The sequence below is a fragment of the Schistocerca piceifrons genome, chromosome 2 (genome assembly GCF_021461385.2).
Source record: "Schistocerca piceifrons isolate TAMUIC-IGC-003096 chromosome 2, iqSchPice1.1, whole genome shotgun sequence".
NCBI classification, from domain to species: Eukaryota; Metazoa; Arthropoda; class Insecta; order Orthoptera; family Acrididae; genus Schistocerca; species Schistocerca piceifrons.
Window position 1 is genome coordinate 230,073,030 of NC_060139.1, and position 576,716 is coordinate 230,649,745.

Below are 576,716 nucleotides of genomic sequence, written 5' to 3' on the forward strand. Positions count from 1 at the left end.
ATAAAAACCACAAGTATCCCTACAACCTAACTAACAGAACAGTTCAGAGTCTAATACGCTGATGCAACTATAAATGTCTGACTCAAATGTTAAAAAGAATGCTCGCCATAATTTGATGAAAATATTTCATCAAACGCCACGCTAAATATTTGGTAGAATGTCTGTCCCGCGACGGCACGTGAAAATACGATAGTATGCAAACTGAAGCTAGATAATGAAAATCATTCCAGAATTAACACTTAACATGAAATGTTTTCATGGTTCCGCGTATCTCTAGTAACTTAATACGGCACCCGAGGCTGTTTGTAGCAGATACACTGATGCGACGCGACTACCGACACAGATGGCGTGTCATTCAGCGTCTGGAGAGAACTGGGGCCTTACTTCCTCGCGCAGTGTTCTTATATATAAAGCCACGGTGCGGACGGCTGAGGGAACGCCTGATTAAATCCGCTCTCCCGACTAGCCGCTGGGCTAGTAACGCACCACTTCAAGATACATAATAATTTATAGCTTCTTTGGCTGATGGCCGAAGAAGCTCTTAATTTAAACGTGCATTCAGCACGCAGGTAAGTATTGATAATAAAATTTTGACGTGGCTAAGTTAAATACTTTGGGCGAGAGAATTAATCTAATTACCCTGCACGCAGCAGATGAGCTCTGAACTGTCCCTTTTGAGATCCGCTATCGCTATAATTTTATAGGTATTAAAAAGAAACTTTACACATCTTCATAATCCTAGCGGACCTCCAACCTATTTAAATCTAAACATCCTAGCCTTATTTATTAACCTACTTAATCTATCTTGCTTCCTTCAGTTTTGAGACGAAAACCAGAAAATCATGAATTTCCACTAAAGTCTTAATTTGTGAAATTCAAAGTACTGTTTTTATTAAATCATTATGAAAGATGAATCTAAATATAAATTTTGAAGTCTCTAGCTCTGTTCTGTTGCGCCAATGTTTTTTCTAGAAAAACGTCCAAATCTCGGAAATGGCTGAAGTTATCGAACTGATATTTAACACACATTAATTTAGTATTATTTCTGACATGCTAGAAAAGTTTTAGTTCATTTTCTTGATTTTTAAGGTATTGTGCAACATTTACGACGTCAGAGCTAGTTACAGCAGACTGACTTGCACGTAATGGAAACTGATGTGAATTTACTACAGCGTGAGTAGGCTGCTTCCCTACAGGACGATAAATAGTTTAGACAAGAAGAGAATAGAAACTTCCGAAATGTGGTGCCACAGAAGAATACTGAAGATTAGATGGGTAGATCACATAACTAATGAAAAGGTATTGAACAGAACTGGAGAGAAAAGAAATTTGTGGCACAAGTTGACTAGTAGAAGGGATCGGTTGGTAGGACATGTTCTGAGGCTTCAAGGGATCACCAATTTAGTATTGGAGGGCAGCGTGGAGCGTAAAAATCGTAGAGGGAGACCAAGAGATGAATACACTGAGCAGATTCAGAAGGATGTAGGTTGCAGTAGGTACTGGGAGATGAAGAAACTTGCACAGGATAGAGTAGCATGGAGAGCTGCATCGAACTAGCCTCTGGACTGAAGACCACAACAACAACAACTTCAGATGGTTTCAGTAAGTTACATCATTATTGCCAGCATAATGCTGGGTGCTGGCTCTATGACAAAAAGATGGAACACGCTTTAATGTATCGCCATAACTATTGCCTGTCTGTCGATATGGATGTAAATTTAGTTCTTTTACTTACTGTGACAGTATAGGAAGCCCTTTTCGATTAGTGTTCATCTGTCTGCCTCAGTTCTGATGTACAGTTGTTACATCACTACACACGCTTCCATACAAACTTCCCGAAACCATCTGAAGATGAACCTGAAAAGGTTCGAAAACCAGATAATGGAATGAAACATAATTATTCATAAAAGTTACTGGTTGCAGTTTTGTATAACTTATTGGCATATTTAAGTAGTTCCTCAGACTAGATCTGACATACAAAAATAATCGAGCACAGGACTTCAGGCTATATATGCAGACATAGAAGATTTAATAATATATTTTATTGACTTACATTTCATGTTTTCGTACAGTAAGGTCCATCTGTTATGCTTTTGACGGATGTTGGATGCAATGTATTTTCAAATGTGAAAAATATATTTCATAAATGATATAATTACTATCTAACAAGTTTCAGATATTTCATTTTACTGACAGTGTGAAACTTACTTCATGCCGAATTTCATAATTTCAAGCCGTCGGGAAGTATCCGACAGGTTTTGATGAGTGAGTTTGGCGGTATCAAAATATGTAACATAAATGACCGGATCTTCGGATTGGAGTGCCTCAAAAGCTCAATACGTTTGCTGCGGCAGGGGAGCATAGACCTCAATATGTGGCATAAATTTGAAGTTGATACCTCTACATACCTGAGGAAAAGGCGCACAGACAAGCAGACGGTCAAAAAAAACTGTTATATCAATACAAGTCAACGATTTCCGGATTTTTTCCTTTACTTGTACCGTGAAAACTCGCTTATTACCAGATTTCATGATTTTATCCGATACCCCTGGCGCACGAAGAGATGCAGTGGTGAATACTGTCGAAAAACGATATACCACTGGGGGCGCTGAAACTCTTCGTGCGCCAGGAGGCAGCAACAACGTTTGAGCGCTTGAGCAACATCTTAGAGCATGCGCTTTTGTATTTCCGCTGTATATAAAGGTTCTGTCGTTCACGATTTGAATCAGTTATCGGCGAGATCTGCTTAGTCTTTCTCACCTGATGATGGCGGCCAGGTGGACCGCGAAAATATTGTGTGCAAATGACAGTTTGATCCGGCTGAAGACCAGACAAGAGTATGAAGAAGTAGCTGAGTTTGACAAGGAAGATATTTTAAAAATCCATGTCGACTATTTGTCAATAATTCGTTAGCTTCGGGGTAATTTATAATGTTAGAAAACGGTATATACTCCAAAATCAATCTGTAATCTTTCCTTATTTCTGTATACAGGGCACTCAGAAACAGTGTGAAAAGCTTGTAATGGTGTTTCAGGGTAGACTGTGCTATGAAATAATCGTTTAGAAAAAAATTCAATACGTTTCGTCGCTTCCGAGTTAATTAGCATTGAAGTTAGCCAATCAGGCCGTTGCGCGCGTGAATTCAATTGGCTCCTCCGATACAATTACTATTAGTTGCTCTTGTAGCATCGATAATAGCACACGAGACTGTTGAGCCTTTGGCTGAGATTCGAACCTTACTGCATCGCTCTCTTGTTCGGTTTAAGGAAACGAAGAACACGGTTGGCGACACCTTCTCTGGCGGGCCGCGTGAATTTGCGCGAGCAACGTCCTGATTGGCCTACTTCAATGTTAATTAACACGTAAACGGCGCAACGTCTCGAATTTTTTTCTTACGGATTATTTAACAGCACGACTTAACCTGAAACATCCTGACAAGGTTTCCAGACTGTTTCTGACCACCCTGTAATGACGTTACTCCGAGCTACTCTGGATGGTTGTGCTGAAATGCTAATCGCCTTCATAGTGTTACGTTTGTACTAATGTTCAGAAGCATAAGTCTTTTAGTGGGATACACATGTCCCACTCGCTATGAGAGTAGTAATGGCTTTGATGAGTTCGTGACAAGTTTTTTAGCGAGAAACTGCAAGTCTCCATAGCCTAGGAATGATGCTTAAATGTCGTAAGCATTTTAAAAGTCCAGTACGGTATAGGCCTTTGATGATAGTATACCTCCAATCTCTTTGAAATTACCATGCGCTGGGAATAGCGGACTCATCGTGGAGCGCCGGCGACTATATGAGGCCGCCTGCTGGAACGAGTGTGATGTGATGTGTTCTGATATGATGAGAGGGCCCTTCGTAAAATGGCGCGATGCTAGGCTATTTCGCGGCGCGCTAACGCCCCTCGCGAGTTCCGGGGAGCGAATCTGAAAGAGGCAGCCCTGCCACCCTACTTATAACTACGTAAGGCCCAGGGCCTCGGTCTGCTTGTCTCGACATTAACCTAATACGCTCCCCATTAGGTTTAGTGCGGCGGTTTACGACGGGCGGCATCTGCTCGGGTTATAATGTCTCCGGGCGGGCGCGCGTCAGAAACTCAATACTGTTTTAGCAACAACAAGCGCGCCCTCGCACAAGCGCCACTCGGCTTGTCGCTTTTAGACCCGCCGCACCGCACGAGTGCGAAATGAGCCACTTGGCCGGAACCGAGACTGCGTTGCTAAGTGCCCAAAGTGGGCTCGCCGGTGATATTCGCGCTTCTTATTCATTTTCCGAGAGGCTGTGGGAACCAACTGAAGCTCCGGTGTGCAGATATTCGTTTCCCAAGACCGTTCAAACAGTGTCGGAAGGAAGGAAAATTTTATGCCTACGGAGAAATAATGGAGTCCCACAGGGTTCATCTTTGGGTCCACTCCTATAGCTTGTAGAGTGTCCGGCAAAAATACCTCCCGTTTTTCACAAGGTGGTTTTTGTGAACAACAAATGCTGCGCCGTTTTACAGTAGTCCTACATTGTTAGCACATTGACGAAGCCTTAACCAGAAGTTGTCCATAGTTCTTTGTGTCACTTCCGGTGGAATGGCAGCTCCTTTCTGAAATGAAATGAAAATGATCGTGATGCATATATAACCGGCTCCCCCCCCCCCCCCCTCCTCCAGGGAAGTTCGGCCGCCACGTATCATGTCTTACCAGTTGACGCCGCTGTTTGTGACTTGCGTGTTGATGATGTTGAAATGATAACAAGGGCAACACAACACCCAATCTCCGAGCGGGGAAAATCTCCGGGAATCAAACACAGGTCTGATGCATGGCAGTCAGACATCCTGACTACTCATTTTGTTGTTTGAGCCATGAAGCTTGTTCAAGTTTCTAGTTGATCCTTTCACCTTTTTTTTTTTTTTTTTACAGAGGGCAGATAGCCCTCTGATCGAACACTCTGAGCTACTGTGCCGGCTAAGCTAAGGAGGCGGACGCTTCCATAGCGATTACTTCGTTACGTGTTTGCAGGGTTGTGGGGCGATGTTTGTACACTTGAGCCTTTAAGTGTCCCAAAAGCAAAGAATCACAAGATAATAAATCGAGTGATCTTGGGAGCCAGATCATGTTTCCTCACGAAGAGAGAAGACGTCTCTCAAAATTTCTAGAGTACGCGGAGAGGTGTGAGCTGTGGCTCCATGTTGTTGCAACCATACTTCTCCCTCTTCATGGTCCCCAGCAGGCTCGTTTAACTTGGGACTCTATTTTGCAACAGTGGAAATTTGGATTGACCGATACTATTACGATATCTTCTCCAAAACAGCACAGAGTCCAAACACCTAATTCATCAACAGTGCATCAAACTGTCGCACGATAGGAGTGATGTGGTCATTGGTGAAATCCGTGAGGGTTATCCACTACCCAATAGCGAAAACTTTCTTTTGGTTACCCTGCCTGACTAATTGGGCCTCAGCAGATGAAATCAAAACAGCTTCTAAGGGAATGTTCTAAAGAATTTCCTCACACACAGCTTTCCGAGTTTCAAAATCTCTCTTACTTAATTCTTGAGTAACCCTCATTTTATGGGGGTGCATGTGAATATCTCTGGACAGATGGACCTATCAAACAGTCCCAGAGCAGCTGCATGTTTAAATGCTAAACACTTTGGAGATTGCTGGACGGGCGCTCTCCCACACGCCGCATTTTCCGACGCTGTCACAGTCCGACGTAGGCCAGTGAAATTTCTTTTCGTTCGAGAACCTGATCCTCTGAAGTTCGATACCCAGACTTCGAGCTGAATGCGAAATGCTCGCAGGGTATTAATCACAGAACCAACATTACACACAATGCTCACCAGCCAATTCATTGCGCCTGCTGGAAATGGCACGTAGTCCGCTATCGATTGTTAGCTCCTCCTTATCAGTAACCCGATAAGAACTCATACAGTGGCCTCTCCAAATGTGAGAGGTTTTTTGCCGGCCCCTGCATATGCGATTAAGCTTCCACATGATGCATCATGCAGAACTGCTGCATTTTGCAGATGATACTAGCGTTACAACAAATCCAATTAGCAATAAAGCAGCAGAAGAAACTGTTAACAATATTCATCAAAGAATTAGTAAGTGATTCTCTGAAAATGGACTCTCCTTTAATTCTGAAAAAAAACTGTACGACAAATTGTCATACCAACAATTTATGTAGGATGTGAACTGAAGTTAGTAAACGAGTCTACAATAGATAAAAACTTGAACTGGAAGAAACATATTGAAAGTCATGTGTGTGTGTGTGTGTGTGTGTGTGTGTGTGTGTGTGTGTGTGTGTGTTAACAAGCAAGCAGTGAACTACTACCATGTAGTGAGACTTAAGTCCTGAACCTCTAGGCTATGCAATTAATGTAAATCCTATGCCACATAAAATAATTTCGAAAACGCAATCTGACCGTTCAATTGAAAAAACACTCACACACACACACACATACACGCGCGCGCACACACACACACTTGGAAAATCCAATGCAACTGAAAATGACTCTAGTATAGCTGTCATTTAGGGAAACTGAACAGTAAGCAGAGCTGTAAAACTACTCAGACTACCATAGCACAGACTTTGGTAGTTTTTCTTGTAGCCTTGGTCAATTAAGGTAGCACCCGCATTACCTGTACGTTAAGCGTGTTGCATACCCATAGGACACTGCCACAAATCGATCGCTTTGTTTACATATGCTGTCAATGTCTGACTAGATTCCCCTATAAACTGGAAGCAATTAACCATCTATAAACAGAGTGAGGAAATATAAAGGGTAGCACAGCCTATGGAACATACTTGGTCTGCATATTTCCTCTGGTATGTTGCTTTAAAATAAACGTTATTTATAGCAAAGTTGAACTTCTCAGTGTAAAAATCAGGCTTTATTCAAAATTGTTGATTTGTATCGTGAAACAGAGGGATTTATGTAATAAAAATAAAAACGCATTCAAATTTATTATACAGTGCTAGAAAACACAAATTCCCCAAAATAAAGAGAAATAAAAAAAATAAGTTCAAAACAAAAATATGTCAAACATTGCTTCAATACTTCGTCGAACTGATACAAAACATTGTTCTGTTATTCATTAACAACTTTCACATTTATCAATAATAATAATGGTAAAAATCTTGTCATTGAAGGAACGTTTTATTGAGCACAAAATAACAATAATAATGATATAGTTATTTTGTATTTCTGCGTCTAAACTGTACTTGTATCAGAAGTAATTGCTTTTGTTGCATAAAAGAACAGAAGTTACGCAATAAACTAATTTTCATTGCTTATGAAATACAATTTGCACACTCAACGATATAAAATGCACAATGAACTGATATTGAGTGATGTGCAGTTCTAATTATGTGCAAAACAAACAGCCAAACAAATACATGTCGCCGACTATCAAGTTCTATCTTACACATTCATCAGTGTTTCTTTCCCTACCAGAGCTACCAATATTACCGATAGTGCTACCATTTACTATGTCTTTTGTGTACTGCGTTAAAACTACCGAATCTTAGTTCTCGTAGAGCGCAAATACAGCAAATAGTAATGATTCATCAAGATAGTGATCCAAAAGTGAATAACTGTTAGCATTCTGCTCGTAGCATCCAGCTGTGGGAACAACGATGTTTCCTCAGTTTTCTAGTCACTGACTTTAAATAAAAGAATAATTAAGCCATCAGAATTTATTTATTTATTTATTTATTGTTCAGTGGGACCAAATTAAGGAGAAGTCTCCACAGTCATGGAACGAGTCAATACATGAAATTATAACACGATATTAGAAACAGATACAATGAAATATAAAAAAACATATTCAGGTGACAAGTCATAAGTTTAAATGAAGAAAATCAACGATGTAACACTGGAATTTGCTTCATTTTTTAGCTCTTCCAGGAGCTCCTCGGCAGAATAGAAGGAGTGAGCCATGAGGAAACTCTTCAGTTTAGACTTAAAAGAGTTTGGGCTACTGCTAAGATTTTTGAGTTCTTGTGGTAGCTTATTGAAAATGGATGCAGCAGAATACTGCACTCCTTTCTGCACAACAGTCAAGGAAGTGCATTCTACATGCAGATTTGATTTCTGCCTAGTATTAACTGAGTGAAAGCTACTACCTCTTGGGAATAGGCTAATATTGCTAACAACAAACGACATTAAAGAAAATATATACTGTGAGGGCAATGTCAGAATTCCCAGACTTTTGAATAAGGGTCGACAAGAGGTTCTCGAACTTGCACCACATATAGCTCGAACAGCCCGTTTTTGAGCCAAAAATACCCTTTTGAATCAGAAGAATTACCACAAAAAATAATACCATATGACATAAGCGTATGAAAATATGTGAAGTAGATTACTTTTCGTGTTGAAGTGTCACTTACTTGAGATACTGTTCTAATGGTAAATAAAGCAGTATTTAGCTTCTGATCAAGATCCTGGACATGGGCTTTCCACAACAGCTTACTATCTATCCGAACGCCTAGGAACTTGAACTGTTCTGTCTCGCTTATAATATGCCTATTCTGTCTGATCAAAATATCGATTCTTGTTGAATTGTGAGTTAGAAACTGTAAAAACTGAGTCTTACTGTGATTTAGCATCAAATTATTTTCCACAAGCCACAAACATATTTCATGAACTACATTATTTGTTACTGTTTCAATATTACACACAAGATCCTTCACTATCAAGCTGGTGTCATCAGCAAACAGAAATATTTTTGAATCACCTGTAATACTAGAAGGCATATCATCTATATAAATAAGAAACAGCAGTGGCCCCAGCACCGACCCTTGAGGAACGCCCCACTTAACAGTGCCTCATTGGGACTGAACATCACTACCACTCTCAATATTGCGGAGAATTACCCTCTGCTTTCTGTTCTTAAAGTGTGAGGCGAAGCAATTGTAAGCTACTCCCCTTACTCCATAATGGTCCAACTTCTGCAGTAATATTTTGTGGTCAATACAGTCAAAAGCCTTCGTTAAATCAAAGAAAACATCTAGCGTTCGCAACCTTTTATTTAATCCGTCCAAAACCTCACAGAGAAAAGAGAATATAGCATTTTCAGTTGTTAAACCATTTCTAAAACCAAACTGAACATGTGACAGCAAATTATGTGAATTTAAATGCTCCAGTAACCTTGTATATACAACCTTCTGGATAACTTTAGCAAACACCAATGGCATAGAAATAGGTCTAAAATTGTCAACATTATCAATGTCTCCCTTTCTATAAAGTGGCTTCACTACCGAGTACTTTAATCGGTCAGGAAACCGACCACTCCTAAAGGAAAAGTTACAGATATGGCTGAGAACTGGGCTAACATACATAGAAAAATACTTCAGTATTCTGCTAGATACCCCGTCATATCCATGAGAGTTCTTGGTCTTTAGTGATTTAATTATTAACCCAATCTCCCTCTTGTCAGTATCATGGAGGAGCATTTCAGGTAACAGTCTCGGAACACTTTTCTCTAAGAGCGCTATATGATTCCCTGTTGGGACTAGGTTTCTATTTAGTTCACCTGCTATATTCAGAAAGTGATTATTAAATATTGTACATATATGCGACTTATCAGTAACACGGACATTCCCATTACACACAGATTCTATATCCTCGACCTGACCACCAAATTCCTTTACAACTGACCATATGGTTTTAATTTTATCCTGAGACTTAGCTATTCTATCTGCATACCACATGCTTTTTGCCTTGCTAATAACATTTTTAAGCACCTTACAATACTGTTTGTAATGGGCTGCTTCATTTAGATTTTGACTGTTTCTAACGTTTTGATATAATTGCCACTTTGTTCTACAAGATATTCTTATCCTTCTAGTCAGCCACCCAGGCTGCCTGTTTGTGCTATTACCTTGTTTTAAACGTTCTAACGGAAAGCAACTTTCAAAGAGCATGAGAAAAGTCTTGAGAAAAGCATTATATTTATCGTCTACTGTATCAGCGCTATAATCATCTTGCCACTCTTGTTCCTTTACAAAGGTCTCTACAACAACTGGATCAGCTTTCCTGAACAGCTGATGACTGTTTTCAACGCGTGTTGCAGCACAAAAATCTTTTAAAGTTAAAATTTGTGCATCATGATCTGAAAGGCCATTCATCTTTTTGCTAACAGAATGCCCTTCTAGTAATGAGGAATGAACAAAAATGTTGTCTATGATTCTTCTACTGTTCCCTTGCACTCTCGATGGAAAGAATACGGTTTGCATAAGATTATATGAATTAAAGAGGTCTACCAGCATCCTCTTCCTTGCACAATCACTTATACAATTAATATTGAAGTCACCACATATAACTAACTTTTTGTATTTCCTATAAAGTTAACCAAGAACCTCCTCTAGCTTTAGCAAAAATGTTGTGAAATCGGAGTCTGGGGATCTATAAGTAACAACAGTTAGAAGTTTAGCTCCGTTAAATTTAACCACACCTGCACAACATTCAAACACCTTTTCAGTGCAGTACTTTGAAACATCAATTGACTCAAATGGGATGCCGTTTATCACATACATGGCTACTCCCCCACACCGCAAAGAGCTCCTCGAAAAGCTGCCAGCCAACCTGTATCCTGGTAAAGGAAGCCTCTGAATTATCTCCTTATTTAAGAAGTGTTCAGATATACCAATAATTTCAGAGTCAACATCTATAAGCAGTTCACTAACTTTATCTCTAATACCTTGATTATTTTGATGAAATGTACTAATTCCCTCATTACTCGGATAACTAAGCTTTGTCAAAAGTGATTCCCTTGTTAGAGAGACTTCCCTTAAGCAGGAATACCTATCAGCTGACTTCAATCTAAAAAAGGTGCAGCTCTAACACCCACTACTGCAGGAATTTTCCTATGAGTGATCCCACCAACCCCACCTATGCTGTCACCTATAAGCTTTGCCAACCTCCCCTTCCCATACCTGGTGAGGTGCAGGCCATGTCTAGTGAAACCCGTCCTGCTGCTAGACTCCACCGACACCACTGAAATGTGACCCATGCTTTCTGTCATCAGCGCACCCCCGAGTCTCATGTTATTACGCCTGACGGCCGTATTAAGATGAGGCCGATCGTGACGCTGAAACAGTTCTACGAAATGCACATTCGTGTTGCCAGTCTGAGTGGCTATCTTTTCCAGGTCACCATCTATGTTACACTCCCCATCCCTATCAATACTATTACCACCCCCACCCACAATCACTACCTGATCCTCTTTAGTAAAATCCCTACATAACCCCCCCTATGTTAACAGTCACCTGAGGCAACCCTGCATTAGGCTTCACAATGCTGGTGACCTGGTACTCACTCCCCAGCACTTCCTGCCACTGCTGGCCTACACCTCTGCCATGAGAACTACCTAACAGCAGAACCTTCTTCTTCCTCTTCGACTTTGCAACTGTTCTAGGCACAGTAACTACTGAGGTCTGCTGCATACTACCTATATCTACAACTACTAGAGATTCCTCTCCACTAGACTCTGACAGTTGGTCATATCTATTGTAAACACCAATAGTAAAACTATCTGAAAATCTTCTTCTCCTAGCAGATCTCTTGCCAACAGCCAGCTCCCATTCCCCAACCCCCTTCTCCCTCCTCATCCTATCTAGCTCCTCCTGTGCGTTTTTCAACTGCACCTGAAGGGCACAGATCTTACGCTCCTGCTCCTCTATCAACTTACTCTTGCTACATAACCTGCAGTTCCAGGAGAGGATCTCACCAGAATGCCCACTGGCTTCCCCACTGCATTCCCCCCAGTGAAAATACTTCGAACAAGTCTCACACTGCAATCCACTACTCACGAACCTACGGCAAAGCCCACACTTCTCGCTCATGGTAAAATTTTGCTTTTTCTAAGTTCCGCTACTACAATAAGAAGATGTTAAAAACCTGACTACAATAATCACAAACTTACTCTACAAGGGAAGTAACTACTATTATTAACAATATTAATAAACAACAAATGTGTATATAACAAAAGACTAATACAGAAAGAGAATCAAACGTCTAATGACACAGTAACGAAGCTGAAAACAGTTCCCAAAAGGTTCTTCTGAAATTATTTCACCAGAAAACACCAAGAACACCGGTTGAAGACTACTAAAGTTCCTACTTAAACCACTACACACAGCCGGCCGAAGTGGCCGTGCGGTTAAAGGCGCTGCAGTCTGGAACCGCAGGACCGCTACGGTCGCAGGTTCGAATCCTGCCTCGGGCATGGATGTTTGTAATGTCCTTAGGTTGGTTAGGTTTAACTAGTTCTAAGTTCTAGGGGACTAATGACCTCAGCAGTTGAGTCCCATAGTGCTCAGAGTCATTTGAACCATTTTTGAACCACTATACACAAACAATTAATTAGTACTTAGCTTTCGATGCGCCGCTACAGCTGCAACTGGTCAGCGCGGAATGTAAACACAGGCAAGAGGTTCAGCTACTCGATACGAAACACTCACAAATATCAGGTCACAACACAAGAAAGGCAGAGGTGAATGAAGAAACCACTAATACGTCACTTATATAGTAAATATTATCACAAAACCCGTTAAAATATGTATCTGAAACCTAAAAATATATGAAAACTCAGAGAGGGTTCTCACACGCAGTCACTCGCAATCAACACATAACTCGTGAATATCGTTTCCATTTAACGTCACAGTAGTGTGCAAGATCATTCCGAATGATATTTAGCAGGCTGCAATAGTCAAAACAGCTCCCGTCCTCTTTCCTCTTCTGCATTTGTGACCTGATAGCGTGCAAAGAAAAAATGGTTCAAATGGCTCTGAGCACTATGGGACTTAACAGCTGTGGTCATCAGTCCCCCAGAACTCAGAACTACTTAAACCTAACTAACCTAAGGACATCACACACATCCATGCCCGAGGCAGGATTCGAACCTGCGACCGTAGCAGTCGCGCGTGTGCAAAGAAAAGCTACTTATATCTAATGTTTTGTGGTTTCCGATATGCCAGAACATTCGTTGACTGTAAGGGTAATCCACAAAATACAAGGAGATGGCAGCCATTCAATATAATTTACACTCCTGGAAATGGAAAAAAAGAACACATTGACACCGGTGTGTCAGACCCACCATACTTGCTCCGGACACTGCGAGAGGGCTGTACAAGCAATGATCACACGCACGGCACAGCGGACACACCAGGAACCGCGGTGTTGGCCGTCGAATGGCGCTAGCTGCGCAGCATTTGTGCACCGCCGCCGTCAGTGTCAGCCAGTTTGCCGTGGCATACGGAGCTCCATCGCAGTCTCTAACACTGGTAGCATGCCGCGACAGCGTGGACGTGAACCGTATGTGCAGTTGACGGACTTTGAGCGAGGGCGTATAGTGGGCATGCGGGAGGCCGGGTGGACGTACCGCCGAATTGCTCAACACGTGGGGCGTGAGGTCTCCACAGTACATCGATGTTGTCGCCAGTGGTCGGCGGAAGGTGCACGTGCCCGTCGACCTGGGACCGGACCGCAGCGACGCACGGATGCACGCCAAGACCGTAGGATCCTACGCAGTGCCGTAGGGGACCGCACCGCCACTTCCCAGCAAATTAGGGACACTGTTGCTCCTGGGGTATCGGCGAGGACCATTCGCAACCGTCTCCATGAAGCTGGGCTACGGTCCCGCACACCGTTAGGCCGTCTTCCGCTCACGCCCCAACATCGTGCAGCCCGCCTCCAGTGGTGTCGCGACAGGCGTGAATGGAGGGACGAATGGAGACGTGTCGTCTTCAGCGATGAGAGTCGCTTCTGCCTTGGTGCCAATGATGGTCGTATGCGTGTTTGGCGCCGTGCAGGTGAGCGCCACAATCAGGACTGCATACGACCGAGGCACACAGGGCCAACACCCGGCATCATGGTGTGGGGAGCGATCTCCTACACTGGCCGTACACCACTGGTGATCGTCGAGGGGACACTGAATAGTGCACGGTACATCCAAACCGTCATCGAACCCATCGTTCTACCATTCCTAGACCGGCAAGGGAACTTGCTGTTCCAACAGGACAATGCACGTCCGCATGTATCCCGTGCCACCCAACGTGCTTTAGAAGGTGTAAGTCAACTACCCTGGCCAGCAAGATCTCCGGATCTGTCCCCCATTGAGCATGTTTGGGACTGGATGAAGCGTCGTCTCACGCGGTCTGCACGTCCAGTACGAACGCCGGTCCAACTGAGGCGCCAGGTGGAAATGGCATGGCAAGCCGTTCCACAGGACTACATCCAGCATCTCTACGATCGTCTCCATGGGAGAATAGCAGCCTGCATTGCTGCGAAAGGTGGATATACACTGTACTAGTGCCGACGTTGTGCATGCTCTGTTGCCTGTGTCTATGTGCCTGTGGTTCTGTCAGTGTGATCATGTGATGTATCTGACCCCAGGAATGTGTCAATAAAGTTTCCCCTTCCTGGGACAATGAATTCACGGTGTTCTTATTTCGATTTCCAGGAGTGTATTATGCATTAGTAAGTCTTTGAATCGAAGCAACATGGGAAGAAGTTGATAAATAAGAATATATACCCCTACTAAACAGAAGTACTTGGTTTATAAGCGCACGTGGCCCCTGAAAGAAGCAGATATAAAATTCAGTTTTACAGCGAGTGACTGGAATACTACATTCCCAGTACTCGACTTTAAACAAAGCAATAACTCTTTCGTAATTTAGGATAGGATGGTAACTTTGAATCTCAGCCCGATGAGTTGAAAATATAATATACGCCGCTGCAATCATCTTCCCTTCAATCAATTTTTAAGCAATCCGCGAGTTTCTGTTTTACCATGCGGAAGGATATTGTCACATTCCTTATCACGAATTAATTGTGAGCAAGCAATGCGGAAATAACGTAACCAGTTTACCTAATCTTCACACTAGCAAGCAGCCGAAATGGTCTCATCCTATTGTATCATTATTATAGAATCTTCATCATTGTCGAATCTTCACACCAGCACGGATAGCTGCCAAAGAAAGACAATTTCCCTCCGCAGTCGGAAAACAGGTCAGGACTCGTCGACACCAGAACAATGAACACTGAATACATAAGGGGCTTGTGGCTTCTAATCCGCGATGACCTTCTTCTTGAAAATAAAACTGGCTCCTCAAAGATGCGAAATCACTGCTGTGACTACGCGAAGAGACTGCTCACGGAGCTTAAAGCGATTACTCGAATCTGGGTATAGCAGATACGCGTAAAGTATTATGAAGATAACTATCCCACTATACTAAAAGCAAAATATAAGTGGAAGAAATGACAGTGGCGCTTGAACAGGCAGCTTTCTATATTACTGAGCTTCTCAGTAAGTTCCAGTCTCCTAATTTATTTTGCATACTTCCACTCTTATGTCTCAAGCAATATTTTCTTGGCAATTATTCATTTAGAAAAGAAGTACTACTTGCACAAAAGCGAGCAGTGACAATAATGTATGGTGTCTACACTCAGTCATCTTGTAGGTATCTAGTAATGCGTGACATTCTCAGGCATGGAGAAAGAGGTCTTTATGTCAGAGGGTATGGCCCCAATCTGATAGAGAAGTCGAAGCGCCCTATCGGAGTAAACTAACCTTATCATTTCTCGTTTTTATCTTTGGAAAGATGATCGCGTAATGTGTTATATATTTCATATAGGAAAAAACAAGTTTACCCACGTATTTTGGTCCTTTAATTGTTTGCTACTGTAGTTTCAGTTTAACAAAGGAAATGGATAATATAGAGGTTTACGGACTGTAAGGATGTAGGTTCGCTTCCTACTACATGCTAATATTTAAAAAAAAGAAAAGAAAAAAAATTAAACACATTTTTCCATATAAAGACAGTAAATTTTTATGCCGAAGCTAAGGAACGGCTGTGAAGCTAAGGAGATGGGAACGATCTTCTGTATGAAAGTAGTTATTTGTGCATAAATGCTAGGAAGCGAATGATAAGGGTCATTATGTACCGTAAAAAAGATCTAGGACTCGATGAATGATGTAGATTACGAGACGATAGAATGTTAATACCTAAATCACAGCAAGTGTTTTCCCCACGATCAGCGTTTCAAATGGCTCTGAGCACCATGCGACTTAACTTCTGAGGTCATCAGTCGCCTAGAACTCAGAACTAATTAAACCTAACTAACCTAAGGACATCACACACATCCATGCCCGAGGCAGGATTCGAACCTGCGACCGCAGCGGTCGCTCGGTTCCAGACTGTAGCGCCTAGAACTGCACGACCACTCCGGCCGGCGATCAGCGTTTCCCAATAGACACTATAAGACGAAAACAAAATTGAATTATATATTCAGGAGAAAGAGCTTCACGAATTGAATAAGTCAATTACACGTTGGTCCACCTCTGGCCCTTATGCGAGCAGTTATTCTTCCTAGCATTGATTGATAGAATTTTTGGGTATCCCCCTGAGGGTTACAGTGCCAAATTCTGTTCAGTTTGCGCATTAGATAGTCAAAATCGCGGGCTTGTTGAAGGTCCCCGCCCATAACGCTTCGAACGTTTTCAATTGGGAGAGATCCGGCGACTTTTCTGGTCAAGGTAGGGTTTGGCAAGCACAAAGACAAGCAGTAGAAACTCTCGTCGTGTGCAGTCGGGCATTACCTTTTTGGAATGTAAGCCCAGAATTGCTTGCCATGAAGGGCAACGTAACGGGGCATACAATACCGTCGACTTATTGCTGTGCTGCAAGGGTGCCGCGAGTGACAACCATAGAGGTCTTGCTGTGAAATCAAATGGCACCCCAGAGCGTCAGTCCAGTTTGTCTATCCGTAGGCTTTTTGGTGCACAGAGGTCTAAGGTAGACGACGCAAGAGGCGCCGTGAGCTCAACCCACTTTCTGGGAGCCCCCAATTACTGGTCCTTGAGGTCACTGAAGCTCCAGTTGCACATCGGATTGACGATAATGATGAGTCCGAAGCTCAGAGTGCCTTTCTGACGATTGCTCGGTGCTGACGTTCTGTCTTGTCTCTAGACCGTCCGCTTTCTTCTTGAAGCAGTGTTCGGCCGTGGTTCACTCACTGGTGCCAACATCGTGGAATAGTGGCCCCAATTCTATTCAGATGTCGACCGATTCTCCGATTACTCCAACCGGCTTCTTTGAGCCCAACTACACGTCCTCTCTCAACTACTGACATCTGCGTATATTGTTCAAGTGCCTGCCTGCGAGGCATAGTTAGGGCCTACTGCCCAATTGAGTACACAGAATAGAATTCGCAAAGAGTTTATGCCCTGGTATCGACCTGTCCCCTGTTTACTATCCTAGCCAGCTGCGTGGTGAAATTGCGCTGCAGCTTCACACATTCATCCATTGGCTGCCAATGTTTACAATTTTGTATTTTCCATCGATACTTGGATGAATATCAGTTTGCGAAAAATTTTCATAATCCATCCGTGTGCATCATTTTTGTTTTGTTTTGAGTGTTGATATTATAGTGGTATCTGTAGGTCTACAACATTAAGTAAATGTTATAAAACACAAACACTTATTTTGTTTAAAAACCGGTCCATATGGATTTCATTTCCTATAAAGCCGTAAACAAACATTTCACATGCATTGTTGAAGAATCGTCTAAATGCTTCCTGTCACACTGACATTTGGTCTTCTGTGATACTATGAAACTGAATCAATCACAGTGCAACAAAAACATGAATTCACTGAATATCTGTAATTCTGTCGTTTATAAGACGGTGAACACAATGTTTTACACTGTTCTTTACGCTTTCACCTGGTCAAATGTAAAAAATGTAACTCGGCATTAGTACTGGAAATTTCGAAGGAATGATGTTAACTGTACAGCTCCACGTGTAATATTAATAATAATAATAATACAACATTCGTTAAAATAAAAAAACATTATTTCAACTGTTAACAACAAAAATGAGAAGATCAGTAACTCTAGGCTCCACTGCGCACACTACGTAATGACGGAGACGCAGCTTTTTGCCCCCGTCACGAGACTTAATTGTTGATTTCAAACCTTAACACGGCAGGGATAGTGGCACGCGCAGTCAATGTGTATCTGTGCATTAAATGCATTCACAGTTTCGAATATGGACAACCATCAGCTGTAGAAGGGAATGACAACAGTGAAAATGTGTGCTGGACCGGGATACGAACCCGGATTTCCCGCTTATCACGAGCGGTCGCGTTACTATTTAGCTAACCCTCCACGACTCACGGCCAGACGCAAACTTCCATGTGTCGTCCAGCATGCGCCCGGGCCGCCACAAAATTTTACTGTGGTCACTCCATTCTACAGCTTATGGTTGTCCATATTCGCAGTTGCGAATATATTTAATGTACACTCATGCTCATAAATTAAGGATAATTGTAGAATGAGGTGCCACACAACGTGGCAGTACACAAAACTGGCGCTAATAGCATAGGCACATAAGGAACACACACGACACAAATCTGTAAGTCCAAGGTATTGGTGATAAGTTGAGAAAACCGCCCTGAAACACATGTGCTAGAAAACGCCACTGTTTCCTGCGCATGTACCCCGACATCAATATGGGATATGATCACATTGCACACTCACACAGGCTGCACAGCGGGTTGGCATACTTTGGATCAGGTGGTCGTGCAGCTGCTGGGGTACAGCCTCCCATTCTTGCACCAATGCCTGTCGGAGCTCCTGAAGTGTCGTAGGGATTTGAAGACGCGCAGTGATACGTCGACCGAGAGCATCCCAGAAGTGCTCGATGGAGCTTATGTCTGGAGAACAGGCAAGCCACTCTGTTCGCCTGATATCTTCTGTTTCAAGGTACTCCTCCACGATGGCAGCTCGGTGGGCCCGTGCGTTGTCATCCGTCAGGAGGATGGTGGGACCCAGGAGGAAGGTGGGACCCACTGCACCCCTGAGAAGGCGGACATACTGGTGAAAAATGACATCCCGATACACTTGACCTGTTACAGTTCCTCTGTCAAAGACTTGCAGTGGAGTACGTTCACCAGTCATAATCCCACCCCACACCATTAAACCACGATCTCCATACAGGTCCCTTTCAAGGACATTAAGGGGTTGGCATCTAGTTCCTGGTTCATGCCAGATGAAAACCCGACGAGAATCACTGTTCAGTCTATACGTAAACTCGTCCGTGAACATAACCTGGGACCACTGTTCCAATGACCATGTACTGTGTTCTTGACACTAGGCTTTACGGGCTCTCCTATGACCAGGGTTCAGTGGAATGCACCTTGCAGGTCTCTGGACGAATAAATGACGTCTGTTCAGTCGTCTGTAGACTGTGTGTCTGGAGCCAACTGTTCCAGTGGCTGCGGTAAGGTCCCGAGCAAGGCTACCTGAAGTACTCCGTGGCCGTCTGCGGGCACTGATGGTGAGATACCGGTCTTCTTGTGGCGTTGTACACTGTGGACGTCCCGTAGTGTAGCGCCTGGATACTTTTCCTGTCTGCTGGAATCGCTGCCATAATCTTGAGATCACACTCTGTGGCACACGGGGGGCCCATGCTATGACCTGCTGTGTTTGACCAGCGTCCAGTCGCCCTAGTATTCTATCCCTCATAACGTCATCAGTATGTGTTTTTTGGGCTATTTTGAACACACAGTCACCATTAGCACGTCTGAAAACGTCTGTACACTTTGAAACGTCCCCTTTGAACAATTATACACGACTGTCCTTAAACTGATACACAATATTTTTTTTTTAGCGCAACGCAATCTCACTTTCAAAAATCCCTACAAAAGAATGGCCCTGACTAACATTAAACTATACCTTTCACAAATCACTTACCTCACAAAAATCTTCGCTGCTCAAGCTACTGCAATACAGGGGCGCCACTACTGCCAGCTAAGTGAAAGATTCAAACTACTGAAGACACTAACTACTGATGGGGATAGTTAGCAAATGAAAGATATTAATAGAGAACAAACAATGTATTTACCTTGATATCATCATGTATAAATATAGCAGTTCATGACAAATTACAAATCTCCGCCATCTCTCTCCCCACATCCACCACTGCTGGCGGCTCACCTCCAACTGCGCAACGCTATGCGCTGTTCACAGCCAGCTGCCTAACACTACAATGGCGAGTATTACAACAATGCAAAGCAGCCACAGACTGCACACAGCACAGCCAGTGATTTTCATACAGAAGTGGTGTTACCAATAAAAAAACCTAAACAGCCTACTTAAATAGCCCCCATGCTCCCCACAAAAAATTTTACAAATTGTTTTGGGCAGTGGCCAATAATGATTTGATAAAATTTTTCATAATTACAATAACAAAGATATCAAATGCACACACTTATTGATACAATGCTGGTCAAAAGCTAAAAATTTTCTCACAGTCCATAAAGACAGTCCTCATCATTCGTCACAGTAAAATTGCAGTGTTTTTCTCAAAGTCTGAGCAGTAAAAGAAAATGCACACGGAAGTAGTGGATTTCCATGCAGTCTTGAAGAAGTACTGTTGTCCTTCCAACTGAAAGACAGTGCTGACTCCTGACATGCTGACAGGTAATGGGCCACAACAGAGCAAACCCACAGCAGAGTCATTCGACGGTTTGAAGAAGATTGGTAGGTAGGTCATCACAGAGTAGACCCACTGCAGTCCTGGTAGAGATTACGGTACTGGTGGGCCACCAGAGGTGCAGACCCACTGCAGTCCTTGTAGCAATTGGTGGGCCATCAAAGATGCAGACCCACTGTAGTCCTGGTAGAGACGGCCAGCAGCCATCTGTTGCAAATGTGCAGGTGCACAATCACCATCGAAGAATCTTGCGGACAATATAGCAAGTCCATAAACCACCACTTGTGCACTCACAAAGTTTCTGGAAATGTCCTTAGATCCAGTAATGCTGTTATCCAGTCCCTTGCTGAATCATTAACACACGTGCAAACACTATCAGTCCCTACTTCTCACATATTGTCCATGTACTATGAGCAACAGAAACGTGTGCAGTGAAACGTTACTTAATTTGAAGAACTGGTAACAATTACAATTTGGTAACATAAAAATACAATAACAAAGGTACAATATACATCATTAAAGAACATAATAATACAGATAACATTTGTAGTACAGGCTTTACAAAAGAATCGAACTAACATATACATCAGTGGAATTATGACATGAGTACATACATAAAAGATCACAATAACTTTTGAAACATCAACTTCACACATGAGCATTAAACAGAACGGAATTAATAATGTCTAACATCTTTACAAAGTAAATAACATATTATTAATGCCAATTATATTCGAGGATAACAGTATTCCTCATCATAGTGAATGTAGCTTAATATTAAAAGAAGAAAAAATTCTATGAAACTACACAGAGACAGGAAGAAAACAAATACACAAGGGTACACAAACATATAGTGGGATAACACAAAAGGGAAAGGACAGGGTTTGTTTTACTGCAGTATTTTGCATGGAGATCTCCCTTTGTTCATCATTATTCCCAAAAAGTCCTATCTAAGCCTGCCTTCTGTATTTTGTTCACATCCTCTGTCAATAATAGTTTTTCTCCACTGTACAGTATCCTATTTCTTATAAATTTATAATAGTTAGTTTCTTATATAGTCTACCCCCTCTTAAGCTAACTTAAATCTACTGAGCTCAAATGCTAAACTAAGGGACGAGGCAATGCAGCAGCACATAAAACAATTAATATAAACAGCAATTAAAAAAATGGAAAATCACAAAGCAAGCTACAGTAAATCTAAATTACCAAGCAATTCAACATTACAACTGATATGAGGCAATGCGCAGCAAACAAAAAATAAATCTGGCTTAGCAGAGTAACACAAATTAAAGTTCAGTAGCACTATGCCTGGCAAACAGCAGCTTATATCTAAACATGACATAGCTCAAGCAGAAAAAATAGTACACTAAAGATAACAATGCAGATAAGGGAAATGTATAATCACATCTTAATGTCTAAGTAATTAAAGTGGTGCACCACAACAACTTATTGTAAAAAAAATATTACCATGTACTTGAAAAGAAAATTATGTGTCCAGTTACTGTTACTAGTCCCTTCTTATTGTTCTTTCCTTTCCAAGTGCTCCTTTTTTTTAAAGAATGTGGATTTCAAAAGTATCATTTAATAGATCTGTTGACAGAAAGTGTTCACATTAGCAAATGCATCTAAGTTTATTTTATAAAACTAATGCTGTAACACAGCTGGAAAACAGGTATCAAATGAAATAAGCAATTACGCAAACCAAAGCATAAAAATATCATTCAATAGTCATGTGACATTTCATAAGTTAGAAGAAATTCTCTCAACTCTCGTAGAAAGACGCTTGTCGTAATCAGGTGTGCAGATGTAAAAATATTTCCCATCAGTTTATAAGCATTTCAGTAAGTAGCAGAAAGTAGGCGCTCCACAATATAATCATATGTTTCCAAGTAATGAGCGTGTCTTATTTGTGATGCTTTCCACAAAGGAATGTCAATAGCGAGGTTAATGGTCTCTCCTTTTTTTTTTCTCCACCTGCGCCTCTGAAAGGCTAATGGCTTTTTTTTTCGGGCGGCCGTCGCCCAGGTGGGTGCCCGCGATGCATTACGTGCAGGTGGTCACTTAACTTTCTTACGGAAATATTTACGACAGCAGTTTCCGCTACAGTGACAGTCTCACATAAAAATATTTCACAGGTCAAGAATTAGCGTTGCAAATCTGTAGAAAGAAAATCCTATAAATATAAGTGTCCAAATAAAATATTCGTCAGCATTGTGATACAGTCACGAATTTACGCACATTTCATAACTCTTAAAGTACGATTCTTGGTTTCCAACATACTTCTTATTCCTCATATACGGTAGCATCATCTTATTGATCATAAACATATCTCAACAGCATAGTACACATCGTCGTCATAATAATATCATAACACCTCAGTCAAATCTCAAAAACGTCGTAGCTTTCTGCAATAATTTCAAAACCTAAAAAAAATTCTCTGCTCATTTCAATAGTGTCATCTTCCTCAAACGTACTTTAAAATCATGCTCCCTTACCAAATACATCATTCAAAGCTCTCATAGTATCACAATGATTCCGAAAAAATATGAACAGTTTACAAAGTACAGACAAAATACAGTTTCATAAGTGTGAAGTTACCCAACTGTGTATTGCGTAAACATGTGTCACTGATGTAGTAAAAACGTTTGTCTGTCTCAGTTAAATGATCAGATAGCTGTGTAATTTATGTTTTAGAGAAATATGGTACCGATGTGTAAAGTTGTATAAGCAAATACCATATTAGCTAGGGTTCCTTGTGGTTGCCACACACATGGTACACAAAGTAAGCGTGTACCCCCCTGAGGATTAATGTAATTATACCCTCAGGTGTTACAGATTACAGCAATGAAATGAAATGTATCACTGAAAACCTTTGTATCATTGTACTTAAAATATCTTTAAAAATAAATGTTTTAAGTACAAAATTAATCACTCAAATGCGTGTCCTGTAGCGCTAAATGTGCGTCTTGCTGTAAGATAATTCTGTGGAAGTGTCGTACTTATCGTCCTCCGAAAGCTAAGTTCTGCAGAAGTCAATGTACTTACCTCATGATAAACAAAAGTGAAATGCTTTATGTATAGATATCTTAGTTATTGCGCTTATTGCCATGATGAAGAAAGTACTGTGCTGTAACGTATTGTTGTGCTACGGAAAAGGCAATCTCATTGTAGCTATACCACAAAAGTTACTACTAAAACATGTTTTACTTTGCAGAATAAAACAGAAAAACTGTGCAGAAATAAAACAAAAACACTACAAAAGCAACATTGTAAATTGTCACTATTAGTAGCGTCGTGATAAAATCGTGTAACTGTCACATAAACTAACACTGTGTCATCTGGTATCTCACAGAAAGTGTTTTAAATCCAGAATATATTTTCAAGTCAACCAAAATGTTGCATTAAAATGTCATTAGCAGCACTGATAAATGTTCTAAATATGTAAGCCTGATAGTCGTTACGTAATCGTGCAACTAACAAGCAAGAATGTACAAATACAACACTGTGTCGTCTGTTCACTATAACAATGCATTCGTAATTTCTGTTTAAAAATGTTCCCTAGGTCCTAGACTGGATATTTAACTTCAAACATTGTTGCATGTTAACAGTTTCTTAAGTCTGACACAGCATACTAGTAATGTAAAGTGAAAAGTTTTATGGCAAAGACAAAGTTAAAAAGCAGATTATCTTTCAATAAACGGTTTTACATGTGAAATGTGGTGTAAACCTTTACTCTTCCTAGTACGCAGAGTTTCCACTTCAACGCAATTATCATGTGGTATACGTCGGATTCTGTAAGGTCCATTGTAAACTAGAAAGAATTTGTGACTCAAGTGTTTCTTCTTATGTGACAATGAATAAGCTTTAATGAGAACTTTGTGACCAATATACAATTTCTTTGCATTTGCTTTACCGTGTAGTTTTCTCCTTTTGTCTGCTGCAGATTTTATATTTTTAAGAGCCAAATCAATTATGTCTTTGTGTCGAAGTTTACGTGTATTCGGGAAAGGTACAAGCTCTCTGATTCTGTTCGGTGGTTCTTCATTCTTCAGTACAAGAGTAGGTGGTAAAGCAGTGGAACCATGAGGCATTTCATTCAGCACGTTTTGAAATAAGTGTAAATATCTGTCCCAATGCTGATGCTTCCTGTGACAATAAAGTCTGCAAAGCTTATTGATTTCTTTCATAATCCGTTCAGACGGGTTACAATGTGGTGAGTACAATGAAATAAAAACAGGTTTGATTTTATGATTCCGAAGCATGCGTGACCAAACAGCGGATCTGAATTGAGGTCCGTTATCTGAAATGACTTTGCTAACGTGTCCAACTTCACGTAAGAAATTTTTAACAAAGGCGTTGGATACAGATCGTCCAGTGGCTTTACGTAACGGAGTGAAAGAAACAAAAATTTGAAGTAAGTTCAACAGCGACTAGAACGTACGAAAATCCATTAGATGTTCTGACAAGCGGTCCCAAGAGATCAACAGCAGCAAATTCTTTTAATTTAGAAGGAATGATAGGAAACAACGGAGCACGATGTGAGACAGTAGATGGTTTCGCCTTTTGACAAAGTTTGCAAATAGACAAGACTCTTCGAATTCTCTTTTCCATATTGTTAAAATAACAAGTCGTTCGAAGAATATGATAACATTTTCGTGGACCAAAATGTGGGTAGCTGAAATGAATGTACCAAATGAGCTTATTAACAAAATCGTCAGGAATGCAAAGTACCCATAGCTTGTCATCAACAGTGCAGCGTTTGAACAGTATATTGTTTCTAACCAGATCATAATGCCAAATCTGTGTGTGTGTCTTTTCATGCCATTTGCTCTTGATGTCTTTCCAAATCGGATCTTTATCTTGTTCGTGAGCAATGTCCTTTAAAGATGTGGTGATGAAGTTTTCAAAGGCGACTTTCTGAATGTAAAGAATACTGAAATTTTTCTCGAGGTTGCCTTCTGTGGTACTTTTCTCAAGCCCAGCCGGTGCGCGTGACAGTGCGTCTGCAACAATGTTCTCCTTGCCGGGAATGTAGACTATTGTGAAGCGGAATTCTTGCAGAAACAATGCCCAACGTTTTAACCTGTCATGATTTAATTTTGAAGACATAAGAAATTGTAATGCACGATGATCACTGTATACTTTTACGTGCTTACCAGAAAGAAAGAAACGGAATTTGTTAAATGCCCAAACGATAGCTAAAGCTTCTAATTCAGTAACGGAATAATTTTTTTCAGATTTTGTTAGCACTCGGCTAGCAAAAGCAATGGTTTTCTGAATGGTAGTGCCATTTTCTATGGCTTCTTGAAATAAATGGGCACCAAGACCGACTTTAGAAGAATCCGTGCTAAGGCAGAAATCTTGTGACAGATCTGGATGAGCTAAGATTGGCGCGTGAAGTAACACTTCTTTCAAAGAATTGAATTCCAACAATGCTTGTTCGTCCCAGTTCCAAATAGTATTTTTTCCAGTGAGAGAACAAAGTTTTGGTGTGACAAGAATTTGCATATTCAGAAAACGACGGTAAAATTTTACGAGACCTAGAAAACTGCGGACTTGTCTTTTTGTGGATGGAACTGGAATGGCTCTGATTGCTTCTAACTTTTCAGGATCCGGCTGAATCCCTTCAGAAGAAATAATATGTCCCAAAAACTTCACCTTTGTCCTACCGAATTCAGACTTTTCCAAGTTAACTGTAATTCCAGATTCTGCAAAAATACGTAACAAACTGTTGAGGATGCGATTATGTTGTTCCCATGAAGCTTCTGCTATCAGAATATCGTCCACATATAAGGTGATGTGACGTTTTTAGAACTCAGGTAATATGGAATTTAACCCACGAATGAATGCTGCCGAAGAAATGTTCAAACCAAAAGGAAGTTTCCGAAACTGATAACAAACGCCGAAACAAAGGAAAGCTGTGTATTTTCTACATTCTGGATGAAGTTCGATCTGATAAAAGCTGGATCTGAGATCAATGGAAGACAACACTTTTACACCATTAAAATTTTGAAGAAGTTCTTCTAACGTTTGCGGCCTGTCTGTTTCAGGAATAATGATCGTATTGATTTGTCTCGAATCTAAGACAAGCCTGATCGATCCATTTTTCTTCTCAACAACATGTAATGGATTCAGAATGAGATTTTCACTCTGCAGCGGAGTGTGCGCTGATATGAAACTTCCTGGCAGATTAAAACTGTGTGCCCGACCGAGACTCGAACTCGGGACCTTTGCCTTTCGCGGGCAAGCGCTCTACTGGCAGAAGTAAAGCTGTGAGTACCGGGCGTGAGTCGTGCTTCGGTAGCTCATTTGGTAGAGCGCTTGCCCGCGAAAGGCAAAGGTCCCGAGTTCGAGTCTCGGTCGGGCACACAGTTTTAATCTGCCAGGAAGTTTCATGTAATGGATTGTTGTATGAGCTTACTGCAGGCTCAATAATGCCCTCATTAAGCATAGATTGTATTTCTGTTCTAACACGGTCCCTATAATGCGCCGGAATTACGTATGGTCTAACACAAAATTTAGTATGCTCACGAACACGAAATTGGTATTGAAATCCCTTGATTGTTCCTGTTTTATGAGTAAAAACTGTGGAATGTGCTTGTAAAATCTCAAAAAGGTCCTGCCTATCAGTGTCATTACAATTCTCAATTGTTTGAATTTTATTCTGAATTAACTTATTAGTGTCAAATGCGCCGTCGATATCATCCCTGTCAGTACTTGCAGAGTGATTGTTAGTGTCTAGTTCCGTAGAAAAGTCCGAACTGTTGTCTAACAGAAGGTAAAGCCGATTAATTTCCTCGTCATGGTTTGAGAGCCAATCTTCAAATTTCAAAGCTATTGACTTACCTTCTTTCTCTAAACTTATTTCAGCATCGTGAAAGTTTAAGATTGCTTTGTATTCATTCAAAAAGTCTACTCCCAATATAATTTCCGTCGACAATTATGGAACAATGAGAAAGTTCATAGAGAAGCTGTGGCTTTGACAAAAGAATTCTAAATTGGTTTGTTGGCGTACATCTACACTTTTTCCAAAGATTGCACCTTGTAATTTAATCTTACGTAACGGAAGTGTGGGGAAATCATTCGATTTATTGCATTTGCTAAAGGCTGTTTCACTGATTACTGAAATGGGACTGCCAGAGTCAAGTACTGCCGTAAATATTACGTCATTTACAGTAATGTGAATCACAGGATATGCAATGTTGTTATGTTTTACGTCGTGTTCCTGGAGTAAGATGTCCCTAATGTCTTCCATTTTTACGTAATTACTAGCTACGGCAGCTGCGTCGTTAGTGTCATAAGAACGTTTTGTGGTTGCCAGCGGTGTGAGTCATTGCCTATTGTCTCTTTGTTGGCGCGCGTCGTTATTGGGATTTGGAGACCTAACTTCTACAAATTCACCTCCTCAAGAGGGCCCTGCTCTGTTTGAATCCCGCCAGTTCTGATGCAATTCAGGTCTGTCGTTACGATCACATCGTCTGTCGTCATGTCGGTAGTTCCTGTAGTTTCTTTCTTGTCGGTTAAGTGGTGGAGAATTTCTCCCTGAATCGTAACTGCGCGCTGAACTGTTGCGTCTGAAGTTATTCTGTCTCCCTTGATAATAATTATTTTGGTTCCCATATTGTCTGTTTCTCTGATTGTCTCTGTGATAGTCACTACCGCGGAGAGGTGATCTTTCCCTGTAATTATTACTACTCTGCCAACGGTTGTCGTACGGGTGGTGTCTATTTTGGTCACGATTTGCGTTGTAAGAATAGACCAGTCGTGTCCGGTTATTGTTTCTGTCGTCACGGAATTGTGACGGATGTGACCTGTAATTGTTGTGTCCTTGTTTTCGCGTTCCGCGATTATCAGTGTCAATTTCTAGTTCTTGTAACAGTCCCTGAAAAGCTTCAATGTCGTCTTTGCAACGTCCTGCTAAAATAATATGCCGTAAATGTTCAGGTAATTTGATTAAGCAAATGCGGATGAGTTCTGAGGGGCTGTATGGGTTTGACAGGTACTGATTATTGTGCAACATGTCTTCAAAATATTTCACAAGACTGGAGAATTCAGATTGTTCGAAATGTTTCATCATTATGATACCATGTTTTACTCGGTCTTGTGAGGCTTGAGACCAATATGCTGAGAGGAAGGCATGGTAAAATTCTCCTTCACTGTGGCAATCGTGAATGACCGATCGCATTCTTACAGCTGGTTCATTCTCTAAGTAGCCACACATAAATTCTAATCTGTGTTCCAACGACCAGTTGGGAGGAAAACAATGAGAGAATTGATGGAGCCATGCTTGTGGATGAATGTCGTTGCCAGAATTCTTAAATGTTTTGAATTTACGTGTAGTAATGAACAGCTTATAGTCAAAATCGTCATGTCGGCGAGTCGCATATCGGTCATTGTTAGGTCGTGTCGGCCGTTCCATCTCAAAATTCGGTGCACATTGCCAATTTCTTTCATAACTTCCGAAATGCCCTGTGTTATTATTTTGCGGCTTTTCCGTGTTTCTAAGTCCCTCTTCCCGTGTTGGAGCGCCAGTGTCCTCTGAAATACGTAATTCTTGTATTACCTGTGTCAGCTGATCTTGTACTTCCCGGATTTCTCTTTGGTGTTGTGTATTAATTTGATTCTGATTTTGTTTGAATTTTCTTGTTTGTTCATACTCTTCTGTGTCAGTGAAGGCTACGGGTCTTGTGTCATTCAGATCATCATCTACCTTTGTAGATAAGTTAGTGACCTGATCCGAAAGTTCGGCTACTTTCTCCGATAGTGTACTTATTTCTTCAGTGTGTTTTTCTGAACCAAGTTTCAGAGTATCTACAGTGTCCTTAAAGTTTTCCTGAGTTTTTGCAAGTTGCGTAACCGAATCGGTAGATGCAACTGAGTCAAATTTAGCTTGCAAGGTCTCAGGATTTTCATGAACAATAATTTGCAGTTCTTTTATGGCTGCTTCGTGATTCTGTAATGCATTTTCATGCCGCGAAAAAATGGGTTGAAAATGCTCACAAATTTGTGTTTTTACGTCATTACAGACTTTTTGACATTTCGATTCAATGTTATGTAACTCAGTAGTTAAATCTTCACGTGTTTGTTCAAGTGTTTGTTCCAATGAGTCTAACTTTTTAAGATTTTGTTCCACTGTGTCTAACTTTTGAAGCTTTTGCTGTGTTTGTCTCTGATTTTGTTCCATTGTGTCTAACTGTTGCTGTGTTTGTCTCTGATGTTGTTCCATTGTGTCTAACTTTTCAAGCTTTTGTCCCATTTGTTGCATTAATTGTAATAACAATGCACTGGTGTCTGAAACATGTTCCTCAGTGCTTTTCGGCAGTGAAGTTGCACCGGCAACATTCACATTTTGACAAGTGGAAAATGTGTCTTGACTCATTTGAGAAAACGGTGGGAACCCAAAACCTGAGTGTGCAGTATTTGCAATATTGTGTTCTGTCATTCCCGATTCCTGAGGCGAGCTGTTGCCGACCAATCGATCGATAACGCTTCCCTGTTCACTACCTGTTTCACTGTCTACACCATTGTTTGCCGCCCGCTCCATTTCCCTATGCGCAATTACCAAATTACTACTTTGAACATTAGTTAATTCATTACTCTGCGGCGCTAACACACTGCTTTCGTCTTCACTGTCATTTCTCAGTTTACTTTGGAGCCTAGTATTACGTTTTTCACACGCCATTATTGTCACAGTATTTCACACGATAACACAGAAAAGCGCAATTTGAAGAGCAAAATAAAATAACATAGCAATGGAAATAATGTCTACTTAATTGCCAGCGCAGCTGCGAAATACTTGGTGCAAATCTACATGCATGCCACAACTGTTTTACTGTACAACAATGAAAAACTACAACTACAAAGGAAATTCTCTCTATAACTAGGCGCTAGCAATAAACAATAGCTACACTAATTACACAAACTACAAGAAAAAAAATCAGAAGATTCCAGTGAGGTATCCTAGGCTAAGGGTCGACATATGAAACGTCCCCTTTGAACAATTATACACGACTGTCCTTAAACTGATACACAATATTTTTTTTTTAGCGCAACGCAATCTCACTTTCAAAAATTCCTACAAAAGAATGGCCCTGACTAACATTAAACTATACCTTTCACAAATCACTTACCTCACAAAAATCTTCGCTGCTCAAGCTACTGCAATACAGGGGCGCCACTACTGCCAGCTAAGTGAAAGATTCAAACTACTGAAGACACTAACTACTGATGGGGATAGTTAGCAAATGAAAGATATTAATAGAGAACAAACAATGTATTTACCTTGATATCATCATGTATAAATATAGCAGTTCATGACAAATTACAAATCTCCGCCATCTCTCTCCCCACATCCACCACTGCTGGCGGCTCACCTCCAACTGCGCAACGCTACGCGCTGTTCACAGCCAGCTGCCTAACACTACAATGGCGAGTATTACAACAATGCAAAGCAGCCACAGACTGCACACAGCACAGCCAGTGATTTTCATACAGAGGTGGCGTTACCAATAAAAAAACCTAAACAGCCTACTTACAACTTACTCGCTGCACCGTACTCTGACATGCACCAACACACATCTGCGTATGTGAATTGCTGCCATCGCCACCGAGCGACGACCGCAGGTAAAATGCACCTCATGGTCACACCCCGAGGAGATTTAAACCCGCAAACCGCCCACCAGAGCCTTGTTTCACCATATATCAGCATTATCCTTAATTCATGAGCATGAGCATATTTCATAATGGCTGCAGTCGCCCCAGTGAAAGGAACCTTGCATCGTAATTCAGAACAACATAAGAACTACAATATACTAGTATATATCATCACTATTGGGCCCTGCCCACTCGTCTCGTATAGGGTGCCTAAAGGATGCTCCGTTCTCGAAATGCTATACAACAGTTTCAGCAAATCACATTAATAGTTTTTATTAGAATTACGAATATTTGCAATACTTCACTTTGTGATTTACAAGGGGTAGTCGCAAGCGATGGGCGATCAATGTCCTTTGCTGTATACAATGTCTATGTAAGCAATTGTAATGGATCACACGTCACTGCTATCGTAGTCCTCTCCTAGTACTATGCGAATGCTGTTCAGTCTATTACTGTTGGTATGCAAGTACTGGTACTGTGCGTCCGAGGCCATTAGGGTCGGTGCTTGTATTCTCTTCGGCTAGAGGGAGCTCCTTTCGTGGTGCGGTCCTTGTCAGCGGGCTATTGGCGCCCGTCTTCTCACAGCCTTCTTTGCTCTTGCGTTCTTCTTGCGTTCTTCCTCTTCATGCCCACGCTTATCGTTACTCCGGAACAGTCACATACAGGTTTTCCTCCTCTCAATGTCTTTTATTCACCTTGTTTGTAAGATCACTTTGTTGTCCGCCTGTCTGTCTGTCTGCCCGACGGTTAAAAACTCTTTTCCTCAAGAATTCAAGAATGGATAGACGCCTCAAGTGGCAATTCATGCCACCTACTGAGGTCTACAGTCCCTTGGCGGTATAAAAAATTAGGCTTGTAAATAATTGCTGTCAAAAGAAACGGCCACTTACGAGGTGCGATAGTAAAATAATGAGACTGATGTGAAAAGAAAGTTACTGACCGTTTTAGTCAAGTTTAGTGTTGTCTCCTTCAAAGTAGTTCCCTTCTGATTGCATACACTTTTTCGAGCGCTTCTGCCATTGATGGTAACATTTCTGGAACTCATATTCTGTAATATCCTCCAAGACCCTGGTCACAGCTTTCTGGACATCTTGTGTTGTTTGAAAGTGGTGTCCTTTGTCCGCCGTTTTGACTCTTGGAAATAGAAAAAAGTCGCATGGAGCTATACCTGGTGAATAAGGTGGCTGTAGTAGTACTGAAATTTGTTTTGGGGTTAAAAATTGCTGTACTGACAGAGCAGTATGGGACGGCGCATTGTCATGCACAAATCTTTCTCATTTGCACAAATCTTTCTCATACCAAGACGAACCGTTTCTCGATTGATGTTCAGTTCTTCTTCAATCATTTTCACGGATAATCTTCAATCAGATCGTACGAGTTCACGCACCCTGCCCAAGATAACATCCGTCCGTGAGGTTGATGGGCGTCCACTGCGGTCTTCATCTTCAACATTCGTTCTGCCTTCACTAAACATTTTACGCCAACGAAAAACTTGAGCTCTTGACATAACCTCAAAAACCTTTCTGAAGCTTACTGTAAGTTGTCGTCGCGTTTTCATCCCATTTAACGCAAAAAGAAATGGCGTACCTTTGCGCAATATTATGCGGTTCCATTTCCGTGACGAGAGATAAAAACACGTGTTAACTTATTACAGCACAACTCATGACTGAGCAGCTTATAGAACAAGGTGAAAGATATTGTGCCTACGCAAGCCTGCAGGATTGCCATATCTTGCAAGGAAAATCAGTCTCATTACTTTATTACCGCACCTCGTATGTCATATATTTTGACACTCGCAAACTCACTCTTCGAAACCTACAGGGTGCTTCCCATTGACCTGGAATTATGAAATTTGGCAAATAGGGTCTCACAGTACAACTAAAGGAAACAATCCGAAAATTGTTAATTTGTAATTATTTCACAGAAAAAAATTCTTGACATTTGTTATACGACAGTCTGTCTGTCCTTTCGTGTGTTAAGACACTTTTTCTCAGAAACGGCTAACGTGTCACGTTGAAATTTCTCCCATTCTAAGGTCTGTGGTCCCTTGGCGGCATTGAAAACGTAAGCTTCTAAATCAGTGCAGTTAAAATATATGGCCACTTATGTCACAGATTCGATATCGATAGCTGGCAAAAATTGTCAAAATTCTCGATTCCGAGGATGGATGATCTGTACACATAATTAACTTCTTGCGTGACCAACCGTGCGTGAGACTTAGTCGCACTTATAGAATTTTTTAAAGGGTGGTTCCACACTCACGGACCACACTACATTATGCAGTTGGTGGTCTATCTATCTACTGCCTCAGGAGTCGAGTTATCTCAGATTACTGCGGAAATGACGTGTGCGGTGTGTCTATGGGAGGTGCCCGTCTCAGCCCTTCATTGTGCGGCTCCAGCCGGCGGCAGAGGGAGTGCCAAAGGCGACAGCGGTAGCGGCTGGTCTGATTAATGCCCTGCGGGCAAAGGAAGGCTGCCGGCTTCTCTCTCTCTCTCTCTCTCTCTCTCTCTCTCTCTCTCTCCACGGCTGCTGGTCCAGGTCGCCAGTGGCCGCAAGCAACACGTGTCTTACTCTGCCTTGTTTTGCTTGACTCAGCTCTGCAGGCTTAGACCACTTGCATCGGTGCAGAAACAGCCCAAAAATGTGTGTGTGTGTGTGTGTGTGTGTGTGTGTGTGTGTGTGTGTGTGTGCGCGCGCGCGTGTGCACTCACGGGCAGGCACTCTACGGTCGATGCAGAACCTTTCACACACTCCGCTTAGCCCTCGGTGCTGTCCTTTGCACGCACTTTTTCCTTTTTCGTCGATAGCGCTGAGGACAAAGTATCTGGCACTTGTGGGCCAACGGCAGTTGTAGAGCGTACTGTGCGACACAGGTCGAGTGCAGTTACGTTTTAAATGTAACGCGCCTGCTGTCTTGCGCTTGAAATGGACTTCTTTAACAAACTGCACTGCCTGACAACAACAAAAAACAATGAAACACGCAGACGACGTAGTCAGAAGTTAATGTAACTCCGCCCACGAACGTTCCATTGGCGGGTACGTAACTGATGGGAGTCTATAAAGCGGATGTCGGGGATTTTGTAACTTAACAATACCGGTGTATGCAGAAATGTGACCGTGGGCGTCAGACTCCCCACCGCCGTGCTATAACTAAATTTCACGTTCACGGAAAAATATAGTTTCTTAGCCATGTACTGAGAATTTTGAAACCAGTGATAAATAAAACTTCGACGGCATCGGAATGTTGGCAAAAGACTCCAGACTATATTGCTTACGTCGCTTTGGACCACACAGTAATTTACATTCATAGTACACACAATAATCACTCACACTGTCACATATACAGCTATACTACTAATTATGAAATAGGCAAGATAATTATTAGTATAAGGAATACTGTGCAGTTTTTGGTTCTTTCAGTTTACTGCAATGGCAGAACAGTGCGTTCTCTTTCAGTGCCAAATGTTTCATGAAAGAGGGTTAGAAAAATAGTCGAATGACACACATATCCACTATACTCACTTTAATGAACGGTATTGTCTACATTAATAACAAAGAAAGTGTTATTCCTTGTGAAACTGCACTGTACAAAGAAAAGGGTCACTTAGGCCGTCGTCGTTGTCGTGTTTTAGTGGCAGGTAACGTTCATGTCCTTCATTGTTTATTTTATGGCAATGATACATCAGTGATTCCATGATGTCCTTCCTCTTCTTCTAATATCGTATATAGTCATGTTCCAGGTAAGTTTTCCTTGTGCATTCCTTTATCATCGGAAACACGTGCTGCTGTATTCTGACCAAGTCATACACAACAATCAACTGCCATAGACTGTAACTGTACTCAAAACTGTTACGAAACGAAAGTCTTTGCCTACCGACTGCAGCTCCCGTATAGCTATGCTAATTTATTACATATGCTGCATTCGCTTTCTCTACATATTTAATGGCTTCTACATTATTAGTCTTTTGGAAGAATTAATTACGAAAATAATAACATCAGCATTTACGAGTTTCTTCATACAGGAAAATGACTTGTGCAAATAGGTCTTTACGCTTTTGACAGATGGCGTTACTTGTTACACTCAGAGATTACTTTCAGATACGTCGAACTCCGCTATGAACTGTAATTTACAAATATACGAATAAAATTTATGCAGGTGTTCAGGTTCTAAAAACGGGTGTATTTAAATGTGTGTTCCTGTTTTTATGTAGTTGTGTCATTACAAGTTGCAATCCGCTATGACATATACAGTGGCACCAGAGTGCTTAGCATTGTTAGTACCATTAGCGTTCAAAAAATGGCTCTGAGCACTATGGGACTTAACATCTATGGTCATCAGTCCCCTAGAACTTAGAACTACTTAAACCCAACTAACCTAAGGACATCACACAACACCCAGCCATCACGAGGCAGAGAAAATCCCTGACCCCGTCGGGAATCGAACCCGGGAACCCGGGCGTGGGAAGCGAGAACGCTACCGCACGACCACGAGCTGCGGGCACCATTTGCGTTGTTAGTAGTTAGTTTCGTTAGTGCAAGTAAGGTCTAGAAAGAACGTTAATAGCGTCTTATGCTGTGAAGGACACGGAGGTGCTATGTACTAGGATGAATCATTATTATCATCACCTGACGGAGTTTGAAAGGGTTTTATTGTGCGTCGCCGTGACAGCGGCTGGTCGAATTGTGCAATATCCAGATTCGCGAAGCATTCGGATGTGATAGTGGTCCGTTGTTGGACTTCATGGAAATTTTATGACAGGCATACTTGTCAAGATACCAGTCCAACACGTGTGATCACCACCAGAGAGGATTACCCTGATGTTCACCATGCACATCGTACCTCCTTCATAGCGTTGCCTCCTAACAACATTCTGTATTATCGAACCCCCTTGGTTGGAGACTAGCAGCAGACATACTTCGGAATTACTGTCCCTGCGCAGGATGCCATTAACATCAAGACACACACGGCTGCATGTGTAGTGGCGCTATGACCGGGAAACATACACTGCTGATGAACGGCGTCGCACTGCATTGAACGATGAACCGTGGTTCTACACTATCCAGGATGACTACCATCGGCGACTAGTCTGGCTATCTTTGAGAGTTCCCGTTCTGTCGTTGTTTTGACGAGGCTCAGCAGTCATGGTATGACAACCTATCGGGTATGACTTCAAGTCACGACACGAACTGATTGAGGGAGCTGATGAAGCAACAGCTAGTCACAGACATCCTTGGCTCTCATCAGCCTCTCAAGTGACAGTATCATAGTGGCATTTTCCAGCAGGACATTCTTCCACCAGGACGTGTTTTCCAATCCAGTGACGAACAGCTTTTATGGCCGCTTTGTGTACCAGTTTTGGGACTCTTTTGTAGTTCTTAGGTTTCGGTGGTATCCAATTTATTGTGTTCTCGATGTAGCGGTAATATTTAATCCAATCAACTTTCCTCAGGTTTCACAGTGGGATTGGAGCAGTTTTTTATGACTGGGATTGATAGTCCGATCTCTACGATTACCAGCAAGTACTGGCTCCGTGGTAACACCTCGAAGACATGAGAAACGGAACTTGGTGGACAATCTGGTAACACCTCGAAGACATGAGAAACGAAACTTGGTGGACAATCCCAACAAGAAGATCGATAGGTTCAGCCTCGCGAGGAAAATGTTGAAAACTTTGAAACGTGTCAGGACGAGTTATGGTAGGTGTAAGCAGTTAATGTCCAAATGGAGCCTATCGGTCAGTCCTGAATGTGAGTGCGGAGAAATCGAGCCAATGGATTGTTTACTTGTGTGTGAAATGCATGGCTATAAGGGTGATCTGAAGGACATGCACAGACTCTGACTCAGGCACAGAGTGGCTTAAAAATATCTGTAATTTTTTATAGTATAATAAGGACATGTATAAAGAATTTTGTAATTCATTACAGAGCTATCAGAATATTTCAGTTAGTACATTATGTGATTTACGCCTTTGTTAACGGCGAAAGAGTAAATAACATCAACAGGACAATGCTCGTCCATATACGGCATCTGTCTCTATGAACTGTTTCTATCAGGGGTTCCCAACAACATTTTCTCGGGGACCCCCTCATCGAGCATGATTGGTACCTTGTGATATCAAACTATAAAGTACCTAAAAAAGCGAAATTAAGAGTCTTTTTATACGTTTTCTATTTATGGTAATTACAAAAACATTGACATATTCATTATTGGAAAAATATTGAGCTGAAAATTTTTTACATTTAGCCATCATTGTTATCGTTAAATTTTTGATTATTGCTCAAAATCAGCTAGACGCAGAAGTTAGCGTTCGCTAAAGCTCTGCTCATGCAGGGAGCGGTCAAAAAAAAAAATCTGTTATCATACGAAATATATTTAATATATATATTTTTTTATTTTATCTTGCGGACCCCTCTGGCATACCTCGCGGACCCCTGGAGGTCCACGGACCACCTGTTGGGAACCACTGGTTTACATTATGCTGAAGTACTCCTGTGGTCAGTAACATCTCCCTGATGGAACATGCCCGGGTTCCCGGGTTCGATTCCCGGCGGGGTCAGGGATTTTCTCTGCCTCGTGATGGCTGGGTGTTGTGTGCTGTCCTTAGGTTAGTTAGGTTTAAGTAGTTCTAAGTTCTAGGGGACTGATGACCATAGATGTTAAGTCCCATAGTGCTCAGAGCCATTTGATGGAACATGTCTGGATCCACTTCGACTCCGTTCCAGTGTTAGTACCCAAGGTGACAAGGACCAGCTACAACCGTTTACCAAGGGAAATCGCCCAACAGCTGTTTGTTTTGAGTAGTTATTTTATTTAGACAATCAGTTCGGCATCTCAGTAATGCCATCTTCAGGCCCCTATGCACTCCATGTACGGAAGTCAGATATATCGATCCTTGCGTACTGGAGCCATCAATATCTATTGTCTGGTCTTCGAAGTAAACACCCAAAAGACCAGTTCACAGAATCCATATAATGATGTCTCCGGTATGCAAGGATCGATGTATCTGACTGTACATGGAGTTCTTAGGGGCCTGAAGATGGCAATATTGAAATGCCGAAATTGGTTGTCTAATAACTACTCAAAACATACGGCTGTTTGGTGACTTTCCTTGGTAAAAATTTGATCGGCCGCTGCGCCATTTCACATGGGTCAACAGAGAGATACAGCAGCTGCGCGCCACATTGCCTCTGAAGAGAATGCAACGGGCTTATGACATAATTCCCTATCGAATTAGTACATGCATCCAGACCGGAGGCGGTACAACGTCGTACTGATAAGAGGGCTCATACTGCCCAGTTCTTTGTAAGTTAGACTCGAATTTGTAATCGCTGGAATAACGTCACACGTCCTCTCAGCCGGTGATGTTTCACTTCATTTCTTCCTCCCTTTCCACGTGCTTCGGTTTTTTGTCAGGCGGTGCATTAAAAATAGGGACATGCAGGTTAATTTCAGGTTTATGTTATGCTTTCCAAATATATTTATCAATTCAGTCATCTTTGGAAATCACAATGAGAACGCGTGTATACTGTGGATGTTTTCGTATCTGAAGGTGATCTGATGGAAACAAAATGGTTACAAAAGAAAAGCAATCCCAAGCTGCTGTGAAGCATTGCTTAGCGAAAAAAATGGTTCAAATGGCTCTGAGCACCATGGGACTTAACATCTGAGGTCATCAGTCCCCTAGAACTTAGAACTACTTAAACCTAACTAACCTAAGGACATCATACACATCAATGCCCGAGGCAGGATTCGAACCTGCGACCGTAGCGGTCGGTGGTTCCAGACTAAAGCGCCTAGAACCGCATGGCCACAGCGGCCGGCGAAAAATTCCATAGCGCATGTGTTTTGGTACGCTAAGTGTTATTATATCGTTATAGACCGATTGGGCTTTTTATCCAGCACCAGCACCGGATAACACCATGAAAAAATCGAGGTATAAACATTTTATGGACACTACAAAATGTTAGTAAAAAATTTAAGAAAGAAAGATGTTTTTAAAATACAACGTGATCATCATGTCATCTGGGCGATTTACTAAGAACGCCATGACGGCACCAACGAGTCTAGGCTTACATGGACTAGGCTTAACTGCTTAAAAGAAGCGCAGTAGTAGTCTTGTAAACAAAATTCCACTGCTGTATTTTTCCAGCCACGAATCACACAAATTGTATCGTAATCGGTTTCGACTTTTTAGAAAGTAGCATAAAAGGTCATACAACACGGTAAGAATGACTACTGATCATAACGTGATCCGTATCGGAATTGCTTCCGTTTTCAGATATCCAGGGGCATAGATAGCTCGAGGATAAGAGCCTTACCAGATGTGTTCGTAGCGTAAGATACTCCTCGACCTTGCTACGGCAACTAACACTAATACTGCTATTTCTACTCCCGTTAAGATATAATTTTACGTTCGCTGACTCTCACTGTTTCTCTTCCCCGTAGTCTGAGGTGTTACGAATACATTTGGTAACGCCCCCATCCTTGTTCTATCTTTGCACCTGGATCTGTGAAGATGGAAATAACTCCGAAACGCGTCATGTTCTGATCAACAAAGTCATTCTCCATATTTTATATGACTCTTTTGCGCGACCTAGCCAGCTTAACCACCGGTCTAAGCATATTACCTAAAATGGTCGCTAGCCTCCTACGTGACTTTTTGTCACACCTCTGTTTCTTAGAAAACATGCATCAGATTCCATAGATGAATTATTTTCTGTATTTTATTTCATTATATCTTTTCTTCCTATCTTTTCCTTTTTTCTATTGTCTAATAGTAGTACGATATATTTACTTATTAATTCATCCATTGTAGTTCACTTTCTTAAAGACAACAAAGGACCGTTACATGTAAAGTTACATTTGTTTGAATCATTATGGTAGTTTTTTTCTATTTTGAATATTAAATGAAGTTACAGCGTATCCCATACTACTTTCCTTATCTCTGTTTGTCATGTCATGTCACGTGGCGAGGGCCTCCCTGCGGGGGACCTGATCGCCTGTTACAAGTCTTTGGAGGTGACGCCACTTCGGCGACTTGCGCGTCGCTGAGGATGATGATTATGACGAAACAAACATCCAGTCCCTGAGAGGAGCAAACCTACAACCCAACCGGGAATCTAACCAGGGTCCTCCGGCATGACAAGGTGGCGCGCTGTCCACTAAGCTACAGTGGCAGACATTGTATCTCTTACTTGTTTTAGATGGATATCCATGCGTTTGTCTTCATGTCTTCATACCGTACGGCGTCTTCCTCCACTCTCAATCTGGTGCTACATTGTTGTGACAAGAAAGAGCTACAGTTCTTCGTTATTTCAATCTATTTCAAGTAATTTTAGAGTAATAATTATACTTACTAACATTGCTAGTATTATATAATAGCATATACTACTAAAACAATAGCAAACAAGGTAATTATTACAAGTTTTAAAAGGTCTTATTACCACTAACACGACCTCGATTTTGCTACCGCAACTAACACTAATACTAATATTTCTACTACCATTCACATAATTTTAGGTTTGCTGACCCTCAGAGAATAGTTAAGTGGTATACTGTACAGCTTCACTATTTCTCTTCCGCATAGTATGAGGTATGTACCAATATGCTTCACTGTTATCGGACTGTATCTGCTTTTCTGTACGTTCCGAACGAGGTCGGTCAACGTGTCGGGTTCAGCAATATCATACTTCCTCCAGACCGCAATGTGACGGGTAAGTCAGTTATTTTCATCAGTTATCTTCCACTGACTCCTCTAGTTCTTCCTGGCTAGGCTCGTGGGAAACTCTAATCACTCTTCCGTTACTGGACAAAGCCATAGTATACCTATCAGCCTTAGTTCTCGTTCCATAGGCTCGTCTGTAGACCTTTCTCGTCTCTACTGTGTTGTCTGTTGACTATAGCTACGCTTCGCTTTTTCTGAGATACTGTCAGCTACAAGATTTCATAAAAGTGACCTTTCACTCCAGTTACATTGTAACAAATTTACCTCTTAAAGGGCGCGAAGCAGCCCTTGGTGTATTTTCAATCAGGGGACATTCCCGTTGAACATAAACTGGTGTGCCGTCTCCGCCATAGGCACAGCTGTCCTTTTGCCCTCCTACCGATTTTCTGTTCAGATAATAGGACGCGGCCCATGTCCGAAAAGGTAGTGAACCAGTGACCTTTAACAGTAAAATGCTAACACAATGCTATTGTGACTGGCCTGTGCACGTTTGACAGCATTGAGTGCTGTTAAGGCCATTGCTCGAAGTTCGGCTTGTGATCCGTCAGCGTACAAACTCATGTTTGTTGACAAAAGAGCGTCAGCGTTGAATGTCGTTTCCGGCCGTGACTGCAATGCTACGTCGCAGTTATTCAAAAAGCACTTGGTGTCAAGTCGCTCTGTATCAAATCCAGCCACCTCACTGCATTCCAGAAATGTAAAACCAACGTAAGTTGTAACCTCCCAACAGATAAAAAATGTATAATAACCTCCCAACAGTAAAAAATATAATTATATCAATCACATTCAGTGTGACTACCAACAGAAAAATTCCGTAACCTACCAATAATATAATGTGACGAACCTCCTAATTAAAAAGTCTGACTCACACACAACCTGTCAATAATTGACTGACTGTGAATCTAAACGGGTAAATCTTGGACGTCAGCAGTGCTGCGTCATGGCCCTGAAAGATCACACCGAATAAATTGAAAATTGTTACCTCAATAATGTCGCCAGATAACGCGTATATATCTGCTCCTATAAGAATTTTTTTTCTGGCACAGTCCAGTGCAATGCTGGCCGATAGATTTGTCATGTATAAAAGAAACAACTGATTTTTCTTTACAATAATCGGGATGACCATGGATTGGCGAAATTAGTAAATTCTTTAAATTGAGATGAATGATTGTCAAAAGTTACTTTTTATAAGAAAGATTATTATTCAGAGATTTTTTAAAAACATTTACATGGGACTTGATATAACAATAGTACATATGCGCGAGGCTGCTTTTACCTTATACTACATCGCTCAGGCACCGCCATCACTCCCCACGACCGGCCCAGCCAACTTCATACACACGACCGCTAGCTACTACTTACTCCTACTGCTACACAGTTCCTACTGCTGGCAACACTGCTCTCTGGTCTGAGATTCTCTTATAGCTTACATATCGCAGGTAGCGCGTGAGCAGTCCATCGAAATTACATCTGCTTGAGAGCGCTAGCAACAAATATCTTTGTCATGGACCTCTTACAAAGTTTATGTGAGAACTCAATTTTTCTAGACGAATTTCATTGATGAAATCATCTCTGGTTATGAACCGAGTCATGGGATAGTGTAGTCGCAAAGTCTTTGCCTGAAGATGACGATCAAGAAACTAGTCTACCCGTTGCGACAACAAGACGCCACGACTTGGCTAATAATTCGAGAAGATGTCATCATAGTAAGTCTTCATTTTAACACATGACGGGTTACAGTATGCTCTTAAAAATGGCTGCACAGCCAAAATTTCACATTAGTGAAAAAGATGAAAGAAAAGAATGTGTCAATCCAAGTAACGATATTGCGGCAGATCATTGTCATCCAAAAAATCCACGAGGCACCTACATCTATCGAATCGCAAGCGACCTTACGGTATGCGGCGGAGGGAATTTTGGATGTTATGGTCGGAAATAGTTGCTGGTAAGCCTCGGCTTGTGGTCCAGTCTCTCTGATATTATCTTCATGGTCTTTTCGCGAAATATGCGTAGGGGGCAGCAATATATTTGTTGACTCTTCTTGAAACGTGCGCTCTCGGGTTTCTAATGGCGAACCTCCTCTTATACAGAACGCCTCTCTTGCAGTGCCTTTCACTGGAGCTGAATGAACATATCTGTGAAGCTTCCTCGCTTACTAAACGAACATGTGACGAAATGCACTTTTCTTCTTTGGATCTTCTCTACTTCCTCCACCAATCGTATCTGTTGCGGATCCCAGACAACAGGCAACATACGAGTACTGATCGAACGAGAGTTTTGTATGTTATGTTCTTAATACGTGGACTACACTTACTGGGGACTCTTCAGCGAATTGCGGTATAGGATACGTCTTACCTGCGGTTATTTTTATTTAGTCGTTCCACACTGTATCGCGTCCTTACGCATGCTCCCATTTATTTAAAGCATGTAACTGCTTCAACTTATTCTACGATCGCGCAATCATACATAAATGGGTCTATCTGGCTACTTTTTCGTGACACACGGCTCAGTCACATAACGTGAACACTGCCTATGTTCGACGAAAATGTGGCATAGCCGCTCACAGGCTGCAGGCGAGAGCCAAGCAATGGAGGGCATATAAAATGCGTCGGGTGGACGCGACAAAAGTGCATTCGTTGTCTTAAAGCAGAAAAGAAGCGATTTAGCTGACGTCCAGAGGGGCATGACTATGGATTTTGAGCCAAGGGGGAGAAACCACTTCCGATCTGGCCAAGTTAGGTCAAATTATACTGAGGATGGCAAAATGGCGCTATCCAAATCCGGTGCCAAAGCAACTGTGGTGAACCACGAACCACAGATAACAGGTGTGAATGATATCTGCGAAAATGTGTACGACCGAATGGACCTGAAACTGTTGAACAACTCACCGACCGGATGAACCTAGAGCTACTAACAGTGTCTCCTCGACGTCCGTTCAGTGAACTTCGCTGCTTTGCTGCAGCAGGCGCCTAGTCCATGAACCCATGCTGACTGCTGTTCTTCGGCCACGAAGGGTGAAAGTTGCACGCCAGTACCGCAACCAGATGTCCACTGAGTGGCGACAGATGGCCTCTCCAGATGCATCACGTTTTATGATCCATCCGACAGGTGGCCATAGGCACTTATGATGCGAAACGTCCCAAAACTCACTGCGGAAATCGTCGGAAGGATTATGGCCGGAGGAGCGAGCGTTATGTTGTGGGGAATGTTCTTGTAGCATTCCCTTGGAGATGTCGTCATTTTGGAAGGCATAATAGATCAACGCAAGTATGTCTCTATCCTTGGGGACCATGTCCACCCCTACGTGCAGTCTGTTTTTCCTCAGCATGATGACATCGACCAGCAGGACAAAGCAATGTGTTACATGGCTCTCAGTGCACGTACGTGGTTCGAAGAGAACCAGGATGCGTTAAGCATACTCCCCTGGCCACCAAACTCCCCAGATTTATTGCAAATCGAAACTTTGTGGGACCATCTCGATCGGGCTGCTGGCGCCACTGATCCTCAACCAAGGAACCTCGCGCAGCTGGCCACCACATCCCGGTCGGTACCTCCCAAAACCTCACTGACCATCCTCCTGCACATTTCGCACCGTTGATTATTCAGGCTTTTGACAGGTTGTCACATTAATGTGGCTGGTCAATGTACATCACATTTGTTTGTAATTAAAGTCAATTGAAGGTCTTCTTGCACTCAGTTAAAGTTTTCTAACTTTGCAACTTCTCTGTATACAACAGCGGCATGGAAGTGTCGACGTAATCCAGTAGGTCATTTACATCATTGTGAAAAGAAATGACCGAATAACGCTTCCCTGGACTGAGCCCAAAGTCGCTTTTTCGAGTACGTCTGAAGACGTCTCTTCGTTGAGAACCATACACTGTGTTCTGTTTGCTAGGAACTCTTCAGCCCAGTCATACAGCTGGCCTGATATTTCGTATGCTCGTCTTTTGTTCATCACGTGGTAGCGCGGAACTGAATAGAATGTCTTCAGGAAGTCAAGGCCCATAGCATCAACCTGGGCGCCCGTATCTATTGCTTTTTGGGTTCCGTGGACGAAGAGAGCAAGCTGGGTTTCATAAGATCGGTTTTGTTTTCTATACCCCCAGGAAGTTTCAACACGGCGCACACTCCACGCAGAATGACAGACGCATTCTGAATAACTCATTTTAATTACTGTGCACTTTCATCCATTGGTTGGTTCATAATGTATTACCCTAAGCGACTGTGATTAACTCTACGTCAACTCAGTTGAAAATCTAAATGAATTCTTAGTGTGAAATCTCAGAAATCTGAATAGTAATCCCCAGTATAGAAAATCAAAGAAAACAATCTCAGGAATGGACTTTGCATAAAACCTGAAGCTATTAATGGGCGAAGAGATACTTTCCCTTGAATTAATAGTATTACAATTAAAAGTATTGCTATGAGTATTAATATAAAGTTAAGAGCGTTATTCCATTTAGCAACGATATTAGATTTTTGTTGTCATGGGTCGTACAGCTTTCTGAACAGACTGGTAGCCCGGTCGGCGATGATGTTGCAAGTAATCCCAGAAGCTGGAATCTATAAGAAGTCATTAAGCGATCTCCATAAATCGCCCGGAAACTGCTAGCGTGCAAGTACTGAAGGGCTTTATCGATGAAAAGTGGATGACAGTTGTCGAGTACATAGACACAAAAATGTCCGTAAAAGAAAATGTGACTACAGGTTCTTACTATACATCCATTCTGCATCACCGAAAGAGGTGGCGCAGTGGTTAGCACTCTGGATTCGTATTCGGGAGAATAACGGTTCAAACCCGCGTCCGGCCATCCTGAATTAAGTTTTCTGTGATTTCCCTAAATCGCTTCACGCAAATACTGGGATGGTTCCTTTGAAAGGGCCCTGCCGGCTTACTTACCCGTCCTTTCCTAATCCGATTGGACCAATGATCTCGCTGTTCGGTCCCCTCCCCACAATCAATCAACCAACCATTTTGCATCAGTTCACACTGTCTATGAGACACCACAGGACATTGTAACGACGAGATTGCATTTCTTGAAATAAAATCACTACGTACTTTTAAACAATAATCGGAATATGTTCTGGAATGAACAGTACCTTTCCTACTCAAATCGACTTAATTCTGATGCTCGCTGAGTCGGAATATTTCATCTAACTTTTCTTGCATCAAATATTCAGTAATGGTGACTGCGGTCAATGCACCTATTACACAAAAGAGCCTACATCGAATTACTCGTAAGAGTTCTCAGACATAAGTGAAGTTACATTCCATTAGTAATGCTAAAAAAGATCCAAAGAGATGTGAGCTCTCTTTTTCGCATAGGAAGAGAAACCACAGCTTTAAATGTATGGCAATAGAAAAATTAATCACGTTAGATGATATACTACACTGGTTCGTGTTTCCATGTAAGCAGAGTAAATATTGTAGGTCCGTTTTGATGCAAAGCGTGTTGGTATTCAAATAATTCGACATTATTTTTAAACTTTTGCTCTCTTACAATGTTTAACCATTCAACTCGAAATAAATTGTAACACTTCTGCTACTAAATGTAACTGGATTTTCTCTTTTGATGATAGTCAATTGTCAGGATGAGCATTTCTGCAAAGGGCATTTGATTCTAAAGCATTAGTGAAAATACTAAATAAATTACTTTTTCTCTCTTAACAACATGTGGGCGGGGTGGGTTCTTCCTTGTCTCGGGGATGAGGTAGAATGAAACAGCATTTTTACATAAGATAACTTTTATTGAAAGTTTTGTACAACTGTATCTTACTGGATGTTCTGGCTCGGAGAGCGGCAGCTGTGTCGTTTGCGAAGCCTTCTGCTGCGGCAGCGGCGGCGTCTGATTACGCCTGGCGGTGTGTGTCTCGTGTCGCCGTCTCGCCCAGTTGACTGGAGACGCGCCTCGTGCGGTGGCCCGTTTAATTATTGAGAGCGAAGTCGTACATCGGATGGTGATACCTTGGATGTGGCGTCCCAGTGTTTCTCTTCTCTAAGCGGCCGCGTGTGTTGTGCGTCGGCCAGCGGAGCGGTGCGGCGGGGGGAAGGCCAGTGTCCCGGACTCGAACAACGGACTCCCGCTTGCCAGTCTTCGGCTGTCAGATCTTCATTTCAGCTCACAGGTGACTGCTGATGTGAGGCCACCTCCTTCCCGTCCTCACGAGTCACCCGGGTGCGTAAAAATCAGACTTCAAATACCTTCTAACTTATGTCTTCTGGCGCTGAGGCTGCTGCTTGGTATTCCATTATAGCGGCGGACTTGGTGCTTCTGTGTACGATGTAGTCTCTTCCTGCATGACAGTCTTCAGAATCGAAACTTACTGAAAACTACTGCTACTCTCCTCTCTTCTTTTTGTCTGTCGGGCCCACTGCGTATCGCGTATTTATTCGCTTCAGTTTACTGGAGGTGAACGACTTCACGGCCATTGCCTCTTCTGTCACTTTGAAAAGCTTCTCGAAGAATCTTCTTAACGTCGGTCATTGGCTCTTGGAATGTAGGCGAGGGTCTTTGATAACATGTGACGACTGAGAAACACGTGAGCCGGTCATTGCCTCTTCTGTCACGTTGAAAAGTTTCTCGAAGAATCTTCTTGACGTGAGCCGGTCGGGCGATGCACTGACGGCTGAATCGACAGCTTCTCCTGAACGTGCTATGCTGACTTGCAAGCGCCGGCCGTTCCCACTGCTGCTTTGTCCGTTGTTTGCCTGTGCGTAACTCTTCTAAACTAAACTAAGTTTTTCATTTATTTTCTAATTTCTCTAATTTATTTACATATCTTAAGTACCACTCAACAAAATGGTAATCAATTCAATTAATGAAATTGTCAGTGGGAAATGCATTTGTATCTCAGGTACTGCTATCGCGTAGCGTATTTAAGCGTTCTTTACAACGAGTACTGTATTGTTTCGTCACCACATGAATCTTTTAGTTACAAGTTTTCTTCTCGCACGCAGTTCGTACCTGACTAAAAGGAGTCGGTAGTTTTCGTATTTCTCCATTTATTTATCGTCATTTTATTCAGAGTAACGGAAACGTTTTATTATTCATTTGTCTTCTTCCCCGCATCTATCATGCCGACTATGTAGTTTTGTATTTCTCCAATTTCTTATTTTAAACGTATCAAGTCGATAGTGCCACGGAATACTAAGTACGTTTCTTCAGTCACCATGTTTTCTTTTCGGCTTCGCTTTCTTGCTGAACAGTCCATTCAAATTCTTACTCCGTGAAACGCTCACACGTTCGATAGTTGGCGTGACTTGTTCGTAAACTATGGGCCAAGTCTCCAAAATCATTTAGTTCTGTCTACTTACGTTTTTTTACGAAGCATCCAGTTCGATTATAAATTTAAATAATGAATAAATCGGAACATATCACAGTACGAAACCCAACTACATCAAATTTCCTACCAGAAAGGTCCTTTTCATTTTTTCTCTAAATGTAAAAGTTTGATCAATGGGAGCGAGGGAATATTTAAAATCTCGTGCAATGCGCATTTGCTGTAGCTTAGGTAGTTTTGTAGGCCAATCTGAGGGAGTTTCTGTACTTGATAGACCACAAGTGTCTTGTAATGATCGTTCCAACTTTCTCTGCACTACTGTGGTACGTTGTAAACAATGACAATCTTTGAATAATACAGAAAATAAATAACAATACAAATTAAAAGTTTTCTATTTAGGGAACCATACACAATAGGGCATATGTCTATGTCAAGTTTTTTGTTCAGAACACTAACACTCTCTCCCCTCAAAGCATGTACCTCTCCTTACAGCTCACCCTGTATAGCGGCAATGTTGCAGCTGTATCAGATGAATGCAGATGACTAGAGAAGTCATCTACATTGGCCTACAATGTTCCGCTGCTGCCGAAAACGAATTAACTCACGATTCTCCACTTTATCAACGGGTTCGGCCATTTTGTTTTGGTCTGATAATGCTCTGGTAGTGTGGAGCTGGGACTTTCGTATACAAGAGGACGGCAAACGCGTACTTCCAGTGAAACAAGCAAATACACTCTTAGACAAAAGAAAGCCGCACCACGAAGAAATTACCCGAATGGGAAGAAATCGACAGATGTGCTATACATGTACCAACAAACAAATGTGTGTAATTTCAGAAAATTTCAAAAGGAATAGCTTCACTAATTCAGCAACTCAATAACAAGTTGGTCTACCTCTGGCTCTTACGCAAGCTTGGCATTGTTTGACAGAGTTGTAGAATGTCCTCCTGAGGGATATCGAACCTAATTCTATCAAACTGGCTCATTAGATCAACAAAATCCCCAGCTGGTTGTAGGGAAATGCCCATAATCCTCCAAATCTTCTCAACTGGTGAGAGATCCGGCGACTCTGCTGGCCAAGGAAGCGTTTGGTAAGCATGAAGAGGCACAGTAGATACTCTTTCCGTGCGCGGGCGGGCATTATTTTACAGTCATGTAAGCCCAGGAGGGCTTGACACCAAGGGCAACAAAACAGGGCAGATAATATGGTGGACGTACCGTTGTGCTGTAAGGGTGCCACACGTAACAACCTGCTATAAAATAAAATGGCACCCCAGACCATGGTGCCTGGTTGTCATGCCGTATAGCGAGTGACAGTCAAGCTGTTATCCCACTGATGTCTAAGGCTTCTCTAGGCCCTTCTTTCGTCAGTCGTCGGGGCCGCGAATCTCGTCGACTGGAATAAAACTGTCTTCTAAACGATCCCCGATGAACAGCTAAGACGTGTCTGGAGAAGCCCTCGACAGAGCTGGGATCACAATCTGAATATCACCCACTATACGACCCAACAACCAGGAATGACGATCTGGAGTATCATTTCATTTCACAGTAGAACCACTTTGGTTGTTATCGGAGAACACTCGCAACATAGCGGTACGTCGACTATTTTTTACGGGTTGTTTTGCTGCCCTTCCTGTCAAGCCATCCTGGACTTACATTTCAGCAACATAATACCTGCCCGCACAAGGCGAGAGTCTGTACTGCTTGTCTTCCTGCTTGCCGAACCTTGATCAGCAACGTCGCCGGATCTCTCTCTAGACTGTTTGGAACATTACGGGCAGGACCCTCCAACTAGCTCGGGATTTTGCCGATCTAATCTACCAATTCGACAATGTATTGCATTTTATCTCTCAGGAGGACATCCAACAAATCTATCAATCAATGCCAAGTCAAATAATTGCTTGCATAAGGGCCAGAGATGGACAAATGTGTTATTGACGTGCACAGTTTGTGAAGATTTTTCTCTTGAACAAATCATCTAATTTTCCGAAATTTTGTGTACATGTTCGTCACATCTACCGATTTCCGTGTCATTCGGATAATATCTTTGTGGTTTGATTTTTTTCTTCTTTTTTCTTAGACTAATTCAGGTAAAGGTGAATGTGGCGCAAGCCCGTGACCTAACTACCGCCCTAGCTGTAGATACTGCGCAGCCTTTCTATTCGCCGCAGCACTAGAAGGGGAGAGGAGGGGAGGTGGGTGCCGCGCCCAGGCTGCCTTCTACCCCAAGGAAGATCCTCCGTACTCGTTTTGACAGCAGGCTGAGTGCCCCTAGGGGGATTGGAAAAATCTCCACACCTACCCGCGACTGAACTCAGGACCTCTAGTACTGGCGTCTAGCGCTCCAGCCGATGGACTACTACGGTCAGAAACAAATAAATACATAAGTTTATTTTTTCGAAGTGATAATTACAACGTGGTTATGCCCTCTATATCTACATGGGCGCTCTGGTTAATGAAATTGAAGGCAATCGTTGACCCTAGGCTTATATAGAGTTGCTAATAATCGGCAAAGGAAACGGTAGACCCAGTAGCGTAATTAGCTTGGTCATGTGATTTTGTACGAGTATTCAAGTCCAAAGTAGCATGCGTTGTTACCACTCAATTAAAACACAGGAAAGTGACTGCAGAAAATGCCTTCGTATACAGCCGTGTAGCTTGCTGTGTTAACACTGTTCAATTCAGTGGTGATGATAAGCAGAAAGAAATGACAGTGCTGGTGAAATGGTGACGGAACGCGCAAGCGAATGTTACAGCTGGGTATGTAGGGAGGAGGTACAAGATGCTGAGTGGCTTCACAGAAGTAGTGCTAACGTAAGTTGTCCTCTCACGATGAATATTGTATAGGGTGGGGCAAATAAAAGTGGCCCGGAGAACAGAGTTTCCAGGGTACAAAGAAACACAGCAGAGGAAAAGAAATACAGTACTAACTTGACTACAACAGATGTTCAAAGTGACTGCCATTCATTTCTTGGCACTTTTGGGTCAGCAAGTTGCTGGAGGCAGATCGAAGCTGGACTGCTGGAATTGCTGCTGTCACATCCGAAATGTTCTGCTGCAATTTTTGAAGACTCTGATGGTTGTTGCGATACACCTTAGACTTGAGGGCTCCCCACACAAAGTAATCGCACACTGACATATCAGGTGACTTGTGTGGCCAGCTAGAGCTGCGACCAGACTGATGTCTGCTAACAACCTGTCTGGAGGGCAGACTGCGTAAATGTCCTCCAAGGTTCGGCCAGTTGTATGGGCAGTTGCTCCATCCTATTGGAAGTAACTGCAGGTCTTTTCTTCCTCCCCACCCTTCTGATCATCCAATGGTGTTTCATGGAAGTTATGCAGATTCTCCGCAATACAGAATCTGTGATTCTGTGAGCTGACATAACCACTCAAGTGAAACCGGGCTCCACCAGACATATAGAACAGATCCATGTCCAAGCCGTTCACTGTTATGACAGTGAACAGCCACTCACAAAACTGGAGGCACTGAGGATAATTTGCAGGTTTTATGCATGAACATCAGACCCTCGCTGGGGATGGATGTGCTGGTCCAGGTGTATTCATCTGCATGATCTACGTGATATGCCGGTCTCTTGCGACAGGCGTCGTTTGATTTGGTATAACTCTGAAGCATTTTCCTCTGAACTACAGTCACATTTTCTAGTGTGCGAACACAATTCAGATTGATTTTAAACTTGTTCAAAACAGATCCTGTCGGACGCCATTTTCGGACTAAGCATTGCAGAGCACTCTTTGCTGGCGCTTTGACACCGTTAAGCTTCTCAGCAAACAGCTGCCCATACCGTTTCCACAACTAAGTTGTCACGTAACTTTCAACAGCGAACAGCTGTTATTCCACTGTTAGTACTGCTTCTCTCACAGCCCGCACTACGCTCCGAAACGGTGTGGATTACGTGATGGTAGTACACATGGAGGGCGAGCGTCACGGGTTGCAGTTATATGCATACATTCACTTCCAATAGTATCCACTCGTCCGGGCCCCTTTTATTTGCCCCAATTTGTATGAAGGACACCCTGGCACATCGTTAGCAACGACGCATTTCGAGGCCGACAAAAATGAATCCAGCTCACGACTCGTATCGAATCCTAGATCCCAACTACGTCAGTGTAGCAACACACACACACACACACACACACACACACACACACTCGACACTTTCACCATAACCAAAACCACCCTCATTTTTATGAGATGGTAAGTAAATTTATCACGACTGCTTTTCGAAGATTCTCTCTGGTTATTTCTATGAAAATTATTTTTAAAAATATGCCAGAATAAACGAGCTATCGCGTACAATAGCACTCAAAAGTGTTTTGTAGAAGACATTAGCCACAATTACATATAGATAAGTTTGTGATAGAAAAAGCTGGGAATTGATAATTGAAAAGTGTGTAATTATAATCCATTTATTACAAAACTATATTTAGTTCATATACCAGTACTCTAATACTCTGTAGCACGTCCTCTTGCATTGATGCATGTCTGTATTCGTCGTGGCCTGCTATCCACAAGTTCAACAAGGCACTGATGGTCCAGATTGACCCACTCCTCAGCGGCGATTCTGCGTGGATCCCTCAGAGTGGTTGGTGGGTCACGTCGACCAGAAACAACCCATTTCAATCTATCCCAGGTATATCAGATAGGGTTCATGTCTGAAGAACATGCTGGCCACTCTAGTCGAGCGATAACGTTATCCTGAAGGAAACCATTCTAAGATGTGCACGATAGGGGCGCGAATTATCGTCCATGAAGATGAATGCCTCGTCAATATGCTGCCGATATGGTTTCACTGTCAGTCGGAGGATGGAATTCACGTATCGTACAACAATTACGGTGCTTTCCATGACCACCAGCGGCGTATGTCGAATCCAAATAATGCCACCCCAAAACGTCAGGGAACGTCCACCTTGCTGAACTCACTGGACAGTGTGTCTAAGATGTTCATCCTGACCGGGCTGCCTCCAAACACGTCTTCGACGATTGTCTGGTTGAAGGCATATGCGAAATTCATCGGTGAAGAGAACATGATGCCAATCCTGAGCTGTCCATTCGGCATGTTGTTGTGCCCATCTGTACCGCGCTGCATGGTGTTGCGGCTGCAAAGATGGACCTGGCCTTGGACGTCGGGAGTGAAGTTGCGCATCATAAAGCCAACTGCGCACAGTTTGAGGCGCAACACGACGTCCTGTGGCTGCATTATTCAACAAGGTGGCGTCGCTGTCAGCGTTCCTTCGAGCCATATCCATAGGTTGCGGTTGTCCACTGCAGTAGTAGTCCTTGGGCGGCCTGAGTGAGGCATGTCATCGACAGTTCCTGTCTCTCTGTTATCTCCCCCATGTCAGAACAACGTCGCTTTCGTTCACTCCGAGACAACTGGACACATCCCTTGTTGAGAGCCCTTCCTGGCACAAAGTAGCAATGCGGACGTGATCGAACCCCGGTACTGACAATCTAGGCATGGTTCAACTACAGGCAACATGAGCTGTGTACCTCCTTCCTGGTGGAATAACTGGAACTGATCGGCTGTCGGACCCCCTCCTTCTAATAGGCGCTGCTCATGCATGGTTGTTTACATCTTTGGGTGGGTTTAGTGACATGTCTGAACAGTCTGAGGGACTGTGCCTGTGATACAATACCCACAGTCAACGTCTATCTTCGGGAGACCTGGTAACTGGGGTCATGCAGAACTTTTTTTGATGTGTGTAGGTCATGTGGGAGTTTTGACTATTCGTGCAGTAAGGCAGCAGCAAATTGTTCCTTAGTTACTAGCTTCTACGTAGAACACGCCTGTGAAATGTGTCCCTGAGGTGTTCTGTTGGATTTAGCTCCGGGCGTTGCCATGGCCTCTATCTAAAACGCATATTTTAAGTGGGTTGAGCTGTGTTTTGAAACGTTCTCCTGCTGAAATATCCAGTTACTTTCTCCTATGTGGAACCATATTATTTTCTAAGGAAACTACCTATTTTCCTTCTATTTGGACTAGACGACCAACCCCACACCATGACGCTGCCACCAGCATGCTTAATAGTCATTACCAGATTCTTTTTGTTGTCCCTTCGGTTTTTTGGTCGACGTATGTACTGCACAGCCTCAGAAGGAAATACTTTAATTTTACTTGTATAACTCCATAAATCCTTAGACCAACCTGTAGCACTCCAAGTTTTATGTTTCTTTGAAAGCTCCGTTAAAGCACCTGCTACCAGGTGAGGTTTTACAGAAAAGACTTGAAGGTTCAGTCCATGACGCTGCTAAAGATCATTCCTAAATTGTCGATCCGATTTTCTTGGATGAGCGCCGATTGCTTACAGATAGTACGATCCTCCCTCAGCGTTTTTTTTTTTTTTTTCGAGGAATACATGACCTTTGCCTATTCGTTCCTTCGCTTTTGTGCCGTCGACTCCACACACTTTTTTGTTTCTATGATATGCCATAGTCTCTTCCCTTCTTCAAAGCATTCACAACAGCTTGTCTCACATCAGCCGATTATTCTTTTTGTGTTTTGACATGATGCTAGTTACCTCTACAAATAAACAATGTCTGAATGCCTAAGTAACAGTAGCTAATGACTACTGTACCACAAAAGCAAGTTACAAAATACTTTTGAGCTGAAGGGATAGTGACTCACATTGTTATTGCATAACCTTGCTTGTTTGCTAGGTAATGTGCAACCACACAGACGTGAAGCTCTTGATGGAGTGACGGCTATAGGCGAAAAGCTGTTTCTGCCGTGTAACCGTACATAATGTGTTTATTTTACAATCCAGATTTAATCTTGCGACATTTTTAAATGTTACTCTGAAATAAATATACAAAAAAAGTTCAAATAACAAATAGTAATATTTTGTCCTGCTTTTAGCTATTTGTCATTTTATTGTTTTTATTTTGTAGCACTTGAAAATGGACTAAGGCCGAAATCTAGATACTGAAATAAACATATTATATTCAGTCAAATGACGGAAATAGTTTTTCGAAAAATTTTTTGCTCTGGGTTTTGTCATTTGTATTTCTTATTGTTTCTATATTCTGGTGCAAGACCTAAAAATGGCCTGAGGCCGAAATCTAGAAAGTGAAATAAGCACATGATATTCAGTCAAACACAGGAAATATTTATTCGAAAAGCTTAGATGACTGTGGCTCCGGAAAAAGAAAAAATATCAAGTGTTACATAAGTTGCTCTGTTGGGACCGCAGGTAAAGAGCATTGACAACAAAACACCGCCACTACGAATTTCTTTTAAATAGTACTGTACGAAAGAGACGACATAGCTTCAAAAAAGAGAAACTACATTAGATTTTTTAATGGGAAAATGTATAATAATTAAAATGGCCAGTGGTTAATTTAGACGATACATGAGTTAAAGCACATTACATTGTGAATAAACGCTGCCAAAGCAACGTTGTGTAATGAGTATCGTCAAACAAAGCTGTCTGTGTCGCTCAATTGCGGTGCTATGCGTTACATTTTAGTACAGGTGTTGCAGCGAGTGGCATTGCTCCATTACTAAGGTGTATGCTGTCACTGCTCCTCTCCCAATCTCTCAAGCGTAAGCCGCACGGTGTTGCCGTCCGCAGTCGAGTTTTCAGTTCCGTTCATTGAATAATAACGCGCGGTTCATTTCTGTGAATAGACCCCTAATGACGGAAGTCAGCTTTCTGAAACATGTAGTGTAGTGAATAAAATAACAGTAGTAGAATTCATGCATTCTTTTATCGCCATTTATTCTGATCCTGGCACGGTCGCCATCACAACACGTTTTCTCTGTTTGACACGGCAGAGACGGGCGACCGGTGCGCGGCGCTCGAGTGCGGGCCGTGGTCGCGCTGCGAGCTCTCCGCCTCCGGGCTGCCGACATGCCGCTGCCTGCCGTGTCCACCCACACCCGCCCACGCCGCCCCCGTCTGCGGCTCCGACGGCGTCGACTACGCCTCCGAGTGCGAGCTCCGCGCCGCCGCCTGCCGCGACGGCGACCGAGACCTGACGCTGCGGTACAGGGGGCCCTGCGGTAAGTCACACGCCGAAACCTATCATACCCTCCCAGCCACACTACTGGCTCTTCAGAATGTTCACTGTGAAAGGCGGCAGTCGTCCCTCCTTCCATACAATTCTGTAGTCTTATAAAGTGATGCAGACTATCCTTTGTTTGTTTTCTCATATTTTTAGAATGACAGGAAGGAAGAACATGCAGGGAACGGAATTCAGTACATTCAATGTGTTTCTATTTCTTTACTTTATTTTACTTTTATTCTATTTTATTTTTTCCCGTTTGATATCCAGCCCACCATGTACACTGCTTGATAAATGCTAAGAAACATCTGACACTTGCTAAGGAACAATTGCCTGTTGCTACTGAACAACTGACAATTACTACAGACCAAATGACCAGTGATAGTAAAACGAAATGTAGAGGGCAGGACGTGTTACCTGCAGGAAGCCTGTGCACGAACGCTCTGTATCCATTCGACAGTTCATGGAGTATGATGTTTGACGAAGGTTTTTGTGGAACCAATTAGCGCGACATTCTGTGCGGTAGGGCAACCTGTCTGGAAGACATCATTTGGACCTTACGATAGAGCACGAGCAGTTGGACAGCTCGAAGCAGATCGAAGTATCACCACTATGGCCACAGTAATAGGTGTGCCCCAAGGTATCGCGATTAAAACAGGCTGCTGGAGGTAGGAATACTTTGAGAAAGTAGTAGGATCGATATGTACCCATTGTGACGAAAAGCAAGAGACACCTCACTTCTAGGCAGATACTTGGAGACCTTGCAGCCGCTACCGGTGCAAGTTTCTGTGCCACAGCCGTTTCGTGGCGATGAAATCAGCCTGGTTTGTATGCTCGGAAACCTGCCAAACGCCATCGTCGAGAAAGAGTTCAAAGGTGCCAGCAACAGTGCTCCAGAGTGATATCTACGACGAATATCGCTTCACGCTGGAAGCGATTCTGGCCACCAGTTAGTGTGGAGAATGAGGGTAACACGTTACACACCACAGAATGTTCACGAACGTCCCGCTATTGCCTAGGCATTATGGTGTGGGCAGGCTTTATGCACAATGACCGAGCACCGCTGCATATCTTTGCACGAGGTACCGTTGCATCACAGTGGCGCTGCAGGGAGATTATTCTGGAACATGTTCGTTTGTTTATGGGTGCGATAGGTTCTGCCTTCTTATTTATGGACGACAAAGCTAGCTCACACAATACTGCTGGTGCGTAGGACACACTGGAAAGTGAAGATATTGGAAGCATGGAGTGGCCTGTGTTACTCTCGGATCCAGATTCTATAAAGCACCCCCAGGATGCTCTTGGCAGGTGAGTTTGTAACTAACACCCCCTCTCCGAAACGTGCAAGGACGGAAAACAGTCTTGAGAGGGGAGTGGGGCTACATCTCCTAAGGATTTCTCAACAGTTTGTTAACCAGCATGAACAACAAGTGCAAAATGTGCATTAGTGCTCGATGAAGGCATGTTCCATACTGAAAGTCCGATATCGACCGTTATGATGGGAATCTCACCTGTGTGAAACATGAAAATTATTTGTAGCTGTTATCCTGCTATCCCATGTGGTAAAATCAGCACCATTCTCTGTCATATACACTCCTGGAAATGGAAAAAAGAACACATTGACACCGGTGTGTCAGATCCACCATACTTGCTCCGGACACTGCGAGAGGGCTGTACAAGCAATGATCACACGCACGGCACAGCGGACACACCAGGAACCGCGGTGTTGGCCGTCTAATGGCGCTAGCTGCGCAGCATTTGTGCACCGCCGCCGTCAGTGTCAGCCAGTTTGCCGTGGCATACGGAGCTCCATCGCAGTCTTTAACACTGGTAGCATGCCGCGACAGCGTGGACGTGAACCGTATGTGCAGTTGACGGACTTTGAGCGAGGGCATATAGTGGGCATGCGGGAGGCCGGGTGGACGTACCGCCGAATTGCTCAACACGTGGGGCGTGAGGTCTCCACAGTACATCGATGTTGTCGCCAGTGGTCGGCGGAAGGTGCACGTGCCCGTCGACCTGGGACCGGACCGCAGCGACGCACGGATGCACGCCAAGACCGTAGGATCCTACGCAGTGCCGTAGGGGACCGCACCGCCACTTCCCAGCAAATTAGGGACACTGTTGCTCCTGGGGTATCGGCGAGGACCATTCGCAACCGTCTCCATGAAGCTGGGCTACGGTCCCGCACACCGTTAGGCAGTCTTCCGCTCACGCCCCAACATCGTGCAGCCCGCCTCCAGTGGTGTCGCGACAGGCGTGAATGGAGGGACGAATGGAGACGTGTCGTCTTCAGCGATGAGAGTCGCTTCTGCCTTGGTGCCAATGATGGTCGTATGCGTGTTTGGCGCCGTGCAGGTGAGCGCCACAATCAGGACTGCATACGACCGAGGCACACAGGGCCAACACCCGGCATCATGGTGTGGGGAGCGATCTCCTACACTGGCCGTACACCACTGGTGATCGTCGAGGGGACACTGAATAGTGCACGGTACATCCAAACCGTCATCGAACCCATCGTTCTACCATTCCTAGACCGGCAAGGGAACTTGCTGTTCCAACAGGACAATGCACGTCCGCATGTATCCCGTGCCACCCAACGTGCTCTAGAAGGTGTAAGTCAACTACCCTGGCCAGCAAGATCTCCGGATCTGTCCCCCATTGAGCATGTTTGGGACTGGATGAAGCGTCGTCTCACGCGGTCTGCACGTCCAGCACGAACGCTGGTCCAACTGAGGCGCCAGGTGGAAATGGCATGGCAAGCCGTTCCACAGGACTACATCCAGAATCTCTACGATCGTCTCCATGGGAGAATAGCAGCCTGCATTGCTGCGAAAGGGTGATATACACTGTACTAGTGCCGACATTGTGCATGCTCTGTTGCCTGTGTCTATGTGCCTGTGGTTCTGTCAGTGTGATCATGTGATGTATCTGACCCCAGGAATGTGTCAATAAAGTTTCCTCTTCCTGGGACAATGAATTCACGGTGTTCTTATTTCAATTTCCAGGAGTGTAGATGGCAGTAGTATCGCGTACACACGGTATAAAAGGTCAGTGCATTAGCGGAGCTATCATTTGTACTCAGACGATTTACGTGAAAATGTTTGCGACGTGGTGTTTTAGTTAACAGACTCTCAACGCGGAATGCTAGTTGGAGCTATAAGCGTGGGACATTCCATTTTGGGAATCGTTAGGAATTCAATATGCTGAGATCCACAGAGTGCAGAGAGTTCCGAAAATACCAAATTCCAGGCATACCTGTCACCACAGACAACGCAGTGGCCGACGGCCTTCACTTAACGACACAGAGAAGCGGCGTTTGCGTAGAGTTTTCACTGCTGACATACAAGCAACACTGCGTGAAATAACCACAGAAATCAATGTGGGACGTACGACAAACGTTTCCGTTAGCACAGTGCGGCGAAATTTGGCGTTATTGGGCTATGGCAGCAGACGACCGACGCGAGTACTTTTGCTAACAGTCTCTCTTAGGCACGTGACCATATCAGTTTGACCCGAGACGACTGGAAAATCGTTTCCTGGTCAGATGGATCGCGATTTCAGCTGGCACGAGCTGATGGTAGGGTTCGAGTATGGCGCAGACCCCACGAAACCATAGACCCAGGTTGTCAACATGACACTATGCAAACTGGTGGTGGCTCCATAACGATGTGGGCTGAGTTTACATTAATGGACTCGATCCTCTGTTACAAGTCATTGACTGGAGATGGCTATATTAGGATATTTTGAGACCATTTGCAGCTATTCATGGACTTCGTCTTCCCAAACAACGATGGAATTTTTATGGACGACAGTAGGCTGTGTCAGCGGGTCACAATTGTTCGAGATAGGACAATTCGAGCGAATGATTTGCGCATCCAGATCTTCTTATATGAATCTCCCATCGAACATTTTTGGGATATAATAGAGGTCAGTTCGAGTACAGCATCCTGCACAGGCAACACTTCAGGAATTATCGACGGCTATAGAGGCAGTGTGGTTCAGTATTTATGCAGACGACTTCCAGTGACTTGTTGGGTCCACACCACGTCGAACTGCTGCACTATGTGGGGCAAAAGGAGGTCCGAGAAAATACAAAGAAGTATCCCATTACTTCTGTGACCACACAGTGTGTATGGGTAGCAGGTTGAGTGTTCCCTCTGATTGATTTATTACAAGAACCACTATTCGAGGTAGGCTACGCAATAGTTCTGGTGTCACATGTACCAGGTGCGTGAGAAAAGTAATGAGACTGACAAAGCTGCAAGCGATCTGGCAATTTTCCGTTCTTGTACTTGTGTACTGCTCTGTGTTCAACCTTTACAGGTGCTCGGTCCAAGTTTCAACTCCTCACAGCCACCACGTGATTTTTTAGAGCGCCACCAGTGAAGCTATGTTTCTGTTGTGTTTTACGAAATGGGAAGAGCGGAGTTTAGAGCAAAGTTATGCCATCAAGTTAAACTTGAGGAATCCACGAGTGTGAACTTTGAAAAGTTGAAACAGACCTAGGGGGAACAATCCTCATCAAGAACACAAGTTTTTCGCTGGCGCAAATTATATTTGGAAAGCCGAGAACACGTTGAAGATAAACGTCGCTCAGGTAGATCTTCAACTTTAAAACCGAAGAAAACATGGAACGGGGACGTGCTCTTATGAGATCAGACTGACGTTCAACAATAAGGATGATGGGTGGCCTGTTAAATACTCCCAGCGTTCATCAAATTTTGACCGGCGTTTTGCAGATGCGAATGTTTTGTGCCAAGTAGGTGGCGAAAAACCTCACAACTGTACACAAGAACAATCGAATAAACGTGTGCGTTGATCTTCTTGAGAGGATTGCCAATGACCAGGAATGGTTCAGTCTTGTGATCACAGGTGATGAATTCTGTGTTTTTGAGTGCGATCCTGAGACAAAGCGGCAAAGTGATGAGTAGCACCCTGGGACATCTCCTCGACCGATAGAAACTCGACTGAGCAAATAAAAAATCAGAACAAGGCTAATGTTCTTTTTTGACATTTGGGGTATAGTGCATAAAGAATTTTTTCCTCCAGGACGAACTCTGAACTAAGTGTTGTTCAAAGATATTCTTGAAAGGCTCAGGAAAAAGGCGAATAGAGTGAGACCGGACGTTGAAGACGAAGCTGCTTCATGACAACGCCCCTTGTCACAAGTCCACTCCCATTACGGAATCTGTGACCTCCAAAGACACAAAGACATTCCTGTCGTTCCACAGTCCCCTATTTTCCTGATCTGAGTCATTGTGACTTTTTTCTTCTTCCCATATTGAAAAATGCTTTAAACGAATATCCTTTTGTGGTCCTGAGGATCATTCAGAATCATGTGACCCACATTTTAAAGGCCCTACCAGTTGAAGCCTTTCAGCGCTGCTACCAAGACTGGGAACAACGGCCGGCCGGAGTGGCCGTGCGGTTCTAGGCGCTGCAGTCTGGAACCGAGCGACCGCTACGGTCGCAGGTTCGAATCTTGCCTCGGGCATGGATGTGTGTGATGTCCTTAGGTTAGTTAGGTTTAATTAGTTCTAAGTTCTAGGGGACTGACGACCTCAGAAGTTAAGTCGCATAGTGCTCAGAGCCATTTGAACTATTTGGGAACAACGTCTCCCCCGAAAGAAACTACTTTGAAACAATATTGTTTTCTGAAACAAATAATAACTTCGGTAGATAAAAATAAGTCTCATCACTTTTCTCACACACTTCGCATCCTACCTAGTGGCTTTGAGTATACCGAAAGGAATAGGTAAGTATAAGGTGTAGTCAAATGAATACGGGAGAGATGGTCAAGTATTAAGTAAACTGTCGGTTATTTCAAAAGACGTCGCCATAACTGCTAGTAAATCTATACCGAAATAGCATGGGGAGAGATCGGGATTGTATGGAGGATATGTAACGGTATCATAGCGAAGCTTCTTCAGTATAGTCGAAACATCTTTGGCAACATGCGGGACGGCATTATCCTGCAACAGAATGATGCCGTACGTCAACATTCCTGGGCACTGGACTTGTTGTGCACACTTTTGATAGTAAGCGTACGTGAGTCAAATGCTTTTCGGAAATCAATAACTACTGCAGCCGGCCTTCAGTTTGTCAAGAGAGAGAAATGCGTGTTGGATTTGGAGTGATCGATGTTTTCGGGGTTCGCGCTGGTTGGTATGGAGGAGATCATCCTGTTCGAGATATCTCATTATATTTGAACTCAGAATACGTTGTAAGATTCTGCAACAAATCGCTGTCAAGCCTGTTAGACGGTATTTTTGTGGATCACTTCAACCACCCTTCTTGTAGATGGGTGTGACTTGTGTCCTTTTCCAACTACTGGGCACGTTATTTTTTCGAGGATCTACAACAGATTATACTTAAAAGAGAGGCTAACTCAACCAAAAATTCAGTCTAAAGTCTTATAGGGATTCCATCATGCCCTTGAGATCTGTTCAGTTTTAACGATTTCGGCTGTTTCCCAACACCAGTCAACACCAGTGGCTGGTGGGCCCGTATGTTGTCAAGTTTGTTTCGACTCGGATGCAGAAGTTTCGCTGGGAATCCCATACACATTCCGCATGCAGTCCCGATCTCTCTCGATGAGATGTATGTATTTTTGGAGCCATGAATAAACACAGTCAAGGCCACCGATTTGCTTCGGACTAAGAGGTGCATACCTACATCTACATCTACATCTACATTGATACTCCGCAAGCCACCCAACGGTGTGTGGCGGAGGGCACTTTACGTGCCACTGTCATTACCTCCCTTTCCTGTTCCAGTCGCGTATGGTTCGCGGGAAGAACGACTGTCTGAAAGCCTCCGTGCGCGCTCTAATCTCTCTAATTTTACATTCGTGATCTCCTCGGGAAGTATAAGTAGGGGGAAGCAATATATTCGATACCTCATCCAGAAACGCACCCTCTCGAAACCTGGCGAGCAAGCTACACCGCGATGCAGAGCGCCTCTCTTGCAGAGTCTGCCACTTGAGTTTATTAAACATCTCCGTAACGCTATCACGGTTCCCAAATAACCCAGTGACGAAACGCGCCGCTCTTCTTTGGATCTTCTCTATCTCCTCCGTCAACCCGACCTGGTACGGATCCCACACTGATGAGCAATACTCAAGTATAGGTCGAACGAGTGTTTTGTAAGCCACCTCCTTTGTTGATGGACTACATTTTCTAAGCACTCTCCCAATGAATCTCAACCTGGTACCCGCCTTACCAACAATTAGTTTTATATGATCATTCCACTTCAAATCGTTCCGTACGCAGACTCCCAGATATTTTACAGAAGTAACTGCTACCAGTGTTTGTTCCGCTATCATATAATCATACAATAAAGGATCCTTCTTTCTATGTATTCGCAATACATTACATTTGTCTATGTTAAGGGTCAGTTGCCACTCCCTGCACCAAGTGCCTATCCGCTGCAGATCTTCCTGTATTTCACTACAATTTTCTAATGCAGCATGGTGCCGTAGGCAACCACAAACATTTTTCCATGAATGTATTGGCATACTTTTCTCACATTGGGATAAATTAAATAACAAACAGTTTGGTTATTTTTTTCTGTCTGTCTCCTAAGTGGAAACAAGTCTCCGAGAGCAGACGACATTCCGTCAGAACTACTGACAGCCTTGGGCGAACCAGCCGTGACAAATCGCATCCATCTGGTGTGCAAAATACGTGGCACTGGCGAAATACCCACAGACTTCAAACAGAACATAACAATTCCAATTCCACAGAAAGCAGGTGCTGACACGTGTGAATATTACCCAACTATCACTATCATGGTTGCAAAATAGTAACATAAATTCTTTACAGAAGAATGGGAAAACTGATAGAAATCGACGTCGGGGAGGATCAGTATGAATTCCAGAGAAATGTAGGAACAGACGAGGCAATACTGACCCTACGACTTATCTTAGAAGATAGGTTAAGAAAGGACTTACCTGTGTTTATCGCATCTGTAGACTTAGAGAAAGCTTTTGGTAAAGTCGACTGGAATCTCTCTCTGAAATTCGGAATGTAGCAGGGGTAAAATAAAGGGAACGAAAGGCTGTTTACAACTTGTACAGAAACCAGACAGCTGTTAAAAGAATCGACAGGCGTGAAAGGGAAGCAGTGGTTGAGAAGGGAGTGAGACACGGTTGGAGCCTATCCCCGATATTACACAATTTGTACACTGAGCGAGTAGTAAAGGAAACAAAAGGAAAATTTGGTTTATAAATTGAAGATCAAGGAGAGGAAACAAAAACTTGAAGGTTTCCTGACGACGTTGTACTACTGCCACAGACAGAAAAAGGACCTGCAAGAGCAGCTGAACGGAATGGACAGTGTTTCCAAAGCAGGATATAATATGAACATCAACAAAAGCAAAACAAGGATAATGGAATCTAGTCGAATTATATCAGGTGACGCATAGGGAATTAGCTTAGGAAACGATACACTTAATGCAGTAGATGTTTTTTTATTTTGGCAGCAATTTAATTGCTTGTGGGTGAAGTAGACGGATATAAGATATAGACTGGCAGTTGCAAGAAAAGCGTTTCTGAAGGAGAGAAACTTGTTAACATAGAGTATAGATTTGTTATGAAGTCTCTTCTGGAAGTGTTCTAAGGACTGTACCCATGTATGGAAATGAACGAGGGCGATAAACAGTTTAGACAAGAAGATAATAGAAGTTTTTAAGAATTTGGTGCTACAGAAGAGTGCTCAAGATTAGATGGGTAGGCACGTAACTAATGAGGAGGTATTGAACAGAACTGGGGAGAAGAAAAATTTGTGGCACAGCTTGACTAGAAGAATAGAGATGGCTGGTTTGACTCATTCTAAGGCATCAAGGGATCACCAATTTAGTCCTGGAGGGAAGATTGAAGGGGGGGGGGGGGGGGAGGAAGGGTCAAAATCGTAGAGGGAGACCAAGAGGCGAACACAGCAAGCAGACTCACAACGCAAGGATGTAGGTTGCAGCAGTTATTCCGAGACAAAGAGGTTTGCACAAGATAGAATAGAGTGGAGAGCTGCATCAAACCAGTCTTCGGACTGAAGACCACCACAACAAACACTTACTTAGCTTGCATGGCTTGCATGTATCGCGAATCTCCCGTCCAGTGCCAAGCCCAATTGACGGGAAAAAAATCGCAAGTAACTCCTGTACACAAGGGTAAAACAACGGACCTGCAAAATTACATACCAATATCTTTAACATTGGTTTTCAACAAAATTCTTGAAATATTCTCAGTGCGAATACATTTCCTTGGAAGGAAAGTGATTCCGTCCACAGATTAGCGTAGCTTTAGAAAGCATCGCTCTTGCGAACTCAGCTTGCCCTTTTCTCACATGACATCCTGCGAACCAGGAATCAAGGGCAACCAACGGACCGACGGATTCCATATTCCTATATTTCCGTAAATCATCTGGCAATGTGCAATACTGGCGACTGTTAATGAAGATACGAGCATACGGGCAGGTTCCAAATATGTGAGTGACTCCTCATGTTATAGATCCCAATATGTTGTCCACGACGGCGAATGTTCATCAGAGATAAGGGTATAGTCAGGAGAAACTCAGGGAAGTTTGATAGGACCACTGTTGTTCTCTATACACATAAATGATTTGGGGGATAGGGTAAGCAGCAGTCTGCGTTTCTTTGCTGATGATTCTGTGGTGTATGGGATGGTGTCATCGTTGAGTGACTGTAGGAGAATACAATATGACATACAAGATATCTAGTTGGCGTGATGAATGGCAACTAGCTCTAATTGTAGCAAAATGTAACTTAATACGGATTAGTAGATAAAAAATTCATAATATAGTACTAGTACTAGCTGATTGACACAGTCAAGGAGATTAAACAGCTACGCGTAACGCTGGAAAGCAATATGAAATAAAATGAGCATACAAGGACTGTAGTAGGGAAGCCATATGGTTGACTTCGGTTTATTGGGAGAATTTTAGGAAAGCGTGGTTCATCTGCAAAGGAGTCCGCCCCCGGTAGCTGAGTGGTGCCGGCACGGTAGCTCAGCGTGTTCGATCAGAGGGTTAGCTGCCCTCTGTAATAAAAAAACTGAGTTAATAGATCAACAACGATCTTAAAAGGGTGTCTTACGACGTCCGCCCCGATCAGATTCAACGAACAAAAGCGAAGAAAATTAGATTTAAAAAAAAGTGGTCAGCGTGACAGAATGTCAATTCTAAGGGCCCGGGTTCGATTCCCGGATGGGTCGGAGATTTTTTCCGCTCAGCGACTGGGTGTTGTGTTGTCCTAATCATCCTCATTTCATCCTCATCGACGCGCAAGTCACCGAAGTGGCGTCAAATCGAAAGACTTGCACCCGGCGAACGGTCTACCCGACGGGAGGCTCTAGTCACACGACATATACAGGGTGTTACAAAAAGGTACGGCCAAACTTTCAGGAAACATTCCTCACACACAAAGAAAGAAAATATGTTATGTGGACGTGTGTCCGGAAACGCTTACTTTCCATGATAGAGCTCATTTTATTACTTCTCTTCAAATCACATTGATCATGGAATGGAAACACACAGCAGCAGAACGTACCAGCGTGACTTCAAACGCTTTGTTACAGGAAATGTTCAAAATGTCCTCCGTTAGCGAGGATACATGCATCCACCCTCCGTCGTAAAGAGTCCCTGATGCGCTGATGCAGCCCTGGAGAATGCCGTATTGTATCACAGCCTTCCACAATACGAGCACGAAGAGTCTCTACATTTGGTACCGGGGTTGCGTAGACAAGGGCTTTCAAATGCCCCCATAAATGAAAGTCAAGAGGGTTGAGGTCAGGAGACCGTGGAGGCCATGGAATTGGTCCGCCTCTGCCAATCTGTCGGTCACCGAATCTGTTGTTGAGAAGCGTACGAACACTTCGACTTAAATGTGCACGAGCTCCATCGTGCATGAACCACATGTTGTGTCGTACTCGTAAAGGCACATGTTCTAGCAGCACAGGTAGAGTATCCCGTATGAAATCATGATAACGTGCTCCATTGAGCGTAGGAGGAAGAACATGGGGCCAATCAAGACATCACCAACAATGCCTACCCAAACGTTCACAGAAAATCTGTGTTGATGAGGTGATTGCACAATTGCGTGCGGATTCTCGTCAGCCCACACATGTTGATTGTGAAAATTTACAATTTGATCACGTTGGAATGAAGCCTCATCCGTAAAGAGAACATTTGTTGGATGAACCATTCGCAGAAGTGTACCCGTGGAGGCCAATCAGCTGCTGATAGTGCCTGCACACGCTGTACATGGTACGGAAACAACTTGTTCTCCCGTAGCATTCTCCATACAGTGACGTGGTCTACGTTACAGCAGCAACTTCTCTGATGCTGACATTAGGGTTATCGTCAACTGCACGAAGAATTACCTCGTCCATTGCAGGTGTCCTCGTCGTTCTAGGTCTTCCCCAGTCGCGAGTCATAGGCTGGAATGTTCCGTGCTCCCTAAGACGCCGATCAATTGCTTCGAACGTCTTCCTGTCGGGACACCTTCGTTCTGGAAATCTGTCTCGATACAAACGTACCGCGCCACGGCTATTGCCTCGTGCTAATGCATACATCAAATGGGCATCTGCCAACTCCGCATTTGTAAACATTGCACTGACTGCAAAACCACGTTCGTGATGAACACTAACCTGTTGATGCTACGTACTGATGTGCTTGATGCTAGTACTGTAGAGCAATGAGTCGATTGTCAACACAAGCACCGAAGTCAACATTACCTTTCATCAATTGGGCCAACTGGCGATGAATCTAGGTAGTACAGTACATACTGACGAAACTAAAATGAGCTCTAACATGGAAATTAAGCGTTTCCGGACACATGTCCACATAACATATTTTCTTTATTTGTGTGTGAGTTTGGCCGTACCTTTTTGTAACACCCTGTATATATATATATATATATATATATATATATATATATATATATATGAGATCGTACATAGAACGCAACTGCAAACTTTTTTGAGTATTTTATACTGTTCTAGTGTTTCGGATTCGCACCAGGTAGGACTGAAGGAAGACACTGAAGCAATTTAGAGACAGGCTGCTGGATTTGTTACCTGTAATTTCGAGCAACACGCAAGTATTACGGAGATGCTTCGTGAACTCAAATGGGAATCGCGGGAGGGACGGCGGCGTTTTTTCGAGTAGCACTGTTGAGTAACTTTGACTTTCAGACTGACTGCAGAGCGATTCTACTGATACCAACGTACATTTCGGGTAAGGACTACGAAGGTAAGATACGAGAAATTAGGGCTCATACGGGACATATAGACAATCGTTGCTCGCTTTATTTGCGAGGGGAACAGGAAAGGAAATGATTAGTTGTGGTACAGAGTACCCTCCGCCACGCACCGTACGAAGATTTGTGGAGTATGTATGTAGATGCCGTGTACCCGACCACCGTGCTTTGAACTTCGGAAGATGGTTGTACCGCCTCACGCCTTTCACAGCTCACGGCCAGGACCTGATCCGCCGTGGCTGCCGGACACCCTCGCAGCCTTTCGGCTGGCCCTCCGCATTAGCGGGCCCGCTGCTGGCGATAGTTGTGGCTATTGATCTCGGCAGCGTGACCTGTCTCAGTTTCCCGCCGCCGATAAATTACGGACAGCCTAGCAGCGCCTCGGCAACGGCAGCGGCAACGGCCAAACTTGGGCGGCCGCGCCCCACTCTCGCCGAAAAACGCGAGGCAACTTCTAATGAAGCCGCCGCCGTCAGCCGTCCATTAGGCAGCGTTTGTTGCTCGTCTCTGCCGCCCACAAGGTCCAAGGCACCCCGGCAGCGACTGTTTGCGGAAACACAAACGGGCGTTCCCGAAAATCTCCTCTGCAGTAACCAACATCGGTTCCGGAAACAACAATCGCACGAGACACAGTGGATACAGTAAGACACCGTAGCCTATTAACAAAATACGAGTGTTCAGAATATCTGATCGGATTTAACAGTTTCTAGTAAACAGAATACACCATGACATTGTCATCAGAGGGAAGTCTTCAGACTTAAAAATAACGGATGTATGCCAAGGCAGTTTCATAGACCTATTACTTTTCGCAGTATACAGGGTGCTCCAGAAATGGTATGACAGACGTCCAGTGATTGTAGAGGGTCTCTTGAGGAATAAATCGAGAACAGGAACCTGTGTTTAGGCAAGTCATCCAACGACGTTACAGAGCGTTGAAGTTACAGGCGCCGGCGCCTGCTGCTAGGCCACCCCTTCAGCAGCAAACGTGACTTTGTACGCTGACGGAACGCAGGCGGAACGTCTCGCATTGTTGTTTGTTATTGAGTGATCGCGACTGATTGTCACGATCGCCTGTGGAGAAGATGTAGATAGCTGCTGCGTATACAGGACTTGTCTCCTATAAACCTGTTGTCTCGGTGGATGACGGTTTTGCACATTTGTTTCCATTCTCATTTGGTTTAAAGGAGAAAAATAGACTTCGGATGGAAACCCGGATCCAAAACCGTCATCCACCGAGGAAAAAGAGCCTCGCATTTATAGGAGACAAGGCCTGTCTAAGCAGCAGCTATCTACTACATCTTCTACACAGGCGATCGAGGCGATCAGTCGCTATCACTGAACAACAAACAAAAATGCGAGACGTTTCGCCTACGTTTCATCAGTGCACAAACTCAAATCTGCTGCACAGGGGGTGGGCTAGTAGCAGGAGCCAGCACTTGTAACTTTGACGCTTTATGGCGTCGTTGGTTCAAATGGATCTGAGCACTATGGGACTCAACTGCTGTGGTCATAAGTCCCCTAGAACTTAGAACTACTTAAACCTAACTAACCTAAGGACATCACACACATCCATGCCCGAGGCAGGATTCGAACATGCGACCGTGGCGGTCGCGCGGTGCGGTTGTTGGATGACGTTTCCTATCCTCTATTTCTTCTTCAGGACACCGTCTATAAACCCTCGACCATTGTCGTAACATTTCTGGGACTCTGTGTACATAAATGACTTAGTAGACAACGTGGTCGCAACATTTCTAGGACTCCTTGTATATAAATGACGTAGTGGACAATGTGGGATATTCCATGAGGTTTCTCGTCGATGATACCGACGTATAAAGAAAAGCGGAAAAGTTAGAAAATTGTAGAGAATTGCAGGAAGACGTGGAGAAGAATGCTGGTTCTGCCTCACTACCTTTTATGGCCTTATGTCGCTTGGCAGGAGGCAGCTGAGAGCCTGCAACCTACATATCTGTGTGCTATACACACTGGACCTACAACTGGAGTTATGGTCTTGGGTGCGATTTCGTATGACAGCAAGAGCATTATCGTGGTTATGCTACGCACCGTGACTGTAAGTTTGTATATCAATCTGGTGATTCGCCCTGTTGTGCTGCCATCCATGAAAAGCATTCCAACCGGACAACTCGCGCCACATGCCGCTGTTGTAACCTAACATGCTCTACAGAGTGTCGGCGTGTTGCCTTGGCCTGCTCGATCACCAGATCTCTCTCCAGTTGAGGACATGTGGGACATCATCGGCGGACAAGTCGTGTGTTATCCATAACCAGCATTAACCATCCCTGTTTTGACCGACCAAGTGCAACGGCATAGAATTCCATTCCACAAATTGACATCCGGAACCTGTAGAACAGCCCGCATCTCGTGGTCGTGCGGTAGCGTTCTCGCTTCCCACGCCCGGGTTCCCGGGTTCGATTCCCGGCGGGGTCAGGGATTTTCTCTGCCTAGTGATGGCTGGGTGTTGTGTGCTATCCTTAGGTTAGTTAGGTTTAAGTAGTTCTAAGTTCTAGGGGACTTATGACCACAGCAGTTGAGTCCCATAGTGCTCAGAGCCAAGCCTGTAGAACATAATGCATGCAATTTTGCATGCTGTCATTCAACGTTCTGGTGGTTACACCGGTTATTAATGTACCTTCATTTCACCTTTACAATGGGTTATCTCGCGCTTTCATCAACCTGTGATCTTGGAATGTTAATCACTTACATACATTACCTATACAAATGTATTCTCGAAATGTCATTGCTCTATATTAATTATTTTTGGTGCTCCTATTTTTTCCATTAGTATATATTGGTTCCGCCTACGAGATAATGTTAAGCACACCGAGGTAGTACTATGAAATTTACTCTGTGCTCCGTGAACAAATACACTGAAATTACTATGTTTGAGAATGGTGTAAGTATTGTTATAAATAGTGGAAGACAGCTGAGCTATTGAGCTCTTGGGAAATTGTATCAGAGTCTGCAGTTGGTTGAAACGAAGACGGTACTTTGTAACACGTGCTTGCGAAATGATATGTCATTACGTACTTAAATACCAAGGGCGTTCAGTAAGTAATACAACACCTTTTTCTGAAAGCAGATTGGTTTTATTGAGGATTACGTACTATTCTCCACTCTTTTGGCTACAAAACCTTATTTCTCCGCTCAGTGCGACGCCCTTACGCCATTCTACTTGGACTGCCTGTATAGCCGCATGGCAACACTGTAGTGGTCGACGTCGTAAACAACGTCTTGCTGCATCAGTAAGCTCCCCATCCTCCACGTGTTGCTTCCCGCTGAGTAGTGCATCCAGCACTGGGCAAAACAGATGGAAATCGGAAGGTTCGAGATCAAAGATGTAGGATGCATGGGAAAGAACAGTCCAATAAAGTTTTGTGAGCTCCTCTCGTGTGCGCAGATTTGTATGAGGCCTCCCGTTGTCACGGAGAAGAGGTTCCTTTGCAGTTTTCCGGTATCGAACACGTTGGAGTCCTCTCTTCGATTTCCTAAGGTTAGCACAGTACATTCCCGAGTTGATCGTTCCACCCTGAGGTATGACATTAAACAGAATAACCACTTCAGATTCCCAGAAGACACTCGACATGACTGGAATGGCTGAGGGTGCACCTTTGAACTTTTTCTTCGGAGGATCGGAGGAGAGGTGGTGTGGCGCCATTCCATGTACTGCCGTTTTAATTCCAGTTCGAAGTGATGAAACTATATTTAATCGCTTCGGACGACTTCTCATAAAAAAATTATCACCATCGGCTTCATAACACACCAGCGGTTTGATACAGTTGGTCCTTCGTTGCTCTTCATTTATGGCCTGCTACTAGGCGGCGAGAAACCCAGCGTGTGCGTACCTTTGAGTACCCCAACTGGTGGACGAGTGTGTCAGAACTACCAACACAGAGATGTTTGATTGTGATCCGTCGATCACCCCGAATAAGAGTGTCCGCACGTTCCAACACTGCGGAAATCACAGCTGTGACGGCCGGAACTTGTGAGCTCGGACAGGATACGTGGCCTTGTTGCGATGATGACAAACGACTCACCTTGCTTTTGTTGACTGCCAGGCCTCCGTAGACATTCTACATGCATCTGTGAAAATCTGCGATGCTCTGGTTATCCGCCAAAAGAAACTCAATGACAGCTATCTGCTTGGAACGTACCTCTGCTACAGACGCCATTTTGTAGGGGACGTATAGGTTCACTACCTATTGAAACCTCAAACTAGAGAAGCTGAAGGTAGAATATTCCACGATGTCACACAACAAATTCCCCGTTTTTCAACCAAAATAGGGCGAGAAAAAAAGTGTTGCTTTACTTATTGATAGCACTTCGTATTTATCATATGAGTCAAACAAATGGAAATGAGAAACAGCATCTGCAGTTAGATTATGTAATTGGTTCCATATCAAGTGCGCAGAGCACATGGTCAATTTTTTTTCAAGGTACGATCGGCAGTGAAATTGAAACCACAGTGAATGAGACTTTGGGCAAATGTATTGCTCATTGTTTGTAATACGCCCAATGCACTTCTGATTTCTGAGAGCAAAGTGAGCGCCCAAAGGTGCCTAGGACGATTCATGGTTATTTAGAAGACCTAGACACTTTCAAGCGACAACAATAAATGATTATATTGAGGTTATGTATTATACGATTATATAAAAAAAAGCACTCCGTCTTCAGGCCACGAGTGGCCTACCGGGACCATCCGACCGCCGTGTCATCCTTAGAGGAGGATGCGGATAGGAGGGGCGTGGGGTCAGCACACCGCTCTCCCTGTCGTTATGATGGTATCCTTGACCGAAGCCGCTACTATTCGGTCGAGTAGCTCCTCAATTGGCAACAGCGCATGGCGGCTGGATGGTCACCCATCCAAGTGCCGGCCACGCCCAACAGTGCTTAACTTCGGTGATCTCACGGGAACCGGTGTATCCACTGCGGCAAGGCCGTTGCCATATGATTATATAACGCACAGGAAAGAACAGTATGTATGGAAACAGCAACTTAACAAGTCTTTTAGGCCACATTCACAAATTTCCAATTTTTGATCTGTTATTCACAAGTCACACGTCCAGTCTATAGCACAGCTCGGTTCACACATCCCTTAAAGAGTCCGCATCGATGTCAGCCACAGCCGGCCTGATAAGTCATCGTAAGTCGGCGTTGTTCTGTGGAAATGGAGATGTGAAAACAGTATCTCTTATGTAATCCCACAGGTACAAATTGCATGAAGTCAGGCCTGGAGAAAGTGGGGGCCATGCCAGTAACTAGAGATTGTTGATTGATGCACAACCAATTCATTGTCAAAGTAGATCAATATCCAAGAACTCACGAACGCCTTTGGAAGGGCAGTGGAGCATCACCGTGTTGACAAAGAAATATGTGTCTCTTATTTGGCTCTACAACGTATTCAGAGCCAATCAAAATTGAAGAGTATCTCTTGGGTAGGTTTCCTTGTAAGTAGCATTTCGGGTAACAGGTTTCCTCCAACGAACTCGATCAGCTGTCCGATTCTCAGCTTCCTCCGTGTTCATAGCCATGGACTGAAGTAATTAAGTTAGTAGCATGTTCCATGGATGATTTTGCATGATAGATCGTAATGATGTGGCACGAGTCATTGTACATTCATGCCGCAAATTAATTTTTACTTACAGTTACATTCTGAACATTTCTAACTCTTCACTTTCTTACAAAAAGAAAACTGATATACCGATGTGTGTAACAAATTCCTACCCACCACCTTCTACGGATTACAAGAATCCCTTCATAAGGGAGTAACTATAATGTGAAGCAGTAGCCAAAATGCCAAACTCCTTAAACAGATGTCTACAGGATGATCATGAGTGATCATCATATTCTCTCAGCACATTTTTGCGCAATGAAGGCTTTCTTTCCTAAAGATAGGTTACCCAAGGACATTATTCCATACAGCATTAGTGAATAAAAAAATGTCGACTTACTGATTTGTCTTTCCCCAAGATTTGTATCCATTCTAAACGCAAATGTGGCTGAACTAAGTTGTTTAGGCGTTTCAATTTTTTTCGGTTTAAATTCTCATTAATCTGAACCCCTACGAATTTTGAAGTTTCCACTCCATTTATTATTTCCTCAACCTGTGTTACACTTATCATTGGTGTGGTACATCTAGATGTACAGAACTGAATATGTTTAGTCATTTTATAATTGTCATTGGTAATTTTAAGAACTTTGTTTACCATTTCTTTTGGTTCTATATGTGTGCTTGGAGTGATTACCCAACAGTAGTGGACCTAATATTAAATCTTGAGGAAGCCAATACGTGATTTCTCGTGGTCAGAATTATGTCCCTGGACTATATTTCTTGAATTACTAAAAATGACTTTGTGTTCTTTTGGTTAGACATAACATTATCCATTCGTTGGCTATACATCAGTCCCATAAAACGTTGATTTGTCTCGGAGAATACTGTGATTCATACAGTTAAATGACTTGGACAAGTCGCAGAAAATACTAGCCAGTGCTATTTTATTATTTAGTGCTCGTAAAATCTGGTGAGAAAGAGCGTAAATGGCATTGTCAGAAGAACAACCCTTCGGAAACCCAAATTGTGATTTGCTGGGATACTATTGTTGTATTACCAAAAATTTTGGAAAATTATGTCAGCAGTGGAACAGGTCGGCAATTATTGACATCCTTTGCACAAATTCGTTTCCATCTATAACGAGGTATTCCTCTACTTCTGTATCCATTCGTTGGTTTCTACCCGAGTGCCTGTTTACGGACTCTTCCTTCTTTCATACGCAGATTATACTCTGCAAGCCTCAGTCTTCTTTCAGCAACGATTTTGTGCAGGCTGCGTAGACCACTTCTTATGAGCACTTCATCATATTAAACGTGGTTGCGATAGCTGATCTTCCACATTCGGTTTAAGCATCGCTGGTGGCAAACAATGAGCTTGTTTGCCGGTTTTACTGACAGTTTCCAGGTCTCAGACGCTTATATGACCATCGGTAGGACGATAGAGGACTACAGCCGGATCTCTGTGGATATATAAGTACTTACTCAGTCCGAATGCCATATGGATCGCATTCGTTGGAAGGCCGCAGAAGCTTCCAGAATTCTGTTGCTTATGTCTGCATCCACATCCTCGTTATTACAGATGAGGCTTCCCAGAGATGGAAACGATCAGCATCATGTAGACACATTGTTACTATTTATTTACGTTGTGTTTGTCTTACTATCATTTATTTTTATCCGTACAGAACTGTTCATTCCATACAACTTGATAGCCATCAGCTGTAAATTTTGTAGTGTTTCTGCCAGAAGAACAAGCTTAGATTGCTCATTCCAGGGTATGCCCATGATGAAGTTGTCCATAGTTTTTCTCATTATGAAATCTATGACTGATATAAAAGAATTGGGGACAAAACGCATCCTTGTCCGATGTCTGTCAGAGTACTAAAGAATGGGGTGTTCCCATCTTCCGGTCTTATACAGCAAACTGAATCTAGGTACAGGTTTCTGAAAACTTCATTCAGATATTCCATATATACTTACAATATTTTACCAAATTTCACAATGATTCTCGATTTATAGTCAACCAAAAAAAACAAAAAATAGGAAAAAGGAGCTTGGTTGCAGCGGGCAGCTGAATTCTATGCATTGTTTATCACGGTTCCCAGCATAAACTTTTGTTAGGAGCAGGATCTCCCACTTCGAAAGTCAGGCTGTTTTTCTCGTAGTCGACGTCTGCTCCTTTTTGTATCATTTTTAGAACAAAAAGCAAAGGACTTTGCCTGGTACATTGATAATTGTATATTCACCAAAGAAAAATCACCGTATGTTTTCAGAATTTATTTTATTTAGACGACCAGTTTCGGAATCTCATTAATGCATTCCATGTACAGGCAATCACATTTACCGATACTTGCACAAAATTAGAATCATGAGTACCTGTATTTCGTTAATTCCATGCTCTCCATGCATAGACAATCAGATATATCGATATTTGCATAGCAACACTAGCCTTCGAAGAACATATTCCAAAAACGAATTCTCAGAATCCGTATACTGAAGGCTGCAGTTATACAGGTAACGATGTATATGTCCATACGTGGAGTGTATAGGGGCCTGGGATGGTATTAACGAGGTGCCGAAACTGCTACTGTAAATAAAATAAATTCTCAAAACATACGCTTGTTTGGCGAATTTTCTTTGGTAAATATTTGACCGGCCACTGTCCCTTATTCACTAAGGATCAACAGAAATTGTATATTCTCTCAGATTTCCTTTCTTCGGTAGTTTAATAATCATGCTAAGCCTCTAGTCATCTGGAACGTGCCTTGTTTGCCAACAGGTATTGCACAGTCTTAATAAGGTGGTGGACTAAGCCCGGACCTCCATATTTCAGATTTTCGGCTGACATTTCGTCCAATTTTGCAACGCAAAAAACAAAATGTTACGTTATTGTGTCCTACTTCAGACATGGCAACGCTGTAAAGATCCCTGCAGCTGGATTGCGAGCCTAGATGAGAACAGCTATACGCCTTCGCTGTTCGCTCGTAATTTCCTTCTGCTCTCGCAGAACAAAGAGAGAGCGCATGTGTGACGGATGGGCGTACACGCACGCCATCTGGCGGGATCACATGCAAATCGCGGAGGGGACGGCGGGACTGCCACATTTGTGCTAATGGATAGGTTTTAATTAGAATGCAGATTGGCTGAAAGCGTAATCACGCGCATTGTTATCGCAAAGGCCAAAAGCTAATTTGCACGTCCAATTAACGTTCCTTTCGACCGTTTCGTCCTGAGATGCTAATGCTGACGCGTGCGGTAATCACCCTGATTAATTAATATTTTTCCTTACAGTTTCTAACGTTGGCAGCGCCATTCAGTAGCGACGGGATCGGTTCGCTCGTAACACTTAATACCCCGAGCATCAAGCGCTCTCTAGAGGGATTTTGTAGCAAGCAGCCCTTATCTCAGGCTTTGACGACAGTGGACATTCCGCTATACGGCAGAGTTAACGTTCGACAATTGATTCGTAATTGACCGCTATGTCTGGTTATTCCTGGCTGTGATTTCCAAACGTAACAACGGATAATGTTCCGTATGAATGCATTTCAGAGAAAGTGATGTGGACCCAGGTGTAATTTACATTTAGCAAATTTTTATTTGCAACGCTTCTTTCACATTTCTTTTATTTTTTAAAATCGACAATGAATTCCTAACAATAATTACTACTATTTCTCGCTAATATCACCTACAGTTATGTCATCTACTTAATTCTCGTGCTCTGCTTACTTCGCAACGTATTACTACTGGTATCGTCTTTTAATGGGATTTATGAAAGAGTTTATTTTATTCCATCGATATTTAAAAATAAGCTAAAGTTACCGCTGAAATAAATGCGATAATTTTTTCTTTGGCAAATAGTATAGTTTGTTAATACGTTATACAATCAGTTCCATTCACTGTATGAATTACTTTCACTTCCTGAATTACGTTATTAAACGGTGGCCCAATTCCGTTACTTGCCAGTGTCAGTTTGAGATAGCTTCATGTTTTTGGGAATCTAGTGGTGGTTTCAGGTATCAGTGTCTTAAATAAACTTTTTAACAAAATTTACGATACAGCTCATTACTCTTCCATGTGGCTATTATCAAATTTCATTCCCTTACTAAAAATTAGAACGCACGAAAATATGAACATCGTAGACTGTCTTATGAGTCATTCCTGGAAGTCGTCCATCGAAGGTTATATGGAGAGTGAGAGAAATTCGCTGGTGACATATAGTTTGGTTTTAGGAAAAGCTTAGGCACAAGAGAGACAATAGTTGCACTACAAGACCGTATGCAAAGTGCTATGACCAGGATAAAAATGTGGGCCTTTGTTTTATTGAATGAGAAAAAGACATTCACAGAGTACATTATAAACTCATGGAAATTCTCTGAATAGATTAGAAAGACATCCGCTGTTTAGAGAATTTATGTTGGAATACAATGTATGTTGGAAAATCATTCGTTAAGTCTGATAATTTGGTCATCGAATTGCTTAATACATATATATAAAGAGTCCAACAGTGATGCATTCTGTCACTACTGTTACTGAAGATGTACTCAGAGTGTCTTTCATGAAGGACTTGGTGATCTAGAAAAAACATAACGGCTAATGGAGTCTTCAACAACATTCACTATGCTGGTGATTTAGATGAACAACTTCTCAGCATAATAGGAGATTACAGCAGTAATGTAGGTCTGAATATCAATACCAAACACCTGACTCCTTTAAAAATGTAAATCTACGATTCGACTATTCCTGCAGTATGGTGTTTGACGTTTGACGAAACTTATTGTGGAACTCTTTAGTGAGACATTCCTTGTGATACGGCAACATGTCCACAAGATGAGTACTTATGATCCTGGACGAGCAGTTAGATGGTTCGAAGTCGGTCAAAGTGTCACTACTGTGGCCACGACAATGGGTGAACCCAGAAGCGTTATCTCGCTGTGAAAAAGGGATCTGAAGGTAGAAATGCTCTGCAAAAGCATGCCGATTGTCGTAGACGGAGCACCGCGCCGTAAGATGAACGATACGCAGCCCCAGTGGCAAAAAAGAACAGACATCTTACTCCTAGATACATGGCTGCAGACCTTGCAGCCGCTATACCTGTCTTTGTCAGAGCTATTTCACCATTATTAAATCAGTCTGGCTTGTATCCTTGGAAGACCGTTATATGCATCCTCTTTCAACCGCGCCATACTGAGAAAGTGTTCGTTGGTACAGAAAGCATGTCGGTCGGGATCAGCAACAAGGGTCCAGAGTGATGATCCCCGACGAAACGCTCTTCACAATGGTAAGTGCTTCTGGCCACCAGTTAGTGTGGAAAGAGAGAGGAACAGTTTAAGCACAACACAATGTTCATGATCGTCTTCGGTTGGCCTAGGCATTATGGTCTGAGCTGGCATTGTGCACAATGACCAAACACCGCTGCGTAACTTTACCACAGCGGTATTGCAGGTATATTGTTCTGGATCATGTCCGTCTGTTTGGGTGTCCGTTAGGTCCAGATTATGAATGACAACGTCCGTTCGATAGGATCGCTGAGGTGTTGAACGCACTGGAAAGTGAAGAAATCGAACATCGAGAATGGGCTACGTACTCCCCGGACATAAACCCCATAAATCACGCCTGGTATGCTATTGACAGGCGTATTCCTGAAGAAACATCCACTCCCTGAACTGTGCAAGAACTGAAAACCGCCTTGAGAGAGGAGTCGGACTACATCTCCCAAGGGTTTCTTAACAGTTTTCTAAACAGCACGAATAACAAGTGCGAAATGTGCATTAATGCCCGAGGAAGGAATATTCCGTACTGAGGGTTCAATATCGACCTTTGTGTCGGGAGTCTGACCTGTGTCAAACATGAACGCTATGTATGTCTGTTATCCTGCTTTCCATTTGGTGAAAACTGTACCATTTTTCATTATAAATATACCATTCCACATCTGTCACGCATGTAGTGTGTTTCATGTCGTCCGTCATTGTCTGTCATTATTCCTGTCCAAAAATGTCTCTACTCCTTAGCACTTGTCAAGTAGTCTAGATTAGACATGGAGATAAAATGCCGCATAGAGAACACCCGTAGTGATTTCTCAAAATTCGAAATAAGTGCCTCTAGCACGGCCCTAGACCTAAAGTTTAGCGTTCGACTTCTAAGGTGCTACATCTGGTCTGTACTTCTCAGCGGTTCTGAAGGGTTGCCACTAAATACGCCAACAACAAAGAAGATCGAAGTCCTTAAAAGGTGTATTTACCACAGAATGCTTAAAACACTTTGGACAGAAAGAATAACTAACACCGAAGTACTGTGATAAATACACAAAGAGTGCGAAATGTTAACATCATGTAAAAGAAGAAAAATTTCGTGCCTAGGATACACTTTACGGAACACCAAGTAGATGCTTACACAGTTAATAACATAAGGGAGGGTCAAGGATAAAAGAACAAAAGTGCAAAGAAGAATATCGTGGTTAAATAATGAATAAATATGCATCGCTTTTCTCCAATATCCATTAAAGGATAGGCAGAAAAAGAAGTACTTATACAACATTATAATATTGCCTTGCGGTCCCTTTCAGTGTCTTACCTCGTTGCTTTGACCAGTTCTGATTGCTTCGCAGGACACTATGGTAAGCAAACCAAATACCAAGAAAAAGAAGCCAAACAGACTGGTATTAACGCCTAATTTACCGCTCTTACACAACGTCGCTGTTCGTCAGCCGCGCAGATAACATGTATGTACTATACTAATCGTGCTCCTGTCATTCTTTCTTTACCACCATACAACGCGTAACAGCTTTCTAATACGCGTATTGCAGGGAGTGTTTCTGGAAAAGTTCACTCATTAAACTTGAACCTATGATTTGCATACATTAAACTCATATGCTCGAACTATCAGTTTTAGGGACTATGTCAGTCATGTGGCAATTGCTTCCAGCTTCACTTACAGTTCTCGTTGGAGTCCTGTCACTCTAGTAGCGAAAGAGGTGAAGCTTGTAACTGTATTGCAAGGTACTTCATGGTAAATCTTAAAACTATCTCGCATTAAAAAGGTGTGATTTTGGGGCAAACACAGAGCACTTACAACGCCGTCATATTCAAGATAGATCAAAACCAAAGAACAACATTCGTGGAACGCATTCTTCCCCTTAAAAAATAAGAAAAGTATAGAGTATTTCAAGTCAGTCTAGGACAAATTATTATCCGAGTTCGCGACTGTCGTCCATAGTACGTTAATTTTTCAGAGAACATGTTATCTGCGCTGTTTTATAGTTGATTGTAAACAATTCACACAATACGTCTGGAGTTCCCACCGTGCACCTTCATATAAGCTTCAGTTCGCAGCTGCAGTAAGCTCAGAACATGTTCGGATACGTGAAAGACACACAGCGTTTTGTCTCACAAGCTTTCAAAACTGACACGAACAGGTCGCTCATCACTGGCTGCATCCAGAGCACCAGAGCCAGAAGAAGGGGGAACTCAGACGAAGAAGTCTGAAAATGTAGGAGAGTGAAGAGAGCCAAACACCTCTGAGAAATACCTTGAACAGTCGATTTGTTCCCACTTCCCCAATGATTTCAGTAATTCCGAGGGCTGTTATCTATCCCTTCTGCCTTATTTTATCGCATGTCTTACAAATATCTATTAAATTTTGACTCTAATACTGGTTCCACTAAGACTACAATATCTACTACCAATTTTTCTTCTATGAAGTCGACGATTCCGCCCATTGTAGAGGTCTTCAGTGCATTCTTTCCACCTACCTGCTCTCTCCTTTGTGGTTACTAGCGGAGTTCCCATTATATTCCTAATGTTGACGCCGTTGCCTTCAGTTTCACCTAAGATTGTGCTGAGTTTTCAGTTCGCTGAATCAGTCTTTCCGATGACCGTTTTTTTTCGTTTTCCTTGCATTTCCTGCAGCCATTTTGCCTTGGCTTTCCAGCCGTTCCTTTTATTTCGTTTATAAGTGACCTATATGGCTATATTATTGTTTCTCCCAGCACATTTTTGCACTCCCTTCTGTCATCGACCAGTTGAAGTATTTCTTTTATTACCCAAGTTTCTCCGCGATTAACTTTCTTGTACCTATGTTTGTCTGTTCAAATTCTGTTATTGCGGTTTTTAGAGATGTCCATTCCTCTTCAGGTGAAATGGTTTCTCTGGTAGTCACTATCGCATTGTCTACAGCCTTACGGAACTTTAGACGCATCTCATCAGTCCTCCCTACAGCAGTACCCCATTTCTTTTAGGCGATTTCCTTCCACGTTGATTTTACCTAACGATTCTCTTAAACTCTTCACAATTACTAAATTGTGATCTGCGTCTTTAGATGCTCCTGGGTACGCCTTAAAACTCAATATCTGATTTCGCAATCTGTGTCTGACCATGATGTAATCCAGATGGGACTCTCCCACGCCTCTGGTCCTTTTCCAATAACACCTCCTCTTGTTATTTTTTTAACAGCGTATTCGATATTACTAGCGAAATGTTTTGCAGAACTCATATAATATTTATCCTCTCGCATTCCTATTACCAATCCCATATTCTGCCGTAACCTGTCTTCAGTTCTTTTCGCTACTATCACCACCACAGTCCTCCATGATTATTAGATTATTATCTCACCTTACAAATTGAATTAAATGTTCAGTTTCATAGCATGTTCACCACGTTAAAATCCCACCATACCACTCTCCAGCTCGTAGAATGTTACCCTTTCGAAGGTCACTCAATTTTTTTCTGATAGTCGCCTCCACCTTGAGAGTCGCCTTCCATATGGGGACCGATCCGGAATCTTCTGCTAATGGTGAGATCGTTAACAATTCATTATACAGGCCACACGTCCTATGGATACACATTATTTGTCTTTAATGCAGTGCTTTCTACTGCTTTCTACTTCCCTATGTCGTTGATCATTATTGATTCTTCCATCTTTTAGGGGTAGCTTCGCACCCCAAGGACAAGAGGCTGCCCTGAACTGTCTGATCCTCTGCCCTCTTTGATAAGGCAGTTCGCACAACCCGGATGACTCTCTGTGCTGGAAGTCTTCGTCCTCTGTTGGTACTGATTTTTATTCAGATTTTAATCACTAGCTGGAATCGAACCCGGGAGCGACCTCGTTTCTATTACTAATCAGAGATGCTATCCCTATGTGGTTCCAAATATAAAGTCCTCTTAAGTCAAACTTTGATTAAATGGCACTTTGTGACAAATTCTACCAGGTGGCTTCCTCTTTCATTCCTTTCCCCCGTGGCATGTTCATTACTAGACTCTCTCCTGCCTTCTTAGTATCGCATTTGTGTCTCCCATGACAGTTTAATTTTCGCCTCTTTTGAGGTATTGAAAATTTTATCTCATCATAAATATTTTTGTCAACCTCTTCATTATCTGCAGAGCTCGTAACCATATATACCACAGGTGTGGTTCGTCGTACCTTTGTGTCTGTCTTTGATACGAAGATTCGTTCGCTATGCCGTTCACAGCATTCACTCATACCTATTTTCTTATTTATTGTTAGACCTGCTGCTGCAAGCCCCTATTAGATATTGTACTGGTAAGCTTATATCGTGTTAGCAGAGGTCCTTTTGTTCCTGTCACCATATATCACTAATCCCCAGTACATCTAACGTCACCCTACGCATTCTTCTCTTCAATCTCTCCAACTATTAAGGAAGTCACCCGCTAACCCTGAGTACATCTAACGTCAGCCTACGCGTTCCTCTCTTGAAGTCCTCTAACTATTAAGGAAACTAACATTCCACACTCGGATATGTAGAATGCCTGATTTTTTTTCCAGATTACAAATACCTCCTGAGTAATCGTCACTCACAGATCTGTCCAGATCATCAGTCATCCAAACTGTGGGCCCTCCAACCGCTGAAAAGTTGGTTCAAATGGCTCTGAGTACTATGGGACTTAACATCTATGGTCATCAGTCCCCTAGAACTTAGAACTACTTAAACCTAACTAACCTAAGGACATCACACAACACTCAGTCATCACGAGGCAGAGAAAATCCCTGACCCCGCCGGGAGTCGAACCCGGGAACCCGCAACCGCTGAAAAGGCTGCCGCCGTTCTTATGTACCGTATGTTAGACTAGACTCTCCACAGATTCCGTCGTAAGATCGTTGTACCCACGTTACGGTGAAATAAACTGACGGTGTATTAAGCTGATTTATCATGTACGGAATTCGTGACACCCTTAGTTGGCAGTACCAACTAACAAGTACGTTTAGCTCAAGAGGATGGTAACAGGAAATGGCATCCACTTACGTTTACTTACATACGGATTCGAAAGTTTTGCAGTAATGTCCTGGTAATGTAGTATGAATCTGAAATAAATGGAACTTCCACTACACGGTTGTGCTGTTATCGATCGTTAACGAACGCATCCAGATGTGAGACAACGGCAGAACGGAAAAAAGCTTGCATTCACTGCATCAGATTTGCACCTGGTGGCCAAAATTGTTACTAAGTTATTTTCCAATATAGATCGTTTCCGCTTTGATGCAGTAGAGTATGAATCTTGTTTCGCTGCCATAAAATTACTGCTGCCCACGCTGGCCATCTGTGAACAGAACCACACGGTATTTCAGATTTACTTGACCGTAAATGCGAACATTTTAGGTTAGGCTTTACCATGTCTGTTACTGACGTAAAATGAAACAACAACTTACTGCTACCAGTCGCTGTTTATTTGTCTCCACGACGCGTTTCAAAGGTTTAAACCCGTGTCATCAGGTGGATTTATATTTGTTAGCATGACGTGTGTGTGTGTGTGTGTGTGTGTGTGTGTGAGTGTGGGTGGGTGGGTGTGTGTTTGTTTGTATTTTGTGTTATGATTTTTTGGAGAAACTTATGGTACTGTCTAATGGAGAAACAACCATAAATATTTAGTTATGTTAGCACGACACCCCGAAATGTACAAGGGATTGATCTCATTTACAAATATACTATCATGCCAACAGTTTGTACCCCCTGTCAGTTGAAACTATATGTACATCAAATAACGGCACAAATTGTACATCTATCAAATGACTCTGAGCACTATGGGACTTAACATCTGAGGTCATCAGTCCCCTAGAACTTAGAGCTACTTAAACCTAACTAACCTAAGGACATCACACACATCCATGACCGAGGCAGGATTCGAACCTGCGACCGTAGCGGTAGCGCGGTTCCAGACTGAAGCGCCTAGAACCTCTCGGCCCCACCGGCCGGCGCTGTACATCTGTCCGCATATTTTAAATCATTAACCAATGTATTGCCCCAACCTTTAGTCAGTTATTACACGTAACAGATATATTGTTAAGATAACCATGCTTGCTCTCATCCAATCGCTTCTTCCACCCGCTCTCTCCCCGTCTCTTTCTCTTTTCCCTCCTCTCCGTCTGCCCACAGCCTTTCATTCCTATCTGTGAATCCCAAGCAAAATTGTTATTTATGTATAAGAGTATGAAGTTTAAGCTATGTAAAGTTGACAGAATTGGATTTATATACCACCTGAAATATTTACTCCAACGCATGTACTCAATACCTCAAAACAAAGATCTCCAAAATCCTTTAAAACTTATTCTGCGGGCCGGCCGCGGAGGCCGTGCGGTTCTAGGCACTTCAGTCCGGAACCGCGTGACTGCTACGGTCGCAGGTTCGAATCCTGCCTCGGGCATGGATGTGTGTGATGTTCTTAGGTTAGTTAGGTTTAAGTAGTTCTAAGTTCTAGGGGACTCATGACCTCAGATGTTGAGTACCATAGTGCTCGGAGCCGTTTGAACCATTTGAACTTATTCTGCAATAATGTTGTTATGATGTATATTCTTTGTACTTTGTGATAATGTTTCTCTTCTGCTATATGATCCTTGCATCTAATAGTTTCCAGATGCCAAATTTGTTTACAAAAATATGACAGTATACATGTGATGCGTTACGAGAGCGAAAGGAACCTGTGACCACTGGAGGTACTCTGTTTTATTTATTTTAATTTTTCCGTCAGATACACGTTCAGTTTTTGGTTTTAAAAAAAAATTATGTTCTGAAATAGTGTTTGGTTTCTCTACTACACAGTACCATAAGTTCTTCCAAAAATCGTAACACAACACACACACACACACACACACACACACACACACATACACACACACACGGGGTAGCCGAGCGGTGTAGGGCGCCTTGTCACAGTTGCAAGCCCTCCCCCCCCCCCCGCCCCCCTGCCCCCCCCCCTCCCCACCGTCGGAGTTTCGAGATCACCCTCGGTCATGGGTGTGTGCGTCGTCCATAGCGTAAGTTAGTTTAAGTTAGATTAAGTAGTGTGTAAGCCTAGGGACCGATGACCTCAGCAGTTTGGTCCCGTAGTCCTTACCACAAATTTCCAAATTACACACACACACACACACACACACACACACACACACGCACATACCAACAAATGTATATCCACACGATTATAGAGGTTTAAATCTTTGAAACGCTTCGTGGAGATAAATAAGCAGTGACTGGAAACAGTAAACTTGTTGTTTCATTTACGTGACGTTTTGGTCTGTGCAATCAGAATGTTCGGCATAATAGCGTGAGGTGCTGCGTTGTTTTGTGTTGCAGACCCGTGCGCTGAAGTGGAGTGCGAGGCGGGCGGCGTATGCCAGCTGGACGAGGATCGGCGGCCCACGTGTCGCTGCGAGGACACGTGTTCCAGCGGCGGCGGCCAGCAGGCACCCGTTTGCGCCTCTGACGGCCGCTCCTACCGCAGCGAGTGCGAGATGCACCGGCACGCCTGCCTGCGGCGACAGGCACTGCGCATCATCTACCGCGGGGAGTGCAACTCAGGTGGGTCCCCAGTGACGTCACAGCCGCAACTAGAGCGCCTGTATAACAGGCTGAAACGTCCGCCACGTTTCCCCCAACTCTGAGGAATTGACTGTGTTCACTTTGTGGGTGGTCAACGTATTCCCGCAACTTTTTTCCGGTATTTCTTATAAAATATTTGATGTTTCATGTATGAAGTTTACTGAGCAGCAATTAACGTGTATTTTAGAATGTCTTTTCCATATAACAGGAAAATTAAAGTGTAATGTTACGCAGCTATAGAAAAGATGACTCCGAAATTGAGTGGTAGTTTGCAAATATTAAATGTAATGAGTTTAAAATTCAATACTAATGCGTTCAAATATAGATATTATGTACTAACAACCTGTGCCTGTATTATTTTTTGCCGGTATATAGGCACTTACAAAAGCAGAGTTCATTTTTTAATCATTGAATGAACTCAGTCGTATAAGCATTTTCACATAGGCTTATTACCAAAAATTAACATTTTGTTATTTTCTGTTCATTAAGTTAAATTAGTTCCTGCCCAGCCGGGGAAGCCTGAGTAAACCCTCCACTCACCCTCTGCCCAAACACCAACTGCAAAATTTGTGTATGTGGAATTCACGCTGTTATTAAATTTCTTTATCATTAACAGAAAAGTGAAGCACAAAATTGGTTGCTTGTTGAGCTGTGGTCAAAATTTTATTCATCAAACTTTTATTCTTGAAAACTTTATCTTACTTGCGCAGGTTCCCTCAAAATGACCAGTTCGCTATAAAAATATCTTAATTATAACTCGTTCTACCGTACCTCTATAAGATATATGGTTAAGTATCATTCAGTTTGAGTACGTATGTTCACGATAACGGCGTATAAATACGTAACAATAAAATATTCCTCTCCACTTTGCCAACTGCAGAAATACCGCAGGAATCGAAAAATTTTGAGACGAACTGCATTAGTATAGTTGTCGACTGGGGAAACTACATACAACTGTTTTCATGTTTGTAACTGCTTTATACTAATATATATTTACAGTACACAATTGAGCCTCAGATCCTCTTTCCCATATGTCTCTGCGGCACCTTACACAGGATCTTTTTCTTTGTTTTTAGGTCACTAGGAAATATAAACATATGAAAACCATTTTTCGCATGGTTAGTGCAATTCGCAGCATAGCAGCCACCCATATTTACGACGAATTCTTTAATACATTTAATTAAAATCTCCACCCGCATCCTGGTTCAAATGGTTCAAATGGCTCTGAGCACTATGGGACTTAACTTCTGAGGTCATCAGTCCCCTATAACTTAGAACTACTTAAACCTAACTAACCTAAGGACATCACACAGACCCATGCCCGAGGCAGGATTCGAACCTGCGACCGTATCGGTCGCGCGGTTCATGACTGTAGCGCCTAGAACCGCTCGGCCACACGCAACCAGAATCATATGTGTACGGTATAGGCCATGAGGTTACGGCTGAAGAGTCGACATACCTCTACGGATATCAGAATGACATGCACCGGGTGACCTCACCAATAAACAGATCACCCCTCAATCAGGTGAATTTAATTACAAGTGTTGCACTATGGAGAACTTGTTGTTGTTGTTGTGGCCTTCAGTTCTGAGACTGGTTTGATGCAGCTCTCCATGCTACCCGATCCTGTGCAAGCTTCTTCATCTCCTAGTACTTACTGCAACCCACACCCTTCTGAATCTGCTTAGTGTGTTCATCTCTTGGTCTCCCTCTACGATTTTTACCCTCCACGCTGCCCTCTGCCCTCCAATGCTAAATTTGTGATCCCTTGATGCCTCAGAGCATGTCCTACTAATCGGTCCCTTCTTTTTGTCAAGTTGTGCCACATACTCCTCTTCTCCCCAATTCTATTCAATACTTCGTCATTAGTTATGTTATCTAATGATTTAATCTTCAGCATTCTTCTGTAGCACCACATTTCGAAAGCTTCTATTCTCTTCTTGTCCAAACTATTTATCGTCCATGTTTCACTTCCATACACTCCATACAAATACTTTCAGAAACGACTTCCTGACACTTAAATCAATACTTGATGTTAACAAATTTCTCTTCTTCAGAAACGTTTTCCTTGCCATTGCCAGTCTACATTTTATATCCTCTCTACTTCGACCATCATCAGTTTTTTGCTCCCCAAATACGAAAACTCCTTTACTACTTTGCGTCATTTCCTAACCTAATTCCCTCAGCATCACCCGACTTAATTCGACTACATTCCATTATCCTCGTTTTGCTTTTGTTGATGTTCATCTTATATCCTCCCTTCAAGTCACTGTCCATCCCGTTCAACTGCTCTTCCAAGTCCTTTGCTGTCTCTGACAGAAGTACAATGCCATCGGCGAACCTCAAAGTTTTTATTTCTTCTCCATGGATTTTAATACCTGTTCCGAATTTTTCTTTTGTTTCCTTTACTGCTTGCTCAATATACAGATTGAATAACATCGGGGAGAGGCTACAACCCTGTCACACTCCCTTCCCAACCACTGCTTCCCTTTCATGCCCCTCGACTCTTACAACTGCCATCTGGTTTCTGTACAAATTGTAAATAGCCTTTCGCTCTCTGTATTTTACCCCTGCCATCTTTAGAATTTGAAAGAGATTATTCCAGACAACATTGTCAAAAGCTTTCTCTAAGTCTACAATTGCTAGAAACGTAGGTTTTCCTTTCTTTAATCTTTCTTCTAAGATAAGTCGTAGGGTTAGTATTGCCTCACCTGTTCCAACATTTCTACGGAATCCAAACTGATCTTCCCCGAGGTCGGCTTCTACTACTTTTTCCATTCGTCTGTAAAGAAATCGCGTTAGTGTTTTGCAGCTGTGAATTATTAAACTGATAGTTCGGTAATTTTCACATCTGTCAACACCTGCTTTCTTTGGGATTGGAATTATTATATTCTTCTTGAAGTCTGAGGGTATTTCGCCTGTCTCATACATCTTGCTCACCAGATGGTAGAGCTTTGTCAGGACAGGCTCTCCCAAGGCCATCAGTAGTTCTAATGGAATGTTTTCTACACCCGGGGCCTTGTTTCGACTCAGATCTTTCAGTGCTCTGTCAAACTCTTCACGCAGTATCGTATCTCCCATTTCATCTTCATCTACATCCTCTTCCATTTCCATAATATTGTCCTCAAGTACATCGCCCTTGTATAGACCCTCTGTATACTCCTTCCGCCCTTCTGCTTTCTGTTCTTTGCTTAGAACCGGGTTTCCATCTGAGCTATTGATATTCATACAAGTGGTTCTCTTTTCTCCAAAGGTCTCTTTAATTTTCCTGTAGGCAGCATCTATCTTACCCCTTGTGAGATAAGCCTCTACATCCTTACATATGTCCTCTAGCCATCCCTGCTTAGCCATTTTGCACTTCCTGTCGATCTCGTTTTTGAGACGTCTGTATTCCTTTTTGCCTGCTTCATTTACTGCATTTTTATATTTTCTCCTTTCGTCAATTCAGTTCAATATTTCTTCTGTTACCCAAGGAGTTCTACTAGCCCTCGTCTTTTTACCTACTTGATCCTCTGCTGCCTTCACTACTTCATCCCTCAGAGCTATACATTCTTCTTCTACTGTACTTCTTTCCCCCATTCCTGTCAATTGTTCCGTTATGCTCTCCCTGAAACTCTGTACAATCTCTGGTTCTTTCACTTTATCCAGGTCCCATCTCCTTAAATTCCCACCTTTTTGCAATTTCTTCAGTTTTAATCTACAGTTCATAACCAATAGATTGTGGTCAGAGTCCACAACTGCTCCTGGAAATGTCTTACAATTTGAAACCTGGTTCCTAAATCTCTGTCTTACCATTATATAATCTATCTGATACCTTCTAGTATCTCCAGGAGTCTTCCATGTATACAACCTTCTTTCATGATTCTTGAACCAAGTGTCAGCTATGATTAAGTTATGCTCTGTGCAAAACTATACCAGGCGGCTTCCTCTTTCTTTTCTTAGCCCCAATCCATATTCACCTACTATGTTTCCTTCTCTCCCTTTTCCTACTCTCGAATTCCAGTCACCCATGCCTATTAAATTTTCGTCTCCCTTCACCACCTGAATAATTTCTTTTATCTCATCATACGTTTCTTGTCATATAAACTTGTACTACTGTAGTAGGCGTGGGCTTTGTGTCTATCTTGGCCACAATAATGCGTTCACTATGCTGTTTGTAGTAGCTTACCCGCACTCCTATTTTTTATTCATTATTAAACCTACTCCTGCATTACCCCTATTTGATTTTGTATTTACAACCTTGTATTCACCTGACCAAAAGTCTTGTTCCTCCTGCCACCGAACTTCACTAATTTCCACTGTATCTAACTTTAACCTATCCATTTCCCTTTTTAAATTTTCTAATCTACCTGCCCGGTTAAGGGATCTGACATTCCACGCTCCGATCCGTAGAACGCCAGTTTTCTTTTTCCTGATAACGACGTCCTCTTGAGGAGTCCCCGCCCGGAGATCCGAATGGGGGACTATTTTATCTCCGGAATATTTTACCCAAGAGGACGCCATCATCATTTATCCATACAGTAAAGCTGCATGCCCTCGGGTAAAATTACGGCCGTAGTTTCGCCTTGCTTTCAGCCGTTCGCAGTACCAGCACAGCAAGGCCGTTTTGGTTAATGTTGCATGGCCAGGTCAGTCAATCATCCAGACTGTTGCCCCTGCAACTACTGAAAAGGCTGCTGCCCCTATTCAGGAACCACACGATTGTCTGGCCTCTCAACAGATACCCCTCCGTTGTGGTTGCACCTACGGTATGGCCATCTGTATCCCTGAGGCACGCAAGCCTCCCCACCAACGGCAAGGTCCATGGTTCATGGGGAAGGAGAACTTAACAAACTGAATAAATTATACAGGGTACAACGTAGCAACTACATTAAGTAGTGATGTATAAATGTGCCCGCCTCTATTTTTATTTTTACGTGCATATGATAATAATAGCAATAATTAAAGGCTTCACCAAAATGTAAAGAGAAGAATTTACGACACCTGTAAAGCGACGTGTAATAAACTGTTTACGCTATTCTTTGATACTGTTAGTGGAAAGATAAGTGATCTGTTGATTTAAAACGTGTATGGGTAAAAATCCTACGTCAAGACCGCAAATTTTCTTAATTGATTACCAGTTTCGGCTCATTGACGAGCCATCTTCAGATCTAAAGATACAGAAAAGTGAATATAAAAAGTGAACAACACAAAATAGTTTAATATTTGAATTCCCATTATGTAATACATACCAGTCTGAAATGTTGTCCAGTGTGTAACAATTATCATACATCGTCATATTCTTAGAGCTAAGTTGCCCTAGTTAGATAAAAAATCATACAGGGATAATGGGAAAAATGTTAGAACGTGCCACACAAAAACATGAAGAAGTATGTGGTGAGTGATATGAAATACCTTACCTGAAACGTAAACTCGTAGTCGGTTGTATAAACTGATAACGTTAATCACTAATCAAAATTATTACACTGCCCATTTTGCCACATACATGTACAAGCGATCGACAACAATGACAGCTGCATCGCACATGAGTGGCTGCAAAAAATATATCACTCCCAATACTCACAACAGGAACACGGACTTGTCTGTGTGACAGCTGTCAGCCAACTGGCTGGGGTGTAGCGTCATGAATACACGAAAACATTGCCAGACGCCGCTATCATCCAACTAATTTAATACTCTAGTAAGAGAAGGATGTTTATAAATTGAATTTTTTATAAATTTAAATTATATAAATGCGAGAAATTGTTTTCAGAACAGTATATTTGCAGTAAACAAACACTGATTATCGGCTGTTTGTTAAACAATAAATTAAAAAAATTAAACCGAACGAGGTGGCGCAATGGTTATCACAGTGGACTCCCATTCAGGAGGACGACGGCTCAAACCCGCCTCCGGCCTTCCCGATTTAGGATTTTTCCTTTTCCATCCTTCCCTAATTCGATGGCAAAGATGCCCTGGCTGCTTGGTCCCTTCCCCCAAATCAAGCAACCGAAAAAATTAAAAAATTAAAAACAGTAAATATTGAATATAGACCTATTTTGTATTGTTCACTTTTATATGCAATTTTCTGCATTTTTCGATCTAAATAGTCGGCCGCGGTGGCCGAGCGGTTCTAGGCGCTTCAGTCCGGAACCGCGCGACTGTTACGGTCGCAGGTTCGAATCCTGCCGCGGGCATTGATGTGTGTGATGTCCTTAGATTAGATACGTTTAAGTAGTTCTAAGTTCTAGGGGACTGATGACCTCAGATGTTAAGTCCCATAGTGCTCAGAGCCATCTGAACCATTTGAGGATCTCAATATGGCTCGTCAGTGTGCCGAAACCGATAATCAACAAGTAAAAAGAACTTTTTATCGCACGTGTTCTAAACAGTTTCCTTTGTACTCCAATTAAAGTAAGAAGGAGTACTTGAAATGATACTGAGTAGGTGGACGACTGAACGTTACGTATGGAAGGCAATGAGTTGCCTAGAACAGGAATGTGATTGTGAAGTAGCAGGAAGTTACATGGACGTAGTGTTTACGCGAGAACGCAAAAAGCATCCCTTCGGGTTCAGAACTATTTATTTTAATTATGACTTAAAGAAGGTAATTGAGGGCAATACCTAATGTGTCATATTCCACTGTTTCAGTTCACAGGTTTTCATTCATTTTCAAGAGCGGATACATTTAGCGTGAATCGAGAGTGCAGAAGCAGATGTTCAATGGATCGGCCCCAGGTGTATTGGCGTTTGGTTGTAAGTCGCTACAGGACTGCCTGAGGGGCACATCACATAGATCAGTAGTTTCCACGCGTCAGAGGTTCGAGTCCTCCCTCGGGCATGGGGGTGTGTCTTGTTCTTAGCGTAAGTTAGTTTACGTTAGATTGTGTGTAAGCCTAGGGACCGATGACCTCAGCAGTTTGGCCCCATAGGAACTTAGCACAATAAAAAAAAAAATATGCGGTGAAGGATACAGGTTGGTCTAAAAGTGAGACACACAGTAACAAATACGACACCTACAGTGTAAAGCCAGGTTTCCACATGCAACTAAAGTGACGCCACAGGAAATGGCAGAAAGGCTGATACGGGAGGAACGCCATGTGCTGTTCTTTCGACACACGCTTATGTCAGACTTATAGTTGCACGGTTTTCACTACAGAGCCAGATGAGATTATTCAGACACTGGGATTGACATCCAGGCTATGGCGTTAGAATTGAACCAAGAATCTAGTAAGAAGAAGAGGAATCATTGTATTTTGAAGTGAGTTTTTCGCAGAAATAACACAGGGGCATCAAAAACACTTATGAACCAAACATTACTTGTAAACAAAAATCAATTCTTTCCAATATTTATACAATGTCCTCAAAACTACAGCCTTAATGGTCTTGTGTAATCTGTTGGAAGCTATTTAAAGTGCCCTGAAGACTCATTTGAAAGCTAATATTTTCACTCTCGCCCACTGCATCAATTAGGTTCGACGAAATATTAAAGTTACCCCCGTCGTTTTTAACAATACCGAATTTTGAGTGGTACGTTTGGTACAAGTGCACTAAAAGATGTTGTAATATAACTGATTTCCTTTATTAAAGATACACTCAATCTGAACCTATACATCCACCAGAAACCTTGTTACTTCATTTCTCAAATGTACACGCCAAGTGTTCAAGGGCACTCAAGTTGCCAGTACTAGAAGTTGAATATTCTACCAGTATACATTAATTTTCATCGATTTTAGAATTAAGCGTACTGCTGTGAAACTACAAATTTCATTTAAGCACTCAGTAAAACTTGCTTACTCAAACGCAAATCTTATCCACGTATCATGTAAGAAGCAACATATACTTTAACCACGTAAATTAAGAATTATGTGCTGATAAAGGTTTTATATACCAACGTCTCACTTCTTGCCATTGAAACAAAATAAACTGTATTAAAATCAACGTACTTTGGAGAAATCTTTATTGAGGTGCACCACTGAAACTACATATTTTCATAACACACAAACATAAATACGAAAACCACCTAACATGTCGTTTTAGAAGCCGTGAATCACGATGGTGGCTGCTCGATTTCTTTCTGACGCCAGTCGGTGTGGGAAGGAAGGTCGCACCATAAGGTTAAAGCGTCTTTAACTTTTGTGGCATGGTCAAATGTGACGTCATTCGAGTAGCGTCACTAGAAACTGACTGTTTCCACATGGAACTTTGATGAAGCCACTCGAGTGGCGGCCAAGTGACGTCTCTTTTGCTGCATGTGGAAACCCTGCGTAAGGCTGGGGTGACTTGAACAGAATTTTTTGGAAAGTCAGACATACTGCGGCGATTCGCACCGTATTTTAGCCAAGCAACCAGCTGCGGAGAGCCAAATATCGTGTCATCCTGTAAAAACCAGCTGTGACATGCACATGATACAAAGACACATCTGTCTCTGTACCTAGTTTCCCACTAAAACTAATACTTTTCAAGTAAAAATCTGGATTCACATATTCTCCGCTATGCTGCTTTTCTCAATCGATTTTGAAGAAATTTTTCCATAAAAAATTAATTCTTTCGCATCTTATAGTGTGACATCGCCGTCCGATAGTGAACTGGCTCCATTTTTGTTATTATTTATGATCGTTGTGAATTTTGTAATTCAGTTGCTCACTGAACACATTTCGATAAGTTTGTATTGAAAATATAGTCACTAGCCAGTTTAAGTTTTGTGGCGTTTCACATTCATTGCTGGCTGGGGTACATAACGTTGGTCGACAATATATGAGCAAACCTGCTACTGAATGTTTCGTAAATGAATCTATGCAGACAAGAAAAGATTACACATATAGTATATTACTAACTCTGCTGCTGCACCTGCGATTCTCTATCCCTAGTTTTAAAACGAAAATAACTCTTAATGCAATGTTAACTTACAATGTCACTGTAACTGATTTGATGAAGCCCATTAGAAGCATAAATACATGCCACAACTGCACGTGGGGCATAGCCGTTGCATTGAGTGGAGCACATCGTAGCCCATCAAGCCCAACCGCCTAAATATATTGCCTGTTTACATTAGGATGGAAAGAGATATGACTCCTCTACCAGCTTCAATATCAATTTTGACAGTTTATGTGCAACAATTCATGAGTTAATATGCATAAACTGACCAGTGATTCAATTTAAACTTTTCGAAATATATGTTATTGGTTACTTTATTTGTGCAGCTACAAAAAATGAGTGAGTCTTTCACCTGTCGCGTTTCGCTTTACTAAGGTGAAGCATCATCAGTGGTCTGTAATTGAGTTATTTCCATTTTGATTTAATAAATGAAAAGCACCAGTTTGCTTAAAGATCGAAAAACAGTTTGTTAACAATACGTTGGTTTCTACTGCGGTGATTAGCGCTTGGTTCTATCCTACATCGGGAAATGCCATTGATGTTTTTCTTCATTATACACTGATAGTTGTAGTCTAATTTTTAGTTGCTCTGCAGAACTATACATTTTTTACGTTTTACACAGCACATTTTTCGCAAACCATGGTTTTTTGTCTGTTTTTATAGTTCAAAGTATGTATTGTGGTTTGTGTTATGTAGTGTTGGCAACATGACATAGCCACTATATTCAGATTCTACAATGAGATCTTCAAATGGTTAAAATGGGTCTGAGCACTATGAGACTTAACATCTGAGGTCATCAGTCTCCTAGACTTAGAACTAATTACACCTGACTAACCTAAGGACATCACACACGCCGGATGCTGTGGTAGAGCAGTTGAAGGCGCTTCAGTCCGGAACCACGCGCCTGCTACGGCTGCAGGTTCGAGTCCTGCCTCTGGCATGGATGTGTGTGATGTCCTTAGGTTAGTCAGGTTTAAGTAGTTGTAAGTCTAGGGGACTGATGACCTCAGAAGTTAAGTCCCATAGTGTTTAGAGCCTTTTTTTTTTTTTTTGACATCACACATATCCATGCCCGAGGCGGGATTCGAACCTGCGACCGTAGCAGCAGCGCGGTTCCGGACTGAAGCGCCTAGACCGCTCGCCCACAGCGGTCGCAATGAGATCTTCTATTTGTTGTTCATTTGCTGGTGAGTCAGTATTGAGCTGTTGTTCGTTTGCATCTAGCGTTATATCTGTACGATTGACCACCCTAGGACAGAAATGGTATGTGTGAATGTGTTTGTTGTTAGGGGGTATTGTGAGCAAATCAAAATATAAATAATTGAATTAGAGACCACTGACGATGTTTTACCCGAATAAATCGAAAGCTTCTGGTGAAAGAAACACGCATTATTTGTAGTTGCAGCGTCAGAAAGAAAATACACACTAGAATTGTAAAGCAGCTGCGGAAAATAAGGCCACACAGATGAAGAAAAATAAGGACTTTGAGGAGGAATAAGTTTAGGGAACTATGTATTCCTCCTCGTGTCCAGTGGGACATAGATGCCCACTTAAAATACTGTAAAAACAGAACACTCAGTACCCATTCCAAATGCAAGAACTAAATTTTCACAATAATATGCTAAATTTTAATTAATTAGCTCACGAAAAGTTGAAATGGCCGATGGCGGGCATTCGGGTGTGGAATCTCCGAGCATATAGAGACGTTAAGTTCGAAATTGAGGTATTAGCACCCTTTGGCGAGTTTAAAGCAAGTGTACAGAACTCGTTTCTACACTAGTGGCCATTGCAATTGCTACACCACGAAGATAACGTGCTACAGACGCGAAATTTAACCGACAGGAAGAAGATGCTGTGATATGCAAATGACTAGCTTTTCAGAGCATTCACACAAGGTTGGCGCCGGTGGCAACACCTATAACGTGCTAACATGAGGAAAGTTTCCAACCGATTTCTCATACACAAACAGCAGTTGACCGGCGTTGCCTGGTGAAACGTTTATGTGTGCCTCGTGTAAGGAGGAGAAATGCGTACCATCACGTTTCCGTCTTTGATATAGGTCGGATTGTAGCCTATCCCGATTGCGGTTTATCGTATCGCGACATTGCTGCTCGTGCTGGTCGAGATCCAATGACTATTAGAGAATATGGAATCGGTGGTTCAGGAGAGTAATACGGAACGCCGTGCTGGATCCCAACAGCCTCGTATCACTAGCAGTCGAGATGACAGGCATCTTATCCGCATGGCTGTAACGGATCGTGGAGCCACGTCTCGATCCCTGAGTCAACGTATGGGGACGTTTGCAAGACAACAACCATCTGCACGAACAGTTCGACTACGTTTGCAGCAGCATGGATTATCAGCTCGGAGACCATGGCTGTGGTTACCACTGACGCTGGGTCACAGACAGGAGCGCCTGCGATGGTTTACTCAAAGACGAACCTGGATGCAAGAATGGCAAAACGTCATTTTTTCGGATTAATCAAGGTTTTGTTTACGTCATCATGATGGTCGCATCTGTGTGGCGACATCGCGGTAAACGCACATTGGAAGACTGTATTCGTCATCGCCATACTGGCGTATCACCCGGCGTGATGGTATGGGGTGCCATTGGTTAGACGTCTCGGACGGCACTTTGAACAGTGGACGTTACATTTCAGATGTGTTTCGACCCGTGGCTCTACCCTTCATTCGATCCCTGCGAAACCCTACATTTCAGCACGATAATGCACGACCGCATGTTGCAGGTCCTGTACGGGCCATTATGGATACAGAAAATGTTCGACTGCTGCCCTGGCCAGCACATTCTCCAGATCTCTCACCAATTGAAAACGTCTGGTCAATGGTAGCCGAGCAACTGGCTCGTCACAGTACGCCAGTCACTACTCTTGATGAACGGTGGTATCGTGTTGAAGCTGCATAAGCAGCTGTACCTGTACACGCTATCCAAGCTCTGTTTGACTCAATGGCCAGGCGTATCAAGGCCGTTATTACGGCCAGAGGTGGTTGTTCTGGATACTGATTTCTCAGGATCTATGCAGCCAAATTGCGTGAAAATGTTATCACATGTCAGTTCTAGTATAATATATTTGTGGAATGAATACCCGTTTATCATCTGCATTTCTTCTTGGTGCAGCAATTTTAATGGCCAGTAGTGTATAAGGAGCTAGCGGCTGGTATGCTCATCATTTATGTATAGTCTGGGAGTCTCATTAGGTGCGGCAGTACGCCGATGTGCGGAGAGAGCCTGGGAGTGCGCTGAGAAGCGTTGTGTGCTCAGGCAGCAACCCGTGCGCGGGCGTGGAGTGCGGGCCCGGCGCGCAGTGCAGCGTGGACTCCGGGGGCGCGGCGCGCTGCGACTGCGGGCCGCCGTGCGCGCCGGTGCTGCGGCCGGTGTGCGCGGCCGACGGCGGCGGCCACGACAGCGCCTGCCACCTGCGGCGCGCCGCCTGCCTGCGCGGGGTGCCCCCGCCGCGAGTGCTGCACGCGGGCCGCTGCCGCGACGCCGCCTGCCCCGCCTGCCCGCAGGCGCAGCTGTCGGCGCACCGCCTGCGCCCCGTCTGCGGCTCCGACCTCGTCTCCTACGGCAGCGAGTGCGAGCTGCGCCGCGCCGCCTGCGCCCTGCGCGCCGACATACAGCTGCTGCACGACGGGCCCTGCGGTCAGTACGCAGACACAACAGCAATAACACCTCCACGTACAGCACTGATGATGCCCAGTAGAGCTGTTGATAAAATATCGATATAGCCATATATCAATATGTCGACATATTTTCCAAAAACTACACAAATATCCGCGATATTTTTCATCGAAGTATCGATATCCAATTGCAGTATCAAGTGCCTGTATATTGCGAATAAGCCACGTGACGACCACTTCCCAAAATCTACATCTACATCTACATTTATACCCCGCAAGCCACCCAACGGTGTGTGGCGGAGGGCACCTTACGTGCCACTGTCATTACCTCCCTTTCCAGTTCCAGTCGCGTATGGTTCGCGGGAAATAAGACTCGCGGAAAGCCTCCGTGCCCGCTCGAATCTCTCTAATTTTACATTCTTGATCTCCTCGGGAGGCATAAGTAGGGGGAAGCAATACATTCGATACCTCATCCAGAAACGCACCCTCTCGAAACCTGGAGAGCAAACTACACCGCGATGCAGAGCGCCTCTCTTGCAGAGTCTGCCACTTGAGTTTGCTAAACATCTCCGTAACGCTATCACGCTTACCAAATCACCCTGTTACGAAACGCGCCGCTCTTCGTTGGATCTTCTCTATCTCCTCCGTCAACCCGACCTGGTACGGATCCCACACTGATGAGCAATACTCAAGTATAGGTCGAACGAGTGTTTTGTAATCCACCTCCTTTGTTGATGGACTACATTACATCACATTTGTCTATGTTCAGGGCCAGTTGCCACTCCCTGCACCAAGTGCCTATCCGCTGCAGATCTTCCTGCATTTCGCTACAATTTTCTAATGCTCCAACTTCTCTGTATACTACAGCATCATCCGCGAAAAGCCGCATGGAACTTCCGACACTATCTACTAGGTCATTTATATATATTGTGAAAAGCAATGGTCCCATAATACTTCACTGCGGCACGCCACAGGTTACTTTAACGTCTGTAGACGTCTCTCCATTGAGAACAACATGCTGTGTCCTGTTTGCTAAAAGCTCTTCAATCCAGCCACACAGCTGGTCTGATATTCCGTAGGCTCTTACTTTGTTTATCAGGCGACAGTGCAGAACAGTATCGAACGCCATCCGGAAGTCAAGTAAAATGGCATCTACCTGGGAGCCTGCATCTTATATTATCTGGGTCAAATGAACAAATAAAGCGAGTTGGGTCTCACACGATCGCTGTTTCCGGAATCCATGTTGATTCCTACAGAGTAGATTCTATTTTTCCAGAAATGACATGATACGCGAGCAAAAAACATGTTCTAAAATTCTACAACAGATCGATGTCAGAGATATAGGCCTATAGTTTTGCACATCTGCTCGAAGACCCTTCCTGAAAACAGGAACTACCTGTGCTCTTTTCCAATCATTTGGAACCTTCCGTTCCTCTAGAGATTTGCGGTACACGGCTGTCAGAAGGGGGGCAAGTTCTTTCGCGTACTCTGTCTAGAATCGAATTGGCATCCCGTCATGTTCAGTGGACTTTCCACTGTTGAGTGATTTCAGTTGCTTTTCTATTCCTTGGACACTTATTTCGACGTCAGCCATTTTTTCGTTCGTGCGAGGATTTAGGGAAGGAACTGCAGTGCGGTCTTCCTCTGTGAAACAGCTTTGGAAAAAGGTGTTTAGTATTTCAGGTTTCGCGTGTCATCCTTTGTTTCAATGCCATTATCATCCCAGAGTGTCTGGATATGCTGTTTCGATCCACGTACTGATTTAACGTAAGACCAGAAATTCCTAGGATTGTCTGTCAGGTCGGCACATAGAATTTTATTTTCGAATTCACTGAAAGCTTCACGCATAGCCCTCCTTACGCTTACTTCGACATCGTTTAGCTTCTGTTTGTCTGAGAGGTTATGGCTGCGTTTAAATTTTCAGTGAAGCTCTCTTTGCTTTCGCGGTAGTATCCTGACTTTTTTGTTGAACCACGGTGTGATTTTCCCGTCTCTCACAGTTTTACTCGGCACGTACCTGTCTAAAACGCATTTTATGATTGCCTTGAACTTTTTCGGTAAACACTCAACATTGTCAGTGTCGGAACAGAAATTTTAGTTTTGATCTGTTAGGTAGTCCTAAATCTGCCTCCTATTACTCTTGCTAAACACATAAACATTCCTCCCTTTTTTTTATATTCCTATTTACTTCCATATTCAGGGATGCTGCAACGGCCTTATGATCACTGATTCCCTGTTCTGCGCTTACAGAGTCGAAAAGTTCGAGTCTGTTTGTTATCGGTAGGTCCAAGATGTTATCTCCACGAGTCGGTTCTCTGTTTAATTGCTCGAGGTAATTTTCAGATAGTGCACTCAATATAGTGTCACTCAATGCTCTGTCCCTATCACCAGTCCTAAACATCTGAGTGTTCCAGTCTACATCTGGTAAATTGAAATCTCCATCTAAGACTATAACATGCTGAGGAAATTTATGTGAAATGTATTGCAGATTTTCTCTCAGTTGTTCTGCCACCAATGTTGTTGAGTCGGGAGGTCGATAAAAGGAGGCAATTATTAACCTAGCTCGGTTGTTGAGTATAACCTCCACCCATAATAATTCACAGGCACTATCCACTTCTATTTCACTACAGGATAAACTACTACTAACAGCGACAAACACGCCACCACAGGTTGCATGCAATCTATCCTTTCTAAACACCGTCTGTGCCTTTGTAAAAATTTCGGCAGAATTTATCTCTGGCTTCAGCCAGCTTTCCATACCTATAACGATTTCAACTTCGGTGCTTTCTATCAGCGCTTGAAGTTCCGGTACTTTACCAACGCAGCTTCGACAGTTTACAATTACAATACCGATTGCTGCTTGGTCCCCGCATGTCCTGACTTTGCCCCGCACCGTTTGAGGCTGTTGCCCTTTCTGTACTTGCCCGAGGCCATCTAACCTAAAAAATTTCAGTTATTTGTTGTTAGTTCTTTCCTTTCCCCAGTATGCTTTCATCTGTGAATTATGTTTCTTCTTTTTGTCTTCAGACCATTTTGAACCAGTCTTTTTAGCTACCCTGCCTTAGAATCCTTCCGTTTTCAATACCTTTTTCCTAAAGGGTTCTCTGTTGGTTATGTCTTCTGGTTTTACATTGTTTCCTTCTAAATCCTTTTTTCACGCCGTTGACCCAACTTCTTGTGGACTACTTATCCCACAAACGTTTGGAAATCTTTTTAGTTAATGTACTATCTTGCATTCGAAGTAGATGTCCAAAAAACATGAGCCTTCTTTTTCTCATTACGTTTGAATTATTTTCTATAGTTTGGTATATTTCAGCATTACTTCGTGATTTCAAACCTCCCGCTGTGTTTCACGGTCCTACTTTTTACTTACTATTCGCCCTTCTAGAACTTATAATTTATCTAAATTGTAGTTTAATGCCAGGCATTCGCTTGGATATAGGCATTCTGGCTACAATACTGTGTTGAAATGCCACATTTTTGCGTTTTTTGGACAGGCGCCTTTTATTCTACATTACATTTTTTGCAATTTTCGGTAAACATGTGAGATTGTTCTTTTGAAATTGTAGTAGAACATAATTTTACTTTCACTGTGTGAAGGAGTCTTACTACTTTTTGAGCTTTCATTACTTCCAGTCTTTCTCTTTGACTGTGTGATCTTTGCAGTGGGCAGAGTCGTGTGAGGGGAAATGCTGACGCAATAGGTGCTACCAACAGAAACTGCAACGTTTAACTTCCTCACGCAATTTTGACACTGCAGTTGTTACCTCGCTAGCGTTTGCAGAAATGAAAAAACTTGAAAGTCAACATGAAGTGTGCTGGACAAATCCGATATTTGACGAAACCAAATGACGGACCCATCAGATACCTTTTATTGCGCCCCTTACATGCAGTTACCATTGTTAGGAAAGTGGTTATCGCCAAGCGTGAACGTGCTTCTTTTCCTTTCAATTACAGTTCTAATTCTAAGAGGGATAAGTAGACTGCTAGCTTGTTGATGTACAGAATATCTAATAATAAATCAGTACCTGAATATACAGGGTGGTCCATTGATAGCGACCGGGCCAAATATCTCACAAAATATGCATCAAACGAAAAAACTACAAAGAATGAAACTCGTCTAGCTGGAAGAGGGAAACCAGACAGCGCTATGGTTGGCACGCTAGATGGCGCTGCCATAGGTCAAACGGATATCAACTGCGTTTTTTTTTAAATAGGAACCCCATTTTTATTACATATTCGTGTAGTACGTAAAGAAATATGAATGTTTTAGTTGGACCACTTTTTTCGCTTTGTGATAGATGCGCTGTAATAGTCACAAACGTATAAGTACGTGGTATCACGTAACATTCCGCCAGTGCGGACGATATTTGCTTCGTGATACACTATCCATGTTTAAATGGACCGTTTACCAATTGTGGAAAAGGTCGATATCGTATTGATGTATGGTTATTGTGGTCAACATGTGCTGTGTGTGCTGCTCGGTATCCTGGACGACATCATCCAAGTGTCCGGACCGTTCGCCGGATAGGTACATTATTTAAGGAAACAGGAAGTGTTCAGCCACATGCGAAACGTCAACCACAACCTGCAACAAATGATGATGCCCAAGTAGGTGTTTTATCTGCTGTCGCGGCTAATCCGCACATCAGTAGCAGACAAATTGCGCGAGAATCGGGAATCTCAAAATCGTCGGTGTTGAGAATGCTACATCAACATCGATTGCACCCGTCCCATACTCCTATGCACCAGGATTTGCGAGGCGACGACTTCGAACGTGGTGTACAGTTCTGCCACTGGGCACATGAGAAATTACGGGACGATGACAGATTTTTTGCACGCCTTCTATTTAGCGACGAAGCGTCATTCACCAACAACGCTAACGTGAACCGGCATAATATGCACTATTGGGCAACGGAAAATCAACAATGGCTGCGACAAGTGGAACATCAGCGACCTTGGCGGGTTAATGTATGATGCGGCATTATGGGAGGAAGGATAATTGGCCCCCATTTTATCGATGGCAATGTAAATGGTGCAATGTATGCTGATTTCCTACGTAATGTTCTACCGATGTTGCTACAAGATGTTTCACCGCATGACAGAATGGCGATGTACTTCCAACATGCTGGATGTCCGGCACATAGCTCGCGTACGGTTGAATCGGTATTGAATAGTATATTTCATGACAGGTGGATTGGTCGCCGAAACCGCATGGCCCGCACGTTCACCGGATCTGACGTCCCCGGATTTCTTTCTGTGGGGAAAGTTGATGGATATTTGCTATCGTGATCCACCGACAACGCCTGACAACATGCGTCGGAGCATTGTCAATGCATGTGAGAACATTACGGAAGGCGAACTACTCGCTGTTGAGAGGAATGTCGTTACACGTATTGCCAAACGTATTGAGGTTGACGGACATCATTGTCAGCATTTATTGCATTAATTTGGTATTTACAAGTAATCACGCTGTAACAGCATGCGTTCTCAGAAATATAAAACCTCAAAATCTTTTGTTTCTATATCTTCACAACGTCGTCTAAATATAATTGAAAAGGTATCGGTGAAATACCACGCTCTTGTCTAAGCGCTTTGTTAACATTTCTTCGAGAGATATTTCCAGGTTTTACCTTTACATTTATCTATAGTAGTGTATATATATACCAGGACTCGCTGAACAGTAATGCCTCCGAATTTCTTATGTGAAAACTCAAAGCCTTTTAAATAACACCTATGTGATTGAACTTCTACATCTTTATTCTTCATGTTTACATATTTCTTTCTAAACTCAATCACCTTGGCGATGTCTCCGAACGAGTGACCAGTTTGTTGATACTGTCAATGTAGAACCGTTGACTATGTTGACGGTACCACAACTCACTTCTGCTTGCACCGCCTCATCACTGTCAAAATGAAGTCCTCGAAGGTGTACTTCAAGTTTTGGAAACATATGAAAGTCTAATGAGGCCAAATTGGGACTGTGTGGAGGATGATCGATGACAGTGGACCCAAGGCTTTGAATTGTTGCAGATATCGCAGTACTCCGGTGTGGTGTGGCATTGTCATGATGAAGGAGAGGCTGCTGCGTGTGTGGACCAACTCTTCGAATTCGAAACTCGTTGTCATCATGCTGCCTCGCACGCACCGACATGTTATACTCTACAATTTAGGGCCCTCTAGCAGCAGAGGGCTGTAGATATGAAGACACGAAGGATAAACATTTAGAATGTTAATAACTTAAGGTTTATTTAAAAAGCCTTAAGAGTTTTCACCTAACAGATATGGAGGCTTTGCTTAACAGCGCTCCCTCATACTTCGGATAACTTCCATCAGATGCCTTTCCATAATACTCCATAGTTTTACAGTATACATCTTTCCCAGCGTTCCTTATTTGCAGCTCTTCGTAATTTTTTTGTTTCTTTCTGGGAAGTTTCCGTCAGGGCCCGCTGTAGAAGTAGTTCCTTTTTCCGTTGAGCAGCATGTTTTAATCATTCATTTCAAACACTACTCCTTTTTCGCTTTGTATCTACTTCTTGTCCCAAAGGTTTAAAAAGCTACCCTTCCAGTCAGCTGAGTTAGTTTCTGCAATTTTAATTCAATGTTTTTACGCATAGGTTCCTTTACCATACATTATATTAAAAGTTATTGATATTGATTTCTGATGATAATTTTCCAAATTGTTCCCTTTGTATAAGGGGCAGTCAAATGAAAAGGAAAAAAAGTAAGTAAGGAAATTACATACGTAACGTTCCTAGTAGATTGTCGACAGTTGGGAATGTGAGTCTCACGGGAAGCGTGCAAGAGATAAGTCGCTGCAGTCGCGCTATTTATCTGTGTCCTCTGTGGCTCAGATGGATAGAGCGTTTGCCAAGTAAGCGGGAGATACCGGGTTAGAGTCCCGGTCGGGGCACACATTTTCAGCCGTCCCGTTCGAACGCCGGCACGGTAGCCTAGCGTGTTCGGTCAGAGCGTTTAGCTACCCTCTGTAATAAAAGAACTGAGTAAACGGATCAACGAACAACCTGAACGAGTGTCATCGGACGTCCGCGACGAACAAATTCAACGAAATATATAGAACAAAATGAGATTTAAAAAAAAAAAAAAGTATGTCAACAACACCTGTCGGCAGCTTAGGATTTCAATTAATTATCATTTATTCTAGAGAAGCTGCACGGTCATCAGTGGTATCAGTTCTTTCGAGAACAGTTACTATCTTCATGTAGTGACCGTCTTGTCTCACGGGGGGAAAATTTTTTAATTTTTTCCATCTGCGTCGTTATCATTTAAGTGCCCCTTATAGATTTGTAATTGTGTGTTGTTCTTACCCTTTTAGTTTTAAGTGTTATTTTCTCTGTTACTAAAAAATAATCAGAGTTTATATCCATTCGTCTCGTCACTCTCACGTACCTGGAATAATTTTCTCAACTTTTTATTTGCTATTAAATAACATGTTATCGATCTATGGCGGTGGGAAATTTTGTGAATCTCTCATTACTTTGAAAAGAAAATTTTCCGTACCAAATAAATTCAAGTACACAAGTTCTTCAACATCATTCCATTCTGATTAATTGCTTCTCCATTTTTTCCAGCTATGTCCTTAAGTGGCTGTCATCCTATTCGAGCATTCATACTAATTCATAGTTATGGAGTCAGGGATACTTTGTAAGCTCTTGTAAAATTTATCAGGTTCACTCTTGCCTCCTACTTCCGGGACATTCACTGACATACAGAGAGGTGACAGAAGTCATAGCATACCTCCTAATATCGTATCGGACCGCTTTTTGCCTGGCGTAGTGCAGCATCTTGGCGTAGCTTGTACTCAAAAAGCCACTGGATGTCCCCTGCACAAATATTGAGCCATGCTGCCTCTACAGCCGCCCACAACGGCGATGACGTTGCCGGTGCAGGATTTTGTGCGCCAACAGACATTTCGATTATGTCCCATGTTGGGTGATGTGGGTGGCCAAGTCATTCGCTCGAATTGCCCACAATATTCTTCAACCTAGTCACGAACAATTGTCATCCGACGACATCCATAAAAATTCCATTGTTGTTTGGAAACAAATGGTCTCCAAGTAGCCGAATATAATAATTTTCAGTCAACGATCCAGTCCATTCCCTGTAAAAACAGCACACGCCATTGTGGAGCCACCACCGGCTTGCACAGTGTTTTGTTGACAACTTGCGTCCGTAGCTTCTTGGTGTCTGTGCCACACTCGAAACGTACTATCAGCTCTTCCAACAAATCGTGACTCATCTGACCACGCCACGAGTTTCCATTCATATAGGTTTCAACTGATGTGATTACAAGCCAAGAAGAGGTGCAGCAGGCGAAGTCGTGCTGTTAGAAAAGGTACTCGCGGCGGTCCTCTGCTATGACAGCCCATTAATGCCAGATTTCACCGCACTGTCTTAACGGATGCGTTCGTCCTACGTTCTGTACTGATTTCTGCAGTGTTGCTTCTCTGCTAGCACTGTCAGCTCTACGCAAATGCTGCTACTCTGGTCGTTAAGCGAAGGCCATCGGCCACTGCGTTGTTCCATGGTGAGAGGTAAACCTCAAATGTGGTATTCTCAGCACATTCTTGACACTGTGGGTCACGGAATATAGAATTCCCTAACGGTTTCCGAAATGGAATATCCCATGCATCTAGCTCCAACTGCCATCCAGAGTTCAAGTCCTGTTAATTGCCGTTGTGCAGCCATAATCACGTCGGAAACTTTTTCGCTTGAATCACCTGAGTACACATGACAGCTCCGGAAATGAAATGCCGTTTTATACTTGTGTACGCGATACTACCGACATCTGTATATGTGCATATCGCTACCCCATGAGTTTCGTCAGCTCAATATAATGCTCATAAATCATATAACTATATTCTATCTGCATTTTATAGTTGTTTTATTTATTCATCTGTATGACATTATCCTATTCGTATTGTTTATGGGAAAGGTCACGCACGTTCGATGTTTCTAGATTTACGAGGTCTGATATTCGTTTGGCTTTTAATTTTCTGGATATTGCAACAGTATTATCCGCCTAGTTTCCAAGGCCAACCTGAAGTTTACCGGTAATATTAATTTTCCACTGGTCGCGTTACGAGAGCTACGCAGCGAGTATCCCAGTATTGGGATTGCCACTCTCCTTCTTCTGTGACAGCTGGATGTCTTGTCAGAGTTTACTCCCTAACAGAACCTGGCCTCACAACTCCTATAGATCCCTCCCTACTGTATTCTGTAGGACACATTTCTGATTCAATTGAGGTCATTTTATTCGAGATAACTCATTATATTTGAGGTCACAGAGTGTTCTAAGATATTACAACAGACGGATAACTTCTGCCAAACTTCTTGTATGACGGGTGTTCGACCTATCTACGGTATATTGTGGTTAAAAGAGGGATACTTCAGCTGGAAATTCTGTATAGAATCTGACTTGGATTCCATCTGTTGCTGGTACCTTTTTTCAATTTTAGCGATTTCAGTTGTTTTTAAATATCACTGACTCTAATATCTGGATCACTCATATTTGCAGCGGTGCGTGGATTAAACTGCACCAGCACTCCTGTGTCCACTTCCGTAAACGAATATTTGAAATGGAGTGTGGCCATTCTGCTTTTTCTTTGCCCCTCCCCCGCCTCATGTCAGTTCCCTTTCCATTCATGAGCGTCTGTGCATTAACCTTGGTGCCGCTGACAACCTTTAACATAATCAGAATTTGTTTGCATTTTCTGAGAGGTGTTTGGATAAAATTTTGCTGCGAAGCCGTTGAATCCTTCACGCACTGCACTTTTGATAGCCAAACGTGTTCCATATAGCACCTCTGTACCTATAGTCCTATCATTAATTTGTAGTTGCCATATTTTCAGAATTTTCTTTATCTCATAGTCAAATAGTAAGAATGAACGACGGCTTTCCCAGGCATCAAAGGAAAGCTATATCTACGTGCATCGAGGCGAGCGAGTGGAGCATATTTCTATAGAGCCATTCATAACGCCACCAAGTTTGAATTTAGCGATACGTCAGGTGTGCCCAGCGAATATATCGTGAATTTATTCAGGGGAGGCCGAAGACTGTAGATATATGTGGCGTATTCAACACATTTAGGATAAAGAACTGCTGTGCAATCGGAAACGTACTATTTTAGGGATGGTAGGGCCATATTTTAGACCCAGGTCAACTCCTTTCACCGAAGGATACTTGGTTAAGATATCTGAGAAAAAGTCTCAAGATACTTTACACTCCATTAGTGGGCACAGACATGACATATACAATACTAATCGAATTGCCTCACATTAGTTACAGAACGAAACACAATTAACTGTCGTAACATCATCCAAAGTGTTTACGATGTTACTTCAAACACGACAGTATAAATGAACGACGATACGATATTGCAGTGCCCATGTTATTCGGAATTACGATGCAATATTTCTCCAGACATTTCAGATAGCCTAATGGGACGGCGACAGCTCGCTATAAGAGGGACATCCAGGTTCGACTCTGGTCCGGAACAAATTTTCATTGTCATCAGTCTGTTATACAGCTGATGGTTGTCCATATTCGCAGTTGCGAATACATTTCTTGTATAGTATAAATGCAGTACAGCGAAAAAAAGAGGCTGTATCTTCCAAACTTACAAAAATCACTTTATCAGTGTATTTATGTTCAGGAATTCCATATTGAATCTACCTCAGCCTGAATATACATACAAGGTGAAAAACGTAATTTAACTTAAAGCTAAACAAAGATTTTCAGACATGAAGATGAAGGGAATCTAGATGTAAATCGACTCTACACTCTACAAATCGCTGTAAAATGTATGAAATTTGACCCTTTTTACTGTAACATATATTACAGTTACACGTAATTTCACTCTTGAGTGATGATACAAGAAAGGTTGCTTATATGCTGCTAGCCATGCTGCGATAATATGTCCAGACCTCATTCTATTCATGGGTGAGGACACAAGAAAGGTTGCTTATATGCTTTCAGTCATGCTGCAATTATCCTACGTTCACAGTCTCTACAGCACACAAACGAAGAAGGCCGAAAAATATTTCAGATTCAGTCCGGAAAACACGCTATAATGTATAAAATGTCAATAGTTTTACAATAAGTAAACATTTTCTAAGCGAAAAAAAGCTGTTATATGCTGGCCAGTTACAAAATTGAATTTATACTTTATCTTAACTTATAATAAAATTTAACAAATGTAGCCCACCTTCACGATACATTATCTGTTCAGGAACGTATCTATAGAATAGAACGGTGATATCTTTTTACGGATGCATAATTTACTCTTTTCTGCGCAAGTGTAAGACAGCTGTGGGTAATGGAGGATATTTTTGTTCCTTGTGCTATTTTTGTGAATGCGTCTGTTACTCCAAATTGGGGCTGTTGTTCGACAATAAACATCATATGAGAGTAACTGTAATGTTAGGCCGTTGATAGAATGTCAACTTTTTAAACAGTTACCTAAGTGAGGCTCGAGGAAGGACAACAGATATAATAATTGCAGTTGTTTCTGTATAGTAAATACTTTGTATCCACGTATGGGATTGTCCCAGAACATTTTCTTCACTATATAAATGAATGACATTACGCAAATTAAGCCAGTTTGCTGGTAGTGTCATCCCCAAAATCAATAATTAAACCCAGAGCAAAAGTTGCTGAAATTAGACGTTTGAGAAGATCTCTATTACGTGATTTCCAATTCAAATGCTTATGAATATGGACACTGATAAATTCTGAACATTAGTTTTACCTGTTTGCTTATCCTGTCTAGTATAGAGTAGAATGAAGAGTGTGCTGTTACTGAGAACAGCTAATAACATTTCTGAATATTTCACTTATCATTCCTTGTGTTGTATCTTAACTGGCCTGGGTACTCGTTTCATCAATAAAGTGTTTTGTAAGTCTGCTATTTAGTTGAAAAACTGTCATCTCCACAGTGTCCTACCTATGAAACCACTCACTTGCTTTACCTCTACCTGAACTAGTAGAAGAATGTTCTATTTTTTATTCACATTCATCCTTTTTTCCCCAAAGAATTTATCTCATGTAACTGACTCTTTTTGTGAGTCAATATTTTAGTCCAAGACTACTGAGTTTTTAACGTTACACTACTTAGAATATTTCTAAATAAAAAGTATTTGTGTGTGGTTGACTTTTGGTCCACATGCCGCTAGATATTACTAAAATTTTTAAATTATTTTTCACAAGCAAAGAAAAATTATTAAGTAATACTGTGTAATATACTCCTCATAATCTAGGTCTCTTCCTCAACACAGTGGTAATTTCTCAGTTGTACATGTAAAACAATATGCTGGTTTGGAATTTAAGATGTCGTGAAGTAAACATTGTGAGTAGTACTAATCATAAAAGAAGATCCCTCTAAGCCAAGTAGCACAGGGAAAAGGTGGAAGTCTGAGGTATCAACGACGCGATGACATAGGAGATGCTGATTCACTTTCTTTGTGGACAATACCTTCTGCCATATACTGGGTGGCTATAATTAAACTGACAGTGTTCAGAGTGCTGCAATTTGGGCTGTATAAATCGCAGAACTCTGAAACATTGTAGGTATGTTCATAAATCGGTGCGCTCGAAAAGTACGCTGAAAAAATAGTAGTTCCACTTTCTGCCACCAGGGGAATATAAGGCACTGTAAGCAGTCAGAATGTGAAATGTTTCCTGTCTTGACGTCAGTGTGCTGTTTGTCTCTTGTCAATGCATTTTGATTTCTTTTGTAATGTGACTGTGAAAGGGTTAAGAAGGCTGAAGTTTTACATACACGTGCAATGGCTATTGACAAGAAAGACAATGCATAGCTGGTAAAGTTGTTTTATGAGAACGGCAGGAATATCACCGATAGAAACAGCGGCGAAGAGGCCCCACTTCAATAAATGGGCTAAAGAATATGATCAAGGAACTAGAAGTAACAAGAATTACATGGAGGAGCAGGGAGAGAGTGGCGGTCCACTCCCGTGGCAGTTGTTGATGAAACTGCTGTAGCCACTTCCGACCGTACAGTATACGCCTCAGATTCTGCAGCCAGTGCTCGACTTATGCCACCTAATTCTCTCCCCTGGTCGACAGTTCAAAAGAGTCTGCAGCACAAAAAAACCGTTCTAAGCACCATTGGACTTACCTAAGGGCATCACACACATCCATGCCCAAGGCAGGATACGAACCTGCGTTCGTAGCAGCAGCGCGGTTCCGGACTGAAGCGCCTAGAAGCGCTCGGCCACAGCGGCCGCCTCTGCAGCACAGTTTACGCTGGCATCTCTACAAGATTCAGAATTTGCACCAGATGAAGCCCCAAGATAGACCAGGTTTTTTGGCATGGATGGAAGTGAATGACATGTGTCCGAGTAACATATTTTCGATGGACGAGGACCATTTCATTCTGAACACACAAAACTGTCGCACATGGCGTTCTACTCCACCACATGTTGTTCAGAAACATCCACTGCACTCAGCTTCACAAGCTCCTTCAGTCTATGTCAATTTTTCTTCGAGTAGATCACACCACGCGGGCATGTCAGGTGTACAGTGACATCTGCACGTTGTAAGGACCTCCTTATGCATCAAGTGATCCCAGCTTTGCAAGAATGTAACTGTGTCCACGCTACTATTTTCATGCATAGTGGAGTGACACCACATTCGCTTGTCAGGTGACAGATCTGCCTCAAGAAACCTTCAGTAAAGACAGCAACATTTCTAAACAGTTTCAAGATGTGTGACCTCCAGATCCCCCAACCTAAATCCATGCGAGATTTGTGGACATCGTGTCTGTCAGGGATATACTCAGATTTTTCCTGATCTGAAGGATACCATACGACGACATATGACCTGATTACACCGGATATGCTGCGAGCAACGCTGTGTTATGGACGCAAAGTGCTGAAAATAGGATGCAGTGCTGAACATATTTTTTAATTTGTGTACATATCCTAGTAACGACTAGTAGCGAGCCAGAACCACAGTTACCGTGTGTTCGACCGTTCCCTTTTCTTGCATGCATATCACATTCTGACTGCTTACAGCGCCAGGTTTTCACCTGGTGACGGATAGTGTAACTATTATTTTTTTCGGCATACTCCGCGTACGCAACAATTAATGACCACTTAAATTAAAAAGTTCCCATTCAATAAAAACTTATAATCAATTATTAAATAGTAAACAACTAAAATAAATATTATAGTTCTAGACAGAAATAAAAAAAATTTAATGAACAAATAGAAAATGTGGTCACAAGCTGCGACATGGTGGCGAATAGAAAGTGACCTGAAACTGTAGAATAAATTTCTTTTACTTCACATCTATTGTCACAAACTTTTAGGTCCTCAGACTACCGGTTTCGGTCAGCAATGACCATATTCAGATCTGAAGCAAAATACGGGAAAAACACAAATACAACGAGTGGGTTGTCTACAGCTTAAAACAAAATAGGCCACGACGAGAAGTATTACTGACGTATATATGAACAGTATGCACTGTGAGACCTGAGTTTCTCCTGGCGTATACAACTTTCAAATAACTTCCGGGAATTCAGCCAGGTAACACTTTCAGCGACCGCCGATATTTCGGCGGGAGAACACCCCGCCATTTTCAAGGCAAACTGCAACGGACAGGCGGCATACATGCAAATTTAATACCTCGGTTCTCGGAGAGAAGCAGGAAAGATAACACACACACACACACACACACACACACACACACACACACACACACACACACACACACACACTGAACACTAGTGCCACCAAAGATGACCAAAGTCAGAGCTATCGATAGTGAGACTATGAATTCGCAGGTGAGGCAGCATTGACTCTGTTCCTCTGTTTTTTGACAAGGGAGAGAGCTGGATTCCAAACAGAGTTTAAACAGAAACCCCCATTCCTGTTAACGAGGTTGCTCGCTAATTTAATCTCAACTGCCTCCCTAATAACGCTGTCCCACTAGCTGGACGTGCATGCCAATATCTCGGTGTTATTATATAACATGGGGTGACCAGTATCCAAGCAATGTTCGGCAATAGCAGATCTATTTGGCTGCTGTAATCGTGTGTGCCGTTTATGCTCAGTACATCGGTCCTCCACGGTCCTGATAGTTTGACCAATATATGCCATGCCGCAGCTACAAGGAATACGATATACACCCGCCTTACGCCCTCCAAGATCATCCTTAACGAAACTCAAAAGTGCTCTAATTTTAGATGGAGGTCGGAAAACACATTTCACATCGTATTTCCGTAAAATGCGACCGATCTTATTGGACGTGTTTCCTACGTAAGGCAAGAAGGCAGTAAACTTAGTTGTTGACTCAGAATTATCATCAGTCACCCGATGTACAGTTGGTCGATAGCGCAACGCACGTTCAATCTGTCTATCACTATCAGGAACTCAGCTGATTTTTTACGTCGTTTGGAGGGACTGAGGCTGAATGACTTTGATATTTTAGTGAGTTTCGATGTGGTCTCTCTCTTCACTCGTGTTCCACTGTCTGATTCGTTGCGGTTAATTGAAGCCAGGTTTGGTGCTGATTTAACTAATCTCTTTAGGCATGTGTTGACATCCACTTACTTTTCATTTAATGACCAGTATTACGAGCAGACAGATGGAGTTGCGATGGGTAGGCCGTTGTCTCCTGTGATCGCAAATTTGTTTATGGAAGACTTCGAGGAACGTGCATTGGAGTCGGCGCCTTTAAAACCCGCCCGTTCCTTTAGATACGTTGACGATACCTTCGTTGTTTGGCCTCACGGTAGGGAGAATTTGAATGTCTTTCTAGAACATTTGAACTCGATCCACCCGAACATCCTTTTTACGATGGAGGTGGAAGAGGATGGTTGCCTTCCCTTTCTCGACGTGTTGGTTAGGAGGAAGGATGATGGATCATTGGGACATGCAGTCTACAGGAAACGTACTCACACCGACTTGTACTTACAAGCTAGTAGTTGTCAAAATTCGGCTCAGCGTGAAGGGGTACTTCGTACCTTGGTACACAGGGCACATGTCGTTTCTGACGCTGAGACTTTGCCAGCTGAGCTGTCCCGTCTTGAAGTTACATTTCGTCAAAATTGTTATAGTGATAGACAGATTGAACGTGCGTTGCGCTATCGACCAACTGTACATCGGGTGACTGATGATAATTCTGAGTCAACACCTAAGTCTACTACCTTTTTGCCTTACGTAGGAAACACGTCAAATAAGATCGGTCGTATTTTACGGAAATACGATGTGAAATGTGTTTTCCGACCTCCATCTAAAATTAGAGCACTTTTGAGTTCCGTTAAGGATGATCTTGGACTGCGTAAGGCGGGTGTATATCGTATTCCTTGTAGCTGCGGCATGGCATATATTGGTCAAACTATCAGGACCGTGGAGGACAGATGTACTGAGCATAAACGGCACACACGATTACAGCAGCCAAATAGATCTGCTATTGCCGAACATTGCTTGGATACTGGTCACCCCATGTTATATAATAACACCGAGATATTGACATGCACGTCAAGCTATTGGGACAGCGTTATTAGGAAGGCAGTTGAGATTAAATTAGCGAGCAACCTCGTTAACAGGGATGGAGGTTTCTGTTTAAACTCTGTTTGGAATCCAGCTCTCTCCCTTGTCAAAAAACAGAGGAACAGAGTCAATGCTGCCTCACCTGCGAATTCATAGTCTCACTATCGATAGCTCTGACTTTGGCTATCTTTGGTGGCATTAGAGTTCAGTGTGTGTGTGTGTGTGTGTGTGTGTGTGTGTGTGTGTGTGTGTGTGTTATCTTTCCTGCTTCTCTCCGAGAACCGAGGTATTAAATTTGCATGTACGCCGCCTGCCCGTTGCAGTTTGCCTTGAAAATGGCGGGGTGTTCTCCCGCCGAAATATCGGCGGTCGCTGAAAGTGTTACCTGGCTGAATTCCCGGAAGTTATTTGAAAGTATGCACTGTAATTATGACGAGGCATACCTGTTTTATAAAAACCATCGTCAAATGCTAAACAAAAATTCAGCGCTAGCATCGTCACACCTATATAAATAATAGTATATACAAGAATCATCTTGTCAGCAGCACTACTGTTCAAAACAAACTGCCGTGTGGTAGCCATTAAATGTTTGTGTCGCAAGCTCGCCAGATGTCGCTACGGTAGCCTTCTTACACATATTCTTAAATGATTATTGGTTCAAATGGCTCAAAGCACTATGGGACTTAACATCTGAGGTCATCAGTCCCCCAGATTTAGAACTACTTAAACCTAAGTAACCCAAAGACATCACACACATCCATTCCCCGAGGCAGGATTCGAACCTGCGACCGTAGCAGCAGCTTGGTTCCGGACCGCAGCGCCTAAAACCCCTGGGCCACTGCAGCCGGCTAAATGATAACTGTTGTAAAATAAAAAGTATGATGCAATCAGTAAAGCTTGTAGTGGGCTTGTAAAGTGTAAAAGTCACTACAGTAACAATATGCCATAAATTAAAACACGACGAATGTTAGATTGTTAAAATGGAAAAAGTTATGAACAGTAATTGACATATGTTCAATTGGCGAAATTTTAGATAATGACATAAATAACAAACAGCTTTCGGAGTTGTTGTTGTGGTCTTCAGTCCTGAGTCTGGTTTGATGCAGCTCTCCATGCTACTCTATCCTGTGCAAGCTTCTTTATCTCCCAGTACCTACTGCAACCTACATCCTTCTGAATCTGCTTAGTGTATTCATCCCTTGGTCTCCCTCTACGATTTTTGCCCTCCACGCTGCCCTCCAATACTAAATTGGGAGTACACAGAAGAATATAAAAATTACAAAACAAATAGCTAAAGAACCCAATGAATGAAAACAGACTGCAGCAAATGATCAGCGCCCTCTGTTGGCGCTACCACCAGAACGTCGTGTAGATGAGAAGTGGTTAGAGGAACGTAAGCCGCGAGAGGACCCCTCGTACTCTTCTCCATTTATATAATACACTTGATGAACTGGTAGCTGAAGAAGCTTGCACAGGATAGAGTAGCACGGAGAGCTGCCTCAAACCAGTCTCTGGACTGAAGACCACAACAACAACAATTTCATGAACTAGATAATCTTGTTCATGCACTGGTACGGTGTTTTATTTTTCTGTTCTTGGAACAGCGTGCCACAGAGTAAGAGGGGCCCTCTGGCGGTCAAGTTCCTCTGACCAGTTCACGCCTATGCGGAGTTCTGGAGGTAGCGCCATCAGAGGGCGCTGATTATTTGCTGCAGTCTATTTTTATTTACTGGGCTGCTTTAGCTATTTGTTTTCTAATTTTTGTATTAGTCTGTATACTCTGAAAGCTGTTTATTATTCATGTCATTATCTAAAATATTGCCATTGAGCGTCTCAGAATTACTGCAACTTTTTTTCCATTTTAACAATCTAAGTTTGGTCGTGTATTAATTTTGTCGCATTTTATTACTGTAGTGACTTTTACACTTTATAAGACCACTACAGACTTTACTGATTGCATCCGTCTTTTTATTTTAAATCGTACAATTATCATTTAAGATTATGTGTACGGCTATACGCCTACAGTAGCGACATCTAGCGAGCTTGCAGCACCAACATTTTGTGGCTCTTGTGCGGCAGTTCGTTTTGAACAGTAACTCTGCTGACTAGATGATTCTCGTGTATACCATAATTTATATATGTGTGACGATGCTGGCACTGATTTTGTGTTTAATATTTGACGATGCCACTATGGCTCCAGTATACCGAAACGGGTAGTCTGAAGACCTACAAATTTGTGACCATAGATATGAAATAAAAGAAATTTATTCTAGAAAATGTGGTTTCTGGCTGCACCAATGCCTCTTCGAAAATTATTTGTTTCAAAGGCCCCCCCTAATAATATACCCCTGAATCTGCACTTACTGTCATCATGACCCGTTCACAATCATATCGTTGTTGTTCATCCCTCTTGGTTTGTCTTTTACAGATGGCTGTGAAAACCAGATATGTAACAACCATGCGATCTGCAAGGTTGACACCTCGGGAAATCCACGCTGCGTATGTCCAGAGCCCTGCGAACACGTAAGTAGGAAGCAATCTCCATGTAGAACTCACATTACGGAGAAAACAGAACCTTAACACTATAGTAAAGCTGGCAGGGCTACAATGAAGCACAAATGGACTGTGGAACTACACGTATTAGTGCATGACCAAGGAGAAAAGCAAAAGGATACTGTCCTCTGGTCTCATCTGCAAAGGAGTAGAAATGGGGTTGGGGTGATGAATGAGAGGTGTGGAGCAGGAAACCATGCTAAATGTTAACATTGTTTGATTTTATTTCATAATATGATCAGAAGATATGAAATTCTTGATAGGGTTCTCGCTTCGTATACTGGACACTATCTGATCGGTAGTTATATCGCCACAAAAAAAGAGTTTTAGTCTCTTGAACCATCTATATAACACGTGTCAGTAATGCTGTGGAGCTCGACCGAGACTGTACTTTTTTATCAAAGACTGCTTTATTAATGGGCTGTGACGTTTTGTACCTTTATACGGACTATGGATACGAGCATTTCAATGCGTACCGGGAACGCAGACAGTTACCTGCAGGCAAACAAAAAACTATTACCTAACTTGCGGCTGACAGTGACAAAACCCTTGGAATGAGAGTAGCCTCATCTTCTGTAATAGCTGTAATAGTCGTCGAAGGTTTATAATACATGTTTTTCTCTTATCACTGCAGTAAGTAGAGTATTTGATAGAAATCTGGTAACTTTGATGGCTACACAAAAAGTCATTTTCTTCCACGAGAACTAAGTGCTTTTCGGCGATGCGTGTGTAAATTTATTTTAAGCTGTAACACCAAAGAGCTGTAGCCTCGAGAGAAATAACTAAATGTCTCCTACCTGCATTTTCTTGTCTCAGCAAGGTTGTTTTTATCTCCGTCATCACGTACGTTTGCCTCTCCCTATATATTTTAACCGCACCTACCGATCGTGACTACTCTCAATATCTTTCGCACAATGACGTCCGTTTCCGTACATCGCTGTTTTATTTCGCTGCGAGTGGGAAGTAGCAACAACAGTTTATCAGTGAAACTCCAATAGCCTCTAACTCTCCCGATTTAAGCAGTGCCTTCTAAATCAAATGTTCGCAGTTGCAGTTTCATCGTGTAACAAATACTTAACAGGAAGGTATACTCTATTAACATGAGAAGAATAATGAATTTCGAATCTATGTTATGTCTGTATTCCGGAATACCCATAGAAACAAGGTGTGAGAATTTCACAATTAAAAAGTTGTCGTGCTTCCGTGTGTAAAACAAAAGTTGAGGAAATATATTTTTCGACCATCAAATATAAGCTTTCCGCAGCTACAAAATAGCGCATTTCGCATCGAAATAAATTTGACGATGTGTGTCCCGTTTTATTTACCCAAATTGAATAAGTTCAGCCGGCCGTTGTGACCGAGTGGTTCTAGTGGATTCAGTCTGGAACCGCTCGAACGCTACGTTCGCAGGTTCGAATCCTGCCTCGGGCACGGATGTGTGTGATGTCCTTAGGTTAGTTAGGTTTAAGTAGTTCTAAGTTCTAAGGGACTGATGACCTCAGATGTTAAGTCCCATAGCGCTCAGAACTTTATGTTTTTTTCTTTTTTAATAAGTTCAGAGTGAATCTCTGACTTCTTACAAATGTACTATACTGTAATTTTTCGTTGTGCGTAATTAAGTTGTTGCACTAGCATTTCGTTGACATGTACTTACTGTGTTTACTAGTTGACAATATAGTAATTTGCGTAATACATTGAAATATAACATTGATTCTTGCATTTGAAACTTATTTGATTTATCAATTTTTTAAGTCTGTATATTGCCTGTGTAAGTTAAAACCAGTTATTTTTAGACAAATGCTCTTTATTGTGTCAGTAAAATAAACATTTACCAAATCATCTATCAACTACGGTTTTTGCCTGCTCTAGGACTACGGGACAACCAGCACTTCTTGCGATGCAAAACTATCAGAAATTTCACAGTATGGTGATACTTATTTGTGTTGATGTTCTTTTTAATACATGTTGTTTCAAAAGGATCCACTTGAAATATAAAGCTGACTGTGCTACGAGAATGAATATAGAATCTGGGGTTGAATTTTACACTACGCAGGGGACTACAAAGTTTATACGGAGTGTCCAGAGACGCTGCTGTGTGAGATTAATTTTTACTTTTTCTCTTAGTTTCTTATGTCTATATAAATTTCACGTTGCTACCATGAACTTTCTCAAGGAACTTATTCGTTTTCTTTTGCGAGTATTTCATTAAATTTTTTAAAAATATTATTGATGTTAAAGATACGTCTGTTCATTTAATATGTCTTGTGGTTGGTTTCTTACCTATATTTAAATTTCACTTTTCTACCATGAAGTTCTCGAGGAACCTCAAATTTATATATACATAAGAAATCAACCACAAGACATAATGAACGAACCGAGCGATCTTAAACATCAATACTGCTTAAAAAATTTAGTGAAACACTCGAAAAAGAAACCGGATAAGTTCATCCAGAATGTTCATAATAGGAACGTGAAATTTATATAGACATCAGAAATCAACCATACAACATATTGACGGATCTAAAACGTCAATACTATTTTTAAAAAATTATTGAAGTACCCTAAAAAGAAAACGCGTATAGTCAAAGCGCTGTGTGCTGCCAAAGATGACGCACACCAATACAAAACCTTAACACGGTTGTTCATATACACGCTGTGGAAACGTCTGTCAGAGAATTAATACAATATGTACCATAATGTCGTAATTTATGAAAAAATTCTCGAAAATAGAAATTCACAAAAGCAAACACGTCAAATAAAAAACGTCTACCCAGTAAACATCTATAAATTAATAGCACTTTCGATCGCTGTAAACAGACCACTACGAGCATATAGCAACCATAGATACACGCACAATCAAATAACGTGTATATCATCTGTATAACAGTGCTTATACTTCGTAAACATATGACATTGTAGCTCCAAAACTGTCACATTACTCTCAGAACAAATTAATCACCACCTTAAATCAGAAAATGCAGAACGACACTCCAAATACAGTTACCATTAATGTTATATGTATGTCAGTCCATCTAGACAATATATACATATAAGTGGCAGTCCTTGCTTAGTGGTCTTCTGTATCATAAAAATGTATAATGGAGATAATTTCATCCACACTGTAATCGCAGGTCACTCGATAATGGCAATTTAGACGAAAAGTATCTGTAGTGAAAGAGAAGAAATGAAACTTAATCTCACAAACTTAATCTCACACAGCAGCTAGTCAGGAGCCTCATTATAAGTATGTCACTTACACTACCCTGTATGTCGTATGGAACACATACTGTGCACCAAAAAAACTCTATTTTGAAGAGACTTGTCCTATTTTACTAGGGTCTTCTTTCCGTATGTATGAGACGATATTTTAAGTTACGTTTAAAATGAAAGCTCTCATTACTTAAATTCTCCCCATACTACTGCGAGCATGTCTGGACTTGTTGTATTCATTGCTTCCCTACTGGGCCTCGCAAATTAGGCAAAGTTATTGGAAGGAAAGGCATAAAAAAAGATGACCTTGGTGGCCAGCAGTGCAAACTTAGAAAGCGCAGTGCCGTACTATCGACAAAAACCACGACGCCCAGATGTAACTGGATTGCGCCTCTTAAAACGGACAACGCAAACGCCTTTTTCTGTTGTATTATCGTCATCTCAGCTCTGCATACACTGGCTGGTGAACGAGAGAACGATCTAGATACACCAGGGACAACACTACCTGCAACCACATGAACCTGCAACTTCTAACAGTGCCAAGGTAAAATTGGAAATTTGTGGTAAGGACTATGGTACCAAACTGCTGATGTCATCGGTCCATAGGCTTACGCACTACTTAATCTAACTTAAGGTAACTTACGCTAAGGACAACACACACACACCCATGCCCGAGGGAGGACTCGAACGTCCGACGAGGGGGCCAAGGTAAACATTTGGTTTCAATATCTAAGTTAAAATTCACCCTAAATTTCTATCTTTATTGATTTAGAAGTTCAGTGAAGTTGGGTGAATCTGTATGAAACACCCAGTATTTCCCACATCACCCTAAATTTCTATCTTTATTGATTTAGAAGTTCAGTGAAGTTGGGTGAATCTGTATGAAACACCCAGTATTTCCCACATCTAACCGGGAACGCTCTGTAACATATGAAATGATTGTGTAGTGTAAACAACTTTTAAAAGTTTAAGATTAGGTTTACACAGACATGAGAATAATAGGAATAATAATTATGCCAATGGAGGACATACACTGACTGACAAAAAAGCGAAGCACCCAGAAGGGGAGCTGGAAAGAAAATGCAATTTTACGAATAGAGAGGATATATGATGTCATTACAGTCATCACAACATCGAGTCTAATTTATAAGGAACTTGGCATATGAGTCCACTTAGCAATGTGACATTGAACCCCCTCTGATCGGGATGCATGCACTTATTCTGTTGGGGAGGATGTCATAAAACTAGCTCACAACTGTTGTAACTGGTCCTATGTATCCTCGCACTGGAGTGGACTTGACGTCTGAGCTGGTTTCACGAGTTCTATCGGAAACAGATCTACCTTGCTGGCTACAGGAGTACCTCAACATTACGCAGACTGTTCGTAGAGACACGTGCCATGTGTGGGCGATCACTGTCATGTTGAAAAACGGCACCACGATACTGTCGCAAGGAAGGTAACACACGATGACGCAGGGAGTCGTGACATACCGTTGTGTCATCAGATTTCCTTCGAACTAGCAGTCGGGACCTGACGTCTTACTCGCTGTATCTCCATAACATGACACCAGAAGTAATACCGCTGCGTGTTTACAAAACATTGGAACAATGAATTCTCTTACCAGGTCACTGCCATGCTCGCCGACGATGGTCACTCAGGGCAGTGCAGAACCGCATTTCATCGCCGAAAACAATGCGATGCCATTCGTCGACAGTCCACTTTCCCTCTCCAAATGCAGCCGTTTTTGTTTTGTTGTTAACAGCAGCCTGCGGTGACCCCCACGTGTGGTTGACGCTATTCCCAGACTAATGGTATCGGATGGCATAGAACGTTGAAGACAGTCCATTATTTGTTCTCGGATGGTAGGCGCAGCTGTGAAAGTTACGGTGTGCTTGCTCCTCAGTATAGCGCCCTCCTCTGGGTGGTCGCATGTGCTCAACCAGAACCACGACGACTGGTACGCCCGCCCTGCCATGCACTCCAGCATGGGCCACTGTCACGTTAGAATACCCCAAAACTCTGGATACTGAACGGTACGACCATCTGGCCAAAAGGAGACCCACAATGAGGCCCCTTTCACTCTCAGTTGCTCATAAAGCTGTCTCACAAGCGTATTTCGGCATCTCTTGTCGTTCATAGAGATCACTCAAAATCTGAAGCTGGCTACGACCCTTGTACAGCCTTCCAGGCCTGATAACAACACTAAACACAAACAATACTAGTACACTCTGGTATCCATTCTACCTGTCACAGAGAATTTCAATTCTGATGATGTGTACATGTATGAAACTATAGTGATATCCAACCGTGTCGTCAGACAAAGACTTAGGAGGGATCTATGACCCATTGTGAGACCATCCTGCGAAGTCTCTGGCATCACCTGGCACTAAAAGGCCAAAATCGTGGTAGCTGGGGGTGGAATTTGTTGAGAGCTTTTCTTAACGTATGACCTCAAGTGGGACCACATCAGTTTGTTTCTGATTAAAATGTCTGCTGATGGTGACAATTTTGATCAAGATGACGCATACACACAGTGCAAGCTACGAGTTGTGATAGCTGTGAACAGCAGCGAAGTCGGAAAATTTGAGAAAAAGAAAGTGACAGGATGAACCAGACAGAAAGTGAGAACTGGCCTGGTATGACAGTACTGCGAAGACTCACACACCTTGCTTCGAACTGTACCGGTGATTTTATCATAAAGAACAGTCATCGTTAGGTACAGGTGCTGGAAGCTCGTCAGAATTGTTTAAGTCGGTGGAGGTATACAATCCGAGCAAGCAGTGAGATCTAGCAGCAAAATTACTATGTAACGACTGATTTCTCCTTAATATTCGTTTACCCTCCGAGGACCTATTTTCATTTCCTGCTAATATACAGTGCAATCTCGTTATCCAAATCCCATTAAAACCGACCTCCGATTCATCCTCATCGTTAGGTATTTTTTTTAATGCAGTAACTCTAAGGCTGATACTCTTGATGTAATGGCAGCAACAATGTCGCGACAGACATTAAATCTGAATTCAGCGAACCGCCATATTCGGATCCTGGCATGTCGTCAGTTAACAAGATAACATTGGGTTGTAAAGATTCATTGGTTTTCGGAAATCGACGTGTTAACCAACCAATGTGTAAGTTTACGAAATTACATTGATACCCAATCATATCGTCTGGTTCATAATATATCAGGCAGCGCTTTGTAATGATTGGGGGCACAAACAGAACTTTACCGACAATGTAAAAGTCTACGAAAAAGGATAAGCAACATCACGGAGAGAAAGCTGCATTGAAATGTGGGTGGGCTGGGCACGTTTCTAGAAACAAAGATGAGAACCGGGTATCATGGAAAGGACAGCGTCACTGAAATGGTGGTTGAATGGTCACATCACGGACGGGGAAGCTTCACCGAAATCGCGGTGGGCTGTTCACATTTCTAGAAGCAAAGTTTAGAGCCGGGCAAAACTGGTGCTGCTAGAAACACCACAGAAGCCTTTGTAATCTTCGTTTGTTGTCGGTAATGCAAGTGGTTCTGTCTGGCGGTGACTGATCGAACGAGAGCACTGCAACTCCTATTTACGCGTACATTTATTTTCATACTTTTCGATCACACTGTTTTACGACATATACAACTAGTTTAACTAATTTACGGTAATGGGTGTATTGGCTAGAATGAGGTGAAGAAAGTTCCACAAGAAAGGCTACTTCAAACCATTCAGATGGCCCTTATTTAATATATATATATATATATATATATATATATATATATATATATATATCAAAACCACTGAGCATGTCAAATAGTGTATCAGTATTTATGTACTGATGAAAGTTGTTTCCTGTGCGCGGAGAACTACTGAAAAGTGCAGCAACTAACGAATATAAGAATAATAAACAGCGAAAATCACGTCGTTTATCTTTCGGTATAGTATATCAGCTATAGCTCCATTCGGCAGTTTGTGTAATCCCAATGTAATTAACTAAATTATCAACATCTGTCGCAGAGTGGAGGTGCAATTCTCAGGTACCTGGCGCGCTCCTGCAGCTTCGGCAACCCGCCGAGCACACATTCGGGTCACGCGCCGCTGTTAAGATGTTCTAGACAGCCCCCGCCGGTAATTGAAAGTTTCAACAGTGCAAGAACACCATTACGCCGTTGTATTTATTTTGCGCAGCCTCCTTTTCGCTGATTGTGTTATATTAAGAGGCGGCTCCTGAATGCTAAAAACGCGCCGCGGGAGCGCGTCTTTGTATCGGAGCTCTCCGGAAAATTGGGTTTCGCCGGCTCCGGTAACGGCGCCTCGTTTCTCAGAGCTGACGCGCGTATTTCAGCCGCCACGGCGGCGAGTTTGTCGCGCCGACGGATCTGCCTGTCTGCCTCTTTAGGCCGTCCCTGTCGTGAATACTTATTACGCTAATCTGGAGCCGCCTGCACGGATTGTCGATCGCCTGCGCAGTATCCTCTTAAGGTTCTGAATCCGCACACAAGAGTTCACTTGTTAGACATCTATTGCTAATCAATGGACATTCCCTAAATCACCCTAAATCTGCAGTGCAGGAATTTTAAATACGAACAATATTGCAGCAATAAAACATATACCTCTAGTGAGTAAATCATATTAATTAAACAAACCATGTACAGCTCGTCGGGGGGGGGGGGGGGGGGAAATGCAATACTTTTTGCGTCTGCATGAAACTGTGCTTGAATTTTGAAATTTTTAAAACGAGAATACTCACGCGTGTTTGATAAGGTTTTTTTCATACTGAAAACCAATGTGTGTGATAAAATTATGACTTTCATCTACCTTAGTATTTTCTTTTTCTACAGTTTGAACTGATAGCCATCTTACCCCGAAGATCGGAGTCAGTTAGCAAAATAATTTTGATACCATCAGAAATTTTGTTCTACATCTACATCTTCATGGATACTCTGCAAATCACATTTAAGCGTCTGGCGGAGGGTTCATCGAACCACCTTCACAATTATCTATTATTCCAATCTCGTATAGCGCGCGGAAAAAATGAACACCTACATCTTTCCGTACGAGCTCCGATTTCCCTTATTTTATCGTGGTGATCGTTCCGGCCTATGTAGGTCCATGTGAACAAAATATTTTCGCATTCGGAGGAGAAAGTTGGTGATTGGAATTTCGTGAGAAGATTCTGTCGCGACGAAAAACTTCTTTCTTTTAATGATTTCCAGCCCAAATCCTGTATCATTTTTGTGACACTCTCTCCCATATTTCGCGATAATACAAAACGTGCTGCCTCTCTCTGAACTTTTTAAATTGTACTTCTTCAGTCCTACCTGGTAAGGACCCCACACCGCGCAGCGGTATTCTAAAAGAGGACGGACAAGCGTAGTGTAGGCAGTCTCCTTAGTAAGTCTGTTACATTTTCTAAGTGTCCTGCCAATAAAACGCAGCCTTTAGTTAGCCTTCGCCACAACATTTTAAATGTGTTCTTTCCCATTTAAGTTGTTCGTAATTGTAATACTTAGGTATTTAATTCAATTAACGGCTTTTAGATTAGATTGATTTATCGTGTAACCGAAGTTTAACGAGTTCCTTTTCGCAATCATGTGGATGACATCACACTTTTCGCTATTTAGGATCAACTGCCACTTTTGGCACCATTCAGATATTTCTTATAAATCGTTTTGCAGTTTGTTTTGATCTTCCGATGACTTTATTAGTCGATAAACGACAGCGTTATTTGCAAACAACCGTAGACGGCTGCTCAGATTGTCTCCCAAATCGTTTATATAGATAAGGAGCAGCAAACAGCCTATAACACTACCTTGGGTAACGCCTGAAATCACTTCCGTTTTACTCGATGACTTTCCGTCACTTACTACGAACTGTGACCTCTCTGACAGGAAATCGCAAATCCAGTCACAAGCAAACGGTTGTAACTATTAAAAATATATAGAAATCCCTGTTAATGTTTTTAAATATATCTGCGATTATTTTTGACAGTAAGTTTTAATAAATAACACAGTTTTTTGGCTCCCAAAGGCAAAAAACATTCGTTACAAATGCATATACCCCTTGTCCCTTCAGATTTGGACTCATTGTAGCTGTGAACCTCTGGGTGCTGCGCTCTCGTGCCACAGTCAAGAAACACAAGCGTATAGCCATCATACCGCGACTACCATGTTCCCCCCCGGTTCACTCTACATTTTGTGAAGCAACGAATCACAACGTTGTCCAAATTTATTTTGTCATGATATATTTCTTTGTAGTATCCTCATAAATCTTTAAGAAAGCACTGCTAATTCATCAAAGCATTGTGGTCTTACAAACACTCGCTGAGGAACATACCTTGTCAGGACGAAAAACGACATCTACATCTACAGCAGACCTGACACGGCCACTAATGAAGCGTTAGTTTTGACTTGACCACTCGATGGGTGTCGACCATCGTAAACCACCGATGTTGGTACCTAATGCAGTTTTTAGTTATGCTGCCAACGGCCATGCCGCAGTGGTAACACCGGTTCCAATCAGATCACCGAAGGCAAGCGCTGTAGGTCTGGGCTAGCACTTGGATGGGTGACCATCCGGTCTGCCGAGCGCTGTTGGCAAGCTGGGTGCACTCAGCCCTTGTGAGGCAAACTGAGCAGATACTTGACTGAGAAGTAGCGCCTCCGGTCTTGTAAACTGACATACAGCCGGGAGAGCGGTGTGCTGACCACATGCCCATCCATATCCGCATCCAGTGACGCCTGTGGGCTGAGGATGACACGGTGGCCAGTCGGTAGCGTTGTGCCTTCCAAGGCCTGTTCGGACGGAGTAGTAGTAGTAGTAGTAGTAATGTTACCTCTTGCTTGCAACTTGGACCTCCACCGTCGGAGGATGGTATGGGATTCAAGTCCCAACGCCACACCTTCAACGTGTACTCCAGCGCTATCTTTGGAATGACATCACTGTAGAAAGGAACAGTTTTAACAGCCACTAAGGCCATGAGCACTGATGAAGCACTATTTCAACCTCCCACAAAAAAGTTACATCTAGAGCTAAACTGTGCAAGGAACATTATGGTGTGTGGTGGAGAGTACTTTGTGCACCATTGTCACTTTTCCCCTTTCCTCCACTAGTCATAAGTGGTCTGTTGGTCTGTGAGAAGAAAAACTATTAGTGATCCTCCGTGTGAGATCAGTTATCTCTCATTTTACCTTCATGGTCGTTTGGCGAGAGATACACAGGAGAAACTATGTATCGGTTGACTCTTCTAGGAACATAACAAAAAGTGAACCACACGCTGATGAATCATGCCTCTCATGTTGCGTGTGCCACTGGAACTGGATGAGCATCTCTAATACTTTTGCGCTATGACGAAACGCGCTGCCCTTCTTTGGCTCTTCCCTGTCCCTCTGTCAATCCTATGTGGTGCGGATCCTAGTCTGACGACCAGTATTCGAGTTTTTGTTTGCTACCTCCTTCGTCGACGGCCTTTATTTCCTGGGGATCATTCCAAAGAATCTCCGCCTGGCATATGTCTTACCAGCACTTATCTTTATGTGGTCGTTCCACTTTAAATCGATCGTTACACGTACTCCCAGATATTTAATAGGTGCAACTCCTCGCAGTCATTGTTCTGTAGTTGTGTAACCATATAACAATGTGTAACTCTGCTTATTTATCGATAATACGATGCATCTACGTTGATAGTCAACTGATGGTCTACCTGTATTTCGCTGAAATTTTCTAACTTCGTGACATCTCTGCATCGAACACCATCAACCACATAAAGTCTCATGAAGCTTCCGAAGTCGCTCAGTACCTCATTTATATATATTATATCCCCTTGCGATACGCATGAAGCTATATTTACGTCTGGAAATTTCTCTCAAATGGTTCAAATGGTTTTAATGGTTCAAATGGCTCTAAGCACTATGGGACTTAACAGCTGAGGTCATCAGTCCCCTAGAACTTAGAACTACTTAAACCTAACCAACCTAAGGACATCACACACATCCATGCCCGAGGCAGGATTCGAACCTGCGACCGTAGCGGTCGCACGGTTCCAGACTGTAGCGCCTAGAACCGCTCGGCCACCTCGGCCGGAGCAATTTCTCTCCGTCAAGAATGATTTGCTGTTTTGTGTTTGCTAGGAAACGCTTCAATCGAAACTCGAAGCTGGTCTGATATGTACAGAAGAGTATCGCAAAGCATCTTTAAGTCAAGCAATGCAGCGTCATTCTATTGGACTTAATACATCAAGGGTTGTAGAAAAAATACATTCATACTCTAGATTGTTGAAGACATGCCCATTAAGAAAAATTTGTGAAAATATCAATTACGTAGTGTGTCCACTAAATAAAAAATATTTTTACCATACTTTTGTATACGACGTGTGACTTACTAGCACATATAATACTTATTATCAAGCACATAAAAAACATACTTAAATTGCTAACACTATAACATCCTCAACAAGACTAAGACCACAATTCAATACAGACCACATTTCAATGCATATACCATAATTTTAGTGATACTAAACGCATTTTGCATCTGTTACGTAAAATAATGTAGAGCCTCTGTTTTATTTATGTATTCACACTGAGGCGACAGAAATCATGGTATACCATCTTCTATCGTGTCGGGCCTCCTTTCTCTCCGCGTAGTGCAGCAACTCTAAGTGGCATGGATCAGCAAGTCATTGGAAATCCCCTGCAGAATCATTGATCCATGCTCTATAGCCATGCTCTATAGCTGCTCAAAATTGCGAAAGTCCAGCCGATGCAGGATTTAGTGCATGAATTGACCTCTCGATTGTGTCCCATAAATGTTCAGTGGGATTCATATCGAGTCGTCTGGGTGACTCTAAGTGTCCAGAATGTTCTTCAAATCAGTCACGAACAACTGAGGTCCAGTAAAATGTCACATTCTCATCCACAAAAATTTCATCGTTGTTTGTTAACTTGAAGGTCATTTATGGCTCCAAATGATCTCCAAGTAGCCGAACATAAACATTTCCAGTCAATGATCGGTTCAGTTGGACCAGAGGACCCAGTAGAATCCATGTAGACACAGCCTACACCATTACGGAAAAACCACAAGCTTTCACAGTGCCATGTTGACAACACGTCCATGGCTTCGTGGGATTTGCGTCACACTCGAATACCACCATCAGCTATTAGTAACTGAGATCTTGACTCATTTGAGCACGCAACGGTTTCCAGAAGACTAGGATCCAATCGATATAGTCACGAGTCCAGGAGAGGCGCTGCAGGCTATGTCGCGCTGTTACCAAAGGCACTCTCGTCGGTCGTCTGCTGCCGCAGCCCATTCAAATTTTGCCGCTTTGGCCTAACGAATACGTTCGTCGTGGGTCACACATTGATTTCTGCCGTTCTTTCACACAGTGTTGCTGGTCTGTTAGCGCTGACGACCCTACGCAATGCTACCGCACTTTGTCGTTAAGTGCACTTTGTCGTTAAGCGAAGGCCATCGACAACTTCCTTGTCTGCGATGAGAGGTAATGTCTAAAATTTGTACTGTCGACACAGTGGATCTCGGAATATTGAACTCCTTAATGATTTCCGAAACGGAATGTCCCATGCGTCTGGATCCAGCAACCATTCCGCGTTGAAGGTCTGTTAATTCCTGACATGCGATCATAATCATGTGGGATACCTTTTCACAAGAATCACCTGAGTACAAATGACGTCACCGCTAGCCAGTGCACTGCCCTTTTATACCTTGTGTATACGATACTCCCGCCACCTGTAAACGTGCATGTCGCTATTCTATGAGTTCAGATGGTTCAAATGGCTCTGAGCACTATGGGACTTAACTTCTGAGGTCATCAGTCCCCTAGAACGTAGAACTACTTAAACCTAACTAACCTAAGGACATCACACACATCCATGCCCGAGGCAGGATTCGAACCTGCGACCGTAGTGGTCGTGCGATTCCAGACTGTAGCGCCTAGAACCGCTCGGTCACCCTGGCCGGCTTTATTCTATGAGAATTGTCAACCTAGTGTACAGTTCCATAACGGTACAAATATTAAGCAAGTCATTCATGTGTTATTTACGTAGATCGAGCTGACATATATGCAGTTAGGATGCCTGTAAAATAAAATAAGCAAAACATATACAGCTGTCAAACAAACAGCCTTTTGTGTAGTTGCCAAGATGGATTGCAGCTGAACAGCTGCATTCAGTCTTTCAATTCGACGCCACCTCGGCGAACCGCGTGTCCGTAGTCTGGGGAATGGGGATCTAGAGCATAACGTGGAATCCGGAACCACGTGTCGTCCTGACCACTCCTAACATAGTAGAGAGGTGTAGGCTAGTTCAAAGATAGAATGAAAATTTCCGTGGTCCAACCTGGATTAGAACCCACGACCACTTGTTTTCCAGGCACACACTTTATTACTAGGCCCTCAGGTGTCCGACACTTTATATATTAACAACATAAATAATAAACTTATTTAATTTTCGTCTTGTCCGAATGGGCTTCCGTGGGATGAAATCGGTTTTCGTGTCTTAACTTTCCTCCAAAAGCACGGTGTGGTATTCACACATACGTTGCCGTCACTGCAGCAAGAAGGTCGTACTTGGATTCAACGTATAAATAAAAAATAATTCGTGGAGGCTGCTCATACTGTTAGTATCTACATGTAGGTCAACATTTTAAGTCTGGAAAACAGTTCAGCATTCTTCACAATTCATTTTCAGTCGGTCTTTAGTACAGGTGAAGGCCTTTTCCTCTGAAAATCTCCAGAAATCCCTGCGAGATAGATTAGGAACATTTGCATAACGAGAATGTAGTTCACTGAAATTAATGAAATAATAGACAATATTATTTAAATATTTCTTTATTTGTTTATTTAACCCGATCTGATTAGAACAATCAGGCACACTCTTACATCAGAGAAAGGTTTCACACAACAGTACTTTCTTACGTCATACTTAGGTAAGACACAGTTTTAATGTAACAAATAGTATTGAAAAGATTTGAGTGTTTTAAGCTGCAGTATGAGTAAATAATATTGACAATGAACTAATAAAGCTAATACTGGTAATAGTTACTGCTGCGGCTGCTACTACTAATAGTAACAATAATAATAATAATAATAATAACACTGACAATAATAACAATAATAGTAGTGTCATACATAAAAAGAACTTATAGGTGTACAAAACAGATGTTTCTGATACAGCGAGTACTGGGGAAAGGAAATTTAAGGAGACTGCATCAGCTAAGAATACTGGCAAACGAGGAGGATCAGGCTGCAGTGTGGGGTCAAGAGTGCATACACAGATAATGTTAATCCCTATTGTTGCTTTACTATATATCTCCTTAACTGTTATTTGAAGCTAGAGATGTTATTCAGTTCTCTAATATTGGTGCAGTTGATTGTATCATGCCGGCCGCGGTGGTCTAGCGGTTCTAGGCGCTCAGTCCGGAACCGCGAGACCGCTACGGTCGCAGGTTCGAATCCTGCCTCGGGCATGGATGTGTGTGATGTCCTTAGGTTAGTTAGGTTTAAGTAGTTCTAAGTTCTAGGGGACTGATGACCTCAGATGTTAAGTCCCATAGTGCTCAGAGCCATTTGAACCATTTGATTGTATCATGACAATTCTAGCTTGCTAAAAAGAGACAAAAGGTCAAGAAATTATTGTAAAGAGGATGCAGGCATATTTACCTTATCTAGTAAATATAATTCGAAGTGCGTAAAATCTTTCCTAAATTTTACACGCAAATTTGGTTTTGGTTCATAGTATACCCCTTTCTCTTTTCTAGACCCTTATCTAACCGTAAAATCAAGTAATTTCTTACTCTGCTTTTTTATAATATTCGTTTTCATTTTTCTCTTCTTTTAGAAACCTCATAGCTCATAGTGTTTTATTGTTGAAACTTCCTGGCAGATTAAAACTGTGTGCCGGACCGAGACTCGAACTCGGGACCTTTGGTAGAGCACTTGCCCGTGAAAGGCAAAGGTCCCGAGTTCGAGTCTCGGTCTGGCACACAGTTTTAATCTGAAAGGAAGTTTCATATCAGCGCACACTCCGCTGCAGAGTGAAAATCTCATTCTGGAAACATCCCCTAGGCCTTGCCTAAGCCATGTCTCCGCAATATCCTTTCTTTCAGGAGTGCTAGTCCTGCATGGTTCGCAAGAGAGCTTCTGTAAAGTTTGGAAGGTAGGAGACTAGGTACTGGCGGAAGTAAAGCTGTGAGGACGGGGTGTGTGTCGTTCTTGGGTAGCTCAGTTGGTAGAGCACTTGCCCGCGAAAGGCAATGGTCCCGAGTTCGGGTCTTGGTCCGGCACACAGTTTTAATCTGCCAGAAAGTTTCATATCAGTGCACACTCCGCTGCAGAGTGAAAATCTCATTCTGTTTTATTGTTGTTTGTCCTTTAAAGTGTTCTGAATATTATATCGATAGGGTAAAAATATCTCAGCATGTGAATGCGAAATACCAAAAACCATTTATTTATAAACATAGTCCGCTTTTAGGTCTATGCACTTTATCGAATACTCAGGCATGGAAATTATCCATCTACAACGATATCTTCAGGTGCTTCTGTCTACTTTCTGGCTGTAAATATTCCTGGATGAGGTAACTGGTGGTTAATAGGATTAACGGGTTGGAAGTTCCAACAATTCGCACTTAAATTCTTCAATTTTTCTATTCAAGATTGGTCCCAGTGGAGGTTCGAGTCCTCCCTCGGGCATGGGTGTGTTTGTGTTTGTCCTTAGGATAATTTAGGTTAAGTAGTGTGTCAGCTTAGGGACTGATAACCTTATCAGTTAAGTCCCATAATATTTCACACACTATTCAAGAACACCGTTTTAGATATGTATTTTAACATTTCCAAAGTAATCAGCAAGAGAAATCCTTATCGTTTCCGACAGATATAAACAACTTCACTATTTTTAATACAGTATTGGCAGCTTCTACTCCCTGCATCGATTGCTGTTTTGTTTCTATTGTAAAGCAGAGAACTCACAGTAACATGCCGAAGTAGAAAACACTATATTAAAATATCGCACCCGTCTTTCACGGAGATTTTTCGTTATTGATATTGCATGTAACATGTGCCATACTTTTGTGCCATACTTTGTAAATTGTTTCAGTATTAAAGCACTGGGAAGGCTGCTGTTCAAATTTCAATCCCGTCCTTCAGATTTACGTTTTATGTGGTTTTATCGCATCGCTCAAAGAAAATGCCGGTATAGCTCCCTTAGAAAGGACATGGCTGATTTCATTCCCAATACCTTCTCATTTCCAAACTTGTACTGCATCTCTAGTCATTGACAGATAACCTTAATTCTTCTTTCTTACTTGTTTCCTTTGCATATTCTATTACACAGACATTTTTATCTATGATCATCCGATTGGATAATATGTAGTTTTGCTTAGATTATAAGATTACTGTATTCTTCTCATGTCGGGCGATATATCAAGGCAGGCTACGCCAAGTGTAAGATCCCTGAAATGTACAACGTTGCATTTGAGCACATCAATGTGATTAGACTGTTCCTTACAGGAATCATCCCTGGAATGCACATGTGAGTGCAGTCTGTATAACGTGCAAACCCTTGTAAACATAGTGAAAATAATAGGAACGAATTATTTCAGCAGGTAAGGAGAGGCTACTTGATTCTGAATCAAAGTAATGTACAGCATGTGGACACTGAATATATTTAACTGTTCTCTATTAGTTGCCTTGAATTAGTAGCTGCATCTTTTGATCACATGTCATTTTAATCCTCATAGTGCAATTTGGCGAGCACTATAGACAATGTCCACATGCATAGCGCCGTCTGTTGTAGACTCATAAAAGCCTGGATAGGTTCAAGTTAATCACACACGGACAATGTCTTAGCTGCACTGTGTCCAGTCGGTAACATTTTACGAACAAGACTGACACCTAAGGTAGTGTAGTTAATCCACTTAATTGAAAGTGGAGATTTGAAGAGGTAAAATGGTATATATTCATGGAACAGTGAAATTGGGAACGAAAAAAATTTGCTTATTATTCATATACGTACGCTGCAGTTCAAACAAACAAAGACAATTACTTAGTACATACAATGTGTCTCCTAAGTGTAGATAATTCTATTGGTGACTGAGTACGGTGTGTGAAACAACTTTACATCAGCATGCTTGTAGCTTTTAGAAGCAGTATGTTTTTAGGTTGGTTAGTACCTCCAAGTACATGTGACAGGAGCAAGTCATTAACTCTTATTTTCCCTTGGCCAGCAGGTCAGGTTAGAAGCAAAACGGTTGTTCTATACTGACAGGCGTAGTCCACTTAGTGGTGCAGTAATGACTGTGCCGAAAACATCTGCTAGTAAATTATGTGCCACGTTTGTGGGAAGACTGTTCGACGCAGAGGGAAAAAAAACCAGCAAAATGATGTACAGAAAGCTGTTAAAACGTGAAAGCGAATTTCTTCCAGCTGAGAGGAGCTACGTAAGCATTATACATGAATGGTTGATGACGGACTGGGTGGATAGCCTCACCTCGGTGGGTACAAAGCTCAAACTCATCAGTAAAACACCGAGTTCCGTTTCACAGGAGCTGTCAATGCAGTGAATAAATTTATCTCGTGTCAATAAAAAAAAGTCGTGGTAGCAATGCATTCGCTATGCGCAAGAGCATGGTGCAATCTCATTAATTTAGGCAGCACGTGTTTCCATCTAGATCTGCATCCACTCAGCTCCAAAATTCCACCGTAAATTTTAAAGCAAATACAGGGCCTTTCATACATTCGCAGACCAAAGCCTGACTGACCACCGCTCCAAAGAACACAGCACGAAATTATTGTCGCCCTGCCCTTTATCAGCCCAAAGACAGTTGCACAAGGTGTACCTTCAAACAACACATCATCCACACATCCTTTGAGCTCGTCACGGGTAACAACTTATGTTAAGCGGTGGAACGAGGCAACACAGCAGTCACGATTCAAATGCCTTCATCCTTGGTTACAGTTTTCGCCTGGTCTGTCGCTAAGATCATTCACAAGAACAGTTATGCCATAAAACGTATATTTTAATAAGCTGTATAAAGAAGGTTATTTATCGGATGGATTTTACCTTAAACTTGTTGAATGAAAGCACCAGCACTGATACTGACATAAGGCACAAAAAGGTTGGTTTCATCCTTCCTATGAACATGTGCCATTCACACACACTTGTAAATTCATAAATATACAGTAAAAACATATAATAAGGTAAGATGTATTTTGTGCATGAAGTGTAGCGCAGCTAGTAAAGAGGAAGTAATACTTACATATTTCCAAGAGCTGCTGACAAATAAAAGTTTCGGCCGTGACGATCATCGTTAGGCAGGATCAAATTTTTACAACAGCCAATATAATTTCGTTCTCACAATGGCGTCAATGATATGAACAAAACTGTACAAAGTCACGCTGCATCACTGTTGTCAACAGTAAAATGCCTTTATACAACTGTCTTTTTCTAACTCCCCAGATGCTGTCTGGAGTGTAGCATTCGAGGTGAACACCACATAGAGTCAGGGAACACGAATATCACAATCTGAGCAGCTCCCTTATATTAATTTCTGGTGATACCGCCATTTACTGTCTATTAAAGTCATCAGAAGATCAAATCCAATTGTAAAATGATTCAGACTAGATATAGGCATGGTGTATAAAGTGGCAATTGTTCCTTGACAATAAAAAACGTGAGTGTCTCCACATACATACTAAAAGAATTCGTTAAATTACGGTACACGGTAAATCACACAAATTTACAGGTTGTCGGTTCAATTAAATGCCTAGGTATTACAATAACGAACAAGTTAAATCAGAAACACCACATAAAAATATTGTAGGGAAGACGAACAACAGAGTGCATTTTATTCGCAGAAGAGAAGGCGCAGAAAATCTACTAAACATCGTGTGTGCACTATGCTTATCCCTTTAGTGACCAAATTATTTCCGGAAGTTGTAGAATTTTTATGAACACTTTATTGTGCTAAGAAATCGTTCATAAAATCATAGTTTAAATCTTGAAAGTATAAAAAAATTAGTGGGAACTATTGTTCCCACCGAACTCTGGAGTAACTTCACTTGCTAATTTTAAAAAAAAAATGTATTTCCTTTATTTTGTAGTACAAAAATATGTTAAACATTACATTTATATTTGTATTAGTTCATACTGTCCTTTGAGTTCACTAAGGTGATGTACTATAGAACTTAGAGAAGCATGGTGCTACACACAAAGGTACACGACAGTTGCTACCCATTTTTTTGTTCTCTTTTCTTTGTTCTTGGTGCTACATTGGCGGCATCTTCTGTTTGTTGTACCTTTTGTAGGGAAATGAGTTCCAACTTTCTCCAGACAAACTTCATCTGGTACGCCAGACACACCTCTTTTTGGTGTTTGAAAATGAACAGGCCTTCCTCTTCTCTTACGACTTGAGAAGCCAGAGATAAGTTGCCTTGCCAAGTGCAATCTAAATGTTAGCTGGTCTGCTTCTGTCTTCTGTAGCTTCCACATAACGTAGGAATTGACAACTGCCAAATCCACAGGAAAGAAAAACAGTTTGTGCCACCACTTCCATGAACGACGGCCTACAGCATACCGTTCACGCAGCTGATCAAATCTATCCACTCCTCCCATTATTTTATTATACTCTGCCACAGCCAATGGGCAGAATGCTCCACTAACTTGCCTTGTAATATTTATGTAATTTTCAGTCAAATTCAGCAAATATACACGAATACTATCTCCCTCATAAATATAAAAGTAGATAAATACAACACAAGTCATTCCACACGCAAAAGGAAAGCACGTTAGCCAAAAAACGCTGTAGCGGTCGAAACAGTGGCTCGTTTTCACGCGGGAACTACGCTTCTGCGTTGATTGACTCACAAGGTAGAAATACAACAGCTTTCGCCTAACCGGTGACAATCTACACATAGTTAGCACACTCTAACAGAGATGGAAGCAGAAGTTGGAAGTGGGAACACGGATTACCACTGAACTTACAGCGAAAACAAATAAGTGGGAACTAACGATCCCACTGGTCACTAAAGGGTTATCTGTCCTCTTCTCGCGTATTGGTGAGATTTGAAAGGCAGTTTATTTTTTATTACCACGAAATAGCACGTGTGGTCACAAATATAATAAGCTGGTGGGGGAGGCAATAATTAAAACAAACACGTCGCCGATACAAACAGATAATTACACGAAATTCCAATCACCAACTTTGTCCTCCAAATGCCATAATATTTTTTTGGCTGTCATGATAAAATAAGGGAAATCACAGGAAACACGGAAAGATTCAAACGTTCTTTTTAGATAGTCTACAGGTATTTAAGAGTGGATCGGTTGAGTAATTGAAACTGATTCTACGCACCCTCTGACAAACAGCCAAGTGTGAATTACATAGTAATCATGCCGCACATCAAATGAATTTGCAATTGCGAATAAGAACTACCATCAACTGTAGAATGTAATGAGGACAACGATAATTTGTGCCGGAACTCGAACCCGGTTTTCCCGCTTATCGCAAGCGGTCGCTTTACCATTTGGCTATCCCTGTACGACTTACGGCCCACCCAAACTTTTATATGTCATCAACCATGCGTCTACGACCTGTACTCATACATCCATTATGTACATTCCCGTACAGGTCAGACGTTGTACTTGAATGTTGCTTGCCCGGTATCGGCAGGTAAAAACGATATTGCAGTGCCTGTATTATTCTGATTAAGATACAAAGTTCCTTTGGAAATTGATGCATCGTAATCATGTATAGGTAGCAGATTACTCAAATGGGTAAACACATTATACCCTTGATTAGTGTAACTTACGATGTCTCTTTTTATAATTTTGTTTTCATTATTGACTCTATAGGAAGAATGGCTTCATATAGACTGGTGTAAGAATTTTATTTTGCCTAATGACGATGATGCTGATGAATCTTCCGGGCTCTATGGAGTTTCTCGATCCCGACGTTTCGTCAAATGTTCAAATGTGTGTGAAATCTTATGGAACTTAACTGCTAAGGTCATCAGTCCCTAAGCTTACACACTACTTAACCTAAATTATCCTAAGGACAAACACACATACCCATGCCCGAGGGAGGACTCGAACCTCCGCCGGGATCAGCCGCACAGTCGACGTTTCGTCCACAGCTGCTTAAGACACTACACTGATGCTCCGGCTTCCGCTCTCTTGCCCACTGACTCGTTGTGTGGTTTTGTCAAAGTTCACACGTGATTGTCCGAGATAATCATTGTCAGAGATAAAAGTTGCTATTGAACTACTGCCCACCTATCACTGTTTTCCTTTTGACAGGCGACAGTTCGACAATTAAATTTTATCTTTGACAAGGACTCTTCTATCGATCATGTCTGAACCTCTACCACACGACCCTTTTCAAAGCATTTGTGTCGCACTCCGACATCCTACCGGACAGTCGGCAAGACTCAACGGAACCAGGAGATGTCCAACCCTCTTCTGGACGAAACGTGAGGAACGAGAATTTTTAATGGAACATGACCATATAAACTGGAAGGTTCGCCAGCAACTATGCCAACCGGTCGTGAAAGCTTTCAGTGTGTAATCTCATTAAGATTCCTTTGATTTAAGCTGGCAGCAAATAGAAATTCGCTTTATCAGAAGCACTTCGTGATGTATGAGTATGACTTTCTTTGACAACCATATTGCCTATGAATGTACACTACTGGCCATTAAAATTGTTACACCAAGAAGAAATGCAGATGATAAACGGCTATTCATTCGACAAATATATTATACTAGAACTGACATGTGATTACATTTTCATCCAATTTGGGTGCATAGATCCTGAGAAATCAGTACCAACAACAACCACCTCTAGCCGTAATAACGGCCTTGATACGCCTGGGCATTGAGTCAAACAAAACTTGGATGGCGTGTACAGGTACTGCTACCTATGCAGCTTCAACACGATACCACAGTTCATCAAGAATAGTGACTGGAGTATTGTGACGAGCCAGTTGCTCGGCCAGCATTGACCAGACGTTTTCAGTTGGTGAGAGATCTGGAGAATGTGCTGGCCAGGGCAGCGGTCAAACATTTTCTGTATCCAGAAAGGCCCGTACAGAACCTGAAACAAGCGGTCGTGCATTATCCTTCTGAAATGTAGAGTTTCGCAGAGATCGAATGAAGGGTAGAGCCACGGGTCGTAACACATCTAAAATGTAACGTCCACTGTTCAAAGTGCCGTCAGTACAAACAAGAGGTGACCGAGACGTGTAACCAATGGTACGACATACCATCACGCCGGGTGATAGACCAGTACGGCGATGACGAATACACGCTTCCATTGTGCGTTCACCGCGATGTCGCCGAACATGGATGCGACCATCATGATGCTGTAAACAGAACCTGTATTTATCCGAAAAAATGATGTTTTGCCATTCGTGCACACAGGTTCATCGTTGAGAACACCATCGCAGGCGCTCCTGTCTGTGATGTAGCGTCAAGGGTAACCGCAGCCATGGTATCCGAGCTGATAGTCCATGCTGCTGCAAACGTTGTCGAACTGTTCGTGCATATGGTTGTTGTCTTGCAAACGTCCCCATCTGTTGGCTCAGGGATCGAGACGTGGCTGCACGGTCCGTTACAGCCATGCGAATAAGATGACTGTCATGTCGACTGCTAGTGATACGAGGCCATTGGGATCCAACACGGCGTTCCGTGTTACCCTCCTGAACCCACCCATTCCATATTCTGCTAACAGTAATTGGATCTCGACTAACGCAAGCAGCAATGTCGGAAACGTGATGGTACGCATTTCGCCTCCTTACACGAGGCATCACAACAACGTTTCACCAGGCAACGCCGGTCAACTGCTGTTTATGTATGAGAAATCGGTTGGAAACTTTCCTCATGTCAGCACGTTGTAGGCGTCGCGACCGCCGCCAACCTTGTGTGAATGCTCTGAAAAGCTTATCATTTGCATATCACAGCATCTTCTTCCTGTCAGTTAAATTCCGCGTCTGTAGCACGTCATCTTCGTGGTGTAGCAATTTTAATGGCCAGTAGTGTAATAGGGCCTATATTTAGGTGCAGTGATTTGTCATTTACCGTTTAATAAACTTGTTGTTACAAGTGTCTGGAGTGTGAAAAACTTCTCCAGATTATATTGTTTCCTTTCCGTGTGAGTAAGGCACATTCTCGTGTTGTTTATCTGCAGGAGTCTGGCGAGGTCCGGCCGGTGTGCGGCTCCGACGGCAGTACGTACCCCAGCGCGTGCGAGATGCGTCGCGCGGCCTGCCTACTCAACAGGAGCCTGCACGTCGCGCACGAGGGCGCCTGCGGTGAGTGAACACGGCAGCTGCACTTACCGAATATGGGGCGCTCATTAGCTGCCTGCAGTTTTACTCATTACTTCCTCCATTGCATAATTAAAAGCTCATAGGCATTATGCATCACAATTTAATAAAAATTACTAATACACTGCTGACTGTTAAAATACTAGTACTTGGAAGAATAGAAATTAACAGAATTTCATTTATTGTGCAAATACGATGTAGCAGGAAGAACATGTTAATTTTATGGGTGATTTGGGGGCATACACGGTGCGAAATACAGTACACACAGCTTACATCTTTGGCAGCAATAATCACTCTGACTCATCATACATCTTAGTTGAAATTGGATCAAGATTCGGTTACGTCGACTCATATTGGTTCAACACACTGTCAGAGTTATTCAGTCGCAGTGGCTGGCGTGCGGTGGCTGTGAGTCTCTCGGTAACACGTAAGTTCCAAGACTTTTCCTTGGGTAAGAGATCTGGGGATCTTGCTGGTCAAGGCAACAGTCAAACGCCTTCTGAACTGAGGTACGTCAGGACACAAGTAGCAATTGGATTATCTTGCTGAAAGATGAGACCTCGAATAAATGGCGCTGCCATCGCCCTAAACATGTCAGAAATGTAACGCCTGCTGTCCAAATTACTTGCATCTCTAAACCAGAGGTGACAATCTTGAGCACCCATGGCAGGCGGTACTACCGCACCAGGTGCTGGGCTAATATGGCGATAACGAATGCTGTCTGACAACGTTCGTTCCTCTCGGAACCTCCACACCCAGATACGTTCATCGTGATACTGTAAGCATATCCAGGAGGTGTTGTTACTGGGCATCCAACAGTCGGCGTCCAGGCATTGCCTCACTATCGGTATGGACTTATTACAAACAAGTTAATTTCCTGTTTCAAGGTGTTTGACGTGGCTGTACATTCCTAAGCAGCTATGCGAAACGAATGGCCGTCCTCTCTGGCGTTAGTTACGCAGGGCAACTTAAATACTGGCTGCTGTTGGCTCAACACTGGTCAGTATCACTTTCCTTAACCCATAGATTCCATGGCCTCATGACAGTCGAGGAATCCTGATCAGTGTAAGTGGAAATGTTGCAGGATGATAAACCGAAGCCCTGTCGAATTCATACCTGTGTTATTAAACACATCAGAAAAAGTTTTGCATCACCACGGTTCCGAGAATTCCGGAACCTGTGCAGAAAATTGCAATAGAGATCAAAATAAACATCATTTCAGCCCTTTTTATTAGTCATGTATACCATACATTTCATGTTGTACCACCATACAGCGAGCCCTTCAGAGGTCCAGATTGCTGTACACACCGATACTTCTAATACCCAGTAGCACGTCCTCTCGCATTGATGCATGCCTGTATTCGTCGTGGCATACTATCCACAAGTTCATCAAGGCGCTGTTATTCCAGATTGTCCTACTCCTCAAAGGCGATTCGGCGTAGATCCGTCAGGGTGGTTGGTGGGTCACGTTGTCCTTGTTCGATAGGGTTCACTCTAGTCGAACGATGTCGTTCTACAAGAGGTGCACGATGGGGGCGCGAATTGTCCTTGAAGACGAATGCCTCGCCAATAAGCTGCCGATATGGTTGCACTATCGATCGTAGGAGGGCATTCACGTGTCGTACAGCCATTACGGTGCCTTCCATAACCACCAGCGGTGAAAGTCCCCACATAATGCCACGCCAAAACAGCGGGGAACCTCCACCTTGATGCACTCGCTAGACAGTGTGTCTAAGGCGTTCAGCCTGACTGGGTTGCCTCCAAACACGTCTCCGACGATTGTCTGGTTGAAGACATATGCGACACTTATCGGTGAAGAGAAAGTGATGCCAATCCTGAGCGGCCCATTCGGCATGTTCTTGGGCCCATCTGTACCGCGCTGCATGGTGTCGTGGTTGCAAAGATGAACCTCGCCATGGACTTCGGGAGTGAAGATGCGCATCATGCACCCTATTGCACACAGTTTGGCTCGTAACACGACGTCCTGCGGCTGCGCGAAAAGCATTATTGAACATGGTGGCGTTGTTGCCAGGGTTCCTCCGAGCCATAATCCTTAGGTAGCTGTCATTCACTGCAGTAGTAGCCCTTGGGCTGCTTGAGCGAGGCATGTTCTTGACAGTTCCTGTCTCTCTGTATCTCCTCCATGTCCGAACAACATCGCTCTGGTTCACTCCGAGACGCCTGGACACCTCCTTGTTGAGAGCCCTTCCTGGCACAAAGTAGCAACGCGGACACGATCGAACCGCGGTATTGACCGTCTAGGCATGGTTGAACTACAGACAACACTAGCCGTGTACCTCCTTCCTGATGGAATGACCGGAACTGATCGGCTGTCGGACCCCTCCGTCTAACATGCGCTCCTCATGCATGGTTGTTTACATCTTTGAGCGGGTTTAGTGACATCTCTGAACCGTCCAAGGGACTGTGTCTGTGATACAATATCCACAGTCAACGTCTGTCTTCAAGAGTTCAGGGAACCGCGGTGATGCAAAATTTTTTTTGATGTGTGTAGATGTTTCTCCTTCTTACACGCGGCATAACACGATCTTCTCACAAAGAAATAACGTTCAAATGCGATTTCTGAATAAGAATCCCACTTCATAATCTTTCCTTTACTATGGGATATAAATAGCGATACTCCTACCTATTTCTCTGGGTTGTGCTGAAATGCTAATCATATGCGTGTAGGCATGAAGCACACTTATTGCCTTAAGTTCGAAGGCTTTTATGGCCAGTGTCATTTTGAATAACATAATTTTGGGTACTACACCACATCATTATAAAACACTAAAACAACTGTTCGACGTTTCGACCGACTTTGCAGCGATCCTCTTCAGGAGAGTTAACCGCGCTGAAGAAGACCGCTGTAAAATCGGTCGAAACATCGGCAATTCAGTGGCTTTAATGTCTTATAATGACGCGTCCTAATAACCAAAATTATTTTATTCACACTTCATGGCGTATTCATCATGTGGCAATCGTAATGCCCACCAGTGTACTTAAAAGACACAATGGAATAACGTGATTTCCGTAGTGGTGGGACTGAACCACAGCCTGTTATTAATTACGAGAGGATGGGCGAAGGGGGCAGATCTGGTCATTTCGTAGAAACAAATGTGATTGTATGGGATAATGAAGTTATATTCAAACCAACCGGTCTCCGTGGTCTCCCGGTCGACATAAATGTCGTCTCTTTGTAAACTATTTTCAAACATTTCGACCTCCTAGATGAAATCCTCTGCAGTTCGTTCAATTAGGTGGTTCCTGAGCGTTATCTCTACTATATACCTATGCATAAGAAGAAACATAGGACGTGAGAAGTAGAGACCTCAGCCTTGTGTGTAGAACCCGCTTTCACTGTGGTAACGGTGACACGTCTCGTTTTTGAACTTCACGAAGCACTGATACTCTTGAGGAGTCAAAGTGATCCATAACCGCTCCGCTACCACCCAGAGTTAAGACACTCTCATCTAATTGGTCGCGTCATACATCTCGTCTGTGGAATTGACGTCAGATGATCTGCTTCTGATGGGGGCGGGGCAGTTGCTGATTGCCCAGTGGATCGGTGGCTGTGTGCCTCAGTTCGATCTTGGGCTCAGTAGTGGTGCAGCTGGACCTCCAGGCCGGCGGTCCTGTTAGGATGGCGGACGATCTTTAGCGGCCTCATGACTGAACTCCGGACTGCATTGGATACTGACTTGATGACACCAATTTAATCGATGCCCAGCCTGGCTGAACGGGCAGTATCTGTATGCACCAGGGTGGGCTTGTTCTGCACTGTTCACCTCAGGTGCCGCTGCCGCAACGCTGCTGAAGTGCCTCAGGTTATGGTCATTTCGTTGGTCATTGATGGGACGGTTTTACTGTGGCAACGAGACAGGAGGTATGACGAAAAGCTGCGTCAGATCGTTACGGCAAGCAACATGATTTCGGCAACGAATCCTTACCTCGGTTCACATCGCTACATTGTGATGTATTCTACTGACCGCGTTGTCAGAAGCATTCCTACTCCAACACTGCAGCTACCTCTAGTTCAGTTTCTAATGGGTGCGTATTGTCTCTTTGAATGATTTTCATGCGCCAAACAATGCCACTTGCCTAGAAAATCACAGGGATTCCCGAGTCGCGGCACTTGACGGTTGAGAAGTTTCCCACAAAGCTTTTTCCACTCAACTTTTACCAAGAAACATCAAATCGGTTGCATGTAACAAGGATGAGTTTTTTCCTGCAACAACCATGAATGTCAGACAGTATTTCTCTTACAATTGTCAGTTTAATTACTTGCTGCATATTCGTACTGTTGCCTAATCACATGGTTGGACTGAAATCTATTTACCAAGTTGTTCGACCGTCATAAAACATTGTCCGGCAAAAAAATGAAACGTTCAGAATGAAAGGAGGAACGAAAATCAAAATTCACAGGCTGAGAGCGTATGTAATGTTATGCAGTGATCACAAAATCGAGTCAAACTTACGAAGAACTTAACGGAACGAGCTCACTTATGAATGTAACTTAACGCCCCTTCTGGCCTGAACGTGTGCTCTGGTTCCCTTGAGAAGGGTTTAATAAAGCCATTACATTGTTAATAGTCACTAGATGTAAGGCAACTGGTTTATTGGCGCGGTTCGAATAGGGTCATCTTCAGAATGTCAAGTCAGGGAGACGAACTTTATACACGCAGTATGGACTCATGTGAATATGACACATTCCAAAATGTACGTTACGTTTTGGAAAGATCACATACTTCATGTATAAAGCTCTTCTCCCTGACTTGTTATTCTGAAGATGAGGGTACTCGAAACACGTCAGTATAGCAGTTGCCGCATATCCACTGACTACTACATATTTATCCAGCGTCAATTCAGTACTGTTCAGCATTGTACATTTCAAATCAAATGACACAGTTTCAGAGACTTTATTGGTCTCATAGAGGTATGATTTTATGTATATTGACTGAAGCGGGAGTGAAAATTTTTACCAAAGCCGAGGATCGACCCCGGATCTCCTACTTACTAGGCAAATGCGTTGGCCACTAACTGACGATGGCACAGTGTTTCACACAATTTCACGGATTACCCTAGCACGCCTCCCTCCTCAAACCAAATTCTCACTGCCGCCCATAGTCTACTTTAAAGTCCCCCTTACACATGAACAGAATAGTCGAGCTCTCCTTGTTCTGGAATAGCGCTCAGGTACTTATGCACATTAAATGTCACAATTTCGGAGACTTTACTGGTCTCATAGAGATATGATTTTATGTATTGGGGTCTTTAAAGTAGACTGGAGCGGCAGTGAGAATTTGGGTTAAGAAGGGAGGTGTGGAAGGGTAATCCATGCAGTTGTGTGAACCGCTGTGCCAAGGCGCTTCAGTGACTAACGCACCTGCCTTGTAAGCAGGAACCCAAGTTCAGTTCTCGGCCTTGGTACAAATTTTCACTGGCCGTTTCAGTCCATATGCAAAACATTTTAAATTTCATAAAACGGGCGCACACCTCTTGCGTCACTTCATGTCACATCTTGACTCCTTTATGGTAGTGATTCATAGTCGACAAGAACTTTGATAAGGAGCACGCTTGCCCCCTCGTTCCCATGCAATCCAACATCGTGCGACTGTCACATCCGAAAGCCCCCAAAGTCTGGGTACTGGACAATTCTAACAGCTGGGCAAATGAAGACGCACATTGAGATCTCTTTCAAACTCTCTCATGTGATGATAATGCACGAATACGTGGTATCTCCGTGTTCTTTACAGTGATCAAACACTATCTGACTCTCTACATACTCCTTATATACGGTACCAATCCTGGTAACAGCTGTTAACACGAACGACAGTAATGCACTTTGAAGGCCATTCAACCTATCACGGAGAATTGCTATTCTAATGATGGTGTGTACGTGTACGAAGTTGCAGTGACGTCCGACCTTGTATTCTGAGTGCTTCCCTTTTTTTGTCAGGCTATGTATGTCGTTGTCGGTTTTTATTTACCACATTTGCATCCAGCACTCTCCCGAGATTTGACATGGCAACCAGAGCAGAAGGAATTTGCATCTCTCGCATTTCTGTGTCGTCGCCCTAGTGGTGCATAGCACACAAGCTTCGATAAATATTTGTGTACAGACACAGATGCTGGTACACGTCTGCATTGCTAAAACCATCTTCGGAATCCTTCGTGGGAAGCAGAATTATGCAGAACTGGCGGCTGCTGCGAATTATCGGTTTTCTATAACCGCAGCGAAGCATCTTCTCAAATATTACTCCTCTTGTCCACAGTCACTTATGTAACTGCAACAGTGCTGCATGATAATAAGCCGGCCGTGGTGGCCGAGTGGTTCTAGGCGCTACAGTTTGGAACCGCGCGACCGCTACGGTCGCAGGTTCGAATCCTGCCTCGGGCATGGATGTGTGTGATGTCCTTAGGTTAGTTAGGTTTAAGTAGTTCTAAGTTCTGGGGGACTGATGACTCAGAAGTTAAGTCCCATAGTGCTCAGAGCCATTTGAACCTTGATAATAATCATAGTTTGAACGAGGAGAAAATATTGAAACCAACAAATACTTAAGTCATGACATTGTCTCAATGTCTATTTTTGTTGTTGGCAAGATGTCCTGGTCATATTTTCAAACTAATTTCGTAATCTTGCAGCCAAAACAGTATAACCAAATTTGATATTTACAGCTCATTAAATTATTCAGAATAGTGTCATATAAAGAATAATAAATGGAGATGAAATAAAAGTAATAGTATAAAACATATGCATCGAGTAGTAGACTAAATATCATGTATTGTCTACCCCAATACGAAAGTTAGGGATGTTACATTACAGTACACAACAATTGGCGCCTATAAAAGTGGGAATGTGGAACAGGGGGCGTACTTTCATAACACCTCAGAGCCCGTACTACACGGGGTGTTTTCGACGCAAGTACTGTGTCCAACCTTGTGTGGAACCACTGCCGGGTAGGTAGACAGCTATCGCCAAACACACTGTGGCCGTTCTTTAGACTCTGGTACGTGACACGTAGGTTTCAGCCGACTTGATTCGTTAAGAGCGACCTTGGAAAAGGTCTGTCAGTATCATCGTGCCGTTTAACAATTCCGTATATTGTTTCAGTAGCATATGATAACAAAAAGTAAAACTTAAACCTTACCGAGAAATGGTAGTACAAGAATTGACGAATTCAGATACAGCTGATTGACGCCAGTATCGCTACGAGCAATTGCAGCCTGTGTATACTGGATAAGTTGAATCTTAAATGCTCTATTTTTCTGTCTTGACTTTCATTATCAGAAACGCCTTTTAACATTGTATAGACGCTTTGAAGATGTTTACTCTTACATATCACCTGCATGAAATAACCATAGGTCTTTTCATTAGTTGCTATTTTTCTGTAAATAGGCAGTTTTTTCTTTACTGTTACTGAAGAATATGCCCATAGCTCATTAAAATGAATTTCGTAGGTGTCAGCGTATACTCCATGTGTTTATTCAAGTGTGGAGGTGCTTCTTAATTCAGTGTGTGCGCATGGAAATACAGCACGAGTACCGTCACGAAGACGCTATTGTGATACAGATGAATAGGCCAGTAGCTCTTACAACACATGTAACTCGACGCTGTACCTACGTCTGCGGTGCAGTGTCACGAAGGAAATTAAGGGAGATTAGCGTGAAGTCAAATTCTATACCTTAAGGATTATTTCCCTCTGGACTCCTTTCCTTGCCCAACTTTCATTCCATCAGGAACCGTTTTGTACAGCGACCGTAGAGTAGAAGGAAGGTGAGGCACACACCACTCAGTCGCAATCTTATTAGCTTTTATTGTTCTTGCGAATCTAGCTTTCAGCTATAAATAGTCATCTTCAGCGCTAAAATACAAGGAAAATTTATAGAATCAAACATATGACAATAAGTAAACATCACGATATCCAATAGCAGCAATCTAGTCGCGGCAGTTCCTGTCACCATATATTCCCATATGTATATAGGGAGAGGGACACTGGGGCGGTCGTTTACAGCAAGTGCAACAGCATTAGTTTACGTCGTGTAGTACAAGTAACGCCCTCTATGTTACGAATTAACGAACAGAATTTTGTTTAAATACAGCAATTTAAAAAGCCTCTCCTATGTAATATCTCAAATCGAAAAGCATATTTTCATATCACTTTGAAATATGCAAGGAATGCCAAATTACAATGTACTTTCTCATATCTTAGTGGTAGAGTGAGCCATCCAAACCTATGCAAACGATCATTAACACGTTCACATAACTAACCTATATAATATTACTAGACAACTTCAAAAACAAAAATTAAAAAATTAAAAAGATATTGTTGAAGATAGACTACATAAAATACAGTTGCATACCAAACTGAAATTCGTCAGAAGCTAAAACCTAGCGTAGTCATTCATATCATGGTTGTTACGTGATCCACTAAATATTTACACTACTGGCCATTAAAATGCTACACCACGAAGATGACGTGCTACAGACGCGAAATTTAGCCGACAGGAAGACGATGCTGCGATATGCAAATGATTAGCTTTTCAAGGCATTCACACACGTTGGCGCCGGTGGCGACACCTACAACGTGCTGACATGAGGAAAGTTTCCAACCGATTTCACGTACACAAACAGCAGTTGACCGGCGTTGCCTGGTGAAATGTTGTTGTGATGCCTCGTGTAAGGAGGAGAAATGCGTACCATCACGTTTCCGAATTTGTTAAAGGTCGGATTGTAGCCTATAGCGACTGCGGTTTATCGTATCGTGACATTGCTGCTCGCGTTGGTCGAGACCCAATGACTGTTAGAAGAATATGGAATCGGTGAGGTCAGGAGGGTAATACGGAACGCCGTGATGGATCCCAACCACCTCGTATCACTAGCAGTCGACATGACAAGCATCTTATCCGCATGGCTCTAATGGATTGTGCACCCTCAACAGATGGGGACGTTTGCAAGACAACAACCATCTGCATGAACAGTTCGACGACGTTTGCAGCAGCATGGACTATCAGCTCAGAGACCATGGCTGTGGTTACGCCTGACGCTGCATCACAGACAGGAGCGCCAGCGATGGTGTACTCAACGACGAACCTGGGTGCACGAATGGCAAAACATCATTTTTTCGGATGAATCCAGTTTCTGTTTACAGCATTATGATGGTCGCATCCGTGTTTGGCGACATCGTGGTGAACGCACATTGGAAGCGTGTAATCGTCATCGGCATACTGGGGTATCACCCGTTGTGATGGTATGGGATGCCATTAGTTACACGTGTCGGTCACCTCATGTTCGCATTGACGGCACTTTGAACAGTGGACGTTACATTTGAGATGTGTTACGACCCGTGGCTCTACCCTTCATTCGATCCCTGCGAAACCCTACATTTCAGCAGAATAATTCAGGCCGCATGTTGCAGGTCCTATTTGGGCCTTTCTGGATACTGAAAATGTTCGACTACTGCCCTGGCCAGCACATTCTCCAGATCCCTCACCAATTATAAACGTCTGGTCAATGGTGGCCGAGAAACTGGCTCGTCACAATACTCCAGTCACTACTCTTGATGAACTGTGGTACCTGTTGAAGCTGCATCGGCAGCTGTACCTGTACACGCCATCCAAGCTCTGTTTGACTCAATGCCCAGGCGTATCAAGGCCGTTATTAAGGCCAGAGGTGGTTGTTCTGGGTACTGATTTCTCAGGATCTATGCACCCAAATTGCGTAAAAATGTAATCACATGTCAGTTCTAGTATAATATATTTGTCGAATGAATACTCGTTTATCATCTGCATTTCTTCTTGATGTAGCAATTTTAATGGCCAGTAGTGTAACATAGAAGAAATAAAGTCCTTAAAAACAATTTTTCTGAAGATGTGTTGACATCACTGTGAAATAGCGAAATTAAAATGACAAGGCTGATTTAACCACGCACATTTAATAAAACACACAAGCGCCCTCTATTGAAGTTAAACGTAATACAAAAACCTATTGTGCAGGTGCAACTGCTTTACTCTATTTACAGAAAACAAACTGCCATTGTACCTATCTTTTAGGTTAAAGTAAAAGCTTATAGGACTGAGTCTGACTGCTCTGTGCTTCTCCTTTCTTTCATTGGGTTTTTCCCATTTAAAATATGCAGTTATCATCTAGCTGCAGCTAATTTCGTACCTTCACAGTTTCGTCTGTAGCTAAACGGTAAAGTGTCGTCCCCATACTCAAATAGTAAGTTGTATAAGAAATGAAAAATTAGTTGCATACCACTGGAAATTACGTTGAAAATTATCACTTCGATAGAACGAAAATTATGTCGTTTCTTCCATAAAATTCTCGAACTTTCCTCACAATACTGGACGTAGATGAAACTGTATTATACAATGAACCTATCGTACGAAAAAGGTATGCGTACACCCATGCTTCGCAATTTGTCTTATTTATGCTACACTTTACTCAAAATTGGTTTCATTGGCAGTTTTAAAGAAAACGGTTGCTAAAATAGTATCCCATTATCAGGCTTTCTTTAACCCTTAATATTTCTTAGGAATTTCCTCTACTTGCATTGTCGCTCATAGTTTTCCAGTGCTCGGATCCACACAACTGTCTATAACTTTAGAACCTGCTACTTCTATTTGTGCCAATAATAATTTTGTTTTCTTTGATATTTTACGAACACAATCCTACCTCCGTTTTGCGAAACATTCGATGTGAAATCAGCAAAAGAAATGGAAATTCTGAGGTAATTACTCGAATAATTCTGCTATCACATTGTTCGAGGTAACTCAGCCTCCGTCATTTGTCCTTCATCTTTTAATGCTGCTACTTGCATTATTTTTTATCTGCTTTGTTCCACGACAGGTATGCCTACAAATAATAATGCTTGAAAGTGTCCTATACGATTAGAACGTTATTTCTGGAATTATTCTGCTCAACTTCATTTGCTCGTTTAAAGCATCGGTATCATTTTTAAGATTCTTTTCTCCAGACAGAATCAGGCACATTCCAGGGCCTACCAATGCTAGAGAAATGTAACCCAGATCGTTAGATGAATATTGGTAAGGGCAGTGAGGGACAAGTTCGGCGTGAGGAGTAAGTGAAAGTCTATTCGTTATCAAATGATGTGGCACAGTACTTACATTCTGGTTCCGTATTCTGGAGGACAGGGGTTCACATCGCTATCTAAATACAGGTTTAAGTTGATTTCACTAATTTGCTTAAGTCAAATTCAATAAGGGCCATCCGACAGTTACAAGTAATTATGGTCTCATATTGCTGAAATCTTTTTTTTTTTTTTCTTTTCAGATTTATGTAGCATGTTTGTTCCTCGCATATTATACCGTTTTGGAGGAAAATAATATTGTCAGCGACAGTTCGCAAAGAGTGATCCTGTGAACATTATCTCGATAGGTCTGAGTTCGAGAAGACGGAGAGCCTTGTTCCCTGCTTCTGTAATTCATTCGACAGAGTTCGCCACTGTCACGTACTGAATAAAGCCTGTCCATACGGAATATTGTAACAGGACTACCTAGCGGACAGCACTGAATGTGCCATCATTTAGGGAGCGAAATCGTCAGATGTAGAAGTAATTTCGGGTATTCAGGGGGAGGTCTTGTATGTCTTTATTTCTCACGATCTACATAAACATTGTGGTGGATAATCTAGAAAGTATCGAGTGGTGTTCGCGAATGGTGGGGTATGTAGGAAGTTCACAACGCAAGAAGACTATACCGAAGTCCAGAAAGGCCTGCAGATTAAATAAATAAATGTTGTAGTTTTGCATATATGAAAGGAGATAAAAATTATTCTTCGCTTACAATATTTACACTATCGTCGGTTCGAAACAATAATATGCGACCGGAACGACCTAAAGTAGAAAATTAGCTGTCAGAAAAGTAGATACCTAAGAGAGTGATGTGAAGAATTTTAACAAAATTGATGCATCCACGAAAGAAATAGCTTACAAAGCTAGTGTTCCACCGAGTGTTGCTTAGTGAGAGTTGCGAGCATTACCATTCAGAATTAATAGAGCAGATTCAAAGAAGAGCGACGAGCTTTGTTAGGAGTTCATGTGACAAGTGCAAGAGCGTCACAAAGAGACTCCTCAGACTCCAGTGGCAGACGTTACAAGAGAAGCATTGACTTCACGATATGGTTTACTGCTAAGAAGAGTCAGGCAACACATTTTTTCCATTCAAATCTGTAAGATAAATTTGAGCTTGTGCATACCGTTACTGCGGAACCCGCCAGGTTAGCCGAGAGCGCTAATGCGCTCCTTCCTGGACTCGGGTAGGTGCGCTGACTCCGGATCGAATCCGCCCAGCGGATTAACGACGGAGGCCGGAGTGCCGGCCAGCCTGGAAGTGTTTTTAGGCGGTTTTCCACATCCCACAAGGTGAATACTGGGCTGGTCCCCACATCCTGCCTCAGTTTCACGGCTCGCAGACATCTGAACACATTCACACTATTCTATGGATTACACTAGATGCACACTAATTCCGTCCCGGGGATATGGGGTGACGGCAGGAAGGGCATCCTGCCACCCCTTAACTTAACCTTGCCAAATCCGATTAACCATGCTGACCCTGCGTCACTGCGGGAAACAAACACAAGCAAAAGAAAGAAAGATACCGTTACTGCGGACTACTGGCCAATGGGTCATGTGAAGAGGGAATTGGTAACGCTATCCAAAGTACCGTCTGGTACACACCGTTAGGTGGCTTGCGAATTGTAGAAAAGATGTATGTGAATAGAATATGAGAAGCGCCCGGGACGGCACAGACAGCTACTTCGCAGGTAAGAAACCGACATCGGATAGCAGCCGCAACAACCATGGTTATTTCATAGATCACGGAGGATTCCGTGAATGCGTTTTAGGCGTGAAGGAGACTCATCGCTAATGAAATCCTCGATGATTACATCGCGTCACTTAAGGAAGTAAACTCACCAGAAAAAATATTTGTCATCCCGTTAAAAAATCACACTGATCACATTACACCGCTGGTGTAATCTGGGCAGTGAAGTGGTGTGCGTGCGTGAGACAGCCGGTCACGTGGAAACAACGCAGTAAGATGGGTCGGCGTCGAGACGTGGCACAGAGACACAAACGACTTATTATGAGTGAAAGTAGGCCCCCGGCGTAGACTGCTCATGATTTTTTCTTGGCTGAGATGAAATTCCTCGGTGTTTCGACGAATCTCATTCTCACCATTTTCTCGCGAAGTGTCTCGATAACACCGGCTTCCCACGTACACTGAGGAGTCAAAAGTCATGGGATACCTCCTAATAATGTGTCGTACCTCCCTTTTGCCCGATGTAGTGCAGCAGCTTGATGTGATATGGATTCAAGAAGTCGTTGGAAGTCCCCTGAAGAAATACTGAGCCATGCTGCCTCTACAACGCTAAATAATTGTTAAAGAATTGCCGGTGAGGGAATTTGTACACAACCTGACACCTCGATTATGTCCCATAAATGTTCGGTGGGATTCATATCAGGCGATCTGGGTAGCCAAACCGTTCACTCGAATTGTCCCGAATGTTCTCACACGGCGCACTGCCATCCATAAAAGTCCTATAGTAGATTGGGAGCATGAAATCCACGAATGACCGATATGGTCTCCAAGCTAGTCCAGCATAACCATTTCCAGTCATTGGTCAGTTCAGTTGGTCCATAGGATCCATTCCATTCCATGTAATCACAGCCCACATCATAATGGAGCCATCACCAGCTCGTACAGTGCCTTGTTGACAACTTGGGTGCGTGGTTTCGTGGGGTCTGCGCCACACTCGAACCCTTCCATCAGCTCTTACCAACTAAAATCTGGACTCATATGATCAGGCTATGGTTTTCTACTCCTCTTGGACCCAACCGATATGGTCACGAGCCCAGGAGAGGTTCTGTAGGCGACGTAGCGCTGTTAGCAAAGGCTCTCACGTCCGTCGTCTGCCGCCATAGCCCATTAACGCCAAATTTCGCCGCGCTTTCCTAACGGTTACGTTCATCGTACGTCCCACTTTGCTTTCTTCTGTTATTTCTCGCAATCTTACTTGTCTGTTAGCACTGACAACTCTGCGCAAACGACGCTGATCTAAGTCGTAACTTGAAGGCCGTAGTGAGAGGTAATGCCTGAAATTTGGTACTCTCGGCACACTCTTGACATTGTGAGTACTGAATTCCCTAACGATTATCGAAACTGTATGTCCCATGCGTCTAGCTCCAACTACCATCGCGTGTTCAGAGTCCGTTAATTCCCGTCGTGCGGCCATAATCACAACGGAAACCTTTTCAATAGATCACTTTAGTACAAGTGACAGTTCCGACAGTGAACTGCGCTTGTATACCTTGTGTACGCGATACTAGCACTATCTGTATATGTACATATCGCTGTCCCATGGCTTTTGTCACCTCGGTGTGTATGCCTCAGCGGTTGCAGTCTCTCCCCACGCTTTTCGCCAGGGCCGTGGTCCAGCGATCTATGGTGGAGGGTGTGGACCGCCTTTCGACTCTCGGTGGAATCAGTGTTGCGCAAAGTCACGAAGCGTTAGCTGCTGGGTGCGTTCTTGGCATAGTTTCCAGTCCCGCGTTCCATGCTGAAATTAACTGGTAGCTCTCATCGTTCTTGACGAGATTCCCATGGAAGCTTATCTCGATATATTCTTTGACGATGATGTCCCAAAAGACACAAACTCGGCACTTCATTATTGTTTCCTCAATTTTGAACGTATGTTCCATAGCCGAACATATTTTTGGTGGTGGTCGAAAGATGACCTTGATGTCGTTTTCCCCTAGGATTCTCGCAATTTTGGCTGGGGAGATCCAATATGGTGGCTGAAGGCAAGTTACCCTTCCTTTTTTATCTATTCTCTGCGGATGTCTGTATCATTCATTTCCTATAATGCACAGTCTCATCTGCGCTCCGCTGTACCCATTTTGATGGAACACATCTCAAGTTTGACATATGTCCATCTAAAACATCAAGACTTGTACTGCTGAAGACAATAAAGCCGACATGAGTTTATATACTAAAGTAAAATATCAGGCAGCTTACTGTCTACCAATTCTCTGCACATGTCCCCTTGTGACGTAATATATGCTGCAGGTGCCACATTAAAGAAACATCTCTAAGTTGTTGCAGCTCAGCAGGGAGGTCCTTAATCACAAGTAGCACGTGTCCTGTGTACGTGAGTCCTTAGAACAGTGCACCGGCGCTCGTTGTATGGTACAGCTCAGTGCACATTCTTTTTTCTATAGACTGCATTTCCTACTATACGGTCTGATACGCAATACCCGCGTCAGGCTGTCAGTGGCATAAACGACAGGGCCAAAGGGAGACTTTCCGTTTATTTTAACAGTACACACTAAGCTACATTTATTAAACATACATTGTAAAAGCACCTCCAGTGATATTGACTGCTAAGAAACAGAAAATTTTACAATCATAAAATATACCCGATTGATTAATAGCAAACAGATTAAATACAATAATAAAAGCTGTAACTGTACAATAAAAGAGCTAAAAGCTCTTTCCGGAAAGGAACTTTAAAATTTACAGTCCAAAATAGAAGTATACTCCGCAAACAAGCTGCATATAAGTACATTACTATACCGCCGGATAGCGGAGGTGGGCAAGGCAAGCAAGAGCAATAAGCACACAAAATTGATGTTAAGCATTACGTCCAGAATGGTACAAATAGTCAGTGAGAACCTCCATGAAATTAACAGATCTTAAATCTCCAAGTGTTTGGCCCGTTCAAAAATGAATAGTGCATACAAGGAGTAAGATCATTAACCATTCACTAGGCCGAGCCACATTTGTGTAAACACGGTTAAGTAAATAACTCTAGTAATTACGTAATTGGTAAATTAGCCAGTAACACCTCGACAATTTACATGAGCTGGAAATTAAAAAATTGAAAGGAGATTAAGGCACAAATAAACTCATCGACCTGCTATACAAGGAGTAGTGGGCTCGGAAACCTTAAGTGGTGCAGTACCACCTGCACCCTACTATCCGTTCGGTCGAGCGCTGACGTGACTCCGCTTTCGGACGCTGTGCCTGTTCTACCAACCACGCAGATTACACCCGAGTGTCACCAAAAGAAGCACAGTTGGTAGCCTAATGAACAAAAAAAATACAGAATTGATATACTGGAAGCAGTTAATTCCATAAATTATCTGGGAGCAGACATTAGGAGTGATTTAAAATGGAATGACCATATAAAATTAATCTTCGGTGAAGCAGATGCCAGACTGAGATTCATTGGAAGAATCCTAAGGAAATGCAGTCCGAAAACAAAGGAAGTAGGTTACAGTACACTTGTTCGCCCATTGCTTGAATACTGCTCACCGGTGTGGGATCTGTACCAGATAGGGTTGATAGAAGAGATAGAGAAGATCCAACGGAGAGCAGCGCGCTTCGTTACAGGATCATTCAGTAATCGCGAAAGCGTTACGGAGATAATAGATAAACTCCAGTGGAAGACTCTGCAAGAGAGACGCTCAGTAGCTCGGTACGGGCTTCTGTTGAAGTTTCGAGAACATACCTTTACCGAGGAGTCAAGCAGTATGTTCCTCCCCCACACGTATATCTCGCGAAGAGACCGTGAGGATAAAATCAGAGAGATTAGAGCCCACACAGAGGCATACCACAATCTTTCTTTCCACGAACAATACGAGATTGGAATAGAAGGGAGAACCAATAGAGGTACTCAAAGTACCCTCCGCCACACACCGTCAGGTGGCTTGCGGAGTATGGATGTAGATGTAGATGTAGAATTTAGTACAGGAATTGGGCCAGCCTCTACTATAGATCGAACGCCGCCGCACGACAGTCAGAATTACAGCAACAAGAAAATCAAAATAATTTTTCAATGAATTCACGAAGTCAAATAAACGAAACTTGTAAGGCGATCAAAGTCTAAACCCAGTTCCTAATTCACTTACCGAGCAGGAAGTTCGACTGCCAACCACAAATTGAACCGAACTTGCACCACTTGGGCGAGGGGTAAACAACTAACCGCCAAGCGGTGCTGAGAAGTAAATCCCAAGCTAACGCGTACAGTTGGCTAACGAATTCCTGACTAACGCCAGACAGAACAGAATGATTGAAACACCATTACGGCCACGTATAAGATAGTAGTAACAAACGCAAAAGAAAGTCCTCACTGAGAGATACTTAATAATTAAGATTAACAGGTCCCATCCTTATAAACAACAACAACATAAAAAACAGTGAAAGTTGGGAGTATAAACACCCAATAAGACAATAGATGAAACTGTGCGCCCCAGTAATAGTACATGCAGAACGTGGCACATGAAATGAAGCCACTCACTATATAAATTCCCGCTACCACAAACCCGACGCCTTACAGCAGCCAACTGGGAAGTTGAGACCGAAGTTGGCAAATAACATTCAGATTGGAGCATTAAATAAAGAAAAAAATTCAGAAGTATTATAGGAGCGCAAACACAACTTTCCTGCCTAGAGACAAACGTGATCAATAACCAGAAGTCTGAAATGGATCCGGACGTGAGCGTCGAAGAAATAACCAGAAAACTACCGAACTGAACAGTCACAGTACTGGTACAAGAAATGGAAATTATAGCTATGGTTACTGCCGATGTTCGGTTTCTTCGCATCCGATAAACCAAATCGGAATTTCACCGGACATATCCGTACAACGACGCAGGAAGGACAGCGTGGAACACCCACACAACTTCAGCACAGCGGCGGTCCGCCGTTAGCCTCCATGGCTGATCGGACGCTGAAGCACACAGCACGCTCCTTCCTTCGGTATGCGCCCCACAAGTGCAGCCAGCCAGCCGCAACCGGGGACATTTATGGTTCTGAACTGTCAGAGTGTCTCTTTCTGGCATCGCTGGTATGCTCAGAGTCAGAGGCTGACTGTTAACTGCCGAACTTGCATCAGCCATCAATTGCCGGCACACTATCTGCCTCGCCGCCAGGTTCCAACTCCGCCGCCTCACCCGGAGCGAAGTGTTTTCCCCTTCCCGGTCTCATTTTTGCTCCCTTCCTCCTCCGATCTCTGTGCGAACCACGCCCTCCTAAGGCAAAGATGTTCCACAAGAGACTGTGGGGCAACCTATCGATCACGCAACGATTTGCCGTCTAGTTTTCTTGTTATTAGAATGCCCGAGAAAGAAAGACATCCATATTTTCTAGCTCCATCGTGAATAACATGTGTTGAAGGAGGCCGATCAGGTGTTGCAGAAATTCACTCGGGGCCTCTCTGCCGTCTTCCAACGCAAAGAAGGTATCATCCACGTAATGGAAGAAGTGTTTAGGTTGAGCCTCCACACCAGGTTTCAAGTGGTGAGTACCTGTTCAAACAGTTTCACCGTTTCGGTCTCAGAATGATCCGCTAAGAGTATCAATGAATAATACTGATTTAGAAGATAGGCTAAGGAAAGATAAACCTACGTTTACAGCGTCTGTAGACTTAAAGAAAGCTTTTCACAATGTTGACTGGAATAATCAAAATGGTTCAAATGGTTCTGAGCACGATGCGAGTTAACTTCTGAGATCATCAGTCGCCTAGAACTTAGAGCTAATTAAACCTAACTAACCTAAGAACATCACACACATCCATGCCCGAGGCAGGATTCGAACCTGCGACCGTAACGGTCACGCGATTCCAGACTGAAGCGCCTAGAACCGCACGGCCACACCGGCTAGGTGGAATAATCCCTCTGAAAGTCTGAAGGTAGGAGGAGTAAAATACAAAGAGCAAAAGTCTATTTACAACGAGACAAGCATTTATATGATCCGAGGGACATGAAAGAGAAGCAATGGTTGAGAGGGGATGAGACAGGGTTGTAGCATATCCCCGATGTTACTCAAACTGTGCATTGAGTACGTAGTAAAGGAAACCAAACAAAAATTTGGAGTATGAATTCAAGTCCAGGGAGAAATAAAAGTTTTGAGATTTGTCGATTACATTCTAATTCTGTCACAGACACCAAAGGACTTGGAAGTGCAACCGAGCGGGGTGGCGTAGTGGTTAGCACACTGGACTCGCATTCGTCAGGACGACGGTTCAAACCCACGTCGGACCAACGTGATTTAGGTTGTCCGTGATTTCCCTAAATCGCCTCTGACGAATGCCGAGATGGTTCCTTTGAAAGGGCACGGCTGACTTCCTTCACATCCTTCGCTCATCCTATGGGACCGATGATCTTGCTGTTGGGTCCCCTCCCCAAAAATCAACTTGGAAGTGCAGTCGAAGGAAATGGACAATATCTTGGAAGGAGGATATAAGATGAATAAAACAATAATTCAACGTAGTCGAATTAAATCAGGTGATGCTGTGGGGATTAGATTAGGAAACTAGACACAAATAAGTAGATGAGTTTTGCTATGTGAACAGCAAAGTAACTGATGATGCCTGAAGTACGGAATGTAGACTGACAGTGGTGAGAAAAGTTATTCTGAAAAACAATAATTCGTTAACATCGAATATAGTCTTATGTGTTAGGAAGTCGTTTGTGAAATTATTTGTATGGAACGCAGTAATGAATGGAAGTGAAACATGGACAATAAATAGATTAGATAAGAAAAGAATAGAAACTTTTAAAATCGGATGCTACAGAAGAATAGTGAAGTTTAGATGGGTAGATTATGTAATTAATGTTTAGGTACAGAATAAAATCGGGGAGACAAGAAATTTGTGGCGCAATATGATTAGAAGAAGGGATCGGTTGATATCATACATTCTGAGCCATCAAGGGATCACCAGTTTAGTATTAGAGGGAAGAGACCACAATACTAAGCAGATTCAGAAGGATGTAGCTTGAGACAGTTATTCTGAAACGAATATGCTTGCACAGTATAGAGAAGTATTGGAGATCTTCATCAAATCAGACTTCGGACTGAAGACCACAACAACAACAGCAACAAGAGTACCAGTGTCTTGAAGTCGCACTCGTTTGAAAAGAGATGTTACATGAAAGATTACCAGCAAACCGTCCTTTTGCAGCCATACCTCTTTCTGTAAGGCCACGAATTTGGCAGAGTTCCTAACGTGATGATTGTCGGGTAATAATTAGAATAGCGTGGCTGTATGGTGTGGAGCATGCATGTGGAGATTCTAACAACCCTACCACAACAAACGTCAAAAATTAATTATGATTGTAGTGTTGCTCACGCTGCTAAATATTTCATTTTCGGGCAACAAAAAAGTTATATTATGTGGCAGGTGTCATTAGAGCACAGTTAATAAAATCATTTCTTGAAATAATGGATGAACTAGGCACTCATCTTTTCGTGTTTCCCACGCTGGTCTCGTTGTGAACTCATGGCTCAATCGTCGAAAATCTAGGTAGTGATGATTCCAAGCTCGGATGCAAAGAGGCCTAGGTGTTATTCTGCGATATTCAAAAGTTTTATAGATATGTTTCATAAACCATTCTTGAAGATTAAACTTTTGCAAGTTAGGACAATGGTGATGTAAAAAAGTAATTAGCACTCCGAATTTAAGCTACACTTCTTTTTTATTACTTTTTTGCAATATCACGTAACTCGTTCCAAAACATCACTTCACAATATAAAACATACTTGAAAATATCTTCCTCACTGATAAAGTTCACATTTCATAAACTGACTACAATTTGCGTCTTTTTAACGTGACGACCAAAGCTTGACTCTCTAATAACAGCTTACGCCCCCAAAAATCAGAGTACGTCAAAGATCATAGTGACAAAAGAAAGAATACACATAAGAATAATATCATTGCAATATATACATATCGCTGTATCGAAGTGCCTCTGCATTAATGAAATCAAATCTGAATCTTGTCACAGAAATATGTTAACTTTTTTACAGAAACGCAGTAGAATATTGCTGGTATGGAGAGGTTGAGGTGAGGTGCCGTGATGGTTACGTAATTCAAATACCATTACAAGATGAAGAGACGTGTGTGTGTTTTGTGTGACAGGTCTGTGCCCGCACGAGTGTTCCGAGGGCAGCTCGCCGGTTTGCGGCTCGGACCGGCGGACGTACCGCAGCGAGTGCGAGCTGCGGCGAGCCTCGTGCCGCCTGCCCGCCGACAGCCCGCCCCTCGCCGTGCTGCACGCAGGGCCCTGCCTGGGCCTGCCGCTGGCGCCGCCGCCCCCAGGTCAGCAATCCACCCCTCTGGACTGCATTACACTCCATATAAGAGGGCTATTCGGAAAGTAAGGAACGATCGGTCGCGAAATGGAAACCACAGTGAAAATCCGATGAAGTTTTGCTCAGGTGTGTTGGGCAGTGTCTCTAGTATGCCCGTCGATCGCGTTACGTCGTTCTTCTTAGATCTGAGCACGCAGGGAGCACATAAAGATACTTTGAACAATAGTGTCTCCCGCCAAGTACGAGGGCCTGGTGTCGCCTGAAGCTATGCCTCAAGACAAAACTCAGCCGCATTCTGCAGGGGCAATGAAGATGCTCCTGCATCGTTTTCAAGTGGAAATGTTTGATTGCCCACAATACAGCCGGTAATTGTCTCCCTCTGAGTTTCATCTCTGTTCACATGAACCGCTGGCTAGGAATGCAACATTCTGGCACAGACAACGAGCGTAGAGAATTGGCGGAAAGCACTGGCGGCTGCCATCTATAACGAGGGTATCGGAAAGTTGGTACAACGCTACGACAAGCGTCTAAGTAGGATCGGCGACTATGGAGATAAGTAGCTGGAAATTCTAGCTAACTGTTGCAAAAAAACAGTTTTGATTTTCACTGGGGTTTCCATTCCGCGACCTATCGTTCCTTACTTTCCGAATAGCCCTCGTACACCAGCCCTCCTACAGGGTGTCACCATATACATTGTCGTTTTATAAGATCTGACATGGTCAAGCTTGTGTGGCAACGATCTTACGTGTTAACATATAATTAGCTAAGTATCCGGCGTAACCCGGGTATGTATGTATTCCAGTCTTCTATTAGTCCATCTTCTCCTCCTCCCCCCTCCCTAATCTATCTCCTGATCTCCATCTCTTTGTTCATCTCGTTCTTGCCTCTCTCTTGTGCGCGTGCTCTGTCTCTCTCTCTCTCTCTCTCTCTCTCTCTCTCTCTCTCTCTCTCTCTCTCTCTCTCCGTCCCTCCCACTCTGTCCATCTTCTTCTCCTCATCTCCGTCCATCTCATACTTCCCATGTTTGTGTCCATTTCTTCTTCCTCCTCTCACTGGCAACCTCCTCCACCTCTCAATCTGTCTTCTTCTCCTCTCTTTGTGACCATCTCTTCTCTCTGTCCACCTCCTCCCTCTTTCCATCTCTTCCTCCCCCACCTGTCTGCCCCTCTCCTCTTCCCCCTCTTTCTGTCTCCTCCTCGCCTTCTCTCTGTCCATATACTTCTCCCCTTCTCTTTGTCCATATGCTCCTCCCCCCCTCCCTTTTTCCATCTCCTCCTCTTTCCTTTCTCTCTCCATCTCCTCATTCCTCTCTTCCTGCCTGTTACCTCATCTCCTTCTCTCTTTCCGTCTGCTCCTTCCTATCTGTCTTTGTCCATCTCCTCTTTCTTTCTCCATCTCCTCATCCCCCTCTCTCTAGCCATCTCCTCCTCCCCCAATCTGCGTCCGTCTCCTCCTTGCCCCTCTCCGCCTCTCCAACTCCTCCTCCCCTTTCTCTCTTCAAGATATCACCCCTATCCCGATACGACATTGGTGGTTCTTAACCCACAGTATATCTTTCCAGACAGTAATTAATACAAATATATCTAGTTTGACTGAACTCGATCCAGGGGTCTTGGAAACCTTCACCCGTTAACGCATATGTGACTTATATTCATGAAAAAATATATTTCACACATTTTCATCTCTAGCGAATTTCGCCCTGCATTTTCGTTTTCACACAGCCCAATGTGTATGATGTCTATACCGTCTGCGATGTGTCTTGCGAACAGAGTTTGTAATAAAAGCACTCGGTCTTCAGGCCACAAGTGGCCCATCGGGACCATCCGACCGCGGTGTCGTCCTCAGCTGAGGATGCGGATAGGAGGGACATGCGGTCAGCACACCGCTCTCCCGGTCGTTAGGACGGTTTTCTTTGACCGGAGCCGCTACTATTCAGTCGAGTAACTCCTCAATTGGCATCACGAGGCTGAGTGCACCTCGAAAAATGGCAACAGCGCATGGCGGTCTGGATGGTCACCCATCCAAGTGCCGCCCACACCCGACAGTACTTTGGTGATCTGACAGGAACCGGTGTATCCACTGCAGCAAGGCCGTTGCCTAGAGTTTGTAATAAAGAAGTAATAAATTAAAACGTCATGCCTAATGCAGTAGTTTTTACTGTATGAACATCAAAATATAGGTAAGCGATAAACTTTTTTTCCTTTCGTCATTTTGTGCGGGGGGGGGGGGGGGGGGGGTCTGCAAGAGAAAGTTTGGTAAAGGTTTGAAACAATATGTGTTCCCACTTTCAAATACTAAATGAATAAGGTCTGGGTATTTGCATGTCAAGTTACAGAGAGCAGACCATTAAAATTTCGTTATAGTGAGATACCCGTCACATGTAGTGCGAACACGTACTATGTCATTAAAACTACAGTGCATTCTATGACCTTATCACTTAAAATAGAGACAAAGTTACATTGCTGAAGGAGACAATGGTTTGCACAGTCACATGATTAAATCTATCGTATGAAAAGAACATGAAACAAAGTACACAGAATAACAATGTTTGAAGTTTAACTGAAGTCAGTAAAAGAGTTTCACAACTTATGAAGCAATTTAACAGACGAAATGCAATGTACAAAAAGATAGAGAAGAAACATTCGGCCTCAGATTAGTTCATTTCAACCAGCAGGGGTCGATTTCTTGAGGCGCGCTGTATCTCCTTGGTTGTCCTCAGTCGCTGATGTGTTGCGGATGAGCGGAGTTGCTAAATTTATTGACACGACGTTGGTTGAGTGCTTTATCTTTTAAACAGTTGCTTCCTTCGTGTTTGAGGACGGGCGTCTGATATTCTTGCTGGACATTTTTGTGTAACGCATAATTTGTGCCTAAGTCTGGAATTACCATAGAAAATTATTCCATGTGAAATCAGTTTTGTAGTGAAGTAAATCGGTCATCAATCCCAAGGTTGTTCCGAATACCGCAGTGCTTTACTAGGCATGAACCTGTTAGAGATGGTACGCCGTTGCCTTCCTCCGACCTTTGAATTGAATTAACTAGCCAGTCATGAACGCACTTACAGATCAACGTGGAGTCTAAATCATGGTACAGCTCGGCATTTTTCACATCAACAAACATTGCCAGACCTGAAAGAAGTGATAAGATGCTCTTCTTACTGCAGAGGACAAACAGGACTTGCCTTTACAGTCAGATAAAAAGAACATCTTTAAAAAATGGTACTAGCACCCAAAATTCGTCTTTTGCCGACCACCTTTTGATTACAGGTCACGCGCCTAAAGCTGTTCACGGTATCAGCATTTTGCACATAGAGAAAAAAGGGCGTAGATTAGATATTTTCGAAGAACTAGAAATTTTTAAACATCTTTCTCGAAATGATAGCCTTATTCTTAATGAGCAGCTACAATTACGTAATGAGAACTTGTTCAACGGTATAAAGCCGTTACTTGATATTGATTTCGTGTTCCCTCGTCCAGTTACCGAAATGTTTTTTTCTGTCTAAGTCGACTAATAATAATTTGTTTATTAAATGGTTTATATTGGCTGCATTTCATTATATATATATATATATATATATATATATATATATATATATATATATATATGACGGTAGTATCTGTTCCCGAAAGAACAGTTACCGTGGATGACCATGCAGCTTTGCTAGAAATGAAATGATAATTAAATAGACACCCTAGCTGCAAGCAGGCGTTGATACACTTCATTGGGGACATGTTGAAAATGTGTGCCCCGGTCGGGGCACACATTTTCAACATGTCCCCAATGAAGTGTATCAACGCCTGCTTGCAGCTAGGGTGTCTATTTAATTATCATTTCATATATATATAGGCTGTATCATTCAGCCCTCTTTGGAATTCTATAACGAAGTTTTCATCCTTTAAACTGTATTTCTAAGCTCTTATGTAGACAAAATATTACCTTGTCTGCTGCTGTAAAATAAAACAATGCCTTTTACTTCATGTACTAAATAATGTTCATCTTAACATTCATCTGTCTATATTCTTAATGTTAAGTAGCCTACTTGTATTTGCGGTTACTAGATGGCACTCTTGATATAATGTTCACCTGCCCGCAGTTGCTAACGCGGGCGCCTCAGTCTGTTGTTACCTGTGGCTTGACATGTGTGAGCAGCCCATAATGGCTTGCCTTCCATGTTCTCTTTTTTTTAAAAAAATTGTGGCTAAAACTTCACCACTTTCATACGTGACATGTAAGTACTGTTTCTTTCTTGTACTGTTAGTCAGTACTTACACTTTTATAAAAAAAATTCCCCATAATTTTTGAACTTATGTTGTAGCCAGTTGGAGTGTTTTACTTCTGATTAAGGCACTCATAGTAGCTCCGAAACCAGGTCAAAAGACAATTTTTTGCGTCCGAGGGCTGTAATTGCTTTAATTTTAATTTGAAAGTAGTTCAGCTCAATGAGAAGCTTACTAGCTAGCTCGGAGCTCCCACGAGTCCTGCATGAACTGAATGGCAATGTACTATGCGTACAGGAACCCTGTACAAGACAAGGGAAAGTTTCTAGCCTCCCGCCCTATGCGGTAACGATTGCGCGTCAGGAGGACTGTAAGGCGCCCGTCATAATCGTCAACCAAGAAACACACCCCGTTAAGGTAACTGAACTACGCACAGAGCACTTAGCCACGGTGGAAGTTTCGCACAAGGGTGACACATGGATCATTGCGTCCATGTATGCACAATGCTGCCATTGCATTGTTCCATTCGCGAAACACATCAGAGAGCTTGCACACTGTGCATGAAAGCGAGATCCACCCTGTGGCACTCTGATACAATAGATGACAAAGGCAGAGTAGTCAACGACATCATACAAGAAACTGGACTCCTTGTAATAAATAAAGAAGGAAACAACCCCAGATCCATTGGACATGTCGGCTCTACATCTTACATAGACATCACTCTTGCGAACAATGCAGCAATCACCTTCACACGCGACTAGACAGCACACGACCACATTACAATGAGTGACCATAACGCCATAAGGTCATAACACTCACCCTCCATAACATACCTCACGTCAATACAGAAATAAAATTAAAACGACTGCTATTTAGTAAGACAGACTGGGACAAGGTTAGACAGACAATGCAAGAACACGCACTACATGACATCGATGGAAGTATCGACTACAGAGCACACACGCTTACAGACATCATCGCACGCACACACAGAACACCTACATACCAACATCAAGAAACACGCTATTACCTGGACTGCAAATCTGACACAACTCAAACAAGACACCAGACGTAAACGCAAATTTTTTATCAAAGAGTGGTCTCAGAAAGAGAAAGACAGATACGAATAAACTCATACCGGCTTACTAAGGACAGGTACAAACTAGAACTACAAAAGACGAGGAAGGACCACTCGAACGGACCCGTTGCAGCGCTAACACAGTGGGCCGTTAGTACGTGGGCCCACAGACTAAGACTGTCCACCGATAGAATTACCTTACGTCGTGGGCAAAGAAGAGTTCTGCTTCGACTATGGGTAATTGGGGGGGGGAAGGGTCCTTCAGCACAACGTCGGTCCATGCACTACGCGTTGTGATGGGGGTCTTCCCAATAGAGATAACTATTAGATACCGTACGACTATGCACTGGCTTAGGATAGGCAGACTAGACCAGGTTCCGCAGATCACTGGTGTATCACATGAAACAACACGCCAACTCAGAGCATGGCGAGTGGATACCTGGCAGGGTGTGTGGGATAACAGTGATAAGGGCCGCCGAGTATACAGTTTCTTCCCTGACATCAGCGATAGACTAAAACTAAAACATATCCACCCCAGCCGCCGTATGGTGCACTTCCTCACAGGTCACGGCCCTTATCCCACGCACTCGAGTCGCGTGAGTGTGCAATAGACAACCAGGCGCACATGCTGGGAAGAAGGTTCCCCTGAACACACTGTCTTTTTCTGCAGGCAGCACACAAACATAAGACATACACTACACGGAAGCCAAATAAACTTAAATAACTTACGAAACGACTAAGGTCTTGTACAGAGAACACCTACATAACAGACCGTACGTAAGGCAAGCCGGTATACAAAGACAGCAGAGTGTCCACGGCATGGATGTCAGTGCGGAAACAACCAGCCACGACGATACTACCTCTGCAAATGAAGCGTAACTTCAGGCGTCTCATGCACACCCAACAAGCCCAGAACAATCTGATGAAGGTGCAAAAGCTAAACACATTGATGAGCAACGTGCACCAATTTGTACATATGTATCAAATCGGCTAATTAGTAGAAAAGTAGGCACAGACAAGGGAATCGTGGGTGACGGTCATCGTCTTGAAGTGCATTCCAAGACCCTGGCCACCACCCACAACCTGATGGCGGGAACCTCTACACTCTATCCTTCCCTATCTTCTGTTTTTTTTTTTTTTAATTCTTCTTAATCATCACCATTTTGTATTTCACTTTCCTTTTTCAATTGTATTAAGGTTAAGATTTCTAAAATACTGCAAACAAAAATAAAAGATATAAAAGCGAGAACAGCCCGCCTCCACATGGGGGGACACAGGCGACGGTGTTAGTGGAGGCGCGAGCCTGTGTGGTAATACACAGCCACCGAAAACAGTCACAGCGGCGAAGAGGCTTTTACAGACCCAGCATAGGAAATTAGAGGGTGGTTCATTAAACAAATGGCAGCAAGTGAAAAAAAAATGTGTTCATAGCTTATAGCGTTACCGCTTTACATGGGCGCCCGACATGCTGCCCACCTGGTTGGCCCGCTGGTTGTCCTGTGACTTTTGCTTGCCATGGCCTGAGACTTCAAAGACTTAAAGTTAATTTCCATTTATTACTATTTTTCTACAAGACTTGGCTGTTTTCTGTGGATACGACAGACAGGGTGTGTACTCGCTAGCCACCTCCATCATCGTTACCGGAACTTGCCACTATTTTTCAGAAGGAATGTTAGGGCCAGAAGACAAAAAATTCAATCGCCTCTGGGGAAATCACAAACATAATTTAACGCTGTGTAATTCCGCCCCTCGACTTGATAACCACCTGTATTCTGTTAGGAAGTGATTGCAGGTACGTGGCATCCAGTTAAGGCCATTCGCTAAGAATCTGATCGCACAGCTCCACCGAATTGCGGGGATGTTAATGTCGGCGTTTTAGCCGCTGTTCCAACATGCCCCACAGATTCTGTGTTTCGTTCAGGTCAGGTGATTTTGCAGCCCATCAAGATGTAATAGGGGAGTGTTCATAAAACAAATCACAGATTCTTCCAAACCGATGAACTTTGCTGTTGTTGTTCTTATGTGGCTGTGAGAGCAATGGCGTCTTGTTAGGTGACCGACTCTAAATCTTACACTCTTTAACAGGTTCCGATGGACTTTCATTCACTGCCTGCAACAATTCCTGTCGGATTCGGAAGCAATTTTGATCCGCAAGCCGTGAAACGCGTCTCTGGTCCCTCTCAATCAGGATCTTTTTCCGACCACAATTCTGACTTCGTGTTTCGCTGCCATGCGTGTTACACCACTGTTTGTAGACACGTTGTACAATCCGACACAAAATACCAATAAATCCACACTGCATGGTCATAGACATAGCCAAACACGATTGCCCTTTTTTACCACTCTCTCGCGTCCTTACGTTTACGAGCAATGTTTGCTCGAAACATAAATGTTTCACTGATCGCTACTGCTTAAAACTCACGTAGAGGCAGTGCGTGTGCAGTTGAGTCTGTGATTCGATCGCTGCGCTAGCTGTAAAGGATTAACGATTCATCTGCGTGTGGGTACTTCGTGACTAATTTTTTGTTTCCTAGTGAGCTTATAATACTTCCTTTGCAACTATATAGAACCCGTATTTAATCACTAGCTGAGTACCCGGGGTTGCCCAGGCAGATATTTACTCCAACCGTCTAAAAGTCATTTCCTCCTTTCCTCTGTCCACCTCATCTTTGACCTCCTCAGTGTCCACCTTCTCCATGCCCTCTCTCTATCCACCTTCTCCATCCTTCACACTCTGTCCATTTCCTCCTGCCCCTCTCTGTCTCCTCCTCTTCCATTTCCTTGTCAATCTGCTCCTGCCCCTCTTTCCATTTGCTCCTTCCCCCTCTGTCCATCTCCATCTCCTGCTCTAATTCCATCTTTTCCTCCACTTCTCTTTGCCCATCTCTTTCTCCCTCTCTCCCTGTTCACCTCCTACCCTTTCCTGTCCATTTTCTCCTCTCCTCTCTCTGTCCAACTCTTTCTCTTCCCTTTCTCTGTCCATTTCCTCCTCCCCTCTGTCTGTTCATCTCCTTCACCTTCCTCTTCCTCCTCTTGTCAATGTCATCTCCTCCTGTTTACTTCCTCTGTACATCTCCATCTCTCCCCTCTCTCTGTCACTTTCCCCATCCCCTACCTCTGTCCATCTCTTGCCCCACTTATCTTTGCCTACCTCCTCCTTACTCTTCACCCTCTGTCCTTCAACCTCCTCCCCTTTTCTCTCTCCACATTATCACGCTCACCCAAATAAGAGGCTGACAGTTTTTAATCTACAATATTTGTTTCCATATTGTAAACAATATCTCTACAAAATTTGACTAAAATCGTTCCAGGCGTTTAAGATGACCTCTTACACTTGACTCTGCCCACATACGCATACGTTAAATATATTTCGACTTTACAAATAGATCCAGCGTTATGTGTGACTATTGTCTGCGAAATTTGTTGTGAATACACTTACTAGTAAAGAAATAATAAATAAAAACGTCCTACAGGATGCGGCAGTTTTTCGCACATCTCAGTGTTTATGACATCATATCTCCTGAAGTATGTGTTGCATGATGATATATTTTTCTAGGTACACTCAGTGGTACATTTGAATATTGTCTGAGAAAAGTGTGCGAAAAAGTTAGTAGCAATTAAGTCATAAATTAAAACGTCATACATGATGCCGCAGTTTTTAGTGCATCTCAGTATTTTATGTCATATCTCCTAAACTATGCCTTACAATTATATATTTTTGTTGGTACATACAACAACATATGTGGGTACTGTCTGCGAAATGTATTGTGAATAGAATTAGTAGCAAGACAGCAATAAATTTAAACGTCTTGCATGAAGTATCAGTTTTTCACCCAGGTCAGTGTTTATGACGTCGTATCTCCTGAGTTAAGTGTCGCACAATGCTGAACTTTTTCTGGTACATTCAGTGGTGTACATGAATACTGTCTGAAAAACATGACATGAATACAATTAGTAGTAAAGGAGTAATAAATTAAAACGTCGTGCTTGATGCGGCAATTATACTAACTTCGAAAATATAATAACTGATAAACTTCCTTTCGTTTCATCATTTTCTGGGGATTGTCAATGAGAAAATTGAAATCATGTGTTAAGTTTGTTGAAGTCTCTAAGTGCTCTCATTCTTAAATAATGGATGACAAAAGTAGGGATATTCGGACGTCATGGGCTACACTGCTTTTTCATCGCCACGCCTTTGATTGGTGGGTGGTTTTTAACCTCACAGCAATGATTTTCAGACAGTAAGAGACACGTGTACGAAGTTTGGTTGACCTCGGTCTAGTGGCTTTGGATGAGGTGTGTGACATACATGGATAGATATACAGGGTGACTTTTCCACCGCCTACATACTCTAGGGATTGACCGGTGAGAGGATACGGAACAAAAAAGGTCTAATGAACTTATGTCCGGAATTGCGTGGTTTCCGTACTAGAGACCATTTATTCCAATCATACATTATTACAGAGACTGCAGTTTAAAATGCGCTGTACCGTGCAGCCACAGCTACAGTATGTGTTGAAAATGGTTTCTATGTGCCTCAACACATGCATTTACGCGCCGTAGAATGATCTGTCTCGCACGTTCACATCTGCCAGGCTGCGTCCGAACAGTATCAAAGGCAGCATGAATACGCTGCTCCAGTGCCTCCCAATCTGGAATGTGCTTTGCATACACGATATTTTTGAGATGGCCCCATATCTAGAAATCGCAAGGGTTGAGATCCGGTGAACGAGCAGGCCATGCAACTGGCCCGCTCGTCTGATCCATCGACCACGGAAGACGCGATTGAGATGCAATAAATGTAACTTCATACTATGTCCGGAGTGCCAGACTTTGGCTGGTAGATATCCAATAATAAAATACCAACAGCCGTTATTTTGGTTTTATCTGTTAGGGAACCAGTTTCGGCATTATATTTTGCCATGTCAAGGCCTGCTTACATCGATTAACGATACCGGTTGACAGTGCTGCATTGGTTTCTAACCAGGCCTGGAGATGGCATAATGTAATGCCGAAACTGGTTGCCTAGCAAATAAAACCAAAATAACGGCTATTGGTATATTATTATTGGCCATTGAGATGCGTCCGGACGTTAATGGCGAAGAGGGCTGGAGAGCCTCATGCAGCAGCTACATAGCCTTCGAATCATCAATGGCACTTCTTGCAGCAGGGGAGGCAACGTACCCGCCAGAAACGCCGATAGTTCCGGCCTGTTAGGCGACGTGGAAGGAAGACTGGTCGCAAAATACGGTCGCCAATTATCCTGGCCCACCCATTCCGGCTGCACCGATGCTGATGATTCGCTGTCACCATATCGTCGGGGTTCTGCGTACTAACCCACAGATGACTGTTATGGAAGTTGAAGATACCACTCCACGTAAGGTGAACAGGATAGATGGCACAAATCCAGGAATCGTGGTTGCCTGATGAAGAAACTAGTGACAAATTTGCTCTCGATGTCTGTCGCTAGTAAGCACTGCACACGCTGTAAGTGGTAAGGGCAGTAAGAACCGTCACGGAGAATGTTCCACGTGGTAGTCTGCCTTACCCTGTACTGGTGGGTCAAGTACTGACACGGTGGTCGCCTTCCATAACGTTAATCATATTTTTCTCCAAATCTGGTGTCAGAACATTTCGGGTACGTCGTTCATGATTTCCTCCTTCCTAAAACGGCCCTGACTCAGACAAACGGCGAAACCCGGTAGAAAACATTAATACTGTGGCTGTGTCGACTGGGATAGGTCTCCTGATACAAACTTGCTGCCCGCAGCCCGTTGCCATTTGCCTCTCGATTTGAATACGGAACAACGCTGTATCACATCCCTTACAAGACGAGTCAGCAGGAGAAGATAATCGGACACAATATTACCAATTACTATGGGAGGAGAGAGCGTTAGGGCACGACATATGAGGAACAGTACCACTCTCTAGGAGGAAACCATACATACTGTAAATGTGGCTGCATGGTAGAGCGCGTATCAGATCACAGTCTCTGTAACAAAGTATGATAGAGTAGATGGTCTCTAGCATGCATTTCCGGACATAAGTTCATTAGACCTTTTTTTGTTCCGTGTCCTATCATCGATCAACCCCAGAGTTTGTACATGGTGGAAAAACTCATCCTATACAGGGTGGTCCATTGATAGTGACCAGGCCAAATATCTCGCGAAATAAGCATCAACGAAAAAACTACAAAGAACAAAACTTGTCTAGCTTGAAGGGGGAAACCAGATGACGGTATGGTTGGCCCGCTAGATGGCGCTGCTATAGGTCAAACGGGTATCAACTGCGGTTTTTTTTTAAATATGAACCCCCATTTTTATTAGATATTCGTGTAGTAGGTACGTAAAGAAATATAAATGTTTTAGTTGGACCACTTTTTTCGCTTTCTGATAGATGGCGCTGTAATAGTCACAAACGTATAAGTACGTGGTATCACGTAACATTCTGCCACTGCTGACGGTATTTGCTTCGTGATACATTACCCGTGTTAAAATGGACCGTTTACCAATTGCGGAAAAGGTCGATATCGTGTTGATGTATGGCAATTGTGATCAAAATGCCCAACGGGCGTGTGCTATATATGCTGTTCGGTATCCTGGACGACATCATCCAAGTGTCCAGACCGTTCGCCGGATAGTTACGTTATTTAAGGAAACAGGAACTGTTCAGCCACATGTGAAACGTCAACCACGACCTGCAACAAATGGTGATGCCCAAGTAGGTGTTTTATCTGCTGTCGCGACTAATCCGCACATCAGTAGCAGACAAATTGCGCGAGAATCGGGAATCTCAAAAACGTCGGTGCTGAGAATGCTACATCAACATCGATTGCACCCGTACCATATTTCTATGCACCAGGATTTGCATGGCGACGACTTTGAACGTAGTGTACAGTTCTGCCACTGGGCACAAGAGAAATTACGTGACGATGACAGATTTTTTGCACGCGTTCTGTTTTGCGACGAAGCGACATTCACCAACAGCGGTAACGTAGACCGGCATAATATGCACTATTGGGCAACGGAAAATCCACGATGGCTGTGACAAGTGGAACATCAACGACCTTGGCGGGTCAATGTATGGTGCGGTATTATGGGAGGAAGGATAATTGGCCCCCATTTTATCGATAGTAATATAAGTGGTCCAATGTATGCTGATTTTCAACGTAATGTTGTACCGATGTTACTACAAGATGTTACACCGCATGACAGACTGGAGATGTACTTCCAACATGATGGATGTGAAGCACATAGCTCGCGTGCGGTTGAAGCGGTATTGAATAGCATATTTCATGACAGGTGGATTGGTCGTCGAAGCACCATAACATGGCCCGCACGTTCACTGTATCTGACGTCCCCGAATTTCTTTCTGTGGGGAAAGTTGAAGGATATCTGCTATCGTGATCCACCGACAACGCCTGACAACATGCGTCAGCGCATTGTCAATGCATGTGCGAACACTACGGAAGGCGAAGTACTCGCTGTTGACAGGAATGTCGTTACACGTATTGCCAAATACATTGAGGTTGACGGACATCATTTTGAGCATTTACTGCATTGATGTGGAATTTACAGGTAATCATGCTGTAACGGCATGCGTTCTCAGGAATGATAAGTTCACAAAGATACATGTATGGCATTGGAACAACTGAAATGAAATGTTCAAACGTACCTACGTTCTGTATTGTAATTTGGAAAACCTGCCTGTTACCAACTGCTCGTCTAAAACTGTAAGCCATATGTTTGTGACTATTACAGCGCCATCATTCACAAAGCGAAAAAAATGGTCCAACTAAAACATTCGTATTTCTTTACGTACTACACGAATATGTAATAAAAAATGGGGGTTCCTATTTTAAAAAACGCAGTTGATATCCGTTTGACCTATGGCAGCGCCATCTAGCGGGCCATCCATAGCGGCATCTGGTTTCCCCCTTCAAGCTAGACAAGTTTCGTTCTTTGTAGTTTTATCGTTTGACGCTTATTTCATGAGATATTTGGCCCGGTCATGATCAATGGACCACCCTGTATATGTAAATCCATCTTTATAATCTGTGTGGATTCCGAGGCGAGTAGAAGATGTTTCCATTGCCAGCGGCGGTCCTACACCGTATTAGTCACATTGATGTGTTGTGTCTGTGGTGTTTCTGCATTTTTTATCACCTCCTTGTACGAAGATGAACACGGAGGCGGCGAGTGTAGAGGTGGTGCTTGGCGCGCCCGCAGGCAGCGAGCCCACGACGTCCTCGCCGGCCACCGGCGGCGGTGGCGCGTCGCCCGCGACAGGAGACGGCTGCCGCGGGGTGCGCTGCGACCTGGGCGCCACCTGCGAGCTGGACGAGGAGCAGCGGCCGCGCTGCGCCTGCCGCTTCAGCTGCCCGCCGGCGCCCGCGGGCCCGCGCGACGGCTGGCTGTGCGCCTCGGACGGCGCGCTGCACCCCAGCCTCTGCCACCTGCGGCACGCCGGCTGCCTCGCCGGCGACGAGCTGCGCCTGCGGCCCAGGGAGCTCTGCGTCGGTGAGGCGACACACCCTATACTTTTCCTCTGTGTTTCACACGCACACACATTCACCTTAGCGAAAATTCACACGCACGCACATTCACCTTAGCGAAAGTTTCACCCAGACTTTACGAAGAACGAGAAAGAAGACATTAGCGTTTAACGTCCCATAGACTGTCAAATTCTGAAGGTGGCAGGGGTAAAATACAGGGAGCGAAAGGCTGTTTACAATTTGTACAGAAACCAGATGGCAGTTATAAGAGTCGACGGGCATGAAAGGGAAGCACTGGTTGGGAAGGGAGTGAGACAGGGTTGTAGTCCATCCCCGCTGTTATTCAATCTGTATATTGAGCAAGCAGTAAAGGAAACAGAAGAAAAATTCGGAGTAGGTATTAAAATCCATGGAGAAGAAGTAAAAACTTTGAGGTTCACCGATGACATAGCAATTCTGTCAGAGACAGCAAAGGACTTGGAAGAGCAGTTGAACGGAATGGACAGTGTCTTGAAAGGAGGATATAAGATGAACATCAACAATGGCAAAACGCGGATAATGAAATGTAGTCGAATTAAATCGGGTGATGCTGAGGGAATTAGATTAGGAAATGAGATGCTTATAGTAGTAAATGAGTTTTCCTATTTGGGGAGAAAAATAACTGATGATGGTCGAAGAAGAGAGGATATAAAATGTAGAATGGCAATGGCAAGGAAAGCGTTTCTAAAGAAGAGAAATTTGTTTACATCGAGTATAGATTTAAGTGCCAGGAAGTCTTTTCTGAAAGTATTTGTATGGAGTGTAGCCATGTATGGAAGTGAAACGTGGACGATAAATAGTTTGGACAAGAACAGAAGCTTTCGAAATGTCGTCCTACAGAAGAATGTCGAAGATTAGATGGGTAGATCATATAACTAATGAGGAGGTATTGAATAGAATTCGGGAGAAGAGGAGTTTGTGGCACAACTTGACTAGAAGAAGGGGTCGGTTGGTAGGAAATGTTCTGAGGCATCAAGGGATCACCAATTTAGTACTGGAGGGCAGCGTGGAGGGTAAAAATCGTAGAGGGAGACCAAGAGATGAATACACTAAGCAGATTCAGAAGGATGTAGGGTGCAGTAGGTACTGACAGATGAAGCAGCTTGCACAGGCCGCGCGGGATTAACCGAGAGGTCTAGGGCGCAGCGGTCATGGACTGTACGGCTGGTCCCGGCGGAGGTTCGAGTCCTCCCTCGGGCGTGTGTGTGTGTGTGTGTGTGTGTGTGTGTGTGTGTGTGTGTTTGTCCTTAGTATAATTTAGGTTACGTAGTGTGTAAGCTTACCGACTGATGGCCTTAGCAGTTACGTCCCATAAGATTTAACACACATTTGAACATTTTTGAACTTGCACAGGTTAGAGTAGCATGGAGAGCTGCATCAAACCAGTCTCAGGACTGAAGACCACAACATTCTGTCGAGGAGCTCCTGGAAGAGCTGAAAAATTAAGCAAATTCCAGTGTTACATTGTTTATTTAAACTTACGACTTGTCGCCTGAATGTGTTTCTTATATTTCATTTTATCTGTTTCTACTATCGTGTTATAAATTCATTTATTGACTCGTTCCATGACCATGGAGACTCCTCCTTAATTTGGTTCCACGGAACAATGAATAAATAAAAACAAAAAAACAACAACAGAAAACGAAGTCACTAGATGGAGCACAAGCTCGGATTGGGGAAGGGTGGAGAAGGAAATCGACTGTGGCCTTTCAAAGGAACCATCCCAGCATTTTCTTAAACCAATTTACGCAAATCACAGAAAACCTAAATCAGGATGACAGGACGTGGATTTGAATCTTCGCCCTCCTGAATGCGAGTCCAGTATGCACTACGCGACCTCGATCTGAACAAAGAAAATCGATGGTTCGGCATATACTAAAAGATAGCTGTTATGAAACATAGATACTTGTCTGATTTGTCATATAAAGCGGTCGCTGTGGGCGAGCGGTTCTGGGCGCCTCAGTCCGGAACCGCTCCTGCTACGGTCGCAAGTTCGAATCCTGCCTCAGGCATGGATGTGTGTAATTTCCTTAGGTTAGTTAGGGGACTGATGACCCCAGATGTTAAGACCCATAATGCTTAGAGCCATTTGAACCATTTTGTCATATAAAAGATTCATGTTCGTACTGAAATTTCATAAAAGCTGACTGATCACTACTTCATCATCATCATCATTTAATACTGATTATGCCTTTCAGCGTTCAGTCTGGAGCATATCTCCCCTTATAAAATTCCTCCATGATCCCATATTCAGTGCTAACATTGGTGCCTCTTCTGATGTTAAACCTATTACTTCAAAATCATTCTTAACCGAATCGAGGTACCTTCTCCTTGGTCTGCCCCAACTCCTCCTACCCTCTACTGCTGAACGCATGAGTCTCTTGGGTAACCTTGCTTCTCCCATGCGTGTAACATGACCCCACCATCTAAGCCTGTTCGCCCTGACTACTACATCTATAGAGTTCATTCCCAGTTTTTCTTTGATTTCCTGCCATTGTTCCCATCTACTAGTACCTGCAATCATCCTAGCTACTTTCATATCAGTAACCTCAACCTTTTTGATAAGGTAACCTGAATCCACCCAGCTTTCGCTCCCATACAACAAAGTTCGTCGAAAGATTGAACGGTGCACAGATAACTTAGTCTTGGTACTGACATCCTTCTTGCAGAAGAGACTAGATCGTAGCTGAGCGCTCACTGAATTAGATTTGCTATCCCCTCGCTTCCAGTTCTTTCACTATGTTGCCATCCTGTGAGAATATGCATCCCAACTACTTGAAACCGTCCACCTGTTCCAACTTTGTTCCTCCTATTTGTCACTAACCAGTTAATATTTCTTTCCCACAGACATTACTTTCGTTTTGGAGATGCTAATCTTCATACCATAGTCCTTACATTTCTGATCTAGCTCTGAAATATTACTTTGCAAATTTTCAATCGAATCTGCCATCACAACTAAGTCACCCGCATATGCAAGACTGCTTATTTTGTGTTCACATATCTTAATCTCACCCAGCCAGTCTATTGTTTTCAACATATGATCCATAAATAATATGAACAACAGTGGAGACAGGTTGCAGCCTTGTCTTACCCCTGAAACTACTCTGAACCATGAACTCAATTTACTGTCAACTCTAACTGCTGCCTGACTATCCATGTAAAGACCTTTAATTGCTTGCAAAAGTTTGCCTCCTATTCCATAATCTCGTAGAACAGACAATAACTTCCTCCTAGGAACCCAGTCATATGCCTTTTCTAGATCTATAAAGCATAGATACAAATTCCCTGTTCCACTCATAACACTTCTCCATTATTTGCCGTAAGCCAAAGATCTGGTCCTGACAACCTCTAAGAGGACTAAACCCACACTGATTTTCATCCAGTTGGTCCTCAACTAATACTCGCACTTTCCTTTCAACAATACCTGAGAAGATTTTACCCACAATGCTGTAGTTGTTACAATCTTTTCTGTTTCCATGTTTAAAGATTGGTGCGATTACTGTTTTCGTCCAGTCTGATGAAACAAGTCCCGACTCCCAGGCCATTTCAATTATCCTGTGTAGCCGTTTACGACCTGACATTCCACTGTATTTGATGAGTTCCGACTTAATTTCATCCACCCCAGCTGCTTTATTGCACTGCAATCTATTGACCATTTTCTCCGCTTCCTCAAATGTGATCCTATTTCCATCATCATTCCTATCCCATTGTACCTCGAAATCTGAAACATTACTGATCGCATTTTCACCTACTTTGAGCAACTCTTCAAAATATTCCCTCCATCTGCCCAAGGCATCCACAGGATTCACCGGCAGTTTCCCTGACCTGTCCAAAATACTTGTCATTTCCTTCTTACCTCCCTTTCGAAGACTGCTAATTACACTCCAGAATGGTTTTCCAGCAGCTTGACCCATAGTCTCCAACCTGTTTCCAAAGTCTTCCCAAGATTTCTTCTTGGATGCTGCAATTATCTGCTTGGCTTTGTTTCTTTCTTCAACATAACTTTCTCTGTCTACCTGAGTTCTAGTATGTAGCCATTTTTGATACGCCCTCTGTTTCCTTTTACAGGCTGCGTTGATTTTGTCATTCCACCAAGCTGTTTGCTTCATCCTACCTTTATACACTACTGTTCCATGACATTATTTAGCCACTTCTAGTACTGTGTCCCTGTACCTTGTCCATTCCTTTTCCAATGACTGTAGTTGACTACATTCAACTAACTGGTACCTTCCTGAGATCACTGTTATGTACTTGTGCCTGATTTCCTTATCCCGAAGTTTCTCTACTCTTATCCTCCTACATATGGACCTGACCTCCTGCACTTTCGGCCTCACAATCCCAATTTCACTGCAGATTAAATAATGATCAGTGTCATCAAAGAATCCCCTGAATACACGTGTGTCCGTCACAGCCTTCCTGAGTTCCTGATCTGTTATTATATAGTCAATGACAGATCTGGTTCCCCTGCCTTCCCAAGTATACTGGTGAATGTTCTTATGTTTAAAAAAGCAGTTTGTGATTACTAAGCTCATACGGGCACATAAATCCAAGAGTTGTTTCCCGTTCCTGTTGGCCTCCATATCCTCTCCAAATTTACCCATAACCTTTTCATACCCTTCTGTTCGATTTCCAATCCTGGCGTTAAAACCACCCATGAGCAGAGCACTGTCCTTGTCCTTTACTCTAACAACTACATCACTGAGTGCCTCATAAAAACTATCCATCTTATCTTGATCTGTCCCTTCACAATGCGAATATACTGACACAGTCCTAATTTTCTTGCTAGACACTGTCAAACCTATCCACATCAGTCGTTCGTTTACATACCTTATTGCAACTACGCTGGGTTCCATTTCTTTCCTGATGTAAAGCCCTACACCCCATTGTGCTATTCCTGCTTTGACTCCTGACAGGTAGACCTTGTATTCTCCCACTTCCTCTTCTTTCTCACCCCTTACCCGAATGTCACTAACAGCTAGAACGTCCAGTCCCATCTTACTTGCAGCCTCTGCCAGCTCTACCTTCTTCCCAGAGTAGCCCCCATTGATATTAATAGCTCCCCATCATATTACCATTTGTTTGCCAAGTCGAATCTTAGGAGTCCCTGGTTTGTCAGTTAAAGGTGGGACTCCGTCACCTCCAAAGGTCCGAGGCATTTTGCTCTGATTATTGCCAGCATCGTATTTAAAGTACCAGGGAAGCAGGTTGCTAGCCTTACTTGCCCCGAGTCCCATTGGGTTTTACCCCTAACGGCTGAGGGACTAACCGGTGGATTTGATAGTCTTTGCCGTATGAGCACAAAGGTGACCACGACTCAGAATATGTCCGAGATGCCCTGCCTTATTCCAAAGTAACTGGCATCCCGACTGTCGGGACCACTTACTTGGCCACTCATACGTTGCCCGTGGTTCATGAACTAGGACATGACTACAGGAACCCACACCATGAACCACGACTGATCACTTAAATTAATCAAAATGGTAGATTAAACCGAGCCAGTAGAATCACTTTACAAATTTCAAAGATAAAATGATAAATAATTATCGATCGAAAATCAACGATCAGAGGGTACGCCTCTGTGAACGAAATCTAGTGCACATTCTAAATCAGTGTTTCTTTTGTGATGTGCGGAACGCTGAGAGTAGTTGACTAACAGCTTACGCATATCACTAACCATATAACCAATCTGCGTCTAGGATCAGCATAAATTTTTGCTTCTACTTAACCCTAGAACACATTGTTACTAAAACATCGTAAGTTTTACAACTCGACATTTTATTCAAAAGAAGTCATAATTTATACTAGGGTCGTTGCGAAAGTAATGCCTCCTAGTTTTATTCATGGAAACTAAAGGAGACACATAAATACAATGGCACAACTAAATAGAGAAATATTTCAGCTTCAGACTGTCATTTTTCCTTACAGTCACTACCATTCGTTATGCACCTTCGTCAGCGATGAACCAGAGCCTGCAGGTCTCGCTTGTAAAAACCGGAACCAGCTCAGGCTAACCACTTCCTTACAGCTTTGACAACAGCATCCGAGTCTTGATAACGTTCGCCACGTAGACCATCTTTCAGAGTCCCAAAGAGATGGAAGTCTGTAAATCTAAATCGTAATTGAATGGTGGATGCGGTAAGACAGTCCAGCCAAATTTTGCAATGAGTTTCGTGGTCGCAAAACTGGTATGGGGCCTGGCGTTACCATTTCGCATGTGAAAATTGGTTTTCTTGTCTGGCCTTACGCTGGAAACTCGGGAGCCGGCCGGTTTGGCCGAGTGCTTCTAGGCGCTTCAGTCTGGAACCGCGCGACCGCTCCGGTCGCAGGTTCGAATGCTGCCTCGGGCATGGATGTGTGTGATGTACTTAGGTTAGTTAGGTTTAAGTAGCTCTAAGTTCTAGGGGATTGATGACCTCAGATGTTAAGTCCCATAGTGCTCAGAGCCATTTGAACCATTTTTTATAAATATAAATAAGTTACGGTTCATATATTTTGCACTCATTTTAAACTGCAACCGACTAAACGAAACATTCAGCTCACACACTGTTTATCTATACACTGTGCAAAAGTGAACTGATTACTGATTCGGGACCACTACCAGAGATGCCGCTGCGGACGTTACATTTAAAATTATGGCGTACACTTTCTTGTGGAACTGACTGGAAATGTCATTAATAGTATAACAGCCAAGGTATAAAACTGAAAATTTTTTCTGATTTCAAGGCGTAATACACTGAAGCGTCAAAAAATTGGTACTGACATGCGTATTCAAATACAGAGATATATAAACAGGCAGAATATGGCGCTGCTGTGCGCAACGCCTATATAAGACAAAAAGTGTCTGGCGCAGTTGTTAGATCGACTACCTCAGCTTTTAAGTCCCGTAGTGTTCAGAGCCATTTTTTGGAAATTCGGTCTTTTGGCTTAATCAGTGTCGTCTTGTGGCGTACTGAATTAACAGTCTCTCCAGGTTCCAGGACATCCAAAAGAACCACACCCTGGCTAACCCAAAAGACTGTGAACACCACTTTACTTGCAGACGGCTGTCTCTTGAATTTTTTCTTTGACGGAGGATTCGCATGTCGCCATTCCACGGACTGTCTTTTGGATTCCGGCTCGCAGTGGCGACACCAAGTGTCATCTCCGGTGATGATGCTATTCACAGTATTGTCACCTTCAGCTTCATATTGGTCCGGTAGGTTCCGACAAATTTCCATTCGCTGACTTTTTTGTTCTTCTGTAATCATCCGCGGGACCCGTCTTGCAAAGACTTTGCAATAACCAAGGTATTCCAAAGTTATTTCCAAGGCATTACAGCCAACATCCAGCTATGTACACAACTCTCTGGTCGTTGTCCGCCAATCAGCACGGACGAGTTGATCAAGACACTCTTCACTGCTAGGGATGACAGCTGTGCAGGGTCGACCGGTCCGTGGCTTGTCCTGCATACCCTTTTCACCACCTTAAAAATAGCGTTCCCATCGCCTCACATTGCTCACGTCTACTGAATCATCTCCATATATCTTTCGCACGCCTCGAAGGATTTCAATCGGCACAATTTCTTCAGCAGTGAGGAAATCAATCACACATCATAGTTTTATACACGCGTCCATATCAACCTCCATTTTGGAACACTCCTCTGCTGGCGCCAACTACCGCAGAATAACGTAACCACCTTCAAATGAAAGAGAGAGGTTCAAGCATTAGCACTACACCAACGGCATCTGGCGCGGACATCCAAAGTCACCAAAAAAAAAAAAAAAAAGGGAGGCATTACTTTCGGAACGACTCTCATAGTTTATGCGCTATTTAATCAAATTGATAAGGTCTACAATGGTATGTCTTATACAAAATAAGTACAAAATATCCTGTTTTATAACTTAAAACTGTGACAACACCAGATTGGTGGGAACTGCGAACTGGCACCAACTACAATCGCAAATTTTACGAGGGATGAGTACTCTAGCTTTAAAAAAGGAAATAAATGGGACTGTTTACCAAAGAAAAGGACGTAGGATGTATCCTAAGAAACATAGACAGGCATGCATTGGATAACTTACTAGCAATAGACTAAAAGTCAATTAAAATTGGACTGAACATTTATTATTTCCAGGATTTTTGAAAGAGAGCACGAAACACTTACATTAGAACACAGTGAGTTTCTGGCGCCTCATTTACTAAATAGATGAGTCAGAAATTAATAAAATGTTTTCCCTCATTAACCCATTAACAATTTATAAGTTCTAAAATAGAGATAGTTTGATGTACAGGTACCACGCACATGTTTCCACATGTACAGTAGCAAGACACAGAAAAAAATGAAACGAGAAGTGTTAAGCATGCACCATAATTAAGTGTAGTCGACAAAAAGGTTTGTTCCGACCAGTTAAGAATGACTAATGAACAGACAAGAAATCGCAAACGTAAAACTAGCCATGCCCAGAGTTTCATACACACAGAACAGTCACCTAGGGGAAAGAGTCACTGAACGATGCGAACAGCCAGTAATATAAATCGGAATTAACACACACGGGAATTCAATTTAGTTTAAATCCTACGGGTACAGAAAGAAACTGACAAACGATGAGCTAAGCACTCATTCGTTTTTCAATGCGTGGTCCAAGTTACACAAGCAAGACAATGGAATACATCTGAATAATGAAAAATTTGTTGCTCCAAAGAAAATTGGAAATTTATTGCAAAATAACTGCAAAATAAAACAGAGCCACAGAACTGAAGGCTATCTAATCGACATAGAAACACGCAGAGTCGACCAGACGCTTATGAAATAGAAATTGCTGAGCAAAATAAAGTTAATAAAACAAGAATAATAACGCAAGAAACAAAAACAGAAGCAGATTCCCACTGAAAAAAACAAGCTGAAGCCGAGCATAGTTCGTCCACTACTCTTCCACATTCCTAAGTTCCGAACAAAGCAACTATCTACGAAAATCGAATAATGGCGTAAGTCGAGCACTCCCTATGTTCAGTAAACTATAGCACATGATTCCAAGAGCCGGCCGGTGTGGCCGTGCGGTTCTAAGCGCGTCAGTTTGGAACGGCGTGACCTCTACGGTCGCAGGTTCGAATCCTGCCTCGGGCATGGATGTGTGTGGTGTCCTTAGGTTAATTAGGTTTAAGTAGTTCTAAGTTCTAGGGAACTGATGACCTCAGTAGTTAAGTCCCATAGTGCTCAGAGCCATTTGAACCATTTTGATTGCCAAGACCTACGGCTATCAAAGAAATGGAGTAATACTTCGGCTAGGCTGAAACTCACACAATCTCAGTCACCATACTAAAGCTACTGTAGACCAGTCACGAGCAACGTAACTCATCAAGGTAACAAGTGCCTGAGCACGCTAGCAAAATCGAGGTCTACGTAGGTAGCGAAGTGGCTAGAAAAAAGCCTTTCATTTAATACGTCATTTAAAGAGAGGAGGAATGGAAAAGAAATATAGGAATACAACACTAAAACTTCATAAAGAAGGCCGCGGAAGGTAGAGGAAACACAGATTCTTAATGAATCTACGTATATACTCGAAATACAGTCATGAAATGGAATAGTTGTAGAAAATGTGTGGAACTGCTGGCTGATAAGGACACGCTCAGCTGCTCAATCTTTATCGCAGCATGATTTACTAAAACACCAAAAGTGTCGTTTACTAACGATTTGTAAAATAAAATTAACTTCAGTAATACATTATGAAATGGCTGATATAGAGTTGTTTAAATACAAAATCCAATCACAGATTCACGTAATTCTAACACTGACGTGGAACAAGTTATGTTTGTATTTAATGAACCGTAAACACAAAAGCCTTTGTAAAATGCAAACTTCCACGGCCGGAAATGTCACAACTAATAAAATGTTCCGGGCTATTATGCCGTGGTCTAATGTATTTCACCTTAAAATCAAACGTTTCATTCCCATCTGCGGAGGAAATTTTCAAGGAAGATCGTAGCTTGGTTGAATGTCCGATTCACACCCTGGCTCGCTACTAACTGGAGCAACATTGTGCTTCCGCGTGCCTCCTCGCAGTGGCGTGACGTCACATGTTTCGAATACGCGAGAGTAATTGGGCGTTGTCGACTGCCGTCGTCCACTGTTGCTGTCACCCCATGGTGGAAGATTGATTCACATCTTCTTCAGCACCGGAATCTAGATGTCATTCAGTTTCACACCTTCCTCTTTCCTCTTGAAATTCCTGGTTTTTTTTTACAATCTCTATGGTCTCTCTGTACAACCTTTCATGGTATCCATTTGTGAAAGCCAATATTTGAGTCCTGCCAAAATGAATGTGGTAGTCTCCTAGCTACAAAGCACATTCCTAACCGCTGAACTGTCAATCTCCCCTCTTCTGCAGTTGCCCTGGAGCTCTTCTAGTCGTTTTTTGACAGTACTTTTTGTCGTACCCTCGTGCATCTCCCACAACTACACGGAATCCTATAAATTCCTGCTTTTTTCCAGCGGTTGGCGAGCATCCTTGGCCGATTTTAGGTGATATTGTATCTTTTGGGTGGGTTTGTAGATTACCCAAATGTTCCACTTTTTCAAGTAGCGGCCTTAATGAACGGCTGGAAAACTTTTGGTTTCACCCTAGCGTGATAGCAACAGCGGACGGCGGCAGTCGACAATGGCCAATGGCGCTCGGTATTCAAAACATTTGACGTCACGCCACTGCGCGGAAGCGGAATTTTGCTGTAGTCAGCGGCGAGCCATGGTGTGAATCAGACGTTCCAGTAAGCTACGATCCTCACTGAAAATATCCTCCGCTCATGGGAACGAAACGTTATAGGGTGAAATCCATTCGGCCACGGCATGAGAGCCCGGAACATATTATTAACTGTTAGACTGCCAATTCAGAGTGGCACACCACCAGTCCGCAATGCCAGTTTGTCTGCCGTAATCGTCGTAATACGAAAGAAAAAAGTTCATCCGTCCCCTAGGAGAGCGGAAAACAGCATGAAAGGAAGAGGAGATACATTGTTTGACAGTACGAATGGAAAGGACGCTATGCGAGGCAAATCTTTCCAAAATAGCTTCGGCTCACAGAGCAGACTGCGGACTCGCATGGTTTCGGCGATCGCCGTAGCCGTGTGCATCCTCTGGCGACGCGGCCAGTTCGCTATCGTGATTACTCCATACACATCTGATTTTAAGTGACGGCTTTCATTCTTTCGCCTGTGTAAGGCAGCAGCTCGACGTGGCAAGTACAAGTCGTTGGAAGTCCCCTGCAGAAAACTTGACCCAGCCTGCCTCTACAGCCGTCCATAACTGCGAAAGATTTTCCGGTGCAAGAGTTTTTTCACGAACTGACTCTCGATTATGTACTGTAAATGTTCAACGGGATTCACGTCTGGCGATCTGGCAGGCCAAAGCATTTGCTCGAACTGTCCAGAATGTTGAAACTTCCTGCCAGATTAAAACTGTGTGCCGGACCGAGACTCGAACTCGGGACCTTTGCCTTTCGCGGGCAAGTGCTCTGCCATCTGAGCTACCCAAGCACGACTCACCCCCCGTCTTCACAGCTTCACTTCTGCCAGTACCTCGTCTCCTACCCTCCAAACTTTACAGAAGCCCTCCTGCGAACCTTGCAGAACTAGCACTCCTGAAAGAAAGGACATTGCGAAGACATGGCTTAGCCACAGCCTGGGGGATGTTTCCAGAATGAGATTTTCACTCTGCAGCGGAGTGTGCTCTGATATGAAACTTCCTGGCGGATTAAAACTGTGTGCTGGACCGAGACTAGAACTCGGGGCCTTTGCCTTTCGCGGGCAAGTGCTCTACCATCAGAGCTACCCAAGCATGACTCACGCCCCGTCCTCACGGCTTTACTTCTGCCAGTACCTTGTCTCCTACCTTCCAAACTTTCGAGTCTCGGTCAGGCACACAGTTTTAATCTGCCAGGAAGTTTCATATCAGCGCACACTCCGCTGCAGAGTGAAAATGTCATTCTGTCCAGAATGTTCTCCAAACCAATCGCGAACAGGTGTGGCACTGTGACATGACGCACTGTCATCCGCAAAAATTCTATCGTTGTTTGGGAACAAGAAGATCATGAGTGGCTTCAAATGGTCTCCAAGTATCCATACGGGCGGTCCAGTCCGTGTGAACACAGCCCACTTCATTATGGAGCCACCACCAGCTTACACAGTGCCTTGTTCACAACTTAGGTCCACGGCTTCGTGGGGTCTTCTCCACACTCGAAAGCTATCATCAGCTCCTACCAACTGAAATCGCGACTCATCTGACCAGGTCAAGACTTTCCAGTTGTCTAGAATCCAACCGATGCGGTCACGAGCCCGGGAGTGGCGCTGCAGGCGACGTCACGGTTGGTTGGTTGATTTAGGGGAGCAGAGCAAACAGCGAGTCATCGGTCCCATCGGATTAGGGAAGAAGGGTGGGGAAGAAAGTCGGCCGTGTCCTTTCAAAGTAACCATCCTGGCATTTGGCTAAGTGATTTAAGGAAATCATGGGGAACCTCAGTCAGGATGGTCGGACGCGGGCTTTAATGGTCGCGTCCCCCCCGAATGCGAGTCCAGTGTGCTAGCCACTGCCCTTGTTACTCACTGGCGACGTTATGCTTCTAGCAAAGGCACTCGTGTTAGTCGATCTACTACCATAGCCCATTAACGCCAAATTTCGCCGCACTGTCCTAACGGATATTTTCATAATAGATCCCACATTCAGTTCTGATATTATTTGGCACAGTGTTACTTTTCTGTTAGCAGTGACTATGCAAAATGCAGCTGCGCTCAGTCTTTAAGCGAAAGCCGTCGGCCACTGTGATATCCGTGGTAACAGATAATGCCCGAAAATTGATATTCTCGTCACACTCTTGACACTGTGTATCTCGGAATATTGTAATCCCTGACGCTTTCTGAAATCGTATGTCCCATGTGGCTAGCTCCAACTGGCATCCTGCTTTCAAAATTCCGATCGTGCGGCCATAAACAAGTCGGAAATCTTTTTATATGACTCACCTAAGTACAAACATCATCTCCGCCGCTGGACTGCCCTTTTATACCTCGTGTATTTGATACTACCAACATCTGTGCATATTGCTATCCCATGACTTTTGTCACGGCAGTATAATGTCACAATGCCTGAAATCTTTATCATTTCAGTATCTTCGTACTTAGTTATTATACTATCACCTCTGGAGAGACAGAGCGTATGAACATGTAATAAGCAACTGAAAGTGGCCAAAATTTTTTATATATAAACAACTAAAAACGAGTAACGAATTTGAATATTGCAAGAGAGTCCTAATACAGCCATGTAACATTAGTTACATTGAACAGGTGTAAAAACAAATGTGTTATGAACGTATGTCATGTAAGATTTATTGCACTACTGTAACTTGTGCACACAAAATGTTTGAAAATTGTTAAGAACATTGTACCTTCTAATATAGGTAACGGTTTGGAAATGAACGAATATGTTCGAAACTAGTCGCTAATAAAAATATGATGTGCAACTCTGGCGGTAACCTTAATTAATAAATTGCAAATTACGGATTAACATGGAAGGGGAAACTATGAATCCAATGACCGCAATCACGAGACAATTTTGTCTATATTAAATGTGTCGCAAAATTTAATATGCAAATTTCACCTGCAAAATCAGTTTTGCCTGATATTCTCCGCCCACTGATAAGTTATTGAAGTACACAATCAGAAGATAAGGTTACAATAATTTTGATACTCGTCAAGAAATAATATACTCCAGGGTAGTTTCAAATTACTTAGCATGTCATAGTTTTTATTTCAAAAGGGTTGTAAGCAGAGAATGCTATTTATACATTCAGTCACAAAATATTACAAGACTCAAGTAGTAAATTATCGACAACTGGTAATTTCTGTATTCTCTTCAAGAAATTTGATTGCGTACATCACGTTACACTATTTGAAAATTCAAATTTTATGAAATCGGTGCGCTTACACACAACTGCTTTGGATCATACTTCACAAAAAGAACGCAAAAAATAGAGCAGAGTAATTCAAACAATGTTGGAAAGATAGAAAACTTCAGTTAGTGAGGAGGAATCAAAAGGAAGTCACACAGAGTTCTATTTTATGTCCACTTCTATTCCTTGTATATATGAATGGTCTTATATTTAACATTCAACAAGCAGGACTGGTACTATTTGCAGACGATACTGTTTTAATAAATCCCATTACAAAGAAAGCAACAGAAGGAGTGGTAAGTGATGTTTTTCAAGGAGTTATTATTCTCTGAAGATGGAGTCCCCCTAAATTTTGAGAAAACATCCTATATTCAGTTCTGTACAACAGAGTCAGATCAAGAAATAATGTAGAAAATGAACAGGAGTCAATAAACATCGTAAAATGCTTCAAATATTGGGCGCATATGTCGATGAAAACCTGAACTGGAAAAAGCGTGTTACTGAGCTGCTCAAATAATTAAGTACAGGTACTTTTGCTCTTCGTATAAGTGATAGTCTTGGAAAGAAACGTCAACCTCCTGACATATTTTGCATATTTCCACTCAATAATGTCGTATGGAATAATTTTCTTGGGTAACCAACACTCAAAAATAAAGCACTGACTGCACAAAAGCGAGCAGCAAGAATAATATGTGGTGATAATCCGTGGTCGTCAATTAGGTACCTGTTCAAGGAATTAGGCATTTTAGTTGCACCATCACACTACATACCCGCTAACACCAAAAATAACGAAGCAGATTGCTCACAAATTGATATTTATTCAAGTACAGATGGAAAATGCAGAACTGTAAAAATTGGCGGCCGATAGATGAATGTGTGACGCTGCAGCGCAATTTCACCGCACAGTTGGCAAGGATAGTAAATTGGGGACATGTCGATACCAGGGCAAAAAGTCTTTACGAATTCCATTCTGTGTACTCAGATGGACAGTAAGTACGCCTCGCAGACAGGGATGTGAACAATATACACAGATGTCAGCATTCGAGATAGGACTCGCAGTTGGGCTCAAAGAAGCCGGTTGGAGTATTCGGCGAATCGCTTGGCCTTTGAATAGGAGCGATGCCAGTATTCGAGGATATTCGCCGGAAAGAATGAACAATGGCGGAACAGCAGGAAGCAGTCGACATGGAGAGACGACAAACAGTGGGGGTTTGAGCAGTCGTCAGAGAGGCATTCAGAACCTCTGATTCATCATTTTCATCGATTCGACGTGCAACTGGTACGTAACGGACCATTAACAGACGGCACACAGAAAGGGGGCTGAGCTCACGGCACCTCATGCGCCGATTACCGTTGACCTCTGTACCCCTGGAAGCCCGTTTGCCGTGGTGTCGGGCACTTCCGGCTTGGAATCTCATTGTCTGGATTGGAATTGTCTTCACTGATGAGTTTCGCTCCGAAGTGAGCCCCGGTGACCAGTGTAGACGTCTCTAGGGACGCCCCCAAACAGCACTGGGATGCCAACTTGACTGTCGCCTACCATACGGCCCGGTAGCCAGAAGTGATCGTCTGGGCCGCCATTTCTTCTCACAGCAGGACACCTTTGGTTGTCATCTGCTGCACCCTTGCAGCACAGCACAGTGCTACATTGACGATATTCCACGTCCCATTTTGTTACCCTTCATGACAAGCCGTCCTGGGCTTACATATTAGCAAGATAACGCACGTCTGCATACAGCGAATGTTTCTACTGCTTGTCTCCTAGCTCGCCAAACCCCACTTTGGTCAGCGAGGTAGTCTCCTCAATTGAGAATGTTTGGAGCGCTATGGGCAGAGACCTCCAACCATCTCGGAATTTTGACGCAGCAGTTGGACAGAATTTGGCATTATATACCTCAGGAAGAAATCCATGGACTCTCACAATCAACGCCAAGCGGAATAATTGGATGTAGAAGGGCTACAAGTGGACCAACGCGCTACTGACTTGTACAGTTTGTGAAGTTAATTTGTGAAGTTCTTCCTCTTGAGTAATCCATCCAAATTTTTCTGAAATAATAACTTTTTGTTTGTCTGTGAATATATATCACGTCTATCAACTTTCTCCCCATTCGGATAATTCCTACGTGGTATGTCGTTTTTCGTCGTAGAGTGTATATTCCCTAGTGAATCTCGTCATAAACAATCCCATCAATCTGAGAAGAATAGTGATGTCCATTTTCACAACACCAGGGGAAAACAGATCTTTGGTTCAAATGGCTCTGAGCACTATGGGACTTAACATCTGAGATCATCAGTCCCCTAGAACTTAGAACTACTTAAACCTAACTAACCTAAGGACATCATACACATCCATGCCCGAGGCAGGATGCGAACCTGTGACCGCAGAAGCAGCACGGTTCCGGACTGAAGCGCCTAGAACCGCTCGGCCACCGCGGCCGGCCATACCTTTACTACACGTTATTAAACAACACAGGCTATTTCACAGAAGTATTACTATTTTTTAAAAAAAATTGTAGCTTGTAGAAAAAAAATTAAAAAAATAAACTGGTTTTAAGTTTAGTTGCAACAGCAGGACAAAAATACAGGCTGTTTGAAAAAGAATATACGTACTACGAAGTATTATTTTCGCCAAACTATCGATCGCTGCGCCTCGGCTCGTCTAATGGGGAAACGAATACATAGTGTAGTTTGTATTAATAGAGGCTAAATGTCAGTTGTCTTCTGTTTTGCTTGGTAGCAGAAATCATTTTGCGTTCTCGAGTTTGCGAAGTGCAATTCCGTGATTACAGTGCAAAGACGTTTCAGGTTGAGGAACCAAATTGATCCTCCGAATGGGTGAAATATTCGCAGACGGTATCGACAGTTTCTAGATATAGGATGTATATGTGAAGGAAAGAGTCCCATTCTTCTTTAACAGAAACACGGTTAACGGTCAGCAGTATCTCGCTATGTTACAGAACTGGTTGTTTCCGAGGTTGCATGAAGACAACTTCATTTTTCAACAAGACGGGGCACCCCCTCACTGGAGTCGACAAGTGCATGAATATCTGAATGAAACTCTACCGATCCGTTGGATTGGTCGTCAAGGATCTGGTGACTTAGCATATCTGAGCTGGGCTCTACGGTCACCGGAATGGACATCCTCTGACTTCTTCTTGTGGGGTTTCGTTAAAAACAACGTTTATGTACTACCACTCCCACAGAACCTGGAAAAGTTGAAGAACCAGATCCGTACTGCCATAACATCAGTGGCGAAGGGCATGCTTCCCCGGGTATGGGAGGAATTTGAGTATCGATGTGACACTGTTCGTGTCGCTTATGGAGGACATATTGAAAATCACAATAATCAAGTGTATATATCCTGCAAACTAACTCTTTCCACATCATTTCAATAAAATAATCGTTCAGCCGTTGACTTATACAGTCGGCTCAGAGTTGGTCGCAGGTTTCAAATCCGTTATTACATTTCCGGCTGTGAGACTGGCTGAACAGCTGTAGCTGCTTCTTCGCGTTTATACTTCTCTATTAAAAGATGGATATGACTCGTTATATACCAATGGAAAGCTGAGAAATTGATCTACGTAATGATGTCCAACACACTCGATTCCTTTCGATATTTTGCGAATTATAAGTAACTGTTTACAGCTTTTGTTAGGCTTATCCCTCGCTCCGCAATATCAAGAATATACCGCCCAGGAATCGTGTAACTGTGCAAAGCAAGGAAAGAAGAAAGTGATACACGATATGAGTGTGAGAAATGTCTAGTGCCGTTGCACACACCTGTATTTTTCTCGGGTATACACACCAATAAAAACTTCTTAAACACTATTATTTTAACTCCGCATGGCTTCAATGAATAGTAAAGACGATTTATAAAGATTTTCTGTCAAAAAATTGTATAATTTTGAGAAAAGTGTGTAAGACAAAATAGCCTCGTTTTCGTAAGTTTAAACAGGAAATATGAGGTCGGCTATGGGGAAAGATGGCGGTAAGTCAATGGGTTAAAATGATCTAGGGAACAAGTAACTAACCAGCTAACTAACTCTGACACAGGCTCTCTTGGCCGCCGTTTTGTTTTAGATTGTTCGTCAGAATTACGGGAGAAGTGTGATCTAAGCTAGCAACTTGTTCTGAACTGCATCACTCTGTGTTCGGAGTAATCACGATAAGGATATATATATAAAACATTCTCGGTATTCTTGCCGCGTCAGTTCTGGACAAAATCTCGAGCTTTCGACGATTACCTCCATCGTCATCGTCGGGAGCTGACTGCCTTCACTGCTGCTGTAGTAGCCTCTATATAGCCCGAAGACGGCTTCTGATTGGTCGGCTTATGATTGGTCGGCGATTACTTACTGCTGTCGCAGACAGTGTCAATGTGTGCGTCGGTGGCGCCACCGCTTCCGTTGGAACGTAAAAAATGGAAGGAACCTCTCTGCTGCTTCTCTGGATCAAGCGCTCGTTTCCACGCACAGCTCAGATGGTATCCGCTATCGCGGTTATAGTTCTTTTGGCTCATTCTTATTTCAACAGCCTCCTTGATAACAGAATCCCAGTACGTGGAGGCATGGGACAATCAGAAGCCGTCTTCGGGCTATATAGAGGCTACTACAGCAGCAGTGAAGACTGTCAGCTCCTGACGATGACGACGGGGGTAATCGTCGAAAGCTCGAGATTTTATCCAGAGCTGACGCGGCAAGAATACCGAGAATGTTTTATATATAAGTGCCGTCGCGAAAAACTTCGTTCCCATATTACGATAAGGATCTGGTCGGGTCGCTCGAGGACTCACACGGGTACCGCGACCGCCGACACTGTTCGGGCCCAGTGCTGTTTTGAAAAGGGTTGCCGGTGATCCTACCCCTTTCCATTCGAACCTCGTTCACCCTTATGGCTCAGACCATGTCTCCCCTTCTTCTTTGAGAGCTGTTTCCCACTCTTTTCACCTCTTATAACTCCCTATTGGACGTTTGAACTTTTTGCTAACCTATCGTATTCTTTTTTTAAATATTTATAATTTCGTAGAGGACCGGTGATAACTACAGACAATCTGGCATTGTGGACTTGTACTGTGCCACTCTGTAATGTCTGTCCCGCATTCTGAAATTCATTAATATAAAAATTAAATCACTTTCTGCCTCCCTGTTACTTGTTTATGTCCTTCCTCCGTGTCGCTAATTCTGCAACACCTTCCGTTTGAAAGACCTGCTGTATATTCTGTCCTACGATGTTGCCGCTGTCAAGGAGACGGAAGGTCTTTCAGTTAAGCCATTATCTATCTGGATATAGGGGGAAGCAGTTACGGTAATAGAAGCTGTCCTGTAGTCACCATCAATAATATTCCACCGCTTCGTTTTGCTATCTGTTTGACGTGATTATACCGACAAGGAGACATCACCGAATTGCCCTGATATTTTTAGGAGAAAAAAAGCACACTTACACGATATCAACCACAGTAGTAGATGCCGCACGAAAATTTTGCCCATAATTCAGACAGTTCGCAGTTACGAGTTTTGAAAGTACAGCTGTTAACCACTGGCTCGCACCGGCTGTCACATTGTGTGTAACTCAGGCCCCACAAAGCCACGGAGCCAAGTTGTCAACAAGGCACCGTGCAAGCTGATGGGGGGCCCAAAATTGTGTAACTTTGTTTACAAGGAGTAGATTGGATCATGTGGTCCAAATGAACCGACCATTAGCTGTAAATGGTTATGTTCGGCTGCTTTGAGACCATTTGCAGTCATTCATTGACGTCATGTTACAAAGAACTACGGAATTTTTATGGACGACAATGGGCCATGTCACCGGGCCGCAATTGTTCGCGATTGGTTTGAAGAACATTCTGAACAGTTCGAGCGAATGATCTGGTCACCCATGTCGTACGACATGAATCCCATCGAACATTTATGTGACTTAATAGAGAGGTTAGTTTGTGCACAAAATCCTGCACCGGCACGCTTTCCCAGTTACGGACGGCTGTAGAGGCAGTATGGCTCAATATTGCTCAACGACGTGTTGAGTCCATACCACGTCAGGTTGCTGCACTACACCGGGCAAAAGGAGGTCCGACACGATATTAGAAGATATCCCACGACTTTTGTCAGCTCAGTGTACATGTGGAGGAGATGCGCTATTCATTAATGTCATTCGTATGATTAATTTGTAAATCCGAAATCACTAAATTATAGTCCAGATTTTCACATAGGATCGATTGCTGGGACTGATCTTGGAAAAGTACTTTTTTTTCTTTTCAAAACATGAGGTTAAGTTGGTGAGGTTCCCTTCACTAACGTGCTTACCCTTCATTCTTTTCAAAACATGAGATCAAGTTGGTCAGGTTCCCTTCACTAACGTGCTTATTCTTCATCTAATACTCTCATCGTAAGTTGCATTTATAAACTGCCCTAGATTATACAAAAAAAGTCACAACATCCCTCCTTACACTATCCTGACCCTGTGTCGAACATTATCCTGGTAATCTCACCTTTGAACGCCCATAAACCACACACATATATACAAGTGAATACAAACACACACACACACACACACACACACACACACACACACACACACACACACACACACACACACACAACTGGTGTAACTTCGTAAACTTGCTCGGCGTGTTAGTTCATTATATTCTTGTAGGACCTGTTGCCAAATCAAGCAGTCATCTGACAGAGTGTCTGTAGGGATCGATTATCTCCCGTAGTCTCCTCGTTTTTGATGGGAGAGTTTGAAGAAATGGCGCTGAGAAGGACGCTTTTAAAACCTACCTGTTTTTGGAGGTGTATCAGCCCTAAGTTTTTGGTGTGGGCCCATGGACTAGACATCCCCAACCGTTCCTTGGATTATTGTAATTGCCTATGCAACGACAAGTTTACAACGGAGATTGACAGGATTAGAAAGCTGCCTTTTCTGGAAAAACTAGTCTACAGGAAAGATTATGGGAGCCTGATGTACAGTATTTATAGAAAACCAACGCATTCGATGAGTTCCACCAAACCATCGCACGGGACTTTGAAAATGTTTCCAAGTACGGCGTGGCAACCTTGCCACAAAAACTAGTAGATCTTAAGCTTGTGTTCAAGCAGAGCGATGACACGGACGTTCGCCGCAACCAGTATAAAATGTATGTATTCCATCGATTGCTTTCCTGCCATTCACTTGTAGCGTTATCTTATAAGACAGAAAGGATTTTCAAAAGATATAATGTTAAAAATCTGTTTCGTCTGCCAGCCAAGAAGCTCTGTCCTTGGCTTAGATAAAGATGTTCGAGGACTGAGAAAGTCAGGTGTTTACAGAATCCCTTGCCATTGTGGGAAAGCGTATAATGGCCAGACGATTAGCACCGTTCAAGGCAAATATGTTAAACGCCATCGCCTCCCACGATTACTATAACCTGAGAGATTAGAGTTGGCGGGGTACTGATTAACCGAAGGGCAGGTAATTATATAAATGAGACACATAGTGAGCCACACACGATTACTATAACCTCAGAAATGTGCTTTGGCGGGGTACCGATTTACCGAAGGACACGTAATTATATATCATGAGACACAGGTAGTTGCTCCAGCGTTTCATTATTGGGATGGGAATGAAGTGAAATTCGAGAGAGGGGTAGCCTTTAAATAAAATGTAGAATCTTGTTTTGCCTAAAATTAAAAAAACAACGATTTTTGACTCGGCCGGTAGAGGTACATATTCCGCAGCGATTCATCTTTTTTTTATCAGGTTTCACCAGTTTTGTACGTACCTTCATTTTGCTTACAGGGAAAGTAGCCATAATTTCTCTCGCAGGCACGTTAGTCCTCCGTTGTCTATCAAATGATTGACGTTCTTTATGGATCTTGTATATGAAAAGCTTAGATACTTCTGCAATATGAAGCACTACGCATAACAGTGCTGTGAAGGTCCAGTAAGAGTTGGATGGATTAGTCATATCTTAATGTGCCGCGAATAGCCACCCCATACAGCGGGTTCCAAGTCCCCCTTCGTCTAATAAATACCGTAAATAACAGCCATTAGAACGAAAACACTGTTTGCATGCTATGCTCCCTCTCCACTACCGTTACTCCATACCCTTCCCTCTTACCAAAGTGAAAATTCGCTGATCGCTCAGGACAAGCCCTATCAAGGGATGCGTTCTTTTAGTCAAGTTGTGCCATATTTTTCCCCCTAATTCGATTCAGTGTCTCCTCACTTGCTGTTCGATCTACCCATGTAATCTTCAGCATTCCTCTACAACGCGACATTTCGAAAACTTCTTTTCTTGCCATAACTCCTTATCGCCCAAGTTTCACTACCGTATAACGCTACACTTTAGAGAAATTAGATCCACGAAAGTTTTCCCAACATTTAAATTAATTCTTGATGTTAACAAATTACTATTTTTCAGAATGCTTTTTTGGCTGCAGCAGTATGCATTTTACGAGTATATTCGCTCTACTGTGGCCCTCATCAATTTTTTACTGCCCAAATAGTAACACTCGAGGATTACTTGTAGTGTCTCATTTTCCCAATCAACTTCCCCCAGCAACGCCTCATTAATTTCAGTATATTGTGTTGTCCTTCTTTAATTTTGTGTTTTTCATCTAACAACCTCTTTTCAACACACCATGCATTTTGTTCAACTGTTCTTCGAAGTCATTTGCTGTCTCTGACAGAGTTATAACGTGAGTGGAAAACCCTAAAATTTTTATTTCTCTCGCTGAACTTTGTTGGCCTTTCCAAATTTCTCCTGGGGCTTCGTCTCTGCTTGCCCAATGCACAAGTTGAGTAGCAGCAGGGAGGAGCTACTTTGCCCCACTAAATTCTCAATTGTTGCTCCCCCTTTCATGTGCCTCGACTCTTCAGACGAGAGAATGGTTTCTGTACAAGTTGCAGGTAACTTTTCGCTCACTGTTTTATCCCCGCCGCTTTCAGAATTTCAAAGAATGAATTTCAGTCAATATTGTCGAGGAACTTTCTCTACACGTACAAATGTTAAAAACGTAGGTTTGCCTTCCTTCAGCCCATCTTCTAGAAAGGTCAGTATTGTCTCCTGCGTCCATTCACTTCTCCTGAAACCAAATTGATCCTTCGCGAGATCGACTTCTATCCAACTTCCATTCTTCTGTAATTAATTCGTGTCAGTATTTTACGAGCGTGACTTACGATACTAAACTGATGGTTCGGCAGTATTCGCACCTGACAGCACCTGCCTTCTTTTGAATTGGAATTACTATATTCCTGATTAATTCCGAGAATATTTAGACTGCCTCATTCATCTTGTGAACCAGATGAAATAGTTTTTTCACGGCTGGCTCTCCCGAGTATCACAATAATTCTGAGAGAATGTGGTCTATTCCAGGGGCCTTGTTTCGTCGTTAGTCTTTCAGCGCATTATGAAATCCTTCTCGTCGTAATGCATGTACCATTGTATCTTCTTACCCTTCTTTTTTCAATACTGGCTTCAAGCTTAGTTCTCTTATGTACGTGTTTTCGTTCCACCTTTAAGCTTTCCCTTCTATAGTTAGGACGGGCTTGTCATCTCAATTTTTAATATTCATACAAGCTACCAAGATATGATTGACGAATGTCGTATTATTGCCTTGAGCTCCTAGTCATCATCATCATTTACGACTGATTATGCCTTTCAGCGTTCAGTCTGGAGCATAGTCCCCCTTATAAAATTCCTCCATGATCCCCTATTCAGTGCTAACATTGATGCCTCTTCTGATGTTAAGCCTATTACTTCAAAATCATTATTAACCGAATCCAGGTACCTTCTCTTTGGTCTACCCCGACTCCTCCTACCCTCTACTGCTGAACGCATGAGTCTCTTGGGTAACCTTGCTTCTCCCATGCGTGTAACATGCCCCCACCATCTAAGCCTGTTCGCCCTGACTGCTACATCTATAGAATTCATTTCCAGTTTTTCTTTGATTTCCTCATTATGGACACCCTCCTGCTATTGTTCCCATCTACTAGTACCTGCAATCATCCTAGCTACTTTCATATCCGTAACCTCAACCTTTTTGATAAGGTGACCTGAATCCACCCAGCTTTCGCTCCCATACAACAAAGTTAGTCGAAAGATTGAACGGTGCACAGATAACTTAGTCTTGGTACTGTCTTCCTTCTTGCAGAAGAGACTAGATCGTAGCTTAGCGCTCACTGCATTAGCTTTGCTACACCTCGCTTCCAGTTCTTTTATGAAACGTCCCCTTTGAACAATTGTACATGACTGTGTTTAAACTGACACACAATATTTTCAGCGCAACGCAATCTGACTTTCAAAAATCCCTACAAAAGAAGGCCCTGACTAACATTAACCTATACCTTTCACAAATCACTACCTCACCAAAATTCTTCGTTATTCGAACTACTGCAATACAGCGAGCGCCACTATTGCCAGCTAAATAAAAGATTCAAACTACTGAAGGCACTAACTACTAACAGGCATAGTTAGCAAATGAAAGATTTTGATAGAGAACAAACAATGTATTTACCTCAATAATGTTCAAAAGTCATAATGTATATAGCAGTTCATGACATCCAGTCTTACAAATTTCAAAACTCCGCCATCTCTCTCCCCACATCCAACACTGCTGGCGGCTCACCTCCAACTGCGCAACGCTACGCGCTGTTCACAGCCAACTGCCCAACACTACAATGGCGAATATTACAACAATGCAAACCAGCCACAGACTGCACACAGCACAGCCAGTGATTTTCATAAAGAGCGCTACGTGGCGTTACCAATAAAAAAACTAGACAGCCTACTTACACTTTCACTATGTTACCATCCTGTGAGAATATGCATCCTAAGTACTTGAAACTGTCCACCTGTTCTACCTTTGTTCCTCCTATTTGGCACTCAATCCGTTTATATCTCTTTCCCACTAACATTGCTTTCTTTTGGAGGCGCTAATCTTCATACCATAGTCCTCACATTTCTGATCTAGCTCTGAAATATTACTTTGCAAACTTTCAATCGAATCTGCCATCACAACTAAGTCACCCGCATATGCAAGACTGCTTATTTTGTGTTCACATGTCTTAATCTCACACAGCCAGTCTATTGTTTTCAACATATGATCCATAAATAATATGAACAACAGTGGAGACAGGTTGCAGCGTTGTCTTACCCCTGAAACTACTCTGAACCATGAACTCAATTTACCGTCAACTCTAACTGCTGCCTGACTATCCATGTAAAGACCTTTAATTGCTTGCAAAAGTTTGCCTCCTATTCCATAATCTTGTAGAACAGACAATAACTTCCTCCTAGGAACCCGATCATATGCCTTTTCTAGATCTATAAAGCATAGATACAATTCCCTGTTCCACTCATAACACTTCTCCATTATTTGCCGTAAGCTAAATATCTGGTCCTGACAGCCTCTAAGAGGCCTAAACCCACACTGATTCTCATCCAATTGGTCCTCAACTAATACTCGCACTTTCCTTTGAACAATACCTGAGAAGATTTTACCCACAACGCTGATTAAAGAGATACCTCTGTAGTTGTTACAATCTTTCCTGTTTCCATGTTTAAAGATTGGTGTGATTACTGCTTTTGTCCAGTCTGATGGAACCTGTCCTGACTCCCAGGCCAATTCAATTATCCTGTGTAGCCATTTAAGACCTGACATTCCACTGTATTTGACGAGTTCCGACTTAATTTCATCCACCCCCGCCGCTTTATTGCACTGCAATATATTGACCATTTTCTCCACTTCCTCAAATGTGATCCTATTTCCATCATCATTCCTATACCATTGTACATCGAAACCTGAAACATTACTGATCGTATTTTCACCTACACTGAGCAACTCTTCAAAATATTCCCTCCATCTGCCCAAGGCATCATCAGGATTCACCAGCAGTTTTCCTGACCTGTCCAAAATATTTGTCATTTCCTTCTTACCTCCCTTTCGAAGACTGCTAATTACACTCCAGAATGGTTTTCCAGCAGCTTGACCCAAAGTCTCCAACCTGTTTCCAAAGTCTTCCCAAGATTTCTTCTTTGATGCTGCAATTATCTGTTTGGCATTGTTTCTTTCTTCAACATAACTTTCTCGGTCTACCTGAGTTCTAGTATGTAGCCATTTTTGATACGCCATCTTTTTCCTTTTACAGGCTGCCTTGACTGTGTCATTCCACCAAGCTGTTTGCTTCATCCTGCCTTTACACACTACTGTTCCAAGACATTATTTAGCCACTTCTAGTACTGTCTCCCTGTACCTTGTCCATTCCTTTTCAAATGACTGTAACTGACTACATTCAACTAACTGGTACCTTTCTGAGATCACTGTTATGTACTTGTGCCTGATTTCCTTATCTTGAAGTTTCTCCACTCTTATCCTCCTACATATGGACCTGACCTGCTGCACTTTCGGCCTCGGCTCCTAGTAAAATTCTTTATTTATACAGGCAGTTTCAGACAACTGACTATCATCGGGTTCCTATAAACCAACCACAATAATACGTAAGTAACGTTAAGGCTTAAACTGTCACAAATCTGTTAACTGCTTTAAATGTTAACAACAACGGATACTTACTAAAATGTTACATACTCACATAAAGACATTCACAGCAGTATGTTAGGCGACATATAAAATCATGAATTATATGCTGAAAACAAAAGTGTACCATAACACAGCGGGCCAATGGCCTTGCCACAGTGGCATCATTGATTGGCTGTCACTTGGATAGGGGACCGTCAGGGTCTGCCGAGCGCTGTTGGCAAGCAGGGTATGAGGCCAACTGGGAAATAGCATCTCCAGCCCTGAAAACTGACAACGGCCGGGAGAGTGGTGTGCTGACCACAAGCCCCTCCGTATACACATCAGTGGCACCTAACAGTCGAGGATGACAAGGCGGTCGGCCGGTACCGTTGGGCATTCCGAGGCCTGTTCGGACGGATTTTAATTTTTTTTATAACACAGTGATGTGACTCATTACGAAAACCACAGATCATAATACTATAAATGATTCACATTTGTACAGAGTTACCTATTACCATACCGTAATGTAAATTCCCTCGTCAGCCTATAAAAGCTGTACTAGGTGTGCACTCATTCATGTCATGACTATAATCGGCATTATCGCTGTAAACAAGTTCGCACCACATAGACTGATTAATTAAGCTACCGCTTTCAAAGGAAAATGAGCGAAAAGAATTAGATACATTGTGACATATGGCAACAGGTATGGGCTTCACTTCTGACATTGAAAATGGCTCATTTAACATGAAACTGAAGGCTAACGAAAACCTACAGCGCAAGAAAATCACGCTAATAAAAGCAGAGATAGAGAGAGAGAGAGGGACAGAAAAGAAAACATGTTTGTCACCCTTACAAATACAGTGACGGTAAAATACATTTTTCATAATACTAACATCGCAATAGCTACCAGAAATAATATAATGCGCACTAGTCTAAGACAAGCCACTTATACCAGTCTGGATCGTATAGAATTGAGTGCAGTGACTATCTTAAAGTTGACACCGGAAAAACTAAATGTAGAATACGTATGAGTTACAAAGAACATATTTGTAAAAGTGAGAACAATCAGTCCACATTCTTTCTACACCTGAAAAATGATAACCATTCCGTTTGTAATACAGAGGAAAATCTAAAATTATTGCACAGAATCGATAAATGCCGCCATATTGGTGCTCTAGAGGAACTGGAAATTTACAGGGTGCGGCAGCGATCATAGTAGGATATTAAAAACACACCGTCAGGCAGTAACTGTAATTTATTTATTACCTCTTACGTCAGTTAACGGTTAAAGATATGTCATTTACTAATGTTTAAGTCATTGTCAATTGCGTGTATTACTTTTTGAATACGGCTCCTCCTCTGAACAACACAGTCATCTAGGGGGCATTAGAAGCTTTCCGTAACTCGGTGTAACGTATTCTCTGGGACATCGCCGACGGCAGTTCTGATGCGTTCCTTCAACTCAGGAATGGTGGCACAGCGTGTTCAGAACACTTCTTGCTTCAGGTAGCCCAAAGGAAAAAGTCTGCACATGAAAGGTCAGGTGGGCGAGGTGGCCAGGAAATGTCACCAAAACGGGAAATTACTCTACCGGGAAATGTCTGTCGCAAGAAATCCATGCAAATTCTGGCTTGTTGAAACCATAATTGTTCCACATCCACATCGACCATACCTAATTGGGGAAGAACGAAGTATTGCAGCATCTTTAGGTAGCGTTCACTGGTGGCAGTTACAGCCACACCGCTGTCATCCTCAAATAAGTAAGGGCCAATAATCCCAAAAGAAGCAACTCCACATCACACTATGACACGAGAACTGTGCAAGGGCTTGATTTGCAGCTCATGTGGGTCTACATCACTCCAATAACGCATATTCTGTTTATTCACTGAACCACATAACTCGAAATGAGCTTGGTCTGACAACAGGACGGTGTGCAACATTTGTGGATTTTGGCGAAGGAGATCACGCACGGTTGAGCAGAATGTTTAGCGTGAAACCCAACCGTGAGGCCTCGTTTCCTGGACAATCTGCAGCTTATATGGGTGAAAATGGAGATCTTCGTGCAATATTCTCCTCACTGAGGGATCGGGCATATGCACAGTTTGCGCATGACGACGGGCAGATCTTTTTGGGCTACGCAATAGTGCAGCACGAACATTTTCCACGGCTTCTGGTGTCCGCACAGTTCTTTCACTTCTACCCACTTTGCCATTGCAAACAAAACCTGTTGTTCGAAATGCACGTACCGACCTCACAATGGTCCGTCCGTCTGGAACTTTCCCATTACGTCCCAAGTTGAAATACTGCCGAAATGCTGGGTAGCAATAACAGAGTCGTTATTCCTGAAATAACTTTCAACAGCAAAGGCACGATGCTGTGCACTCCACCGCTCCATATCACTGTCACACTCGAAATGGCAGCTCATTAGTACACGAATGCGGCACGAGATGGCGCGCATTCCTGCAGTACGTCATTGTACTGTGCAAGTCAAATTACGCTATGAACGCTGCCGCACCCTGTACAAAGAATCCCTGCGCCATTTTAACTAAAAAAAACTTATCTGAGAAATAGGAATTTCGTAGAAAATTTTAAAGACCTACCGCAGACCTCGTAATTGATCCAATAAAAATAGCAATGCGTCTCGCCTAATTATACATTAGTACCACATCAATAAACTATTTTTCTATACGGTATGTTCAGCGGCCTGTTTCAAGCACAATATATTTCTGTTTTTATTTATGTTACAACGTCTGTAAATAACCTCTGATACATGTTAAATAGCTGCTTACTCTTTTTATACGTCTGTAAAAATAGCCTCTGTATCTGTCACGCTATGTTACCTTACTACATACAAATTGAACATAGTTAGGGTTAGTCACTTAACAGTTTCCAGAATGAGATTTTCACTCTGCAGCGGAGTGTGCGCTGATACGAAACTTCCAACAGTGTCTGACGTTCTGTTGACATTGTCACTCTTTCTGCGTATGAGATTGTATGTGTTATAATATGAACCATTAGTAAACCCTTATTAGCTGGACACTTCAGGTAACTTGATTTTAAGAAAAACATGTGTCTGTGTCTTTGTAAAATCCTTCATTGGTCATGCATTACACGCAACTGCAGTTTTATTGTATTATGTTGGATGTTTATACAACGATTTGACTACGAAACTGAGCGCGTTACATCTGTGCTACTGTTATGGATTTAGGCAGTTCAGCTAAGCGTGCGTTTTGTGTATCTGTATGGCACTTCTCATGAAAGTTACTGTACGATGGAAGCACTGCACACATGAGTGCGACTATAACTCTTTTAATTCTAGTGTCTATGAGAACATATAAGCCATTCCTTCCATGCATTTTATTTCATGTCACCGCAACTGTGATCGTAACACCCGTAAGTTGCTGTCAGATGCAATATGCAGAACATATTTTATGACTGTCACATGTACTTACCGTAGCAGACGTCACATAGATTGTTAACTGTAAAATACTAGTCACCATCGGTGGGCATAGACGTCTATGACCATGTTTGGCTCTACCAGTAAACAATGATCAGCCGTGCCGTCGGCTCTATGTGGTACGAATTTGTTCACGGCATTAACACCGATTACAGTAATAACTCGAATGAGTACACTCCCTAGCACAGCTTGTATCGATTGACGACGTAATTTACATTCTGATATGATTACAGGTAACTCTATGCACATGTGAATCCTTTACGTTTTTATGATATGTGTTTTCGTAATGAGCCACATCACTGAGTTAGGCTATACTTTTGCTTTCCATGTATAATTCTTGGTTTTATCACCTGACGATAATGATTTTATATTTAGCCTGACATGATACTGTGAACACTTTTATGTGCAATGGAACTAGATAGTTCCTTTGACCTTGTCAAGTTTCATACATCTATGACGTATCTATGTAGACTGAAGCGGCGAACGAAAATTTGTATCAAGGCCAGGATTCGAATATGGGTCTCCTGCTCAAGAGGCAGATGTGCTAACAACTATGCCACCCTGGCACGGACTATTCTAGCATGCCTCCCTCTTCAGTCCAAATTGCCATTCACACCGGAGCCCACTTTTATGTATGTGACATTTTATTACGTGTGTTATTGTTAACATTTACTACAGTTGAAAGACTGGTGACAGTTTAAAACTGTAGTTTTACTTCCATATTATTTTATTTGATATATAGGGATCCGATGATTGTCTGACGACTGAAACTGGTTACGTAAAGAAAATTTTTGTCAGGAGCTCAAGACGGTAATATGAATTTCTTTAAATATGGACTGAGGTGACAAAATGCGTGGGATCCCTCCTAATATCGTGTTTGACTTCCTTTTGCAGGGCATAGTGCAGCAACACGACGTGGCATGGACTCAACTAATCATTGGAAGTACTCTGCAGAAATACTGAGCCATGCTGTAGCAGTCCATAATAGAGAAATTGCTGCCGGTACAGGATGTTGTGCACGAACTGACCTCTCGATTATGTCCCATGTTCGATGGGATTCATGTCAGGTGATCTGAGTGGCCAAATTATTCGCTCGAACTGTCTGTAATGATCTTCACACTACGCCAAATTTCAGACATTACCTCTTTCGATGGACAACGTAGTGGGCGACGGCCTTCACTTAATGGCGAAGAGCAGCAGCGTTTGCGTAGAGGTGTCATGGCGCATTGTCATCCATAAAATTTTCATAATTGTTTGGGAACATGAAGTCCATGAATGGCTGCAAATGGTCTCCAGGTAGCCAAACACAGCCATTTCCAGTCAATGATCCGTTCAGTTGGACCAGAGAACACAGTTCATTCCATGTAAACACAGCCTACGCCATGACTGACCAACCACTGGCTTGCGAAATGAAATCATTACTCATCTGACCAGGCCACGGTTTATCACTCATCTAGAGTCCAACCGATATGGTCATGAGCAAGGGAACCGTGCTCAAAGCGATGCTGGGCTATTATCCAAGGCACTCACGTCGGTCGTCTGCCGCCATAGCCGATTAACGCCAAATTTCGCCGAACTGTCCTAACGGATAAGTTCGTCGTAGGTCCCGCATCTGTTTCTGTGGTTATTTCACGCAGCATTGCTTGTCTGTTAGCAATGACAACTCTACGCAAACGCCGCCGATCTCCCTCGTTACGTGAAGGCCGTCGTCCACTGTACTGTCAGTGGTGAGAAGTAAGGCCTGAAATGTAGTATTACTGGCACACACTTCACACAGTGGATCTCAGAATACCGAATTCCGTAACGATTTCCGAAATGGAATGTCCCATGCATCTACCTCCAACGACCATTCCGCGTTCAAAATCTTAATTCCCGTCGGGTGGCCATAATCACGTCGGAAATCTTTTCACATGAGTCACCTGAGTACAAATGAGCGGTCCGCCAATCCACTTCCCTTTTATACCTCTATCTGTACACGTGCTTATCACTGTCTCATGACCTCAGTGTTTAAGAGCTGTGGGTCACGACCTCCTGAAATTATATTACTCTCGAGCTATCTGCAATTTAATCTTTCAGTTATTGTACGTAACAGCTCTAAAATCTTCATGACAGTCTTAGCGCAGATAACGTTCAGATCGTACTTATTCCGCCGCTTACGTCATCATCAGATGGCGAGTGCTGCCGTGGCTATCGTTCCATATCGGTGATGTCTCCAATAAAGTTGTCGAAATTTCACCAATTGCAGCATGTGGAGCATCGGACATTTACTTAAGACGACTTTCCCGTGCGGAACAATAACCACAACAGGACTGTGTTATGCTGACAAAAGGTCATTTGCGAATAGAACACAAAATTAAATCGTTTCTCAATATATACTCCCTGAAAAAAAAAAAAAAAAAAAAAAAAAACAGGTGATGCATGATCGCACGTTAATGTAAACTATGTACGCATACACAACATCACCAGGTATGTAAATAATTCGAACAATTCTCTGTGACAGGGAGAACGACATTTGGGTTCCTCGTTTTTAGTGTTGCTACCAGGTTTGATATGGTACATAATGGGGCGTGAACAACGTCATATGTTTGAGTGATCGCTGTGAAGGATACGAAGATGACGTATACACGTATGGCACAGTGTTATCAGCACATGACAGTGTGTTCAAACGGCGTCATTGTGATTTTCCATTTGTCCGGCTGGTCTAATCGTGCAATATCGAAATGAGGTCATTCAGATTATAGCGCTATCGTGCTACCTGTTTCCTAATAACTGAACTCTTAGTCCTGTCACAGGTAAGGCAAGTATAACGCTAACGCGGAATGTTAAATGCCAAACGTGACATAAACCTACAATATAGTATTACCCTCTGGGAGGAATTTTGAAACTGACTGTGTGTTCACCTAATGGATAGAGGGTATCGAACATGAATTTCGTACTATTGCAATTAATAGAAAGCAGAAATACTTTAATTTTGTAAGAAATGAAAGCAATAAAGTTTTCGTGAATGAAATTATAAACGGTCGCCATTCTAATTAGGTATAATAATGTGGAAAAATTATTCTCCGTGGATTTAAATATATTTTTGCAAAAGGAAGTTTAATTCTTTCTCTCCTAGTAAAGAGCAATGAACACTCACAACAACCAGACGAACTGCACAGTGGATAGCAGTAGTATTCAATTGCGTAGACTGGCAATCACAGAAACATGAATGAGACTTTTTTGCTCCAATTGAAAATAATTACCACTTCAATCATTAATTACTTCAGCACCAAATGTTATCAAAGGCATCACAAGATTAAGTGGCACCGGACAAGAGTTCAAGTTTCACAGACACATCACAAATGCAATAAATTAACACTGTACTAAGACATTTCATGTTCATTCTATTGAGGAAATGTTCCAGATTTCATTAGCAAGAACCATATTCAAATTAACTTTCTCCTACAAGCAAAGGTTAAAATGAGGGCCATTAACCTATCCCTTCCATTATAAGCAAATATGTACACATTTTAGAAACATTTTGCATGACATAAATGCTGAACTACAATCCCACTTAAGATTATTTAGTCCTCAGTGCTTTATAACATTTACATTATCAGTATTGTTATTTAGCTTCGGAAATAAATTCAAGGTGAAGTAAAGTTTCAAATAGGTTTTGCATTGTGTGCCTTTTTCATTACTTTGTAAGCAAGTGATTTTAATTATCAACATTTATACGCTATAGCACAAAACTTTGGCACAATCAAAGTAGTGGCAATTTAAAGCAAAATAAAGCTTTTTAACAAATTTAAAATAATGTGCCTCTCTCTTCATTTGTGAAACAAATGATTTAACTAGCAGCTTTTATCTCCTTTAAAACTGAAACTTAGGCACATTTCAATAGAAACAAAGTTGCATTTCTTCATAAACAGGATACTCACTTTTAGCACTTTTAGGATAGGACCCTGCTTTGTATCACGAAGAGGACAGTTTCAAAGTTCAACACATGAATTATTATTGCAAAAGCACACACAAGCACAGTGGTTCATACTGACATACATATCTGTTTTCCAAAGTAGGTGAAACAGTGGGGCAATAGAGGTGGCAAGCACGTGGTTGCTATCAGGTCTCCTTCTGGCGGCTTTAAGCTCTCTTTGATTCTTCTTGGCGACGTATTCATCGTCTTTAGAGCCTTTCCAAATTAGAGAGCACCATTTTACAACCGGAACCACATCCGAGGCCATTCCATCATAGATTTGGTTTCAGAAGGCCTCACTTGGCACCTGCGGTGTTGACTACACGACTGCTGGCGACTGCCTAACGTACTCTCTCTCTCTTACCGCCCAGATTGACCGCCACTTCTACATTTTCTCACGCGCCAAGCCCCTTCTGTAATGGAGGGGGTTCCCTATGTCTTTTCTGTTTCACAATACAAGATCCCTAAATATGAACCAGTTTTCTATATACAATTTTGTTTTCACAGACAGACATATTTAATAAAGTTTCATTATTTAAGCACACTGTTAAGTCAAACAAAATATACATCACAAATTTCCAGTTCCCACCAACAATTCAAAGACCTTAACTCGTACAGAATAAACACTTCATAATAAAATTACGCTGTACTAATTATTCACAATCGATAATGGTGTTACAAGATGAGACAGTGGACCAATATCGAACTGCGTGAGGACATGAGGGCCGGAATACTCTTCGTCAAGCTGTCTCACCGAGCGAGGTGGCTCAGTGGTTAGCACACTGGACACCCATTCGGGTGGATGTCGGTACAAAACCGAGTCCAGCCATCCCAATTTATGTTTTCTGTGATTTCCGTAATTGCTCCAGGCAAATTCCTGGATGCTTCCTTTGGAAGGGAAAGACCGATTTTCTTCCCCATCCTTGACACAGTCTGAGCTTGCGCTCCGTCTCTAATGACCTCAATGTCGACGGGACGTTAAACTCAATCTTCCTTCCTTCCAAGATGCATTATGCACTAAGCACATCAAAAATCCTTCACATATGCGTCTCCCATCCGAGAACAGGCAATGGACTCACTCCAAAATTCTTTGTCATCCTATACCTTTGGTAGTAGACTAGCAGCAGCCGGACTAGGGACTTAGCGTCCCATTCGTAGGCTGCCGTTAAGATCACAACATAGGCGCGCTGTGTTTGGAGTGGTGCTCTGACTGGAAAGCAAGGATTGTTGATGAAAGGTGTCTTACTGTGTTCAGCGATAGATCATAGTTCTACTACCCTGGATGACGTCGGCGAGTATGGCAGAGACATGGGGAGAGGCCCCATTCTTCCAGTGGTTTGAAGAGGCACAGCACTGTTAATCATGGTGTCGGGAGCTATCGGGGGTGAAATCAGATCACAGTTGGTAATGATTGAGAGACCTCTGGTGGCGCGACATTACGTGACTGAAATCCTGCGTCTTCGTGAGTTAACTTTCATGTGACAGTGCTGTATGCCATTTTTCATCATGACACTTGTCACTTCCTCTATGCGCAGTTTGTAGGATGTACTCTCATGACCAACAAAGATCCCCAGATCTGTCCTAGACAAAATATGTGTGGGGACAGCTCAGACATCAATTCATCCCAGTGCCACTATCCATGATATGAAGGACGAGTTACAAAAGGTTTGGCTAGCTTGCTTCAGGGCGTGATACAACCCTCCGAACCGAATCAGTACATGTATCAAACATCATATTGATAAGCGAGCTGATCCTACCAAGTTTTTAGGAAATTTGACTGAAATTTGCAGTCACTGAAATAACATTTCATACCCGCTCAATTCAGTAAGTTTTATTTTGGTAACTGGAAATTTGTGGTAAGGTCTTATGGGCCCGAACTGGTGAGGTCATCGTTCCTTAACCCTACACACTACTTAATCTAACTTAAACTAACTTACGCTATGGACAACACACACACCAATGCCCAAGGGAGGACTCTAACCTCCGAGGGGCGCAGCTGCTCGGACCGTGATAAGACGCCCTAGACCGCGCGGCCGTTTTATTTTGTTTACTCGACGCTCCACTTATTTCGAGAGTTAATGTATTTCCTCTTCAGCGTACACGATGATGGAAGCTAACAGTGGGAAAATGTTTACGCGCTCGCAGTTCCAAAGGCTTCTCTGGTTGGTGTCGTAAATACGAATGTTTTCACAGGCATGGAGGTGAAGCCGTGCGGCGGGGAGCGTCCGCTGGTCAGCGCCTCTAGCGGCGAGGAGCTGGACTGCGGCAGTGGGCCCAACCGCCAGGACTGCCCGCCGGGCTCCTACTGCCACCAGACGCCCGCCTTCGCCAAGTGCTGCAGCAAAAGTGAGTCCTGACGATGGCGACGCACACGCCGCAGAAACGTTATTTCTTTTTATGATCGGAAACTTCCTTATTCTGATGATATAACTCCTCTCCGCTTCTGAGAAGTTACCAAATTTCATTGTTTACTAAAAAATACTTTTCAAGAATATCAATTGCATTTCTGGAGTCTTCTTAGTTTTTCATCAATGAGGATTTCGATTACTCGTTTCAGATTCCCACTATTTTTGCTGGTGTAGCAACTGCCCATCGTTGTCAAGTGGTATCGGTTCACCTTCGTGTATTCCTGTCAGTTCCTGATGCGGACAATTTACCATACTACACGATTTCACATTGCTGAACGTATTTGAGAACTAATATGAGGATGCTGAATGTACAGTTCACTATGTAAATGGAGAAGAAAAAATTAACCATCATGGGTGATTAAAATACTTTATTGGGGGAAGGAACAAAACAGAACAGGATTACAGTAGAATATGGGATCAGTAGTCGGAATAATAGACAAATTGAGCTCTACAATAAATTTCGTTAGCGATAGTGCACACAATGTTTGAAAACCACAAGAGGTGGAATCATACTAGGAAAATGTCTATAGACACTGGAATATTCTAGCTGGATTACATCATTATCAGCCAGAAATTCCGAAATCACTTATTGTGTACGCGGAAACAGATATTTACTCAGATCACAATTTAGTAATTATGAAGAGTGGGCAGAAGTTTAAGAGAATAGTGTGGAATAATCAGTGTGGAAAGTGGCGCCGAGGAATGACATGCTTCGTTTTAAGTTCTCGAAGCCTGTACGTATTGTGATAATGATTACCACAATATACAATTCAGTTGAAGACGAATAGACATTTCTTTAAAGTATAATTGCAGAAGTTGAACAGACAAACATAGGTACAAGGAAGGTAACAGAAGAAATATTTAAACTGATCGACGTAAGAAATAAATATTAAAATATTCACATAAACACAGGAATACAGCTAAATGTTACTTGGCAATGAAATAAACAGAAATTGCAAGGAAGCCAGGATGAAATAGTTGCACGGAAAATGCGAAGAAATGGAACAGGACAGATTCAGAATACAGAAAGCTTAAAACATCCTTCACGAAATTAAAAGCAAAGGCATTACCATTAAGTGTGCAATCTTAATCCCCCTCTTAAAAGCAAAGGAGACAGTGAATAGAAGGAAAAAGTACACTGAATACATGTATGAAACAGAAGAATTGTCTAACGTGACAGAAGAAGAAATTGGGTTCGATATTGAAGAGATAGAGAATCCAGTATTAAAGTCATGATTGCAAAGAGACTTGGAGGACTTGAGATTAAATAAGGTAGAACAGGTAGACAACATTCCATCGGAATTTCTAAAATCACTGTGGGAAGTGGCAACAAAACAACTATTCAAGTTGGTGTTTAGAGTCTATGAGACAGGCGTCATACCATCAAACTTCCGCTGGCCAAAGTGGCCAAGCGGTTCTAGGCGCTTCAGTCCGGAACCGCGCGACTGCTACGGTCGCAGGTTCGAATCCTGCCTCGGTCATGGATGTGTGTGGTGTCCTTAGGTTGGTTAAGTTTAAGTAGTTCTATATTCTAGGTGTCTGATGACCTCAGATGTTAAGTCCCATAGTGTTCAGAGCCATTTGAACCATCAAACTTCCGATAAAATATCATTCACACAGTTACGAAAATAGCAACAGGAGGTAAGTGCGAGAACTATTGCACAGTCAGCTTAACAGCTCATGAACCAAGTTGCTGACAAAAATAATATACGGAGGAATGGAAAGAAAACTGAGGATCTGTTGAATGCCGACTAGTTTGGCTTTGGCTTTAGAAAAGGCAAAAGCTACATAGGAAAGGTAAAACCTACTCAGTCGTCTTCTACTGTATTCGTTTCCCCTGTTCTAGCTAATCTTTGTCTAATGTTCCCTCTGAAACTCCCAACAACCTCTGGTTCTTTCAAACCTATCCAGGTCCCATCTCCTTAATTTCCTACCTTCTTGCAATTTCTTAATTTTTAATTTACGGTTCATAATAAATACATTGTGGTCAAAGTCCACATGTGACACTGGAAATGCCTTACAGTTTAAAGTCTGGTTCCAAAATCTCTGTCTTATCATTATCCGATCAGTCTGAAACGCTCCGGTGTTTCTAGGTCTCTTCTACGTATACGTTCCTCTTTCACGATTCTTAAACCAAGTGTTAGCGATGATTAAATCACGCTCTGTGAAAAATTCTACTAGGCGTATTCCTGTTTCATTCCATTTATCCAGTCCATATTCACCTGCAATTTTTCCTTCTCTTTCTTTTCCTATTATCGGATTACAGCTCCCATCACATTTAAATTTTCGCCCCCCCCTCCCTTAACTAGCTGAATAATTTCTTTTATTTCATCATACATTTCCTCAATCTTCTCATCATCTACGCAGCTAGTTGGCATATCAACTTGTACTACTGAGATGGGTGTTGGCTTTGTGTGATATCTTGACTACATTAATGCGTTCACTATGCTGTTCGTAGTAGCTTACCCGCATTCGTATTTTGTGATTCAGTATTAAATCTACTTCATCATTAGCCCTACATGATTTTGTATTTGTAACCCTGTATTATCCTGACCAGAAGTCTTGTTCCTCCTACCACCGAACTTCTCCAGTTCCCACTATATCTACCGTCAGCGTGTCCATTTCCCTTTTTAGACTTTCTAACCTACCTGCGCGATTAAGGGATCTAACATTCCACGCTCCGATCTGTAGAGTGCTAGTTTTGTTTCTCCTGACGACGACATCCTCCTGAGTAGTTCCCGGCCAGAGATCCGATTGGGTGGGACTATTTTACTTCCGAAATATTTTACCCAAGAGCATGTCATCTTCAGTTAACCATACAGTAGAACTGCATGTCCTTGAGAATAGTTATGGCTGCAGTTTCTCTTTGCTTTCAGCTACTGGAAAGGCTGCTGTCCCTCTTGAGGAACCATATGTTTGTCTGGCCTTTCAACAGACACCCCTCCGTTGCGGGTGCTCCTGCGATGCGGCTATCTGTATCGCTGAGGCACGCAAGCCACACCACCAACGACAAAGTCCATGATTCAACGTGGGTGGAGGCAGTTACTTGTGTGTTATTGCAAGACAACGTACAAGCTAATCAACTTTATCAAAGTCTCAATCTGAAAAATGTTTGTTTTTAACGTTTTGACTTTGTTTTTTAGAGGAGTTAGAACGTGACGTATGCATGAACACACGAGTATTTGTATTTGCGAGTTGAGATAAATGTACTATTATAACTGTAAACACGCCGACGAAAGACATAAAGGGTGAACATTAATTAAACCGAAAAACTGCAGGAATAGATTACTGACTGAAAATGGAGGAGAAAAGGTCCTACGAACATGTGTCGAAAAACGCATTGTTGCCGCGGTAGATGGCGCTGACGAATGAAAGTTCCTCTGAACACATGCCCTGTGTTCCTTATATGTTGCAGGCTGTGGGCTTGACGCAACGTACTATAAGCAGCAGAATGGTCCGGTATTCATGTCAGGAACGAGCCGAGATAGTGTTTGTTAACGGCCAAGCAGATGGAAACGGTCGAGAGACAACACGGCTGTACCATAACAAGTACCCTCACAAACACCAACTACTTCACACAACATTTCATGCCCTTTTCGGGCTTTTGGATGATAATGGGTCCTTTCAGGCAGACGAACGTGCGGGGAGGCGACGGACTGTAGGTACACCAGATTTGGAGGACCTAATTCTACAGGATATTGAGACGAATCTTAGTACAAGTTCCTAGCTAGTGGTCCGCCGGCATGGTGTAAGCCATAGTACGATTATGTGTATCCTGCATCGCAATGTTTACTATCCCTTTCACCTAGAGTCTCATGGAGGCCACTTTGAATATCTGTTGTGACGTGGATGCGACGTTGCTCTGTACTGTGTTTCGGGACGATTTGTTGTCGTTGCACGCGCACCGTCTGTTTCCGGGCAAATGTCCATAGCACCTTTTTTCGTCCACTTCCAGTCACGAAACCGTCCCTGCAGTTTGTGGGTTATATTAAAGTTCACCCTGTATAATAGCAAGGCCCATGTCCCCAACACATGTCGGTAAGAGTTATCAGCTGGGCAGTGGTGACTGTTTGCCGGTATATCTTCGAACAGGTGTTTAATGTAAACTGGACAGTGCTGAATCAATCAGCGTAGAGCAATGTTGTGAGCGATATATTGTGTGTTTTTATGTGTACGCACGAATGCCACTAAGACACTAACGCTATTTTATAGGTTTGAGGGCCGGCCGCGGTGGTCTCGCGGTTCTAGGCGCGCAGACCGGAACCGCGCCACTGCTACGGTCGCAGGTTCGAATCCTGCCTCGGGCATGGATGTGTGTGATGTCCTTAGGTTAGATAGGTTTAAGTAGTTCTAAGTTCTAGGGGACTGATGACCACAGCCGTTAAGTCCCATAGTGCTCAGAGCCATTTGAACCATTCGCCATTATAGCTTTGAGAAATATGGAACGTTGTTCTTGCTCGTATCTACTACGATTGCTCTTAGAATAACAAAAAAAAATGGCTCTGAGCACTATGGGACTTAACATCTCAGGTCATCAGTCCCCTAGAACTTAGAACTACTTAAACCTAACTAGCCTAAGGACATCACACACATCCATGCCCGAGGCAGGATTCGAACCTGCGACCGTAGCGTCGCGCGGTTCCAGACTGTAGCGCCTAGAACCGCTCGGCCATTGGCGGCCGGCTCTTAGAATAACAGATTTACATTATTTAACACCCGCAGAGGGTGACTACGTAAATTTACGATTACAGAAATACGTCCTCGAAAATGGGAAACGACCTAAATCACCTTATCTTAAAATGATTTTATAAGAGCTAGGTGGTAAATGGAGTTGTCTCTTTACTCTTCTATTTGTTACTGCACTGTTGAGTCTTACATAGTTTGTCTTAGTTTTTAATACAGTCAGCACCACTGCTATTTTTAGAATCTGTTTTAAGAAGTCTGTCGTGGAATAAAATGCCCGAAAACTGCTCAGATGTGTTCACGACAGTCTTGTCGTCGGCATTCACACAAGCTACGTATGACGTGGGTTGGAAGGGTACTAAAGTGGAAAGTACCTCCATAAAAGCGGTGTCGCGCAGCTGAGCTGCGATGCAACAGAGGTGAGTTTAAGAGCAACGAACCAAGGGGAAGAGAGGACGGTTAGAATTATAGCCTCCTAAAGTGGAGTGTCTGGCTGAAGCTACAAAGTCACATTCCTTAACTGTCACCTCACAAGACCAACTACGCTTCTACAGATAATGATATTGGCCTGAAGAATATGTCAGAGACAAAAATAAAGTGCGTAGATATATTCTTAAAGGTGTAGCTTGTCAGACGCTACGCTGACGATTAAGCGCTGATGTTACTGTTAATTTGTTCAAGAATACAAATAGATGTCCTTTTATTTTATCTCAGTATATCCATTGCAAGAATACAAACAGATGTCCTTTTATTTTATCTCAGTATATCCATTGTGGATGATGAACTGCGACTGTGATTTGGCCCATATGGCTCTGAGCACTATGGGACTTAACATCTGAAGTCACCAATCACTTAGACTTAGTAATACGTAATCGTAACTAACCTAAGGACAGCACACGCATCCACGACCGACGCAGGATTCGAACCTGCGACCGTAGGAGCAGCGCGGTTCCGGACTGAAGCGCCTAGAACCGCTCGGCCACAATGGCCGGCGACTATGATTTAAACTGACGATTTATCTGGTAATAAATATGCAACCAGTCGCTTTTATACGATTCATTCAACCATGGCCTTTTCTTCGAGCCACTGCAGGCTCGTCATCAGAAAGAGGTGTTACAAGAACATTATGCTGTGGACCAAGTGCAGCTAGATGCAATGCAGGTGCCGCTGGCGGAAATAACGGAAGTTTGGTAATCGGTAACGAAACATTTACGAACCTGAAAGTTTTTTATGTTTCAGCTACTCACAGTGCACTGCCTTTTGGTATCCATATCAGATCGCTTTTTATAACGTGCATTATTAAGCTATGTACACAAATATACACAGTATTCAGCTAAACTTGGTTTTACACTGGTTCACAGAAAGTAAACACTCGATATTTTTTACAAAGAATATGAATGTGATGGAAAACTGGACATATTTAAGTTTTTCAGTCGAAGGGGATCCATATGTTCTTCGTAGCGGGTTGAAAAATTACTGTTTGGCCTATGTAGAAGCAAGAACAGAAGCATGTGAGTTTGTATATGATACAATTTTTGTGCCATTCTCCAGTGGATTCATCACTGTGAACAATTTTATTTTATGTTTATTTTCAGTGTGGAAGGATATTTTTATGTTATGTGGTCTGAAGAAATTTGAAAGTTTGTATGACACTTTGCCAAGGAATGGAAGATGGACAAATTCTGGCATCTCTTTTTTAGCTTGTAATGGTGATGGTAGTTGCTTGAGTTTACTTTGGATTTTTCTACTGGGGTGTTTACCAAAGACGCATTATAACCATTATTTTGAGGTATAGATTTAAGTATGTTCATTTCTTTACATGCATCTTCTTCACTAATATGTGTGCGGAGCATACAGTTTACAGATGACCTGAAGAAATCAATTTCGTGTTGGTTCGGGTAGCATGAGGTATTGTTAATGGCAACATCACTGGTAGTGAGTTTTCTGTGTCTCGAATTAAAAACAGCCCACAGTTGCACTAAATTATGTGTATTTTAAACCTTGATCATGGTTTCAGCTATGATGATATAGCCTTCTCCAGAAGTCATACACACTAATAAATAAAAAATATCTTATCCCAGCGGCTGCGTCAAGACTGTTTCGAACGTAAGTAAAATTACATATGGCACCGCATGTCCTCCGCCACTACCTCTGTTATCAGATAACATACGTAAAGACTGTGGACAAACTCGAGAAACAAAATTAAAATCTTATGGGTTGTTAGGCCATTCACAGATACGTGGATGACACCTTTGTGATATGGCCACATGGTAAAGATCAACTACTTGAGTTCCTGCAGCACCTCAGCGGTATACATGAAAACATCAAGTTTACCATGGAGAAAAACGGAAGCCTACCCTTCCTGGACATCCTGGTTACTAGAAACGCAGGAGGCACGCTGGGACATACAGTATATTGGAAGGAAACACGTACTGAACTATATCTCAACCCTAGGAGCTGTCACCATTCAGCGCAACGCAGCTCTGTACTTAACACCTTGGTGCTCAGGGCGAGGCCCATTTGCGACAAGAAGAGCTTACCGAGTGAATTACAACATCTAAAGGAAACCTTCAGAAGAAACGGCTACAGCGAGAAACTAATAGGAAGAGCTTTGAGGAACAATAAGAAGAGAGGAGCAGAGAGACTGGAAGAGGGCGACACGAGAGGTTGTGCGTTCCTGCCGTATGCGGGACCACCAACTGCGAAGATCGCAAGAATCCTTAAGAAGCACCAAGTGAAGACCGTCTTTCACGCAGCAAAGAAAATCAAGGATATTCTTGGATCGACCAAAAACCCACTAGTACTAATGACGCCGGGTGTTTATAGAATTGGATGCGAATGTGGAATGCAATACATAGGGCAGGCGTAACGTTGCATTACACAGAGCCGTACGGAACATATAATAAACGTCCGTCTTGGACAGGTTGACATGTCCGCGGCGGCGGAACACAGCATCAACGAAAAGCATACCATCGAATTTGAAGAAACAAAGAAACTATGCAGCGCCAGAGGATTTTGGAATTCGGTGATAAAAGAAGCGGTAGAGATTCGTCTGCACGAAAATTTAATTAATCGAGACAGTGGTCACCATCTCAATACAGCTTGGGATCCTGCAATTAGGAAATTCGGCATGAACGCTCCGGTCCGAAGGGGACCGCGGCCGGCGCTGATATGAAGACACCGGGAATCGACACCCGCACGCACATCCCCCCCCCTCCACCACCACCACCACCGGTGGCGCCAAATGCCCGGCGCGATTCCGCTGGCACGTGATTAGTCGGCTACCGGAATCTGATAGCGATCCAGAGGCTACAAAGGCGCGCGACAGACAGCATCCCAGTACCCAATCCCTTAATCCTGTTCCTTCCTATATAACACCAATCATCTCGCCTACCTCAGGCAAGTACCAGACACAAAAAGAACAATCATCACGTATCACAGACACCAAAAAACTACAGAAATAATCACACACATACGTACACAGGGGAGTAAAACCCGAAAGGCTACAAACTCCCCTTCACACTTCCCCAAAGAGGGGAAAGTAAAAGATAAGAGCAGCAGTAGCAGCAGCATCCCGACAGCAAGCCTCGCCAACAAGCCTGGACGCTCGAAGGGAAGAAGAGGAGAACAAGTTGCTGCGATCGTCAGCCTCCTGGGTCAAGCGCTCGGGCTGGACAGCAAGCAGAAGAGGAGGAAGCCTGTACAGTGCTTTCGCTGTCAGAAGCTGGGGCACTTCGCTGCGGACTGCACAGGAGTACTCGCGTGTTTGAAGTGTGCAAAGTCGCACCTCACACGCAAGTGCACGAAGCCCAGGGACGTCACCACTACATGTTCCAACTGCGGCGGTTCACACGCTGCCAATCACCGTGGCTGCAGTTATCTCAAGAGCTGTGGTCGCGGGAAAGGACGGAATACACGCCGACGGCGAAATACCGTGCAAGAAGAGGTGGCAATGGACCAAGACGCGGTAAACGTTCCGCCCGCGCATCACGTCATTGGCACTTCTGCTGCTGCAATCCCGACAGCATTCGCAAGATCGATGATGCTGTCGCCAACGCAGTTGCCGCTTTCAAATCTGCCATGGCAGAGGAGAGGGCTGCACTGTGGACCGAGGTCGACGAGCTACGCCTCGAGGTCGGGCAGCTCCGCGAGTTGGTGGCCTGCAAGTCTCGCAAGGGGCGAGACGTTATGACTGCCACCATCGCCACGCAGATGGACGCTCTCCCGGCTCCTGCGGTAACGCAGGGCGCTATGGGGTTGCCCACGAAGGTGGCGAATGAGATGTCAGCCCCATTCCTCTTCCTCGTATCGCTAGTTTCCTAGCACCCACTGTATTTTGTCCTGTCGAGCTCTGACAAGATTTAGCTTACCCTTTTAATTCCAGTCAATTTTATCTTGTATTAGTGGAGTAAATGCCAATAGACAACAGACTCCGATTTTGTAGACCACCTCAGGGGAGGTTGTCCATACCCTCCTCGAAAGGGGAGGGTTCGCGGAAACAAGATTCCGAGTCAGCTCCACCAGCAACGCGGGAGGACGTGGGCGAAGTCATCGAAACGCCCGCCCGCCCTCCCGAGAACAAGGCGAAACAGCCGCTGCTGGAAGATGAATGCACAACTGTTGCGCCCATCCAAGAACAAGATACAGAAGAGGTAGTCAATACGCCGCCAACAGAGACAGAGATGACTGCGCCAGGACCACTGAAGATGGTCGCAAAATCATTGCGTGACAAGACGTACGCGCATCACAATACCCCGTACCCTTTTTCCGACTTCAATATCCCTAAACCACCTCTACCCCACAAGCCTTATGATTTCGGTTGGGCAATTGCGAATCTAACCACCGTTATTCCTAAGAGGGATTTGGACCTCATAAACCGCTTCCCTATTTTTAATGAGCATGACTGGCAGCGCATAATCGCTGCTATCCCAATGGTTAAGCAGAAGAAGAAGAACAAACATTCCTCTTCCTCGTATCGCTAGTTTCCTAGCACCCACTGTATTTTATCCTGTCGAGCTCTGACAAGATTTAGCTTACCCTTTTAATTCCAGTCAATTTTATCTTGTATTAGTGGAGTAAATGCCAATAGACAACAGACTCCGATTTTGTAGCCACCTCAGGGGAGGTTGTCCATACCAGAGAGCAGAGAGAGACAGCATCCCGAAGCCCTAGGGAACCCCACACTCAGTCCACCCCCTCGGATCAGTTGTTGGGCATTATGGTCCAGACCATGAACCTCTTCATGGAAATTATGAAAGAATTCAGGGAGGCCCATAAGCAGAACACCCAGATCCTCGTTGCCCTTCAGGCAGCAGTCCAGCAGTCGCTCCCCTCTGCGACTTCTTCAATAGTTGCAAAACCCCATCATGGATAGATGACCAACTATCCAAGGCCTGACAATGTGTGTCTTTAACGCTGACTGCATTGTTAATCAATGAGTTCAGAGAACTCACGAAGGAGTTCTCCATCGACATATGCATGAAGGGGGATACCCACCTAAAACCGGGAATAAAAGTGACAGTCCTCAACTACGTTAGCTGCCGTAAGGATAGGCCAACCCAAGGCGGAGGAGTGGCCATTTACATAAAAAGAGGGATCCCCCACCACCAAGTATTCATACCAGCTACGAATAAAATCGAAGCAGTGGCGGTGGAAGTAACCACTGCCACCCGACCCCTATCAATTGTTGCAATCTACCGACCCCCCACTTGACGAAATAGACGAGGGAGGCATAGCTGCTATGGGGCTAATTGAAGGAGGTGACTTCAATGCCAAACATCCAGATTGGAACTCTAGAGCAGGCGTCAAACTGCAACGACTAGAGCGCGACCACCACTTCGAAACAGGTGGTCCCGTCGAGCCCACACACTTTAAAAAAATGGAGGTAAGCCCGACGTGTTAGACATAGACCTCACCAGGAGGATCGTGGGGTTTGTGGCAGCAAGGACAGTCAACAGAATGTCCTCCGAGCACAACCCAGTGATTCTACAGATCGATGTGGGAGGATGGGTAGCACTTCCACGGTACCAGACGTCTTACAAACGTACATACTGGTAGCGATACCGAGAAACTGTCGCCTCCGCCACCTACTGCCGAAACAGTAGAACAAGCGCTACAAGATCTAACAGGTTCCATCTTGCAACCGGCGGCGGAAAGGGCCGCCAACTCCCCCCCCCCCCCCCCCCCCCCCCCCCCCCGCCACCACAATGGGACTGGCCGCCCTGCAAATACAGCTCCCGGAACATTTCCTAGCTCAAATTCGACATAAGAACACAGTGGCAAAAGAGTGTGGAAGATCACCAGAAATAAGGCCACTGCGAGCCTACTCAATCGTCTACCTGTAGACCTGAAGGTCGCGCGCAATGAGCACAGAAAACAGCAATGGCAAAACCACCTCACAGCTCTCAAAGTAGATGATCACAAACTATGGCAACCAGTTCACAAAAAGACGCGCTAGGATGCCGCCACTGCAACGGCGAACAGGGTCTGGCCTACATACATGTTGGAAAGGCCAACGCCCTCGCCGACTCCTTGGAGAAGCAGTTTCAAGCGATAGAACCCCAGGATGAAGAACATGAAGAGGTAGTCCGTCGTCAACTGGCCGTCTTCCTCAGTGATGAGGAGGACCCAGAGGACGAACCCATACTTTTCGCCCCCTAGAACGTGGCAAAAGTAATTAGGTCCCTCCCACAAAAAAGGCGCCAGGACACGACAGTGTCACCAATTAGTTATCAACCTCCTACCCTCGGCGATCACACACCTTGCGAACGTCTTCAACGAGATTACTCGTTCCCTCCAGTTCCCAGCTTGCTGGAAACACGCCGAAGTGGTCGCAATACACAAACTAGGGAAAGACACTCTATTCCCGCAGCACTACAGGCCGATTAGCCTCTTGCCAACTCTCAGCAAGATCTATGAGCACCTCCTGCTAAAACCCATACAGGAACATATATCCAGAGAGCAACTTTTGCCGGATTTCCAATTCGGATTCCGGCAGAACCACTCTGCCCCACAACAGATCATGAGAGTGGTTGAAGCAGCCACATAGGGCTTCAACCACAGAGGCTACTGCGGGATAGTGCTACTAGACGTAGCCAAAGCCTTCGACTCAGTATGGCATAGAGGGCTACTCTACAAGTTATACGCACAAGGGTGCATAGTTAAGCAAATCAAAAGCTATCTCACGAATAGGACTTTCTCTGTCACAGCCTTCTACACACGAAATGCGAACAAGTACCTGGTCATCCGTAGGCTACAAAGGGTTTTAGATGACACAGATACTTGGGCCCGTCGCTGGCGCATCACCATCAACTCTGAAAAGACACAGGCTATGCCGATGACCCGGAGGCTCGGAAGGCGCGGACCTCCTCAAAGCACACCCCTCCCCCCTCCACCTTCGCCTAAACGGAACCCAACTCCCCTGGCACAGAACCGTCAAGTACCTTGGCGTAACCCTGAACTCTCGTCTTACGTGGAAACCCCACATAGACGAGGTCCACAGGGAGGTATGTGCCAGAATGTCCATCTTATACCCAGTCCTCAACTCAACCAGCTCCCTTCCCTGCTCTGTGGGTGTGAATGTATATCAGGCCCTGATATGACCAGTAATGGAGTATGTATGCCCTGTCTGGGGATACGTGACGAAGCATCACCTGGATAAACTCCAGAGGCTGCAGAACCACGCCCTCAGGAGGGCACTGCGTCTGCCCCTCGGATTCCCTATTGACGATCTGCACGCCGCAGCAGAAATCCCACTCCTAAAAGAGCGTTTCCAAGGTCTGGCAAGGGCCTTCTATGAAGGCTCTTCCAGGTCTGGAAACGTCCTCATCCACTCCCGTGACAAGCACAAACGCCCAATGACGTCTTCGACGACTTAAGTCGAAGATAAAATGCCTATATCCAATTCCTGATCCTCCTTCCTCCCCCATAATACCAATCATCAAGCAAACCCCAGGCAAGTACCAGACACACACAGAACAATCATCACTTCACGCAGACACTTAAAAATCACAGAAATAAACACATGCACAAGTACAAAGAGGAGTAAAAGCCGCAAGGCTACAAACTCACCCACACATTTCCCCAAAGAGGGGAAAGTATTAGACGATAGTGAGTGAGCAGTATCCCGACACTTCACCTGAAGATGTTGAATACGCAGTCCATTGAAACGTTCTGACTGGAAGACGACGCCACTCGGCTGATAACACGTGAACATTTCATAGCAGTATCGTGTACTTCGTTTGGTTCCCTAAAATCGAACAAAAGAGTAATAGAAAACTTTCACATGGAACGGTAGTAAAGATCGAATCCGAGCAAAAGGCTGAGCAGTCTTTGCGCTGTCATCCGCGCTATAAGAACCGCTGACAGTAATTGTATTTGGCATGCCGCTTGATTCTGCGAGCACATCGTCCTGATTGGCTAAATTCAATGCTAATTAAATCTGAAATGGCGCAAGGTATCAAACTTTTTCCTTAACAATTATTTCTCAGCACAAAATACGCTGAAACACACCTACACATTTTTCAGACTGCTTATGACCAACCTGTATTCAGAGATTGGACAAATATATGGAAACACCGAGTGAAATGCACGCTTGAACATAAATGCAGATGCTAGCCAAGCCTACGGGTTGCCCTGTTGTATTTGATCACGAACGACACCTTTGCCGTGTCCTCAAAACATTGCAGGTGCCAGTCGGGGTCAGAAAAGTGTTCTGTGTAGCTGTGAGTGCGTTACGTCGAAACTAAGTAAAGTAGAAAGTGGGCAAATTGGTGCTTCTCGTATCGCAGGCGTTCCCGTAACCAAGGCAGCGAAGTATTTGGTGGTTCAAGAGACAACGTATCGAAGAATTCCACCGCATACAGAGAAAGCTAAATCACAACACGGACGAAAGAGTCTATTGAGTGATCATGACCGACGGCGTTTGAAGAGGATTGTGACGAAACATAAGCGGACAACAGCCGCAAAGGTCATTGCAGAACTCGCGAACGCTGTCAGCACCAAAACAACACTAAGAGAGCTGCATGAGCAGCAACTGCAACGCGAGCTGGAATTCCAAAAGCATGCATTGGTAATGCAAATGCCGTAACAGTAAAACATGGAGCCTAAGCCATAACAACTGCACAAGCAACAGAAGAAAGGCATTTTGTCGGATGAGTGTTTTCACACTGTGTTTGCAACTTCTGTCCCAGTTTACGTCCCAAGAGTGAAACAGGGCGGGTACGGTGATGACTTGCATAGCCATATCATGGTATTCCATGGTCCCCATGGTTACTTTAGAAGGTCGCATTAGTGCCAAGGGTTATTTGCTTTTGATCGGCTCTACACCATGATTGTAACCCAGCGATGATGTAGATTTCCAAGACGACACGTCTCACACAGCTCACATCGCCCTGGACTGGTTAATGCATCTCCCATGGCCTCCAACGTCAGTAGATGTCAGTATTATTTAGTCGTTGTGGTCTACTTTGGAGAAAAGGGTACATGGACGCTATCCACCCTTATCATTTTTACCTGAACTTGCAACTATTTTCAGGAAGAATGATATAATATTCGACTGATAACTATACAACAGCTGTATTTATCCATTCGAGACAACTGGGAGCTGTTTTGAATCCCAACGATTTTCCTACAGCGTATCGACCATGTAAATGTATAGTGTTTCTGCTGTTTCCATATTTTTGTCCACCGTCTGGTGAATCAGAACTCCACCGATAAACTTTCAGAGGTGGTAGTAAGGAGCTCTGGCTCTGAACACTACGGGACTCAACTTCTGAGGTCATTAGTCCCCTAGAACTTAGAACTAGTTAAACCTAACTAACCTAAGACATCACAAACATCCATGCCCAAGGCAGGATTCGAACCTGCGACCGTTGCGGTCTTGCGGTTCCAGACTGCAGTGCCTTTAACCGCATGGCCACTTCGGCCGGCTAGTAAGGAGCAAAGCAAGAAAAAAATGGGCTCTAAAATGCGCCCTTTAAAAGCCATGAGCCCGTGTTCATCATCGCTACTGTGAGAAACATCCCTTCTACTGAAAGTTGTTTGCTTTCCGTACTTTGTGAGGTGCTAGTACGTAGGAAAACAACAAAAAATGTCCAATAAACATAGGCTGTAAAGTGTCTACCGTAAGAGCTATGAACACTTGTTCATCTTCGCTCTTGTGAATTTTATCTCCTATGCTAAACAAGAGCTCATAGCTGATAAGGATTGCATTTTAGAGTACACGCTTACTGAACACATTTCTCCTCTCCGGGTCCATACTATCTCGTCCCGTAATGTAAAAAGCAAAGAGCTCGCAGCAGAATAAATTCTGAGACATCTCTTCTACTGAGAGCTCTTTGCTTTCCATAGTTTGAGGGGTAGTAGTATGGACCAAAACAAGAATAAATGTCTAGTACACATAGGCTATAAAGTGCATACCTTAAGAACTATAAGCCCTTGTTCATATCCGCTACCATGAAACATCTCCTCTACTAAACAAGGGCTCATAGCTCTTAAGGAATGCATTTTAGAGTACATGATTACCGAAAAGTTTTTTCTTGTTTGGTCCATACCGTATCCTCCCAAAATACGGAAGGAAAAGAGTTTGCGTGGAAGAGATGTGTCTCACAGTATCGAAGACGAACAAATAGACATAGCTCTTAAGGTATGAATTTTAGAAGCAATATTTACTAAACATTTTCTTCTTGCTTTCGTCCATGGTACCATCTTCGAATGATTGTCGGTAGAGTCCTGGTTCACCCCTTATGTCTGAATAAATACGTTAATGTTTCACTAAGCAAGCAAGTATCCTTGCTCAGTGTCCCGGCGATGTTTAATAGTTGTCGCGATGTTCCAGACGTCACAGCGGCGCTGAGGGGTTGTGAGGACGAGTTCTTCGGCTGCTGCCCAGACGGGAAGACAGCGGCCCAGGGACCGGACTACGCCGGCTGTCCTTCGCTGTGCGGCTGCAACAAGCTCGGTAAGAGACGGCCTCCGTGGCGTCACGAGCACCCAGCGTCGCGGCGTAGGAAAACCAAGGACGAGGGTCAGAGCCTGCAAGAACTATCACCCTTAGTTTCGAATGCCCACGTCTTTTGTGTGTCCACATTTCCTCTTCATTTGTTTTTTTTTTTTAGTCATGTCTTCAGACTAATTTGATGCGGCCTGCCACGAATTCCTCTCCCGTATCAACCTCTTCATCTCTGAGTAGCAATTGCCACTTACGTCCTCAGTTATTTGCTGGATATATTCGGATCTCAGATTTCCTCTACAGATTTTAACCTCTACAGCTCCCTCTAATACCATGGAAGTTATTCCCCGATTAGAGATTAGATTAGATTATATTAGTACTTGTTCATAGATCAAGAATACGACACTGCGTAATGATGTGGAACGTGTCAGGTTAATAAAAGGTGTCAGTACAAGATATTACATTACACCAAATATTACATGACACTTAATATGTATTTTTTTGTGGGTTGTAGGGAAATTACCCATTTACTATATCCAAAAATTCATCTAATGAGTAGAAGGAGTTGCCATTCAGAATTTTTTTTAAATTTGTTTTTAAATGCTATATGGCTATCTATCAGACTTTTGATGCAATTAGGTAAGTGACCAAAGACTTTTGTGGCAATATAATTTACCCCCTTCTGAGCCAAAGTTAGATTTAACCTTGAGTAGTGAAGATCATCCATTCTCCTAGTATTGTAACCACGTACACTGCTATCACTATTGAATTCGTTCGGACATATATATATATATATATATATATATATATATATATATATATATATATATATATATATATATATATATATATTGTGAGGCTACAGTGTGGGTCCATAGCTCTTTAAATAAGTCTCAGGAGCATGATCTTGGATGAGCTCCAGCAATTATTCTGATTACACGCTTTTGTGCAATGAATATTCTTTTACTCAATGATGAGTTACCCCAGAATATGACGCCATAAGAAAGCAGAGAATGAAAATAGGCGTGGTAAGCTAATTTACTCAGATGTAAATCGCCAAAATTTGCAATGACCCTAATAGCATAAGTAGCTGAGCTCAAACGTTTCAGCAGATCTTCAGTGTGGTTTTTTTAGTTCAACCCATCATCAATGCATGCACGTAGAAATTTTGAATATTCTACCTTAGATACCGATTTCTGATCGAAGTCTATATTTATTAATGGTGTCATTCCATTTAGTGTGTGGAACTGTATATACTGTGTTTTGTCAAAGTTTAATGAGAGCCCATTTGCAGAGAACCAATTAATGATTTTCTGAAAAACATCGTTTACAATTTCATCAGTTAATTCTTGTCTGTTGGGTGTGATAGCTATTCTTGTATCATGGGCAGAAAGTACCAGCGTTGCATCTTCGTGAATATAGAATGGCAAGTCATTAATATATATTAAGAACAGCAGAGTACCCAAGACCGAACCTTGCGGCACACCATTCTTGATTGTTCCCCAGTTTGAGAAATCACCAGTTTTTTGCATATTATGTGAACTGCTTATTTCAACTTTCTGCCCTCTTCCAGTTAGGTATGATTTAAACCGTTTGAGCGCTGTCCCATTCATACCACAGTACTTGAGCTTATCTGGAAGTATTCCATGATTTACACAGTCAAAAGCCTTTGAGAGATCACAAAAAATCCCAACGGGTGACTTCCGGTTACTCAGAGCATATAATATTTCATTAGTGAAAGTATATATAACATTTACCATTGAAAAACCTTTCTGGAAACCAAACTGACATTTTGTTAAAACTTTATTTTTACAAAGGTGTGAAGCTACTGCACAATACATTACTTTTTCAAGAATTTTGGATAAGGCAGTCAGAAGAGAGATTGAGCAGTAGTTGTTGACGTCAGATGTATCAGATTTTTTATGTAGCGGTTTAACAATGGGAAACTTCAGTCTATCTGGGAAAATACCCTGCTTCGGAGAGCTATTACATATGTGGCTAAGAATCCCACTTATCTCTTGGGAACAAGCTTTTATTATCCTGCTGGAAATGCCATCAAGTCCATGAGAACTTTTATTCTTGAGAGAGTTTATTATCTTCCTAATTTCAGAAGGAGAGGTGGGTGGAATTTTAATTGTATCAAATTGTGTGGGGAACGCCTCTTCCATTAGCTACCTTGCTTCTTCTAATGAACATTTAGATCCTATTTTCTCTACAACATTTAAAAAATGATTATTCAAAATGTTTTCGACTTCCAGTTTGTTGTTTGTCAAGTTTCCATTCGCTTTGATGGTAATGCTGTCATCCTGTACTCTTGGTTGCCCTGTCTCCCTTGTAACAATATTCCAAATTGTTTTGATTTTGTTATCAGAGGTATCAGTCTCAGACATGATGCACATGCTTCTGGACTTTTTAATAAACTTTCTTAATGTAGCACAGTAGTTTTTATAATGTTTGGCTGTTTCTGGATCATTACGCTTTCTTGTTGTTAGATACAGTTCCCTTTAGTGGTTATAAGATATTTTTATTCCTTTAGTAAGCCAAGGGTTTTTGCATGGTTTGTTATAATTAGATTGAACTACTTTCTTGGGGAAACAGTTTTCAAACTCTCTTACAAGGGTATCATGAAATAAGTTATACTTTAAATTAGCATCGGGTTCCTTGCACACTTCATCCCAGTCTAACTGCTGAAGATTTTCCCTGAAATTTCTAATTGTTGAGTCATTAATTGAATGCACAACTTTGAAGGGTAGTGTTGAATTACTGAATGGAGCTATATCACATACTGTAACTAGCTGAGCACCATGATCAGAAAGGCCATTCTCAACAGGACAAGAATTTGTGTTTTTAAACTTATCTTGGTCTATAAAAGTGTTATCTATCAATGTGCTGCTGTTCTTTACTACCTGAGTAGGAAAATTAATGACAGACATCAAATTGAAAGAACCGAGCAAGACTTTCAGGTCATTCTTCCTATTACACTCTTTCAGTGAATCAACATTGAAGTCTCCACAAATAATAATTTGCTTTCCCCTGTCTGACAGATAGCACAACAAGGTATCCAAGTTTTCCAGGAATAAATGAAAGTTTCCTGAAGGGGACCTATATACTGTTACAATTATAAAAGAGCCCTCCTTCAGTTTAAGTTGACAGGCACATGCTTCTATATGTTGCTCTAGACAAAATTTTTTGTGTCTAAGCTTTTTACACAGTGATACCTTTTGACACATATGGCAGCTCCTCCTCTCACCTTATTCTCTCTACTCGCATGTGCAGCTAGTTTATAACCACTGATGTTTACCTTTTCCATATCAGACACCATGTGATGCTCAGACAGGCATAGTATATCTATTACATTATCAGATTCAATGTCATCTAAACAAACCAGTAGCTCATCTACTTTATTCTTCAATCCCAGAATATTTTTGTGAAAAATTGTAACATTATTTTTTGCTTTACTTTTGTGAGAATCTACTTTTTTCTTTAATCCACCAATATTTTGGTTAAATATGGTAACATTATTATTTACTTTACTGTTGTGACAATCTTGTGAGTTTTGGACCTCTTTAGCACCTGCCTGCCTGAACTTCTCATTGGACACTGGTATTAGTCTAAAAAAGAGGTACATCATTGAGAACTAGTGTCCCCCCTTATGGATTTCGCTAACAACCCTGCCATTTTACCCTTCCCTTTCCTACTGAGGTGTAGGCCATGCCCTGTGAAATCCCCCCATCAATAGCCTCGACAGGAACCAATCCAATGTCTGACAGAGTGGTCGCCCTACACAACTGATCCAACTCCATATTTACCCTCCTGCCAGAGCGGTTCAACTGGGGCCAATCATGCTGCACGAAGGTAGGCACCAGTCCAACACTGGTATGGGTCGTTGCAGAGGCTATTTTCACCAGGTCACACTCAATACTGCAGCCCTGATCCCTATCACTACTGTTTCCCATTCCATCCACTATCATCACATGATCCTGCTTTGAGAAACCCTTGCACAAGGAACCTATATCCACTACCCCATGGCTAAGACATGCACTTCGCTTGAAAAAGTTTGTGACCTGGTACCTGTCACATAATTTTTCCTGCAAAATCTGGCCCACAGCTCTTCCATGGCTGCTACCTAGCAACAGAACTTTCCTCTTACATTCTCCTTTTTATGAAACAGTTGGTTTCCTAGTGAGATTCTGTTGCATCTTAACTACATCTACTTCTACTGGAGCCTCTTACTTACTTAACTGTGGTAGCAAGGCAAAGCTATTGGTTGTGCCCATCGAGAAACTGTCGGACACTGTCCTCTTTCTGTGGCCCCTGTTCCCAGTTACTACTTCCCACCGCTGTTTACCCTCCCCCCCCTCTTAACCTCTTCAGTTCCTCCTTCGTTCTGTCCAAATCAGCCTAAAGGGCTCTAATTTTCTCCTCCTGTTCAGCTATAATCATATCTCTTGAGCAAACCCTGCAAAAGAATGGAAGAGTCTCGTTTTCTTCCTCAACTCCAACGCCGCTACAATTTCCCCAATGAAACCACCTGTCACAAAAGCTGCACAGAACCCCTGAACTAACTTTCCTACTGCAGATCACACACTTAGCATCCCTGGTAGTTTGGAAATTAGTTAAGAGATTTACTAAGTGATAACGATAATATATTAAATAGAGATGTACAGCCTAAGTTATTTTGCTGCCTAGGTTAGCAGTATACCTCAACTTCATCTACTTCGTGACACTAATTCTGATGTTAATTCCGGCCGGTGTTGCCGTGCGGTTAAAGGCGCTTCAGTCTGGAACCGCGTGACCGCTACGGTCGCAGGTTCGAATCCTGCCTCGGGCATGGATGTGTGTGATGTCCTTAGGTTTAATTAGTTCTAAGTTCTAGGCGACTGATGACCTCAGAAGTTAAGTCGCATAGTGCTCAGAGCCAGCCATTTGATGTTAATTTTCTCACTGTTCTCATTTCTGCTACTTCTTATTACTTTTGTCTTCCTTCCATGCATATTCTGTACTCATTAGACAGTCCATTTCATTCACCAGATCATGTAAATCTTCTTCACTTCCACTCAGGATAGCAGTGTCATCAGCGAATCGTATCATTGATATCCTTTCACCTTGAATTTTGATTCCACTCCTGAACCACTCATTTATTTCCATCATTGCTTCTTCGATGTACGTATTGAACTGCAGGGGCGAAAGACTACATCGCTGTCTTACAAACTGCTGGTCATCTAATAGAAATCTTCAATTTTCTTTTCCATTCTTCTGTGTATTATTCTTTTCAGTAACTTGGGTGCATGAGCTGTTTAGCTGATTGTGCGATAATTCTCGCACTTGTCGGCTCCTGAATGCTTCGGAATTGTGTGGATTGGATTTTTCCGAAAGTTACATGGTATATTACCAGACTCATACATTGTACTCACCATCGTGAATCGTCGTTTTCTTGCCACTTCCCCCAATGATTTCAGAAATTCTGTTGGAATGTCATCTATCCATTCTACCGACTTCGATCTTAATTCTTCCAAAGCTCTTTTGAATTCTGATTCCAGTACTAGATCCCCTATCTCTTCTATATCAACTCCTCTCTTCTTCTACCACGTCATCACACAAATCTTCCATCTTTTCGAGGCTTTCGGTAGACACTTTCCAGAAATCCGCTCTTTCCTCTGTATTTAACTATGGAATTCCCATTGCATTCTTGTTACCACCCTTGCTTTTAATTTCACGAAAGGTTGTTTTGACTTTTCTGCATGCTAAGTCAGTGCTTCACACAATCATTTCTCTTTAGATTTCTTCACTTATTCTTGAAGCTGTTTCACCTTAACAGCCTGTTCTGTTTATTTCATTCCTAAGTGACTTGTATTTCCATATTTCCGATATTCCCTGAACATTTTTGTGCTTCCTTCTTTCGTCGATAACTGAAGTACTTCTTCTGTTACACATGGTTTGTTTACAGTTACCTTTTTTGTACCTATGTCTTTCTTTCCAGCTTCTGTGATTGCCCTTTTTACAGATGTCCATTTCTCTTCAACTGAACTGCCTACTGAGCTGTTTCTTATAGCAGTACTTGTAGCCTCAGAGAACTTCAGCGGATCTCGTCATTTCTTAGTAATTCTTTTAGCACTGATTCTTCCTGACTAGTCTCTTAAACTTCAGCCTATTCTTTACTAAATTTTGACCAGAGTCCATATCTGCTCCTGGGAATGCCTCACAATCCAATATCTGATTTCGGAATCTCTATCTAACCACGATGTAATCTAACTGAAATCTTCCTATCGAGTGATGAAAACATAGGATGACCGTAAAGTGTTTCCCTGATTACAATTTTTTTCCTAAGTTACGTAGACATTGATATGCTGCTGGTTGCAAATGATAGCTTAACTCACAATGATATTTTTTTCTGGATGGCCTTCCACATTCGCTGCGTTTGTTGCCCGTAGAACGTCTGGGCGATACTCAATTTCTTTCCATGTGTTTGCCAACACCTCTTCCGTCGCCGCCTCCATAGCATCTCGTATTCGTGCTGTAAGCGTTTGCACAACTGCAATAACGGGCTAACTGAACATTAGTTTCAGAACAGCCATCAAATTCAAGTTATATACCAACAGATCCTGCTCATCTGAAAAGAAAACAACATTAGCGGCGTTTGGCAATACAACAGATTACACAGCATCGAAACAATTCGCTGAAGTGAGTTTCACTTCCTTGTTGTGGTAGGACTTATACGTTAACATAAATGTAAATTCCCCTGTACCCTCAAAAAACTACAACATTTTTACACAAGGTACTCTTTACATAGTGGCGCATAGACATTAGAACAAAGCTCAATTTATAACCTAGTGCTTAATATATATCACTTGACTAGAACGTGGAAAACTACTAATTTTTACCGTTACCACACGAAATTTAGGTTTCCTTTTCTTTCTTTATTCGGGATTTAATAAATTCATTTATTAAACGGCACGTAAGATATTATTTCGTACTATTCACTTACGCTGTAGCAACGATAAACGTACAAACTGGGACCACAATTTATCTTTGACTTAGTTATTGAATTATGTCTTCAATAAAAATGTAGAATAAAAATATACAATTACTGAAAATCTCATGACTATTCCTTAGTATTATTTTCAAATAGCAATGACCCGCCGGCCAGTGTGGCCGAGCTGTTCTAGGCACTTCAGTCTGGAACCGCTACGGTCGCAGATTCGAATCCTGCCTCGGGCATGGATGTGTGTGATGTCCTTAGGTTAGTTAGGTTTAAGCAGTTCTACGTTCTAGGGGACTGATGACCTCAGATGTTAAGTGCCATTGTGCTCAGAGCCATTTGAACCATTTTGAGCAATGGCCCACCGTTTTCTTGGAAACAATTTGTTTGGTTAAATTTTTTGAGCGCGTAATGTTGACTTTAGCTCTATGGATCTTAGAGTTCCAATGGTCGATCTGACTTTGGAACAAAGGAAAGTGATTACAAGTCCTATTTCAATTAAATACTGAAAAATAACATTGCCGAATTTGGCGACTGAGATTAGTTCCTATACCAAAAAAAAAGCTTCCATATTTAAATGTTTCACTTTTTATCACTATTATGAACTTACCTCTTTGACAAGAATAGAAAGTAAATGTTCAAGGAAGTAATCACGATATAGTTATGTCGCTTTCATTACTTTAAACACTGATAGACATGAGAATGTACTTAACTCACACGAATACCCAAAATCACTTGAGAGACAAGCTAATAGCGAAGCAAGATTGGAATGGCAACGCATTGCAATGGAATGGCCGATTTCGCCGGTTTTTTTTTATAATACATCATACGTACGGATATTTGTCCACTTTCTTTTCATTACAGTAACATTAGTACAACATTTATAAGGATCACTGGTCTTTCACAGTCAAAAATATTTAATATGTTAATTATTATTTCATTACGTGCGCACATGACGCTTTCATAACGACATTAATGATTTGAATAAAGAACAGGGAGGAAATGCCTTTAATTTTGGCTACATCTACACAGTTACTCTGAAATTCACACTTAAGTGCCTGGCAGAGGGTTCATCGAACCATTTTCATACTACTTCTCTACCATTCCACTCTCGAATGGCGCGTGCGATAAAGAAACACCTAAATCTTTCCGTTCGAGCTCTGATTTCTCTTATTTTATTATGATGATCATTTCTCCCTATGTAGGTGGATGTCAACAAAATATGTTCGCATTCGGAAGCGAAAGTTGGTGACTGAAATTTCGTAAATAGCTCTCGCCGCAAAGAAAACCGCCTTTGTTTCAATGACTGCCACTGTAACTCGCGTATCACACCCCACGAAACGCGCTGCCCTTCTTTGCACTTTTTCTATGTCCTCCGTCAATTCTACCTGGTAAGGATCCCACACCGAGCAGCAATATTCCAGCAGAGGACGGACAAGTGTAATGTAGGGTGTCTCTATAGTGGGTTTGTCGCATCTTCTAAGTGTTCTGCCAACAAAGCGCAGTCTTTCTTTCGCCTTCCCCACAACATTATCTATGTGGTCTTTCCAATTTAAGTTGCTCATAATTGTAATTCCTAGGTATTTAGTCGAATTGACAGCCCTTAGATTTGCGCGATTTATCGTGTACCCAAAATTTATCCGATTTCTTTGAGTACCCTTTTGGATGACCTCGCACTTTTCTTTGGTTAGTGCCAACTGCCACTTTTCGCACCATACATAAACTCGATATAGATCATTTTGTAACTGGAATTGATCGTCTGATGATTTTACTAGACGGTAAATTACAGTGTCATCTGCAAACAATCTAAGGGGGCTGCTCATTTTACCACCTAGATCATTTATGTAAATCAGGATCAGCAGAGGGCCTATGACAATACCTTGCGGAACGCCAGATATCGCTTCTGTTCTGCTCAATGATTTACCGTCTATCACTACGAACTGTGACCTCTCTGAGAGGAAATCAGGAATCCAGTCACACAACTGAGACGATACTCCATAAGCACGCAACTGATTAATAGTCGCTTGTGAGGAACGGTATCATAAGCCATCTGGAAATCTAGTGATATGGAATCGATCTTAGATCCCTTGTCGACAGCACTCATTACTTCATGGGAATAAAGAGCTAGCTGCGTTGCACAAGAACGATGTTTTCTGAATCCGTGTTGGTTAAGTATCAATAAGTAATTTTCTTCAAGGTGCTTCATAATGTTCGAGTATAGTATATGCTCCAAAAATCCTACTGCAAATTGAGGTGTGTGATGTGGGTCTGTAATTCAATGGGTTACTCCTATCTCCTTTCTTGAATATTTGTGTGACCTGTGCTACTTTCCAATCTTTAGGTACAGACCTTTCGTCAAGTGAGCGGTTGTATATGATTGCTAAGAAAGGCGCTATTGTGTCTGCATACTCTGAAAGGAACCTAACTGGTATACCATCTGGACCGGAAGACTTACCTTTCTTAAGTGACTTGAGTTGTTTCGCAACACCTAAGACTTTTATGTCACTCATGCTAACAGCTGTTCTGGTTTCGAATTATGGAATATTTACTTCGTCTTCTTTCGTGAAGGAATTACGGAAAACTGTATTTAGTAACTCCGCTTTAGTGGCACCATCATCGGTAACACTTCCATCGCTATCGCCCAATGACGATACTGACTGTTTTTTGCCACTGGTTTACTTTACATACGACCAGAATCTCTTTGGGCTTTCTATTATATTTTGAGACAATGTTATAGCTTGAATTAACAACTGAAAAAACTCTTTTCATGAGATAATTGAGATACACACAAGGCATTAACGATCCCAACAAATATTACACAACATAAAAAAACTTACAGAATTAAAACTATACTACAACTTGTGGCGTAAGGGCAACATATAAGCGCCTGCAGTAGTGTCGCTGACGACAAGTACAGGCCATAATATTCAGAGGACAAAGGCAATGGGTAGTAAGCAACTAATCTAACGGTGCCACGTATACACACACAGCAGGGTCATCCAATCACCAAATCGCCTACTGCAGAACCAACTCATGTTCTCTCCAGTAAACTTGGCACTAGAATGGAGTAATTCAAGTAGGTGTTCACGTGCGAAGAAATATTCTAGTTAACCGAGCCTCACCAGTTCGAACATATCAAGAGTTAACATGTAGCTTCAGTCTTACAAAGTGCTACTTTCCGTAGCAAGTCTAGGTTTGTCGAAATCACATTAATTTACAGAAATGACATACTGTTCAATTAATCTTGGATGAAGTACCACTTTCTTTTCTTTTATTGTCATTTCATTACTATAGCTCCATAGGGTGGGGTTGGGGGTGGGGGGAGGGCGTAGGGGAGGGGGGGGGGGGGACTGTCAGCATGTACAAGTCACCGCTGTTCAGCCATATGAGAATAAAAAGTTTAGGACACATTTTAGAATTGGACACCTCAGCTGAAAAAATAAATGTCTGACATAATAAAAAGATATAGATTCAGTTGGATAATTTGAAATACAAAAGTTGGATTTGTTGAAAAATTAAAAGGTTGACACAGATGAAATGACAACTGAATCTTTCACAGAAGATAAAAGACAGAGGGACAGTTGCACAAGTTAAAAGAGTAAAAAGCCAACGTGCTGACTGATTAAAGTAGATATACAGATGAGTGAAGTATTGAGTGGACCTAGACTGCCAGGAAGAGAGGTATCATAGCAATGTAGCAGTTGGGGTAATGTGTAAGACGGTGTCTGTGCGGGAGGACGTTTGGAGCAGCGAAGAAGGATGTCGTTCAGGAGCATGCCTTAGGGTGTGGGCGAAGAGGAGAGGAGAGGAAGGGAAGAGAGAACTGACTGGTTGAGGTGGGGTGGTTTCTTTTAGATCTGGTAGGATGGGTATACAGCACAATGGATTTCATGGTCGGGCAAGGAAAGGCAATTAAAGTTTCGTTGGGAAAGGATATGGAGAGTGTGGAGTGGCAGCAGAGGCACAGCAGAATACAAGGAGCAGTGAGCAGGGGGGAAACTAGGGGATGGGTAGTGTCGAGTTTACAGATAATGTAAGATATTCAGAGGAGTACAAGATGGAAGAGGAGGGAGGGGAATTTTATAAGTTGTTAGAGAATGCAGGTGGAGGAGGGTAAGCGGATGCGGAAGGCTAGGTGGAGTGTATGGCATTCAGGGATCTGTAGGGCGTGATAAAGAGGAGGAAGGAGCAGAAGTCCATTGGTGTGTTGTTTAAACATGCACCCTTGTTTGTCCTGGTAATTCAGCACTCAAACTCGATTCCCATGTGTTACTAATAAATGCAATATATTCAAAGTTGGGCGTTAAACCGGATTCTAAGGCCAGCATGCACCAAAACATCCAGCCGATCTAACTTCAGACTCGAAGACAACTTCTGCAAAGATCCGTCGGACCAAGCAGCGACGGCAGCCATGTCGTTGGGTCAGCTCGTACCGACTCCTCGCCTCGCCCGCTCCACTGATTGGTGGTGTTCGCGTAGCGGCAACGATGTACCGAAAGCAAGATGTGCCGCTACGAGAAGAACACCGCAAGTGTCATCACTTGATTCCGCAGAGACTTCGCTCAGTAGAAGAAGGGGCAAAATAAGCAAACACGTGTCTCGACTTATCCGTAGATACTCGACGATTTCTGAAAAAATGGCGGTCAAAGTGTCTGAGCTATTGTGACTTTTACCACGTGATATCGGCAAATGAAGTGGTGGCGCAGCGTTTAGCGTTGCGGCTTCTTAATTTTGCGCCTCGTGTTAGAAACCCAATTCTGACTTTTTTTGTGTTTCGTGGGTACACCCGTGTCTGTAGAAGCTTACTATACGAATGTTTAAAGTGTGTATTCATATATATATATATATATATATATATATATATATATATATATATATATATATATATATATATATAGTTGTTCTTATTTGTCTACTAATTTCATGTCAGAAGAATGAATTTTAAAAAATGAGAAAGTTATATGAAATTGTTTTCGGTGAAATACCAGTATTGTATCTTGATTCATAACCAAGCGTCAGTTTTTGGAAAAGTCATCCATAGGCTTGGTCTGCCGCGAACTTATTGCCACCTCGCGAAATATTCACCACTGCTACGACATTTCTGTCACGAGTAAGATTTATACGAAGAAATACAAGAAATGTCACTGTGAAAAAACCTACTTTTGCGCGATGCTCGTGGTGTTCGGAATATCTGGTTTCGAATGTGTCTATGATCGGTATGATATAAGGGAATGTACCAAATCTTCCTGAAGAATAAACATACACTGATGAGCCAAAACATTGTGATCACCTGCTTATTAGCTTCATTGTCTGTCTTTGGAAGTATATACATAACTGATTCTGCGTATCAGAGATTCGATAGTTTGTTGGTAGGTTTGTGGAGGTACGTGACATTAGATGTCTACGCATAGGTCATGTAATTCTGGTAAACAATAGGCCGCTGTTTTGCTTAGGTGGTGATGGCGCCCGATAGCAACCAGATGGGTTCTACAGGATTTGCATCAGGCGTTATGATATCGCCGTCGGAGAATACATCAAGCTTGAAGAGATGCAGGTGGTTCGCAGCTGTCAGCGTGTCCTCGATTACTGTCATCCATCTCTATCACAGGTCCTATGCAAGCGCAAGGAGAATGTATCCCATAGCATAATGCTACTCCCACCAGCCAGCATGCGTGGGCCACTGCATGTTTCGAGCAGCCGTTCACCTCGATGATGACATTTGTGGAGAGGACCATCGACCCAGTGCAACAAAAATGTGATTGACCCGAAGAACCGACATGTTTTCGTTGATCGACGATCGAATTCCGATGGTCTCGTGCCCACTGCAATCGTAAATGACGATGGCGTTGGGTCAACATGCGAACACGTAGGGGTGGTCTGCTGCGGAGCTCCATGTCCAACAACGTACGGCGAACGGTGTGCTGCGAAACATTTGTACGTGCATCAGCATTGTGTTCTTTCGGCAGAGATGTCACACATCGCTATCTGCCCCACTTTACAGAGCAGAGAAGACACCGAAGCCCACGTTCTCTGAAGAGCCTCGGACGTCCAATCATTCAGCGATTTCACTGATCCTCTACCTCTTTCCGTAGATGCTCAAGACAGTAGCACGTGAACATTCGACCAGCTTCGCCGTTTTTGAGATACTCGTTGACAGGCTCTGGGTAATAATAATCTGTCATTTGTGAAAGTCACTTATCTCAAAGGATTTCCCCATTTTCAGCCCATATCTTTGCTAGGTGGATCCCCCGTCCATGTCTGCTCCGTTTACGTACATTCGTTACCGGGTCACCTGCCCGCAACGCCACCAAGCGCCACCAACGTCGCGGTGGGCAGTGGTCATATTGTTCTGGCTTATCAGTGTATGAATATAATATAAGAATTGATATGAGAATCAAATATCAGAATACGAGAATATAAAAAGATTGGGACCCCTCACCGTACCATACACATATAAATTACATAATAAACGTGTGATACTTATTGTGAAATCCAGTTGTAAATTTATAGCTAATATAATGCCCTCGTATTTCCTATTTTGATAAGAAACATTCGTGTGGTTACCTTCTATGGACATGGGTAGATAAATGAAAATATTGAAAAATAAAATAAATCAAAACAATAATCCAGTTTCTAACACAGGACCCAAAATTAAGAAGCTGGAACACTAAACACTGTGCCACCATTTTATCTGCCGATATCGCATGGTAAAAAGCACATTGTATTGTATGGAACTGGAGACATATAAATGACGGAGAGGCTTCGTCCCCGCTGTAACCTCAGTGGTACACAACCCCACAACAGGCCACAGCAGTCCACTCACCCCTCCGACACCCCACACCGAACCATTGTGCGGTTCGGTCCCCAGTGGACACCCCCACCTCCCCCCCTCCCCCCACCCCTCTCCCCAGGAACGTCTCACACCAGACGAATGTAACCCCTATGTTTGTGTGGTAGAGTAATGATAGTGTATGCTTACATAGAGAAAGTGTTTGCGCAGCAATCGCCGACATAGTGTAACTGAGGTGGAATAAGGGGAACCCCCCGCATTCGCCAAAGCAGATGGAAAACCGCCAAAAAACCATCCACAGGCTGGCCGGCACACCGGACCTCTACACACGCCGGGTAGATTCGTTCCGGGAACCGGCGCGCCTACCCTCCCGGAAAGCAGTGCGTTAGACGGCACGGCTAACCGGGCGGGCAAAAGGCACATAAAGTACCTAAAAATATCTCGAAAACTTTGACCTTCATTTTTTTTCAGAAACGCTCGAGTACCTACGGATAAGTCGCGAGACGTGGTCGCTTATTTTGACTCCTCTGCCATTGAACGAAGTCCCTGGAAAATCGAGTGATGGCATTTGTGCATTTGAATGTTGGGCTCCATAAGGTTCCCTTTCTGTGCAGCGACCGTAGAATATAAAATTATAAAGCACGTAGCAACCAGTAGCGGAAACATAATTTATTTATTTTGTTGCAAATCGATTTCGACTGATATCAGTCATCATCGGTTCATTTTTCTAACCGATACATGCCATAAGTACAGGTACTGTCCTTGTCAGATTTCTATCTGCTTGAATTATTTTATTCTAAAAATGATTCGAGGTTAGACATCATCAGGCTGCAGTGTCGGTAAAAAACACATTTCACACAAGTGCACATATACACTCCTGGAAATTGAAATAAGAACACCGTGAATTCATTGTCCCAGGAAGGGGAAACTTTATTGACACATTCCTGGGGTCAGATACATCACATGATCACACTGACAGAACCACAGGCACATACACACAGGCAACAGAGCATGCACAATGTCGGCACTAGTACAGTGTATATGCACCTTTCGCAGCAATGCAGGCTGCTATTCTCCCATGGAGACGATCTTAGAGATGCTGGATGTAGTCCTGTGGAACGGCTTGCCATGCCATTTCCACCTGGCGCCTCAGTTGGACCAGCGTTCGTGCTGGACGTGCAGACCGCGTGAGACGACGCTTCATCCAGTCCCAAACATGCTCAATGGGGGACAGATCCGGAGATCTTGCTGGCCAGGGTAGTTGACTTACACCTTCTAGAGCACGTTGGGTGGCACGGGATACATGCGGACGTGCATTGTCCTGTTGGAACAGCAAGTTCCCTTGCCGGTCTAGGAATGGTAGAACGATGGGTTCGATGACGGTTTGGATGTACCGTGCACTATTCAGTGTCCCCTCGACGATCACCAGTGGTGTACGGCCAGTGTAGGAGATCGCTCCCCACACCATGATGCCGGGTGTTGGCCCTGTGTGCCTCGGTCGTATGCAGTCCTGATTGTGGCGCTCACCTGCACGGCGCCAAACACGCATACGACCATCATTGGCACCAAGGCAGAAGCGACTCTCACCGCTGAAGACGACACGTCTCCATTCGTCCCTCCATTCACGCCTGTCGCGACACCACTGGAGGCGGGCTGCACGATGTTGGGGCGTGGCGGAAGACGGCCTAACGGTGTGCGGGACCGTAGCCCAGCTTCATGGAGACGGTTGCGAATGGTCCACGCCGATACCCCAGGAGCAACAGTGTCCCTAATTTGCTGGGAAGTGGCGGTGCGGTCCCCTACGGCACTGCGTAGGATCCTACGGTCTTGGCGTGCATCCGTGCGTCGCTGCGGTCCGGTCCCAGGTCGACGGGCACGTGCACCTTCCGCCGACCACTGGCGACAACATCGATGTACTGTGGAGACCTCACGCCCCACGTGTTGAGCAATTCGGCGGTACGTCCACCCGGCCTCCCGCATGCCCACTATACGCCCTCGCTCAAAGTCCGTCTACTGCACATACGGTTCACGTCCACGCTGTCGCGGCATGCTACCAGTGTTAAAGACTGCGATGGAGCTCCGTATGCCACGGCAAACTGGCTGACACTGACGGCGGCGGTGCACAAACGCTGCGCAGCTAGCGCCATTCGACGGCCAACACCGCGGTTCCTGGTGTGTCCGCTGTGCCGTGCGTGTGATCATTGCTTGTACAGCCCTCTCGCAGTGTCCGGAGCAAGTATGGTGGGTCTGACACACCGGTGTCAATGTGTTCTTTTTTCCATTTCCAGGAGTTTATATCAAAGTTTATTTGTATAGTCTTGGTATGTGCTGTGATCATCCTGTCGAGAAAGAACAGGATAACCTACTAAGAGGCTATGTCTCTCAGTATGATGGTCTGCTGTTCACATGAAATTTTTTTAAAATAATCACTCACTTTGTTCTTATGGTGTGGGAGTCTTTTTGTGATGTTCTGAGATATCTCTATTCCTATGGCTCTTTTGTTGTTCACAAGCTTCTAAAGTATTTTGAAATACGTTGTCACAATCACAAATACATCAACACTGCAGAAAACAGGGTTGCAGTCAAAACAAAGCTTCTTTAGATTTGACTATAGATATGTCGATCATGGTGTTGTCAGTCACTTATGTTTTCTGCACGCCTTGCTGTCACGTCACTGAAGTTGGCTGATGGAATATATTTAAAAAATGAGCAACTGTGGCAATTTTATAATAAAAATGATAGTGTGCTATTTTAAGAAGTAAAAAGATACTGCTGGTACCTATAATCATACGTAAACTTAATGTTATGTATTTTTTTATTTTAATACTACTGAACTGAAATAGGCGAAGAAATTTGACTTCTTAAGCTATGCCATTTCACTTAGGGTTTCGTTTTTAGCGTTCCGTGGCTCAATCGGTAAAGCGGAAGCCCTATATGATCGCTTCGTCGTCCGTCTGTCCGGAAGGGGGAGGCGTATCACGTTGAAAGTTAATCACATACTGAGGTCATTCGTCGCTTGGTGATGTAAAAGATTGAAGCTTCTAAGACAATGCAATCAAAAGATAAGCCACTTATGTCATATTTTTTAACACTTGCAAACACAATCAAAACTTAGAGGGTACTTCCCGCTGGCCTAGAATCGTGAAATTTGGCGAAAAGGAAGGTTTCACAGTACAACAAACGAAACATCCTAAAACAGTAAATTTGCAATTACATCACACAAAAAATTTATGATTATTTATTATCTTACTCTCGATCTTATCGTCCGTCTGTTAAGAACCCTTTTTCTTAGGAACGGGTAGACGTATCAAATTGAAATTTATCTCACATACTAAGGTCCATAGTCTCTTGATGGTGTAAAAAATTGAAGCAACGCACTCGAAAGGTACGGTGTTTTACGTCACATTTTTTGATACACCCTAACTGTAGAGTACTTCCCACTGACCTAAAATAATGAATGTTGGCCAGAAGCAAGATTTCGCAGTACAAGAAGAGAAAAAAATCCAAAAATTGGTTATTTATCACAGGAAAAAATAGTTCTTTTGACATTTGTTAACAGACGGCGCTCTTGAAATTAAAACAATTAGTAGTTCTACATTCAGGCTGACTGGATCGCAATGATAAGAGAGAGTCAAACATCAGGCAAGAATGACCTTATTGCTCATAAGACGCGTTTCGGAATTTACCCATCATTAGATATCCAGGAGCGATTACTGCACGTAGGTATGATGTTTCAAGTGGTATGAGAAACAAACATTCACAGACTTGACATAAATGGAATTTTAAGCAAGTGTTTATGAACACGTTCTTTTGCTTTTGCTGACGTAATTTTGCAATGTAAATGTGTATCTTACCGTTGAAGTGCTAACACGACGTTATTGTTTAACATTTTTTTACCTGTCTTACAAATCAATTCAATTTTCGATGAGCACCTTTCTTTAAAGGCTCTTACAGAAACAAAAGAAAACCTTAAATCTTAGCTGACTGGTCAATCATCCTGAGATTCCACGCCCCGTACAGTAGCCAAATGTGATTATATCAATTTTAAATTAAACTTCTCTTCATTAGTAAGCTTTTGTAAGCAGATTAAGTCAGCTGCGTCAAACTGCAGCGTCCTGTGAGTCTGAAGCACCACTTCCGTAAAATATCACGAACTTCCGCACAAGACAGAAATCGGTTTCATGTTCGAAACGGCTACATCTTGCGTTCTAAACTTAGAAATTTGTCCACAAATACTAACCGTATTTTAAAGAGTGAAAGGCAGTTAAATTTACCTTTTTTAGAACAACTATACTGGCAGCAGATATTGCTATAGTTCTATTCGACAAAGCGAATTTGATATTGATCTCTCTATAATTATCATAGCTATTAAAAAAGACTATACGTCATTTCCTGACTACTTTTTCCCAACTGGGTTGGGTTAACACAGAATTACGATGTCTTAAAGCATTCACGAAATATTTGAGATTAACAGCTTAGCTGAATTTTTTTACGTAAACTTACTTAAAATTTGCTGTTTTCACAGAAATGAAATTTAACCAGATCCCCACAATTGCAGCCCACATGCAGATTTTAACCATCACTAGAATCAGTACTTATTGTAAAACGTGATTTTAAAGGTATGCTGTCCATCGCCATTAATAAATTGCAATAAGGTTAACTTTCAATCTTTTTTTTCGGAATTCTAGTGAAAACAATCCACGAGAAACTGCAGTTCGAAAATTTTAAATACTGGTAATTGTCTACTTCATGTTTATCAAACGCTTACGGAAAAAGTTAATAAACATATGTTTTGGATTTTGAAGGAGCAAGAGAATTAGCTTTGGAAGGTAGTGCTGAAAATGCCTATTGCTAGCTTCAGTAAAAGCTAACACTTTGTCATGGCAAGACTGATACCAGACTTTTAGTATTTCAGCAGGAATTTCAGTGCTGGCGAAAGTAATACACTGTTCCATATCATCTGGTATGGTGGACCTGTCCTTGAATGCATGTCTTTTAGCTCTCCTCAGAGGAAAAAATCTAAGATGGTCAAATCTGGCGAACGAGCCGGTTAATTTACAGATGCGCTGCGTCCAATCTAATGATTTGAAAACAACTGGATAGACGAGATACAGTACGTCGTGGACTAAACGCAAGACAACCATCATGCTGATATCATACGTTCCTAATAGTCTGCAGTGAAACATCTTCTGATGTGTGTTAATGGTCTGTTAGCAAGTCGAGATACTATCGACAATCTAGCGTTTCTTCTATGAAAACAGGACATATGATCCGTTGCTTCAGTGCTAGACCACCTTGAACACTATGTTACGTTTTATTTATTGAAACAGCACTTCTATAGCACCTTAAATTTCAGACGTGTCTCATGTGTATGAAGCTTTCACTCTTCTGAGATACATTGCTAGCTTCCTACACAATTCTCGAGACATTATGTTTTTCAGTTTTATGGTTCAAATGGCTCTGAGCACTATGGGACTCAACTTCTGAGGTCATTAGTCCCCTAGAACTTAGAACTAGTTAAACCTAACTAACCTAAGAACATCACACACATCCATGCCCGAGGCAGGATTCGAACCTGCGACCGTAGCGGTCTCGCGGTTCCAGACTGCAGTGCCTAGAACCGCACGGCCACTTCGGCCGGCTTTTCAGTTTTTTGTTTCCACATTGATCCTATCTGTTCCCTGATGTCACCTACATCCATCCGTCTCATAAAATCGTCGCCTCGGTATTGTACACTGAAGAGCCAAAGAAACTGGTACACGTGCCTAATATCGTGTAGGGTCCCTGCGAGCAAGCAGAACTGCTGCAAAACGACGTGGCATAGACTCGAATAATGTCTGAAGTAGTGCAGGAGAGAACTGACACTATGACTACGACGGGGTGGAGATCTCTTCTGAACAGCACGTTGCAAGGCATCTCAGATATGCTCAATAATGCTCGTGTCTGGGTAGTTTGGTGGCCAACGGAAGCGTTTAAAATCAGAAAAGTGTTCCTGGAGACTTCTGTAGCAATTCTGGACGTGTGGGGTACAGCGCAAGGTCCTGCTGGAAATTCCCAACTCCGTCGGAACGCACAATGGACATGAATGGATGCAGGCGATCAGACAGGGTGCTTACATATGTGTCACCTGTCAGAGTCGTATCTACACGTATTAGGAGTCCCATATATCACTTCAACTGCACACGCCTCACACCATCATAGAGCCTCCACTAGCTTGAATAGTCTTCTGCTGACATGCAGGATCCATGGATTTATGAGGCTGCCTCCATACCCGTACACGTCCATCCGCTCGATACAATTTGAAACGAGACTCATCCGACCAGGCAAAGTGAATCCAGTCATCAACAGTCCAATGTCGATGTTGACTGCCCCCGGCGAGGCGTAAAGCTTCGTGTCGTGCATTCATCAAGGGTACACGAGTGGGCCTTCGGCTCCGAAACCCCATATCGATGATGTTTCGTTGAATTGTTCACACGCTGACGTTTATTGAGGGCCCACCATCCAAATCTGCATCAATTTTCGGAAGGGTTGCACTTCTATCACGTTGAACGATTCTCTTCCGTCGTCGTTGGTGTTGTTCTTGCAGGATATTTTTCCGGCCGCATCGATGTTGGAGATTTGATGTTTTACCGGATTCCTCATATTCACGGTACACTCGTGAAATGGTCGTACGGGAAAATCCCCACTACATCGCTACCTCGCTCGTGCGCTGACTATAACATCACCTTGAAACTCATTTAAATGTTGATAACCTGCCATTGTAGCAGCAGTAGCCGATCTAACAACTGCGCCAGACACTTGTCGTCTTATATAGGCGTTGCCTACAGGAGCGCCATATTCTGCCTCCTTATATATCTCTGTATTTGAATACGCATGCCAGTACCAATCTTTTTGGCGCTTCAGTGGGTTGCGCCTTGCAATCAGAAAAATTTTTTTCAGTTTTAACTCTTGGCTATTTATACTATCACTGACATTTCCAGTCAGTTCCACAAGAAAGTGTACGTCATAATTTTAAATGTAACGTCCGCAGCGACGTCTCTGGTATTGGTCTCGAATCTGTAATCAGTTCACTTTTGCACAGTGTTTAGATAAACAGTGTGTGCGCTGAATGTTTTGTTTTGTCGCTTGCAGTTTAAAATTAGTGCAAAATATATGAAGCGTAACTTACTTATATTTATATACGAAGGTTGGAACTTAACTAGTGGCAACTATTTATTCACAACCGATACAAAAGAGTTACATGTTTGCACGTGTTATTGTCCTTCAAAGTAGTCACCAGCGTTGTGTAGAACCCGTTGCCAGCAATGTGGAAGGCGTAATATATCGTTAGCAGAGCCTGTTCTGTTGATGGTGCGAATGGAGCGGCCTACTGCATGTAGAATCTCTGGAACAGTTCTGAAGCGAATGCCATGAAGTGATTCCTTCATCTTTGGAATCAAATCAAAGTCACAAGGACTTAAGTCCAGGGAGTATGGTGGATGGTACAGTACTTCCCAGTCCCATCGACCGAACAGAGCAGCCACAGCTTGCGCTGTATGCGCCCGCGCATTGTCGTGCAAAATGATGGGTGAATTGCGCAGAAAGTGCTGCCGCTCCTTTCGCAAAGCTGGTCACAGGTGATGCTCCAAAAACGAACAGTAATACTGTGAATTGACGGTCTGCCGTGGAGGAATATAATGCGTTAGGACAACACCATCACAGTCATACACGAGAATCACCACAACTTTCACCATACTGGGGCTCTGACGCACTTACGACCCATAACGGCGCCATTCGTTGGATTGGCGTTTCAGTTTGGGCTCATACAATGTGCCCCACGTCTCATCCAGTGTTACGACGTAAGAAAGCCCATAGCGCTCCAAGTGCGTCTGAGCAGCGTCGTAACGATCCATTTCTGCGTTTCCTCCAAGTCATGCGGAACCCATCGTGATGCAATTTTTCGCATGCCCAGGCGTTCCTTCAGGATGCGAAACACAGTCGTATGCGCTAATCTGGTTTCGTGGGCGAGCTTACGAATCGTATGGCGTCGATCACTGTCCACTAACGCGGCAAGAGCATGCACTTCTTCTTCAGAGACGCTAGGAAGACCTGCCCGATGCAGTCTGCCACAGTTTGCCGACCTTCGTTGAAGGCTTTTACCCAACATGCACGCCTCTTGAAGACCTTGATGACACTGTCGTACTGTACGACCTCTGGCACTTACAATCTTGATCCAATTCCGTTGTTCCTGTTTCGAAAACATAGTAACACCGTTACGTTACACCGCTCGCTTACAAGTGACTGTTTTTCCCTGGATTGTGCGCACGTTGATGATGTGGGACGCGCGAGTCCATTTGCTCGGAGGGAAGGTAGGTATGTCAACAACGTGTGCTATCAGCGACAATAGTAGATTCCATTGCATATTGTGAAGTAGCTAAGGATGCCTGCATGGTAAATGTAATTTCACAATGTGCTCTCCCACACATTCAGTTATTTCGTTGTTGCAACAATGTACCATTAGTCTATGTGAGGCAGAGTGGCTAAGATAGAGAAACTGCCGTCAGTGAAATAAAAAATGGGGCTGTGAAGATTCCTCTTTCCGCTTGCTGAGGCGGAATGAAATACTTTTAACGCGCGTCCGGATAGGCACCTTCCTCTGACACATGGATTCCTCTTCTGGTTAGAGGACCTACCAGTGACCAGTGCTTGTACAGCACTGATATCTGCACACCATGATTTACATAATGTTTCATATCAGAACATGAAGGCTGCAACACGGTAAAAGCTGATCTGTCCTTGTCACATAGACGATTTTTATGTGTTTTCAGGGTGTCTGGCTAATTGTACCTTTTCCACGCTAACCACCAGTCACAGTTCTCTATCATATTATTTTATCTATTGTGTTACAATCTGTGTACTTTAACGATGGAATCTGCACAATGACTACCTGAAGTGAGTCTTTCGTATTTTGTGCATCTGTCCGAATCAATGAGCTGAAGTGAGTGAAAATCGAGAAGAGTGTATCTGACTTTTGTTTCAAATTTTACCATCTCACTTTAGTAATGGCGCTGACGACCTTGGTATAGAATGCTCTCTACATACAACGAACTCATGCAACGTCATATCGTTTGCCTGACGGCGCTTATGCTTGGCTATTTAGTTCCCTGAGATATTCAGATTGATATTATTGTGTGTCAGTTTTCAGCTAGCTTGAAACAGTTATTCATTTCGAGAATAGTGGAACTTGTCCGTAGTGATGGATCGAATGGCTCTGAACACTATGGGACTTAACATCTGAGGTCATCAGCCCCTAGACTTAGAACTACTTAAACCTGACTAACCTAAGGACATCACACACATCCATGCCTGAGGCTGGATTCGAACCTAAAACCGCAGCAGCCGCATGGTTCCGGACTGAAGCGCCTAGAACCGCTCGACCACCGCGGCCGGCTGTCCGTAGTGATCATATTGTTTGTTTTTGGAATAGGACGAGTACTACCTTCATGTTACTCATTAATAACTGTTTGCTGTGGAACACTAATTGCATGCTACAGAGGCACTTTTATTTTTCTAAGCGAAATCTTGTCTGATAGAAGACACACTAAAGTTGAACAAGGATGGCCAGTATAAAACTGGCTCGGAAAATATTTTATGTGCCTTAAGATTCCCAACCCAACTTACATTTTTCGCACCAGGAGCAGATGTTTCTTACACTTTAAGACCGACAACCCAACTTATTTCATCCGCAATTGCGTTAGATGATGAACATCGGGTTGCCTACCTTAAGGTGCGCTAAATACACCGACAGGGAAAAAAATCGCAACGCCAAGAAAGAGTTGGGCGACGTGAACGAAAGTTGTTAGCCGCGTTTCTACATCTGAAAGATGATATCTATTCAAATTTGGCGCCAGTCGCATAAGGGTTGCGCTGGTAGCTCCACTATGGGGATGCAAATGTTCAAATGTATGTGAAATCTTACGGGACTTAACTGCTAAGTCCCTAAGCTTACACACTACTTAACCTAAATTATCCTAAGGACAAACACATACACCCATGCCCAAGGGAGGACTCGAACCTCCGCTGGGACCTATGGGGATGCAAATCAGGAACGGTTGTGAGCGTTAGCTACCTTTGAGATGGGACGTGGTGTGTTGATGTTAGTCAAGAATGCCTTTAAGCGACAAAGAGGCCATTATCAGCACCTCACTGAGTTTGAACGAGGTCGTGTAACAGGGCTACGAGAAGCTATACGTTCCTTCACAAAGACTTGGCAGGAACGTAACTACTGGACATGATTGCTGACAGCGTTGATCACGAGAATTTACGGTCGCAGAACACCGATTCCGGACGGTCACGTAGCACTACCGAGAGAGAAGACCATAGTGTTCGCCGTACGGCTCTGGCGCATCGTACTGCATCTGCAGCAACAATTTGAGCAACAGTGACACAGCGAACTGTTGCAAATCGGTTACTTCAAGGACAGCTCCGAGCCAGACGCTCTGCAGCATGCATTCCACTGAGCACAAACCACCATCATTTGCGACGTCAGATGGTGTTGAGCAAGAACTCATTGTATGGTTGGGTAGAGGTCTGTTTTGTAATAAAAGTTGATTCTGCCTCGGTGCCAGTGGTGCAAGTGATAGTTAGGAGGAGGCCAGTTGAGGACTTGCACCCAACCTGTCTGTGGCCTTGTCACACTGTACCTGCTGCTTGGGTTATGCTCTTGGGTGTGTCTTCGTATGACAGCAGAGGAACTCTCTTGTTGTCCCCCTCACCCTGACCACAAAACTGTATGTCAGTCTTGTGATTCGACCTGTTGTGCTGCCATTCATGAACAGTATTCTAAGGGCTGTTTTCCAACAGGATAAAGCTCGTCCACATACCGCTGTTGTAACCCAACATGCTCTACAGAATGTTGACATGTTGCCTTGGACTGCTCCAGCCGAGCACATATAGGATATCATCGAACGCCAACTCCAGCGTCATTCACAAACAGCATTAACCAACAGTCCCCGTACTGACCGACCACGTGCAACAGGCAAGGAACTCAGTCCCGCAAACTGATATCTGGCACCTGTACAACACGATGCATGCGCGGTTGAATGCTTCCATTCAACATTCTGGCAGTGACACCTGTTATTAACGTGCCAGCATTTCACGTTTGCAATGGCTTATGTCGCACTTACATTAACCTCTGATCTTGCAATGATAATCGCTTGAATATGTTACATGGACAAATGTATTCCCGAAATTTCATTACTCTAAATTATTTTTGATGTTCGATTTTTTTGCCGTCAGCGTATTTTCCGGGCTGGTTTTATTTTGCACATCTCGTATAAGGAGAAGGAACTGTCTTTTGTTTCGAAGGATAACGATGCTGTCATTACACAGTCTGTGCGACTCTGATTAGATTATATTAGATTAGATTAGATTAGTACTTGTTCCATAGGTCATGAATACGACACTTCATAATGATGTGGAACGTGTCAGGTTAATAAAAGGTGTATATACAAGATATTACATTACACAAAATATTACATGACACTTAATATTTTTAATTTTTCTTTTGTGGGGGTTGGGGAAATTACCCACTTACTGTATCCAAAAATTCATCTAATGAGTAGAAGGAGTTGCCATTCAGAATTTTTTTTAAATTTGTTTTTAAATGCTATATGAGTATCTATCAGACTTTTGATGCTATTAGGTAAGTGACCAAAGACTTTTGTGGCAATATAATTTACCCCCTTCTGAGCCAAAGTTAGATTTAACCTTGAGTAGTGAAGATCATCCATTCTCCTAGTGTTGTATCCATGTACACTGCTATTACTTTTGAATTCGTTCGGATTGTTAATAAAAAATTTCATAAGTGAGTATATCTATTGTGAGGCTACAGTGATGATCTCTAGCTCTTTAAATAAGTGTCTGCCGGATGATCCTGGATGGGCTCCAGCAATTATTCAGATTACACGCTTTTGTACAGTGAACACTCTTTTACTCAGTGATGAGCTACCCCAGAATATGATGCCATACGAAAGCAGAGAATGAAAATAGGCGTGGTAAACTAATTTACTCAGATGTATATTGCCAAAATTTGAAATGACTCTAATAGCATAATTAGCTGAACTCAAACGTTTCAGCAGATCCTCAGTGTGTTTTTTCCAGTTCAACCCTCATCAATGCATACACCTAGAAATTTTGAATATTCTACCTTAGCTACCGATTTCTGATCGAAGTCTATATTTATTAATGGTGTCATTCCATTTACTGTGTGGAACTGTATATACTGTGTTTTGTCAAAGTTTAATGAGAGCCCATTTGCAGAGAACCAATTAATGATTTTCTGAAAAACATCGTTTACAATTTCACCAGTTAATTCTTGTCTGTTGGGTGTGATAGCTATACTACTTGTATCATCGGCAAAAAGTACCAGCTCTGCATCTTCGTGAATATAGAATGGCAGGTCATTAATATATATTAAGAACAGCAGAGGACCCAAGACCGAACCTTGCGGCACACCATTCTTGATTGTTCCCCAGTTTGAGAAATCACCAGTTTTTTGCATATTATGTGAACTCTTTATTTCAACTCTCTGCACTCCTCCAGTTAGGTATGATTTAAACCATTTGAGCACTGTCCCATTCATACCACAGTACTTGAGCTTAACTAGAAGTATTCCATGATTTACACAATCGATAGTCTTTGATAGATCACAAAAAATCCCAATGGGTGACTTCCGGTTACTCAGAGCATTTAATATTTCATTATTAAAAGTATATAAAGCATTTTCCGTTGAAAAACCCTTCTGGAAACCAAACTGACATTTTGTTAAAATTTTATTTTTACAAATGTGTGAAGCTATTCTACTCTATTCTACTCTGAAGTCGTTGATCTCAGTGAGTTGCGCTATCAACCTCCTCTCTTAAACGTTTTCTCGGCAACGTGTCGGCTATGCAGCGAGTATGACGTGCTGTGCATGTGGTCGCCAGGTTCGGTGTCGGACGTGTGTGACGCCGAGACGGGCGCCTGCAGCTGCAGACCCGGCGTGGGAGGCGACAAGTGCGACCGCTGCCTGCACGGCTACTGGGGGCTGCCCAAGATCTCGGAGGGACACGACGGCTGCATCGGTAAGTACCCACACACAGGGCGCGCCGTTTCTGGTCCAAAGGCCTTCACTGACCTCCACAACAGTAGTCTTGGACACCCGCATACGTTAACGGATCTACATTTATTGTCCGCAAGCCAACGTATGGGCACTTTGGGTACCACTGTCACCATCCTCCTCCTCCTCCCTCCCTCCCCCCCCCCCACCCCTTTCCTGATTCCACTACGAAATGTACGCGGGGAGAACGCTGTCACACAGACACTTCCCTTTTCCTGATATGAGTGTTAGACATGACTTGTCTACATTCAGTGATTGGCGATGCACCTATCATTACTATCCACCGTTTGTGCATGTGTGGCAAAATATGCACTGTAATACCATTTGAGTACTGATTGACGTTTCTGTTTACATAACCAGCTATGATTTTTAGTTTAGGATTTTTTATTTAACTAGGGCGACTTAGATCTAAAAAATATGACGATGTGTAGTGAGTGTTGCACTCTGAACAACATTTTAGATTGATCTGAAGATGGCACGGTAATGAGCTGAAACGTAATTAGTAAAGAAATTTTGTGACACTGACATAGGATTTTAATCCACTCATATTTAAATCAACAGATAGCATATCTCCCCTGATAGAAAATGTCAAAGAATAACATAAAAATAAGTTTCCACGCAAATAACAAAATGCAAAACCAAATAGTTCGTAACATTAAAACAGCCATCCCACCTTTTCATAAACATGGTACATATAAATTAATCTGTGCAGCTGCTCCTGCTACTACATAGGGCAAACTGGAAGAAACTTTGAAATTTTATACAAGGAGCACACAGATGCACTCTGTTTAAAAATTTACATAAATTAAGCTTTCTAGCCCACCTAGCGCAAAACAGTCATTTAATTACAGAAATCAAAACAAATTTCCATATTCACACGCTGTAGGCGAAGGAATAAAGATGGATCTGCTGGACATAACAATAAATCATCCCACACCATCTTAAAGGAACGAACTGACTTAGATATTAACTCATTTTATCGAAATGTCAAAAAATGTTTGTAATTGAAAAACTTAACAACCCAGGACAAAAAACTAAAACGAACATACACACCCTTCCACAGTGGTGCACCTACTCATCGATCATCACTTTCTCACTTTCTCTCTCTCTCTCTCTCTCTTCTAGTGCACGTGCACACTCACCCACCTACCCCCCCCCCCATCCCCACCCCCCCCCACACACACACCATATACCGCCCTCGACCCCCAGAAATGCCCACATAACTTGCAGAGTTCTGATGTTTATTTCATATGTCATGACCAATGTTTATTTTAAAAAATTGAAAATTAATGGTAAGATCTTATGGGACCAAACTGCTTAGGTCATCGGTCCCTAAGCTTACACACTACTTAATCTAACTTAAACTAACTTACGCTATGGACAACACACACCCATGCCCGAGGGCAGGACTCGAACCTCCAACGGGGGGATCCGTACGGACCGTGACGGGACGCCTCAGACCAATGTTTATAAAGCAAAAAGATGAATCTCAAATTCAATTTCAGTACTAAAACTATTGACGCAATATCATTGTTGTTTTATAGATTTTGAAATAGCACAGTTCCAGTTTGTAATGTAAATACATTTTATTTTTGCCATAATGAATATAATATAAATATAAACATAATTACTGTCGCCAATGGGTGATGCTAGTGGTGAGCAAAGGAACTCTGCACCTCAACACAGTTACTTTCAAATTAAATTTCGTTGCGCTCTTTCGGTTATCTACATTTCGTAAAGCACATGGAAGTTAGAACGTGTGGCAGAGTTTGTGAAGTGCTACAAAAATAACGTCACTGAGAAGTACATGTTATGTCTTCCAGAACAATGCGCACACCGAGCACAAACCATTAGTAACGCATATAAATCGATCTCATAAAGTACATAATTCTTTCCACATTCAGTGCTTATATGTTTCGTTTTTACATTTTCCCACAGCTACAACCGCCACATTGTTGGAAACATGTCATAAATATGCGCCATCCGATGATAGATCGCTAGGCGCTTCGAAACCAGAAATGTAAAATAAAAATAAAACAAAAGACGACTGGTTGAAGTAATTCCTGGAAACCTTTAGCCATGACAGTCGCAATGTTCCATATCCATAATGGGTAAAAATTATTTTAATAATTATAAATAAGAAAAAATATGAGTTTTGGCATGCACGCCAGAGTGTAATCCCTCCATGGGTTACTATAGCAGCCAACCAAATCTTAAGTCGATTCAGGTAGCGCAATGTCCCATAATTGCTATAAGTGGATAGTATCATCTGTCCTTTTTGCCTCACTCCACTTTTTCACGTTATGTGTCACATACTGTCTTCGCTCAACTGAGATGTGAAATGTGTGAATAAAGCTTATGCCACTAAAAGCCAAAACGAAACTTCCTGGCAGATTAAAACTATGTGCCCGACCGAGACTCGAACTCGGGACCTTTGCCTTTCGCGGGCAAGTGCTCTACCAACTGAGCTACCGAAGCACGACTAACGGCTGCTACTCACAGCTTTATTTCTGCCAGTACCTCGTCTCCTACCTTCCAAACTTTACAGAAGCTCTCCTGCGAACCTTGCAGAACCAGCACTCCTGAAAGAAAGGATATTGCGAAGACATGGCTTAGCCACAGCCTGGGGAATGTTTCCAGAATGAGATTTTCACTCTGCAGCGGAGTGTGCGCTGACATGAAACTTCCTGGCAGATTAAAACTGTGTGCCCGACCGAGACTCGAACTCGGGACCTTTGCCTTTCGCGGGCAAGTGCTCCACCAACTGAGCTACCGAAGCACGACTCACGGACGGTACTCACAGCTTTACTTCTGCCAGTACCTCGTCTCCTACCTTCCAAACTTTACAGACGGTCTCCTGCGAACCTTGCAGAACCAGCACTCCTGAAAGAATGGATATTGCGGAGACATGGCTTAGCCACAGCCTGGGGGATGTTTCCAGAATGAGATTTTCACTCTGCAGCGGAGTGTGTGCTGATATGAAACTTCCTGGCAGATTAAAACTGTGTGCCCGACCGAGACTCGAACTCGGGATCTTTGCCTTTCGCGGGCAAGTGCTCTACCAACTGAGCTCCCGAAGCACGACTCACGGCCGGTACTCACAGCTTTACATCTGCCAGTACCTCGTCTCCTACCTTCCAAACTTTACAGAAGCTCTCCTGCCAGGAAGTTTCATATCAGCACACACTCCGCTGCAGAGTGAAAATCTCATTCTGGAAACATCCCCCAGGCTGTGGCTAAGCCATGTCTCCGCAATATCCTTTCTTTCAGGAGTGCTGGTTCTGCAAGGTTCGCAGGAAGGCTTCTGTAAAGTTTGGAAGGTAGGAGACGAGGTACTGGCAGAAGTAAAGCTGTGAGTACCGGCCGTGAGTCGTGCTTCGGTAGCTCAGTTGGTAGAGCACTTGCCCGCGAAAGGCAAAGGTCCCGAGTTCGAGTCTCGGTCGGGCACACAGTTTTAATCTGCCAGGAAGTTTCATGTCAGCGCACACTCCGCTGCAGAGTGAAAATCTCATTCTGGAAAAGCCAAAACGTTACACCAGGTATGTTTGACACGCATTGCCTGGCGGAAGCTGATAAAGCAACAAATAATTTTGCTTTCATGGACAGGGTACGTCAGAGATCAAGTAAAAGTGTGTGTTGACATATGTGACTAGTACGAGGTGACTGACTGTTCCAGCGTGCGACTGTTCGCCCCTGGGAGCCGTGCGAGAGGACTGCGAGCAGATGACGGGCAGGTGCATGTGCAAGCCCGGCGTGCAGGGCCAGAAGTGCACCATCTGCACCGGCGTCAACCTGGTGCTCGCCGCCGAAGGCTGCGTCCCAGGTACGTACCTGCCGCCGCCGTCGTCGTCGTCGTCGTCGTCGTTGTTGTTGTTGTTGTTGCGGTCGTCGACTCGAAGTTTGGTTTCAGGCAACTCTCCAAGCTAGTCTATCAAGTGTAAACCTTTCCTCTCTGCATAATTACTCCAACCGACAGCTACTTGAACCTGCTTAACGTAGTCAGTCCTCTGTTTTACTCTTACAATTTTAAACCCCACGCTTCCGTACATTACCAAATTCATCACTTCTTGATCCCCCGAGAAGCGTTCTATCAACTGACGCTCACCATCTTTCTCTCAAGTAAAATCACTTTTTTTCCCCCTCTGCTCTACAGTATTTTTCTGCAACACGTCTTTTCAAAAGCGTTTATTTTCTTGTCTGAAATGTTTATCGTCCGCATTTCTCTTCCGTATAAGGCTACCCTCAAGACAGCTATCTTTAGAAAAGGCTTCCTAACACTTAAATTTATAGATAGTTAGTTCGTTAGTTAGTTACATGTTCCACAGATCATCTGAACGATTCTTTTATCGAAATGATGTGGACCGAGTTATTTTACAGAATATCTTTACAAGATTACTGTTGACATTAAAGAACGCATTACCATTATATTCCTGCTCATGCAACTACAGGGTGGCGCAGGGAAACGGGAAATTTCGAAATAACGTCATTTTCATGAATAAATTCATAAAACTAGTAATTTATTATCATTTCGATAAAAGAATCGTTCAGTATGCCATTATTCAGTATGTCTTTACAATCAAAATCTCCAAAAGTGTCTCTTTACTTTTTGAAGATGACATCGGAAAGATGTGCTCCTATTCGGCGTTCACACTCTAACAGCCTGTTATGAAAACTCTGGAATGCTCGGTGTAGCAAATCTTGGGGAATGGCAGTGATTTCGTTTTCGATGTTCTCCTTCAGTTCATGGATTGTTGCAGGACCTGTACGGTACACCTTGCCTTTAAGATATCCATACAGGAAGAAGTCGTACACACTAAGATCAGGGGATCTCGCAGGCCATGCAATGTCACCGTTACGTGAAATAATGCGTCTTCCAAACAATTGACGAACTGCTGCCATCGATTGTCGAGCAGTGTGTGACGTGGCTCCGTCCTGCTGAAACCACGTGTTTTCGACGTTAAGATTAAACTCGTGCAGTCTCGGTGTAAAGAATGTTTGAAGCATTTCAACATATCGAGCGGATGTTACTGTCACTGCACTACCATCCTCACGTTCAAAAAAATAAGGGCCAGTAACACCACGACATGATACAGCACACCATATTGTGACCTTGGCGCTATGTAGTGGTCGCTGGTGAAACTCACAAGGATTGTCCTGTGCCCAATAACGAAAATTCTGTTTGTTCACGAATCCGTTCAGGTGGAAATGGGCTTCGTCTGATATCCATAAGTTACCAAGGAAATTCGCGTCCTCGTTGATTTTAGCCAATATCGGGCTACTAAACTCCATATGTGACGCTGGTTCTCGTTCATGTATGTGTTGCACAATCTGTAACTTATAGGGATGGAAGTCTAATTCGTGCAGTATTCTTTGTAAGCTTCGTCGCTTAATCCCTAGCGAAGATGCATGCTGTCGAACGGAGCGGCGAGGACTTCTCTCGATTGCAGCTCTAGCAGCTGCAATGTTCTCTGGGGTACGTTCCGTTGGAATGCTACCTGTAGGTTTCTTTTTCAAGGCAGATCCTGTTTCTTCAAAATTACGCACCCACGTTGTAATCGCATGCGCAGATGGGACACGTCCAAGCTGGTAATGCTGTCGAAATGTTCTCTGCCCGGCAGTCGCACTATCACCATTTTTGTAAAACGCTCTCACAGCTACTGCACGTTCCGGACCAGTCCAATTCTCCATGATTACTAAATGGCAATGCGTTCACATCAATTGTGCAAAGTTTCGAACATCTGCCGGCGCTACTGTGCTGCCAACTGTAACGTACAAAATTTCCCGTTCCCTTGCGCTACCCTGTACAATCAAAAACAAGTTTTTTTAAGTAGAAATTCGTCAGTGGAATAGAAGGACTTGTCCAGGAGAAATAATTTCAAACGAGATTTAGAACTTGCTTCACTACTTGTCAGGCGACATTTTGTGTTATTGAGCAAATGATTAAAACTTTCTGTTGACGCATGTTGAACTCATCTATGAGTCACTGACAGCTTTAACAATGGGTACTGAAGCCCAATTTTCTGTCTAGTGTTGTAGGTACGTACAGCACTGTTCTTATCAAACTGTGATGGATTATTTATGACGCATTTCACTAGCTGAGCTATATATTGTGACGGCGCAGTTAAAATGCCTAGCTCCTTAAAGAGGTACTTAAATGACGCCCGTGCGTGAACATCACATATTACTCTTGGTGCTCGCTTTTGTGCAATCAGTCATCTTTTTCCCACGTGATGAGCTACCCTACAAAATTATTCCCTATGATATAATTGAGGAAATAAGCAAAATATGTTAGGAGATTTATACGTTTGTTTCCAAGATTATCAATTATGCGGAGAGAAAAAGTAGGTGATCTTCATTGTTTGAGAATCTCAGTAATATGCTTCTTTCAGTTCAAGTTTTCGTCAACATATACACACGAAAATCTGGAGCATTCTATCCTGGTTATTGACTCCTGCTCATGTACTACATCAGTTGTTCGTATGATTCTATTTGTTTTACAGAACTGAATATATAGCGCCTTTTTTCAAAATTTAGGGAGTACCTATTTTCAGAAAACCAGTTATTAATTCTTTGAAAATATAGTTTACTAACTCTTCTGTTGCTTTCTCTCTAATGGAATTTATTATAACACTAGTATCGACTGCAAAGAGTACCAATTTTGCCTTTCGAAAGCGTATACTCTGAAGCGCCAAAGAAACTGGTCTAAGCATGCGTATTGAAATATAGAGATATGTAAACAGGCAGAATATGGCGCTGCGGTCGGCAACGCCTATATAAGACGACAAGTGTCTGGCGTTATTGTTACATCGTTTACTGCTGCTACAATGGCAGGTTATCGACATTTAAATGAGACTAAACGTGGTGTTGTAGTCAGCGCACTAGCGATGGGACACAGCATCTCAGAGGTAGCGATGAAGTGGGGATTTTCCCGTACGACCTTTTCATGAGTGTATCGTGAATATCTGTAATCCGGTAAAACATCAAATCTCCGACATCGCTGCGGCCGGAAAAAGATCCTGCAAGTACGGGGCCAACAACGACTGAACAGTATCATTCAACATGACAGGAGTGCAACCCCTCCGAAAGTTGCTGCAGATATCAATGCTAGGCCATCAACAAGTGTCAGCGTTGTGAACCATTCAACGAAATATCACCGATATGGGCTTTCGAACCCAAAGGCCCACTCTTGTACCATTGATGAATGCACGACACAAAGCTTAAAGTCTCGCTTGGGCCCGACAAAATCGGCATTGGACTGTTGATGACTGGAACCATGTTGCCTGGTCGGACGAGTCTCGTTTCAAATTGTATCGAGCGGATGGACGTTTACGGGTATGGAGACAGCCTCATGAATCAATGGACCCTGCAAATCAGTAGGGGACTGTTCAAGCTTTAGGCTCTGTAATGATGTGGGGCTTGTGCAGTTGGAGTATATGGGACCCCTGATACGTTTAGATACGACTCTGACGTAAGCATCCTGTCTGATCACCTGCATCCATTTATGTCCATTGTGCATTCCAACGGACTTAAACAACTCCAGCAGGACAATGCGACACCCCAAACGTCCAGAATTGCTACAGACTAGCTCCAGGAACACTCTTCTGAGTTTAAACACTTCCGCTAGTAACCAAACTCCCCAGACATGAACATTATTGAGCATATCTGGGATGCATTGCAACGTACTGTTCAGAAGATATCTCCACCCCTCGTACTCTTACGGATTTATGGACAGCCCTGCATGATTCAAGTGTCAGTTCCTTCCAGTACTACGTCACACATTAGTCGTGTCCATGTCACGACGTGTTGCGGCACTTCTGCGTGCTCGCGGGCGCCCTAGACGGTATTAGGCAGGTGTACCAGTCTCTTGTAAGTAAAGTAAAAATTCTATTATTATCAAAGTAAGCAAGGTTTTTATTGTTGAATCATAATATACATATGATTTTGATTATGACATAGATGAAATCGTAATAACGAAATGAAAGAATTTCGGTCAAATGTACATATGTTCAAGGTACACATTAGTCTTAAATTACGATTTTCTTCCACTTCAAGTAACTCCTCACATATACGCTGCAATCGCAGATTATACTCTACCTAATTATTTGAATAAAATATTATGTATCCTACAAAAAATTTGTACATCATGAATCATACTTCACTCACTTTATTTTTCATTCTGATGTCAAAATGTAATTGAAAGAAAATGCACTTAAATTTCACACACTCGATGTTACTTGATGCACTTGTGTGTAAGCAGCCCCAGTCGACCGTGGACGGCTGCCGTAGACGTAATGACGCTTCCAGTGTGATGTCACTTCGATCACACAACAGGTGGCGCCATAGACATCATTTTCTGAGGTTTATATATTATTAACGAAAAGTGAGCATGGGGTTACTACACCCCCGTGTGTCAAAGAAGGGTTAACGCTGCACATTCCAAACTATAATAATATTTATCATCCCCAACATTACCGTGACCGTTATAAAAGCTCATTGGCCTGAATAAGGAGCGCAGCGATCCATTCCTGGGAGGTAGTTGACGGTTGGGAGCAGCCAAGTAATGGCAACCTAACAAGAGCTGGAAAGCTCCCTCAGAACCAGCTGGTAAGACACATGGCTTTTTGTAGTGACAGCCACATAGAACGGCAACAGAAAACAGTGTCCACCCGGACAGTCTGCTGTCTCTTTGCTGAGAACGAGTTTTTAAATATGACCCAGCAGGGTCAGTGGGCCTCACTATTGCCCTGGATCACTCAACACATAGCGTCCGTCTCCACCACAGAGGACCTCGCGGTAGGTGCTACGGTGGCAAAAGTCTAACACCTCGCGCACTTATCACACTAATGAGAGCCTCTGAAAATCGAACATGTCGTGTACTGTTCGTCAGACGCAAGTGATCTGCCTGATTCACGCTATCAGAATACAGCAAAAAGCCGGCCACAGTTTCCGTACAAGACGAGATGCTAGGGTTTACAACCCCCTCCCGCCGGAGGTTCAAGTCCTCTCTCGGGCATGGGTGCGTGTGTTGTTCTGGGCATAAATCAGTTTAAATAGTGTGTAAGTCTAGGGACCAGTGACCTAAACAGTTTGGTCCCTTAGGAATTCACACACATTTGAACATTTGTTTACAACGTAGGTAGCACGCCACCATGCTCCACTGTTGCTCTTCATTGCTAGTGTTTCTCTCTCCGGCTCTTCCCAACCCCCTAGTGGCTTCTTTGATATTTTATAATTCTTGTTTTAAATGACGCTTGATCACATGTGAAACCCGATACTGAATACTAGTGCAGTCTTTGCTCCTGATTTCCGTCTTTAATATTCATTTTCCTCTTTCATTGTAAATGTTAAATGCAGAATAGATTTCAGTTAAAATTTAGGCTCCTTCCATTATTATGATTTTTGTACAGCCCTTCTTTTCACCTACGTCCCCAGTCATGACCTTTGATTAATCGATGTTCAAATTGAAAGCCTGATTCACTCCTGTAAGGAGGATCGAGTCGGATGCTTCCAAGACCACATGATGCGCTATTGTGTTCCACTTATTAGAGGAATTGGGTGGCAGGCGAGGTGCATCACTACAACCAGAAGCGCTTTAACAGAAAGTCGTAGTAGGGTGCACGGTCCAGTCACATTAACGTGACCCGCCTATCTATGAAGTCAACGTTCAGTAACCACCCGCAGACGGCAGGCGGCAGCACTGGCAATGGAAGTTCCGTAAGGCACATTGGCAGTCGTTTTCGAAGTGAGGAAACGGGCTTTTCGGGCCAAGAGTGGAGCCATTTCCGAAACGGATAGCAACGTATGCAACCTGTTCGTGTGCCGCCGTGGTTGAAGCTATCCAAAACTGGCGGCGAGGCAACTGTGGTGCAGAACGAGCAATAAATGATGGGGTGAACAGTGGCCTGTGGACATTGTGTACGGCGGACTAGATGTGCAACTACTGAGCAGTTGACCACGCAAATTAACCAAGGTTCTGCCAACAGTGCCTCCTCAGCTATTGTTCAGCGAACGTAGTTGCGTATGGACCTCCGCGGCAGCGCCTGGTTCATGCACCCATGCTGAGTGCTTTTCATCGGCGATGAAGGCTGGAATTTGCTTGCCAATACCGCAACCGGACGTCCACTGAGAGGCGAGAGGTGGCCTTTTCAGAACAGTCACATTTACACTCCATCGGCATATGACCGTTAGCGTGTACGGCGTGAAACGTCTGAAAGCGAACACCCTGTAACAATCGTCGGAAAGGTCCAGGTCGGAGGAGGGAGCGTTATGGTCTGGGGAATGTTTTCGTGGCATTCCCTGGGTGATGTCAACATTCTATAAGGCACAATGGTTCAACACAATTATGCATCTGTCCTTGGGGAGCACGACCAACCCTACATGCGGTTTGTTTTTGCTCGACAGAATGGCATCTACCAGTAGGACAATGCAATGTATCACACTGTTTGCAGTCTACATGCGAGGTTCTAAGAGCACCGGGATGAGATTATCATACTCCTCTGGCCATCAACCTGCCGGACTTAAACCCAATCGAGAATCTGTGGGACCATCTAGCTCGGGAAGTTCGCGTCGTGGATCCTCTAATGAGGACCCTAGCACTGCTGGCAATGGGCCTGGAATCGGCGTAGCTCCACATCCCTGTTGGTATCTTCCCCAGTGAGTGACTTTCTTCGTGCACTTCTCGCGGCGGTCCGCGCCGCGGAAGGTGGGTATTCAGGCTTCTGACGGGTTGTCACATTAACGTGACGGGGCTCTGTATGGGAAATGGGGAGAGTCGTGGTTACTTAGGTGTTCCAGTGTTCGCAGTGCCAAACAAATCAGCTATGCAGAGCCTGCGCTCTCTCTTGGTATCCCATTGGTAGACTGACTGTGACTCCACGCGTAACTCACAATAAAATCTCTCTTTGATGTTTTTATAGTCAGGAAGCGATCTCTCTTTGAGTTCCTGAAGTAGTATTCTGTTCCTCTCTCGCAACATCTTACTGTTAACCACTCTCTGGTTTACCAACATCGATCCTGTAAATAGAGGTCTTGTGAAACATAGCTCGCTGAGTTCCTCCCTTATGTACAGAGCGCCATAGACAAAGTTGCCAAGGTTGATGCCGTGTCCCTTGATTTTAGGAATGCACTCTACACTGTTCGGCAGTGTCGCTTAGTGAACAAAATACCAATATCGGACCAGATTCTTGCAAGTTATACTCTGAGATGAAGAGGTTGGCACAGGAGAGGAATTCTTGGCAGACCGCATCAAACTAGTCAGAAGCGGTAACTAAAAAAAAAAAAAAAAAAAAAAAAGAAAAGAAATTATCGGGTGGATGACGTCAGAAGGTCCATGAGGCTGCCTGCAGAAGATGTTGTTGCCTGCAAGAAAGTAAATTTTGTTGACATATCTTTCGTGACCACGGTACATTTACACCTACATCTACATCATACTCCGCAAGCCACCTGTGACGGAGGGTACTTCTGGTACCGATAAATTATCTTCCCCTCCCCATTCCGCTTGCGAATGGGGCTTGGGAAGAATGATTTTCGTTAAGCCTCTCCATTAGCTCTAATTTCTCGAATTTTCCCGTCGTGATCTTTTCGCGGGATGTACGTGGAAGGACTTCCCCATATGTTCGAACAGCCTTAAAGGGCTTCCGACGCTTTCTACTCGATCAGTTATACACACTGTAAATAGTAACGGTCATATGACACTTCCTTCGGATGCTCCAGAAATTATCTTTACATTTATCGATTTTGTTCCGTTAAGTGCGACGTGTTGAGCCGTTTCTGCAAGGAAGTCACGAATCCAGTCGCAAATTCGGTCCGATATTCGGCAAGCTCGTATTTTTTTCAATAAAAGAAAGTGCAGGATGGTGTCAGATGCCTTCCTGAAGCCAAGGAACACGGCATCAAGCAGATTTCCTCTCTCTACAGCGCTATGGATCTCATGGAGGAACAGAGCGAAGTGAGTATCGCAAGGTCTCTGTTTGCGGAATCCATGTTGATTTTTATAGACGAGATTTTCGTTCTCCAAAAACAATTGTAAAACATATTCCATAATCCTACAAAAGACTGACATCAACTACATAGGCGTGTAACTGTGTCCAAGTGTTAAACGACTATTCTTGCATACAGGAATGACCTGCACTTTTTTTCAGTCACTAGATAGTTTCGGGAAGAAGTTCTTTCGCATAATCTTTGTAGAATCTTATAGATATCTCATGCGGTCCTGATGTTTTGCACTACCAAGCATCTGTAGTTCCTTTTCTATTCGATGATCAATTATCTCAATGCCTGCCTTTCGACGTTCGTACGACGATTGAAAGGAGGTACTATGTTACGATCTTTCGCGGTGAAACAGTTTCGGAATACCGAATTCAGTATTTCGGCCTCTCGCCGCTCTCTTTACGATCATTTTCGCTTCGTTCAGCTAGGTTTTGACTTCTCATGAATCTGTAATGAACCTCCCTTTGTTTACGTAGCAGGATACGTATCAGGGCGCCATATCACACATTACAGCAGGATAATGATGAAACCCTTCTGCCAGCAATCTTCATGAAATGGCATAACATGTCTTTCAGGCATAGCAAAAAATTCATCAAGATGACATTAGAAGGCTGTTCGCCTCCACCACGCCAGAATGAATGCTAGAGTATATTCGTGCCTTTGGCAGAAAATAGGGGGAAGGGGGGGCAGGTGTGTATGTGTGTGTGGGGGGGGGGGAGGGGGGGGGATGAAGAAATCGTACTTGATGTGGATGGACGTCAGTTCTTAACGTAAGAATTCATTCACTTTTTTGCCGACATATTTTCTTATCTAATATTTCTTATGCGATGAACTTCTTCACAAAATCTTACATAAATATGATCGATATATACATTGTATCCCATATAATGTTGACTCCTAAGCTTCATGGAGACAACCTAACGTTGCAGTAGGGCGTTCAGTAATGGCGCTGTGGAACAAGACGAGTCATGTGTTGCATACGCCAGTATTTTACTAACCTAGAAATTTAAAACTTATGAACTTTTTAAGTAGAATACTGTACACGAAAACTCTTCAGAATAATTGTATAACTATTCAATTTTGGTCCTGGTTTTCCTCGGAAATGCTGCACTGGAACAGTTAATAAGCTTGTAAGACGGCAACCTTCGTGTCAAGAGTTTACATGAAGCGTCAGTTCAGTTCTGGTTACGATCTCCACGTCTCGTATTTTAGTGTTCTGCATATTATGCTATTGGACAAGGTTACTTGAGTAGTAGATAAGAATCAGTAACACAGTGTCTTATTAAAAGCACTCTGCCTCGTGATGACTGGGTGTTGTGTGATGTCCTTAGGTTAGTTAGGTTTAAGTAGTTCTAAGTTCTAGGGACTGATGACCATAGATGTTAAGTCCCATAGTGCTCAGAGCTAATTGAACCATTTTTTATTAAAAGCAAATCGCCTCATTATACCTGCCATTGATATTGCCCTTGTATTTTATCCTGCATTACCTAAAACTGGTCAAATAAAAATGATACCGTGCAGCGGAATTCTTTTATAGCACAATGCTTTCGGTCCTTTGTTAAGAGTTGTTGAGAACCAGAGAGGCTGACAAGATGAAGTGGAGACCGAAAGGGGCGAATTCTGCTTCAGACTTGGAGCGAGCAAGTCCTCAGTTGAGTGGAGAGAACTGGGTTGAGGGCGTCGGGAAGCCGAGTCGCCTCACCCCCTGGCAACTGGGAAGTCCAACAACTGCAGACTATTACTGCAATAAGAACTCTCCAGAGGCGGACTAATTCGTTACGACCCGTGGCCTCTTTCTGCGGCAGATATATCACGAGCGACCGTCGCCGCCTCTTCCATTATCCTCGAGCCTTTTCTGTGCGTCGCGAATCCGTAGCTCTTGTCCGGACTGAACGAGCACTGTAGGTAAGGCTTCCGCGATTCCAGCTCGAAATTAATCGACGTCTAACGACGTCATATGTCTTAGTGGTTGTTGTTAAGCTCGTGGTAAGTGGATCTGACGCACACGAATATTAAGTTCAGTCGTTAATAGTCTCTGGTCGAAGGACACCACCAATTCACTCACTTTATTGCTTATATTTGTTTTACGGGCATTAGGTCGTGGCTCAAGGCATAATTTTCTGCTTAACTTTCCTTCTTGCAGTGCTGGAGACGTCATTAGAGGCTTTAACGACTCGGAAAGTAGTTTCAAATAAGCTCAGCAGTTTCAAATAAGCTCTTTAAGCATTCTCTCATATCACCTTACTTTCGATACTACAACAAATTCCAGATTTTTTTTTTTTTGGTTAATATACAGAGCTAGCGCAGCTTGCATCTTCTTTGTGTCATGTTAGACACTTCGTCAAACACTAAAATGAACACAGCAGGCCTCTTTGCCTATTAATCCCTTGTGATACACGAACCTTTCTTGCACGTTCGACATAGTTTTTGCAGTCGTTAATTTTTTTTCATGGCGACACGCCATTCACTGTTGCTTCTCCGAGCTCTCTCTCTCTCTCTCTCTGCCTCTCTCTCTCCCTCTCCTTCCCCCTCTCCCTCTCCCTCCCTCCCTCTCCCTCTCACTGTCTTCCGCTCTTCTGTGTCTGGCTCCACATTTAAACTGTTTCGCTGGCGTCTCTTTAACGTGGTGTCTACGTGCACCAAAACATGCGTTTTTCGCGTCATAGCCCGACCCGCACAATGCCATTCTGAACGGTTTATTTTCTTCATGGTGCTTTTCTAACCACAGAATTAATTCAAGGGGCACTGAGTCGGGGGACAAATGCAGATATTTACATAGAATACGTTACAAACTTAAATCTATTCCTCCTACTATATTTACGCCATGGAACACCTGCAGAGCGCTCCGGATTAAGATCAAATGCACCGATTTTATTCTTACACGCTATACGAACTTTCTCAAGAGCACCTTGATCCTCAAATATTTTCTTGTTAGCCCTTTCATCCAAAGTCAAACGTTCTATTCTAACATTAATTCTATACACATATGTCACTACTTTATTAATTATTACTGAAGCATATTTATTAGAAAAAAACTTGAATTCATCTGTAATATCATAATGCTGCAATTTTGCAAAGTTCTTCGCCTTTTCGTCGTGCTTCTCACTAATACCCATTTTACCATACTCGTATCTTACACCATCGGTTGCGTAAATTCTGTACGCCATCTACACATACGACCAAAATAAGGCCTACTCAGATTCGTCCGTCGGCGTATCCAACGCCTCGGGCGTGCAGCGCGAAACTTGCGGATCATCCTCATCCGACGATATACAAATGACCTCCTGCGGGGTTTCCACATCCGACGTGTCCGACGCATCCAGTTCCGCCTTCAAATAACGACAATGCAAAATGTGACAGTCTGCATGAACAACATTCAAACGTGAAATAAGAGCTTCGTCACCGATATTAAACTCACTCGATACAAATATGACCAGTCCACGATGATTTATAACCATACCAGGTTTATTTTTTACATTTACAGTTACAGGTCTTCCCTCAACAAAGATTTTTGAAATCTAGCGGTAGCTAGGTACGTTTCTGCACAAGAGTTAAGGAAGTGCGATCCAAATGCAGGTTTGATTTCTGCCGAGTATTAACTGAGTGAAAGTTGCTTATTCTTGGGAATAAGCTAATATCGTTAACAAGAAATGACAGTGAAGAATATATATATATTGAGAGGCCAATGTCAAAATACCCAGACTCGTGAATAGGGGTCGACAAGAGGTTCGTTAACTTACTCCACTTATTGCCCGAACAGCCGGTTTCTGAGCCAAAAACATCCTTTTAGAATGGGAAAAGTTACCTCAAAATATAATACCATATGACGTAAGCTGAAAATAAGAACAGTAGACTAATTTTCGTATCGAACGATCACTTACTTCAGATACCGTTCGAATAGTAGAAATGGCAGCATTATATGCGCATTGATAAAAATGTGACATCAGCGGTGTCAAGCGACAGCAATGGAGAACAGTAGCAAACCAGCCATCGGATCGTCTGTCTTCTGACTGGTTTGATGCGGCCTGCCAAGAACTCCTCTCCTTTGCCAACGTCTTCATCTCGGAGTAGCACTTGCAACCTACGTCCTCAATTATTCGCTTGACGTATTCCAATCTCTGTCTTCCTCTACGGTTTTTGCCCTCTACAGCTCCCTCTAGTACCATGGAAGTCATTCCCTCATGTCTTAGCAGATGTCCTATCATCCTGTCCCTTCTCCTTATCAGTGTTTTCCACATATTCCTTTCCTCTCCGATTCTGCGCAGAACATCCTCATTTCTTATCTTACCAGTCCACCTAATTTTCAACATTCGTCTGTGGCACCACATCTCAAATACTTCCATTCTCTTCTGTTCCGGTTTTCCCACAGTCCATTTTTCACTACCATACAGTGCTGTGCTCCAGAGATAAATTCTCCGTAATTTCTTCCTCAAATTGAGGCCAATGTTCGATACTAGTAGACGGTCTTGCCCAGGAAAGCCCTATTTGCCACTGCTAGTCTGCTTTTGACGTCCTCCTTGCTCCGTCCATCATTGGTTATTTTACTGACTAGGTAGCAAATTCATTAACTTCATCTGCTTTGTGACCATCAGTCGTGATGTTAAGTTTCTCGCTATTCTCATTTCTCCTACTTCCCATTACTTTCGTCTTTCTTCGATTTACTCTCAATCCCTATTCTGTATTCGTGAGATTGTCCATTCCATTCAGCAGATCATGTAATTCTTCTACAGTTTCACTCAGGATAGCAATGTCATCAGCGAATCGTGTCATTGAGATCTTCTCATCGTGAGTTTTAATTCCACTCCTCAACCTTTCTTTTATTTCCATTATTGCTCCTTCGATATACAGATTGAACAGCAGGGGTGAAAGACCACGTCCCTGTCTTACACTCCTTTTAATTCGAGCACTTCTTTCTTGGTCGTCCACTCTTTTGATTTCCTCTTGGCTCTTGTACATACGAGCTCATGTAGTCGGCCTTTACTGGTGGAGATCCATAACCCGACACGTTTCATCTGCTCAGGACAAAGGTGCTGGCTGCAAAAGAAACAGCATATTTGTTTCACTTTGAGGAAACCGTGTACGTGACGGCAGATAACGTATTTCCGATGTGTCACTGAGTGTTTGGAGTGGTAGTAGATATTAGAAACACGGCGTGTCCAATAAGAGACCTAGTATCTGTATTTCCGGAGGAATTTATGACCTCTCCATGAGCCACACTACAGGTCTGTGTTCTAGTAGTCGAGAAGCGGCGGAAGGAATATGCGGCGAATTTCCGCGCTCCCGAGTTGTCATGTAAATTTGCTGACGGCTGTCAGGGCGTTCACACGGCAGTATTCATGACCCATGAATACGAAATATGGAACTGCATTTTCTTCGCCGCCAAGCCGTTGAGGAACACAAGAAACACGCTCTTGCAAGGCGAATGCGTAGTAGCACGGAGGAGCGAAACAGTTTTCTCCGGTTTATTTACAAGGAAAATTTTATGCCAAAGCCTTTGACGTAAACTCCCCTATCAAGATAGAATAGCTGAGTAACTCTGAAGCATGTTTCGAATGAAAGTAGGAAACAGAGAGAGACAATCAAATAAAAATCATTAGGGATGTTGACCTTCTAAAACACGTCCCTTTTTCAGCTTTTGCTCCTTACAGGACACTTTGTTGTCCGTCCGTCCGTCCGTCCATCTGTCTGTCTGACTGTTGAAAACCTTCTATCTCAGGAACGGCTACATGTATCAAGTTGAAATTTATCACATGCTAAGGTCTATGGTCCCTTGGCGGTGTAAGACATTGAAGTTTCTAGATCAATGCGATAAGAAATACGGCCATTTATTTCGATACTCGCAAACTCAGAACCTATGTGGTGCTTCCATTGGCGTAGAGTCATGAAGTTTGGCGAGAAGAAACGTTTCGCAGTAAATCTAAAACTAAACTCCTCCCGAACACGCCATGAAGGCCCAACGGGACCGACCAGCCGCCGTGCCATCCTCAGCTCGTAGGCGACACTGGATGCGGATATGGAGAGGCATGTGGTCAGCACACCGCTCTCCCGGCCGTATGTCAGTTTCCGAGACCGGAGCCGCTACTTCTCAATCAAGTAGCTCCTCAGACTGCCTCACAAGGGCTGAGGGCACCCCACTTGCTAACAGCGCTCGGCAGACCGGATGATCACCCATCCCAGCCCGACAGCGCTTAACTTCGGTGATCTGACGAAACCGGTGTTACCACTGCGGCAAGGCCGTTGGCTTTCGCAGTAAAAGTAAAGGAAAAAATCAGAAAGTTTTTAATTTGCAATTCTCTAACGAAAAAAAGTTTTGTCATTTGTTATCGCGCTGTCTGTCCGTATACTTGTTAAGACGCCTTTGTCTCAGTAACTGGTAGACTCATCAAGTTGGAGTTTACGTGACATACTAAGATCTACAGCCCCTTTGTGGTGTAGAAAACTTAAGCTTCTCAGTCAATGCAATCAAAAGATAAGGTCATCTATGATACATATTCTGACACGCCCAAACTCACTAATCAAAACCTATAGGGTACTTCCTGTTGGCCTAGAATTATGACGCTTCGCAAGAAGGAAGGCACTACAGTGCAAGTAAAGGGAATATCCGAAATTGTTAATTTGTAATTACGCGTTTTTCTCAGGAGCCGGTTTACGTATCACGTTGCAATTTGTGCCACATATTACGGATTACCGTCCCTTAATGGTGTAAAGCTTCTAAGTCTTCTAAGACAATGCAGTCAAAAAGTATGGCCATTTATGTCACATATTTTGATACTGACAAACTCACTCATAAAAATCCGTAGCGTACTTTCCGTTGACCCAGAATCATGAAATTTGACAATATTATTTATATTAATTTATGATCATGATTAGTTCTCGAAATTTCGTAATCTGATTGGGTGAATGTATAGTTGATCTTTCTTGTAAGCAAACCACGTGCAACGAGGATTTCAGCCTTAGTCTGATAGCCTAGCATCTGCCCACGCAAAAACATGGAATAATAACAATCACGTCGAACATAATCTGGAAAACCGCGAGTAGTTTCGGAGTCTCAGCAAAGCAGTTTACATTCACAGGTGGTAAGGCATGTAAATAATTGGAAAAGGTCTCTGCTCAACACAGTTTTCCTTCGCATTGATTAATATTTTAGCTGAAGGCAGCCTTGACAAATAATTTCGTACTCAAATTAAATACAGATTTGAGTCTGAATATACAAGCATGTCTACAGGCTAAATCTAAGATGGATTTTATAGGTGATTGGATTAATATTTCAGCTGAAGGTAGCCTTGTCAAATAAATTCGTACTCAGCCTAAATATAGATTTGAGAGTGAATGTACAGTCATGCGTGCAGGCTAAATGTAGCACGGATTTTATGGGTGATTGGGCGAGGAAAATAAGTCTTAGATGTTTTAGTTAGATTACTGATTGTTAAGACACATTTCAAAAGCAATAACAAATGACAGATCGCACTTTTCCTCTGATGGACTGCGTGGGATACAAGACCACGATACGTAAAAAATTAAACTAAGAAAAATCCATACATACTAGTAAATCCGGTACATATTTAAATTAGCGGAAACGTGAAGTAGACAGTACGCCTACAGTATGAGTGAACGAGTGAAATAGCGACACTGTACATACTCGGCATGGGCCAATACCTTCCTTTTTGAACAATAAAAAATGGTTCAAATGGCTCTGAGCACTATAGGACTTAACTTCTGAGGTCATCAGTCCCCTAGAACTTAGAACTACTTAAACCTAACTAACCTAAGGACATCACACACATCCATGCCCGAGGCAGGATTCGAACCTGCGACCGTAGCCGTCGCGCGGTTCCAGACTGTAGCGCCTATAACCGCTCAGCCACCCCGGCCGGCTTTGATCAATAGAGATTGAGTTTGAACATAGGTGAAGTTACATTGAAAGACCTGAAACATTGGGGACAGAATATTATGCCACGCTGAGAAATGCGTACAGCAGACTTACCATAATTCTCGTAGCTCGTAGCCTGCAAACGGTCTCCAGGAAGTAACCTCAATGCAAGTACCCAGCGTCCATGAGCAAGCTCCGACACCGGTCGTACAGAATTTTTTTTTTTTTTTTTTTTAATTCCTTTCCTGTGCTAACCTCTTCATCTCAGAGTAGCACTTGCAACCTACGTCCTCAATTATTTGCTCGACGTATTCCAATCTCTGTCTTCCTCTACAGTTTTTGCCCTCTACAGCTCCCTCTAGTACCATTCCCTCACGTCTTAGCAGATGTCCTATCATCCTGTCCGTTCTCCTTATCAGTGTTTTCCACATATTCCTTTCCTCTCCGATTCTGCGTAGAACCTCCTCATTCCTTACCTTATCAGTCCACCTAATTTTCAACATTCGTCTATAGCACCACATCTCAAATGCTTCGATTCTCTACTGTTCCGGTTTTCCCACAGTCCATGTACTCCAGACGTACATACTCAGAAATTTCTTCCTCAAATTAAGCCCGGTATTTGATATTAGTAGACTTCTCTTGGCCAGAAATTCCTTTTTTGCCATAGCGAGTCTGCTTTTGATGTCCTCCTTGCTTTGTCCGTCATTGGTTATTTTACTGCCTAGGTAGCAGAATTCCTTAACTTCATTGACTTCGTGACCATCAATCCTGATATTAAGTTTCTCGCTGTTCTCATTTCTACTACTTCTCATTACCTTCGTCTTTCTCCTATTTACTCTCAAACCATACTGTGTACTCATTAGACTGTTCATTCCGTTCAGCAGATCATTTAATTCTTCTTCACTTTCACTCAGGATAGCAATGTCATCAGCGAATCGTATCATTGATATACTTTCACCTTGTATTTTAATTCCACTCCTGAACCTTTCTTTTATTTCCATCATTGCTTCCTCGATGTACGGATTGAAGAGTAGGGGCGAAAGCCTACAGCCTTGTCTTACACCCTTCTTAATACGAGCACTTCGTTCTTGATCGTCCACTCTTATTATTCCCTCTTGGTTGTTGTACATATAGTATATGACCCGTCTCTCCCTATAGCTTACCCCTACCTTTTTCAGAATCTCGAACAGCTTGCACCATTTTATATTGTAGAACGCTTTTTCCAGGTCGACAAATCCTATGAAAGTGTCTTGATTTTTCTTTAGCCTTGCTTCCATTATTAGCCGTAACGTCACAATTGCCTCTCTCGTCCCTTTACTTTTCCTAAAACCAAACTGATCGTCACCTAGCGCATTCTCAATTTTCTTTTCCATTCTTCTGTATATTATTGTTGTAAGCAGCTTCGATGCATGAGCTGTTAAGCTGATTGTGCGATAATTCTCGCACTTGTCAGCTCTCGCCGTCTTCGGAATTGTGTGGATGATGCTTTTCCGAAAGTCAAATGGTATATCGCCAGACTCATATATTCTACACACCAACGTGAATAGTCGTTTTTTTGCCACGTCCCCCAATGATTTTAGAAATTCTGATGGAATGTTATCTATCCCTTCTGCCTTATTTGACCGTAAGTCCTCCAAAGCTCTTTTAAATTCCGATTCTAATACTGGATCCCCTATCTCTTATAAATCGACTCCTGTTTCTTCTTCTATCACATCAGACTAATCTTCACCCTCATAGTGGCTTTCCATGTATTCTTTCCACCTATCTGCTCTCTCCTCTGCATTTAATAGTGGAATTCCCGTTGCACTCTTAATGTTACCATCGTTGCTTTTAATGTCACCAATGGTTGTTTTGACTTTCCTGTATGCTGAGTCTGTCCTTCCGACAATCATATCTTTTTCGATGTCTTCACATTTTTCCTGCAGCCATTTCGGCTTAGCTTCCCTGCACTTCCTATTTATTTCATTCCTCAGCGACTTGTATTTCTGTATTCCTGATTTTCCCGGAACATGTTTGTACTTCCTCCTTTCATCCATCAATTGAAGTATTTCTTCCGTTACCTATGGTTTCTTCGCAGCTACCTTCTTTGTACCTATGTTTTCCTTCTCAACTTCTGTGATGGCCCTTTTTAGAGATGTCCATTCCTCTTCAACTGTACTGCCTACGGCGCTATTCCTTATTGCTGTATCTATAGCGTTAGAGAACTTCAAACGTATCTCGTCATTCCTTAGTACTTCCGTATCCCACTTCTTTGCGTATTGATTCTTCCTGGCTAATGTCTTGATCTTCAGCCTACTCTTCATCACTACTATATTGTGACCTGAGTCTATATCTGCTCCTGGGTACGCCTTACAATCCAGTATCTGATTTCGGAATCTCTGTCTCACCATGATGTAATCTAATTGAAATCTTCCCGTATCTCCCGGCCTTTTCCAAGTATATCTCCTCCTCTTGTGATTCTTGAACAGGGTATTCGCTATTACTAGCTGAAACTTGTTACAGAACTCAATTAGTCTTTCTCCTCTTTCATTCCTTGTCCCAAGCCCATATTCTCCTGTAACCTTTTCTTCTACTCCTTCCCCTACAACTGCATTCCAGTCGCCCATGACTATTAGATTTTCGTCCCCCTTTACATACTGCATTACCCTTTCAATATCCTCATACACTTTCTCTATCTGTTCATCTTCAGCTTGGGACGTCGGCATGTATACCTGAACTATCGTTGTCGATGTTGGTCTGCTGTCGATTCTGATTAGAACAACCCGGTCATTGAACTGTTCACAGTAACACACCCTCTGCCCTACCTTCCTATTCATAACGAATCCTACACCTGTTATACCATTTTCTGCTGCTGTTGATACTACCCGATACTCATCTGACCAGAAATCCTTGTCTTCCTTCCACTTCACTTCACTGACCCCTACTATATCTAGATTGAGCCTTTGCATTTCCCTTTTCAGATTTTCTAGTTTCCCTACCAGGTTCAAGCTTCTGACATTCCACGCCCCGACTCGTAGAACGTTATCCTTTCGTTGATTATTCAATCTTTTTCTCATGGTAACCTCCCCCTTGGCAGTCCCCTCCTGGAGATCCGAATGGGGGACTATTCCGGAATCTTTTGCCAATGGAGAGATCATCATGACACTTCTTCAATTACAGGCCACATGTCCTGTGGATACACGTTACGTGTCTTTAATGCAGTGGTTTCCATTGCCTTCTGAATCCTCATGTCGTTGATCGTTGCTGATTCTTCCGCCTTTAGGGGCAATTTCCCACCCCTAGGACAAGAGAGTGCCCTGAACCTCTATCCGCTCCTCCGCCCTCTTTGACAAGGCCGTTGGCAGAATGAGGCTGACTTCTTATGCCGGAAGTCTTCGACCGCCAATGCTGATTATTTATCAAAATTTAGGCAGTGGCGGGGATCGAACCCGGAACCGAAGACGTTTTGATTATGAATCAAAGACGCTACACCTAGACCACGGGTACCCACTTCGTCCGCAATACAACACGTGGAATGGGCGAGATGGCGAGAAGAAAGTGGAAGCGAAGAGCAAAACACAGTAGAGCTGAACAGAACAAAATGCTTTGTCCGCCGTAACACGGGGCTGAAAAACACACGACATGCCACTCGCAGGACTCTGGTCCGTACACAAGTCTCCAAAGTCTTGGCTAGCATACATGTCTTCACTCGATCAGTCATCGACTGAAATACACTCCTGGAAATGGAAAAAAGAACACATTGACACCGGTGTGTCTGACCCACCATACTTGCTCCGGACACTGCGAGAGGGCTGTACAAGCAATGATCACACGCACGGCACAGCGGACACACCAGGAACCGCGGTGTTGGCCGTCGAATGGCGCTAGCTGCGCAGCATTTGTGCACCGCCGCCGTCAGTGTCAGCCAGTTTGTCGTGGCATACGGAGCTCCATCGCAGTCTTTAACACTAGTAGCATGCCGCGACAGTGTGGACGTGAACCGTATGTGCAGTTGACGGACTTTGAGCGAGGGAGTATAGTGGGCATGCGGGAGGCCGGGTGGACGTACCGCCGAATTGCTCAACACGTGGGGCGTGAGGTCTCCACAGTACATCGATGTTGTCGCCAGTGGTCGGCGGAAGGTGCACGTGCCCGTCGACCTGGGACCGGACCGCAGCGACGCACGGATGCACGCCAAGACCGTAGGATCCTACGCAGTGCCGTAGGGAACCGCACCGCCACTTCCCAGCAAATTAGGGACACTGTTGCTCCTGGGGTATCGGCGAGGACCATTCGCAACCGTCTCCATGAAGCTGGGCTACGGTCCCGCACACCGTTAGGCCGTCTTCCTCTCACGCCCCAACATCGTGCAGCCCGCCTCCAGTGGTGTCGCGACAGGCGTGAATGGAGGGACGAATGGAGACGTGTCGTCTTCAGCGATGAGAGTCGCTTCTGCCTTGGTGCCAATGATGGTCGTATGCGTGTTTGGCGCCGTGCAGGTGAGCGCCACAATCAGGACTGCATACGACCGAGGCACACAGGGCCAACACCCGGCATCATGGTGTGGGGAGCGATCTCCTACACTGGCCGTACACCACTGGTGATCGTCGAGGGGACACTGAATAGTGCACGGTACATCCAAACCGTCATCGAACCCATCGTTCTACCATTCCTAGACCGGCAAGGGAACTTGCTGTTCCAACAGGACAATGCACGTCCGCATGTATCCCGTGCCACCCAACGTGCTCTAGAAGGTGTAAGTCAACTACCCTGGCCAGCAAGATCTCCGGATCTGTCCCCCATTGAGCATGTTTGGCACTGGATGAAGCGTCGTCTCACGCGGTCTGCACTTCCAGCACGAACGCTGGTCCAACTGAGGCGCCAGGTGGAAATGGCATGGCAAGCCGTTCCACAGGACTGCATCCAGCATCTCTACGATCGTCTCCATGGGAGAATAGCAGCCTGCATTGCTGCGAAAGGTGGATATACACTGTACTAGTGCCGACATTGTGCATGCTCTGTTGCCTGTGTCTATGTGCCTGTGGTTCTGTCAGTGTGATCATGTGATGTATCTGACCCCAGGAATGTGTCAATAAAGTTTCCCCTTCCTGGGACAATGAATTCACGGTGTTCTTATTTCAATTTCCAGGAGTGTACATTAAGTGATCGATAAACGTGGTGCAGTAGAATGAATAATTTGGAAATTGACGTTTTAACGACCGACGTTCAAGGTTTATACGGCATCAAGAGTTCAAACTCGGACACTTCCACAGAAGGTGTTTGACGCCACACTGATTAATTTCTGAGGCTATACTTGCCATAGCTTTCCTCCGTGTCCTTCAAGCTCTGCAGCGATTTTCTGCCGTGCTATGAGACTTGCAGTCCCGAGAAAGAGGAACAAGCACCTTATTGTGATGAAATTTCTTACTCTTCGCTGCTGAAAGTTTCTTCTCAGTAACATCGGTGAAGGTGCTCCATTGTTACTCAAGAGTCGCTGCGTGTAATACCAAATATCAACTATTCAACGGCTTGTGTTCTCAATTAATTTAAAAGCTAATTTAAAAGCCGGAGAGAGAGTACTGAATCAAGAGAGCAGATCAGGATGTCAACGGGGGAAATTTTGGTTATGAATCTTATCAACGGCTTGCGCCGTCGGTATCAATCAGAGCTCGAGATACTTGGGCTCGACTAGCGAACAAAATGGCGTGATACACGAGAGACATTGCTACGTTGTGTTCAAAGTAAGCTGGACTATTACTAGCTGCAAGGCGTTATATGCGTGCAGCAAGACGCGTCCGCAGTGATACGTCTCGAAGCTCAAACTGAATGGGCAGGATATAACGATGGCTAGAACTTTCATGGCTTAGCTGGTGCAACACTCCTGTAAGCTTCCGACTTCAAAAAATACATTCATTTCACCCACATGAGAACAGGGTCCAAAGCCTACCTGTTGAGACATAGGAGCCAACAACATCTTCTACATCTGCATATACACTCGGCTAGCCACAAAGCAGTGTGTGGCGGAGGGCACAATTCGCGCCAAAGTCATATTTCCGCCCCCCTGTTCCACTCGCGGATCGCGCCAGGGAGAAACGACTGTCTGAACGCCTCAGTACGAGCTCTTATTTCCCTTATCTTTGAATGGTGATCATTGCGCGATTTCAAATTTAGTGGTAATATCAGATTTCAGAATTTAGTGAGGAACCTCTTCCGTTTAGCGCGTCGTCTATCTTCATGTGTGTCCCACTTCAAACTTTCTATGAAATTTGTAGCGCTCTCGCGATGGTTAAATGTACCAGTCATGAATCTTGCCGATCTTCTTTGGGCCTTCTCAATGTCTTGAATCTAACCCAATTGGTAAGGGTCCCATACAGACGAACAATAATACTGGACGAACTAACGTATTGTAAGCAATTTCCTTTGTTGAAGGACTGCATCGCTTCAGGATTCTACCAATAAACCGCAATCTAGAGTTCGCCTTGCCTGTTACTTGTGTAATCTGATCATTCCATTCGAGATCATTTCGAATAGTCACACCCAGATACTTGACGGGTATTACCGCTTCCAAAGACTGGGCATTTGTTTTGTACTCGTACATTAATGGGGATTTTCGCCTTGTTATACGCAGTAGGTTACACTTAATAATATTGAGAGATAACTGTAAATTATTACACCATGCATTTATTTTCTGCAAAACCTCATTGATTTGTTTACAACTTTCGTGTGAATCTACCGTCCTACAGCTTCATCGGGAAACAGTCTAATGCCGCTGTCAATACCGTCAACAGATCGTTTATGTAAATCGTGAAAAGCAGAGGACCTATTACGCTGCCTTGGGGCACACCTGAAGTTACGCTTGCTTCTCTTGAAATCACCCCATTGAGGACAACATACTGCTCCCTGTCTGTTAGAAAACTTTCTATCCAACAGCATATGTTATCGGATAGACCGTAAGCGCGCACTTTTTGGAGCAAGCGACAGTGCGGAACTGAGTCGAACGCCTTTCGAAAGTCGAGAAACATGCCATCAACCCGGGAGCCGGTATCTAGAGCCTGTTATATACCAACCACAAAGAGGGCCAGCTGTGACTCGCATGACCGCTGTTTCCTAAAACAGTGCTGGTTTCAGCAGATGAGCTTCTCAGAATCTAGAAAGGTCATTGTGTCTGAACACAAAATATGTTCCATGATTCTACAACAAATCGACGTCAGTGAAATTGGCCGGTAATTATGTGCATCCAATTTTCTACCTTTTTTATAGATTGCTATGACCTGGGCCTTCCTCCAGTCCCGTGAAAATTTCCGCTGTTCCAATGATCTCTGATAGATGATGGATAAGAATGGTGCTATATTTGTAGCACAGTCAACATATAATCTTACGGGGATACCGTCTGGGCCAGATGCCTTCGTGGCGTCTTAGGGTCTTAACTGTTTCACAATCCAAGATACACTGAACACTATGTCAGCTGTCCTTGCGTTGGTTCGATAATTGAGAGGGGGAATGGTGCTGCAGTCCTCTACCGTAAACGAGTTTTTGAAAGCTATGTTTAGAATTTCGGCCTTATGTTTATCATCATCCGTTACATTACCCGTACTGTCAGCAAGAGAAGGTGTTGAATTATTTGTAGCGTTCATAGATTTTACGTACGACCAAAATTTTTGGGGTTATTTTTAGAAGCTGCAGAGGTTTCTTATTCTGGCTCAGTTCCAACTATTGGAAAGGCGACCCTCACTGTAACCGCAAGCCTCGACGAGGAAGAAGAACTACCGTTTAAATCTTGAGTAGCTTTTTAACGGTTACCATCATTACGAGTCAACTATCAACTCCTCTTAAAAGGTAGCAGCCAAAATCTTCTTCCAGATTTTAGCTCCTCAATATGCTAGGAATCATTATCACGAAGTTTCTTTTCTCTTGGAGTTTTCGCTAATGGTTTCAAGCACTATTGAATGTTCAAGGAACTCGAAATACAGTATCTAGTCACATCAGTGAGATCACCTGTCACAAGCATGAATAACCATCATTCTCAGTGATGTTCTGAATGTACTGACAGGGATGTGGAGCCATGCCGACTCCAAATGTGTGGCCAGCTGCTAGCTGTACTAGTTTTCTCGGATGAGGATCCATGGTGCGTACAGCCCGATCGAGGTGGTCCCACAAATCCTCGATTGGGTTCAAATCCGGTGAGTTTGGTGGCCCGGGGAGAACGGTAAACTCATACTCGAACCACGCACGCACTCTATGAAGCGTGTGACATGTTGCGTTGTCCTGCTGGTAGATGCCATCGTGCCGAGGAAATTCAAAGAGCATATAAGGGTGGACATGGCCCGAAAGGATGCATATTTTTGTTGATCTATTGTGCCTTCGAGACTAACGAGATCTCCCAGGGATTGCCACGAAAACATTCTCCAGTCCGTAGCGCTCCCTCCTACGGCCTGGACCCTTCCGACAATTGTTGCAGGATATTTGCGTTTCAAGCCGATGGAGCATAAAACAGTATTCATCCGAAAAGGCCAGCTGTCCCCACTCAGTGGTAGCTCACTTGCGGCACTGTCGTGCAAATTTCAGCCTTCGTCGCCGATGAACAACAGTCAGCATGGGTCCATGAACCAGGCGCTTTCTGCGGAGATCCCTACGCAGCAGCGTTCGCTGAACGGTTGTTGAGGAGACACTCTTGGCAGTCAGCTTCTCAACAGTTCCAAGTCTAGCCACACATACACATCTCCGCAGCCGTCGTTTTCTGGGCGTCAGATAAATCTTTCCGTTCCCCATGACGCATGGTTTCCACGTAGTGCCCTTCACCCCCTTCCCACCCCCACCAACAAGCTTTATATACTCTCTACTGCTAGTCCTGCCACATGCCGTTTATCAGTGGTGATTGCACGTTCTCGTCGGACATAGGCGGTGGTCACTATAAAGGCAGACAGTTGGGGAGACAGCACATTTCTTAAAGTAGATGTGTCCCTTTCACCACTTACCATTTTTTGATACAAGCGTTACCACCTTTAACGTTCTTTACATTCTCAAGTAAGTCTAATTGCAAATTACGTCTCTACACAGAGCTCACATGTTCGACCCCACTGCTTTCTCCAGTGCGACCGAGTCGTTTAGGTCTGCATCTACATCTACACTCCGCAACCCACCTTACGACGTTTGGTGGAGAGTACTTTGTATACCAGTATCACTTGCCTCTTTTCCTGTTGCAATCAGCCAATTGCCACTCCCTGCATCAAGCGTCGATCCCCTGCAGGTCTTCCCGTATTTCGCTATAACTTTGTAGCATCGTGACTTATTTGTAACCAACAGCATAATCTGCGGAAAGCCTCATGGAACTTCCGCCGTTATTTACTAAGCCACTTGCATATACTGTGAGAAATAATGGTCCTTTAACACTCCCCCGTGACACTCCCGAAATTACTTCTACGTCTCTCCGTTCAAAATGACATGCTGAGTTCCGTTTGTTAGAAAATGTTCGTTCCAGTCACACAGCTGGTCAGATATTCCATACGCTCGTATTTTGTTCGTTAGGCGGCAGTGCAGAACTGTATCGAATGCATTTCGGCAGTCAAGGAACACGGAATCTATGTGGGAGCCTGTATCTAAAGCTTTCTGTGTCTCGTGGACGAACAGGGCGAGCTGGATTCCACACGATCATTGTTTTCGGAACAAATCGAAGCCGGGCCGTTACATGGTAATCAGAGCGCTGACCAGTAAGCTGAGGAGGCGGACGAAGAGATTCACTTAGCTGTTAGAAATATTGTCAGTTAAAATTTGAAATCATTTTGATATCAATTGAGGAGCCAAAAGCCCCTTTGAAGATGTGGCGTGTATGAAGCCCAAATCTTGCATCTAGATGCAGTGCATGGGCCGAGTGTAGCTTCAGTATCTGAGCAGTCTATTACAGGCAGATTTGTGATGAACTTGGCAGCACGCTGCGAGTTAACCGAATTTAAAGGTGGAATGATAGTCTTTAACATGCACATTTGTCATCGCACATAGGAAATTACTCAAGAATTCTGGTTTGCCAGGTCTAGGTGGGTCAATAGTATCATGGAAACTACGTTTACACTCGCATAAACCGCAATGCAAGACGACCATAATTGTTTGATGAACGGGGGTGGCAATTGACTGACTAGAACAAGAAAAGAGGCAAGTGATACAGGTATACAAAGTACTCTCCGCCAAACACCTTAAGGTGGGTTGCGGACGTAAACGACCTCGGTCGCACTGGTGAAAACGGGTGGTGGGGGGAGGGGAGGGGGTCGAACGTGTCAGCTCTGTGTAGAGACGTAATTTGCAGTTAGACTTACTTGAGAATGTAAGTGGAAATGCATGTATCAAAAAATGGTAAGTGGTGGTGGAATGGACACATCTACTTTAAGAAATGTGTATCCTCGGTACGGAGGTTTTCTCCGTTCAGGGACGTGATGCTTCGCCCCTAAAGACCAGTTTACAGCAACACTGACCAATCCTAAGAGAACACAAGTCATTATTCAAAAAACTTTGATAGCATTTAGGAAAGATGCAGGATAACAGAACCAACGGTCGCGGCGATGCAGACAAGTTTTAGAATGAGCTAAGGTGCTTTAGGATTTGCATTAAATTTGCTTAATAATACAAAATGCTCTTTAGTAATTATTTTAAGGGAGCTTGAGCTTACGTTCAAACTCGCCTCCGTGGGCAGGCAGGTCACCAGGCTTATAAACTCAGTGACCCTTACGGCGCAATGGGCGATCAAAATCACCAAGTCCGAGGTATGAAGTTCAAGGGACCTTCACGGCAAATTGTCTATAACTTACAAAGATTAAGGAAAACTAATTATAAATATCCATTGCCCCCCCCCCCCTTTGCCGGTATCATGTTCAGTTGAAATGTAGAACGCCAAAGTAAGGCAAACACTTAACCTCAACGGTTTACGGACAAGCAAACAACGGCAGTAGCCGAACAAATATAGAGAAAGAAGTAGCTAAGCCCAACAAGTAGAAACGGCAAATAAGGAAATTATGGTATCATTACTACAAAGGTGGCTAGTTCGGCAATAGGCTACTAACAAGTGTAATCAGCTGGCCAGTTCTCTTATAAAAATAGATACATTTTCCACAGATGAACGAAGACTATACATTACCAAAAATGATTATAAAATCTACAAGACCAATTAAAGCGTACAGAGAGGCCCATATCCTGGTTCGCTCGTGAATTCAGTATATGTACAGGATATTACACAACGGCTAATCTGTCCAGTAGTACACACAACTAAGCAAAATTAAACACCGTTCTAATAAAACACAAAACACAAGTAAATAAAACAAGGCTGGCAAGGGCTATGTAGGTAATATAGCAAACAGGTAGCTTACAGAAATATTTTAACAGTAAGTATAGGCTTGTGTACAAATTTGGAAATTTGTGGTAAGTTCATAAGCGACCAAACTGCTGAGGTGATCGGTCGCTTGGCTTTCACACCACTTTCTAAACATTCAGCGAGGTGTCTGTTTGTTCTATATCGTGCCTCCCTACCACTTTCGCGCAACGACGCTCTGAGCGTGTTTTTTAGGGAATTGACTAGTTTGAACCTGGGACCTGTTGCTGGTAAGGAGACGTCAGACCACACATGACATGTAGAATTCAGAAGAGGTCAGTGAGACTAGCGATGATACAACCAAATACTTAATGATTTCAGCGTCAGCTCCACTGCACTCCCTGTAAAGGAATCTTAATACTAACTAAATTTAGTGGAAGGGGTTCAAGGCTTTCCTATTTTTAGTTAGCTGGTAAAATAACGTCAAAAAAGCTGTTAAGTTTACCATTGGAAATTTTATTCTCCTCACAAAATATCGTTTATAAATTGCACTATTGATAAAAGGAAATGTTTTAATACAGGATGGTAAAAACCAACTGCGATCAACAAAAATGTGAACGAATATTCCCTGAATGGGTTTCCAAGTTCTGCAGTGGATCGAAGGATGACCTATGCCATATCACATCTATAATCTAGGTTCAAATTAAGTTTCACAAAAGAGAAAACTATCAAAATGGTCCACGGTGACCCTCAATTATCTCCAATTACTTATCTAACTTGTCGTAAATTACAGTGGCTGATGTGGCTTCTCAATAACTATATATCAGAAAAATCATCGCGTTTCAGATTTTTACTTCAAGTGGCAAATGTGAACACCATGAGCTTTAATTGACGATCGACACTAGTATTACGCAAAAAGGGGTTGTAACAGATGAGACTTCTGCAGTTCTGAGTGAAGCCTTATGCGCTCAAAATGCGGCATCGCGTGCGTTCATTACCTTGTCGGTGTTCGTCAAGGGGCGGCGGCGGGCGCAGCTCCGTCCAGCTCGCCCTCTCGGAAGCAACTCTCTCCTCACTTCTCCTTACTACAATTTACCGAAGTTGGTTTAAAAAAAACTATCTGGCTGTGTTTTCATCTGAACAATCAGGGTCTCAATGTTAACTTTAAGCTCCGCCTACAAAAATTCTGTCTATCCAATGAGAAACGTTATGCTTTTCGTGGTGGGGCAATGTTTTTAAAGTTTGCAATGTAACAGAGACGCGAAAAAGTCTCACACTAAACCTTGCAGCTGGTGTGGTCTTTTTAGCGTTATCGTAAGATCTATACTGTTCTTCTGGAGGGCTCTATCTTTTAACATGGGCTGGGGGATGGTCCTGATGTAACAGAGACACGAAAAAGTCTCACGCTAAAACTTGCGGGTGGTGTGACCCTTTTTGTGTTATCGTAAGATCTATACTGTTCTTCTGGAGGGCTTTAGCTTTTAACATGGGCTGGGGGGTGGTCCTAACGTAACAGAGACGCGAAAAAGTCTCACGCTAAAAACTTGCGGGTGGTGTGGTCGTAGCGGTTAGCTGGCGACGTGGGTGTCCGTCCCTTATCTAGGGCCTTCTCACTTAACACGGTTCTGCTCTCGGCTTCTGCTCTCGTTTCTCCCCATGGAACTGCGACTGTCTCACGGTGGGAAGGTATGACATGCATTTAGGCATTCTTGTGTTAGTTGGTGGTATTCCATTTGCTCACTCGTTACTCGTATTATTTTGGTTAATTTAATGTCACGATTTATTCGGAGCTATGTGACATACTACTGGATTTGCTTATCATGTCAAGGTTTTCATGGAAGGTGTTGGATTTGCCTGACACCTTACATATCACCACCCTTCGAAGTTAATTTTTGCACTGAAGTTAGGCAATGATTGAATCGTTGTCTAAGTCAGTCAAAAATTATTGCTTTATCTAAATTTTGTTGCCTACTGTTCAGCCACGTTATTCTGGTTCTATGCTAGTTTGTATTACTAATTTTTATTTTTATATTCTTCCACATTATTCTTAAAAATGACAAGAGAAGAATTTTTTTATTCTATTATTGATTTTTAATTATTTTCTTTCTTTGTTTATGTGTGAAGTTTGTTTTTTAAGAAGTTTGTTATCGAAAGTGAGGAGACTTTCACATCCATTTTCTTAGAAATATTGTTTTTATAAATGTCGTAATTAAGTAAAATCTATTCCTAACACATTTTCTAAATATCATGTACAAGTAAAATGTTTTTGTTTCTAGACACTCATTTCAACATTGTTACACTAACAAATAAGAATTATTTCCAAGAATTGCTTTGACAAAGAAATATACATACACAAGTAATGAGATATTATCCTAACAATTGGTACAAATGTCAAAAAAAGGGGAAAACATCCAACAAGATAATTTTTTATTCTTTGTTTTTATAAGGAGAAAATAAGTAAAATATAGTTATTCTTTTATTTTTATGAGGAGAAAATAAATGGCATATAGTTTTAGTGTTTATTAAGCCTTACTTTTGTTCTTTATATACTGTCCATTTCAGAACTAATGATTTATTTTTATCGATAGTCTATTTTTTATTTAAGTCCATAGTCAATGACTGTTATTTTGTAGTTTATTAGCTGTCTGGTGTGCTTAACTTATTTAGTTTTTCACACGTTTCTTTTGTATAATTCCTACATCACATAATTTGATTTCACACATTCACACAATCCTATGAATGTTTAAGCATGAGGTTGGCGAATGTTTTTGCACGAAGGTGATGGACTTGAGCGAGATGGATGTGGGCAAATATTTGATTTACAGCTTCGTTCATCGTTCCTTGTTGGCTTTGCAAGTGTTTGTTGCTGTTGTGGAGGTCCCATAATGGAATGAGGCTGTGAGTGCAGCATCTCGTGGTTTACTGGCTCTGTATGCATGAAAGTCATCGTTATGTGTCGCTGAAAGCGTTTGTTTTTCGTTGTAATACTTTGCAGACGACTAGTTTACAATAGGATAGGGATTTGGTAAGGTACGTCGTCTATTCTTCACCCATCTTCTTTCTTGGTCTCAATCTTGCGAATCTTCAACTTCTGTTCTTCCTGCTTTTTCTCTGCTTCTTACTTGATTCTTGGTTCTTCTCTGGGCAGGATACGGAAATATTTATTGAAAACTAGTCGCTTTGAAGTTCTCCTCTTAGTAACAGTTTGATAAATTGTTTGGGTGTGTTATTTTTACTTTGTGGACGTTTTCTTCAGTTTCGTGCATCAGCGTGCTGTTTAATAGTGGTAGTGTGACTTTTACACATATTTTTTGCCAGTGGTGGCTTGCCCAAGCGGTCTTCTCGTCGGGCCGTTTTTTGCTCGCTCTGCTGAGTGGGGCCGCTCGGAGACCCTTCTGGCGTTCGGCGTTCAGCGTCCCGTCTCTGCAGGGCTCCGTCACTGTGTGGCTCCGTGTTCATTCCAGCAGGGTTTCACCTAGCGGTTAGATTTATTGTCCACTTCAGTTACAAGGGCCTTCTGTTGGTCTCGCTGTCCTTTCCCTTCTCTCGATGCTTCTGCCTTGTAGGAATCGTGTTTTGCTAATTACATCCTTTTCTTTCTTGATACTTCTCGCGTTGCAACTTGTGGGTCGTTGCATCTGGTCTTTGCTGGAGTTTTTACAATGGTTCTTACAAAAAGTTTTACTTATAATCATCTAACATATGTCTAGTACCTACATTGTTTTACGCCTTCTTAAAAAGCTCTACAAATTTCGGCGCCCTTTCCATGTTACAATTCTAAGATATTTTGAGTCTTAACTTATACAAGAAACCACAAATTCGTTTTTTATTTTTGTGTAGTGTCATGGTGTATAGCATTTTAGTATTTCATGCTGTTAGACTATCTACATTTTATTCCTTCACCTTAATCTATGGTACCATCGGTGTTATTTTTGTTTTTGTTTATATTGAAACTACTTTCTTTTTCCCACCTTCCTCTCTCTTCATTCTTCTTTCTCCTGGTGATATTATCTGCAGCACAATCTTGAAATATTGTGCTGATTATTTACCAGTAATAAAATTAATCTTCAAACATTTTGATATGGCTCACATGGTGAAGTCCTAAGGTTTTGCCTGTTTTTGGGTTCATTAGTTCCACAGCATTTTCATGAGCAATTTGGTTAATTATGACAGGTCCTTTGTATGCAGCGTAAAACTTATGTATTTTGTGTTTCTGTTTGCTGGAGAGATGGTGTGTTTTTACAAATACTTTCTGGCCTACTGAGAATGTTCTTTTAATTGCTGTTCTATCTCCTCTTTCTTTTCTTTTAATGGCTGACTTTCTGATGTTGGAGAGTGCTGTTGCTATGACTTGTTTGTGCTGTCTACGTGGTACAATAGGAAATCTAACATTTTCTCTGGTTATGTTTGGGGGTTCAGTATTTTTAAGTACAGTAACTGGAGGTAGTAGTGTAGTGCTATGTGGCATTTCATTTATTACTTCTTGAAAATCTTTAAGGTATATATCCCAAGTGTTGTGTCTTTTGCCTGCATATAATCGGCATAAAGTGCCTATGTCCTTCATAGATCGTTCAGCTGGATTTACGCTAGATTTGTACTTAGATATGTAGATGGGTTTTATTTTGTGTTGTTTTAACGTGTTTTGCCATTGCACTGATTTGTATTGTGGGCTATTATCCGAAATTATTCGTTCCACTCGACCTACTTGTCTGAGAAAATCTTGTCTAAATGCTTTACTTATAGTAAGACCTGTTGCCCGTTTTAATGGTATCAAGGTAACTTATTTAGAAGTAAGTTCCAAAATGACAAATATGAAAAAAATATACATTTTTTGTGCGCGGGAGGGGCCTCATCAAATCTGTTGCAGCTATTTGTTTTAATCTTTTAGGGATTATTGAAAACATAGGTGGTTTGGTTTGGAAAGTGACGTGTTTAGCCCTCATACATTTTTTGCATTTGACTAATACCGTTCTAATTCGTCTTCCATATTAGGAAAATGGCTAGTTTGTTTTATTTTTAAAAAGCATTTCTTTGGTCCAAAGTGGCCATTACTTAAACGTGTATACCATATGTACTTATTAATTAGTTCATCTGGGATATAAATTAACCAATCATTCGTTGCAACATTTCGTCTAAAAAATAAAACATTGTTTTTTACGAGATAGTGCTGTCGAATGTCTGGAAAATCCTTACTTCTCCACTTGTGTTTGATTCCTAGTATTTCGGGATCCTTGTCCTGTTCTTTGCCTATGTTTTTCAATGCTGTCGTAATGTAGTTTTCGAAAGGTATTTGTTTCATATAGTACATTGTAAACTGGTCTTCTGCTGCTTCCAAACCTATGTTATTGGATGCACCCTGTGGACATCGTGATAAAGCATCTGCTAATACATTTGCTGGTCCTGGTATGTGTGTAATAGTGAAGTCAAATTCTTGTAGTATTAACATCCATCTGGCTAACCTCCCATGAGTTAGTTTGGCGGATAACAGAAATTCTAATGCTTTGTGGCCAGTGTATACTTCTGTTTTTCTTCCGAATAGGAAGTATCGAAAACGTTGGAAGCCCCATACAATGGCCAGTGCTTCCAGCTCCGTGACTGAATAGTTTTTCTCGATTTTTGTGAGTACACGACTGGCACATGCAATTGTTCTATATGATCTTAGCCCTGCCTGTTCGTATTCTTGGAATAAAACAACTTCTAAACCTGTTTTCGCGCTATCAGTGGCCATACAAAAATTTTGTGTTAGATCAGGATGTGCTAAAATCGGTGCTGTTGTTAATGCGTTTTTCACTTTTAAAAATTCTTCATTGGCTTGTTGATCCCACACCCATGGCTTGTTTTTTCCAGTCAATGCACATAGGCGTGGTGTTGCGAGAGAGTCGATCCAAATAAATTTTTTATAGAATCCGGTGAGACCTAGAAATCCTCTGAGAGTTTTCTTATTATATGGAGTACAGAATTCTATGATTACCGTTAGTTTTTCTGGGTCGGGCATTACCCCTTTCTCTGAAATTATGTGTACTAGAAATTTGACCTCTCGCCTTCCAAATTTGGATTTTGATACATTTACTGTGACCTCATGCTCTTTCATGATCTGTAAAAACTGATTTAATGTGTCGTTGTGAAGTTCCCAAGAGGGTTCTGCTATAATCGCATCATCAACATAACAAGTAATTTTTTGTAAAATTTCAGGACTGAGTATAGTATTAAATCCCCTAATAAACGCTGCTGATGATATGTTTGAATCAAATGGCAATCGTTTAAACTGGTAACATCTACCGAATACCATAAATGCTGTAAATTTTCTACATTCTGGGGTCAATTCTATTTGCCAGAAACTACTCCGTAAATCAATTGATGAAAATATCTTAGCACCATGGAAGTTTTGTATCAATTCCTCTAATTTTTCTAGGCGATCTGTCTCAGTGATTATGATTGTGTTGATCTGTCCGGAATCGAGCACTAACCTGATGCTCCCATCTCGTTTTTGTACAATATGGAGCGGGCTGTTATATGTGGAGGTAGCTGGTTCAATAATATCGTCATCTAACATTTTAGATATCTCCTGGAATACTTTATTCCTGTAGCTTAATGGGATTGTATAGGGTGGCACTCTAAATGTACTGAAAGTGCTTAATACTACCAGTCTTAGGTAAATACCTTAAACTTCTTGCAATTTTTCGTCGATTTCTTTATGGACTTCTAACATGAGTTGAGGCGATTCCCCCTTTTGTGCATACCATTCTAATTCTTCATCCTCTTTATCTCGCGTCATTCTTAATTGTTTGTTTATGACTGGTATTTCTTCTAATTTTAGCTTTTGCTCAAAGACAAGTGTGATATTCCCGAATGTAACGCTACCTTTCCCCATATCTATTATCGCTCGTCTCTCATTTAAAAAATCTGCACCTATAATCAAATCTACAGTTAGGTTAGGTATAATCACGAAGTTGGCTTCGATCTTTTGACCTTGGCATGAAAGAGTTAACCTTGTTTGTCTCGTAACTTCCGCAGCATTGTTTCTAATAGGACCTCTTACTTTAATCTTACGTGTTTTCAGAACTGGCAATTCCTCATTGGCATTACATTGCATGAATAAATTTTCTGAGATCGCAGTCAGATATGCTTTACCATGGTCTTCACAATTGGTTGCATTTGAAAGGGTTGGTTCTGTTCTTCTTCTTCTTGCATCAACGAATCCTCCACTGAACCATACATGAGTCTTTTTAGGAATTTCCCTTGTGAATTCGAACTTTCTATAGGATAAGCTTCGACTGCTACTTCTCTCTCTTTTATTTCCTCTTCTCTATTTCTTCCTTCATTTACGCTTTCTTCAACATCCTCTACTTTTTCCTCATCCTCGTCTATCTTCTACTTCTTCGTCGCTACTTCCACATAATCGCATCTAAATGCTCTAATTATCGCTTCATAACTTCCTTCATTATATACGTTGGGTTGTGTGCCCACTCGTAACTTATTTTCAACTTCTGTCGACTGCGCATTATCCTCATTGAATTCGCTTTCCCTGGTTTCCTCTCAAATAGCTCTGCAATACTCATTACTTCGTCCTTTCCTCCTACATTCGTCGTGCATGCCTCTGGTAATTCATCTTCCTCGTCAGTATTCTCCCAATTAATTTCGTCCCAACACGACATTGTTATTTTCTTGTCTTCGTTTTCATCTGGTCCCTGCGGATTTGTTTCTTCCTTCTTCTCTTCTCGTGATAAGATTTTTACTTCTCTGTTCAAGGTGCTGCAATTGTCCTGGGTCGGTGCGTCATTCTCTTTGGCATGGGCGCTTAGCTGTCAATTCGAACGTTTATCGGGGTTTGGTGGTCTTACCTCCATCTCTTCTATGTGTATTCTCTTTTCTTGTTCAGCTTGTTGATAGTGGTTTCTTTGTTGATAATTTGTCGGTCTATTGGTTCTCCAGTACCCGTTCCGGTTGGCGTTATTCCCTCTGTAATAGTTGCCGTTCCTGGGTGAATTATAGTTATTGCCATATTCTCTTCTAAATCCATAACCGGTTCTTTGTTGAAATCTATTGTCGTTTCTTGGTGCGAAGTTATCACATGGTTCGTAATTATATTTTCTTCGTACTGTGTCTTGTGGATTCCACCGCTTTTTGCTTTCGTTTTCACGTGCGCTTCGTCTTTTTCTTGCGTCATCTTCCGAAAATATGAACTCTAGTTCCCTTAGAATACCTTTAAATGCTTCGACGTCATTGCCTCCGCGACCTACTAATGATTGCTGGTATTTCAATGGTAGCTTCAGCGCGCATAATTTAATCAACTCTCCGTCTCTGTATGGTACATCTAAGCATTGATTTTTGTTTGCCATTACTTCGAAAAATTTCACGGGACTCTTCTCTCCTGAATTTTCAAAATATGGGTTCTGTAATAATTCGTACTTCACTCTGTTCTGTGCTTCGCTGGACCAATATCGTGAGAGAAACTTCTCTCTGAAATTTTCGTACGATCGGCATGTCGCTACAACATTCTGCATGGTTTCTGCGACTGTTCCTGACATGTGTGCACATATAAAGTCTAATTTGTGTGCTAGCGTCCAGTGTTCTGGTAATCCAACTTGGAATTGATCAATAAAAGTTCGTGGATGTAATGAGTTTCCTTCTCGAAAGTGTTGAAATTTTCTGACTGTGAGGAAATAATCGTTGTCGTACTTTGTCATAGTTCAATATGAAATTCGCGATTCTTCGCCACTTTTGTTTCTGATCATTTCTCCCGTCGATCTTTCCGGTTGTGGTAGATCCATTGGATATTGTCCACTGTAACTTTCGCCTACCCTTGCGTAGTATCGTTGGAGTGGTACGCAACAATTTTCTCCCATCGGTTGTGAACGTGTAGCTGAATGCATTGCACTGTACTCTTCGCGACCTGGCTTTCCATTGTCACGTATGTTACTTTCCGCCTGTGATTGGAATCGCAAATGCATAATATCTTCGTTAATTGCTTGTTTTTCCGGTGCTGTTACAGATACGGATGTGGTTGCAGACTCTGTGCTTGTTCGATCCTGTTCACTACGCTCTTCAATGGTTTGCCACAACTCTGTTCGCAATTTCTGAAATTGTCGCTTCGTTTGCGCTTCTATTTTGACTATGCGGTTATCATATCTTTTCAGCGCTGCTTTTGTGATACGTTTGTGTAACACACTGTTTTCAACAACTTCACGCGCTGTACCTGCTGCTTGTCTAGTAATTACGTTTATCTGTTTCTCTAGTTTCTTGACTTCTCCGTGGGTGGTGTTACGTAATGTTTTGATCTCGCCCTGAGTGTCATAACGCAATGTTTGTACGTCCGCTTGTACCTTGTCAACGTCTGTTCCCAATTGATTGTGACCTGTTATTAAGTTTCCTATCACTTCTCGAGATTCTTTTGCCTCGTCTTCAATATGACTTAGGTGTAACTGAATTTTTTTGTTTTGTTCTTTAATCTCACGCATTTGTCTCGTGGTTTCTGCAATTTGAATTTGAATTTGGTTCGCTATGTCTTTATTTTGCCTTGTCATGGTTTCCGTAATTTGTTGTAATACTTCTGCCAGATTGGTGGGTCCTATTGCGTTTTCTTCCGACGTCCTACGCTCTGTGTTTTCGCCCAAGTGTTGGTTCGCAACCGATTGCATTGAACTGTGCTGTGACACGTTTCTGCTCGCATTCCTTGTACTCTGTGGAGAGGGAGCTCTGATTACTTGTACTATGGGTTCTACGTATTCAAGACGCAAGTTAGAATCCTCATCGACAGTCTCTCTACTTTCCTGCACCTCTGTCGTATGCTGACCTAGGTTTTCTGTGCCTTGACGTACATTATCCTCGTTATGGTGCGTTATGTGTCCTTTTTCTCGCGATACTGCATCGTCTGTTGTACTGTCCTCTATTCTCTCTCCATTTTCATGCTGGGTCTCTACCTCAATTCGGTCAAGGTCTCGATCTGCCATTGCTAATCTTTCTGAATCCCTTATTTTCTGCTTTAAAAGCAATTCATGCGCCCTACTTCGCCTCAACATGCGCTCATACGATCTCCCGCGTTTCATAAACTTTTTGTTCACACGACTTGACAAACAATTCACTTACTTGATGGGTCAGAACCAACTTGTCAACGATGTATCCGCCACCTGTGCGCCTGCATTGGAGAGAAAACTTAATTCTAACAATATTAAAATTCATAACCTAATTATGCTGTTGTCTCTGCTAGAATGTTTATCTATTGAATACTTTATTACTATCTATCGCTGCAGCTACTGTTTTCGACTATGTATAACGTTCAAAAAAATATTTTTTTATTACGAAAATTTTTCAACAGGATATTTTTCTGACCTAGTTAGGCATGTGGTCGACCTTCAATCATGGTATTTTACCATCCTGGCAGGGTCGCCATTTTCTAAACATTCAGCGAGGTGTCTGTTTGTTCTATATCGTGCCTCCCTACCACTTTCGCGCAACGACGCTCTGAGCGTGTTTTTTAGGGAATTGACTAGTTTGAACCTGGGACCTGTTGCTGGTAAGGAGACGTCAGACCACACATGACATGTAGAATTCAGAAGAGGTCAGTGAGACTAGCGATGATACAACCAAATACTTAATGATTTCAGCGTCAGCTCCACTGCACTCCCTGTAAAGGAATCTTAATACTAACTAAATTTAGTGGAAGGAGTTCAAGGCTTTCCTATTTTTAGTTAGCTGGTAAAATAACGTCGAAAAATCTGTTAAGTTTACCATTGGAAATTTTATTCTACTCACAAAACATCGTTTATAAATTGCACTATTGATAAAAGGAAATGTTTTAATACAGGATGGTAAAAACCAACTGCGTTCAACAAAAATGTGAACGAATATTCCCTGAATGGGTTTCTAAGTTCTGCAATGGGTTGAAGGATGACCTATGCCATATCACATCTATAATCTAGGTTTAAATTAAGTTTCACAAAAGAGAAAACTATCAAAATGGTCTACAGTGACTCTCAATTATCTTTAATTACTTATCTAACTTGTCGTAAATTACAGTGGCTGATGTGGCTTCTCAGTAACTATATAACAGAAAAATCATCGCGTTTCAGATTTTTACTTCAAGTGGCAAATGTGAACAACATGAGCTTTAATTGACGATCGACACTAGTATTACGCAAAAAGGGGTTGTAACAGATGAGACTTCTGCAGTTCTGAGTGAAGCCTTATGCGCTCAAAAATGTGGCATCGCGTGCGTTCATTTCCTTGTCGGTGTTCGTCAGGGGGCGGCGGCCAGCGCAGCTCCGTCCAGCTCGCCCTCTCGGAAGCAACTCTCTCCTCACTTCTCCTTACTACAATTGACCGAAGTTGGTTTAAAAAAAACTATCTGGCTGTGTTTTCATCTGACCAATCACGGTCTCAATGTTAACCTTAAGCTCCGCCTACAAAAATTCTGTCTATCCAATGAGAAACGTTATACTTTTCGTGGTGGGGCAATGTTTTTAAAGTTTGCAACGTAACAGAGACGAGAAAAAGTCTCACGCTAAATTTGCAGCTGGTGTGGTCTTTTTAGCGTTATCGTAAGACCTGTACTGTTCTTCTGGAGGGCTCTATCTTTTAACATGGGCTGGGGGGTGGTCCTCATGTAACAGAGACGCGAAAAAGTCTCACGCTAAAACTTGCGGGTGGTGTGGCCCTTATTGTGTTATCGTAAGATCTATCCTGTTCTTCTGGAGGGCTCTATCTTTTAACATGGGCTGGGGGGTGGTCCTGATGTAACAGAGACACGAAAAAGTCTCACGCTAAAACTTGCGGGTGGTGTGACCCTTTTTGTGTTATCGTAAGATCTATACTGTTCTTCTGGAGGGCTCTAGCTTTTAACATGGGCTGGGGGGTGGTCCTAACGTAACAGAGACGCGAAAAAGTCTCACGTTAAAGACTTGCGGGTGGTGTGGTCGTAGCGGTTAGCTGGCGACGTGGGTGTCCGTCCCTTATCGTAGGGCCTTCTCGCTTAACACGGTTCTGCTCTCGGCTTCTGCTCTCGTTTCTCCCCACGGAACTGCGTCTGTCTCACGGTGGGAAGGTATGACATGCATTTAGGCATTCTTGTGTTAGTCTGTGGTATTCCATTTGCTCACTCGTTACTCGTATTACTTTGGTTAATTTAATGTCACGATTTATTCGGAGCTATGTGACATACTACTGGATTTGCTTATCATGTCAAGGTTTTCGTGGAAGGTGTTGGATTTGCCTGACACCTTACAACTTAATCTAACTTAAACTAGCTTACGCTAAGGACAACACACACACCCATGCCCAAGGGAGGACTCCAATCACCGACGAGGGCAGCCGCGCGAACTGTGGTACCTATGTGGTCCTACGTACCGACTTGACAGAAAATCCTAGGAAGTTCTGGTCTTACGTTAAATCAGTAAGTGGATCGAAACAGCATCTCCAGACACTCTGGGATGATGATGGCATTGAAACAGAGGATGACACGCATAAAGCTGAAATACTAAACACCTTTTTCCAAAGCTGTTTCACAGAGGAAGAGAGCACTGCAATTCCTTCTCAAAATCCTCGCACAAACGAAAAATTGGCTGACATCGAAATAAGTGTCCAAGGAATAGAAAAGCAACTGAAATCACTCAACAGAGGAAAGCCCACTGGACCTGACAGGATACCACTCAGATTCTACACAGAGTACGCGAAAGAACTTGCCCCTTCTAACAGCCGTGTACCGCAAGTCTCTAGAGGAACGGAAGGTTCCAAATGATTGGAAAAGAGCACAGGTAGTCCCAGTTTACAAGAAGCGTCGTCGAACAGATGCGCAAAGCTATAGGCCTATATCTCTGACATCGATCTGTTGTAGAATTTTAGAACATGTTTTCTGCTCACGTAGCATGTCATTTCTGGAAACCCAGAATCTACTCTGTAGGAATCAACGTGGATTCCGGAACCAGCGATCGTGTGAGACCTAACTCGCTTTATTTGTTCATGAAACCCAGAAAATTTTAGATACAGGCTCCCAGGTAGATGCCATTTTCCTTGACTTCCGGAAGTTGTTCGATACAGTTCCGCACTGTCGCCTGATAATCAAAGTAAGAGCCTACGGAATATCAGACCAGTTGTGTGGCTGGATTGAAGAGTTTTGGCAAACAGAACACAGCATGTTGTTCTCAATGGAGAGACGTCTACAGACGTTAAAGTAACCTCTGGCGTGCCACAGAGGAGTGTTATGGGACCATTGCTTTTCACAATATATATAAAGGACCTAGTACGAGTAGATAGTGTTGGAAGTTCCATGCGGCTTTTCGCAGATGATGATGATGTAGTATACAGAGAAGTTGCAGCATTAGAAAATTGTAGCGAAATGCAGGAAGATCTGCGGCGGATAGGCACTTGGTGCAGGGAGTGGCGTGTGACCCTTAACATAGACAAATGTAATGTACTGCGAACACATAGATAGAAGGATCCTTTATTGATTACATGATAGCGGAACAAACACTGGTAGCAGCTACTTCTGTAAAATATCTAGGAGTATGCGTACGGAACGATTTGAAGTGGAATGATCATATACAATTAATTGTTGGTAAGGCGGGTGCCAGGTTGAGATTCATTGGGAGAGTCCTTAGAAAATGTAGTCCATCAACAAAGGAGGTGGATTACAAAACACTCGTTCGACCTATACTTGAGTATTGCTCATGAGTGTGGGATCCGTACCAGGTCGGGTTGACAGAGGAGATAGAGAAGATCCAAAGAAGAGCGGCGCGTTTCGTCACAGGGTTATTTGGTAAGCGTGATAGCGCTACGGTGATGTTTAGCAAACTCAAGTGGCTGACCCTGCAAGAGAGGCGCTCTGCATCGCGGTGTAGCTTGCTGTCCAGGTTTCGAGAGGGTGCGTTTCTGGATGAGGTATCGAATATATTGCTTCCCCCTACTTATACCTCCCGAGGAGATCACGAATGTGAAATTAGAGAGATTGGAGCGAGCACGGAGGCTTTCCGGCAGTCGTTCTTCCCGCGGACGTTACGCGACTGGAACAGGAAAGGGAGGTAATGACAGTGGCACGTAAAGTGCCCTCCGCCACACACCGTTGGGTGGCTTGCGGAGTGTAAATGTAGATGTAGATGTAGAAGGCGCCTTAGACGGTGCGGCTACCACGCGCGGTGGCTTGCTTTAACAATTAACCAAGCCACACTACCCAGTAACGTGGTAAGTAAGAATCAAAATCCAAATTACAATACATGTTCGTCACAGATCGCCAATATGTGTCCAGGAAAACGGTTATACACAGCCAGGTAGAAAAGTACAAACGAACGCCTTCACTCACAACAGAATATCCGAGGAACGACCACAAATACCGGGTAGATCCGAAAGGAACCAGGATGCAGTGGGTCACACGTCAGTTAAGAACAAAATTTTTGCCTGTTACAGAGAAGGTCTCACCATCAATATAGGTAGGCAACAGTTCCCCCAGCAGGCTCGCTTTCTCCAGTGGTACACTAGCTGACAACTGAACTACAAGTAGCGTGATGCCGCCAATATCAGTACACGCTAGGCCGCCACCCAACATCTATTTTCGGCACAACAGAGCGCATACACTTCCTAAGTAAAACCGGACCTCCAACTCTCTACATTGCTGCCAGAAAATGGGTTCCCTCTTGCTTGCTTTGCACCTCGCTATATTCCCGCCCACCGCTGCTAACGCACCCTCTTGCGGGCTGGCGTCCTCTAGTTTCCCAGTAATAGGGAAGAGGCATGCACAGGGCAAATACATTCGGTAAGTGAGTGCCACGACGTCGTACACGCACGCGCAAGGTAAACGTAGTACTCGATCCCTGTCGAGTGTGACAGACCACTGTGCGATCATTAACGTTATTAGCAATGACAAAATCTTAAGCACAGAACTGATATTGAACACTACACAATTAATCCGCGCAATAGAAAAATAGAAACGAACAGAAGTTAACAACAAAATTACACACAATAACAAGGGTACAGGTGACAGTGCTTACACCAAACTCCATCATCATTTGACGGCTATGACACAAGTGAATAATTACAAAATATATTTGAAAAATCAAGTAAAATATATCAGGAACAGCAATTACAATCTCACAGAACCATCATAAGTCATGAATCATGAATAACGTAGTTATAGAAGATGCATTATCTTTGAAAATAAAAATGAGCTAAAGCAACTAAACTGCTGGTTATAGTAAGCTGTTAATAAATTTACAAGCGATCTGTGTTAAACAAGCTATAAAGGGCAGATAAATGAAAACCGAACACCTGCCACAATGCGACCATGGAATGGTTCCACTCAAAAGTAATCACCAGACGCGTTAAGACATTTATCCCGCTGGGAGAAGAGATGATTAGTTCCTGTTTCATAGAATGCGGTCGTCTGCTGACGGATTTACAACCGCACCTACTCTTGCAGTTCCTCGTCCGACTGAAACCGATATCCATTCATGTCTTTCTCCAGATCGCAAAAGTTGTGAAAGATCCGGGCTGTATGGGGCATGTAGCAGTGTTTCCCAAACAAATCGCTGCACAGCGGTCTTCGTCAAATTGACTGCGTGAGGGCGGGTGTTACAATGGAACAGGATGATTCCGTCTGACAGTATTCCCGGGTGTTTTGCCTTACGGCACATCGCAGTTTCTTCAAAGTGTCTTCATAGCACTGCGCACTCATTGTGGTTTCACGCTCCAAGAACTCGAAGAGCAGAGGGGCCCCCGTAGTCGAAGAACTTGTGTGCACAGCTTTGGATGTCTTTGGTGGGGGAGATGTGGATGTTTCCAGTGTTGTCTTTGCCATTTTCCCTCGGACTTGAAATTGTGGCACTACGTAAGGTGATGATGCATGATAAGGCCCGCCTCCACACCGCCAATCAAACGAAGGCTACGCTTCAGCGGTTTGGTTGGGGAAACAACGCAAGATCCTCCGTACAGCCCGGATCTTTCGCCGTGTGATTTTCACGTCTTTGGCGAGCTGAAGAAAGACATGTGTGGACGTTGGTTTCAAACGGACAAGAAAGAGTAGGTGTCTCGTCTCTCTGTGCGATAAATGTCTTAATGCTTGTGGTGATTACTTCTGAATGGAACCAATCCATGGTCTCGCCGTGGCGGGTGTTTGGTTTTCATTTGATTGTTCTTCAGACAATACTTACGACGGAAGAGAATATACAGGGTGTTTCCGTAACAGCGTTGAAATGGTTCAAATGGCTCTGAGCGCTATGGGACTTAACTTCTGAGGTCATCAGTCCCCTAGAACTTAGAACTACTTAAACCTAACTAACCTAAGGACAACACACACATCCATGCCCGAGGCAGGATTCGAAACTGTGACCGTAGCGGTTGCGCGGTTCCAGACTGCAGCGCCTAGAACCACTCGGCCACCCCGGCCGGATGTAACAGCGTGCAAAATTTTAACAGGACATAGAGGATGCTCCACTGAACAATCTGAGGTAGGGAACCTGGTGTCGGAGAAGCCAGCTTAAGGAGATAACAGGAATAAAATCACATTACTGTGTACTCTTTTATTTACATACGTTAATTGCAAATACCATCATTGATACAATGAACGTACCATTTGTACTGTATCTTACAAAATGTGCTGAAGCTGACGGCCATCAGCCTCAATGCAAACATGACATCGGCAAACATGATTGTGACGCACCCTGACGAACTATCCCTGGTGTGTTTCGAGTCATATCACAGGCGGCTATAATTCTGGCAACTAATTCCATGCCGGCCACTGTGGCCGAGCGGTTCTAGGCGCTTCTGTCCGGAACCGGGCGACTGCTATGGTTGCAGGTTCGAATCCTGCCTCGAGCATGGATGTGTGTGACATTCTTAGGTTAGTTAGGTTTGGCTCTGAGCACTATGGGACTTAACATCTAAGGTCATCAGTCCCCTAGAACTTAGAACTACTTAAACCTAACTAACCTAAGGACATCACACACATCCAATGCCCGAGGCAGGATTCGAACCTGGGACCGTGCCGGCCGCGGTGGTCTAGCGGTTCTAGGCGCTCAGTCCGGAACCGCGCGACCGCTACGTCCGCAGGTTCGAATCCTGCCTCGGGCATGGATGTGTGTGATGTCCTTAGGTTAGTTAGGTTTCAGTAGCTCTAAGTTCTAGGGGACTGATGACCACAGATGTTAAGTCCCATAGTGCTCAGAGCCATTTGAACCATTTTTGAACCTGCGACCGTAGCGGTCGCGCGGTTCCAGACTGTAGCGCTTAGAACCGCTCGGCCACCCCGGCCGGCACAGGCATCTTATCCGCATGGCTGTAAGGGATCGTGCAGCCACGTCTCGATCCCTGAGTCAACAGATTGGGACGTTTAAAGACAACAACCATCTGCACGAACAGTTCGACGACGTTTGGAGCAGCATGTTCTATCAGCTCGGAGACCATGGCTGCGGTTACCCTTGACGCTGCATCACAGACAGGAGCGCCTGCCATGGTGTACTCAACGACGAACTTGGGTGCACGAATGGCAAAACGTCATTTTTTCGGATGAATCCAGGTTCTGTTTACAGCATCATGATGGTCGCACCCGTGTTTGGCGACATCGCGGTGAACGAACATTGGAAGCGTGTATTCGTCATCGCCATACTGGCGCATTGTTCGCATTGACGGCACTTTGAACAGTGGACGTTCCATTTCAGGTGTGTTTCGATCCGTGGCTCTACCCTTCATTCGATCGCTGTGAAACCCTTCATTTCAGAAGGATAACGCACGACCGCATGTTACAGGTCCTGTACGGGCCTTTCTGGATACAGAAAATATTTCACCGCTGCCCTGCCCAGCACATTGTCCAGATCTCTCACCAATCGAAAACTTATGGTCAATGTTTGCCGAGCAACCGGCTCGTCGCAATACGCCAGTCACTACTCTTGATGAACTGTGGTATCGTGTTGAAGCTGCATGGACAGGTGTAACTGTACACGCCATCCAAGCTCTGTTTGACTCAATGCCCAGGCGTATCAAGGTCGTTATTACTGCCAAAGGTGGTTGTTCTGGGTACTGATTTCTCAGGATCTATGCACCCAAATTGCGTGAAAATGTAATCACATGTCAGTTCTAGTATAATATATTTGTCCAATGAATATCCGTTTATCATCTGCATTTCTTCTTGGTGTGGTAATTTTAATGGCCAGTAGTGTAATTCCATCTTCGTATCCACTGGGGTCTCTTAAACAAGTGACTTTAGATATGTTCACAGAAAATAATCACGGAGATTCAGGACCGGCCCGAATTGGACTCGCGGCTAGAGGCGCGATGTCACGGATTGCGCGGCCCCTCTCGCCGGAGGTTCGAGTCCTCCGTCGGGAAAGGGTGTGTGTGTTGTTCTTAGCGTAAGTTAGTTTACGTAGTGTGTAAGTCTAGGAACCGATGACTTTAGCAGTTTAGTCCCTTAGGAATTCACACACACACATGGAGACTCAGGTCAGATGACCTCGGAGGCCAATCCAGCGACCAGGACATACTCTACCGATACTGCTCCATCGCATTGTAATGTACGTCTCTGAATAGCACTGAGTAGTGAAAGTGTCTGTTGATTCATAGCACGTTCTGTCATGGGAGAAGTTAAATACTATACAACAGAGGCACCTTATGGACAAGTAAACAAAACCTGCGTCATGACTTCCTGGGAATCAGGCTATTCCTCCTTGTTTCCTTGCAGGAAATAAAGAATGTACATATAAATAAACAGCACAGTGCGTGTAAACCTGTACGCGTCTTAGTTGTAAATAAGCTGGAAAATAGTAATGCTAGGCGCTACAGTCTGGAACCGCGCGACCGCTACGGTCGCAGGTTAGAATCCTGCCTCGGGCATGGATGTGTGTGATGTCCTTAGGTTAGTTAGGTTTAAGTAGTTCTAAGTTCTAGGGGACTGATGATCTCAGAAGTTAAGTCCCATAGTGCTCAGAGCCATTTAGTAATGCTAGACAAAGTGGTAGATGAATTTACTTCCATATCTCCTGAAGCTGGCTTGTCCGACCCCAGGTTCCCCATCTCAAATTGTTCAGTGGAGCAGTCTCTATGTCCTGTCACATTTTTCCACTCTCTTGTGCAAACACACTGTATGCTAGGGGTTACACAAAGGTGTATCCTCTCTAGGTTGATGGCGCCATCACTGTTACTAGCTGACTGCTCTTTTAGTGCTCGTCCGACGTGTCATTCTGTACGAACCACACGTGTCGACAGAGGAGGAGTCCGGGACGGAACGCCCCGGCGCCGGCCGCTGGACGGTGCCTCGCCGCTTCACGCAGCCCGGCGACGACGAGGCGTGGCCCATGTCCAAGTCGACGCGCCACCTGCTGGCGGGCGCGCCGCGCTACCACCTGCTGGCGCCCCTGGACAGAGGCGACGCGGGGCCGCGCCTCGTCACCGACGGCTCCGGCTACGGCAGGGGACTCCCGCAGCGCGCGCCCGAGGACGACGCCGGCGGCCGCAGGGCCAACGGTGAGTGCGAGTCTGTGGGCTGACGGCTGGGCTCCGGCGTCCTCGTTTCTAACGTGGGCATATCAAGCCAGTCCGAGAGCGCTTCGGAGCATCTTCGTCTCCAGTGTATAAAGAGTCTTCTCATGTTGTTTCGTCACATTACATGCGTTTACCGTCGCCCAAGTATCAGAAGTAGCATCAGAGTCTGAGATGATAATGGATGATAGGTGTTTAAAAAGCATACCCTGCAACTCTCGATCACTGAGCCTGGTAGTACCATTGGTTTGGAAACCACTTTCCTGGTACTCAATCTTGTACAAATTGAGGCACAGCCCATTCACAGCCAGTGTGTCCGTTCAGGTTTGTTTTTATGTTGGAGTTCACGGCATATTTCTTGGGCTAGGATCGCACTGTCTGCGTACGTAAGTGTCCAAGGATGTGGTGGCTGTACGTAAACTGTTGCTGCATCACAGCGGTAATAGATTAGAGCCGTGATGAAGGCCGACAATAATACGAAGGCGGTGGGGGGGAGATGGGTGGGGGGGGGGGGGGGGGGGAAGAGTTCAATAAGTAGTGCAACACAATTTTTTTCCTGAAAGCATGTTGATTTTATTCAGGATTCCAATATACCATATTATTCGCACCTCGTTTGTCTACGGAACCATATTTTTCACCATAATCTCCGTTCAAAGTGACAGCCTTACGCCAGCTCAGTGGAAGGGCCTGTATCACCGCATGGTATCACTCTGCTGGTCGCTATCTGAGCCAACGTCTTGCTGCATCAATCATCTCCTCGTCACCTAGGTATTGCTTCTGGAGGAGTGCATCCTTCATTGGACCACACAGATGGAAGTGGGAAGGTGGAAGATCCGAGCTGTACGGAGGATGAGGAAGAAAAATTTTAGACTTCAGATTCTTTTTTTGAAGTTAATTTGTGTTAATATTTGCTGTAAAAGTAACTTATTAGTGGATCTGCATCCATCTCAGTCTTTCTTTCTGTGTTATTGATTCGAGTGGTCTGTTATTCTCAGCAGTGTGTTTACATTTCGCGGTGTGTGGTTGCAGCTGTGGCGGTTATAAAGCTAAATACTGACAAAGCTCTTTGTGCGCTGAATTCGAATATTAAATTTAGTAGTTTTCAATCGTTCATCCAAATATTAGCTGTGTGTTTACATTTCCGCGGGTGCTGTTGCAGCTGTAGCAGTTCTTAAGTTAAGTTATGACGAAGTTGTTTGTGCACTCTTCTAAAGTTATTAAATTCGACGGTGTCTCGATCTGTTTCTGACAAAATAACTATTTAATAAACTTTCGGAAATTTTCGCCCACGATCTTTTTTAAGTAGTTTGTGCGTTGTAGTCGTTTAGGAAATTTCGTGCGGTAGTTTTCAGCTAACGTTTCTCATTATTTGTAGTGAAATACTTCACTGAAATTTTCGATCACTGTTCTAATTTCATTGAGTGTTCCAGTGGCCGCCTGAATTTTTGGTTTTAGCTATGAAATAGTGTGAATTTTTGGTGGTATTGGTATTAGCTGTGGTTTAGTAGTATTATTAAAAGTTGTTGCTTTCTTAGTAGAGAGAGAATTTCGAGACCACTAATGGTAGTTCTTTAAATAGTTACACTGTTGTAACTGAGCTTAGGTGACGTAGACGTTTAGTTTTTTCAGTAACTGTTACAATTTTACTACGAGTGAGAACTGTTGGCTTTGTCGTAGGTTTGTGAGCGGTCGCTTACTGTGTGGGATTTTTTCAAAGTACTTTCATTGGGCGGAATGCAGTGGGGAAGCCAGTGAGCATTCTAGTGAGATCCTCTCCTGGGAATGCAGAATTTGCAGCAGAAATAAGTTGATAGAGGAGCAGGAGCACACGATCTGTGCCCTTCAAGTGCAGTTACAAGACGCAAAGGTGGAATTAGATAGGATGAGGAAGATGAAGAGCTTTGGGGAATGGGAAATGGCAATTGGTAAGAAGCCAACTAGGAGGAGGAGATATTCAGCCAGTTGTACTTTGCGTCCAAGCACTAGATTTGACCAGCTGTCAGAGTTGAGTCGAAAGGAGCCTCTTGTAGCTGTAGACGTAGGAGACATGCAGCAGTCCTCAGCAGATAGGAGGCCTAGGTCAGTTGCAAAGTCTAATAGGAAGAAGAAAGTTCCGCTGCTAGGTAGTTCGCATGGCAGAGGTGTGGGCCAGCAGTGGCAGAAAGTGTTGGGGAGTGAGTACCACGTTACCAGCATTGTGAAACCTAGTGCAGCTCAGATGACTGGCAGCGCAGGGAAATTACCTAGGAATTTTGCAAAAGAGGATCAGGTATTGATAGTGGGTGGAGGAGGACGGGGACGGGGAATATGATGGGGAGGGGAATATGATGTACGGCGTGACCTAATAAAGATAGCTACTCAAACTGGTGGCATTAGTGTGCATTTCGTGCAGCTGTTTCAGCGTCCTAATCGGCCTCATCTTAATGCTGCTGTTAGGCGTGTTAACATATCGTGGGAGAAGGCACTGATGGCGGACGGTATGGCTCACGTTGCAGTGGTGCCAGTTGAGTTTATCAATAGATCGGGTTTCTCTAGGCATGGCCTGCGCCTCAGTGGGTATGGGAAGAGGAGGCCGGCAAAGCTTATAGGTGACAGTATAGTGAGTGGTGGTGGGATCACTCATGAAAAAATTCCTGTAGTAGTTGGTGATTTTTTGGATAGAAGTCAGCTTAACGAAAGTCCTTCTGACAAAGCAGTCACCTTCAGAAGAGGTCAGGTATCCAGGTAGAGAAGGAATAAACATATTTCATCAAAATATAAGAGGAATTTAGAGATAAAGTTAGTGAACTCCTTATAGATGTTGACTATTACATTATTGGCATACTGGAGCACCATTTAAATAATTTGACAATTCGGAGGCTTCCTTTATCAGGATACAGATTAACTGGATGTTTTTCAAGGAGTTCCTTGCAGCGTGGAGGAGTGGCCATGTACGTAAGAAACAGTATTCCATTTGAGTCCATAGACGTATCACGGCACTGCACTGAACAGATACCTGAATGTTGTGCAGGGGTAGTTGATTTTACTGAAACTAAACTTCGAGTTGTTATTGTTTATAGGTCCCCTAACTCTGACTTCAGAGCATTTCTTCTAAGCTATAGAGGCTTCTTGGTTCACTTTATAGGAAGTACCAAAAATAGTTATATGCGGTGACTTCAATACTAATTTTATGTGTGATTGTGCAAGAAAAAGGGTATCGGAAGATCTCCTAAATTCTTTTGATCTGATGCAGATTGCGTTTTTTCCAGCCAGGGTGCAGGAGAACAGTAGCACCACCATAGGCAATATTTTTATTCGTTCTTTATTACTAGATGGGCTTTCTGAAAAAAGGGTGAATGGCCTTTCAGACCATGATGCACCAGTTTTAACACTAAAAGATTTTTGTACTCAAACAAAAGTTATATATAATTATAAACTATGTAAAAAAAATTAATCCGAAGACAATAGAGAATTTTTTAAACCTCATTAAGGAACAAGAGTGCCAGGACGTTCTTAGTGCCAATAGCATAGATGACACATATAATGCTTTCCTTAACACATTTCTCATGCTCTTTAAGAGTTCCTTTCCAGTAGCACTTCCTAAATGGGGTACTAGCATTTAAAGGCAGCCTAGATGGCTCACTAGTGCGATAAGGATATCATGTAGAACAAAATGGAAATTATATCAGTATGTTGGAAGTAGTCACAATCAGGCTATAGTAACCCATAACAAACACTATTGTAAGGTGCTTTAAAACGTTATCAGAAATGCAAAGAGTATGTGATACGCAAATAGAATAGCTAATCCACAGGATAAAATCAAAATCATTTCGTCAGTTGTGAAGGAAGTGTCTGGTCAGCAGCACAAGGTCGACGATATAAATTCAGTTCGTAGTAAAAATATTTCTGTTACTGATAAATCAGATGTATGTACAGTATTTAACAACCATTTTCTGAGCACTGCTGGTGAATAAATAAAAACTTCGTTTCCACAAGGAATCATGTACCTCTCTTGGAAAATGCCTTTCCGAGACTGATGCCTGAAATACTCCTCTGTGATACTGATAAGGGGGAGATTGAATCAATAGTTAAATCACTGAAGACTAAGGACTCTCATGGATATGATGGAGTTTCTAGCAGAATACTAAAATACTGTGCTCCACATATAAGCCCTGTACTTAGTCATATTTAATTTTTTCTTTAAGAATGGCCAGTTTCCTGAACGATAAAAGTACTCAGTAGTAAAACCGCTTTATAAAAAGGGAGAAAGGGATAATGTAGACAATTTTCGACCTATCTCTATGCCATCAGTGTTTGCTAAAGTTATTGAAAAGACTGCTTATGTAAGGATAATTGATGATTTTACATACATCAAAAAATGGTTTGCATCTCCCCGGTTCCCAGAGCTCCTGAAAATAGACGTTGACTGTGGATGTTGTATCACAGAGACAGTCCCTTTGACTGTTCAGAGATGTCACTAAACCCGCTCAAAGATGCAAACAACCATGCATGAGCAGCGCCTGTTAGACGAAGGGGGTCCCACAGTCGATCAGTTCTAGTCATTCCACCAGGAAGGAGGTACACGGCTCGTGTTGTCTGTCGTTCAACCATGCCTAGACTGTCAATACCGTGGTTCGATAGCGACCGCATTGTTACTTTGTACCAGGAAGGGCTCTCAACAAGGGAAGTCTCCAGGCGTGTTGGAGTGAACCAAAGCGATGTTGTTCGAAAATGGAGGAGATACAGAGGGACAGGAACTGTCGATAACGCGCCTCGCTCAGGCCGCCCAAGAGCTACTACTGCAGTGGATGCCCGTTACCTACGGATTATGGCTCGGAGGAACCCTGACAGCAACGCCACCGTGTTGAATAATGTTTTTCGTGCAGCCACAGGACGTCGTGTTACGACTCAAACTGTTCGCAGTAGGCTGTAGGATACGCAACTTCGCTCCCGACGTCCATAGCGAGGTCCATCTTTGCAACCACGACACCATGCAAAGCGGTACAGATGGGCCCAACAACATGCCGATTGGACCGCTCAGGAATGTCATCACGTTCTCTTCACCGATGAGTGTCGCATTTGCCTCCAACCAGACAATCGTCGGAGACGTGTTTGGAGGCGACCCGGTCAGGCTGAGCGCCTTAGACACACTGTCCAGCGAGTGCAGCAAAGTGGAGATCCCATTGTGTTAAGGGGTGGCATTACGTGGGGCCGACGTACGGCGCTGGAAGTCAAGGAAGGCGCCGTAACGGCTGTAAGATACGTGAATGCTATCCTCCGACCGATAGTGCAACCATATCGGCAACATATTGACGAGGCATTAGTCTTCATGGACGACAATTCGCACCCCCGTCGTGCACATCTTGTGAATGACTTCCTTCAGGATAACGACATCGCTCGACTAGAGTGGCCAGAATGTTCTCGACATGAACCGCATGGAACTTACCTGGGATGGATTGAAAAGGGCTGTTTGTGGACGACATGACCTATCAACCACTCTGAGGGATATACGCCGAACTGCCATTGAGGAATGGGACAATCTGGACCAGCAGCGCCGTGATGAACTTGTGGATAGTATGCCACGACGAATACAGGCATTCATCAATGCAGAAGGACGTGCTACTGGTTATTAGAGGTACCGGTGTGTACAGAAATCTGAACCACCACCTCTGAAGGTATCGTTGTATGGTGGTAAAACATGCAATGTGTGGTTTTCATGAGAAATAAAATGGGCGGAAATGATGTTTCTGTTGATCTCTAATCCAATTTTCTGTACAGGTTCCGAAACTATCAGAACCGAGGTGATGCTAAACTTTTTTGATGTGTGTATTTCACATAATTCGCTGTCAAATGTACAGCTCGGCTTTAGAAGTGGTTTAACAACTGAAAATACCATATTCGCTTTTCTCTGTGGGGTACCGTATGGATTAAAAAAAAGATTTCGAAAGCTAGCCATCTTTTTTATTAAACTAATGCATTTGATTGTGTTGATCATAGAATATTGCTCCAAAAGTTGGACCATTATGGAATACAGGGATTAGCTCACAATTGGCTCACCTCTTACTTTAACAACAGACAATAAAAGGTCTTTATTATTCACAGTGTTGACAATCGCTGTGATGTGGGGTCTGAGTGTGGCACAGTCAAATAAGGGGGGCAGGGGGGGGGGTGCCCCAGGGATCAGTGCTGGGGCTGCTCCTGTTCCTTATTTATAATAAATGGTATGCCCTTTAGTATTACAGGTAATTCTAAAATTTTTCTGTTTGCTGTGATGACACTAGCTTGGTAGTAAAAGGTATGTGCAACATTGGCTCTGTTTCAAATAGCGCAGTTCATGACATATGTTCATGGCTTGTAGAAAATAAACTAACGCTAAATCACAGCGAGACTCAGTAAATTTTATCCATAGTGGATGCTGTTGAACTCCGTGATTGTTCCTTCATAGGGTGTAGAAAAATTTTGCTGTATTAGCAATATTTTTACACTTCCTACGTCTAAGTTATTTGTCCATAGCCTACATATTTGCATGTAAACACAGTTTATTTCACGAGTGCACATTATAATAGTGAAATATGCAGCTAAACTTTATAAAACTGAAATATGGCCGTGGAAATGATAACAGAGTGCAACTAAGTGGAAAAACTATCACCACAGCGTAATTATAATAATGGTGCTTCATCTTTATGTAAGTGCAGATACATTTCAATATATGTTACGTTCCCACTTACAACTGTTCCACTTGTATCTGTTTAGTCACCAGCAAATAACTTTCTTGTATTTATACAGTTATCTCCAGCAAATTAAACATGTACATGAATGTATATACACCTGAGTTGGACACAAGCCCTAAACCGGTCGTGTGACGAATAAATAACCTTTTATTGTGACTGGTAGCGGAAAGTAAGACAGTAAGACTCTGTTTTACAGTTTATAACACACATTTCAACAAAATCCGACGTTTTAATTTCACAAAATGGTCATATGATTACTGAAACTGAACAGTTCAAATTTCTAGGTGTTCAGATAGATAGTAAACTGTCGTGGAAAGTCCGTGTTCAGGATCTCGTTCAGAGACTTAATGCAGCCATTTTTCCTATTCGAACGCTATCTGAAGTAAGTGATCCTTCGACACGAAAATTAGTCTACTTTGCTTATTTTCATTCGCTTATGTCGTATGGTATTATATTTTAAGGTAACTGTTCCCATTCTGAAAGGGTGTTTTTGACTCAGAAACGGGCAGTTCGGGCAGTGAGTGAGTTAAGTTCGCGAACCTCTTGTCTACCTCTGTTCGCTAGTCTGGGCATTCTGACATTGTCCTCTCAGTGTACAGGGAGGAGAAAAATTGTACCACGAAATTATAACCCCTGATAGCTGATGCCAATAAGAACCAAAATTACTAATGTTGTGTAGGTCGACAGTTCACCATTTTTAAACTACGGAAACTTGGCGCCACGCGCTCCGATTGGCCGTGGGATTGCCCTGTTGCCATTCGTCAGTTTACGGGCAGCGCTATTGTTGTCGTTTCACACATACAAACGTCCCTCACCCCGCCACTGCCCCAACGTGATACGCACACGTGTCGAATACATCTTGCTGTTTGTCTCAACTTCACGTCAGAGGCGTTCACACAGAAGCTTCGCTCCGGAGCGCACACACCTGCGATTTAGTCATACAGTAAGCATGGCGGCACAGTATTCGTTTGAAGAACGACGAGATATGGTTTTTGTTTATGCACTAGCCGATGTTAATGCGCATGAAGCACGATGGTTGTATGAGAGACAGTGCCCAACAAGACGCCACCCACACCCGCAAACGTTTACAGCAGTTCACCGGCGAGTTGGCGAAACAGGTTCGTTAGCGGGATATCATGGTGATGCTGGAAGACCTCGAACACGACGGGATGCTGCGTTTGAAGAGACTGTTCTCGAGCGCTTCTAGGATACACCTACGACAAGTAGTCGAGCGGTTGGACACGACATTGAAGTCACTCATCGGTTAGCCTGGGAGGTTTTGAAGGATGACGGCCAGCACCCATTTAGTTTCCACCCTGTCCAAGACCTAAATCCTGTGGCTGACTACGAAGACAGGTTAGGGTTTTGCCGGTGTTTCTGCGACGTGTTGTAAGAGATCCCGACTTCCCCGCCATTGTGTTGTTTATCGACGAGTGTACCTTCCATCGGGATGGTCTTTCAGCACTCGAAACGTTTATTACCGCGCAAGGGGAAATCCTCACGTAACATACGTCCACGGACACCAGGAACGGTTTTCGCTCAACATGTGGGCAGGCATTGTGCATGGCGATGATTGGGCCGGTCCGTCTACCTCCTCGACTTACCGGAACAAATTACCCTCATTTTTTGCTAGAAACACTACCCAGCCTGCTGGAAGATGTTCCCCTGGACATACGACTACGCATGTGGCTGCAGCATGATAGGGCGCTCATACATAACAGTCGTGATGCGGGCGGATATTTAAATGAACTCTTCAAAGGCCGGGTAATTGGCAGAGGTGCTTGTAGGACACGGCCCCCGCAATCACCAGACCTCACGCGGCCAAACTGTTTCTTGTGGGGCTTCTACAAAGGTTATAGTTCATCCACCTGGACGCGAACCACCTAAAAACGAAGAGGAATTAATGGATCGCATTCAACATGCCGCCAGTCACATCAGGGCAATGCCAGGAATCTTTGAAAGAGTTCGGCAAAACACCGTTCGACGTTACCAAGCTTGTGTCGCGCTAGAGGGTCGGCAATTCGAGCACCTGCTACAAAAAAGGCCCTTTTCAGGGCCGACACAATTTGTAAAAGACTTTCTGTACGCCAACTAACAGCTGTTGATGGGTTTGTTCCGGGTACGTCTTTTCAATGAGCTACAATTCATGTGTCGGGACCCTGGTGAATTCAGCCCCAGGGCCCCAGACTGGAAGGCTGGCGCGCTACCACCGACCGTGCGGGCCGCCTTGGACACAGCGATCTCCGGCAGGCAAAGCATTCGCCGTCATGCGTTGTCCAGAGCATCCGCCAACAGTGCAATCCCGCGGCCAATCGGAGCCCGTGCCACTAAGATCACGTTGTTTAAAAACTGTGCGTAGTCAACCTACACAACACTGGTAATTTTGGTTCCTACTGGCATCAGCTACTCAGGGTTAAAATTTCGTGACAGAACTTTTCTCCTCCATGTATATGTTCTTAATTGTCGTTTCTTGTTAACAATATCAGTTTATTCCCAAGAATTAGCAGCTTTCACTCAGTTAATACTAGGCAGACATCCAATCTGCATTTGGATCTCTTGTGCAAAATAATGTGCAGTATACTGCTGCATCCATTTTCAATAAGTTGCCACAAGAATTCAAAAATCTTAGTGCTTTCAAATCGAAACAGAAGAGTTTCCTCATGGATAACTCCTTTTATTCTGTCGAGCAGATCCTTGAAAAATTAAGCTGATCCCCATGTTATATTGTTGATTGCGTTTACTTAAACTTATAGTTTGTTTTTCTTGGGTTCATTGTCGTTGTCGTGGTCTTCAGTCCAGAGACTGGTTTGATGCAGCTCTCCATGCTACTCTATCCTGTGCAAGTTTCTTCATCCCCCAGTACCTACTGAAACCTACATCCTTCTGAATCTGCTTAGTGTATTCATCTCTTGGTCTCCCTCTACGAGCCGGCCGAAGTGGCCGTGCGGTTAAAGGCGCTGCAGTCTGGAACCGCAAGACCGCTACGGTCGCAGGTTCGAATCCTGCCTCGGGCATGGATGTTTGTGATGTCCTTAGGTTAGTTAGGTTTAACTAGTTCTAAGTTCTAGAGGACTAATGACATCAGCAGTTGAGTCCCATAGTGCTCAGAGCCATTTTCTCCCTCTACGATTTTTACCCTCCACGCTGCCCTCCAATAATAAATTGGTAATCCCTTGATGCCTCAGAACATGTCCTACCAACCGATCGCTCCTTATAGTCAAGGTGTGCCACAAATTTCTCTTCTCCCTAATTCTATTCAATACCACCTCATTAGTTATGTGATCTAGCCATCTAATCTTCAGCATTCTTCTGTAGCACCACATTTCCGAAGCTTCTATTCTCTTCTTGTCCAAACTATTTATTGTCCACGTTTCATTTCCATACATGGCCACACTCCATACAAATACTTTCAGAAATGACTTCCTGACACTTATATCTATACTCGATGTTAACAAATTTCTCTTCTTCAGAAACGCTTTCCTTGCCATTGGCAGTCTACATTTTATATCCTCTCTACTTCGACCATCATCAGTTATTTTGCTCCCCAAATAGCAAAACTCATTTACTACTTTAAGCGTCTCATTTCCTAATCTAATACCCTCAGCATCACCCGATTTAATTCGACTGCATTCCATTATCCTCGTTTTGCTTTTGTTGGTGTTCATCTTATATCCTCCTTTCAAGACGCTATCCATTCCGTTCAGCTGCTCTTCTAGGTCCTTTGCTGTGTCTAACAGACTTACAATGTCATGGGCGAACCTCAAAGTTTTTATTTCTTCTCCATAGATTTTAATTCCTGCTCCTAAGTTTTCTTTTGTTTCCTTTACTGCTCGCTCAATATACAGATTGAATAACATCGGGGATAGTCTACAACCCTGTCTCACTCCCTTCCCAACCACTGCTTCCCTTCATGCCCCTCGACCCTTATAACTGCCATCTGGTTTCTGTACAAATTGTAAATAGCTTTTCGCTCCCTGTATTTTACCCCTGCCACCTTCAGTATTTGAAAAGAGTATTCCAGTCAACATTGTCAAAAGCTTTCTCCAAGTCTACAAATTCTAGAAACGTAGGTTTGCCTTTCCTTAATCTATCTCCTAAGATAAGTCTTAGGGTCAGTTTCGCCTCATGTGTTCCAACATTTCTACGGAATCCAAACTGATCTTCCCAGAGGTCGGCTTCTACCAGTATTTCCATTCGCCTGTAAGGAATTCGTGTTAGTATTTTGCAGCCGTGGCTTATTAAACTGATAGTTCAGTAATTTTCACATCTGTCAACACCTGCTCTCTTTGGTATTGGAATTATTATATTCTTCTTGAAGTCTGTGGGTATTTCGCCTGTCTCACCAGATGGTAGAGTTTTGTCAGGGCTGGCTCTCCCAAGGTTATCAGTAGTTCTAATGGAATGTTGTGTACTCCTGGGGCCTTGTTACGGCTTAGGTCTTTCAGTGCTCTGTCAAACTCTTCACGCACTATCATATCTCCCATTTCATCTTCATCTACATCCTCTTCCATTTCCATGATATTGTCCTCAAGTACTTCACCCTTGTACAGACCCTCTATATACTCCTTCCACCTTTCTGCTTTCTCTTCTTTCCTTAGAACTGGGTTTCCTTCTGAGCTCTTGATATTCATACAAGTGGTCTTGGGTTCATAAACAATTTAGTTTATATGTTATTACTTTAACGTTGTAATGTTATGTTCCATGGCCTTGGAGATTTGCTCCTCAATTTTGTCCTACGGAACTAGAAGCGTAAAATAAAAATAAAAAATAAACAGTCCACTGATGGTTTGTGAGCTTCTCTCGGGTCCAGAGATTTGTGTGAGTCCTTGCGTTGGCATGGAGAAGGTAGAGCTTTTTTGCATCTCTGTGGCGACGAATACGCTGAAGTCGTTTCTTCCTGAGAGTAGCACTAAGCTTTTCAGGATTGATCGTTGCATCATGAGGGATGACGGGAAATAGATTAACCCATTCAGAGTCCCAGACGTCCGTCGCTGTGACTTTATCAGCTGAGGATGGAGCTTTGAAATTTTTCTTCGTAGAAGAGTTGGTGTGGCGCCACTCCTTGGACCAGCATTTTGCTTCCGGTTCGGTTATGGGCTTCTAACAGCGGTGAGGAACCCAGCAGGCGCACACCTTTGGGTGCCCCACTGGTGGACGAGTGTATCACCATTACCAACAAACGTCCAGCTGTGCAGCAAGGTGTTTGACAGTGATCCGTCGATCACTTCATAAGAGACAGTCCGCAAGTTCCAGCACTGCAGGAGTCACAGACGTGTTCTGCACGCGGAACATTGAACAGGTTTGCGCGACCTTGCTGCGATAATGAGAGACGCCTCGACAGCTCTCTGTTTGAATCGCACCTCCGTTGCAGACGCCATTTTGAAGGTTGCGTATAGCGCCGCCACCTATCGGAAGTTCATGAAACTGTAGGGGCTGAAGCAGAAATATTCCACAATGTCCCGCAATAAATTCTGTATTTTTTCAACAGAAATTGGCCTCGTACATAATTACGTTTGTACAGAACCCTCCCCTGCCCGGCTCATTTTTTCCTACATGAATTACAAGTCGAGTTATTTGACACTGCATTTATGAAATAATTTTTGTGAGATTAGTATCTCTTCACGCTTGCCACAGCAGTGGATGCTAGAGTACAGATACAGAAGAATAGGGTGCACAAAGTACAAAATGGCTTCAAATGGCTCTGAGCACTATGGGACTTCTGAGGTTATCAGTCCCCTTGAACTTAGAACTACTTAAACCTAACTAACCTAAGGGCATCACACACATCCATGCCCGAGGCAGGATTCGAACCTGCGGCCGTAGCGGTTGCGCGGTTCCAGACCGTAGCGCCTAGAACCGCATGGCAACTCCGGCCGGCGCACAAAGTACAACTGGCCTACATGATATTTTATTCACCTTATGGGGATAGAACGTCAACTTTTTTTACAAAAAATCAGTTTTTCAGAAAGATGCTCATTTTGTAGCGCACATCTTTCTGAAGAGTTTCTATACATAAAACATATATGTTTACGGAAATATAATACATGTTATGTGGTTTCAACTATAGCAAAGTGCAGTGCCACACCTCTTCACAGAACATTCTTCTGTCATGCGCCACTGTATTTCGCTCTGTGGAATTCAAAGGTGTGTACTTTCCCCACGTATTCTCATACCTGAACCAAATGACTATTCAAATCATTGAATTTATTGAAACTTACTGAAACTTATTGAAGAAATTTTTGCATGGGTACGGCCGCTGTGGCCGAGCACTTCTAGGCGCTTCAGTCCGGAACCGCACTCCTGTTATGGTGGCAGCTTCGAATCCTGCCTCGGGCGTGGATGCGTGTGATGTTCTTAGGTTGGTTAGGTTTAAGTAGCTCTAAGTCTAGGGGACCTCAGGTGTTAAGTCCCATAGTGCTTGGAGCCATTTTTTTTCTGCATGATGGTACCAAACCCCAACTGTGAGTTTTAAACAATGTGTATGGGAAAGATTGCCAAAAACCACATGCGGGAAGATATGCTCTTGCTATTTGTGTTCATGGTGCAGTTTCATGTTTTCATGACGGCGTCAAAAGCAGAAAATATGTTTTAGAGAAATTAGGAACTTAGCCTGGAGTAAAGCACATGAAAGCTTTGTATGGAATAGATAGCGTGTAGTGAAAGCAGAGAAATCATTTTTAGAGGTGACAGGATCAAGAACAGTGCATTATAGGAATGTGAAAAGGAAGAAAACTGATATATAAAGTGAAAAAGAGCATGCTCATGGTACTGGACGGTTGTAAGAGAATGCCAAATACAAGAAGAAACTTTAACGGAAATTTTCCGCAAAATGCAAATTTGTATATGTAGGTACATATGAAACCCAAAATAAAGAGTTCTATTACTTTCAAACGTGGTGTACTTATAAAACACAACATCCCTAATGCAGAACTCTAGAATTTTCCAAATGTATTAGAAAACCGGTAGAAACTGAGGTAATTAAATACGAATTTCGAGCTTTTTTCTAAACATGAAGTTTAAAATGCATGTGCTCATTCATTTCATCATCAGTTAAATGAATTCTATAGTTATAGACATCTACAAGTATGCTTTGTATGCTCTTCAAACTTCGTAGAAGAATCTCTGCTACAAAGAAAAGTATACCTACCTCAACAGGTGCATCAAAAAGTTAGTGAAAAAGTTAAGAGATTTTACATGCAAAAATATTAGTCTGTTATGTTTTGGAACTTCGACTCTTATCAGCGTGAATTGTGAATCCTTCCTGGTCATGCTGAAAAACTTTTACGAATTTGTTTGGAAAAGTATTGACAGTGGAAGTTAAAATGTTCTGCGCTGCTTCTCCTGCTGCTAGTCGATCGGTTTGACGTCCTCTACCCCCTTGAAGGTAGGCAACCCAGCTTACACCGCCCCTGTGCACTCAGCCCACTGTACCGTGCTTGTGCCGGCAGACATGTACTACGCGGGCATGTACCGGCCGACACCAGCCACGGTGCAGGCGCTGTCGCCGCTGCTGGGGGACCTCTGCTCCAGCGACGCCGACTGCGGGGTGCCGGGCAGCCGCTGCGACGCCGCCGCTTGCCGCTGCCGCCCCGGCCGCACGCCCTCGCACGACCGCCAGCACTGTCTCGGTGAGCAGCCCATTAACCCACTACCCTCATCCACGGGCACACACACACACACACACACACACACACACACACACACACACACATCGAGTTCTTGGATTTGGGCCCAATGAGGTGCATGGAGTATGGCCCGAAAACATCGATTCTGGACTGCCTGGAGGAGGCTTAAGAATGAGGGGCAAACAGTGATCCATGTGGAGCAGACGTGAAGAAGCGCCGAGAGGATTGTTGCAGAATAAAAGCGGAACTTGGTCCCGGTCCGTAGTTCCATGCTGGCCGTTAAAGGGTAAACCTAGTGGAAAAAGTGTAGGAGCTTTATTCGTTTCTCTCCTATATCTGTGTTAAAAGTATTTTCTTATTCAGGATAAGAACAAGATATTTAAATTTGTCCGTCCATGAAAGTGGTCGAGTTTGCCGAACCAGGCGATCACGGAGGTCGGGGCGTCGTTGTGTAATCGTTACGGGCTTCGTCTTTCCTGCATTGAGTTTCATACAGTTCAGTTAATGTCAGTTATCACTGATGGTGGTTGATGACGGCTTTGGCGCTGGTGGTGGCCATATGTCCCTCCTGATACCAACATTTCCCCCGTCCTCCTCCCCAACCCCCCCCCCCCCCCACTCTCACCTCCCATTACCCTGTACGGAATCTGCGTTCGTTCTCGGTCTGTGTGTAGTGTCATCTCATGAACTCTTGTGAAAAGTGTGAGGACGTGTTCGAAATCTTAGCAAATCATGTAACTGTGGCCGTATGTGGATTTCAACCTGGTATTCACCTAGTCTGGTGTGGGAAACCACTTATAAAACATATCTAGGTTAGTTGCCGCAGTGGTCCTCGTCGTTGATCCACCGGGCTCATTCAAACAGGTGCCAGTACGCCTCCCCCAGCCCCAGAAGCGACAAGCGACGCCCTAACACAAGTGGCTATCCGGACAGGTTCTTTACTTCTAGACTGCCTGACCAAACGTATCCCGACACCTATTAGGGGACATACATATGGGGTGTGTCCACCCTTCGCCTTTATGACGCCTTGAACTCTGTTGGTGACACTTCCCATAAGATGTCTGAATGTCTGTGGAGGAATAGCAGCCCATACTTCCTCAATAGCCACTGGAACTGAAGCGAAGTCGTCGTCCTAACTCGTCCCAAAGCTGACCCATTGGTACGCCAGTGCACTTCTGGAATGTCATTGTGCACAAACCATTGTCTCACAGATTCTGCTTTCTGATAATGTGCCCTGTCGTACTGATGCAACAAGCATCGTGTCCGAACTGTTCCTCTACTGTAAACAATGCTGCAAAATCTGTTCATACCCTTCCGCATTTAGCGTTTGCTTAAATGCGATAAGGAAAACCACACCCTAACCACGAGAAATATTGCTCCTACCGTAATATCATGTCCTCCGTACTTCACCGTTAGCACCAACCACAATGGCAAATAACGTTCACCACACATCCACCAAATCCAAATCTTTCCACCGCATATAGCGTGATCCATCGCTCCAAATGATTTACAGTGATCCACTGTCCAGTGGCGTGGCCCTTTACACGACCTTAGGCGCCATTTAGCACTGACTACAGAAATATGTAACTTATGATGAGCTGTTCGACTAATTTATCCCCATTCTTTTTGACTCCCTACGCATAGTCATTACACCAGCTGAACTGTTGGCAGTTTGTAAATCACAATTGATTTCTTCCGCCGATTTCAAGCGTTTTATTACAAACATCCTCCACGATGCTCGACGGCCCAAGTGCGTTCGCAAATAAGGCTTGCCTGTCTTGGTTCAGGTGTAGTTGTTCTTTGAGGTTTCCACTTCACAATAACATTACCAACAGTCGGCTTGAGTAACTATAGAAGCGTTGAAAGTCCTGATGGATATCTTACTCAGGTCCGCGTCCGAAGTCAAAAAATACAGAGTTCTCCGGACCAACCCATTCTGCTGTTATTGTTTCTCCGCCTCCTTTCGTGCTGGGCGGATCCGCCTCTCGTGACATCTATTCGTCAATTACGTGCTACGTAGAGTTGTCTGCGTACTTTTTATGAGACCGTGTGTACAATATGTGAAGGCAGCATCTTAAAAATTTCTACTATATATGAGGGTAGTATCTGTTGATAAGGAGAACCACACCCTAACCACGAGAAATACTGCTCCTACCGTAATACCATGTCCTCCGTACTTCACCGTTAGCACCAACCACAGTGGCAGGTACCACTGATGACCGTGAAGCTTCTCTAGAATGAAATGATAATTAAATCCACACCCTAGCTGCAAACAGGCTTTGATATACATCGTTGGGGACATGTTGAAAACGTGTGTGGCGACCGGGACTCGAACTCGGAATCTCCGGCTTACATGGCAGACTCTCTATCCATCTCAGTCACCGAGGGCACAGAGGACAGTGCGTCTGCAGGGACTTATCCCTTGCACGCTACCCGTAAGACCCACATTCCCACTTGTCGACACCACTACATTCGTAGTGCGCCTAATAGATGTTTGCCCATCACATATCAACGCCTGTTTGAAGCTAGACCACGAATAGATGGGACTATCAAAGGATTGTCCTGCATTCTTGGTGACGGACTGGAGGTCGATTCCGCTGCTGAAAATTATATGCACCCGTCGCGCCAATGTCTGAGGAATTTTCCCTGTCATTACCACTCTGTTTCTGCCATTGTTACCTGCAATGGTAGTTAACTGCAGCACAGAAATCCAGATCCATTTATCTAGAGACTTTCTTCTTTATTGTAAAACTATTGTCACGTTGACGAATTTCAGTGGCTTCCCTGAACAAGCAAGTATCTTATCTGTTCTCCACAGCTGGAACCTGCGAATCGGCAAAGTTTGTACGTGGTCGGTCTCACAAAGCACGTGCTCTGCCACAGCCGATTTTTGCATCCGTCTCAAACTGCAACACTCTGTATGTTGCGTAAACAAAGTTTGCAAACTTACCTACACACAATTTCATGAAGCATGACTGTTTGCATTATCGATTAGAGATCCAAGATCGCCCAAAAATTTCAACGTGACCGGTAACTAACAACATTCGTTCCGTTACGAATGAAGCATTTTTGCACCAGTTGACACATTTTCTCATAAAGTGAGTAATTTACTATAATTTTCTTACCGGAGATTTGTATTATGGATGATTATAAAAAAATTCTATTGTGTTACAGCGTATCACGTTCCTGCCTTTGACGGAAGCTCGTACGTACAGCTGAGGGGACTGAAAGCGTACCATAAGCTCAGTATCGAAGTAGAATTCATCACGTACGCCAGTGAAGGTATCATCTTGTACAGCCAGCAGAAAGAAGACGGTACTGGGGACTTCGTGTCGCTGGCCGTAGTTGACGGGTGAGTAATAAAGAACTGAAAGTATGTGCATAATGAAGTCAGTTAATGAGGAGGGGAACTAAATGGCATGTTTATTCCATGATCTCATCTTCTTCCCCTAAACGAAAATCAGCTGAGTTATTACACATAAAACAATTTCCACGATCTCATCCACGATGACCATTCACGTGATGCTGAGGGGACGATATTCCGGGCAAGTTACTCTCTTGTTCGCCGACCTCCTGTTTCTGATCAACGAAACTAATGCTCTCTACATCTACTTGGACCAAATTAAGGAGACTATCGAATTTATTAACAAACAGCACCAGTGAAAAGCCTTCCAGTCGATGTACTCTACTGGCCATTAAAGTTGCTACACCAAGAAGAAATGCAGATGATAAACGGGTATTCATTGGACAAATATATTATACTAGACCTGACATGTGATTACATTTTCACGCAATTTGGGTGCATAGATCCTGAGAAATCTGAACCCAGAAGAACCACCTCTGGTCGTAATAACGGCCTTGGTACGCCTGGGCATTGAGTCAAACAGAGCTTGGATGGCGTGTACAGATACAGCTGCCCATGCAGCTTCAACACGATACCACAATTCATCAAGAGTAGTGACTGGCGTATTGTGACGAGCCAGTTGCTCGGCCACCTGTGACCAGACGTTTTCAATTGGTGAGAGATCTGGAGAATGTGCTGGCCAGGGCAGCAGTCGAACATTTTCTGTATCCAGAAAGGCCCGTACAGGACCTGCAACATGCGGTCGTGCATTATCCAGTTGAAATGTAGAGTTTCGCAGGGATCGAACGAAGGGTAAAGCCACGGGTTGTAACACATCTGAAATGTAACGTCCACTGTTCAAAGTGCCGTCAGTGCGGACAAGAGGTGACCGAGACGTGTAACCAATGGCACCCCATACCATCACACCGGGTGATACGCCAGTATGGCGATGACGAATACCGCCTCCAATGTGCGTTCACCGCAATGTCGCCAAACACGGATGCGACCATCATGATGCTGTAAACAGAACCTGGATTCATCCGAAAAAATGACGTTTTACCATTCGTGCACCCAGGTTCGTTGTTGAGTAACACCATCGGAGGCGCCCCTGCCTGTGATACAGCGTCAATGGTAACTGCAGCCATGGTCTCCGAGCTGATAGTCCATGCTGCTGCAAACGACGTCGAACGTTCGTGCAGATGGTTGTTGTCTTGCAAACGTCCCCATCTGTTGACTCAGGGATCGAGACGTGGCTGCACGATCCGTTACAGCCATGCGGATGAGACGCCTGTCATCTCGACTGATAGTGATACGAGGCCGTTGGGATCCAGCACGGCGTTCCGTATTACCCTCCTGAACCCACCGATTCCATATTCTGCTAACAGGCATTGGATCTCGACCAACGCGAGCAGCAATGTCGCGATACGATAAACTGCAATCGCGATAGGCTACAATCCGACCATCATCAAAGTCGGAAACGTGATTGTACGCATTTCTCCGCCTTACACGAGGGGTCACAACAACGTTCCACCAGGCAAAGGCGGTCAACTGCTGTTTGTGTATGAAAAATCGGGTGGAAACTTTCTTCATGTCAGCACGTTGTAGGTGTCGCCACCGGCGCCAATCTTGTATGAATACTCTGAAAAGCTAATCATTTGCATATCACAGCATATTCTTCCTGTCAGTTAAACTTCGGGTGTATAGCACGTCATCTTCGTGGTGTAGCAATTTTAATTGCCAGTAGTGTATATTGCAGATTTGCTTGGATTTCGGACAATGAAAACCTCACTGTATTTTCCCACACACTGATGAATCATTTTAACAGAAGACATATTTTCCGTCAGCATTTAGAAAGATGTTCATACATAAACTGATAAAACAGCCACTGTTTGAGATTTTGCGTCATTACATTGGCCAAACTGCGACTGTCTGTAAGGTAGTGTGATCTTTGGTGCGTGGCGGTGTTGCAGCCACGTGGAGTTCCGGTACAACCTGGGCAACGGTCCGGTGTGGCTGGCGTCTGGGCAGCGCGTGGCGCCGGGGCGCCTGCACCGCGTGACGGCGCGCCGCTACCACCGCGACGGCCAGCTGCGAGTCGACGGCGGGCCCGAGGTGGCCGGCCAGTCGCAGGGCCCGCTGCGCGCCCTCGACCTGCGCGGCGACGCCTACGTGGGCGCCCCGCCCACCAACGTCTCCAAGTGTGTGGCCCCGGTACTCCACACGCTGCTCCCCAAAACCCACCCACTCTACGCACCTCACTACCCACACCATCTACTCCTACACCCAGAAAATCGCAAACAGCCACCAGCCACGCCATGACGCTCATCTTTTTTTTGTTTATTGGATTTCAATTCCCCCCAGACGGAGGGGGGGGGCGGGGGGGGGGGGGGCTGGGAACAGCGTTATATGCTATAGCCTACAGAAAAGTTAAAAAACATATTAGAGTACAAACAAACAAGGAAAACAGGCGATAAAGTGGTAACATTGCAAAAAAATTATAAAATGGCGGAAAGTGATGATGCGGATAAAGACACACAAGAAGTAGACAGGCACAATTAAAAAAGCCGGCGACAGTCTGGTTCCTGTTCGCTCAAGATGAAAAACGCAACTAGCGACAGTATGGGTGCTATTCACAACACTGACAGGGGACGCACAGCACTGAACACTCACTTAACAACAGCACTATACAGGTGACATGGTGGCATATGGGGGGGGGGGGGGAGAGGGCCCAGACCTATGAGGGGGGAAAAGAGGGGAGGAGAGGGAAAAAAGGGGGAGCCGATGGAGGGAGGGGACATAAAAAAGGCAGGGGCTGGACGAACACAAGAAGGTGGGGGAAAGGCAGTGGAGGGGAGAGCTAAAAGGACTCAGAGGAGAGAAGGGAGGCAGAGAGAGGGTAGGTGGGGAAAAAACAGGATGGAAGGGGGGGAAGAAGGAGCCTGGGAAACGGACAGAGGAGGGGAGGTGGAGGTGAGGATCAGAGTTGATAGGAGGGATAAATGGAGGGAGAGAGTGCATCATCTGGGAGGGGGAGTAGACGGAAGCCAACTTGGGAAAGGAGCTGAAGGGTGTAGATGTGAAGGGTATGGGGTACACAACAGTGAAGCCGCGGCAGAGGGTGGGGGTTGGAGAGGAGCAACCAGGGGATGAGGGGGATCAAGGCGGCGGGGATGTTCATCTTTTTTTTCCTTTATTGTCATTTCAACACCTTTACACGAAAAGGTAGGCCGGCAGCGGCCTATCTATGCCGATCTTTTTCACAGATGACACAAACAGTATATAAAGAGACACAGATAAACAAAACAAACACGGTGGATAAAAACGGTAGACAGACATATTAAAATACATGTAGCCATTAATAGGCATGCTGTCCGAATAAAAAACATTCATCACTGTACACAAATAGAGGAGACAGAAAGTACACACGTGAATGGTGGAGCACAAACGGAGACACTTGAGCACTAACACGAAGACACATGCAAGCATTGGCGACGATCTCCACCGCACAAAGGTTCACTGTTCATGCACAAAGCCACGGACCTGCCAAAGGGAAGAGGTGCAGGCAGGGGGGGATGGGGAGGTTGTGGATGCCATTGGCAGAGGAGGAGGGAGGGGGAGGGGAGAAGGTAGGGGGATACTGGAAGTCCGGGAGGGAGTGGAGGGATGGAGGGAGGGAGGGTTCCCTGGGGGAAAAGCACAGGGGGAGGAAGGGGAGCATCAAAGTTGGTAGGAGGGGTGGTAGATGGAGGGGATGGATGCTCATTTTTTTTCTTTATTTTCTTTTTCTTTATTGTGATTTCATTCCCCTGCCCCATATGGGCAGCACAATCCACTGCTCTTCAGCCGAGTGACATGACAACTAAAATAAGAATAAAATGTTACGTACATAAGGTGATCAAGAAGGGGAACATAGAGTAATGGGAGAAAATGGAGGTAAAATAGACTGACATGGAGACGTTGATGGGGGACAGTTAAAAAAGTCACCAGAAAGTTAAAAAACACAGTCGGCGATTCTTAAAACACATTGAAGACACTGAATGGACGTGCACAGGTTAAATGTCGGCCACAGTATTAAAAAACACTCTAGAAAAACACACTTAAAACCCACTTGTAGCACACACGACGAAGAATAAAACTGCCAGGTAGGACCTGCCGAGGGAAAGGTCAGAGAGGATGGAAAAGGAGGGGAGAGCAAGGGGCAGCAGGGGAAGCGGCGAGATGAGGAGAGTAGTGTACATGGAGAGGCAGGAGACACGTTGGGCGGAAGATGAAGAGGGAAGACAGGACAGGACAGAGTGCAGAGTCACTGAAAGGGGTCACAAGAGAGGGAGGGGGAGTAGGAGGGGGCAGCTGGGCAGGAGAAGGGAGGGGGAGGAGAGGGAGCCCTGGGGAGGGGGCAGGAAGATGGGGTTAGAGTTGGTAGGAAGGGTAGATGTATGGGCGAAGCTCATCATCTGGGAGGGGTAGTTGATGGAAGTTGCATTGGGGAAGGAGATGGAGGGTGTGGAGATGGAGAGAGGGTGGGACACAACGGTAAAGGCGCGGCAACTGGTTGGGGTTGGAGAGGAAGGGAGACACCAGTGGGTGACAGTATATAGTGTGCGGTCGTGTTCAAGGAAAAGGAGAAGGTGGGGGAAGGGGAGGAGGTCGTAGAGGATGCGCGTGGGGGGCGGAAGGCGGATGCGGAAGGCGAGGCAGAGCACATGGCGTTCGAGGATTTGGAGGGCTTTATAGAACCGAGGAGGGGCGAAAATCCTAGCTACGCTGGCATAACAGAGGATGGGGCGGATCAAGGATTTGTAGGTGTGAAGGACGGTGGAAGGATGCGGACCCCACGTCCGCCCAGACAGGAGTTTCAGGAGGCAGAGGCGATTGTGAGCTTTGTTTTGGATGGTAAGGAGCTGGTGTGTCCAGGTGAGGTGGCGGTCGAGTGTGAGGCCAAGGTATTGGAGGGTAGGAGTGAGGTGGATAGAACGGCCATAATTGGTGAGGTAGAAATCATGGAGGCGGAAGGAGCGGGTGGCGCGGCCTATGATGACCGCCTGGATGCTCATCTCGCGTGCTGGTCTTTCATAATCTTCCCTTTGTCAAAGTCCCTTGCGTCAGTGGATTTCCTCATTCCGGGTTGTATTGTCGCTAGAATAATTCCCTGTTCGTCTCTGCTCCGTTTATACACAGGGTGTCCAGCAAAGGAGTCCTTCATTTCGAAATTAAGGTCAGCAGACGAGAGTACCGAACGATAAGTTTATTGTGAAAGCCGTAAAAAGTTTATACAGAAGTAATGCAGAAGTTTCGAAATAGTTCGAACAGCTGCTAACAGATGACGCTGTAATCGCAATACTTAGAGCCTATAACCAGTGGGCCTCAGCTCAGAGCGATCAGTTCCACCGTTCAAACGTGAAACGAGGTTAGTGTACCGAAGGAAAAGGTTAAATTACGTATTTCATTGAACAGCGTGTTTTTCTAGTACTGGAATGCCACAGGTTAAAACAAAGTCGTTCCATACAGAGGCTTAGTTTTCAAAAATCAAATGGCTCTGAGCACTATGGGACTTAACATCTGTGGTCATCAGTCCCCTAGAACTTAGAACTACTTAAACCTAACTAACCTAAAGACATCACACACATCCATGCCCGAGGCAGGATTCGAACCTGCGACCGTAGCAGTCGCGCGGTTCCGGACTGAGCGCCTGAACCGCTAGACCATCGCGGCCGGCGCTTAGTTTTCAAACAAGATTTAATGTTGCAAAAGGATCTGATGCAAAAACCATGTGAAAGCTCTTCGTCAAACTGCAACGGATAGACAGCGTGGCTCATGATCTAACGAGGACTATTGGCACCTGGCAGACTGTAGTTTCTCCAGAAAATGTCGCCACCATTTATGGAATTAATCAGCAAAATACAAGGAAATCTGTCCGAAGAACTGCAGCAGAAACTGGTTTGAAGCGTTTCAACAGGCAGAAACTACTCATACATAGCCTACACATGTTTCCATTCAAAATCCAAAGATACCAGGCCGTACCTGGACGATCTGTGTGACAGGGGGCTGACTTTGCGAACCAGCTTCTCACAATGATTGATAATGAAGGACCTGATGTCGGCTGCATAGGGCTCACACATGACGCACACTTCCACCTCACTGGAGTCGTGAATAAACAAAACTGGCTATAATGAGGTACCGAAAATCCCGATTTGTGTGAAGGGAAACCAATGTATTCTTCCAAAGTTACTGTTCGATGCGCACCAGAGGCGTTATTCGCCTTGCTGTTTACATGCTGCAAACGATCACTAGTGAACGTTGCGTTGGAATTTTGGAACAATTGGTCGCCACACAGCTAGCGTTGGTCTTATCCAAGATGATGCCAGATCACGTCGCACTGAACAGGAAAGAGAGTCATTGCGTCGGATTACTTGCAAATTTACTGTCTCAGGAATGGATTGGCCTCCATATTCGCCCGATGTGACTCCTAGTGACAATTTTTTGAGGGCATATTGAAACACATTGTCTGCCGGAACCATCCCACCATGCTTCTTCATTTCTTGCTTTATCCGTCCACTTAGTTCTTAACATCATTGGGTAACACCATTTTACAATGCTCCCAATATTCCTTTTCTCCAGGTCTCTGGTGGCTTACGTTACGCTTACATAAAATATTGTGCTCCAAAAATAAAATTTCAGTAGCTACTTCATTTACATATAAATTTCTGATACCACCAAAGGTCTTTTATTCAAGTAAGTTTGCTTCATCTGTGCTAATATAGCTCCAAAGACTTCCTTGCTTCGGCTATGCCGTGCAGTCTTGGCTAGTGTGAAGTGGAATGACCGATGTTGGGCTGCTGGTAGTCACTACAAATTGTACCTGCCGCCTGGTGCCCATGGTATCGCAATGTACAGTATGGACATGTTGAACAAACAGATGCAGTGACCATGTGATCCCGCTGTCTCTTGGGATTGCAAATTCGTACACTGAACGCTCTGAGGAGGTGGCAATCGAACCACTCACCAAAACACACAGCAATTTTTCCTCAAATGACTTCCTGGGCCACATTAACAGCGTCCATCAAAATATCGCATTCCCTATGAAAGTAGAGGAAAATGTAAATCCGCCTTTCTTGTATGTGCTAATGAAGACTCACACTGACCTGTACCTGCCTGCGACGAGCTGCCACCATCCAGAGCAGAGACAAACAGTGCTGACGACCATGGTACATAGGGCGCGCGTCATCTGCAATAAAGAAAGCCTCCAAGCTAAGCTACAACAGCCAAAAATAACTATTCCACAAAAATGGGTACAGTAAAGCACAAATTGGATCATTCATCTTTATGCAGCAAGCCAGGAAGAGGAGTAAGGAGGCAAGATTTTCGTTTTCCTTCCTTACTTGGGACCGCTCTCAGCCAAAATCTCGAGGCTGCTCGGTAAATGTAACGTCAAAACTGTCTGCGAAACACCCACCACAAAGTAACGTACCAGGGATATACTGCATCCCTTGTGGATGTGACCGCCAGTACATAAGGCAAACGCAACGCTATACCTCAAAACGATGCGAGGAACACTTTGAGAGATCAGCAGTGGAAAAGCACAGCATAAACGAATATACATCGAGAACACCAAGTTACTATGCCGAGCAAACGGCTATCGGCACAGTTTTATAAAGGTATCCCTAGAAAAACGGATCCAAAAGAATATCGTCAATACCAACGAAAGTTCTCAGTTAAATTCGGCTTAGAAGGCCAAGTTAACGCCTGTATGACGAGAGCTCTTACAGCACTGTCCAACAACGAATTCCTCTTCAGCGCCAACTTCTTCATTTCAGAGGGGAACTTACATCCTGCGTTCTCATTTATTTGCTGGATGTATTCCAATCGAGGCCTACAGTTTGTATCCTCTACACTCACACACACTCACTCACGCATACACTGTTTGAGTTATCTGCCTATTTATTTATTTTGTTGATACATGTTCGATATGTATTTTGTAATGATTATTAACTCTCTTCTTACAACAGGTTACAAATCTTTCAGTATACATACAACGACAACACCTAAGCTTTTAAATAGACAATTACAGTGAGCACAATCAATGTTTCAGCTATTATTCTTTAGTGTGCTTTGTAAGTTGTGTTCGTAAACTAAGAATTTTATTTCCAACAAATGACAGCATATGAAGGTACTGATTGTGTATGAGGGTGGATTAATACCCGAAGAAAGAAGCTGTTACGTCTCTATATAATCTATAGTGCGATTAATGTATTTGGTCGAATGAGATACCTTTTTTCATTACCATCCGATTAAGAAGTTTGTTTCAAACTCTGTACGATATTTACAACAGAAGTAACCTCATATTTAGATTCAAATGCATTCCCTCTGAGACATCTCTTGAGCTGCACACGTCTTTTACTCATAACTTCTGGTAATGACCATGCGACCTGACAACCCTTTTTAAAGTAATCTGTTGCTTTGATTGCGAGCTTGACGGTGTAGAACTGAATGCACGTTCGATTTTCCTAGGTCTTTGGCCTGACTGTCTATTACTCTATATGCAATCGTACGGCAGTGGAGAATAGCTGCAACACATCATTCAATTTATACAGTTCGTTGCGTAATATCAAATTATAATGAGAGTTACTTTGAATAACTATTATGTGACAATCAGGTATTATGCTTGAAGTATAACTGTGTATTAAACAAACTCTCAGAATAATGTTTTCCTGATTTACAAGCCTCGTCACTTCGAATAAAACATTGAGCTTTCAATAGCTTTCATCACCGTAGTCATCAGGAGTAAAAAGCCATTGACTGCCGGGACTGGCTCGGTGTTCCGCTTATATAGATGCAATAGCAGTGCCCGGAAACTTCCAGTTAGGACCGAAGTGAGGTACGCGTAGGAAGGCGAGTTGGGCAGCTCATAGCAGCTCCGGCCCACCACGGGGCAGAATGACGGCATGTGGCGCATGGGTTCCTGCTCCCTACAAGCGTCAAGCACCCGTCTTTGCTTTCGATGGATATCCAAAGCCCGAACCCCATGCTCTGCGAAGTGTGTACCTCTAGTCTCTGTTAAAATCGTTGTGATTTATTGTAATCTTGGCCGTCACCTGTATAATGGAATCACATTACGATGATGCATGAGTCAGGACTCCCATATTTTCAGATTGAATTCTTTGTCCGCTTTTGAGGCATGCTCATCCACACTAGGCACTCAAAGACCTACGTTGTCGTTAACGGGGTGTAACACATCTCGTATCTTGGAAATCGACGGGAACACTAGGTGCAGTTAACGTGTTTCAAGGACGCGTCTTATCTTGCTGGTCGTTGCCCCACAGCATGGAAGGAGTGTAGTGGAGCTAGGCTTCTTCTGCCGATTCACGAGATGTCTTTTGTCGACGGCGCCTGAAAGCTTTTGCAGTGTCTCCCTTGCTATAACCAGTTTTCCTGAACACGAGTCTAGAATGCTGAAAATCATACTGTATGTCGTCATAGTCTGAAATAAGTGTTGCCCTGTGTGTTCAGGACGCTTTCTAGCATTAAAATGTAACTGCATTGCAAATCAGATTCCGATATCAACGTGTTGCATGTGAAAGAGTCTAAAAAGCTATGGACGTAGGTCTAAGGGAACTTCGGCGTCAAACCCTTCAAGGACCGCTAGTGGGGAAACGGTGCACCTGTGACATTTGTACCTCATAGCAAAAGTGTTTCTTTTTATCTCCTCTAAAGACTCTACGAATTTGGATACGTAGTTTTTAATAGCGTTTTTGTCGCACTTCAGCTGCAACCTGTAACATCAGCCAGGCACCTAGGACTATGGGAAAATTTTGTTTTGGTTTGTTAACCCCTCTTACACCGACTCTCTGTACTCAGTCTCTTTGAATGCATGTAGCGTCTTGAAGGTCATCACTAATCTCTTCCGCTGAACCTTCGTTGCTAAAACCCCGGTTTCGACACTTGCCTGGGGGATGCCTAATACCGGGTTGATGCATAAGTTTGTGGAGTTTTTCCATTAGTTTAATAAACACCACAGAAACGTAACACAGCATACCAGAGACTTCCGTCATCAATTAATATATTCTCCTTACTATTTACAACAGTCTGCCAACACTGGGATATGTTTTCAATTCCCGATTGTAGAGATCACTTCGTTTTGAGGCAAAGAACTTGTCGAGCCCTATTCGGAGCGCATTTTCATTCGGAAAGGAAGTTCCTTGAAGGTTGTTCGATAGAGAGCGGAAAAGATGAAAATCTAAGGGCATAAGATCACATGAATGAGACGGATGCGGAATGACTTCCCAACCCAACTCCTGTACAGTGTTTTTGTCAGCCTAGCAGAATGCGGAGTAGCATCACTTCACACAGTCTTCCTTTCGTGGTTCCTTGACTGCATCTGCAAGACGTCTCAGTTGATAACAAGATAACAATAAATGTCAGCAGCGATGCAACACCTCATGTAAGCTGTTCCACCAGCTGCATAACGTTATCTTTTGTGGATGCGCGCAGGTCGTTGTAAGTGGCGTTGTTGCTTTGTTTCAACTCAAACGTTTCTTTCTTTACAAGTTGCGATATGGTCGAGAATCGTACAGTGATCCAGAAAGTGTAGAATAAATTTCTTTATTTCCATCTACGATCACAAACACGTTATTTCATCAGACTACCGGTTTCAGTCACCAATGACCATCTTTATACATGTAGCAAAACATGGGAGAAACACGAATACAATAAAATAGGCCATAATTAAAAGTATTACTGACATACATGTGAAAATCATGCGTTTTAAATATGACGAGGTATTATATTATGACGTAATTTTAAAACAGGTATGCCTTGTAGTATTTAAAGTTCATAATTCTCACAAGTATCTCAGTAACACTTTTGATTTTAGCATATTTTATTGTTTTAAACTTTAAACAATTCGTTAGTTGTATCTGTGATTCTCCCACGTTTTGCTGCAGATCTGAAGATGATCATTGCTGACCGAAACCAATAGTCAGAACCTAACGAGTATGTGGTCATAGACGGAAATAAAGAAATTTATTTGTTCCTTTCTTTCCCTTGTGATACCATAAAGACACCACTTCTCGTCACCAGCAACGATACAGGATAGGAATAATCGGTGCTGTTGACGTGCCAGTTGATGACGAACAAGCAGATATGCGCATATGGCCACTCGCTGTTTTTTATAATTTAGGCCCAGAGCATATTGTACCCATACACCTGACTTTTTATGCTTCCCCATTGCGTGCAAAGGTCGAACAGTGGTGGAATGATCATAGTTAATGAGGTTTGCCAGCTCTCGAGTACATTGACGTGTATCATTGTGGATTTATGCGTTTAAACGATCTTCATAAAAACCCAATGGTGTTCCTGAACGGGGACAGTCATTAACGTCAAAACGATCCTCCTTTAAACGAGAAAACCATTTTCTCGCCGTCCTCCGTCGAACTGCGTTATCCTCATACACGACGCAAATGTTTCTAGCTGTCACCCCTGTAAGTGACCCAAACAGAAGAATATGTCGGATATGTTCCGATTTTATCCACTTGGCGCACCATTTTCTAGCGTCTAGAGCTTCACTCTCTATCCCCAAGTGACAAAGTGACAACACGTAAACTCAAATAGCAACAGTGAACTACAAATAAGAAATGACAATCGATAAATAAAGCCATAGCAACCGGAATACCAACATGCAAACCAAAAACACGGCGAACTTATGCACTACCCATTAGTTCTGTCGTTATATCATGTTTCAGGTAAACCTCGGTACATCCAGATCGGTAACGCAAACCTTAGGTTCACGAAACTTCCTGGCAGATTAAAACTGTCTGCCGGACCGAGACTCGAACTAGGGACATTTGCCTTTCCCAGGCAAGTGCTCTACCACCTGAGCTGCCCAAGCAAGACTCACGACCCGTCCTCACAGCTTTACTTCCGCCAGTACCTCGTCTCCTACCGTGCTTGGGTAGCTCAGTTGGTAGAGCACTTGCCTGCGAAAGGCAAAGGTCCCGAATTCGAGTCTCGGTCCGGCATACAGTTTTAATCCGCCAGAAAGTTTCATATCAGCGCACGCTCCGCTGCAGAGTGAAAATCTCATTCTGGGAACGTCCCCCACGCTGTGGCTAAGCCATGTCTCCATAATATCCTTTCTTCCAGGAGTGCTAGTTCTGCAAGGTTCGCACGAGAGCTTCTGTGAAGTTTGGAAGGTAGGAGACGAGGTACTGGGGGAAGTGATGCTGTGAGGACGGGTCGTGAGTCGTGCTTGGGCAGCTCAGGTGGTAAAGCACTTGCCCGCGAAAGGCAAAGGACCTGAGTTCGAGTTTAGGTCCGGCACACAGTTTTAATCTGCCAGGGCGTTTCACATCAGCGCACACTCCGCTGCAGAGTGAAAATCTCATTCTTAGGTTCAGATGTGTCAGTACAATTTCGTGGATTTAGAATCATTGGTGTGTTCTGTCAAGGTGACTGAAGACGAAGATACCTAGCTTTGAAACTGAAAGGAAATCATTTATTTGATGTGAACGCCTCCTCTATGCCAATAGGAGAACATTTTCCCTACGCTGTATACACGCTCATCTCTCCAGTATAACATGACACGCTCATCTCTCCAGTAAGTACGGTGGTGCTTGCAGGGTGTTCGAGAACGCGGGCGCGCAGCAGGGGCTGGTGGGGTGCGTGCAGCTGCTGCGGCTGGGCCAGGTGGCGGTGCGGCTGCACGAGGGCGACCCGCTGGTGGTGCGCTCGCACCGCGTCACCGAGTGCGGCCACAGCCCGTGCGGGCGCCTGCCCTGCCTCAACGGCGGCTCCTGCACGCCCACCGGCGCGGTCTCCTTCCACTGCGACTGCCAACCGGAGTATACAGGTAATGCGGCCACACTGGTGCCTGGCCCGAGCACATATTCACGATTGTTCGTTGCATATCAACCGATGGGTAGGAGAGGGTAGTTTTTGACGTATCTGGCAGTTTTGGTGCTGAATCATAGTCTGACAGGAGTTCCACAGGTTTCAACGTTGGGTCCCCTTTACTCCTCATGCACTACAATTATCGCTGACTCTCAAGTGTGTTCACTTTTCACAGGAATCAGAGGATCATGTTTGAATTTCTGGCAGTTTTGGTCCAGAATTATATAGTGGCAGATGTTCCACAGGGTTCGCTGTTGGGTCCACTCTAGTTCTCACATACTACAGTTTTTGCAGACTCTCAGATGTGTTCAATTTTTACAGGAACAAGAAGCTCATGTTTGCATTTCTGGCACTTTAGGTACTGAATCATATTCTGACAAGTATTCCACAGGGCTCAAAGTTGGTACCACTACTTTTCTTGCACACAATATTATTTACAATCCTTCAAAACAGTTCATGTCATATTTAACTGACAAGAAGGATAGAGTTGTTTCACATCTCTATCAGGATTTATGCTGAATCAGTTTCTTATAAGGGTTCCACACGATTCACTGTTGAGATCACTCCAATTTTTACAAATGAATATTTTCTAGCTTTCAGGTCAGTTCACTTCTTATTTAACTGACAGGGTGCAGAGGTTTGTGTGTGACAACAATGTTAGTTTCCATGCTGAAATATATTCTGACAGGTGTTCCACAAGAACTGAAATTGGGACCACTCCTTTCTTTGCATATTCACCTAGAAAGCAATAGATACAGGCGCCCAGGTAGTTGCCATGTTCCTTGACTTCCTGGTGGCATTTGATACAGTTCCTCACCGCTGCATAATGAACAAAACACAAATGTGTGGAATATCTGCCCAACTGTGTGACTGAATTGAAGAGTTGCTATCAAAGAGAACACAGCATATCATTCTGAATGGAAAGAAGTCTTCAGGAGTAACTTTGGGTGTGCCCCAAGGGAGTGTTATAGGAGTGTTACTTTTCGTACTATATATAAATTACCTAGCAGATAACGTCAGAAGTTCTATGATACTTTTTTGCGAATGACGCTGGTGTTTAAAGAGAAGTTGACACGAGGAAAAATGGTAACGAAGTGCGGGAAGACCTGCAGAGGATCGATGCTTGGTGCAGGGAGTGGCAGTTGATACTCAGCATGATGAAATATAGCGTCTAGTAATATATATATATATATATATATATATATATATATATATATATATATATATATATATATATATAGAAAGACCCTTTGTTGTGTGATTACAGAATTACAGAACAATCACTAAAAACAGTTACATCCATAAAATATTTAGGACTATGCATATGATGCATGTGGAGCGATTTGAAATGGAACCGCCACATAAAATTAATTGTAAGACAGATGCCAGACTCAGTTCCACTAAAAGAATCCTCACGAAATGTAGGCCATCAACAAAGTAAGTAGCTTACAAAAACTCGTTCGACCAATACTTGAATATTGCTAGCCTGTATGGGAGCCACACCAGATAGGACATAGAGGAAATAGAGAAGATTCAAAGTCGAGCAGCACGTTTCGTTACAGATTCCTTTTGTAAGCATGGAAGCGTCACGGAGATTCTTATCAAATCCCAATGGCAGGTGCTGCAAGAGAGGTGTTCTGCTTCACGATGAAGTGTACTCTTCAAATTTCGAGAGCGTACATTCCTAGAAGTTTAAACCAATATATTGCATCCTTATAGATATATATCGCGAAAAGACCATCAACATAAAATTAGGAAGGTTCGAGTCCACACGAAAGCTTACCAGCAATCACTCTTCCCGAGAACCATATGCAGTTGGAACAGGGAAAGGGGAAGTGACGCTGGTACATAAAGTACTCTCCGCCAAACACCTTAAGGGGGCTTATGGACTATAGACATAGATACAGATGTAGATGTAGCCGTAGTCTTTCATGTTGCCACCCGGTGGCCGAAAGCATCCTTTCCAGAGGGTCTGATCCTTTCACAGACAATTTTTTTCTGTGTTAGTTTGTGTGGTAGTGTGTGAGCCGAGTGATGGGTAATCACCCATCATCGATACCCTTTTCAGCTACGAGTGACAGGAGACACTTTTATCATCTAGAGAAAACCATGTACCATATCTGTCGAAACCATTTTTAATTGCTGACAAGATCCTATTTGTATTTTTATGTTATGGGTTTATATCACCTCCGTATCAATGTAAAGCACTGAAGTCTCGTTAAGGACTAACCAGTGACAATGCGTGGCGTTAATGAGGTTGACAATATTGATGGTTCAAATGGCTCTGAGCACTATGCGACTTAACTTCTGAGGTCATCACTCGCCTAGAACTTAGAACTAATTAAACCTAACTAACCTAAGGACATCACACACATCCATGCCCGAGGTAGGATTCGAACCTGCAACCGTAGCGGTCACGCGGTTCCAGACTGAAGCGCCTTTAACCGTACGGCCACACCGGCCGGCGACAATATTGATGTTTTGATAGTCTTTGATACAGCTGAAACTGATAATAAATAATTCAAACTTGTTTCTGTTAAAGGTAGTCTGTTATTTTGCTGGTCTGTGTGAAAAGAAACTATCTTTACGGGCTCAGCATGTAAAAGATTGCTGTTGTGAATTGACTAATGTATCCAGGAAGCTCAGCATGTAAAACGTTATTGTTCTCTGATAATTTTGGCAAGAGTCGCCATACAAACGCATCTGTTTTTCAGTCTCATTATGAAACCCGTTGCTACTTTAATTTTATTAATTTTCTTTAATTTGTTAATTGATTTACTGTTCCACTGACGATACCAATGTGATGACAGTTCTTAAAAAATGCAACAGATAACTTTGCTTCTTTTAAATCATTCAATCAGGGGGTCAGGATACCACACTTAATTTTACTGTTAAGAAATTCTATGTTATTATTTCATGAATACATTAAGAATGGGACAAAATCGTAATCTACGAGGGCTGAAATTTAAATAGTGGCAACTATTTATTCACCACCGATGCAAAAGAGTTACATGTTTGCACCTGTTACTGTCCTTCAAAGTAGTCACCAGCGTTATATAGAAACCGTTGCCAGCGAAGTGAAAGGCGTAGTACACCGTTAGCAGAGCCTGTTCTGTTGATGGTGCGAATGGAGCGGTCTACTGCCTGTCGAATCTCTGGAACAGTTCTGAAGCGGATGCCACGAAGTGGTTCCTTCATCTTCGGAATCAAACCAAAGTCACAAAGACTTAAGTCCGGGGAATATGGTGGATGGTACAGTACTTCCCAGTCCCATCGACCGAACAGAGCAGCCACAGCTTGTGCTGTATGCGTCCGCGCATTGTCGTGCAAAATGATGGGTGGGTTGCGCAGAAAGTGTCGCCGCTTCTGTCGCAAAGCTGGTCGCAGGTGATGCTCCAAAAACGAACAGTAATACTGTGCACTGACGCTCTGCCGTGCAGAAACCTAACGCGCTGGGATAGCACCATCACAGTCGTACTCGAGAATCACCATAACTTTAGACCGCTCCATTCGCATCATCAACAGAACAGGCTCTGCTAATGGTATACTACGCCTTCCACATCGCTGGCAACGGGTTCTACACAACGCTGGTGACTACTTTGAAGGACAGTAATGGGCGCAAACATGTAACTATTTGTATCGGTTGTGAATAAATAGTTGCCACTATTTAAGTTCCAACCCTCGTATATACTATAATTCTATTTAAATACTTTATCTGAATGATTTTATTGATCAAATAAGTTGAATATCGACCAAATATACACAATGACAGCTCAAGCATCAGCATACTGGGTCAGCATGGTCCCTATTTTACAGGAAAGTTAAACTAACTTTTTCAACTTACTAGCATTAAGTAGTGACAGAGGATAGCTGGGATATGTTCACTTGAGGATACGTGATTTAGTATGGAAATCTCGTAGTCACACAGTTTGTCATGCATTAAGAAATTGAGATGACAGTAGCTGACCACTCCTGATAACTACTATAAAAATTACGACGTATTCAGCAGTAAAGTCTTAGCTCAACCCTAAATGAGTACCAAACCACGAAAAACGTTCTAAAGTCACATGTAAAAATAAATAAAAATAATCATCACATGCAGACATTCATTCTATACTGCAAATTTAGATCTACCAATCATTAGAAAAGACTGGAATTGTTGGTTACTCTGAGTGGCACATGGTTAAACACATTGCTATACATATAAAGAAACTCCACCTGTTCCACAAGAAAATGCAATTTAAAATTAGAAAACTGCACATATACGAGCATATGAGCACTGAAGGTGAGGCACTTAACTGAATAAATAGTTAAGGCATTCACGTAATCTGCACAACCCCCTAAATCACAAAAATTCCTTTAAACTACATGTATCCAAACTGACGGTAAATAATTCACCCATATAAGTATTCACTCTGCTCCGCAAATTAGCAATGAATGGAGTTTCGATGAACTTTGAGTGACACGCAAAAAGTGATCCATATAGAGAAAACCTGCTTCTTAAACAAGAATAATAACCAGCTTAAATTTGGGAACCTACTCATACATCACTTAAGCACAAAAGTGCAAGCCGGCCGTTGTGGCCGTGCGGTTCTAAGCGCGTCAGTTTGGAACCGCGTGACCGCTACGGTCGCAGGTTCGAATCCTGCCTCGGGCATGGATGTTTGTGATGTCCTTAGGTTAGTTAGATTTAAGTAGTTCTACGTTCTAGGGGACTGATGACCTGAGTAGTTAAGTCCCATAGTGCTCAGAGCCATTTGAACCATTTGAACAAAAGTGCAAGCGTTTCCTGAAAGATCAATAGCGAATAGATTCAGATTCTACCTCTGTCCATGCGACATGGTAGCTGAACAAAGCTATTTTCAAGTCCTCGGAACTCATAAAAAATATAAAATTCAACCCTGTACATCTCACAATTACATGTCATGAATTTATTTTACACATTGAGAACAATTTCAGTTCACAAAGTTTCTTTACACTGCACCATGCGTGGTAGCCTATTCTCTCTCTCTCTCTCTCTCTCTCTCTCTCTCACACACACACACACACACACACACACACACACACACACAGGATTCCCTACCAAAAGCCAAAAATAATGCTAAATTCATGGTCGAAAATTCTCCTACCGTAACCAATGTAATTTCCTCCAATATCCAGAAAGCTTAAATATGAAATTTAATCTTCTAACACTGTGTCACACTCCTCTAACCGCGCAGCCTCATATTTTGTACATATTCTGGATGAAAACCTCCTACAGTTTTTGAACTGCCTGTAGTGAGTACGTTCAATGTTTAACAGCAGTTAATTTGCAACAAACCATCGATTAACATCCACGAAACTTTCGAGCATGACCTATTCTAAAATTTACTTGATTCAATATTTGTTGCTTGTTTGATAGATCTTGAAAAAAAATAAAACTTTGGTTATATTGTTGATGAAAGGTCGTTAACACATAGAAAAAGGATCACATAATCCCAATCGAACCCTGAAGGACATGACTCGTAATTACTTCCCACACAGCTGACTACTGACGTTAATAATTACTATGTTATCAATATAGTCGACATTTTTTCTCAGTGATTAGGTTACTACTGACTTTCTTGTAGATATAAGCAACTACTGCTCTTCTTTTGTTATTTCGTTTTATTTTGTCTCTCAGTTAAATATGTTCTGCCTAATTATTTCAATCACATTCACCGATCTCAAGCAGGAAAGACTGTTATTCTCAAACACATAAACACCCACATGCATACAGACAGAGCCTACAGGGACTTTTCCACATTTCTCCATACTCCAATATACCCACACCACTGCTCTCCGCTACAAATGCAACTTCCCATGAACCCTCTGATACTTTGCGACAATGCAGTGCTGTACAGGATAAATTTATTTAAAGGGAACTCCACTGCGAGTCCAGAACAGCCAGTTGACATATATAGCAGACAGGAAAGATAAAACTGATTGATCTATGTAAATAAGGTGTTATCCTACACAAAACACTAAATTTCTAAGTTAAAACACTCAACGCGAGACGTTTGCAGTAACGCTAAAATAATGAAATCCATTTCAGTTGTATGTCACTGAAGATGCCTAAATACATTGGGCGAAAAATTTTTGCTTCCCAAGTAGAATAAAATTCTGCTGAATAATTTATTGTTGCCTATAATTTTAAGCAGATAAGACTAACAGATTAATTCATAGGGCATTGCTGCTATTTCCCGTTAGAAAATAAATCTTGAATCACTTGCAGCTTTTGTCGTTTTACTGCAGCTACTTGAAATTCTATTTTGATTCCCACAAACAGAAAGTAGCATATGTTGTAAATTATTATCTTACAGAAGTGTAAACATCATTCTCAACAAAGGAACCTCGAAAAAGTCATCTTATTTCAAATAAATGAGAACTACTCCTGGGATAAATGACTGCAGTATTTTAAATTTCAGCAAAACACTGTGCCACATATTACCTTCGTACTGCCAAACACTTTGCTTCTCCCTTTGTAACGACACAACTGTTAGCATTAAACTCGAAGACAATAAGCGGTGTAAATATGTAAACCTTTTTTATAAAATGCTACTAAATTTACAAAACCATATTTAATGAACTCTCTTGATAATTAGCGATGTCCATATTTTTTTTATTTTAAATATTTTATCGTGCATGTCCATTCATCTTGTGACGATCATTGCATTCATGTTACTGAAATTATTTGTAATTAGTGAGCAATAACTGAAACAATGATTTTGTATTGTTTATTCATCAGTGTAATACTCTACTCTCCAGTAAATTCTTCCTTTACCTCCACATCACCAACAAAAGTAAATCCGAAATTTAAGAAATATTTCAAATTTTAGTATGGAAATCTCGTACTGCCAATGCTTTTCTCTTTGTAACGACACAACTGTTGGCATTAAACTCGAAGACAATAAGCGGCGTAAATATGTATACCTTTTTTTTTTATCCAGGTGCTTTCTGTGAAAGTCGAGTTAATCCATGCAGTTCCAGTCCCTGCGTGTCGGGTTCAACGTGTGAAGTCTTGCCGCACGGAGGTTTTATGTGCAAATGTGCTCCTGGCACGAAAGGGCTTTCTTGCCAAGACTGTAAGTACTGAGTGCAATACAAAAATGTTCAGAATTTATTTATTTATTCATTAATTTCAGATAACACTCTCACTTGTAATGAAACAGTATAAAAAAATTTGTGTTCAACAATAACACTATGCTTGAGGTTCCGTGTAAGTAATTCAGCGCTTACAATTTCAGCTGATACGGAGCTTCAGGATATTTTTATCCCGGAATTCAACGGAGCATCCCATATTGAACTACCACGTCTTGAAGGAGTCGGCAGAGCGTTTTCGTTGGAGCTGTGGTTTCTTTCGCGGTCGTTGAACGGCCTGCTCCTCTACAATGGACAGCTATCGAATGGGAAAGGGGATTACATCTCCCTAAACCTAGTGAACGGGCACGTGCAGTTCTGTTACAACTTGGGCAGTGGTCCAGCAAACATCACGTGAGAGCTGTTATATTTTCTGTTATAATTTGCCAGCCTTTCCAAAGTGCTTATGGTACTAACATAAATCTTACTTAACATCTTTGCCTCTGTCTAAAGTATATACACTGGACTAAACGTTAGTCGGTCCAGAGACTTGAGCCAGTACAGTGTAACACTGTCTCTAAACTTGATAGTGATCTCAATTTGACAAGCAAAAGTCCACAAGAATGAGATTTTCACTCTGCAGCGGAGTGTGCGCTGATATGAAACTTCCTGGCAGATTAAAACTGTATGCCGGACCGAGACTCGAACTCGGGACCTTTGCCTTGCGCGGGCAAGTGCTCTACCACTTGAGCTACCCAAGCACGATTCATGCCCCGTCCTCACAGCCAGTACCGAGTTCGAGTTTCGGTCCAGCACACAGTTTTAATCTGCCAAGAAGTTTCTTATAAGTCCACAAGTTTCTGCAAGTATGCCATATACGGCTGAGGCCAGTCACTGATGATTGGATCCCATAGAGCTACCAAATTGTGGATATGGTAACTGCTGTGTTTAAAGCAACAGTCAGTGCGCAAATGGGTGTTCAATTGTTCGTCAAAATAGGAACACATGCTTGCAGTGCTGTGAACACGGCTGTCGTCACATTGGAAGACAGGAGTGTCCACAGCATACTCATCATAAAGATGTAGGAAGAAAGGGCAGCAATTGGTCACCGTAAGCTGAGTAAGCTGGACCAAGTCATGATACGAGGAATACTCGCAAAACGTAGATGAGCCATCTCTCTCCTCAACTACACCCTCAATACACTGCGGGAAAAAAATTTCATTGGACGCTCATTGCATGCAACACATAGCTTCATTTCCAATTAGGCAAAATCGCGACTAATCGGACCACATTACACATGTCGAGTCAGCTACAGTCCATTTGTTGTATTCTTTGACAAACTAAAAACGTGCAGATTTACGTGCCGAGGTGAGCAATGGCTTTTGCGAGTTACGCTACTCCAAATGTCCACTGCATGCAGTTCCCTTCGCACTGTTTGCTTGGCAAAGGGTTGATGTGGACCTACATTCACTGACAGCGGCAATACCTGTAGGGTTCGAAACAGATTGTCGTTGACAAGGCGTAACACTCGTCTCCCATCCCTGTCGATCGGGATATTTTTACGACCACTGTTTCTTCGCCGTTTTTACATGGCTATATCATTAGCGGTGTGGTAGTGGAAGCGATCAAAGACGATAGACCAATGATGCCATTCCGTCACGTCTCTTCGCCACCCCATCTTACTCCAGATTTTTGCATGCATCCGGTGGCACATTTACATCACATCCCTACCATAACGTCAGCGATGGAGGGTCACATGACCCCCTTGTGCCAGTTCTTCTGCCTATACAGCTCTTGTTAAGAGCGTGACGAATATTTTGTCCGGCGATCTCACGAACCGGTTCGTGACCAAATAAATGTAATTCTGCACAATATTAGGAAAGTGTCTGCTATTTAATTGGGTTGTCAGCTTCTGCCAAAAACCGACCTCAAGTAACATTTTGTCGAGAAGCAAATTAAAAAAATGTATCAAGCAAATGTTGTTTAGCTTCAAGGAAGCATTAACTAATATGATATCCTTTCTCATAACTTTGTTCGCTTCGAAGACATGAACAGCAGTATGTGTTTTTAAAACAGAACCTTGTATTTTTTGTTAGGTAACCCACTTCCCCTGAACGTCACCTGTTCAGCAGTTTATCATAGGATGTCAACAGAAACACAAGGAAAATACACACCAATCATTCAGTCAATCCTCTTCAGCTGAAGGATTGTGTTGTGAAAAACCGGTTCTAAGAGATCTACTTTGCAAAATTTTGACGGTGAATTTATCTCAACATTTTTCATGGAAAAACGTAAACAAGTGGATTTTGATTATTTTAGACTCAAAAGAATCAGTTTCTCTAGTGAAATTACTGAAAGGAACTGAACTTTGCTTAGCAAACTCGAAAGCATATGTCGTGCTTTGTAAAATAATAGCGTAACGGGCTGTAATGTTACTTAGTTGCAACTACGAAAGCAAATAAACCCACACTCGATCCTATTACGATCTATAGAATGTAAACATGCTCCTCGAAGCTGTAGAATTCGTGTCTTGCACCAGTGGCGAGCGAGTAGCCTTGCTACTATTGGTCGGCATTTGGAAACTAATGGCGGACACCAAAGATCACACAGTACACCTCATATCACAGAAAAACAGATAAATGCGCCTGATAAATAAAAATCATACCATTCCGAAAGATAGGACCTACGCAAAAAGGGACGTGCAATAACAATGTCAACACTAATTGCGAACAATCTTCACTGAAACTACATTTACTTATAGAACAAGAAATGCTAGCCAAATATTCATTAAAAAACAAAATAAAATTTTAACCGAAACTGTTGAACTACGTGCAAAGTCTTGATTGACGAGAGAGAGCGAGAGCTTTTATCTATTCGTGTGGTTGGTGCATTGTAACGTCAACGGCAGCACGTCGTGGTGGGAGCGCAAGTAAAGTAGCTCCATCAGTCACGAAACTACAGTGGATACATCTGCTAGTTTAGTATATGATTCTCATGACGGTATATCGTATTTCCTGTGGTCAAAGGCTGCTCGAAAGTAGTATTTGCTAAATAAATCCCAGCTCATGCACGACGATAATGTCTGTTGCACACACGACACTGTTGTTGACATCACGTAAACATTTTTAAAACAGTGTAAAATTCACTTAAACCTGCCGTTCTCGAAGTTAGTTCGCCCGTTTCAGCATGCGATTCACCTTGGCAAATTCACGATTTTGGTGAACCAGTTTTACATGTAGTAAAAAGTTTAAATGTTTCCACATCGACTGTTAATACTTTAGCGCTCGGCAGCTCATTAATTTCAAATAAAATAAGAATCTTTGTAGTGCGTTAGTTCGAGCAAATGAGTTACTTGCAAACAATTTGGTTCTAAAAACGACAATAACCGTCCACTTGTGTGTACATTGTCACTGCTGTTTGTAACACTTCACGAAGCTCCCAACATTCAGTCTAACATTTTCTTTCAAAATGTTCATGTCAGTTTCTAGTTCAAATCTTGTGCGAAATATAAGAACTCGGCCGTAAACTTTGGCGTGTGTTTTTATCCAACGCGGTAATAGCACGTTACACGACACGCCCGCCCGAACGCACCACTGTACACACACAGACTCTCTCTCTTCGACTGCGACTGTCGATATTGCTGTCACATCACAGTTAGTATACCACATTTTGGTTTACACGCTGCATTTAACAAAAGTATTACAAAAAAGTTTTAAAAGGTTGAAAATTTGAATTCTGAATTAATAAGAGATTCGTGCAGTACATAAATAAAGCAGAACATAGTTACATTTTAAAGTAAGAAAGGAAAAAAAATTGTAACTCCCAATTGGCAATGGCTTGACAGTATGAGTACAATGTATATTAGTTAAGTGAAGGCAGAGGGTGCCGGTGAAGTCCCTGACCATACCCCAGACAACGCTAATTTTTGTTTCTGTATTGCAGATAATCTGAAAGATGTTGACCACAGAACAACGAATAAGGGTCGTAAGGTGAAGACTCTTTGGACGGCCCTTTGTTGAGGTTCAAGAATGGTTTCGTCGACAGCGCCGATCATAAGGTCCAGTGGGAATAAATATTAGAGGTTTGGTCACGAAGTTTCTGCGACCTGGGAATTTACGTGACGAGAAACGTTTTGGGCGGGCGGCGACGTCGCAGGAAACTTTGGAGACCACACGAGCAGAGTTCAAAAGTGTTGACTCGTCTCAGCCAGAAATATGGCATCCCAGATTCCACTAAGTGGCAAACCTTGCACTTCGTACTGAAGAAAATGGCGTATCACATCCATGTGCTCCATCATCTTGAATCTAAGGATTATGTGGCACACATGGCCATGTGCCACAACGTACTTGAAGCAGTAAACAATGAACACTTGTTGGCACACGCCCTGTTGAGTGATGAGGCTATCCTTTTATACCCATGGTCTTATCAATTGCCACAATGGCAGGATGTGGACTGATGAACAACCACACGTCGCCATGGAATTGAAGCGTAACCCTCCAGACGTAAGTGTGTGACTGATCCTCACCCAACAACGCATTTACAGTCAATTGTTTTTTGCTGTGGCAACAATCACGTCAACATTGTACTTTGGACATCCTGGAGCAATTCCTGGAGTCCCAATTGTTTGCGACAAAATTCTGGATTCGATGATGTTTTAACAAGACAGTGCCCCATCCGCACTTTGCGCTCACTGTACGTAATGAACTCAACGAGGACGCTGGATAGGACGAGGTTCACCACAGTTCTGCGCAGCATTTTCTCCTGATCTAATGCCCTTGAACTTCTGTACACGCGATTGCATCAAAAGTCGCGTGTACAAGATCAAGATTAGGGATTTACAGCATTTGCGTGAACGCATTTCGCAGCGATGCATACAACTACCACAGCAATGCTGCAGCGTGTGTTCAGGCGCACTGAGAAGAGATGTTAACGCTTTTAGATATGGTGGGCAGTAATGTCGAACGGCAGTGATTTCATTCAAGTACCATGTCTTCTCCCATGTTATATTTATAGTCTTTCATAATGTAAGCATTTCATTTGAACCTTCTAAGAAATGGTTAGGGACTTTCCTGGCATCCTGTGGATGTGCTACTCATCTACAGAGAATGTAGATACGACGGTTGTGTACTATATGTACCTGTATTTCAAAGAAGGAAGCATTATCATTATTATTGACCTGCCAACATACTCGTAGAAACTGCATAGATGTTAACATTTCTGTCTTCTCTATCACGCGAAAGTCAGGAACCAGTAATAAGGGAAGAACCTAGGGATAGCTTTCATCATCCTATGTATCATTCCCGTGGAGGTAAAAGTAGACTAATTATAGCACGTTCAGAGGCATTTAAGCAGTCATTCTTACCATATAGCACACTCAATTGTAATGGGAAAAAGGCCTAACATTTGATGTCATCCTAAATAACCTCCGCTAAGCACCTCACAGAGGTTTACAGAGTATGTTTGTAGATGTGGAAATCTTGGTGAAACCCGTTCACCATTACTTCTTTAATGGCCAAAGGTATTTGAGGTGAAGTTAAAATTAGAACATCTTGTACTGTGTGAAGTTCTCGTGCTGAAGAAAATTCCGGCTGTTCTCGCAGGTCAGCGGAGAGGATCAGCCCCAACAGGTGGCACTCGGTGAAGGCGAGCCGGCTGGACCGCGACGGCACCCTCCAGCTGGACTCGGGGCCGGTGGCGGCCGGCCAGTCGGGTCCTGTCCTCACCGAACTCAACCTCGAGCTGCCGCTCTACATCGGTGGTGCACCGTAAGTGACTTTTGTCACCTCAATGTAAGAGTAACGCGTTTAGCGATACCAGACTCCTTGCTCGGAAACTTATTGTATGTGATGTTCCTGCGTCTGTTACACGTTAGTTTTGAGTAAGTGCACAGTAGTGCTCGGCCAGTACAGAGAGTCCTATAGGGTAGGTTTTATGAAGTATTGAACTAGCTGATGTTTTAAAATGCTGATTAATTCCTGCAGGTGAAGGAACTGTAACGAGCTACGGAAAGTGATACATTTCTAAATAGACAGGCTATAGCAAAAGTAGTGCATTTCGTTACTGCACTCAAGTGCGAATCATAAAAAATTCAATCTTTTTGTAATCAACTTTTCTCTTATGGTACATAAATTACGCAATTTATTAAAGTAAATCCTCTTTCCTTTGCAATTATGATCATACATTCGTTATTTATACTTTAAATACGCAGTATTTAGATGTGTACTTAAAACTGTGGTGTGCTATATTTGTTCCCAAATGTCGATCAGTGGTAACAAACATAGGTGTCAATTGTATCATATTCATATAGTGTAGATAGTAGTTGTATTACCGCTATATCTTCTCCGATATTAATTTTGATATACCGCAAAAAGGGACAACTTTATGGCATTTTTAGCAATTTTTGAAACAGGACAACGTTGTTACATGACATCTCCGACACTAAAGCTAGAGTTAATGACTTTGCCAAGCGTTTTTTTTTATTATACACAAGTATAACTCTGTAACAATGTACTCGATTCTATGAGTTTTGTTTTATCGCTGCACAGAAAAACATTTGTCAAAAAAATTGTCAATTTGTTGAGATTTATTTTTCTTAAAATGCAAATAATTACTTTACTGCCCTCAATTAAACAAAATAAGAATTAAAAAACTAAACTGCATGACGGAAGGTAGTTAAATTAAACTTCTCCACAATTTTCCACACATCTGATCAGTGGAAATGTGTGAGATAAAAAGCAGATCACAACACTTACATTTAACACAATATCCTCTAAGAAGGTAATTAGTGCACACTGTTAGACACTTACTAAGGAGTTTGTTGGTATGAGTAAAAAAAAGCCATGACACATTGAATACAGTATTCTCAGAAATAGTAGTAACAAACATACGATATGAAATAAAGTTATCTTTTCTACTAACCATTCACATATGCCACTAATTTCATTAATGAGACTTGCTTTCTACAAATTCAGCTGTCACACTTGTTTCAGCAGGTATGTGTATGCCGTCTCAGTTATTCCTATAATGTATGGAAATAAATTCCTTCGGTTTCCAATGGCTGAAGACTTTTTTTAAAAATTAACTCATACATTATGGTCTCCACATACACTTTATTTATATCAACTTACATTAAGTTTGTCAGCTCTTCAAATTTATCGGTAGTAGCAGAAAGTTCCCAAGAAATCTACAAACGCGTTTTTCGACCTGCAAACAAAACGTTCCTGTGAGCAGCTGATGTGTGATGCGTGTACTTGTGACTTCCTTCACTAGTGGCAGCACTATGCAAGAACACACTTCGGTAGAACTGTAGAAACTAAAATGTGTTTCTTTCAATGGTTTATGCTTTAATTCTCTTCCACATGCCCTTACAAATGTTTCCACAATGTTTAAAATTAAACAATGGAAATTCCACGTTGGAATGTAAACAATGTACGAAAAAGCATTTTGGCCAGAGTTGCCGAAGATGATGGTCATGTGTGCGTGACGTGTGCTTGCTTGTGTGAATGAATGTTTGCGTATTTCCGTTTCTTTTTCTGATGAAGGCTGTGGCCGAAAGCTAATGTGCAAGTGTCTTTTAATTGTGCCTCCTTGCAACTTAACACGTCATCTTCACGGTAAGTAGCAGTTTCCTTACATTGTTGACTTTCCACAAAGCTTCATTGTCCTATGATCATTCGTTTCTCATGGAGGCCCTCTCAAGTAATGAAAGTTTCGTTATAACCACCTTGTACTTTTCAAAAGCCTGCCAGCCTATATTTCATTGAACTGTCATGTCTTCCCCCGTGTTATGTCATATCCTTTCATAATGTCAACATTCATTTGAATTAAAGTGTCCCTTCCGAGAAATAGTCAGGGAATTCTTTGGCACCCTGTAGATATGCTTTTCATGTATGGGGAATTAAGTGCTACAGTCGTGTACTACATATTGTAAATAAGGAAACATTTACTGATCTGCTAACTTTCATTCGCTGTAGATGAGGGTAACATTTGTTGATTGCGCACCATGTTTACGTTCCAGGTTACAAATGTTGAGTGTTGTCTCGAGTTACAGCATTTAACAATACACTGATCATGCAGAACATTATGACCGCCTACCTAATAGCCGGTATGTCCATTTTGGCACGGATAATAAAGGTGACTCATCTTGAGTCAATTAGGCCTTGGTACGTCGTTGGAGAGAGTTAGCACCACATGTGCACACACAAGTCACCTAATTCCCATAAATTCTGGGTAGGAAGTGATGAGTTCTGACGCCACATTTAATCATATCCCAGAGGTGTTCGATCGGGTTCGGATCTGGAGAGTTGGAGGCCAGCACACAAGTTGAACTCGCCACTGTGTTCCTCGAACCTCTCCATCATACTCCTGCCCTTGTGACATGACGCATTATCCTGCTGAAAAATAACACTGCCGTCGGGAAACACGGTCGCCATGAAAGGGTGTACGTGGTCTGCAACCAGTGTACGATACATTTTGACCGTTCTGGTGCGTTGCAACATCTACATTGGACTCATGGACGCCCACGTGAATGTTCCTCTGAGCATAATGGAGCCACCACCAGCCTGTCTCCATCACGCAGTACAGGTGTCAAGGAAGTGTTCTGCTGGAAGACGGCAGATTCGCGCCCTCCCATCGGCCTGATAGAGAAGGTATCGTGTTTCTTCAGACCAGGCAACGCTCTTCCACTCCACCAACGTCCAGTGCCGCTGGTTAAGTGCCCATTTCAGCCGTAGTTTCTGATGTTGCTGTGTTAACATCGGCACATGTATGGATCGTCAGCTGCGGAGGCCCATCGTTAGGAGTTTCAGCAACACTGCGTTTTCACACACATTTGCACTCTGCCCAGCATTAAGTCTAATGTTAGTTCCGCCACAGATCGCCATATGTCCTGTTTTACCAGTCTGCCCAGACCACGACTTGGATATCTGTAATGAGGGATGGCCACCCAGCCTCACGACGTCTGGATGTCGTTTCACCTTAGTTTTGCCCCGTTTTCAAGACACTCACCACTCGAACAACCCGATAAGTCGTGCAGTTTCCGAAATGTCCGTGCCGAGCCTCTGGCCCTTCACAATTCACCATCGGTCAAACTCAAATTGACCTCGTGCCTCCCCCTTTCTACACAAGAGCAGCATGCTCACTGATACTATACACACTGTGCTTGCGTCTGACTAGCAGTCTCCCTCGCCAGCTGCTATTGCCTGGACCGGTTTATATCGATAGTGATCATAGTGCTCTGGCTGATCAGTGCAAAAAGCTACACCGCGATGTTGGCGCAAAGTGATACCTAAGTCACAAAGTTGCTCAGTTTTAGGGGAGATTATTCATATAGCAACAAGACAACCTCGCAGAGAATCGTCCTGGAAGATTTTGCGAGAAAACAGGAACACTGGATGAACACTGATTCCTGCTGTTCTTACTACTACGAAAACAATAACAAAACTTTCTGGTTCTGGGGAAGTAGCTGCCTGCGCGGTATGGTCACCAGTTTCGTCTACACTATAAAAGAGCTGGGTCTAAAACTTGTAGTCATCCAATATTTTTGAAAGATTCTTAATGAAAGCTCTCCCGTTTTCTTTATTGAAATTGATTCTGGATGACGAATCGGTTATGAACTATTCCGTTTGAGAAAAACAATCCACTCCGGCCGTCTCCTTTTCACACCGTATTTCGAATAACTTGATTTACTAACATCCCTTGTGGACAGCCCATGATACAGATCGGCAGGATGTTTGATGTTTGCATTTTTCTCCTGATAGGTAATGAATACACACGTGATGAATGCCTTATCTTCAGCCACAGTCCTTATCTCCAGCCACAGTCCTCGCTGATTTTCTGGAATGTGGAACTTCAGTAGTAGCAGCTTCCATACTTTACTGCAGCACATGCCTCCTCTCTGTTGTAGGGTTATACTTCCTCAAATTACCACAAAAGAGGTTATCATAAACCATTTTATCAAACATATCTTGCAGACGCTACTCATACAAGCTGCGACGAAACGGACAAAAAACTGTACGGTACGTTTTCACTGGGGGCCAATTGTAGCATCTTACGAACGTACCCAAGGACGCTTTTACAACTGACTCCAACATGCCATTTTAAGATGAAAATTGAATAGCTCTGGACATATGAAGAAAATACATTAAACCTTACCTCAACACACTATAAACAAGTTCCGCTGTCTCACACAACCATCTCACAAGTGAGTGCCCACCTCAGATGTTCTCTTACTGATGGAAGACGACTGAAGCTCCCTGACTCTTCCGGCAACTCTGTGAACGAAATGTTACGATTGACTCCTGTTACTTTTACACCAGATTCGCCTATAACGATGTTGAGGCAAAAAACAAACCAACATTTTGTAAATTATAACACAGTGATGCTCATATCTCAGAACGAAAAGAAACATTTAACATAAATTGAACAGTTTTAGTCTCTATCGACACTTACAACCGACTTGAACTGTGAATTCAACAAATTGAATATTCTCGAATTAATGCTTCACGACGTTTTTGTGGCGTTAGGTTTGTCAATTTTGAACTTTCGATGACTTCCTCTGTCGTCCCGTCAGGAGAATAGATCTCACTAGGCCGTTAGGTGCTTCAGTTGGCCTACTAAAATCTAATCCCTTGACGATGACGGCGGAGGAAGTCCTCGATAGCTCGAGATTGTTAAATCTATCGAAGCATTTCAGAGGAGGGCTGCTAGATGTGTTACTAGTACGTTCTAACAAAACGTAAGTGCTACGGAGATGCTCCGGGAACTCAAATAAGAATTCCTGGAGGGAAGGCGGCATTCTTTTCGGGAAACACAACTGAGAAAATTTAGAGAACTGCCATTTGAAGTTGACTGCCGAACGCTTCTGCTGCCGCCAACATACATCGCAAGTAAGGATCACGAAGATATGAGAAATTAGAGCTCATCCGGGCCGTATGGAGAGCCGTTTTCCTCTCGCTCTATTTGCGAGTAGAACAGGATGCGAAATGACAAGTAGTGGTTCAGGGTACCCTCCGCCACGCACCTTGCGGTGGCTTGTGGAGTATCTGTGTGGATGTAGATGTAATGCGGCAGCAACTCCACGAGACATTTAATCAGAAATGTGAGCGCGAAGAATTACGACCTCAAATTCAATGTTTGAGTGTGAAGGTATGGATTAGGATAGAAGCTTTCAGTTTAGTCGTTAGTTTGTGAAGCCAACCGATGTGAATGTAAAATGAAAGTTGTGGTAGCAGATCGGTCTGTTGCATAACCAGAGTTCTACTCTCGTCGTTGGCACCATTGCACCATTGCACCATTGCTACACGGCATTACGACATATAATCCCAGGCTTGTGTGCCTCAGCGATACAGATAGCCGTACCGTAGGTGCAACCACAACGGAGGGGTATCTGTTGAGAAGCCAGACAAACGTGTGGTTCCTGAAGAGGGGCAGCAGCCTTTTCAGTAGTTGCAGGTGCAACAGTCTGGAAGATCGACTGATCTGGCCTTGTAACACTAACCAAAACAGCCTTGCTGTGCTGGTACTGCGAACGGCTGAAAGCAAGGGGAAACTACAGCCGTAATTTTTCCCGAGGGCATGCAGCTTTACTGTATGGTTAAATGATGATGGCGCCCTTTTCGGTAAAATATTCCGGAGGTAAAATAGTCCCCCATTCGGATCCCCGGGCGGGGACCACTCAGGAGGACGTCGTTATCAGGAGAAAGAAAACTGGCGTTCTACGGATCGGAGCGTGGAATGTCAGATCCCTTAATCGGGCAGGTAGGTTAGAAAATTTAAAAAGGGAAATGGATAGGTTAAAGTTACATATAGTAGAAATTAGTGAAGTTCGGTGGCAGGAGGAACAAGACTTTTGGTCAGGCGAATACAGGGTTATAAATACAAAATCTAATAGGGGTAATGCAGGAGTAGGTTTAATAATGAATAAAAAAATAGGAGTGCGGGTAAGCTACTACAAACAGCATAGTGAACTCATTATTGTGGCCAAGATAGATAGATAGTGAAGGGAGACGAAAATATAATAGTCATGGGTGACTGGAATTCGGCAGTAGGAAAAGGGAGAGAAGGAAACGTAGTAGGTGAATATGGATTGGGAGTAGGAAATTAATGAGGAAGCCGCCTGGTAGAATTTTGCACAGAGCACAACTTAATCATTGCTAACACTTGGTTCAAGAATCATAAAAGAAGGTTGTATATACGGAAGAAGCCTGGAGATACTAAAAGGTATCAGATAGATTATATAATGGTAAGACAGAGATTTAGGAACCAGGTTTTAAATTGTAAGACATTTCCAGGGGCAGATGTGGATTCTGACCACAATCTATTGGTTATGAACTGCAGATTAAAACTGAAGGAACTGCAAAAAGGTAGGAATTTAAGGAGAAAATACAAAAATGCAGTAAATGAAGCAGGCAAAAAAGAATACAAAAGTATCAAAAATGAGATCGACAGGAAGTGCAACATGGCTAAGCAGGGATGGCTAGAGGACAAATGTAAGGATGTAGAGGCTTATCTCATGAGGGGTAAGATAGATACTGCCTACAGGAAAATTAAAGAGACCTTTGGAGAAAAGAGAACCACTTGTATGAATATCAAGAGCTCAGATGGAAATCCACTTCTAAGCAAAGAAGGGAAAGCAGAAAGGTGGAAGGAGTATATAGAGGGTCTATACAAGGGCGATGTACTTGAGGACAATATTATGGAAATGGAAGAGGATGTAGATGAAGATGAAATGGGAGATATGATACTGCGTGAAGAGTTTGACAGAGCACTGAAAGACCTGAGTCGAAACAAGGCCCCGGGAGTAGGCAACATTCCATTAGAACTACTGACAGCCTTGGGAGAGCCAGTCCTGACAAAACTCTACCATCTGGTGAGCAATATATGTGAGACACGCGAAATACCCTCAGACTTCAAGAAGAATATAATAATTCCAATCCCAAACAAAGCAGGTGTTGACAGATGTGAAAATTACCGAACTATCAGTTTAATAAGTCACGGCTGCAAAATACTAACGCGAATTCTTTGAGACGAATAGAAAAACTAGTAGAAGCCGACCTCGGGGAAGATCAGTTTGGATTCCGTAGAAATATTGGAACACGTGAGGCAATACTGACCGTATGACTTATCTTAGAAAATAGATTAAGGAAAGGCAAACCTACGTTTCTAGCATTTGTAGACTTAGAGAAAGCTTTTGACAATGTTGACTGGAATACTCTCTTTCAAATTCTAAAGGTGGCAGGGGTAAAATACAGGGAGCGAAAGGCTATTTACAATTTGTACAGAAACCAGATGGCAGTTATAAGAGTCGAGGGACATGAAAGGGAAGCAGTGGTTGGGAAGGAAGTGAGACGGGGTTGTAGCCTCTCCCCGATATTATTCAATCTGTATATTGAGCAAGAAGTGAAGGAAACAAAAGAAAAATTCGGAGTTGGTATTAAAATCCACGGAGAAGAAATAAAAACTTTGAGGTTCGCCGATGACATTGTAATTCTGTCAGAGACAGCAAAGGACTTGGAAAAGCAGTTGAACGGAATGAATAGTGTCTTGAAAGGAGGATATAAGATGAACATCAACAAAAGCAAAACGAGGATCATGGAATGTAGTCGAATTAAGTCGGGTGATGCTGAGGGAATTAGATTAGGAAATGAGACACTTAAAGTAGCAAAGGAGTTTTGCTATTTGGGGAGCAAAATAACTGATGATGGTCGAAGTAGAGAGGATATAATATGTAGACTGGCAATGACAAGGAAAGCGTTTCTGAAGAAGAGAAATTTGTTAACATCGAGTATAGATTTAAGTGTCAGGAAGTCATTTCTGAAAGTATTTGTATGGAGTGTAGCCATGTATGGAAGTGAAACATGGACGATAAATAGTTTGGACAAGAAGAGAATAGAAGCTTTCGAAATGTGGTGCTACAGAAGAATGCTGAATATTAGATGGGTAGATCACATAACTGATGAGGAAGTATTGAATAGGATAGGGGAGAAGAGAAGTTTGTGGCACAACTTGACCAGAAGAAGGGATCGGTTGGTAGGACATGTTCTGAGGCATCAAGGGATCACCAATTTAGTATTGGAGGGCATCGTGGAGGGTAAAAATCGTAGAGGGATACCAAGAGATGAATACACTAAGCAGATTCAGAAGGATGTAGGTTGCAGTAGGTACTGGGAGATGAAGAAGCTTGCACAGGACAGAGTAGCATGGAGAGCTGCATCAAACCAGTCTCAGGACTGAAGACCTCAACAACAACATAATCTCAGTTTTATTTTTGGTTCAGCCCATTTGTAGTTCTGGAAAGAATTGGTAGTAGCACTATCACTCCCACTTTTCTATACCGTCATCAGCAGCTGCAGTCATTACTATCAATAAATTATGTGGCTCTCCAATTACTGAGCTCAGCTATGTCTGCAGCTTCATCTTCCATGATGAACGGTCTTGGGCGATATTCAGCCGGTTGACTCCAGCGATCTTTCACAGGTCATTGCCCATTACTCAAGCGGTCCTCCTTTTCACCGTTCTCTGTCTCTTACACTCAATTCCAGCGCCGCTTTTTCCCATCGTTCATCATTTCTTCCGGAAACATAGCCGACCCATTTCCATCTAATAGTACCTGTTCGCTCCAGTATGTGCTTCACGTCAGAAATTGTCCAGATATATTCTGGTCTTTTTTGTCTAGACCTTTCCATGCCTCGCAGTGTAGTTCTAAGTTTTCTTATTGTATATTCATGAAGTGTCCAGGTCTTACAGCCGTTAGTCATTACGGAGAGGAGACACCAAGGAAAAACTTTTTTTTTCGGTTTTACTACCCTATTTCACCTGAAAATAATTGAATACAGGGTAGTTGTAATCAAACTTTCGCTGCCTGAGCGAGTACAGACGGAAAACGATTTACTGTATGAAATTAGAATTATATATTAATACCTTCAGCTGCTGACGGGCGTTGATATATATCAGCGGGGACAGATGAAAATGTGTGCCCCGTCCGGGACTCGAACCCGGGATCTCCTGCTTACATGGCAGACGCTCAGTCCATCTAAGCCACCGAGGGCACAGAGGACAGTGCGACTGCAGGGACGATCTCGCGCACGCCTCCCGCGAGACCCACATTCTCACGTTACATGTCCACACACTACATTCGTAGTGTCCCTACCCAACACACTCATTACTCGCGGAAGACATTCTTACCAAGTCCCATAAGAGTTCGTGTAATATGTGTGCATCCGCACAGAAGAAGGAGGTCATGGCCGGTATTGCCAGAACTATATACTTGTATGGATGTGGTGTATCAGTATATTTACTGTATGGGTACCCAGCTTAGTAGTGTTAGTGTCATGACTTGCTGTTAGGTGCCACTACTGGTACGGTGACGTAGGATTGAAACAAAAGCATCGGTCTGCGTTACAGTTGCAGACAGTCAACATAGGTCTGGACAAGGCGAGCACAGATTTACTCAAGAAAGCCGTTTTATTAAAACAATAGTAATAGTGCTGCTGCTCTTCGCTAGGATCGACACATTAAAGAAATACGGAGAGGCTGAAGAACATGATTCGGAAGTTCGAATTAACTGGCGACTTGCGAGAGGTCGACGGCCAATTGCGCCACTCGAAAAGTGCTGCGAACCACTGCCAAATAGTATCCGTACGAACTTCACGTTACTCACCAACTTTTGCCACGTGACGCAGACATTCCAGTAGAGTTTGATCTTCCGTTTCTAAATAAGGATGAAGTCGACGACATGTGACCTTGGAACAGCAGGAGACCAATCTATCGTGCGATTCCAGACTGTCGTGGACGCAGATGATCGTCACACTGAGCAACATTTGTAACCTGGAACGTAAACATGGTACGCAATTAACAAATGTTTCGCTCTCATATGGAAATTAAAATGTGTTTCTTTCAATGGTTTATTCGTTATCTCTCTTTCACATGTCCTTACAAATGTTTTCACAAAGCTTAAAAACAGACAAATGAAACCAAGTTGGAGTGTCAGCAATATAAGGAAAAGCATTCCTCTGCACCAAGCTATCGGAGATGCCGGTCATGTGTGCGTGAGGTGTACTTGCTTGTGTGAATGAATGTGTGTGTTTTATTCTGACAAAGGCTATGTCCGTAAGCTAGTGTGTAAGTGTCTTTTAATTGTGCCTGTCTGCAACCGAAAGTGTCATCTTTACGTAGGTGGCAATCTACGCTATGTGATCAGAAGTATCCGGACGCCTGGCTAAAAATGACTTAAAACTTTATGGCGCCTTCCATCGGTAATGCTGGAATTCAAAATGGTGTTGGCGCACCCTTGGCCTTGATGCAAGCTTCCACTCTCGCAGGCACACGTTCAATCAGGTGCTGGAAGGTTTCTTCGGAATGGCAGCCCATTCTTCACGGAGTGAAGGAGGTATCGATGTCAGTCGGTGAGTCCTGGCACCAAGTTGGCGTTCCAAAACATCCCAAATGTGTTCTATAGGATTCAGGTCAGGGCTCTGTGCAGGCTAGTCCATTACAGGGACGTTATTGTCGTGTAACCACACCGCCACAGGCCGCGCATTATGAACAAGTGCTCGATCCGTGTTGAAAGATGCAATTGCCATCCCCGAATTGCTCTTCAACAGTGGGAAGCAATAATGTGCTTAAAACATCAATGTAGGCCTATGTTGTGATAGTGCCACGGAAAACAACAAGGGGTGCAAGCCTCCTCCATGAAAAACACGACTACACCATAACACCACCGCCTCCGAATTTTACTGTTCACCGGGCATTCGCCATACCCACACCCTGCCATCGGATCGCCACATTGTGTACCGTGATTCGCCACCCCACACAACGTTTTTCCACTTTTCAGTCCTCAAATGTTCACGCTCTAATACTAAGCGAGGCGTCGTTTGGCATTTACCGGCGTGATGTGTGGCTTATGAGCAGCCGCGCGACTATGAAATCCAAGTTTTCTCACCTCCCGCCTAACTGTCATAGTACTCGCAGTGGTTTCTGATGTAGTTTGGAATTCCTGTGTGATAGTCTGGATAGATGTCTGCCTATTAAACATTACGACCCTCTTCGTCGGCGGTCTCTGTCAGTCAACAGACGAGGTGAGCCAGTACGCTTTTGTGCTGTACGAGACCCTTCACGTTTCTACTTCACTATCACATCGGAAACAGTGTACCTAGAGTTGTTGAGGAGTGTGGAAATCTCACCTACAAATGAATGACACTTTTTTTTGGTCATCGGTCTACTGACTGGTTTGATGCGGCCCGCCACGAATTCCTTTCCTCTGCTAACCTCCTCATCTCAGAGTAGCACTTGCAACCTACGTCCTCAATTATTTGCTTGACGTATTCCAATCTCTGTCTTCCTCTACAGTTTTTGCCCTCTACAGCTCCCTCTAGTACCATGGAAGTCATTCCCTCATGTCTTCGCAGATGTCCTATCATCCTGCCCCTTCTCTTTATCAGTGTTTTCCACATATTCCTTTCCTCTCCGATTCTGCGGAGAACCTCCTCATTCCTTACCTTATCAGTCCACCTAATTTTCAACATTCGTCTATAGCACCACATCTCTAATGCTTCGATTCTCTTCTGTTCCGGTTTTCCCACAGTCCATGTTTCACTACCATACAATGCTGTACTCCAGACGTACATCCTCAGAAATTTCTTCCTCAAATTATGGCCGGTATTTGATATTAGTAGACTTCTCTTGGCCAGAAATGCCTTTTTTGCCATAGCGAGTCTGCTTTTGATGTCCTCCTTGCTCCGTCCGTCATTGGTTATTTTACTGCCTAGGTAGCAGAATTCCTTAACTTCATTGACTTCGTGACCATCAATCCTGATATTAAGTTTCTCGCTGTTCTCATTTCTGCTACTTCTCATTACGTTCGTCTTTCTCCGATTTACTCTCAAACCATACTGTTCATTCCGTTCAGCAGATCATTTAATTCTTCTTCACTTTCACTCAGGATAGCAGTGTCATCAGCGAATCGTATCATTGATATCCTTTCACCTTGTATTTTTATTCCACTCCTGAACCTTTCTTTTATTTCCATGATTGCTTCCTCGATGTACAGATTGAAGAGTAGGGGCGAAAGGCTACGGCCTTGTCTTACACCCTTCTTAATACGAGCACTTCGTTCTTGATCGTCCATTTCTATTATTCCGTCTTGGTTGTTGTACATATTGTATATGACCCGTCTCTCCCTATAGCTTACCCCTACTTTTTTCAGAATCTCGAACAGCTTGCACCATTTTATATTGTCGAACGCTTTTTCCAGGTCGACAAATCCTATGAAAGTGTCTTGATTTTTCTTTAGCCTTGCTTCCATTATTAGCCGTAACGTCAGAATTGCCTCTCTCGTCCCTTTACTTTTCCTAAAGCCAAACTGATCGTCACCTACCGCATTCTCAGTTTTCTTTTCCATTCTTCTGTATAGTATTCTTGTAAGCAGCTTCGATGCATGAGCTGTTAAGCTGATTGTGCGATAATTCTCGCACTTGTCAGCTCTTGCCGTCTTCCGAATTGTGTGGATGATGCTTTTCCGAAAGTCAGATGGTATATCGCCAGACTCATATATTCTACACACCAACGTGAATAGTCGTTTTGTTGCCACTTCCCCCAATGATTTTAGAAATTCTGATGGAATGTTATCTATCCCTTCTGCCTTATTTGACCGTAAGTTCTCCAAAGCTCTTTTAAATTTCGATTCTAATACTGGATCCCCTATCTCTTCTAAATCGACTCCTGTTTCTTCTTCTATCACATCAGACTAATCTTCACCCTCATAGAGGCTTTCAATGTATTCTTTCCACCTATCTGCTCTCTCCTCTGCATTTAACAGTGGAATTCCCGCTGCACTCTTAATGTTACCACCGTTGCTTTTAACGTCACCAAAGGTTGTTTTGAGTTTCCTGTATGCTGAGTCTGTCCTTCCGACAATCAAATCTATTTCGATATCTTCACATTTTTCCTGCAGCCATTTCGTCTTAGCTTCCCTGCACTTCCTATTTATTTCATTCCTCAGCGACTTGTATTTCTGTATTCCTGATTTTCCCGAAACATGTTTGTACTCCCTCCTTTCATCAATCAACTGAAGTATTTCTTCTGTTACCCATGGTTTCTTCGCAGCTACCTTCTTTGTACCTACGGTTTCCTTCCCAACTTCTGTGATGGCCCTTTTTAGAGATGTCCATTCCTCTTCAACTGTACTGCCTACGGCGCTATTCCTTATTGCTGTATCTATAGCGTTAGAGAACTTCAAACGTATCTCGTCATTCCTTAGTACTTCCGTATCCCACTTCTTTGCGTATTGATTCTTCCTGACTGATGTCTTGAACTTCAGCCTACTCTTCATCACTACTATATTGTGATCTGAGTCTATATCTGCTCCTGGGTACGCCTTACAATCCAGTATCTGATTTCGGAATCTCTGTCTGACCATGATGTAATCTAATTGAAATCTTCCCGTATCTCCCGGCCTTTTCCAAGTATACCTCCTCCTCTTGTGATTCTTGAACAGGGTATTCGCTATTACTAGCTTGTTACAGAACTCAATTAGTCTTTCTCCTCTTTCATTGCTTGTCCCAAGCCCATATTCTCCTGTAACCTTTTCTTCTACTCCTTCCCCTACAACTGCATTCCAGTCGCCCATGACTATTAGATTTTCGTCCCCCTTTACATATTGCATTACCCTTTCAATATCCTCATACACTTTCTCTATCTGTTCATCTTCAGCTTGGGACGTCGGCATGTATACCTGAACTATCGTTGTCGGTGCTGGTCTGCTGTCGATTCTGATAAGAACAACCCAGTCATTGAACTGTTCACAGTAACACACCCTCTGCCCTACCTTCCTGCTCATAACGAATCCTACACCTGTTATACCATTTTCTGCTGCTGTTGATATTACCCGATACTCATCTAACCAGAAATCCTTGTCTCCCCTCCACTTCACTTCACTGGCCCCTACTATATCTTGCATTTCCCTTTTCACATTTTCTAGTTTCCCTACCACCTTCAAGCTTCTGACATTCCACGCCCCGACTCGTAGAACGTTATTCTTTCGTTGATTATTCAATCTTTTTCTCATGGTAACCTCCCCCTTGGCAGTCCCCTCCCGGAGATCCGAATGGGGGACTATTCCGGAATCTTTTGCCAATAGAGAGATCATCATGACACTTCTTCAATTACAGGCCACATGTCCTGTGGATACACGTTACGTGTCTTTAATGCAGTGGTTTCCATTGCCTTCTGCATCCTCATGTCGTTGATCACTGCTGATTCTTCCGCCTTTAGGGGCAATTTCCCACCCCTAGGACAAGAGAGTGCCCAGAACCTCTATCCGCTCCTCCGCCCTCTTTGACAAGACCGTTGGCAGAATGAGGCCGCCAATGCTGATTATTTATCAAAATTTAAGCAGTGGCGCGGACCGAACCCGGGACCGAAGACGTTTTGATTATGAATCAAAGACGCTACCTCTAGATCACCTGATCACGTTCGAAGTTCGTGAGTTCCGCGGAGCTTCCAATTCTGCTCTCACGATGTCTAATGACTACTGAGGTCGCTGATATGGAGTACCTGACAGAAGATGGCAGCATAATGCACCTAATATGAAAAACTTATGTTTTTTGCGGTGTCCGGATACTTTTGATCACATGGTGTATGTTTTCCTTACAGTCCTGATTTCACGCAAAGTTTCGTTGTCCTACTATCATCCGATTTTCATGGGAACCCTCTCACCTACGATCATTCGATTTTCGTGGGGGCCCCCTCGAGTAACCACCCTGTGTCTTCCTAAAGCCTGCCAGCCTACAATGATGCGTCGAACGATTTCCGATCTTGTATCTACTGTCATATTCACTAGCTGGCCAAGATAGATGTATACTCTGACAAGGTCCAGTTCTGTGTTTCTGAGGTGTACGCTTCCTAATATTCTCCATTTATTTGAAGTAATTTTTATCTTGAAGATCGTTATCTTCAGTCCCACTGCCTGACGTTCCGAAGCGAGATCCGATAATAATATCTGTAGCTCTTCAAAATGATTTGCTAATACTGAAATGTCATTTGCAAATCTCAAGGTGTGTAGTCTCTCCCCGGTGACTTCAGCTCCTTTATTTTGCAGGTAAATTAAGAGATGTTCTATTACATAACAGATAAATCTACATCAAGTAATTTACCCTGTATTACCTGCATATACGGTACATCAGTTACGAAAAATACAAGGAGAGGTAGAGGATGGTGACACGTAACTCTTTCGGTCGTAAAAACCCCTTCATTTCAGAAGCACCGTCACTTGTTAAATAACTTTGTGTGAGTAACAAGCACGCTACGACGCAGGGCCAAACAGACGTGTCTAACCTTGCTGTCTTGACAGTACAAGGCCTATTTTAAGACCGGAATGTCTTTAAATCGATCGTATGATTATAAGCGATCAAATATGTCTTAATAAAAGACAATCATTTCAGTCATGCTACACGAAAGTATGCGCTAAAGTGGACAGTTACTGTGTTCCTATGCTAAGGAAAGCTGCTGGCGGCAGAAGTATGTCCACTACCTTAACAGAAAGGAAAGCAACGTAAATGGGTCGTGCCATCATTACGTGAAACCTTCGCAGTGGCATACAAAGAAAGCTCGAACACAAAGAGAGAGCTTTGAGTCCATTTACACGCCAATGCAATCGGTCTGCGGTATCAGCGCCGGTTTTGGTAACGGAAGCTAATGGAAACGGCCCTTTGTGGGCGGTGGCCGCTCGCATCACAGAAACGTTAGCGAATTTGAATAACATATGTCGGCCTAAAAATCCCAAAAGGATTTTGTAATGGCTACACGCAATTCGACGCTCACAGAGCTGAAAATACAAGTTCGAGCAGTTTCTGTTTCATCAAAATGATTACAATCAGCTTTTGCATATTTTGTCCTCCGCTAATTTTTACAGCCTTTTCCTTCTTAATTTTGCCAGAATTTCAGTCCATGCCTGCAGCACGAATACTTTAGCGTTGATGGTGGAAAAATTACCCATGCCCTTCATGGGCAAGAACAGCTTCTTCTAAAAAAAGGAAATAGGAATGGATGGAGTAAATATGGGAATTGGGAATAACCATCCGAATTACAGAAGGAAAAACAGCTTGCAGTATGGAAAGAACATTTATATTTCTTTAAAAATACAAGGTGATGCCAATTATCAGTCCCATGAACAGGAATTTAGTTGCTTAGCCAAATTACAAATCTAGGGTCACTTTGTCCTCTCACAACGAGCGTGAGACAAATCGCTATCTTTGTGTTAACAAATTAACTTTGCGTGGGATAATAATAAAACATAGAGAGAGCAAATGAGGCAAAATATGGGCTTGTACAACATGACTACCCTATTTTTGCCATCCATTAGTAATCATCGAGTATTGAAAGTATGCAACTTACATAATCAAAGCTTAAAAAGAATTATGCAATCTAACTGGTGTGGAATGTTTTATTGTCAGAGGTTATGGGACTTGAGAGTTTAAGGCACACTGTAAAGCATCATGTTCCACTGGTTCTGCAAAGTTCATTTTCATTCATGGAAGCCGACCAACTAAGCCTGTGTGGGTACTATAATATTTTTATGTTAGTTATTTCTAAAGAATGGAATTTTATACCAAAATAATTATTTAAATATTTATGCTGAAAACACTAAAATGTATTCATAAAAGATATAAAACCTTTTTCATTCCTTTAATACTAAGAAAAATTGTTTTTAATGTCAGTTTTATTCACTGAACGGATACGTTAGGAAAATACCTCCATAACACAAATTAGAAAAGCCACTATTTTTACATTACTTTTGTAATCCTACTGAGTTCTTCTTCCCTTGTGTTGTATCTCGTAATCACTACATGTTTCACTTGTTCTCATGGAAGTTGCCAATTTTAATGTTGTAACATACTTTCGTAGAGGAAAAACTTCTGCTTGTCTCTCAGGAGCTTAAGCATATTCCATGAAAGTAAGTTATTTGCTTCTCTGTTAGATGGAGCTTTCAAGGAGATATAGAAGCCTTTCTTTAATTTCACAATTATATTCATCTGATATACATATCTTGTACTTCTCGTTCCTCACAAACTGATTCTGTGACAGAATTAAAGACAGCTACGTTAAACACATGGAATGACAAAAATTGGATCTGGACTGTCAGCATCGAAGTAAATGCTGTGGCAAAATGAGAAGAGGTATACGAAAGAATGGTTCAAATGGCTCTGAGCACTATGGGACTTAACTTCTGAAGTCATCAGTCCCCTAGAAATTAGAACTACTTAAACCTAACTAACCTAAGGACATCACACACATCCATGCCCGAAGCAGGATTCGAACCTGCGACCGTAGCGGTCGCGCGGTTCCAGACTGAAGCGCCTAGAACCGCTCGGCTACTCCGGCCGGCATATACGAAAGACTAGTGTCTGCTTCCATATTTTCATTTTTCATGGATTTGTGCCTAGCATTGTGTTAGTGTCTGGTTGCGTTGAAAAGTTGAAGCCCGTGAAAATGTTTATTACCACCAGTTTTTCAAATGACTGGAAATTAAGAATTTTGCCTCCTAGGTGTTCTCTCCGATCACGGCCCTAGTTAAAACTGTTTTATTTTTGCGAATACAAACGTCCTGATTGCTTAAATTATATTCATTTATCATGATGTTTCATTTACTGCCATTATCAGATCAAATCTTAAGACTCGTACAACGAAGGTCACTATCAGTTATACTAGAGCCATTGCCTACAAAGGTCGTCCAAACCCTATTTTCGCACATTTTGCAATAAACGTTTTATAACTTTCGGATACAGGTTGAAGTATCCCATACTTTCCCACGGTTCACACACAGTGAATTGTTGACAATTTGTAACACGCTCAGGAGGAAATGGGGTAGATATGCAGTGTATTGTGTGTATTGTGTATTAAACCGGGACCTAGAAACGACGGAGAGGCTTCGTCTCGACGTAACCCTCAGTGGTTCACAATTGTGTTAGTGTCTGGTTGCGTTGAAAAGTTGAAGCCCGTGAAAATGTTTATTACCACCAGTTTTTCAAATGACTGGAAATTAAGAATTTTGCCTCCTAGGTGTTCTCTCCGATCACGGCCCTAGTTAAAACTGTTTTATTTTTGCGAATACAAACGTCCTGATTGCTTAAATTATATTCATTTATCATGATGTTTCATTTACTGCCATTATCAGATCAAATCTTAAGACTCGTACAACGAAGGTCACTATCAGTTATACTAGAGCCATTGCCTACAAAGGTCGTCCAAACCCTATTTTCGCACATTTTGCAATAAACGTTTTATAACTTTCGGATACAGGTTGATGTATCCCATATTTTCCCACGGTTCACACACAGTGAATTGTTGACAATTTGTAACAAGCCCAGGAGGAAATGGGGTAGATATGCAGTGTATTGTGTGTATTGTGTATTAAACCGGGACCTAGAAACGACGGAGAGGCTTCGTCTCGACGTAACCCTCAGTGGTTCACAACTCCACAACAGGCCACAGGAGTCCACCCACCCCAGCGCCGCCCCACACTGAACCCAGGGTATTGCGCGGTTCGGCCTCCATTGTACCCTCCCGGGAACGTCTCATACCAGACGAGTGTAGCCCCAATTGTTTGCATGGTAGAGCAATTACGGTGTACGCGTACGTGGAGACAGTGTTTGTGCAGCAATCGCCGACATAGTGTAACTGAGGTGGAAATAGGGGAACCAGCCGAGGCAGATGGGAAACCACCTTAAAAACCATCCGGAGGCTGGCCGGCACAATGGACCTCTACACTAATCCGCCGGGCGGATTCGTGCCGGGGACCGGCACGCCTTCCCGCTCGGGAAGCAGCGGCTAGCTGGGTGGGCTAGGTATGCAGTACTAACAAAAGCTAGCCTTCAGCACTCGAGACTGTACAACACTCCCGAGACACAGGAACGGGGCTGGATATTTAACGGCCATATGCCTAAATCCACGTACCTGGTTCTTCTCGCGGCGGTTGATCTGCTGCTGTCTACACTGCCTGCTATGATATGTCCAGCAGGGAGAGGAGTCACTCACACCAATAATACCAAGTTAATCTGGTAGAATTCACTGTATTCTGTTAAACATTCGCACAAGGTGGGGCTGCACTGTTCACAATTAGCATTATTCTACAACGTACGTGATCAGTATTTGTATTCCCAGTACGTGTCCATTGTGGCGTATAAGGACGTTGTCTGAATGATGGCATCCAATGCAAAAACACGGTGCATAGAACACAAAATAATCACTGTTCAACGGATGTTTTTTATCAGTCGACGATTGCTACAGTTCTTCCAACAGTACTAAACAATTCAATAGCTTATAATACGAGCGTGCGCGTGACCGAACCGCGACGCGGATACTCCATAAAATTTCTGGTACGATATACGAACGAGAAAGTATCTGCGCTCGTGATATTCAGCCAGTCAAAACCATATATGTTTCTTTCATTTAGGACTTGCAGTTAGGATCATACCAGTCCACATTATTTTTCCGTAATCGTCGCGACGCGGCTGATTGTTGTTCTCTCGACACGACACACGAAACCGAGAAACATCACCTTTTGGATAAACATTGATACGGCGTCGTGAACACTGAAATTAAACGCAAAACTTGTGTGGCAACATGTTCAATTACTTCACCATAACTTGTAAGATACGCACTCCAGCCACAGCATCAACACAACACTCCGCCCACGTTCCAGGAAAGCTACGCCATGACTCCCCACTGTTGCTCTGCGCCCGGCAGAGAGGCGACTATCGACAGTCAACGATACAGTTCTAGGCTTACAAATTCAAACCTTAATATTTCAGGAGACTCGTGGAATTCAGGGGCAGGATTAAAACTATTTTTTAGCAATCAGATTACCTACTACACTGAAGGTTAACCCTAAACATTAGGTAAAGCAAAGGAAGCAATTGGCTGGACGATAGAAGTCAGTGTCTGAATACACGATGTTGAGCGCTGACAGAAGTAGCGAACACTAGCAGTACGTTAAGTTCAAAACCGTTCAAATGACTCTAAGCACTATGGGACTTAACATCTGAGGTCATCAGTCCCCTAGACTTACAACTACTTAAACCTAACTAACCTAAGGGCATCACACACATCCATGCCCGAGGCAGGATTCGAACCTGCGTCCGTAGCAGCAGCGCGGTTCCGGACTGAAGCGCCTAGAACCGCTCGGCCACAGCGGCCGGCAGCAGCACGTTAAGTACAAACTTGAGAGCAGCACTCCAAGTGAGAAAAGCAGACATGACGGAGGTTACCGAAGCTGACCCCGAACGACAGGCAGCCGGCACCACAACGATCTGACCGAGAACTCTCCTCTGAATACAAAAACATGGGTTTTTAATGAACTGTTGCGGCGCACTATTTCTCCCTTCCTATATAAGACCTACCTATCCATAGGCACTTAACAAGCTTCGATCAATCTGACAAGTCGCTCTGTACCTCCAGGGCGCCTCTGGCCAACCATATTTAGATTCATCCCCTTCTGCTACTTAGTATACCCTAGGTTGTAAGGCTTCTGGACTTTACATCCGTCCTCAATCCTTTTGTGAGTGGGGGCTGCTGTAGCAGCACTCTAACCTGTGTAAACCACTGACGTTGCAATTATCAGGAGTAAGTATCAAGCATGTTGCCCCTGCTAAGACGTACTATCTTCTACTGTGACGCCTTACAGCAGCGCCTAGGATGTGAATGGAGTCACCAGTTAATTCTCTGAAGTGAAACTTCTCCCCTGGGACAGTTGTCCAGAGCGTCTGCAATTTGCACGGCTCTAGTGTTACTATTTAGTTCCGCTAACATAAACACTACCACTTTTGCCCGCTCTCTGCACTGTCTCTCTGATCTCGTATCTTGGAGTGCCCTTAATGGCTCCCAACAGCCTCAAGCGTAACAACGCACAAGTCATCATGTCGTCCAATATGCACCAATTAATTTCGGATTATTCACACATAGACTACTGAAAGAATGAAACCAAAAATGGTAAACGAAAAAACTATGCTGGAAGTCTGTAAGTGCTGTCATTCTCAAACACTGGATAAGTACGGTCTGGGTAATTTGTATGCCGATAGTTATGTTGCCTCAAGACAAGTAGGCCTACACAGTTTCTAACTTGAATACTGCGTTAAACCTTTAAAGTGAGTTAATACCTTTTAATGAGTAGATTATGACAGCAGGTTTTTACATTCGGTCAATTATTATTCGAAATACTCAAAATCAAAGTTTTGTCGCCCCTGAAATCCTCTAGATAGGCAACCTGCAATTGCGGCTGCGTGACGGGTTTAACTGTTTAGTAATATAAGAGCAGATTGTAGCGTTTTTGTTTTGCATGTTGGTATTCCGGTCGCTGTGAGTTTATTTACCGATTGCCATTTGTTATTTGTAGTTCACTGTTGCTATTTGGGATTACGTATTGCCATTTTGTCATTTGGAGCTGTGGACGCTAGAAATGGAGTGGCAAGTGGAGAAATAGGAACATTTCTGACATATTCTTCTGTTTTGAGTTCAGCAGAGTGACAGCACCGGAAGCAGCGAGCAACATTTGCGCTGCGTGTAGGGGTAATATCATTGGACAGAGCCTGGCAAGAAAATTATTTTAAGGAGGGTCGCTTCGACATTAGTGACTCTCCACGTTCAGAATGACCTTCGGGGTTTGATGTAGATCGTTTAAACTTATTAATTCACAATGGCTTTAAGAACTAAGGGGCTTAACATCTGAGGTCATCAGTCCCCTAGACTTAGAACTACTTAAACCTAGCTAACCTAAGGACATCACACATATCATGTCCGAGGCAGGATTCGAACCTGCGACCGTAACAGCAGCTCGGTTCCGGACTGAAGCGTCTAAAACCGCTCTGTCACAGCTGCCGGCTACTCGATAACTGACAGATTTGAAGAACTGTGATCATTCTCCCATCGTGCGACATTTTCCTGCAGTGAGAAAGATTAAAAAATCGGGTGCATGGTTACCGCATGCTCTCAGCCAAACTCACAAAGATCATCTGGTGGCCAAATGTGCATCTCTGCTTGCTCGTCGTCAACTGCCTCTTGAACAACACCAAAGTTCATATGCTGTAACGTTGCAGGTAACGAGAAATGGTGTATTTATACTAACATAAGCGAAAGAAAGAAACGGTTGACCCCAAACAAAGCAGCAACTCCTCATACAAATACCCGAACGTCTTCACAAAAGTTAATATGAACCTGGTGGAACAGCGACGGTTTCGTGTTGTGCGAATTGCTTCCCCGAGGTTTAATCCTTTCTTGTCAACAACTGAGACGTCTTGCGGAAGCAATCAAAGAACAACAACCAGGAAGACTGCGTGAAGTGATGCAACTGTATGAAAACGCCCTCCCACATTCTACTAGATTAATAAAAAACACTATACAGGAGTTGAGTTGGGAAGTCATTCCGCATCCACCTCATTTACCTGATCTTACGCTCTCGGATTTTCGTCTTTTCCGCTCTCTATCGAACAACCTTCAAGGAACTTCCTTTCCGGACGAAAATGCGCTGCGAACATTGCTCGACAAGTTATTCGCCTCAAAACCACGTGATTTCTACAGTCGAGAAATCGAAAAGTTACACCAACGTTGGAAGACTGTCGTAAACAGTGAAGGAGAATATATTACTGATGCCTAGAGCCTCTATTACGTACCTATGTTGTGTTTATTAAACTATGCAAAAACCTCTACTAACTCGTGCGCCAATCTAACAGATGTTAAGTTAGAGAGTATTATAATTAAAGCATTTCTTACAAGTTGACCTTATGCACTGGCCCTCTCTGATTTAAAAAAAAAATCTCAAATAAATGGGCTTTGAAGGTCAGAAGACTTCCGAGCATTTTTAAGTACGAAACATTTGTAAATTACTGACGAATTCATCGGCAGCTCAGCACTTAGGGTAACTGAAATGAAACATAATAAATTCGCTGATTCGAATCTCACTACTACTAATGGTCTTACTTTTTTTAATCTCACATTTATTAACAATTGAAAATGTTAATTAAAAAATATGGAATCACAATTTTTACTAAAAATTGTTCACTCTTACTTTTAATTACTATTTGCACGAAAATGACAGGTTCACAACAAACTACAGGGGAGTCAGGGGTAACCACAGCCATGGTCTCCGAGCTGATAGTCCATGCTGCTGCAAACGCCGTCGAACTGTCCGTGCAGATGGTTGTTGTCTTGCAAACGTACCCAACTGTTGACTCAGGGATCGAGACGTGGCTGCAAGATCCGTTACAGCCATGCGGATAAGACGCCTGTCATCCCGACTGCTAGTGAAACGAGGCCGTTGGGATCCAGCACGGCGTTCCGTATTACCCTCCTGAACCCACCGATTCCATATTCTGCTAACAGTCATTGGATCTCGATCAACGAGAGCAGCAATGTAGCGATACAACAAACCGCAATCGCGATAGGCTACAATCCGACCTTTATCAAAGTTGGAAACGTGATGGTACGCATTTCTCCTCCTTACGCGAGGCATCACAACAACGTTTCACCAGGCAACGCCGGTCAACTGCTGTTTGTGTATGAGAAATCGGTAGGGAACTTTCCTCATGTCAGCACGTCGTAGGTGTCGCCACCGGCGCAAACCTTTCGCGTCTGTAGTACGTCATTTCGTGATGTAGCAATTTTAATGGCCAGTAGTGTACATCCTACACACCTACGTGATTAGTCATTTTAGAAATTCTGATGGAATGTTATCTATCCCTTCTGCCTTATTTGATCGTAAGTCCTCCAAAGCTCTTTTAAATTCTGATTCTAATACCGGGTCCCCTACCTCTTCTAAATCGACTCCTCTTTCTTCTTTTTAGGGATGTCCATTTCTCTTCAACTGTACTGCCTCCTGAACTATTCCCTGCTTCTGTACCTATAGTCTCAGAGAACTTCAAGCGTAACTCGTCATTCCTTAGTACTTACGTAACCCCACTTCTTTGTGTATTGATTCTTCCTGACTAATGTCTTAAACTTGAGCCTACTCTTCGTCGCTACTATGTTGTGGCCTGAGTCTATATTTGCTCCTGTGTACGCCTTACAATCCAGAATCTGATTTCGGAATCTCTGTCTGACTATGATGTAACCTAATTGAAATTTCCCGTATCACCCAGCCTTTTCCAAGTATACCTCCTCCTCCAGTGATTCCTGAACAGAGTATTCGCTATTAGTAGCTGAAGCTTATTACAGACCCCAGTTAATATTTCTCCTCTCTCATTCCTTGTCCCATGTCCACATTCTCCTGTAACCTTTTCTTCTACTCCTTCCCCTGCAACTGAATTCCAGTCCCCCATGAATATTAGATTTTCATCTCCCTTTACATACTGTATTATCCTTTCGATATCCTCATACAGTTTCTCTATCTCTTCGTTTTCAGCTTCCGACGTAGGCATGTATGCCTGAACTATCGTTGTTGGTGTTGGTTTGTTGTCGCTTCTGATAAGAATAACCCTATCACTGAACTGTTCACAGTAACACACTCTCTGCCCTACCTTCCTACTCGTAACGAATCCTACTCCCGTTATACCATTTTCTGCTGCTGTTGATATTACCCTATACTTATCTGACCATAAATCCTTGTCTTCTTTCCACTTCACTTCACTGACCCCTACCATATCTAGCTTGAGTCTTTGCATTTCCGTTTCCAGATTTTCTAGTTTCCCTACCACGTTCAAGCATCTGACATTTCACGCCAAGACTCGTACAATGTTATTATCTCGTTGATTATTCAATCTTTTTCTCATGGTAACCTCCCCCTTGGCAGTCCCCTCGTTGAGATCCGAATGGAGGACTATTCCGGAATCTTTCGCTAAAGGAGAGTTGCTTCCCTTAATTGTATATTATGTGAGGAAATACACGTAACTATAAGCGACGTAGTGTATATAAGTTTCTGACAAGGGAACCTCCCCATCGCACCCCCCTCAGATTTAGTTATAAGTTGGCACAGTGGATAGGCCTTGAAAAACTGAACACAGATCAATCGAGAAAACAGGAAGAAGTTGTGTGGAACTATGAAAAAATTAGTAAAATATACAAACTGAGTAGTCCATGCGAAGATATGCAACATCAAGGAGAACACGAGCCAAGGAGTGCCGTGGGTCCGTGGTTAGCGAGAGCAGCTACGGAACGAGAGGTCCTAGGTTCAAGTCTTCCCTCGAGTGAAAAGTTTAATTTTTTATTTTTGTTTATGTGACAAACTCTTACGTTTTCATCACTTTTTTGGGAGTGATTATCATATCCACAAGAAAACCTAAATCGGACAATACAGAAGAATCTTTTTACCCATTCGCTAAGTGTACAACTTAGGTGGGTCGACAACATATTCCTGTCATGTGACGCACATGCCGTCACCAGTGTCGTATAGAATATATCAGACGTGTTTTCCTGTGGAGGAATCGGTTGACCTATGACCTTGCAATCAAATGTTTTCGGTTCCCATTGGAGAGGCACGTCCTTTCGTCTACTAATCTCACGGTTTTGCGGTGCTGTCGCAAAACACAGACACTAAACTTATTACAGTGAACAGAGACAGAAAGTAAAATTTTCAGCGGTGGGAAGACTTGAACCTAGAACCTATTGTTCCGCAGTTACTCACGCTAACCACGGGACCACGGGAGCTAACATTCACCTTGATGTTGCTTATCTTCGCATGGACTACTCAGTTTGTATATTTTACTAATTTTTTTCATAGTTCCACACAACTTCTTCCTGTTTTCTCGATTGACCTGTGTTCAGTTTTTCAAGTCCTATCCACTGTGCCAGCTTATAACTAAATCTGAGGAGGGTGCGATGGGGAGGTTCCCTTGTGAGATGTAATACCGACTATTTATGTCACAGCATATTGTGGGGTCCACGGGGCTTTCCTTGACAGTAAACACTTGTCTTGCCAAAAGTCGAGAGGAGTATGCTTATAACCAGGTATATCTTTGCTGTATTTATCTTTTCAAATATGTTTTATGTCAAGTGAGCATTGGCGCAAATATCAAGTGAACTAAACATAAAGTTCTAAGAAACTCCACTAGTAAAAAAATTGAGAAAAACTCGCACAAAACACTCGACGACGCTGTATTGTGACATCTAAAACGATCACTTGAAAACAACATAACAGCCGAAACGGGATCGTCATGTGTTAACAACGAACTAAAAAATCGGTGTGCAGTAAGAACTAGAAAAAGACTTACAGCATTCATTGACTGTTGTGATCCGATCAGAAAATAAACAAAGTTTGTTATTTAACATTTCCATCTGTTGGCAAATATGAAACTGAAAAAATTAAGAAGAATATAGGTACCTGCGAGATTCGAACCAGTGAGGGCATAACTACAATCCGATCGCAACACGAGCTGAGCTTTCGATGAATTCGTTAATCACCTACAAATTTTTGGACTTAACGGAGATCGGTAATCTTACCGTGATCAAAAACTGTTTTTTCCAGTTTGCTTTATGATTGTCTCTTACTGTTTTAAGAAGATGATGAGAGAGGACCTGAAAGGGCCACTTCTTAAGGTCGACCTGTCAGAGGTTTATTAACAATGACAATGTCATATGGAGTGCAGTTGTGAAGCACTGTGAGAGCTGCGGCAGCGGTGCGCATTCCTGTAGTTCAGGATAGGGATGGGCAAATATCGATATATATTGTATCGATGTATATCAGATCCGTATGTATTATCGATACAAAAAGATCAACATTTGGATATGTCAGTTGATATTTTCAAAATTTACAGGAATTTAAAAAAATATTAATCTAACTCACAGAAATGATTAACAAACATTAACCAATAAAAGGTATACATTGAATTATAAAATCACTTATTTACAAAAAACTAATGTATAAGGTGCATGTATTGTCGATACATAAAAATCGACATTTGGATATATCGGTGGATTTTTCAAAATTTGCAGGAATTTAAAAAATTAATCTAAGTCACAGAAATGAATAGATAGACGATAACAGAACTTTCTGTTTAATATGTTGCCCTGTCAGTCTGATTTTGTTATCTGCCACAACCAAATCTACTAAGGATGCCACTCTTTCAGTCAAACGGGAGAGGCTTGGCATATTAAGTATTGTTGAGCAATTTCCGACAAAAAAGGGTGTGAAATGACGACTATGAACCCACAACTTCGCAGGATCACAGTTCCGTCCTAAATTTGGTTAAGCGGGATATTGTTTTAGCTCGTTTGACAGAGAATCAGAGTTTGGAATTTCTTGTGCGACTGAGCTTCCGGACAATAGTTTTCATGCCATAACCAAACTGAAGGCTAGTTAGTCTTCTTGTATTATATCTACAGCTCTTTGTTCAGGTGACAATTGGCCCATTCGCTTACCGTTTTTTCCACTACTGCAGCTGACACTGCAACAGGACTATCAGAGTGAATGAATATGAAACGTAGATACATCTGTTCAAATCTGGTGCTCATTTGTGGTGCTGAATATGAAATTAAATTAAGCCCATTGCAAGACATTTACTGTCAAATTGCAAAGATCGGTAGTTGTTGGATTGGGCAAGAAATCTGCTTATGAGAACTTTAGTGCCTATGAATCAAGAAAAGAGGAATGAAAATATCACTTTCGATATTCTGTATTGTATAGCGATTAACGAATATATCGATAATTTAAATATCGACGATGTATAGCGACAGTATTTTGATGGAAAACCGATATTTTGATATACTGATATTTTTTGCCGTCCCTAGTCCAGGAATGGAGGTGAGCCACTGCTCGAACGTGTCGTCCGGGCTGGACGGCGCGGTGCAGCGGCTGGTGGTGAACGGGCAGTCGCTGGAGAACCTGGGCGAGGACAGGCAGGGCGTGTTCCAATGGCAGGGCCCGCCCTGTGGCAGCAGAGACCTCCCCAGCCCCTGTCTGCACGGCGGCGTCTGCCAGCCGCTGCTCAACGCCTACTCCTGCCGCTGCCCGCCGCACTTCACCGGCGCCCACTGCCAACACCCCAGTGAGTACCAACTACATCTCTACCGTCAGAAACGTACGAGACACTGCTCGAACCTGTTTCACTGATATTTTGGTCATCACCCCTTCAACAAGTGTGACACGGCTCTCCATTCCTATCCCTTACCAGCTACCCTCTTCATTTTACCATACACTGTCTTATCAAAAGCATATGGACACTCATCGGTGAACGTTAACATGGGTTGTGTCCACCACTTGCCTCTACGACGGCTTGAAATCTGCGAAGGACACTTCCAATGAGTTATCTAAATGTCTGTGGCGGAATGGCAGTCCATTCTTACTCGAGAGCCGAAAACAGAGAAGGTGAAGTGAGGTGAGAAACGTTATGTGATACTTCCTAATATTGTGTTGGATCTCCTTTTGCCAGCGTATTGCAGCAACTGTATGTAGCATGGATTCAACGAGTCGTTGGAAGTCCACTGCAGAAATACTGAGCCACGCTGTGTCTGTAGTCTTCCATAATTGCTGGTGCAGGATTTTGTGCACGAACCGACTTCTCAATTATGTTCCATAAATGTTTATGGGATTCATGTCAGGCGATACTGGTGCCTAAATCATTCGCTCAAACTGTCCAGAATGCCCTTCAAACCAATCACAGGGAATTGTGGCCTGGTGACATGGCACATAGTCATCCATAAAAATTCCATCGTTGTTTAGGAACATAAAGTCCATGATCGGCTAAAAATGGTCCCCAAGTAGACGGACACAACCATTTCCAGTGAACTGTGGGTTCAGTTGGACCAGAAGACCCAGTCCAGTCCATGTAAACACAGTCCACACCATTAAGGAGTCACCACCAGCTTGCATAGTGCCTTGTTGACAGCTTGGCTCCATGGCTTTGTAGCTTACCATCAGCTCTTACCAACTGAAACCGGGACTTACCTGACCAGGCCACGGTTTTCCAGTCGCCTAGGGTCCAATAGACATGGTTACGAGCCCAGGAGAGGTGCTGCAGGTGATGTGCTTTCCTTAAGTGAAAGCCGTTGCCCACTGTGTTGTCTGTGGTGAGAGGTAATGCCTGAAATTTGATATTGTCGGCATACTTTTGTCACTGTGGATCTCGGAATATTGAATTCCCTAGCAATTTCCAAAATGGAATGTCCCATGCACCTAGTTCTTTCTACCAATCCGTGTTCAAAGTCTATTAATTCCCGTCGTGCGGGCATAATCACGTCAGAAACCTTTCCACTTGAATCACCTAGGTACAAATGACAGCTCCACCAATGAACTGCCGTTTTATACCTTGTGTACGCGATACTACCGTCATCTGCATATGTGCACATTGCTATCCCATGACTTTTGCCACCTCAGTGTACACTGGGCAAAAGAATAAATGATCACTGTTTAGAAACTACGCCATTTTCCACCATTTGACGCAGAAGTTTGAAGTTTGATTCAAAGGTTCATACAACCTTCTTATGCGATGGTGCAAAAGCGTGGCGCCCTACGACACTACCCTCACTCTCGACCTCACTTAAAACGGAGAGGTGTCGACGTATTCGGAGAAAAAGGCCAGAGCTCAGAAGTTCGTGTGAGGTGCAAAGGTGGGTTCATGCGCTCACATTGGCATCAGACTTTATCATAATTCTGCCCAACGCCACAGCGTATGTGTCACAGGGTGGGAACATCTTCACGTGCCCCCATACCCACATCTCACCGTTTCTCTTGACACCTCTCCATAGGAGGTCAGAACTGCGATACCCAGCGTTGAAATCACGCGTCTTTTTTATGGATAGCCAGGGAAAACATTTTAGACACACTTCTGTTCAGAATCGACACGAAAAGGCCGCAGGAGGAGGCATAAAGGATGTCGGTGAAACCACCCCTTTCTTTTGGGGTTTTCATTTAAACACATTTCGCCGGCGAATACAACAGTATAGAGTGCAAAGTACAACAGAATGACGCTCTTGACAACTTTTGGGATTGTCGACATTCGCTGGACTATTTACCCCTTCTCTAAGGACATCGTGTGACTGCAACCACGTTGAACATCATCTGACCACTCTGGAGGGTGCGCGACGGTAATTCTTGCTCTGGTATACAGGGTGGAGCCACTAGCGACTGTTCCAGATCATTCTCCGAAATTTTAACATGACCCAAAGCAAGAAATGGTATTTAGGTTACATCAGTCACTATCTGTTGTGTTCTCCTGTGGTGTGCCATGGGGGCGAAAGGGGGGACAGTGACACATTGTGTGAATAGAACGGTAAATTGTCCCTCTGAGACCTTCCAATTCCGCAATAAAATCAGTGCCAACCGCGCACATTTGTTGAACACTTTAAAAACGTACCCGTACAGAGATGGCCTGTTCCTAGGTGCCTGTGAGCAGGCAACCCCTGTGACACGCTACAACTAAGCGACACTACTCTGCCACAATAGAACCTGCTTGCAGACATGTAGAATCTGAGGGGTGTGGAATCAGTGACCTCATTCAAATACATGGGTGTAACACCTTGTATGGATATGAAATAGGTTGAGCAAATAGGCTCAGTCATAGGTACAGCAGGTGGTAGGCTTGGGTCCATTGGCAGAACACTAGGGAGATACAATCATTCAACAAAGGAGATTGCATACAAAACACTCATGTAACCTGCTCTACATTGTTACCCAAGTGTTTATGAACTTTAGTAAACAGAACTAGCATGGGATATTGAACGTAGACAACGAAGGACAGCACAAGTGCTCAAAGGTTTCATTGACCCATGAAAGTGCGTCACAGAGATGCTAAAAAAACTGAACTTGCAGAAGCTTGAAGATAGGCGGAAAATATCTGGAGAAAAGCCCATTTACAAAGTCTCAAGAACCAGCTTTAAATGATGAACTTTGGAATGTACATCTCACTCCCATAGGGATCGTGCGGTGAAGATCAGACGAATGACAGCAGGCACAGAGGCGTTTAAGCAGTCATTCCTCCTGTGTTCCACAACTGAATGGAATGGAAAAAAGGCCTAATAACTGACACAATAGCAAGCCCCCTCTGCCACAAAGTTCGCAGTGGTTTGCAGAGTATGGATGTACGTTCAGATGCAGATTGACAGTCTGCCTTATGTACACAATAGCTTAGCGCCCGCTGCTTCACTCACATGGTGCAGTACAGAATGCAGAGATTTTCTTTTGCTTTTTATTTAATCGAATTTTTATGTTGTTCTCAAATTGCAACACCTCCTAAGCTTTTCATGCTAATTAAGGCCATATAAAAATGATCTTTTCCGAATATACTCCCGACCAGAAAACGATTCTGGTAGCTGGAGTCCGAAGTTTTTGTTAATCATGCCTTTCGCGTTCTTGTGGAGATATTTCCATAGCAACTTTCAACCCCTAGCAGGTGTTTCTGTATATCTAACCAAGAAGTGAAATACCACATTTCATAAATTAGGTTAAACTTTTTTAATGTAACGAAATAGTTTCTTAAAAATTTTAATCCCCTATTGTACTCCCTTAGGGTTTGAATTTCCAGAGCCACTGAAACACATATTTTTCTTTATATCTAACGGAGAAGTTAAATCCAACTGTCATGGATGTGGCCTTAAAATCCTTTTGTAGTTCTTTAGCAATTATTAATTTTCAAAAAAAACTTTCACCTACTATTTTATCCCCTTAGTGGTTGAATTTCCAAAAATGCCGATGCATCTATTTTTTATTTTCTGGCTAAACACCGAATGCCAGTTTTCGTAGTTCCAGCTTCAAAATTCCTTTAATACTGACATATTTTCAAAAAGCCTTTCATCCCCTTAGGAGTGAAATTTCGGGCAATCTCTTCTTAAATGATGTCTACAGTATAAGATCCACACCATCTGCAAACTTCAAGTTTCTATCCTCAGCGGTTTGGGCTGGGCGATGATGAGTCAGTGAATTAGTCTGACCCTATTTCACCCCCTTAGGGGTTGAGTTTCCAAAGACAGTAAAACACGTATTTTTTCATCTCTAACCAAGAAGTCAAACACCAATTTTCAAAGATTTCGCTTTAAAAAAGCTTTTGCAATGAAACATTTTCATAAAACGTTTTTCCCCTATTTCACCCTCTTAGGTGAGATGCATATGTTTTACTTCTACTGCAGGAGCCTAATACAAATTTTCATAGATTTAGCTTCAAAAATGCTCTTACAATTAAATATTTTTATAAAAACTTTCATCCCCCATTCAACCCCCATAGGGGTTGAATTTCCAAAAACAATGAAACCTGTATCTTTTATTTCTAACTCAGAAGCCAAATATAAATTTTCATAGATTTCGGTTTAAAATTGCTTTCATAATAAGATATTCTCATAAAGAGATCTCATCCTTTATTTTAACCCTTAGCGGTTCAATATCCAGAAACACTGAAACACCTTTTTTGTTTTATTATTTATAACCAAGAAGTCAAATACCGATGTTCATATATGTAGTTTTAAAAATACTTCAGTAGTTTTTTAATAATGATATGATTTCAAAAAAAGCTTTCACCCACTATTTCACCCCCATAGAGTTAAATATCCAAAAATGCTGAAACACGCATTTATTTATTTCTGACTGAGAAACCAAATACCAGTTTTCATTTGTCTAGTTCAAAATTGCCGTAATAGCGGCATTTTTCAAAAAAACCTTCATCCCCTATTTCATCTGCCTAGGGTTGGTATTTCGAAAAACACCTTCTTAAATGACCCCTATAGTATAAGATCGAAATCTCCAAATTTCAAGTTTCTATCCTTAGCGTTTTGAACTGGGTGCTGATGGATGGTCTGCGTTGTGAGATTTGTTCAAATCTTTCCATTGGGCGAAATGCAATGGGGAAGCTAGCTGGCATTCTAGCGAGATCCTCTCGTGGGAATTCACAATCTGTAGTAGAAATAAGCTGATAGAGGAGCAGAAACGTAAGATCTGTGCCCTTCAGGTGCAGTTACAATACGCAAAGAAGAAACTAGATACGTTGAGGAGGGTGAGGGGTGCTAGGGAATGGGAACTGGCAGTTGGCAAGAAGGCAACTACGAGGAGGAGGTATTCAGACAGTTGTACTTTGCGTATACGCAATAGATTTGACCAGCTGACAGAGTTGAGTGGAGAGGAGCCTTTTGTTGCTGTGGGTCTAGGAAATATGCAGCAGTCCTCAGCAGTTAGGAGGCCTAAGCCAGTTGCAAAGACTAACAGAAAGAAGAAGGTTCTGCTATTAGATAGTTCACACGGTAGTGGTGTGGGCCAACAGTTCGAGCAAGTGTTCGGGAGTGAGTACCGGGTTACCAGCACTGTGAAGCCTCGTGCAGGGTTGGCTTAAGTGAGTGACAGCATACAGGAGTTACGTAGGAATTTTACGAAGGAGGATCAGGTAGCGATAGTGGGTGTAGCAGAGAATAGTCTTGATAGGAACAGGGATTGTGATGTAGGTGGTGACCTGGTAAAGATAGCTACTCAAACTGGTGGCACTAATGTGCATTTCGTGCAACTGTTTCTGTGTCATGATCGGCCTCATCTTAATGCAGCTGTAAAGCGTGTTAACACTGGGCTGGAGATGGCACTGATGGCAGAGGGCATGAGTCACATTGTAGTGGTGACAGTTGAATCTATCAGTAGATCGGGTTTCACTAGGCATGGCCTGCACCTCTATAGGATGGGAAGGGGAGGCAGACAAAGCTTATAGGTGACAGTGTAGTGGATGGTGGTGGGACCACTCATGGAAAAAATCGTGTAGTAGTGGTGTTAGAACTGCACATTCTTTAGACTGAAGTCAGCTGATACATATACGTGCTTGAAGGAAGTCCCTCAAGGAATCACCTCCAGAGGACGTCATGTTTCCAAGTAGAGAAGGAATTAGTATCTTTCATCAAAATATGAGAGATATTAGAGATAACGTTAATGAACTGTTTATAGAAGTTCACTCTGAAATTTTTGGTATATTGGAGCACCACTTAAATAATTTGACAATTCAGAGGTTTCCTTTACCAGGATACAGATTAGCTAGCTGTTTTTGAAAGAGTTCCTTGCGAAGTGGGGAGTGGCCATGTACATAAAAAACAGCATTCCATTTGAGTCCATAGATGTAGCAGCGCACTGCACTGAACAGATATTTGAATGATGTGCAGGGGCAGTTGAATTTAGTGAAACTAAACTTAAAATTTTTGTTGTTTATAGGTCCTCTAACTCTGTCTTCAAAGAATTTCTGCTCAAGCTAGAGAGGGTTCTTGATTCACTTTATAGGAAGTACCAGAAATTAGTTATATGTGGTGACTTCAATGCTAATTTTGTATATGACTGTGGAAGAAAATGAATCTTAGTAGATCTCCTTAATTCATATGATCTGTTGCAGATTGTGCTTTTTCCAACTAGGGTGCAGGAGAACAGTAGCACAGCCATAGACAATATTTTTATTCATTCTTCATTAGTAGAAGGGCATTCTGTTAATAAAAGGGCAGATATCCTTTCAGACCATGATGCACAAATTTTAACACCAAAGGTTTGTGCACTAAAACAAATGTCACATGTAACTACAAATTATGTAGGAAAGTTAATCTGACGGCAATAGAGAGTTTTTAAACCTCGTCAAGGAACAAGAGTGGCAGGATGTTTATAGAGCCAATAACATGGACGACATTTGTAATGCCTTCCTTAACACATTTATCATGCTCTTTAAGAGTTGCTTTTCATTAGAACGTCCTAAATAGGGTACTAGCAGTAAAAGGCAGCCTGGGTGGCTGGCTAGTGGAATAAGAATATCCTGTAGAACAAAGTGGGAATTATATCAAAATGTTAGAAGTAGTCAAAATCAACCTACACTAGCCCATTACAAATAGTATTTTAAGGTGCTTAAAAATGTTATTAGGAAGGCAAGGAGTATGCGGTATGCAAATAGAATAGCTAATTCACAGGTTAAAATTAAAACCATATGGTCAGCTGTGAAGGAAGTGTCTGGTCAGCGGCACAAGGTCGACAATATAAAATCAGTTCGCAGTAAAAATATTTCTGTTACCGATAAATCAGATATATGTACAGTATTTAACAATCATTTTCTGAGCATTGCTGGTGAATTAAATAAATATTTAGTTTCTACAGGGAATCAAATTACTTTCTTGGCAAATGCCTTTCCGAGACTGATGTCTGAAATAATCCTCTCAGATACAGACAAGGGGAAATTGAGACAATAATTAAATCACTGAAGACAAAGGATTCTCATGGATATGATGGAGTGCCTAGTAGAGCATTAAAGTACTGTGCTGCACATGTTAGCCCTGTACTTGGTCATATATGTAATTTTTCCTTTAGGAACGGTCACATTCCTGAACGATTAAAGCGCTCAGTAGTAAAGCCACTTCATAAAAAGGGAGAAAGGGATAATGCAGACAATTTAGACCCATTTCTATGCCATCAGTGTTTGCTAAAGTTATTGAAAAGGCTGTGTATGTAAGGATAATAGATCATTTTATATCACACGATTTGCTATAAAATGTACAGTTCAGCGTGAGATGACGTTAAACAACTGAAAATGCTATATTCTCTTTTCTCTGTGAGTTACTGGATAGGTGAAACAAAAGGTTTCGAACGCTAGGCATATTTTTTTATTTAACTAAGCCGTTTCATTGCATTGATCACAAAATATTGCTCCATAAAATACAAAATCAAGTAGGGGTAATGCAGGAGTAGGTTTAATAATGAATAAAAAATAGGAGTGCGGGTAACCTACTACAAACAGCATAGTGAACGCATTATTGTGGCCAAGATAGACACGAAGCCCACGCCAACTACAGTAGTACAAGTTTATATGCCAACTAGCTCAGCAGATGATGAAGAAGTTGATGAAGTGTATGATGAGGTAACAGAAATTATTCAGGTAGTGAAGGGAGATGAAAATTTAATAGTCATGGGTGACTGGAATTCGACTGTAGGAAAAGGAAGAGAAGGAAACGTAGTAGGTGAATACGGATTGGGGCTAAGAAATGAGGAAGCCGCCTGGTAGAATTTTGCACAGAGCATAACTTAATCATAGCTAACACTTGGTTCAAGAATCATGAAAGAAGATTGTATACATGGAAGAACCCGGGAGATACTAAAAGGTTTCAGATAGATCATATAATGGTAAGACAGAGATTTAGGAACCAGATTTTGAATTGTAAGACATTTCCAAGAGCAGATGTGGACTCTGACCACAATCTATTGGTTATGAACTGTAGAATAAAACTGAAGAAACTGCAAAAAGGTGGGAATTTAAGGAGATGGGACCTGGATAAACTGAAAGAACCAGAGGTTGTACAGAGTTTCAGGGAGAGCATAAGGAAACAATTGACAGGAATGGGGGAAAGAAATACAGTCGAAGAAGAATGGGTAGCTTTGAGGGATGAAGTAGTGAAGGCAGCAGACGATCAAGTAGGTAAAAAGATGAGGGCTAGTAGAAATCTTTGGGTAACAGAAGAGATACTGAATTTAATTGATGAAAAAAGATAATATAAAAATGCAGTAAATGTAGCAGGCAGAAAGGGGTACAAAGGTCTCAAAAATGAGATCGACAGGAAGTGCAAAATGACTAAACAGGGATGGCTAGAGGACAAATGTAAGGATGTAGAGGCTTATCTCACAAGGGGTAAGATAGATACTGCATACAGGAAGATATTATGGAAATGGAAGAGGAGGAAGATGAAGATGAAATGGGAGATATGATACTGCGTGAAGAGTTTGACAGAGCACTGAAAGACCTAAGTCGAAACAAGGCCCCGGGAGTAGACAACATTCCATTAGAACTACTGACAGACTTGGGAGAGCCAGTCCTGACAAAACTCTGCCATCTGGTGACAAGATGTATGAGACAGGCGAAGTTCCCTCAGACTTCAAGAAGAATATAATAATTCCAATCCCAAAGAAAGCAGGTGTTGACAGATGTGAAAATTACCGAACTATCAGTTTAATAAGTCACAGTTGCAAAATACTAACGCGAATTATTTACAGATCAATGGAAAATTGGTAGAAGTCGATCTCGGGGAAGATCAATTTGGATTCCGTAGAAATGTTGGAACACGTGAGGCAATACTGGCCTTACGACTTATCTTAGAAGAAAGATTAAGGAAAGGCAAACCTATGTTTCTAGCATTTGTACACTTAGAGAAAGCTTTGGACAATGTTGACTGGAATACTCTCTTTCAAATTCTGAAGGTGACAGGGGTAAAATACAGGAAGCGAAAGGCTATTTACAATTTGTACAGAAAGCAGAAGGCAGTTATAAGAGTCGAGGGACATGAAAAAGAAGCTGTGGTTGGGAAGGGAGTGAGACAGGGCTGTAGCCTCTCCCCGATGCTATTCAATCTGCATTTTGAGCAAGCAGTAAAGGAAATGAAAGAAAATTTCGGAGTAGGTATTAAAATCCATGGAGAAGAAATAAAAACTTTGAGGTTCGCCGATGACATTGTAATTCTGTCAGAGACGGCAAAGGACTTGGAAGAGCAGTTTAATGGAATGGACAGTGTCTTGAAAGCAGGGTATAAGATGAACATAAACAAAAGCAAAACGAGGATAATGCAATGTAGTCGAATTAAGTCGGGTGATGCTGCGGGTATTAGATTAGGAAATGAGACACTTAAAGTAGTAAAGGAGTTTTGCTATTTGGGGAGCAAAATAACTGATGATGGTCGAAGTAGAGAGGATATAAAATGTAGACTGGCAATGGCAAGGAAAGCGATTCTGAAGAAGAGAAATTTGTTAACATCGAATATTGATTTAAGTGTCAGGAAGTCGTTTCTGAAAGCATTTGTATGGAGTGTGGCCATGTATGGAAGTGTAACACGGACGATAAATGTGTAGTTTGGACAAGAAGAGAATAGAGGCTTTCGAAATGTGGTGCGACAGAAGAATGCTTAAGATTAGGTATTAATGAGGAGGTATTGAACAGAATTGGAGAGAAGAGGAGTTTGTGGCACAACTTGTCTAGAAGAAGGGACCGGTTGGTAGGATATGTTCTGAGGCATCAAGGGATCGCCAATTTAGTACTGGAGGGCAGGGTGGAGGGTAAAAATCGTAGAGAGAGACCAAGAGATGAATACACTAACCAGATTCAGAAGGATGTAGGCTGCAGTAGGTACTGGAAGATGAAGAGGCTTGCACAGGATAGAGCAGCATGGAGAGCTGCATCAAACCAGTCTCAGGACTGAAGACCACAACAACAACATGTTGGACCATTACAGAATATGGTGAGTAACTCACAATTGGGTCACATGTTACTTTTACAACAGACAGAAAAAGGTCATTATTCACAGTGTTGAGAATGGTTGTGATGTGGGGTCTGAGTGAGGTATGGTCAAATGGGGGGTACCCCAGGGATCTGTGTTGGGGCCACTCCTGTTCCTTATTTATATAAATGATATGCCCTCTAGTATTATGGGTAACTCTAAAATATTTCTGTTTGCTGATGACCCTAGCTTGGTTCTAAAGGATGTTGTGTGCAACATTGGCTCTGTATCAAATAGTGCAGTTCATGACATAAGTTCATGGCTTGTAGAGAATAAACACGCTAAATCACAGTAAGACTCAGTTTTTACAGTTTCTGAAGCACAATTCGACAAAACTCGATGTTTTACTTTCACAGATTTGGCATATGATCAGTGAAACTGAACAGTTCAAATTTCTGGGTGTTCATATAGATAGTAAACGGTTGTGGAAAGCCCATGTTTAGGATCTTTTTAAAAGACTGAATGCTGCCATTTTTACTATTTGAATGGTATCTGAAGTAAGTGATCGTTTGGCACAAAAATTAGTCTACTTTCCTTATTTTCATTCGCTTACGTCCTATGGTATTCTATGTTGGGGTAACTCTTCCCATTCTAAAAGAATATTTTTGGCTCAGAAAAGGGCAGCTCGGGTAATAAGTGGTGTAAGTTTATGAACCTCTTGTCGATCCCTATTCACTAGTCTGGGTATTTTGACATTGGCTTCTGAATAAATATATTCTTTACTGTCGTTTCTTGTTAACAATATTAGCTTATTCCTGAGAATAAGCAGCTTTCACTCAGTTAATACTTGGCAGAAATCAAATCTGCATTTCGATCGGACTTGCTTAACTCTTGTGCAGAATAGTGTGCAGTATACTACTACATCCATTTTCAATAAGCTATCACTCGAATTCAAAAATCTTAGCAGTAATCCACGCTCTTTCAAATCTAAACTAAAGAGTTTCCTCATGGGTCACTCCATTTATTCTGTTGAGGAGTTCCTTGATAAATTAAGCTGATTCTTCTGTTATATTGTTGACTGCGTTTAGTTAAACTTATGGCTTGACTTTTTTTAGTTTCATAAACATTTTATTTTCGTCTGTTATTACTTTTTTTTGTAATTTCATATGCTGACATATTCCATTATCTTGCAGATTTGCCCGTCAGTTTGGTCCTACGGAACTTGACATGCAAATAAATAAATTTGCCAGTCAGTTAGTCAGGACATTGCCTTTTACATTGAAGAGCCAAAAAACTGGTACCTTGCCTAATATCGAGTAGGACTCCCACAAGCATGCAGAAGTGCTGCGGCACGATGTGGCATGGACTCAACTAATGTCTGAAGTAGTGCTGGAGGGAAATGACACCAGTAATCCAGCAGGGCTGTCCATAAATCCATAAGAGTAAAAAAAATGGTTCAAATGGCTCTGAGCACTATGCGACTTAACTTCTGAGGTCATCAGTCGCCTAGAACTTAGAACTAATTAAACCTAACTAACCTAAGGACATCACACACATCCATGCCCGAGGCAGGATTCGAACCTGCGACCGAAGCGGTCGCTCGGCTCCAGACTGTAGCGCCTAGAACCGCACGGCCACTCCGGCCGGCTCCCACAAGAGTACAAGGGGGTGGAGCTCTCTTCTGAACAGCACGTTGCAAAGCACCCCAGATATGCTCAATAATATTCATGTCTGCGGAGCTTGTTGGCCAGAGGAAGTATTTAAACTCAGAAGAGTGTTCCTGGAGCCACTCTGTCGCAATCTGGACGTGTGGGGTGTCGCATTGACCTGTTGGATTTTCGCAAGTCTGTGGGAAAGCACAATGTACATGAGTGGATGCAGGTGATCAGTAAGAATGCTTACATATGTGTCACCTGTCAGAGTTTGTATCTAGACGTATCAGGGGTCCCATATCACTCCAATTGCATACGCCTCACACCATTACAGAGCCTCTATCAGCTTGAACATTCCCCTGCTGACATGCAGGATCCATGGATTCATGAGGTCGTCTTCGTATCCATACGCGTCCATCTGCTTGATACAATTGGAAACGATGTTCGAGCAAGCAGGCAACATGTTTCCACTCATCAACAGCCCAATGTCGTTGTTGACAGACACAGGTGATTCGTAAGGCTTTGTGTCATGCAGTCATCAAAGGTAGATGAGTGGTTCTTCAGCTCTGAAAGCCCATATCGATGATGCTTTGTTGAACACTTCGCACGCTGCCACTTGTTGGTGGCCCAGCTTTGAAATCTGCAGAAATTTGCGAAAGTGTTGCTCTTCTGTCACACTGAATGATTCTCTTCAGTTATCGTTGGTCCCATTCTTGCAGGATCTTTTTTTCCGGCGAAATGGTCACACAGGAAAATCCCCACATCATCGCTACCTCGTAGATAGCTTGTCCCATCACTCATGTGCTGACTACAACAACTGTTCAAACTCACTGCCATTGTAGCGGCAGTAACTGATCTAACAATTGCACCTGACCCTTGTTGTCGCCGTTGCCGACTGCAGCGCCGAATTCTGCCTGTTTACATACCCGTGTATTTGAATATGCTTGCCTTTACCAGTTTCTTTGGCACTTCAATGTATATATAGTGCTCTGCCGTCTGAGCTACCCAAGCACGACTCACGGCCCGTCCTCACAGCCTTACTTCTGCCAGTAGGCCCTACCTCGTCTCCTACTTTCCAAACAAGTAGGAGACGAGGTACTGGCAGAAGTAAGGCTGTGAGGATGGGCTGTGAGTCCGGCTTGGGTAGCTCAGATGGTAGAGCACTTGCCCGCGAAAGGCAAAGGTCCCGAGTTCGATTCTCGGTCCGGCACACAGTTTTAATCTCCCAGGAAGTTTCATATCAGCGCACACTCCACTGCATAGTGAAAATCTCGTTCTGGAATCATTGTTGGCCATATCTGAGATGCCTTGCGACATGCTGTTCAGAAGCTATCTCCACCCCCTCGTACTCTCACGGATTTATGGACAGCTCTGCAGGATTCATGGTGTCGTTTCCCTCCAGCACTACTTCAAACATTAGTCGAGTCCATGCCACTTCGTTTGGCGACACTTCTGCGTGCTCGAGGGGGCCCTACACGATATTAGGGAGGTGTACCAGTTTCTTTGGCTCTTCGGTCTATATCGTGAGCAAATCTCAAGTTAGCGAGTCTCTTTCCGTTTATTCTGATTCCCCTTACTCTTAAAATGATTTTGGACATAGCCATCTCAAGAACTGCTATGAATAATTTCAGGGATATAGGATCACCCTGATTTATTCCTCTTCAAATGAAAATTCCCCTGTGCGTTTTCCAACACAAACAGAAGCTGTCGACGTATCATTGATGTTACATAATATGTTTATGTATCTTGTATGGCCAGTGCCTGTATAACTGTAGGGTGGTTGACAGAATCAAAAGCATTTTCAGAATCTACAGAAGCTATGCGTTGTGGCATTTCACTTTCACTGGCTCGACTAATTACGCCACACGGCGTGTGTACATTGTTCATTATGCTATAATCACTGCAGCATATAGCTTGTTCTGTGGCCTGTGCGTTTTCCAGAACACCATTGATGAGATTTGTCAAGACTTTGTAGATAACAGGTAGTGAGCTGATCGGACGATAATTCTTCAAATCGCAGATACATCCATTTTTGTATATAAGGATTATCTTTGCCTTGTTCCAGTGGGCGGGGATGCTGCCTTTTCCTATACAAGCCGTAACGATTTTAGACAGATGTTTTTCTGCTTCTTTACTAGTGAGCTTAAGTAGTACAACCATCAAACCATCATGACTCCTGCTTTGCCATTTTGCTTTTCATTTATAGCTTTCCTTATTTCTTTTGGGAGTATTTCTGAGTCTTTGTCGTTTTCATTCACTTAAAGTGTTCTCAGCGGTTCACGAGTTCTATCATACAGTTTGCTGTAAAAATTCCTTATATGACTACAGTTTCTTCCTTATCTGTAAAAGAACCCCTTATCACTGTGAATTGCTGTTAATTGTTTTTTACCAACCATCTCCCAAAAATATAACTATACACTCACATAAATTAGTCCTACGATTTTATAACTTCATCAGACTGTGTCTCGACATTAACCAACACATGAACTGCCTGTCTCTAATGTGATAATTGTAATTAGACCTTACCTATGAAGAGTAACTCTTCTTCCTTTGCCGTATTTTGATTTGCATCCGTAGTAGAAGTAATTATTACCCATTGCTGTTACTGGCAAAGAAATGTTTTAAAACAGGGCAAATAAGTTTAACAGTAATGTTTCAGTCTTAGCTCGAAATGTAAACAAACAGCGATATATATTCATGTTTGCTACAAGTGCAGTCCGCTGGGCTCACTCTGCAGATAATCCTCGTCTATGGTGGACTTCGAAGCATATGATCTTGCTATAACATAGACACGTCTTCAGCGGTATTTCATCTATGAGGCAAATGCGTACATCGAAAAGTTCTGTTTTCAGCGCGAAGTGAGCTAAAAAGGTATCAAATTTCGTGTTGAAAAACAATACCAAAAACATAGGTTTCAAAATACAGTACAGTTTATTGAAATTTTTAATATGCGCTCAACTGTAAAAGTAAGAAAGCATGAAAATAATGCAATAAATTCATTAGCACAGTCACATGCGCGAAGTTTTCTGTTCATAGTGTCATAGAAACATTTACGTTCAATAACCATTTTTAGTGTGTAGGTAGTGGAGAGCGGGCGTGGTAATTACGACGATGAATAATCACTCGCATTCCCGTCTCTTACTATGAGTACTTTTATCCTCGCAGCGTATGGACAATGCGTGTAGATAGAGCAAAGTTACTGTTGTTCTTGCTGCGGTAGGCAGCGATATTATTGGAGGGTAGAGCCAGTGGTTTACGTCCACACAAGTGTATATTTTTGTTAACAACAAACGGGGTTATCTGACACGTTTTGAAACTCTTTTTTTCTATTTCAAATACCCGGTATTTAGTTTTCGTGCTCAACCTAACGTCATTGATATATCGTGCGAAAAAAGTTACATTCCTTGAGTATGTTGTAGCTTTATTTCCTAACTCGTTGGGTACGCTAGTTAAAATCTGTTGCGCTTCTTCAGTAAGCCCTCCTGCCCATCTGGATTCGTCGGTAAATTTCACTTCGTAAGTTTCCTTAAATATCAGTTGCCCAGATAAACATATTGGTTAACATTTTTAGACAGTTGTCGTTCACTATTATTTATCTTACACATGCACACTTATTGTGCATATTTGTTTTGGACAGATTTATCTAAAGGTCCACTTTTTCGTAACTGTCTTGTGAATCCTTCGTAGATACAGAAGTAATTTCAGAGCTTCATAGCAAAGAAGTAAGGTCCATATTCACATTGTTAATACAAAAATATGTAATTTGCGTATACTGATGGAGTATGTTTACCTTTTACGTATCAAAGTATTCTACCTTCAAAAAACATTAGTTGGATTTATCAATAGTTTGACGTACAGTACGCTTTATATTCTTTCTGTTAAGTTCACTTCTGGGGTACGGCGTGTTCTCGAACTCAGCGAATCAGGTACAATGTATTTAGTTACGGTATATCAAAAAACTCAATTTCATAATCTTGAGCCCTCTTCAGTGGCGTTTCACGGGCTTTAGCTCTTAGGCCGGGTGCTGCTTCTCTTCCCCTTGCTCACGGCACAGAGGGTGCCGCGACAGCTTCTCTTGTAGACTTATGCGAGCCACAGTCGGACACGCATTTGCTCTCTCCCCCTTGGCTGTTTGTCTGCGACGCTGTAGCTGCAAAGGGCAGAAGTCGCATCACGCAGTCACACGAAAACCGCTTCTTCGCTGTTGGCCAGTTGTCAAAGTGTGGCTCTCTCGGAGACAACTCGAAGTTTCCGCTTGCAGTTCATGTTGACAGTGTAACCACTTGAGCTGCCAGTCACAACTTGTCCTCGCTACTTACTTGTGTCAGAGGCGAGTAATTGCCACAGAGAATCCAAGGCATCCTCATTCCAATAATATCTTTTGCAACACAGGCACTCCACTTGGACAATGAGCGCAGAACGAATATACACTTTCTAAAGCAGTGGGAATAATTACCCCTTCAGGAGTAAAATGAAAGTGGTGAAGGAGAAAAACGAAATTTGTTCAATAAAGATTTAGCGACCGCTCGAAATTATTTGTTTAAAAATAGTCACTTTACGAGAGTGGTTTGATAAGTCTGGTAAAAAAGCAAGAAAAAATGTTTGTTTCGTAAACTACTCACAGTCTCATTTGAGGGATACACATTTGGTCAAGCGATCCTTCAGCTTTCCTATCGGTAAAATGGATTCTGTAAATTCTACAAAATACTCATTGACTCATTTGATGAAAGTTTCTTCTCAGCAAGCCATCGTTTCAAGTTAGGGAATGGCAAGAAGTTACTTTGGATTACGTCTGGTGAGTAGGAGACATGAGGAACTAATTGAAATACCAGCTCATGCACTTTCGCCATTGTTATTGCTGATGTATTTATGATGGTGCATTATCCTGGTGAAGCAGCACGTTTCTGTGTGCCAACCTTGGTCTTATATCGGCCAATGCAAGTTTCAGACGATCCAATAATGAAGCATTATGGGGTCCGATTATGGTTCTGCCTTTTTTCAATTAATCGATAAAGATTATTTCTAGGAAATCCCAAGAAATAGTGACCATCACCTTACCAGTAGACAAAATGGTCTTTGATTTCTTCAGTGCTCTTTCACCAGCCTTTCTCCATTTTCTTGACTGCCGTTTTGACTCTGGTTTGTCATGATGATGGATCCAGGTTTCAACAACTGTAACAAATCGGCGCAAAATGTTTTGTGGACTTCGATATTGAAATACTGTGCCGGATGTGCTTTTGGTTGATGTGAGCAATCGCGGCACACACCCTCACATAGCTTCTTCGTAGCCAAATTTCCCAGCGGGATATTATATATTCGCTCAGTTTGTCCAACTGGCCTACAGTCTCAGCAATCTCAGGATTTTTTTTTCCATCTTCAGTGCTTGTCGAACCACATTTAAATTCATTAATCCAAAAGTAAATTATCTTCAATTATGGTGCAGAGTCCGTATGAAATGCATGCAATTCTGTTTTGATTTGTGTGGCAGTCGAACCCTTCAAATGAAAATGTTTAATGACAGCATGAAACTCGGTTCTCTCCATTTTCAACCACAGTTGATGCACTGACCAATTCAGATGGCTGTCAACAATGAACCTATTGCTTTATATTGTTAAAATTTTTTAGAGGATCCTTAGAACAATGAAGCTTACCAACCATGAAAACGCAACAAAAATATTGCATTCTTTCATGGAAATTTACCAGCCTTATCAAACCACCCTCATATTACTATTACAAAACAAACATACAACATTCAAAAAGGCCTTGATGACCCAATGGTAGCTACTGACAAGCCACTGCGTCCTGCTCAGCCCACGGGTATCACGGGATGTGCATATGGAGGGCATGTGGTCAGCACACCTCCGCCCCGGCCGTTGTCAGTTTCTGTAACCAGTGTTGCTACTTCCCAATTAACACCACAAGGGCTGAGTGCACCCCACTAGCCAACAGCACTTGGAAGACCCAGACAGTGACCCATCCAAGTGTTAGACAAGCCCAACAGCACTTAACTTCAGTGGTGTGTCGTGAACCAGTGTTACCACTGTAGCACGGCCATTGGTGTAATACTATTATGCTAGACTCTAATATATGATGGATCATTGCCACCCATTTGAAATCCAGTGACGAATAATAGCCTCCTCTAGATATTTTCATGCACTGAAATCTTGATTGCCAAGAATCCCCATTGCTCCTGCATATTTTCTACCACCATCTACTCATCTTCCATTTGTTTGCCTTCTCAGTCTTCTGTCATTTCTTGGCCAGCTGTCATTCATCTTTCTGGCTACTGTCCAGCTCATCTCCACTTCTTTCCATCACTATTATAGTTACGTCTTTAATCTGTTCCCTAATCTATTTATTTGCATTCCTGTCTCTCACAGTAATTTACGATATGCATCCCTCCACTGGTGACTGAGCCACCTTCACATTTTGAATAGTCTTCATGTTAAAAGGCCACATGTAACTGAAATAAGTTATATCTGGTAATACATGTTTCAGTCACGTTAATGGGGCCACTATCTTTGTTTGACACCTACGTGCAATAACCACTCACAGATTCCAGGTGGCAGCACTAGCAGTGGAGAGTATATAAAAACGTGCAGGGGGACTTGGAAAACAGTTGCCATGATCGGAAATGAAGCAATTTATCTGTCATCCAAAAGGGCATTGTCATTGGTTTTTGGGCCAAGGGTGTAAACATTTCAAAGGCAGCTCAGTTTGTAATCCATTCCCAAACCCCCATGGTTAAAGTATACCATTCTTGTCAAAATTGCCCTATCCAAACTGGTGCTGACACAATTGTGGTGCACTGCAGGCCATAGATGACAGTGGTGAATGACAGCTGAGATATTTATGGATAAATAGACATACTGCTGGTGAGCAACTAACCACTCAGACAAAACAAGAGGCTGCCAACAGTGTCTCCTTGACAACCGTTCAGCGTATGGGCATCCACAGCAGGAGCCTAGTTCATCCACCAATGCTGACTGCTGCTCATTGGCGACAAAGGCTGGAATCTGCATGCCGTTACTGCAACTGGACATTTACTTAGTGGCAACAGGCAGCCTTTTCAGATGTATCATGTTCTAAGCTCCTTTGAACAGATGGACATTGGTGTGTACAGCATGAAATGTCTGAAAGCCAACACCCTGCAACTCTCATCACAAGGGTCCAGGCCAGAGGAGGGAGCATTGTGGTCTGGGGAATGATTTTGTGGTGTTCCCTGGCTGATCTTGTCATACTGTAAGACACAATGGATCAACACAAATATGCACCTATCCTTGTGGACCATGACCAGCCTAACACACACTTTGACAATACTATGAAAAGGATAGATTGCTACTCATCATATAGCAGAGATGTTGAGTCGCAAGCAATCACAATAAAAAGACTGTCAAACAAGTAAGCTTCCAGCCAAAAAAAAACCTCACACACACATGACCACAATCTCTATCTGCTGAGGAGTCTGGCCTCAGCAGCCATAGATTGCGGTCATGTGCCTGTGAGTTGTGTTTGCATGAGTGTGTGTGTTTGTTTTTTTAATTCAGGTTAAGGCCTGTTTGCCCAAAGGTTACTTGTTTAACAGTCTTTTTGTTGTGGCTGCATGTCAACGTCTCTGCTGTGTGGTGTTTCAGTCTAACCTTTTCATAATATTACCATTATTCCATCCTGGATTTTCCGTTGTTTGACCTTAAATATAGTTTGTTTTTCCTAGGCATGATGTCATCTACCAGCAGGACAGTTTGATGTGTCTCATAACTTGCAGTGTACATTTCTGGTTCAAAGAGCACCAGGATGAGTTTACCTACTCCCCTGGCCACCAAACTCCACAAGATTTAAACCCAGTCAAGAATCTTTGGGACCATCTCAAAGGGGCTGTTCACGTAATTGATCCTCAACCATGGAACCTAGCACAGCTGGTCACAGCACTGGAGTTGGCATATCTCCACATCCCTGTCAGTACCTTCTGAACCTCACTGCCTCTCTTCCTGCATATCTTGCAGCAGTCTGTGCTACAAAAGGTGGTTATTGAGGCTTTTGCAGGTGGTCATATTAACATGACTGTATCGTGTACAAATTGTTTGTATATGTTCAGTCCAATACACATTGAAAACTTCATTTTAAAAACTTATTTAATTTATCAAGAGCACTCAAGACCATTTTCACTCTTGTATTTATTTCTTTTGCTTGTTTCCAATGGCAGTAGTCAGGACCCATCATAGGTAATAAATTCTAACAGCAACTCTTCTTTTATTTGGAAAAATGACCAGTAAATATCTGGGTTCTGAGATCAGTTTCTTTAAATGAAGGAATATTTTCAGATAGTAAAATTTGAGCCAAAGAACAATTTCTTGGGCCTCAATAAGGCAACACATCATAAGTAAAGTTTCATGAAACAAAATTGACATTTATTTTAGCAAAAGGTATGTGGTTAGCTACTGTTACTGGAAGAACTCTTTAAGCATACATATTCCACCCACCACAACTTTCAGGTGTTAAAATAGATGTTCAACTATGTTAGCAATAAAACCAAAAATGAAAAACTGAATGAAATTGGAGTGTGACTTAGAATGTGCAATATGGGAACCATACAAAATACAGTATGAAAAAGGATTGTTAGAAATAAGGAAAAACAGGCACCCCATTGAATCATTATTTCATGATTTTGTGAAAAATATACCATGAGAAACCGTGAAAATCAGTGTGCGCTAGTGATGACTTTCTGTTGGTTTGGGTATTTTCCATTTCACCACTATTCTACTGGAATAATGTCCATGAGCCCCATTAAGAACATACATTGTGTCTGCTCATCTTGCTGGTAGAGTATAGTAAACAAGATCATCTTATGTTCCATTGATAAGAATGTCAAGAATACCCATATCTGCAAGGAATCTAAAACCAAATACTGTGACTCATTATAATATTACAATATTATATTATTTGTTATCGATCAAAGAGTCTCACATAGATGATCTCATTGTGGAGCATTAACATTTGATGTACTGTTCCCATACCTGCATGCTTGACTGTTGCTTGGGAGATCTTTCTTTTCCTTTTCCTGTCTTGTATGATAAACCAGCCAATCTTCTTTTCTTCTCCACCACTCTCCTACTTACACTTTCACATAGTCTCTTCATTGCTTTTGAGTCATCAGAGTATCCAGACTCGGACATCATAACCTCAACCACTTTCATTAACAAATGTCAACTGATGAACAGCAGAGTGCCAGTGGTAGAACATGGACTTAGTGCAGATCAACATTCCTCATGGGTTGAATGCCATCTACAATTCTCCATAGAAAACTAATGGGAGCACATACAGACATAGCACTTCTTATCAAGTAATGGGCTTGACACATGCCTCCTTTCAACAGCAAAATTTTGTTTTTTACAAAAATTGCACTTAGCCCCTTTCAAATTTCTAGTCTTCAATTCATCTCAACCCGGAACTTACATAACATGAGAAATAGTATTATTATGGTGCAAAAACACAGATGTCCTGCTGCCAACCCTCTCCATTTCATTTCTCCTGTCAGACAACCTGTAGGCAGGGAAAGTGAGCATATCCCAATATGTCATTTATATTATTGTAATTCACTGCTTTCTATTAGGAAGGAGGCATGAGTTGTAGCTTTGAGCACACCAACATTTTCATTTATTTTTCACACATCATTAACCAGAGGGAAGGCATACATTTTTGTTTCATTCAGGCAACACATGCACATTATTGAATGCTATCCCTTTGTTTGTCAGCAAACTGCAGTCAAACAGCCAGCATATGAAGTGAAGTACTGAGATTGTGGCTATTTGTATTACTGCTGCCCAGAGTTTTGTGGAAGAATTTACTAATGGAAGTAAATAGTAAAGTAATGCAGTTCTACATCTACATCTACATCCATACTCCACAAGCCACCTGACGGTGTGTGGCGGAGGGTACCTTGAGTACCTCTATTGGTTCTCCTTTCCATTCCAGTCTTGTATTGTTCGTGGAAAGAAGGATTGTCAGTATGCCTCTGTGTGGGCTCTAATCTCTCTGATTTTATCCTCATGGTCTCTTCATGAGATATACGTAGGAGGGAGCAATATACTGCTTGACTCCTCGGTGAAGGTATGTTCTCGAAACTTCAACAAAAGCCCGTACCGAGCTACTGAGCATCTCTCCTGCAGAGTCTTCCACTGGAGTTTATCGATCATCTCCATAATGCTTTCACAATTACTAAATGATCCTGTAACGAAGTGCACTGCTCTCCGTTGGATCTTCTCTATCTCTTCTATCAACCCTATTTGGTATGGATCCCACACTGCTGAGCAGTACTCAAGCAGTGGGCGAACAAGCGTACTGTAACCTACTTCCTTTGTTTTCATATTGCATTTCCTTAGGATTCTTCCAATGAATCTCAGTCTGGCATCTGCTTTACCGACGATCAACTTTATATGATCATTCCATTTTAAATCACTCCTAATGCATACTCCCAGGTAATTTATGGAATTAACTGCTTCCAGTTGTTGACCTGCTATATTGTAGCTAAATGATAAGGGATCTCTCTTTCTATGTATTTGCAGCACATTACACTTGTCTACAATGAGATTCAATTGCCATTCCCTGCACCATGCGTCAATTCCCTGCAGATCCTCCTGCATTTCAGTACAATTTTCCATTGTTACAACCTCTCTATATACCACAGCATCATCTGCAAAAAGCCTCAGGGAACTTCCGATGTCATCCACAAGGTCATTTATGTATATTGTGAATAGCAATGGTCCTACGACACTCCCCTGCGGCACACCTGAAATCACTCTTACTTCGCAAGACTTCTCTCCGTTGAGGATGACATGCTGCATTCTGTTATCAAGGAACTCTTCAATCCAATTGGTCTCATAGTCCATATGCTCTTACTTTGTTCATTAAACGATTGTGGGGAACTGTATCGTACGCCTTGCGGAAGTCAAGAAATGCGGCATCTACCTGGGAACCCCATGTCTATGGCCCTCCGAGTCTCGTGGACGAATAGCGCGAGCTGGGTTTTACATGATTGTCTTTTTCGAAACCCATGCTGATTCCTACAGAGTAGATTTCTAGTCTCCAGAAAAGTCCTTATACTCGAACATAATATGTGTTCCAAAATTCTACAACTGATTGACGTTAGAGATATAGGTCTATAGTTCTGCACATCTGTTCGACAACCCTTCTTGAAAACGGGGATGACCTGTGCCCTTTTCCAATATTTTGGAAAGCTATGCTCTTCTAGAGACCTATGGTACACTGCTGCAAGAAGGGGGGCAAGCTCCTTCGCATACTCTGTGTAAAATCGAACTGGTATCCCATCAGGTCCAGCGGCCTTTCCTCTTTTGAGTGATTTTAATTGTTTCTCTATCCCTCTGTTTTCTATTTCGATATCTACCATTTTGTCATCTGTGCGACAACCGAGAGAAGGAACTACAGAGCAGTCTTCCTCCGTGAAACAGCTTTGGAAAAAGACATTTAGTATTTCGGCCTTTAGTCTGTCATCGTCAGCTTCAGTACCATTTTGGTCACAGAGTGTCTGGACATTTTGTTTTGATCCACCTACCGCTTTGACATAAGACTAAAATTTCTTAGGAATTTTTGCCAAGTCAGTACATAGAACTTTACTTTCAAATTCATTGAATGCCTCTTGCATAGCCCTCCTCACACTACATCTCACTTCGCGTAATTTTTTTTTATCCGCAAGGCTTTGGCTATGTTTATGTTTGCTATGAAGTTCTCTTTGCTTCTGCAGCAGTTTTCTAACTCTGTTGTTGTACCACAGTGGCTCTTTTCCACCTCTTACGATCTTGCTTGGCACATACTCATCTAACGCATATTGTACAATGGTTTTGAACTTTGTCCACTGATCCTCAACACTATCTGTACTTGAGACAAAACTTTTGTGTTGAGCCATCAGGTACTCTGAAATCTGCTTGTTGTCACTCTTGCTAAACAGAAAAATCTTCCTACCTTTTTTAATATTTCTATTTACGGCTGAAATCATTGATGCAGTAACCGCTTTATGATCGCTGATTCCCTGTTCTGCATTAACTGTTTCAAATAGTTCGGGTCAGTTTGTCACCAGAGGGTCTAATATGTTATCACCACGAGTCGGTTCTCTGCTTAACTGCTCAAGGTAGTTTTCAGATAAAGCACTTAAAAAAATTTCACTGGATTCTTTGTCCCTGTAACCCGTTATGAACGTTTGAGTCTCCCAGTCTATATCCGGCAAATTAAAATCTCCACCCATAACTATAACATTGTGGGGAAATCTACTCAAAATATTTTCCAAATCATCCTTCAGGCGCTCAGCCACAACAGCTGCTGAGCCAGGAGGCCTATAGAGACATCCAATTACCATGTCAGCCTGCTTTAACCGTGACCTTCACCCAAATTATTTCACATTTTGGATCTCCGTCAATTTCCTTTGATACTATTCCACTTCTTATCGCTATAAACATGCCTCCCCCTTAACTGTCCAGCCTGTCTCTGCAGTATACATTCCAGTCTGAGTTTAGAATTTCTTTACTGTTTACATCTGGTTTCAGCCAACTTTCTGTCCCTAGTACTATGTGGGCATTGTGACCGTTTCTTAATTAGAGCAGTTCTGGGACCTTTCTATAGGCACTCCTGCAGTTTACTATTAGCACATTAATATTGTTATTCCCTGTTGCATTTTGCCTACTCCTACCTTGCCGCATCTCAGGAGCCGTCTTGTCGGGCCTAGGGAGGGAATTCTCTAACCTAAAAAACCCACATGTGCACTCCACACGTACTCCGCTACCCTTGTAGCCGTTTCCTGCATGTAGTGAACGCCTGACCTATTCAGGGGGACCCTACATTTCTCCACCCGATAGCGGAGGTTGAGAAATTTGCACCCCAGATCTCCGCAGAATTGTCTGAGCCTCTGGTTTAAGCCTTCCACTCGGCTCCAAACCAGAACACCGCGATCAGTTCTGGGAACGATACTACAAATAGTTAGCTCAGATTCCACCCCATGAGCGAGGCTTTCCGCCTTCACCAACTCCACCAACCACCTGTATGAACTGAGGATGACCTCTGAACCCAGACGGCAGGAGTCATTGGTGCCGACATGAGCAACAATTTGCAGTCGGGTACACCCAGTGCTCTCTATCGCTGCCGGCAGGGCCTCCTCCACATCTCAGATGAGACCCCCCAGCAAGCAGACAGAATGAACACTGGCCTTCTTCCCCAACCTTTCCGCTATTTCCCTGAGGGGCTCCATCACCTGCCTAACATTGGAGCTCCCAATCACTAATAAACCCCTCCCCCCATGTGCCTGCTCGGACCTTGCTGAAGAAGTGGCCACATGTCCACTCACAGGCAGAGCGGGCAATGCCACATGGCCAGCCTCCACATTGACCCTCCACCTCGTGCGCCGCGAACGCTGCTGAACCCGCCACTCCCCTTGGGCAGAGGGTGGCCCAACCGCGCCCGGTACCCGCGAAGATGTCTCGACAGCAGGGACAGTGGGTGAAGCATGTAACACCTGGGGTGTACATGCAATGCACCAGACCCCCACTGCCGTTACACTCTGAGGCAGCAGCCTGAAGACGGCTGACTGCGGCCATCAACACTTTCAACTGTTCGCGAACAGTGGCCAGCTCCTCCTGCGTTCGTACACAGCAGTCACACTTCCTATCCATCCTAAGAAATCAATTTACTGTACGGAGTTAATCAACTTTTAACTAGACTGCTAATTCACTAAAGACGGCTGATAGTTGACTAGACTGTGGTTACTAGACACTTCTTGTAGAAAACAATGCAAATAGCACTACCTGTCTCCAGACTGTATTCAAAACAAACCCTAGCACTACTGGCACTATGGCTGACTAAAGGGACTCTCTCTGACTGTATTCAAAACAAACACGAAATCTATGGAACATTATTGCTAGCACTCGACAATTAAAGCTTCCTAAAAGCAAAAACACACGGAAGAAGAAGTGACAAGTAAGAAAAATACAGTTAATACTTGAATTAATGTAGCTCGCTGCACAGCAGACGTGACACAGACGGCAGTTAGTTGTCTATAATTGGTTTTTATTTGTCAGTCTGGGTTTGTTGATGCTTTCACACAAAGTCAGTTTCAGATTTACATACACTCCATCTCCATGTCTGCTCTTGCAACAAAGAAACTTGTCACATTAGAAGTTAAGTGGCCTCCTTATGACCAAATTATACGTAAACCCATAACCTGTTGTTTACAGTGTAAAAGTGCTCATATAACTACTTATTTGATAAGATAGTGTGGTTATAATTACAAATCGGGTAATCTATTTTCTAAGTGTTAATAAAAAGAATTCTTTCCAGATGTCGATTCCTCTAGTAATGGCATGGCTGTTAAGTTCTCAGGGAAGACATTCTTCAGAATTCCAAATAAGATACTCAAAAGGTAAGAGCCCTCTTTAAAGCTCAAATTCTTTATAATAATTATTTTAATATAAAGTATAAGCACTTAAAAAACACAGTTAATACCTTTTTGTACTAAGTAGGAAGCAGCTGATGGCATTGCCATTGGGCAGAAATAAGGATGAGCTATTGAAGATGATTCACCACTCTGATAGGTATGTGAGATGGAGACCAGTGAAATCAAAAGAAAAATTATGACCTACACAAGAGACAGAAAACAAAATGCAATTGCGCATTTTAAAGCTGATGAGCTGACACTTGTAAATGTGTTCAATTATGCGTACATGAGAAGCTGTATCACAGCAGATGGAACAAGTACAACTAATGTGAAAAAAGGAGTATCTCAGCTATTACAATCACTTGGAAGAAAATATAACATGGAACTATGTGCCCCTAGATAGCAAAAAAACTATTTGATAACAGTTATTCTTCTGCGGGTCATAAATGTGGACATTGAGGAAGGTGGAAAATAAACATCTGTGAGCTCTTGAGATGTGCTGCTGGAATAGAAGTTATAGATACTTTGGGCAGGATAACAGAAGAGACAAGGAGCCTGCTCCAAAAAGACATTGATACAAGAAACAAAATGATTAACTGGGTGAAGATTTTAATGTCGTTTTGGGTGGTTGGCTCATCCTATTAGTTCCTCGGTCAGCCAGTCATGTTTATGGCTTCCACTGCTTTATTAATACTGTTAACTTACAACAATGGTATGAACAGATATACTGGACAATGTGTGTGATTTTTTTTTGATTTTTTTTATGGCTGAGGCTTTGTACCACAATCTTGAGAAAGGGCACTGATGACCACATTGTTTAGCACCCACCAGTTTTAAATCCATCCACTCATCCATCCATTAGTCACTTACCTTGTCATTCCTCTCAATTTACTACTCTGATCCAGGAAGTGATGAGAGGTAGAAGAGGTAAGGGGCAGTCAAGTCAGGTAAATATGGATGAGGTTAAAGCTCATAGGAAGTACAAGAATGTGGAAAGATTAGGTACACCGGCACAAAAATAACTATAATATAAAGTTTAGAAACAAATTTCAATGAGTTTTGCTTGACAGCTCCTTTCCATCTATTGGATAATTTTTTAGTAGACGATATTTATATCTAAGAATAGGTGAGTCTATATGTGCTTGTATATGTGTGTTTCCATTAAATATTTGAACACAAGTTTTTCAAACATGAGGATAAGCAGCCACTCATCAGCAAGTGATTGGTAACTAGTTGATACAAGCACTTAAAACCTCAGAAAATTGTACCGGGTTTTGCTTGTTTTCTAGTTTTAGTTCAAAAATTTTCTTTCACAGAACATCAAAACTATCCAAACATAGACGTTTATGACTGTAACAACACTGATTATGTTTGGCTGCTGAAATAAGACACTATTTTAAAAGGAACCATCTCCTTGGACTAATCTTAATGTTCAGCCACTATTTATCTATCCCTTCTACTTTATATTTATGAGTACAAACTCATACTCTTAAGAAAAGAATTCTAATTAATGTAAAAATAAAAGCATTTTTGCTATTTAGTTGTTTTATTACATGTAATCATATAATTCTGATGTTTGGATAACTTAGGAAAGCTGTATGGTTGAAGATTGTTTTTATTTGGTTTTTAGTTTCTAAGGATTGTGGCTAAGGCATTGAACTTTTATTCAGGAAGATCAGATTCCAAATAGTCCAAGACACTGCAGAATGATTTCAAGAAAGCACTTCAGATGACTATCAGAATGATTCCTTTGATAAGGCTGTGGCCAGAGTCCTGGAACTTCTTTATCCAGACAAACTTATCCGTTAATGGCATTAATGTCAAAAAAGAAATTAAACGCTAATCTTGAACATTTTTCCATCCTAATCTCCGTTGATAAGTGTCGTTAATTAGTATGACGAGTTTTATATTCTTGGTAAAAAATGAGAATTCCACAGAATCAAAGCAGTCTACCAAGAATCTCATGAAACTACTAGATGCTAATTCTATTTGAAAAGCACTGTATTTTTTCAGATTAATTCTTTTTCTCCTTATTCTTTGTCTATTATTACTACTACTACTATCACTGCTAATTCTAGTACTACTACTTCTATACATCAGTGTACTTCAGACTGTTCCCTCTACACAGGTTGTTTAGATTCATCTGGCTTCTAATTCTGTTATCATTCATGAGTTCCACACTGCGTAAATCCATCACACAGCTGCACTTTCCCCTCTCAGATTTAAATAAATCAGTAATTGTTTGTTTGCTGATTATATGTGTTCATAGGTTTGTATAATTTGTACACAAAAACATGTTACTAAAATCTGTTACTAATGACTGAGGTAACTTAAGTGATTAACATACTAAAATGTGAACTTCTGTTTAACTTCTTTCATACATTTACTTCATCTAACATACTAACCACATCAATCTTTCTGTCACTTCTATGCAGCACTAACATTTCTCAAAGCACAAACTACACTGATTTAAGTTCACGAGAAGAAGATGAAGAATATGAAATTTATAATGATTATGACACTCAAGGTGTGGATGACATGTATGATGAAGATGACACAGAATTCTTTGACAAAGGGTAAGTGTAAAATAAAATCTCTCTCTAGCTAACATCTCTTGTATGAACACTACTGCCTGTCAAGTTCCAACTCTCCATTTAGCATCCAAATATCCTCCTAGTCTCTATGTGCCCACCTCTCTTCTCCTCAATACACAACATATACTCTGTACATTTCCTCATTTCCCTAATCATGGAGGTACTGAAATCTTTGAAGAGGTAGATCTTGAAGACAGATGCAAGCTATTCCATGAAAGCCTACTTGCAAAGTTTCAGGAGTCAGCAGACCAGCTAAGTGAGAAATCTGCTAACACACTACAACCCCCTACATATTCATCACATAAGGAATGCAAACACAAAGTTAGAGTAATTACAGCATGCAAAGAGGGACACTACATACAATGCTCCATACAAGAATGGAATGAAAAGAAGCCCTAATATGTAATACAATAGGAACTGCCCTCTGCCCTGTACTTCGGAAGTGCCCTCTGCCATGTAATTCACAGCTATTTGCAGAATGTAGGTGTAATTGTCAATGTTTATATTGATTTTTCTTCTGCTAATCATCAAGAATTACTACTTGTCGGCACAAAAGTTCAAATAATTAGACTAAAAAGGAAGGGAATTGTTTTTTCCTCTGTGGATGTATCTTGTTTGCAATCATTCATAACAGTTAACTATATTCAGTCCCTTAGTTCTGGCTGTTCTAGCTCAAGTGCTCACCTGTGGACAGCTAGGTGCCCAGGAGCCCAGGCCAACAGGGATGGGCAAACAGCTGATGTGTGGGTTGTTAGGCAGCCAGGCAGGAGCATATGTGATCATATTCCAGCAGCCAAGACACATGGGCAGGGGTGACCAAGTGGTTCACACATGCACAAAAAGTATGTAATTGGGCCACCTGGTGGGCAGTGTATCACACCTGCACCAGACTGTGGGCATCTCGGAGTGCTCGTATCCCATAGAGTAGGGTTGAAATTCCTTAGTTACTTCCAATCAGATGTAGTCAGTTAGATATGTATTTGTTTGCTTGAGGATGATGAAGGATTCATGTGACTACAAGAGTGGCTATCAGTAAACTGCAGCCAATGCTGGAAAATATGTTATTCCGCAATTAATCAAATTCAATTGTTGACCCAAATCTATATACGGCTAAACTGTTTATTTAGTTCATGCTGTTCTTTCTGGGAACTTCCTCCACCCCTACTAGCTCTAATTAGTTCATTATCAGCATGACAGTAAACCCTTATCTTGCTTTATTATTTCTTTCAGAACTGCCTAGTTCACCTCCAATATGAGTACAATCTGTCACTACTATTTGCATGTAATTTGACTATATCATCAGCAGCAGCAGCAGCCATTTGTCATCCTTTATTGATAAAATTATTTAATTGGATAGATAAAAAATCTACTCACCAAGCAACAGCAGAACACACACACACAAAAGACTGTTGTGACTGGCAAGCTTCCGGAGCCAGTGGCTCCTTCTTCAGGCAAAAGAGGAAGGAGGAATGGTGAAGGAAAACGACTGGAGAGCTCTAGGAAAAGGGATAGATTTTCAGAAAGCCACCCAGAACTGCGGGTCAGAGGAGACTTACCATATTGTTAGTGGCCCATTGTTCTGGGTGACTTTCTCAAAATCTACCCCCTCTCCTAGACCTCTCCAGTCGTTTTCCTTCATCCTTCTTCCTTCCACTTCTGCCTGAAGAAGGAGCCACTGGCTCCAAAAATTTGCCAATCACAACAGTCTTTTATGTGTGTGTTCTGCCACTGCTTGGTGAGTAGATTTTTTATCTATCCAATTAAATAGTTTGTGGTGGTGGTGGTGGTGGTGGTGGTGGTGGTGGTTAGTGTTTAACTCCCGTCGACAACGAGGTCATTAGAGACGGAGCGCAAGCTCGGGTTTGGGAAGGAAATCAGCCGTGCCCTTTCAAAGGAACCATCCTGGCATTTGCCTGAAACAATTTAGGGAAATCACGGAAAACCTAAATCAGGATGGCCGGAGATGGGATTGAACCGTCGTCGGCCCGAATGCGAGTCCAGTGTGCTAACCACTGCGCCACCTCACTCGGTCAAATAATTTGTCATCCTTTGCTGGAGAAAGGCCAAATGTTGACTTTTCTGTGCATTGCAGTCTTCACCAACATGCATCTATACTGCTGTTCTTTGTTTCCTTATGTCAAGTATGCACTTATCATTACATCATTGTCTTGGACTCCCTTAGTTCACCTTCCATTCACACACCTTGCAACGTCACCTATTCACTTTCATTCCATTTTCAGAACAGTCATTATTATGTCTTCCTCTCAATTGTACTGCATGGTTCATCTGTTTATCTTATTGTCTCTCCTAGTAATTCCCTACATGCATCACCATTCTTCAGTGAGATGACATTAGATTATTAATGGTGTTTTTACACTAAAAGTCCATGTGTCACTGTCATAAGTCAGTATTGGTAATAGACATTGACTGAAGACATTGTGTTTTAGTTATATAAAGAGCTTTGTTTTGAGTACTCTATTTAATTTACAAAAAGCACTCTAAACCCGTCTTACTATACTTTTTTCTTTTCCCATTCATACAGTCTTTGTCTTCAACTGCTCAAATACAAAACAGAATCGATTGATTCTATTACTTCACTCTCAATCTGCAATTTTTGTTCTATATGTTCATGGCACATTATTTTAGACTTATTATTATTAATTTTAATATTAATACACATTTTTATATTCAACAATTGTCAGTAAATAACAATGTTTTCCAAAATATTAAAAATCTTTGTGTTTTCTATTACAGGAGGAAGGGTGAGCAAATGAATCGTTATGAAATAGTCTTCCGAACAACAGAGCTCAATGGTTTATTGTTGTGGCTGGGTAAAGGGAGAAACAACAAAGGACATCATTTTGGAGTGACTGTAGCTGATGGGTTCCCAGAAATGAGGTTCAATCTTGGCAAAAAGCAAGCTACTCTCCAAATTTCTAAATCAAAGGTAGATATCAATTTTTGCAATTCCAGCCAGTAGAGACGGCACAGTTTCTCACTACGATAATTAATTACTAACTAGTAGTGACTGAAGGCACATAGAGTTGATGCTTCAAATCAGCCCACACATGGCTACAGAATGAAAATTGATTTTGAATACCTAGACTAGCTTTGGAATATTTGTTTCATTAAAATGCTCTATGAAGATTAAAGGACATTGTGCAACAGCATTAACAGTTTGTTTTTACATACATTTTTCTTCAATGATTTAAATGTAAAATCAGTTGTCAATAGTTCATCTGACCATATTAGTCAAATCTTAACAATAAAATATACTGAACAGTTACAAAGTGAGCATACAAGAAAAGTGCTGTATCGTAAAATCATAAACAATAACTCAGTTGTGGTGTTTAGAAGAAATTATGGGAAGAATATTGGGAAGAACTGTATAAGGCAGACAGTGCACATGTAAAATTTAACTCTTTTTTTTTAACAAATTTTTACAGGACTTTGAGTTTTGTTGTCCTCTAAAAAACAAAGATACAATGCACAAAAACAAGGATATGGCACAGTTAATTCTTGGGACTAAAATAACTTGAACTAGAAAGAAAAAGCTTTACCAAAGTCACAGAACAACTCACTACAGAGTGAAAAGCCCATTCTGGAAACATCCCCCAGGCTGTGGCTAAGCCATGTCTCCACTATACCCTTTCTTCCGGGAGTGATAGTTCTGCAAGTTTTGCAGATGAATTGTGTTTCATGCTTGGGTAGCTCATTCAATAGAGCACTTGTCCATGGAAGGCAAAGGTCTCATGTTTGAGTTCTGGTTTGGCACAAATTTTAATGTGTGAGGAAGTTTCATAATTAAAGATGTGTGATAAGGAATATATAGTTTTGCTACATTTATTATGGCCTCACACAACGGTGAATAATCAGTTGCCATAATTTCAAAGCTAGAACAGTTGAACAGTTGTTGTTTTTTCATATGGTCAGTTCACAGATGTAGATGTTAGTAATATACTTTGTAAGTATAGTTTCATCAGTTGCTTGTGATAGACATTACATCTATATTGCTTGGATTGCACAGTGTTTCTACGCAACAGTGTCATTAACAATGCCTTTCAGTATTGTGAACAAGACAGTTAGTCAAAACAAGCAGAGCTATTAAACATTTTATATAATCATTTGACTGAAATAAACTTTATTATTAGAGTATGTGGCATCTCACAAGGGTCAGTACTGTACCCACTGATGTTCTTACTTTGAAATATAGTTCAATAAATGTGTTGTTTGCTCTTGATACAAACATATTAATTAAGGGGTCCCTGTCAGGCATGGCTAAATGATATAGTAGCTGAAAAGCCTTATGACTGATCCACTACAAACAGTTTAAATATTAATCTCCTGAGGAGTCATACGATTTTAGTCAAGCAAAAATTATCTGTACCTTTAGCATGGACATACACTAAAAGAACACTGTGTAAAATTTCGTGGTATCCAGCTCAACAATAAGTTTAAATGGAGTCAAGACATATAAACTAATCAAGAAATTCATATCAACATGTTTTCCCTATAATAATTTTGTGTTGCTCTTAGATGGATTTCTGATTGTGTAGAATCAGATTAAGAGTGTTGGCTTACCTTGAATATTTGCAGCCCCTGTTGTCTTATGGAAGTATCATTGCAGGCAGTCTACTTAAAGTGAATAAGGTATTTATTCAGCAGAATGAGCAGTGAGAATATTGTGTAAAGTAGATAATTATATATCTTGCAGTAGTCTGCTTAAGGGTCCCGAAGTTCTTTCACTCTCTTCCCAGTGCTTTTATTCCTTAAAGGTTTTTGTTCCAGACAGTAAAAAGGGTTGAACTATGACTCAGAGTGGAATTATGTACTTAAACTCAAAAGTAATTTCTCATCCAATTGAACATAAATTTAAAAAATGTGTCTCATTAGGTGCACTTTGCTCTCACAAAACTAGTTTCCATTGATAAAATAGATGTCACAAAAATTACAGCACTTTAAAAATTAAGCGTCAGATATGATGGAATTTAGCAAATAAATTGAGCACAGGGCAGCTTTAAAACACTGTTTCAATCAAAGAATTGATTTTCTGCGACATCAACATGTACAAAATCATTTTGTCATTATATCACTATAGTGTAATAGAGGTACTGTCAATTCACATGAGTAGTATGAAGAACACAGTGGCATCTGATTCCATAAATGCTGCTGCTTTTGATTTCCAAGGATTTGAACATTAAAACTTCTTACAAAGACACTCAGTTTGGCAAAGATCTACAGAGGAGGGTGTAAGCAACAAGGTGCATTCCAAATATAATTTCTGATAATCAGGGCAAGAGATTATTAATCTGACCACTCCATGCACAGAATTTTTGCTGTTAAAGATATCTGTCTGTGAAATGAGTCCTATTGTTTTCTAAGGAAGAAATTTTTCTTACTGAATGGGCTTGGGACTACACTTAAACCTCATATATGCCATCCCTTCATACATATAGTCACAGTTTCAATTATAAAGACATGGAGGCCTGTGTATTTACCCAGAGGGACAACAATGTCCATACCTACAGCCACCACCACATAAATACTGCCTTATCTGAAGTCATCTATTTCATGGATGTTTGATAGATAACATTTTTGTAGACTTATCAAACCACACCATTTCCTTTTACTCTGTGAGTTAAACTAAGACTTATTTGTGCAGACACAGTCATCTATTGGTCTACAGACCAGCATACATGTTATAGTACACACAGCAAAAGCTGTCTCATTTGATGATTTGTGAAGTTTACAAATACGGCTGTTTGCCAGGTATGTGTTTGAGATCTTATGCAAACAGTACTATATCAGTCTTCCTGTGCCTGCAGAAATGGCAAACTCTACTTGGGATGGCTTCATAACCCTACTCCTTCAAGGACATTGGTGTTCATTACAAGCTTTGACAAACATTCTGGATATCAAATCTGTTGTTAAAAGTAGTTGCAACAGTGTATGAACACTGAAAGTACAGACATATAACTACTTTCTACCTGTTCCTGAGTGTGACCAACCGCTGGCTCTCAGCCCCATGTGGATCATTTATGTGTCTTGTTTGTACTTGTGAATATCACTGTTATTCCCAAATTTAGATGGGTTGTTGATAATTTCATAAATGTTTATTATCAGCCGTACAGTATATATGTACTGTAGGAGTGCGGTTAATGTTCCCATCTGCTTAAAGAGATAGCTGCATGATGTACTTGGGTGAACTCTACGCAAATTTCTTATTACTTTATTTTCTACAATGAATACTTCTTGAGCAAGTGAGGAGTTACCCCACAATACTAACCCATAAAGAGATCAATGAATCAAAATATGCAAAATTTGATTATAGTAGGAAAGTCTGTAATGGATCTGGGAGATGTTATTTTTTTACCGTATTTGTCGATACTGAATTGAAAATGTTTTCTTATATTTTTGTCAGAATTTATTATAATTTGTCTTATTATATGTTAATTTACTTCTGTTTTTGAGAGTAAAAGCATATTGATTACTATTAGAAAATGTATCGAAGAATAGCAAAGAAACTGATTGTGTAAAATATCTTTGACATTGGAGTAGTCTTTGACTATAGTCAGTCCGAGTCGGAAGCTAACTCTTGGTGTGTGTTGACGGAAGAACAATGTGAAGGTCGCAGTCATAAATAATTTTGAATTATGTTAACTATTATTTTTGTATTAACTAAAAAGAAGAATCTACATTTGAAGAAACTGTATTTGAAACACCAAAATGAGAGAAACACGCTGAACCACGTCATTTTCTGCAGCCGACAATGATGCATAGTGGAATCATACTTAGACAACTGAAGCCAAGACTTATATTTGCTTGCAAACGTCTAATGGAAAAGGTACTGTCATGAAATATGGCAAATTTAAGTTTATATAAAATAGTGACCATATTTTCAACTTGTGTAATAGCTGGGAAACCATATTTCAAGTCCTTGGTCCCACCACTTTATATTTTGAGTAAAAATCATCAGTAATGGCGGCCGAAGACTTCCAGCATAAGAAGTCACCCTCATTCAGCCAACGGCCTTGTCAGAGAGGTCAAAGGAGTGGACAGAGATTCAGGGCACTCTCTTGCCCTTGAGTGGGAAACTGTCCCAAAGGCAGAAGAATCACCAATGATCAATGGCATGAGGATGCAGAAGGCAACGGGAACCACTGCACTAAAGACACATAATGTGTATGGTTCAAATGGCTCTGAGCACTATGGGACTTAACTTCTGAGGTCATCAGTCCTCTAGAACTTAGAACTACTTAAACCTAACCAACCTAAGGACATCACACACATCCATGCCCGAGGCAGGATTCGAACCTGCGACCATAGTGGTCGCGCGGTTCCAGACTGTAGCGCCTAGAACCACTCGGCCACCTTGGTCGGCCATAATGTGTATCCACAAACCATGTGGCCAGTAATTGAAAGGCAACATGATGATCTCTCCATTGGCAAAAGTTTCCAGAATAGTCCCCCATTTCAATCTCTGGAAGGGGACTGCCAAAAAGGAGATGACCATGAGAAAAAGACTGAATAACCAATGAAAAGATAACATTATTTTCTGGTCAGACAAATATAGGGCAATATCAACTCAACTGAGGGAGTCTGGAGTGACTACTCATGGCACAGTGTGTTCTCTCAACAACAAAATTACACCATCGTCAAGAGTCAGTCTATGGCACAGCACAAACTAATTACAGATGGGACCCAACGTTCAAGCTGGTAGCCATTCCGGCCACCCCTGCAGAATATACTGCCATGCGTGGAGAAGAACAGGCTTGGAGCTGACTGCGAGACAAAGCAGGAGCCCATAATAGGGAACCAGTTCAGTGTCGCTTGAGCTTTGTCATTGAGTTTAACCAAAGGACTTCATCCTGATCAACCCATTGTAAGGTGTGAGAGAGCACTAGCATTATAGTGCTGAGCAGTTGAACAGAAGTGAATTGCATAGCGATAATGACTGAGGAACAGTGCCCACTGTTGAAATGTATGGGCCGTTTTGTCTGGCAGATGTGCCATAGGGCTAAAGAGACTGACTAAAGGACTGTCAACAATAAATAGGCGAAACTTAACAGTATAGAGAAACACATGAAGCTTCTTGATGGCTTAGTTAATATCAAGTGTTTCCTTCTCAATGTAAGAGTCTTTCTTATGTGCCACATTGAGCGTCTTCAAGGCAAAAGATATTGGCTGTTCAGAACCACCTACTATGTGATGGGACAGTATGGCCACAAGCCATACAGAGATGCATCTGTAGCCACAACAACCTGTCAAACCAGCTCACATGTGGCGGCCACAGGGCACAATGAAGACTATCTTTCAAATTCTTGAATGCTTATTCACAAGTATGACATGGCTTTTTTGAGCAACTGATTTAGAGGATACGCCATGGTATCTGCCCACTGTTTAAATTTGTGGCAGTATGAAACTATACCTAAAAGTACATGAAGCTCCTTCACATCAGCCCAACGAGGAAGGACCTCAACAGCTGCAGTACAAGGTCTACCAAAAAAATTCCAGAACTTCATCCACAATTTTTTTCTGCACTTACCTTTACTTATTGAGTGTGGTCTTCTTCAAAACACTCTCCTCACAACTGATGCACTGCTCCCAACATCGTTTCCACTTCTGGAAGTAGTCCTGTTATGCCTCTTGCAGGACATGAATTTTCTTTTATCTCATCTATTGTTGCAAATCTTTGTGCTTTCAATGTGATTTTCCACTTTGGAAATTAAAGAAAAGTATACAGGGGCCAGGTCTGGAGACCACAGAGGGCAAGACAGCATGGTGATTTCATTTTTTGTGCGATAGTCTTGCACCAACAGGGATGAATGTACGGGTGCTTTATTGTAATGCAAAAGCAATGAATTGCCTCACCACATTTCAGGCCGTTTCATCTCAAATTTTCTCACAGGCATAGCAACACATCCCAATAGTACTATCAATTAGCAGTTTGTCCCTGTGGCATGAATTCATGATGAACTAATCCTTCTTCAAAGTCAAAGAAAACTATCAGCATGGCTTTGACATTTGACCTGACCTGATGAGCTCTTTTTATTGTGGAAAACCTTTCCTGACCAATTGTGAAGATTGAACCTTGGTCTCAAAATCATAATTGTAGACCCATGTCTCATCATCAGGTGTGATTCTCTTAACGAACATCTAGTTCTGATTTGCACAACCCAAAAGCTATCCACAGATTGCAAAGTGAAGGTCTTTCGGGCCTTGAGTCATGAGCTGTGGGACAAACTTGGCGGCAACACAGTGCACTCCAAGATGCTGTCAGTCTTCGATTCTCATGCACAATTTCACTGACATTTGTGACATGAGCATCATCGATAGACTTTGAAGGGCATCCAGAATGAGGGCCATCTTTAACTTCTGTCCAGCCATTTTTAAGCCATGTGAACCATTCATAACACCGAGTATGACTTAATCACTCATCACCATAGGCTCCCTGCATCAGATGGTGTGTCTCTGTAAAGGTTTTCCTCAGTTTCACACAAAATATAATGCAGACATGTTGCTCCTCTAACTCTTCCATCTCAAAATTCGCAAACTCTGCAACACAACGTTCTACTCGATACAGCACTTAACAATAACTAACAGACATATAACAATGAAACTTCCAGAAGTTACACATTAAACAAAGGTGTGTGCAGGGATGACAACCACATTTTGCTCCAACACACCATTGGTGCGAAATTACAAATGTTCTGGAATTTTTGAACAGACCCCATATGACTGTTTGTCAGCTGGATCCCCCTATGGGAAATGACACGACCCACATATTCAACAGAGATTTGGAAGAAATATGGCTTATCTAAATGGCACTTGAGACCCACATCTGACATGGTCTGATACAGAAGCCATACGTTGTAGCGATGGTACTTGGTGGTGCAACCTGTGACAACAATGTCATCAAGGTAGTTGATACAACAGGAACACAATGTGCAAGTTGCTCCAAAAAATGTGGAGAAAGGGCCAGTGTGCTTGTAATTTCAAAAACTAACCAGCCTTACCTGTCGAGACCATTTGATGTGTTGACGACAAGGAGCTGTTGCGGCTCTTCATCCAGTGGCAGTTGTAAATAAACCTCTGCCATATCCAGCTTAGAAAAATACTGTCCCCCTACCAGTTTTGCCATGAGTTGTTCTGGGTGTGGGATGCAGTATGAGTCAGCCCCAGACTGTGCATTAATCATCACCATGAAATCACTGGAAAGACGGAGCTTGCCAGTTGGTTTCTTGATAACATAGTTCAATGACATCCAAAGCAGTCAGCCTATCGAGTGATTTCTTAACTTAATCATAAAGCGTGAGCAGTAGTAGCCTGATTTTGAAAGGAGGGGGAGGGGGGGGGGGGGGGGAGTGAGGAAACAGTTCTATCACGGTTTTAAGAGAAAATCTGTGACCTTGCCTAACCCAGGCAGAAAAAGGACCAGGACAAAATATGAAATTTTCACTCTACAGTGGAGTGTGCGCTGATATGAAACTTCCTGGCAGATTAAAACTGTGTGCCGGACTGAGACTCGAACTCGGGACCTTTGCCTTTCACGGGCAAGTGCTCTACCAAATGAGCTACCCAAGCACGACTCACGCCCCGTCCCCACAGCTTTACTTCTGCCAGTACCTCACCTCCTACCTTCCAAACTTTACAGAAGCGCTCCTGCGAATCTGCAGGACTAGCACTTCTGAAAGAAAGGATATTGCGGAGACGAGGTACTGGCAGAAGTAAAGCTGTGGGGACGGGGCATGAGTCGTGCTTGGGTAGCACATTCGGTAGAGCTCTTGCCCGCGAAAGGCGAAGGTCCCGAGTTCGAGTCTCAGTCCGACACACAGTTTTAATCTGCCAGTTTCAAGATTGTCACATGTGAGGCTAACAATTTTAATGCCCATTGCCTGAGAGTTCAAATCCTCAGCCGGAGCTGACCGAGTGTGATGTATCCCCACAATATTCTTCTTACAGTGACGGCAAGAAGCCTAACACTGAGGCTAACACATCCATGCCTGAGGCAGGATTCAAACCTGCAACTATAGTGGTTGCACGGTTCCATACTGTAGCACCTGAACCGCTTGGCCACCCTGGCCAGTGTTGACATCATCACTTTATCCAAAAACACACATGAATTATCAACTTCAATTGTCACCACTGATGTTGTAACTACACATACAAATAAATACATGTATTGGATGATCAAAAAGTCAGTATCAATTTGAAAACTTAATAAACCATGGAATAACATAGATAGAGAGGTAAAAATTGACACACATGCTTGGAATGGCATGGGGATTTATTAGGATAGCGCTCCACCCCATGTTGCTAGACGTGTGAAAGATCTCCTGCACGTGTCATTTGGTGATGATCGTGTGCTCAGCCGCCACTTTCGTCATGCTTGGCCTTCCAGGACCCCAGACCTCAGTCCGTGCGATTATTGGTTTTGGGGTTACCTGCAGTCACAAGTGTATTGTGATCGACCGACATCTCTAGTGATGCTGAAAGGCAACATCCGACGCTAATGCCTCACCATAACTCCAGACATGCTTTACAGTGCTGTTCACAACATTATTCCTTGACTACAGCTACTGTTGAGGAATGATGGTGGACATATTGAGCATTTCCTGTAAAGAACATCGTCTTTGCTTTGTCTTACTTTGTTATGCTAATTATTGCTATTCTGATCAGATGAAGCACCATCTGTCAGACATTTTTTGAACTTTTGTATATTTTTGGTTCTAATAAAACCCCATGTCATTCCAAGCATGTGTGTCAATTTGTACCTCTCTATCTACATTATTCCAAGATTTATTCAGTTTTCAAATTTATACTGACTTTTTGATCACCCGGTATAATATTAAAATTAATTTAATTCTTAACCTGGAACATCTCTTAAACATGCCTAACTAGAAACCTGCAGTCTCATAGACCTTGTTATATTTTTTATCATATAACTGCACATTAGCTGACAAAAATTAAGGGAGTAGTCAACTATTTTATTTTATAATTAGATGAAATACTATTCAGCACTTAGAAAGAATTTATGTTATTTAAAATTAACGGAAAACATCATGAGTATCTCTAGTCATTTAAAACAAGTCTTCAAATGATGGTTAATATTGTTACACTGATCACAATATTCATGATTAAAATGAAAGATTCCAGAAAATATAAATGAAGGTAATAATAAATTAATTGAAAATATTAATTATTAGAGCTTTTGCAAAGTCAAAACACATCTTCCCACTACATTTCCAGGCAACTCGGTTGGTCACATTTGGTGCACTGGCAGAAGTAAAGCTGTGGGGACGGGGCATGAGTCGTGCTTGGGTAGCACATTCGGTAGAGCTCTTGCCCGCGAAAGGCGGGTAAGATACTTCACTCAAGTGTTACTCTTTTCTGTTCTATGACTTGGTATAACTCCAACATGACATCATCAAATAATTCTCCCATATCTGAGATTCAGATCACTGAAGTTAAGCACTGTCAGGCTGGGCTAGCACTTGGATGGGTGACCATCTGGTCTGCCAAGCACTGTTGGCAAGCGGGGTGCACTCAGCCCTTGTGAGGCAAACAGAGGAGCTACTTGATTGAGAAGTAGCAGCTCCAATCCCAGGTAACTGACATACAGTTGGGAGAGCAATGTGCTGACCACATGCCCCTCCATATACACATCCAGTGATGCCTATCTTCTGAGGATGACACGGCTGCCAGTCAGTACCATTTGGCCTTCATGGCCTGTTTGGGAGAAGTTTAGTTTCTTTAGTTTTATTCCTCCTTTCAAATTGTGTTGTTGATGTGTTTTTCTTGCTTGAACAGACTCTGAGTCTCAATGTTTCCACTTGAAATTATCTTCGTTATAAGACTGTTTATGATGACTAGTTACCTGTGCTACATGCCACAACAGGCTCTTCCTGCAATAAAGCATTTTCTTCACTACTATCATTATTTGTTTCATGGTGACCATCAGCTACCTTAAAATCAGAATCAGCATCAGGCATTAGAAACATCAAAAATTTTGCTGTAATTCCCATTTTCTTCTTCATTTATTTCACATAATTGCTCTTGTGCCCAAGCTTCAAAGTTCAGATCAACTGCTGAGATATTCCTCTTAGTCAGTTCATGCTACAGTTGAAAAGTAACATAAATTCATGCATATAATAAAATGGTATAAAATAAGAAAATCTGAAAAGTCAATTGAAAGAAAAATATGGACACATCAAAAAAAGTTTTGCATCACCTCAGTTCTGAGAGTTCCAAAACCTGTACAGAAAACTGGAACAAAGATCAACACAAACATCATTTTTGCCCTTTTTATTGCTCATCAAAAACTACACACTGCATTTTGTAGCACCATACAATGAGACCTTCAGAGGTGGTGGTCCAGATTGCTGTACACATTGGTACCTCTAATACTCACTAGCATGTCCCCTTGCACTGATGCATGCCTATATTCATTGTGGCATACTATCCACAAGTTCATCAAGGCACTGTTGGTTCACATTGCCCCACTCCTCAACGGCGACTCAGTGTAGATCCCTCAGAGTGGTTGGTGGGTCACATCATCTATAGACAGCCCTTTTCAAGCTGCCCCAGGCATGTTCAATAGGGTTCATGTCTGGAGAACATGTGGCCACTCTAGTTGAATGACGTCGTTATCCTGAAGGAAGTCATTCACAAAATGTGCACAAAGGGGGTGCAAATTGTCATCCATGAAGATGAATGCCACGCCAATATGCTGCCGATATCATTGCACTATCCATTGGAGGATGGCTTTCACATATTGTACAGCCATTATGGAGCCTTCCATGACCACCAACAACGTACATCAGCCCCACACAATGTCACCCCAAAACAGCAGTGAACCTCCACCTTGCTGTGCTTGCTGAACTTTGTGTCTAAGGCATTCAGCCTGACTGGGTTGCCTCCAAACACATCTCCAACAATTGTCTGGTTGGAGGCAAATGCGACACTCATCAGTGAAGAGAACGTGATGCCAATCCTGAGTGGTCCATTCGCATGTTGTTGGACCCATCTGTATGAAGCTGCATGGTGTCGTGGCTGCAAAGTTGGACCTCACATGGACATCGGGAGTAAAGTTGCACATCACGCAACCTATTGCGCACAGTTTGAGTCTTAACGTGATGTCCTGTGGCTGCACGAAAAGCATTATTCAAAGTGGTGGCATTGCTGTCAGGGTTCCTCCAAGCCATAATCCATAGGTAGCGGTCATCCATTGCAGTAGTAGCCCTTGGGCAGCCTGAGCATGGCATGTCATCGACAGTTCCTGTCTCTCTATCTCCTCCACATATGAAAAACATCGCTTTGGTTCACTCCAAGATGTCTGGACACTTCCCTTGTTGAGAGCCCTTCCTGGCACAAAGTAAAAATGCTGACACAGTCAAACTGCGGTAATGACCATCTAGGCACAGTTGAACTACAGACAACACAAGCTGTGTACCTCCTTCCTGGTGGAATGACTGGAACTGATCTGCTGTCGGACCCCCTCCATCTAATAGGCACTGCTCATGCATGGTTGTTTACATCTTTGGGCAGATTTAGTGACATCTCCGAACAGTCAAATGGACTGTGTCTGTGATACAATATCCACAGTCAACCTCTATCTTAAGGAGCTCTGGGAACAGGGGTGATGCAAAACTTTTTTTGATGTGTGTATAACACTTAGAAACATGTAGCTATCGAACTTTACCTCATTATTTCATATAATGTGAAACATGCAGTCAGGCAGGGAACCACTTTCATGCCCAGTTCTAAATAACACAGTTTATCATTAGACTGACAAAGTCAATACAATTGCTGAATGCTGATTAACACGCAGCAAGTATCAAAACAAAGACACTGAAAAAGAGAGACTGTGGTATTTTGCAGTGCTACCACAATTAGGGCTTAAAATGAATGATGGGTCTGAGAGACCAATGTTTCAGGTTAAGGGATAATGAAAACACAGTTGCGAAGTTCCATACAAGTCCAAGAATAATGCCAGGCTGAGTCTAATTAGATACTGAGAGACCCGAGAGCACGGTCAAGTGAACAAATCCTAATGGAATGAGGAAGAATGTACTCTGCTGTGGAATTGTAATGTAGATTGCAAGTCAATTTCTTGGACTGACTGTGTTCGCCGACCTTAGTGGGAAGCTGCCTTTGATGTTTGATTGTGCCACCACCTGGTGGCCAGACCTGAGTCACTGGGTGCTGTTGTGGGCGACTGCAATTATAACAAGATGAGCCAGCAGCTTGCGTCCTTTTACAGTAATGGCCAGTGAGCTGATAGTGCAACCCGAGTGGTAGACAAGGGTTTTTTTCAGCCTCTGAAACAAATGTATTGTCAGTCATGACACATTATGTTTAAACTGGAATATATATTAAAAAGTTAATTTTTAGAATTGATTATGATAAGCATAAGGTATCCTCCAGTTCCTGGTAAACAACCCATAATATGTTTGGAACACGATATTTACATATATCTGTCAGGCATCTCCCTTTAAAGTTTTAAGTGTGTGTCATCCATTTCAATACAAGCTTCACAGTAGTTACACACATGCTGTTTTACTGTTGCTAATGCTTATGATGAATCCAGTGGCAGTAGCTATTGTAATCTCACAGATCATACATGCCTTTCACTATTCATTGCATAAACACTTGGTACACTTCCAAAAGATAAGATCCAGTGTATTTTAGGCTCTGTGGCCAAGGAGACCCAGCCACAAGTACACTGTATTGAGGCAAACTGGTCATGGTAAACACTACCGAATTGTTGCCACATAATATAAGGAAGAAAAAAAGGCATTTTGCATCATTATGCATAAACTGCATTATAGTCAATATAGTCAACAAAACTACTTACCGTAAAGATGACATGTCAAGAATGAGATTTTCACTCTGCAGCAGAGTGTGCACTGATATTAATCTTCCTGGTAGATTAAAACTGTGTGCCGAACCGAGACTCGAACTCAGGACCTTTGCCTTTCACGGGAAAGATTGGAAGGTAGGAGATGAGGTACTGGCAGAATTGAAGCTGTGAAGGCGGGTTGTGAGTTGTGCTTGGGTACCTCAGTTGGTAGAGTACTTAGCCATGAAAGGCAAAGGTTCCAAGTTCGAGCCTTGGTCCGGTACACAGTTTTAATCTGCCAAGAAGTTTCATGACATATCAAGTTGCAGACAAGTAGAACTAAAAGATACTTATACATTAGCTTTTGGCCACAGCTAATTGGCATTCCAATCCGAACCGCTGGAGACGGCAGTTACACGTGCGTGAGGCATGCTTGCTTGTGTGAATGAATACGTGTGTGTGTGTGTGTGTGTGTGTGTGTGTGTGTGTGTGTGTGTGTGTGCGTGCATGTGTGCATGCATGTGTGTGGTGTGTGTGTGTGTTTCCTAAAACCTTTTAGTTGCACCCATCTGCAGCTTAATGTGTCATCTTCACAGCAATTAGCAATCTATATATTCCTTGATTTATTGATATTCCAACCTGGAGATTCCATTGTTTGATTTAGTAAACAGTACTTTATATAAAGTTTTTTCCCTCCTATGCCTCAGGAACAGCATACCAAAGTACTTACTATTATTTATTTGACACCTTGTACATAATATCTACTTCTCCTGTTACCAAATTATGTATATTTATTCCCCTCATTTCATAACAGTTAAAAGCAGTTAAAACTCCACATCACTCACATCAACATTTCGCAAAATACAACACATGTTACTTGCAATATACTCACACTTAGTAGACCTGCAGAAGGACTATTAATCAAAGGCTTAATTTTTAAAACTGTATCTTAATGGCAGTAATATTTGATAAAAGCCTTATTGAGTCTGTGTGTTTAACCTATTTGTTCTCAGTGACCACTACATTTGATAAACAGATTCCTATACCAGTTCACTGGCAAAACCAATAAAGATACCTCATATGAGAATGGACACAGATTTGAGAAAATATAAAGTGAATATTTTTAGTTGAAAATATGATTATTCATGAAAAATGTAGCCTTGCTGAGAATAACAAACTACAAAATAAGTCTTTTCCTTCTTTCCCTATGCAAATCATTTGTGAGTAAAGGACACAACTGACTGAATAGTGGAAACATTGTGTCATTCACAAGAACACAAAAAAGAATGTAAACACACACAAACACAAACACACCTGTGCTATTTGTATTTACTGTAATACTCGTGGTCACTTATAGTAATCTTTACACCAATTTTAAATTTTGTTAATCTATAATGAAAATCTGTTGAAATCTTTCAATAACTTTTGTACTTCTATTGCCATTGGAGCATTTGTATCTTCTTTTCCAGTAGGATGCTTTTAAAACTAATGACAGCGAAATATGTTTTCAACATATTCTGATATACAGCCCACAATAATCAGATTATGTGCGACACATTAAATTTGTTTGCCGAACTGGGTTTTGACCCCTTATGAATAATTACTTACACTAAGCATAAATAAGGGACTGTCTCAAAGTGTTTGTTTCTTACACCTCCTCCCCTTTCCTTCCAAACTCTACAAAGACTTTCCCATGGTGCTGTGAGAATACCACATATGCATGAAAGTTATAGTAGGAAAGCTCTGACAGAATGTAAATACTTTAGGAGTAAATGAGGCAACTCACTGAAAAGCAGAAGCACTGAATCATCGACAGGGACATACAAGCATATAGCTTTCAGAATAAATCCTTCCTCAAGCTGGAGTACCTGTCCTCCCACAACAGGAGTTCATGTGGGGGTGGGGGTGGGAGGAATAGGGGAGGGGGGGCGAGCAGGGGAGGGGGGGGGGAGGACATACAAGCATATAGCTTTCAGAATAAATCCTTCCTCAAGCTGGAGTACCTGTCCTCCCACAACAGGAGTTCATGTGGGGGTGGGGGTGGGGGGAATAGGGGAGGGGGGGGTGAGTAGGGGAGGGGGGGAGAGGCATGCATGCATACATGTGTCTGTTTACTCAAGAAAGAATTTATTTCAAAAGCTATCAAGTTTTCTTCCTTTTTTATGTCCCTGTTAGTGACTCAATGCTTCTGCTTTTTCAGAAAAGGTCTCCTTTACTTCTAAAGTATTTACATGTGTGTGAAAGGATATAGTAGGGAATCTGCTTTATCCAAATCCTCAGAATACTTTCTGAGAAAGAAATCTTTTGCCATGTGCAAAATATTTGTTGCATTGATCACATGTACAAAGTTAAGTGTGCTGGACAGTGTTTCAGACATGAATCTCTGCCTCTTTCTAGCAGAAGGATTTCTTTCTCTATAATAATTTGTTTTATGTTCTCTCTCTCTCTCTCTCTCTCTCTCTCTCTCATATGAGACTATGTACAACCCACATTATATCCACAGGTGAGTGCAGGTCTGTCATTATTCTTATTACTCAGTACTACTTAGTTTAAACAAAAGTTCCACATATCTGACACTAATTGCATCCATAATCATCACTGCTTTGTTTCATATGTTTCAGGTTTATGTCAGTGATGGTGCCTGGCATACACTCATAGCCTACAGAAGACAAAGACATGGCTTCCTTCAAGTCGATGATGAGAGTCCTATCAGAGCACTGGCACTCTCTGGGCCTGTGAGACTTCACTCGAATGGGTGGCTTTGGCTAGGTCTGTAGAAGCAAACCTCTCTTGTAAATCATACACTTAACTTTTTGGCAACATTCTACTAAAATCTGCAGTAAACAGATTAAAATTTAGCACTCACTGTAGACTTTACAATTTATGGACTTAAAAACTCATGAAACTGAGGATAGTGCTCATTATTTGCGCACTCTCTTTGAAGAGAGTACTTAGATCAAAAATGACAAACATAGTATATGCAACAATAGATAATACAGAATTGTGGATACTTGCTGCTTTTATAGCCTGCAACATTTTACTTCTGAAGGAATAATTTCAGACTCAGAAGTGTGCGATTTTAGGTTTCTGTCAAATTTTTGCTAATTGAGAACTTTTAATTCTTCAACAAACTTATTAATTTTGATTTATTAAATCTGTGCCTTGGGCGTTTCACTGTTTTTGATAACTGTAAATTATTTTTTAAGTTTTGATTATGATTAGTTTTTAATTGCATGATTTATTTTCCTGTTGAATGGTTTCACAGAAAATGATGCAGACTGCAATGAATACCCAAAGTGTAATACAGTTCATTACCTTTATTTTATTGTAAACCAATCAACATTTTAGTCATATCAAATTCTGATGATAAATGTAATACACCAAGCCACACAGATTTGAAGAATTAGTCAGTAAGTCCAATGTCTCATCATATGCACATCTACTGAATTTGAGCACTATGAGTTAGTCCACAGTTAAAAAATTTATATCAGTTACAAGCTTAAGAATATATGATAATGCTTTGCTTGAAAGAAACACATGGTCATTAATTACATCCTATTTAAAACAGGTGGTGCTCCAGTCCTACCTTCTGGCTTGCCTACTGCATACTACACTGGATTTCAGGGCTGCATACAGAAAGTTAAAATTTCAAAGAAAGAATTTGACTTGATACAGCACACCAGACACCAGAAGACAGTGACAGAATACTGCCATGAAAATGATGTATGAACTGCATGAGTGAAAAGAAGAATGAAAAGACATCTGAAGAGAAGAGACCAAGGAAAACAAAAGAAAATGAAAATACCTTGAGTGTTAAATGATTTGTACCACACAGAGAAGGAAATTATGAAATACCAGCTCAAAGAGTCTTTTATTTTGTTTTTGTGTTGTTTTGTAATAAGTGAATCTCTTAACACAATAAGACAAATTTCATACATTTTAGTATGAATATGAAGCAACCACAGAAGTGATATCTTAGTTTTTTATGTGACGGTTTTTGAAGGCAGTGTGCAACTGACAGTTTATATATTTATGAGATCTGGTTATTTCATTGCTTACTATCTGTAACCTAATCAGACTGGTTTTGACTCTCCAGCAATAAGAGGACATTTAAGGATACTCCTAACAAATTAATAATTAACTGAAGTTATGGTGCTTTTCTGTTCGTTTGACAGATTTACTGCCATGCAACTGTGTCTAAATCAGGGTCACAGTCTTGACTGATACATTTTATGTCATATTTTTTTAAAAATAAAATGGATGAATTTGATGGTAACAGTCCATAAGTCTTTAAGAAAGAGTGCTATTTGTTTTGTAGTAAAATGGAAGTGTGTGACAGATGCTAAAATTATATATACATATACATATTCCAAGTTATATTTTATAATATACAGAATGAAAATTGTGAATTTTAAAGGTTCATTTCTATTTTGATCACATGACTTTTGGATGTCCAATGCTTGAGACATTTAACTACATCACCTCAAATGTGAAAACTACTGAATAGTACTGTACAAGTCTTCTACAAAAAAAAGTACAGTATTATTGCCAGGATAACTTATTACATTTACTGTTTCCAGTATTTATTCAATTATTAACAGGTCTGCATAACTCATCAGCCATGAGTGGAAAGACTGCATCAATTTTAAAACATTAATAAATTACAATGCAAATAAAATGTGACATTACAACTATTTTAAACAAATTAGACATTTTAATCTAGAATAAATTTTTGATCGACATACATTTAATTAAAAGATTTGTGGAAATGACAATCCACAATGAATTGGGAACAGTATTAGCAACACATACTTCATTAATTTACTAAAAGAATACATATGACACATGACAGAAGATACATGGAACAGATCAAAGCAAGAAGATAATTGTGGGAAAACAGAGTACACTAGAAACCTGTCAGTGAGGAAAACGAAAGACTATTATGTAAACTGAGCTTGGATGAGGGAGAAAGGAAAGCGAAATGAAGGAACTTTCGGTGTCATCTGCATCAGAACTTTATGCAGAATCAGCAGCAACGAGAGAAAATGTGTGCTTGACCAGGATTCAAACTCAGGCACTGCTGCTTACTAGGCAGTCGTGTTAACCACTGCATCATCAAGACACAGTGTTTATTGCAGTTGCACAGACTCTCTCAGCACACTTCCTGGGCAATCCACATTCCCACCTAGTACCATCTGTCCGCAGTTCCCATCCATGTACTCCATGCTCACTACTTTGAGATTCCCACAAGAGGTCAAATGTAATATTGCATCTGCACTAAAAGGAGGTGGATTAATTGCCCATCAAGATAAATCAGTTATATGAATGCATGGTATCTGATCTTTCAGATATGTCCAAATGAACAGACACCACGCATTCAAATGAAAACAAAAACACACCACACTATAATCTTGATCTTAATTTTTGCCTAATTGTAACATCACATAGGCTTCACCCCCCACTGCCATCCCACTATAGATCAGAGCTCCTGGAATAAATGGATAGTTATGTCTTACAATTTTCCAAGACCATGTGTAGACTGGATGCAAAACAAGATAAATCGAGAGAGTTCTGTGAGGATTGGTCCAGTGACTGTGTAACCTTGTTAGCAGTTGCATCTATTGACATAGCTGGTGGCTGAATGAACTTGTCTGGTGACAGTGGAAGCAGGTTAGCCATTGGATGATGTGACATAAGTACCAGGCAACAACAATAATGGAATCAAATTGCAGCATCATTCACCTGGAGCAGATAGGCTGCCTTGAAACGTATGACAGAAAGCTTGGTATGTTTGGCATTAACCAATATCATCACTATGTGAGCAACAAGTTTCAGTACCAGGTACAGATCCATGTAAGGCCTTTGCAAAGATGACCGGTTGTAGTCCATATGTAGCAAAACATCAGAGTATTCAGAGCATGTACAGAGATCTTTGTGAATGAAAACGTGTGTGGGGGGGGGGGATCTGCATGTTGGATTGTAGGGAAGGATGGAAACAGGAAATACATTTGTTGGTTTGTCATATTAAGAAGGGAGGATCTCAAATTAGGTAGCCCAACTGTTGCTGCAATAGACCCAAAGAAAGCCTGATGGTCTCACCATACACAAAGTTTGCCACTGATGTTCCAATATCAGGTTTGTGTACTGCACATAGCCAACCAACATGAGAGGTAAGGCCAACAACCAAAAAGAACCATGACATATCAGGGCTGACTTTAAAGCTGATTACCAATATTTCACCATACCATTACTGAACAAATGGTAGCCGGTGGTACAATGATGTGCACAACATAAATCTACCAATTCATGAAATAAGGTGGACTCAAACTGGTGATCCTGGTCCATTGTAACACTCATTGAAGAGCAGAACTGCAAGTTCCACATGGTGTGAAAGGTTTGTGGAACTGTTTCTGCCGAAATGTCCATGATGGGTTCTGCTTCCACCCCAGCAATGCACAGGGCTGGGAGATCTAACCAAGTTGATATGGACATGACAAGAAAAGTTCTGTCATGGGTGCTTCATTTTGTTTACAACTCCAGCAATTTTCTGGGAAAGAACCCAAATGGCTACCACATACCACTTACTTGCTGTTGTAGGGTCACTCCTATCACTTTTCTTGAATACCTCGAGATGTGACAGGGTATTTCCCTCTTGAACTTGAGTTGGACAGCACAGCAGTGAGGTGCACTTGTAAGGTCATGGTGTGGGGAATTTTGTGCATGTAGGAGTTGTCCATATCCAAAAAATGGCATAACTCTTTGAAGTTCTCCAGCAAAGGCACAGGCTGAATCAAATTACACTTATTTTGTAAAGGCCAAATGCCAGAGGAGATAATCACAATGTCCCACACAGTCCACCTCTTTCTGCCTAAGCATATATTTGTCTTTGTTGATTTGCAGCCTGCAATGAGAAATTCCATCAAAAATAATCTGTAGATGTTATTCATGCTCCACGCGACATTTGGGAAAACCAATACATCATCCAGATACACGAAACAGGGGGGCAGGGCACAAAGCAGTTCATCAACAAAATGCTGCCATGTTTGAGCTGTGTATTAAGACCAAATAGCAATCTGACATATCTGAAGAGACTTAAAGGCATGATGACTGGCATCTTCAGTATATTTCTCAGTGCCACAGGAATCTGATGATACGCTTTTCGAAAGTCGATAATGCTGAAAAGCTGAGCATCTGCTAACATAGCTGTAAAATCCTGAAGATGTGGCATAGGATAACAGTCAATAGCCATATGTGCATTCAAAGCATAACAGTTCCCACAAGGACACCAGAAACCATCTTCCTTTTTAAAAAAAAAATAGAGCGCTGAAGCCCAGAGACTCTCTGAAGGTTGAATAATCCCTCCAGCCAAAAAGTCTTCAAATTCTTTCTTTGCTTTCAGGCACCAACCTGTGGGCTTTGGAGGCAAACAGTGGTCTCAGAGTAGCTAGTGTTGTATAGCATCCTGTGGAGGGGTGCAGGCAGCTGTTTCATATTGTCCAAGGTCACCTGGGGAGTGATGTCATCTTGTAACATATGTAATTTATTCTTAGCTGTCCTAAGGATTAATTTGAGTATGTATCACAGGATTGTCTGCAAAAATGCATGTTTTCTCTTCTTTCAAGGTCGCTAGTTTCCCATGTAATCCACTAACAGTGTACACTATGATAAGAAGTTCTTTTAATAACAAGGCCTCTGTGTTGACAGGTGAGTACGTGGGCTTCTCCTTGGGCACTGTTGCACCTTAAACCTCCGTATTTTTCAGTTTGCAAGCAATTCCTAAACAGCTAGTGTGTCCATAAATTGTCTCACTGCTCATATGGAGTTGCCTGAAAGTAGGTATCTTCAAGTTATTTGCAGTGGTGAGCCAGGAGACAACGGAAGGTTGGTCTTTGAGTTTTGCCAGTAGAATGCTAATATTTGATCCCAACTCAGTTAAATAATTTTGTGCAGAGCAGGTGTCCTGGACATAGAAGTGGTGTCATTTTATAAAACTGTTAATAGTGGAATATCAGCTAGACATGACTGGTAGGATCACAATTCCAATACCAGGGAGAAATTCGCCTTCTTGCAACTCAATGTTCACAGCTGACATCAGCCCACATTCTTGTAGTGGTGGGGTATAGGAACTTTGTATAAGGGGTCAGTCACACCTACACTCACCTGCTATCCTTGTTTGTGTAGTTGCAAGGAGGGATGTATTTTCTAGCCAGGCATCCAAAATGCAAAGTGGGCTACTGAAACTTGCAGGAGCTTGTCAAAATTTCCACTGGAGAGAACTGAAGTCTTGCTATAGTGAGCTAACTAGTCTTGCTAGAGGAACCTGTTCCCCTCTAGTAGTGTCCCCCATACCTACACTTGCAATGCCATTTCCAGTTTGGCAGGCCCCACCTGCATTATCATGTAACAACATATCATTTATTTGGCCAGCACTGAGTAACTGTGAATTCAGATTTGACATGTTACTTGAAACCATAGTCCTTTTGACCACAAAAGGCATCTAATTAATGCACACATCTTACAGAGTTGCCTCAGACACTTCAGATTGAGACACTAGTGACCAGACATGATGCTAGAACACAGAAGGCAATTTGGCATCAGTAACTTCACTTCTCAAGAAACTGTTGGTTTATGAACTCAGCAAAGCACATTGTCCTATATATTGTATTTTTATACATGAATTCCACACCTGTCATGTGTTACCCATGATATCAGACAATAAGAACCAGGTTTGAGAGTTTAACGCTCCATGAGAACAAACTGAAAGTTGTCATCAGTGGCACCGGAAGTAGCAAACAAACGTTCTAGGAGACAGAACTTAGATCCAATTGCTGTGGCATTTATGGCAGAGCAACAATTTTCCTCACAGCATAGAAGATGTGATGCAGCTTATTGGCAAGCTGTAAGTCACATTAAGTGCCTGGCACTTGTCTGAAATTTATCACCACTAGCAGAATGATAGTTATTTCCTCTGAGGTACACAACAACTGTCCTGATGAGGTGGTATGCACAGTGGCCACTTGAGTATCCTCACTTTTCATGTGTCTGTCATCTGCCATGGCGCTTGTTAGGACCACCACTTGTGCGAATGATGATCCACAATTAAGTGTGAACAGTATTAGTGACACAAAGTTCATTAATTTACCAAAAGAGTATGTCTAACACATAATGTGATATACACATTGAGGCATAAAACAAGACTACAGCAACAGGAAAAACAGAATAAACCAAAGAACTCATCAATAAGGAAAACCAAGATATTCCTCAGTTTTGTCTTGGTCTTAATGTTCAACTAATTGCTTTGCCATAGATTTACTAAGTTTGGAGTTTCTGCTCTCTTATAAACTTTTTCTTGAACTTCTCTAGCTGTACGATCTGGAGGTCAAACATAATAAACTGAACATCATTAGGGCAATCATTGGAAAGCTGTCTCTTGTTTTCAACAGTCGACAACCTGGTAAGCTGTTTCAAGCAGGAATTCCTCCCTTGCACCTTGGCTGAACATTTTCATACTTACGAATGAAAAACTACACTAAATATTTAAAGTTCTTTGCTTTTCATCCCTGAACAAAGAAAATGCTTTTGGGAGGTTAGGGAGAACAGCAGTAGAAATATTGCTACATTATTGTGAAGACAAAGTCACTAGAATTTTAAATGGAACATAATACATTGATACCTCTCCTCAGTGCAGCACTCCTTGAAGAATGGGCTGCCATTCCCCAAGAAACCTTCCAGCACCTGACTGAACGTATGCCTCTGAGAGTGGAAGCTGTCATCAAGGCTAAGGGTGGGCCAACACCATATTGAATTCCAGCATTACCGATGGAGGGTGCAACAAACTTGTAATTCATTTTCAGCCAGGTGTATGGATACTTTTGATAACATAGTGTATATTCTTATATTCACAATGTAAGAGTTATCTTACATTTAATGGGAAACTTGAGTAGATGATCTGACAAGAATGTTCATAACGTTTGGTGTATAACTTGTTACACTCAGTCGAATATAGGAGTCCATGTAATCATTAGTCAACTTTGTTCTGTGCTTATTTTTAACATAATTAATATTGAAAATGATGATTCCCAAAGGAAAGCAGACTCAAATAAGGCCTTTATACTAAGTAATATAGGGATTTTCTCCTGGGGAATTAGAGGCCAGCAGTTTTTGGGTTCTGCATCACTTCTAAGATACGAATCATTTTTAAAATATATTATTTCAGTTCAACTGCTGCCATATCTATGTAAAAAACATGTTCAGAGGAGGATGATATATTTAGTAGTTCAACATCAGCAAAAGGGAAAGACACAAACTGAAATCTTTTTGAAATCTGAAAACCACACACTGAAATCATCCCTAACATTGGATATCACTGCTGCATGACATTCACTATCATAAGGTATCTAACTTTCTCCTATTAGGGTCTTCTGAGTTGGGACATGTCTTAACCCATCTCTTTTAAGACATCACTCCCAGAAACACAATTACTACTAAAAGAATTTACTTCAGCTGTCATATTAGCAATGTCTTTGTAATTATCTTGAGATTTCAAATTTATTTCATTAAGTTTTTCTGTTAGCTCAGTTAAGAAAGTAATATTCATAACCCAGAGAGGATCTTCAGTACAGGCTAACAGACTATTCACTTCCAGTTCTTGAAAACAGTTTGACAGCCAGAAGAGTTTGTGATGTTGAAATGCTTTTTCTTCCCCAAGCAACACACTTCAGTGTGGAGAAGTAAATGTCCGTATTGCAGTTCTACTTCATCTACCAATCTTTGAAAAGTCTTACTTGAAGAGAGTGACACCTCATTCTGTTGACTATCTTCACAACAGTTTTCATTGTTTCCTTCAAATTTTAAAAAATCTTTCCACATACAGATTGCTGGTGTAAAATACAGTGACATGTTACAAACTGTGGAAAACTTTCATCATTTTGGCACTGAGCAAGAAAACTGTTTTAGACTCTCTTAAGACTGGAGCTCAACTTGTGATAGTGCTTCCAAGCTCATGGATAGGTATTTACTCAGAACTTGACAAACAGGAAACAGAAAACACAAATAAAACATGAACTAAAGAAAAATTCTAGGATATGTTTCTCAGGTCAGTTGTAAAAAAAAGAGCCCTTCAGTGATCCATTCTTGGGCCAATCCACAAAAAACAACATTCCTAAAATTCTGCTTAAAAGGTTATGCATACACCACCAATGTGACAGTAGACTCCAACAAAATTTCATCTTCTTTGGAAACAAAGTTTTTAGGCATACGGCTTTAAAACAACTTCAAATGGCATACACATATAAACAAAACAAATGGAACACTAAATAAAATAAATTATAGGCTACAATTACTGTATGTTAAAGCAATTTTTAACACTGTCTGAGTTACCTACTTCATTCAATTCCATTGCATCCTACAGTATGGAATTATATTTTGTGGAAATACACCATTTACTTCAGTCAGTTTCCTGATCCACAAAAAAACTGCAAGAGCAATGCAACATGCTCAACAAACAGATTTTTCCTTACTCACAAAAGAACTGTAAGGGCAATTCAATATGCACGACAAACAGATTCTTGCAAACCCCTCTTTCAAAAGTTGTCAATCCTCCCACTTCCCTTTATGTACATAATAAAAGTATTTAAGTATGTTACAAAGAATTTTAAAGATATCAATGAAAATTTTAATATTTGTGAGCATGACACAAGATAAAAGGAAAAGCTTCATATCCAATCAGTAAGGACATCAGACTACAAAACTTTCACAATAAAAAGTGGCATACAAACTTACAACACTCTTCCACATAAGGTAAAAGTCATATCATAATTTACATTCTTTTCTAAAACCCTAAAGGCATTCTTATTAGATCATTGCTCCTATTCAGTAACAGAATTTTTAGCGCTTTTGAGATAAAAGAGCCTTGAAACAAGGCAGTGCAGCAATTCCAAGTAGTGCAAGCTCTTTTGTAGGTAAAGCTAAAATTTAAGTGTCTACTCAAATAAAACTGTATTTTTATTGTGTTGTGTTGTTTTACTGTTTTGTTTTGTGTTTTTTCTGTGTCCCACAACTAGGAAAATTTTTTTGGATGAATAAATAAATAAAAACAGAGCACCACCCTTCCAGCAGAAGAAAGGACAGCCATTCACAGCCTCAAAACAGATACTCATCTAATCAAACTACCTGCAGACAAAGGTTCCACCACTGTTGTTACGAATCACAGTCACTATCTAGCAGGAGACCTCTGCCAATTGTCTGACTCCACTATCAATAAACTGCGCCAGAGTAATCCCATCCCAGGAGCCCAACAAAACTTTCAATCCTTGGATAAAGCATAGGGCCCATCCCAGTAACTCTCCACTTAATCCATTTCCTTTCTCGCCCTAATGACACTCTGCAAATCCACCTTCTACACATTCCCCACAATCCACAACCCAACATCCCTCGACTCCCCACTGTAGCTGTTTATAGTACTCCCACTGCCAGAATTTCAGCCCTCATTCATCAAGACCTCCAGTCAACTGCCCAAAATCTAGTCTGCCACATCAAAGATCCAACTACTTCCTTCACCAACTCTCAACCATACCCCACTACTTAACCTCCTGGGTCCCTACTCATCACTGTCGATGTCACTTCCCTATACACCAGTGGTAGTCAACCTTTCACCTACCACCCATTTCTGTAACTCTCTCAGTAGTAAAATTTTCTGACCACCCACTAGTTCCAAAATAATGGTAATTTACAAAGTAGGGGAGTAACTTTACTTTAAGAAATTCATAAAACAGAGTTACAGCACATTAAAGTATATAATAATAACTACTTACCAAATACAAGAGTGGTGCATAAGATCACAGCAGTTTCGTTTTGCAGGTTGGTATTCCAGTTGCTATGGGTGTATTTATTGATTGTCATTTTTTATTTGCACTTCACTGTTGCTATATGAGTTTACATATCATCATTTTGTCATTTGGAGATAGTGAGTGGAGCTGTGGACACTAAAAAATGAAGAGCCAAGTGGTAAAATTGGAACATTTCCGACATATGGTTCTATTTCAGTTTAATACAGGGGTGACAGCAGTAGGGGCACCCAGAAACATTTGTGCCATATATGGGGATAATGTCACTGGACAGAGTATGACAAGAAAATGGTTCTCATTTTAAGGAGGTTCATTTTGACATTAGTGGCACTCCACATTCACGAAGACCTTAGGAGTTTGATGAAGATCGTTTAAATGCATTAATCCACATCAGTGTACACAAGATTTGACTAATGTGATGAACTGTGATCATTCCACCACTGTGCAACATTTGTATGCAGTGAGGAAAGTTCAAAAATTGTGTGTATGGGTACCACATGCTCTAAGCTAAAATCATAAACATCAACAGGTGGCCCTATGGGCATCTCCACTTGCTCGTCATCAGTTGGCTCATGAAAGACATCAACTATTCCTATGCTGTATCATTACTGGTGATGAGAAATTGTACCTTTACGCTAACGTAAGAAAAATAAAGGAATAGCAGAGCTGAAGCAAAGCAGCAACTCCCAACACAAAGACCTGAACACATCTGTAAAAGATCATGTTACGCATCTGGTGGAACAGCAATGGTGTGGTGTACTATGAATTACTTCCTCAATGTGTAATAATCACTGCCGACATCTGAGATGTCTTGCAGACACAATCCAACAAAAACTGCCAGGAAATTGCGTCTAGTGATGCTGCTCGATGATAATGCCCATCCACATTCTGCTAGATTAACAGTAAACACTATACAGAAGTTAGGTTGGAGAGTCATTCTGCACCCATCTCATTTACCTGATCTGGTGGACTCAGATTTTCACCTTTTCTGATCCCTATCAAACAAAGGACTTCCTTTCTGTATGAAAATGAGCTCCAAACATGGCGCAACAAGTTCTATGCCCCAAAACCATGTAATTTCTTGTCATGGAATCAGGAAGTTGCTCCAATGTTGACAGACAGTCATGTATAGTAAAGGATAATATATTATTGGTTATGTTTATTTGTTGTGTTTACTAAACTTATGGAAAAACGCTATGAACTTATGCACCGACTTAATACATTTATGTCAAAATTTTACAGAAACCTAATGAAAAAGTTTTTACAATCTTACTTCCTACCATAAAAGCTACAGTGCCCACTAGTGGGTAATAGGGACCGGTAGACTATCACTGCTATATACCTACATCCTTTGTATCCATGCTCTTGCCGCTACTGAACTCTACCTCTCTCTCCCAACATCTTTCAGACTCCAGACCCACTACCTGATTCCTCATACACCTTACTAACTTTATGCTAACACACAACTACTTCTCCTTAGAAGGAAAGGCATACAAAGAAATACATGGCACTGCCACAGACATCCACATGGCACCCTCCTATGCCAACCTGTTTATGGACCATTTAGAGGAAACCTTCCTAACCTCCCAAATTTCCAAACTCCTGGTCTGGTTCAGGTTCACTGATGAAATATTCATGATCTGGGCTCAGGGCCAAGACATCCTACCCTCATTCCTTCACAACCTCAACACCTTCTCTCCCGCCTGCTTCACCTGGTCTTCATCTACATCTACATCTATATTCTGCAAACGACCATGAAGTGCACAGCAGAAGGTAAACCCCATTGTACTAGTTATAAGGTTTTCTCTCATTCTGTTCACACATGGCACAAGAAGAATGATTGTTTGAATGAATTTACAGGCATTCTGTAATTATTCTAATCTTATCCTCACATTCCTTTGTGAGCAATACATAGGGATTCTAGTACATTCCCAGAGTTGTTATTTAAAGCTGGTTCTCGAAACTTTGTTAGCAGACTTTCTTGAGACAGTTTATGTCTATCTTCAAGAGTCTACCAGTTCAATTTCTTCAGTATCTCTGTGACCCTCTCCCATGGATCAAACAAACCTGTGACCATTTGTGCAGCCCTTCTCTGTATACACTCAGTATCCCCTGTTAGTCCTGTCCAGTACAGGTTTCATACACTTGAGCATTATTCAGATCCAGTTTCACAAGAGACTTGTAAGCAATCTCCATCGTAGACTGACTGCACTTCCCCAGTATTCTACCAATAAACAGAAGTCTACCATCTGTTTGACCTGCAACTGAGCCTATGTGATCATTCCGTTTCACATCCCAACAAAGTGTTACACCCAGGTATTTGTATGAGTTGGCTGATTCCAATAGTAATCAGCAGGTTTGATTTTAGAGTTATTTATTCACTCCCTTGTAATACATTTCACCAGCACCACTGTGAACACTGTTCTCAAACATGGGATGAGATGGCTGACATTCAGAAGCAGCTGTAAATCGCTCTGACTACCATCAAACAATTGGCAGCTGTTGCGAATTTATGTGCTGGAAGAGCTCCCAAGAGTCGTGCACCTGTGATACCTGTACCAGAGGTACCTCAAGTGCTATCCTCTCCCTTGGATGCTGAGTCCTCTGCAGAAAGTACAGTATCTGCCATTACCTGTCCCCTTGACTGTGAGCGGTGTGTCAGTGGTAGATCTAGGCATCCTGTACAGGGTGGATGGCGACGACGGAGGACTCAGAGTGTTGTACTAATCCCTATACCCAAAAAGTTAGAGGTGCTGCCTTTCACTGAAACTGAAACTAAACCAGTGGGACTCACTTCATCTGTTTTGAGGAAACATGTTTTGTCGGGTATCAGGAGGAGACAAACACAAAAGTATAGGGAATCTATTAATCATAGGCTTTTCAAACATAAGACAAATGACGGTAACCCTCAGGGAAACAGCAGCAAGGGCTAGGACAGGACACCAGGTGCACTCACTGTGTATGTCTGGGGGACTCACCCAGTATGCTGAAGGGGCTATTCCAGCAGCCATTAAGGAAACAGGGTGCAACCAGCTGCAGATTGTGGCACATGTTGGAACAAATTATGCCTGTCATCTGCACTCTGAGGTCATTCTTGGATCATTCCAGCAACTGGCAGGCATGGTTCAGAAGACCAACCTTGCATGTGGAGTTTCAATGAAGCTCACAATTTGCATCATTGTTCCCAGAACTGATTGCAGCCCTTTGCTTCTGAGTCGAATGGAAGGACTGAACAAGGGTCTTTGAAGATTTGGTGACAAGCTAGACTGCAACTCCCTGGACTTTCACCATAGGGTTGAGAAGTGTAGGGTCCCTCTAAATAGGTCAGGTGTGCACTACTCATCAAAGGATGCTATTCAGATAGCTGACTGTGTGTGGTGTGCACACAAGGGTTTTTTATGTTAGGTGACTCTCCATCCAATCCAGATAACAATAGCTGTAGTAAATCCTGAAGTATTAGTATAAGATCAAAAGAAATACCTCCCAAGGGTGAGAGTATTAAAATTATAATGGTAAACTGCCAAATCATTCACAACAAAGTGTCAGAGTTTGAAGTGCTCATGAAAAGCAGTGAAGCTCACATAATACTAGGTACAGGAGGCTGGTTGAAACCTAAAATTGATAGCAGCAAAATTTAAGTGTTTATCAGAAGGATAGGCAAATGGGAAATGGATGTGGTGAATTTGTCACAGTAGACAAGAAAATCAAATCCACCAAGATAGAGTCTATATGTATGTGAGATTGTTTGTGCAAGACTCAGTATGCCTTCTCTGAAAACTGCCTACAACAGATTGTCAGGAACCCCACACATGATGCAAATATATTGACTCAAATGGAAACAATGGTGATAACACCAGTTACCATCAGATCACCGAAGTTAGGTGCTGCCAGGCTGGGTTTGCACTTGGATGGGTGACCATCCGGTCTGCATAGCGCTGTTGGCAAGCTGAGTGCACTCAACCCTTGTGAGGCAAACTAAGGAGCAATTTGATTGAGAAGTAACAGCTTCCGTCTTGTAAACTGACATACGGCCGGGAGAGCAGTGCCCCTCCATATCCACATCCAGTGACATCTATGGGCTGAGGATGACATGGCGGCCAGTTGGTACCAATGGGCCTTCATGGCCTGTTTGGGCAGAGTTTAGTTTAATGGCAACAAATAAACCTGATGTCTTTGAGATGTCCACACTGAAACTGGTGTCAATGACCAAGACGTGGCGTGGCAACAATGCTTACCAAAGTACAAAGAACAACTAAAACAAGAAGAAAGATATATATGTTGAGTCAAATACATAAAAAATCAATAGTGTCATATCTCAATGAGGAACTTGAAACTTTTAGCACAGGTCAGGAGCATGAAGAGGAACTCTGGCTCAAGTTTAAAAGAACAGTTGATCATGCACTGGGTAGATATGTACCCAGTAGAACAGTTCATAATGGCAGGGAACCTCCATGGAATACAGTCACCATAAAGAAACTTCTAAAAAAACAGAGATTACTGCACAATAGGTGTAAAATGAAGTGTAGGTCTGTAAATAGAGAGATGCTGAATTAAACACATTTGGATGCTGAGAGAGCAATGTGAGATGCCTTCAGTGAGAATCATAGGAGAATATTGTCAAATGACTTTCCACAAAATGCAAAGAAATTCTGGTCATATGTAAAGGCCATTAGCAGCACCAAAGTTAGTTTCCAGTCCCTAGCAAATGAGATGAACTGAAACTGAGGGTAGCAAAGCAAAAGCTGAAATGCTTAACTCCATTTTCAAATGTTTCCATACAAAGGCAAACCATATCCTTCATAAGGGCTTTGATTATCTGTCATGATGCCCTGAAATCAGGGACATCCTACCCAAGATCCTTTCATTCCTCATAAGTGGTGTTCCACACTGCCTACCCAACCTTCACAAGAGCCTAATCCATTCCCACACCACTCCTAATCCCAGGGATCATATCCCCGTGAAATACCCAGGTGTAAGACCTGCCCAATCCACCCAGCCAGCACTTCCTGTTCCAATGCTGCCACAGGCTTAACCTATCCTGTCAGAGGCCAAGCCACCTGTGATAGTGGTCAAATCATATACCAGCTCTGTTGCAATCACTGTATAGCTTTTTATATTGTCATGATTATCAATCAGCTGTCCACCAGGATGAATGGCCACTGCGAAATTGTGGCCAAGAGCAAACTGAACTACCCTGTGGCCCAACACACAGGTGAACATAAGATGCTTGGTTTCAATGGCTCCTTCACAATCTCCCTTCTACCATCAGCTTTTCTAAACTGTGCAGATGGGAATTATCTGTAGCACATTCTCTGCTCCCTAAAACATCCCAGTAAACTACTGTCCCAATATCCTCCACCCAAGAGTTTCCACCCTGTCTGTCCTATCACCTCCTCCCAATTCATGGCTCCCTCCCCCCACTCACTGTGCACAGCTCTCTGCCAACACAACCAGTGGTTGGTCTATTGACCTTCTCTGCTCCTCTACTTCTTTTCTGCATGCCTCCCCTTCCCCCCCCCCCCCCCTCTCCCGGCCCTGTCCCTCACAGACTCCTGATGTTGCACCTAGCGGCCTTGTTCTGCCACAATCTAGTCCCTTTGCACTCTGCTCCGCCAAGCAGGGTTCACTTCTTTCCTGAGCCCTGTACCCTGCTCCCTCCATCTTCCCACCCTACTTCAGATTTTTGCTCCCGTTCAATACGGCAGAGTTTCATTCTGGCAGTAGTCGTCATGTGTGCATGAGGTATGCTAAATTGTGTGAATATGTGTGTGTTTTCTTTTCTGAAGAAGTCTTTGGCCAAAAGCTGAGATGTGGAACGATCTTATTGTTGTGCCTGTCTGCAATCAGAATGTCATCAGAGCATGGTGGGGAAGGTGGAGGGAGCAGAGCACGGGTCCTAGGAGCAGCAATCTATTCTTTTCATAATATTACTGATCTTTTCTCAGATAGGATGAGTTGTTTCATGGTAAAAGATATATCTTCCCTCTTGTACAGCCTTTCAAAGAAATTACTTTCTAAAGTTCTTCTTTGACCAACAAGATATTAAAAATCATCTTTACAAAAACTGGTAACTGAGCAATGGTTCTTTTTGTGATCATTATTGATGAAAGCTGAGGGATTCAATGGCAACCACTATTTCAGACTTGGTTTTGAAATTCTGAAACGACTCACTGGCAGCTTCTTAAAATGCTTTGTACATGAACTCACCACCTTCAAAGGCTTACCTCCTTTTTACCAATATATTCAAAACATGGTAAGAAGCAGCATTTCCATCTACTGGTTTGTGAACAGATTTTGCTGAAAATGTAACTGATTTTTAAGTTCCTTGATTTTTTTTTTCTCTCAGCTCACACTATAAAGGAAACTTAGCATTCACACTTGGGTGCACAGTTTTGAAATGTCTCTTGACGTTTTTCTTTCTCACAAAGGCAGTAGTACTTTATCATAATAAACAAATGTATGTGACATTTCTTTCTGTAATGAAAAATTCATGTTCCCATTTGGATTGCAAATGATAAATTTTATGTTTTTTTTAATGCACAACCCATTATGCATGAAGTCATTTCACTATGTATTATTTTCTTCATACAAAATCACATTTGCAGACCTTAGTCATAAAATTTCCATGATGACCACACATGAACTTTGAGATAACACCACTTAGGTGTGGCTAACTGTGATGACATTCTCACAAAGCATGTCAGCTTGTAATTATGGCCAGGTCTGACAGCATACACAAACTATTTACAGCATTCTACCTATGTCTGTTCCACACACTATTGCATCACAGAAGTTGTAGTGCACTGTAATGGCATGAAGCTCTCTGACTTCTCCTGACACATACTGAACCAATTATGCACAAAAGATAAATGAAATTATGTGGCAACGAGTGTTGTGCAGGTGGTGACTGATTAAACTGATGTGAGAAATATGGTTAAGTATGATTAACACAGTTTCAAAGGTTGAAGACAGATGTCAGTATCAGTTCTATGTGCTTGTTAACTAACAAAATAAACTTGTGTTGAACGAGCAGTATTTTCAGTGCTACAAAAAAAAAAAAAAAAAAAAAAAAAAAAAAAAAAAAAAAAAAAAAAAATTATCATTTTTATTCAATAATTTTTCTTTTGCTCTCTCAATACTCACATGATCTACCAAAAAAGTGCTAGCCATATTCCACTAGAGTATGGTTGACATGATGCTGACCCCTGCATTAGTGAATGACAATATGAAAAGTAAGTAAACGTTTTGAAATTTTTATCTCCAAACCCTAATGGTATCTGTAACACAAGATGTAGAGCTTATAGATTTAAGATGATTTGTAAAATGTGACTCCCAATTCAGGTTCTTATCAATATAACCACTTAATAATTTCGAATATTGTGCTCCAATTATCGACTGACCTTCATACATTACTTGTAATGATATGGTCAGTTCTGGAGCCATATTGAATCATCCACTGAAGCTCCAAAGAAACTGTGTATGTAAACACGCAGAATACTGCACTGTGGTCGGCAATGCCTGTATAAGACAACAAGAGTCTGACACAGTTGTTACATCAGTCACTGCTACTACAATGGCAGGTTATCAAGATTTAATTGAGTTTGAACATGGTGTCAGCGCACTAGCAATGGGACACACCATTTCTGAGGTAACAATGAAGTAGGGATTTTCCCATACGACTATTTTGTGAGTATACCATGATTATTAGGAATCCTGTGAAACATCAAATCTCCAACATCGCTGTGGCCAGAAAAAGATCCCATGAACAGGGCCAACAACAACTGAAGAGAATCATTCAACATGACAGAAGTGCAACCCTTCAGCAAATTGCTGCTGATTTCAATGCTGAGCTATCAACAAGTGTCAGCGTGTGAGCCATTCAATGAAACATCATTGATAAGGGCTTTTCAAGCCGAAGGCTCACTTGTGTACTCTTGATGACTGCTCGACACAAAGCTTTACAACTCAGCTGGGCCCATCAACACTGATATTGGATTGTTGATGACTATAAACATGTTGCCTGATCAGATGAGTCTCATTTCAAATTGTATCGAGCAGATGGATGTGTACAGATATGGGGACAACCTCATGAATCCATGGACCCTGCATGTCAGCAGGAGATTGTTCAACCTGGTGGAGGCTCTGTATGGGGCACATCCAGTTGGAGCGTTACAGGACCCCTGGTATGTCTAGATACGACTCTGACAGGTGATACATACGTAAGCATCACCTGCAACCATTCATGTCCATTGTTCATTCTGATGGACTTGGGCAATTCCAGCAGGACAATGCAACACCCACACGTTCAGAATTCCTGCAGGGTGGCTCCAGCAACAATCTTCTGAGTTTAAACACTTCCACCAAACTCTCCAGACATGAACATTATTGAGCATGTTTGTAATGCGTTGCAACGTGCTCTTCAGGAGAGATCTCAACCCGCTCATATTTTTACAAATTTATGGACAGCCCTGCAGAATTCATGGTATCAATTGCCTCCAGCACCACGTCAGACATTAGTCGAGTCCCTGCCACTTCATGCTGCGGCACTTCTGTGTGCTCGCAAGGACCCTACAAGATATTAGGCAGGTCTACCGGTTTCTTTTGCTCTTCCTTGTATTTATTCTGCTTTATCTAAATGCACCGACAAATCATTTGCAGAGTATCAGGTATTAATTTTCAAGAAAATTTTATTACACTTTCAAGTTTTGAAGTAACCCCATTAGGCTTGATAGGTACATTATGGCACATCATTTACACATAATAAGAACAAGAATGGACCGAACATTGATCCCTATGGTCCATCTGTAGTGATTACTTCCCATTCTGCAGATACTGTTTTATTGTGTACACTCTGTGAGTTTATTAATGTAACACTCTGCATCCTTTAACCAATTACCGTAAAAATCTCTGTTTCTATAATACATAAACGTTTCTGGGGGAATAGTGTGACATTCACAATCAAAAGCTTTTGCCAAGCCACGGAAAATACAATTTTGCAATGTTTAGTCATGTGAATTCTGTATAATTTGATTCGTGAATTGAAAAATAGCATGATCTGTGGACAGACCTCTTTAAAATCCAAATTGAGAGTGAAGTACCTTATTTATAGAGAGGTGTGCATTGGTTCTTGCATACATAATGTTTCCATTACATTCGAGCAGGAGGTAAGTAGTGAGACTTGTTGATAATTAGTAATAACTGTATTACTACCATTTTTGTAAAGGGACCTGAAAAAATCACATTTCACTCTGTCTGAAAACAAGCACTGTGATTGTGATGTGCCAGTACTGAGTTTGTGACTGACTATATTGCATATACTTTACTATTTGAAATATTATCAAATTTGTGAGAATTTTTTATTTTGAAGGAGCTGACTGCTATCATTTATTATTTGGCAGTTTGCTTTAATAACAAAGCCGGCAAATTCCATAACTCATTTCTTGTTTTCTCTTTTAACTATTGCCCATGCAGATTTAATTTCAATGACTGACCAATTAATTTCATACATTACACAGATGTTTTTTGAGTTTTTTAATCACTTCCCTTATGGCAGGAGAGGGTGTCTTGTAATATGTACTCACACTTCTCTTTTCGTCCTGCCAATTCAAACAATTTCCTGTCCCTTTCACATCATACTTTGAGTCCTTTTGTAATCCAGAGCTTTTTTATGTCTTATTAGTGCCATATTTTATTCCAATCTTACAAAAGTAGCTGTAAAGACTGACAGAAATCTTTTTAAAATACAGTGAATTCGGTTTTAACATCTGTCACAATATACACACCTCTACAACCAGCTTCCTGTAAGGCTGTCTTGAAATTTTTTGTCCTCTCTTCATTAATTACTCTGTTTTCCATGACAGCATTTCATTGTAATTATGTAAGTTATTTAGTATAGTATGTTGTGCAGCCATTCATCACTGGATAAACATTTACTATTGATCAACTGTTCGCCTACAAAAATACTGTCTATTAATGTAGGCTACAGTTTTTCTGTACATTTCTGCTGGAAAAATTAGCAACAGAACTCATGTTCCAAGTGTTAAGCAACATATCCAAACCTTTTTTTTTTATCAGTCTTTCACAAAATTAATATTAATACCTCCACAGACTTTCATCTGCTGTCTTTTGTCTGTTAGACTGAATAACAATGACTCAAACTTTTCTACGAGTGTTTGAAAGTTTTCAAGTTTTGACCCATGCACAGAAATAATTATCAATGACTTTTTCATAGCAGGAATTCAGAAGCACAGATTTCCAATTGTTGATCTAACCAGAAACTACTGGCTTCAACAGATATTAACTTGATTTTGTTTTATTCATAGGTAACATTTTCTCCTCTCTCCATATTTTCTGTACAGAAAAGGGATGCTAGTTTACATTCCTCTGTATTTAACATATAACTGTTGCATTTACATGATACTCAGCCAGACATAATACTTCCACTTCCTCTTGAAATTATCAATTGTGGAAACAGTTAAGAACTTTGTTTTTTAGTCCTCCAACATCCTGACACATTATGATAATGTTATTTTAAATAGTATTTTTTTAGTGTGTGATACTTCATTCATCTGGACCTCTGTTAAAACAATCTGTCTCAAAGAATTATTTAACCTAAACAATGCTTACTTCTCACACCTTTAATTACAGGAATTCTACCACTGGTGAGAGTGATCCTGCTATATTTTCAACTGTCAGTTCATTTAATCTATCTTTCCTCCTCCTGTGAAAGTGTAAGCTATGTCTTGTGTATCCCTCATCTTCTAATAACAGCAACTGGCACCACATCTACACTGATCAGCCAGAACATTATGAGCACCTACCTAATAGCCAGTTTGTCCACCTTTTACACAGATAATAGTGTTGCAGTAATGAGGCCTTGGTAAGTCACTGGAGACAGTTGGCATCACATCTGCACACACACAGGTCACCTAATTCTCGTTAATTCCTCTGGTGAGCTGGGGGGGGGGGGGGGGGGGGGGGGACAGCACAGCAATTGGAACTCACCACTGTGTTCCTCGAACCATTCCATCATACTCCTGGCCTTGTGACGTGACACATTATCTTGTTGAAAAATGTCACTGCCGTCGGATAACATGATCGTCATAAAGGGGTGTACATGGTCTTCAACCAGTGTACAATACTCCTTGGCCATCAAGGGGCCTTTCACAAGTTCCACTGGCTCCATGGATACTCACGTGAATGCTCCCCAGAGCATAATGGAGCTGCCACCAGCTTGCCTTTATCCTGCTGTACAGGTGTCAAGAAGTTGTTCTCCTGGATGATGACAGATTTGCGCTCTCCCACTGGTATGATGAAGAAGGTGTTGGGATTCATCAGATAATGAAATGCTCTGCCACTGTGCCAGTGTTCAGTGGCGATGGTCACATGCCCGTTTTAGTCGTAGTTGCTGACGTTGTGGTGTTAACATTGGCACATGCATGGGTAGTCAGCTGCGGTGACCCTCCGTTAGGAGTGTTTGGTGCACTGTGTGTTCAGACACACTTCTACTCTTCCCAGCATTAATGTCTGATATCAGTTCCACCACTGTTGACTGCCTGTTCTGTTTCACCAGTGTGCCCAGTCTCGGATATCCGGCATCTGTAATGAGGGGTGGCCACTCAAACGTCAACGCATGTGAACATAATTTCACCTTGGTTTCACCACATTTTGAAGACACTCGTCACAGCACTCCTCCACTACCCAACAAGTCATGCAGCTTCGAAAATGCTCATGCTGAGTCTCTGGGCCATCACAATCTGCCCTGGGTCGGCCAAACTCAGATAGATCGTGCGCCATCCCCACACTGACAGCACACTCACTGACACTACATGCACTGTGCGTGTCTGAGTAGCAGTCATTCCTCGCCAGGTGACGGTGCTATTGCCTGGATGGGTTTATATCGATGATGTTCTGGCCGATAATGGTATGTAAGACCCAGCTGAAGCTAGCAGCGACCCAGTCGGTTTTTGGTTAGGTCTCCTGATGGCTTTGTTCACCCAGAGTTTATTATGCCATACAGAACTGCAAAGAAGATCGCACTTGTGTGTGCGGTTGCTGTACTTATTTTCTCCAGTTCACAGCTGATATTCTGTTTTCTGTCCTTGGAGAGGCGACTGCCTCCTCCCCAACTATAAACGCTTGAACCTCTTTACTCAAATCCATAGTCAGTGCCTCAATATCTCCTATTACCAAGCCAAGGCTAACACTAGGTTTAACAATAATTGTGACCTGCCACCCAGATTTTCATTTTTCCTGCAGTTGTTGACGTATCCCTCTCCCAGGAGTAGTTTCCAACCTGTCTGTTACATTTTTATTAATGTTTGCTGCGCTTTCTTCTTCACCTGAATGGGGCTCCTTCCCTTCAATAGGTAACAGACTACATACGTTCTTTAACTCAAAGGCAACAAGACTACCCAAACTATATCCTTTTCTTCCCTCTATTCTTGTCTTTTCACACATATCACTTCTTTACCACCCCCTCAAGGGCTGTAATTCAATTAAAGCAGATTTAGACCCTACCAAAAGGACACAAACGTTCACCTCTTGCTCTGTGACCTCTCAGCCCTTCAAAAATACGAAAAATATCCATGGGAGAACCTCAGTAGTAATCCTTTCTCTGTCCCACTTCATTCACCCCTGTGAAACTACAGGATGACATTTGCTTCCTCTCTTCCCAATGCACGATAGTGGTAAACAGTTTCTGCCCAGATTTTATGGAAAACAAGGCTGGCATTCTAGGAATTCATTCCAAAGATGTTTCAGACAAAGTTAACATGAACGCAAGCGTCTGGAAAATCGTTTCAAACTACGGGGTACTGTACTTCTCACACATTGTTAATGGTTTGAAACCATATCCCGTAGAGGTCACTAAGACAGAACACCTGCGCACAAAGCAATAACCATTTCTTCGTAGTTCCATGGCAATGAGAGGGATTTCTGGCTCATTTGAACATTTTTGGTGTGAATTCCTGGAAAGTCAGATAGATTTGCCTCAAAACCTGTCAATAACTAGTTACCGGTCTCTTGCTTCAGGAAGAATGGAAACAATTTCCTTCCTGATTATATCAGAACGCAAGCATTCTGAGACAGTTAAATGATGTGACAATACTAAAAGAAAATCGCACACATTATACATTTCATGCTATTGAGGGACCCTAATCTGATATAACTTAACAATAGAGCCATCTATTTAATATATCTGTGTGTTTTAACATTGTCCAAAATTTTATCTAAATATTAAATTTTACTATCATAAAGCTTGATTAATCAAAAAATATTCAAACATTTGAGGCTATGCTCTTCTCAGTTGGCGCACTTTCGGCTAATTTTCGTGAATTCAATACAACAATAAAATACGAGTTCGCTATTTTTACATGACATGTTTTATATGTTATCACTTTTTCGCATTTTATCAGAAGTGAATGTGCTACAATAACACAAGTTAAAGACGGACGATACAGTAACCGCAAGGATAAATGTAACACACCGGTACCTGGTTTGTGTATGATATATAATCTCTTTGTATGGCGTTTCTCCACCGATCGAGGCAGTAGCAGCTGTAGACACTACTGTCACTATCCAGTAACACCATCAGTGGATAAAAATTTCGGATCGAAAGATGCAATCTGTAAGGTAAGCAGCGTATATATTGCAACTCTGCTCAAGGTCCGATTAATATTATTTCAGGTTTAGATGGTAGTGAAAGGGAATACATTTTCTGTTAATGTTAGTTGCAGTTAACATTTTTTTAAATTTTATTCATCAAGAGTACAGTTACAGTTTTCAGTGATACAATGAAAGGCCATCTTCATATCTCATTGCAATGTAGGCTATGCGTTCCAGCTGTACGGAGAGGCTCCATGTGCTGCAACATTTGACGTGAAACAGACTGTAGCCAATAACCGAAGTTAGTCATCCAGCGACAAAAAACTGTGATTGTTGCCGCCGAGGCACCTCTCCGAAATGACAGTTATCTCGTATTTTAGTAAACAAGCCCACGCCAGACATTTACATTGAATCCTAATTGCTCATTAGAGCAGGCGCTTTCCAAACTTCTACACATGGTTGTACAATATGTACACCATTACATATTAGCATACTGAAACCTGCTTCAAAATAGATAAACCTCTCCAATAATCACACTAGAAGCGGGAAAGTCGGATAAGGCAGGATCTTACCGAGGTAATGGCGAGATACATCCCCGCCAAGGGCACAGGTATGTAGGGAGCGCAAAACCTGATCAGTTAAAAAAATGCGGTTTAAAAATTAACCTGTAGGTGTTTGTAAGTCCTTCTACTCCTTGTGTTGCATCTTATTTCGTCCCCTCGAGCCCCACATGGGCGGTGGGTGTAAGGGGGGGGGGGGGGGGGGAAGAGAGAAGATGATCTGTCAGTGGTCCAGGCAACCCGCTCTTCAGGCAGTTGGCAATAAAAATTAAATGAGATGAAAATGAAAACGGAAAGATTTTTTTCTGCCAAATAAAAATGATGACAAGACACATTTATTAAAACGTAAGGTTGCAAACATAAGGTTCTTCTAATATAATTGGTTTCTTACAGCAAAAATATTAGTTTAAGAAAAGAAATCACTTCCTCTACACATCGAATAAGTATTAGTACAACTTAACAAAAATGAAATTAAGGTTTCTCTACTTCATGTAACTCAGTTCTAGTAGCCTGTGTTTATACCGTTAGCACTGATGACAGCTTGCAAACGTCATGACATGGAGTGAAGCAAATTGCGAATAATATCTGGTGAGATCTTCGACCAGTTCTCCAACACCACCGTCTGAAACTCCCTAACGTTTGTATCCAAGTGTGCCCAAAAATGCGCTGTCGGTTTAAGATTAGGGCTCTATGGTGGAGTGAAAACTGTTCTTGGGGCATTATGTAACAGCCACTCCAGAATTCTCAGAGCCGTACATTTAGAGTCGTTGTCTTGTTGAAAGTAAAAGACGCCATTAAGACCTAGTTTCTGTGCAATGCTACGTAAATGGCCTAGAAACACATCGATTTATTTTCGACGATCCATGAAGCCTTCAATAACCGCTAAGTCACCAACATCAGAAGCTGCGATGCAGGCCCTAACCATTATGCTTTCTACCCCAAGTTTTACTGTAGGCAGGACATGTGGTTGGAGCTTTGTATTTGGTTTGCGCCTCACCTTTCCCTTTCTGTCAGATCCAAACCTGATAAATTTGGATTTGTCAGAAAATAGCACAGTATCCCAAACTTCAATCGATTTATTGACATAATCTTCGGCGAATTGCAAAGGTTTTCTTTGGTTAATTTCCAGAATAAATGGCTTCATTCTGAAATATCTGCCATGAACATTGGCTGTGTTCAACACATTCTTAAAAATTTGAGCACGGACTTGTTTGTTGGCCGTTGACTGGACGTCATTAAACGACACTTTTAAAGGGCTGTCCTTCGACGATCTATAAATGTAAGAACTCTTGGACATCCGGATCTGCTTTTATTGTCTGTTGTACCAGTCTCTTGAAACTTCTTGGCTATTGCCCGCACTGTTGTGTAATTAACAGAATGTTCTTTACCAATCTCATGGTAATTTTTACCCTGCTGAGCGTCACGAATACTCCTTTCCCTTCGGACTCACCATTACAAGGTACATTCCGCCGACGACCGACATCGCCCGAAAACAGCCGATCTATTCAAATCAGTACGCCACTACAAGCGCGGTCACAATGTAGCTCGAACAGATTTCGACCGACAGTCGGTGAAATTCTGATCAGTTTGTTCTGTTCGGACATATTGGCCGACACGACATGAAACATGGACTATGGGAAACTGATAAGTTTAGTCAAAGCAGTAGTTTGTGGCATCCTGAGGATGGAAAATATCATAATTGGGGTACAGCTCGGAATCTAAGGGCTGATATCGCAGATTTATTGAAAACTACAAGTAAACAAAATCCTCATCGGAAATCTTCGGTATAGATTATAACCTCGAAAAACAAATTGTTCAAGTGACAAGGACGATGTATCTTATGATTAAACTTTCAGCAGGGAATCTTTTTGGGTTGTGGTAAGTGGACGTTAGATGTACACAAGTTATTGTTACTGCTAACTGGCGTGATTCTGTTACATGAAGTGGTTTGCAAACGTGGTGTATGTATGTGTTTCCACTTTACAGTGCTTTAGGCGATCAGAGTATCTTACTCCAACCTTTGTGTTTATGTTTCATACGTATACTGAATGACAGTCATTGGACATGACATGACATGACGTATGTCTGCACAACTACAAACACATTCAGCGAAACAGATTTCTAGTGCTTGCCTAGAGGTGTGATTTTAGCTCGATTAAGGAATCCGATACTCGCATTAAAGATGCAGTTGTGGCTCAAGTAAAACTAGTAGTAACACTTTGATATTTGACATCTGGGGATTAAATCTTTCCAATGATTAGGTCTATACCGCGATCTGAAAAGCACAGTTTCAAAGCTTTTGTGTGATGCGTTGGATGTTATTTACAATGCCAAAATACTAATTTAAAAGCTAATTTTTTCGATCTTGCACCCCAAATACTATAAAATTTTTAATTTATTCTATACCGAATTTTGGAGCTATGCTTCGTGCAAGTGCCCTAAAACATATTTTAATAGAGTTGATTTTCTTTATTAAAAGTTACACTGAATGAACTAATACTCTCACCAGAAATCTTATTACGTCCTTTCTCAGATCCACTGGGCAATTGTTCAAAGGGCAGTGAAGTTTCCAGTACTAGAATCTGATTATCCGGATATATCTACTGCCAGTATTGCATTAATACACACCGTTTTCAGAATAAAGTGAGCTGTTGTGGAACCACAAATCTACTTTTCATTAATTAAATAGTACTTGCGTACTCACACACAAATTTTATTCATTCGCCAAAGAAACTGGCATAGGCAAGCGTATTCAAATACAGAGGTAAATGTGTAAACATGCAGAATATGGCGCTGCAGTCGGCAACGCCTATAGAAGACATGTGTCTGGCACAGTTGTTAGATCGGTTACTGCTGCTACAATGGCAGGTTATCAACACTTAAGTGAGGCTGAATGTCGTGTTATAGCTGGCGCACGAGCGATGGGACACAGCATCTTCGAGGTAGGAATGAAGTGAGGATTTTCCCATGCGACCATTTCACGAGTGACCGTGAATATCCTGAAGCAGGTAAAACAACAAATCTCCGACATCGCTGCGGCCGGAAAAAAATCCTGCAGGAACGGGACCAACAACGACTGAAGAGAATCGTTCAACGCGACAGAGGTGCGACCCTTCCGCAAATTGCTGCCGATTTCAGTGCTGGGCCATCAACAAGTGTCAGCGTACGAACAATTCAACGAAACGCCATCGATATGGGCTTTCGGAGCCGAAGGCCCACTCGTGTACCCTTGATAACTGCACGATGCAAAGCTTTATGCCTCGCCTGGGCCCGCCAACACTGATTTTTGATTGTTGATGACTGGAAACATGTCGCCTGGTCGGACGAGACTCATTTCAAATCGTCCCGAGCGGATGGACGTGTACGGGTATGGAGACAAACTCATGAATCCATGGACCCTGTATGTCAGCAGGGGACTGTTCAAGGTGGTGGAGGCTCTGTAACTGTGTGGGGCATGTGCAGTTGGAGTGATGTGGGACCCCCGATACGTCTAGATACGACTCTGACAGGTGACACGTACGTAAGCATACTGTCTGATCCTCTGCATCCATTCATGTCCATTGTGCATTCAGAGGGACTTGGGAAATTCCAGCAGGATAATGCGACACCGCACACATCCAGAATTACTATGGAGTGGCTCCAGGCTCTTCTGAGTTTAAACGCTTCCGCTGGCCACCAAACTCCCCAGACATGAACATTATTGACCATATCTGGGATGCCTTGCAACGTGCTGTTCAGTAAAGATCTCCACCCCATCCTACTCTTACGGATTGATTGACAGCCCCGCAGGATTCTTGCTGTCAGTGTCCTCCAGCACTACGTCAGACATTAGTCGAGTCCATGCCACGTCGTGTTGCGGCACTTCTGTGTGCTCGCGGGGGGCCCTACACGCTATTAGGTAGAGGTGCCAGTTTCTTTGACTCTTCAGTGTATAATAGAAACATCTACTTTCACCAGGTAAATTAACTATTATATGCTCGTATCCTCATTGGCAAAACGTTTATACATCGAAGTAGCCACTATAGCATAATAAACCATAATCTGAACAACGTGTTTTGGAGAGATCCTTAGTGCGGTGTATCACTGAAACTACACATTTTTGTAATACAAGTGTATTTCGTAAAACTTGTCTGCTAATCCCAATAACTGAAGACAGAGAGTACAGCACTTGTGACGTTCTCTTTGAGGCAGATATAACTCATTCGGCATCTTTTTAATAGCAAACGCCGCATTGCAACACTCGTCTCCAAACCCAGAGGCGTCGTGGTATCCATCCCACCCATGGCAGTTAAAATCTAACGTACTTCATACATAGACTAGATTATAATCTGACCTAACCTGCTCGCCAAACACTGACGAATGAGATCGGACGTATCGTGACCAAGCTGTCGTTCTATGTTATTGGGCGACCTCTGGCGATTACAGCACTTCGCTTGTACGTCTTCTCACCAGGACATGAGAACAACGAAAGGTCATTATTACTAAAACTAATAAACGAAAAGCGTAACTCTTCTTTGGTATGAGAGTCGAATAATTACCTATATATTTATCAATAAGAAATAATTATTACGTTTTTTATACATTCTTATATAGACTCTTTATTATGCATCATACTAAAACCAATGTACCAAGCTTTGATATCGTTTTACTTTATTTTTTTAGAAGTTTATACTAGGTGTGATTCATTTACTACAATGCAACATTTAATTTGTTACGTGCAATAGTTTATACAAATATGGTACAATTAAACAAAATTTTTCAATTATAAAAATATTAAAGTCCATGGAGAAGAAATAAAAGCTTTGAGGTTTACTGATGACATTGTAATTCTGTCAGAGACAGCAAAGGACTTGGAAGAGCAGTTGAACGGAATGGACAGTGTCTTGAAAGAAGGATATAAGATGACCATCAACAGAAGCAAAACGAGGATAATGGAATGTAGTCGAATTAAGTCGGGTGACGCTGAGGGAGTTAGCTCAGGAAACGAGACACTTAAGGTAGTAAAGGAGTTTTGCTATTTGGGGACCAAAATAACTGATGATGGTCGAAGTAGAGAGGATATAAGATGTAGACTGGCAATGGCAAGGAAAGCGTTTCTGAAGAAGAGAAATTTGCTAACGCCGAGTATAGATTTAAGTGTCAGGAAGTCGTTTCTGATAGTATTTGTATGGAGAATAGCCATGTATGGAAGTTAAATATGGACGATAAATAGTTTAGACAGGGAGAGAATAGAAGGTTTCGAAATGTGGTGCTACAGAAGAATGCTGAAGATTAGATGGGTAGATCACATAACTAATGAGGAGGTATTGAATAGAATTGGGGAGAAGAGGAGTTTGTGGCACAACTTGACTAGAAGAAGGGATCGGTTGGTAGGACATATTCTGAGGCATGAAGGGATCACCAATTTAGGATTGGAGGGCAGCGTGGAGGGTAAAAATCGTAGAGGGAGACCAAGAGATGAATACACTAAGCAGATTCGGAAGGATGTAGGTTGCGGTAGGTACTGGGAGATGAAGAAACTTGCACAGGATAGACTAGCATGGAGAACTGCATCAAACCAGTCTCAGGACTGAAGACCACAACAACAACAACAACAACAACAACAACAAAAATAACTAAACAGTTACCACAGTAGAGTGTTTGTTACCGCTCCAGACAAATATATTAGCACTATGGCCTAGGTGTTAACGAAGAGGTAGGAAGTATCCTGTAAAGGTTATTACCGAATGATACTTTAAAGGCAATGTCATGAGATCACATGCGTATTTCTTATACTACGCCTTGTAATGACAACTGTTTGTTAAAAATTAATCACATTCCGTGACATTGTTGTAAAATAAACAGGATCTGTGAGTGCAGTCCTTAACCACCGATTATACAGAGAAATACAAAACGACGTCATATTACAGTAAAAGCTCTACTTTGCTATTACATTGGTTTTACTCGCCTACATTTAAGGGTACAGCCGTCATAATCCCATAATAAGAGATTATGACAAATTTTTAGAGATGTTTGCAACTATAATAAAAAATATTTCATACGAAAATACATCTTATTTTAAAAATAAAACCCATTTGTTTATTTGACGTTTTGAATTTTGAACTGAAAGGCTCACAGTGGCCACATGGTGTCACAGGTCAGAGGGTAGACTATCTGTCAGGCGCTGTGGATTTTAAGGCTTCTTGTACGTTTCCCACGTATGGTGCACGGAAGGAATGTTTAAATGCCTCTATGCATGCTGTAATTAATCCGATGTTGTCCTCACGATCCCTAAGGGAGCGATGTGTAGGGGTTTTTTGGTAGTGCCACGATTTAAAGCCACTTCTTGAAACTTTGTAACTGGGCTTTCTCGGAATAGTTTACGTAAGTCTACAAGCGTCTGCCAGTTCAGTTCTTTCAACATCTCTGTGACACTCTCCCAGGGTTCAAGCAACCTGTGACCATTCTCTGTATACTTGGGGTTCGGTTGTTTGAGGGAGGAGACCAAACAGCGAGGTCATCGGTCTCATCGGATTAGGGAACGACGGGAAAGGAAGTCGGCGTGCCCTTTCAAAGGAACCATCCCAGCGGTTGCCTGGAGCGATTTAGGGAAATCACGGAAAACCTAAATCAGGATAGCTGGACGCGGGGTTGAACCGTCGTCCTCTGTATACTGTCGGGTCCCGGACCTAAGCTTCTCGTGGTCAGGAAGGAACACAGTCCTCCCGTTCAATGCATTTAGTAACAGACATACTTCTGGTCGAAGCTGTAAAACGTTTTTCCGTCGTAAGTAATATGAAAATATGCCCCTAACATACTGCTATTGCTCAAATATGAATTAGTTATTTTAGCACCAGTTCGTTTACCATTACCCAGGCTGTACCACATGGAGGTGAACTTTCTCAGGTTTTACTTTATAAGAAACTAATTTCACATATTACCTACTTGTGATTTTTCCATCTTTGAAGTCTGCACCTCTTGCTTCACGAATTTTAAATCCTGATAAGATCTTTCATTCTTTTCGTTTGTTGAGGATTTGACTGCAATTTTGAAGTCGAGTTGAATTTGCACCAGTACTTCAAGAAATCAAGAGTGCAGGAGTAGAACTGATTATTGTGCTTGATGTGGAAACTTTCGCAAGTATTGGTGGTTGCTGCCTACTGCAACTTAGATCTGCCCACTTGGATGGAGGAAATATCGTGTATTTGCCTATATAAATATGTACCGTGTAGTCGCAGAAAGTTTGTAGTTTTTCACACACGGGCATCACTGAAACGAAGTCTTCAACCAATCAGTCACCAAACATATTAGCATTGGCAAACCAAATATACACGGTGGACATTAATAAAACCGACAAACTGTAGGGACGGATTCCTTACTGTAAATTGAGGAAAAAAGGTCCTATGAACATGTGTGCAGATATGAATCGTTGCTATGGTAGATGGCGATGTGTTGTGTGTTGTGAGTTGCAGGTGATAGGGATAGTAGCGGTTATCATGCAGGATACACATAATCGTACTTCGGCTTACACCATGTTGGGGGGCCACTTGTCTGGAACTTGAACTAGGGTTCGTCTCAGTATCCTGTAGAACCCGGTCCTCCAAATCTGCGCCGCGCGGGGTAGCTGTGCTGTCTCAGGCGCCTTGCACGGTTCGCGCGGCTCCCCTCGTCGGAGGCTCGAGTCCTCCCTCGGGCATAGGCGTGTGTGTTGTCCTTAGCGTAAGTTAGGTTCAGCTAGACTAAGTAGTGTCTAAGCGTAGTGTCTGATGACCTCAGCAGTTTGGTACCATAGAACTTTACCACAAATTTCCAAATCTGTTGTACCCTCAGTCCGCCGCCTCCCTACACGTTTTTCGCTCTGAAAGGCCGCATGATCAAAGAAACGCCCAAAAAGAACTCGTAATGTTGTTTGATGTGGTTGGTGTCTGTGAGGGTACTTGTTTTGATATAGTCGTGCTGCCTCTCGACCATTTCCATCTGCTTGGCCGTACACAAACACGATTTCAGCTTGTTCCCGACATGGATACCGGACCATTCTACAGCTTATAGTACGCTGCATCAATCAAAATGCCTGCAACTCACAAGGAATTCACGGTACGTGGGCAAAGGAACTGTCATTTGTCAGCGCCATCTGCTGTGGCAACGATGCATTTCCGGACACGTGTTCATAGGATCTTTCTTCCTCCATTTGCATTCAGGAATCAGTACCTGCAGTTTGTCGGTTTTATTAATGTGCACCCTGTATAAGACAGAAACTTCCCGATTTCAATTTAAGAAATAGTAGTCATGTGCAAGTCCCAACGTATGTATGCTTTGCCACGAGAGCTCTGTGTTACATGAAATTTACAACCTTAGTCCAAAAATCACTTTCAGCTTTCGTTACGCTTCCTTCGAAGTCTGAAAACTCCGTTGACAGAGATAATTTCAGACAAAGGTTATCACATTTATCAACAATTGTTGAAGAGACATGGTGATAACGTGAAGTTTTCTTATCGTTCAAGAAAGAAAAGCTTGTTGGAATATAATGTCCATTAACAAGCCCATAGACTGTAAATAGGTGACAAAAAACTGTGTACAATACTTGAAAGTTCTGTCAACATATAAATATTGTGTCACACTGTCTAAGTTGGTTGGTTGGTTGATTTGGGGGAGGGGGCCAAACAGCGAGGTCATCGGTCGCATCGGATTAGGGAAGGAAGTCGGCCGTGCCCTTTTCAAAGGAACCATCCCAGCATTTGCCTGAAGCGATTTAGGGAAGTCAAGGAACACATAAACCAGGAGGAGCGGACGCGGGGTTGAACCGTCATCCTCCCAAATTCGAGTCCAGTGTGATAACCACTGCGCCACCTGCTCGGTACTGACTTAAGTGTTTTCTGGTTTTCAGCTTCGCAAAGTATTACGTCGTTCTTGAGCTTCATAATGTGACAACAAATCCGCCTCGTCTGTAGTTTTCACAATGAGTTCAGAAAAACATGAACCTCCTGAATACTTTTAGAAAATTTCGGTAGAATTTTTCACCTAGCTTTGTAAATGTGTTTACGAAAGCTATGGACATCTGTAACGGTTATATCTACCGTGTGATCTCTTTCCAGTTGAATATATAAAAGTTTCGATGGTCTCTCACATATGCAGGTTGTCCATAACTAAAGTTCCAATTTCAAAGCGCTATAGGAAGAGAAACACTCCTCCAGAATGACGCCCTTAGGGGCTCAGGATTTGTTTGCTGAGTACGAGCTTGACGACGCCGGGATTCCTGAGCTGGGGACTGGTAAGCGCCGCCATGCTTCAGTGACCACTGTGCTGCGCGGCGGTGGAACGGTGTGTGTCACCTCGGAATGGGGACCTTGGCTTGACCATCCAGATCGCGAGTATGGAATAAAACTCTATTAAAAAACCTCAGTCTCAAAGTGTACTGCGCGCTGATGAGATGCATGGCTGTTGAGGTGGAACAGTCGTTAGCAGGCAACCTCTGGAGAACGTGCCGCACCTCAGTTGTATAAAGCTTACTCAGGCATGCAGGGCTGTGTCTGAGTGGACCCGCCGCGCGGGATTAGCCGAGCGGTCAGGGGCGCTGCAATCATGGACTGTGTGGCTAGTCCCGGCGGAAGTTCGAGTCCTCCCTTGGGCATGGGTGTGTGTGTTTGTCCCTAGGATAATTTACGTTAAGTAGTGTGTAAGCTTAGGGACTAATGACCTTAGCAGTTAAGTCCCATAAGATTTCACACATATTTTCTTTTTTTGAGTGGACCCTTACTTCCCTAGCTGCTCATGGGACCGAGATGGAACCCTCGAAATCTTCTTCTTCTCATCCCAGCGTGAAGGGTGTACTGCCTGGGAGTTCTAACACCCACTCACCAAAAAGAATGAGGGAGGTTAGTCCTCCTGATAATCAACTTGTTGTCAGTAATGGGGTTCAAGGAGTCATGAATCGCAATGCCTTTGTAGTTATCAAGGGGAAGGAGGAAAGTGCCCCCCTTCTATATCCATAAAGGCTTAGAAGGGCTGGCTGGTACCCTAAAGTCTATTAAGTGGTTGCGAAATGGTTCCTTACTTGTTGAGACTAATCGGGCTAAGCAGGTGCAACTCCTTAAGAAGTCACAGCAATTGGGTGAGTACAACATCATTGTTGAGTTGCATAACCCCTTAACTCCAGCAAAGGTGTGGTAACGTGCCGTGATATTATGGATATAGATGTTGCTGAACTCAAACAAGAATGAGCACCACAGGGGATCAACAATGTGGAACAAAGGACATGCAAGAACAATGGAGACACTGAGAAGACTGCCACTTTTACTGTGGCCTCCAATTTCCAATGCTACCTGCACACATCATGGCCGGTTTCCTCCAACTTAGGGTTCAGCCCTGTGTACCTAACCCTATGCGATGCTTCAAATGCCAGTGTTTTGGCCATACAATGCTGAGTTGCAGAGGCGAAGCGACTTGTGGGAAGTGTGGAGAGGCTGTCCATCTCCAGCAGTCTGCATTAACTGCTCTGGGAGCCACCCAGTCTGGAGCCGAGCCTGCCCTGTTTTTGCAGAGGAACGCAAAATTCAGGAACTCAAAGTGACCAAGCGGATCCTCTATGCAGAAGCCAAAAAGGACTATCAGGCGATGAAACCCCCTGTCTTTGCCACTTCTTATGCTTCGTGCTTCGTAGGTGCAGAAACCTGTGACTGAGGTCGACACCTCGACTTACACGACGTCCAGTGTTCCATTATCCACCTCTAGCACCTGAACCTATGTGCCAAAGTAAAGTGAAAGACATAGAGATCCAGACAGCTATGACGGAAGAGACCAGTAAAGCTTCCACAGTGCACAGCCTGAAGTCACCCCAAAAGCAGAGTGCCTCTCAACGCCAAGTTTCTTCAAAGAAAGGCTCTCATCGCCCCCTCTCCCCCTAATCCTCGCTGGGAAAGGGAGCACAGAAAGAATCTCAATATTCGGGTCACAAGCTGACCCAGGCGCCATCAGATGTCATTTTGGAATGTCTAGCTGATGATGACAGCATCATGGATTTTGATATCTCATCACCAGACTCAGTCAGCCCTAACATCCCACCTCGCTCTGCGAGAGCCTCATCACCCCAGTGCAAAGACAGGGGTAAATGAAGACCACATTGATGAAATGGCTCCCATACTCGAATGGAATATAAATGGATACCAGACCCATCTGGAGGAACTGAGACTCGTTGTACAGGATATAACCCTTTTGCCTCTGCCTTTAAGAGACTCATTTTAAAGAGACTGACACTTCTCTACATGGAGGCTATCACCTTTATAGAAACGATGACCTTACTGGTGAGATTGGAAAAGGTGAAGTTGCAGTTTTCGTAAAGGATACTTTTCACTCCTCACCTATTCCCTTAACAACAACACTCCAAGTGGTTGCTGTTCGGATAATAGCCTATGTTGACAACACAGTGTGCTCTGTGGCTTACCACCTCTTGAAAAAGTGAGGTTCTCATTCATCTTCTTGATTCACTACCCTAACCCTTTCTCCTTTTGGGGGACTTCAATGCACACAGTGCACTATGGGGTTCTAACACCACATGCCCCAAGGGTCAGGTACTTGAGGATATGCTACACACAACAGATCTTATACTGCTGAACATGGTCAAGCCACACATTTTAGCACCGCTACAGGTTCGTCTACAGCCATAGACCTCTCCTTCTGCTCGCCAGCTCTTGTGGGCACTGCTCAGTGGGCAGTGGACGATGACCTTGATGGTAGTGATCATTTCCCTATTTGGATCCGTCTGCCTGATGGAGCAGATCCTGGAAGAAAGCGAGCGAGATGGTTATTCAAGAAGGCTAACTGGATGCTTTACAGGCAGTTAGCTGTTTTCAAACAATGTGACGGCATCCAGGACTGGGTGGATCACATTACAGTTGTGATTCACCATGCCGCTGATGCATCCATCCCAAAGCCTGTGGAAGTGCCTAGGAGGCGACCAGTCCCTTGGTGGAACGATGAGTATCGTTTTGCAATCAGGCACAGGAGGGCAGCTATGCGCAGATTCAATTGATGCCCTACAGATGCCAATCTTGCAAACTTCGAATGGCACGTGCAAAGGCGAGGAGAATAATTCGGGAGAGTAAGCAGAGGTCCTGGCAAGAGTTCCTGAACTCCATCAATGAGTCCACATCCGCAAGTAAATTTTGGTGAAGCCATCAGGAGGATCTCAAGGCACAACTCTTAACTGCCAATAGCAGCTGCATGAATACAGGGGTCTCTTGTAACATCGAGGATGGACATAGCTCAGACAATGGCTGAATCATATAAATCCATTACGGCTGATTCCAGCCAAGATCCCACCTTCCATCGATATCGGGAGGCTCAGGAGAAGGTTGATCTTGATTTCCATTCCACCAACATGGAAAAATACAACCAGTCTCTCTCTCTGTGGGAGCTGGATTCTGCATTGTCAGTTGCTTGTGATACGACCCCAGGAAACGACCTGATAACCAACAGCATGTTGCAACAGTTGGACCAACAGTTGAAGGAAGTCCTCCTCCAGCTCTTCAATAAAATCTGGATAACTGGCGACTTTCCCAACTCTTGGAAAGAATCTATTTTTATCTCAATTTTAAAACAAGGAAAGGATCAGACAGACCCTGGTTATTATTGTAGTATTAGCCTGACAAGCTGCATAGGAAAGACTATCGAGCCTAGGGTCAATCGGCGCCCTGTGTGTATTCTTGAAACCAGGACCCTAATCAGTCACTCCCAGTGTGGGTTCAGGAGGTATCGCTCCACTCTCGATAACCTGACCCTGCTCGAAGCTGCAATTCAACAAGCTTTCCTTCGTAAGCATCACCTTATCAATGTTTTCTTCGATTTGGAAAAGGCCTGCGACACTACCTGGAGGCATAATATTTTGTCATAGCTCCATCAGTGGGGATTCCGTGGCGCCTACTGACTTTCATATTGTCCTTTCTCTCGGACAAAAAAGATGGCTCTGAGGACTATGGGACTTAATTTCTGAGGTCATCAGTCCCCTATAACTTAGAACTACTTAAACCTAACTAACCTAAGGACATCACATACATCCATGCCCGAGGCAGGATTCGAACCTGCGACCCTAGCGGTCGCGCGGTTCCAAACTGTGGGGCCTAGAACCGCTCGACCACTCTGGCCGGCTCTCTCGGACAGATATTTTAGATACAGGGTTGGGAATGCCCTGTCTGACGGTTTTAAGCAGGAGAATGGTGTCCCTCAAGGGAGTGTTTTAAGTGTCACGGCTTTTGCCGTTGCAGTCAACAGTATTACAACCACAGTGCGACGTCCAGTAATATGTTCCTTGTTTGTGGACGACTTCTCCATCTTCTGCGCATCCTCCAGCCTTGCCACGGCGACTCGGCAATTGCAGCTGACGATCAGGCTGTTGGAGGAATGGACTTGCATCACAGGTTTTTAATTCTTATTAGAAAAGACAGTTTCTGTTGATTTTAATCTTTCCTGCCGTCTGTTTAATTTGCCCACATCGAAACTGGGGGACACCATTCTCACTTTTAAGGAAAAGGTGAAGTATCTGGGTCTTATCTTTGATGAGAAGTTAACATGGTTGCCACACCTTAAAGAACTGAAACTCAGGTGCCTCAAAGCCTTTAACAGCCTGAAATGTTTCAGTCATAGGTCTTGAGTAGCTGACGGGACACGTCTACTCCAAATTTATAAGGCCTTTGTGCGACCCCAGCTTGAATACGGATGGCAGATTTATGGATCAGCAAGGCCTTCATACCTTAAAATGCTGGATGCAGTTCACCACGAGGGTATTAGGCTGTCAACAGGCGCCTATCGCACGAGCTCTGTTGTTAGTTTGTGTGCAGCAGCTGGTGAGCCTCCGCTGTCTAGTCGACGTCTTCTTCTCGTGGTACGCCAATCATATAGGGCATTGTCCGTTCCTACATCGCCAGCTTCCAGTTACGTTGTTCAACCGCCATTGGAACGGACATTCTATCATCGGCCACAAGCAACACAGCCATTTGGGATCCGTGCGAGGGAGAGCCTTGAATTATTACAGGTTGGTGGTATTAAGGTACAAAGTCAGGGTTGGAGTAGGGAATCCCATTGCCTACTACCAAGGCCCAGATTGCTTTTCGAACTGATTGAGCCGGCCGATGTGACCGAGCGGTTCTAGGCGCTTCAGTCTGGAACCGCGCGACCGCTACGTTCTCAGGTTCGAATTCCTCTCGGGCATGGATGTGTGTGATATCCTTAGTTAAGTTAGGTTTAAGTAGTTCAAAGTTCTAGGGGACTGATGACAGATGTAAAGTCCCATAGTGCTCAGAGCCATTTGAAGAACTGATTGCTTACAAGAAGCATTGTACCCCAGACTATGTTTTTAAACTTAAATTTAAGATTTTACAAGCCACCCAGATTTTATTACTGTGTACACGGATGGTTCTAAGCAGGGAGATTTATTCGGCTGTGCTGTCGTGTTCCCCGACGTTGTCCTCAGTATAGGACGCCCAGAGCAGTTTTCAGTTTATTACGCGGAGCTGTTTGCTGTCCTGAGCGCGGATGCTGCCGCCAAGGACGCTTGCTCCCTTCCTCCTCCTGCTCTCTGTTCAGTCCCTCTGGGAGCTGTCACTTCATATGTGACCAGGAAGGCCATATATTGGTGGGAGTCTCAGTAGCTGGAAGTGAGGAATAATAAACTGCGTTCCACTAAGACTTCAGTGCGACCTTGGATTACCTCCTTCCGCTTGCGACGGTGTGAAGAAGTAGCCCTTACTAGGCTCACAGTGGGACATTGTCTACTGGCGCATGGCTTCCTCATACGTCGGGGGGAGCCGCCAGTATGTCAGAGATGCGGGACACAGCTGCCAAAACGACATATCTTAACTGAGTGTGTTTTATATGACGGCCTGAGGGTTGAACTGGGTCTCCCACAGGATTTTCCCTCTATTTTAACTGATAACGAGACGAGCGTTGTTCGTGTCTTAAGATTTTGCGTGGTGCCCGGAATTCTTCGCAAAATCCCGGGTGTGAGATCTTAATGTGTCACAGAGTGGCTGGGTTACGTATTATTTCTAAGTCGTCATCCAGCCACTTTGTAACAGCGTCTTTACAGGTATTTTATCCCTAATTTTATTTAGTTATCCCACTGTGTCTCGCTGGGGCTTTATTACGGGCTTTTCTGAACCTCACCTTCTTGGAGTTGCTTTACGTTTCCTGTGGTGGGATCATACGTAGTTTTCCAGTTTATTGATCTTATTCCATAAATTGTGAAAATCTTCTTTGGTATAACATTAATGCAAGAGCGCTGATGACCTTGCTGTTTAGCGCCCTCCACTATAAATCATCATCATCATCATCATCATCCAGAATGACGTCACATTTGAACAGCATATTATTGACGGAGGGGAAAACGCCATGAAAGGAAAAAAGTAATTAAATTTGGAATTGTGGGTGGCGCTGTAAGCGTCAGAAAATGCACGCCAACCGACCTTTTGTCGAGGAGATGAATCCTGTGGGTCTGCTTACCTCTACCGTCACTAAGGGTGGCTGTTTCTGACGGGTTCCTAAGGTCCATGTTCCTTACACGATTGGAATGGAAAGAAACCTTAAGGCTGCGTTACGCTTCTCTCTTGAACAAAATATTTTTTCAAGGGTATAATTTACAACTAAAACATTCATTACGAATTTGCCTACTTGTAGTCTCCAATAAAGTTTCGACTTCAGTCCATACATTCCGAGCTATATCCAGATTAAGATACTTTTCATGCTCAGGATGCCACAAATTCCTTCTTTCTTGGACTAAACTTATTAATTTTTCACAGTCCATATTTCGTGTATGAATACGTCGGCCTATTCGACGAAAGAAAATAAATTTATTTGAATTTCACCGATTGTTGTCCGAAGTTTGTATTTCCGGCTGTGAGATCGGCTGCATTGTGTCCACGCACATAATAGCGTGCTGATTGAGAAACATCGGTAATCTTCGGCCGATGTCGGTCTTTAGCAGAATCCATCAACGTCGGTGCCACTGTGACCACAGCGTAACATGTGGTACAATGCTAAGAACCCTCTGTCATGCACTTCACAATGGTTTACAGAATACGCATGTACATATTTAGATTTAGACCTCAAGACCTTTAGTTTTCAACTCACATTATTCTCCATACGTTGCCAGAAAATTTTGGAAATTGAAGAACTAAATTATTTTTATACAAAAATAAACCAAACCGCCTTCAGTTACTAATCGTGATGGCGGCCGGGGTGGCCGAGCGGTTCTAGGCGCTACAGTCTGGAACCGCGTGACCGCTACAGTCGCAGGTTCGAATCTTGCCTCGGGCATGGGTGTGTGTGATGTCCTTAGGTTAGTTAGGTTTAAGTAGTTCTAAGTTCTAGGGGACTGATGACCTCAGAAGTTAAGTCCCATAGTGCTCAGAGCCATTTGAACCATTTGAACTAATCGTGATTTTTATTTCATTTAATGATGCATTTCTAGCCTAGGGGGCCCATCTGAAGATGTCCATTTAGTTAATATTTATTTAAAATACGTTACTACTTGTCCTGCTGAGAGTATATTACAGGGCCGTGAAACTCCAATTTTTACAAAACTAGGACAAAAAAGGAAATTACTTTCTGTTACCAACAATGGTTACGTAGATTGTAAGTGTAGCACATGTAAACATGTTTGCATGCATACATACATTTTTATTTCCATGGTATATTTGCACAAAATTTTAAACAATTCCCGGAGTATCTAAATAGAAAGACGTTAAATTTTTATATATACACAGATTTTGTTACTCTCAAGATGATATAGGTGTTACATTTTTGTCTACACACTGTTGTTTTGGTATAAGAAATTTTTTCTGTAGACATCAGATGTGACTGTATGTTGAAAAATGGTTAAAACTGCTCAATTCGGGCCTCTTTAGGAAGAAAAATAAACTTGTGCAACTGTTTCTTAAATGTAGTTTGTTCGTTTAAAATGTTTTCAAAGAAAAATGTTATGAATACATGTTAAAAGAATAAACTGAGCTAAATAGCTACAGTTTTTTCAGCAGTTTCAAAAGTTGGTTTTATCGTAAAGAAGCCAGAATTTAATTGCTGTAATCGTATTTCATCATAGTCACATTGAAAGGGGGGCGATGTGATTCAGTTTTTTTGTTTGTATAAATAATGTTAAGTCTTTGAAGATATGCGGGGAGGGCAGCAGACCGAACCGCTGCTGTTGTTACATTCATCTGTAACAGTACTAAATCTCAGTAATGTGTTGTAGAGTAATGTCCACAGAAGTTATCGCTTTACCTCGTTTCATCTTAATGGTAGCAGCTCCGGTATCTTCTTCTGTGGCCGCCCTCTTACTACATAAACAAATTTCTTTTGACCATGTCACGTCGATAAGTCCATCGTCTTCGTGAAGTAAAATTTTTACAGTGGGAATCTTAATAGATATATGTTTTTCCTCCTACTAAATAAAACCCCACTCCACACCTGTAATACACACTGTATTGAAAACATTTTTATATAAGTTTACACTGTTTTCTTTCACACAAAAGACGGAGCATATCCTTCAAATATCCAACCATGGAGGCGTCCGAAACAAGAGAAGTTATTAATGATGAAAACAGTTAACAAATCAACATTTAAAAAACTGAAATTACTAAGATAACATTGTTCTATACCACATATTGTATAATCTTGTTAGGTTAATCTTAATATAAATTATGAGAAAGAGAAAGACAAACAGTTAAAAAAATTACAGTCTTTCACGTGTCCCGGTTTAGATACGCTACAACATCTGATATCTGCAGAAAAAGTTCGTTTAGGCAATAAAATCCATGTATATATCAAAATGTAACATATCTATACCATCTTGGAAATAACAATATCTGTGTATATATAAAAATGTAACATCTTTCCATTTAGATAGTCTTTGACGTATTTAAATTTTGCGCAAATGTACTGTGGAACTAAAAATGTAGGTATCCATGCAAATATAAACACATCAAAAATCGTTTTGCATCACCTCGGTTCCGAGAGTTCCGGAACCTGTAAAGAAAATTGGAATACAGATCAACATAAACATCATTTCCGCTCTTTTTATTGCTCATTAATACCACACATTGCATGTTGTACCACCATACAGCGAGACCTTCAGAGGCGCTGGTCCAGATTGCTGTACACACCAGTACCTCTAATACCGAATAGCACTTCGATGTGTGCCTGTATTCGTCGTGGCATACTATCCACAAGTTCATCATGGTACTGTTGGTCCAGACTGTCCCATTCCTCAACGGTGATTCGGCGTAGAAACCTCAGAGCGGTTGGTGGGTCACGTAGTCCACAAACAGCCCTGTTCAATCTATCCCAGGCATGTTCGTTAGGGTTCATGTCGGAGATCATGCTGGCCACTCCAGTCGAGCGATGTCGTTATCTTGAAGGAATTCATTCACAATATGTGCACGATAGAGGCGCGAATTGTCGTCCATGAAGACGAACGTCTTGCCAATATGCAGCCGATACGGTTGCACCGTCGGTCGGAGGATGGCATTCGCGTATCGTACAGCCGTTACGGCGCCTTCAATGACTAGTAGCTGCGTACGTCGGCCCCACATAATGCCACCCCAAAACAGCAGGGAACCTCCACCTTGCTACACTCACTGGACAATGTGTTTAAGGCGTTCAGCCTGACCGGGTTACCTCCAAACATGTCTCCGACGATTACCTTGTTGAAGGCATATGCGACACTAGTCGCTGAAGACAACGTGATGCCAGTCCGGAACGGTCCATTCGGCATGTTGTTGGGCCCATCTATACCGCGCTGCATGGTGCTGTGTTTGCAAGGATAGACCTCGCCATGGACGTCGAAAGTGAAGTTGCGCATCATGCAGCGTATTGCGCACAGTTTGAGTCGTAACACGACGTCCTGTGGCTGCACGAAAAGCATTATTCAACATGGTGGTGTTGCTGTCAGGGTTCTTCCTAGCCATAACCCGTAGGTAGCGGTCATCCACTGCAGTAGTAGCCCTTGGGCGGCCTGACCGAGGCATGTCATCGACAGTTCCTGCCTCTCTGTATCTCCTGCATATCCGAACAATATGGCTTTCGTTCACTCCGAGACGCCTGGACACTTCCCTTGTTGAGAGCCCTTCCTGGCACAAAGTAACAATGTGGACGCGATCGAACCGCGTTATTGACCGTCTAGACATGGCTGAACTACAGACAACACGAGCCGTGTACCCTCTTCCTGTTGGAATGACTGGAACTGATCAGCTGTCGGACCCCCTCCGTCTAATAGGCACTGCTCATGCATTGTTGTTTACATCTTTGGGCGGATTTAGTGACACCTCTGAACAGTCAGAGGTTCTGTGTCTGTGATACAAATCCACTGGCAACGTCTGTCTTCAGGAGTTCTGGGAACCAGGGTGATGCAAAACGGTTTTTGATGTGTGTATTTACATATGCTGTACCTGAAAACTATGTGGTCACTGTGAGCAACAATCTTTAATTCCCTTTTTTGTCTTAGTTCGGTAAAAATGGTTTCTCCACCCTGTAATATATCTATATACTCTCAGTAGGACTATTGGAAAGGTGTTTGCAGAAAATCATGTAAACTGATGAAGTACACGAAGATGAGTCCTCAGGGCTCGATATTTATCGTGTAGCAAAAAAAAAAATCACAGTTAGTGCCTGAAAACGAGTTGTTTTCATTTTTACGAAATTACACTGCCTGACAAAAAAACTGGAGCACCCAGAAGAGTATGAGGAAATGAACGGGACTTCACAGGCTGAGAGAGTATTTAATACCACACTGATTACAAAATCGAGTCAAATTTATAAAGACTTTGGCAGTATAAGCACAGTTATCAGTACGACGTTGCACACTCTCTGGCCAGGAAGCATGCTCTGATTCGGCTGGGAGGAGTGTCAAAAAGCTGTTGTATCCTCCCTTGAAGCAAGTTTGTCCACAACTGTTGTGACTGTTCCTTGGTATCCTCGGTCCTGGTACTTGGACAGAGTTGAAGTCCAAGCTACTCCCAAACATGTTCTACTGGGACAGATAGCCAGCTGATCACAGGAATCCCTCAGCATCACTCGGACTGTTGACAGAGATACATGTCGTGTGTGGACAAACAATGTGCTGTTGGAAAATGGCACCAAGATACTGTCGCATGTGGGGTAATGCATAAGGATGCAGGGTTTTCGTGGAGTACTGTTGGACCGAAGAGTTCCTTCAGTCATGAATAACTGCGAGCTGAAGTCATAACTGATGTTTCCCCACACCATGTCACCAGGAGTAACACCGCTGTGCCTCTCCAAAACATTGGAAAAATGAAACCTCTCCCAAGGTCTCTGCTATTCTCACTAACAATGGTCATACAGGTTAGTACAGAACTGTGAACATCGCTGAATGCAATACGATACCAATCATCAGCAGTCATGCTTCACAGTCACAGCTCCAATCAAAATGCATGCGTTTGTGATGTGGTGATAATGGCATGGTAATTCCATTGTCTGTCTGCTGCTAGTCTCTGACTAATGATGCAGATCAGACAGAATGTAGCAGGGAGTCCATTACTTGTTTTCAGATGGCAAGGGAGATGTGAAGGGTCTATGATGTGCTTGTGGGACAGTATGTAAATTCCCCTTGTGGTGGTGATACCAGAACCTTAATGTTCCAACATCAGGCCACTATCACATCTGTGTGGCGCACAGACCTCAATTTTTCACAATTTGAACACTGCTTGTCAGTTGAGACCCATATCAAGTAGGATAGAGAGAGGAAATAAAGGAGATCCAAAGAAGATCACCACTTTTAGTTACAGCTTCATTTAGTAAGCACACAAGAGAGTCATAAAGATGTTCAGCCAAACTGCAGTGTCAGAAGCTGCAAGAGAGGCATTCTGAACCACATTATGGTCTGCTGTTAAAGTTCAGAGCCTTATGTTCCTAGAAGAGTCAGCCAGTATAATGTTTCCTCATACATGTACCTCGGAAAAAGACTTTGAAGATAGAGATATTCGACCCACACAAAGGCTTATCAGCAATCGTTCTCTCTGTGAACCATTCGTGAATGAAACGGGAGAAGAAGGAAGTTACACTGGTATACAAAATACCCTCTGCCACACACAAGGTGACTTGCGGAGTATACCGGGTGATCAAAAAGTCAGTATAAATTTGAAAACTGAATAAATCTCGGAATAATGTAGATAGAGAGCCACAAATTGACACACCTGCTTGGAATGACATGGGGTTTTATTAGAACCAAAAAAATACAAAAGTTCAAAAAATGTCCGACAGATGGCGCTTCATCTGATCAGAATAGCAATAATTAACATAACAAAGTAAGACAAAGCAAAGATGATGTTCTTTACAGGAAATGTTCAATATGTCCACCATCATTCGTCAACAATAGCTGTAGTCGAGGAATAATGCTGTGATCAGCACTGTAAAGCATGTCCGGAGTTATGGTGAGGCATTGGCGTCGGATGTTGTCTTTCAGCAACCCTAGAGATGCCGGTCGATCACGATACACTTGCGACTTTAGGTAACCCCAAAGCCAATAATCGCACGGACTGAGGTCTAGGGACCTGGAAGGCCAAGCATGACGAAAGTGGCGGCTGAGCACACGATCATCACCAAACGACGCGCGCAAGAGATCTTTCACGCGTCTAGTAATATGGGGTGGAGCGCCATACTGCATAAACATCGTACGTTCCAGCAGGTGTTTATCAGCCACGCTGGGGGTGATGCGATTCTGTAACATATCGGCGTACCTCTCACCCGTCACGGTAGCAGTTACAAAACCAGAATCACGCATTTCCTCGAAGAAAAACGGCCCGATAACGGTAGATGTGGTAAATCCAACCCATACCGTGACTTTCTCGTCGTGCAATGGAGTTTCCACGACAGTTCTAGGATTTTCGGTAGCCCAAATTCTGCAGTTGTGGGCACTGACAGACCCTCGGAGCGTGAAATGAGCTTCGTCGGTCCACAACATGTTACTCAACCAAACGTCATCTTCCACCATCTTTTGAAACGCCCACACCGCAAATGCCCTCCGCTTCACTAAGTCGCCAGGTAACAGTTCATGATGCCGATGGACTTCGTACGGATAGCATCGGAGGGTACGCCTCAGTGCCAACCAAACAGTAGTGTATGGAATGCGATTGCACGAGCGCTGACTTCCCGTGCATAGACGAACCCGCTACAGTCTCCATTTCTTCCTGAACTGTCCCAGCAGCAGTACGCCTTGTGCTCGGTCGGCCACTACGGGGTCTATCGTCTAAACAACCCGTGGCTTCGAATTTCGAAATCATTCTCGCCACAGTTGCATTTGTCAACGGACCTTTACCCGTTCCCCTTCCTATGGCGATAGGGTCGTAACGCTGAACTAGCACATTCCCCATTCTGATAATACAGCTTCACTAAAAGCGCCTTTTCAGGTAACGTGAACATGCTGCGACTGCTGCCGCACCTGATTCTCTCTCATTACAGCTCCTTTTATACGCGATTGTCATGCGCAGTCACTGACGTTTTGCTGTCCAGCGCCATCTTTAGGACATTTTGTGAAGTTTGTTTTTTTTGTTCTAATAAAACCCCATGTCATTACAAGCATGTGTGTCAATTTTTACCTCTGTATCTACATTATTCCGTGGTTTATTAAGTTTTCAAATTTATACTGACTTTTTGATCACCCAGTAGATGTGTATGCACATGAATAATTGACCACCTGCCCAAATGGAAACCCACAATGAGGCCCCTTTCAAATTTTGTCAGATCTTGACAACACCATCCAACATGGGTATGGTGCATCTCCGTGTCCTTGACAGGACATATACCCTACCAGGCCTGGTAGGGTATATGCACTCACATCAGGCCTTATCACTTTCTAACCCACTGATGATGTGTACAAAGCTGCATTAACATTCGATCTGCATGAACATGTGATCTGGGTGATTCACTCTTTCTGACAGGCAGTGTAATAGGTTGCAGTTATGGTGACAACACTGACGACAGTGGACAAAATTATGTAAATTTTCCACTGGAGTCCTCCATGACTCTCTGCCTGGACCCGCACCTGTGCGGATGTAACGCATAAAGAGCCTGCTAAGATGTCAGGTGGTGTTTGGCAGTGGGATAGTGCGGAAGGCGAGCGCCGCACCAGAGCAGGAGGGCTCAGCGGGTGGCCAGCAGTCGTCGGAGAGGAGCGAGCTGCAGGTGTGGCTGATGCGGCAGGCGCCGCCCCTCGACTACTCGTATGCCCGGCTGCGAGAACTGGACCACCTCGAGGACATGGGGCTGGAACCCAGGACCGACCGTGTGCGCCGTGCGCCGCAGCGCTCCAAAAAGTCCGGGTAAGCGAGGTGCTCGTCACTCTGCCTACTCTCTAGTTCATCCCTTCATTAAACGTAGTTTCTGTAGTCTTCAGCCCGAAAGTTGTTTGATTCAAATCTCCACACTACTCTATTCTGAGCAAGACTCTTCATCTGACAAGGGGAGTGTGTGACCTCTAACGCCCAGAACCATACGAAAATAAGCTTAGAACATCAATCGCTAATCCCAAAAAAAGTTGTGTGAGCGATCTGCATGCATGATACATTTGAATGATCATTTGCTAATGCAAAGAAACAAAAACCAATATAATAGGCCAAAATATACACCTACAGAGGGTGGACAAAAATGTGGGAGCAACAAAAATACAGCACATTACCATGGCCAATACAGTGTAGGTGTTACGATATGATTCTGCAACCATTATGTTAAGAGGAGTCCAATGTTATGAACTCATTGTGAATGATAGATGTGTAGGAGGTGGCCAAAGAATCTGTCACTGTACGAATCTGGACAAACAAGCAAAAGATTATTTGATGCAAGTGCACTTGAAATAAATACACTCCTGGAAATTGAAATAAGAACACCGTGAATTCATTGTCCCAGGAAGGGGAAACTTTATTGACACATTCCTGGGGTCAGATACATCACATGATCACACTGACAGAACCACAGGCACATAGACACAGGCAACAGAGCATGCACAATGTCGGCACTAGTACAGTGTATATCCACCTTTCGCAGCAATGCAGGCTGCTATTCTCCCATGGAGACGATCGTAGAGATGCTGGATGTAGTCCTGTGGAACGGCTTGCCATGCCATTTCCACCTGGCGCCTCAGTTGGACCAGCGTTCGTGCTGGACGTGCAGACCGCGTGAGACGACGCTTCATCCATTCCCAAACAATGGGGGACAGATCCGGAGATCTTGCTGGCCAGGGTAGTTGACTTACACCTTCTAGAGCACGTTGGGTGGCACGGGATACATGCGGACGTGCATTGTCCTGTTGGAACAGCAAGTTCCCTTGCCGGTCTAGGAATGGTAGAACGATGGGTTCGATGACGATCACCAGTGGTGTACGGCCAGTGTAGGAGATCGCTCCCCACACCATGATGCCGGGTATTGGCCCTGTGTGCCTCGGTCGTATGCAGTCCTGATTGTGGCGCTCACCTGCACGGCGCCAAACACGCATACGACCATCATTGGCACCAAGGCAGAAGCGACTCTCATCGCTGAAGACGACACGTCTCCATTCGTCCCTCCATTCACGCCTGTCGCGACACCACTGGAGGCGGGCTGCACGATGTTGGGGCGTGAGCGGAAGACGGCCTAACGGTGTGCGGGACCGTAGTCCAGCTTCATGGAGACGGTTGCGAATGGTCCTCACCGATACCCCAGGAGCAACAGTGTCCCTAATTTGCTGGGAAGTGGCGGTGCTGTCCCCTATGGCACTGCGTAGGATCCTACGGTCTTGGCGTGCATCCGTGCGTCGCTGCGGTCCGGTCCCAGGTCGACGGGCACGTGCACCTTCCGCGGACCACTGGCGACAACATCGACGTACTGTGGAGACCTCACGCCCCACGTGTTGAGCAATTCGGCGGTACGTCCACCCGGCCTCCCGCATGCCCACTATACGCCCTCGCTCAAAGTCCGTCAACTGCACATACGGTTCACGTCCACGCTGTCGCGGCATGCTACCAGTGTTAAAGACTGCGATGGAGCTCCGTATGCCACGGCAAACTGGCTGACACTGACGGCGGCGGTGCACAAATGCTGCGCAGCTAGCGCCATTCGACGGCCAACACCGTGGTTCCTGGTGTGTCCGCTGTGCCGTGCGTGTGATCATTGCTTGTACAGCCCTCTCGCAGTGTCCGGAGCAAGTATGGTGGGTCTGACACACCGGTGTCAATGTGTTCTTTTTTCCATTTCCAGGAGTGTATATTTTACTCAACTTGTTGCTCAAGAATTGCTGTACTATTGACAACTTGTGGCAGCCATGACCAGCTGTAAGCAGAGATGCAACATGGACATGCATCGTCGACTGCTCAATGTAATGTTCAGCACCAATTGCCAAGCAACTTTGCGACGATGTCGCGTTCCCAGCGCTATCGACCGTTGTAACACCTAAAAAAATTTGGTCATTAGCTTGCGTCATTGCCTGAGTGCGCGGACTAGATGCTGGCCGCCATGGTGGGTGCAGCAACTGGACCTAGGTGCAATGGCGCCATCCATGAAGCAGCTCCACCATTGTGAGGCTGGGTGTGGAAGGACAAGAAGAAGAGCAGCAAGGCTTGATCCCGCACGTGTTCTATCCATTTGCTGTTTAAAGGTGTAAAAGAAGTGTTCCTCTTCGCCGTTGGTCTGTGAATGAAAAAGTACGCTGGTGATATGACGGATCCCACTGGCTATACAGATGCGTCGAATTCTTCAGACACAGACTGAGGTCTGTTGCCAGTCACAAGCAACTCTGGTAAACCCTCAGTCACAAGCAACTTTGGCAAACCCTCAGTCACAAGCAACTTTGGCAAACCCTCAAGGTAAGGTAAAATATGGATTGCAAGGCTTGGAGGGTGCAACATGTCATTGTAGAGGGCGTGGGAACCACAGAAAGAAACTTGCTATATGTGTCATGACAATCAGCCAACGAGTGTTCCAATAGGGTCTTGCAAAATCCAAATGCATGCACTGCCAAGGCGCTTTAGGCGTCGGCCAGTCTTAAAGAACTGTTGATGGAGGGGGGGGGGGGGGGGGGTTAGACTGCCTGGTGTTCCGTACAAGCGTGGAACTGTGTCATCATCTACTCTGTTTGTGAGACCATACCAAACCATGTGCAATGTCAGCGAGCTAATTGTTTGGTGCAGACCACGCCCTAATGACCCTGATGAAGCAAACTAAAAACATGTTTCGGGAGAACCTTTGGAATCGCCACACGAGATTGTTGAGAGTCAGTGCGGAACAGTAGGACACCTTGTAACAAAGACAAGTCATGCTGACGTGCAGAGTATTGGCGAACCATAGGGCTGACAATTATTATCTCAGTGCGAGAGCAACCAGTGCAGACGTCATGCAACAGAATCTGCAAGTCCAGATCTGCTGCCGTTGCCTGGACGATCTTCCGTTGATCTAATGGATACTGATCCAGTGTGTTGGAGTCCTCTGCATTAGTGTGATAACGAGATGCTTCTGATGCATCAAAGTCTACATCCAGTCCCAAGGGAAGACACAAAAGAGTGTCTGCACTGGCACAATTTGATGACTGCGTATTATCTAGTGTTTGTAGTGCAATAAGAAGAGAGCCCACACTGCAATTTCTGCAGTGCGATTCGGAATGGACTGGCTGAGTTGAAAAGTCACTGCTGAGGCTTTTGGTCGATGACCACGCAGAACTTTCTTACATAGAAATAATGATGAAATTGTTTACGACCATCCACTAAGGAAGGGATTCTATTTGTGTTTATCTGCTCTGCATAGTAACTAACAGTTCTTGATAAAACTTTACGTAGTTTTCGTGTTAGATTTCTTAGTGTTTTCTTGATCGTTTAGAACAGAAAGCGCCCTAAAACCGTCTTTTGTTTGTTTCGCGGCCGTTAGCCACTAGTCACTTGAATCAGCAGTTGTCTTGTGACAGCCAGAGCGAGAGCACCAGCAGCAGCGAGTACTGTTTGTATAAAGCGTTTTTGTACTTATTTGCTGCGCTTAGCTTTTAAATAGTTTTTCTGGGAAAACCTAGCGTAGTTTTCGCGTCTCGTATTTCAGTGAGTGTTTCTTGATTATCAGAGTAGCTCATCAGAAGATTATCTTGGGAATTTGTCACCGTATAGAGTAGGGTAAACATAGTCATGTGTAGGGACTGTGGTTGTTGTGAGCGGACGCAAGGAGAATTGGCCACTCTTCGGGGGCAGGTGGAGGCTTTGTCTGTTAGGCTCATCGAGCTCGAGGCGCAGGCGTCGGCTCGTAGTGGCGTTGGGGCAACTGTGGTGAGACCTATGCCTACTTCGGTGGCCTTGGAATCGCATGGAACCCCTGATGTCGCTGCGTCTTCCGGCAGTGAGCATCTTACCAGTCAGCCATCACTCCAGGGTGAATGGCGGACAGTGGTGGGCTCGCGCGTGCCTGGCCGAAAGGCGAAGGTGGGATCTGGCCGCGTGGCAGCTGCCTTACCCCTTTCCAACAGGTACGGGGTGCTTCCTAGTGGTGATGACATCGTTTCCGAGCCACCACAGGATGCCTCGCCTGTTGGGCCAGTGGCCGATTCTCCGGCAAGGTCCCGACAGTCACAGAGGGCGGGCCTATTAGTTATAGGGAGCTCCAACGTTAGGCGGGTTATGGAGCCCCTCAGGAAAATAGCGGGTAGGTCGGGGAAGAATGCCAGTGTGCACTCGGTGTGCTTGCCGGGGGGTCTCGTCCGTAATGTGGAGGAGGCCCTTCCGGCAGCTATTGAACGCACTGGGTGTGACCGGCTGCAGATAGTAGCACATGTCGGAACGAATGACGCCTGCCGCTTGGGTTCTGAGGCCATCCTTGGTTCCTTCCGGCGGCTGGCTGATTTGGTGAAGACAACCAGCATCGCACGCGGAGTGCAAGCTGAGCTTAATATCTGCAGCATAGTGCCCAGAGTCGATCGCGGTCCTCTGGTTTGGAGCCGTGTGGAGGGTCTAAACCAGAGGCTCAGACGACTCTGCGACTATAATGGTTGCAAATTCATCGACCTCCGTTATTGGGTGGAGAACTGTAGGGCCCCCGTAGACAGGTCAGGCGTGCACTACACACCGGAAGCAGCTACTAGGGTAGCAGAGTACGTGTGGCGTGCACACGGGGGTTTTTTAGGTTAGAGGGACCCCCCCTTGGGCGAAACGATAAAATACCTGACGGCTTACCAGAGAGGACATTATCATCGTTGATAAAGAATGTCCGTCCTCAGAGACCAAAAACAGGAAAAGTTAACGTAATATTGGTAAACTGCAGGAGTATCCAGGGCAAGGTTCCTGAATTAGTATCTCTTATTGAAGGAAATAGTGCGCATATAGTATTAGGAACGGAAAGTTGGTTAAAACCGGAAGTGAACAGTAACGAAATCCTAGACACAGAATGGAATATATACCGCAAGGATAGGATAAACGCCAATGGTGGAGGAGTATTTATAGCAGTAAAGAATTCAATAATGTCTAGTGAAGTTATTAGCGAATGCGAATGTGAAATAATCTGGGTTAAGTTAAGTATCAAAGGTGGGTCAGATATGATAGTCGGATGCTTCTATAGACCACCTGCATCAGCAACCGTAGTAGTTGAGCGACTCAGAGAGAACCTGCAGAACGTCGTGAAGAAGTTTCGTGATCATACTATTGTAATAGGGGGAGACTTCAATCTACCAGGTATAGAATGGGATAGTCACACAATCAGAACTGGAGCCAGGGACAGAGACTCTTGTGACATTATCCTGACTGCCTTGTCCGAGAATTACTTCGAGCAGATAGTTAGAGAACCAACTCGTGAAGCTAACGTTTTAGACCTCATAGCAACAAATAGACCGGAACTTTTCGACTCCGTGAATGTAGAAGAGGGTATCAGTGATCATAAGTCAGTGGTTGCATCAATGACTACAAGTGTAATAAGAAATGCCAAGAAAGGAAGGAAAATATATTTGCTTAACAAGAGTGATAGGGCACAAATCGCAGAATATCTGAGTGACCACCATCAAACGTTCATTTCTGAGGAAGAGGATGTGGAACAAAAATGGAAAAAATTCAGAAACATCGTCCAGTACGCCTTAGATAAGTTCGTACCGACTAAGGTCCAAAGCGAGGGGAAAGATCCACCGTGGTATAACAATCATGTACGAAAGGTACTACGGAAACAAAGAAAGCTTCATCATAGGTTTAAGAGTAGTCGAATCATAGCTGATAAGGAAAAGCTGAACGAAGCGAAAAAGAGCGTAAAGAGAGCAATGAGAGAAGCATTCAACGAATTCGAACATAAAACATTGGCAAACAATCTAAACAAGAACCCTAAAAAGTTTTGGTCATATGTAAAATCGGTAAGCGGATCTAAATCCCCTATTCAGTCACTCGTTGACCACGATGGCACCGAAACAGAGGACGACCGAAGAAAGGCAGAAATACTGAATTCAGTGTTCCGAAACTGTTTCACTGCGGAAAATCGTAACACGGTCCCTGACTTCAGCCGTCGCACGGACGCCAAAATGGAAAATATTGAAATAAACGATATCGGAATTGAAAAACAACTGCTATCACTTAGTAGCGGAAAAGCATCCGGACCAGACGAGATACCCTTAAGATTCTACAGTGATTATGCTAAAGAACTTGCCCCCTTTCTATCAGCAATTTATCGTAGATCGCTGGAAGAACGTAAAGTACCTAGCGACTGGAAGAAAGCGCAGGTCGTTCCCATTTTCAAGAAGGGTCATAAATCAGATGCGAATAATTATAGGCCTATTTCGCTTACGTCAATCTGTTGTAGAATAATGGAACATGTTTTGTGTTCTCGTATTATGACGTTCTTAGATAATACAAATCTCCTTCATCATAACCAACATGGATTCCGCAAACAGAGATCATGTGAAACTCAGCTCGCCCTATTTGCCCAAGAAATTCACAGTGCCGTAGACACTGGCGAGCAGATTGATGCCGTATTCCTGGACTTCAGGAAGGCATTTGATACGGTTCCGCACTTACGTTTAGTGAAAAAAATACGAGCTTACGGAATATCGGACCAGGTTTGTGATTGGATTCAGGATTTCCTAGAAGAAAGAACACAACATGTCATTCTTAACGGTTCAAAATCTGCAGATGTAGAGGTAATTTCGGGAGTACCGCAGGGAAGCGTGATAGGACCTTTATTGTTTACAATATACATAAATGACTTAGTTGACAACATCGGTAGCTCCGTGAGGCTATTTGCAGATGACACGGTTGTCTACAAGAAAGTAGCAACATCAGAAGACTCGTACGTACTCCAAGAGGACCTGCAGAGGATTAATGCATGGTGCGACAGCTGGCAGCTTTCCCTAAACGTAGATAAATGTAATATAATGCGCATACATAGGGGCAGAAATCCATTCCAGTACGATTATGCCATAGGTGGTAAATCATTGGAAGCGGTAACGACCGTAAAATACTTAGGAGTTACTATCCGGAGCGATCTGAAGTGGAATGATCACATAAAACAAATAGTGGGAAAAGTAGGCGCCAGGTTGAGATTCACAGGAAGAATTCTAAGAAAATGTGACTCATCGACGAAAGAAGTAGCTTACAAAACGCTTGTTCGTCCGATTCTTGAGTATTGCTCATCAGTATGGGACCCTTACCAGGTTGGATTAATAGAAGAGATAGACATGATCCAGCGAAAAGCAGCGCGATTCGTCATGGGGACATTTAGTCAGCGCGAGAGCGTTACGGAGATGCTGAACAAGCTCCAGTGGCGGACACTTCAAGAAAGGCGTTACGCAATACGGAGAGGTTTATTATCGAAATTACGAGAGAGCACATTCCGGGAAGAGATGGGCAACATATTACTACCGCCCACATATATCTCGCGTAATGATCACAACGAAAAGATCCGAGAAATTAGAGCAAATACGGAAACTTACAAGCAGTCGTTCTTCCCACGCACAATTCGTGAATGGAACAGGGAAGGGGGGATCAGATAGTGGTACAATAAGTACCCTCCGCCACACACCGTAAGGTGGCTCGCGGAGTATAGATGTAGATGTAGATGTAGAAATTCAGTCACTTCATAGATGATGGAAAGAGCATCCTTCTCTGTTTCCAAATAGTTGCTCTAAGCTTCATTAAGCAATCTGGTGGCGCATACTATTGGTCTGTCAGCAGAACCAAATTCTGCGCGAGAGTACGGAGCCAATATCATACGAAGAGGTATGTACGACCATAACTACAGGTTTGGAAGGATCAAAATGAACTAGGCAGCAATCACTGAACAAAGTGTCTCTGAGTCGTCGAAAAGCAGTGTCACATTCCTGGTACCACCAAAAGATACATTCTTATTGAGAAGGCTGTGCAACAGTGCCTCAATCTAAACTGTATTCGGAATTAAGCGGATGTAATACATCAGCTTCCCTACCACTGACCGCAATTCAGTAACATTCCTTGGAAGTTGAGGTCAAGAATGGCCTGCAAGTGTGATTGCGTTGGATGAACACCCAGAGAATTAATTTCTTGCCCCATGTACTCAATCTCAGTTTGGAGGAATACACTTGTCTCTGTTGCATTTAAGGTTTGGCTCTGATAACACTTGGAATAGGGTGGGCAAATTACTAAGGTGCTCGTCTGCTATGTGACCTGATACCACTATATCATATAAATAATTTTTACATGAAGACACAGAGGCAGTTAATTGTTCGAAATAGCGCAGGAAAATTGCTGGTGCGGATGTCCTACCGGAAGGCAAACGAAGAAATTTGAAGAGATCCATGTACATATTAACGACAAACACTTGCTGTGACTGTTCATCTAAAGGTATCTGGAGGTAGGCATCGCGAAAATTAATCTTATGGAAGTAATGGCCAACTCCCAAACGGTCGATAAGTCCATGAGATCAAGGAAAGAAAGTGAATCAGCCACTGTTTGTGTATTAACTGTTGCTTTGAAGTCTGCACAAATACCCAGTTTTCCTGAAGGCTTCTTGACTAACGGAGATGCCCTCTGGCTGGCTGTGATGGCTGCAGTAACGCCTCTATTCTGCCACTAAGAAAGTTCCTAAACAATCCGTTCACGGAGCAGGTGTAGTACGGCACAGCCTTGAAGAAATGAGGCTGTGTATTACCTTTCATGGCCTCATACGCAACAAAATTAGAAGTTTTGCCTGAACCACCAGCAAACAAGGCTTTGAATTCAGCACACAACTGAGCAACACTGTCCTTCGAATCAAAGGGAGTAACTGGCAACACATTTTCTACCACACGTAGCCCAAACGAATCAAACAAATCAAGGCCAAATATACATGCACTGTTACGTGAACGCAAAACCTGAAATGTCATAGTCTTTTGCAAACTCTGGTAAACGGCAGGAAGGCTGTAAGAATCTAACACTGGAATGTCTTGTCCGTTACAAGCTGTAATCGTAGTGTGTAATTTCTGCAGCTACGGCTTGCCAAGATCATAAGTATTGCGCTTGAGCAAAGAAACTGAGGCACCCGTAGCTAATTGCAAGTGAATAGTTTGGGCAGCTGCCACAAGGTCCACAAAGAGTTCGTTAGAGTGGCGTTGCACCGAAGAAGAGACTATTGATTTCTTGAAATGCGAACTGCCACACTTCTGTTGCACACTAGAAGCTCTGTTTGATTCGGAATACACAACATGTACAGCAAAGTTTGATTTCTTTTGGCGTATATTAGGAGAGGGACCCTTCTTTTCATGTAAGCATACTGCTTGGACTGTAAAGCGGCTTTACAGTACCATTCAGGATAGGACCAATGGGAAGGCAAGTGATCCCTCAAGTTATTGATGTGAGCCCTGAGGTTAGAACAGTTCTCATGAAGCCACAAAAAGTATAGCTTGGGTTTCGTTTGGTAGTAGTGATGCGATGAGTTCAGGGCCAAGATCTTGGTTATTTGGTAGAACATTGTGATAAACAGGTAGTAATATATGGACATTATGGGGAAGAAGGCCATATCAGAAAAGACTGCAACAAAATCAAACAAGCGGTAGTGTGTGTGCCATATAAATATAGGGGTAAGAAGTGCATAGGGAACAGAGACAGATGTCACACGTATCAAGCCCGCAGATTTTAAGAACGGATTATGAGTGTGCGTCTCGTGTGCGTCTCATAACGTTAGAAAGCAATGAGGACTCTAATGACACCATCAAACGCTGTCTACGTAAGAAACGTAAATCACCATCGAGGAGAAGAAGGGAGAAAGAGCGAGGAATTTGTGGCAAAAATTGAGCAGTAAGTACCATAGAAAAGATCATGCGACACAAAGCATTCTACACAGAAGATCATGTACCTACGAAAAAGCAGGAAGGAAGTTTTTGGCGAAAATTCTGAACATTGTGGTATAACAGAGAAGAAAGATCAGAGACGGATATAGAAGTGATATATGATACAGGCGATCAGGATTTGCTGACACAAACTAGGCAGTTGTATGTAGAATGCGACAGCATAAATCCTGAAATCCTGAACTGCCTACAGAAGAAAAAAAGAAGATTCACGAATACCAGGATGAGAAGACACAACAAACGAGACTCAGAGCCAGTTCGTAACAGGAAACAAACACCTACTACAAAGAAGTAAACAATAAAATACAGACCGGGACAGATGCGCAACAGATTTATGAAAGCATAGAAAACGTAGTACTAGAGTGGAAGAGCAGAGAACGTTTACTACGGCGTTGAGACTCTAGTAAGGAATAGGCATCCAGAAGGGGAATATATTACTTTTCCCGTACCACATTTCGTAGATAGAAGCCATCTCAAAGGGAACAATCTTCTAACAGAAGTGGAAATATTGGAGAAGTTACTGAAGCAGGTTTCTGCCAGAAGAAATGAATCATTTTCCTTAGATACGCTGTGCAAGCACGTTGTGATGACACACTGTCTTATAGCATGGGATTACAGGAGAGAAGTACATTATTGTCGAACATATACCCATCATACCTAATCACGCTTTAGAAGACAAATGTAATGTGGCGCTTCATGAACTTGAAGGCTGGAGTCGAAGTGTTAAATTGCCACTAGCACCTCACAAACAACCGTACCTCCTGTTGAAAGGAACCTAATAAGAAACCCTAAAATAAAATTAAATGATATAACGATTAGGAGAAGCGCAGTAACAAGATATCTAGGGGTATTTCTAGACGAACATCACAACTTTGCACGCCATGTGGAGGAAGCAGACAGGAAAGGTACCAACGTAATGAATAAAATTGTAACCATTGATAATAGGAAATTTCGGCTTCCCTTGAAAACAGTCAGAGTATACCACCAATCTGTATCAGCATGAGTCGTAGGATATGGTGCGAGCGTTTGGGCTCATAGACTGCAGCTAGTGAAGCCAGCCTCATTAGTGAGAAAAGTTCAACGAGGAGTGCTGCTAAGACTAACTGCACTACCCCGAATGATGCAGTGTTAGTAATTCTAGGAATGTCCCCACTGGACTTGGAAATTAGGAAAAGGAGAGTCTTTTACTGGTTAAAGAAAGGCAATCAAATGGAAGTACGAATGGTGCTTGGAACTGACGGCAATTCGAAAAAGATAATAAAAGACCGCATATTACAACTGTGGCAATATGAATGGGACACTCCAGGCACAGGCAGGAGAACATACGAATTTCTCCCCAACATCAGGGAGGGATTAAAAATGAGATTTCTTAACCCATAGAGTGGATTAATGCATTACTGACTGGCCACGGGCCGTATGCTACGTATCTGTACAAAATCAAAAAATACGTGAATGATAGCTGCGCCTGCGGCAGTGTGGGTACCCAAGTACATACGCTGGGGTAATGGAGGTCAGGTATTAATGGCGCTGGATCCCAAAGCAGCACTAAGGAGCGAGTCGATCTGATGCATCGTGGACGATACTGCAGCCGCAGTATTCAAGAAGGCCAAGGAAGACCATAAGTCAGCTTTCTACCATCCAGGCTGGAGAGAAGATAACTGAGGTAGACGACCACCGAATCTACATTGTGTTGGTGTAACATCTCATGGAGAGGTAGACTTCAAGACGTAGCGGTGATGGGTGGAGTTGCTTGCTATAAAGGAAACGCTGTTGGCGTGCTGTCCGACACCCATGGAATCCAGCAAACAATGGCTCTTGACCGGGATAGTACGAGGGCGAATCCAGTAGCGGAAACAAACATCTACAACTTAAATGCACCAACATTAATGAAAAAGGAGAGAACAGATTCTGTAATGCTTAGTAGTTGGGTAATTGGTTAAGGGTTTTATTGCAATTTAATATTAGTAGAAGGAGTCGTAATACTAAAAAAAATTGAGCATCGAAAGTAAATAGTTAATGCATAAAGTAGAAGTAGTTGTAGTATTAAAAAAATTAACTATCAGAAATAAATAATCAATTCATAAATTTATTGCTATCCAAGGAAATATATTTTGTGTGGCCTACTTTAGCTTTTCAGGTAATAGGCTGTAATTAGGAAGAATAAGTGAATACATATATTTGCTGAGCCAGAGAGGGCCGCTGTGCGCTTAGAAGCGGCCAGTTTAAGCGACAGTGCAATGCTATTGCTAGAAGCAACAGCACGAATGTCCACTGATTGAAAACTGTCTACGGCACTGTCATAAGAATCTTGATAATCAATAATTTGCAAAACTTTCTACAAGGAAGTATCGGGATACTTGAGAATCTGTTCCCTTATTTTACACACATCAAAAGAAGTTTTGCATCACCCCGGTTCCCAGAACTCCTGAAGGTAGAAGTTGACTGTGGATATTGTATCACAGACACAGTCCCTTGGACTGTTCAGAGATGTCACTAAAACCGCCCAACGATATAAACAATCATCCATGAGCAGCGTCTATTAGACGGAGAGGGTCCGACAGCCGATCAGTTCCAGTCATTCCACCAGGAAGGAGGTACACGGCTCGTGTTGTCTGTAGTTCAACCACGCCTAAACGGTCAATACCGCGGTTCGATCACGTCCACATTGTTACTTTGTGCCAGGAAGGGCTCCCAACAAGGGAACCGTCCAGGCCTCTCGGAGAAAACGAAAGCGATGTTGTTCGGACATGGAGGAAATACAGAGAGACAGGAACTGTCAATGACATGCCTCGCTCAGGCCAAGGGCTACTACTGCAGTGGATGACCGCTACCTACGGATTAAGGCTCGGAGGAACCCCGACAGCAACGCCACCATGTTGAATAATGCTTTTCGTCCAGCCACAGGACATCGCGTTACTACTCAACCTGCGCGCAATAGGCTGCATGATGCGCAACTTCACTCCCGACGTACATGGCGAGGTCCATCTTTGCAACCACAACACCATGCCAAGCGGTACAGATGGGCCCAACAGCATGCCGAATGGACCGTTCAGGATTGGTATCACGTTCTCTTCACCGATGAGTGTCGTATATGCCTTCAACCAGACAATAGTCAGAGACATATTTGGAGGCAACCCGGTCAGGCTGAACGCCTTAGAGACATTGTCCAGCGAGTACAGCAAGGCGGAGGTTCCCAGCTGTGTGGCCGACGTACGCAGATGGTTGTCATGGAAGGCGCCGAATTGGCTGTACGGTACGTGAATGCCATCCCACAACCGATAGTCCATCCATGTCAGCAGAATAGTGGCGAGGCATTCGCCTTCATGAACGACAATTAGCACCCCTATCGTGCACATCTTGTGAACGACTTCCTTCAGGATAACGACATCGCTCGACTAGAGTGGCCAGCATGTTCTCCAGATATGAACCTATCTAACATGCCTGGGATAGATTGAAAAGAGCTGTTTATGGACGACATGACTCGCCAACCACTCTGAGGGATCGACGCCGAATCGCCGTTGAGGAGTGGGACAATCTGGACCAACAGTGTCTTGATGAACTTGTGGATAGTATGCCACGGCAAATACAGGCATGCATCAATACAAGAGGACGTACTACTGGGTTTAGAGGTACCGGTGTGTACAGCAATCTGGACCACCACCTCTGAAGGTTTCGCTGTATGGTGGTACAACTGCAATGTGTGGTTTTCATGAGCAATAAAAAGGGCGAAAATGATGTTCCAATTTTCTGTACAGGTTTCGGAACTGTCGGAACCGAGGTTATACAATTTTTTTTTATATGCGTATAACGACGAAGGTAGAAGTATGACAAAAATGATTTTTTGTGCAACATTTTCATGCAAAATACTGTCTGCGTGACGAACAGGATGTAACAGACACCATATCGTTTCGCAAATTTCTAAAAGTAAATTGTGGCTTTTATCGTCAGTAAGAGCAACGGCCATTTCACGGCTGCTTCTCTATCTTTTGTCAGGAAATACAGTTTGTGCTGTGGCTGAGCAACAAACTGCTCAGGTCAGTATGTTATGTTGTGCCGGTTCTATGTGACGTGATGGCTGAGGATGAATAACAACACCCTGTTGAGGTTAGTACGCTATTTTTTTACATATTGTATGTGACGTGGTCATTGTGGCCGAGCAGCAACCTGCTCAGGTCAGAATGCTACATTGTGCCGGTTTTGTATGACAGTAACTGTGGTTGAGCAAAAACCTGCTGTAATCAATATGCAGTGTTGTGTGGGTTGTATGTGAGGTGGTCACTGTGAGTGAGTAACTCCCTGCTGAAGTCAGTATGCTACATTGTGCAAGGATGTTTATGCATATGGTAAGTGTGGCTGAGCAATAATCTACTGAAGTCAGTATGCTCCATTATGCAGGTTGTATGTGACTTGGTTGGTGCAGTTGAGCAACAACATGCTGAGGTGAATATACAACGTCGTAATTGTGGCCGAGCAACAAGCTGCTGAAGTCAGTCATGTAGTACATGACGTGGTCGCTGTGGTTGTGTAACAACCTGCCTAGATCAGTTTGCAACGTTCTGCAGGTTGTATGTGACATGGTCGCTGTGGCTGAGCAGTAAAATTCTGAGTTCAGCATGTCCCGTTATGCATGCCGTGAATAAGGTGCTGTGGCTGAACAACTACTTGTTCATGTCAGTATGCAACACTGAGTGGATTGAATGTGATTTGGTCGCTGTGGTTGAATAACAACCTGCTGAGATCGATACGCAACGTCGTGCAGGTAGTATGTGACGACGTTACAATCCCTGAGCAACAAACTGCTGAGTTTAGTACCTACGTCTACAAAAAAAATGGCTCTGAGTACTATTGGACTTAACATCTATGGTCATCAGTCCCCTAGAACTTAGAACTACTTAAACCTAACTAACCTAAGGACATCACACAACACCCAGTCATCATGAGGCAGAGAAAATCCCTGACCCCGCCGGGAATCGAACCCGGGAACCTGGGCGCGGGAAGCGAGAACGCTACCGCACGACCACGAGCTGCGGACCCTACGTGTACATCATACTCCGCAAGCCATCAAATGGTGTATGACGGAGGGTATTTCTGGAACCACTAACCAATCGCCCTTCCCTTTTACACTCAAGAATGGCACGTGGGAAGAATGATTGCCGGTGAGCCTCTGTATTGGCTCTAATTTCTCGATTTTTCTCATCGTGGTCATTACGCGGGACGAATGTGGGAGGAAGTAATATGTTGTTCGTCTCTTCCCGGAAAATGCCCTCTCCAAATTTCAATAGTAAATCTTTCTGTGATGCACAACGCCTCTCTTGTAGCGTCTGCAAATGTAGTTTGTTCAGCATCTTCGAAGCGCTCTCGCAGTGGCCAAACGATTCCGTGACTTAAACGTCATAATTCTTGAACATAAAACATGTTCCATAATTCTAAAACAGGCTGAAGTCAGCTTTATAGGTCTATAATTGTGTACATCTGTCCTACAGCCCTTCTTAAAAACGGGAATGACCTACGCTTTCTTCCAGTCACTAGGTACACTTCGTTGCTCAAGCGATCTACGATAAATTACTGCTAGAAGGGGAGCAAGTTCTTTCGCATAATCTCTGTATAATCCTATAAGTATTTCATCTGGTCCTGACGCCTTCCCACTACTAAGCGATTGTAGTTGTTTTTCCATTCCGCGATCGGTTTTCTCAATACCTGCATTTTGACGTTCGTACGACAATTGAAAGGAGGATCCCTGTTACGATTTTCGGCGGTGAAACAATTTTGACCGAATTCAGTATTTTGGCCTTCCCTCTGTTATCTTCCATTTCGGTGCTAGTATGGTCACTGAGCTAATGAATAGATGATTTTGTCCAACTTACTGATTTTGCGTACGACGAAAAATGGTTCAAATGGCTCTGAGCACTATGGGACTTAACATCTATGGTCATCAATCCCCTAGAACTTAGAACTACTTAAACCTAACTAACCTAAGGACATCACACAACACCCAGCCATCACGAGGCAGAGAAAATCCCTGACCCCTACGACGGAAACCTCATAGGGTTTTTACTCAGATCGATCGAAAAAGTTTTACTTTCAAAATCATTGAACGCTTCTCTCATTGCTCTCCTTACGCTCATTTTCGCTTCGTTCAGCTTTTGTTTGTCAAGTGGGTTTTCTTAGTTCTCCTGAATCTGAGATGGAGTTGTCTTTGTTTACGTAGTAGTTATCTAATACGGCTATTAAAACATGGTGTATCTTTCCCATCCCTTAAGATCTTAGCCCGGACGTTCTTGTTTAGAAAGTAATGCACGATGCCTTTGAATTTTTTCCATTTGCTCTCCACATCTTCGTCCTCACCACCTGACATTTGACGCTGAGTGTTCAGATTCTCTCAAATTTGGTATCCTGTCACTTTTGCTAAGAAAAAATACCTTCTACATTTCTTAAAATTCTTTGCAAAGCCCGTTGTCATAGATGCTATCACAACCTTATGATCACCGATAACTTCCCCCACATTAACTAATCCGGTAAGTTCAGGTCTTTTTGTTGCCACGAGGTCTAAGCCGTTACCCTCACGAGTTGGTTCTCTCACTATTGCCTCAAAGTAATTTTCAGACAAGACATCCAGAACAATTCACACGAATCCCTGGCAAGTTGAAGTCACGCTCTATCACAAAGGCATGATCAGAAAAATTACTAACGATATTCTGCAAGTTCTATCTGAAGCGCTCCGCAACTAGAGTTCCTGACCCACACGGTCTATAAAAGCGTCCGATTACCATTCTGACCGATCTTTGGTACTTAACTTCACCCAGATTAATTCACAATGGAAATCTGTAGCGTATTATGCATGTTGTATATGATGTGGTTGCTGTGGTTTGCAACAGCCTTGTGTGAACATTTTTCAACATTGAGTGGAATGTATGAGGCATGATCGCTGTGGCAGAGCAACAAACTGCTGAGATCTGTATGCTGCGTTACGCGTATTTTACACTGAAGAGCCAAAGAAACTGGTACACCTGCCTAATATCGTGTAGGACCTCCGCGAGCACGCAGGAGTGCCGCTACACAACGTGACATGGACTCGACTAATGTCTGAAGTAGTGCTGCAGGGAACTGACACCATGTCCATAAATCCGTAAGAGTATGAGAGGGTGGAGTCTCTTCTGAACAGCACGTTGCAAGACAGCCCAGATATGCTCAATAATTTTCATGTCTGGGAAGTTTAGTGGCGGAAGTGTTTAAACACAGAAGAGTGTTCTTGGAGCCACTCTATCAACTCTGGACGTTTAGGGTGTCGCATTGTACTGCTGGAATTGCGCAAGTTCATCTGAATGCACAATGGACATGAAGGGATGCAGGTGATCAGACAGGATGCTTACGTACGAGTCACCTGTCAGAGTCATCTGAGGGGTCCCATATCACTTTAACTGCACACACCCCACACCATCACAGAGCCTCTGCCAGCTTGAACAGTGCCCTGGTGACATGCAGGATCCATGGATATATGAGGTTGTCTCCATATCCGTACACGTCCATCCGCTCGATACAATTTGAAACGAGGCTCGTCCGACCAGACAAAATGGTTCCAGTCATCAACAGTCCAATGTCGGTGTTGACGGGCCCAGGTGAGGCGTAAAGCTTTGTGTGTGCAGTCATCAAGGGTACACGAGTGGGCCTTCGGCTCCGGAAGCCCATATCGATTATGTCTCGTTGAATGGTTCGTATGCTGGCACTTGTTGATGGCTCAGCATTGAAATCTGCAGCAGTTTGCGGAAGGATTGCACTTCTGTCACGTTGAACGCTTCTCTGCAGTCGTCGTTGGTCCCGTTCTTGCAGGATCTTTTCCCGGCCGCAGCGATGTCGGAGATTTGATGTTTTACCGGATTCCTGATATTCACAGTACACTCGTGAAATGGTAGTAAGGGAAAATCCCAACTTCATCGCCATCTCGGAGGTGCTGTGTCCCATCGCTCGTGCGCCAGCACCACGTCCAGACTCACTTAAATCTTGATAACCTGCCACTGTAGCAGCAGTAACCGATCTAACAACTGCGGCAGACGCTTGTTGTCTCATGTAGGCATTGCCGACGCAGCGCTGTTTACATATCTCTGTATTTGACTACGCATGCCTATTCCAGTTTCTTAGCGCTTCAGTGTATAAAACAAGGTGGCTGTGGCTGAACAACGAACTGATGAGGTCTGTGCGCTGCATTATGCATGTTGTTTATGACACTATCGCTGTGGTTGGGCAACAGTCTGCTGACGTCTGCACGCTACGCTGTGCAGGCTGTACATAACGCGTTCGCTGTGGCTGAGCAATAACCTGCTGAAGTCGGTGCGCGGCCTGCAAGCGCTGACGCGGCGTCTGCTGTGGCAGCCGGAAGCGCTCGCCTGGCTCAACCTATCGCACAACTTCCTGGTGGAGCTGGGCACCGAGCTGGCCGACTTCCACAACCTGACCATCCTCTACCTGCACTGCAACCGCGTCCACACTCTCAGCGGGATCGCCGTGCTGCGACACCTGCCGTTCATCGCCCACCTCACTCTGCACGGCAACCCGCTCGCACAAGTTCCCTTCTACAGGTATCCAAAAGATGGGTGGTTGGTTGGTTGGTTGGGGAAAGAGACCAGACAGCGTGGTCATCGGTCTCATTGAATTAGGGGAGGATGGGGAAGGAAGTCGGCCGTGCCCTTTCAGAGGAACCATCCCGGCATTTGCCTGGAGCGATTTAGGGAAATCACGGAAAACCTAAATCAGGATGGCCGGACGCGGGATTGAACCGTCGTCCTCCCGAATGCGAGTCGAGTGTCAAACCACTGCGCCACCTCGCTCGGTGTATCCAAAAGAGCTAGACGCAATGACCCGTTTAATTAAGCCCTTAACTGTACACTATGTGGCCAAACAAAGGAAGAGTCATATACCATCGTTGGCATGGAGACCAAATTTATATACCGGGTTATCAAAAAGTCAGTATAAATTTGAAAAATTAATAAACCACGGAATAATGTAGATAGAGAGGTAAAATTTGGCACACATGCTTGGAATGACATGGGGTTTTATTAGAAACAAAAAAACAAAGTTCACAAAATGTCCGACAGATGGCGCTGGACAGTAAAACTGCTACTGTGACGGGTGAGAGGTAAGCCGATATGTTAGAGAAACGCATCATCCCCAGCCTGGCTGATAAACACCTGCTAGAACGTACGATGTTTATGCAGAATGGCGCTCCACCCCATATTGCTAGACAAGTGAAAGATCTCTTGCGCGCGTCGTTTGGTGATGATCGTGGACTCAGCCGCCACTTTCGTCATGCCAGGTCCCCAGACCTCAGTCCGTGCGATTATTGGCTTTGGGGTTACCTGACGGCACAAGTGTATCGTGATCGACCGACATCTCTAGGGATGCTGAAAGACAACATCCGACGCCAATGCCTCACCATAACTCCGGACATGCTTCACAGTGCTGTTCACAACATTATTCCTCGATTACAGCTATTGTTGAGGAACGATGGTGGACGTATTGAGCATTTGCTGTAAAGAATATCATCTTTGCTTTGTCTTACTTTGTTATGTAAATATTGCCATTCTGATCAGATGAAGCGCCACCTGGCGGACATTTTTTGAACTTTTGTATTTTTTTGGTTCTAATAAAACCCCATGTCATTCCAAGCATGTGTGTCAATTTGTACCTCTCTATCTACATTATTCCGTGATTTATTCAGTTTTCAAATTTATGCTGACCTTTTTATCACCCGGTATATACAGGGTGGTCCATTGATCGTGACCAGGCAAAATATCTCACGAAATAAGCGTCAAACGAAAAAACTACAATGAACGAAACTTGTCTAGCTTGAAGGGGGAAACCAGACGGTGCTATGGTTCTCCCGCTAGATGGCGCTGCCATAGGTCAAACGGATATCAATTGCGTTTTTTTAAAATAGGAACCCTCATTTTTTATTACATATTCGTGTAGTATGTAAAGAAATATGAATTTTTTAGTTGGACCACTTTTTTAGCTTTGTGGTAGATGGCGCTGTAATAGTCACAAACATATGATTCACAATTTTAGACGAACGGTTGGTAACAGGTAGGTCTTTTAAATTAAAATACAGAACGTAGGTACGTTTGAACATTTTATTTCGGTTGTTCCAATGTGATACATCTACCTTTGTGAACTTATCATTTCTGAGAACGCATGCCGTTACAGCGTGACTACCTGTAAATACCACATTAAGGCAATAAATGCTCAAAGTAATGTCCGTCAACCGCAATGCATTTGGGAATACTTGTAACGACATTCCTCTCAACAGCGAGTAGTTCGCCTTCCGTAATGTTTACACATGCAATGACAATGCGCTGACGGACGTTGTCAGGCGTTGTCGGTGGATCACGATGGCAAATATCCGTCAACTTTCTCCACAGAAAGAAATCCAGGGACGTCAGATCCGGTGAACGTGCGGGCCATAGTATGGTGCTTCGACGACCAATCCACCTGTCATGAAATATGCTATTCAATACCGCTTCAACCGCACGCGACCTATGTGCTGGACATCCATCATGTTGGAAGTACATCGCCATTCTGTCATGCAGTGAAACATCTTGTAGTAACATCGGTAGAACATTACGTAGGAAATCAGCATACAGGTACATTGCACCATTTAGATTGCCATCGATAAAATGGGGGCCAATTATCCTTCCTCCCATAATGCCGCACCATACATTAACCCGCCAAGGTCGCTGATGTTCCTCTTGTCGCAGCCATCGTGGATTTTCCGTTGCCCAATAGTGTGTATTATGCTGGTTTACGTTACCGCTGTTGGTGAATGACTCTTCGTCGCTAAATAGAACGTGTGCAAAAAATCTGTCATCGTCCCGTAATTTCTCTTGTACCCAGTGGCAGAACTGTACACGACGTTCAAAGTCGTCGCCATGCAATTCCTGGTGCATAGAAATATGGTGCGGGTTCAATCGATGTTGATGTAGCATTCTCAACACCGACGTTTTTGAGATTCCCGATTCTCGCGCAATTTGTCTGCTACTTATGTGCGGATTAGCCGCAACAGCAGCTAAAACAGCTACTTGGGCACCATCATTCGTTGCAGGTCATGGTTGACGTTTCACATGTGGCTGAACACTTCCTGTTTCCTTAAATAACGTAGCTATCCGGCGAACGGTCCGGACACTTGGATGATGTCGTCCGGGATACCGAGCAGCATACATAGCACACGCCCGTTGGGCATTTTGATCACAATAGCCATACATCAGCACGATGTCGACCTTTTCCGCAACTGGTAAACGGTCCATTTTAACACGGATAATGTGTCAAGAAGCAAATACCGTCCGCACTGGCGGAATGTTACGTGATACCACGTACTTATACGTTTGTGGCTATTACAGCGCCATCTATCACAAAGCGAAAAAAGTGGTCCAAATAAAACATTCATATTTCTTTACGTACTACACAAATATGTAATAAAAAATGGGGTTCCCATTTTTAAGAAAAACGCAGTTGATATCCGTTTGACCTATGGCAGCGCCATCTAACGGGCCAACCATAGCGTCAGCTGTTTTCCCCCTTCGAGCTAGACGAGTTTCGTTCTTTGTAGTTTTTTCCTTTGACGCTTATTTCGTGAGATATTTGGCCCTGTCATTATCAATGGACCACCCTGTATATTTTTCACATTTACGTTTGTCTTCAGTGATAGTCCATCACATAGATAACTAAATGGACAGTTTTTTGCATTATTTATTTGTACAAGTCACGCAAAAGACATTTTTGTTATATGAAGGTAGTATGTGTTCCCGAAAGCACAGATAACATTGATGACCGTGCAGCTTCTCTAGAATGAAATGATATTTAAATGGACACCCTGGCTGCAAACAGGCATTGATATACATCATTGGGGACATGTTGATAATGTGTGCCCCGACCGGGACTCTAACCCGGGATCGGATGCTTATTTAGCAGACGCTCTATCTATCTGAGCCACCGAGGTCACAGAGGACAGTGTGCCTGCAGGGACTTATCCCTTGTACGCTCCCCGTGAGACCCACATTCCCAACATGTCCACACCACTACATTCGTAGTGCGCCTAATAGATGTTTGCCCATCACACTCATTACTCGTGGCAGATTACATATAGTTAAAATATGGCTACTCGGCCATTGACCTTCTTGTGCTGGCGCCCACGCTTTGCCCCAACTCGCACAGTACTAGGTAGATTAATCTGCCACGAGTAATGAGTGTGAGGGGTCAACTTCTATTAGGCGCACTACGAATGTAGTGGTGTGGACATGTTGGGAATGTGGGTCTCACAGGGAGCGTGCAAGGAATAAATCCCTGCAGGCGCGCTATCCCTTGTGCCCTCGGTGGCTCAGATGGATAGAGCGTCTGCCATGTAAGCTGGAGATTGCGGGTTCGAGTGCTGGTCAGGACATACACTTTCAACATGTCCCCAATGATGTATATCAATGCCTGTTTGCAGCTAGGGTGTCGATTTAATTATCATGACATTTTTATTGTATCTTCTTATACAAAGGGTGTTTTCGTAAGAGCGTGCAAAAGTGCAACATGACATAGAAAATGCTCCACTAAACAATTTGAGGTAGGGAACCTGGAGTCAGAGCAGCGAGCTTCATGAGATAAAGAAACAAACTTGTCTACCGCTTTGTCTAGCATTACTGTATTCCAGCTTATTTAAAACTGGTATGCGTACAGGTTTACATGTACATTCTTTATTTCCTGCGAGGAAACAAGGGGGACGAGTCTGATTTCCAGGAAATCATTATATAGGTTTTGTTTACTTTACTTGTCGATAAGGTGACTCTGTTGTATCGTATTTACATTTTCCCATGACCGAACGTGCCATGAATCAACGACAGACACAATCATTACTCAGTGGTGCCCCGCGCGGTCTTAGGCGCCTTGCCACGGTTCGCGCGGCTCCCCCCGTCGGAGGTTCCGATCCTCTCTCGGGCATGGGTGTGTGTGTGCTGTCCTTAGCTAAGTTAGTTTAAGTTAGATTAAGTAGTTTGTAAGCCTATGGACCGATGACCTCAGTAGTTTGGTCCCATAGGAACTTACCACAGAAAAAAGAAAAAAATTACTCAGTGGTATTGAGATACGTACAGTGCAATACGATGTAGCAGTACCGGTACAGTATATCGTGGTCGCTGGATTGGAAGAGCAGGTCCTCTTCCATGGCCTGCGAGTTCACCTCACGTGAATCTTCTTGATTATTTCCTATGGGGATATCTAAAGTCAGTTGCGTATGAGACCCCAGTGGTTAAGGAGATCGAGTTAGTTGCCAGAATTGTAGCTGCCTGTGATGTGATTCGAAACACACCAGGGATATTTGTCGGTGTGAGTCAGCATCTTGTTCGCCGATTCATGCTTTCGTTGAGGTTGATGGCCGGCAGTATCAGCACATTTTGGAAGGTACAGTACAGATGGTACGTTCATTGTATCAATGATGGTACTGTATTTGCAGTTAACTGCAACTAATGTAAATGAAAAATTACACAGTATATGTTTCATTCCTATTACCTCCGTACGTTGGCTTCCCGTACACAGGTATCCTACCTCAAATTGTTCGGTGGAGCATCATCTATGTCCTGTTAAATTTTTGAACACTCTTACGAAAACACCCTGTACTTGTGATTTTACAATTAAATAAAAACTTGATAAATAGCATTTTATTGAGAAATGTAGAGGCTTATCTCACTAGGGGTAAGATATATACGCACCTGCATGAATATCAAGAGCTCCGATGGAAACCCAGTCCTAAGCAAAGAAGGGAAAGCAGAAAGGTGGAAGGAGTATATAGAGGGTCTATACAATGGCGATGTACTTGAGGACAATATTATGGAAATCGAAGAGGATGTAGATGAAGATGAAATGGGAGATATGATACTGCGTGAAGAGTTTGACAGAGCACTGAAAGACCTTAGTCGAAACAAGGCCCTGGGAGCAGACAACATTACATTAGAACTACTGACAGCCTTGGGAGAGCCAGTCCTGACAAAACTCTACCATCTGGTGAGCAAGATGCATGAGACAGGCGAAATACCCTCAGACTTTAAGAAGAATATAATAATTCCAATCCCAAAGAAAGCAGGTGTTGACAGATGTGAAAATTACCGAACAATCAGTTTAATAAGCCACAGCTGCAAAATACTAATGCGAATTCTTTACAGACGAATGGAAAAACTAGTAGAAGCCAACCTTGGGGAAGATCAGTTTGGATTCCATTGAAATATTAGAACACGTGAGGTAATACTGACCCTACGACTTATCTTAGAAGCTGGATTAGGGAAAGGGCAACCTACGTTTCTAGCATTTGTAGACTTAGAGAAAGCTTTTGATAGTGTTGACTGGAATACTCTCTTTCAAATTCTGAAGGTGGCAGGGGTAAAATACAGGGAGCGAATGGCTATTTACAATTTGTACAGAAAGGAGATGGCAGTTATAAGAGTCATGGGACATGCAAGGGAAGCAGTGGTTGGGAAGAGTGTGAGACAGGGTTGTAGCCTCTCCCCGATGTTATTCAACGTGTATATTGAACAAGCACTAAAGGAAACAAAAGAAAAATTCGGAGTAGGTATTAAAATCCATGCAGAAGAAATAAAAACTTTGAGGTTCGCCGATGACACTGTAATTCTGTCAGAGACAGCAAAGGACTTGGAAGGGCAGTTGAACAGAATGGACAGTGTCTTGAAAAGAGGATATAAGATGAACTTCAAAATGGCTCTGAACACTATGGGACTTAACTTCTAAGGTCATCAGTCCCCTAGAACTTAGAACTACTTAAACCTAACTAACCTAAGGACATCACACACATCCATGCCCGAGGCAGGATTCGAACCTGCGACCGTAGCGGTCGCGCGGTTCCAGACTGTAGCGCCTTTAACCGCTTGGCCACCCCGGCCGGCAGATGAATGTCAACGAAAGCAGAAAGGATAATGGAATGTAGTCAAATTGAGTCGGGTGATGCTGAGGGAATTAGATTAGGAAATGAGACACTTAAAGTAGTAAAGGAGTTCTGCTATTTCGGGAGCAAAATAACCTATGATGGTCGAAGTAGAGAGGATATAAAATGTAGATTGGCAATGGCAAGGAAAGCGTTACTGAAGAAGAGAAATTTGTTAACAACGAGTATAGATTTAAGTGTCAGGAAGCCGTTTCTGAAAGTATTTGTATGGAGTGTAGCCATGTATGGAAGTAAAACATGGACGATAAATAGTTTGGACAAGAAGAGAATAGAAGCTTTCGAAATGTGGTGCTACCGAAGAATGCTGAAGATTAGACGGGTAGATTACATAAGTAATGACGAGGTATTGAATAGAATTGGGGAGAAGAGGAGTTTGTGGCACAACTTGACTAGAAGAAGGGATCGGTTGGTAGGACATGTTCTGAGGCATCAAGAGACCAAGAGATGAATACACTAAGCAGATTCAGAAGAATGTAGGTGGCAGCATGTACTGGGAGATGAAGAAGCTTGCACAGGATAAAGTAGCATAGAGAGCTGCATCAAACCAGTCTCAGGACTGAAGACCACAACAACAACACAACAACAACATTGAGAAATTAGAAGGATTTAAGTTATGATTATTTTATTAGGAAGTGAGATAGACATGATAAGATCCCCCCCCCCGCCGCCGCCATTCGAAATGCGAGGACATCAGTGGTACACTCCAAGCCATTCGCCTTTGCGTAGCATACTTATTTGTAATGCTAGTCATTGACTGACTGCAGGGAATAATCTCCAAATGAATGTATAGTTGCTGCCTTGATATTCTGCTTCTGTGATATTCTATTATAATTGCTATTCTATTCTAATTTAATCTAAGTCCTTGTATCTGTGTGTGGTTAGCGTGTTTCATTTACAAACAGGGTGACAATTATTGAACTATATGGAAATAATCGTAAAATAGTTACAAACTACGGCGTGCACGCACGTTATTCAACATGTAAACGTCGCTACAGGTATTCGGATTTAGGTAATGACATGTTCGACATCATTGGCGACGATGTGGCGCAGACAAATAGCGAAATTCTTCATGGCCTGCTGGAGTGTCGGGACAACGATGCTGTCGATGACCTCTTGAATGGCTGTTTTCAGCTCATCAGTGGTTTCTGGGTTACTGATGTGCACCTTGTCTTTAATATAGCCCACCAAAGAAGAGTCGCATGTGTTCAGATGCGGGGAATATGACGGCCAACCGAGGCCCACGCTACTGGTCTCTGGGTATCCCAGAGCCAGAATGCGTTCCGCGTAGTACTCTTCCAGGACATCAAACACTCTCCTGCTTCGATGGGGTCGAGCTCCGTCTTGTATGAAACGCAGCTTGTCAAAATCACAGTCACTTTGGATAATGGTGATGAAATCATCTTCCAAAACCTTCACGTACCGTTCGGTAGTCACCGTGCCATCAAGGAATACCGCACCGATTATTCCGTAACTGGACACTGCACGCCACACAGTCACCGGTTGAGGGTGAAGAGACTTCTCGATAGCGAAATTCGGATTCTCAGTCCCCCAAATACGCCAGTTTTGCTTATTGAAGAACCCACCCAAATAAAAGTGGGCGACAACAACAAGGCGCGTGCGCATGCGCATACTAATTCCCATCATGTCCTGCTGCCAAAAGTGCAGTTTGAACGTCCTAACGCAAACCGTTCAAAAGTTATGACGATTTTATTTCGTATACTTCAATAATTGTCACCCTGTAGAATCTAGTGATTTAGTGTTACTCCTTCTAAACTGAATTTACTAAAGGTTTAACGTGCCTATTTAGGGCACATACAGACGTTGTTATAGCTATAGTCTGTTGATCGTAAACATTACTCTGCGTATTCATCCACGTTTGCTATTACGTCATTGGATTTTATGCCCTGTGGAGCTTCAGCTGTGTATAGTCGGATACAATAATTAAAATATCTCGCCCGTGTGCCTCCACGCAGCGGCCACCCGTATAACAGATCCGTCACGCGGGCCCGGACTGAGTAGGGACCACCCTGTTGGCCACCAAGCAGAGTCCATGTCACACCGCCCCCCCCCCCCCCCCCCCCACCCGCCAGGAGGCATCCGATACGCCACTTGGGATCACGACGTACACAGATTTCTTTATTGTATATAATAGACATGTGATTGAAAATAATACGCAGAGTATTCTGCTATCAGCGGTCTATTTAAAGCTGTGCACAATCGACAAAAGACAATGCCACGTTCCCATGATGTCCTTATACCTGGCAGTCTGCATCCACTCATCTGTTCACTCGTCTATGTATCTGTTTCAATCAGTCAACAATCACCCTTTCCGTTTTACTGTATTCAGTTGTCTATCTGCTTTTATATATTCCTGTGTGACACACATTTTTCACTCAACTGCGTCTATATTTTAACTAATCACCAAATCAGCCTTTTACGAGATGATAACTTATGCAACTGACGACCTGTGCCTTCATTGTACAAACCGTTTATTTACTTTTTTAAAATTTTTGCTCTCATGTGGCAGGAGAGCAGCAGTTGTATCCACATGGGCCGGGGGGGGGGGGGGGGGGGGGGATGAAATAATAATAATAATAAAGGAAAAAAAACACAGAAGGCAGTCTTCACTAAGTCACTGGGCCAGGTGCCAAGATCAACTGTTCTTCCACGATCAGGGTCTCACTTCGGCGCATTCAAGGAAGACGCGTCGCAGTCCACCACCGCTACACTGCCAACTCGTCCTTCCTGGGCAGTCAGTACACTACGGACCATTACCAGTTGACACGTGGTCTACGACGCTGTATCGACAGTCTGGATCTGTAAATTGTCCTGGTTGTTGACTTCGGTTGCACCAAACTCTGAAACGTCTAACCTTTTTGGATACTGACTCTCAGTGATTGATGTCTGACTCCAGAACCGTACAATTGGCATACTGATATGTTTCCCGAATTACGTTGACAGCCTAACTGAAACCGGCTGAAGTATTGGGTTGGCTCCAAGTTCGTAGCGTTTTTCCATTTCAACCGCTGCAGAAATTACATGGTTTTGAGGCGAATATCTCGTCGAACCATGTTCTTAAGGAAACGAAGTTTCTTGAAGGTCGTTCGACAGAGCGGAAAAGATGAAAATCTGAGACCAGAAGATCAGATGAATAAGGTGGGTGCTCTATAGCTTTCCAATCCAACTCCTTTATAATGTTTTTTTCAACCTGTGAGGATGCAGGCTCCCATTATCATGGAATAGCGTCATTTCACACAATCTTCGTGGTGGTTGATCTTGGATTGGCTCTGCAAGACATTTCAGTTGTTGACAATAAATATCAGCAGTGATGGTTACACTCGGTAAAGCAATTCGTAGTACACCATACGGTCGCTGTTCCACCAGATGCACAACACTATCTTTTGTGGATGCGCGCAGATCTTTGTATGGGGAGTTGCTGCTTTGATTCGCTCAACCATTCCTCTCTTTTCCATATGTTAGCTTACAGACATGATTACTCGTCACCATTAAGGATACTGGATAGGAATCGTCAGTGCTGAGCATGAGCCAATTGATGACGTGCAAGCAGAGATGCACATGTGGTCAACCGCTGATTATTTTATTTTGGATTAAAGCATGCAGTACCCATACACACAATTTTTGAACCTTCCCCGTTGTATGCAAATGTCGCATGACGGTGGGATGATCACAGTTCAACACTTTTGCCAGTTCTCGAGTACACTGACGTGGACCATTGTGGATTAATGGGCTTAAACGATCTTCATCAAACCCTAAAGGTCTTCCTGAATGTGACCGTTACTAATGTCAAACCATTCCTTCTTAACAAGAGAAAACTACACTCCTGGAAATTGAAATAAGAACACCGTGAATTCATTGTCCCAGGAAGGGGAAACTTTATTGACACATTCCTGGGGTCAGATACATCACATGATCACACTGACAGAACCACAGGCACATAGACACAGGCAACAGAGCATGCACAATGTCGGCACTAGTACAGTGTATATCCACCTTTCGCAGCAATGCAGGCTGCTATTCTCCCATGGAGACGATCGTAGAGATGCTGGATGTAGTCCTGTGGAACGGCTTGCCATGCCATTTCCACCTGGCGCCTCAGTTGGACCAGCGTTCGTGCTGGACGTGCAGACCGCGTGAGACGACGCTTCATCCAGTCCCAAACATGCTCAATGGGGGACAGATCCGGAGATCTTGCTGGCCAGGGTAGTTGACTTACACCTTCTAGAGCACGTTGGGTGGCACGGGATACATGCGGATGTGCATTGTCCTGTTGGAACAGCAAGTTCCCTTGCCGGTCTAGGAATGGTAGAACGATGGGTTCGATGACGGTTTGGATGTACCGTGCACTATTCAGTGTCCCCTCGACGATCACCAGTGGTGTACGGCCAGTGTAGGAGATCGCTCCCCACACCATGATGCCGGGTATTGGCCCTGTGTGCCTCGGTCGTATGCAGTCCTGATTGTGGCGCTCACCTGCACGGCGCCAAACACGCATACGACCATCATTGGCACCAAGGCAGAAGCGACTCTCATCGCTGAAGACGACACGTCTCCATTCGTCCCTCCATTCACGCCTGTCGCGACACCACTGGAGGCGGGCTGCACGATGTTGGGGCGTGAGCGGAAGACGGCCTAACGGTGTGCGGGACCGTAGCCCAGCTTCATGGAGACGGTTGCGAATGGTCCTCGCCGATACCCCAGGAGCAACAGTGTCCCTAATTTGCTGGGAAGTGGCGGTGCGGTCCCCTACGGCACTGCGTAGGATCCTACGGTCTTGGCGTGTATCCCTGCGTCGCTGCGGTCCGGTGCCAGGTCGACGGGCACGTGCACCTTCCGCCGACCACTGGCGACAACATCGACGTACTGTGGAGACCTCACGCCCCACGTGTTGAGCAATTCGGCGGTACGTCCACCCGGCCTCCCGCATGCCCACTATACGCCCTCGCTCAAAGTCCGTCAACTGCACATACGGTTCACGTCCACGCTGTCGCGGCATGCTACCAGTGTTAAAGACTGCGATGGAGCTCCGTATGCCACGGCAAACTGGCTGACACTGACGGCGGCGGTGCACAAATGCTGCGCAGCTAGCGCCATTCGACGGCCAACACCGCGGTTCCTGGTGTGTCCGCTGTGCCGTGCGTGTGATCATTGCTTGTACAGCCCTCTCGCAGTGTCCGGAGCAAGTATGGTGGGTCTGACACACCGGTGTCAATGTGTTCTTTTTTCCATTTCCAGGAGTGTATTTTCTTGGCGTGCTCTGTAGAATGACATTACCCCCATGCACGGCGGATACGTTTCTTGCTGCTTCCGTTGCTATTACCCCTCTATGGAATTCAAACAGAAGAACATGTCGGAAAGGTTCAGATTTCTCCATTTGGCACTGCATTTTCTAGGGTGCACAGCTGCACTCACTATCTCTAAATGATAAAATGACAATACGTTAACTCAAATAGCAATAGTGATCTACAAATAAAAAATGACAATCGATAAATAAACCAGTAGCAACCTGAATACCAACAGGCGAAATAAAAACCGGGAGAGGTGGTTAAGAGCTCGATAATCCTTTGGGTTTCGGTACTTCTGCCATTGCTTCCGCACCCTATTTTTAAGCGTTTGAGGTCCTGGATAATTGGGAGAATTCATCTTGTTGTTGAACATGCCGTTTGGTGGTGATTATCGCCCTGCGGAAGGCCCATTTGATCTTAACAGTAAGTGCAATCACTGCTTTGTCGACGACGGCTGGGGTGGACACATCCGCAGCAGGTCGGATGTTGTCATTCAAGAAAGTTTGGAATTGTTCCTAGTCAGCTGAAGTCTTTATTTGTGATCATATGTGTTCCAGAGCTGCCAAGAAGTTGCCAATGACTGGGTAGTGGTCCATAGCAAGATCGTTAATCGCCTGGAGGTGTAGGTCCACTCAAATATTCTTTAAGATCGCAATGACCAGTACGTCTGGAAAACGTTGACGATTGACAAGCATGTGCGTCGGATTTTCCGGTATGTAAGTGATCGTCTCCAGCCATTCTTCAAGCACATATAGCTTGTTTCCTCTTTGATTTGTGTGCTGTGTGCCTTAAGATCTCCGCAAAGAAGGATTTTATTGTGCTGATTAAACAGAGTTATGAAATTTCGTTTGACAAATCGTATTGCAGGGCAGAGATAGGCAGCAATAAACGTGATGTGTCCGCGATGGGCTCAGATGGTAATAACCAATATCTCCAGTGACTAAAACTGAAACAGTGGTAACACTACATGGGAATGAGTGTTTGTCCTTTTTACGAAGATGGCTACGCCATCAACCCAGCCATTGGCGTGTTCCGTTTTGTATCCAACCATGTCGCCTATTTTGAAGGTATATGTTGATTGGAGGTGTTTCTCTGTCAGGAAAAGGAGTCGACGTGGAAATGTAGAAATTCCTTTAACTCCGACTATCATAAACCCCATTGTTCTTGTAAACATAGAATGTGAGGTCGTCATTTCAAGTTGGTCTATGGGCCATTTGTTGGAGCAAGAAGTTTCATGGCTCCGCTGAATGAGATGAGGAGATTGTTGACACGGTGTCTACTGCATTGCTGAATTGATGCATCGTTTCGCCGCGCGGAGTGGCCGCGCAGTTTGATGTGTCATGTCACGGACTGCGCTGCCCTCCCGCCGGAGGTTCGAGTCATGACTCGGGCACGGGTGTGTGTGTTGTTCTTAGCATAATTTAGTTTAAGTAGTGTGTAAGTCTACGGACCGATGACCTCAGCAGTTTGGTCTCATTGGAATTCACACACATTTGAACGTTTTGATGCATCCTTTATTTGAAGAGTTTTGCCGACGTAGCGTTCCAAGAAAGTCAGTGACGCTTGAAATCCTATTTTTAATCTCTGAAAAACCGAATGCTGACTGCTTCGATAGTTGTGGGGTGGGTTGCCGCTGGCGCGTCGTCCATGCACAGGGGTGTTGGGCGGTGGTGTCAGACTCCTGTGTTGGTAGTGATGGAAAAGTGGTTGGGTCGCTGGCCTTTAGTGGTGCTAGATTGGCGTTCGGTTATTGTTGTCTGGTGCGTGCTACTTCTCCTTGTGCTGTGTAGGGGTGTAGAGCTTCTTGGGAAATTTGACACCCCCTACAAGTGACAGGGTGTTCGCCTTTGCAGTTGACACATATAGCTTTCTGGGTCTGAGGTTTCTGAGAGGCCTTTGACACATGGTTACTGGTGCATTTGACGCACCGTGGGGGAGAGAATAATAATTTTCCGTGTGGAAGTATGTTGGCAACGCTTGAATTTGTGTGGATCGTCTTTCCAGCAGTAAGTCTCGATTTGGACTTCCATATCCAACAGATATTGCACACCATAAATCGACTCATTGGCTGGTCCAGCCGGCAGGGTGACATAGTACACCGGTTGGAGGATCAGCTTGTTCATCTTTTCGTCCCTGATCTTGAATGGGTGGACTGGGGTCTGCAGGAAGCCGATGGCATGTAGTTCTTTCTCCACTACTTTTTCTGTCATCTCAGCTGGAAAGTACTGCACCACCATTTTTTGTGTCCAGTCTGTTAGTAGTTGGTGGGTGAAAAACAAGATTTTCGCTGATTGAAAAAAGCGCAAGCCCAGCCTCTGGTCTTCTAATGTATCCAAATGGTATTTGACTATGTTTCCTCTATAGATGGCTTTGATTGGTCCTTTCACGTTCTTCTTGATTTGAGCATTGAGAGTTAGGTAGCCCCTTGTATATTGTACTGTTACTGGCGGAATTTTCGCCGGTGGCTACTCTGTCGGTTCAATTTGTGCTGGTGCGGTGGCAGAAGCCGTTCCCGCCGCATCTGGCGGCGATGTCACACCCATTTGTTCGCTCTCAGGTTGCAGAGGGGAGAATCTGTTGGCAGCCGGGACAGGAATGTGTTTTTCGATGCGCCATCCGCCTCCTGTGAGATTTTCCGCTTCCTGCTTGCGCGCTGTCAGTCCACTAGTTGGAAACCATCGGTGGCGCCTTCATTGTTTTGGCATTGTCCATCTCCGTCTGAATCGCCAGAATCGGATGCATAGTCCTGCAGTGGTGTACCTTTCTCTTCAGACGAACTGTCGCTTCCTTTTTGAACTGAAGTTGACATTCGCCTATCTCCGGCGAGCTGATCCCTCTGACGTCTGTCCTCCTCGTTGATAGGTCGTTTTTCGGTGTTGTGATAGTGGCAGGAGGCGGAGAGTAAGTTGACAACAATTCTTTCTGCGCTATCCTGCCTCGTTTCTGATCTACATCGTGGACGTGGAGGACGCGGGCTTAGCAGCTGCAGGGCGGACCCGCCATCGTCCCCTGCCCTTGTGATGGCTGATCATGCCATGTCTGAAGCCTGGGTCGTCTGCCTGCCATAGCCAAAGTATTGTAAACAGAGTGGCAGGCCCCGCCGGACTGCAACCGTCCAGTTCCTCCGCCTCGGCCGCAGGCGCACTGCGGTCGGCTTTCTCTGGCTCGGCGCTCTCGACTGCTCACGCCTCCGGTGCTCTGCAGGGGTCGCGTGCTGTCGCTGGTGCCGCAGCTGCGCTCGCTCGACGGCAGCTGCGTGCTGCCCGGGGAGCGCGAGATCCCGCTGCCGGTGTTCGCGCCGCCCTTCCTGGTGGCCGAGCAGCCGCCCACGCCGCCCGCGCGCGAGGTGGAGCTCCAGGAGGCGGACACCTCCAGCTGGTTGGACCTGCTGTGCGCCGAGATTCAGCTGCGGCGGCAGCAGCGCGCCGACCGCATCCGCGCAATGCTCGAGGCCGACCAGGCGTCCGACGAGTTCGGCTTCTAGAGCCTGCGGCCGCTGCCGCTACCCGTAGAGCCAGCGCGGTCTTCGCGTCCCTCACAACGACTGTTACCTGTACCGTCCTTTCCTGGCCAGTGTTATTCACCAAAACGAGAAGTAAGATTCGCATGTACTGTGATGTGGCGGTTGTGACCTTAAAATATTTGAATGGGTGTTAACTGAGGCAAATAAACGTGGTGATTTGGCAAGAATGTTAATACATCACGTCGTTGTATTTCTCGGCGAGTTGAAATAATATAAAGCTCTCGTATTTCAAGCCAACTGAGTTCGTCAATGTTGCAGCGGGCCGGGGTTTAGTGACACGAGATATTGAGCGTCAGTGACAGAGGAGGACAAAGGTCATTATTTTGTCAGGGATGGCGGGAGGGGAAACGACACTTTGTGGGCGGTGGTGTGGGCTCTCCCCTTGGCTCGGAGGGAGAGGTCTACATCTACATCTACATCTACATGATTACTCTGCAATTCACATTTAAGTGCTTGGCAGAGGGTTCATCGAACCACAATCATACTATCTCTCTACCATTCCACTCCCGAACAGCGCGCGGGAAAAACGAACACCTAAACCTTTCTGTTCGAGCTCTGATTTCTCTTATTTTATTTTGATGATCATTCCTACCTATGTAGGTTGGGCTCAACAAAATATTTTCGCATTCGGAAGAGAAAGTTGGTGACTGAAATTTCGTAAATAGATCTCGCCGCGACGAAAAACGTCTTTGCTTTAATGACTTCCATCCCAAGTCGCGTATCATATCTGCCACACTCTCTCCCCTACTACGTGATAATACAAAACGAGCTGCCCTTTTTTGCACCCTTTCGATGTCCTCCGTCAATCCCACCTGGTAAGGATCCCACACTGCGCAGCAATATTCTAACCGAGGACGAACGAGTGTAGTGTAAGCTGTCTCTTTAGTGGACTTGTTGCATCTTCTAAGTGTCCTGCCAATGAAACGCAACCTTTGGCTCGCCTTCCCCACAATATTATCTATGTGGTCTTTCCAACTGAAGTTGTTCGTAATTTTAACACCCAGGTACTCAGTTGAATTGACAGCCTTGAGAATTGTACTATTTATCGAGTAATTGAATTCCAAAGGATTTCTTTTGGAACTCATGTGGATCGCCTCACACTTTTCGTTATTTAGCGTCAACTGCCACCTGCCACACCATACAGCAATCTTTTCTAAATCGCTTTGCAACTGATACTGGTCTTCGGATGACCTTAATAGACGGTAAATTACAGCATCATCTGCGAACAACCTAAGAGAACTGCTCAGATTGTCACCCAGGTCATTTATATAGATCAGGAACAGCAGAGGTCCCAGGACGCTTCCCTGGGGAACACCTGACATCACTTCAGTTTTACTCGATGATTTGTCGTCTATTACTACGAACTGCAGCCTTCCTGACAGGAAATCACGAATCCAGTCGCACAACTGAGACGATACCCCATAGGCCCGCAGCTTGATTAGAAGTCGCTTGTGAGGAACGGTGTCAAAAGCTTTCCGGAAATCTAGAAATACGGAATCAACTTGAGATCCCCTGTCGATAGCGGCCATTACTTCGTGCGAATAAAGAGCATTGCACAAGAACGATGTTTCTGTGAGTGAAACACTGGTGGTTCCACTAACAGTCATTTACTGAGACATAGGACCCTTTAAACAAACAGACAAATACAACAGGTTTTAACTCGCTCAATTTTTCGCAGCAGCGGAGCGGTGGAGTCGTAGCGTGCAGATTCCAGTGACCTCTGACACGGCGACGGCTCGTGTTGCAGCGGTGCGCCGGCGGGGTATTCTTCCATTCAATACCGTACCCGTGACTCACTGCGGCGGCGGCGCGGTCATCTCCTTGTGAATACGCTCGTTGCGTTATTAACAAGCAGCTACGGCGTGGCGCGGAGTGCACTATCCCGGAATCGAATTAGCGACCTCAGGTTCGGCGTCTTCCGGCGGAGTTCATCAACTTCTACATCTACATCTAAAGCTACATGGATACTCTGCAAATCACATTTAAGTGCCTGGCAGAGGGTTCATCGAACCACCTTCACAATTCTCTATTATTCCAATCTCGTATAGCTCGCGGAAAGAATGAACACCTATATCTTTCCGTACAAGATCTGATTTCCATTATTTTATCGTGGTGATCGTTCCGCACTATGTAGATCGGTGTCAACAAAATATTTTCGCATTTGGAGGAGAAAGTTGGTGATTGGAATTTCGTGAGAAGATTCCGTCGCAACGAAAAACGCCTTTCTTTTAACGATTTCCAGCCCAGATCCTGTATCATTTATGTGACACTCTCTCCCATATTTTGCGATAATACAAACCGTGCTGCCTTTCTTTGAACTTTTTCGATGTACTCCGTCAGTCCTACCTGGTAGGGATCCCACACCGCGCAGCAGTATTCTAAAAGAGGACGGTTCACATATGACCCATTTGGTAAGGCCGCAGTCCCTTCGTCCTCACCAGCCACCTAGGTAAGTACCACATGGGTTTCTTCCGGGTAACATCAGGGATGGCATCCTCTGCCTTGAGCTATTGACGCGGTACCGATATCTGCCAAGCAGCGTGGCGGCTAAATTGTTGTAGTGAAGTATGACGTCCACTGACTAACCATCGGTCCGTCCGTCCAGGTGACGTTTCGTCATGTCTTCTTTCTCCCCTCGAAGGACATCTTCAAAGGACTATCTCAAGCCGGTTTTTCGTAGGTATTTATTCGGTGGTTTTGCCAACGTCGCCAAGTTTCTATGGCGGCGACTGACTCTTCGGTCGTTGATCTATGCTTCTCACGTTGGCCAGTAACGTTACCAATGTCGACACACGTGCCGGCTTTCCACTGTTTTACCGCTATGCTGGCGTGGTCGAACATTGCCCTGTCTCCCACCTTTGCATCGCCAGATACGTCACGCACGTGAGTTCAGTATGCCAACAGTTCTTGGAGCATTGACCACTGATGTGCGAACAGCGCTGGTCGTTGTTTGCCTTGGAAGCATTGCCCATCTGCTCGGTCGTTGATCTCTCGAAGTGCTGTCTGCTGCTGCGCAAACTCCGCTGGTCATCGGCCTTCTCATGCTGGGCAGAAACATGACCAATGTCACATACGTGTCGGCTTTCCTTATTCGACTGTGACTTAACGTGTCAGTGTCTGTAAAATGTTCACTTAACCTATAACAAGTCTTTACGTATTTTTCTGCTTTGAACAACCACAAATAACACATAATTTTTGTGCGTAATTATTATACACTCTACACTATGGTGCGACGTTTCGATGAGTTTCACTCCGATCTTTGGGCGAAGTTGTGATTCTTGAGTTTCTCCCGGCGTATTTGATAATCAAAATATCCACGGGTGTACTGCCGGTCTACAGTGTCCAACGGGCACAATATTTCGGCTATCATACATGTCGCCGAAATATTGTGCCCGTTGGACACTTTAGACCGGCAGTACATCCGTGGATATTTATTATAGTTCGTGACGTAGCACACTGTACGCCGCTAAGGGCTGTAAGGCACTGGGAGACTGGAAGTGGCATTAGACGAAAAGGATCACAGGCCGAAGTCGTCACAACGTGAGCACAAAACAAGTCACACCATCTACCAGCAATCCAAGAAATCTGCTGCTTACATCAACAAAGGTATTTTAAACAGAATATAAGCGTTCATGTCACAAGTCAAAATCCAGTACTATGCAAAATAAAAATTTATACAGGACAATGCAAGAGCAAATATTTTATACATTACAATGTAATAAATAAAAAAGCGGGAGGAAGACGATATTGTAGAGTCTGCCGGCCGTGGTGGCCAAGCGGTTAAAGGCGCTACAGTCTGGAACCACGCGACCGCTACGGTCGCAGGTTCGAATCCTGCCTCGGGTATGGATGTGTGTGATGTCCTTAGATTAGTTAGGTTTAAGTAGTTCTAAGTTCTAGGGGACTGACGACCTTAGAAGTTAAGTCTCATAGTGCTCAGAGCCATTTGAACCATTTGTAGAGTCTGCTCTGAAGAAAAATAAGATTCAGTATTAGCCATTTCTAAGTAATTTTTATTACGTAGCTGCAACTGTTCGTTCAGAATGAAACCATCCCTAGGAGAAAGGTATTTGAAAATACCTAATTCTTCAATGATATTAAGTCTGACGCCTTTCTTTTTTGTGTGCGGGGTACTCACGTCATGAATTTCTTTGCCCTTGTAGTCTGTAGTTAATAAATGATACGTTTTATTTACTTAGACAGAGTTTGAATTAACACAACCTTTAATAATTTTTGATGCACTTGTGTACGTATTCATGGGTTTTTAATATGCGCGAGTCTGGCACATGCAAGTGCCCTCTCTCGGCGAAGCCATCTGCCCTAGTGCTTTCACACTCGTGTCTCAATAGTTCATAAGCGAAGTAATGGTGCTAATACTGTTCGCTTTGACCCTGTGCCCATTACACATGATGTACAAATGGAGATGTCTTAATTACTGACGACGCCTTTGGCATAATTGTTTTATTATTCTCCATTGCATGATGTAATTTTAGTAAGTACTAAAGATTTTGTACCTGTATTACTTTGGTAATTTCACCGTTACTTAAGCTTCTGTTTCTCACTTTCGTTGATATGGCCTTCAGGTTGTTTTACTTCTGATGATGATATATTTATATGTACCGAAACCTTGGTCAAGAATTTTAATAAAAAATTTTATCCTGCAACTGTTTTGGCTGTCATCCTTTTATTGTGAAGAATTTTAACAGTTGCTGCTGCAGCCATGTTTAAAATCTTGAAATGATCAGTACAGTACTAGTTGTATATATTTGCACCTTTCTCTCCTCAGAAATGTTCTGTAAATCTAACAGCAATTGCTCGCCCTGTCTGCCCTTTGTAATAGGCTGGACATGTAACACAGCTGATTTTATAGACACCTGAGTTCTGTAAGGGAGAATGTACTGGTTTCAGATTATGAATAAGGCTATTTTTGAAATTATTATTAGTACAAGGCGAAGTGTCTTCCTTCTCCCTACACACTATCTGATCAAAGCAATCCGGTCATCCCTGTATAGTGAGGAATTGACCAGTAGATGTCACGAGAGGCAGACCCGCCACTATAAAAAGAAGCAGGGGGTACTGAGAAGCAAGAGCAGCAGAAAGGCGCTTCTAAAGCTGTCCATGTCGACCGTTGGTGATGTAACTGTGAACTGGAAACGCGAAAAAACAACCACAGCTAAAACCAAAACCAGCCAGACGTCATGTACTGACAGATACTGAATGTCGAGCGTCGAAGAAGGCGGGTTTTGAAGAATCGTATGAAAGTACCGCAAGGAATCAACCGAGTTTCAAGAGGCTACCAGCTGTCCAGTGAATCGAAGGCCCAGACAACCTTCAAACAAATCACGGCGGTGAGTTTTGCAATAGATATCTCAAGACTGTGATGGAGCTGTATGGAATACATCGCTCAACGTTCACACACCTGAAGACGAGTATCGTGCAACGTCTAAACGGAATAGCGGAAACGCAAATGTGGATGCGATTCAATCTTCGTGTCTCACAAAAAGGATCGATATCCTCCCGCAAATAATTGCACAATATAAACGAATCAAACATCGCACAACAAAAATTAGACCAATCGATGTTTGTGATAACAGACTTAAAGTTACAGTATACAATCGTATTAAAATGTTATATCCGCACAAACAGAAATTTAATGTAGGTGATTTAGTACATATTTCAAAAGACAAGACAGCACTTCAGAGGCCATACATGCCAAACTCACGAAGGTTATTCGGAAAGTAAGGAACGATCGGTCGCGAAATGGAAACCGCAGTGAAAATCCAATGGAAGTTTTGCACAGGTATGTTGGGCAGTGTCTCTACCGTGCCCGTCGATTGCGTTGCGTCGTTCTTTTTAGTTCCTTTAAGTTTAGGGAGAACATAAAGATACCTAGAACAATAGTGTCTCCCGCCAAGTACAAGGGCCTAGTGAGAAATTTTGCCTGAAGCTATGCAGTCAACATTACATAACTGTCGTGGGTTTCTTCTTCAAGAGAATTCTCAGCTGCATTCTGCAGGGGCAATGAAGATGCTCCTGCATCGTTTTCAATTGGAAATGTTTGATTACCCACAATACAGTCCATAATTGTCTCCCTCTGAGTTTCATGTCTGCTCACATGAACCGCTGGCTATGAAGACAACATTTTGGCACAGACAACGAGCTGTCGGCCAGCATAGAGAATTGGCGGAAAGCACTGGCGGCTGCCTTCTATAACGAGTGTATTGGAAAGTTGGTACAACGCGACGACAGACGTCTAAGTCGGATTGGCGACTATAGAGATATGTATCTGGAAGTTGTAGCCAACTGTTGCAAATAAAGCAGTTTTGATCTTCACTGTGGTTTCCATTTCGCGACCTATCGTTCCTTACTTTCCGAATAGCCCTCGTATAACCCTACCACTACTATTGTTATTTAGTATCCTTTTACCTAAATAACAGAACCCCTGTCTCTATGTTGCCACGTATAACCCTCTTACTAAAATTTAGTTTAGTTTACAAATAAAGTACACTATGGGAGGATAGTCCTGTTAATAGGAAAAGCTAATCAAGAGAGTTACCCTTTTTACAGGATTTGACCGTGTGTTGTGTCTAATGCTCAAGTAAATGAGACTATGCAGCTCTACCCACAGTACGGGCTGCATGTATCTTACTGTATGGGTTCAATTTCTCTTCTTGGCGTCGTTCAGTTTTACATACAGTAGCCCAACAAATCACAGCTATGCCATAAGCCGCTCGCAGTCTTCATCCGAGGCATTTTTGTGCAAATTTGCTGGCAAAGCTTCTCCTGCTCCACAAGGGTGTTGCCTCAATCATTGCTGCCTACAGACTGTGTGACTCACTTCCTGTCTCTGCTCTAGATAGCGCGCCAATTCGTCTTTTCCACCTTTTCCACTCCCCAGAGCCATTTTCATTTCCAACAAAAGCACACTGGCTTTTACATAACACCTATTTCTTACGTTATTCATAAGCGTGGCCTTTTCTTACAATTGTCAAATTTACATCAACATGAACAGTTTATACACACAAATATTTTAAATACAAATGTCATCAGAAAATTATTTCACGTAATAAACAATTTTACATAGTATTTTACATACATTACTCGCATACAATGCAAAGGACTACATCTTCCAGTATAGGACACTTTGCTTTACATACACAGGAAATATGGTACCAATATGCGAAAATTTTAAAGCAAAAAACTGTAAAAAAATTAGATGAACCATATACAAGTAGTGTTATAATCGGTCCCATCGGATTAGGGAATGATGAGAAATGAAGTCGGCCGTGCCCTCTCAAAGGAACCATCCCGGCATTTGCCAGAAGCGATTTAGGGAAATCACGGAAAACCTAATTCAGGATGGCTGGACGCGGGTTTGAACTGTCATCCTCCCGAATGCGAGTCCAGCGTGCTAACCACTGCGCCACCTCGCGCGGTCAGTGGTTGAGAAGGGAATCAGACAGAGTTGTAGCCTATCCCTGATGTTATTCAAATTGTATATTGAGCAAGCAGTAAAGAAAACCAAAGAAATATTTGGAGTAGGAATTAAATTCCAAGGAGAAGAAATAAAAACTTTGAGGTTTGCTGATGACATTGTAATTCCGTCAAAGACAGCAAAGGACTTGGAAGAGCAGTTGAATGGGATGGCCAGGGTCTTGAAAGGAGGATGTAAGATGAACATCAACAAAACCAAAACAAAGATAATGGAATGTAGTCTAATTAAATAAGTTGATACTGAGGGTATTAATTAGGAAAAGAGACACTTAAACCTGTAGATGAGTTTTGCTATTTGGGCAGAAAAATAACTGATGATGGCCGAAGTGAAGAGGATATAAAATGTAGACTGACAATGGCAAAGAAAGAAATTTAAGTGCTTGGAAGTCTTTACAAAAGGGCATTTGTCTCGAGTTTTGCCATGTGTGGAAGTGAAACATGAGCAGTAAACAGTTTAGACAAGATGGGAATAGAAGCTTTTGAAATGTGGTGCAACGGACGAATACTGAAGGTCAGATGTGTCGATCATGTAACTAAAGAGGAGGTACTGAATAGAAATGGGGAGAAAAGAAATCTGTGGTACAGCCTGACTAGATGAAGTTATTGGTTGACAGGACACATTCTGGGACATCTAGGTATCACCGGTTAATACAGGAAGGAAACGTGGGATTAAAAATCGTAAAGGGGGAGCAAGAAATGAATACACTAAGCAGATTCGGAGGGATGTCAGTTGCAGTAGTTATTCAGCATTGAAGAGGCTTGCATTGGACAGACTAGCTTGGAGAGCTGCATCAAACCTGTCTTCGGACTGATGACCACAATAACAACAACATTAGTTTATGATACCTTAGTTTAAGAATGAACAAAAGTGGACACTTGGGATCTTCAAAATCCCTAGCTAGTATAGCTGATTCAGTGTTGTTAGCAAATGGCTGAAAGTGGCAAAACTTACTAACAATGAAGGTTACATATTTGTTGTATTTCAGACAGCATTGTTGATGTGAGGAAAATAAATGATGTCATACATTATTAGGTAACCTTAGTATTTGTATTCAAATCTTACAATTTTTCATTGTAACTTAAGTAAGTCAAAAGTTATGAAGTTTGTAGGTGTAGGAAAAACTATTGTTGTTGGAACAGGTTGATAAGATTCTTCTATAGATGTGGGGTAATTCTGATGCCGTCGGTGGTGGGGCCGAGCGGTTCTAGGCGCTTCAGGTTGGAACCACGCGACCGGTACGGTCGCAGGTTCGAATCCTGCCTCGGGCATGAATGTGTGTGATGTCCTTAGGTTCGTTAGATTTAACTAGTTCTAAGTTCTAGGGGACTGATGACCTCAGATGTTAAATCCCATAGTGCTCAGAGCCAATTCTGATGCCGACAATGAGATACATTTTTCACCTGAATGATGGTAATACTTGCCCTGAGATAGAAGAGAGGATGAAAGCAGTGACATAAGGGAATAGAAAAAGGTAGATAATGACTATGACGTCATTCATAATAATTATGGTGCAATAGTAAATGTTTACAACACTAAGAAATATTATTTCGCTGGAAAAATTGAATAACTGGATGCAAAGAGCGCTCAGTGTCGGATTTCATCCTGTAATATAATCTGAGATAAACGTGGTCCTAAAGCAACACCCTCTATTTCAATAAAAGAAGCCCTAAAGTGCCAATTTACCCCAGGCATTATATCTGTCGTAGTATTGGAAGCTAACAGAGTATAGGTGAGTGTACAACAAGTGGAATGAAGATTTCCCTAACAGTGCACCTAAGGTATAGAAGGAAATAGATGGGGAATAATTACTGGCCTGCATTAGTTACAGATCATGGCAGGAGGACTTTGGTGATCAGTGGAATGAGGAAAATGTTAGGCCTATTTTCAGGGCAACAGTGCACCTAAAAATATTTCAAGTTACCACACATTTCTTCAGATCTGACAATAGAGAAATTAGGCCAGATCGTAGGATTCATGATAAATTAACTACATTTAGAAACACTTCAAGGCTACCTTCAATACACAATTCAGGCTTTGACATGACAAAATGGGACTGCGGCGGCGCGTTTACTTTCGTCCGTTACCTACACCTACCTGTGAACTCGTTGCAGCGTATCGTCGTTAGGAAAGCCGAGCAAAAACCTGCCGTACTGCAACTCGCACCAGGCTGCATACAACGTAACTATTCTAAGAATCGGGAAAATGTATTAATTTTGAATGAAAGGTGGAAATACTGACAAAACTCCGGTATATTCTGAACCCTGAGATGTACACGTTCGCCGGCCGGTCAGGCCGTGCGGTTCTAGGCGCTTCAGACTGAAACCTAGTGACCGCTACGGTCGCAGGTTCGAATCCTGCCTCGGGCATGGATGTGTGTGATGTCCTTAGGTTAGTTAGGTTTAAGTAGTTCTAAGTTCTAGGGGACTGATGACCACAGATGTTAAGTCCCATAGTGCTCAGAGCCATTTGAACCATTTGTACACGTTCACTGCCAGGCCCGTGCTAATCTTAACAGTCATGCACAAACCCTTTCATTCACGCTAGCAAGTTTATGGTTACGTATTTCCCGAAATCTAAACAGCTACTAAGCACGGATTGTTCTTGAATGAAAATGTTCGCCATACTATTAAGTTTATCGGTGTCTAATGCACTCAAGTTTTTAGTCACCCATCTGTTCAATATGCCACGTGGAATTACTGTTTTTTCTCATACACAAAATTACTTAAAAAATCCGTACTTTCTAAAAAACACACAGGAATAAATATGCCTTCACTTTAAAACGCTTAAAACGTGTTTGAAACATGTAGCACAACTAAAACCGGCAAATTATAACTTCCTTCGGAGCTCATACTACACACGACCGTACCGTTGAATGGCTGGGCTCCGACTCCTAGACTGCTGTAAGCATTCTCTATCTCCTAGAGGAAAGACGTGCGAAGAACGTTCTGATTGGTCAGTTTTCTTTAAGGCCAATAGAAAAACATTCTCCCGCGCTAGGCCCCGCTTTTCATGACTAGCCAATCATCAAATAGCACACTTTCGAACTGTACTTTTCCCGAAATAAATATTTAGCATTCTGATATTTTGTTTATACTTTACGTTATTAACTATTTTCATTTGCACTATAATTAGCTTTCATTTTACCACTAACATACATAATTCCCCGCCGTCTGCATTCAGACCGTCTTAAAACTTCCTCACACTAGTTGGTACAGCGTTCATCAGCAGAACAATGATCTACATATTTGCTTTAGACCACATTAACGCATCATTCACACTACTAAAAGCATATGCAAAACTGTATAAACATAAATAAACAAAAAAAGCCCTCTAGAAATAAACAGGACAATTCACAAAAAGATTCTCTTGGCCTGTTTCTTTAATGTCTCAGAGCACTAATGGACTCTGATGTTCAAAATTCTTAACTACATTATAATTCTTTCTGTTTAGTCCTTTCCACTACTGTCCTCTAGCAGATGAAAATTAGAACTACGTATTCGACTGATCCCGCTTCGGACCATCTGTCACTGTGCACGCATGAGTGATTCTCCCTATACACAGGCTCTAGAAGGGAGCGGTATATGGCGCGACGCCTCGGGTCGATAAGGACCGCAATGTTGCAGCTGACATAAGCAAAGAAAACAGAAGTAATAGACTGTTACAGTAAGCATAGGCAGGTGTTGTCACCATGGATTAACCTAATATTCTACAATATGACTGACGTTTCTGGCGTCGCTGCTATGGTTATACGGTTGTATCATCACCACAAAGCCTGTCTTCTAATCAGAAGAGGCAGCAGCTTCTGCTACAGTTAGGACGAGAGCTTGCGGGTGCACACGTCGACAGAAGATTACTCGACAGAGGCGCCTTCAAAAGGGAGCGTATTGCCCTTGGATATGACTACAAGCCAAAAGCAGACAGCCGGTCAGGCCGTGCGGTTCTAGGCGCTTCAGTCTGGAACCGCGTGACCGCTACGGCCGCAGGTTCGAATCCTGCCTCGGGCATGGATGTATGTGATGTCCTTAGGTTAGTTAGGTTTAAGTAGTTCTACGTTCTAGGGGACTGATGACCACAGATGTTAAGTCCCATAGTGCTCAGAGCCAACCAAAAGCAGACAATGGACCTCTGAATCGACAACAAACCAACAACGGACAAACGATTTCTTGGTGTCCAAGAAATCTGGACACAAAATGAAAGTAATTTGTAATAACTGTGGAAAATTTGTTTGTAGTTCCCATTCAAGCCAATCTGTGATGTCCTTAGAATGTAATAAAAATGAATAAGTGTACTTTGTTGACATGACCATTTCCATGCACAGTAAAACTAAAACAGCTATTTCATTGTTTGAGGGTTTTCTTCTTTCATTTTTGTTGCGATCATTACAAATATAATAAAAACTGTGGTGTGCGTACTGTAAGACCTTCGGTACACACACCATCACATTATTTGACTTGTCGCTCTAACGAAGTACGCGAGTGTCAGCAATATGGCTCGTGGTCTTATCGTGGCGTGTTTATCTTCTGCCGTTAGGTCAGACGATAGAAATGCCACTTGCACGCTTAGAGTAGCAGATTGACGGTGACCAACTTTAAACAGAACTTGATTCATTTTCACACATATTTATTAAAATAATAAAAAACATAGGGATTACGTAACTTGATTCTGGATGCTGTTTACAATTGACAATCTGAAGTTCCTTTGGTCTTGGTACGTTAATCTTATTCTTACATAGCTCTGATACTTGACAAAGTGTCTATACATTTCTCTTCATGGCTATGTACAGGAATATGATAATCTTATTAGGCGCAGACTGAAACTTGACTGCAGACTAATGCAGACTGGCTGATCGGAGGTCTGTACACTCGTTATAATTCCTCGCGCGTTCAGGTATCACTGCGCGAGTGTGATCCACGAGGAGAAAAGGTTCTACGTTAGCAGCAATCTCATTGGCTGCGTTACATATTAATACGCGGATCGGCGGAAGAAGAATTTGGTCCGTCTTTATGGCAGCGCCATCTCGTAGTGCGGAGGCGGACGAGCGCTGCGCCTGCGCTGTTGTGATTAGCGGGGCGCGCTCTAGTGGGAAAGTTGTGTACGCGCTGACTACGCGGAACTATGTACACAACAAAAACTACGAAATAAAAAAAATATATTTCAGTTGACTTCAAAAACAAAAATAAAATGTTACGAACTGAAAATATTTAATATGTAAGAATACTGATAGCATGTATATTGCACAAAAATAAACAAAGTTATTACAACAAAAAGCAATGGAAAATATAACGTTGCAAAATACATAATACCAAACAGAAAACACAAATTTTCACTTGATGTATATTATCTACTAACAATAAAACTAGTTGTGGAACATAACATTGTGATGTTACAACAGACAAATTGTGCAAAACCAAACAATAAATAAAGCTATAAAATCCTTCCGCTTGGTTGTCATGGTGCAGCAAGTGTGATACATTTTCAGGAGCAAAATACAATCTGAGTTGCAAAAACAGCATAAGCTTTATTGACGCATTTCACCTTTCTGAGGCATCTTCAGAATTCGTACAGCAATTGGGCCACGATGACTGCAATGCATTTACACATGACTGGAACATCACATAACACACAACAAGCATCTGTAGCTGCTGTCGGAATTAGTACAATTTTGGGCTAACCGACCTTGGCTTATCGTGAACAGAACAATCTTATGGTTTCAACGGAATAAAATCCTTTGTTGCGGTAACAGCGTCTGCTGAACAGATTGGACAAGCGGTTATTCCCTACTTCAAGTACGAATCCGAACGTTTAACCCACAGATGGTACGTTCTGAACATGAGCATAACTACGGAAGAAGGCAGTCATAAAACCAGTCGTTGACACTGTATCCTGGAGTGATAAAAGTAATCATGGAAAATAAAAACATAAAACATACAAAATCATATAAAAATTCACATACCCAACAGTAAAGAATACACGATAAATTAAAATCATATGATAAAACACTGCGCCCCTGGCAGTTTGCGCGGAAGCAGTTTGCCAGCTGTGACTCGTTTGCTATCGTAGACTGTACACATAACACTGCACCACTTAAAAACAATTACATGGCCGGTTGGCGCGAACTTTGTAGTAGGTGCTGTATCATCCCCATAACGGAAGCGGAGCGCCGTCGCAGAATTGCGCCGGGAAAAGGTTGGGACACACATGCCCGGACCGTGTCCGTGCCGAGACACGTCCGAGTATCGGCCGTCACCCGGGCGACGAAATACATCATTAAAACAAACGTAGCGGGCCCCACTTGACCGGACCGTGCACGGGGAACGTCAACGGACCGGGGCCGGGCCGGGCGTGATTCGCCGTGTTTAATTTTTCACGTGACGGACACGGCCTGACGGTAGAATTGTCTTGTGAACTGTGCAACTGCGCAAGGCCGTTCTGTGTACAAAACATGGATGTGGAACGACTAATAGAAGAAGTTCGTAAGTTTCCTGTTCTTTACGATCAGGGAAGTGAAAACTACAGGAATATCGAGTACAAAGACAGAGTTTTTCATCAAGCTAAAAGAGGATTTTTTCAATTTTACAAGACTTCGAACTGAAGCAACTCATGAATGACGTATCAGTCCATCAATTCACTCCATCATCCTCCAATTCCTCAGCAAAATCTGTTTCAACACCATATCCTTCACCTGTGGAAAACGAGTCAACAGAACCTACACAGCAGCTTTTGAATCTGCAAAGGGATTCCCACAATTCGTATATAAATAACCAAAGCGATCATCCTCCAAGTTCCCCTGCATCCTGATCAGCTTCAGAAACTAATTCACTGAATAGTCCTCATTTGTTTTTCTTAGGGTAGTAGAAATTTAACTGTATTATTTAGTAACTTATGTATTTATCTTTCAATTACTAATGTAATAAAATAAAAATGCTGTCCTTAAAACTTCATATTTATTTGTGTTCTGTGTACTTTTCTTTAACCTACCTTAAAAAACAGTCAGTAGTTCTTTGGGTGAAACTGATACTCTCCAGAAAGTGTCGTATTTTGTCAGTCTTGGTTCTAGTTTCTTTAAACGTTCACAGAAGGTGTACTGCGTCATCCTAATATATTCATAAAACTTAGTCTCATCATCTACAAGGTGAGAAAATAGTGTTCGAAACTCTCCCTGTACTGGTCTTGTTTTCCAGGCACTGTGGATCCACAATTTTTTCTTCCTGTTTGCCTTCGTTCTTTTTCCTCTTCGTCTAAAGCAAGTGCTATAAGTCCTAATTCACCATTACGAAAATTAGTGAACATGTTTTACAGCTTTCACAAACAGAAACACAGATCACCGCGTCCGAGTCACAACAAGAAACAACAGAGACACGGACGTGCCCCGGTCATGTGTGGCCCCTGCAGGGACGGACCGGAGTACGGCCGTCACTCGTCCGACGCTCGGCCCTGACACGGCCCGGACGTGTGTGTCCCGACCTGCTGTAGTATCAGTGCTGCGGTGGCACTTCTTTGAACACGTATGCAGGTTTGACAAAGTTAACGATAACAGTCGTAGGCTTGCCATGTACCACAATGTCTAAAGTCTGCGTTTTCATCGTAGGACACGGTACGGGCCAGTATACAGCAAGTGCAACGGTGTCTTTAACACTGCTCGAACCATCACAAGCATGCAGCTTTCCATTTTGCAGGACATGTAAGTGGTTAACGAACCTTGTCTGGAGGCAGTACTGGGGTCAATGCAGGCGGCAGGTCTCTTAATTGTTAAAGGGATTTCGTTGATTTTGAGTTGGTAACGGTACTGAGTTAGCCTCAAGAAATTTCCTGGGGAGACGCAGTGGTTCACCATAAACTAATTCCACAAGTTGAATATTTTTCCCAAGTACCATTATGACTACTAGAGCCTGCCATTTACGCTGAAGAACCAAAGAAACTGGTACGTCTGCCTAATATCGTGTGGAGCCCCCACGGGCACGCAGAGGTGCAGAAAAACACGACGTGGCATGGACTCGACTAATGTCTGAAGTAGTGCTGGAGGGAACTGACACCATGAATCCTGCAGGGCTGTCCATAAATCTGCTAGAGTACGAGGGGGTGGAGATCTCTTCTGAACAATAGGTTGCAAGGCATCCCAGATATGCTCAATAATGTTCATGTCTGGGGAGTTTGGAGGCCACTGGAAGTGTTTAAACTCAGAATAGTGTTCCTGGAACCACTCTGTAGCAGTTCTGGACGTGTGGGGCGTCGCATCGTCCTGCTGGAATTACCCAAGTCCGTCGGAATGCACAACGAACATGAATGGATGCAGGTGATCAGACAGAATCCTTAGGTACTTGTCACCTTTCAGAGTCGTGCCTAGACGTAAGCAGGTGTCCCACATCACTCCAACTGCACACTCCTCACACCATCACAGAGCCTCCATTAGCTTGAAGAGTCTCCTGACCATCCAGTCATCAAAAGTCCAATGTCGGTGCTGACGGGTCCAGGCGAGGCGCAAAGCTTTGTGTCATGCAGCCATCAAGGGTACACGATGATGTTTCGTTGAATGGTTCTCACGCTACACTTGTTGATGACCCAGCATTGAAATGTGCAGCAGTTAGCGGAAGGGTTGCACTTCTGTCACGATGAACGATTCTCTTCAGTCGTCGTTGGTCTCGTTCTTGCAGGATCTTTTTCCGGCCGCAGCGATATCGGAGATTTGCTGTTTTAGCGGATTTCTTATATTCACGGTTGTTGTTGTTGTTGTTGTTGTTGTTGTGGTCTTCAGTCCTGAGATTGGTTTGATGCAGCTCTCCATGCTACTCTATCCTGTGCAAGCTTCTTCATCTCCCAGTACCTACTGCAACCTACATCCTTCTAAATCTGCTTAGTGTATTCATCTCTTGGTCTCCCCCTATGATTTTTACCCTCCACGCTGCCCTCCAATACTAAATTGGTGATCCCTTGATGCCTCAGAACATGTCCTACTAACCGATCCCTTCTTCTGGTCAAGTTGTGCCACAAACTTCTCTTCTCCCCAATCCTATTCAATACTTCCTCATTAGTTATGTGATCTACCCATCTAATCTTCAGCATTCTTCTGTAGCACCACATTTCAAAAGCTTCTATTCTCTTCTTGTCCAAACTATTTACCGTCCATGTTTCACTTCCATACATGGCTACACTCCATACAAATACTTTCAGAAATAACTTCCTGACACTTAAATCTATACTCGATGTTAACAAATTTCTCTTCTTCAGAAACGCTTTCCTTGCCATTGCTAGTCTACATTTTATATCCTCTCTACTTCGTCCATCATCAGTTATTTTGCTCCCCAAATAGCAAAACTCCTTTACTACTTTAAGTGTCTCATTTCCTAATCTAATATCCTCAGCATCACCCGACTTAATTCGACTACATTCCATTATCCTCGTTTTGCTTTTGTTGATGTTCATCTTATATCCTCCCTTCAAGACACCATCCATTCCGTTCAACTGCTCTTCCAAGTCCTTTGCTGTCTCTGCCAGAATTACAATGTCATCGGCGAACCTCAAAGTTTTTATTTCTTCTCCATGGACTTTAATACCTACTCCAAATTTTTCTTTTGTTTCCTTTACTGCTTGCTCAATATAGAGATTGAATAACATCGGGGACAGGCTACAACCCTGTCTTACTCCCTTCCCAACCACTGCTTCCCTTTCATGTCCCTCAACTCTTATAACTGCCATCTGGTTTCTGTACAAGCTGTAAATAGCCTTTCGCTCCCCGTATTTTACCCCTGCCACCTCTAGAATTTGAAAGAGAGTATTCCAGTCAACATTGTCACAAGCTTTCTCTAAGTCTACAAATGCTAGAAATATAGGTTTGCCTTTCCTTAATCTTTCTTCTAAGATAAGTCGTAAGGTCAGTATTGCCTCACGTGTTCCAGTATTTCTACGGAATCCAAACTGATCTTCCCCGAGGTCGGCTTCTACTAGTTTTTCCATTCGTCTGTAAAGAATTCGTGTTAGTACTTTGCAGCTGTGGCTTATTAAACTGATTGTTCGGTAATTTTCGCATCTGTCAACACCTGCTTTCTTTGGGATTGGAATTATTATATTCTTCTTGAAGTCTGAGGGTATTTCGCCTGTTTCATACATCTTGCTCACCAGATGGTAGAGTTTTGTCAGGACTGGCTCTCCCAAGGCCGTCAGTAGTTCCAATGGAATGTTGTCTACCCCGGGGGACTTGTTTCGACTCAGGTCCTTCAGTGCTCTGTCAAACTCTTCACGCAGTATCGTATCTCCCATTTCATCTTCATCTACACCCTCTTCCATTTCCATAATATTGTCCTCAAGTACATCGCCCTTGTATAGACCTTCTATATACTCCTTCCACCTTTCTGCTTTCCCTTCTTTGCTTAGAACTGGGTTTCCATCTGAGCTCTTGATGTTCATATACTCCTGGAAATTGAAATAAGAACACCGTGAATTCATTGTCCCAGGAAGGGGAAACTTTATTGACACATTCCTTGGGTCAGATACATCACATGATCACACTGACAGAACCACAGGCACATAGACACAGGCAACAGAGCATGCACAATGTCGGCACTAGTACAGTGTATATCCACCTTTCGCAGCAATGCAGGCTGCTATTCTCCCATGGAGACGATCGTAGAGATGCTGGATGTAGTCCTGTGGAACGGCTTGCCATGCCATTTCCACCTGGCGCCTCAGTTGGACCAGCGTTCGTGCTGGACGTGCAGACCGCGTGAGACGACGCTTCATCCAGTCCCAAACATGCTCAATGGGGGACAGATCCGGAGATCTTGCTGGCCAGGGTAGCTGACTTACACCTTCTAGAGCACGTTGGGTGGCACGGGATACATGCGGATGTGCATTGTCCTGTTGGAACAGCAAGTTCCCTTGCCGGTCTAGGAATGGTAGAACGATGGGTTCGATGACGGTTTGGATGTACCGTGCACTATTCAGTGTCCCCTCGACGATCACCAGTGGTGTACGGCCAGTGTAGGAGATCGCTCCCCACACCATGATGCCGGGTGTTGGCCCTGTGTGCCTCGGTCGTATGCAGTCCTGATTGTGGCGCTCACCTGCACGGCGCCAAACACGCATACGACCATCATTGGCACCAAGGCAGAAGCGACTCTCATCGCTGAAGACGACACGTCTCCATTCGTCCCTCCATTCACGCCTGTCGCGACACCACTGGAGGCGGGCTGCACGATGTTGGGGCGTGAGCGGAAGACGGCCTAACGGTGTGCGGGACCGTAGCCCAGCTTCATGGAGACGGTTGCGAATGGTCCTCGCCGATACCCCAGGAGCAACAGTGTCCCTAATTTGCTGGGAAGTGGCGGTGCGGTCCGCTACGGCACTGCGTAGGATCCTACGGTCTTGGCGTGCATCCGTGCGTCGCTGCGGTCCGGTCCCAGGTCGACGGGCACGTGCACCTTCCGCCGACCACTGGCGACAACATCGATGTACTGTGGAGACCTCACGCCCCACGTGTTGAGCAATTCGGCGGTAAGTCCACCCGGCCTCCCGCATGCCCACTATACGCCCTCGCTCAAAGTCCGTCAACTGCACATACGGTTCACGTCCACGCTGTCGCGGCATGCTACCAGTGTTAAAGACTGCGATGGAGCTCCGTATGCCATGGCAAACTGACTGACACTGACGGCGGCGGTGCACAAATGCTGCGCAGCTAGCGCCATTCGACGGCCAACACCGCGGTTCCTGGTGTGTCCGCTGTGCCGTGCGTGTGATCATTGCTTGTACAGCCCTCTCGCAGTGTCCGGAGCAAATATGGTGGGTCTGACACACCGGTGTCAATGTGTTCTTTTTTCCATTTCCAGGAGTGTACATGTGGTTCTCTTATCTCCAAAGGTCTCTTTAATTTTCCTGTAGGCAGTATCTATCTTACCCCTAGTGAGATAAGCCTCTACATCCTTACATTTGTCCTCTAGCCATCCCTGCTTAGCCATTTTTCACTTCCTGTCGATCTCATTTTTGAGACGTTTGTATTCCTTTTTGCCTGTTTCACTTACTGCATTTTTATATTTTCTCCTTTCATCAATTAAATTCAATATTTCTTCTGTTACCCAAGGATTTCTACTAACCCTCTTCTTTTTACCTACTTGATCCTCTGCTGCCTTCACTACTTCATCCCTCAGAGCTATCCATTCTTCTTCTACTGTATTTCTTTCCCCCATTCCTCTTAATTGTTCCCTTATGCTCTCCCTGAAACTCTGTACAACCTCTGGTTCTTTCAGTTTATCCAGGTCCCATCTCCTTAAATTCCCACCTTTTTGCAGTTTCTTCAGTTTTAATCTACAGGTCATAACCAATAGATTGTGGTCAGAGTCCACATCTGCCCCTGGAAACGTCTTACAATTTAAAACCTGGTTCCTAAATCTCTGTCTTACCATTATATAATCTATCTGATACCTTTTAGTATATCCAGGGTTCTTCCATGTATACAACCTTCTATCATGATTCTTAAACCAAGTGTTAGCTATGATTAAGTTGTGCTCTGTGCAAAATTCTATCAGGCGGCTTCCTCTTTCATTTCTTAGCCCCAATCCATATTCACCTACTACGTTTCCTTCTCTCCCTTTTCCTACACTCGAATTCCAGTCACCCATGACTATTAAATTTTTGTCTCCCTTCACTATCTGAATAATTTCTTTTATTTCATCATACTCGTACATTTCTTCAATTTCTTCGTCATCTGCAGAGCTAGTTGGCATATAAACTTGTACTACTGTAGTAGGTGTGGGCTTCGTATCTATCTTGGTTACAATAATGCGTTCACTATGCTGTTTGTAGTAGCTTACCCGCATTCCTATTTTCCTATTCATTATTAAACCTACTCCTGCATTACCCCTATTGGACTTTGTGTTTATAACCCTGTAGTCACCTGACCAGAAGTCTTGTTCCTCCTGCCACCGAACTTCACTAATGCCCACTATATCTAACTTTAACCTATCCATTTCCCTTTTTAAATTTTCTACCCTACCTGCCCGATTAAGGGATCTGACATTCCACGCTCCGATCCGTAGAACGCCAGTTTCCTTTCTCCTGATAACGACATCCTCTTGAGTAGTCCCCGCCCGGAGATCCGAATGGGGGACTATTTTACCTCCGGAATATTTTACCCAAGAGGACGCCATCATCATTTAATCATACAGTAAAGCTGCATGCCCTCGGGAAAAATTACGGCCGTAGTTTCCCCTTGCTTTCAGCCGTTCGCAGTACCAGCACAGCAAAGCCGTTTTGGTTATTGTTACAAGGCCAGATCAGTCAATCATCCAGACTGTTGCCCTTGCAACTACTGAAAAGGCTGCTGCCCCTCTTCAGGAACCACACGTTTGTCTGGCCTCTCAACAGATACCCCTTCACGGTACACTGGTGAAATGGTCGTACCGGAAAATCCCCACTTCATCGATACCTTGGAGATGCTATGTCCCATCGCTCGTCCAGCGACTATCACGCCACGTTCAAACCCACTTAAATCTTGATAACCTGCCGTTGTAGCAGCAATAAGCGATCAAAGGTTTGCGCCAGACACTTGTTGTCGTATAGAGGCGTTGCCGACCTCAGCACCGTATCCTTTTTACATGTCTCTGTATTTGAATAAGCATGCCTATACCAGTTTCTTTGGCCCTTCAGTGTATTACTTTACGCAGCTTGTAGTGCTCCACACAGACTTCTTAGCGAGTACCCATGGCCACTACCGTGAAAAAATTGTGCTACGCAGTTGTGGCCATAGACATTGTTGCCCACGCAGCACCACGTGCAGGAGAGGCTGCGCAGAGTTCTTTTGGTGTTTCTTTTATTTACTTAGAGCAGTTACAACTATTTTTTAAAGAAAAATATAGTAATTTGGAAGTATGAAATTATAAATTTATGGCATAATTTTAGAAGAGAATGAAAAAAGACAGGAAAGAGTAGACGCAGATATCCCTTCACCAACACTACCTGTCTAAGAGGACTTGGTACTGAACTTCAAGCCCAGCGTCCACATGTTCATGCGCATCTACTCGATATTGGTGTTGTTTGTTAACGTGCTGTGTGTGTGTGTGTGTGTGTGTGTGTGTGTGTGTGTGTGTATGTGTGTGTGTTGATGTTTATTACGTTACATAACAAGTACTACACATAGATTAGTTAGTAAACAAATTCTGTGTTACCTTGGAACAATATCCTGCCTCAGCGTAATCTAATTAAATTACATACTGTTCGCACACAGCTGTAGCAGATATAACAAGCCACCATTAACCTACTATTAATCTTGTAAAAACATGTTTGTGGAATAAAACTAGACTTTTTTGAATAGTAGACCCATTACTTTCGTGTAATTGCGTAACATGCATGATCTATTTTGTTGTGTATTTACACTGTTTAATTTTGCTTGCTTACTTTATATTAAGTTTATATTGCACTCATATTATAACATTTACAATGATGTGTACATTTATGTAACTGCTTAACAATTTTGGGTAAGGGTTTAGCGTAGCTTCTAGAACAATATCTATCCATAGACTATTCTAATTACTTCTGCTTTTAATTAGATTCATTCATAATAAGATATAAATTGAAATCTTTTTTTCAAGTTCACGTGAGTAGTTGTGCTTGGTTTACTATTTATGTGTGTTATGCCTGTCTGTGTTATGTCAGTGTTGTTACTGTCACTCGTTTCATCATTAGTACTGGAGCTACTCGAGTCAATTTCACAACCAAAGAGTCCAACTCTTGCTTGTACGTCTTTCTTAGGCTCAGGAGAACTATCAGAAGTGCAGAATGTGCCGTGGAACATGGAAATGAGCGTACAGCATTGTGAGCCTGGAGTCCACCACTTGGGGAAGTTCGGCCGCCGAGGGCAAGTACTTATTGCATTCGACGCCACATTGGGTGAAATGGCTCTGAGCACTATGGGACTAAACATCTGAGGTCATCAGTCCCGTGGAACTTAGAACGACTTAAACCTAACCAACCTAAGGACATCATACACATCCATGCCCGAGGCAGGATTCGAACCTGCGACCGTAGCGGTCGCGCGGTTCCGGACTGCACATTGGGCGACTTGCGCGTCGGGGATGGGGATGAAATGATGATGAGGACAACACCCAGTCCGTGAGCGGAGAAAATCTCCTGCCCCAGCTGGGAATCGAACCCGGCGGGAGGCGGACGCCATGGCACATGAGTGCTGCCTTCACGGAACAATTCCATCTCTTGGCCAGGCCGTTACTAGCAGGGTGGTAGCTAGTAGTTTCATGACATACATACCCCCAGAGTCTAGCTAGCTGGGCGAACAGTTCTGATTCAAACTGCCTGCCTCGATTGGTAGTTATGTGAAGCTCGCAGTCAAACCTAGCTGGCCAAGTTGACGTGAAGTCAGATGCTAAGGTTTCTGCAGTGATGTTATCCACGGGTGTTGCCTCCAGGTAGCATATAAACAGCTCTATCATTGTAAGGAGCTGGCGTTTTACAGAGGAAATGGTCCCACAACATCAATGTGTACTTGAGTAAAGCGAGAGGTTGCATCTGGAAAATTACGCACTGGCACATGCAAATGATGGGAAACTACGCCACTGGCCGTTAAAGTTGCTACACCACGAAGATGACGTGCTACAGATGCGAAATTTAACCGACAGTAAGAAGATGCTGTGATATGCAAATGACTAGCTTTTCAGAGCATTCACACAAGGCTGGTGCCTCTGGCGACACCTACAACGTGCTGACATGAGGAAAGTTTCCAACCGATTTCTCATACACAAACAGCAGTTGACCGGCGTTGCCTGGTGAAACGTTGTTGTGATGCCTCGTGTAAGGAGGCGAAATACGTACCATCACGTTTCCGACTATGATAAAGGTCGGATTGTAGCCTATCGCGATTGCGGTTTATCGTATCGCGACATTGCTGCTCGCGTTGGTCGAGATCCAATGACTGTTAGCAGAATATGGAATCGGTGGGTTCAGGAGGGTAATATGGAACGCCGTACTGGATCCCAACGACTTCGTATCACTAGCAGTCGAGATGACAGGCATCTTATCCGCATGGCTGTAACGGATTGTGCAGCTTCGTCTCGATCCCTGAGTCAGCAGATGGGGACGTTTGCAAGACAACAACCATCTGCACGAACAGTTCGACGACGTCTGCAGCAGCATGGACTATCAGCTCGGAGACCATAGCTGCGCTACCCTAGACGCCGCATCTCCGACAGGAGCGCCTGTGATGGTGTACTCAACGACGAACCTGGGTGCACGAATGGCTAAACGTCATTTTTTCGGATGAATCCAGGTTCTGTTTACAGCATCATGATGGTCGCATCCGTGTTTTGCGACATCGCGGTGAACGCACATTGGAAGCATGTATTCGTCATCGCCATACTGGCATATCACCCGGCATGATGGTATGGGGTGCCATTGGTTACACGTCTCGGTCACCTCTTGTTCGCATTGCGGCACTTTGAACAGTGGACGTTACATTTCAGATGTGTTACGACCCGTGGTTCTACCCTTCATTCGATCCCTGCGAAGCCCTACATTTCATCAGGGTAATGCACGACCGCATGTTGTAGGTCGTGTACGGACCTTTTGGATACAGAAAGTGTTCGACTGCTGCCCTGGCCCGCACATTCTCCAGATCTCTCACCAATTGAAAACGGCTGGTCAATGGTGCCCGAGCAACTGGCTCGTCACAATACGCCAGTCGCTACTCTTGATGAACTGTGATATCGTGTTGAAGCTGCATGGGCAGCTGTACCTGTACACGCCATCCAAGCTCTGTTTAACTCAATGCCCAGGTGTATCAAGGCCGTTATTACGGCCAGAGGTGGTTGTTCTGGGTACTGACCTCCAGTATCTATGCACCCAAATTACGTGAAAATGTAATCACATGTCAGTTCTAGTATATTATATTTGTCCAATGAATACCCGTTTATCATGTGCATTTCTTCTTGGTGTAGCAATTTTAATGGCCAGCAGTGTACAATGCTGCCATTAAAGGCATGTCCACGTCCACTCTCGGCAGTCCGTCTTCATACCTGGGAAAACTAAATATTGTGACATGAAGCAAAAGGATGGACGGGCTCCAGGGTGACTTAGGTTATAGACATTGTCAAAGGCTTGTCGCTGGAAAGGTGATGGGAGAAAAGGTCGAAGTCTTCCTCAGGAGACGTCACAATATAGGCTGGCATCTTCTCGATGAGTTGCAATGCTGACGTGACATTGTCGACAAATATTTAGAGCTTTTGGTTGTCCTGTTAAGTGTGTGCCAACTCCGAAAAGTCAAAAGGGTCCACTACATTGCTGACGTGCGGGAGATGGTCAGCCACTACGTTATAAACTCCAGTAATGTGCCTTAAGTCCATACTAAACTGGTTTATAAATTCTACATGATTGTACTGACGGGAAGAACAGATGATACTATTACTTTTGCATGTGTAGATCAGTGGTTTGTGATCCATGTAGATTGTGAACGTCCTCGCTTCTATTTGTGGATGGAAATATTTGACTGCCTCGTATATGGCCAGGAGTTCGTAGTGATATGCACTCACTTGCACTGAGACGACGACAGTCTGCGGAAGAAATATGTGAGAAGATGCCACGAATTTTCTGACCATTGTTGGAGTATCGCACCAACAGCATTTTGACTTGCGTCCAGGACTAATGCTAAAGATGCGTCCAACTGAGGGTGCGCAAGCAGTGATGCGTTCCCTATGTTGTTTGATGCGGCTTCGAAAGTAGATCACATGGTTTTATTCCACTATTCTAGAGCGCAGCCTCGAACCTTGCGGTCGGAAACTGTTCCATTCAAAGGCTCCTGCAGTTCCGCTGCGCGGTGTATGTGTCAGCAGTAAAAGTTCAGCATGACAAAAACCTGGCGTTAACTCCTTGAGTGTCATCGGCCGTGGTATTTTTATGATCGCTTCTACCTTTTCCGTCAGTGGAAGGGAACCTGTAGATGAAATTAGGTGGGCTAGGAACATTACCTTACGCTGTCCAAACACACACTTGACCACATTCAACATCACGCTAAGTTGTTCTAGATGCTTAAATACTCCTTGTAGATGCTGATGATATTTCTCCCTGGTGGCAAAAAACACAAGTGTGCCGTCCAGGTAAATGAAATTTCGTGTGGCTACCGCCTCCCATCGGGTAGACCAGTCGCCTGGTGCAAGTATTCTTAGATGAAGCCACTTCGGTGACTTGCGCGTCGATGGGGATGATGAGATGATAACAACACAACACCCAGTCCCTGAGCGCCTTTGCATGGCATTCCGTCGCGCTGACCATTCAGCTACCGAGAGTCGTCCAGGTAAGCGAAGCAAACTACTGGTCCTTACAGGATGTAGTCGATAAATCTCTGTCAGGTTTTTGACATGTTCTGTAACCCAAACATCATAAATTTGCTATCAAAGAGTCCATGGGGTGACTATCCCTGTCTCTGGAATGTCCTCTTCTGCCAAATGTATCTGCTTATACGCTTTGGAGCAGTCCAATGCGCTGAATACCGTCGCACCATGTGGCATGTCACTGCAATCGCTTAGCAATGGTATGAGATAGTGATCAGGCACAGTTCTTGCATTGAGCATGTGATAGACACCACAGGGGTGTCAGGTTCCTCCTTTCTTCGGGGCAAGGTGCAGCGTGGACGACCACGAGCTACACGATCACCGAATTATGCCTTATTTAATCGGCACCTGGAATTCCACATTAGCAATAGCCAAATAATCATGTGCCAGTCTCTTGGGTCTACAACACACTGGTGGACCAGCTGTGGTTTCCATATGGTGTACTTTGTTGAGTGCCACATATGTACGTGCACCGGATGGTCTGGTCAAGGTCTGATATTGCCCCAACAATGCAGCAAACTCCTCGTCATACACCTGTATTAGTTTGGCACTATGCGCTAATGTGATGTGGTGAGAGCCTGTTGCCCTCAGTCCAGTAAATGCTGTCGACCAGTTTATCATTGTACCCGGTAAAAGACGGTAACGTACCAGAACACCAACTCTTATTACCAGCCTTATAGCATTGATAATGGTTAATTCCCACATAAAGGGATGGTGTAGCCCCAAACATAACTCTGTTCTCTGCATTCCATGCATAGAGATGGATGGGATGTTTGTGGCAGATAAACAGAATGCAGTCGGTGGTCTGCAGTGGTGGACTGAAGTTCTTGGCAGGATGCTTAAGTCTGAACTGATGTCTGCTAAACACTTCTCACAGGATCTCCTGTCACTAACTAACAGACACCATGACTTTGTTGGGCAGTCAGTTACGCCTACTCCCGGCTGTCACTGGCACTTGGGTACGAACACCATGTTGTACATGCATTCTAGCACCAAAGAAACTGGTATAGCCATGCGTATTCAAATATAGAGATTTGTAAACAGGCGGAATATGGCGCTGCGGTCGGCAACGCCTTATAAGGCAACAAGTGTCTGACGCAGTTGGTGGATCGGTTACTGCTGCTACAATGGCAGGTTATCAAGATTTAAGCGAGTTTGAACGTGGCGTTATAGTCGGCGCACGAGCGTTGGGACACAGTATCGCCGACGTAGCGATGAAGTGGGGATTTTCCCGCATGACCATTTCACGAGTGTATCGTGAATATCAGGAAACAGTAAACCATCAAATCTCCGACATCGCAGCGGTCGTAAGAAGATCCTGCAAGAACGAGAGCAACGACGACTGAACAGAATCTTTCAAGTGACACAAAACCAACTATTCCGCAAATTGCTGCAGATTTAAATGCTGAGCCATCAACAAGTGACAGTGTGCGAACCGTTCATCGAAACATCATCGGTGTGGGCTTTCAGAGGCGAAGCCCCACGCGTGTACGCTTGATGACTGCACAACACAAAGCTTTGCGCCTCGCCTGGGCCTGTCAACTCCGCCATTCGACTGTTGATGACTGGAAACATGTTGCATGGCCGGACGAGTCTCGTTTCAAATTGTATCGAGCAATGGACATGTACAGGTGTGGAGACAACGTCATGAATCCACGGACCCTGCATGTCAGCAGGGGACTGTTCAAGCTGGTGGAGGCTCTGTAATGCTGTGACCCATGTGCAGCTGGAGCAATATGGGACCCCTGATATGTCTAGATACAGCTCTGGCAGGTGACACATACATAAGCATCACCCACATCCATTCATGTCCATTGTGCATGGCAACGGGCTTGGGCAATTCCAGCGGGACAATGCGACACCTCACACGTCCAGAATAGCTGCAGAGTGGCTTCAGAAACACTTTTCTGAGTTTAAAAACTTCTGCTGAACTCCAAATTTCCCTGACATGAGTAGTGGGACAAAGTTCATGTCACCCCAAAGTACCGTTATCCAAGATGGCGGCGATGACATCATCCAAGATCAGTTGATGATGCAAGTACCATTACCCTAGATTGCGGATTTGGCGGGAAGTTTGAATTTTGGTGGGAAGGTAGGTCAATTGGGCTACCCCCAAAATATGGCAGGAAGTTCAAATTCCATCAAGACAGTGCAACGCACCCCACCTATCTCTACTAACCTAAGAAAATGATGTGAAAATAAGTCACTTGGGCCACCTCCACTAATCTGAGTCATCTGACCGCCACCTCTTCCTAGGAATTGGTGGGAAAAGGACTCAGCCTGTGCTGGATGTAAGTCTTTATTTTCAGTCTTCATACAAACAATTAGAGGCAGTACCACCATCAGGTGTGTTTGCCATGGTGTCTGGAGTCAACTGACCTAGTACATAGTATTGCCACCAGAGGGCACTGTCATCAGTTCCATGATGTAATCCAATATGGCAGTCTGGGGGGAAAATGGAGGGAAAATGAGTCAGCCTGTGCTATTTTCGAGCAATTTATTTAGGGACAGATTTCACACAGTTTATTCATTACACTGATAGAAGACACACACTCTGTCATGCTTGGGGTCACACCAAACAGCCTACAGAGCTGCGAACTACTCGTAAATTACCGAAATAACGCATGTTAAACGCTCTGCAGACACGCAAACAACTCCTAATTACCGAAATAATAGTCGAGTCCATGCCACGTCGTATTGTGGCACTTCTGCATGCTCGTGGGGGCCCTACACGATATTAGGCAGGTGTGCCAGTTTCTTTGGCTCTTCTGTGTGTACGCACATGTCAGCAGAGCCTACAATGATACCAGCATTAGGCTGTTCTGTGTTCGATGACGCAGCATTGGTTGATGATCGGGTTCTGGAACTCCAGCGATAACATCCTCTACCTCCCGAGCTCCACCCTGAGATATTAGCTCACCGATCTGTGTGCATAGCACGTCTACTTGAGCCACCAGTGGGTCGAATTTCATGTGCGTGACTCAGTGCCACTTCCGTTCTACTGTGTGGCACTGTCACTGCACTAACCAGTGTGGATGCGATGGCCTCTTGAATCTGATCCACGAACTCTGCCAGCGCGTCCACCAACATTTCCCTCTGCAATGCCACGATCGCTTTGACTTGTAGTGGTAGTTAGCTGCTCGACAGAGTGTGTAGTAGGTTGTCGGGGACGGTAACTGTGTCATGTTTGCTCCACAAATAACGCAGATATTGCGGTAGCTTACGATCACTGATATCTTGTTGTGACTGTACATGCCTGATTCTTTCTTTGTGTGATGCAGCAACTATCTAGATCAATTCTGATTTAAGATTTTCATATAAACTTTCATACGGTGGTGCAGTGGTCATGTCTTGTAGCTCTGTAACGTAGCAATGGTCAAGCTGGCTAATGACAAGGGCCGATTTTGTTGAATCTGCCATGATTCTTGCATAGCTAAAACTGGTTTTGTGTTGAGCAAACCATAGGTTTGGATCAGGTTGTATGGCTAGATCGGAGGTAAATAGACTGCTAGTATAGACGCAGTTGGTGCGCCTGTATCTTTCACGATATTTAAAATCAGTAGTAATCACTCAATCTTCTTCTTCAGCCCAGGTCATGTAGGGAGCACCACTTGTTGGGATTAGCATGATTTGGGCTAACCGGCCTTCTCTTAGTGTGTACAGAACTGAGTCCTAAGGTTTCAGTGGGACAAAATTCTTTATTGTGGTAACAGTGTCCGCTGAATGGATTGGACAACTCGAGGGTGAAACTTTCTATGCATGCGTGTATCTAAGGAAGAATGGCATTTGAAAGATACTACTATCCTTCACACTAAAATCTTAGAGGCCAGAAGACGTGTTGGCTGGATCTATAATTTTTATCAGTGTAATTACTGGGATTTTTAATAGATATATTTGAATTTTCATTCTGTTCGCTATGCTTTTGTATCCTTCAATCACCATGTTTACATGGGGCTCCAAACACCGGATTTCGTAAACTGATTTCCTGATACTGGGTGGTCAGGTAAACCAGTGAGCTCAAATATAATCTGGAAGGAGTACTGTGTATAACAAAGTCGTGACACTTGAGTTCTTTGCCCACCAATTTGGCTTTGCTCTCCAAATTGGTGAACTCTCTCTTAGCCAACTATCAGAATACAGCCGATTAGCAAATAGACTCACAAATTTGACTTTGCCGATGTCATAGGCATAGTGTATCACGTTTTGTGGGAAATTTGTATTTTTGACATGCCTAATATGCCTAATAGCCCTATCAAGCAGTTATTTTAAAATTAAATATTCATACAAAATAAAGTACTACTCTGTTCATGTGGTCCTTCACATTAGCTGAAAAACTGTTAAGTTAAACTTCCTGTAACTTCTGTAATCTTTATAAGACATCAAATTACAAGTTAGAAGATCTTCATTCAAAATAAAATGTATTATGTGCTCATAAAAAAATTTAACATTCTGAAAATTCTAATCATCTGTTCTAGTTGTTTTTGCAGAAGTGGATAAACAAAATCTGAAAGTAAACAATATTCAATTCAACATTCTTTTTTATTTATTATTTCTTCTAAACTTTTGAAAACAAAATGATTTTTGTCAACTTGTGTTCCACAGAACAGTTTTTCCCTGGAATTTGTTAGTTACAGTTTTCGCATTAGCTCTTAATCGAAGTCAAACATATATTGATGCAATCTCTTTAATGAGTTTTGCTTCGTGCATATCACCCAAGTTGAATGTGGAATTTATTGCATGCATTTTAAAACATTTTTTTCATTACTGCAAAGGTGGTGACACACCGAATTCAGGAAATGAGCATAAATCTTGTCGAAATCTGCCACATTTGCAACACTACGAAATTTCTTCTCACAGTGAACTACAATTTTGTAAACAGCTTCACTAGCAAATTTAAGTCCTCCCCTATTAACCTGCTGAGCAAATGCAGTTGGATCACACAAAGGCTTTCTGCAATATGTGTGGTCACTTTCTTGGACATTCACGAAAATTAGCAAGCTGGCACACAACATTTTAAATTTTTCAACATTTTTAACAACAAATCCTGCTATGTTGTACAAAATACTATTAACATTGATACTGACATTTGTATCTTTCAGAGCACTGTAATTATTTAAACACTGTCGCAGAGAAGCGTCATTTAAATCAATATTCCCAGTCTGAACATGGTGGTACCTAAAGTGAGCATGGGAGAAAACATAATTTGATTCAAAATCAAGAACATTTGTCTTGCATTCGGATGTTATGTTAGTTCTCAATGATAAAGCTTTGAATGCTGACTGGACAGTTCCAGCTCATGATTCGATTATTATTCCACCCTCCCTTAGCTCTTGGTCTTGAGACACTTTATATGTTAAAAATATTGAAATAGGTCTGTCTCTCCGAAAAGAAATTCTGTAGCTAACATTTCTACGCCTTTAATTGACAGCAAGAAACTCAGAGCAAATGTTTTGCGAGGATGCCGTAGAATGGGGACACCTTCAGTGGAGATGGATTTCAAAAAATATGTCACCTCTTCAGAATAGTTTTGACAGAAACTAATGTTTAATAGGTTCATTGATTGTTTGTATCCTTTACCATAAACATTTCTACAGCTCAGTACTTCAAAAATGTTGTCTACTTTTCTAATGAAAGCAACAGTTGCAGCTGATCCTTGAAAATCTCTATGCTGATTCAATTTGAGGAATTCAATAGCATCTGCTGCACTTGAACTGAGAGTCTGACCAGTGAGAGAGACATTCATCTTCTTCCTGCAGTATCTGATGTCCTAGTTGGTGACTGAGTTGGCAAACATCAAAACTTCATTCTCCTGCAATTCATTTAAATTAACTATGTAACTCCACTGTATATCACCATCTACAGTTTGTAAAATTTGGTTATCAGCCAAAGTATTTCATGCCAACTATAGCATGTGGCAAGGTCCAAAATGGGATAAACATTGCATTCAGCTGACAGATGTTCAAAATATGACATAATATTGTCAAGTTCATAGTCGCAGTCCAAGTTTGTCAAAGTTTGCAGGTTCACAAGTTGGCCATCACAAGTAATAGATCGTACAGCAGCACCAACTTCATGCAATTTCTGGAGTCATATATTTAGTAATTCGGCTAAAAGATCAGCTTGAATGCTATTCACACAAAAAATGCAACTCAGCATTTAAACTTTTTTTCTGTATGATACAATTTGGAGGACTAATGCCTCTCTTGCTAGTTCATTTGAATCTACTGGCCTATTACCACCAAATCTGACATAACCATTATTCACTTTTCTAGTACTATCCCATAAAATTACTTTTCAGTCATCATTCTGTCAAAATTTAATGCACATTCTTTGAAACAGAGTTCTTTCTCTACATTTTGTTTCAAGTAACGAAAACTTCACTTATGACACTATGCTCACTGTTGACAGAAGTGATCCAAGATCTGATGCATTTTGAATGGGGCAGACAAAATAATGATCTGACATATCTCTAAGCTTTAGGCAAATAAAAATTTAATGTCAGAGCAAAATGTTTTGTGATATGAGAGTACCTCCTGGCCTGTTTGTCGCACACAGAGTTTTTCAACTGGTAACAATGAAATTCAGTGGAAAACAAGTGAAATTAAATTTCAAATGATTCTCCACATCATTTTTAAGGTGTCCTTTTTTTCTGAATTTCATCATTCAGCTGATTCATCTTAGAGATCTTTTTGTTTCTTCGCCTTACAGTCATTTGTAACTTTCTTACCTTCTTTCTCAAATTCATTTTTGTTGGTTAATTTTAGATTTGTGTTCCTTTGTTTTCACAGTGCGTTTAAGGAGACATTTCCAAATGTATATCTGTCTGATTTACATCCTGCAAGAAAGAAGATCATTGTAATTTGGCATACACAATTATAATAGCTTTTAAGCACACTAACAAACAATACTTTAATGACACATGTTGTTAACTATTATCTTGATGATACAATTATAACTTAAACGCTTTTAATATATTTAACTTACTTGAGTACTAACAGGTTCTTTTCAAACCAACTGTCTCTTTGCAACCATCTTCTTCTGCAGATATTTAGGGAAGTCAATGATAAACAGGATGTCATTATGTTTTAACCGTCTTACTCATGCTCCTGATCTCGTTTGGTAGCAATTTTCTTCGAAGTGTCGGCTGCATATTGTATTGTAGCCAGTAGTCGACCAGTGCTCCCTGAAAATTGCTTGTACCCATAATGCTAGAATTTCAGCTGAGAAAATCTTAATCTGCACAAACAAGTGGCAAATACAGAATTGAATATGAGAAGTACCATTTACAGCATTGCAATTTATACATTAAATACAATGTGGTAGAAACACTAGTTCTTAATAAGAATATAATTTGCCTGTGAAACTGAACTCCACTTCCTTTCCTTTGGAGTTCTCTACAGCCATAGGCTATGCAATACTACACCATCATACATTTGTAAAGGTAATATATCCTTCACAACTTTTTTACAAACGACGCAAAGCACAAAACAACAACGCGACCTATTCTGCTTGGCCATGATAACTTGATGACTACGCTAGTGCTGCGATAAGCGGAAAATCGGCACTGCTTGAAAGGTTTTCATTTGTCTATGAGTGCTGCCAACGTCAAGCTACCCCTATACACGAAGTATTACGAAAGTCTTGTGTACACTAACAAATATCTTCTTTAAACACTTGCTGAGGTGTTTACAGTAAAAGAAAATCTTATTCAAGTATACTTGTTCAAGTCACTGGGGCAAGTTTACTTCAGGAACTTTCTGCAAGTACTTGTTGCAGAAGTGCGTTTATTCTTAAAAACCAAAGCAGTTTTCACTATTGCTGCATTATTGTTGATGAATAAAAATCGTGGAGAGACATAAAAATAAAAAATAGAAAAAAGGATTAGAGGAGCACTTATTGAAATTACCAAGAAACATTATTCAATTAACATCAGAGCATTTCACTTAGATTAATTACTTTGAGGATGTCATATGCAAATTTCGAACATCTATTGTCTACTGACAGACAGGAAACAAAAATGCGGCGCAGTATCTCACCATGAGACTGTCTTTTAATTTCTTTTCGATTTTTGCAAGCAGTGTTTACTACTTTTTTCATAAATGTAATGCATTTATGTTTCTGGTAACATTAAAGAATCAGTTAAAATTTAAAGATGTCTATGCTGCCATTCTCCTTACCCGTCCAATGAAACAAATTGGTTGGTAAACTCATTTCACATTTCATTGACTAGTGGTGCCAATTATATGTATTTAAGTGTTCCAATGTTACATTTGTTTCGGCCCATCTGTCTTTGTGCCACTCTCATTTTCAACACTGACATTTTCGCATCGGTACTGAATACACACAACTTTTGTAAGTTTGAGAAAAACTTTCACAAAATGGCAAATCCGGCGGGTACTTCCAGCAAGATGCTAGGAAGTAAAACAAATTTTTACCCCACAGCAGTGTGTGCACTGACTTGAAACTTCCTGAAAAATTAAAAATGTGTGCCGGCCAAGACTCGAACGTGGGAACCTACCGTGGCACACAGTTTTAGTTTATTAGGAAGTTTCTTGCAAGAAATTGTTTTCACTAACTTGCGAATTTCTCGAAGTTGAAGAAACTATTGGATGTCAAGGGGGGAGGCTTTGCCAATATGGTGGTTCCTATATTCCGCCCAGTTCTGTGATTGTGTGGATAATAAGCAATACCGTAGCAGGAAGTTCGACAGAATGACTAATAAATATTATTTCAGAATTACGATGTTAGATTGGTTGCGAGACAGGCAAATAAACTGCAACGACTCAGTGAGGAAGACTGAACTGTTGTCTAAAAAGGAAAACAGACCAGCGTGAAAGTGTGTACGTCGTGGATGGAATCACTGAGAGCAGATACGATAAAATTTTCCGTTAACCACTCCACAACTGCGATCTAAATCCTACAGAATTGGCATGGGGCAAAATAAAACACAATTTCAGGGATAACAATGTCACTGGTGACATGTCCAAGGAAAGATTGCAGAATCTTGTTAATGCTGTTTTTATTTTAGTTAGGCCTATTGCACAGGACTCGAAAGGTTACTGCAGGTAAGAGCACCAGCTGGAGCAAGAGCGATGGCCATGAGATGGAGTAATGCAAATGGTCATCGATTAAGTTATCATCAATACCACACCCTCAAGCTATGATGATGATGACAATGATGATGATGATGGTCTTGAATCAAACGCAAATGACAGTGATCTTTAGCGAAGCTACTGTGGGTAGTGGTGCCAGCACTGTTGCAAGCTGTCTCGCTGTTAGTAAGTACTGTGAAAATGGATGACATTGCTTCCTGCTTCGTTGTGAAATATGCGCGCACCATACCGTCAATGGCGGGAAACAATTGTTCTTAATGTTTTTCACAAACTTTCAGGGAAAAATGAACTCTGACGTTTTTCGAGAATACTAAACAATAAATAATAGTTGTATGCGGATTGTATGAACTGCGTGGGAGACAGCTTTAATCTCGTTGTGGTGTATAATTTTTTTTCAATTTGAGTATATACTAATTAACTCATACTTAACCACCATTTTTCAAGAAAAATTTACATCTTCTAGTATCTAATTACATATTACTCGCAAAATTTTGGTTTTCATTGCAAATATGAATTCTGAAGTATCGATATTTTATAAGATATTGTTAAAGATTGCTGAAGTTAAGAAGACATTACACAGTCTAATTTTTGGGAGAAAAATCAAATACTCTTTATTTCAATACGCCCAATGTTTTGTAGGACTGATGTCTCACACGAGCCAGTGTGATAAGCGTCGTAGAAACATGGAAAACAATAATTTTCACTGCGTCGAGCACACTGTACAAATGCTGCATTTTTACAGTTGTCGCAGTATCACTGCTATGTGAACCCAACTGCATGCTGCATTTTTACAGTTGTCGTAGTACCACTGCTATGTGAACCCAACTGAACTGACCCAGAGCCAAGTTAAGGAATTCGCCGCGAGAAATAACAAGATATTTAAGCCGCCAAACGTACTAGAACTGATGCACGAAGCTTTGTGATACGTCACTGCCGAGCGGTGGCGAAATGCAGAACAGCTCGTCATAAAAGAAGAGGAGGAAATATGGACTTTTTGGTGGCTTGGGATTCTGTTGCTCATCGGCTCGTTATCAGCGTAGCAGCATTCAGATGTATTCCTCGGAGTCCGATATGGAAGGAGTTCAGAGATTACCAACAACTTACTGTAATACCTCCAGTGGCTTCAATATTTAACTACATCGGAAATCACCAGTACCCTCTTACGCCACGCATTCCTCATGCAGAAAAATTACCCTTGTTAAAGTCAGGAATGTTCATCACTGTTGTTTTCAATTACAATACTATGTTAGCTTAGATGGAGGGCATGTTATGTTTTCCATCAGGTCACCTAAGAGGCGTATTGGCTGAGTTTTGCCATCTACAATTTCCTTATGTTTAAAAATTAAATGACATTCAAAGCTATAATTGTTCTCTGATCGTCTCCTTTTACGTCTTTGCTGCAACCGTTCACATCACAGCAATTTAGTTGGATCACTTGCCTGGCCAGTGCTATCCAAGTTAAACGCGCTGGTAAAGATGTTGCCCTGTACCATCGCTGGCCCGACGTACGCGTAACGCACAAGATAAAACGTATCCTCATTATCGTATTTAACAGTAATAAGACAGCTTGGCTTCCGCTCCACGTGAAACGAAATCCAATGACGTCCAGCAAACACGGAAGAATACATAGCGTAATATTTACACGAGGTTTATTCTCATGACGAACGGAGTACAGTAAATCCGCTTCAGACCCTTAATTCAAAGGTGCGTTGACAAAGGTGCGACAGCGTCTTGCGGCAAAGATAGGAACCCTCGCGACGAAAGGGGATGCCTTCTTGCGCATGCGCAGTTTGAGTTTGGGCTGCGACGCGCGGCTGGTATGAAGGCCTAGCAGCACTGCACCAATGAGCGGTGCGACTGGTGTGTTCTACCTAGTTTTGTCGCATGATTTCTACGCAAAGAAAACTACAATTAGCCACTCACAGAAGGTAATAATCTGTGAGCCAGTCTCTTAGCATCAGTGTCTTTAGATTTAAAGCATCATAAGTATAAGGGCGCTTTGTTCCAGCACCATCACAGTTGGAAAACTGCTATTTGGTCAAGCATTCCTTTGTTTGTTCCAAAAGCATTTTTGTTCAAGGAACTGGGAATAAATAGGAGAAAGTTTGCCAACTAATGCGGACAGTACTTCTTCCACAGTTCCGCTGACGTATTCTGTGGGGATTTGGAAGGAAAAAATTCTCGTGTTGCTAAAAACCTGAAAAAAGATGATTAAGCTAGTATGCTTTTATTTTTAATGAGTCTGTATTTCATGGCATTTAAGTCATATTTTCGAGAACACATTGAGATATGTAAGGGACTCATGTTATAAAAATGGAAGACAAGGTATGCTTGGAACAGGATCAAATGTCTCAGTGAACCCAAAGAAATGGGTTCTGTATAATTACTAGGATTTCCTGGGTACAGTTCAGTGAGGAGGACAATAATAAGTTTCTTGATTTTAAGCATATCACATTCCTCTGCTAGTAGTTTCCGCTTATTTGTCTTTGGGAAAAGTAAATTATGGCTGTTAAAACGCTTGCAGGAAATTTAAGAACGACCCTAAATTTCGTTGAATTCGCACGTTCCTCTTAAGTAACAGTATTTAATTCAGTGTTTTACAAGATGTTATTAGACATCTTAATTACAGGTTTTCAGTTAAATTACATTGCTTCACCTCAAATAATGGAATATTTTACTGTTTTGTAAACAGGGCTAAAATCCTGTTTTTCTGAGTAAAACGTTTCCTTTCTCAAAAACTGCTACACCTACAGCTGTGAGATTTTTACTGCTGCATTATTACAGCATAGGAACCATACAAATACTAACTACTCATTTCGTTGCCTCTCAATCAAAATTTCTCCCCGATAAATTCGGTGGCAGAATCATTCGGTTTCGTTCTGCGATAACTCCCAATTGGCAACAGACCCATTTGGGCTGCTGATCCGTTACAAACAAGACGTGCAGAAGACAAATGCATGGTCAGTATTTGTCCAAGTGTTACCAACTGGTAGTTATCGTCAAACGAAACTGACCAATTTGGCCACTGAATTCAGTGGGAAAGAATAATCTTATCATTTTATCCATTTTGGTTGGAGAGCACCGCAGCTGTTTTCGTAAATTACACTATAGGAAATACTGCAACCAGCCACAAGTTTTCTTGAAATGATTTTATTATACAGTTACCAGTTTCGGCCCTGAGCCCGTCGTCAGATGCTAGCATTGACTTCTTTTACATTTCTGTCATCCTGAAAAGCCCTCCTTTACAGTGTTCAAAGATGGCTGCAGAGTGAGATCACAGGTATTTTCTTCGTCCGCTAAAAGAACTTTTAAGCGGAAATAGCGTCAAATTTAAATTTTATTTGTTTTGTATAATTGCTGTAATGTCCGTTCTTGTCGCACAGCCGAATATTAGCGTCCCAGCAGAGCTTTTTCTTGAAAAAAGTTGTTCTTTAGCTGAAGTCTCCATAATCGCGACATAACCCGAAATTTTGCTTGACATAAACACAAAAAATTCTATTCAAGTTTTCTTGGTAGTGCAAAATTCGTTTAAAAAAGAAAGCTACTAGTTCCATCAGTGTCTATTGTCGCACTAAAAGTGTGATTAAACGTTTCTAAATCGTATTTAACTAAGACATTTCGTATTGTTTACTAGTTAGATAGATGCGATCTAGGCCTAAAGTTTCCGAGTTATAAACGTTTAAAAACCTGACCAAACGTAACGTAAATTCTCTAGAACTGTAAAGATCAACATAATTCTGTGTGGGGACATTAACAGCAACACTAATATCATAAATGAATCCAGCAGCACCTTCATAAACATCCTTCAAAGTTTTGGCATGTCCCTATTGGTCAATAGTGCAACAAGGGTTACTACAACGACTGCATCAGTAATTGACCATGTAGCCACAAATATGGACATGGAAAAATGTGATGCAGCTGTAAAAGATCGTGTACTGTCAGACCATATCTGCCAAATAACGACAGTAAAATCAGGTATCGAATCATTCCCTAAGCTACAAGCCTACAAATGACATCTATCAGAAATCAAAATAAAAGATTTTTCAAAAGAGCTAGAAAATCAAAGCTGGGATGAAGTGTATAAGGAAACCAATGTGAATATGAAATTTTCTAAATTCTCCACATTGTTTAAATTGAACTTTGAAAAGGCATTTCCAAAAGTATGTGTGTCAGTTCCATGAAAAAGATTCACAATTATCCAAATTCTTAAATTTCTAACATAGATACAGAAAGATCTGTAGGAAGGTGCTGGTTGCTGCAAAAAAGTCATTTGATGACAAAATAATATATAATGCAGAGAATAAAAGCAAAGCAGTCTGGGATGTTATAAAAAAGGAAATGGGGAGAGGTAAACAAATGCAGAATAACAAACTGCTAATGGAGGGGTATGAGGTAATAGATGATCCACAACACTTAGTAAACTATGTAAACGAGCATTTTTCAAGTATTGCAGAGAAGTTACAGCAAAAATTCCCCAAAACCAATGTGTCACCTGTAAATAATGTTGCACTAAATACAATGATGTTACTTCCAAGCACAGAGAATGAAGTCAATCAAACTGTTCAAAACAAAAAATAAAAAGTCAGTAGGCTTACATGAAGTACCAATGTGTGTACTGAAACAATGCATAGGGATTATAGAAAGCCCCTTAACAAATATAATAAATGAATCCTTCATATCAGGGACATTTCCGAGCAGTTGAAACAGACAAGCGTTGTACCTTTGCTTAAGAAAGGTAATGCAGAAGACATACAAAAATACTGGCCCACTTCCCTGCTGTCAGCATTCTCAAAAATAATAGAAGCAATTATGAAAGACAGATTAATGAATCACCTGAATAAATACAATTTTTTAAGCGCAGCACAGTTTGGTTTCTGAAGTGGCAAAAATACGGAGTCAGTTATAGTACAATTCACAAAAGTTGCACTTGATGCTCTTGATAAAGATGAGTGTGTCACAGACATATTTTTTAATCTTGCTAAGGCGTTTGATACAGTCGGCCACAAGATTCTATTAAATAAATTAGAAGCATTAGCAATAAGAGGGGTAGCTAATGACTGGTTTCGATCGTACCTAACAATAGGGTACAAAGAGTAGAGATAACACATACTTCAAATAGATTTAACATTTAGTAAAACATTTATCAGAACCAAAATACATAAATATAGGGGTTCCACAAAGTAGCATGTTAGGACGAATACTGTTCCTGATGTACATCAATGACTTTCCCAGTAGTGTTACTCATGGTGAAAAAAATCTCTTCACTGATGACAGCAATATTATAGTAACTGAGAAAACAAGAGAACTCCTTGCTGAGAAAGCAAATGAAACTCTCAGAGAAGTTTATGATTGGTCAATAAGCAATAAAGTGATACTGAACATAAAGAAAACTAATGCCATGAATTTCAGTTTGAAGAGGAAAAATGACAATGTGAAATTAAATGTAGATGGCACATCTAAAGACTGTGTAAAAAAATGCAAAATTTCTAGGAATGAGTATTGATTCTCAGTTGAAGTGGTGTGAACACACAAATGTACTTGCAAACATGTAATCACCATGTTATGTCCTTAGAATCTTATCATCAGTGTGTAACATGTAGTGTCTTTTAGTTACATATTATTCATATGTACACTCAGTTCTTACTTATAGAATTCTTTTTTGGGGAACACACGCAAAAATATGAACACAATTTTCAAACTCCAGAAAAGAGCCAAAAGAATAATAACCAAAAATACTAGTCAAGCTCAATGTAAAGATCTGTTCAAAACATTAGGGATTTTAACTGCTCCATGTGAATACATTTATCAGTCAGTTGTGCACATCAAATTAACAATGGTAATACTGCACAAACATGACCATGCAACAAGAGATAGATTCAACTTACATTTACCAAGAAAAAACAAACATAAAACTCAAACAAGCATCTTCTACCAATGAATAAAACTGTACAATAAATTACCAAAAGAGATTAAAGAAATTGAAAAAATACACTTATTTAAAAAGGCAGCTAAGAAGTACCTGTCATACAATACATTTAATACACTGAAGGATTACTTAGATGAAACAGAGTAGGGGTTTGATAAAAAATGTTATACAAATAAATAATAATAATAATAATGATTATAAATCATCCAACATTCCACATAACACCTTCACTTTATGTTTTTTCCTTCTTTTTTCCTTTCTAGAAATACTTACCCCCTCATTATGCACAGCACAATACTAACACCTTTTTCTCTTTCTGAGCTCAACATCTAACTCATTATGGAGGGATGCTGACTCAGTTTTCATGATAGCAAATGGAAAGTTGTGGTACAGAAAATGGCCCAGAGATCACCAGTGTGTGTGTGTGTGTGTGTGTGTGTGTGTGTGTGTGTGTGTGTGTGTGTGTGTAGTGAGTGAAATGTTATGAAACAATGTGTGTGTAGTGTGTGCAGTGACTGATAATGAGATATGGGGGAACGGTGTGGCATTACATTATTTAATAAGTTATTTGTAAAAAAAGTATTGTATAACAGGAGTAAATCTAATGATTGTCTCTAGCTAGACGTCTGTAAATATAGGTTTATACGAATTAGCTTATTTTAAATTGACCTAAACTTGGAAATACTTTGACATGTAAAAAGAGATCTATGGATGAATAAAGCTACTACTTCTACTACTACCACATATTATAGTAGGGCTTTTCAGGATGACATAAATGAAAAAGAACTCAACGCTGTCATCTGACGATTGGCTCAGGCACTAACTGGTAATAGTATAATAAAATGATTTCAAGAAAGCTTGTGGCTGGTTGCAGTATTTCCTACAGCATTATTTAAAAGTAACTATGTTTCAGAAACATCAAATCATTAGGAATTTTTTCCCATGTTATATTGTTATTCTTGTAATTTCTATGGTCTAATGAAACGGCATTTAAAGTTTAATATCAGTAGAATTAGCAGTTTTTGATAATTAAATCATTTTAGACGGAAAAACAAAATTCCTTAGCTCTGTTTACACAACGGAAAAACGTTAAATCGCCTAAAGTATTACAACTACAGCACTCAAATTTTGACTGTAAACTCACAATTCAGATCTATAATAACATCATGCAAAACATTTACAGAAATATTGTCACTTAGGCGACACATGATGATTCAATAAAACTCAGATGTTTCCCTAAATTTTCTGCAAGCACTGTATTGATACATTTGAAGAACTAAAACAGGAAACATTTTGTTGCAGATCCATCTCCATTAATTGATTCTTTCAGGCGGAAGAAAAGACCAACAGTATCGTTTCAAACATTGTGACTGATACCAGAGACAATACAGAAGTTGTATCCATATCACTTAACCTGAGAGAGCCTGAGATGAGAGAGAGAGATTAACTGTTTCAGGTGGACATAACAAATAAACAAAGATCTTAATCCCACTGGTACAAGTTTATGTAAGAGGAAGAAAATGAGTGTTGAGCAGAATATGTATCTCCTGCTCGAAAAAAATGGCAGACTGAAAGGGAGAAAGCTTCTGGAGAAATGAAAACAAAATATCTAGAGGCACCTTGGAAGAAATGTATAAATTTATTTCCACTGAGCATAGATATGACAATAACACCCCACCCCACTATTTTTGTTGAGTCAAAAAAGCATATGGAATTTAGGAATTAAGTGATAGATATAAAACTCAGAAAATAAGAAGTTCAAAAGTTTCAGAACAGACTGACATTATATGAGAATGGTAATCTTAGTGGCATGATGTATTTCTGTTTAAAATAAAAGTGTTGTTTAATTTTTATTACATTTTGGAAGTTTCTTAAGAGCAGCTTGCCATTTTAATGAATACAGTTTATATTAAGCTAGCTCTCTCTCTCTCTCTCTCTCTCTCTCTCTCTCTCTCTCTTCGTTGTTGCAAACCTGTCGATGGTGGGAGAGTAAATAAGAGCTTTTATCACAGTGATTCAGTCTTATGCAGAAGTTATTACCTAAATGATATGCAAGAGTATTAATAAATAGTTATTTTCCAAATGTTTCACTGTTTTTCCCTTAAAGCGAGAATATTTGTAAAAATGAAGCTCTAACAAAATGTCAGTTCGGTTTTCAGAAAGGCTTTTCAACAGAAAATGCTATATATGATGTCACTGATCATATATTAATTGCTTTGAATAACCTAACATCACCCATTGGAATATTTTGTGATATCTCAAACGCTTTGGCTGTGGGAATCATGAAATTCTTCAAGATAAAATAAGTGTTGTGGTATGAGTGGTACAGTACACAAATGGTTTAATACATATTTAACTGGAAGACTGCAGAAGGTTGAAATTAAAAGTACAGACAGTCTCCAAAAATCAGCAGACTCATCTAACTGGGGAAGTATCAAGAATAGTGTCCCACAGGTTTCAGTCTTGGGTCCCTTATTGGCCTTAATATACATTAATGACTTGCCACTCTGTATTCATCAACATGCAAATCTAGTTCTTTTTGCTGATGATGCAAGTATAGTAACCACACCCATCCAACAAGAATCAGCTGAGGAAATTGTAAATAATGTCTTTCAGAAAATTAGTAAATGGTTCTCGGTAAATGAACTCTCACTACATATTTAGAAAACACACTACATACAATTCTTCACAGTAAACAGCATAATACCATTGGTTAATACAGACTTTGAATGGAAGTCTGTTGCTAATACAGAATATTCAAAATTTCTGGGTGTGTGCATTTATGGGAAATTAAATTGGAAGAAAAATATTGATTATCTGCTGAAACAGTTAGGTTCAGCCTATAACTGAAAAACCAAGCCACACACACATACAGACACACACACACACACACACACACACACACACACACACACACACACACACATATATATATATATATATATATATATATATATATATATATATAAAATGGTGTTACAAAAAGGTACGGCCAAACTTTCAGGAAACATTCCTCACACACAAACAAAGAAAAGATGTCATGTGGACATGTGTCCGGAAATGCTTAATTTCCATGTTAGAGCTCATATTAGTTTCGTCAGTATGTACTGTACTTCCTCGATTCACCGCCATGATTTCATACAGGATACTCTACCTGTGCTGCTAGAACATGTGCCTTTACAAGTACGACACAACATGTGGTTCATGCGCGATGGAGCTCCTGCACATTTCAGTCGAAGTGTTCGTACGCTTCTCAGCAACAGATTCGGTGACCAATGGATTGGTAGAGGCGGACCAATTCCATGGCCTCCACGCTCTCCTGACCTCAACCCTCTTGACTTTCATTTATGGGGGCATTTGAAAGCTCTTGTCTACGGAACCCTGGTACCAAATGTAGAAACTCTTCGTGCTCGTATTGTGGACGGCTGTGATACAATACGCCATTCTCCAGGGCTGCATCAGCACATCAGGGATTCCATGCGACAGAGGGTGGATGCATGTATCCTTGCTAACGGAGGACATTTTGAACATTTCCTGTAACAAAGTGTTTGAAGTCACGCTGGTACGTTCTTGTTGCTGTGTGTTTCCATTCCATGATTAATGTGATTTGAAGAGAAGTAATAAAATGAGCTCTAACATGGAAAGTAAGGGTTTCCGGACACATGTCCACATAACATATTTTCTTTCTTTGTTCGTGAGAAATGTTTCCTGAAAGTTTGGCCGTACCTTTTTGTTACACCTTGTATCAACGTTTTTCAGTTATTTCATCAACGTTTTTCAGTTATTGGCTCCATGACACTGTCCGTAAGGTCATTGTTTTGGTGTAAAAAAGGCCTATGTCCAGTTCCTTTATTAACAGAGATACAGATTCATTTAGGGCATATGTCCAAACGGAATGTCAGAATAGCATTAATGGGAAGAAAGGCCAATATACACTTAAGCCCATTTGAAATATATTTTTGTATAAATAAAAGGGCCAAAGTGCACATTGGCCCTTTTAACCCGTATGTGTTTGTGACATTGGCCCCACGTCAAGCAATGTGTATTGGCATTATTGTATAACCCTGTGTTGACATTGTTGTGTAATTGTGTGTATTCAAATCGCTTGTCGAGATTGTTTTGTAGTGTTTGTTTAAGGGGAGTTGGAATGCCGGAAAATGGAAAAAATTCACATTTTCAGTTTTTAACCTTATAACTTAATTTGAAATTTTCTGCTTAAAATGGTGCAAAATTTGTTAAGAAATTCCAATTGGAAGTATTTTTATTTAATTTTTCAAAATTACATGTGCGCCCAGCAAAGTTACCCATCTTGTGATTTGTACACATTTAAATCTTCGCATTTCCGAAAACATTACATATAGAAGGCTGTGGATTTCACTCTTCAGTTGTAGAATCTTTGATCCTTCCATAGGTACCATTGTTTTTACGACTAGCTGTGTTTATTGTTCAGTTTTTGATCTGTGAGTGTTTGTTTTGAGCCTCGAGTTTAGTTTGTCGCTCATTTGGAGTTTGTTATCTGTCTTGTTTTGACTTTCAGTGGTGAGTGCGTAGTTTCTACGATGCCTAGGAGTGCATCATTATTTAAAAAGCGAAAGTTTCGCGGTAATAGATTTACAAATAACGTTTGTTCAAGTGATTCTGCTTCAGCACCTGTTGATGCTGGTGAAAGTTCTGACGTTTGTACAGCTGAGATGTGTGAAGGAGACACGCCCACCAGTGCATCAAAAAAGAAGTTATCAAACTGTGCAAGTGAAATTACAGATGAAGCTTCTAATGAACAATATGTTTTAGTCGACTTTCCTGTTTTTACTGAGTTTATGAAGAAATGTTTGTGTTGTAATCTTTGTGGAGGTTCTTTTGATATGAACATAACAAAATCTATAGGACTTTCCTGCAAAATTGCTATAGTTTGTGCCAGTTGTGAAAATGAGACCTGTTTTTGGAGCTCTAAAACATGCAGTAGCAATTTGTTTGAGAGTAATATCAGGCTAATGTATGCAATGAGAGCAATTGGTAAAGGACATACTGCTGCTCAAACATTTTGTGCCATAATGAATCTTCCACCTCCACCTGCTAAAATTGACAATTACACTGAAGTGATAGGAGATGCTGTTCAGTCTGTAGCAGATTTATCAATGAAAGCTGCTGCCAGTGAAGCAAAATATATAAATGAAGGAAACCCAGATATCCCTGTTGCTTTTGATGGAACCTGGCAGAAAAGGGGTCACACATCCAAAAATGCTGTTGCTACTGTTACTAGTGTGGACAGCGGTAAAGTTTTGGACTATGAAGTGCTCACTAAACATTGTTACCATTGTGCATCTGGTAAGATAGAAGCAGCTCACATATGTAGCAAGAATTATGAAGGTACGAGTGGAGGCATGGAGGCTGCCGCTGCTGTGAAAATGTTTAGCAGATCAGAAAAAGAACGGGGAGTATTTTACACAAAATTCCTTGGAGATGGGGACTCCAAGGCATACAAAAGTGTTACAGAATCCATGCCATATGTCAATAAGACAATAACTAAACTAGAATGTGTCGGTCATGTTCAGAAACGAATGGGCACTCGTCTAAGGAAACTGAAACAGAATCTGAAGGACAAAATTTTGTCAGATGGTAAAACCATTAGAGGTCGCCTGTCAGATAAAATTATAAATGAATTACAACAATACTATGGTATGGCAATAAGAAATAATGCAAATAATTTGCAGGAAATGAGACAAGCTGTATGGGCCACATATTTACATCGATCATCAACTGATGATAATCCTCAACATTTTGCTTGTCCAGATGGTCCTCAGTCATGGTGCAATTATAGAAAATCTCAAGCTACTGGGGATCCTTATCACCATAAAAATTATATTCCATTGGCTGTTATGGAAGTAATTAAACCAATATATAGAGACTTGGGGCATCCTGATCTTCTGCGAAAATGTCTTCATGGTTGTACCCAGAATCAAAACGAGTCGTTCAACAACCTCATTTGGACTCGTGTACCTAAGAATGTATTTGTTGGGATAAAAACATTGAAATGGGGAGTCAGTGATGCTGTTATTTCATTCAATGATGGTCATATGGGTAGGCTAAAGGTCATGGCAAGGCTCGGCATTGCTCCTGGTATCAACACCATCAGAGGTCTTCAGCTTCTGGACAGCGTGCGAGTAAGGAAGGCTCAGTATGCAGCTGAATTTAATACAAAAAAAGCAAGGGCAGCAAGGAGAAGAAAGCTTCTAGGTGAAGAAGAAGAACTAGAAGATGACCCTGATTACTCTGCTGGACACTTTTGATAATAGAATAAAAGGTATTTGTGAATTTTCATAATAAATTACTTTAATCGCATTTTCTGGCATTTGACATTTTTAGTGTTACATGTACCTTTATCTCATAAACCACTCAACCAACAACATTCAAATTTTCAGAAATGCTGCAAAACAGTTCAAAGAGGCCACTGAACTAGAATCATGACAAGAACTGGCTTATTCTCTGAACTAGGGAAGTTTATGTTATACTTTTTCCAATAAAAAATGGCTTAATGGTAAAAAATTCATAAATACTATACCAACAAAAAGAAAACATTGGTTCTAGTTCAGTGGGCTCACAATATATGCTGAAAACCTCTGCCAGAATTTCAAAGTTCTGAAGATAATAGTTCCAAAGAAAAAGGTACACAAAGTTAGCAAATTTAACATTGGCGAGATAGGGCATTCCAACTCCCCTTAAACGCCAGTTAGACCATTTCTACAAAGGTTACAAGATGACAACAAGAGGGAAAAAGCTGCTACAAATGGGTTTGAGAGAAACTCCAAGCCAAGGTAATGAAAACTAGTATTATTCCTTTTACTTTATTACACTTGACTCTTAAGCATTAGTTTTGTTTGCTTTACGCTATAATAATCAGTATAAAATTAGCAATTATTAGTACATTTGTGTTTTAAACAAATTATTAGCATACATGTTCTCTTCAGGTCTGTCTTGGGAGCCCCAGTAACAGGCACTGTCGTGCACTAACGAAGAATTTTCACAACTTCGTAATGAGATTGATGTCACTAGCTCACCACCTGATTGTGGCGATCTAAATGACTTTTCCTGTGATGAGTATTTTCTCTCGGAAAGTAATTCAAGCGATACAGGCAGTGATGCAAATGGACAGAATGAAGCAAATGAACTGAATGTCGTGAACACTACAAATGAAATGAATGCTTTGAGTGAATTGAATAATGACGAGAACGAACAGGACAATTTATTTCAGGAACAAAATGCATCGACAACGAAAAAACGTGGAAGAAAGAAGGTTGAAGGAAATATTACCAGGAAAAGGATGACGAACCCAAACTCGTGGGCAAGAGAAATGAGGAAGAAAAGAAGAAATGCAGGCTTAGAATATAAAAATGCTACAGGAAAAACGGTTAAGCCCAAAGGTTTTAAGGCAGCCTGTACATGTAGGCTGAAGTGTTTCGAAAAATTCAGTGAAATTGAAAGACAAACTATATTTGCAGACTATTACTCATAAAGTAACGAAGCAAAAAACCAATTCATAGCAGGATTGGTTTGTGAAAAAGATAAAGCTCGCCAAAGATTACGAGATGGTAGGGAATTGGAGAGTGGGCGAAAATTCACTTGCCTCTATTCACTCCCTAAATCTGCTGAGCATATCGCAGTCTGTCAAAAAATGTTTTTTTTAAATACACTTGACGTCACCTTAAGTTGACGTTGTAACGGAGAAAAAAAGGAAATCGACCTCAGGTATGTGTGCTGAAGATCTGCGGGGAAAGCATGGGCACCAGCCCAAAGTGTCTCAAGAGGCACGGAAGATTATTCTCGATAATATACAGATGTTTCCTGCCATTGAATCTCATTACTCTCGTTCACATACTGCAAGAAAGTACCTTTCACCTGATCTGTCAATTTGTAAAATGTACAAATTATATGTGGACTTTTGTATAGAGAACATCATCATACCTCAGAGTAGGTCTTTCTACAGGCAGATATTTGTGGAAAATTTCAACTATCAATTTAAAAAGCCCAAAAATGATACTTGCGCAAAATGTGATAAATTTGATATAAATATTAAATCTACTGACCAAGAAGAAGAGCGAATAAATACTGAAAATTTCAAAAATGAGCACCTTGACTTTGCCGAAGCTGCGTATAAACAGAAGGATATAGACAAGGAATTGTCTTTGAAGGATAAAAAGCTAGCTGTCATTTCCTTCGATTTGCCAAAGTGCCTTGCAACGCCGTTTTTAGTGAACAGAGTATCTTTTTACAGGAGGCAGCTCTGGACCTATAATCTCACACTATATGAGACAAGGTGTAATCAAGCTAATCCAAAACGAAAAATGTGCTTCATTTGGGATGAAACCATTGCCAAATGTGGTAGCCAAGAAATAGCTTCGTGTCTGATGAAGTACCTGGACAATGTATTAGACAAAGAAGTACCAGAAGTAAGATTCTACAGCGACTGTTGTCCAGGTCAAACAAGAAACATCTTTGTTAGTGCAATGTTCCGATATGTCGTGCAAAAACGTCACGAAGAAGGGCATCCACTTGTTATCCACCACAAATTCTTAGAGCCAGGTTATACTCATATGGAAGCTGACACAATTCATGCCCTTTTTGAGGGAGCAAATAAAAAAATCTCTAGACCCCATTGAAATTCTAAGGGACTGGATGACCTTCATCAGGTATATACAGTGTGATCCAAATCTTATTGTATTCGAAATGGAGCAAAGGTAGTTCTTTGATTTCAAGTCCCTCATGAAAAAATCTTCATCCACAGGACTGAAAATACCAAGCAGAAACTGTGTATTGGAACGGTGTTAGGTGGGTTAAACATGGGTTTAATGAAGATTCACATGGCAAGTTGTTGTACTAAACCACTCTTCAAGATAATGTACCATTCAAAGTATTGGACGTAAGTAGAAAAAAAGGGAAACAGCATGGGAACAAACACCAAGCTAGCCTGCAGCCTATATCAAACCAACCCCTTCCACTGTCAAAAGAAAAATTAAATGACCTGAAATCTTTGATGCTATTCACAAGCAGCAGTGGCAGGATGTAATACGCCACTTTCGTCAGTAGTCTGACATGCACCTCCGATGGGGATGATGAGACTGATTGTGAGTTCGAAGACGAGGAGAACTAGTGTGTGTTTTAACTGACCTAGTATCATTCTTTATCTCATAAAGTTCTAATTTCCACTTTGTTTATAACTTCTAACGTATGTGTACAAACAAGTTGTAATCAATGACACTATTACTTAAAACTAGTAATAACTAAACCGTTTTTACATGTTGTATCTACATTGTTTCTTGAACAGTTTGAAAGTATCATCTGCATGTTGTACATGAAATATTACTACAAAATAAAAAAAATTGAGACATACAGTATTCTAATTGTGTGTTCATTCCTCTTACATAATGCTCTAATACTTTCTAAATATTGTTATTAGCCCGCATTTGTGCGTTTTGTGACCAGTAAATATTGTATTTCAGTAATAATAATTTGTAACAACGTAAAAAGCAGTCATGTATTAATAACATAAGGGCCAATGTCCTATATTAAAACATGAAGAAAATACTTAAAAAACGCCATTGCCCTTGATAAAATTAGAAATAGGTATTTTTTTAAAATAAGTATATATGGGCCACAATGTACATAAAATAATAAAATGAAAGAAAAAAAACCTCAGTACACCAATTTGTGTTGAGAATTACACAGCAAAACTTCAATCAGCCGTAGCTGAAATTGGAGATTTTGGACATTGGCCTTTTTAGCACCAAGCCACAGATATATGGCTCACAATTTTAGACGAACAGTTGGTATGAAGTAGGTTTCTTAAATTAAAATACAGAATGTAGGTACGTTTGAAAATTTTATTTCGGTTGTTCCAATGTGATGCATGTACCTTTGTGAACTTATCATTTCTGAGAAAGCATGCGTTTACAGCGTGATTACCTGTAACTATCACATTAATGCAATAAATTCTCAAAATGATGTCTGTCAACCTCAATGCATTTGGCAATACATGTAACGACATTCCTCTCAACAGTGAGTAGTTCGCCTTCCGTGATGTTAGCACATGTATTGACAATGTGCTGACACATGTTGTCAGGTGTTGTCGGTGGATCGTGATAGCAAATATCCTTCAACTTTCCCCACAGAAAGAAATCTGAGGACGTCACATCCGGTGAACGTGCGGGCCATGGTATGGTGCTTCGACTGCCAATCCGCCTGTCATGAAATATGCTATTCAGTACCGCTTCAACCGCACGCGAGCTATGTGCCAGACATCCATCATGTTGGAAGTCCATCGCCATTCTGTCATGCAGTGAAACATCTTTTAGTAACATCGTTAGAACATTATGTAGGAAATCAGCATACATTGCACTATTTAGATTGCCATCGATAAAATGGGGGCCAATTATCCTTTCTCACGTAATGCCGCACCGTACATTAACCCGCCAAGGTCGCTGATGTTCCACTTATCGCAGCCATCGTGGATTTTCCGTTGCCCAATAGTGCATATTATGCTGGTTTACTTTACCGCTGTTGGTGAATGACGCTTCGTCGCTAAATAGATCACATAGGTTGGCAGCAATTCCAACGCCAACGATTTCCTACTTACTGCCAAGTACCGATCAGTGGCCACAGTGTACGAATAAACACTCCTGCAGCAAATGAAAATAAATACAACACAATATGCTACATCATATTGGCGCCTGATAGTGTGTAAACATTATTTGAATTTTCGAAGGAGGACGCTGTTGTCATGTGTGTTTTGTCATGCCGGTGTTTTGTTACACCAATAGCTACTTGATGTTTTTGAAGTTGTGGGAACTGGGAGAGTGACTTTTTCGTTCCCTAGAAAGGCAACATTTTCGGGAAGGAAATCTCACCATGGATATCCTTCTTAATGGGACAACATACACATGCAGCAGTTTCGTGACTCAGTCGATCGCCAGTTTCATTTCATTGCAATATGGCTTATTAGTGACACCCGGAGTTTGTTGACATGTAGTCGTGCTTTTCTTATGGGCTACACACTGTTCGTAAGTATTAAAATTTCGAATATTCAGGCTAAAAAAATGGAATTGAAATTTTGAAGTTTTGAGTATTGAATTTTTGTTTTTGATGATTGATGTAATTTTTAAGATTTTATGTCATATTTTACATGTTTAACATCCGCTTGTGAGAAACCCCAAACTCGCGCGATTGTTCAAGTCATCACACTACCTCTGGGTTAAATGTTGTCTCCACCTAGATGCACTGTGCTGGTTCAGTTACCTGATGGTACAGACGGCAACAACATGAAGTTTCGTAGTGAAGGCTATAGTGAAGCGTCGTCTCATAGTGTTGATGTGTAGATCGCAGCAATGCGAAACTTGCACACTTTTGCCCACTACTGCACACTTTTTCCCTAACGTCACCCTAGTTCCCCAAACTATGGTTCAAATGGCTCTGAGCACTATGGGACTTAACATCTAAGGTCATCAGTCCCCTAGAACTGAGGACTACTTAAACCTAACTAACCTAAACACAACACACACATCCATGCCCAAGGCAGGATTCGAACCTGCGACCGTAGCAGCAGCGCGGTTCCAGACGGAAGCGCCTAGAACCGCTCGGTCACAGCGGCCGGCCCCGAAACTATAATTCAGAGGACTCCTTACTAATCATCATCAGATCCCAGACAGACCCCCATTTGCGACCTACCACCCCAATTTGTGAACCATCACCTGAATGCACCTGTATATGTGCTCAGATTTGTATAAATGTTTGCAGCTCTATCAGTCTAGAGACCAATCATGCACCGATGCAAAACATTTTCTATTTTCCAAAATAAGGTTGTTGCAGGATAATAGGTGTTGTGGTGACCCTGCTTTTAGCTGCACAAGGTGTATCTGCAATACATGTTTTCATACAAAGGATCCACAAAACCTGGTACAGGTCCCTGAATCGCTACTGCCCACCCTCCTATTGGCGAATGAACCACGTATTGGTCTCGTTGTGGACTTCTAGAACTCAGCCACACACAATTGATATCGTCAAAGTTTACGGGCCTGAAGATGGCGTTGACGCAACGTCGAAACTAGTAGACAAATAAATATAAAATCTTAAGTACAGTGGGGAGTTTCACTTTTAATAAAAGTTCCTCACATTCGTTGTAGTTAGGCGAAAATGGTCAGCGAAGGACTGAGACAACCCAGGAAACATTACTGATACATACACTATGCAGCTCTGCCATTACCTACCTTAAAGTCAAGTATGGGATTTGACAGTGATGTGGTAAAGGCTACCAGTCTTGCTTGCAAGATGAAAGCAGAGCTGGCCATTTGCAGCATAGTCGACAGGACCGATTGCGGACCTCTGGTACAGAGCCGAGTGGAGGGTCTGAATGACAGGCTCAGACGGTTCTGCGACCATGTTGGCTGCAGATTCCTCGACTTGCGCCATAGAGTGGTTGGGTTTTGGGTTCCGCTGAATAGGTCAGCAGTCCACTACACGCAGGACGCGGCTACACGGGTAGCAGGGGCTGTGTGGCCTGGACTGGGCGGTTTTTTAGGTTAGAGAGTCTTGGGGAAGCACAAAAAGGGAGTCAGTCAAAAAGGGTGCAGGTCCAACGCAGAAAGAACATAGATACAGGAACCATAGGTATAACAATTGTAAATTGTCCTATTCGTGTGCCGGCCGGAGTGGCCGTGCGGTTCTAGGCGCTACAGTCTGGAACCGGGCGACCGCTACGGTCGCAGGTTCGAATCCTGCCTCGGGCATGGATGTGTGTGATGTCCTTATGTTAGTTAGGTTTAATTAGTTCTAAGTTCTAGGCGACTGTGACCTCAGAAGTTAAGTCGCATAGTGCTCAGAGCCATCCTATTCGTATTGGGAAAGTACCAGAGCTTCAAGCGCTAATAGAAAGCAATGATGTTCAAGTCGTTATAGGCACTGAAAGTGGACTATTGGCAGAGATAAGTTAGCCGAAACTTTTGCGAAGAACCTAACGGTGCTCTGAAAGGATAGGCTAAACACAGTGGGCGGTGGCGTCTTTGTTGCTATTAGAAGTAGTTTATCTTGTAGAGAAATTAGTATGGGTGGAGGTCAATCTTGGCAACCGGAATAAAATAATAATTGGATACTTTTACAGACCTCCCAACTAAGATGATACAATTGCTGAAAGGTTCGAAGAAAATTCAAGTTTAATTTCAAATACATACCTGACTCAAACAACTATAGTCGGTGTTAACGTTAATTTACCCTCCATAAGTTGGCGAAAATACATGTTTAAATCCGGAAGTACGCATGAAACATCATCCGAAATGGTGCTTAACGCAATCTCTGAAAATTATTTCGAGCAGTTAGTTCATGAGCCACGTGAATAGTAAACAGTTGTGGAAACACACTTGATCTCTTAGCAACAAAAAATCCTGAGCTCATAACGAGCATCGAAATGGATACACGGATTAGTGAACACAGGGTTGTCGTAGCGAGACTGAATATTGTAACTCCCAAATCCTCTAAAAATAAACGAAAAATATACCTATTTAAAAAAAGCAGATAGAAGTTCACTTTAAGCCTTCTTGAGAGACAACCTGCACTTCTTCCAAATTAACAATGTAAGTATGAACCAGATGTGGCTTGAATTTAAAGAAATAGTTTCGACAGCAATTGAGAGATTTATACCAAAAAGATTAACAAATGACGGAGCTGATCTTCTTGGCACAAAAAAGGGTCAGAACACTTGCAGAAAGAATGTAAAAAGCACGCCAAATTCAAACGAACGCAAAATCTCCAAGACGCAATCTTTTGCAGAAGCTCGAAATTTAGTGCGGACATCACTGCGAGATGCTTATAATAGTTTCTACAACGAAACTTTGTCCCGAAACCTGACATAAAATCCAAGGAGATTATGGTCGTATGTAAAACATGCTAGCGGCAAGACACAATCAATGCCTTCTCTGCGCAGCAGCAATGAGAATACGAGGGTTGACTGAAAAGTAATGCCTCCACCTTCGTAACTCTTCAACAGTTTGCAGCATTGGTACGTGGCATGTACTGGCTTGTTCCACTGCCTTTTCCCTACAGCTCCAGTTGCCGGGAAGCCTTAGCATTGAATGGTTGTGTAATTACAGCGTAAAGTATGCAACCCTGCGTAGACGGTCGGTCAGTGCGATTTAAGCAACGTACGTCAATGAATTCTTCGACTGCAGAAGGTGTCACCCCAAAGGAGATTCGTCAGGGAATGATACAAATGGCTCTGAGCACTATGGGACTTAGCTGCTGAGGTCATCAGTCCCCTAGAATTTAGAACTACTTAAACCTAACTAACCTAAGGACATCACACACATCCATGCTCGAGGCAGGATTGGAACCTGCGACTGTAGCGGTCGCGCAGTTCCAGATTGTAGCGCCTGGAACCGCTCGGCCACTACGGCCGGCATCAGGGAATGAAAGCAGTTTATGGTGACTGTATCGGTGTGAGTACTGTGCGTCGTTGGGGGAGTAAGTTAAAAGATGTTGAGGTGGAACATCTGACCTGAGTGACAAAGAGTTGGACATCCTGTGACCGCAACCACCCAGTTTCACGAGCAAAATGTTGACAGATTGATTCAGGACGATCGTCGTGTAACACAGAGAGAAACTGCAAGCACAATCGGCATTTCACAAGAACGTATGGGTCACATTATTGCTTTGCTTGGTTATCGGAAGATCTGTGCACGATGGGCACCCCGGATGCTGACTCCTGAAATGAAAGCATACAGATTTGAAATTTGCCAGGTACTAATCTCGCGTTACGAGAATGAAGGTGACGCCTTTCTCCATGCAATTGTGACAGGAGACGATACGTGGGTACACCATTACGACACGGAGATGAAAAGTCAGCCTATGGAATATCGATTCAAAGACTCGCCCCAGAAGAAGAAATTCAAGACGCAACCCTCAGCTGGAAAAATCATGGCCACAGTGTTCTGGGACACAGATGGTGTTATCCATGTTGATCTCCTTGATTATGGAACAACAATAAATTCAGAGCATTACATCACAACACTGCAAACTCTGAAATGACAGCTAACAAGGGTCTGAAAGGAAAGGGGAAATGTTTTTTTGCAGCATGACAATGCCAAACCACACACTTCACGTGCCACCACAGCAGAACTTCAGAGACTTAATCTCACCATCACATGGCATCCTCCATACAGTGCAGATTTATCACCATCTGACTTCCACGTGTTCCTGATAATGAAACACGGCCTGAGGGGACATCATTATGCTTCTGATGAAGACGTTGAGAGAACTGTGAAACTGTGGTTGCGGAAACCGAGTGTCTATTTCTTCCGTGACAGCTTCAGAAAACTTGCTCATCGTTGTCAGAAATATATACAAATGGGTGGTGATTATGTGGAAAAGTGAATATTGGTAATTAAAGCTCACATTATAAGGATTATTCCTGCATTTGATTTTTTTTAAATATTCACATCCAAACCCAATTAACGAAGGTGGAGGCATTACTTTTCCTTCAACCCTATCGACGACGGTGCTTCCAAAGCAGTGTTACTTAACACAGCCTTCCAAAATTCCTTCATCAAAGAAGACGAAGTAAATATCACAGAATTCGTCTCATGAACAGCTGCCAATGTGAGTAACTTAGAAGAGGATATCCTGAGAGCAGTAAACCAACTTAAATCACTTAATAAATGCAAGTCTTCTGGGCCATACTGTATACCAATTAGCTTCCTGTCAGAGTATGCTGATGCAATAGCTCCATACTTAAACTCGACAAATCATCCATACCCAAAAACTGGAAAGTTGTACAAGTCACACCAATTTATAAGAAAGATAGCAGGAGTAATCCACTAAATTAGAGACCCAATTCAATAACATCGATATGCAGCAGAATTTTGAAGCATATATTGTGTTCGAGCATTATGAATTACATCCAAGGCAACAGTCTATTGACACATAGTCAAAATGGATTTAGAAAACACCATTCTTGTGAAACACAACTAGCTCTTTACACACAGGAAGCTTTGAGTGCAATTGGCAAGGGATTTCAAATTGATCCCGTATTCCTAGATTTCCAGAAGGCTTTCGACACTGTACCACACAAGCAGTTTGTAGAGAAATTTCGTGCGTCTGAAATATCGTCTCAGTTATATGACTGGATTCGTCATTACCTCTCAGAGAGGTCACAGTTCATAGTAACTGACGGAAACTCAACGAGTGAAACAGAAGAAGAGATTTGTGGTGTTCCCCAAGATAGTGTTATAGGGCTTCTGCTGTACCTTGTGGTGTGGGGTCTTTACCAGATAGGATTGACAGAGTACATCGAGAAAGTTTAAAGAAGAGCAGCACATTTTGTATTATCGCGAAATAGAAGAGAGTGCTTCACTGACATAACACAGGATGTGGGGTAGACATCATTAAAACAAAGGCGTTTTTCGTTGTGGTGGAATCTTCTCATGACATTTCAATCACCAACTTTCTCCTCCCAATGCAAAAATGTTTTGTTGACACCGACCTACATAGGGAGAAACGAAAATCATAATAAAATAAGTTAAATCAGAGCTCACACGGAAAGATATAGGTGTTCGTTTTTTTCCACACGCTGTTCGAAATTAGATTAATAGAAGGTGGTTTGATGAACCCTCTGCCAGGCACTTAAGTGTGGTTTGAGGAGTATCCGTCTAGGTGTAGATGTAGATCGTCAGATTTACTTTACATCCGTTTCTGGACATGACTTACTGCTGAAAACTTTATCCACTAAGTCCCCTCTGGCACACCTAGAAGTCTGTAACAGGAATTGTGAAAAATCCTGTGTAATTATCTGTGTAAATAATAATTAAAGGTTGATGGAGATGAAAATGCTCAAAGTGAGGTGATGTAACCATTCACTTTAAAAATCAATAATTTTTTTACTATAAAAACCCTGATGTGGTAACAATTACGTTTAATCAATAACTCTAGCTGGCAACCAGTTTCACCAATGCTACTCAAATATCCCACACAATATGTAAAGAAAATTTTAATGTAACAGTCTGCAATGATTTATCTTCATCCATCTCTCAAAATTTTAATATTCACAAATGTGGCATCACATGCAAAGAAAGAGTCCCACTTTACACTATGGTCATGAAAATTTGTAAGTCCATAATGCTTCTGCACTAAGCAGTTGAAAGCAATCAAATAAAACTGAATTACAGCTCTTTGCAAACAGACGTTTTGGTACCAGTTATCATTATGAACCTAACTACAAAGTCTCCATTGTCCACACCAACCTCATCACAGTCTTCAGCACTTAAGTTCACCTCAACCACTGTTAGATTGTTTAGTACAGAGGCAATTTTCCAGGAGTTCAGGAACTTAGTATATCTATGTATGTCTCTGAGGTTTACGCTTTGGAAAGAAGGTCGCTAGAACTACTACAATGGAAATTAATACACTGACCCACCGAAAAACTGTATCAACATTATGAGTTAAACAGATCAGGTATTTTGTCATAGTCCTATCTGAGCTAATACCCTGGTAATTATTTGTGAGTACAGACACGAAAGGAATAGGGAGTGAAATAATAGAGGCAGGGAAAGTAGTACAAATTAGTAGAGCAGTAGAAAGAGGTTTACTGGAGGTAAAAGAAAGAAGAAGTCGCTAGAAAAAAGAGTATAACAGGAATGTAGACAGTAATATAAGACAGACAAAAGGCCACTGTGCAATATGTTGATAGAAGAGGACAGTCAAGACAGCATCAGAAGCAACATTATCTCACCTAGAGACCAGTGAACAATAGCCCTTGCCATTGGTGGGGACGCTTGCGTGCGTTAGTGATGGAGACAGCCACACCGTAGGTGTGACCACAATGGGGTGATACCTGTTGAGAGGTCAAACAAACATATGGTTCCTGAAGAGAGTCAACACCTTTCCAGATTGTTGCAGGGGATGTATGATTAAATGATGAAGATACCCTCTTGTGTAAAATATTTCATAGGTAAAATGGGTCTCCATTGCCATTTCTGGGCAGGCCCTACAAGGGAGGATGTCGTCATCAGAATTACCAAACCGGCATTCTACAGATTAGACTGTGGTATGTTAGATTCCCTAATTGGGCGAGTAGGTTAAAAAACCTAAAAATGGGAATGTGTAGATTAAAGTTAGTTATAGTGGAAATTAGTAAAGTTTGGTGGTAGGTAGGACAGGACTTGTGGTCAAGTGAATACACGTTTATAAATATAAAATTAAATAGGGGTAATGCAGAAGTATGTTCGATAATGAATAAGAAAATAGGAACGTTATTAAGATACTACGAACACCATAGTGAATGCTTTATTGTAGTCAAGATAGACATGAAGCCCACACCTACCACTGCACTGCAACTTTATATACCAACTAGCTCCACAAATGATGAAGAGATTAACGAAATGTATGACGAGATAAAAGAAATTATTCAGATAGTTAAGGGAGACGAAAATTTTATAGTGGTTGGGGACTGCAATTTGATAGTAGGAAGAGGAAAATAAGGACAAACAGTAGGTGAATATGGAGTGGGGGGAAGGAATGAAGAGGAAGTCACCTGGTAGAGTTTTGCACATAATGTAATTTAATCATCACTAATATTTAATTTACATCTACATCTGCATCTACATGGATACCCTGCACATAACATTTAGGTGCATGGCAGACGGTTCATCGAACCACATTCACAATAATTCTCTATTTTTCTAACCTCTAACAGGGCTCAGAAAAAACGAATGCATGTACCTTTCCCTGCGATCTCTGATTTCCCTTATTTTATTGTGATGATCGTTTCTCCCTGTGTAATTCGGCGTCAGCAAAATACTTTCGCATTCAGAGGAGAAAGTTGATGATTGAAATATCTTGAGAAGATTCCGCTCCAACTCTTTTGTTTCAATAGTGTAAGCAGTCTGTGTGGCAGATCTGTTACATTTTCTACATGTCCTGCCAATAACACACAATCTTTGATTTACCCTCTACACAACATTTTCTAGCTGTTCTTTCCAATTTAAGTTGTTTTTAATTGTAATTCCTAGGTATTTAGTTGAATTTATGGCTTTTAAAATTGACTGATTTATCGTGTAACCGATGTTTAATGGATACCTTTTAGCATTCATGTGAATGACCTCACACTTTTCATTATTTAGGGCCAGTTGCCAATAATTGCATCATACAGATATGTTTTCGAAATCGTTTTGCAATTTGTCTTGATCTTCTGATGACTTTACTAGACGATAAACGACAGTATCATCTGCAAACAATTTCAGATGTCTGCTCAGATTGTCTCCTAAATCGTTTATGTAGATAAGGAACAGCAGAGGGGCTATAACACTACATTGGGAAACATCAGAAACCACTTCTGCTTTACTCGCTGACTTTTCGTCAGTTACTACGAACTGTGACCTCACTGACAAGAAGTCACGAATCTATTCACATAACTGAGAAGATATTCCACAAGCACACAATTTCAATACAAGTCGCTTGTGTGGTACAGTGCCGAAAGGCTTCTGAAAATCTATAAATACATAATCAATTTTAAATCACTTGTCAACTGCACCCAACACTTCGTATTTATAAAGAGCTAGTTGTGTTTCACAAGAATTATTTTTCTAAATCCATGTTGACTATGTGTCAATAGACCTTAATTTTTGATGTAATTCATAATGTTCGAACACAATATATTCCAAAATCTTGCTGCATATCGACCTTAATGTTATGGTCCTGTAATTTAGTGGATTACTCCTACTACCTTTCTTGAATATTGGTGTGACCTGTGCAACTTTCAAGTCTTTGGGTATTGATAATTCATCGAGCAAACTGTTGTATGATAGTTAAGTATGGAGCTATTGTATCAGCATACTCTGAAGGAACCTAATTAGTATACAGTATAAACTGGAAGACTAGCTTTTATTATGTAATTTAAGTTGCATCACTACTCCCAGGGTATCTTTTCAAAGTTACTCGTGTTGGCAGCTGTTCTTGATCTGGGATATTTACTTCATCGTCTTTGATGAAGGAATTTCAGAAGGCTGTGTTTAGTAACACTGCTTTGCCAGCATTGTCTTCTATTGTATTTCCATTGTTATCGCGCAGAGAATACATTGATTGTGTCTTGGTTGTTTGGTTGACTTGGGAAAGCCGCTAGCATACTTTACAGACGACCAAAATATCTTTGGATTTTCTTCCAGATTCATAGACAAAGTTTCACAAATGGCTCTGAGCACTATGGGACTTAACATCTGAGGTCATCAGCCCCCTAGAACTTAGAACTACTTAAACCTAACTAACCCAAGAACATCAAACACATCCATGCCCAAGGCAGGATTCGAATCTGCGACCGTAGCGGTCGTGCGGTTCCAGACTGAAGCCCCTAGACAAAGTTTCGTTGTGAAAATTATTATAAGCATCTCGCATTGATGTCCGCACAAAATTTAGAGCTCCTGTAAAAGATCACCAGTCTTGGAGATCTTGCATTCGTTTGAATTTATCACGGTTTTTTTCGTTGTTTCTGCAAGTGTTCTGGCCGCTTTTGTGTGCCAAGGAGGTTCAGCTCCACCGTTTGTTAATTTATTTGTTATAAATCTCTCAACTGATGTCGATACGATTTCTTTGAATTCAAGTCACATCTGGTTTATTTGTCTGTTTTTTTGAATAGGTATATTTTTCGTTTATTTTTGGAGGATTTGGGGTTTACAATATTCAGTCTCGCTACAGCAGCCCTGTGTTCAATAATCCCTGCATCTGATTTGATGCTCGTTATTAGGCCAGAATTATTTGTTACAAATAGATCAAGTGTGTTTTTACAACCATTTACTATTTGTGTGGACTCATGAACTCAGATGGAAAACCAATCCTAAGCAATGAAGGCAAAGCTGGAAGGTGGGAGGAGTATTAGAGGGTCTATTAAAGGGAGATTACTTGAGAGCAATGTTATAACATGGAAGAGGTCGTGGATTAAGATGAGATGGGAGATATGACACTGCAACAAGGATTTGAGGAGCACTGAGAGACCTAAGTTCAAAAAATACCCTGAGAGTAGACGACATTCTATCAGAACTACTGATAGCCTTGGCAGTGCTAGCCATGACAAACTTCTTCCATCTGGTGCAAGATGTATGAGACAGACGAAATACCCTCAGACTTCAAGAACAGTGTAATAATTCAAGTTCCAAAGAAAGCAAGAATATTACCAAACTATGGTTGCAAAGTACTGACATGAATCCTTTGCAGAGGAATGGAAAATCACAGAAGCCAACCTTGGGTAAGATCAGTTTGGATTCCAGAGAAAAGTAGGAGCACATGAGGATGTACTGACCCTACAACTCATCTTAGAAGATAGGTTAAGGAAAGGCAAACCTATGTTTATGGCATTTGCAGACTTCGAGAAAGCTTTGGCAATGCTGATTGGATTACACTCTTTGAAATTTTTAAAGTAGCAAGAGAAAAATTCAGGGAGCAAAAAGCTGTTTACAACTTGTACACATTCCAGATGGCAGTTGCCAAGGTCAAGGAGCACAAAAGGGAAGCATTCTTTAAGAATTGAGTGACACAGGGTTGTAACCTACCTCTGATGTTATTCAGTCTGTACAGTGAGCAAGCAATAAGGAAAAACAAAGACAAATTTGGAGTTGGAATTAAATTCCAAGGAGAAGGAATAAAAACTTTGAGGTTTGCTGATGACTTTGTAATTATGTCAGAGACAGAAAAGATCTTGGAAGAGCGGTTGAATGGACTGGACATGGTCTTGAAAGGAGGATGTAATATGCACATCAACAAAGGCAAATCAATGATAATGGAATCAACTGATTCTGAGGGAATCAGATTAGAAAATGAGACACTTAAAATAGTAGAAGAGCCTTGCTATTTAGGCAGCAAAGTAACTGATGAGGGATGAACGATGGAGACTATAAAATGTAGACTGACAATGACCAGAAAAGTGTTTCTGAGGAAAACAAGTTTTTTTTAACAACGAATATATATTTAAACGTTAGGAAGTCTTTTCTGAAAGTATTTGTATGGAGTGTAGCCATGTATAGGAGTGAAACGTGGATGATAAACAGTTTAGACAAGAAGAGAGGAGAAACTTTTGACATGTGGTGCTACAGAAGAATTCTGAAGGTTAGATGGGTAGATAATGTAACTAAAGAGGAGGTGCTGAACATAACTGGGGGTGAAGAGAAATTTGTGGCACAACCCGACTTGAAGAAGAGGTTGGTCGACAGGGCACATTCTGAGACATCAATGGATACCAGTTTAGTACCAGGGGCAATTGTGGGGCGAGGGGGGGGGGGGGGGGTAGGAATCGTAGAGGGAGACCAAGAGATAAATACAGTAAGCAAATTAAGTAGGGTATAGGCTGCAGTAGTTATTCGTAGATAAAGAGGCTTGCACATGATAGAGTAGCTTGGAGAGAGGCACCAAACCAGTCTTTGGACTGAAGACAACAACAACAAGGGCCCCAAATGTTATAAAGTAGTCTGGTTTAAACATACCAAGGGAAACGTAACAGCGAAATTTGGAACCATCCAACTGTTCTTATACCATTTATGAGGATAACAATTATTTCATCGTTTGATCTAGTTGCACATCCACCACTGTGGTACAGATTATCTATTTCCTTATTTGAGCAGGAAACTTTAAAGTCTTGTTGTTCACAACATAATTTCCAGATTGTCTAATTAACTACCCAAAAATAATTTTTATGAGTAAATATTTTTAATTTGGGGATTGGCATAAACATGTGGAGGTAGACTAATACATAAATCTGAAGGTAGCAATTTAACTCATTTGAAAGCTTCTAGGTTCCTCTTCTCAGTAAATATTATGCTTTTTCAAAAAAATCTGTTATTTTAAAAGTTATTCGTAATCAAAACTTTTCATCTTCCAGAACTGCCCATTTTTAACTAGTGCTTCATGATTCCAAAATTCAATTGCCAGTACCTAGTTTTGTAGCCCCAATTTTTCTTATTACAAAAATGGCCATTTGCACTAGAGACACATGTTGCTAATTATTTGATCTGGAAAATTACGTATTTTAATCATTTTTGTGGGAACTGGTAATCCCATATATTCACAGTATAGCTCCTACAACTTTATCCACTGAGCAAGGTGCTGCAGTGGTTAGCACTCTGGACTCGTGTTTGGGAGGACAACAGTTCGCTCTTACATCTGGCCATCCTGATTTAGGTTTTCCATGATTTCCCTGAATCGCTTCAGCCAATTGTTGGGATGGTTCCTTTGAAAGAGCACAGCCGACTTCCTTCCCAAATCTGATGGGACTTGTTATAATCTAAAACATAATAGAAATTTTGAACTATTATTCATACCCTCTTCAAAAGTAGAGGCACTGAACAGTCCTTCAGTCTATCCCCTTTTAGTCATCAAAATGTAAACAGCTAAGTGTCAAAATAGTCCGCTTTGATGATATCTGTATATAAATATCTTTGTGAAACGTCTTTGAAACAGACCTGGGTTAGTTTTCAACATGCAAACTTCTATGTGTAAATATTCTTTGTGAAATTTTTGTGACTCTCTCTGTGAATAATTAGAAATTGACGGATATCATACAAATTGTGATCTGTGGATTTCTAAGACTTGTGGTGAAATATATATCAAATTTGAATATCAAAGTGTACTGAAATATGTGGCCACTGTTAGACTTTTTGAGTGTAGTGTCTGGCCTATAATATGTAAACTATATTAATTCACCAATAACAGCTGATATTTTAATGTTTTGATAACAATAAATTTGAGAAGATTTCAAGTTAACGTATACAGTGTAGTGTGGTCCACTTCAAACTTGTTATTAATCCAAATTACAGTATGACAGTAAACGCAACAAAAGGAGCTACCAAGGCCCAGTAACCAGGTCATTAAACTTACAGAAGGAATTATAATTATAAAATGAGGAATTTTATAATAGCAGCAAGCTGCAGTAAGAAAGGCTGGTTTTTAAAATGCATGCAATCATTTCTGGAGAGACTGGATTGAACGTAATGAGAAAAGAACAATGAATCAAATGCGAAATAACACAAGAGCTAAAACACTGTTGTATTTATTTCTGCATCTACATCTGTACTCTGCAAATCATCTCATGGTGTGTGATAGCTGGTATTTTGAGTATCACCGTCACTTTCCCCTTTCCTGTTCCAGTGTGAACGGCTTATGGGAGATACAGTAGTTGTAAATCTTTCACATAAGACTGAATCTTTTAACTTTAACTTTCATGGTCCTTCCCACTATACATTATGTAGAAGGTTGCAACACATTGGCAGAAGCTTCCAGAAACATATGTTCTCAGAATTTTAACAATAAAGCACACTGTAATGCACAACACCTCTATTGTAGCAGCTGACACTGAAGGTGGATCAGCATCTGTTTGTTGCTTTTGTGGTTACTGAATAAAGTCATGATAAAACGGGTCATACTTCTTTGGATCTTCCCTATTTCCTCTAACAGTCCCTTCTAGTAAGGACTTCAGACTGAGGAGCAATACTAAGGTAAATGTTGAACAGAGATTTGTGATTTATGTGGATTATATTTCATGTGGAACATTTCCATGATCTCGACCTAGCGTCCGCCCTTCCTATGATCAGTGTTACACAGTCGTTCCATTCTAAATCATTCTTTATGCTTACTTGCAGACATTTGATGGATGTGTCCGTTGTTGTAGTTTGGCAATCGTGTAATCACTCAGTAATGGGTCTTTTGCCCTAATTATGCTATGACTTTCAGCTTCGACTTTCACAGATGAAGACTGTATGCCTGCGACCTCTGGCTTTGAATTGCACTTATGACGACTACTTAGGTACGATTTCAATGACTTTTTATTATACTAGCACTGATAGTTGTGGTGGTGGTCGTCGTTGGATCCTGCTCAGGGATATAAAACATTTATTGCAAATGAAAATTTAATTTATGACTTTCAGTCAGGTTCAATATGAAAGTCTGATTCAGAATTTCAATTCAGAGTTTACACATTCCAAATTTCAGTTTTACAAAATTATAAGTGTTAAGAGTATTACGAAGAAAGATATCTAGTTCTGAAATAACTTGGGAAGATCATTGTCGCCCAATATAAAATTAAATTTTCGCCTAGTAACTACAAGAATTAGAGTATGATTCAAAACACAAGGGAGTTGTAAGAGTCAAACAGTTTATTGATGAGGTAGTCTCACTCATTCACACTCGAAAAGTCAGAGCAACATCAAAATATTAGACTATTTTATCCTTCTTGTGCTTTTTCAGTGAATAAAAAAATTCTGGAGGATCTGGAAACAATGTTTGGATAGCTATTACAAGTTTTGTACAGGTATTATGAAAAATCTCTTCCATTGTCACTCTACTGAGTCAAAATGCTCCAGACGATATTTTTGATTGTGTTATGCTGACATAATCTACTTCTCTTAATGTAGTGAATTTTTGGTATGTTGCTTTGTACATCATCTTATTTACATCGAGATTTGTTGTGAAAGTATTGAAATTCATGTGATTTGTAAAACGTAAATGTTTATCTTTCATCTGGAAAATACAGACTGAATGATCTGTTGCGTTCCATTTACTTTAATGATTAAATATCTACATTCTCTTAAGTATAACTCTTTCTTTCGCCGAATTATTACTCACTTAGTTCTGAAACAACAAAGTTTTCCAAGTTTTTGTTTTAGAAACCATAGTCGATATCAAATTAAGAAGTTGGTTACAATAGTGTGTTTCTATGTACAAGATGTGTACATAAATAAATTAAAATTTCTTCTTCTTTTGTAAGAAGTTTTTCATTCCCCTGTAAAATTTAGAAAAGTATACTTATAATATTTTTTGCAATCATTAATTCAATTTAACTTTAGTTTCATCTACCATGCCATTAATACACTCCTGGAAATTGAAATAAGAACACCGTGAATTCATTGTCCCAGGAAGGGGAAACTTTATTGACACATTCCTGGGGTCAGATACATCACATGATCACACTGACAGAACCACAGGCACATAGACACAGGCAACAGAGCATGCACAATGTCGGCACTAGTACAGTGTATATCCACCTTTCGCAGCAATGCAGGCTGCTATTCTCCCGTGGAGACGATCGTAGAGATGCTGGATGTAGTCCTGTGGAACGGCTTGCCATGCCATTTCCACCTGGCGCCTCAGTTGGACCAGCGTTCGTGCTGGACGTGCAGACCGCGTGAGACGACGCTTCATCCATTCCCAAACAATGGGGGACAGATCCGGAGATCTTGCTGGCCAGGGTAGTTGACTTACACCTTCTAGAGCATGTTGGGTGGCACGGGATACATGCGGACGTGCATTGTCCTGTTGGAACAGCAAGTTCCCTTGCCGGTCTAGGAATGGTAGAACGATGGGTTCGATGACGGTTTGGATGTACCGTGCACTATTCAGTGTCCCCTCGACGATCACCAGTGGTGTACGGCCAGTGTAGGAGATCGCTCCCCACACCATGATGCCGGGTGTTGGCCCTGTGTGCCTCGGTCGTATGCAGTCCTGATTGTGGCGCTCACCTGCACGGCGCCAAACACGCATACGACCATCATTGGCACCAAGGCAGAAGCGACTCTCATCGCTGAAGACGACACGTCTCCATTCGTCCCTCCATTCACGCCTGTCGCGACACCACTGGAGGCGGGCTGCACGATGTTGGGGCGTGAGCGGAAGACGGCCTAACAGTGTGCGGGACCGTAGCCCAGCTTCATGGAGACGGTTGCGAATGGTCCTCGCCGATACCCCAGGAGCAACAGTGTCCCTAATTTGCTGAGAAGTGGCGGTGCGGTCCCCTACGGCACTGCGTAGGATCCTACGGTCTTGGCGTGCATCCGTGCGTCGCTGCAGTCCGGTCCCAGGTCGACGGGCACGTGCACCTTCCGCCGACCACTGGCGACAACATCGATGTACTGTGGAGACCTCACGCCCCACGTGTTGAGCAATTCGGCGGTACGTCCACCCGGCCTCCCGCATGCCCACTATACGCCCTCGCTCAAAGTCCGTCAACTGCACATACGGTTCACGTCCACGCTGTCGCGGCATGCTACCAGTGTTAAAGACTGCGATGGAGCTCCGTATGCCACGGCAAACTGGCTGACACTGACGGCGGCGGTGCACAAATGCTGCGCAGCTAGCGCCATTCGACGGCCAACACCACGGTTCCTGGTGTGTCCGCTGTGCCGTGCGTGTGATCATTGCTTGTACAGCCCTCTCGCAGTGTCCGGAGCAAGTATGGTGGGTCTGACACACCGGTGTCAATGTGTTCTTTTTTCCATTTCCAGGAGTGTAGATCAGTCAATCTATAAAGCCAAGAAACCTTCTGTGTTATACCTGTCATCCCCTGAAAACCTTTTTGCGACAAGAAGTTGTACCATTGGCCAACTTATATTATTCGATGTTTCCTAATTGCAAACTATTTAATATGGTGTTTACTTGACTGAGTTCTTACAGTGTGTTAGTACTGAGATGGCCAAAGACACTGTGATAGATTTATTTTATTTTATCAATCTTTCGCTATCTTTTCATATTATTTCGCTTGCTGTATAAATTTTTTGGTATATTGCCTCGTATGATCATCAATAAGGATTTTTGGATTATTCTTAAAATTTGAAAGGTACATTTCTCACACAAAAGAATTTTTGCTGAGTAAATGATGAACCATTAGTATTTTCTATGATCTTACTTCTGTGCATTGTAAATTTTTGATGGATGACAACAGTGCTGATTTATCAATATCATCTTATTAAATTTTTCAAATTTTGTCTAAATAGGTATAAATATAGCGCAAACTGGACATACATCAAATGTTATATACTTTGCCCCAGAGTGACACATTGAAGCTAAATTGGCACCAAAGTGTTGGCTGAATCTGCAGAGCATTGGAACCAACGTTGGTCCCAAAGCTGGTGCGAATCCATCGCTTTTCAGTATTTTGACCAAATATCAGAGGACGTTGGACCTGTATCCATACGCCATCCACACACTGGCGTGAACTGCGATTGCTTCCCACCATTGTAGCTTCAGAGTAAAGGTTCTTTGTTCGCTCATTATTTTCGAAATAGTGCAATAACAGTGGACCAGTAGTCAGGTACTAGAGTTCTTGGAGCTGTATCAGCAAGAAATTAATTTGTGGAATCCAGAAAAAAAACCAGAAACAAAAACCGCATTGCAAATGCATATGCTTGGCAGTAGATACAGCAGGAATTTAGTCTGAATTGTACCATTACCGACTATATCAAAAGAAAACCAAAGAACTGCATGGTTCAGGGGCATCATCAGATGAGATACACAGACACACATGGTTTCCTTACAAATTAATGTGTAGTTTTTTTGTCAGATTTTTATATGAGACCTTTTTATTGTCATGTAAGCTCTTGTACATAGTGTATTTTCATATATAAGATCTGGATTAGTAAAAGGAAGCAGCAAAATCTTCAATTGTTTCTAAATCTGCATCTATATTTCCCTCACATCTGGCGTTGGCTGCCTTGGGGCATTAGTTAGTGGTAGTAGTGAAGGTTGATTTTCCTGTAAGACGCATTGCATTCAGGCATGTAAATATTGTGTGAAATTCATCTTTTCTTTCAAATTTGTGCAATATTACGCATGTGAACGTTACAAGTATTGCTTTTTCTGGTGCGAACAACATTGACTTCTGAAAAACTCTGGAAACAGGTGTCATTATACCAAATGTAGATTCAATTACAACTCTGTTATTCCAGGGTAAGGATAATGCGAAGGTGGCATCTGCTACGAAAACATAAGAAACTGGCAGATTCCAGCCAGGAAGGGAAGCTGGTTGGGGAAATGTATCAGTGTCTTGAAGTTTGCGCTAAAGCAAGCTGTCATGGAAAAGCTGGTTTGTTTAGATAACATTGAATCTGATAATGTAATAGATATACTATGCCTGTCTGAGCATCACATTGTGTCTGATATGGAAAAGGTAAATATCAGTGGTTATAAGCTAGCTGCACATAAGAGTAGAGAGAATAAGGTGAGAGGAGGAGTTGCCATATATGTCAAAAGTTATCACCGTGTAGAAAGCTTAGATACAAAAAAGTTTTGTCTAGAGCAACATATAGAAGCATGTGCCTGTCAACTTAAACTGAAGGAGGGCTCTTTTATAATTGTAACAGTATATAGCTCCCCTTCAGGAAACTTTCACTTATTCCTGAAAAACTTGGATGCCTTGTTGTGCTATCTGTCAGATAGGGGAAAGCAAATTATTATTTGTGGGGACTTCAATGTTGATTCACTGAAAGAGTGTAATAGGAAGAA

At 42.7% G+C, this 576,716-nt stretch overlaps 1 protein-coding gene and 2 pseudogenes across 1 annotated transcript; 2 read left to right on the forward strand and 1 right to left on the reverse strand.

Annotated features, from left to right (window-relative positions):
- The first annotated feature begins 57,475 nt into the window (after positions 1-57,475).
- Positions 57,476-426,800, forward strand: LOC124775274 (agrin-like). Its single transcript, XM_047250112.1, has 24 exons — positions 57,476-57,488; positions 86,596-86,820; positions 98,978-99,358; positions 118,300-118,394; positions 141,810-141,933; positions 162,890-163,069; positions 176,586-176,876; positions 212,900-213,052; positions 228,635-228,757; positions 255,483-255,620; positions 259,332-259,478; positions 305,968-306,225; positions 323,750-323,927; positions 325,889-326,116; positions 336,533-336,762; positions 343,772-343,906; positions 344,069-344,315; positions 349,502-349,666; positions 377,607-377,863; positions 403,988-404,069; positions 406,520-406,660; positions 409,433-409,625; positions 425,141-425,288; positions 426,088-426,800. Exons 1-24 carry the CDS (start codon positions 57,476-57,478, stop codon positions 426,246-426,248), a joined length of 4,293 nt encoding a protein of 1,430 aa, XP_047106068.1. The 3' UTR covers positions 426,249-426,800.
- On the reverse strand, positions 73,300-73,416 carry LOC124778809 (annotated as a pseudogene).
- Positions 128,098-128,215, forward strand: LOC124778784 (annotated as a pseudogene).
- Positions 426,801-576,716: the final 149,916 nt, after the last annotated feature.

Excerpts from the sequence above, each read along its gene's own strand:
- LOC124775274 (XM_047250112.1), top strand. Across the intron at positions 336,763-343,771 it reads CTGCCAACCGGAGTATACAG|GTGCTTTCTGTGAAAGTCGA; the intron begins GTAATGCGGCCA and ends TTTTTTATCCAG. Across the intron at positions 344,316-349,501 it reads AGTGGTCCAGCAAACATCAC|GTCAGCGGAGAGGATCAGCC; the intron begins GTGAGAGCTGTT and ends CTGTTCTCGCAG.